This window comes from Mustela erminea, chromosome 7 (assembly GCF_009829155.1).
Source record: "Mustela erminea isolate mMusErm1 chromosome 7, mMusErm1.Pri, whole genome shotgun sequence".
In the NCBI taxonomy this organism is placed as follows: Eukaryota; Metazoa; Chordata; class Mammalia; order Carnivora; family Mustelidae; genus Mustela; species Mustela erminea.
Window position 1 is genome coordinate 59,902,224 of NC_045620.1, and position 462,931 is coordinate 60,365,154.

At 43.8% G+C, this 462,931-nt stretch overlaps 5 protein-coding genes, 3 long non-coding RNA genes and 1 other non-coding gene across 30 annotated transcripts; 4 read left to right on the top strand and 5 right to left on the bottom strand.

Annotated features, from left to right (window-relative positions):
• Positions 1–15,160: 15,160 nt before the first annotated feature.
• Positions 15,161–42,967, top strand: RNF149 (ring finger protein 149). Of its 3 annotated transcripts, none has more exons than XR_004287677.1 (7): positions 15,161–15,758; positions 26,701–26,951; positions 27,846–27,914; positions 32,357–32,439; positions 34,730–34,826; positions 37,182–37,345; positions 38,494–38,581. XR_004287677.1 is itself a non-coding variant. In XM_032351770.1 (7 exons), exons 1-7 carry the CDS (start codon positions 15,302–15,304, stop codon positions 41,789–41,791), a joined length of 1,212 nt encoding a protein of 403 aa, XP_032207661.1. In that variant the 5' UTR covers positions 15,163–15,301; the 3' UTR covers positions 41,792–42,967. The 3 variants fall into 3 exon arrangements, 2 of the variants coding, with proteins under 2 accessions (XP_032207661.1, XP_032207662.1); XM_032351770.1 differs by lacking the exon at positions 37,182–37,345 and adding an exon at positions 41,733–42,967 and having other exon boundaries at positions 15,163–15,758; positions 38,494–38,689; XM_032351771.1 differs by lacking the exons at positions 32,357–32,439; positions 34,730–34,826; positions 37,182–37,345 and adding an exon at positions 41,733–42,967 and having other exon boundaries at positions 15,163–15,758; positions 38,494–38,689.
• LOC116595439 lies at positions 18,570–32,818 on the bottom strand. Its single transcript, XR_004287679.1, has 3 exons — positions 32,479–32,818; positions 22,375–22,378; positions 18,570–18,597 (listed from the first exon to the last, which is right to left on the bottom strand). It is a non-coding gene; the product is annotated as an uncharacterized LOC116595439 (long non-coding RNA).
• A 455-nt stretch (positions 42,968–43,422) lies between the features above and the next one.
• LOC116595438 lies at positions 43,423–51,363 on the top strand. The gene is made up of 4 exons (XR_004287678.1): positions 43,423–44,065; positions 45,883–46,026; positions 48,283–48,501; positions 51,189–51,363. It is a non-coding gene; the product is annotated as an uncharacterized LOC116595438 (long non-coding RNA).
• LOC116596688 lies at positions 44,143–44,257 on the top strand. The gene has a single exon (XR_004288270.1). It is a non-coding gene; the product is annotated as a small nucleolar RNA SNORD89 (small nucleolar RNA).
• CNOT11 (CCR4-NOT transcription complex subunit 11) lies at positions 47,371–66,168 on the bottom strand. The gene is made up of 7 exons (XM_032351769.1): positions 65,558–66,168; positions 62,388–62,552; positions 53,102–53,254; positions 51,345–51,547; positions 49,993–50,195; positions 48,538–48,634; positions 47,371–48,457 (listed from the first exon to the last, which is right to left on the bottom strand). Exons 1-7 carry the CDS (start codon positions 66,075–66,077, stop codon positions 48,260–48,262), a joined length of 1,539 nt encoding a protein of 512 aa, XP_032207660.1. The 5' UTR covers positions 66,078–66,168; the 3' UTR covers positions 47,371–48,259.
• Positions 66,169–121,330: 55,162 nt separating this feature from the next.
• Positions 121,331–224,458, top strand: TBC1D8 (TBC1 domain family member 8). 11 transcript variants are annotated; one of them, XM_032351773.1, is made up of 21 exons: positions 121,333–121,631; positions 163,947–164,102; positions 181,922–182,040; positions 185,247–185,475; positions 187,846–188,086; positions 197,530–197,737; positions 199,096–199,290; positions 200,476–200,655; positions 202,107–202,272; positions 205,344–205,558; positions 206,568–206,685; positions 208,949–209,234; positions 209,989–210,118; positions 210,259–210,357; positions 211,099–211,167; positions 212,791–212,814; positions 216,627–216,867; positions 217,415–217,480; positions 221,045–221,134; positions 221,537–221,634; positions 223,371–224,458. In XM_032351773.1, the coding sequence occupies exons 1-21, from the start codon at positions 121,505–121,507 to the stop codon at positions 223,830–223,832; spliced, it is 3,519 nt and encodes a 1,172-aa protein (XP_032207664.1). In that variant the 5' UTR covers positions 121,333–121,504; the 3' UTR covers positions 223,833–224,458. The 11 variants fall into 11 exon arrangements, with proteins under 11 accessions (XP_032207674.1, XP_032207664.1, XP_032207665.1 ...); XM_032351774.1 differs by having other exon boundaries at positions 200,479–200,655; XM_032351775.1 differs by having other exon boundaries at positions 121,334–121,631; positions 202,122–202,272.
• A 964-nt stretch (positions 224,459–225,422) lies between these two features.
• RPL31 (ribosomal protein L31) lies at positions 225,423–234,091 on the bottom strand. The gene is made up of 5 exons (XM_032351784.1): positions 233,986–234,091; positions 233,474–233,580; positions 227,274–227,399; positions 225,808–225,920; positions 225,423–225,486 (listed from the first exon to the last, which is right to left on the bottom strand). Exons 2-5 carry the CDS (start codon positions 233,578–233,580, stop codon positions 225,455–225,457), a joined length of 378 nt encoding a protein of 125 aa, XP_032207675.1. The 5' UTR covers positions 233,986–234,091; the 3' UTR covers positions 225,423–225,454.
• Positions 234,092–238,847: 4,756 nt separating this feature from the next.
• NPAS2 (neuronal PAS domain protein 2) lies at positions 238,848–392,900 on the bottom strand. 8 transcript variants are annotated; one of them, XM_032351793.1, is made up of 22 exons: positions 392,241–392,900; positions 392,064–392,139; positions 318,968–319,021; positions 298,893–299,041; positions 294,391–294,482; positions 289,591–289,680; positions 278,970–279,090; positions 277,840–277,953; positions 267,499–267,617; positions 266,705–266,787; positions 265,869–265,975; positions 264,115–264,262; positions 262,161–262,245; positions 259,233–259,374; positions 258,623–258,732; positions 256,426–256,515; positions 252,631–252,777; positions 247,330–247,527; positions 245,405–245,595; positions 245,009–245,101; positions 242,223–242,397; positions 238,848–240,245 (listed from the first exon to the last, which is right to left on the bottom strand). In XM_032351793.1, exons 1-22 carry the CDS (start codon positions 392,875–392,877, stop codon positions 240,075–240,077), a joined length of 3,192 nt encoding a protein of 1,063 aa, XP_032207684.1. In that variant the 5' UTR covers positions 392,878–392,900; the 3' UTR covers positions 238,848–240,074. The 8 variants fall into 8 exon arrangements, with proteins under 8 accessions (XP_032207684.1, XP_032207683.1, XP_032207678.1 ...); XM_032351792.1 differs by lacking the exon at positions 392,241–392,900 and adding an exon at positions 247,620–247,673 and having other exon boundaries at positions 392,064–392,236; XM_032351787.1 differs by lacking the exons at positions 392,064–392,139; positions 392,241–392,900 and adding exons at positions 247,620–247,673; positions 364,670–365,941 and having other exon boundaries at positions 245,018–245,101.
• Positions 392,901–408,999: 16,099 nt separating this feature from the next.
• LOC116595444 lies at positions 409,000–419,773 on the bottom strand. 3 transcript variants are annotated; one of them, XR_004287681.1, is made up of 7 exons: positions 419,588–419,773; positions 419,339–419,465; positions 418,721–418,846; positions 417,769–417,862; positions 416,783–416,949; positions 416,304–416,626; positions 409,000–410,092 (listed from the first exon to the last, which is right to left on the bottom strand). It is a non-coding gene; the product is annotated as an uncharacterized LOC116595444 (long non-coding RNA). The 3 variants fall into 3 exon arrangements; XR_004287680.1 differs by lacking the exon at positions 409,000–410,092 and adding an exon at positions 411,051–414,626; XR_004287682.1 differs by lacking the exons at positions 409,000–410,092; positions 417,769–417,862 and adding an exon at positions 411,051–414,626.
• Positions 419,774–462,931: the final 43,158 nt, after the last annotated feature.

The following is a 462,931-nucleotide window of genomic DNA, read 5'->3' on the forward strand; positions in this document are numbered from 1 at the left end:
TCATCTGGAGAATTAGTTATTTCACACTTGATCTTAGCCAAAAGGCCAAGAAGCGATTGAATTAGTTATTTCAGATACTGGAGTTAAATTTGCAAATGGCAGTAAGACAAAGTTTCCATTGATCTATTTAGAAATATTTGTTAGAGAATCATATTTTTGAAAACAGGAGATACTAGGTGCATAAAAATCCTAGAAACTAAAAGATCTTTGGTACTTGAGAAAGAAGCCAGATTGAGTGAATTGTTTGGCAGATATTTTAAGAACCTGTAGGTGACATCAAAACACAGTTGTATTTTGAGTCCATTAATAAGTAATATGTTCTTGCTAGACACACAGCAATGTTTCAGGGAATCTACCTGTATTCACCTGGTCCTGCACTGTCCAGTAAAATAGTGCTAGCCACATTTGGCTACTGAGCACTTGAAATGTGGCTAGTCCTAATTAAGATGTATTGGAAGTGTAAAACACCCTATACTCCAAAGACAGTACAAAAAAAAATAAACAACCTCAATTATTTTATACTGAGTATATATTGAAATATTTTGAGTATATTCAACTGAGTCAAACATTATTAAAATTAATTTCACCTGTTTCTTTTTACTTTTTTTCTATTTACCTTTTTAATGTGGTTACTAAATAATTTAAGTTTACATATATGTAGCTCCTATTGTACTTCTCTTGGACAGTGATAATCTGGTGTATTATGGATAACTTGACCTGTCCAAAGGGAGAATGCTGGATTTGGCATCACAAATAAGCAGGAATGCCAGAAAGGACTGCAGAAATTTTCTTCCTGAAAATTCATTATAGAGAATTTTAGGAAAACGGAGTCAGGTTTTTCCATCATTTCTTAAAGCTGCCAATGTTCAGAAGACCAAAGAGGTAACTAAATGGTTAAAAAACAAAAACCAAACAAACAAATAGGCTATTGTGTAAAGGAGCGCCCAAGTCTGGGTGTGATTATAGTCTGATTCAACTCCTGGAAAGTATGTTTGATAGTGTTCCAGTTTACGGCCTAATGACCAACATTACTAAATTACCCCTTCTGTGCCTTGGTGCTATATTTACGAGTTCTTTTAGTGACTGAAAAGTTAAGAGAGGACTTTAGCACCCCTGACCCATCTTAGACCCATATTCTGGAGCCATCATTGCCTAGAATTAGACTAAGATGAGCCTAGGGAGATTTCTTCTCAGGAGCTTCCCTGAGTTTTCTGGTTTGAGTGGAGTCCAGTAGAAGTTCACCCTGGGGCAGGTACTCCAGGGACTCTGTGATCCACCTGGAAGATGAAATGGGCACTACCTTTGACACAGTCACCAGGGAAACTAGCAAAGTTTTGTTCTTTGTACCTCTAGGTGCCCTCTGCCCTATACTCACCCAACATGCACTTACACACCCCAGGCAGAATTAGGAAGATTGTGTAGACTTGGTAACCCTGATTTTATTCAAGCTTATAATATTTATTGTTTTACAAATAAAACTATTCAAGTGCATTGAAGAAAATATCTAAAATAGAGAAAAGAGGAGCACCTGGTGGCTCAGTTGGTTAAGTGTCCGACTCTTGATTTGGGCTCAGGTCATGGTCTTAGGGTTGTGAGATCAAGTCTGCGTTGGACTCTCTGCTGAGCATGGAGTCTGCTTGTGAGTCTTGCCCTTGTCCTCTGCCCCCGCCCCCTCCTCTCACATGCACTCTCTCTCACTCTCTTAAAAAAAATAAATAAATAAATACAAATAAAAAATAAAATAGAGAAAATATTTTTTTAATTCATAGAGAAATAAAACTAAATTAAGAACATACTTATTCACCCAGAGTAGTACCAACACCAAAAACAACCCTATTAACAATTACATAATATCCATTCTGGTCCTTCTTTGGATAAACTTGCATAAAGGTGAATATGTGTGTTTTATATTTTTATCAAGTGATTATTCATTCATTCATTCAGCACTGTGCTTATCTGGATATACACAGCCACAGTCCCTGCCATCATAAAGGTCCTTTTTCTAGGAAAAAGGGATTTTAAGCTTCTTTTGAAACTTTTTTTTTTCAATCTCAAAGGAGTCTCAGTATGCATGTAGTCACATATAAATCAAAGAAGTGATGTTTTAGTAGCAGAACCTAATTTCATGGTTTCTAGTTGGTAATATTTATTTCAAAATACGAATTTGTTTATTCTCCTCTCTATGCCCACATCCCCCAACACCTCTCCCCAGTCCAAGCAAGCGCAGAGCTGGATGTCTCTTTGCCCAGGGAGGTTTTGCCAAGCAGACAGGAGAAGTTGTTCTCAAGCACTTTCACCTTTTGAAATCAGAAAGTGAGTTCATGGGCCCCACCCCGCCTCTGGAAACAGAATTTCTAAGGGTAAAGCCCAGACACTCTTTCAACAAGTTCTTGGGTAATGAGTGTACACACTAACTGAGAGAAGCTGGGTTAGGGATTAGGGGAAGGATTCCAGAGGCAGACTAGTGTGCCTCACGCTCTTAAGAGTAAGGAGGAAGACAGGGAGCCAGTCCCTAGGAAACACAAGCCTTCAAAGCTCTACCAGGAAGGTGCTGAGATCTCAGGTGAGGTTCCCTGTGGGTCTAGCCCTGCAAAGCCTTCTCCTGCCCTGGATGATAGGTGGGGAAACAGTATGGAAACAGAATTCATGGCACCACCAGAGACCTTGACAGTGAGGGGTTCACATGTCCACAGGGGCTGGATCCTGTCAGAGCCAGTATACTGCACTCCGAAAGGCCTTATGCTGACTGAGATACTCATCGTGATACAGGGCCGAATGAAGTCGCATCTTATTTATTTATTTCATTTTATTATTTTTTTTAATCTTCATTTTTTTAAGGTCAGGCCCTCCTATGACTCACTTTGGAAAACTAGACTTGGACCCCTGCAGCCATTACAGCTGCCTAGAATCCAACACAGAGATGCAGAATTGGAGTTTGGAGTGGGTGTGGCTACAATGAAGAGGAAGGAGTAGGGGTCGACCTCTGGGATCTTGCTCAAAATCTCCCTCTCTACCAACCTCCTCCCACACACCTGGCACAGGGCTTCCTATAAGCAAGGCAGAATGCCTAGAAAAGGGGAGGCAGACTCAGATACTTTCTTTTTTTTTTTTTTAATTAATTTATTTTTTATTTTCAGCATAACAGTATTCATTATTTTTGCACCACACCCAGTGCTCCATGCAATCCGTGCCCTCTATAATACCCACCACCTGGTACCCTGACCTCCCACTACCCCCCTTCAAAACCCTCAGATTGTTTTTCAGAGTCCATAGTCTCTCATGGTTCACCTCCCCTTCCAATTTCCCCCAACTCCCTTCTCCTCTCTAACTCCCCATGTCCTCCATGCTATTTGTTATGCTCCACAAATAAGTGAAACCATATGATAATTGACAATCATATCAAAAAATGGGCAGAAGATATGGATAGACACTTCTCCAATAAAGACATACAAATGGCTATCAGACACATGAAAAAATGTTCACCATCACTAGCCGTCAGGAAGATTCAAATTAAAACTACATTGAGATATCACCTTACACCAGTTAGAATGGCCAAAATTAGCAAGACAGGAAACAACATGTGCTGGAGGGGATGTGGAGAAAGGGGAACCCTCTTCCACTGTTGGTGGGAATGCAAGTTGGTGCAGCCTCTTTGGAGAACAGTGTGGAGATTCCTCAAGAAATTAAAAATAGAACTTCCCTATGACCCTGCAATTGCACTACTGGGTATTTACCCCAAAGATACAGATGTAGTGAAAAGAAGGGCCATCTGTACCCCAATGTTTATAGCAGCAATGGCCACAGTCGCCAAACCGTGGAAAGAACCAAGATGCCCTTCAACGGATGAATGGATAAGGAAGATGTGGTCCATATACACTATGGAGTATTATTATGCCTCCATCAGAAAGGATGAATACCCAACTTTTGTAGCAACATGGACGGGACTGGAAGAGATTATGCTGAGTGAAATAAGTCAAGCAGAGAGAGTCAATTATCGTATGATTTCACTTATTTGTGGAGCATAACAAATAGCATGGAGGACTCAGATACTTTCAATGACAGCCAAGTTAATGATGTGCCCCAAGTAACACTTAAAAGTGTTAAGTCATATCATAACTTGGGTGTGCAGAGAAAACGTATGCCTTAGGTTGCTTACCTGCAAGCAAACCTTGAGATGTGTTTTTTGGTTTTGGGTTTTTGTTTTTGTTTTTTTTTTTTTTTTTGCCACTCACCCATATGGAATTTTATCTATGGGATAACTACCTAGAAGTAGAAATGCTGAGTAGTTAACCTTATGTATTTTCTTAATTTTTAAATTTTTTAGAACTTTTAATCCCTTCACCCATTTCTCCCATCACCTAACCTAAGTTCATTTAGTATAATGGCTTTGAGGTCCATCCATGTTGTCATGAATGATAAATTTTCATTTTTTATGGTTGAATAATATTCGTGTGTGTGTGTGTGTGTGTGTGCGCGTGCGCTATAATTTCTTTATCCATTCATCCATTGATGGACACTTAGGTTGTTTCCATATCCTGCCTATTGTAAATAATGCTGCAGTGAACATGGGGGATACACGCATCTTTTCAAATGTGTGTTTTGTTTTCTTCACATAAATACCCAGAAATGGAACTGCTGGATCGTGTGGTAGTTCTATTTTTAATTTTTTGAGGAACCTTCATACTGTTTTCCGGAGTGGCTGTACCAGTTTACATTCCCACCAACAGTGCATGAGGGTTCCCTTTCTCTGCATCCTCCCAATACTTGCTATTTTTTGCTTTTTTGATAGTAGACATTCTAACAGGGGTGAGCTGGTATCTCATTGTGGTTTGATTAGCATTTCCCTGATCACTAGTGATGTTGAGCATCCATTTATGTACCTATTGGCCATCTGTCTTCTTTGGAAAAATGACTATTCAGATATTCTGCCCATTTTAAAATCATATTTTTTATTTTTGCTGTTGAGTTGTATAATTATATATTTTGGATATTAACCCTTTATCAGATATATGACTTGCAAATATTTTCTCTCATTCAGTAGGTTGCCTTTTTATTTTGTTGATGATTTCCTTTGCTGTGCAGGAGCTTTTTAGTTTGATGTAGTCTCACTTGTTTATTCTTGTTTTTGTTGCTTTTACTTCTGATCTCAGATTTAAAAAATCATCACCATGCTGTGAAGTATGTAAGCCTGACGATTCACAGACCTGTACCCCTCTGGCAAATAATACATTTTATGTTAATGAAAATAATTAATAAAAAAAATCAACACCAAGACCTATGTCAGGGAACTTACAAGTTTTATGGTTTCAGGTCTTACATTCAAGTTTTTAATACATTTTGAGTTAATTTTTGTATATGGTATAAGGTTATCATCTAGTTGAATTTTTTTGCATATGGCTGTCCAGTTTTCCCACCACCATTTACTGAAGAAACTACCCCTTTCCCACTGTATATTCTTGCCTTCTTTAATCATAAATTAATTGGCCATATATGGTTGGGTTTATTTCTAGACTATCTACTCCAAACCATTGATCCCTGTGTCTGTTTTTATGCCAACACCATACTGCTTTAATAACTATAGTTTTGTAATACAGTTACAGTTACAGTCAAAATCAGGGAATATGAGACATCCAGCTTTTTTGTTGCTTCTCAAGATTGTTTTGGCTGTTCAGGTTCTTTTCCGGCTCCAAACTTTAGGATTGTTTGTTCTATTTCTGTGAAAAATGCCATTAGAATTTTGATAGGGATGTCACTATATCTGTAGATTGCTTTGGGTAGTAAATTCTTCCAATCCATGAGCACAGAATATCTTTCCATTAATTTTTGTTATCTTTGGTTTCTTTCCTTAATGTCTTATAGTTTTCAGTATAGAGGGTTTTTTTTTTTTAATCTCCTTGGTTATATTTATTCCTAGGTCTTTTATTATTTTTTGCTGCAATTGTAAATGGGGTTGTTTCCTTACTTTCTCTTCCTGGTAGTTCATTATTAGTGCATAAAAATGCAAAGGTTTTGTGTATTGGTTTGTATCCTGCAACATTACCAAATTTGTATATAAGTCAAACAGTTTTTTGATGGAGTCTTTAGGGTTTTCTATGTAAGAGGAGCTATTACAGCTGACATCACAGAAATACAAAGGATCATAAGCAATAATTGTGAACAATTATACTCCAACAATTTGACAATCTAGAAGAAATGGATAAATTCCTAGAAACATACAGCCTACCAAGACTAAATTATGAATAAATGGAAAACCTGAATACTAGTAAGGAAATTGAATCAGTAATCTAAAACCTTCCCAAAACAAAAGGCCCACATGTAGCCATCAAAAAAAATGAAATCTTGCCATTTGCAATGACATGGCTGGGACTAGATGGTATTATGCTGAGCGAAATAAGTCAATCAGAGAAAAACAATTATCGTATAATCTCACTGATACGAGGAATTTGAGAAACAAGACAGAGGGTCATTGGGGAAGGGAAGGAAAAATGAAACAAAATGAAACCAGAGAGAGAGACAAACCATAAGAGACTCTTAATCTCAGGAAACAAACTGAGGGTTGCTGGAGTGGAGAGGGGTGGGAAGGATGGGGTGGCTGGGGATGGACACTGGGGAGGGTACGTGCTATAGTGAGCACTGTGACTTGTGTAAGACTGATGAATCACAGACCTGTATCGCTGAAACAAATAATACATTATATGTTAATTAAAAAAAAAAAAGGCCCCAGACCAGATGTCTCCATTGGTAAATTCTACCAAACATTCAAAGAAAAATGAATACCAATCTTTCTCAAACTCTTCCTAAAAAAAGAAGAGGAGGGAACTCTTCCAAACCCATTTTATGAAGCCTGCATTACCCTGATAGCAAAACCAGACAAGGGTGCCACAGAAAAAGAAAATTACAAGCCAATATCCCTGATGAACATAGATTTAAAAATCCTTAACGAAATATTAGCAAATTGAATTCAACAATACAGTAAAAGGATCATACACTGGGGTGCCTCAGTGGCTCAGTTGGTTGAGCATCTGGCTCTTGATTTTGGATTAGGTTGTGATCTCATGGGTCATGGGATTGAGCTCTGCATAGGGCTCTGCACTCAGCAGGGGTCTCTCCCTCTGCCCCTCCCCCACCAAACAAATAAATGAGTAAATAAATCTTTTAAAAAATCATACACCATGACTGAATGGGATTTATTCCAGGAATGTCAGGCTGGCTCAACATCTGCAAGTTAGTATGATACACCACAATAACAAAATGAGGTATTAAAAATCATATGATCCTCTTGATGGATATAGAAAAAGCATTTAATAAAATTCAATGTCCATTTATGATGAAAACTCTCAACAAAGTGGGTGTAGAGGGAACATTCCTCAACATATTAAAGTCATATATGACAAGCCCACAGCTAACATCATACTTGATGAAAAACTGAAAACTTTTCCTCTAGACAAGATATCCACTATTGCCACTTTTATTCAACATAATTTTGGAAGTCCCAGCCAGCTCAGTTAGGTAAGAGAAGAAAAAAAGGCATCTGAACTGGAAAGGAAGAAATAAAACTGTCACTATTTGCAGATGACATGTTGTACTTAAAAAAAAAAAAAAGCCACTATCCAAAAGAACAAAGAACTGGAGAATTCTCACATACATAAGATTGTAAAATTGTAAATGAGACTCTTTGTCAATGCCTGTATTATAAAGTCAATAAATGAGGCAAAGAGCCACTCAAAATTCTTGCACTGGGGATTAAGAATGACCCTGTCGGTCAGAGCAGACGCATTCTCGAAGCTATTTCTTTATTGGGGATTCTTTTGCACACTGAAGATCTTCAAGCACACGGATAGGTAGTACTGTGTTTGTTTATACAGTGTTATTTGAGTACAACTTTCCTAGTAAATACCATTTTGAAAAAATATCTGTAGATGTGAAAAAAAAACTTTATCCAGTTACAGGCAAAAGAGAAAGGAAGGGAAGGAAAGAAGAAAGTCGGTCTTGGTAGCACAATTAAAGTCTCTGGTGTGAATAAAATAAAGTTGGTATATTACACATTCAAATGACTTTGGTTTTTAATTACAACTTTGAACTCCATTAAGAATTTATTATAGCTAACATGGGGGCTCTGGCAAAAATATGACGTCTATAAGCATAATGCTACAGTTTATCATTTCTCACGGGGCAAGGCCCAAATCCAACTACTCAAGGTCAAAATCCAGGTACCAGGAAGAATCATTTTATGAGATTAGAGTAGGGCTTCTCAAATGTGCCTGTGCATCAGAATCACCTGGAAGGCTTGTCAAAACAGGGACAGCTGGGCCCTCTTGTGTCCTCCCCTTTTCAATTTAGGATCAGTAGGTCTGGGATGGAGCTCAAGAATTTGCATTTCTAACAAATTCCAGGTAATGTCAATAATGCTGGTTCAAGGACCACCCTTTGAGAACTACTAGAACCAACTGTGGCTACCTTTCATTGCTTGCCTTGACCAGATGTATTTGTAAAGGTCTTCTGTGTTCAGATCAGAGTTGAACTCATTTTCCATCTGCTTTTATTATTATTTTTAAATTAAATTTAATTTTTTTTCGGTAATTCATAATTCATTGTTTATGCACCACACCCAGTGCTCCATGCAATATGTGCCCTCCTTAATACCCACCATCATCCATCTGCTTTTAAACTAGAACTGGCTGTGCATTACAACCATCTAGGGAATTTTTTTGTAAACTGAGAAGTTTACTGGGGCTTCAGTTACCATTTAAGGTAGTGGCTCAACCATGGGTACAGAGTTGCAACACCTAAAATCCTTTTAAAGAACATCTAAGCCTGGCTCCATTCCAGACCAATTACCAGAACCTCCAAGGGCAGTAGGCCTTGGGTTGTTTTGTTGTTCTGTTTTTAATTAATACACTTTTTATTTCTTAGAGCAGTTTTATGTTTACAGAAAAATTGAGCAGAAAGTACAAAGAGTTCCCATATACCCCCTCCTCTGTCCCCAAGGTTCCCCTACTATTCATATCTTGCATTGGTGTGGTGCATTAACTACAGCTGAAGAACGCTGATGAATTGATGACTATTGGTATGTTATTAGTAACTAAAGTCCACAGTTTACATCAGGGTTCACCCTTTATGTTGTACCGTTCTCAGGTTTTACCAAATGTATAATGTCAGTTATCTGCCATTGGGGTATTTCACACCACAGTTTCAGCCTTGGCATTTTTAAAGATTTTATTTATTTATTTATTTACTTGTCAGAGAGAGAGAGAGAAAGAGAGAGGCAGAGTGGCAGGTAGAGGCAGAGAGAGAAGCAGGCTCCCGGCCGAGCAAGGAGCCCAACTCGGGACTCGATCCCAAGACCCTGGGATCATGACCAGAGCTGAAGGCAGTGGCCCAACCCACTGAGCCACCCAGGCATCCCAGCCTTGGCATTTTTTTTTTTATAAGATTTTATTTATTTATTTGACAGACAGAGATCACAGGTTGGCAGAGAGGCAGGCAGAGAGAGAGGAAGAGAAGCAGGCTCCCCGCTGAGCAGAGAGCCCCATGCGGCTCCATCCCAGGACCCTGAGATCATGACCTGAGCCGAAGGCAGAGGCTTTAACCCACTGAGCCACCCAGGCGCCCCATCAGCCTTGGCATTTTTAAAAGATACCCCAAGAGATTCATTGGTCCAGCCAAGCTGAGAACCACTGATTTAAAAATTATCAAGGTCAAGGAACAAAATAACTGGATACTTTGCCATGTCTATTATTTTTAAAATTTCCTCATTCAGTTCCAAATAACGATCGACAGCAAGATAAGTAGGGACCAGGGGGTCAGTTTGGAGTAAAAAACAGCAAAGAAACATACCCAAATAAAACCACTCTCATATTATGTACCAGTCAGATAGGCAAAGGTCAAAAAGTTTGACACACATTACTTTGGAAAGTATTCTCAGATACTGCGGGTGGAAGGGAATTTGGTAAAACCTCTGGAGTTTTGGGGAGCACTGTGGGAATATCAACCCAAATTACAAATGCACTCACTTTTGCATCCACCAATTCCACTTCTAGAAATCTACCCTATGGATAATGTGTAAACGGTTCTTTATGGCAAAATTATTTGTAATGGCGTAAGATTGGTAATAACTTGACTCTCTGTTAGTTAAGGGCTGGTTAAATAGATGATGGAAAAACTGAACTGGGGCTCCTGGGTGGGTCAGTGAGCTAAGCCTCTGCCTTCAGTTCAGGCCATGATCTCAGGGTCCTGGAATCGAGTCCCAGATTGGGCTCTGCTCAGCAAGGAGCCTGCTTCCCTCTCTCTCTCTCTCTCTCTCTGCCTGCCTCTCTGCTTATTTGTGATCTCTCTCTCTCTGTCAAATAAATAATTAAAATCTTTAAAAAAACACAAAACTGAACATACATTGAGACCCTATATAGCCTAAGAAAGAGAAGGCTCTTTAGGAACTATTATGTGAAGACCTTCAACAAATAAGCGTAACATGTAAGGTGCAAAACAGTGTATAATATTTCACCATTTGTGGAAAAAAGGAGGGATGGAAAGTAAATATATATATTAACTTGTGGTGTAAGTATGGAATTATATTGGAGCAATCTACAAGAAACTAGTAATGTTAGTTGCCTTGGTTTGGGGTAGCTGGGTCAAGTGTTGCAATGAGCATCCTCTTATACTTTTTGAATTTTGAATCATGAGAACATATTACATTAAAAAGAGTTTTTTTTTTTAACATACCTACCCCAGGTCCAACAATTTCACTTTTAGGAACTGCGCCGATGGGGAAAACATTAAATGACTGGGTAAATTTTCAATGATAAATATTATATATTTTAAATATTATAATATTTGTAACATCAATTGGGAAAAATTTGTAAGTTTTTAAATATTATGTTTTCATTTATAATATGGAAAAATAGAAAAGAATTTATATGCTCCAAAACAGGATTGATTATAAAGACAGTGCTACTGGGGCGCCTGGGTGGCTCAGTGGTTAAGTGTCTGCTTCAGCTCAGGTCATGATCCCAGGGTCCTGGGATCAAGCCCTGCATTGGGCTTCCTGCTTGGCGGAAAGCCTGCTTCTCTGTCTCCCACTCCCCCTGTTTATGTTCCCTCTCTGGCTATCTCTCTCTCTGTCAAATAAATAAATAAAATCTTTAAAACAAAACAAAAAAAAAGTGCTGCTTTCAAATGATGAAATACTCTGTAGTCATTTAAACGATCTTGGAGAGGGGCACCTGGGTAGCTTAGTGGACTAAGCGTCTGCCTTTGGTTTAGGCCATGATCCTGGAGTCCTGGGATTGAGTCCTAAAACAAGCCCCGAGACAGGCTCCCTGCTCTGCAGGGAGTCTGATTCTCTTTTTCCCTCTCCTTCTGCCTCTGCCCCTCCCCCTGCTCATATGCTTTCTCTCCCTCTCTTTCTCTCAAATAAATAGATAAAATCTTTAAAAAAAAAAATCCTGGAGAAATGTATTCATGATGTAGAAAAATGTTGATGAAACTTTGCTGAGTTTTTAAAAGGCAAATAATAAGCACTGTATTTTGTCATTTTAAAGAAAATGTATAGGAAAAAAATTATAGGGACATAGAAAAGAAGTCTGGAATGTGGTTTACCAACATTTGGCAGTATTTCTCTGGTATCATTATGGTATTTCTAATCTTCTTTCAATTTATCTATACCTTCTGACTTTTTTAAAACAATGAACATGTATTATTATGATTAATGGAGGCGGGTGGAAAGCCAGGGCACAGATGTGGTCTCTAAAGAGCATTTCCTACTAAAAGGAAACAAGTGTCCTCAGAGAAATGGCTGATGCTCTGCTAACTACAGAAAGCAGGATAGCTCTCAGAGGAGTCAAATGGATTTAGGAGCCGATCTAAAGAGGTTCCCGAGGGCTAGCGATAAGAGAATGAATATGGGCTTCAGTAAGAAGAATAACAGCAAAGGATTGAAACTCATCAAGTATGCATTAATGACGATTTTTTTTTTTATTTGTCAGAGAGAGTGAGCACAGGCAGACAGAGTGGCAGGCAGAGGCAGAGGGAGAAGCAGGCTCCCCGCTGAGCAAGGAGGCCAATGCGGTACTCCATCCCAAGACGGTGGGATCATGACCCGAGCCAAAGGCAGCAGCTCAACCAACTGAGCCACCCAGGCATCCCATTAGTGACGATTTTAAAAGAATTCTCTTGCCTGGCTCTATCATGCAGTGGACAGCCATTGAACTTCTAAAAATAATTGTCTTTGAGGGGAAGTTAGGGATTCATTATTCTGAAAACCGATAAGTAAAAGAAACATTTAATCTGGCTCTTCTAAATAAATAGTGTAACCCCTATTTGGTGAGGGGAGGTGTCTCTTTATAGAAGTATTTCAGTTGATAAAATGAAGAAGGAATGGGGTGCCTTTGTGGCCCAGTCAGTTGAGTGACTGACTCTTGGTTTTGGCTCAAGGTCATGATCTCAGGTTCCTGGCATCTAGAGCTCAGAGTCAGGCTCTGAGCTCAGCAGGTAGTTTGCTTTTCTCTTACTTCTCCCTGTCCCTCTCCCTGTGCCCCTCCCTGTGCCCATCCCTGTGCCCCTCTTCTCTCCGCCCACGCTCAGTGCTGGCGTGTGCTCTCTCTCTCTCTCTCAAACAAATAAATCTTTAAAATGAAGAAGGAATGATAGAGTATCACCATTTTGCAAACAATGAAACAGTAGATTTCGGTAATGATAACATTAACAGCAACCAACATTGCAATAAAAGAAAAATCAAATCATCTAATTCTTTAAAAAGGTAAAAGAAAAAAAAATGATGAAAAAAGGAAACTTGAGAGACATTTCCAGCAAGTGCAATGTGTGAATATTTGAACTTTGGTCCAAACAGACTGAATATAAGATACTATTCGAGAGACAATGAAGAAATTTATGCACTAACTGGATATTTGACATTAAAGTATGGTGATAATACTGCGATTAAGGTTTTACTTCTAAAGGTATATATGAAAATGTTTACAAATAAAATACAATGTCCAGGATTTCCTTTACAATAATCCAATAGGGCCCAGTGGAAGTGGCTTAAGGGTATACTTGAAATTAGTCATGGGTTGATCATTGTTGAATTGAAGTTATCAGTGCATAGAGCTTCATTACATTAGTCCCTCTACTTTTGGAAACATTCAAAATTTTCTGTAATAAAACAAAAGAAAAAATAATGAAAGTTGCACCCTATCCTCCTCCCCTCTAAAAAGTGTGGTGGGGATGAGGCCTGTCAGCTTTTCTTCTTAGGGCAGTAGGGAAGGGGCATTGAAGACACTGAGTAGCACTTGAACTAGTGTAGGGATGAAGGTCCTAAGGGTCTGACCCAGTGGCAGTAGCCTTGGAATCAGCTGCAGCCTGAAGCTGGTGATGAAGAAAGGAAAACCAAGAAGCTGGATTGAGCCTCAGGGGCTTAAAAGCTGCAAGGCCTTAACCTGTTTAACTTTTTTGAGCAACAAGCCTGTAAACAATCATGAGTCCTTAACTCTGCAACAGAAGAGAAAAAAAAGAGCTGTTTTGCTCATTTAATAAACATGGGTTACACACACGACACTGTGCTCGCTGAGGTAGCAAAGACAAAGACAAAGCAAAGACACATCCTTGTGGTCATGAAACTCCCAGTATTGTAAGAAGACTAAAAAACCCCCTCGGTTTGGAAAGCAGTATTGCTGGTGTAATGTTAAGGTAGAAGCATAACATACACAAGCAACATGGAAAACAGGAGGGAAATCTAAGTTTGTCTTCAGGAACCAGAGACTTCAGAAGAAAGAGCTTTTGAGATAAAATTTGAAGACTAAGTTGGTGTTTGCCAGGACGAGAGCCAGGAGCAGGCAGATTTCAGAAAGAGGGAAAGGAATTTGCAAGACATAACATGAAACTACAAAGGCATATTCTGGGAACTACAAGTGCCTCTTTTGCTGGAGCACAATGTAAGTGTCCTAGGACCTGTTCTCCAGCCTGCCATGAAGAGGATAACTTATCTCCCTTATTCTAGACCTGGGACAAGGGGACCGCCTTAAGCATTCCTTTAAGTTTTTAAAAACTGGTTTCCTGTTGGGAAAGGGAAAGGACATCCCACTTAGAGGGGAGCTATGGATTGTGGGCCTGGCTGCATTTTAGAGCAGTTTTAAAATGCAGTCCAAGAGAGGCTGATTTACAAAAAGGAAAAATGAGAAGGTGTTTTATTTTTTTAAGATTTTATTTTTTTGAGAAAGAGAGCAAACGGTGGGGAGGGGCAGAGGGAGAGGGAGAAACATACTTCACGCTACTTGACTGGATCCCAGGAACCTGAGCCTCGGCAGAGCCTCAACTGAGCGCGCCCGAAATTCGAGAAGGTTTAAGGCCCAACAGAAACCCTTTCTGTGAGCTGGCAACATTCTACTTCCTTCAATTATAGACCCTTGTAGAAGGAGGAAGATGCGTCAGTCAGAAATTAATGGTCTCAACTTTTTCTGCAGTGGTAAGGCTTTGTATCCACGGCAGTTTTAAATGGCCTACCTACCACCCAGCATTCATTTCCAAACAAATCCCTTTCTCTTTATTTATTTATTGCTGTACAACGTAAGCGCTCATCTAAATAGGTAGTTTGATGCATGTATTTCAAAACTACTGATTATACATAAAATACCATAATAGAAAAGGTTGCTGTTGAGTACAGTGCTGGAGAGAAGTGACAAGAAATCAATTAGCATTACAAAATCGGTCCCAAAGCGTGTGCAGAAAACAGCAGTAGCTTGGTTCTAAACAAGCAAGGCCTGTGCCATGCGCCTGGAATTGCACTGTACATTCTTCATAAAGATCGGCTGAGCGACTTTACATAACCGTGCTCCCACGCCTCTCGACCCGCTCACGGAGGAGCTTCCCGTTTCTCCCACAGTCACTTCCCCTTACTTGGGGGGTGTGTGTGGGGGGCTCGAGGTCAGGTTACACAAGCTCGACCCCTGGCCACCGCGCCCTGCCTGGCTCGAAACGACGCGTGAGCGACTAGCACCCGGTCTCTGCGTCCGCTGGACCCTCGGGGTCGCGGACCGCCTGCCGGCGTGCGACGAGTAGAACACAGGCACCAGAGCCAGGGGGCAGTCTCCAGCCCGCGCACATAGCGCCGGAGGGGCCAAGGAAGGCCCCGCCCCACTCTCCGCCCCCTTCCTCGCTCCGCCAGGTGCGCGTGCGCCGCAGCCCCGCCCGCCGACCCGCCTGGCTCTTATCCGGCTCGGCGGCAAGCGCCTGGTTCTTAACTCTTTTCGGCGGCCTCGCACGCGCGTGGTTCCAGCCCCGGCCTCCTCCTCTTCGGGCCGGCGGTGGGGCCATGGCGTGTCGGCGGCGACCCGAGGCTGGCGTCGGGGCCCGCGGCGCGCTGGCGCTGCTGGCGCTGGCTCTGAACGTGCCCGGGGCCAGGGGCCGGGCGCTCGAGTGGTACTCGGCCGTGGTGAGCACGGAGTACGTGGACCCGCACACGAACCGCACCGTGTGGAGCGTCTCGGAGAGCGGCCGCTTCGGCGACAGCTCGCCCAAGGAGGGCGCGCAGGGCCTGGTGGGCGTCCCGCGCGCGGCGGACCGCGACCCCGAGGGCTGCGCGCCAGACACTCGCTTCCTCGTGCCGGCGCCCGGCGGCCAGGGGGACGCGCCCTGGGTGGCCCTGGTGGCGCGCGGGGGCTGCACCTTCAAGGACAAGGTGCTGGTGGCGGCGCGGAGGAACGCCTCGGCCGTGGTCCTCTACAACGGGGAGGGCCACGGGAACCTCACCACGCCCATGTCCCACGCGGGTGAGCGGAGGCCGGGGGACGCAGGGAGGCGGCGGCGGGGGGGGGGGGGGACTCTGTAGCTTAGTCAAGGGCGACAGCCCTCTCGACCTCGGCCTTGATTCCCAGGGAGACGCCGCGAAGGGGCTTGGCGCGCGACTCTGATGGCTTCTGGAGGTCAGGAACCCGGAGGGAAGCTCGATGGGCGCGCCGTGACACCCCCGGGGCTTTTTGGGGCCGTAGGCGGGCCTGATTAGATCTTCGCCTTGGGCCCTTCAGGTGCAGGGGGGATGCCCTCTGGAGGCCCTTCAGGTGTAGGGGAGAACGAAAGAAATAAACACCCACCCGAAGAGGATTGTGGTGGAAATTCTCAGGATTGCTCAATCATGGGTCCCTTTCCATTCATCGTTTTCACAAAGTCAAGTGAGGTAGGAATTGAAGCTCGCTCCTAGCTCACTCCCAAGGTCTGGCAGTCCCTTCACCAATGTCAAGTGGTGGTTTGGTCGGGCTCTGGTTTCTCCACTTTCATAAAACGTGTGTATTCTGAACTTCTGAGTCAGAAAAGCTGGATTTAAGTGCGGATATGCTTTCTCACTTTCTACATGTAAGGTTGTAATAACCGGCCCTACTGCTAGCCCTCGAGTCTTGAGTTTAGATGAAATTTTCCAGGTTGTGTTCATTCAGGAAAAGGTCTTGCTCTTTGCCAGGAGACGCTTCCCACACACCTATTCTCCAGGGCAACAGGTTGCTTCTTCAAGCCCTGGTGACAGTTTGAGAATCTAATTTTGCAAGATGTCCTCCTCAGAACTGAAATCTGAGTGCTATAGGACCTGAACCCAGCAGAGTGAACATTTTTTTGTTACGATTTTTAAGATCATGACTCATTCTGAATTTATTGTGATTAAAGTCTTTTTTAAACGTTGCTGCTGCTGCAAGTCAGACATCCTATTTCCTGTACTTTTGTTTTTCATTCTGCTTTGACTTCTCAAAAGCAAGTTCAAACTTAACTCTAGTGACAGAAAAGAGACTTTGGATTTGGTCTGTTTTAGCTGCGATGGGAATAGAAATCAGTTGAGAGGTGAGAAAATGGAGAATGTTAGAACAATTCTTTCAAGAATTGAGAGAATTCAGTTCTTTCAAGCACAGCTCAAGATGTGCTGAGAAGTGTGCAGAAACTATGGGACAAGGGGGGGTTAGGGTGGATGATGGTAGGGCATATTGAAATTGGATGGTAGTGATGTGGTAGAGATCCAGCAGTGAGAAGTAACCCCAAGAGTCCACTCTTAAGAAGGCCATGTCTAGGTTACTTCGGAGGGGTTGGCCTTAGTAGAGGGAAATTCTCAGTTGCAACAGAAGGAAGTGGTTTTGGAAGAGGAAGTAGGAGCAGAGGCCTGTGTGGTGGCATTGGGTGAGGCGCCACCTTTGGTGCAGCTATTCCAGTGATTACAAGTCTACCAAATTGTCATTGTACCCAAGCCGTGTTTCCATAAAACTACCATGAAAAGCCCTGTCAGATTTCAGAGACCATTCCTGATACATCCTATTGATGATGTTTTCCCAATTTTAGTAGTTCTTTTTTTTTTTTTTTAAGATTTTATTTATTTATTTGACCGAAAGAGAGAGAAAGAGCACAAGCAGGCTGAGAGAGAGGGAGAAGCAGAATCTCTGAAGAGCAGGCAGCCCTATGCAGGGTTAATGCCCAGCACCCTGTGACCGTGATCTGAGCTGGAAGCAGATGCTTAACTGATCAAGCCACCCAGGTGCCCCCAATTTTAGTAGTTCTGTCAAAGAAAAGAGGTTAGTGTGTCAGGATTGTCTGAGTCTGGGTCCTTGCAGTCTCTTCTGAGTCTACAACATCTTCATTTGGACCTTTTCTTTTGAATGGCTGGCGCAGGGACTACAATTTCCTAAATCTGTTTACTGCATTTTTTGATAATGATGTTAGCATTTTTCCAGGGTACTAGCACTTGCTCTAATCATGGGTCAGCCACCTTGCTTATGTTATTTGACATAATTTAGCCAGGCCCCAAAAAACACCTCGTTGATGTTTATTTTAAATCCTCGTGAGTTTCTCTTCTGTTATCAACGTCCATTCTAGTCTTTTTACCCTGAGAATCATTCTGTTTGAGAAAAGAGATAAAAGTAACAGCTTTAGCAATTATTTTTTAATGTGTGGAAGTTCCCCAGTGTGTAGGCAGTGTGCTCAGTGCTCTCCGTGCAGTGGTTCCCTTAATCCTCCTGACAGCCTTTTAACACAGGTGCTTTAACCCCATTCTTTGGATGAGGAAACTGGTCCATGGTAAGGGGAGGGGGGGTCTGTGCATTGCCAGATCATTCTTTGTTGTGGGAGGGGCTGGCTGTTCTGTGCATTAATGGGATGTTTAGCATCCCTGGCCTCTGCCTACTAGATTGCAACAGTACTTACCCAATTGTGACAACCAAAAATGTGTCCAGATAATACCAAGGGGGGGGGGCGGTTACTGATGACAGAGTCATCCAATGTTTTGAACCACTGACTTAAAGGGAGATTAATTTGGTAGCATTGTGACCAGTAGTTTAAACAGAGAAAAACCTGCAGAGACGCTAGTCCATTGGGCTGATCCAAGGAGAAATAAAATTGACTCTTGAACAACACAAGGCTTAGAGGTACCAACCCCCTGTGCAGTGGAAAAGATTTTCTTCTTTTTTTTAAAGATTTTATTTATTTATTCGGCAGAGAGAGAGATCACAAGTAGGCAGAGAGAGAGAGGAGGAAGCAGGTTCCCTGCTGAGCAGAGAGCCCGATGTGGGACTCGATCCCAGGACCCTGAGATCATGACCTGAGCCAAAGGCAGCGGCTTAACCCACTGAGCCACCCAGGCGCCTGGAAAAGATTTTCTGTATAACTTTTGACTCCCCCAAAACTTAACCACTGATAGCCTCCAGTTGACTGGGCATTTTACCAATAACATAAACAGTAAACACGTTTTATATGTTATTATGTATTGCACATAATAATATAAGTTAGAGAGAAGGAAATATAAGCTAGATTCTTATAATATAAGCTAGAGAGAAGGAAATGTTATATTAAAATCAAAGAGAGAATACATTTACTATACTGTACTGTATTGGGGGGAAAATCCTTGCATAATTTAACCCACACATTTCAAACCTGTGTTGTTCAAGGGTCAACTGTATAAGGGCCAATACTGTAGCAGTGACTATAGGAATGGAAAGGTATGACCTTCACAGAACTTGGCCCAACTGGGAAAAAAGGTACAGATGTATCATGACTTTTTGAGAATGAAATAGCATTAAGAATTGGAATGAATTAAGTCAGAAGACAAACTGGCTTTGACATACTTGAATTTGAAATGTTACCTTGAATGTAGCTCAAGTTAGGTTTCTTGGATTTTGTCAGAATGTGGCTGGCGGCAGGAAAAACCACAGATTTCAGTGGTTTTGATGTTTCTGTGTAGCACTCGTGTTCTGCAAAACAGATAAGAGATGGCTGCTTGTAAAATTGAATGATGAGTCTTTTCCCAAATCTCAGGGAGAATTTCTGCAGTTTTTCTTAAGCCTGTTGCTTGACTGTACTAAATCCAGTACAAGATACTTTGGGTATAAATCAGTGTTTTATTGTGTTTCTAAAAATAAAATCATGATTTTAAGATAATCTGTGAGAACAACTGTAAGGACTGTTAATTAATCTTAGTTAATTCTCTTTACTTTAGCAGACAGAATAATGAGTAGCCACTTTGGGCTAAGTATTGTGCTTGCTCAGGTATAGAAGTACATGACACATGCCTGCCTTTGAGGAGTTTGTTACCTGGTGGGAGTGATAAACAACTTTCCAGACAATATGGTTTGAATATTGATGGAATTAACACACCTGGTTGCTTAGGAAGCATAAAGGAAGGGCATCTAAAACACATACTGCAGGGATGACTAGAAGTTAGTTTGACCAAGATGAGTAAAAATTGATACAAGTCAAATCATTAAAACAAAAGTTCTTAGGGATCCCTGGGTGGCTCAGTTGGTTAAATGTCTGCCTTCAGCTCAGGTCATGATCCGAGTTCTGGGATAGAGTCCCTGCTCCTGAGCAGGGAGCCTGCTTCTCCCTCTGCCCTGCCACTCTCTCGCTTGTGTGCACTCTCTGTCTCTGACAAATAAATAAAATCTTTTTTAAAAAAGAAAGGAAAAGAAACTTGAAAAAAATAAAAGTTTTTTAGAGCCTTGGCCTTACTTAGTTTGATTATTGTTGGTTAACAAATAGGATGATCCTTTAGCTGAAATCTTGGCATGTCCTTTTAAGCATAGATTCATTCATTCACTCTGTATATGTTAACTTCATTCATTCTGTTAATAGCTGTTTACTGAGTGCCAACTACTGGCAAGGCTTAGAGCTATGTTTGAAGAAGGGGCCAGAGTTGGGTGGAGGAAAATGACAAAAATGTAGAAGTCCCTAGTGTTATAGAAGATGTGCATTTTGCATTTGCAGAGCATGATAAATAGTTTATGAATAATAAATTTTTGACGTTGTATATTAACATGATGATGATGTGCTGTACTCAAAACGATCTAAAAATGTGGATTTTAATTATGTATTTTGGTGCTGTAGGAAAACAAATGGCACCTCACAACCACACGTAGAAGGTGGGTTTAACTAAGATGGTTCCCAGAAAGATCGAGTTTTGAAGGATATGTTGGTGGAGAGGGTGTGTCTGAGTGTGAAAGGGTGGGGGGGTTGGGCTATAGGCATTCTTGGTGGTGGGAATAGCATTGCAAGAGACTGAAGCCCTGAGATAAAGTAATGCATTTAGGAACCCTGCAAAGAGTTGTATATTCAACAAATACAAAATATTTTTGAGCAAGTCAAATTATCCAAAACATAATTTAAATTTCCAAGAAAAGAATTAAACATTTGTTTTTTGTGCCCTCCCAACACTCCCTAGTCAACCATAAAAACATTTCTGTTTTGCATAATAGCTTCAGATCTCAGAGACATTTGCATTCATATTGGGTGTACGATTTCTATTAATATTCTCTGTATTGGGGCATTTCAACTAGAATACAGCCAATTTTTCAGATAGATTGATGCATACAGAAACTCTTCTATGGGTCACCACTGCATGATACTTGGCTACAAAAACTAAGAAATAAGAACAGGTAGTACTTGTCTAGTGAGGGAGAGAAACCTATAAAGAAATTCTAGTAGGTGTTTTATACACCTACTAGAGCTGTATCTAAAAGGAACTGATGCATTGCAGGCACAAAGGGGTGGGTGGTGCTGAGAAGCCCTGTGTTGGGCTTGTGCTGAATCTTGAAGATTTGACCACAATTTTTCCAGGTTTGGGGGCAGAAGGTGGAGAGGTCACGGAATTTATGAGAAAGAAAGAAAACCCGAAATTTAATGGGATTCTTTTGCCGGGACTCTTTACATGTATTTCTTGCTGCCTGAATTAGTTTTCTAGAGCAGAAATCTAATCCACCACTTTAAATATTTCAGTAGTTCCCACTCCCTTCAAAGAATGCTGAAATCTAAATAGTTTCCTTTGGGAGGAGAGAAATGGTACACTAGACTTACATGTAACCTCTAGAATTTTGAACCTATTGACCAAGACAGGATTTCTTACTTCTTAGTTTTTGAGCAAGTGGTAAGAGAAACACTGACATCTGAAAGGAAACAGAAATATATGCAGTTTTATTTCTGGCACGGAAGAGTTTTATATTACAGACAGTTTGGCTTGCTAAAGAGTACTATATTTGGTATTTATTATTTGACAAGTAGGTTTATGACCCTGTACTCTGTACACAGACATTGTGCTAAGTAAGACAAAAATAAACTGCCTTCGAGTTTTCCTGTCTAATGGTGAGAGGTATAGATTCTTTGGGGGAGGGAGAGGGATTGCATAAGATGACCATTTTTACAGAAGCATGACTGGTAACAGTGTTAAGGACTAGGGAAGAAAAATCCTAAGAACTTTTTCTCCTCTCCCAAGTCTTTGCATATCTGTGTGTCCTTTGAAGAAACTCAGCTGTGTAGTTGGGAAATAAGCTGTGATTTGCTCTCATGTGTACCTGAGGCTCTACAGGATTGGCCGGGGGAGGTGGCAGTGCATGATGAAGTAAGGGCAGGGCCAGGTGAGGTGCCTGTGCTTGGTATCCCTTCCAGTCATGTACATGGTGACCCCAAGCTAGTGCATTTTTACTCAGCTGCCGTATCTCCAGTTCATCCTAAAAGATGTTCTAGAATATCAGTGAGCCTTCATCCTGCATTTTATTAATTTAAAGAAGTTAACGAAGCAATCTTGCTGCTATAATTAGTATAGCAAATGGTTTAGCTGTCATCCTAGACACAGTATTTTTTTTTTTATGATTTCTTTTAAATCAGTGAACTGTTTTAGTTTCCTAGGTGAAAAATTTCAAGTTAATATTGCAAGTGTTTTCAGTTCAGTCGATCCCTCTGAGAAGTACTGTGTGTCAGTTGCCCCTTCCTTTGAAAATTTTGGTGTTCAAGAACCTCTCTAGTCTCAATTCTCTTCCACCTCTCATTTATTCATTCATTTATTCAACAAATATTTATGGAACACTTCAGGTTCTATGTAAGGCACTGGGGATAAAGAGATAAACAAGATACCTTTACATATTCAGTAGTCACCCCCCTTATGGTTTTAGTTACCCAAGGTCAGCCTTGGTCAGGAAGTAGACCTTTCTTCCGACTTAGAGTCAGAAGGTTAGTAGTAACCTAACATTAGGTCATAATGTCTACGTCATTCACCTCAATTCATCTGATCACATGGGCATTTTATCATCTCACATTGTCACAAGAAGGGTGAGTATAGTACAAAGTATTTTGAGAGACTACATTCATGACTCTTTTTGCAGCATGTTGTACAATTGCCCTACTTTATTATTAGTTGTTAATCTCTTATTGTATCTAATTTATGTTAAATTTTATCATAGGTATGTATAGGAAAAAACAGCATATATATAGCATCCGTTGCTATTTGCAATTTCAGGCAGTCACTGGAGGTCTTGGGATGTATCCCTTGTGATAAGGGGGACAACTGTATTTTAGTCACTAACCAGATTGGACCTCACTATCCCAAATATGTCTTTATGATTATTTCACAGCCTAAAAAGCCTCCCTTTGTTTGCTTGGTAAACTTTTCCTGTCCTTCAACATGTAGCTCAAGTGTGCTTCCTAGGGAAAGCATTCTCTCCACCTAACACAAAATTATCACTTCATTTCTGCAGCACTTTGTATTCCACTTTCTTAGTAAATAAGAAATAGTCCAAAATAGAAAAATTCTCATTCTCATTTTATAGCTGAAGAAATACTCTCAGAGGGTAGTTTCTCCAGACTCAGACAGTGGATGACAGATATGGACCGAGTCTGTGTGGTTTTGAAGATTGGGTCCCACATGAGGAGGCAGGACAGAGATAATGCATGGGTACTGGGTTTTCAGCCCCTCGAACTGGGTATATGACATTCAGCAGCTTTCCCAATTTCTGAGCCCTCATTTGTAAAATGGTAATTTGGCTTCTCTGCTTCAAGTGAGATGTAAATGTGAAAGTGCTCCGAAGTTGGTTTTCCCCCGTTTAACACAAAGAACATTATGTCAGTACCGAAGTTTTATGTAGCTGTGACTGTGGCATGGAAACATTTATTTTCTGCATATAACTTTTTAACTGAGACCAACACATGGGGTTCATTAAACCGTTCTTTCTACTTGAGTATGTGCTTGAAGTTTTCCACAAAAAGAGATTTATGAGAAAAGGCTTTCAGCTTATAAAGTGGCATGTAATTGTAAGTGGTATAATTATCCTAATAATTGTTTCTGTGCTTGTGTTTCTCAGCTTCTAGATGTTTGTTTTCCTGAAGGCAGGAAATGCCTTCCTCCTTATAGTGTCTCCCCAGTTGATGACATGGCAGAATGCGTGAGTAGGGAGACAAGTACAATTTTTGCTAAGTGACATTTTTGGCCCTGGTCAAAGGACTGGCTTCCAGGCAGGAGCCACCTTAGAAGGGTGCCCTTCTGGTGTTTCAGTAACTAAATCCTGATGGCAGGGGGCCACAGCGGATTTGCTGCAGGTTAAAGTTTCTCTCTGCAATAAAATTGTTAAAACACAGTTTTGAAGTGATGCCAGGGAACATTCTTTATGTGTATTTTTATTTTTATTTATTTTTTTTAAAGATTTTATTTATTTGAGAGAGAACACAGCAAGGGGAGCAGCAGGGAGAGGGAGAGGGAGAAGCGGGGGCTCCCTGCTCAGTGAGGAGCCTGACGTGGGCCTTGATCCCGGGACCCCAGGATCATAACCTGAGTTGAAGACAGGCGCTTAACCGACTGAGCCACCCAGGCACCCCTTTATGTGTATTTTTAAAATTAGTTTTTGAGTAGATAATATGTGCACATCGTACAGAATTTTTATTGTGTCCAGCTCCTCTCCCCAGATGCAGTCAGGGTCCCTAGGCTCTGGGTCGCCTTTCAGAGGCAGTCCAAATTGATGTGACATGCAGATCTTTCATCCACATAGTTTGACATGTTGCGCTTTCCCCTCAGTAGTCTTGCCTACTGTTCATACTAATGGAGTCGCTGCCTCAATCTGTGTACACATACTATAGTGTATGTAACCCTTTTCCTATTGATGGACGTTTAGATTGTGATGGCAAAAACTTAGAGAAGATAAATTTAACAACAGATATCTTTACAGATAGCTCCTGTATACACATGCAAGTGTATTTGTGCATAAGTTCTTGGACATGGAATTGCTGTGCATTAAATTTCTTGGGAAAAATAAATAAAATTTTTTTGATAGCCATTGCCCTCCATGCAAGACTGTAATACTAAACTCCCCCTGCAGTGGGCAAGAATGCAGATTTGTGCTCATTCTTGCCATTATGGAGGATCAAAACTATTTGACCTTTGCCAGTCATATAGGTACAGATGGTCCCTGACTTATTGTGGTTTGACTTGGAATTTTTTGACTTTATGGTGGTACAAAAGCAGTACACATTTAGTGGAAACCATACTTCAAATTTTGAATTTGGATCCTTTCCGGAGCTAGTGATATGTCCTACAGGACTCTCTCATGATGCTGGGTTGTAGCGGCAGCCCCAGTTCCCAATCTGCGACATGATCACAAAGGTCAACAACCATTCTCTACCCAGATCACCATTTAATTTTTTTACTTTTGGTATTATATTCAGAAAATTACTTGAGCTAGCACTTTCCTGTAGGCATGGTGTTAGAGGATTTTGCCCAACAGTAGACTTAAAAGTGTTCCGAGCATTTTAAGGTAGGCTAGGTTAAGCTGTGATGTTCAATATTAAGTGCATTTTCTACTTAGGATATTTTCAACTTAGGATAGGTTTTCAGGATGCAATGCACATAAGTTGAAGATCTTTTTAATGTTTTCATTTGTACCATGACTTTTCATGAGTTTAAAATCTATTTGTTGGGGAATGACCACAGAGGTGTACAGGTTTTCTTTTTGGGGCAATGAAAATGTTAATTGAATTAGATTGTGGTGATGGTCGCAGAACCTTTATGAGTATACTAAAAAATGGTGAATTGTATACTTTAAAAGGGTGAGTTTTATGCCATGTGAATTCTTATCTAACTAAAGCTGATACGTAAAAAAAGACTTTTTGTCTTTTCTGGAAACTGATTTCATTTCCTTTGTTTTTCTGTTGCTCTTTCTCTTACAGGAAATTGTTTTCTGTATTTGTTATATTAATGTGTTCGCCACCCCCACTTTGGCCATTTGCTTTTTTGCTCTTGATTCCTTGATTTTGCTCTTTTTCAGTTATGTGGAAATTTTTCATTTTTTAATTTCCTCTCTTTTATATATTTAAATCTTTGATTTACTTGGAACTTATTTTGCCATTAATTGTGAGAAAGGGATACAGCTTTTTTATTTTCCCTCAGATAAGACCCAATTATCCCCATACTATTTTTAAAAAATTATTCTGTATCCCATTGATTTAAGATTACAGTTTTATCATATACTAAGGTTTTTTTTGTATTTGGGTCTAATTTCTGGACTTCGATTCTACCCCTTTTTTCTGGTTGTCTTCCTTAGCTACTACCACACTGTTTTAATTTCTTTAATTGTAAAGGTTAGTTCAGGTTTTACTTTTAAAAAGTTTTCCTGATCATTTGTGATTATTTTTCCCCTAGTGAACTTCAGAAACAGCATTTTTAAAGTTTAAAGAATTCAATTGATAATTTATGGTTATTATATTAATTTATAGATAGATTTGTATAAACTGTTTTACCCCTTTCCTAATTTTTTTATATTATGTCTGCTCATTCCTTCAGACTAGTGTTAAATAATAGTGATCATAGAAGAAATTCTCAGATTGCCTCCCTCTGATTAATAAGCATACTTTAGGTATTATGAGGTTTTTTTAAAGATTTTATTTATTTGAGAGAGAGAGAACATGGGAGGGCGAAGCAGACTTCCCGGTGAGTGGGGAGCCTCATGCTGGGCTTGATCCCGGGACCCCAGGATCATGACCTGAGCCAAAGGCAGATGCCACCCAGGCGTCCCTAGGTATTATGTATTAATATTCATAAGTGAAATTAGTCTGGTTCTTTTGGTTTATTCCCATGTTTAGCTTTATTTTCTAGAAATAATTTTTTAAACTTCTTTTTTAACTTTAATATACTGTGGAATAATTTTAGTACCATCAGTGTTCAAGTTTTGGTTGTAGAATTCACCGTGGAATTGAGTGGGGCTCTTACCCTTGCTGGGGGAATAGTTATTAGAGAACTGTTATTCTTCTAATACAGTCAGTCTGTTTTCTGTTTTGGGGCCAGTTTTGGTAACTTATGTTTTTCTTGAAAATTAAATATTTTTTGTAAGTTTTGGATATTACATATAGACAAGCTGTACTATTCTCGTATTTTTCTCTTACTTTCTCTGTATCTCATTTTTGTTCTTCATATTGACTTTTTTTTGTTCTTCCCCACAGGAACTGGAAATATAGTGGTCATTATGGTGAGCTACCCAAAAGGAAGAGAAATTTTGGATCTGGTGCAGAAAGGCATTGCAGTGAAAATGACCATAGGGGTTGGCACCCGTCATGTACAGGAGTTCATCAGTGGTCAGTCTGTGGTATTTGTGGCCATCGCCTTCATCACCATGATGATTATCTCATTAGCCTGGCTGATATTTTACTATATACAGCGTTTCCTATATACTGGCTCACAGTTTGGAAGTCAGGTAATTATGGGTAATTCTTTTTAACTTTGCGTTTTAAAAGATAGTTCATAAGTATTTCTTATATATTCCCTGCAACTATATTAGAGTTTTGTGGGGTTTTGGGGTTTTGGGTTTCATTTTCACTCGTACTATTTAATTAATATAACTTTTTAAAAATAATTTTTAATTAGACTGTATTAAATTTTCTGTTCTGTGGGAAATATCTTTAAATGGGGTCATTTTTGCATGTTTTGTTCCTCTGAATACCCTCTTTCTCTTTTTCAGATATAAAGGAATAATAAATAGGCCTGAGGTAGAGTAGATGTGGTTCTGTGTTTAAAACAAGGAGAACCCTGGGCCTGAAGATGGGAGGGGCTTCCTGGCTTCTGCTGTGGGGCAACTTTCGAAGCCATTTATCTGCAGAGAGATAGTGTCTCTGTCACAGCAAAGAAGAGGGCACTTGAAGAGACAGAGGTTTCCACAGATAGGCCTTTGAATTTTATACTTACCTATTGTCTTGAAAAGCCACTCTTTTTGGCTTTGTAGGTAGTCCTTTCTGGTCATCTTGTACATGCTGACTTGGTGAAAACGTCTTTCTTTTTTAGGGACAGATATTAGTAGATGAATCAGTGGGACCCCCTCTTCCCATCCTCAGCTTCCTACTCTATTGCCAATGTTTACACATAGGCATTGGTTTCTTCTTCAGGCATGGAATTGAAAATAAATATTCTTGATCAAACAGCTCTTAAGTTATATGTGGCTGTTTTATACATTAAGATGTAAATGGTAATTTTTGTTTTTTTCATTATAGTCAATTTAACTTTTTTTTTTTAAGATTTTTTCTGTAAGCTTAGGTGAATTTTTTAAAATAATGACTTAAAATTTTTAGTGATAATAATATTTTTTCTATCTAAGAGCCATAGGAAAGAAGCTAAGAAAATCATTGGCCAGCTTCCACTTCATACTGTAAAGCATGGAGAAAAGGTAACATTTTCATGGGTTTTTTTGTTTCTTTTAGACTAAAGTATGTATCTGTTTATATGTCTAACTAAAACTTTCCAGTCTATTAAATGCACATTGAACATGTGGAGTTTTGACTAGTTTGAGTTAGTACTAACTTGCATACTTATATTCATTGTAGAGAAGAGTTGACAGAAGTACTCAGTTGCACATGTGAAGAGCCACCTAAACCCCTTGGCACCAGAGAAGGTAGCCACTAGTTGTATACAATTATTTTACTTTATTTTTTTTTTTTTAAAGATTTTATTTTATTTATTTGACAGAGAGAAATCACAAGTAGATGGAGAGGCAGGCAGAGAGAGAGAGAGAGAGGGAAGCAGGCTCTCCGCTGAGCAGAGAGCCCGATGCGGGACTCGATCCCAGGACCCCGAGATCATGACCTGAGCCGAAGGCAGCGGCTTAACCCACTGAGCCACCTAGGCGCCCAATTATTTTACTTTAAATGGATAAAATTGACCTTAAAATTCATTCCTGAGTCACACTAGCTACATTCCAAATGCTCAAAGGGTCCTATTGGCTGGCTGCTGCCATACTGGATAGGACTGACATGTCCCTCACTTAAGAAGGTTCTACCTGGGGCGCCTGGGTGGCTCAGTGGTTTAGGCCTCTGCCTTCGGCTCAGGTCATGATCTCGGGGTCCTGGGATCGAGCCCCGCATCGGGCTCTCTGCTCAGCGGGGAGCCTGCTTCCCCCTCTATCTCTGCCTGCCTCTCTGCCTACTTGTGATTTCTGTCTATCAAATAAATAAATAAAAATCTTAAAAAAAAAAAAAAAAAAAAAGAAGGTTCTACCTGTTGGTCAGACCAAGGTGACTCTAAGGAAGGTAAAGAACTTCCAAGTTCCCTTGGACCATAGACCTTTGATACTTTAAATTCATTTCTGTTAAATTTGAGGCTATAGGCTATAAGTCCATTCTCTCTGGTTTCCTTAAATACAGGGGGAGGGGAAAAAACTGGGATTTATAGAGAAGGGAGGGAAGATGTACTTAAAACTACTTTTGGGAAAAACGAAACATTTTGACATGGCTCACCTGGGACATAAAAGGTCAGAATCATACCAGAGTTTTAAAGCATTTTGGGAATGAGACATATCCTAAATGCAGAACCTCAGAATCTTAGAGGATCGATTCTTTAAGAGGAAAACAGTTGCTAATGCAGTAATAGTACTTTTTAAAAATGGTCTGTCTTCTTTGTCTTGAGATGTTGGTAAGTGTGTTGACTTGTTAGGTATAGGTTCGTTGTGTTATTTTGATTTTTACTTCTTTTCACCAAATTGTTGAGACTTCATCTATTCCACCCTCTACTCCCCATTCAAAAAAGAGAATAACTGCACTTATTTTATGTATCCCTTCTTTGGACCAACTTTAAAGCAGAAATAATACTCATTAAATTATAGATCTTTGATTTTTTTAAAAACTTTGGATTTTGATATTAATCATTTTAATATTTTAAGATACTCTTAAAGTATATTCTTCAAGTGTACTTTAAGATGCTCTTTTAAGTATCTTAGATACTTAAAAGTTTAAGATACTCTTTTTAAGATACTCTTAGAATTATATTGTTGGTTTCCATTCTTTCCCTAATGCCTTATATAGAAATAACAGTTGAATTTTTTTTTTTTAAGATGTTATTTATTTGACAGACAGGGATCACAAGTAGGTGAGAGAGAGAGAGAGAGGCAGGCAGAGAGAGAGAGAGAGAAGGAAGCATGCTCCCCACTGAGCAGAGAGCCTGATGTGAGGCTCTATCCCAGGAGCCTGGGATCATGACCTGAGCTGAAGGCAGAGGCTTAACCCACTGAGCCACCCAGGTGCCCCATCAGTTGAATTTTAACAGTTTGTGCAGGATACTGGTTTCTTCCCATATAGATATAGTGAACAAAAAAGTGAAACAAAACAAAGTTTCTCATGTTACGGCTTGAGATTAGCACTTGAGGTACAGACCACTGAGGGTCATTGGAGAGAGAGTCTCCACTGAATGCCTGTGACATACTCTGCATGTATGGCACATAGCCAGTCACTTGATGTAAGCATGTAATTTTATGTTCCCCTTAGAATATGTCTTCTGTTCCATAGCAGGAAATCTCAGTCTATAAATATGAATAGAGATTTAAATGTATAATATACTGAATTAAGTCTTTGAGAACATAAGTAAATTGATAGTATCCTCTTCATGTTCAGAGCGTTTGCTTTTTTTAGGATTTTTTAAAGATTTATTCATTTGAGGGGCGCCTGAATGGCTCAGTCGTTAAGTGTCTGCCTTAGGCTCAAGTCATGATCCCAGGGTCCCAGGATTGAGCTTCGCACTGGGCTCCCGGCTTGGCCGGGAGCCTGCTTCTTCCTTTCCCACTCCCGCTGCTTGTGTTCCCTCTCTCACTATATCTCTGTCTGTCAAATAAATAAATAAAATCTTTAAAAAAAAATTATTCATCTGAGGGAGAGTGAGAGCACAAGCAGGGGGAGAGTTAGAGGCAGAGGAGAAGCAGACTCCTCACTGAGCAGGGAGCCAGACATGGGGCTCGATCCTAGGACCCCAGGATCATGACCTGAGCTGAAAGCAGGCGCTTCACCAGCTGAGCCTCCCAGGAGCCCCCAGAGTATTTCTTTTTACAGAACATTTTTGAAACTGTGATTCTACTGTTTTTGAAAATTGTCAAAATAATGGTTAAAAAAAGATCCCTAAATGGTCTGTGAGATACATATGTGGATTTTTCTTTTCTTTTCTTTTCTTTTTTAAGTTTTATTTAAGTATTCTCTGCACCCCATATGGGGCTCAGACTTATAAACTCTGAGAGCAAGAGTCCCATGCTCCTTTGACCAACGCTAGCCAGGTTCCAACACATGGATTTTCTGATTATTTTGATTAAGTCTGTACAGAAAAATGTTGTTTTCTTAAATCTACATCTTGTGCAGTTCTAGAGAGGTGTTTGGTTTCTAGTTTTTCTTTTCTTATGGACTCATTCACTATAATGTATACACGTACAGACCATTAGGGACTTTAAAAATTATTTCATCAATTTTGTGTGGCATATGATAAGAGATAATATTTACTTTAGTGGAAACATACAATTTTAAGTGTTACAGAACTCTAATATAGTCTCTGATAATAATAATCAGTTTTTACTGCTTGCTTGCAAACAAGTAATGTACATGGCTCAGTGTATTTTTAAAAATAATTACATAAGGACAGGGTAGCTAACATTGGAGCTACATGCAGACATTGATTGGTAGTTCTTGAATCCGTCCCAGAATCAAAGAGAGTTTCATTGACCTGTCTTGGGTTAGATGACCCTCTGGCTGTGCCTGCTTTGATGGGATGAGGCCAGGTGGATCAATGTGGGAGTTACCCAGGGAAATGGGGCAGGGCTGACACTACCAAAAGGGTCGATGACCCTGGGTGCTGGGTCACTTAGTCGGTTAAGTGGCTGCCTTTGGCTTGGGTCATGATCCTGGGGTCCTGGGATGAAGGCCCGCATCAGGTTCCCTGCTGATTGCTTCTCCCTCTTCTTCTGCTACTCCCCCTGCTTGTCCTCTCTTTCTGTCAAATAAATAAATACAATCTTAAAAAAATAAATAAAATTAAGAAAAAAAGGTTGATGACCCATAGCTTCTTAGAAGTGGAGATTTTGTCACAACTTCCCCAGCAAGTTTTATTTCCTTTTACCTTTGTTAATTTGAAGGATGAAAAACAGTAATTTATTTTAATCTGTAATTCTTTTATTGCTAGTGAGGGGAATATTTTCAGATATTTAGCCATTTGTGTTTTCTCATTTGCAAGTTGTAACTATGTTCTTTAGCAAATTCTAGTGAAAGTGCTCCTGTTTTGTTTTTAATGATTCTAGAAACAAGTAGCTTATTGGATATTCTCTTTACAAGTTTTATATTTGAGGGCACCTGGGTGGCTCAGTGGGTTAAGTCTCTGCCTTTGGCTTAGGTCATGATCTCAGGGTCCTGGTATCGATCCCCGCATCAGGCTCTCTGCTCAGCAGGGAGCCTGCTTCCCCCCCTCTCTCTGCCTGCCCCTCTGCCTACCTGTGATCTCTGTCTGTCAAATAAATAAACAAATCTTTAAAAAAAAATGATGCATTACAAGTTTTATATTTGAAAAATAATTTTTATTACAGTAAAGTAAGTATTTGCATTTCTACAACCCTTAAAACATGAACACTACCCTAGTATCAAAACTGTTCATGTCTGATTAGGTACACAATGACATTTTTTCCTTTTCAGCCAGATTCCTTAAATCTCTGGATAGTGGTAAAAAGTAAATACTGAGTAGAGATTGTGTTTAGCTTCTGGTTGTACCCTGGTATTATTAAATTTGTCATTGTTTTACCCAGGATGTTGTGAGTTTTATCAAGACCATGTAGCAATGATACAGTGAACTCTTTTCTTTTCCTTTTTATAGGGAATTGATGTTGATGCTGAAAACTGTGCAGTGTGTATTGAAAATTTTAAAGTAAAGGATGTTATCAGAATTCTGCCATGCAAGTATGTTTTTTTTTTCTTTCCTGAGATGCTACGAATTACTGGATAGATTTCTGACAAAAGTGTTAATGTTTCTTTTATGATGTGATGCTGTCACATGATCTTGTGATCAGCTCCTCCTTTAGGAAGCAAGCTTCAAGCCTTCTAGGCTTCTGGATTATATTACTTTAGAATTGCTTAGCAGACCTCAGGCCCTCAGGCAGACCCATTATATATCTTTGCACAGATTGGCTTTTAGTCTTAAGCAAGATTTCATTAGAATCCTGAGCATTCTGTCATACATCTAGCCGTTCAAAACGTACATTATGTGGGAGCAGGGAAACTGAAGCATGACAGGTGAAGGCCCCAGGGGGGAGGGCCAGAAATGGTTAGCAGAAAGTCAAGGAGGATAGTAGTTTGTTGTTATTTGCACCCTCGCTTTTAGTTCTTCTGGGGTAACTGCAAAATAAATATTTCTCACTTTAGGTACACTAGGGGCTTTGCTTTAGCAATGGGAAGTTGTGATTTCCTTTTTTTTTTTTTTTAAATAATCGGATACTTTAACTGATAACTGTTTAGAAGAAATGGCTGTAACCAGAAGTGTATCTAAAAATATGTTTTCAGTCAGACTAATTTGAATTATGCTTCCCACCTATTAGAAGGTCAGAAATTAATAATATATAATTACGGTTTCCTTTATGTTTACAAAGTAGTATATATATAAGTATAGTAGATTAAATTCTCAGTAATTCTGTAGTGAAAACAAATGAATATCAGAGTAACAAAAGTGTCCAGAATAAAGAAAGCTAACTTTTGTCTACAGGCATTTATATGAGGTGGTGTGGTGGGTAGTTAATGAATTACTGTCAATATATCCTTTGGAAAGTTTTTTTTTTTTTTTTTTTTAAGATTTTATTCATTTATTTGGCACAGAGAGAGAGAGACAGTGAGAGCAGGAACACAAGCAATGGGAGTAGAAGAGGGAAAGCAGGTTTCCTGCCAAGCAGGGAGCCCAACGTGGGGCTTGATCCCAGGACCCTGGGATGGTGACCTGAGCCAAAGACCCACTTAATGACTGAGCCACCCAGGCGCCCCTCCTGTGGAAAGTTATTAAAATAGGAAAGAATTTTCATCTAAGATGGTTTAGGGCAAGTCTTTCTGACTTAAAAATGATGCGTGGAATGCAGCATAAATGAGTGGCCTGTGGCTCACTTCTTTGTTACACCAGATACGTCCTCATGGCTGAGCTGGGTTTTGTCCTACACCCTCACAAGCAGACATGTTGCTTGTGCACATTTCCTGGTCTTCTGATCTAGGGTTTTTACTTAATTTTCTTCTGTGCATTAACAGATTTCCCAGTAAAGCCAACATGTGCATTTTTGTTAAGATTATTCCATTGGGTTAGTCAGTTTCAGTTTCAGTTTGAGGATAGAAAGGTCAGAAGACTAGCTAGGCTAGACTATGTTACGTAATTAAATAGTGTTATTTTTAACTGCATTAGCAGATTTCAGTATGAAGAAGAGGTCTTCACACAACAGCATGAATAGCGAACAGTTGCTGGGTGTTTACTGTGTCCTGCACCGTTGTAAGCATGTTACGTATTTGCTGCTGAGAACTGGAGTGGAGATGCAGAGGTTAAGCAACTAGTTCAGAATTCCAGTGTCACGTCACACAGCTGGTGTGGGAGCCATGGGTCCTATACCCACTCTGCCTGACTCCTTATCTTCATCCTGTGGGAAACAGATTCACTATACAGGAGGCAAAGTTAGCTGACTAAGACAAGTCAGTAAAAAGAAAATACAAAGGCAGTTTTTACTTCTTCTTCAGTTCTGAAAAGCTATCATTATGTAAGAATGTGGAATATACAAAAATATGTTGAGACAGAAAATAAGTGTTTTTTTTTAAGCCTGAGACCCAGAGATAATCTGTTTTGCTGTATTTCCATTTGATTCATTTTGTGAACTTACATAAGATACTCTCAGTTTATTATTATTAGTTAGCTGTCGGTTTATTTATGCCACATTTATTCCTAAACAGCTTTTAAGTAAGTTACAAAGGCACAGAAAAATACAACCTAGCATGAAGCGAAAATAACCATGCTATTTTCATGGCAAGAAGGGAAAATTTCCCTGTTAAGTTCCAGACTCTGTTTAACTTGGAAAGTAGAATAGGTAATTACATAGAGTAAGTGAATAGAATGTTGATATGAAGTCGTTTAACTTGTACTGAGAAGATGAGTTAGCAGAATGTGTTATTTCCTTTATAAGATACAAACATTTATTTTAAAAAATTAACACATACTTAATCTTTTTAGGCATATTTTTCATAGAATATGCATTGACCCATGGCTTTTGGATCACCGCACGTGTCCAATGTGTAAACTTGATGTCATCAAAGCCCTGGGATATTGGGTTTGTTACATTTTTGTTTATATTCAATCTCTGCCCCAATTCTTCTAAGTGATTCAATTTCATTACTGACCAGAGGCAAGAGGCGTGGACTAAGTGCTCCTTCAAACATCTTTGTGGTACCCTGAAGAAATTTTCCTCTTGATTAAAAATGAATATTTAAGAAATCCCAAAAAGTTAATGAACTCTACTGCTTTTGTGATTATAGACTGATACGTCATATGTTTCCCCCGAGTATTTGTAATTGCTTAGTGCAGTATATTGTTATGCTGCCCTGTAGAAGGTATATATACTCCTCAGTTTCATATAAACAAGAATTACAAATCTTTGAAATGAAAGGAGCCTCATACATTTTCTGGCTCAAGATGCATATTTTACATATGAGGAAACTGAAGCCAACACTTCTCGACACCAGGTCTCAAATTTCTGGGTTTGGAAATCATATCTTACTGGGGAAATTGGTCCTGTATGGAATTTGTTCCATTGGTTTGTGGTACTTAGGTGGTCATAGGACCTTCCTCCAAAAATGAAGACATGAGGGCAGAGCGAAAGAGAGTTCTTCATAGTAGCCAGCCAGGTGCTGAGGGCCTTACACACATTATTGCATCATACCCTCATAGCCAGTCTGGGAGATAAGGACTGCTTCTCTCCCTATTTTACTAAGTAGGAACTTGAGCTTAGAAAAGCCGAGTAGCTCACTGAAGGTCACACAGCTAGTACTTGGGAATCTATTTTCAGATACAGGTTTGCTTAATTCAAGGGTACAAGCTTTTAACCAGTAGTCCCACCCAAAAGGGGAACACATAGAGGTGAAAAAAGCCGGATTTTTCTAGATTGTTATTTTTTATTGTTTTTAGAATTTTCATATAATCTTTTAACGTCTTAAAAGATTCCTGATTAAATAGCAAATAGTTTTGAACTAATGATCTTATTACTTTAGAAAAAGTAATTTAAATGTCACATACTTTTCTTATTGCTAAACATATTTTTTTAGGGTTTTTTAAAATAATTACAATAGAGTTAGAAACCTCAAGGAGTTTTTTCTGTGGTAAGTGTTTCATGCACCTTATAGCCCCAGTAGCCCTCAAGGAGTCCTCTCATATTCTAGCTTGGCGGGTGTTGGAAAGATAGTTGAGCAACTGCCTTGATTACCACTGTCATTTTCCATGAATCATATTTTTTTGTTCTTTTTTTTTTTTTTTTTTTTTTTTGGTAAGATGTATTTATTTTAGAGTGCGCACATGCATGCACGAGTGGGGGAGAGGGACAGAGAGAGAGAGAGAGAACGTTCAAGCAGACTCCCCACTGAGCACAGAGCCCAACACAGGGCTCAATCTCATGACCCATGAGATCATGACCTAAGCTGAAACCCAAGAGTCTAAAGGGTGCTCAACTGACTGAGCCACCTAGGCTAGGCGTCCCTGTGAATTAGATTTCTCAAGTATGAGTTCCAGAATGCCTCCACCATAGGTACAGGAAAGGAGGAAGGTCAGCATTCAAGAACTCTTACTGAAAAAAAACTGTCTTGCTTTGATGTCTAGAAAGTTTGTCTTTCCTCTAGAATTTCAAACATTTATTTGTAGTTTTTAATAATGATGGCTCTGTTTAGCAGGGGCATAACAGTGAATTTGAGACTTAGTGAACTGAGCCTTTGTCTTGGACCCCCTTCCTGGAATTTGAAGCATTTTAAACAGTACAATACAGGGAGCTCGACAGATGTTTTTTTTGGCAAATTTTTCCTTTTTCCTCTTCTCCTTTCTCTTTTCTTTCATTAGGTAGATCATTTTAAGATATTTTATGATCATTTTAAGTTATTTTCTTTATGGTCAGTAGTTTTAAACCTGCTTTTCATGTCTAGAAATTTTTGTAAGGGTATTTCACTAAACCTTAGCACTGAGACTAATCCTCATGAGTTTTGTTTTTGGAGCTACATATACATACATATATTTCACACATTAAAAATGAAGATTTATTTTGCATCAGATTGGATTGATTTTTTATTAGAATAGTAATTTCAGAAAGCTTGACTATGTCCTAGAAGTGTGATTTCTTTTTTGAAGAACAGAACCTGTAGTAACTTTAAATCAAACTCTAAGAAATTAACTTGTCTTGCCCTTAATTGTTTTTACAATTTTTGATGAGTGTGCCATTTTCTTTACTCCCTTTGCCCCTCCTGCATTGGATTTTGTAGACAGTGATGACACACTGTCGTATGACAACTAGTTCTTGCTCCCAAGGAAACAGCTGTGGTGAGAGGGCTGCCATCAGTCCTTCACGTGAACTTAAGAGGTGGTCCTTGTGTTAGCAGCTACAACCTTCTTGATGTGCCATTTGTCGTTGTTGTTTTCATTCATTCAGCGCATTCATTCAGCATGTATCAAAGGAGTGCTCTCTCAGGTGCTAGATTGGACCTTGACTTGGGGAGACAAAGATGAGTAAGACGCAGCCCTTCTGGTTGTGGACTTTCACTTTCTGGACTGTGAGGGCCAGGGCATACACCCACGCACAACGCTGCAAAGGAGGTATGTTTGAAGTGCCGAGGAGCACGGAGAAAGGAAATTACCCTGCCAGGTAGAGTGGGAAGATAAGAGGGTGGTTTTTTTAAGAGGGGAGTCTGAGCTGGGTGTTAAAGGATTTGCCTGCCAGATCAGTATATTGCAGATGAGGGTGTGACCATGTTTGGCTTTGAGACTGGCAGGTGGTTAAGTTTGGCGGGTATTTTGGTAACTATCTGGGAAAACAGATGAGGGTAGGCTGGGTGGGATTTTGGACATTAAGGCTACTCAGTAGGATTTGTGGTTTGATGTGTCTGGAGTCTGTTCTGAGGGTGTTCAGTTACTTAGCAGTGAGAAGGAGGCAGCGTACCATGTGGTTCAGGAGGAGGGCTGTTCTAGAACTGGGTGGGGCGGCAGCGGGAGGAGCCATATGGTGTGCCCTCACCCGGAAGCCTGGGGAGGGAGGTGGAACCAGCACCATGTTCTTGGCGTGAGCCTCAGGCTCAATGTGAACGGACAGCCACCCCTCCTTTACCAGGTTACCTCACAAGTGGTTTCCTCTCACAGCATGACTCTGGCTCTGGCATTACTCAGAAAGGTATCTGGATAAACCTCTGAGACTGGGCTGTCACTTTCCTTACCCTGTTTTTTTCTTTAACACAGCAAATGGGGGAGTTGCAGGTACACTGACAGCGGATAGACACTGTCTTGAGCTGATAGAATCCACAACGGATTCTTCTAAAGTGAATCAAACGCAGTCTGAAGCCCTCTGTTGTCAGACACTGTGTTCTTCTGAAACCCTGGTGCCCACAGTAAGACAGTAGGGCAGTTTGAGGCAATCATCCAAGATCACAGCCACAGCCAGGCTAATTCACACCCCCTGTTCAGGAAGCAAGGAAAGTGTGTCTGACAACGGTTTAGAGTTTAAAAGGTGGCATTCCTTTCATCAAGGGGAAAAGCAGTTTTTCAAATGAACAGTGTTTAGGTCTTGGAAAGCTGCCTATTGAGAAGTAATTCATTTTCTGATGTTGCTAAATAAAGAAGACATTAGTGTTTTTGCCCTATATTGTGTATAAAAGTAAATACTTTATAGGAATTATGAGTAATGATTATGAAATGATAGACAAGCTTTGACTGTGTTATTCAGACAAGGTATTTTCTTTTGTTCTCTCAAGGGAGAGCTTGAAGATGTGCCCGAGACGTCTGCTCCAGAACCTACCCCTGGGAGTGTTTTGGTGGCAAATTTGAGTATCAGTTTACAAGATGACAGAAGTGAGGGGAGCAGTTTGCCCTCGTCTTCCACTAGTGATTCTGCACCACCGTGTGACACTAGTTTCAAAGAAGATGCAGGTGAAAACACAGCCTTACTAGGTAAGTGCCTTGCAGATTCTAAAACAAAATGATGTTAGCAGGTGGGGAAAATAATGCAGAAAAGCATAAAGGACAAAAAAACCCATAATCCCACACCTGTGAATACCATTTTAACATTTTGGTAAATACCTTTTCAGATGTTTTCTGTGTTTAAGGATGGGGAGAGTATCATATATGTGCTGTTAGGTAACCTGTTTTCCCCTTAACATGTGAAGCTCTTTATGTGGTAGGTGCGTGATTCTGTGTGGTACGTAGTGTCACAGCTCCAGTTCACTAGAATTTCTTTAAACTGCACCCTTTTGGTGGACTTCAGCACTTTGAAATCATGTGTATACCTACCACTTATCCGATTGCTTCTTATCATTCTGAGAGCTAAAATAGAGTGAATTGCCTTTTTTATCATTACCGAGAGAGTACCTTTTCATAATTGTTTGTTATTTTTATTCCCTTAGTAGCCTGTTTCATGTTTACCTTGTTTTGCTCTGGAGAAACTAATTTTTTCATGTCTTTGTCGAATGTATTGTATATTTCTCACCCAATTTTGGTATCCTTTGGTTGATATATTTTGTAGACAGAAATGTTTCATTTTTCTCTAGTCCAACATATTGTCTCATGATTCTGCCTTTGATAGCATGCTAACTTTGGAAGGCCTTCCTCATCTCAGGATCTAAGTATATTAACCCATATCTTACTAATATTTGTGGTTCTGTATTTTATTACCTTTAAATCTTTAATCCACATGGTTGAAGAGAAGATTTAACCTACTTTTCCCCAAATGTTTAATCAGTTCTCCCAATATTTAGTGAATTGTAATTATTTTAGTGACTAATAAGCTAGTGAATAATACATATCAATGTTTTGATATTGCCAAGGCAAATCCCTTCATCTTGAGTTAAAAAAAAACTCTGTACTAGTCTGCATTTTTAAAAAAAGTTTTATTTCTTTATTTGACAGAGACAGCGAGAGAGGGAATACAAGTGGGAGGCATTGGGAAAGGGAGAAGCAGGCTTTCTGCTGAGCCTGATGCGGGGCTCAGTCCCAGGACCCTGGGATTGTGATCTGAGCCAAAGGAAGATGCTTAACGACTGAGCTACCCAGGCGCCCGTATTCTACATTTTCTAAAAAAAAAAAAAAAAAAAGTAATCAAATTATTTGCTAAGTGAAAGAAAATCCCATTAGAATTTTTATATTACTTTAGCTGGGAAGAACTAATGCTTCTAATTTTGAATTTTGTCATTACGGGAAGAGGACACATAATTTCCAAATCAGTGACACTCAAACTGAATCACTTTTGTATTTGACATGTTTAAGCTGTCAGGCAAAGATAGCTAGAAGTATTAGAACTGGGGTTTTAAACTGGTATCAGAGGGAAAAGACCACATTGTGAAAGAGAAGGGGAGCATTCATTTCATAACCCTGGAAGGTGGCAAGGGCATTCTCCTAATTAGCTCCCTGGCCTCTTGCTGGGCTTGAACCACCTTAGGGATTCCATCAAATTGAGCTCAAGTACATGCCAGTGTGGTTTTTGCCATTGCCTTCAGTCTCCAGAAAAGAAACTAAATTTCCTTTCTCTTGTACTTGACCACCCTTGAGATAATTAAATGCTGCTGAGGACTCTTATCCTGACAAAATGTCTTTCAAAAGCAGTCTCCCATGTTTCCTGTGTTCTTGTTACCTGTCGTGCATTAGTTTATCAGCATCTCTCCTCTCAGCTAAGATGTTATCATGTGAAGTAGTGCATAGAAATAAAGGTGGAAAAAGAAGCTAGGCTATAGAACAACAGAATGTTAGATGCCTTCTGAAGAAGCTGGGCCCCCTCATACTTTCATGTGCTCGCGCACGCGTGTGTGTATGTGAGTACGTATGTGTGTCACGCATGTGTATGTGCATGTGCACTTGGTTTCTATTTTTTTTTGTCCCCCCCCCCCACCTTTTTAAAAATATTTCCAAGTGGGGCGCCTGGGTGGCTCAGTGGGTTAAGCCGCTGCCTACGGCTCAGGTCATGATCTCAGGGTCCTGGGATCGAGTCCCGCATTGGGCTCTCTGCTCAGCAGGGAGCCTGCTTCCTCCTCTCTGCTGCCTCTCTGCCTACTTGTGATCTCTGTCTGTCAAATAAACAAATAAAATCTTTAAAAAAAAAATAAATAAATAAAAATATTTCCAAGTATTTGTTAACCAGTAAGTTGACAGGTAATTTTAAATGATAATGTTCTTTCTACTTTATCACCATACCAATATAATTTGAGAAATGTTAAATAGGAGAAATCAGTTCTTTTAAGCAGACATTAGTACTTCCAGAATAAAATATGGCTTCACTTAAAGTTGAGAAAACATTTGCTGGGGTCTTAGGAGCAACCAGAAATAAAACATGGAAATTATTAATAGTAGACTACTTGCCGGAGGGTGTTTCCCTGGCGAGTGCTCCTTCTGTTGTCCAGTTGACCTTCTTGGCTCTGACTGTAGGTGAGTTCAAGTATTCTGAGTTTAAGGAGTATTCTGTTCCTGTAAGAAACCTTTGTGCTTAAATTATTTTGTCTTACTCTTCCTAGTAATAACAGTCTGTCCAGAGTTAAATACCTGTTCCTCTTCCAAGATAGATTAACCTCACTGTGCCTGTGCTTAATCATCTGTAAAATGAGTATAATAATATCCTAGTCCTCATTGGGTCACATACATAATCCAGTAAATGCTCGCTGTTTTCATGGGCAGTGGTGACACCATCGTCATTGTCGTTGTCACAGCTCTCTGGCTTACTTTTGAAAACATACACTAATACCACCAACCAAGACTTGTCATTTCTTTATAGCCCCATGCTGATCAGAGTAATGTTGGTTAGACTAATACTAGAAAACCTCTCATAATATATATGTGAAGAAGATCTTGTATATTTTTCATGACTTTCTGAAATGAGTTGCCATTTTTACATGTAAGTTTTGTTTAAATTTTTCTGTTGTTTCTTGAGTTATAGCCTCTAAAGGATCTGTTTATGTAATTACAGTTTAGAATATGCGAAGTGACATTGGGTTTTGTTGCTTTGTTGTAGAAGCGGGCAGGAGTGACCTGCAACGTGGAGGACCCATCTCCTCACGCACATCCTCATGACCACATCATGGATAGAGCTTTGGCTCGAATCAAAGGACTTTTTTTTTTTTTTTTTAAACTTCAGCACATAGTTTGTATATTTGAAAATAATGTACATTCTTTTACCTTTCAGATTCTGATTTGATATCCAAAGGGCTATTTTATTCTTAAAGAGACGTTTTGATTAGTTTTAATATATTTATCTACTAAAATGTATCATTTATGATAAACAGTATGTTGCTTTGGACTATTACAGAGACCACTAGGAAGGCACTCTAAAGGTCAGGGTATGTTTCTGAATAGTAGACTAGCTGCTACGGTACTGTAAGAACAGGATTAATTTTGTTTCTCAAGGATGATTTTAGACTGAGCAACTGAATTTAGACCAATGGAAATGCAATTGTATAATTCAGTGATTGATCATGAGTTTTCCCTGGAGGAAAGATTTTTCTAGAACATTAAACCTGTGAATGAGATGAGAGAAATCTATAGCTTTCTTGAACCTCCATGTCATCATCCAGAGACTTCGAAATCTAAGAAGACTTCTTCATGATTTTCACTTGGAATTATAGGAAAAGCACTAGATGGACTTTAGGCTTTGCAGTTTTCCTTTTTAATTTCTAATTTCTTATGACACCTTAAAGGAGAGGGAAATTTGTCCATTTTTTCCACAAATAAAAAAAGCTAAGATTCTGTCTGCATCACACTTGAGCAATAAATTTTTCATTGCCTTAAAATTAAAAAAAAAAATTTTTTTTCATTGCCTTAAGGGAAATCGAGTAGGCAGAATTATTTTTAGTAAATGACGACTGTATTGGTCCCAAGTACTATTTAATCTTTACAACTAAAAAGGTAATAGATGGAGAATTTTGGTTGTCACTACAAAATAAACAAGCAACCAGTTTTCTTGATTGGTTTAAAGCAGACTTAATGATGACCTTGTGTCATCTATCCTTTTTAAAATCTTGGCTGTTCTTGTAGGTGAAAGGGTCAGGTTAATGTAAAGCTTTTGGAGATTGTGCTCTTTAAGTTTTCTAAAATGATTAAGCACACACATAGTCTTCTCCCTCTTGGAGGTGGGAGTGGAGGAGGGTGAGGGAGAGTTACCTCTTAACTGTTGTCCTTTGTTCCTTCTAAGCTAGTTGCTGTGTATATCTTTATTTTGTGAGTAAAAAATAAATGTTGAGAAAAATATAACTTTTAAAAATCTAAAGAATTTATTCTTAAAGCTGCATCTAATTGTATATAGTTTATTTTTTTAAACTGTTTGTTGCACCTGGATTCTAGCCATAGTGAAACACTTGGTGAGTTTTACTTTTTCTTTTTTTCCATTTTACTGAAGTAAACTCTGGCCAGGTTCAATTTGAGGAGCTGATGAAATAGAAAATTTGTCTTTGAGCTCTCATTTTAACAGCCTCAAAGTAGGTTTCCATAATAGCCATTATCTTTGAAATCTGCCTTCTGTGGTTTTTTGAGAATAGGAAGGTATGTCCTTGATTCTGTACCAAGTAGACTTTTTGCTCTTTGTATTTTAAGATACATACTTGGGAAAAAGGCTTTAATTAATGATTCTCTATAGTATCCAATAAAGCAGACTTCTAAAAAGAATACTATGACGGATCAAGGTAAATTGTTTTTGATAATTACACAAGTGAGATTTCTTTGTTAGCAGCTATCAGACATAGCTTTCCTTAATTAAAGAGTCTGAACACTAAACTACAAATAGAAGAGATTGGAGGAATTGTGGTCTGGTCTCATCTCTAGAAATATGTCTTCAATAGCAGAGAAAGGAATTATCAAGAGAAAATAGAAAACTGCAATACTTTGAAAGTTCCATTAGGCTTTTTTTTTTTTTTAGATTGAAATAAATGATAGAGAAGGGTCTCCCATCCAAGTACTAACCAGGCCTGACCCAGTTTAGCTTCTGAGATAAAATATTAGCAGAATTTTTGCTGAGACATAAAATTGATGAAATGCTACTCAGAATAATGGGGAATGTAAGGAAGGAAGAATAAACCAGAGAGGTTTGGTTAAGGTTAGTCATACTATTTATGGCAGTAATTTTCCTTTTAACAGTTGTCATAAAAGCTTTTTTTTTTTTTTTTAACAAATAGTGTAGAAACAACATATTTTTTTTTAACTTTCAAAGTCACAGGCAGTGTGTGAAGGAAGCAGCTTGGCTGTGAACTTGAAGCACTCCGTCATCTGCTGCCTGCTGGTGCTGCTTCTGGGTTTTCCCTCCAGAAAAACCACAAAGGCGAGGAGTGGTGCAAAAAAACAGAGCATCTTCAGCAGGTAAACCTCCTTGCTTGGTGACTTTTTGGGGATCTTCAATATATAAAACCTTCCCTGAGAGATTGTTTCCTGCAGTCACTGAGGAGTGATGACAGTAAAAGGCCGAATTGCAGTGTGCCCATCAGCAGTTTGCTCTCTGTGGGGTGCACGATGACAAAATCTCCGGAAGCGAACCACTGGTCTGACCTCAGTAACATCAGGATTGAAGTTTTGCACTTGGGCAGGCTTTCCAAGAGGGGTCTTCCCCACCGCCCCCCCCCCCAAAATCTCAGGTATTTTTAAGAAAAAATAATCAGTGAATCTAAGCCATCAGCCCTTAAATGAGTAGTAGATACCTTTCTACATACTATAGAGTATACTTGCTAAATCAAGGACTGCTGGAACCATAAAGAACAGGTGTGTTCCCACTTGGATGAAATACCTAGTATAACCAAACTCCCTAAGAGGATAGCTTAATTGGCAAGTCTCTTCCTTTGAGAACATTAACGTTTATTTGCTCAGTGAAGGCTGAGATTAAATCAGTATGTGTATGTTACTGACTAGAACTTGAGATAATTACATGTTTGGTCAAAAGGAGTTTCTTTGAGCTCAGCACAAACCATATTTTGTGATTTACAAAGCACAGGATGCTGGCCTGAACCAAAGTGAGTCTTGTATATGACATACGTTATGCTTCTGTGATGCAACAACCAATTAGAAAAGCCACCTACGCCTTTCCCAGTTAATTTCATTTTTGAAGTTTTAAAAAGACAAGCATTTCACTTTAAAAAATGCTAACATGTAATTGTTATGAAAGAGAAGTTTCTACAATATCATTATCAGCCATGCAGCTAGAGATTTGCTCTTATTCTAAGAGCAAAGTATAAAATAAGTTATAAATTGAAAAAGATATGTGCATCCCATTAAGAATAAAAGTCAATCCCTTCTTCTTGATGAGGTGTAAGCTTGTATATTATGGGCTAATGAGAAACCTGGGAACACCACCAGTACTTCCTGCAGGCTTGACTGCACAGGTATTGGATCCCAGGATTTAAGTGCTTTTGGAAGCATCTTAGGGATTTTCTGCTAAGAACAGTAGTGATTGCATTTAAAAAAAAAAAAAAAAAAAAGATTAAAGTGAAACCAGCAAAATGTCTTAGTAGGTAGAGGGTGCAAGAATTTTAAAGAATATGTAAAAAGTTCTTCCCATGCATTAATTTTCTAGGTATCTTTAAAATGTTAAAGTGCTATTACTCAAAGTATTTAAAATAGGTACATGAGGGGCGCCTGGGTGGCTCAGTTGGTTAAGTGTCCAACTCTTGATCTCAGCTCAGGTCTCAGTCTCACAGCTGTGAGTTCAAGCTCCACACCTGGTGTGGAGCCTACTTTTAAAAAATTGTTTAAATTTTTAAAATTTAAATACAGGATCCATTGTTTTTCATGGGAATGAATCATTACAGAATGTATTAAAGTGGTACATGCTGCTTAAAAGTTTGTGGAAATGGGGGTGCCTGTATGGCTCAGTCGGTTGAGTATCTTGCTCTTGATTTCAGGATTGTGAAATCTAGCTCCATGTCTGGCTCCCTATCAGTGGGGAGTCTGCTTAAGACTTTCTGCCCCTCCCCTGATCTCTCTCAAAATAAATCTTTAAGGGGAAAAAAAAGATTGTGGGAGTGTATACTCTGTAAGAAAGGTGATAACCATTTCTTTAAAGTTGTTTAAATTATAAACACTATTAAGAGAATTATTTGAAATAGTTACAGTTTAGGATCCCTAAATTATTTTTTGAAGTATCTTTTATCTCTACTCTAAGATGTAACTTAGTGCTGTCTTAACAGGTGATCTGAAGATTTTACAGCTAGAAACTGGAGCTAGAAAATCCAGAGAATTCAAGCTGTGTTGTTTTAAACATGGTGGTATCTTGAGCTACACTTAAAAGCTGATTACTGTTAACTGAATTCCAGGATTGTAATTTATTTCAGGTAAACTTTCTTCTACCTTTAAACATGTTTAAGAACCTTTTGCTGGTGTTGTAAATGTAAACCAGACATTTTCTTTTTAAATTGTTCCCCTGGGGTGCCTGGGTGGCTCAGTGGGTTAAGTGTCTGCCTTCCGCTCAGGTCATGATCTCAGGGTCCTGGGATCAAGCCCCACATCCAGCTCTCTGCTTAGCAGGGAGTCTGCTTCCCCTCTGTCTCTGCCTGCCTCTGCCTACTTGTGGTCTCTCTCTCTCTCTCTCTGTCAAAGAAATAAATAAATAAAATCTTTTAAAAAAAATGTTCCCCTAAATATTACTAGCTATTCTTTATAGGCCGGAGTTAAAAATCTTCCCTCTTTCAACACCGATAGTCTGATCTTGAAATGATTAGCAGTAGTCCATCTCTTTATTTGCAGAGTCCATGTTTGTAAATTTGCCTACTGAAATTTATCTGTAACCCCCAAATCAGGATGTGTATGGCATACGCTATGCTTCTGCGATGTGTGGTGCTTTGGCAGTTGTGGTGGACACATACCCATGCAGTGTGGTGAAAATTTTGAGGCACCAAACACACTTTTCCAGTGGAGGTTGAAGAAGAGGACGCTTTGCCTTCTTGTTTCAGCTCTCAGACTGTCAATACTGTGTCTCTTCCACAGTCTGTTTAGTACATGTTTTCTAAAATTTTGTACCTTGGTGATTTCAGTTTAAAATGGCACCCAAGTATAGTGTTATCTACTGTTCTGGGCACATGGAGGCTGTGAAGTGCCTTATAGAGAAAATACATCTTAGATAATCTTTGTTCAGGCATGAGTTACAGTGCTGTTAGCCACCCATTCAGTGTTACCAGAAAATCAGTAGGTTCTGGAGCTTGAGTTTGGGTTGCTTCTGCAGTGGTCCAAACCTTGCCATTCCAAAAAGTTATCTGCATAATGAACGGTTTCTTTTCCCAAACCAAGTATGTAAAACAGTGATGTCCACTTTTAGGTATGGACAGAAATCAAGGTTGCTAAAATTTTGCATGTTTAAAGGCATTCCTCTTGTTACACTGGTTTGGGTTCTTTTTTCCTTTAAGTGTATTACAAATACCTTACTTTCATAAGAATAGCTAACATAAAATTTCTTATAAATCTAGTGGGAGTAAGCACTTTTGCCAATAATAAAAGACTGAAACTTATTTTTTTACTCATTTTAAAGGACACCATACCTAGTGGTTTTAACTTTTGCTGAGGGTTAAACTGGAAGGTAATTCTTGTTGAATAGATGATTTCCCTATAAAGAATATAGAGAGGCACCTCAGTAAATTAGGAATTTTTCACGGTTTCTTCAAGTAAAAAAACACATCAGATGATACAGTTCATAAAAAACTTTAATGTAAGGCACTGTTGTCCAAAGTTAAGTGAGGAGTAACAGCCCACACGATGCCACCTTGTTCTACGTTGCAAACAGGCCATCTGCCCTACCATAGGCAGCAGGTACAGTTCCCACTCAGGGAGGTTTTACCTGAGTAAAACCTCAGTAGTGATATCTCCCAAAGCATGGACTAATACTTTTCCTTAAGACAAAAAAATAACTATCTTAGACTTATAACTGAAGAACTAACAAACATCTCAAGAGGAAAAAAACAAAACTTAGACCAGCTATCGTAGTCTCAAAAAAAGGTTTCTAAGAGTTCCCATGTTTATAAGAGGCCCAAGAAATGCATGTATTTTTGTAGTCTGTTAAGTCCCCGTGATAAGAAAGGATCAAGTTAGAAGCATGTCCTTAGTTCAAACTGTCCTTCATGAGAAATTAAGGGCTATACGCACAAATGGGTTTCAGGACCAAACTTCTATTTGCCACTTGATTCAAAAACATTCAACTGATTTCATCTCAAGGGCAGTATGACAAATTCTTAAGAAAACTAGATTCTCAATTTATCAGTAGCCTGTAACTTGTATTTGAAACAAAAACAGGCACTTTGCTCTACAGTGCTTAAACCTCATCTCCTTGTTTGCAGTAACTTCTTGTAGATAACCGTTACTCCTGATTATCAGCAAGACATCTAAGAGACACATTTTTCCAAGTTCTTACCAAAAATCCATCTCAAGGAAAAAGTCATCTAGGAAAGGAAACTTTTGCTTTAAGTAGATAAAGGGGTGTTTATATGCATTAGGCCAAATGATCCACTCAAGGTTCTAACAGTTTTAAAAATTAAGTCACAATACAGCTGAACAAAGAATGTGGTTCTGATGAGGTTATTATTTCGACATTTTGGTCTCAGAAGGTGTTTCTCCAGTATCCAGTGTCTTCAACAAACGAAAAAGGCCAGCAGCTTCTCGTATCCTACTGAATTCAATACAGAATGCCTGCACTTCTATAAACAAGTCCTGCACATTAATAATTTTGTTACGGATCAAGGACTGGAGAAAGACACACACAAGACGCACCAAACGATTCTGGGGGGAAAAAAAATAAATTAGTGTACCCGTTTTCTTGGCAGGTATGTATAAAATTTACCAAAATTTCTGTTACTTACCTGCATATATTTATCCTTAATTTGTTCACAAGTAGAGATGCAATTTGATATATAAAGGTGAATAAATTCAGGAGGTAGATCAACAGCTGTAGTTAGTCTGTTTCATAAAGTTAAAAAGTTAGGGCTATTAAATACTGTTAACCAAAGAGAAATTTTAGATTTTATGGTTATTTAGTGAAAATTTCTGATTTATGATCAGTTACCTAGTTTTAAACATATTTATGCAAATAAGCCTGAGCCTGTCACCCTGGTTGTTAATAAAGGACACTAACATTTTTTAAGTCTATACTTAGCATTATACATGGTAATTACTCATTTTTTTTTTTTGCACACCACATTTCTATGTGATTTTGGTTGAATCAGAGTTCACACTCTCATAAGTAACATTTACTAAACCCCAATTACACCTAAGTGCTATGGAAGGCGGCATATCTGAGAAGAAGGTATAGTTTAGTAAGTTGATAGTATACTATCTAACTTAAATGCTTAAAAAAAGGGGGGGGGTTGTAAGAAGCAGTGTAAATGAAAAGATGGGAAAAGCCTTGAGAGGTCAAGTGGCTTAAACTGAAACCTTTAAGTGTTCCTAATAACCTAGTGAATGATCAGATGAAAAACTTGGAATCTGGGATTAATGTGGTGTATTTAGGAACACAGTGGTAGAGAGCGGGAGAGAATGTGACAGAAGGTATAGTAGCATATTGGAGTCTTAAAAAGGAAAGTTGGTATTTTCCAAAGGATTCTGTGGAATGTTTAAGGAAAACAAAAAGATGGGATGGGAATTCCATTTTCAGATAAAGAGATGCAATGCTAATTATACACTGTGCATTTCCAAAAGAAATGTGAAATATAACTGTAAAACCTTCCATAAGGCACTGAGGAACCATGGCTCTGAGGAATAGTGCTGTGGTCTCTTGAGAGGAGGAAAGATGGGGGTGGGGGGCACATGGAACAGACTTTGTCCTTGAAATTATTCTCTAGAAAGAATAATAAACTGATAAAAAGATGTGGTTATTCTTGGACTAAATACCAAGTATCTGGTGAAGACAATAATGCTGTTAAGAATGTAGTGAAGGGGGAGCAGTGGTAGGTCAGAGGTAGGTCAATCCAAGGACTGGAGTCGAAGGAAGCCTCTGAAGGAAGTAGGAGTCTACAGAGGGGAAAGATTTGTGCAGGAGAATGCAGAAATGAGGTAGTATATTTTCAACAAGCAGCTAACGAGTTTTGCCAGTGACAAAAAAAAGTTGAAAACCTCATGCTTCCTCTCCCACTCTAGAAAGAACACTCTTAGACATGTTACTTGTGATCACCTGGCTTTAAGCCAGGCTTTTTCTCACTGGCTGATTAGCTTAAAAGCACAGTCTTTAGTACAATTTCAAGAAGGTTAAAAAAAAAAACACAACCCTTAAAATTTGTTACAAGCCCCCCTCCCCCACCCAACTGAGTATAAAAACTTACCGATTTACAACTTCCATTGAATGCAAAGACATGTCCATGTTGACCAGGACGGAAAAATACTCCGTGATCTGGCTTGACTGCATTAACTTTAGCAGCATTTCTATAGCAACCAGAGGGTTGTTTTCCACCAGGTCAGGAAGTTTGGCTGGAGTGAGGCCAATATGGTAAACGAGTTTGGGGTCTTTTTCCAGCTCACCCAAGAGCTAAATACAACAAAATTTTTAAAAAGAGGTTATTGAGTCAAATACCCTCTTTCCTGCCGATAAAAACAAGCTATAAAATTGTCTGCATTGAACCAACTTCATAAATTTCTTCCCTCAAGCCATTAAAATCATGTCTTGATTTTCAAATTTATAACTAAACTGTAAAGACTGTTTATAAACATGCTAGTGAGCCCTCCTGGGCGTTAAACCGGACTCAGTACTGCCTGGTTGGATAGAATACTGTCTGGATTATAACAATATCACCCTTAATATCTCTGTAGACTTTTTCTGTCATCTGTTAGAACCTAAAATAGTTTAATTGCCAACCGGCTCTCCAGAAAAGCACACACCACAGACAGCTGAGGGACATGAGAAACAAGAGCACAAATCCTTGAGGAGAGAAGCAGGACAGGAAGACGGAGAGCTGCTCTCTCTACAGTTATAGTGCACAGTTCAGGTCCTGCTCACACTCTGCAACCTAAATAGGTATCTTCAAAAACATTTCTGCCAAATAAGTGCTTTTGCTTACAAATTGTCTCCACTGTTTCCCCTGCCTACCTGCAAATACCACAGTGGACTGTGTTTCAGAATGGCCTAGCAAACAAGAACTGTGAACACAGCTATTACTTGACTTTGAGAAATACCATTTTTTTGGTGTAAACTGGATTAGAAGTGTCAGTATATCCTCACAAGTTCTAATGTGAAAGTATGCAAGACAGATAATAAAATTCACCAAAGCACACACCAGGTGTCCTTGCCTTCCCGCACAAGGGGAGTCTTACATGTGGGCAGCAGGAGCTACTCTCAATCTCAGATCCAACACTACTAACCAGATGTGTGATGGAGGCTAGTTTACATTCCCTGGATCTCAATTTTCTTTCTCCTTAATGGAATGTTAATAATCTCAGGTACCCTCAGTAGAGTTACTGTTCAGCTTAAATGTAACAATGTATACAGTGTGCCAAAAATGTGAAATCTGTCTTTCCCCTCCAGAGTAAAATGACCAAAGCTGGAAAAGCAGAACAAAGATCCAGAGAGCCAAGACTCCTTGGATCTAAAACACTTCCTACTGCTGGCTCCTGTTGACAGGATCATTTATTGTTTATCATGTGGAATATTAAAGACAAAATGCTTACAATAAATATATACCTGTGTTTGTTGAGGAGAAGATAAAGGGCTTTTGAAGGCTTTGGCCATTATTCGCTTGATCTCCACACCAGTGCTGTTCTTGACACACATTGATTTGTCCCACTGAATTGCATGGTCAGGCTCTGTTGGATTCAGCCACGCCAGCTCATCTTCGCAAATGTGGAGTGGAGGTGGTGGACGAATAAATTCTGGGCGGAAATGGCCTGTAATAAGAATAGGAATTTTTTTTTTTTTTTTTTTAATCAGTAAGCTAACACCTACACACATCTACATTTAACTCTCAGACTTCAAAATCCAAAGCAGAGATGATACAGAAAGTCAGGGTTTTTATTCAGAATACCAACAGAATAAAACACTGACCTAACGTTACCATGCTAGAGACCAAATCTATTTTTCAAGAGAGAAAGACAATACACCATGATCTGATCATCTTTAATTCAAGCATGATCACCACTCAGAAGCAAAGGATACAACTTCACATACTGGTAAAAGTTCTGATGGGAAAAATTAAATACTATTTGATCTTATTCATCCTACTCTTACTTACCACAATTTTACTCAGAGACCACTATTATTTGTACTGATTATTTTCTTTGCATCTTACAACCTTGAGGTGGCAAAATGGAGATGAAATATCAGGAAACAGAAAAGCATAGCTGCCTTTTAACATTTTCAAATGAATCTGGAGACTTTCATAAATCCCTAAATCCACAAATCCCATATTCATTTTCATAAGAGACAATAAAAGTACAATCAGAAAATGCAGTGACTCAATACCTCAACTATTTTTGATATAAGATTGATCTCTAAGCTATAAACCCACTAAAATAAATGCTGGCTGAGATTTTCACTGAATAAATTTCACAGGGCCTAAAATGGCCTATTCTGATCATGGATCCTAGCCCCTGCCAAATGTGAGATTAGTTTATTGATAAGATTTTCTGGCTAAGAATCATCAGTCATTCTTCAATCTCATCACTAGGACTAGCATCTCAATCTTTTCAGACCATTTACAGGAAAAAACAAAATTATTAACACTTCCTCATAAGTACTACTTATATGATAAGGAAAACATTCCCACAAGGTAGCCTGATGTTTAGCTAGACTCGGTATCTAACTGATTTGCTTTTCACATATATTTCTGGTGGCTCATGCAACACAAAGTTGTGCCTAAGCAAGTATTAAGAAAAAATCAGTATGTGCCATTGGCTGAGACTTCAGATATTAAGCCCATTTATGACAAAGATCTGATAATGACAGTAAAGTCATGTAAGTTTTAAACTCCTGGTAACACTGTAATTTGGTGAACATTTTCTTATTTTTAAGCATAAAGCATGCCTTCATCATTAAAACATAAAAGCCTGTGAAACCAAAAGATATAGCTGTATTATTTCAAGTTCAAGTGTTTTCTTTGAATTAAAGTAAAATAAGAACTATAAGATCAGAAAAATTTTATAAGGGAGAAGGTAATGAGAGTGATAAAATTAATAAAGCACTATAAAAATATACAGAAGACTCATTTTAGTAAAATCAGAACTTATATCTTCAGGAATGCTACTGATAATAGAAAACTTGGTGGTAATTGTATTAAAGAAGAAACTAACTTAACTGACCACCTCTACTATGTTCTAGTAGACACTAGGAGCTTTCTTACTGAATTCAAGTTTAAGGAGCAACAATAACACCATGTTTTAAAAAAACAAGCCTCAGGATGCTGGTAAAATAAAACCCAAGTATATAAAATTATATATACCTACTTTCAATAGGTGGCTTTGGTCCACTGACTAAAGCTTCTGTGATTTGAGAGGCAACCGAGCTGTCAAATCCAGAATTAGAAGAGTCTGGGTCTGGGTCACTGAGAATACTAGGGAAGCTAGCTTTACTTTGGGTTGGCAATTCAGACTGGCGTTCTGTAAAAAGATTAAAGTAAGAGACATTTTTAAATTGAGGGTATCACAAGGAGAGAGAAAAGACAAGCTACTTATTGGAAAAAGCTGCCTGCAACACATACAAACAAAGGGCAATTCAGTATAAATATGTTTTTTTGTTTTTTGTTTTTCTTTTTTTTCAAAAACTACAAATCCACCAAGAGCTAACATCACCCACCAGCAAGCCAGCAGCAGCTATATGCAGTCAGGCCTTTCAGCTAGTTGTGCTGGGGTCCAGTCCCATCCATCAGAGCACCCTTCACCATTACAGACCAGTCACAACAGGAAGGTACATACAGCCCACACAGGAGATACCCCTGCAGTGCCTGGTACTGGAGACCAGGGAGGGCTGAGGTACTGGGCTCCTCAGGGCCTTTTCTAAATAAGGCCACTACTTTCAAGTCCAGGAGATGCAACTGACATACCTAATGTATAGAAACAAACACAGAGAGTCAGACAAAATGAGGAGACAGAGGAAGTTCTGAATAACCACCACCACAACAAAAACACAAAACCTCAGAAAAAGAACTAAAGGAAACGAGGTAAGAAATCCACCTGATGATGAGTTCAGGTGACAGTCATAAAGGTCCTCACTAGACTTGAGAAAAAAGTAAATGAACTAAGAATGAAGTTGAAGAATACAGTAATGGAAATGAAAACTACACTAGAGGATCAAAAGCAGATTAGCAGATGATGAAAGGATCAATGATCTAGAAGACAGGGTAATGGAAAGCACTCAAGCTGAATGACAAAAAGAAAAAAAAAATTTTTAATGAGGATAAGTTAAACTTCTGTGACAAAATCAAGCATAATGTTTGCATTATAGGGAGTCCCAAAAGAAGAAAGGGGCAGAAAACTTATTTGAAGAGAGTCACTGAAAACTTCCCTAACCAAGGGAAGGAAACAGTCAGCCATGTCCAGGAGGCAGAGAGCCTTAAACAAGATGAACCCAAAAAGCTCCACACCAAGATACATAACGAAAACATCAAAAATTAAAGGGGATCTTACAAACAAGCGAAAAGCACAGTTAATGGGAAACCTCATAAGGCTATCATATAGCCTTACTGAAAGAACATTAAAAATGTTCTTTGAGCAGGAACTGCAGGCCAGAAGGGCTAGTGGCATGATATATTCAAAGGGCTGAGAAAAAAACAATAGTACTTGCCCCAGCAAGGTTATCACTCAGAACTGAAGAACAGATAGAGTTTGCCAGACAGACAAAAGTTTAAGGAGTTTGCCACCAATAAACTAGCCTTACAAGAAATGTTAAAAGGACTTCTATAAGCAGAAAGAAAAAGCCATAATTAGAAGAAAAACTATGAAAAGAAAAAAATTTGCTGGTAAAAACAAACACATACTAAAGGTAGTAGATCACTTATAAAGCTAGTATGAAGGTTAAAAGACAAAAGAAGTAAAATCAATTTTATCTGTAATAAAGGGCACAAAATAAAAAGGTAGAAAATAGGACAATATGTACATAAAATGTGGGGTGGGAGACTAAAAATACGGTGCTTTCAGAATGTGTTCAAACTTACCCAACCATCAACTTAATTTAGACTAGTGTATACAAAGAATATTATATATGAACCTCAGTAACCACCAACCAAAAACCTATAACAGATTCACAAAAAATAGAAGTGAACCGAAGCATAACACTAAATAAAGTCATCAAATCATAAGGGAAGAGATCAAGAGAACAGAAAACTACAAAAACAAACAGGAAACTAACAAAATGACAAAAAGTACCTATCAATGAATACTTTAAATGAACTAAGTGCACATTTAAATCAAATGACACAGGGTGACTGAATGGATAAAAAGACAAAGAGTTATTTATATGCTTCCTACAAGAGACAAAAACATCAGCCCCAAAGACAGACTGAAAGTAAAGGTAGGGAAAAGATATTCCCTGCAAATGGATGGGGGAAAAAAAAAAGTTGGGTGGCAATATTTATAGTGGACAAACTAAACTTTAAAACAAAAACTCTAGATGTATCTGGTTGGCCCAGTTGGTAAAGCATGGGACTCTTGATCTCAGGGTCGTGATTTAAAACCCCATGTTGGGCATGGAGCCTACTTACAAGCATACATAAAAAAGGGCACCTAGGTGGCTCAGTTGGTTAAGCATCTGACTTTGGCTCAGGTAACGATCTCAGGGCTCATAATCTCATAATCTCAGGGTCCTGGGATTCAGACTGCACTCAGTAGGAGTCTGCTTCTCCATCTCTCCCTTTGACCCTCCCTCTACTAGTGCACATGCTCTCTCTCAAAACAAAACAAAAACCTTAAGTAAGTGTATAGACTAACAAAAGGTAAAGAAGGACACTATAAACTCATAAGAGGGACAATCCAACAAGATCTAACGCTTGTGAATATTTACACACCCAACAGAGAAGCACCCAAATATATAAAACAAGTTCAAAAAGACATGAAGTCATATCATGCATCTTTTCTGACAATACCTGACATTAGAAGAAGAAAAAACAAACAAAAAAAAAAGACAAACGTATGGAGATTAAGTAACAAACGACTAAACAATGAATGGGTCAACCAGGAAATAAAAAGAAATTAAAAAGTACATGGAAACAAATGAAAATGAAAACACAACAGTTCAAAACCTTTGGGATGCAGCAAAAGTGATTCCAAGAGGGAAGTTTAGCAATACAGACCTACCTCAAGCAAAAAAAATCTCAAACAACATACCCCTACACCCAAATGAACTAGAGAAAGACCAAAACCTAAAACCAATAGAAGAAAGCAAATAATAAAGATTAGAACAGAAATATCAGGTGGAATTTATTCCTGGATTGAAAGTTTCCAGGAATCATCAAATCCACAAATCATCCAACATGGTAATACCACATTAACAAAATAAAGGATACAATGGACATAGTCATCTCAATAGATGCAGAAAAAGCATATGACAAAATTCAACATCTGTTAATGATAAAAACTCTTAACAATGTGGGTATATTGGGAACATACCCCAGCCTAATAAAGGCCATATATGACAAATCCATAACTAACATCCCAATGGTGAAAAGCTGAAAGCTTTCCGACTAAGGTCACCCATTTTTATTCAGCACAATCCTGTCTTAGCCAGAGCAGTCAGACAAAAAAATAAATAGACTGGTAAGGAAGAAGTAAAACTTTTACTATTTGCTAATGACATGATACTATATAGAGAAAACCTGAAGGACCACCAAGAAACTGCTAGAACTGATAAAGTAATTCACTAAAGTTCCAGAATACAAAATCAATGTGCAGAAGTCTGCTGCATTTCAATACACTAATAACAAAGCAGTGGAAAGAGAAATCAAGAAAGCCATTCCATTTACAACTGCACTAAAAATAGTAACATACCCAGGAATAATTTTAACCGAAAAGCTGAAAGATCTGTAAACTCTAAAACTGAGGAAAGAAAGTGAAGACGACACAAAGAAATGGAAATACCTTCCCTGCTTAAGGATTGGAAGGACAAATATTGTTAAAATGTCCATACTACCCAAAGCAATCTACAGATTCAGTGTAATCCCTATCAAAATGCTGATAGCATTTTTCACAGAACTAGTACAGATAATCCTAAAATTAGTATGGAACCACAAAAGGCCCCTGAATAGCCAAAGCAATCTTCTGAAAGAACAAAGCTGGAAGTATCACAATCTTGGATTTCAGACTACTACAAAGCTATCATAATCAAAATGTGTAATATCAGGACAAAACAGAATGCCCAGAAATATGCCCATGCTTAAATGACCAATTAATCTACCATAAAGGAGTTAAGAACGTACAATTGGAGGAAAGGATAGTTTCTTCAATAACTGGTGCTGGGAAAACTAAGTAGCTACATGCAAAAGAATGAAACTAGACCACTTTCTTATACCATACACAAAAATAAACTCAAAATGGATAAAAACCTACATATTAGGACTTGATACCATAAACCTTTTCTTTTAAGATTTTTTTATTAGAGAGAGGAAGTGAGCATGTGCACAGAGGGAGAGGGAGAAGCAGACTCCCTGATGAGCAGGGGGCCTGAGGTGGGTCTTGATCCCAGGACCTGGAGATCATGACCTGAGTCAAATGCAGATGCTTAACAGACTGAGTCACTCAGGCACCCCAAAACCGTACAACTTCTAAAATAAAACACAGGCAGTAAACTCTTGGATTGGCCTTAGCAACTTATTTATGGATAAGTCTCCCCAGGCAAGGGAAACAAAAGCAAAAATAAACAACTGGTGCTACATCAAAATAAAAGCTTTTGTATGGCAAAGAAAATCATTAAATGAAAACCTACTGAATGAGAGAAGCTAGTTGCAAGTGATTTATATAAGGGGTTATTATCCAAAATAAATAAAGAACTCCTACAACACATACACACAAATTAGACTTAAAAATGGGCAGAGGACCAGAGCAGACATTTCTCCAAAGAAGATACATAGATGACCAACAGACACATGACAAGATTTTCAACATCACTAATCACCAGGGAAATGCAAATCAAAACCACAGTGAGATACCACCTCAAGCCAGTCAGAAAAAAATACCAAGTCTTGGTGAGGATGTGAAGAGAAGGAAGCCCTTAAGCATTGTTGGCAGAGAATGCAAACTGGAAAATAGTATGGAGATTCCTCTAAACTAAAAACAGAAGTACCACAGGATCCAGTAATTCTACTTCTGGATATTTACCCAAAGAAAACAAAAATACTATTTCAAAAAGACAACAGCCAAGATATGGAAGCAACCTAAGTATAGATGGATAGATGAATAAAGATGTGGTGTGTGTAGGTGTATGCATATATGTATGATATATACATATATATGTTATGTATTATATATACATATATATGTATGTATCTCATATATATGCGCGCGCACACACACACACACACACACACACACACACAAAATGGAATATTGTGAAAAAGAATATAAAACAAAAGAATGAAATCTTGCCATCTGTGACAATATGGATGGACCTAGAAGGTATTGTGCTAAATGAAGTTCAACACAGAAAGACAAATACCATATGATTTCACATCTATGTGGAATCTAATAAGCACAACAAAAAACAAAAACAGACTCCTCAATAGAGAACACACTGGTGGTTGCCAGAGGGGACGGAAGGAGGAAGATGGTTAAAATAGGTGAAGTGGAGGGGTGCCTGGGTGGCTCAGTGGGTTAAAGCCTCTGCCTTCGGCTCAGGGCATGATCCCAGGGTCCTGGGATCGAGCCCTGCATTGGGCTCTCTGCTCTGCTGGGAGCCTGCTTCCTCCTCTCTCTCTGCCTGCCTCTCTGCCTACTTGTGATCTCTGTCTGTCAAATAAATAAATAAAATATTTTAAAAAAAAATAGGTGAAGGGGATTAAGAGGTACAAACCTGTAGTTATAACTAAATCATGAGAATTAAAAGTACAGCATAGGTAATATAGTTAATAATACAATAACTGTGTATAGTGACAGAAGGTAACTACACTTAATGTGATTGAGCACTAAATAAAGGCATAGAGCTGTCAAATCACTGTGTTGTAAACCTGAAACTAATGTTGTCGACTGTACTTCAGTTTTTAAAAAAACAAAAACAAAAACAAAAACTCCTACAAATCAATTTTTTTTTTTTAATTTATTTGACAGAGATCACAAGTAGGCAGAGAGGCAGGCAGAGAGAGAGAGGAGGAAGCAGGCTCCCGGCTGAGCAGAGAACCTGATGTGGGGCTCGATCCCAGGACCCTGGGATCGTGACCTGAGTGGAAGGCAGAGACTTTAACCCACTGAGCAACTCAGGTGCCCCCAAATCAATTTTTTAATAAAGAAGAAATGGGCTGACTTTTATTTTTTTAAAAAAGTATTTTATTTAAAAAAAAAAAAAAAAAAAAGGGCACCTGGGTGGCTCAGTCGGTAAAGCATCTGCCTTTGCCTCAGGTCATGATCCCAGGGTCCTGGGATTGAGTACTGTATCAGGTTTCTTGCTCGGTGGGGAGTCTGCTTCTCCCTCTGCCTGTTCTGCCTAATGCTTCCCCTGCTTGTGTTCTCTCTCTGACAAATAAAATCTTTACTTAAAAAAAACAAGCTTGAATGGCCAATAAACATCTGAAAAGATGTTCAACCTCACTGAGAAAGGGAAGCAGGGGAGAATCAGTCAAAACATAAGATACTATTACACACCCTACATGACAAAAATTAACAAGCCTGAAATTATCAGATGCAGAGAATGTCATATAACTTGCACACTGCTAATGGGAATGAAACATGGCACAGCAACTCTGAAAAGTAGTGTGCTATTAGCTAGTCAAGTTTTACATAGGCTTATCTCTCTAGAAGAAACACATATGTACACCAGGAGAATGTACCAAAATGTTCACAGCAACACTATGTCCATCAATAGTAAAATGGATGAAGAACTTGGTATTACATTGTATGAATGTCACAACAACGAAAGGCAAGCCCTACAATTCATCAACATGGGTTCACCTTAAAACTAACACCCAAAAGAACACATTATGATTCCACATATACATCAAGTTTAAGAACATCCTAAGTTAAACTACAGGCACGTACCGAGGGCGGACTATAAAGTAAATTATGAATGATTATTACCACAAAAGTGAGCTTAGTGATGGAGGAGGTGGGAAGTAGCTAGTAAGAGAAACACACAGGGAGCCTCCGGTTCCTTAAACTTTTCCACTTCTTAACCTAGAGAATGGCTGCTCCAGGGTCACTTTGTAATTCCTTAATACATGCAGGTTTTAGAACTGCATGTTTCAGATTTTATAATTCTGAAAACACAGCTGGACTCCTGATTCCTTAAAGAACTACCCATGTTCATAAAAAAACCATCAATCCAATGGAAAAATGGCCAGACATGAAAGATGCCTTAGAAATATAACATGTTCAGATGCATTCATTTAATACGAAAAATGCTAATTAAAATTATCCTGAGATGCTGTTTTCTGATCGCTAAAATACAAAAAATTAACATACTCTCTACCAAAATGTGGAAGAATGTTTAAATTGGCAAAATGAGTGGTAAACTAGTAAGTGCAGGTTGTTTGTCAGGATTTTTCTTTTTTAAAGATTTTATTTATTTATTTATTTGACAGAGAAAAATCACAAGTGGGCAGAGAGAGAGGGGGAACCTGGCTCCCCACTGCACAGACAGCCCGATGCGGGGTTCAATCCTAGCACCCTGAGATCATGACCTGAGCCGCAGGCAGAGGTTTAACCCACTGAGCCACCCAGGCACCCCAAGGAACTTTTAATAAAACCTCTGAAATGAATACTGACATTATTAACAGGGTAAAAGTGCCGTTTGTGATTACTTTTGTTTGACCTGTCTGCTTGTTTATTTAAAATTTTAAAAAATGCAACTGCATTCTCCATAAATAACCTCTGGTCCATGGATCCTACTACAAGATATGATCTGCAGGTCCCTGCAAAGGCGATCTGTGGTAGCCAGCTCCAGAGAAGAACGGTCTATCACTTTTTTCCCCTGGTACTTGTGAAAATGAATGGATTAGGGCATCTTCGGTCTGGGGGAATAGCAAACAGCAAGCTTAGCCACTTTGCCAAGCTCTTCCTAGACAAACTCTAGCACATACTGCTTTCCGGGCTTGATATACTTTAAAACTTTCTCACAGACTAACTCAAGTCATTGTAAGTTGCAAGGGAGGTCAGACCTGATTCTCACAAAGCTAGAACCCTCAGAATATATATCCCTTCCAAGGGTAAGGTGACTGAAACTGCTTGTCACCTCTGTACCCAGCTTCATACAATCTGTAAAGAATTGTATTTATTTATTCTTTATTTCATACAGTCTGTAAAGAAACTGTTTTATTTCCATGAATAGATTGTATCTAGCACTAGAGACTAATGATTATTTCTACAAACCTTCAATCTTAAAAGTCTTAAAAAGATTTCTCTTGGGACACCTGGGTGGAGTTGGTTAAGTGTCTGTCTACCTTTGATTCAGGAGATGATCCCAGGGTCCTAGGACTGAGTCCCACATCCCCCTCCTTGCTCAACTAGGAGCCGGCTTCCTCTGCCTGTTGCTCTCATTCTCCCTGACAATTAATAAAGTCTTAAAAATTTTTTTTTTCTTGGTCTCAGATAATAACCATTGTTAGTTATATTGTTGATACCCAGGAGTTAAAAAGTGAGGTTCAAAGGTTCAGAATGCTCCAAGGAAAGAGTAGTTTATTGAACAATGTCACCTTATGTAAGAAACCAAATACCACAGATGCATTAAGTCTAAGAAGGATGGGGAACTGTCAAAGTTAGTACTGCAGCTCAATCACAAGGTCGAGGGTTCACAAATTTGCCTATATATTAGAATTTCCCTAATGAATCACTCTCAAGTGGTAAGACCCATTCATCCATATTTATACTCAAAGAATAGTCAAGTGAAAGGTGCCTCTTTACCTTCCCTACCCAGAGAGGCTCTGTCTGGCCATCCAAGTCAAGAAAGTCCCTCTATTTTCTATCACAACACACTTCTGCTTCAAGAGAACCCATTCATTCATTTATACGTGCCAAAGCAATCTTGAAATGTAGGACACAGGGGAGTTTTAACACATCCTGACTTCAAAAGGTACTACAAAGTTACTGTAATAAAACATGGGGAAGTGGAATACAGACAGACAAAGCAATGATCATAGAATAGAGAGCCCAGAAATAAACCCTTCCATTTATGGTCAAATAATTTTCAACAAGGGTACCAAGAGAAATCATTTTGACTATTCAGGGTCCCTTGGGATTCTGTATGAATTTTATGATGGGTTTTTCTATGTCTGCAAAACACATTGTTGGGATTTTAATAGAAATTGCATTGAATTTGTAGATCACTTTGACATCAGGAAATTTTTTTTAAGCCTACTAAATTTTATCCAGCATTCTTCTTAAACTGGAAAAGCAATCAATTCAAATGAAAACTCAAAATGAATTTATATGCCATATTAGCAAGGATCCAGTACTGAAGTTAGCTTTTCATGGAAGTTACCAAGCTTTTAGCACATTTACAAAGATCTTCATTTTAACTAGAGAACCTCCCTTAAAAAGGGGGGGGGGGGCAGGGCCTAATGTTACTACACAAGAATACCCAAGCCCACCAATTCCTTACCAGCCAAGGCTAGCTGAAGCCCACTAATATCCACAGACTGGCCCATGTTTCCAACATCCATCAGTGCAATCTGTCGAGGTGTCTTTTTGAAGAGTTCTCTTGGGGGTGCCAGCATCAGCTGGGAAAGGAAAAACTTTTCTGGTGGAGTTATAGGAGGCAAAAATCCTGTAAACAAAAACGTGTAACAATTTCTCCAATGGTTATTTTTAAAAATTGATTTGACTCTGATAAAATTAACATATGCTACTTGCCATCTCCACTCACATATTTTAAAGACAAAATTATAATGAAATTTCAGGTAATCAAATATATACATTTATGAAAATGTAAACATGCCATTTGAAATTCTCTGATTTGTGGCAATATTAGTGAGACTTAAGTTTTGTTTTTTTTGTTTTTTTTTTAATTTGACAGATAGAGATCACAAGTAGGCATAGCGGCAGGCAGAGAGAGAGAGAGAGAGAGAGAGAGGAGAAAGCAGGCTCCCTGCCAAGCAGAGAGCCCGATGCGGGGCTTGATCGCAGAACGCTGAGATCATGACCCAAGCCGAAGGCAGAGGCTCAACCTGTGAAAAACTTTGTTGCAAGGGCGCCTAGGTGGCTCAGTTGGTTGAGTGGCTGCCCTTGGCTCGGGTCATGATCCTGGAGTCCTAGGATCGAGCCCCTGGTCCAGCTCCCTGCTCAGTGAGGAGCCTGCTTCTCCTGCCTGCTGCTCCCCTTGCTTGGACGCTCTCTCCCACACTCTCTCTCTCAAATAAATAGATAAATAAAACCTTAAAAAACAAAACAAACCAAAAAACTTTGTTTCCAACATGCAAAGGCTGAAGCTTACATATGCAAGCAAAAACAAATAAAAAACCTAGTGCTCAGAAATGCTTCTCTTTCTCCTCCAACACTGTGAGCAAATGTACCAGCAGAAGAGACAAGGAAGCCTCAGCAGCACAAATACGCATCTCATACCTGCTTCAATGCACAGTGCAGCTACAAAATTCCCACAGTGCCGAATGCTGTTCTCTTCTGTCCCACGTTCAGTTGCTCACCAAGCCTCATCCATCCCACAGCAGCATTGTCACTAGATTCTGTTCCCTCACCTCCATCCCCTCCCCTCCTCTCTGGCCAGGACTCTAGGCCAGCCTTCCTAATTTCCCCAGCTCCCAGTTTTGATTCCTACCCACCAATCCATCACCCACAGTCCACATTCCACTACTACTTAGTTATACTATTTCTAGGTACAAATCTGCACGTTACTTAACTTGTTTACACAGAATTAAACCCCAAATTCTGCACCATTATAAAACCCTTTATAATCTAGTCCTGATCCACTTTCCTAATCTTATCTCTTGAACTCCATTCCAACCCACATATCCTACACTCCGGTTGCAGAGAATCTCCCAGCTTCTCGATATTCCTGATTTCAAAACATCCAATATACCCAGTTTTTTAAGAATACCTGACAGGGCCACACACTTCGCTCACACATCCCCTACCTCATCTCTAATCAATATCCAGCAAAAACATTACTCCCTCTGAGAATGTCTGCAGCCACAAAGGTGGCTGTTCATCTGTGCCACTGAGCATTTCGTATGTGACATCTAGTACAAAGCTTACTACATCAGCTTATGGCTACATTTATGTCTCCCCAACCAGACCGCAAGCTTGAGTGCAGGGAAGCCATATTATTTACATCTAGATACAGTCTCAATCCTACCTCTGCATCAGAATCACCTGAGAAACTTAATAATGGTTAGCAATTATTATAAATACTTTCATTCCTCATAATAACCCTGTAAGCTAGGAATTATTATCTGCATTTTATAAACAAAGAAACTGAGGCAAAGAGAGGTAAAATAACCTATCCATGGAGTCTTTCCCTGGCAAATTTCTGCTTACAATGCAGTCTATGGTCTGAATCGAGGTTTAGACTCATGGCATTGGAGAATTACCATAAGTCATCCTCCCTTTGCCTATAGGCTCTCTGAGTAAATCCCACACTGTCCCCATTCTCTGCTAAGGGTCCCCTACGATGGTGGATTGGGTTCTGACTTCCCATGACATGTTCCATTACTTTCTGGGCATTCTTAAACTTCCTGAAGGCCTAGTTCAGTACTAGTACCCTAAGGGCATCTTATCCAACATGAAGTTTGCCCCTCTTACATAAGAGCAGTGCAGGAAACCAACCAGAAGATACTTTAGATCCAAAAGGGGTGCCAAGCATGAACACCAACTAGCTTACAAAGAAGCCTCCTGTGCTATGAAAAACTTGGTATTATCTCAAAATCCACTGCCTTCACCTTTTAACTCTGTATAGTGGCCCCTACCTATACAGTGCTCTTTTTCCCACTGGTTTAGTACTATGAGGTCAAACTGTTCCCTGCCTCTACCTACTTCCCCCAGTAAACTGGTCTTTGTCTTAGTTTTCCATGTACTCTATCACTAATCACCATCCCTTCTGTGCCTTTCTCCTTTCCTGGCTCAGTTGTTCTCCCAAAGTCAAGTCTCAAAGAATCTCTTTGAGTTTAAAAAAAAAAAAAAAAAAAAAAGGCAGCCTCGAATGAAATCCACTGATCTGACCTCACCAATACTGCACAAATATACATTTTATGTAACGTCCAGTAGTCATGCCTTTCCTGAGTTAGGCCATGAACTTGAGACTACCTTATAACCTCTCCCTATCACATCATTCAGAAACACGCATCAGACCAAGGAAGGTGGCTGCAAAGTCCTTAAACACCGTATAATGTCTATTTCCGTACAACAACTTCTTCGGGTTCTGAACTTTTATTTACTCTATTTACTTCTAGTTACTCGACTGAGACTTAAAACCCGGGCAGTGTCATTAGTTACAACGTCACACACCTGAGATGGGCTCTACATTAACTAAAACTGAGTTGCTAAAGCTGTCAAGCTCCACTCAGCTGCGTGACTTTACGGCCCGTACAGTGGAGAGGAATAATTTGCGGTGCCCTTTCTCCATACTTTGTAATTAAGCTACCCCTTCTCCATACTTTGCGGGGGTGGGGGGGGATTAGATAATTTCAAAAAGAGACAATTTCACTTGGGGATGAACTCTCGCACAAGCTCAGGCGTCAAGTGCCCAGTCTATCCACAGCGCACACCTGTCTTCGGGAGGGAGGGGCTGCAAGGACCAGGGGCGGCGCGCCTCGGGCGTACCTGAGAGCGGCGGCCTGTCTGGCTCCTGGCCGCCGCGGGCCGGTGGCGCGGGGTTGAGCAGGTGCGCGAAGCTGGCGGCAAAGGGGTTGGCGGCGAGCGGCTCCGTGCGGTACATCTCCCAGAGCAGGTAGAGCGCGGTGAGGCGTTGCGCCGCGCTGGGCAGCAGGTCCGGCTGCTGCAGCAGCATGACGAGCACCGAGCCCAGGCGGAAGTGGTCGGCCTTGCTGAAGTAGTGGTGAAAGGCGGTGGACAGGCCCTCGAAGGTGCTGCCGCCGCCCGCCTCCTCCGAAATGATGCTCAGCAGGCTCGAGAGCTCCTTCGGGGTCAGGCTCATCCTGCCCGTGGGCCCCCCCGGGCCTCCACTGCCCAGCCCGGGGCCGCCTGCTCCGCTTCTGCCGCCGACCCCGACGGAGCCCCCCGCACCGCTCCTGAACGCCGACCCCGCCGCTTCCTGGGCACCCCTTTGCTCCGCGGCGGTGAGTAGCCGGCCAGACGCCGAGCTCACCCCGCCACCGGGCATCAACCTCACCCGCCTGCCCTGCTTCCCGGCCGCAGTAGCCCTGGCGCCTGCTCGTCCCGTCCCCACGGCCGTAAAGCGCGCTGTTACACGACAGCGTCGCAAACAAAACACGTCGGGGAAGCCAGACCGCCGCAGAGCAAAGAGGCAGCTCAGAGCGTACGCGAGGCGGCCGGAGCGAGACCAGGGAAATCTCTAGTGGCTGGGTGGGCAGGGTGAAGCGGCCGGAAGTGGGGTGGGGGCCTGCGAGGTTCTGGCCTCACGGGGCGGAGGTCCCGCCGCGAAACCTGCCGGCACGGGGGGTGGGGTCTGCACCTCGGCGACCCTAGGCGGACCTCCTAGGTGTTCCCCAGGCACCGCCTGGCACCGGACGACGGTCCGAGTCAATGTGGGCCACGGTATTGTCTGGAAGAATGTCTTAAATTCTAAATAGTTTTTTCAATATCTATACGTGACTGTTGGTGATTTTTAAACTGTTTAAATGCGAGTCACCGAACAAGAACATTTCTCATAACCTAATTTCCAGTTTTACAGTCCTTTTGCACAATGGGATCATATTGCACTTGAGGGTTTTGTATATGGTTATTTTAACAGGATTTTGAGAAAAGGTTTCCAATAAACACTCATTTACAAAATTGTTGTGCAGCTTTTTACTTTCTCTGCCCTAAGACACTGATTCTGGGCCTTTACTGTGGTTGGAAGCCCCCCAAGAACCTTTAGCAATAGTAAAGCCAGCCCTCAAAGATGGCGGCTTCGGTATTAAAAAATACCTAACACCTCTCCAGGTGACTCTAATGGGAACGCTGGGCTGAATCCCGAGTGGGTCTCCCCAGACTTGTCCAGTTCTTCCCTAAGCTTCTAAAGGAACTTGGGGAATTTCTCCAGCGATTTCCACAAAGCAAGTTGGGGAAATCCATCTGCGCTGAACATAGCTGGCAGCTCAAGAACCATTTAGTTAAGAGCCACCTTCATTCTAAAGTAAAACTGAAGGGAGAGAACTGGCTGGATCACCAGTATGCAAATTATGAAGTCTTCAACTTACTGCTAGATTACCCATTAGTAAGGTCTTGCCAAAACAACTTTTTTTTTTTTTTTTTTAAGTGGAGCCCAACAATGAATGGCCTTGAATTCGGGAACCTGAATCAAAACTAGCTGACATCAACAGTTGGAGGCCCAACTGACTGAGCCGCTCAGGTAGCCCCAAAACAACATTTCTTTTCTTTTTTTCTTTTTTTTTTTTTTAAAGATTTATTTATTTATTTGACAGACAGAAATCACAAGGAGGCAGAGAGGCAGGCAGAGAGAGAGGAGGAAGCAGGCTCCCCGCTGAGCAGAGAGCCCGTTCCAGGGCTCGATCCCAGGACCCTGGGATCATGACCTGAGCGGAAGGCAGAGGCTTTAACCCACTGAGCCACCCAGGCGCCCCCAAAACAACATTTCTAACAGCCAGTACAATTTGGTAATGCCTGGACTGTTGGGCCCAGTCCAGCCTTTTAACTCTATATAGTGGCCCCTACAATTAGCTTGAAAATATTCTCATTTTGGGGCGCCTGGGTGGCTCAGTTGTTAAGAGTCTGCCTTTGGCTTGGGTAGTGATACCAGGGTCTTGGAATAGAACCCCGTATTGGGCTCCCTGCTGCGGAAAGCCTGCTTCTCCCTCTCCCACTCCCACTGCTTGTGTTCCTTCTCCTATTGTCTCTGTCAAATAAATAAATAAAATCCCTTAAAAAAATTCTCATTTTTTTCCTATGGTAAATAAACACTGTGTTTGAGTCATTTTACATTGTGGGTTCTATTTGTAATAGCAAATATATATATATATATATATATATATATATATATATAATGTATTAAGTGTGTTTTACTGTTTTTTGAAGATATTTCAAAATATTTGAACATATGACCCACCGCCACCAAAAGAACTAAATACTTTTCTTTCTGTAGGACCATTTTCAAAATTGAGATGATATCCAGAGTTTCCTACATGTTCCCTGAAAACAACTTTCAGGTCCTGCATTAGTTTCCTGATAGCAGCCACGAACTTGGTAGTTTAACACAACAGAAATTTGTTTTCTCACAGTCCTGGAGGCCTAAAGTCCAAAATGAAGGTGTTGGTGGGCAGGGCTATCTACGTTCCCTCTGAAGGCTCTAGGGAAGAATTCTCCCTTGTCCCCTAGGTTCTGGTGGTTGCCAGAGTCTCTGGCATCCTTTGGCACCACTTCTGTCTCTGCCTCTGTAGTCACATGGCCTTCTTTCCTGTGTGTCTGGGTGTCACATGGCCTTCTTATGTGGACACCAGGGAGAAAGGGACAGGCGGGGCTAGATAGGGAGAGATAGGTAAGGGGGCTACTGGATCAGGCTCACAGAAATCCCCAAAATGTGGAGGTGTAAGGAAATCAGAGATAAGGGAACATTCTAGAGCACCCTTGCTCTTGCTGTCCGAGGGAGGAGTTTTATTTATCACGGTCTCGTGTGGTCAACTGAAAATAATCAGACCCTAAAAGGAAGTAAGCCATTAAAGATGTTATCACTAGGGCGCCTGGATGGCTCAGTTGGTTGGGCGACTGCCTTCGGCTCAGGTCATGATCCCGGAGTCCTGGGATCGAGTCCTGCATCGGGCTCCCAGCTCCATGCAGAGTCTGCTTGTCCCTCTGACTTTCTCCCCTCTCATGCTCTCTCTCTCTCTCACTCGCTCTCTCAAATAAATAAATAAAAATCTTAAAAAAAAATAAAGATGTTATCACTAGTCCTTAATCAATGGTGCTGCCAGTAGAGAAGTCAGAAAGATTTAACTTCTCTGGTTAGCTTTCTAAATAAAAGACCAACCGTAAAAGCCCTCAGTGGCGGCTCTGTCGGGACCCCTCTCCTGAAAGCTTATTTTTTTTCCCTGGACTCTTGCTTAATAAAAACTCCTATCGCTTTACTCACTCTCCTTTGTCCTTGACATTCATTCTTCAACTCTGGGAGACAAGAACCTAGCTCTACCACCTCAGCAGTCAGTGGACGGAGGGTCCCCCCTAATCCCATAGGATCTCACCTTCATTGTTATCAGAAACCCACCTTCGTACTTTGGGGCCAACAATAACTCGAAGGCAGAGTCTGCGCTAAAGACTATTGCGCTTTTTTTTTTTTTTTTTAAAGATTTTGTTTATTTATTTGACAGAAATCGCAAGTAGGCAGAGAGAGGCAGGTAGGGAGAGAGAAGGGGAAGCAGGCTCTCCCTGTTGAGCAGAGAGCCGATGTGGGGCTTGACCCAGGACCCTGAGATCATGACCTGAGCTGAAAGCAGAGGCTTAACCCACTGAGCCACCCAGGCGCCCCTATTGGTTTTGCAGGGCAATAAGTCTGTAGCAGGCTATGGCCTTCTCAAAACTTCGAGCCCCTTCACCCCCTTTCCTTCCCCTTCTTTGAAATTACAGGATCAGCCAGTTTCAGCAGGAGCCCTGTCTGTGCTGCCAGCCTCCCCAGTGTTAGTCATTTTCAGGGTGCCACCAGGTTCCTGAAACAAAAGGCTAAGAAGGGAGAAGGGGAGGTTTGTGAAAGAGATGCAAAAGATTACTTTAAATCAACCTTCCCCGGGACGCCTGGGTGGCTCAGTTGGTTGGACGACTGCCTTCGGCTCAGGTCATGATCCGGGAGTCCTGGGATCGAGTCCCGCATCGGGCTCCCAGCTCCACGGGGAGTCTGCTTCTCTCTCTGACCTTCTCCTCGCTCATGTTCTCTCTCACTGTCTCTCTCTCAAATAAATAAATAAAATCTTAAAAAATAAATAAATAAATAAATAAATCAACCTTCCCCGAAGAAACACCAGTGTAGCCACTTTTATTTTTGTGCAACTTGATGCTATTAAGCAGTTTCTTTCTTTTTTAAAGATTTTATTTATTTATTTGACAGAGGGAGATTACAAGTAGGCAGAGAGGCAGGCAGAGAGAGAGGTGAAAGTAGGCTCCTTGCTGAGCAGAGATCCCGATGTGGGGCTCCATCCCAGGACCATGAGATCATGACCTGAGCCGAAGGCAGAGGCTTAACCCACTGAGCCACCCAGGCACCCCATGCAGTTTCAATGACATCTACAAAGACTCCATTTCCAAATAAGAACACGATCTACGGTTCCAAGTGGACATGAATTTTGGGGAGACACTATTCAACCCAGCAGAGGCCAAGGAGAGAAAACCATTTTCCTTGGTAAAAGGTTCTTCCAACTAGATTAATAATTAGATTTATAGGAGACAGATTAAAAGGAGGAAAAAAACCCAGATTTTTATTACATGGGCAGAGAGGTCCAATAATAAAATTGAAACCTCAAGAAATGGCCAAGGCAGGAAGTTTTCATACTTTATAGACAAAGAGAAATAAATCTGTGAGGAACTGACAGGACAAAGAAAACAACTTTGGAAGCTTCCATGAGTAAGGAATTCTATGCAGAATTTGGGCTGGGGTAGGAAATTAGTAAGAGGTAACAGGGGTGTTTGTACAGGTTTTTCTGCTCTAAATTTCCCATCTCTGATGATGAGGGTTTTTTTTTTTACCTCTGAGTACAGGGAGGTTACTGCTTGCAAGGAAGATTTCAGCGGGGCAGAGGAGGGTCTGAGTGTCCTTCTTACCCAGGCTGCCTCTTAAGAAGTTTTATTTTATGGGGCACGTGGGTGGCTCAGTTGGTTAAGCATCTGCCTTTGGCTCAGGTCAGGATCTGAGTCCTGGGATCAAGCCCTGTGTCAGTTTCCCTGCCCAACTGGAAGCCTGCTTTTCCCTCAGCCTGCCACTCCCCCTGCTTGTGTTCTCTGGCTTGCTCTCTCTCTCAAATCAAAAAATAAAATCTTTTAAAAAAAGAAATTTTATTTTAAATAATCAATATGCCAAAATGGCACACATTGAGTAGCTTATCCTCAGCCTCCTGAGGGCCCTAAGCTCTCCTGAGCTTATGCCTTGGTATCCATCCTTCACATTCATCTCACCTCTGTATCCTTAGACTTGAAATTAGCATTTGGGGATTTAACGAATACTGTTTTGAGCTCCCAGTATGTGTCAGTGTTGTAGGCACTGTCGAAAGGCAGTGAACAACAGATCAAGCCCTGCTCTCATAATGTCAGGAGAGCTTGGTGACCTCTTGGTCAGCCCCACAGCAACTTTTCTAATAGTTAATGAACTATTAATTAATTAACTAATTCTCCCCTCCCCCAGATTGGATAATCACTTTATCCTTTATGATAACTGACATTACCATATAGTCAAAACAGCCTGCTGAAATGGATTTAAATTCTTTCTAGATCTTGTTTCCCTTTCTTCAGATAGTGTGCAGACACAGTTTAATGATCCTCTGAGACAGTAATGACAAGGGCCAATTAGGCATAAAGAACTATTTGCTCTGTACAAAGTGTCCTCTAGTTGTTATACTTTTTTTGAATTCTTGGGGTCTGTCTTTAGTTTCTCTTTCTTTCTTTTTTTTTTTTTTAGGATTTTATTTATTTATTTGACAGACAGAGATCACAAGTAGGCAGAGAGGCAGGCAGAGAGAGGGGGAAGCAGGCTCCCTGCTGAGCAGAGAGCCCGATGTGGGGCTCCATCCCAGGACCCTGAGATCACGACCCGAGCGGAAAGCAGACACTTTAGCCCACTGAGCCACCCAGGCCCCCCTGTCTTTTGTGGTTTTTCTACTTCTCTCATCCACGTTCAGTTGTCGTTATTCTTCCCCGAGAATGAGACTTGCAGCTGGGGTTCACAGGAGTGGTGCGGAGAGAGGGTATGTAGTTGCTAGAAATTGGATCCTGTGACCCTGGTTCAGAAACTTCTCAGAACACTTGCTGCTCCCTTGCTGAGTTTTGGGTAGCCAAGGTCGAAGGACATTTGGCTTTCATATCTGAGCTAAACTCTTGTCCGATGTTTGCTTTTGTCTTCATCCTTTTGTAGACATTCTTGTGCTTTGGGGGCACTTGTGTAGTTCACTGGGTTAAGCGTCTGCCTTCAGCTCAGGTCGTGATCTCAGGGTCCTGGGATGGAGCCTCAAGGCAGGCTCCCCGCTCAGCAGGGAGTCTGCTTCTCCCTTTCCCTCTGCTTCTGCCTCTGCTCTGCTTTTCTCTCTCTCTCAAAAAATAAAATTAAAAAAAAATTTTTTTTAAGAAATCCTCATGCTTTTTTCTCATTGTTCTCTTTTCTGGGCATTTATTTCCCTTTCAAAGGTAGCTGGAAATGTCCATGAATTGGCTCAGGCTTCTGTAACAAAGTACCCCCAACGAGGCTTAAACAATAGAAATTTAAACAGAAATTTATTTCTCGCAGTTCAGGAGGCTAGAAGTCTGAGATCAAGGTAATCAATAGGGTTGATTTCCTCTCAGACCTCTCTCCTTGGCTCATAGATGGCCATCTTCTCTTGGCATCTTCCAATGGTTTTCTATCTAATGTCCTCTTCTTACAAGGACATGAGTCATAGTGGATTACGGCCCACATAAACTCATAAACTCACTTCTTTAAAGACCCTCTACAAATACAGTTACATCCTAACTGGGAGGTTAGAATTTAGCGTGTGAATTTGGGAGAGGTGGACCCCAACTCAACCCATAACAGAGAGTGAACTTAATTTTGGCAGGAGGCAAGGAAATGTTTCCTTGTCTCTCAAGTGGCTGCCGGAATCCCAGGAAACTCAGAGCAAAAGGGAGACAATCAAATAGCTCAGACCACGGTTATACGCAGGGAGCAGAGGAACTGGGACCACCTCAGTCCTGAGTGTGGGTCCAAGCAATGCTGAGCGTGTATCCAGTTGCTGCCTTCTGTAGCTACACATCTTAACATCAGGGGAGATGAGGTCAAAGGGTCTGTATATGCTAGTGGACCCATCCCTTCCCAGCTCATAACCTTTGCTCATGCATGCTGCAGTAGCTTCCGTGAGCTGAACCACAAATCGTAATTCCTCAGTTCTTTCCCCTCTCTAGATCCAACTGGATCTCTTGGGCTTCTAGGAAGCCTAACTCTGGATGTCCAACTCTGGTGAGAACCACTGCCTCTTTAAGCAGAGATGACCAGGAGACCTTGGTCCTGTCTATTCCCCTGCTGGGACCAGGACTTGAGTTCACCAGGCTCTCTCAGGTCTGGCTCTAGATTATAGTTGCCTGTAGAGTTGGTCACTTTTCCCCTAGCTGGCTTGAGGTTCTGACGGGTGAGAACCCACTGCATTTCCTTGGACTAGAGCCATCAGTATGTCCTATGTTGAGGCTGGGACTGCTTGTGACACTGAACATATGACGGTAGGACACATAGCATCTTTGGCCAAAATTTTTGAATTATTAATCCTAGAAGGAATGTCAGTGTTTCAGAGATCTTTGCACGATGTGAATGAAGCAACTTTAGGATTTGATTCTTACTCATAGGTTAGCTGATTAATGTCACTAACGATACAGCAAGGGTCGATTTCACTGAAGCTGCTCGTCAGTCATGAAGATAGAGCTCCCAGCTAGTCGCTGCCATTGGTGGGCTCGATGTGCCAGTGGTGTGCACACCCCTGTCAGTCACTTGTCCTCTCAGATCTGAGATTTTGTGATTTTTTTTCACTTTTCCTTCTTTACTTCCAGGGATCAGCCTCTTTGAGGTATCCAGCATAATTCAGAGAAGGCACGGTTCAGAGCATGGACAGGCCCCCTGGCCACTGCCATACCAGTCATGTCAGCCACAGTAGGCGGCAACCACAAGACCAAGATAACTCTAGGATATGCATGCCAAACCAAGTACATCTTGGACATAACAGGCCCATTAACTTCTCCTGTGGAGTTGGCTTTTACAGAAAGCAAGTTACACCTTTGTTATTCAGCCTGTAACTTGGGGAGACCTCTTTTCTTTGTCTCTAAATGGCCAGTGGGGTCGTAAACATAAGTGCACCTTTTGGAAAAGTCATTTGGTAATGTGCAGTAAGAGTCTGAAAGACATTAATAGCCTACGTCTAAATAACTCCAACTCTGAAAGCCCATCTTAAAGAAATCAGAATCAGGAGACCCTTTCTTGGACAAGATATCCAGTAGCACTTATTTTCTCACTAATCCCTAAATGTCTAATGATAAGGGAATAGCTAGGAAATCTGGAGCATCTCTACCAGCTGGATACTATGTGGTCGTTATCCAATTTTGTTTACTGACCAGTTAAAAGTATATGGTAAATCTTGGGGTGCCTGGGTGGCTCAGTGGGTTAAAGCCTCTGCTTTCGGCTCAGGTCATGATCCCAGGGTCCTGGGACCAAGCCCCGCATCAGGCTCTCTGCTCAGCAGGGAGCCTGCTTCCACCTTTCTCTCTCTGCCTGCCTCTCTGCCTACTTGTGATCTCTGCCTGTCAAATAAATAAATAAAATCTTTAAAAATAAATAAATAAATAAAATAAAGTATATGGTAAATCTATACAGCAATTAAAAACGAAGGCATTTATTGATACACATAACAACTTGGATGGATCTCAAGGGAATTACACTAGGTAGAGAAAACCAATCTTAAAAAGTTACATGCTTATGATTCCATTTACATAACTGCCTTGAAATAATAAAATTCTAGGGCTAAAAAATAGATGAATGGTTTCCAGAGATTGGGGTGGTGGGAGGGGCAGAGGGGCAGAGCGTGATGTGACTCTAACAGAACAGATCTGTATGGTGATTGTGAAGGTAGCTACACGACACAGGTGTCCATGTGAGATAAAACTACATAGGAACCACGCGCGTATGTTGCAACTGCTTGCTTCCTAACTGACTGTATTTCATTGTCACGCAAGATGTTACCGCTAAGGAAAACTGGTGAAGAGTACATGGGAACTCTCCCTATGTGGGTTTTGTTTTTTTTTTTTTGCAATTTCCTGTGAATCAGCAATTATTTCTTTTTTTCCTTTTTTTTATTTAAGTAGGTTCCACGCCCAATGTGGGGCTTGAACCTATGACCCTGAGATCAAGGTCACGTGCTCTACCAGCTGAACCAGCCAGGCACCCTTCTTTCTTTTTCTTCTTCTTCCCTTTTTTTTTTTTTTTTTGAAGTAGGATTGCAGTGATTTCAAAATAAAGTTAAAAAATATATAGCGACATTCCTACAGTATAATGGAAAATGCCAAAAGCAAACAAAGGTGATACATATGTATACACACACCCACACACACACACACACTCACGTACACACACACACATTTAAAGCTGTAAACAGTGGTTGTCTTTAGATGGATACCTGTTTTTCTTTTTACATTCATGTGACTTCCAAATCAACATGTGTTATTTTCGGTGGAATAAATCTTACTGAAAGACAAAAACATGGTTTGTAAGTGTATGATTGGAATTTATTCTTTTTACTCACACACCTGCCTATGTGTTCTTCCTGGAGTCTCTCCCGTTTTCCAAACTAAAAGGAAGGCCAGATGTCCCCTTCTCCTTTGTTCTGCCTGCAGGGACTCCAGCAGCTCTGTCCCAGACTGCTGACAGCAGCTTCCATCCACTTGCCATGTGGACGCATGAAGCACAAGGCAAAACAGTGTAAGTCTCCCTGCAGCACGGTCTAATTGCTCTCGTGGTTAATTTTTCTTATCTCTTCCCATGGTTCTTTCAGAAAAAACGGAGAGGCAAAAAGAAAGGCAGAGTCAATGGGAACTTTTGGTTCTCTGCCCATCAGCTGAATAGCCATCTCCTGTGAATACATTAGCATCAGAAAGCTCTTTCCATTTTTTTTTTTTTTTTATTCTCCCTCAAAGCTGTCCCATATTCCCATATTCTGCCTGTGGTCCTAGATCGTTTGGGGTTCCTTCTCAATTCAGGGCACTCAGACCACTTGACCAACAATGTCAGAAGAGTAGGAAGCCAGGTAGGTAGCCTTGAGCTTGAGTCAAGTTCACAGGGCTTGGGGCTGGGGATCAGCTCAGCAGACACCTGCCATGCCCATTTGCCAGCCCCCTTGCCCTGGCTGGGGCTACCGTGTGAGTGAGACCTAGTCCCTGCCCTTGAGGAACCTTTACGCTAGATGAGAAGAAGCTTAGTCTTTCCTCTGTTTTGTACCTTTGGGCAGGTTGTTGACACCTCTGAACCTCAGTTTCCTCTTCTGGATAACAAAGAAAACCCACAGGGAGAGAAGCTGTTCTCTGGGGCTCCCCCTGTGCCCTCTTACCTATCTTGAAAACAAAGGGGAAAAATTGTTTATTTTAAAAAATATATTTTATTTATTTATCGAGAGACAGAGCACAAGCCCACACAAGCAGAAGGAGGGACAGAGGAAGAGGGAGAGAATCTCAGACAGACTCCACACTGAGCACTGAGCCCAATGTGGGGCTTGATCTCACCACCCAGAGACCCTCATGACCCCAGCCGAAATCAAGAGTCAGACGCTTAACCCAATGAGCTACCCAGGCATCCCAAGTTGGGTTTATTTTTAAAGGATTACTCTTTGTGGATTTTTAAGCATGAAATTGGCTTCAGGGGTTCACCTTCTCCAGTAAAACTTTCATTTTAGCCTTTCAATGACCTCAACACAATCCATCTGACATGAAATTGATTTCAAGCATTTCTAAATCCTCCCAATGAAAAAGACCAAACTTATCCCTTTTGTTCCTTTCAGCAATGAATGATCCTGCTAAAGAGAACTGTTGGGTCCATTCATTTGCTGCAACAACAGTACTGAAAACAGCCACGCATTGTAAACTGTGAATTAAGAACTCAGAAGGGGAAACAAATGAAAAACTAAGTGGTTATTGCTCTCATTTCCCTGTGGCAGGGTTTGCCTCTGTTTGCATATAATTGTACTGGAGCTCATTATGCGTGCCCCAAGATAATTTAGTGCGAGCTACAGGGCGGGTCCTTTGGCATTTGGAGGGTGAAAGTGAGATGGGATTTTCATGAACTATTTCATTCTGTTGGAAAAGCAACATAAAGGAAACAGCCTTGTGTCCAGGGTAGCATGGAGTCACGGTTCTCAACACAGGACCCCAAGCCAGCTGGCTGAGCTTGAGTCCCCACCTGTCACCAGCCTTGTGAAGTGAGATCTAAGTCTGTTTCCTCATTTGGAAGTGACAAGTTTAATAGAACCAACTTTCAGAGGATTCTTACAAGTAAGATAATGACCACAGAAGTTTGGCACAGTGCCTAGCACACAAAAACTTGGCTCCCATGATATTTAAAATCATGCCCATCCACAGGCAAACCATAAAAGACTCTTAACTACAGGGAACAGACTGAGGGTAGCAGGAGCAGAGGTGGGCGGGTGGAGAGGTTAACTAGGTGATGGCCATTAAGGAGGCACCTGATGGAACGAGCACTGGATGTTACATACAACTGATGAATCACTAAATTCTACTTCTGAAGCTAATAAATAGTATATGTTAACTACAGTGAATTTAAATAAAAAATTTTTAAAAATTATGCCCATACAGGTCTTGGGGTTCATGGACTGCCCAGTGTCTCCACCTCCCGAATGTCTCCTTACTGCCCAAGGACATCCAGACCTCCCTCTCACAGACAAACAGTTCAGATTTACCAGACTCAGAAATCCTGTATTCTCTTAAAAATGAACAATGATGGGGTGCCTGGGTGGCTCACTGGGTTAAAGCCTCTGCCTTTAGCTCAGGTCATGATCCCAGCATCCTAGGATCAAGCCCACATCGGATTCTCTGCTCAGCAGGGAGTCTGCTTCCCCCTCCCCTCTCTCTCTGCCTGCCTTTCTGCCTACTTGTGATCTCTGTCTGTCAAATAAATCTTAAAAAAAAAAAAAAAAAAAAAGATCGATGAGCCCAAAAAGCTTTTGTTTATATGGGTTATATCTCTCAAAAGTTACTGTATTAAAAAATAAGACAGATAAAATGTTTAAATATTTATTCACTTAAAAATAAGAATGAGGGGCAACTGGGTGGCTCAGTGGGTTAAGCCTCTGCCTTCGGCTCGGGTCATGGTCCCGGGGTCCTGGGATCGAGTCCCACATCGGGCTCTCTGCTCAGCAGGGAGCCTGCTTCCCTTCCTCTCTCTCTGCCTGCCTCTCGGCCTACTTGTGATCTCTCTCTGTCAAATAAATAAATAAAATAAAATAAAAAATAAGAATGAAAATAAAACACATGTGAGAAGAGAGGGTAGTGTTATGTACCCTGAATGTCTAGCTCAATGGAAGGGAGCTCAATTTTCATATCTGCTTCCATATTTAATCTGTTGGGTATGTTTTGTTTGTTCTATAGGAAGACAATCCAGACTCAGGCACTTAGTTGAAAAGGGAATAGTTTACAGCCTTTTTACATAACTCTGGCTATTCTTCAATACATCACCCAAACTCAACAAGTTAATAGTTTCTTAAAGGTTTCAGATCAGTATCTGAAACTGTATCAATGAGTTTTCATGGTCATTTACATTAAAATCTGTCAGTCCAGCTTACATACTGTGGACATCTTTTACCGGATGCTCACACATTAGTCATTTGGAAAATATGCTCCCTGCGATATGCAGATCTTCTGAATGTTGAGACATTTCACTGCACAATATTTAAAAAATCACATTAATATCATCACTGATCTCATCAGAAAAGTATTTTAAGTACTGGGAAGCTGTGAAGCTCACAGTGGCAGAGACAAGTTTTTCAAAATTCTCATTTTCACATGAACCCTCAGATTTTGGCAACAAATACTACCAGTAGTTTTCCTTGACGTGACAGATTTACTTCATTCATTTTCAGGAAAACATTTGCTACGTGCCTGACTCTGAATAGCCATCATTTGCCTGCTAATTGTGCTTGCCAGTAAAAATGGTGTTCTGTGGGGGTTGGAGGGGGATAATTCAGTTCATAATTATCCCAGCAAAGTGCAGAAGCATTTTTCTTTGAAATGACTATGGATGCAGCAGAACGGCCTTCTGTGTACTTCCTATTTGTTAGAATATTAAAAAGGGATGTGCTTAAGGGATGAGATTTAATACAATTACTAACGTTTACTGCTTTATCAAGGCCATTCTTTTTTTCTTTTTAAGATTTTATTTATTTGACAGAGAAAGAGAAGACAGCAGGGGGAGTAGCAGGCAGAGTGAGAGGGAGAAGCAGGGTTGCTGAGCAGGAAGCCCAAGGAAGGGCTTGATCCCAGGACCCCAGGATCAGGCCCTGAGCTGAAAGCAGATGCTTAAGCAGCTGAGCCACCCAGGCATGCGTGTTGATGGGCTTTTGAATCATAAGATGACTGCCTGTTAATGTCACATCAGCCGATCAAGTCAGAACACAGCAAAATTCACACCACCTCTTCTACACACCCTCATAACAAGATATACTCTACTCTGTGCTAGGCTCTGCGCCTGTCCTAACATTGCACTTGTCAGAGTTGCTTTGGTTAAGGTCCCAACAGGAGACAGATGTCATGTTCAAATGACATAACTTTAGGGGAGCTTGGGTGGGCTGTAGGGAGTCACAAGCAATAGTGCAACTCCCCAGGACATCTCCAGCTCCGAAGAAACAAATGGAAGGAAGGATTGTCAGAAGCCAGAAGGAAAGAGTCATATAGGATTGCTGCCCTTCATATGTGCTCGAAAAAGAAATGCCCTAAATATCCTACTCTTCTGCCCACTCAGATTTCGCGCTGGAGCAAACCCGACCAAAGCCAGGGGCTTAAGGAAGCTGTTGACGTGGCCCTCAGTGGGGTGGGCTTCCTACAGTAGAGAGCAGAAACATGGACAGTGTCTGTAGGGGAGGCAGATGAAACAGGTGGTATAACAGTGTTCTAGAACTGCCTGTATCATCAAGTAGCCTGCCCACTGTGAAGTCAGGTGCATGTCCTTCTTCACTCCTGGATACCCAGCTCCCCGCCAGTGCCTGGCCACTGTGGCGTTCAGTTAATGTTTGCTGACAAAGAACGGCTGAGAGTCCCAGTGTTTTGACCAGGAGGCCCTAGAGAGCCATAATCCCTTGCTCCCGTGCTCACCTGCAATTTTTTTTTTTTTTTTTAACAGACAGAGAGAGATCACAAGTAGACAAGGAGGCAGGCAGAGAGAGAAGCAGGAAAATCAGGCTCCCTGCTGAGCAGAGAGCCCGATACAGGGCTCGATCCCAGGACCCTGAGACCATGACCTGAACTGAAGGCAGAGGCTTAACCCATTGAGCCACCCAAGCACCCCTGCTCACCTATAATCTGACCATTTGAACCTGCTAACCTAGGAGCCCACCAGCACCCAAACGTCCAACACCTGAACTGCAACTGCTGCTGCGCTGGTGCTTCAGCAGACCAGATCCCTTTGCCCAAATCTAGCACAAACTGTCCAGATAAAGAGCTCAGTGCCTAGAGATGCAGTGATCTGAGCTATTTCTGAATTAATTTAAGGATAGAATCCTTCCTCAAGCACAGGATCACTGCAGGTCTGGATTCTGGCAGTACTTTCAGAGCTTTACCAGCAGAGGTCGCCCCTCTCATAAGAAATCCCAGAGAGGCCACAACTAGGTAAATCAGACTAAAGGAGAGCCCTTCCTACTGAAGTGGGGGCTCCTAGAGCCCCACTCACTTGGCCTCCTCTGAACTAACCCTCTAGGTTCCCTGGATGTGCCTCCGTCTTCCCACAGGCTCTAGGGGAACAACCTGGAACCCACTGCCTTTTGCAAAAAAGGAAGGGCCTCATGTTGCGAAGGAACCCAGAAAAGCCCTTGCACATTTTTTCAAGTTCATAAACATAACATTTAAAAATCACACTCAAGGGCACCTGGGTGGTTCAGTGGGTTAAGCCTCTGCCTTCGGCTCAGGTCATGGTCTCAGGGTCCTGGGATCGAGCCCCATATCGGGCTCTCGGCTGAGCAGGGAGTCTGCTTCCTCCTCTCTCTCTGCCTGCGTCTCTGCCTACTTGCGATCTCTCTGGGTCAAGTGAGTAAATAAAATCTTTAAAAAAAAAAATTGCACTCAAAACGATGCTGGAACTTCTCCGTCACATAGATACTACCTGTTTCCATTTGTCACTGTTTTCCTTCCTAGAACATTTTCTGGATATATCTTCCAACATTCCTTACATTTTCTAAAACATTAAGCATGGTTTATTGTTATAATCCTTTTATGATTTTTAAAAACGTGACTGACTTTTCACCATCTTTTTAATTTGTTAAAACGTTAGTTAATTTTTATTTTACCAAATTGAGAGTAGCGAGATGGAATAGTTCTAACAGGCTCGTCAGGGAGTAACAGTGTTCTCCTGGCATGCTCCTCCCCAGATGTTCTTCTACAGGGAGACAACCACTTTTAACAGTTTCCGAGGCTTCTTCTGGTCTTTAATAATCTCGTGTCTTATGTAGGTAATACACTGATACCGTCCTTTTTTCAATACTTTTGGTAATAAGAGGTGCCTGGTTCGCAATACAGCATGTCCCGCCCCTGTTCCCAGGAGGAGCAGGTGGCCTGCACACGTGTGATGGGACAGACACGCGGAACCTTGCACATGCTGACCCCTGGACACATGTGCCTCTTTCCTCTGCTGATGTTAATCTGTAATCCCTTCTCTGTAAAAAACCATGACTGGGAGTACAGCCACTTTTTTTGAGTTCTAGGAGTCCTTCTAGCAAATTACTGGGTCCGAGCCTGGTATTGGAGACCTCTGCATTATAACACTGTTTTTAAGTTAAAAGTAATAAAGATAGAATATTCAACTCCTGTCTTCTGCCCATTTCTTGATTGGATTATTTGTTCTTTGGATCTTGAATTTGATAAGTTCTTTATAGATTTTTGGATACTAGCCCTTTTTCTGATAAGACATTTGCAAATACCTTCTCCCATTCTGTCAGTTGTCTTTTGGTTTTGTCAACTGTTTCCTTTGCTGTGCAAAAGCTTTTTACCTTGATGAAGTCCCAATAGTTCATTTTTGCCTTTGTTTCCCTTGCCTTTGGAGGCATGTCTAGGAAGAAGTTGCTGTGGCCAAGGTCACAGAGGTTGCTGCCTATGTTCTCCTCTAGGATTTTGATGGATTCCTGTCTCACATTGTGGTCTTTGATCTATTTTGAGTCTATTTTTGTATATGGTGTAAGGAAATGGTCCAGTTTCATTCCTTTGCATGTGGTTGTCCAATTTTCCCAACAGCATTTGTTGAGGAGACTGTCTTTTTCCCACTGGATATCCTTTCCTGACTTGTCGAAGATTAGTTGACCTATTTTTATTTTTTAAAAGATTTTTAAAATTTATTTGAGTGCACATGAGCAGGGGTAGGGGAAGGAGAGGAAGCAGAAGGAGAGGCAGACTCCCACTGAGCAGGGAGACCAACGTGGGGCTGGATCCCAGGATGCTGGGGTCATGACCTGAGCCACCCAGGTGCTCCCTGCTACCTTTTATTTTAAAATTAAGGGAAACCACAAGATCAACTGTATTTAAAAATTATATAATTACTTCCAATATAAACACCAACCCAAATCTAATGAAAGAAATATAAATCTACAGTATGTGAAATTATTTTTCTGAATTTTGGTTATCTCGAATCATTTTCCATTAAAGAATAAAACACATTAGGCACATAGCACATTACCATACTAAGCACTATCTGCCTGTCACCCCGACTAAGAAATAAAAAAATACAAATATAACTGTAATCCCCTGGGTTCCCAGGAATGTTTCTCCTCTCCCTATCCCACCCTTCCTTTTCTGAAAAGCCTAAATCTATGAAAATGCTTGTACATCCTTAGAATCTCTCTAGAGACACCATAGATACACCAAAGAAACATAAGCCTATGTCTGGGTTTTTTTAAAAAATTTTTTTAAAGATTTTATTTATTTATTTGACAGACAGAGACAGCAAGAGAGGGAACATAAGCAAGGGGAGTGGAAGAGGGAGAAGCAGGCTTCCCAAAAGCAGGGAGCCCGATGTGGGGCTCGTGGGATAATGACCTGAGCCGAAGGCAGATGCTTTAGGACTGAGCCATCCAGGCACTCCTACCATCTTAATTTTTAAAAAATGTTTTTTTTCTTTTAAGTCTTATTTCTTCCCAGCATTTGTCTAGTTCTAACCCTTCTAAATGGAAAACACCAGAAGGAACCACAGGAAGACGAACATCTCCCTACTTTCCAGGGCACAAGCTCTGTGTTTCCTGCTTTCCTTCTTTCCAACGTACTGAGGATAAATGACCTCCTTACACTGACTCATTCACAAACAATGACAGGGGATATGGCCTTCAGGTAGAGAACATTTTAACTCACAGAATCCCTTTTAACAGAAAAATGTACCAGATGTAATAAAGACCATTCCACCAGCCTTTGAAGTATAGTAAACTAAGAAGAACAAGTGTTAATTTCCACTGAAATTTCCAGCTAGCAACTCCGAGTGCACACACTGAGCTGAGGTCTTGGCTCAGCTCATCATTGACCTCGTGTTCAGTGGAGACGGTGCTCCCAGGCTTAGAAGAAGGGAGACCATGAACCCACCATTTCCAAGCTGGAGAGCCTGGTGAATGGTCAACTGTGCTTACTGGAGTTTCCCTGGGAGTACATCACTGAGGGTAGAGAAGGAGAGTCCTGGATCAGAGATGAAGGATGGTTTATTGTTCACACATTAGACCACAACCCTCTTGGAGCTTCCTAGGTATCATCTGAAATCAGTCCCCATATAGAGAGGACAGGGAGAGACTGAAGAAAGAAGCAGGCTACTCCGGGTTGGTAGGTGACAGTTGTTTTGTTGTTTTGTTTTTTTTTTTTTTTTGTTTAAGATTCTATTTATTATTTGAGAGAGAGAAAGTGAGAGAGCAGGAGCAGAGGGGGAGGTGCAGAGGGAGAGGGAGAAGCAGACTCCCCAGGGAGTCTGATGCAGGACTGGATCCCAGGACCTTGAGACCATGACCTGAGCCAAAGGCAGATGCTTAACCAACTGAGTCACCCAGGCACCCCAGTAGGTGACAGCTTTATAAAAAAAAGGAACCTACACATGAGGCTCATCTTGGGTGATATAGCAAGATGGATGGATCCCAACACCCGCCCGCCAAATCTTGAAAGTTTATAGAGACCTTAACTGGGTTCCATCATGCATACCGTGTAGGTGTTCTCAACAGTGTGTCACTATCCCAAGCCTATGTCCCAGGAGCAGAAAAGGCAAGTGGGACCTACATTCCAAGGACAGGGGAAGGGGTAAGGAGCCTTCAAATGCTGGGATCCAGGTCACAGGTCAACTGGTATCATATCGTGTCTTTTTGATGACCTTCCCCAACACTCACAGCAACAGCAAGAGCCAGCCCAGCTGAATTTGTGCCAGTTCCCAGAGCCCCCACTCCCAGGCAACACAGAGACGGCTGGGTGATATGGGCACCACAGTGGGTTATACTGCAGAAGGAGCCAGAGAGTGTGGAAACTACATCTTTTATAACAGACAGCAGACATGTCTGACCTTCGTTACAGAGAAGGCCACCTTTAGTCATGTCCACCCTTTAACCGGGCTATTTGTTATACTCAGATTCTTGGAAAGATGATCCAAACCAGGGGAGCCTGGGTGGCTCAGTGGGTTAAGCATCTTTCTTTGGCTCAGGTCATGATCCTGGGGTCCTGGGATTGAGCCCTGCGTTGGGCTCCCTGCTCAGTGGGGAGCCTGCTTCTCCCTCTCCCTGCTGCTCCCCCTGCTTGTACTCTCTCTCTCTGTCAAATAAATGGATGGAATCTTAAAAGAGAAAAAAATTAAAAAAAAAAAGACAATCCAAGATAAAGGCAGTCTGTGCCTTGCTGTACAAGATCCAGGGAGAACTGTGTCGCAACATACTTTAGTTGCTAAACAAAAATACTCACCATTACTAGTTTTGAATTACATGCATTTTAAAATAAACGGGGTCTTTAAGAAAAATCTTACATAAAATTCAGTTCTGTATTTCCTTACTAGGCTACTGAGCCTCAAAGCAAAGTAAAAACTAAATTTCATGTTAGATGTTCCAAGAGTGTCTTCTCCAGGCTGAGAACTTATGAGAGAGAAGTGGTCAGTAACTTACATTTCCCTAACCAGACAAGAGATGTTTCATTTCTTGCTACTTTGCTACTAGAACAGAGAAAAATAATCTTAGGAAATGTGTATAGTATAAAAACTATTAAAGATGAATTTATATTTACCTTGTGACTAGGAAAATACTACCTCTTGATTAATTCCTTCTTTTCTGCCTTCCTATAAGTGTAGCCTGAGGTGGGAGCTTTGTTTTTTGGAACAGGGCTGGAGATAGTGAGGCAAAGCATAGAAAGGGGAGGTGGGGTGGGGGTGGGGTGTGTGTAAGAGTAGTCGGAAGGGGAGAGGAAGGCTGAAGAGAAGGGGGTAGAGGGAGAGGCACCAGAGGCAGGGATGGACAAGAAGAGATACGTGAGCATCTTAGGAAGGTAAGAGAAAGGCTATGGCAGATTTAAAAAAGTGTTTTCTGGTGTGATATCAGTGGAACGTTTCCTTCTCCGCTCCCTGAAACTTTATCCACATTATTTGGGGGATGCTTTTCAGTGGATTTGGGGTTTTTTAAAAGATATGGCTGCATAACTTTGGCCTTGGGGTATGGGGTGCCAGAACAGCCTGGGGAGCCCAGTACAATTTCAGTTACAATATCACTTTTCACCCCCAAACCCATGCTACTCGTTTATCTGTGCAGTGACAGGGAAGGGCCAGGGCACTGAGCAGACATGGTAAAAAAAAAAAAGAAAAAGAAAAAGAAAAAGAAAAAAAAGATGGCTTAGCTTCAGGCAAGGCGCATAACCATCTGCAATGAACTACCTGGGAAATATGTGTAAGAGAAGACAGAAGCATCTGGAAGGCCCGTTTTCTCAACCAGCCGCTGCCCTCGGCCGCAGAGGAAGGACCCCACCCTCACTGACTGCCTGGTACACGATTGTCCTCAAGGCTCCTTTTTCTCTTCTTTGTCACAACACGGAACACATTCGGTACCCATCACCACCCCTTTGAAATTCCCTCTTCTGTTAGCTTCGGAACCACTGGTTACATACCTGATAAAGTACCGACCACCCGTATTTCCTGAGCATCTGCTCGTGAGCCGCAGTGTGTTCCGACTTGCTATGTGTCACCGTCACCCTGTTTAATCCTCAAAACCGCTCAAGCAGATGCAAAACGCAATCTTTCTCCCTTTCCGCTGAGGAGGCTGAGCTGTGGAAGGCTCTCGAGGAGACTGAGGAACTGGAGCTCAGAGTGGGGGCCTGGAGAGAAACAGCACGGCCTCTGACTTCAGGCTGGAGCGCAGGGCGCCAGGAATGGCAGAGAGGGACCGGGGTGCTAAAAGAGAAAAAGAAATGTGGGCAGATGCGCAGCAACAGGGTGGCGGCCATCTTGGAGGGCGCATCATGCATCAGGCCCCGACAGTGCTTCCTTCAGGCCTAGCCATGATGCTGGTCACTGAGGAGAAAACAGGTCCTACTGTGGGGGAAGTGACCTGGACAGGGTCACACAGAGGCAGAGCCAGGGCCTGGCTCCTGTTATCACCTTGCCCTTCCAATCTGGGTGCTGACAGGCAGCCCTGCCATGGGCCCTGCACCCCCCTCCACAGCCGCCTTTGTCGGGTGGGCCCTACGCAGGTTTTGGCAGTGGCTCAGGGCAGAGGGCAGACTGAGCCACCTCGGAGAGGGTGAGCCAGACCCGCTCTCCAGCTAGGAGACCCTCCCAAGAATCTCACATCCCAGGGACACACAGCGCCTTTTTCTAACCCTTTTTATTAATCTAGTCCTTTCTTTCTTTCTCACAGCAACATGCTCTGTAGCTCTTACTCTCTTCCGCAACACCACCTGATGTTGAAAAGGCTTTAAATACACTTTAATGAAGCATAACATCATATGCGTTCAGTGAGGAGATATTGATTTTTGTGTGTAAAATATTAATGCGTCTTTCAAGCTATTTATGTCCTTAGACTACAGAGCTCACAATGTCTCCTCTGATGCACTGACCACACTAAGACCTGGTTTTATTTCTGGGAAAACATCAAGTATTTACCACTAGCATTACCTTTTTTCCCCTCTCCTCTATTTTTGTTATATGACCAGACACTCAATAATAATGGCCGTGTTAATGCACTGGCTGTTTTCTCAGGATTCTGCCCAGTCTGTTAATATACAGAACCATATTATCCCATTAATAACCCACTGACCCGACTTTCAGTTGATCAATTTAAATTCATACTCAATTGCTCCTGTCAAATTTTCTCTCTGATAAAATAAAGATGTAAAAAGTTTTTGGCATGTGATCTTCCAAATGCTCCCCTGGTTTTTAAAATTTTTATTGATTGATTGATTGATTGATTTTGTAGAAATACACATGATTGATGGCACTTGATGGCAATGTTAGTGCAGGGCCAGAATACCTGCTCTGGCTCCACACTGAGGACTGGGCTCTGAGGCCAGATGGAGCCTCACAATGGGAAGGTGGTCCAGGAGCAGAGGCCATAGTGCTTGCTCTCAGGGGTTTCTTCATATGCTGTCAGTTAGTCAATCAGCATGGATGCCTATTCTGAAGCCATATGTGCTAGCTAAGCCGTGTTTCCCAAAGTGCGTGGTATGTGCAGTACCATACTATATGCATTTGAACAAAGGTTCAAAGCACACAGAGAGAGCACATTGTATCTTGAGAAATGAGACTATCATGGCCAAGACAGTGTGGGGAACATCTAGATCCAGCCCACAGAAAACTACCAACAAGCTCCTCCATTCTCTCCCTTCCCTGGCTATTTTGTAGGCCATGTGTTCCAGATGGTGTGGCTATTGGAGGGAGAAGGGCTCTGGGGCTCACATTTCACCCTGACATGAATGTTACCACTTTTCAATGCATTAGGTGGCTATTTCCCTGAGATAGTCTATCCTTTCATGACTGTCCAAATGTGTACTAGCTCATAAATTTATTTTACTTAAGTTCACTTAAGTTCCTTGTTTGTAATCATTTATTGCTCAATTTGAAAATCTTTGAGTTAGACATGTTTATTGCAGAACTTCTCAGTGACTTTATTATTCTAACATGGGTTGTGAATCTTCTACAGAGCTTTGACACACCCTTATTTGACCATGGGGTCTTTTTTCTGCAGGAGTCTCAGGGGAAGGACATTCTAAAAATTCCACTTGGGGGAGGGGCCTATGGGTGGTGCAGCCAGTTGAGCATCTGGCTCTGCGTTTCAGCTCAGGTCATGATCTCAGCGTCTTGAGATAGAGGCCCACGTCAGGCTCTGTGCTGAGCAGAGCTAAAGTTTCTCTCTCCCTCTCCCTCTTTCCCTTATGGCACTCTCTCTTTTTTTCTCTCTCTCTCTCTAAAATAAGTAAATAAATCTTTTGAAAAAAATCCACTTGGGGTAGTGCCTGGATGGCTCAGTGGGTTAAGCCTCTGCCTTTGGCTCAGGTCAGGATCTCAGGGTCCTGGTATTGAGCCCTGCACTGGGCTCTCTGCTCAGCAGGGAGCCTGCTTCTCTCTCTTTCTTTTCCTGCCTCTCTGCCTACCTCTTTGCCTATTTATGATCTCTCTCTTTCTCTGCCAAATAGATAAATAAAATCTTTTTAAAAATCCACTTTTTTTTGCAGGGAAATACTGCATTACAGGATTGAAAATGGTAACAGTCTTTTAAGACTTCAAACAGGAAGAGGTGGCACCACTTTGCCCCATGATGTGTCTTTGGAGGTTTCTGAGACAGTGCTTAGGGGTTTGGACACTGCCGTGATTACCATCTTTGAAGAGAAAGACTGTAATTACAGCAATACACATTTTATAAAATATTTTCCAAAGTTTTCAAGACTCTAGCCTGAAGCAGATCAAGAGAATGCCAATCAGCCCCCGGCCAGGAATGTCTATGTGGCACTAAACCATCATTAGAAACACAAAAAAAATTGAAAGAAAAAGTAGACAAACTGAACTTCATCAAAATGAAAAACTTTTGTGCTTCAAAGAATACTATCAAGAAAGTGAAAAGAGAACATACTTGCAAATTATATATGTTAAAGGACTAGTATCCATTATACATAAAGAACAGTTACAGCTCAGCAATAAAAAGACAAATGACCTAATTAAGAAATGAGAACTGTCTTTCTACAAAGAAGATACACAAAGATCAACAAGCACAGGAAAAGATGTTCATATCTTTAGTCATTAGGGAGATTGAAACCAGAACGAGATTCTACTTCACACCCACTAGGATGGCTATACTAAAAAAGATGGACAATAACAAGTGTCAGCAAGGATGTGGAGAAATTGGAACCCTCCAACAGTACTACTGGGAATGTAAAACAGTGGTGCAGCTGCTTTGGAAAACAGTTTGGCAGTTACTCAAAAAGCTAAACATAGAATTACCATATGACTCAGCAATTCTACCTAGGAATTCTACTTAGGAAGGTACGTATCCCAGAGAAATGAAAACATGTCTATGCAAAAACTTGTATGAAAATGTTCATAAGAGTATTATTCATAATAGCTAAAAAGTGGAAATAACCCAAATGTCCATCAACTGATGAATGGGTAAAGAAAATACGATGCATTCATACAATGGAATACTCTTTGGCAATAAAAAGAAATGAAGTACTGATACATGTTACAACAGGGATGAAACTTGAAACATATGCTAAGCAAAAGGAGCCAAATACATACAAAAGAAGCCATATATTATATGAGCCAGATACATACAAAAGAAGCCATATATTATATGATTCCATTTTAATGAAATGTCCAGAGTAGGCAAATCTATAGAGACAGAAAATAGGTTAATGGTTGCTATGAGCCAGCAAGAGAGGGAAATGGGGTGCTACAAAGAAGTCCAAAATTGAGTCATTTGCCCCCTATCACAGAAAACCAAGATTTAATAACAGTTTCAACCTCTCCCCCAGTTAAGACTGGTGGTCTTAACCAGTCAGTCAGGAATTTTCTGGTCAGTATCAATGAAATAATCTGTCACGTGGGCCCTCCCCATTTCCCTCCACAAAGGAAGATGAGGTAATCTGCGTAATAAGACCCCCATGTTCCTCTCCCTAGGGAAAGTGACCTCACCTGAAATAATCTTTTTTTTTTCCCCCTAATAAGTTCTTGGCCCACCCTCCTTCCTATAAAAACAGTCCATTTTGTGCAGCTCCTCCGAGCTCCTTTCTATTTGCTAGATGGGATGCCTCCCAATTCCTGAGTCATTTAATAAAGCCAGTTAGATCCTCAGATTTACTGGGCTCAATTTTTGTCTTTAACAGGGAATGGAGGGGCGCCTGGGTGGCTCAGTTGGTTGGACGACTGCTTTCAGCTCGGGTCATGATCCTGGAGTCCCGGGATCGAGTCCCGCATCAGGCTCCCAGCTCCATGGGGAGTCAGCTTCTCCCTCTGACCTTCACCTTGCTCATGCTCTCTCTCACTGTCTCTCTCTCAAATAAATAAATAAAATCTTAAAAAAAAAAACAGGGGAATGGAGAATGGCTGCTAATGGGTACGGGTGTCTTTTAAAACTGATAAAAATTATGGAATTAGATGATAGTGGTGGTTGCACAACCCTGTGAAGGTACTAAAAACCACTGAATTATACACGTTAAAAGGGTGAATTTTATGGTTCATTAATTATAGCTCAAAAATACTTTAAAAATCATTAGAATAAGTGGGAAGTAGGGTGCCCATTAATTCCACATGGGATTCTTCCCATAACTAGCAAAATGTAAAATGCCCTGAAGCGGGGGGGAATCCCCAAATCAATCAGCGCACCATTCCTCAATAGCGCCAACACATCACTGTGGAAAACTTGTGCACTGTGCGTTGGGATAACTGTCCTATGCACAGGAGACCCAGCCCTTAACTTGAGATTAACCATGTGACAAGATAATGCCAGACAAAATAATGCCTGGATTAGTGCTGATAACTGGAGATGAGTCATTTATCTTATAACCTAAGTTATAAACTCTTCAATATTTTTACCATGAAATTGCCAGATTCAGAAAATATTAACAACAACAAAAACAACTGGAGAACAAGAGCTATGGAAAAGTAGGCAAGTGTTTGCTGCACATAAGCCAGAAGACGGAGCACGTAAATATAATATGAGAAGAACTGTGTGAGTGTGAATGATTTACACTCTGCCGTAATGAGTAACAGAAAAATGGTGACATGAAAGACAATTCTTTACAAATTCCAGTGCTGCCAGTGCAGAACTTGACCTGAGCCCTCTTCTCCAGGAAAACAGTTCTGGCTAAGACAGTCCCCACCTTTTTGTGTTCTGGAAAACAGCTAATGTTTGCTGGAGAATAATTCCTGGCCCCTTCAAGGTCCTTTCAGCAGAACTAAGAATCAAAATGATATAAGACAAATAAACAGAAGATTTAATTCAATTTCGTACATGCAGGAAATCCACACAGACGTGGAAATTCCAAAGACAAGTCAGGCAAAATGAGGTCTAGATGTCATCTTGAAATAAAAAGAAGTGGGTAGGGGTCTGTGACTTCAAAGGGAAGGAGTGTATTTCACAGTAAGATGAAACAGAGTAAATGTTTGATAAACACATCTCTGTTGGGCCACTCAGAAAAATCAGGACACAGAAAACTTTTTTTTTTTTTTTTTTTTTAATTTAAGCAGCCTCCACACTCAGTGTGGAGCCCAATGTGGAGCTTGAACTCAAGAGCCTGAGATCAAGAGTCAGACACTTAACTGACCACGCCACCCAGGGACCCAGAAGACTTTGGTCAAAGTGACCTTGCTAGGTTCCACCTCCCTGTCTACTACACCTAGTTCATAGTACGAGGGAGTTATCTATGGTAATAGCTCCCTTACTGGAGCAGGTCCTCTATCTTAATTCTCTTTAGGCAATTAAAGGAGAGGTAAAGAACTTTTTCTGAATTTGCTGGGTATCGATCATTTTTTAACTCAAATAGTTTTCATGCCAAATTGGCCTATCTTGGGGCGGCCTGCCTTTGGACCCTACACCCTTATTGCAAAGAACTACCTTTCTACATTTCACTTAGGTAAGACCTGCTGTCCATGCTTTCTTTTGATGGATAGGTCTGACGGGTGATTCCCTGAGCGCCCCCGCCTCCATAAAACCCAAGCCTCTTTCCTATACATGGAGGCATTCCTCACTAACGAATGTTTTTTCGGTTACCGTAGCCTAAATAAAATAATCTTAGTTTTCTGGTGCATTTTTGTCTTTTACAAGCATATAATAAATACTTTATGATGAACATAAAGAAAGAGGTATACAGTTTTTATTAGTAGACAATCTGTTCTTTCTGCCTCCACTAAGAACATTTGTTGGAAAAGTATTTAAAGAATGTCAGTTTGAAGGGATGCCAAATTATTCGCCAGCCGGGGGTACCCACAGCTAGAACTTGTCTTGACCAGCCAGCTCAGATAACAAAGACCATGGAGCAGACTTCTTTGGAGGAAAAAAAAAAATCACCCCCTTGTGGTGACAAATCAAGGGAGTTTTTGTTTTATAAAGCCCATTTTATATTTCTAGAGTAACCATCTACATTCTAGGGCTTAGGGCTAGTTTTTCTCCAATCCCAGACCTCTCTGACTGCCAAGTATCTAGATTTTCCCAGTTTTTTTTTTATAATAAGGGGGAAAAATGCATGTGTAGAATGAATTTTATGCCAGATTATCAGAGTTTTCATCTTATTACTACATCTCACTTATAACTTCTTCTCATACCTTGACCACTATAGATATGTTGTCCTGCTTAGAGTCATTCTAAATTATGGATGACAAATAAAACAGAAATACTCTGAACTAATCACAATTCAGTAGCACCTGGAACTTTCTCACAGGGGCGTTGGGGAATAGGTTCACTCTGGTCTGTTAGTGAGACATGTAGCTGAACTGCCCTGACATTTTCACCAAGCTCCTCCATTCCTGATTCTTCCCAAGGATCTGCCGGCAGATAAAACAGGATCTGGTTCTGTCTAGTGCAAGATCTTGCTCCTGGGGCAAAACCTTTTGGGAGCTTGATTAATCAAAAAAACTATTCGATCTGGAAAATCAGGGATCAGAAAAAGAAATGTGCTTCATCCTGGAAACTGCCTAGGCTACCCCCCTCTTCTTGGGTACAGGATCAGGCTAGTTCAGTAACTCCTGTTCCAATGATCAGTGTGGAAAGAAAACTGATTGCCACAGTCCCTGGGTCTGGGGCTTCTGTGTTGTTGGTGTGTGGGGACAAGAAATCCAAAGCCTCATCATCCAGTTTCTGTGTGCCCGCTGTGCTGTTTGTGTTGATGGGCAGCACAGGGAAAAGCAGTCCTTGCCTAGTGCCTCATCTGCAGGTACTAAGAACAAGAGGTTGTGTGCTGTAACAGAACGATCCTGAGTAGGGAGACTCATGCTCTGGTCTTGTGCTATCACACTTGGGCAGTGAGACTTTGGGCAAGTCGTTGTCTCTGTTGTTTGTGCCTTTTCCCCTTCATCTGTAAGACTAAGGGATCTGATCCGAATGATCAAATGGTCCTCTTCTAAATCTAGCTTTTGCTCATGAATTACTCTGGAAGTAATGAAAAAAGTTTAATTGACTTAAAAGGGTTCTTTCTTTCTTTCTTTCTTTCTTTTAAGATTTTTCTTTTAAAAGTAATCTCTACCCCCAACATGGGGGCTCAAACTCACCACCCCAAGATCAAGAGTCACTGTTCCACTGACTGAGCCAGCTTGGCACCCCAGTGCAGGTATTTCTAATAGTAGGAGTACAATTGGGCTTGGGTATTTCTAGCAGGACTGTGATTGTCATTCTTCTAAGACTTATTTATGGAGCACCCACTGGGTGCTTAATAAAGGATAATGAAAACAAAGACACCCATCTTGCATGAAACTTATAGCAGAAAGAGACAGACCCTAAACAACAACAAACATAATAAACACAAAGTTATTATTGTACAACAACAACAAATTACTTATGCAGATAATTCCAGCAAAAGGACTATTCAGTAGATATCCCAAACCAGCTTTTATGGAGGCTAGTTTGAAAGCTTTAATATTCATTGCTTTTTTTAACCAACTAAGTATAGATGGTCACTAAACTTACAATGGTTCAATTTAGGATTTTTTGGGCTTCATGATGGAATGAAAAAGCTAGGCATTCCGTAGAAACCATACTTGACATTTGTAATTTTGCTCTTTTCCAGACCAGCCAGATGCAGCTCCCTGGCCGCCGCATGATCACCAGGGTAAACAGGCAATATCCTGTGATGTTCAGTAGATCAGGTGCATTAAATGCATTTCAACATAGTGTATTTTCAACTTAGGATAGGCTTATCTGGACGTAACCCCATTGTCAGTTGAGGAAGATCTGTAGATTGGCCTGTTGTGGAAAGGGTGAGAGGGGCAGTCAAGTGGCCCCAGGTTCTTGCCCTAAGACTTTTATTTACAAGTAGCAAGACCAATTCAACCTAGATGAAGCAAAAAAGAATTTATGCTAAGGATCCAGGGGTGTGTCATGAAACCCAAAGCTGGACCTAGGACAGAGACCAGGGTTGCCTGTGATGCATGCCTGCAGGAGGTACTCAAGGGTACCCTGCAAGGGCAAAGTCACACAGCAGAGAAGGGCCTCAGTCTAGTGTGCACATCCTGGGTTCTTTGCCTGCAAGTGGCCTCAGACACCTCCTGGGGCCTGGGTGTCCTCCCACTGCCTGGGCCCCGTTCCTCCCATCACACCCCATCAGACACATTCAGGGAGCTGATATTCCATAATAAATGCACGCAGCTATTAAAAAAATTAAAGATTTTACAGTTCAGTGTTAGAAATAAATATTAATTTGCTTTTGCTGTTTTCTCTTCGCATTTTGGAGCCCATAACATTTCTTTCTAGGACTGAAACATTTTGGAGGGGGCCTTGAAACCTGTGCAAGCTCCGGGCCCAGTGTGGCTGTCCCTTTCAGCTCACCTTAAACCCTCAGCCAACTTGTTCTGATTGCTTCCTCCGCCTAAGGGCCCCAAGTGAAATCAATCTGATGGTATCTGATGGCCAGATTTGATAAAGGGGCCAGGTAAGAACTGGAGCCGCCTTGGGGACAGTCAGGAATCTCAAAGCAGACACACATACTCCATTAGCTGCATCCGAGGAGACCAATTTCAGCAGAATCATTAAATGTTGATGATTCTGCAAATGTCTTTTTGTCTGTGTGTTGTGTGCAGTGGGGGCAGTAGGAAAGGCTAGTTTTCCTCCGAAACAGAATTAAGCACCAGCCAAAGGAAGGCAGGAAGATAATCCTGCATATAACCTTAGAATGACCGTGAAATTCAACGTTTAAGATTTCAAGAGAAATTCAGGAGGAAAGGAGAGCCCAGGGAACCACTGAAACACTTGAAGGTCAGGAGGCAGAGAAAGGAGGTCAAGGAATGCTTTCACAATGTATCAGAGAGAGTGCAAAGAGCAAGGTTTAGCATTATTTTTCCCCCTAAAACTTAACTGTCTCACTGTGTGGGCTTGGCCAGTTATGTTAAGATGCTGGATAACGTCACTGAGTGACAGCCCTGAGTCAGGGCATCCTGCTATATGTAGTCCCCAACTGAACCTAGTCCTGCCTCTCCTTAAGGGTAAAACACAGCCTGCAGAACGCACGGGGTCCTGGATAAACAGAGAATCAAAGGACCTGACAGAGAGGCTATAAACCCTTTGTAATCAGAACAAGTGCCAGAGCTGAGCTGAGCTGGAGCCTGTATTTCCTGATTCTCATCCCTGAGCTTTGCCCTTACCACCCACTACGCAGAAATAAGTTGACTCATTTGGGAAAGCTATAGGTCATTTCCACATTCTGAATAATCCCTAGAAATGATCTGCTAACACTAATGCTTTAGAAAGTGAGTACTTAAATTTTGTTATTTCTTTTCTATAAATGTAGAGCTTATATTAGGTGAGTTTCGTTTGTTGAGCTACTTCTTTCTGGTTATTTGTCACAGACCGCAAGTGATCAGAATAACTCCAGATCTGGGTAAAATGAATTATGTACAGTTTTGTATCCTAACAACTTCTTGCTATTATTGAATAGAAAAAAAATGCCCATGAGCTCAAAGGATGGGCCTCCTGATGAATCGGATGGGGTGTGTTCTCAGGTGTGGGTCAGTCATAGAAAATGTTTGCCCTCTTGGTTCTCATCCTTGCTTTCCTGAGCAATTCAAACCACAGACACCTCTTCTCTCAGAAGAGACATCGCTAATCATCCTTGCCTGAGGGGAGAGCCTTCAGAGGTCAGGAGTTTTCCAGCTCAACATGGTGGCCATTATCAGAATAAGGTCATCTTTGTCCTTCCTCAAGCCCAGAGTAGCCTGTCATCATGGCCTCCTCCCTCGGGGAGTAAAAGTGCTGTGTGCACCATGGCGAGGACTCTGCGAGGGACAGGAGGCTTCAGTTCCACTGTGCTCACCACAGAACTCCCCCTTAGCTACTTTCTGAAGTAGCTGGAGGCAGAGATGAGAAACTACCTATTCCACAAGCCCCTGGACCGCTGGGTACAGGGTGCAGCAGAGGGCTGGGATGTAGGAGGGAATCCTGAAGGCTGAAAGCTTCCTGCACTGAGATAAGCATGCCTGACAGGAAGCCATCCCTGATTGGAAAACTCCATGTTTCAGACCTTCCGTGAAGTCATATTGCCTTTTATTCCATCCTGTTTCTCTGAGTGAATGAGGAGCCAAGGAACTGAGACCAGAGGGGGAGTGAGGATGGAGAATGTCAACAGCTTAACAGTTGTGCACAGAAAGCTCTCCAAATCTGTTTATTGCTTGTATCTTGAATGTTTGTGCTTCTTGAAGTGGCAGAAGAAACTTCTGCGTTAGAGTGACAACCAGAACAGGGGCCAAAGCCCAAAGGATAGCCTTTGATGAGACAGCCCTGACTTTTCAGATGGTAGCATCAAATGGGGGAGAGAGGGATGCCAGAGTACCCAGAAACTGTCACTCACCCACTGATTTCATTTATTAAACACCTGCATGGGTAGCCACCAGTCTAGGCACTGGGGAGAGAAGTGACAAGAATGCAGACCTGCCACTAGGAGCTGACAGAATGGCAACAGTCACAAGACAGAGTCACAGCCTCTCAGGGAAGGCAGCCCATGAAGCTGGGGGTGAGGGTGAGTTTGCCAGATGTAGAGCGGAGGAAGGGATGGGGAGAGGGTGGGCATTTCTGGCTGGGGGAACAGCAGTGCAAAGGTGGTAAACTGGAGGGGGCCCATGTTCAGGGTGCATCTCAGTTGTGACCTGCACAGAGCCCTCGTCTTCCAGGAAGGGGCTGTTGCGACAGTCCAGACAAGAGATGATGAGGGCCTCAGATTGGTGTGGCAATGGAGGTAGAGAGGGAAAGAGATTAAGAGATACTAAGTAGGGTAAGCAATGAAAGTCATGAGTAGCATGTTGTTGACTTGGCCAAAATTCTTAACTGCTATGACCAAGAGGCCCTAACTTGCAATGGCTCAAAGCAGATACCTATCTCTTTCTCACTCACAGGCCACACAGGGATCAGCAGGAGGTCTGTTCCATGTAGTCACTCAGGGGCATAGGGTGATGGTCACCTTGCCATTTCCCACCGCTGGCTTCCAAGAAGGCCTGGGTCAGGACCATTTAGCTAGAAGGAAGGGGCAAAGGGAATGGCTTTACAGGCCAGTTCTAGAATTGTCTTCCAAGTAAGACTTCTGCTTCCTCCTTGGAGGGTACTTGGTCTCATGGCCACTCCAGGCTGCAAGGGAGCCTGAGAAATATGTACAGCCTTGAGTCCAGGGAGAAGGGAGGACTGGGTTTTGGTGGACAGCCAGTAGTCTCTGCCCTGGGAGATAATGATGGCTTTGGTCAGAATGGGGACATCTGAAAAGAAAACTAGGTCCTTAAGTTCAGCTCAACTCTTGCATGTCCAGGACCCTTCAGAATTCCTCAAGCCTTCCTAGAGAGCCAGCTTTTACTCTGCAGACTGCCTCTTCCTCGTCTCCCAGAGATGAGAGAGCAGTGAATCAGAAGTTCTAGGGCCAAGTTTGAAGTTCCTTTCTTTGGATCAAGTGTGACCCTCCTGTGGCTCTGTTTTTAAAATCAGGCTCTTCTTCTCTGAGGGTATTGGGATCAATTGAGCTAGGTGTCCAGTTAAAAAAAAGCACACTCAAGAAATAGCTTGCTCAGGGCGCCTGGGTGGCTCAGTGGGTTAAGCCTCTGCCTTCGGCTCAGGTCATGATCCCAGGGGCCTGGGATCGAGTCCCGCATTGGGCTCTCTGCTCAGCAGGGAGCCTGCTTCTCCTCATCTCTCTCTCTGTCTGTCTCTCTGCCTATTTGTGATCTTTCTCTCTGTCAAATAAATAAATAAAATCTTTAAAAAAAAAAAAGAAATAGCTTGCTCAGGAGAAAGGATAACTTTCTTACACTGTTGGTGGGAATGCAAGCTGGTGCAGCCACTCTGGAAAACAGTAAGGAGGCTCCTCAAAAAGTTGAAAATAGAGCTATCCTATGACCCGGCAATCGCACTACTGGGTATTTACCCCAAGGATACAAATGTAGTGATCCGAAGGGGTACCTGTACCCCAATGTTTATAGCAGCAATGTCCACAATAGCCAAACTATGGAAAGAGCCTAGATGTCCATCAACAGATGAATGGATAAAGATGTGGGGTTTTTAATATATATAATGGAATACTGTATTCAAAATGAAAATGAAAGCATTGAAAATGAAATCTTGCCATTTGCAATGAGATGGATGGAACTAGAGGGTGTTATGCTAAGTGACAAAAGCCAATCAGAGAAAGACAATTATCATATATCTCTCTGATTTGAGGAATTTGAGAAACAAAACAGAAGATCACAAGGGAAGGGAGGGAAAAGTGAAACCAGACAAAGCAGAAAGGGAGACAAACCTTAAAAGATTCTTGGTCTCAGGAAACAAAGTAAGGGTTACTGGAGTGGAGGGTGTGGAGGGATGGGATGGCTGGTGATGGACAAGGGGGAGGGTATGTGCAGTCGTGAGTGCTGTGAATTGTGTAAGACTGATGAATCATAGACCTGTACCCCTGAAACAAATAATACAGTATATGTTAATTAAAAAAAAAAGAAATAGCTTGCCCATTGGCAATACGAAACCACTATATTTGTGATTTTCAAAGAAGATAAAGCCCAGCCTTCTGGTAATAAAAACACAAATATGACCACTAAAAGGGAGCTTCTCGGGAACATCCTGGATAGGACATTGCCTTAGACCACTCTGGTGGACAAAAGCCCACATAAATCTCATTTGAGGTAACAGTGGTGGAAAAAAATCTTGACAATTCGAGCCTATAGGATATTTTTAAAGGCGTGTTCTATTTTTCCCTTACCCACAAGCTTGCCTGGCCTTTTCCTGAAGTTGTATTAGTGGTTACAGATAAATTCTGAGTGTTGGAATTTTGGTGAACATAGAAGAATGACACTTTGGACTGTTCATGGTCAGATACCTCCTGCCCTTTTTTCTTCAGATAATGCTCTAGAGATCTGATTTGAGAGGTTAACACACCCAGCCATAAAATACTTCTAAAGGTTTACTAAGTAACCCAGCCCAGAGAGAACTGATTTTTAATCTTAATGTCTCAAGCCAAAGGAATCAACCTCTAATTCCAGAAGTTGGGGTCTGTCCATAGCTAGCTCTATCACAGAAAGGGTATAAATTACAGAGTAAGGAGTTCCATATGTCCATGAAAATGGGCTCCATGGATAGCAGCTTCATCTCCAATCCCTGAAGTTATTAGCCTCAGCCATAATTCATAGTCACCAGGACAATCCATCATTAAGGCAAATCCCAGAAGGTCCTTGGCTTCTGTAAGCATGTTTCTCCATGCAGGCAATTTTGTCCCATAATTTTTTTTTTCAAGGAAGGAGCTTAGGATATAACGTCATAGATAGTACAGTTTGTGTGCACAATGTTAGGGAAAAAAAGCCTCCCTTGGCAGCTGTTGAGCAAACAGAAACAGTCGGTCTCCTTGCTTCTTTATTCCACTTCCCTTTTCTTTTGTTCACCTTAGGGAGGCTGGTTAGAGCTTGTTCACACATGTTTCAAGTGAGTGCGTTCAGGTAAAAGAGTGGGCAGAAAGGAAAAGAAAATGAGAGCATGGTGACGCAGAGCTAATGGGGAGACTTTGTAGGGACATTTTAAAGATTTCTGCTATAAGGAAACCATTTTTTTCCCTTTAAAACTGTAACTCTATTTCCTTGAATATAAACATTCAGCAATTCAACTGCATTTCAAAATGTTCCTGCAAATTCCATTTAGAATGGCATCTAAAGCAATAAAATACTTAGGAATAAGTTTAACAAAAGAAGTACACGATTTGTTTAATGAAAACTACAAATATTGTTGAAAGAAATTAAAGAGGACTGAGGTAAGTGGAATGACATCTCACTTTCATGCACTGGAAAACTTAATACTGTTATGATGGTAATAATACTCAAAATGATCTATTGAATCAATGCAATTCCTATCAGAAGCTCAGATGGCTTTTTTTTTCTTCAGAAATTGATAAGCTGATCTCAAATTCCTATGGAAATGCAAGATACTCAAAGTAGAAAAAAAAACAATATTGAAGAAGAGAAAAGCAAAACTGGAGAACTCACACTTTATGATTTCAAGACTTGCTACATAGCTATAAAAACCAGCACTGTGTAACACTGGTATAGGCATAAACATATAAATCAATGAAATAGAATTCAAAGTCCAGAAATAAATTCTTACCTTTATGGTCAATTGATTTTCAACTAGTGTGCCAAGACAGCTCAATAGGGAGAGAATAGTCTTATCAACCAACGGTTCTGGGACAACTGGATACTTAACATGCCCAAGAATGAAGTCGGACCCTTGCCTCACACCATATACAAAAATGAACTCAAAATGGATCAAAAACATAAATCTAAAAGTTAAAATTATAAAGCTCTCAGAAGCACAGATAGTTATAAATCTTTGTGACCTTCAATTAGGCAGTGGTTTCTTATATATGACACCAACAGTATAAGTAACAAAAAAGAAAAAAACAGATAAACTGAACACCATAAAAATGAAAAACTTTTGTGCTTCCAAAGATATCATCAAAAAAGTGAAAAAACACAATAGGAGACAACTTTTATAAATCATACATAAGATAAGGGACTTGGTTGTGGACTGCACTGTGTTCTCCCCATATTCAAATTTGAAATTCTAACCCCATGTGACTGTACATGAAAAGGGGCCTTTAAAGAGGTCATTAAGGTTAAATAAGATCATAAGGGTGGGCCCTAATCCAATATGATCAATGTCCTTATAAGAACAGGAACAGACGCCCGGGATGTGGCCACACAGAGGAAGAAATCCATAAGAGGACACTGTCTGCAAGGCAAGGAGAAAGGTCTCACCAGAAACCAAGCCTGCTGGCCCTTTAATCTTGGACTTTCAACGGCTAAAACCATGAGAAAATAAATTTCTATTGTTTAAGTCCCCCATTTTGTCATATTTTGTTTTGACAGTCGAAGCAGACCAATATGAACTTTTAGCTTGAATATACAAGAGTCAAAAATCAGAAGACAGCCCAATTTAAAAAATGGGCAGTGGATCTGTCCAGTGTTCTAAAAAAAAAAAAAAAAAAAAAAATATATATATATATATATATATATATATATATATATATATATACATACACACACACACACACACACACACACACACACAAATGACCAGTAACCACTTGAAAAGATGCTCAACATCCTAAGCCATTAGAAAAATGTAAACCAAAACCATAATGAGAGGCCACTTCTCAATGACTATCACACTGGAATATCACTACCATCCACACTGGCTATAATCAAAAAAGACAGAGACAAGTGTTAGTAAGGTATGGAAAAGTTGGAACCCTCATGCATTGCTTGAAGAGATATAAAGCAAACCAGCCACTGTGGAAGACTGTTTGGCAGTTCCCTCAAAAAGGTAAACAGAGTTGCCGTATGATGCAGCAATTGTACTCTTTCATAGGTACCCAAGAGGACTAAAAACCCGTGTACATGAGAAAACTTGTATATGAATGTCTAGGACAGCACAAGCCATAAGGGCTAAAAGAAGGGAAGAACCCAAATGTCCATCAACTGGTGAAGAGACTAACAAACTGTGGTGTGTACGCATAACAGATAATAGTCATCCTAAAAAGGAAGTGCTGAATGTTGCAATGTGTGTGAGTCTTAAAAACACTATGCTAATCAAGAGAAGCCAGACACAAAAGGCATCATATTGTATCATTCCTTGTATATAAAAAGCCCAGAATAGACAACTCTATAGAAGGTTGATGTGGGTGGGGCACCTTGGTGGCTCAGTTGGTTGAGCATCCCATTCTTGATCTCAGCTCAGGTCATGATTTCAGGGTCATGAGATCCAGCCCCCCATTGGGCTCCATTCTGGGTGTGGGGCCTGCTTAAGATTCTTTCTCTCCCTCTATCTCTGCCCCTTCTGACACCCCCCAAATTGGTGTTTGCCAGGGGTTGGGAGAAATGGGGAATAGGGATGACGGTAAAGGGTATAGGCTTTCTTTTAGAATATTTGATGAAAATGTTCTGGCATGAGATAGTAGGGATGGTTGTACAACCTTGTGAATACACTAAAAACCACTGGATTTTGTCCTTTAAACAGGTAAGTCTTATAATGTGTGAATTATATCTTATAAGGCTGTTACTTAACTAAAAAAAGTTTATGCATCTATACAAATTAAAGGGATTTTCAAAATGTAAAAATAGCAGCCATCATATTATTTGGTCCACTAGGTTAGAATACTTGGAGAAATCTCCAGGCCACAGAATTTGATTTTTGTTTGTCTTTTTGCTGCCCTGGACTTTCTCTCCCTTCCCTGTATGAAAAATTCGCCCAGATGATGGTTCCTTCCCATTTTACTTCTCTGTCTAGAGACACATACAGAAGATGTGTTCTCAGCAAACAGCAGGAGCTGCTCTTACCCTCCCCCAGGCATTCTGAGAAGGGCAGAGGTCAGGGCTGTGCTGGCCTGTAAGGTCTGAGGCTCACCTCCCTTTGCAGGCCTGAGCAAGTGGCCCACCTCTCCTTTTTGTAAAGATTACACCACATGGTCTCAACATTCAAAGAACTTGCATCAGAGCCATATAAAAAGTGGATCACAATGTGTGTTTGAGGACATGGGACTGAAGGCAGGTGGATGGGAGATGGTTTTCAATGTGTATTATTTTGTACTCTTAGAAATTTTACCATGTGTTAAGGATAGAATTGTGTCTTCCACCCCAAATTCATATATTGAAGTTGTAACTTCCAGTATACCTCAGAATGTGATTGTAATGGAGATATAACCTTTAAAGAGGTAGTTAAGGATAAATGATGTCATATGGCTGGGTCCAAACAGAATATGATTACTATCCTTATCAGAAGAGGAAGATGGTGATGCAACATGGGGGCTTAAGTTGGTAGGAGAAGAATAAATGAAACAAGATGGGATTGGGAGGGAGACAAACCATAAGTGACTCTTAATCTCACAAAACAAACTGAGGGTTGCTGGGGGGAGGGGGTGGGTTTATGGACATTGGGGAGGGTATGTGCTTTGGTGAGTGCTGTGAAGTGTGTAAACCTGGTGATTCACAGACCTGTACCCCTGGGGATAAAAATATATGTTTATAAAAAATAAAAAATTAAAAAAAAAAAAAAAAGAAGAGGAAGAGACACCAGGGATGTGGGTGCACAGAGGAAAGGCCATGTGAGGACATGGTGGGAAGGTGGCTACATGCAAATCAAAGAGAGAAACCTTATCAGAAAAAAACCCTCCCAGCACCTTGATCTTGGACTTCTAGCCTCTTGAACTGTGAGGAAAAAAATGTTTGCTGTTTAAGCCACAAGTCTGTGGTATCTTGTTTTGGCAGTCCTAGCAAAGTATCAACATTTTGGAATACATTTTTTTGTTTTTGTTTTCCCATAAGTGTAATTATGGCAATAAAAAGAACTTACCATCTAATTTAAAAACACAATACTGTAGGGGCGCCTGGGTGGCTCAGTGGGTTAAGCCACTGCCTTCGGCTCGGGTCATGATCCCAGGGTCCTGGGATCGAGTCCCACATCGGGCTCTCTGCTCGGCAGGGAGCCTGCTTCTTCCTCTCTCTCTTTCAGCCTGCCTCTCTGCCTACTTGTGATCTCTGTCTGTCAAATAAATAAATAAAATCTTTAAAAAAAAAAAAAACACAATACTGTAGACCAAATGTTTCTGTCCATCCTCCCCCCAAATTCACATGTTAAAACCTATTCCCCAGGGTGATATATTAAGTGGTGGGTTCTTTGGGAGGTGATTAGGTCATGACCTTTGTGAATAGGATGTGAATATTAAAGGCTGGTATAAATGAGATCCTAGAAAACTTCTTGCCCTATTTGCCATGGGATGACCCCGTGAAAGACTGCTGTCTGTCCAGCTGTCTGTCCAGCACCTTGAGCATGGACTTCCCAGCCTTCAGGACTATGGGAAAAAAATCCCTGCTGTTTAAAAGTCACCCAGCCTATGGTATTTTTGTGATAGCAACCCAAATGGGCTAAAATACATGAAGAGATAATGAATAAATTGTAGAGAGGTAATATATTGTTAATTGTCAAAGGAATGGGGTGGAGAGAGCAGTAGTAATACTAGTAGGAGGAGAAGAGTAGTCTCCTTACTGCTGCTCTCAAGATTTCCATCTTCCCACAGGTCTTCCTCAGGTAGGCCTCCAGGTCTGTGCTCACTGTGTGCTCTCTTTTTTCCCTTGCCCCACCTCTGAAGTCCCAGCTCTAGCTGACACCTGCTTGGGAAGGAAGCCTTTCCCGTTAGCGTAGAGTATGATCTTGTCTTACTCTAGACTCTAAGGGAAATCACTGCCTCCATGGATTTGGTTTTATTTCCATTTATTTTGTAATGTCTATGAAGACTGGGCCTATCCAATGAGACTGGAAAGCTCTCCCTGAAAGCATTTTGCTTAGTTGCCTGAATCTAACAGGCACCTCCAACCAGAACAGAAAAGGATAAAACCCAATCAATTTCTTCCACTTGGTTGCTTGGGTTAAAAAGAAATACCTTAATTTCTGTAAATATGTGTTTGAAAGGCTAGATCTAAGAATAGGAGTTTTTTAATGCTTATATAGAATTCTTCTTAGTCTTTGCTAAAATATAATCTTCACAACAGTAACATCATACTCTCATGCAAATATAAAATGAAAATGTCAAAGATTTTTTCAAGTCACTAATTAATGAGGGAACAATTAAGGTGTTGTGACTAATAAAATACTAAGCATTTGCAAAACTTCGGTATACATCAGCAATTTAATACAGTGCTGGTTTATATACAGAACTGGATAATGTCCAACAAAGACATAAGCTATAACCTTTGGGGTTATTTTTTCCATGGGACAGAAATTAATTTGCATTACATGAGACAAAAATCTACAAGTTAACCTTTGTCCCTCTGGACTTGTAAAACAGTCCTGACAACGAAATGCCAAGCCTCATATGCTGAAGCAAAGGAACACCCAGTAATCTCTTTTCCTCATTTCCAACCATCTGAAATAATGCCCAGTCCCCTAGGATGGGGGTTGATGGGTGTGCTGAACTGAGAAATGGGAGTTAGTGCCACCAGAGGCCCAAACCTTCCTTGTAGGTATCAGGTGATAGGAAGAATCTGTGGATTTTGGTTACTTATCTTTCCACATCCCCAGCAACCAAAATAGATAATTTAAGTTTGGCTATTTGTTTTCTTATGGGTAAAGTGAGGAAACTACAGGTCTCAGCCATCTGAAATTAAATTAATCATTTCCATCTTTAAATGTGATTTTTCTTATTTTTATTTATTTATTTATTTATTTGAGAGGGAGAGAGAGAGATCATGTGAGTGTGGGGAGGGCCAGAGGGAGATGGAGAGGAAAAAGTCTTAAGTTGACTCTGTGCTAAGTGTGGAGCCCAATGCAGGGCTTGATCCCATGAGCCTATCACGATGTGGGCTGAAGCCAAGAGTCAGATACTTAACTGAATGCACCACCCAGGTGCCCCTAAGTGTGATCTTTCTAGGGGTGTCTGGGTGGTTCATTTAGTTGAGCACCCAACTTTTGGTTTTGGCCTAGGTCATGATCTCAGGGTCCTCAGATCAAGTTCCACATTGGGCTCTGTGCTTGGTACGGAGTCTGCTTGGGATTCTCTCTCTCCCTCCCCCTTTGCCCCACCCCTATATTCTCTCTCTCTAAAAATAAATAAATCTTTAAGAAAATGTGATTTTTTTTATTTTTATGAAAATGTGATTTTTCTAAATTCTTCTACTCATTTTCTACTCTAATTCATGCTCACTCTTTTTTTTTTTTGAAAGATTTTATTTATTTATTTATTTGACAGACAGAGATCATAAGTAGGCAGAGAGGCAGGCAGAGAGAGAGAAGGAAGCAGGCTCCCTACTGAGCAGAGAGCCCGATGCAGGGCTCCATCCCAGGACCCTGAGACCATGACCTGAGCCGAGGGCAGAGGCTTTAACCCACTGAGCCACCCAGGCACCCTTCCTGCTCACTCTTTAAAATGAAAAACAAAACTTTACTTATCAGAGTACATACTTTTACAAGACATGTCTTTCTTACATCTAAATATGAGACCTGAAACCATAAAAAATCCTAGAAGAGGGGACAAGCAGTAATTTCTCTGACATCAGCTATAGCAACATTTTTCTAGATCTGACTCCTGGGGCAAAGGAAATAAAAGCAAAAATAAACTATGGGGACTACATCAAAACAAAAAGCTTCTGCACAGTGAAGAAAATGATCAGCAGAACTAAAAGACAACCTACTGAATGGGAGAAGATACTTGCAAATGACATATCCAATAAAGGGTTGGTATCTAAAATATATAAAGAACTTAACACAACTCAACACCCAAACCCACAAATAATCCAGTTAAAAAATGGGCAGAATGGGGCACCTGGGTGGTTCAGTGGGTTAAAGCCTCTGCCTTAGGCTCAGGTCATGATCTCAGGGTTCTGGGATTGAGCCCTGCATCGGGCTCTCTGCTCAGCAAGGAGCCTGCTTCCCCCTCTCTCTCTGCCTGCCTCTCTGCCTACTTGTGATTTCTCTCTCTGTCAAATAAATAAATAAGATCTTTCAAAAAAAAATGGGCAGAGGACATGAACAGACATTTCTCCAAAGAAGACATCCAGATGGGCAACAGACACTTGAAAAGGTGCTGAACATCATTCAACATAGGGAAATGCAAATCAAAATTACAATGAGATGTCAATTCCCACCTGCCAGAATGGCTAAAATAAACAATCTAAGAAACAACAGGTGTTGGCGAGGTTGTTAGAAAACAAGGAATCCTCGTGCACTGTTGGTGGGAATGCAAACTATTGTAGCAGTTGTGGGAAAAGCATGGAGATTCCTCAAAACATTAAAAATAGAACTACTGTACGATCCAGTAATTGCATTACTAGGTATTTACCCAAAGAATAAAAAAAACACTAATTCAAAAAGATACACGCATGATTATGTTTGTCACAGTGTTATTTACAACAATGAAATTATGGAAAAAGTTGAAGTATTCATTGATAGATGAATGAATAAAGAAGTTGTGGTGTATATATATATATGCAATGGAATATTACTTAGTGATAAAAAATGAGATCTTGTAACAACGTGGATGGAGCAAAACAGGTCAGAGAAAGACAAATATCACGTAATTTCACTCGTATGTGGAATTTAAGAAACAAAACAAAGGAACTAACAAAAAAAGAAGCAAACCAAGAAGCAGAACCTTAACGATAGAGAACAAACCAATGGTTGCCAGAGGGGAGGGGATGGGGGTGAAACAGGCGATAGGGATTAAAGAATACACTTACTGGGGCATCTGGGAGGCTCCGTCAGTTAAGCGTCTGCCTTAGGCACAGGTCATGATCCCAGAGTCTTGGGATCGAGTCAAGCACGGGACTCCCTGTTCAAAGTGGAGTCTGCTTCTCCTTCTGCCCCTCCCCCAGCTTGTGCTCATTTTCTCTCTCTCTCAAATAAATAAATAAACAAACAAAATCTTAAAAAAGAGAAGAAGCCTACTTGTGATAAAAAAAAAAGAGAAGAGTACACTTATCATGATGAGCTCTGAGTAATGTATAGAATGGTTGAATTACTATATGGCACACCTGAAACTAATACACCACCATATGTTAACTCTACTGAATTAAGATAAAAAAACTTAATCAAATTTTTAAAAAGACATACCTTTCTTCAAAATTAAAATAACAGATTCTTCTGAAAAACAATCTGAGGGATTTGAAGTGGCGGGGGGTGGGAGGTTGGGGGAACCAGATAGTAGGTATTAGAGAGGGCATGGATTGCATGGAGCACTGCAAAAATAATGAATACTGTTATGCTGAAAATAAATAAAAAATAAATTAAAAACCAAAACAAAACAGATTCCTGCTCATACCCCTCCTCACTTCTCAGGCCCACTCCCTCCAACCTCTTTCAACTCTTTCTGCTCTTTCTTTTGCTATTTGCTTCCCTGCTCCTAAATCAGAGGTTTTACTAATTCTTGACTTTCAACGTAAGCTATTATCAGTTAACTTCCTATTACAAATGATGAGAATTTAGTTTTTTTGCCCTTCCCTTCCCCCAATATACTCCCCATTTTCCCACCATAATGAAGACCAACATTCACTGGTTGTTATTTTGATTAAATTAATACCGTTCACAGCCAAGTCCTATTTATATGATTACATTTCTCACTTGTAAATCTTTATCCCCTTTGCATTAAAAATTTCCTCATTTGAAAATTTTGCTTATTTTTCTTATTTTCTTTGTTTTCAACACAGATTCACTTTCAAACCATCCGCCAGAGAGCTCAAGCTCCTTGCAACCAACCTAGTTCTTATTCTGATGATCCCTCAGGCACCAAACTCTCCTGCTGCCCCTGGGCTGCCTGCATTATATGGGGCTGTTGTTCAGGGACTCACTTTGACCTTGTTGGGTGAGCTCCCTTTGACTCTCCTGTGCTGAGTCTTATACTTCTTGGCTCCCATTTCTTCCCCTTTTCCCTGATTTCCTCCTTCTTTTCACATTCTTCACTATTTCCTGAGAAAGTCTATTTGGCAAGAAAAGTTTTTGAAGTATCTGAAAATGCCTTCACTTGATTAACAAATTGTCCTTGATTACATTTGGCTGGGTATGGAATTCCTAGTTTAAAACCATTCTCCCTTAGATTTTTGAAGGTTTTTGTCCACTGTCCTCTACTTTCCAGTGTTATTGCGGGATAGTATGAGATTGCTCTGATTCCTAATCTTTTGTTTGTGATCTGTGTATTTTCTTCTCTTGGGAAGGTTTTAGGATCTTCTTTCCTGAGTCCTCAGAAATACCATGATGGTGAGCCTTGGCAGAGGCCCTTTTTTGTTAGGCTATCTCCTTTGAACTGGGCCCCTAAAATTTATCTTTCTTTCTTTTATTTTTTTTTTTCAAGATTTTATTTATTTGACAGAGAGAGATCACAAGTAGGCAGAGAGGCAGGCAGAAGAGAGAGGGGGAAGCAGGCTCCTTGCTGAGCAGAGAGCTCGATGCGGGGCTCGATCCCAGGACCCTGGGATCATGATCTGAGCTGAAGGCAGAGACTTTAACCCTCTGAGCCACCCCAGGCGCCCCAAATTTTACCTTTCATTAAGAGTGAGCCCCTGCTAACATCAATGGATGTGAAGAAGTGAAAAAGGGAGGTTTACAATATATCCTCCTGAGTGACGATCAGAAATCACTTATTTGTTTGTGCTGAATACGCCAACAGTAAAAACAACAAACCATGTTTAGGTTAGATCCTGGCTCCTCAGAAAGAACACTGTAACTTTGACCTTGGGAATATTCTGACTTAGAAAGATCCTTTTAATTTATCAAAATCTTCTTCCCACTTAAGAAGCTTGTTATTGAAACAGAATTCACATTCTATATCAGCTATAGCTCAGCAATCTTTTGTTACTAATTAGAATGTTTCAAAGCTTTGTCCTTTGATTTAATGTTATCATGATATAAATAATAAAGGACCATCTATGTTGTGGGGGTTATTCACATAGGTTCTCTATCTCATAAAGAAATGAAACAAACTGGTTGTAAAGGAGAGAACGAATTTGGAACAGGACATGGCTCATTTGTACATTTCCTAATTGTGTAATTTTCCTTGGCACTTGTACAGACTCATAAGCATTGCTATTTGATATGATTTCTCAGATTATAACCTTTTTTGAGTTGTAAGAAGAACTAAGAGAAAAAAAAACAACACAAGATTTATTTTTCCCTCCTAGTTCTCCTTTCTCTCTTGGCCTCCTTCTTGTGCATTGTTTCTCCAGGGAGAAGTGCCTGATCTGTTTGAGCCTGCACAGTCCCTGGGAAGGGATTTCTAAAGAGCTGAACACTAACTGTATTTTGTTGGACTCTTTCCAAACATGTTAATGTTCTTTATAGAAGTATAGACATGGGAAAAAATGCAAGCAGAGGTTAGATGAGCTGTCCTTGACTACAGAAGGATCTGTGTACCGTCCTTACAAAAGGGAACAGCACAGACCCTCCTGCTGTACAAATCCCTGAAGAGGGGGCTTATATTGATCGTTTTCTAACTAAGCCACAGAGCCATGCATTCCCAGGACTCTAGGAAGACAGATGGCAGCATGGTACTGGCAGGAATTCACTTTAAGATACTTCAGCATGGGTTATAAAGTGATATATATGTTTGTACTAGTTGGTTTTAATTCACATTTTGGAGACAGCCTCAGACACTCTGATTCTAAATGTGAATACACACTCTTAGGGATAGTTAGGGAGCATATAATCCAATGGTCACACTCCAGTTGTCTTTGTCTCCAATCGGCAAACAGAAAGTCTGTTCATCAGCCCAGTGGTTGTTAGACCAATGATTTTATTGGTGAAATTTGTTTTGTTTGAGAAGGTGAGTTGGCTAAAATGCAGTGAGCCCTTTGCTTCTCACCCCCTAAAATGCTATGTGAGTCTTGAATTAAACATTCCTATGTCCAATTTCTGACTCAGAGGGTTCTGGTTGTCTGATATCTACCAGGAAATTGCTTCTGGGATATGACTATGATTTTGTCTTGAGTTAACACTTAAAGCCAGGTGCGGTTAGAGGTCTGTGACTTTAGGAGCTTATAGAACAGGGTGTAGGACTATACTGGGCTCTCTCTCTTTTTTTCTTTTTTCTTTTTTTTTTTTTTTTAAAGATTTTATTTATTTATTTGACAGAGAGAAATCTCAAGTAGATGGAGAGGCAGGCAGAGAGAGAGAGAGGGAAGCAGGCTCCCTGCTGAGCAGAGAGCCCGATGCGGGCCTCGATCCCAGGACCCTGAGATCATGACCTGAGCCGAAGGCAGCGGCTTAACCCACTGAACCACCCAGGCGCCCACTCTCTCTTTTTTTCTTAAGAGAGAGAGAACATGGTGGGGGGCACAGAGGGAGAGGGAGAGAGAGAATCTTAAGCAGGTTCTATGCCCAGTATGGAAACTGATGGGGGGAGCTCTGCCTCAGGACCCTGAGATCGTGACCTGAGCTGAAATCAAGAGTTGGATGCTTAACCGACTGAGCCCCCAGAAGCCCCTGGGCTCTCTTTCTAATAATTTTTTAAGAGTTTATCTATTTGTCAGAGAGAGAGAAAGAGAGAGCACACAAGCAGCAGGAGTGGCAGGCAGAGGGAGAAGCAGGCTCCCGACTCTGCAAGGAGCCTAATGCGGGACTTGATCCCAGGACCCTGGGATCATGACCTGAGCTGAAGACAGATGCTTAATTGATTGATCCACCCAAGTGTCTCTAAATGTTTAATACACGTTCGAATGTGCCCTGAAATTTGGTCTGTGACTTGCTTCCATTTTAACAAATTATGTTTTTTAGGATGGGGCTCAGGGGAGACCTAACATTCTATCTCAAACCAGTGACATTTACCAAAAAGAACCTACCAGTTATGTATAACGAATTGACTAAAGTCTATTTTCAGTAGTGGTTCAATATAGATAAGTCATCATTAGTGACTTACTATCCCCCTTTCCTGGGTTAGAAGTGAAAAGTTGGTCCAGTGGCTTCTGCTCTTATATGCACACCTGTGCTTAAGAGAATGCTGGGGTAGGTCCTTCTGTCTTCATGACCTGAAAGCAACTTTGGAACTGCAGGCAGAGAGGAGAGATGTCACAGTTATGCCCAGGGACAGGGCTAGAGGCAATTTAACAGTTATTATTTAGAAGACATACGTGGGAAAAGCCCTGTACTAGGTGTGTGGTGTAGCCTATCTCATTTGAACGTTATAACATCTCAGTGAGACACACACATCCTGATGGAGAAACTGAAATTCTAAGAGGTTAGGATATGTGCCCATGGCCTCATGACGTGAAGTAGGGAAAGCAGAATTTCTCTCTTCCAGGTCTGCCTCCTTGAAGCCCAGTAATTGGGGTGATGGCTCTAATAGTCACTGAAAGTAATGTTAAGGAGAAAAAAAGTGCTTCGGTGAACAACACTGATCAAATCAGGTGTGCATTAACGGAAAAAGTGTTGGCTTGGGATTCAGAAAAGTGTTGAGACAAATCTGGGTTCTGCCATCGATCAGATGTGTGATATTGGAAAGTTACAAAAGTTTTTTTGTGGGCCTGAATTTTCTCATCTGTAAAATGGGACTAATTTTATTTTCCTTTTAAAGTTTATTGTGAGAAATAAGTGAGATGCCTTTTGGAAATACAGCAAGCACAGTGCTTAGTGCTTAAGAGTCCTTTTGCTGTGTTCCTCCTTCGTTGGGTAAACGTATCCTTGGTAAGATCTGAAGTCAGATCTAGGATTTATTCCTGCTGCATCCCAGGAATTTCACATAGTGCTAGCCAGTTGCACTGACTCCATGGATGTTCTTTGACTTACTGAATCTCTTACAACTCTTTTTTGGACTGGTTTTGAGGCAGGTTTTGAGCCCTGGAAAGAAGGCACTGTGAGAGGATGTGTGAATACAAAGAGGACACTTCCCTGCACATTACTTTAAAATGGGCTGTCATCAACAGACCAAGAATCTATGCCCTAGGTCACAGGTTAGCCCTCACAGTGGTCATGTTATAAAAGGAAGCACAAAGGCATGACTGGGAGAAGTTACAGGGCTGGAAATGCGAGCCAAAAGTCAAGCCAACTAGCAGAACTTGTAAATAGGGCTCAAAAAGAAATCAATAATTTCAAAAACACTTATTGCTTCAAGGATTAAAGAAATTAAGTTGATGCAAAATGGAAAATTATTACATTTAGAAACTAACTGGCAACCAATGGACACTTACGGAAAACACAAATAACAATTCTATTAGGAATTAAAGAGGATTAATTGTGAATGGAAACCAAATGGGTTCTGTTAGAACTTCTTTCTGATTTCAGGTATAAGTCTGAGAATACTCCGTTTTTCTTTCCCATTTTGCTCTCCTTTTCATTATTCCTCTTTTGTATGTTTGGAAAAAAAAAAAAAGCTCAAGAGGCAAGAAATAATGTCAGGAAGGGACTGATACTGACAGAGGTGCTGGTGTAGAACAGACATGAAATTGGGTGAGTCGAGGCCCAGGGTCGTGGATCACTGCCACCCAAAGGTAGAGCACTGTAGACAAGGACAGACTCATATGAGCCATTTCCCACTTCTAAAGAAAAGACTTCTGGTGTTTCTTATTAAACCCATGGCCACAATGGCCAATCACCTGATAGCTAAGTCCTTAAATCTCACCATAAACCTAACCTATACCCTAACCTAACCTTAATCCTCACCCTAACCTAACACTTACCTAACCTTGACCATAACCCCAACCTAACCTGAGCCCTAACTGTCATTCTAACCTAATCCCAACTCCCAGGCAGATAGTGTCACTCAAGTTTTAAGTAGGTGAATGAAGGCGTACTTTCATCACTGAGTGGTTACCATCCCAAGGCAGGGGACGCATCTGTGTCTGTGTCCCTATGTTCTTTCTCAAACCACTAGTCAGAGTGAGGAGGAGGTGGGCCACTGAGATTTGGGTGCTCTCAGAAAGACAAGTCCTACAGACCGGCCTATTTCTCCAGACGTGCTTTGCCAAGGGTTTTGGAAAAGTAGCATCTTTTTGTGAGGGGCTAGGGGCTATATTTAGTGGGGGTGTTTGTATTCTCTGTAGGGGAGCAAAGGTTAACTTCTCTTTCCATTCCCCATCTTTCTACCACAGTCAAGTAATTTCAGCATCCTGCCGGTCAAGTTTCTCTTTTTCTTACTGCCAAAGTATAATCTTCGAAACACTAAAAGCATGACTCTCGTTGTAGGCATCAAATGAACATGGAGTAACAGTTTCATTCAACTCTGTAATTAATGAGGGAAACATTAAGATGTTAAGACTAGCTCAAAGGAGAATGTGAAGAACAGATAAATAGGTACAGATATAGGTATTAGCCGGAATGTTGAAGTTAATTTGCTAATAGATACAAAATGGATTAAAATCTTGGGACACCTGGGTGGCTCAGTGAGTTAAAGCCTCTGACTTCGGTTCAGGTCACGATCTCAGGGTCCTGGGATCGAGCCCCACATCGAGCTCTCTGCTCAGCAGGGATCCTGCTTCCTCCTCTCTCTCTCTACCTGCCTCTCTACCTACTTGTGATCTCTCTCTCTGTCAAATAAATAAATAAAATCTTAAAAAAAAATCTTATGGAGGGGCATCCCTATGGACCAAAGTTTACTTGCATTGCTTTGGACAAGAATCATTTCCATTACTATCCATTTTCTACAAGTTGCTTTTCAAAGTGTACAATTCTGTGGTTTTCATTATACTCACAATGTTGTGCAAGCATCATCGTATTTTCCAAAACATTTTTTATCTCTCCAAAGGAAACCCCATATCCATTAAGCAGTTACTCTTCATTTTTCCCCCTCCCCACTCCCCCCAGCCCATGACAACCACTAGCCCATTATCCATGTCTGTAGATTTGTTTATTCTGGACATTGCATATAAACGGAATCATAGAATACATGGCTCTTTGTGTCTAGTTTCTTTCATTTAGCATAGTGGCTTTCAAGATTCAACCATGTTATACCGTGGCTTGAACCAGTACTTAATTCCTTTTTATGGCTTTAATCTTCCATTGTATGGCTATAACACATTTTATTTACCCATTCATCAGATGATGGACATTTGTGTTGTTCCCACTTTTTAACTATTATGAATAATGCTGTTCTGAACATTCATGTAAAATTTTTTATGTGAATGTGGATTTTCCTTTTTCTTGGGTGCATACCTAGGAAGAGAATTGCTGGGTCATATAGTAACTTTCACTTTTTGAGAACTGTTTTCAAAAGAAACTACACCATTTAAATTTTCACCAGAAGGGACGCCTGGGTGGCTCAGTAGGTTAAGTGTTTGCCTTTGGCTCAGGTCATGATCCCAGGGTCCTGGGATCAAGTCCCGCATTGGGCTCCTTGCTCGGAGGAGAGCCTGCTTCTCCCTCTGCCTCCCGGTCCCCCTGCTTGTGTTCTCTCTCTCCTCCTGACAAATAAATAAATAAAATCTTAAACACACACACACACAAATTCTCACCAGTGATGTCTGACAGTTCTGATTTCACCAACGCTTGTTATTGTCTGTTTTTTGTCTTCTAACTGCAGCCATCCAAGTGAGTGCAATGTGGTATCTCATTATAGTTTTTTTTTTTTAAAGATTTTATCTATTTATTTTGAGAGAGAAAGATTGAGAGCACGAGCAGGGGAGGGTGACAGAGGGAGAGGGAGAAGCAGGCTCTCCAGGTAGGGAACTCAATGCAGGGCTTGATCCCAGGACCCTGGGATCATGATCTGAGCCAAAGGCAGAAGTTCAACTGGCTGAGCCACCCAGGTGCTTCTCATTATAGTTTTGATTTGCATTTCCCTGATGGCTAATGATGTTGAGTATTTTTTCATGTGCTTATTGGTCTTTGCATATCTTCTTGGGAGAAATATCAGCTGTCTTTTTTGATTAATCCTCTGGATCACTAATGTTCTAACTTTGTGTAGTCTCCTTTTATACTCATCTATGGAAGTCTTAATTTCAAGTGTTGTGTTTTTTCGATTCTAAGATTTCCTTTTGATCTTTCAAAAATGTATACATTTTTTTCTAGTTCTTTGCTGAAATACTATTTTTTTAAGATTGTATTTATTTATTTGAGAGAGAATGAGAGAGAGCATGAGAGGGGAGAAGGTCAGAGGGAGAAGCAGACTCCCTGTGGAGCTGGGAGCCCCAGGCAGAACTGATCCTGGGACTCTGGAATCATGACCCGAGCCAAAGCAGTGAAATTCTACTTTTATCTCAGTTCTTGAACTTAATATTTATATACATATAAAATCCTATTCTGTGTCTGGAAACTCCAATATATGGCTATTCTGTGAACTTGTTACTAATAGATCTTATTCTTTTTTCTCTTGATTCTTAATCATGTGGTCTTGTTTCCTATTATACTAATGTACTGATGCTGAATATGGTGTATGAAAGATCACAGAAAAAAAATTGAGGTTCTTGGATGGTGTTATCAACTGTTGGAGTATACACTTTTGCTCCTGGGAGGTAATTATGGTTGGGGGAGATTTTATTTTAATTAGGCACTGAGAAGCTTATGGGCTTCCTCTTTGTGAAGTCTTGTCTTCTCCCGGTTTCCCCCTACTCTGGGGATGTCACACTTAGGGGATCCTAACTCCAAGTTTTGTCTCTCTGGGCCTGTAAACTTCCAGAAGATGAGCTTGGCTTCTTAGTCTCCTAGCTGCAACTTAGGAATCATCACAGACTTTGAAGGGAAGAACCTGATTGTACGTCAGTTTCACCTCCCCAGAGACATGTCTGTGCTGCCACAGTAGTTCTTTCATGACTTGAAAGAGATTTGCTTTTATACTTTGTCCAGCTTCTGTGATTGTTTGCAGTAGAAGGGTGGTCTTCAACTGACTTTACTAGAAAAAGAAATTCCCTACATCTTTAATGTCTTAATGAAGACGCATGGTGTGGTCAGGGGGGTGGTAGCTGAGTTGGTTGAAAAAATATACCCACTCAAACATTCTTACCCCCTGAATCTTCAGACTCTTTTCTTAGTCTAGTATATGCCAGGGAAATTTTGGCTTCTCAGCCTCATTGACTATAGGCCATTGTTAAATCCAGGGTTCAATAAACGAAGGAATTAAACGTTAGAGCCACCCACAGGTGCTGAATATAACACATTACATCAGGAGTCCTGAGTGAGTACATACTTATTCATACATTTTGCTGAATCCAACCTTATGTTTCATCCTCCTTGGTTTAACACTTTAGATTCCATGCCTATATATGACTGTCAGCTTTCTCTTCATGTATATTGGCAGGATATTCTAACTCCCTTGCTGTATGAATCTATTTCTACCCCCACCCCAAAAGACCCTGAAATGATCTTTCTGGGCTATGCTGGGAGTTTATTCTTGTTGTGGGCCTGGAGCCAGTGAGGTGCCATGTGGGCAGGTTTTGAGGAGAACAGGCATTTACATGGGAGGCAAACACCTCAGGTGAAGTCTTCAAACCTCTTCACATTAGTGAATGCTAGTTTCCTCATAGAGGGAAATGCTGCTTCTATTGGCAAGGGAGGTTTGGGATTTGGGAACTCAGCTTTTTAAATTATTATTAATAATATATTAGCATTATTTGTTCAGTAACTCTAGAATATGCAATGGAGTCTAATTTTTTGCGTTTATGAAGCTCTATTTTGAATCTTTTTTCTTTCTATTGATCAATTTTTGTAAAGACTATATTAATTTTTCAATATCTTTTGGATTTATCTGCTTTTATACATTTGTCTTAATAACTTTTTTGATAGTTTTTTGGAATAATTTTATCAATTTCTATTCTAATTGTGCTAATCTCTGTCTCCTGTTTTTTCAAGTTTCTGCATCCAACTTTTTTTTTTATAACTGAGATATAATTGACATATAACATTGTGTAAATTTAAGGGGTACAACACATGGTAGTCCCCATTTATCTGCAGGGGATATGTTCCAAGCCCCCCAGTGTGTGCCTAAAACCATGGACAGTACCAAATACTATATACATACTGTTTTTCCTATATGAATATGTACCTATTATAAAGGTTAATTTATAGATTAGGCACAGGGATTAACTACTATAATAATGAAATAGAACAATTACAACAATATACTGCTATAAAAGTTATGTAAATAATGTGGTCTCTCTCAAAATATCTTTTTGTCTGTACTCACCCTTCTTTCTCTTGTGATGATGTAAGATGATAAAATGCTCATGTGATGAGGTGCACCTGGGCAGATCAGTCAGTTAAGCATCTGACTTTGGCTCGGGTCATGGTCTCAGGGTCCTAGGAGTATGCCCTGTGACAGGCTCCCTGCTCAGTGGGAGCCTGCTTCTCCCTCTCCTTCTGCCCCTCCTCCTGATCAAGCTCCCTCACTCTCATATACATAAAACAATAAATAAAATCTTTTAAAAAATGCTCATGTGATGAGATGGAGTGAGGTGAATGACATTGGCATTGTATTTAGCGTCAGGCTACCGTTGACCTTCTGTCGATAGATAAGAGGAAGATCAGCTTTTCCCAGACAGTGGCCGACAGCACGTAACTGAAACCGAGGGTAAGAGAAGACTACCGAATTGATTTGATACATTTATACTGCAGTATGATTGCCACTGTAGCTTTAGCTAACACCTCCACTGTACCACGTAATTATCACTGTCTGCATCCAACCAAATATTCCCATCGCAAGTTCTACTTCCCTATCGGCATCCTAATTGTAGCAAGAGAACTTGCTGAGATGGAGCATTTATCCTTCCCAATAATTCTGTAACCTGAACTACAGTATTTGAGATCCGAAGATGACCCGTCTGTCCTATGGCTCTACCCGATAAAGGATTCTTTGGATTTCACCACATCTATACCTTGAGATGGGAACATAATACTTCCGCTTATCTTTAAACAAATAAACAAACAAGTAAGCAAACTCTCTAGAGCAATTAGAAACAGCCATCTTGCTCTCCAACCTTTGTAGTTATCATTATTGCAATCAAGTGCAACAGCAAGAACCCCCAAAGCCTTATCCCCCGTCTGCCCCTCACACTACCACAGTGCTAATTGGAGTATCTTGCTGCATCTGTGGGCCACAGATGACTACATCTCTTTTGCTCCCTCTGCACGCACAGATAGGTGAGTAACCCAGCCAGAATTCCATATTGAGGAACTTACCCTGGGGCCACTCCAGGCAGCAATCAGGGTCCTGGCAGGAAACGGAATCCAACTCAGAATGGTTTAAGAGACTTGCTACTCAACAGGTGTGGACAGGCTTAGGGAGCCAGCTGTATTTGTTTGTTGGAATTGCCATAACAAAGCACCACCAACCCTGTGGTTTCAAACAACAGAAATTGTCTCACTGTTCCAGAGGCTAGAAGTCTGAGATCTGGGTGTTGGTAGGGTTGGTTCCTTCTGAGAGCACTAGGAAAAGATCTGTTCCAGGACTTTCTCCTGGCTTCCAGTAGTACTTTGGCTTGTGGCAACACAACTCCCAAATTCTCAAGGTGTTCTGTGTGCAACTCTGCGTCTCAATTTCCCTTTTGTAAGGATACCAGTCATTTTGCACTGAGGCCCACCCTAACGACCTTACTGTAACTTAACTAATCACATCTGCAGTGACTATTTCCAAATAAAGTCACATTCTGAGGTACTAGAAATTAGAACTTCAACCTAAGAAATCTGGGAGACATAATTCAAACCATGACACCAAGAAGAGGTGGTGAACACCCAGACGTGAGCAAGAGGAGGATGTTGTTACCGCCGTGCCGGATATTCTCCATTGGCCCCTCCCCAACCTTCTTCACCTTGCTCTGCGCCCAGGAGGCTGACTTCTGTAGGATGCATTCCCTGTGCCCTAAACCACAAGGTCATATATACTGATCCATTTACCAGACATGTCCTTTCTGCTGGACCTGGTGGCAAATATATATTCATTTCCCAAGACCCAGTCAGGCAAAAGCTGTTCTGTGGGGGCTTTCTCAGTCCCCTCCCTGAGGAACAGACTCTTCACTCTCTGCATCCCTATACTGTTCCCACCATGACTTCCACTATGCTTTGTGCTCATTAGCTTACCTGTGAGTCCATCAGGGCAGGGCCCATTTCCTAGTCTCTGAAATTCCAAGACCTGGCAGCATGTCTGAGAGATGGAGTTTCCTGTGAATGTTTCTGGAAGCAATATTTTCTTGCCATCCCTGGCCATATGCTCCAGTGTGCCCAAGTCCCCCTGATCACAGCTGACTTCTTTCCTCAGTTTTACTCAGAGGGTATTTGTCAGTGGTCTTCAGTGCTGAACCACAGATGTCCCTGCCCCCTGGGTGGGCATTTCTGTTTGCCCCTTGCACAGGGTTCTTCATGGGACTTCCAGCCACCTGGTCAGGTCTAGGCTTTGCGATGACCCCTTCTGATCCTCTGCAGACAGACTCCCTGGTTGCCAGAGAGAAGTGTCACTCAGTTCTCACGTGTTGGGTGGGGGATTTATTTCAACTTTTCGGTTCTGTCCTAATTAAGTCACATTTTGTCAGGGATCTCTTTGTCAAAACCTGAGGGCCGTTTTGGTGGGTGTTTTTCTTTACTTCTCTTTTGCTAGCGGCGTTGGGATTCTCTGCTTTTCCAAGGACACAGCTAGGAGGAGGACAACCAGGCCGTTCAAGGTCAGCTCCATTTGTCTATTTCTACAAGAGCTTTGAGGAAATACTCATTAAAAAAATCCTACCTCCACCTTCCCTGTAGCTTTTCTTTAATATCACCTACTCCGTATTTCCCAGCCTTTCAGTTCTCTTAGAACAAATGCGACTGGTTTCATTGCGGGGTAGGGGACTCGCAGGGGGGCCCTAATATACACACGAGGGCATCCAGTTTGAGTTTGGTCTGACGCCTTGCTTCAGGGTCCTACAACATCGCTACCTCTTCAGCTGCTCTGTCGGATCCCTCACGAGAGCATGGAAAACGTGGGCCAAGCGTTTTTAAAAATTAGAAAACAATTATTTTAAAATTTTAATACTATTTTTTGATGTAAAAATGTTCCTGTTATGTTAAATGCTAGGTATGCCAAACACACCTGGGTTTTCCGTAGTGCATCCTGCTGCCCCTCAAAACAAATGCCCTCAGCTGGGCAACCTGCCTCTGTGAGAACAAGATGTCCTTTTCCCTCGCCCCTCCTCCTCTCAGAGTGAGGGGCGGGGAGACCAGTCCTGCGGTCCCGAGCTGTCTCCCAGTACCGGCGGAGGAAAGACAAGAGTCGAGGCGCTCCCCGCAAGCGCAGCGGAGAGAGGAGGGGGTACCTGGCAGCCGTGATGGGACTTCCTCCCTCCACTCCGGAACTGTGCGCTGGAGTGGCCGGGACTCGGAAACCCAGGCGGCGCCACTGGAGCTGGAGGAGTGGGGGTGGTCGGTGGGCGGACTCGGGGCGGGTCTATGGGCGGAGCCGGGGTGGGGGCGGGGCCTGCGCGACTGCGCGGGCTGCGAGCTGCGAGCTGCGCCGGCTGCGCTCCCGGGACTCTCGGAGCGCAGGACGCCGGCCGGCTGCGGTCTCTGCGGCCGCCGCTTCCTCCCGAGCGGTCTCGGCCCGGCGCAGCAGGCAGCCGGGGCGATGTGAGCCGGGGCCCGCGGGCGCGGTCGGACCGCTGCGATGTGGCTCAAGCCCGAGGAGGTGCTGCTGAAGAACGCCCTGAAGCTCTGGGTGACTCAGAAGAGCAGCTGCTACTTCATCCTGCAGCGGCGCCGCGGGCACGGCGAGGGGGGCGGCCGCCTCACGGGTAAGGGGCGCGCCGGGGCTGGCCGGCGCAGCGGCCCGGGCCCCGGACCTCGCTCCCCGCCGGGCCCGCGGCCCCCAGCCCGAGGTGCTGCGCAGGGGGCGATTTCGTGGGAGACGCCCGGCCGGGACGGCCCGGCCTCGGGCTTGTTTTCCTTTCTTCTGCATTTCTCTTGCAAGCCCCCGTCGAGGTTGTAGCAAAAAGGACTTGTGGGCTCGTGCGTTTTTGCGGGCGAGGCAGGTGCCTTCGCTGCCTGGCCCAGTGACCGCATGGAGGCCAGACTTGGCTCAGGAATCGAAGGAGAAACGCCGACTGGAGCGCGAGCCTAGGGGGCAAGGGCCGGCCCGGGAGGAGCGCAGGCCGCGGTGCAGGGCCAGGTGACAGCGGGGCGCGCCTCAGCCGGCCCCGACTCGGCCATCTGGAAGCGCCCGAGTCTCCAGGTGGTGTCTCGGCTGGGGACGAACGGCCGGCCCACGGCCGGGCGCTGCTCCGGAGACCCTGGCAAGCTGGGATTGTCGGGTCTGTGGGCAGGGCGGGCCGGAGACCATCTGCTCACCGCGAGGAGAAACTGAGGCAGGGCGAATCCCAAGCTTTTGATCTTAGTAGCAAAATTGAGCAGGTCATTTCCACCCCCCGCCCCCATTTGTTTCTAACAAGCAATGATAGGAGGAAAAAACTCAGGCTTGTAAAATTTGTAGAAAACAGATCATTTTTTTTCCTAAAAGTTACTCTCCAGAGCTCTGTGAAGATCAAGCCTTTGGAAAAATTGAGGCCAGTTGGCATAGCTGGGCCACCTGTTTAAATGGGTTAGTGGGGGAACAGTTTATTAGCCTTTTTCACTTGTGTCTAGGGAATCTATATGGAATTTTTAAATTTTGGAATCTGAAATAAAAGAGACCTTAGATCTTTCCCCCTATTACATCCCTGCTTAAACTGAGAATGAGTATGAGACCAAGGCTGGAAAGAGAGGTCAAGAGACTGAGTTTGGGTCTCTAGGCTCACTGCTGGTGATTCCAGTGTTTGCTTATTCTGGGGGAAGGTTCTTCTGGAGTAAAGTCGAATGGGGAGATGTGATCAATAGTCCCTGAAATAGAACTAACTGCAGTGGGAATTACCCTTCCTGTACTTTAGACTCGGAAGGTGAGAAAGCTGGCAGTTGGATGCCATGAGAGGGTGGATTTCACTGAGTGTCAAGGAGTGGGCATGATTAGGTGGCATTCTGAATGGAAGGGTGGTTGGGTAGTTGAGGAATCTGGATGAAGGGCGTAGTAGTGGAGTGACTTGTAGTGGTGAATAGTGGGGACAGATTGGGCAGCAGGTGGGCCTGCTCTGGGAGCTGCTTTAGGCTCTGAGGGAGGGAGTTAGTGGAGGAGGCCGGAGGCCATAGAGGCCTTGGTGAGTCCCTGAGCAGCACAGTGGCACTTCATGCCAGAGCTCTTGGGAAATGGAGGTTGGTGGTGCCCTGTGAGGCCCATCAGAGACAAAGAGGCCAGAGATGTGGTTTGTCCCCCCAGTCCTTCCAGGGCAGTGTGTCTTAATTTTTGATGTGTTAAATACAGTACCTGGCCTGTAAATGGTCTCTTTTAGTGGAGGGTGAGGACAGGGTTTGACCGTGTGGAACATCTGCCCAGCAAGTGTTTTTTATCATTAATCCATTGCTTGCTGATATTGTGGGGTGTTCTTGTGACTGCCTTGAGAAAGACTTCAGGGTATTCAGCTTCTAGCAAGGGAGACAGGTCCAGGCAAGCGGGCCAAAGCCTCAGATACGATGCCTGATAGAGACTGAGGTCAACCTCCCTTCCGGAGAACCTGGCTTTATTGTCTAGAGCCTACTGCGATGAATGCAAAATGATGCAGCCCCCCTCTTTGTTGCATTCCAAAATCAAACAGGTCTCATGTCATCTGTGGCTTTGACCTTACTTGGCATATACTTTGGATTTGGGTTTACGTTGAGTATGCACCATTTTCTTGTTAAAGACAATACAATTGAGAAAACAAAAAACCCCATAAAAAGGCAGATGACACTTTGCTTTATTTCTTGGGGACTCAGAACCTCTTCTTGATGTTAGAAGTGTGACATCTCTTTGGCTGCTAGATACTTTACCTTCAGGCTTTTAGCTGGGAAGCAACTAACCAGAGCCATGCTGATTGAGCAACCCAGAGTTACCACATCCACCGATGAGCTGGTCCTAACCCAACTACTTATATATGTTGTAAAGTCAAGATTATGTGACACAGAAGGCAGCTTCATGTTGGTGGTGGTTTTCAGAATATGTAGAATTCTAATTTAGCAATTTATTTTAAAGGTTTAAGACTTCAGACTGACTTAATGAAAATAATGAGGGCTAACATGCATATTCTGCATATTTTTTTTGGAGAGAAGCAAGTAGAAATGGTTTGAGAGGAGTTGGAAATAAAATGTAAGGGAGTGGTAATGAAGTGTCTTTTTTTTTTTATTGTGATGCTGAATTTGTTATCAGTAAGAGCTTAAACATATGAGATCTCCCTTGGCATTTAATCTGACATGTTTTAAAAATTGCCCACCCACAGAAATAAAAGGTTTTGTTTCATTGAAGATTATAATTAATCTTCCTATTAATATACATACACTCACACCTATATACATTCCCTGTATCCATTTCCAGTTTTATTTTCTCTATAGCTGTCTCTCACTTTCTAACATACAATATACTCCTTCATTTTGTTCATTGTTTCCCCATGCTGAATTGTCTGTTTTAGGAAGGCAGGTATTTTACATATGACAGTGCCTAGCACATAGTACATGCTCATTAAACGTTTGTAGGATGAATATGTGAATGAATATATGCATGAATGATGGAATCTATTTTTTTCTTAAAGGCTGGGTGGAGGGAGAGGTCCGGCTTTTCTGACTGAGGCTGAGCTGATCACATGAGATAGGAACATCCCCTCTCTCTTCTGGGTTTCCTGTTTACCTGGCAGTATGATCACTGTGGAAAGCTGGAGGTAGTGGGTGGGAAACAAAGACCTCTTCCTTTTGTCTTTTTTTGTAGCACCCGGCTTTTAGGGGGAAGGATTAGGGCCTCAGCTTTTCAGGTGGCCTGTTACCACCCCCTAGGATCTATCTGGGGAAGGGCATCCTGGGCTTGAGATAGTAGTGGGAGTCAGAGACCTTTTCCTCCAGTTAGAACATGGTGTGGCTGAATATAGCATCATAAAATGTTTCCAGAGCTCCTGGGACAGAAGTGATTTTGCTGCTCTGGAAGGGAGGAAGTTAAGGTATGCAAGTATTCACTTGGATATAGTCTCTAGCCCTTGGGAATATTTTTAAATTATTTTTAATGTTTTAATTTAAACGTAGTTGACACACAATGTTACATTAGTTTCAGGTGTATGGGAATATTTCTTAAGATAAGTTTAGTCAGCTCTGGGAGAACTGAGTGGGAGAAGTTAGCATTTGGGAGGGGCTGACAGAACACACCCTTACTGTCCTCTCCCCCAGCGTTCCCTGAAGCACTTAAAATGAGCAGCACAAACGTAACTTTATTTACTTATTTATTTTAAATATTTATTTATTTGGCAGAGAGATTATAAGTAGAGAAGCAGGCAGAGAGAGAGGGGGAAGCAGACTCCCTGCTGAGCAGAAAGCTCAATGGGGGGCTCAATCCCAGGACCCTGAGATCACCACCTGAGCCAAAGGCTGATGCTTAACAGATTGAGCCTCCCAGGCGCCCCAAACATAGCTTTAAAGACTGAATGTCAGTGCCCCAGATGGCTGCTCTGAACGTTTTTATTTTTCAGTGTTTATTATGTGTGTTCCTGTATAATCTTGTACTTCTTTCCCCAAAGAAGCTGGCAGTTAAAAAATTGTAATTTGAAGAAAATTTTGATGTTTTCTACTTTCCAGAATGTTTACTTTCAGCCCCTGTTCCTGTCACTGCATTTATAATAGGGGCTTACAGTTTCCTCAATAGCTATGGTCACAGGAGGAAGCAGGGTGTAGTGGAAAATAGGGGCTTTGAGTCAAGATAAGCCTCTTGGTTACAAATCCAGGGCAGAGAGGCCTTGTGCTAGTTTATTTCGTTTCTTTGAGCCTTAGTTTAACAGCTTCAAGACAGGAACAATAATGAAACTTACTTTAGAGGGTTACAAACTATTTTCCACTGTAGCTACAGCATTTTACATTCTTACCAGCAATTAAATTCTAATTAAAACAAGGCTTAGAATTAAAACTATATGAGGGGCTCAGCTAGCTGCACTTGCCACCTTCAGGTTTGGAAAAAAAAAAAGTCATACTTGTAGAATTGACTAACGAAAGGGCTTCTTAGAATAAAAGTGTTATAAAGAAGTTTGCATTCTAGTGGATATAGAAAACACTTATTACCAAAGTATGTATGTATGTATGTGTTATGTATTTAAAGATTTTTATTAGAGAATGAGCAAGTGAGAGCGGTGAGTGGGAGGAGGGGCAGAGGAAGAGGAAGAAGCAGATGCCCTGCCGAGCAGGGAGCCCACGCAGGGACTCAGTCCCAGGACCCTGGGATCCTGACTTGAGCTAAAGTCTGACATTTAACTGATTGAGCCACTAAGGCACCCCTATTATTGCAGTATTTAATAAGTATAATTGGAAAGTTAAATATTTAAATAGCAGTTTGTGCTAACAGGATTTGCTTACAGAGCTTCTTTGAAATCTTTTGTTAAATCTTAGTAAATAAAGGGAACTTTACCTTGGTGTTCCAGGCATTGAGTGTGAGTGACCGTGCCCAGAGTGAATTGTCTGCTGTCACTGGAAGAGTGTCCCAAAGTCTGGGGGATATGAAACTGACACCAGAGATTCATGTGGGGTCATTAGTCTTGCTTAGAATGACTCTGTTGAAAGGTTGGAAACTGGTGAAGCCCAGGTGTTGCCTTTCTTGGCGAGTCCATTCGACATTGATTGTAGTCTTGCTCAGGTAGCTGAACTTCTTGGTGTTTTTTTGCCTGCATTCATTCATTCATTCATTTAAAGTAGGCTCCACACCCAATGTGGGGCTTGAACTCACCACCCTGAAATGAAGAGTCACATGCTCGACTGACTGAGCCAGCCAGGTGCCCCTGAATTTGCTGGTGGTTTTAATCTTCACCACTGACAAAACTCTTTCGGTTTAATGGGGCAGTCTTTGCATTGTGTAGATTTCCCAGATAATGGCTGTAGAGTTTTTTGTGCTTTGGTCTTGTTTTCCAAAAGCACAATAAGGAAGAAACACAAATAAAAGAAGTATTTTGATTTTAGGAGCATAAAATGGAAGATACCTTCTAATACAGATATACAGGTAAAATGACTGATTTACTTTTAAGGGCTGATAAGCTATTAGTAAAAGCTTGGGGGTTTCCAACAGTTGCATTTAATGAAAGCATAAGAAGGGCACTGTAATTAGGTAATCAAACAAGGCAGGGACTGTGTCCCTCGAGGAATAATGTGAGGTACAAATGTGTGGGTGGCGCAGTAGCAGAGGCTAGAGCCAGCCATCTCAGCCTAATTGGAACTCTTTAGGAAGAGCTGAAAATGATTGAGAGGCTTGTAGCTTTTAAAGAATTCATTTATTAGCCGTGAAGGGATAGGATTTTATGATCCTGACTGTATTCTGGCAGCATTGGTTAGAGGAGGAATTTATTTTAAATGAAAGTAGTAAATCTGATCATATTTCCAGGACAGATTTCCCCCCTAATTTTAATAACTTTAATCATTTGTACTGAAACCAGCCCCGAACAAATTTTAACAGCTGCTTGGGTGTTGCATGAGCTATCCTGTACCACGTCTTTCTCCTTCCCTTTCTCCTCATAAGCACAGACACTCCAGCTTGTTAGGTACTTCCCAGGACCTCGCCTTGCCGTCCCTTCTGTGGGAGGTGCCCTCACCTCCCCCTCTGCCTGGCTAATTCTTTTCTCCCTCTCCCACCCTTCAGATCTCAGTCTGGGTCCATTGCCTGGTGATGGTGCCCTGGGCCCCTCGCTCCTCTGATCCTCTTCTCCTGCCTCTGCTTTTTCCTTTATAGTGCTTACCCTGTGCTGTGCTGTGGCCTTTTGTGGCTTTATCACTTTCTGGGGAACCCGATCCTGAGCTTCAGGACAGAGCTCCCAGATCTGTGTCCCTCACCATTATGCCTCCAGCACTGAACAGTTTCTGGCACTAGAGCACTCAATAAATACCTAGCAAATCCATGGCTGTTGAGGTAGAAATGATAGGTGTGAGCCTTTGAGGCTGAGAAATGTTTCATATCATCCTAAAAATGGGAATTATGCAAAAAACAGGAATATATAATAGCGTTGTCATTGCAGTTTCTCAGGCCTGCCCTGCATGCCTGTAAGGACTAGTGGTGGTTTGTCAGCTGTGCCAGCCCAGCTGTTAGAACTGCCCGTTGGTAACCTTTATGTAAATGACCCTATACAGACCCAGAATGATTTCCCTAGTACATCACCAGCCAACTGACACAGCTCTGCGGAGTTGAGTCATTAATATTCCTGAACATTTGGTGGGTCTGTTGTTCCACCAGATTTTATTTTTCTGCTTCCTGCTTTTCACTTTAAAAAAGGAAGGAAAAATCAACAACAAAATAAACAGCCCCAAAGAAACTCTCCTGAGGAAAGGGTACTGTATGCTGTGGTTGATTTTCTTCTGAACAAGTAGTTACTGATAGAGAATGGATATTCAAAATATTCAAAAATAATAAATAAGATTGTAGTTTGCCTGAAGCTTTAAGATGGGAGATCTATGTGCATAAGAGGATATAATGTAAATATAAAGTATAAGTAATATAATACCTATCACCTGTCACTAAAAAATAGAATATTTGCAATGTTTAAGAGCTCTCCTAAGTTTTTCTGATTACATTCCCCTCCTTAATACATTGTTGAGTTTTCTGTGCTTTTATAACTTTTATACAAAAGGAATAATATTTATTTTTCCTGAAGCTTATTTTTCCACATTCTAGTTATATTTATAGTTTTATATATACATATGCATATATACATATAGTTGTGCTTCTCTACTGTTGAACGATGTTGATGTGTGTAGCCATGTTCATTCATTTTTGCTGATAGGTAGTAATCCATTATTCATTCTCTTGTCAGTTGATATTTGGGTTTCTAGTTGTTTTTTTAAATTACAAATAATGCTGCTGTGGACATTCTTTTTTTTTTTTTTTTCTTTTTTAAGATTTTAAAGAGAGAGAGAGCACGCACAAACAGGGGGAGTGGCAGGCAGAAAGAGAAGCGGGCTCCCCTCTGAGCAAGGAGCCCGCTAAAGGGCTCAATCCCAGGCCTATGGGATCATGACCTGAGCAGAAGGCAGGCGCTTACCTGACTGAGCCACCAAGGTGCCCCTGCTATGAACATTCTTGTGTAGTGTTCATATGAATGGAAGTTTCTCCAGAGACTATACCTGTTAGTGACCATGTCAGATGTATCAACCAAAATGGGCTACATTATGCTATGATAACAAACACCCCAAACATCTCTGTGCACCCACATTAGTTTATTTCTCCCTCATGGTATATATCCAGTGTGGGTCCCCAGGGTTCTTTTCTCATGTAGGCCCCTCCAAGATGGCCTGACTGGAGGCTCCATTCCTAATGTTTCCATGGTTGCATAGTTATGGAGGGGTGGGGTGTAGGGGGTGACAGTTTGGTGAATCTCATGCTAGTTTTTAGAGCTTGCACCTGGCATTGACACCCATCCCTTCTATTAATTTTATTTATTTATTTATTTTCCTTTTTTTGGTAAGCTCTATGCCCAGTGTTGGGCTTGAACTCATCACCCTGAGCTCAAGCGTCGCATGTGCTACCAACTGAGCCAGCCAGGCACCCCTATTCATTTTATATTGGCCAAAGCAAGTCACATGGCTCTGTAACCTCAAGGGCATGGGGAAGTGCCTTTTTCTTAATTTAGAAGCTATGTGTGTGTTTGTGTGTGTACATGCTCTGTTCTGTATTCTTTTTGAAATATTAAAAATGTTTCTCACTCTATGAGTGGACTTTTTTTTTTTTTTAAGATTTTATGTATTTATTTGACAGAAACAGACCGAGAGAGGGACCACAAGCAGGGGAAATGGGAGAGGGAGAAGCAGACTCCCCACTGAGCAGGGAGCCTGATGTGGGGCTCCATCCCAGGACCCTTGGGCTCATGACCTGAGTGGAAGGCAGATGCTTTATGACTGAGCCACCCGGGTGACCCTATGACGACTTTTTGTTTTTGTTTGGGTCTTTTGAAGAACCAATATTCTTAATTTCCATGCAGCCAAGTGTACAATCTTTTTGTGCAAGAGTTTATACTTTCTGTTACTTGTTTAAAAAGAAATCCTTAAAAGTGAATCTTTAGGATGATGATGAAGGGCAATCCTGAGATGATGTCTGAGAGACCTCCTAGGTCCAGCTCTAGGTCCAGCTTAGAGTGGGTCAGAAGTCTATAGGACAGCTCCGAGGAGAAGGGAAATCAATAAGCACCTAATGTTCTTGCATGTGCTGAAGGGAGGTCTGTGCGCTAGAGAGGAATTATGGGTAAATTGTTATTTATTTCTCTTAGAGTGTGTTTGCATGAGGTGGGGCGAGGGGCCGAGGGGGAGGCCAAGCCGGTTCCACACTCAGTGTGGAGCCAGATTCCGGGCTCAGGCTCACAACTCTGAGATCATGACCTTAGCTGAAATCAAGAGTGGGACGCTTAACTGACTGAGCCACCCAGGCATCCCATGGGTAAATTATTGATACATAAAGAGCTAAGTCAACCAAAAATTCTGGGGCAGTTGTGAACTCCAGGGAAAATAAAAAGTTGTATAGTTAGGACTGGCTTCATAGTTTTACCACAAAGCTTAACTCTCAATAATGTTCACATAGTTATAATAATGTAAATATTGACTAGTGATCCAACCAAGCCTACGAGAGGCGTGAGTGCTAGGTAGTGGTGCTCAGTGAAAAGGAACTAAACCCTCTACTTCTGAAAGCTTTTAGTGAATGGCTCAACTAAAAATTCAAGAAACGTGTTCTTCAGAGTTGCAAGGGTAAATGCAAAAAGAATTAGTTAAGAATTGGAAGTGGTTGCTTTTGGGGAGGTGGGAAGTGGGAGTAGGGAGGGGTGAGGGGGCTGTTGTGTTTCTCACCAAACCTTGTAGAATTATAGGTTCCTTTATAGGCACATGTAAATTGGGTAAAATGTGGACTGAATCTAAAATTTGGGAGAGCTTGGCATTTTTTCTGGTTACCAGCTCTGTATGAGTAATGGGGATAAAGAGAGGCCTTGAAGCATTGTTGCATTCTTGCCCTATGGACCATGATTACTCTTGGATTGCCCAGGCCTCAGATATTTGTCCTCTCAGTAAACTATATTTAGCCTTCAAAATGTCTAGCATGTGTGGGGTGTGTCAGTTTCACAGAGGCTTAGGATCTAATTTCAGAAACGCATCTAATCTAGTCAGGTACCTTTATTTGAAATTAAAAGATAGCTATTCTGGATTTTTTTTTCTCTCTAGAGAGGAAATCAGTTTAGAGTTATGTTTTCATCTCTGACCTAGCCTCAGAGATGTGGTTCTGTGACTAACCCATTTCTTCTGAGGTCTCAGTTTCTTTGCCTGCAAAACAATTACTAGTATCATTATTATTGTTATGAGGGTTTTATAATAATAGCAATGGGAGATTTCATACTTCAAACTGTCGTAGTTTCTAGATATGTTTGCAAAATCCATTTAATTATTTGTATTTAGAGAAGAAGGAAAAAGCCAACAGAACATTTCATTCAATAATGCCAGGCCTTGTGTTCTCATGAAGCTTATCACCTAGGGGAATGGGGAAAGCTAGTGGTGGTGGTAAAGTGATTATTAAACCATGAAATACAGAATTATAAATGATGGTAATTGCTGGGGGTGCAGTGGCAATGGGAGGGAATAACAGGGGAGCTAATATAGAGTGGAGTGTCAGGGAGCATTTCTCTGAGGACCTGTGATCTTAGCTAAGACCCGCAGGGTATGTAGGATGGTGTTAGGTGGGTAAAACCTGGAGGAAAGAGGCAGAGGAAACAGTCTGCGTAAGAGCTCTGTGGCCTCTGAGAAGCTCTCTGGGCAAGTTCAGTTTGATGTGCTTATGAGCCACCTAGAAAGGCTTGTAGGGGAGGAAAACAGAGGGGACGGGGAATGGTCAGGAGAATGGAAGGAAATGAGCAGAGTGTATTTACCAACGGTCAAGAGAAAAGTTTATTCAAGAAGGAGGGAGGGAAGCCAGATGTCTCTGCAGTATGGTATGGAAAAGGCTCATGGGACATTGGCACCCTCAGTGGGAGCACTTTGGGTGCAGCTAGGTGGGATGTGGGCGTAGAAGGCTGGGGAGGAAGTGGGCTTGCATGTGGAGGCAGCTTTATCAAGGTGGGATTTGGTGGGTTTTTGGTTATTATTTCAAACTTATTTTTTGTCAGCAAATGATAGAGCGTCTATTGAAAGCTGCATCTGTAGGTGTGAAGTTGGGGAGGGGCTGCTGGGCCTTGAAGTGGGCAATGGCTAAGATTCGAATAGGTCAGCAAAGTAGGTAAGGCATCCAGGTGAGCAGGATCTCAAGAGACAATTCCCAAGGAAGTTTGGTTTGGAAATAAAGTTAAGTACTCAGTACTGGGGGAAAAAATTACCTCAAAGAATCTGTAACTGACCACCAAAAGGATGAACTAATTTAAATGGATCCCAGGGATGTTGGCTCAGACTGGACAGTGGTTGTATCAATAGCCAAAAGAAATTCTTTGAGGAAACCATAGCAACTTAAAAATTGGTTGTTACTTGCTTGGCATTTGGTGCCATGTTGAGGTGCCTGTGTGTGAGATGCCCCTTGAACCATCTTGTCTGGGGTTTTGACTATGTAAATAGTCTTTTGTTGTCAATAATGTTATTAGCATTCATATGATAGAATTTATTTCTAGAAGGAAAATACAGATTAAATATCATTTCAGTAAATTATAAAGATTGACCAGGAAGTTTGACTATCCTGAATTATTGAGTCCATTCAACAGTGTTTTAAGTAAATACATGGCCCAATGTTTGGGATATAGGGATGTTTTAATAAGAAAATGTGTTAGCATTCTTTTTTTTTTTTTTTTAATGTGTTAGCATAATTAAAATGGGATTGTTCTAGGGGCACCTGGGTGATTCAGTGGTTAAACATTTGCCTTTTGGCTCAGGTCATGATGTCAGGGTCCTGGGATTGAGCTGTGGGTCAACTTCTCTCTCTGTGTCCCTCCGCACCCCCACCCCCCCCACCCCTGGGCTTGTGCTCTCTCTCTTTTTAAAAAAATGGGATTGGCCTAGTGATGAAGGTTTGGAAGGAACCTTGCGAAGCAGTATTTGCATGACAGACACAATTTTAAAAGAAACTAAGTTCAACCTCAGGTAGAGAGATTTGGTTATTAACACCTACGCTGGGAGCATAGTGAGCTAAAGTTAGATTTTGAGTTTCTGTTATATTGCTATTGCAATGACATGTAAAATGTAAGCCAGGCATTAACATTTCTTTAGGAATGTATAGGTCACAATCTTCCATCTATCAAGGATTCAATCACGGCAAGAATTTGGCTGGAGAGATTAGGTTTTAGTAAAACCAGTCTCAAAACTCTGTGTGCATGCATGCGCATTTGCGTGTGTTTTTGTTTTAGCCTATAGTTTCCTGTATGTTTTTGAGAAAAAGGAGAATGTGGACCCTCATTCAGGTTTCAAAGTGGATAGTGTTTAATCTCAGTATAATGGACCTGCCTCTTAAGGTGGGGATTAGGTTCCAAAATCAAGATGAAGGACAAAAATTGCTTGAAAAATAACCCTTAAAATCAGCAGGGCCCCCTTCTTGTGTTCATGTGACTAGGAGTTCCTGGAAAGTGGGGGCCTCTGTGGAGCCGGGGCCTCTAGCCCCCAGGGAGCTCACACCAGGGCCCCTGCTCCTGGATTGAGAGGCGGTCCATATAGCAGTTGTTTGGCCTTTGGCTGGTGCATGGTGTTGAAGTAGATGAGTTAACATGAAATGTGTGTCTGCTTGTGGCTACTTGCTGGTTGAAGTGAAGTCCCTGAGCCAGCTTCATGGCCAGCTGAGGCTAAGAGTGATGACACTACACTTGGGCGCAATAACTTGGGAATTGCTATTAGGTGAGGTTGATGGTGGCATTTACTGGATCTACAGGTCTGATGTCTGTTGCTCTGATACTCACAGTGAAAAGGTCTGTGTAAAGTGGATGTTGTTTCGTCTTGCAGTCCTTTGCTTGTCCTCATTTATCCAAATAAAACATTCAGGTTTGAGGAGAGGGGTTTGGAGAGCCTCTTTAGGAATTGGAAAGTTCTCTTCAATAGGATTTGTCTCCCACTGCAAAAGCTGCTTTTCTTGTGTGATTTTTAACTTCCTATATGACTTGGAAAGCCGGATTTGAGTATTCTATATTTCATAGCGAAAAGTTAATTTAGAAGCATATCATAGTACACTTACTTTCTTTGAATTAAGGTTTGCAGAAACCCTAACTATAGGCAAAACCAGAAATGTGTTGATGGTACTTGAAATCTTGGTAAGGTTCAAGACCAGAATCTCCACAGGTGAGCATACATTTATACCAGAAGGATCATTAGAAGGTCTCTGTGTGTGTGTGGGAGGGAGGGGGTGTGGGGAAACGAGGGAAAAAAAAAGAGAGAAGGGGGAGAGGCAGGGAGACTCTAAGAGAGAGACTTGAATGGCAGATATACTCACACCAAAAGAGATCATAATCGCAGAAGCTTTGAAAACACATGCTTTAATCTGCTGTATGAATAATATTGACATACACATTCCTGAAAAGTTGTATTTAGAATCAGAATTTTATACACTGGACTGTTTTCCCATCATAGTTTCAGAGAGATGTACATTTTAAGTACAGAGCAAATGATTAAAAATGTGTGGAGAAATCTATAAATTGAAAAATCTATAAATATGAATATTTCAGATGTAAGCTTTTTAAAAATTAAACTAAGAATAACTTGGTTGATCAAAACTGTCAAAAACAAAGGGGGATGGGGACCTTTGTCTTCAGAATATCAGTGGTAAAAGGCAGTAAAGGCTGAGGATTAAAGGAAATTAGAGACATGGCTGAGTGTAACGCCCAACCCTAAAATGGGTCCTGAACGGGGAAGGAGAAAGATGCTATCAACATGCTGTTGTTGGATCAATGACGAAACTGGAATACAAATGGTAGATAAAAGTACCATGTGTGTTATACTTTGTGAGGTTGATAATGATGCTATTGTTGTATAAGAGGATACCTCTCCTTATTCATAGGAATAGGTCACCCTTCAAACAATTCAGAAAAAATGTCTGTGCTTAATTATATCATATTATATCATGTATCAAAAGAGAACAAATACAGCAAATGGAATATGCTGTTAACAGTAGACAGATCTGTTTCATAGCAAAAGGTATTTGAGTGTTCTTTGTCCTGTTTTAATTCCCAAAGCTATTCTACAAACTTGAAATTATTTCCAAATAAAAAGATAAATAACTTTAAATGTGAACTTGAAACAGTTGTCCACTTTGATAGAGGTATTTTTAGCCTATAATACCAAAATATAAAATATAACTGTAACTTACAAAAAATAACCCTTCGGGAAATTTCTGCTGGAAAAATTAGATTTATTGTGAATCTGAACTACGCACCCTCTGCTTTTCTTATTGGGACAAACATTGTTGTAACCTGCCCCCCCCATACAGAGAGTACAGAGTGGGGGTGTGGCAGGGTCAGGGTGGAGGGACAGAAAGAAGGAGGGAGCGAACTTTAAGCAGGCTCCAAGTTTAGTGAGGAGCTGAAGGTAGGGTTTGATCCCAAGATGCCAAGATCATGACCTGAGCCAAAATCAAGAGTCAAGACGCCTAACCAACTGAGCTACACAGATGCCCCATGTAACCTGCTTTTTAAAGAGTTGAGGTTTCTTGTGGGCCCAGGTGCCATGTGCAACAGGGCAGGTGGTGTGTATAGATATTCACCACCTGCCCCAAATTGTAAGTGACTTTCATATATCATGTGTTATATATTACAGTGTTCGGTTAGACCTTTATTGTGGTCAACAAGCAGTTGAATTTTAAAAGAAGGAAAAGCTAGGAAAACAAATGGATTCAGCAAGTATTTACTGTGTGCTTGCGTGTGCCCACCTCTTTTCCAGGCAGTGAACAAAACAAAGTCCGGCCCTCAGGGAACTTAACTCCACTACAATAATTAATCTAGAGTGACTCTAGTCTCTCTATTCTAGTAATTACTTCTCTAGTAATTAACCTCAGACTCAAATTCTCAAGTGTGCCCTGAAGTCCCCTTAAATATGTCAGCCTCATTTTAAACTTCCTTCATTAAAATATTCTGTGTTGCCTTTACCACACTAGAAGAGGTTGGTTTTTGTAGTCCTTGTCCTTAAAAACTGAACTGTTGAATCAAGTGAGATAGGGCTCCTGACCCCTGTATTTTGGGTTCTTGCTGGCCTTAGGGACATTGTCTTTGAGCCCTGTGGCAGCGCCAGATGAATTGAAGTAGCTTCTGGCCCCCTGAAGTCTTTCTGACCCCTTTTCCTCATCAGGGGCTAAGGCAGTGCAGCCTGGCTCAGGGCCTTTCCGGGCTCTGTCTTGGGGTATGGACATTGTCCATAGGCTCAGCCTGCCTGTGCTCTGGAAGTGTTGGCATCTTCGGCTCCTCTGGTGCTTCTGGGCGCCCCTGCTCCCTTTCCATTTTTGTGAAGCCACTCAGCAGCCCTCCGTAGGTGACTGGAATGAAGTGGGCTCATTTTTCTATTTAAAAATAACCTCAGCAGCTGTGGGTTCAAGTCTCCCAGTCATGGGGATGACCTCTGTGCCACTGCCGGGACTTCCAGTTGTCATGCCCTGAGGGTGACAGCAGGGTGAATGTTGGAGCTGGGGTTCTGGAGGCCACCAGCCATATTCTGTTTTTTACAGATGGGCCTGACTGATCTGAGGCAGTGATGCTCTTGCTCTGTTCTCACTTGATTGAGTTTAGCCCTTTACAGAAAGGTGAAGGGACTCCTGAAACAGGCATTCCTATGGCTTCATCCTGCAGCCGAGTTTAGTTCCCCTAGACCTGCTACCCCTCACCTTGTGCTGGGCTGGTGTCTGTTGAGACCCCTGTTTTGTTTTGTTTTTAAAAGACATTAAGTAACAAATTTCTAAAAATGCAGAGCAGAAAATTTACTATTTTAAGTATTTAAAAAAGAGATTTACCCATTATTTTTTAGAGAGAGAGTGCGCGTGAGTACACCCGTACACACATGCACACATGTGTGGGGGAGTTGGGAGAGGGGTAGAGGGAGAGAGACTCTCAAGCAAACTCCCTGCTGAGGGCAGAGGCTAACCTTGGGTTTGATCTCATGACCTCAGCAGAAATCCAGAGTTGGAAGCCCAACCAACTGAGCCACCCAGATGCCTCCCATTTTAACTCTTTTTAAAAGAAGATTTTATTCATTTATTTATTTGAGAGAGATCAAGCGAGCTCATGCACGTAAGTGCAGTGGGAGGGGCAGAGGGAGAGGATAAGTCGCCCCTCTGTTGAGCGTGGAGTCCAACGCAGGGCTCTGTCTTAGGATCCTGAGATCATGACCTGAACTGAAGGAAATCAAGAGTTGGTTGCTTAACGGACTCAGCCACCCAGGTGCCCCCATTTAAACCATTTTTAAGTGTGCAGTTAAGTGGCACTAAGTACATCTACATCATTATATAACCATCACCACCATCCATCTCCAGAACTTTCTCATCTTCCCAAACGGGAACTCTGTCTCACAACCTCCCCACTCTCCCCTCCTCCTGACAACACCCATTCTACTTTCTGTCTCCATGAGTCTCACTACTCTAGGTCCTGCATAGAAGTGGAATCATACAGTATTTGTCTTTTTTTTTTTTTAAGATTATTTATTTATTTATTTGACAAAGATCACAAGTAGGCAGAGAGGCAGGCAGAGAGAGAGGAGGAAGCAGGCTCCCTGCTGAGCAGAGAGCCCCGATGCGGGACTTGATCCTGGGATCATGATCTGAGCCGAAGGCAGAGGCCTTAACCCACTGAGCCACCCAGGCACCCCCAGTATTTGTCTTTTCGTGCCTGGCTTATCTAAGCATTGGGGTTCATCTGTGTTGTATTCTGTGTCAGAACTTCCTACTCTTTGAAGGCTGAATAAAATCCCATTGTATGTATATATTGCATTTGGCTTGACCAGTCATTGATTCATAGACGCTGAATTGCTTCTGCCTTTTTGCTATTGTGAATAATGCGGCTACGAACACAGATGTGCAAATATCTATTCAAGTCTCTGCCTTCAGTTCTTTTGGATCTATACCTGGAAGTGGCATTGTGGGATCCTGCAGGAATTCTATATTTAATTTTCGAGGAGACTCTTGATTCTCAGTTTCTTCTGGCCTCTGTGGACTTGACTGATGGCTAGGACTGTACTCAGTTTGCTGGGGCCACATGGGGCTGTGGCCCTGGTCCTGGGTCCCCAGCTTTCTGAATACTCTCAGCCTAACTCTTTCCATTAGGGTTGCGACCTTTTTCTCTTCCCATTAGGGTTGCGTGGAGAATTGAAGAGAACTGAAGTTTGTTTAGAGGTACATTGCAATTCATTAAAAAAAAACAAAAACAAAAACAAAAACCAAGAACTAGAATTTGAGTTGGGCATTTTCAGGTTTACTGTTGTAAACCTGAATTTTGGATTTCATATGTTTGTTTTTCAGAGTTAAAATATGGAGTGGAATGCTTAAGGTGAATTTAGTTTTGGTAGATTTTTCTACCATGTTATCAATTACATTTTTTTTAAAGATTTTATTTATTTATTTGACAGAGAGAGAGAGAGATCACAAGTAGGCAGAGGCAGGCAGAGAGAGAGGGGGAAGCAGGCTCCCTGCCAAGCAGAGAGCATGATGTGGGGCTCGATCCCAGGACCTTGAGGTCATGACCTGAGTGGAAGGCAGAGGCTTAACCCACTGAGCCACCCAGGCGCTCCTTATCAATTACATTTTTATCAAATTTTCTTTAAGTGTTGTTGGGGAAGGATAGGACTATTAGGACGTAGAAAAGGAGAGAGATCTTTTTCTTACTTGTATGACTGTGGACCTTAGTTTGCTCTTCTGTAAAATGGAGCTAATACTACTAATATAATTTTTGTAATTATGATAGTAATTAGCAAAAACAAACAACAAAAAAAGACCTGCAGTACTAGGATGGTGCTTGGTAGTCACAGTGCTTAGCTGATATTAGTTTATCCTCCCTTGTTATCCTGGAATAATTGGGAGTTGTAGGTGAGGATGTGTGGTTGTCCTCACTTTTGAAGGATGAAACAGCATCAGGGGGAAGAGCCTGGAGTAGGATTCAGGAGCCAGACTATGTAGTCTCTCATATGCAGTTAATTCCCAATGGTGTGTGACCCCTGAGACATCTACCCAACCTCCTTGAGGCTCAGATTCCTCACTTGTCCATTGAGCAGGTTGGTCCCTCTTATCTCTGTAGTTCCTTGTGGCTCTAAAAGGTAAGTGACTTCAAAGCATTCTGTTTGTGTTTAGTCGTCGTCATCATCTTTTTAAAATTGAGATAGAATTGACATATAACATACTAGTTTCAAGTATACAACCTAATGTCTTAATTTATGTATATATCGTGAAATGATCACCACAATAAGTCTAGTTAACGTCCATCACTGTACATAGTTACAAATTCATTTTTCCTGTGACAGAACTTTTACAATTTACTCTTTTCAACTTTCAGACGTATAGTATAGTACAGTATTATTATTTGTACTATTTTTTTCTTTTCTTTTTTCTTTCTTTCTTTTTTTTTTTTTTGATAGACTGTGTGAGCAGGAAAGGACAGAGGGAGAGAGAGAATCTTAAGCAGACTCCACCCTCAGTGCGTACCCTGACACAGGGCTTGATCTCACGATCCTGAGGTCATGACCTGAGCTGAAATAAAAAGTCAGACACTTAACTGATTGAGCCACCCAAATGCCCCTACAATATAGTATTATACACTATAGGTATCATGCTGTACAGTACCTCCCTAGGACTTACTTATTTTATAACTGGAGGTTGTGCGTTTTGGCCCCCTTTACCCATTTGCCACCCCTACTCCCCATCTCCTGCTGAGTCTTCTTCTGACTGCAGAGTTCTTTCTTTTCTTCATAGTTAAGCCTTATCCATAGCTGGTGGACATATCCCTTCTGTGGTGTGTGAAGTGAGCTGAGAATTTCTGGCATTTCAAGATCTGCTTATTTAGGGGCAGGTTGGGTCTAAGACTTACTATTCTCAGCTTGGGTGCCAAGTCTCTGGCTCTTGCCCAGAATTCCAAGTACCTCTGAGGAATAAACCCTCAAGTTCCTGTGTATCTGGGGTTAGTCACATCTAATAAGTGAATAGGGAGAGTCCTTCTAATCTTAGAGGGGAGAGGAAGCAAAGGGGAGGAGGAGAAATAGTGAAGCTGCTCAAGAAATAGTGAAGCTGTCTCCAGAGAATTAAATAGGAAATCTCCCTTGCCCTGCCTGCCTCAAGACTTGGTCATTGTCTACAACTGACTTTGTCTTTATTACTTACAGTTGTCAGTCTTCATTTTCTCCAGGAAAGAACAGGCAAGTTGTAATGCCTTTTTCTTCCAGACTTCCTATTTTTTTAAAAAAATTACTGCTTATTACGCTAATGCAACATTTTTGCATATTGTATTGTACTTTTTATAGTGTTTTCATCTACTTTATCTCATTTAATCTGTATGTGAAGATTTGTCTAGGCCACTTGTCTCATTTGGCAAACTGAGGTTAGTATATCCATCTGATTTGTCAGACTATTGATAACAGAGCCCTGGCGCTTTTTCTTTCTATAAAGCTGATAAGTCAGTAACACTCAACAAGTAGTCATGGAAAGTTTGTATGTGTACAGCAGAGATGCTTGTGGTAGACAATTCTTACCTTCAAGACATTATAACCTAATAGAGTCTAAAGGGGAAGAGGACGGGGTTCAAATTTCTAGTTCTAATTAATTTCTAGTTCTAATTAATGAACTACTGTAATTAATTAATGCCAACAATTAAAATGTCTGATGGATGAAGGAAGAGTTGCAAACTCAAATGAGGTTTTGGGATATCTCTGAATTTAACATATGTATTTTGGTTACTCTGCCTAACTTTGGTATTAGGGAAAGGTGACAGTTTTTATTTTATTAAAAGGAAAATTTTAAAAATGTTATATATTTATTTGACAGAGAGAGCGAGTGAGCAGGAACACAAGTAGGAGAGTGGTAGGGAGAGGAAAAAGCATTCTCCCTGCTGAGAAGGGAGCCAGATGCAGGACTCGATCCTGGGACTCTGGGATCATGGCCTGAGTCAAAGGCAGATGCTGAACTGCTTGAGCCACCCAGTTGCCCTAAGGAAAAAAAAAAATTAGGTGACAGTTTCTAAACAATGCCTTTAGATATCCCTAAGCCTCTGAGCTCCATATCAGTGTTATACCATAAAAGTTGCTGTACCGATTCTGCAAGCTAGTTCACACAATTATTAGGTGTAAAAAGACAGGAAACATTGCCCGACATGATTTATTTCTGATCTTGGGGGCTTGTGGTTTTGGTTGCTTTTTTTCAGAGGATTACTGGAAGTAAAGGCAGGACGTTTTTGAAACAGAAATAAGGATTTTAAAAATAAATGAAATTCTAATAGATTAGAATCTGCCTTGCTATGTGAAAATAAAACTTATGCGAAGAAGCTTTTTTTTTTTTAATCTTTATTTTCTCAGGTTTCCGACTTAGCAGGAGATTCATAAATACGTAAAAATGCTGTTACTCAGATCTGGATACGTAAGACATGGAAAATGGGATATTTCCTACAATTTTTTTTAACTGCTCATTTTGTCTCCTCTTGAGAGGGAGTGGCTGTGAATAGCAGGTTCAGGAATGTGGGAGTCTGTTTTCAGAATCTGAACCCTGGCCCCGGGCGCCCCGTGGGCTCCGGAGGTGCTGGGTTGCCGACTACGCTTGTTGGCTGTTGGACAGAGAAGTGACCGGAAGGCCACTCGATTGTTTGGATGGTGAATGCATCTGTCATGGGAGACCACTTGTTTTTTAAACAAGCATAAAAATATCATTTGCTCAGAGGAAATTAATTCACGCACAAATGTCATGAATGCATTCCTTGGTGATCTGTATTGTATATCTGTGAGATGGTTTGTGTACTAAAGAGCTTGGCTCAGTTGACGACGTGTGGGCTCTGAATCTCTGCTCCCAAGCCCATTTAGGGGAGTACTTGTCCTGTTCTGCTGTGGGGGAAGTCCTGCCATGTCTCTAAGCGCTTTGAAGAAGAATTTTGCCTGCTTGGCCTTTTGCCTTTCGTGACTTTCTGATTGTAGGATTTTCTTTTCCTTTTTTTTTTTTCCCCCAGCTTCCTAAGTAATAATCTGCAACTACTGCTGGCAGCTGGTAGACCTGGGCTGTGTACCAAAAAAAAAAAAAAAAGACCACATCCTCAAATTCAGTCTTGCTTTTAGTGAATTCTCTTGGGGACTAACCCTTGCTCACCTTCTGTCAGCTGAGAGTTTACTTAAAACCCTTGCCAAATCTGTTCTTTCCCCTTGAGCCAACTGAATGTATATTAAATTATCATGACGTTTTTCCCTTAAATTAGAAGAGTTGTGTGTTAGCATGAGACTTCTGGATTTGGGGGATGGGAATTTGGTAGTTTTTAAATCTTGGTTAGCCTGCAGACAACCCTTTTGGGCCCCTATAGCTATTATTTTTTAGGGAATTTGAAAGCATTTCTCATAGAGCCTTGGAATATCAAATAAACTTTTCTTGGACCCACCTGCACTTAATATTATATAATGATGAAAGTGCTTTCTTAAATGTATGTAAAGAAAGGAAAAAGGATTTGAGTTATTCTATTGTTGGAGATTACTTTAGAGGGAATCCTCTGCCTCTTCTCTCTTGCTGTTTCTGGCAGCCTCTGACTGTATGTTTGTAAGGTGCTCTGTGGAGATGTGGCCAGTGGCTGTGGGAGAAATGTGTTCTCTGGCCTGCGGAGGAGTCCATGAACACTTCACCACTAATTGTCTATTAAAGTAATGAGTCCTCCTCTCATTTATAAGGTAGACTTGTAGCAGTGACACTGTAACTCCAGACAGGAAGGGGAGAATGGTCTCTTTTAGGAGAAATGGTTAGAACGACAGCGTGGGGGAAAAAACAAAACACAAAGCTTTCACAGCTTGTGAAGGGACAAGTTTGAGAACAAGGTATGCACCTTCCCCCTGGTCTTGTGCACTGGTTTTGGAGCATGCTTGAGATGCTTCCTGCATCTAGAGCAGTGGGTCCCAGTGTGGCTCAGAATTGCGCCTACTTTGAATCCTGCTGGATTGTAGCTCAGCTTCTTAGCAACAGTTCCAGCCGATCAGCGCTGTGGTGTCACACCATCTCTTGGCTGTCACGCCTTTGGCTGGTGTGCCCTTTGTGCATCTGTCAATCTCTGGGTCTCCTGCTCTTTTTCATGTGTTTGCAAGGCCTTGACCTTGAGTGTTCCGGTGAACATAGGTGCTGCCTTGACATTCTGCTGCGCCTCTCACTTTTCATTTGCTGTAGCTCACATACCCACATTACACTGCTGCTGGGCCTGATATTTTGTCCAACACACACCACAGTGCAAGTCTATATTCCTGGCTGTGGCAAAACACATTTTACACTCCGACCAACATTTGGCACCACTGTGAAGGGCTTGCAGTGTGGTGATGTGAGCTGTGCGCTGGTGAGAACCCTGCTGGGCCGAGCTTCCAAATTTGGGCATACTGTTTTGTTTTAAAAAGTTATTTTATTTTTTAAAGATTTATTTATTTATTAAAGAGAGAGAGCAGGGACAGGGAGATGCAGACTCTCTGCTGAGCAGGGAGCCCGATGCAGGGCTCCATCCTAGGACCGTGGGATCATGACCTGAACTGAAGGCAGAGGGTTGACTGACTTAGCTGTCCAGGCGCCCCTAAGAAAGTTATTTTAAGATCTTTAACAGGGATTCCTGGGTGGCTCAGTCAGTTCAGTTTCAGCCTTCAGCTCAGGCCATGATCCCAAGGTCCTGGGATGGAGCCCTGAATTGGGCTCCCCACTCAGTGTGGAGTCTGCTTCTCTTTCTACTTCTGCCTGCTGCTTCCCCTGCTTGTGCTCTTTCACTCTCTCTGGCAAATGAATGAAATCTTTAAACAAATAAATAAAGCCTTTAACAGTTGGGCTCCTGACTAGTCTGGAAGTGCATCTTGGCTCCATGTACAGTTTTATGTAATGTGCAATCACAAGAGCTGGCTATCCTCTAATCTCTCTGAGCCTCGGGGTAAGACCATGCCCACCTCTAGCACAGGGAGTCATTTTTCTTAATGTTTTATTATATTTTTAGAGAGCGTGTGCGCATAGACTTAACAAAACTTAGTCAATATAGTATAAGAAAGATTTCTGGTCTTAATTTCATTCTTTAAATTAAAAAAGAAAACATTAAAAATATTTTGTAGTGATGCTTTCTCCCACGATCTCATAAATAAATGCTAATTGTAGAAAATTGGAAAATAAATAGGGAAAAAAAAGAAAAACCCAAAATCCCAGTTAACTTTTTTGAATTGATTTTCTAGCTTTATCCATGAATTTTGTTCATATAATTACACTCATAGGGATATGCAGTCTTGTATCTTTTTTTTTTTTTTTTTAAAGACTTTATTTATTTTGGGAGAGATAGAGAGAACACAAGCGGTGTGGTTGGGGAAGGGAGACTCAGGCTCCTGGCTGAGCAGGAAGCCTTATGCGGGGTCTCGATCCCAGGACCCTGGGACCATGTCCTGAGCCGAAGGCAGATGCTCAACTGACTGAGCCACCCAGGCGCTCTGTATCTCGTTTTTTACTTCACAGAATAATAGCACTAGAAAATGTGTCACAACATATTTTCTGTATTTGTATGATTTAGTCAGCCTCCTTCCAGAGTTGGGCACTGACACCTACTTCCTGCGCTTGCCCCGACACGCCATCCCCTCCAGGCTGTCTGCAGGACGTAACTGCCGTGGGTTCGCAGCAGCTTCGTCATTTTGAGGCATGTGCTCATTCTTGGTTCCTTAGTTCAGGGCTGTCTGTGAATGGGACCCTCGTGTTTGGGATGAGGAACTGAAGACTGGAGAGGTGGCCTGTGTCACTGCTCATGTCTTAACTTTTACTGACACTCAATGCTATACTGTGCCAAGCTATGAAAACAGTGCCTTGCTCACGGTCGCTTTATTAGTGAATAAATAACACTTTGTTCTTCCACCTCATGGCCCTCTCACAGGGGATGGTTAGGAGGTCCGTGTGGATTCTTCCCAAGGGTGGGTGCTTAAAAAACACGTAGGTATTGATGAATTGGGCCCCTGTTCTAGTTGGGTGGTCCTCAGCACACATCCTACCTGTCACTAGGATTGTTTTTCCCATCCTTTAGGATGTGATTGTCTTGTAATCATTGTCTTGTAATCATTCCTGTTTATCATGTCCTTGGTGGTGACAGTCCTGAATGCCATGGAGAGCTCACATTGCTACCAGTGACTGGATTCTGTGAGTAGTCCTGCCAGAGACATTATGCCATGCCAGGACAGTATTCATACTTACTTACTCCATATTTTCTCCCTAGCTTTTCTTGTGGGATATGGATTTCACTCCTGAACAGATAGCCTATATTTTGCTTGGTTGAATGAAAGAGTCCAGTAATTGCAGAAATTTAGCCTGGCTTCTGTTGGCCCCACAATGTAGGGGACATGTTGGCAGTAGGTGCCAGGTAGGGACTCCTTTCAGACCCTTTCCTCCCTAAGGACCCGGGAGTGTAGGTGTTGGCTCCCTAGGGGCTCTTCCTAAGTTCAGGGGTCTCTGTGATGGCATGGGGTATAGGTATGTAGATGTTTCCCGGGGAAACCACCTTTTCCCACCAGTGAAGTAACTGCCCCAGGGCTATATGACTGCCCGACTTCCAAGGATTCCTCATTTAGCAAGTAGCCTGCTAGTGCCACAGGCCTGTGTTGCCATTCTGTTCTCCCTGCTGAGTTAGTCTGCTCAGAAGCACAGGCCGTTAGTGATGCCTGGGTGGCTCAGTCGGTTAAGCATCTGACTTCGGCTCTGGTCATATCTTGGGGTCCGGGAATTGAGCCCTGTCATTGGGCTCCCCACTCAGCAGGTTGCCCCTCCCCCACTTAAGAGTGCATGGTCTCCCTTACAAATGAATAAATAAAATCTTAAAAAAAAAAAAAGCACAGGCTGTTAGTCTAAGTTTTGGAGGTAAGAGATGCTAAGTTTGGGGACAACTTCCCTGTATGTGAGCCCTGACTCCTCCCCCAGTTACTTTGCTGTGTGACCTTGTACCAGCTACATAATCCCTCTGAGCCTCAAGGGGTAAGACCATGCTCACCTTTAGCATAGTCGTTTTTTTCTTAATGTTTTATTTATTTATATTTTTATATTTTTAATTTTTTAAAAGATTTATTTATTTATTTGACACACAGAGAGAGATCACAAGTGGGCTGGCAGAGAGAGAGGAGGAAGCCGACTCCCTGCTGAGCAGAGAGCCCAATGCAGGGCTGGAATCCAGGACTCTTGAGATTATGACCTGAGCCAAAGGCAGAGGTTTACCCCACTGAGCCACCCAGGTGCCCCTGTTTATATTTTTAGAGAGAGAGCGTGTGCACACATGTATTGGGAAGGGGAAGGGCAGAGAGACAGGGAGAGTCTTAAACTGGCTCCATGTGGGGCTTGATCTCACCACCCTGAGATCGTGACCTGAGCCAAAATCAAGAGCCCGTGCTTCACCGAGCCACCCAGGCGCCCCAGCATAGAGTCTTAAACAGACGTGAGGCGTGGGAAGAGCTTGTTGCAGTCCCTGGCATGTGCTGTCTGTGTGATAGGTGTTAGCTGATGACGGTAGGAACAATATCCACAGTGTGGGGGTGGGGAAGGAGGGTGGGGGGACTGAAATGGCTTGTGTACACATAGGCATGGCTGATAACAATGTTATGAAGGATAGACCGTGGTATTGCTTTGTACTTTTTCAGCAACACTTTTTGGAAGTGTTTTTCTCTGACTTTATTTGTTTTTCCTCTCCAAAGAGCCCCTTGGTGATTTGAGATGCTTTGCTGTTTTCCGTCAGGGGAGATGGAGGTTTGCTCTGTCATAGACTCTGTTAGCTGAGGCTGGTCAGTATTGTCGTGTGACTTCTAAGTTCAGTATTTCTGGGCTGCTAAATTTCAGAAAGTCTAAGAAGTTAAAAAACCGAAAAGCCCTTTAATGGATTGCTAGCATTTCTCTGTAATAATAGGGATCGGGGGCCGCCTAGGTGGCAAAGTCAATTGAGCTTCTGACTCTTGATTTCGGCTCAGGGTCATGAAGGTTGAGCCCTGTGTGGGGCTCCGCGCTGTGTGGAGTCTGCTTGAGATTTTCTCTCCCTCTCCTCTGTCCCTCCCGCCTGCTCAAGCACATACATTTGCACCCTCTCTCTCTAAAATAAATAAATAAAATATTTAAAATATAATAGGTATCAGCTTCTGAGCTGTAAGACATAACTACCTTGTTTCGAAGTTCTTCCGTATATATGATTGTGGGCGTATGTGCACATCCCCTCTGAATGCCTTATTTCCAAAGGCCTTATGCCCTTAGCCTATACCCTGGTAGAGGGCAGGCTTGTGTTGGGGTCACACATACACCAGCTGTCCACTGTGTCCTTGAGTCTGTCTAGAGCTTTCCTGGGACTTTGTTTCTTATTCAGTGTTTCTGCTGAGATTGGCATTTCTTGCATGGGCCTTCTGTGCTTTGGAATTTAGTTATTTTACTAAGGAGAGTGACAGGTGGTTTCATCCTACAGGTGGATTGGTTTATGTTTTTTTAAAAATTGAGGTATAATTGATATATAACACTGTAGAAGGTGTTCAGTGTGCTGATTTGATACGGTTGTAGATTGCAATATGATTACCACTGAGTGTTAGCTAACTCCTCTATCCTGTCACATAATTATTATTTCTTTTTTGTGGTGGGAACTCTTAAGATCTAGTCTCTTAGCAACTTTGGAGTTTATAATACAGTATTGTCGACTCTAATCACTATGCTGTGCATTAGCTCTCCAGAAATTATTTGTTAGTTGCACGTGTGTATCCTTAAACAGCTCCACAGTTTCCCCACCTTCCAGCCTGTGATAACCACCAATTTACTCTGTTTTTACGGGTTCATTCCTTAAGATTCTATATGTAAGTGATATCATACAGTGTTTTTCTTTCTGTGCCTTCTCTCTGTTAGCAAAATGCCCTCAGGTTTCATCCATGTTGCAAATGGTAGGATTTCCTTCTTTCTCTTGGCTGAATAATATTCCTCTGTGTGTGTGTGTGTTTGTGTTTGTGTGTGTGTGTGTGTGTGTGTGTGTGTGTGTTATTCCGTGTCTTTTATCCATTCATCTGTTGATGGTCACTTGGGTTTTTTCCATGTCTTGGCTATTGTGGATTGGTTTATTCTTACCTTCACTTTCTAGTCTCTTTAGCAGCTTCATCAGATAATGAAGGGACCTGCTTATTGTGCAAATAATAGACCAGAACCAGTGATTCAGGATCCTGGAGAGTTTTTAGTTACCCCCACCTCAGGCCACACCACATACCTCTTACATTTCTGGGTTAGGATTTGAACTCTCTCCAGGTGGTTCCATTGCTCAATCAGGATTGAGAACCCATGGAGTTACCCACAGCTGATGTTGAGATGTGCAGGACAAGTGGACAGATGCAGATCAGAGCCCAGGAAGGCCTATTCCTGAGGGTGTATGAGAGATGGTTTGCATTAGGAACAGTGGCTGAGAAGGGTCAGGGTGGCCCTCAGCATGTGTGGGTTTTCATGTCAGCCCTGTCTGGTCTGAGGAGCTGGCTTTTTGATGCCTCTTGCCCTTCCCTCCCCTTAGTGCTGGCTATAGCAGGCATGAGGGACTCTCCCTGAACGGTGGGGACAAGCTCCCGAACAAAGGCACAAGGGAGGCCAGGAGCAGCCAGGAGGACAGGAGACCAGGATTCCACACCAGTCCTTTGCTTACTTGGGTTATTTTGCCTGCTTTGTGGAGAGAGACATTTTCAAATACATTGTCTTGTTTTATCTGGTCCTTACACCATGACCAGTGAGGGGGATTATTACCTCATTTTATAGATAAGAAAACAAGGCTTGAATGGAATGAGTGGTGTGTCAAAACATGGTCGTTGTCCTTTCAGGGACCCTGCAGAAGAATTGTCTGTGTGGAGGCTAAATGGAATAGAAAAAAGAATAAAGCGGTTGGCAAGTGTGTTTCACTTTTCTGCAACTTTCAAGGGGAGAATAGTGAACAGAACCACCAGCTCAAGGGCAAAATAGCAGGGTCATGAGCCCTATGGAATTTGGAGAAAGATCCTGGGGTGATGGTTCTCAGTCAGCCTGCATAGCTGAATCACAGAGGAGCCTATGAAGAGTGCTAGTGCCTAGGCAGTACCCCAGACCAATTGCATCAGACTCCGGGGCCTAGCCCAGGCTTCGGTATTTTGGAAGCTCCCCAGGCTACTGTGCACAGAAGCCAAAGATTGGAGGGAACACATGACTGATTGATTGATTTTTATATATTATTTAAGAGAGCAAGTGAGGGAGGGGCAGAAGGAGAGAGAGTATCTCAAGCTGACTCCATGATGAGTGTGGAGCCTGACACGGAGCCTGAGCTCATGATGCTGAGATCATGACCTGAGTTGAAACCAAGAGTTGGTTGCTTAACTGACTGAGCCACCCAGGTGCCCTGGGAATGCCTGTTTCAGAGATTCAAAGGGGTCATTAATGCAACTGGGTCCAGTAGGGAAAGAGTCAGGAATATGAATGGAGGGGCTTGTGTCTCTTCTGAGGTCAGCTGGAAGGGAGCAACATGGAAGATGGAGATGGGACCCATGGGTGGAAAGGACATGTGGGCTTCGCAGTCTGTAGGGAGGTAGGGACTAGGGACTGGTGTGAAGGAATGTATGAGTAGCGTGGTTTGTACTCACCTTCCTTGCCTCCCTGTTCCTTCAGGCCAATTGGCTGGAGGAGTCTTCATGTGAGAGGGTCCCGCAGTTTTCTGTGGAGTAGAAAAGGTTTGGACCACCTGCTGGAAGATGAATGGCCAGCAGCCCTCCACCCCTCTGCATATGAGACCTCCTAAGGGCACTTAGAAATGCCAAGGCCAGGCCCCAACCCGGCTCATAGGACTGGAGTCTCTGGGCGGGGCCAGGGGGCCTGGCCATCTGCCAGGAGCTTTGAAACCCCTCTGCCCCGCCACACCGAAGTGGGCCCAGTCCTCATCTAAGCATGACTCTGTGACCAATAGGAACCAAATTAACTGTAACTTTGGCTATTTCAGGAACTTCTTTAAATAAGCATTTTGTTCATGTTGATCACGAGGAAGTTATCAGGAGCACATTCTCCAGCTTCTCTGCAGGGGGCTCTCTCCCCTACCTCCCCATACAGGCAAACTCCAAGGTGTTCACTCTTCTAAAGGCTTAAGAAATGTTTTTTCCTCTAAGCAACTGCCGTTGACTTCGAATGAATGGGTGCCTCTTCCCTGAATTTGTCTTTTCCTATACTTAGATTATTGACAAGCCAGGGCAATAGGTAAAATAATGTTAACAATTAATAAATAGGGCTTGGTTATGCAATCCACTTTGGGTCCAGAAAGACGGTTGTATCTTGTACGTTGGAAGCTCTCTCCCTCTTTGTGTGCATGTACGTGGACCATTAGCTCTCCCTGAGTGGGGCCATGCATTAGATTTCTAGGGCTGTCGTAACAAAGAACCACAAACTTATTGCATAAAACAAGGAAACAATAGTTCTGGGGTCTGTAAGTTCCAAATCAGGAAGTTAGCAAGCCATGCTCCCTGACGCCTGTAGTAGAATCCTTTCTTGCCTCTTCCTTGCTTCTGGTGATAGCTGGAAGTCTTTGAGAGTCCTTGCAGCTGTACAGCTTCAATTTCTGCCTTCAATGGCACATGGAATTCTCCCTGAGTGTCTGTCTTCACATGGCTGTCTTCTCATGTGGACACTAGTTAGATTATCCCAGTATGACCTCATTTTAACTAATGACATCTGCAGATACCTGATTTCCAAGTCAGGTCACATCGTGAGGACCTGGGGGTTAGGATTTCGGCATTTTTTGGGGGGGGAGGGCACAACTCAGTCTGTACCAGGTGTGTGGCCCAGGGACTCTGAACATGTTTCAAGATCCTTGCAGACCTCACCAGACATAGGAGGAAAGAGAGAGTAGTGGAGGTGAGGACATTTATCTAAGCCACACAGCTAATGAGGTACAGAGGCGAGATTTGAACCCAGGACTTTGTGACTCCTAGATATATGACTTCCCTAGTTTAGATCAACTGAGGGTTCTTTGGCGCTTCCTTTGGAATGGAGTCCATAGTCTTCTGGGTCTTCTCAGGGTGTTGGAGACATTACTCAGCTCTGGGAGACCAGCTGAGTACTAAGATATTACTTTGTGACCCACTTCACCTTTCTCAGTGAAATAAATACCACCCATTTGCCAGGACAGAAACATGAAGTTAGTTTGATTTGTTGATCTGGTGGGATTGAATGGGGATTTTTCTTGTATTTATTTTTACTCCTACTCTCACCGCTCTAACAACTTAAAATCCTCTTAAATGATATAAAGAGAAGCCTTTTAGGTCTTGGCTAACCAACATCCTGCTGAAAGTTAGCTGGTCTCTTGGGATCCTCCTATTCCCTCAGCCTTATATGATAAGGACTTCACCTGGTTTCTGCTGGCGGCCAGCCTCTCAAGCGCAAAAGTGCTCTGAACAGAAGCACTGGGGCCAGAGATATCCCGGTTCCACCATTACCGTGGGGTGGATGTCTGCAGAATAAATGTCAGAGCATTTGGCCAACCCTGCACTGGCATGTTGCAGGGATTCAGAGTCTTGAAGGCTGCAGCAGCTTTTCCTAAGTGAGGAAGGCGTTGAACAGTCAGGTTTCAAGATCAGAATTCCCCATAGAAAACGCCTGTAATAAAGAGCCATCCATGATTCTGAGAAAGTAAATTACAGCTGCTAGAGCTTCTTCTTTTGATCTTATTAAATTTTAATTTTATTTGATTTTTTTCCCTACTTACTGGCTCCATGTTTGCTTTTCCCCACCAGCTTTCGGCCCATGGGCATTGGTAGATGGGCATCTTGGATTCAGAAAGAAGTGTTTTCTAAAGAGCTAGGTGGCCACTGTTCCCATGGTGTGTGATGGCTGTATAGACAGAGGCAAGCTGTCATTTTATCTTCTGTCCCTTTCTTCCCCAATTCTGCCTTGGACCTTATCATGACCTGCACATGCCTAAGCCCTGTACCAAGGCTTTCTTAGGACCTGAAGATGGCAACAGATTCTGTGAGATGTGTGGACTGGTGGCCTGTTACAGACCGGTTCTACAGTAGTGTCACCGGATGGGGAAAACAGACCATCGGCCATAGGAGTAAGTCCACTTCCTTATTTCCATGGGATTAGAACAGCTGTTCTTGGGGAAGATAGAATGTTCTCCTTCTTCTCTAGCTTGCCTTGTTGTCCTTTTTCTGCCTTTCCTGAATTAATGGTTAAATTACCATGTGTCTGATCCTCTAGAAATGGGGAGGGGACTCAGCATTTCAGAGTAGTATTTAGGACAGGCTGAGACTCCCATGCTGTGTGCTTTCTTCTAACAGCAAAACAAAACAAAAAAATAAGAAAATCTGCTTCATCTCTGAGATAAATTTAGTTACTGAAACATTTACCTCCTGCCTGGTGTAAGACAAGATTAGTGGAGTTCTGTAACAGAACCGTGCAATTGTCGATTTGTTGCAAGTCTCTGAAAGGGTGACAGATGGCAGACTCTGAGTAATCGAATTTCAGGATCAAAATCCACAGCGAACAAAAACTCCAGTTACTTGCAGCATATGAAAAAATAATTTCTTCAAGTGAACTTAAAGAGCCGTGTTCTTTGATTTTATTTTACTCAGAGGATTTATTAAGCAAATACTTATTAAAGTCACACCAGGAGCCAGGGATGGCCGGTGTCGGGACTGATAAAAGATCCCTTGCCTTTCCCCTCTGGTATGTGCATTTAAAGTAAGAAACTTGTGGGGTGCCTGGGTGGCTCAGTGGGTTAAGCCTCTGCCTTCTGCTCAGGTCATGATCTCAGGGTCCTGGGATAGAGTCCCACATTGGGCTCTCTGCTCAGCGGGGAGCCTGCTTCCCTCTCTTTGCCTGCCTCTCTGCTTACTTGTGATCTCTCTCTCTGTCAAATAAATAAAGTCTTTAAAAAAAAAATAAGAAACTTGTATAGGGGGACACCTGGGTGGCTCAGTGGGTGAGCCTCTGCCTTTAGCTCATGTCATGATCCCAGAGTCCTGGGATCAAGCCCCGCATCAGGCTGTCTGCTTGGTGGGGACAAGCCTCCCCCTTTCTCTCTGCCTGCCTCTCTGCCTACTTGTGATCTCTTACAAATAAATAAATAAAATCCTTAAAAAAAAAAAAAAGAAACTTGTGTAGGTTATAAACATCTAAGATTGAGTAATAGCAATTTAGGTATAGCTTGATGCCTAAAAACACTTGTTATCAAGGACAGAAACGTTGAAACCGAAGTCAGAAGTATGGGCTTTATGGCAAGGTAGTAAAGGGTATTGTAAACAATTGTGTCAAATTGTGGTGTGCTACACTTGACCTCTTTTGGTACACCTGCATACTCTCAAGATGAATGGCCTCACTGGCTACAGTTTAGAAACAACGACAAGACTTTACTTTTGGGGAAGGGTTAATCAAACTACAGTGTGCCTGGCACCTAGTAGGTGCTCACTAAAAGTGTCTTAATTGCCTCTGAGTTGCTGTAGTGAAATGCATGTAGCCTGGTAAGCCTGATGAAACAGGCAGACTCATCCCTTTTAAGACTTGTTTGCAGTTTTAAGGCTCCCCAGAGAGCTCTTTCCATTCCAGGATCTGGAATCCAGCAAAGTACTATCTTTCATTTTGAACTTGAGTCTATGGAAATGTCTTGCTTCAGTGACCCTTTTGACTCTCATATTGATTTCCATTTTGCAAAGGAGGTACTGTTGCCCTCCCTTATTTATTTTTCTGCAATCCTTGAACGCCTCTAAGGTCCATTTCCTGCCTTTAAGTATGTACAGGGCCATTAAACATCAGTGTGGTTGGGGAGGTGGGGGCGGAATTGTGACTGTAACAGCAGAAGGTGCTATCGGGCAGCAGGCTGCATTTAATGAAATTTGCCTGGGAAACTGGTCTGTGCACCACTTACGAGTCTTGTCGAACAAGTTTGACAACCTTCCTCTAACTGTTTCTGAGCACGAAGGGGACAAATTTTTGGACTTCATGCTCAGCCTTGTTTTCAATATCTTCAATATGCCCAGTGTGGGAACTGAATAGTCTTTATCTGTGACTAATTAGAAATGAGGCCAAAAGGGCGTATGTCAAGGGTTATTGTCAGGTGGCAAGATGGGAGACAAATATTCTTTTTTGTGGTTTTATATAGTTCAAAATGGTTTTATAGTGGTTTTATATAGTTTAAAATGTGTGTTTTTTTGGTAATAAAGGAAAATAAACCCATATTGCTTTAGAAGGGGACGTTGAGACTAAACTTCATTATTTTAGGGAAGATTTTTGGAAAAGATACTTTTTTTAAGATTTTATTTATTTATTAGAGAGAGGGAGAGAGAGAATGAGCGAGGGGAGAAGCAGAAGAAACCACTGTTCCATTCTCTGCTTCCACAGGTCTCACTATTTGAGATTCGTCACGACATAAGGGTATTATGTAGCATTTATCCTTCTGTGACTGGCTTATTTTGCTTAACGTTAAGTCCTCGAGGTTTACCCACATTGTTGAAAATGCCAGGATTTCCTTCCCTTTTAAGGTACTGACACTCATTTTAATCCTGTACCTTCCTCACTTAGATTTCAGGAACTTCCAACATGAAGACTAGAACCATCCCCTAATCCATGAAGCCTAGAAAAACAAGCCAAAAATCATGTTATACTGACCCTGAGCCAATCAAACGTAACAACAGCAGCTACACTCCCTTGCCAGTTTCTGCTACTTCAAAACAATCAAAATCCTTTGGCAAAACATCTCTGAACTCTCAATTTTGTTGAGAAACTGTCTGTTTAGGTCAAGTCTTTAAACAGCCTGATGTACTCTGGTAACATGACCTGAGCTGAAGGCAGATGCTTAACTGAGTCACCCAGGTTCCCCTGGAAAAGATATTCTTTACAACTGGTTCTCTTAATGTGATTTTGGGAGTATAGGTAATAATGCCTGCTGGGCTTATTAAACCCTCATTGTCAAAGGTGGTAAATTATTACTTCTCAAACAGAAGTCTGCTGTAGAAGTCCATAGGTACCAGAGTACACCAGCCCATTTAAAGACTTGACCTAAACAGACAGTTTCTCAACAAAATTGAGAGTTCAGAGATGTTTTGCCAAAGGATTTTGATTGTTTTGAAGTAGCAGAAACTGGCAAGGGAGTGTAGCTGCTGTTGTTACGTTTGATTGGCTCAGGGTCAGTATAACATGATTTTTGGCTTGTTTTTCTAGGCTTCATGGATTAGGGGATGGTTCTAGTCTTCATATTGGAAGTTCCTGAAATCTAAGTGAGGAAGGTACAGGATTAAAATGAGTGTCAGTACCTTAAAAGGGAAGGAAATCCTGGCATTTTCAACAATGTGGGTAAACCTCGAGGACTTAACGTTAAGCAAAATAAGCCAGTCACAGAAGGATAAATGCTACATAATACCCTTATGTCGTGACGAATCTCAAATAGTGAGACCTGTGGAAGCAGAGAATGGAATGGCGGTTGCCAGGGGCTGGGGGAAGCAGAGAATGGGGAGGAATGAGTCAGGTGGTACTAAGTTTCAGTTATACAAGATAAGCCTGTCCTAGGGATCCACTTTACAGCATAATGCCTGTAGTTAACAATCTTTTGTACTTAAATGTTTGCTAAGAGGGTAGATCTTATGTTAAATGTTCTTATCACAATGTTATATATTAATAAGACGGTGGGAGGAAGCTTTTGGAGATGATGGACATGTTTATGGCATAGACTGTGGTGATGGTTTCATGGGTGTGTACTTGTCTTCAAACTCATATATTAATTATGTTTACCTTTTTGTATATCAAAAAGAAAGGGTGACAGTTATCTGAAAAGAGCTGAACAGAATGGGAAGGGCAGGTTAGCATTGGGCTAGAACCTTCAGGATGGTTCTACAGCCTTTGGGAAGGGCTGAAAATGACATGTCAATGTCGAGGGAAGAGATCTGGGCGACCCTGAATTGTGGTGGGCTTGGAAGTATAGAGGTAGAGCAGGCATTCATTCTTCCCAGATGCCTCTGGTGGCCAACATTTCCTTTGGAGATGGTATCAGGTCTTAAAGTCAACCTCTTTGTTGATTCTTGTTTGTTTTTTGTTTTGTTTTGTTTTGTTTTTTGTTTTTTGCTTCTGACCTTTCATTTTCTTCCCAGATGCTCCTGGCGGCCAGCATTTCATTTTGAGATGGTATCAGGTCTTAATGTCCACCTCTTTGTTGATTATTATTTTTTTGCCTCTTACCTTTCATTTTATAGCCTTGAATCATTCCTGCACCATAAGAATTTGATCCTAATTGCTTTACATAACCATCATGCCAGAAGACCAGATAAATGTGGGTCAAGTGGATGGAAATGCTGGGGAATTTTCAAGATAGTGTTCATTATATCCATAGCAACATGTGTCTGTTAAGGCAGGGCAGTCCCTGTGTTTGGAACTGGCTGTCATGATGGTGTTTTGTGCAGGATTCCTGTTGTCATGCACTTTGAGCATTACGTCACCCCTCTCGGAGGTTCACTATGACAGGATCCTTATGTTTGGTCTGAGCCAAAGCAGGCAGCTTGGTCCCCATCCAAGGATTATTTATGGAGCCACTAGAAGAACTTGTCAGGGTTCAGGAGTGTCGACCCATAGCACATTTATGTTCAAACGCATTTATGATTCATCACTTGGGGAATGGAGTTAGGATAAGTTGTTTCTGTATTTATTTTAGGAGCCCAGCTGTGGACATTTGACCATTGGAATTATCATGCTTTTTTAAAAAAAAACTGTGGTAAAATACACATAACACTAGTCATCTCAACTGTCTTTTTTTTTTTTTTTTAAGATTTTTATTTATTTGAGAGAGTGAGAGAGAGAAAATGGGGGGAGGGGCAGAGGGAAACAGAATCTTAAGTAGACTCTGTGTAGAGCTCGATCTCACAACCCTGAGATCATGACCTGAGCTGGAATCCAGAGTCAGATGCTTAACTGACTGAGCCACCCAGGTGTCCCTCAACTGTGTTTTAAGTGACAGTCCATTGGTATTAAGTGTACAGCTCACATTGTTATGTAACTGTGGCCACTGTCTATCTCCAGAGCTCTTTTCATCTTGAAAAACTGAAACTCTGTTCCCAGTGAAGAAGTTTCACAGTCCTTGCATGAAGGCAAAAGGAATTCTCTCTCCCTTGAGTCCAGCATGAACAGGATAGTCAGTCTGCATTGTAATTCCTTCTGGCTGATGAGAGATTGCCACCATACCGCCATCCTCTCTTGTTTTCCTGAGAAGGCAAAGGGTCATTGTGTATCTGGGATGCAATATACAGGTGGGGCTTGGTGGCTGCCCATTCTGTTCTCGAGAGCCAGGGCCAGAATCCCTCCCTCGTGGTGCCCTTGACGCTCTCCTCTCTGGACCTGACCTTTCCCAGACTCATGTGGATTTGGCCGGCTCACCCGGTCACTGGGATGGGCACATGGCTGCTGCGTTAGCCACTTAGTTACAAAGACAAGCTCATCCGGGGTCCGACGCTAGAGCTTCCCGCATGACTCACCCTGTGGATTGGCCCACCGGGCAACCAAATTCTGAAAATAGCGGGCATCATACAGAACACACAGTAAGAGGTATATTGAATTATATAAAACGCTTTGTAAAAAGAAAAACAAACACTTGGAGTCTAGTAATTTGGATTATGAATTTTACTTAGGTAGAGCTCTCTTGTTGAGAATGCAAATATCCCCAACATTTATCTTCTTTTTTTGAAGATAGTAGAGAGAATTTCATGGGATCTTTTAGGTTATTTATTACTTTTCACAAATAAAAGTTTTTCCCTTTATTCTGAGTCTTTCTTTGCTTTTTTCCCTAAGTCTCCAAAGCAGCAATAGCAGCCAAACTGAACATGAAGCCAGATTAGTTTCCCACCTGGATTATGGTGCTGAGCCACAGGCGGTGGTGGTGCTGTCACATCGATGGCTTCTGTGTCATGAGGAGAAGCTCTTTCCTGGAGTAAAAGAATTCTTTTGTCGTGGGGCTGAGGTCTGTTCTAAGCCCAGCACCATTAGGAGGACCTGCTCTTTTTCAGTGCAGGGGGCAAAAATAGACCGTTTTCTGTTTTTTGACTTTCCTTAAGATGCTTTCCATGGAGGCTTGGGTGTTGCTGTGTTTTAAATGAGTTTTACTATGCAAGGGTGCTCTTGCTGGTAGGAGCAGGGCACTTTGTCCCTGCCACCTGTGGTTAAGGCCCAGGCCCAGCACAGAGATTGTACAGATCAGCAGGCAGTGGGCAGGCTTCTCCAAGTGTTGCTGTGTGTCCCATGTCAGTAGCTGCCCTTTCGTCTTAAACTTGGTACCATCTAAGTTTGGTGGTGCACGAGGTGCAGCCAGAATGAACGACCACAGCATTATCACTTAGAAGCAAATTATTCATAGGCCCCTTTTGGGCCCTAATTATGAAACTTGTCACTCGACATCTATCTCAGCCAGAGTTGTTATTCTAATAGCCTAAAAATAGGAGAGTTGCACTTGCAAGCCGCCAGGAGGGTTTTCCTGCAGAGCCAGACAAACCATATGGAGCTGCCGCAGAAGACAGACCAGAGTGCTCCATGGGGGCTGCCCTGCATTTGGGGGGGATTCATCCGCAGAGACAGAGTGAAGACTTCACCAGTCGGGGCTTGGGAGAGCCAAGTTAGTCTGAATGGAGTTCGAAGTGTGGGTTCGTAGAGGATGGAGCATTTCTGAAAATCACTGTTACTCTGTCTTACACAGCCCTAGATGGGGAGAGGAGGTCTGCTTTGGGGCTGGAGCTGGCCAGGGCCAGGGGTTCCTATGGCTCAGAGCCTTAGCGGCTCCATCCCTCACTCCAAAGGTGGCTAAAGGATTAAGAGAAAGTGGACATTATGTACAACTTCAGTAGTTGTTCTTTTTAATGAGCCTGAGGTTGGCGAATCTATATTGCCTCAAAGGCATCCATGTGAGTTAGCTTCAGCTCCCTTATAAAAAGACAAGTAGTAGGGCTGTGTACACTAGGAGCTATGTGTAGGAGCTATGTGTAAACATTTTGCCATATATTTGCTTTATGGATGTGTGTATATATATATATATATTTTTTTTTTTTTTCTTTCTGCCCCATTTGAAATTTATGGACATCTTACCCTATTTTTTCCTGACTTTGAATGATTTCTTTGCCATACTAACCTTTCTCCTTCACCATTCAGCAGAAATTTAAAGGTACTTTTTTCTTCCTGCTTTTTCATTTCTCATTTTGGTTTTCCTGCTGAGAGCTCTCACTGACCTGCCTCCTGCTTGTGCGTCTTCTCTGCCATCTTGGCCCCTGTTTGCTACTTCTCTTGTGCTTGGGCTGTGGTTGGCTCCTCCCTCCCTGGGTGCTCAAGGTGACCTCAGATTCAGAGCCCGTCTGTTCCTGCAGTTCCTGAAGGGGCAGTTTGCACAGATGTGGAGAGCCTTTGTCTGCAGGGGGTTGCTGACTGGCCTGACTCTCCTTGTTGCTTTTTTTTTTTTTTTTAAACTAAACTATTTTAAAAATGGTTGGTTTATTTATTTGAGAGAGAGAGAGAGAGCACGCATGCACAGAGGGAGAAGGAGGAGACTATCCTCTGAGCAGGGAGTCTAAAGTGGGGCTCGATCCTAGGACCCTGAGATCATGACCTGAGCCGAAGGCAGATGCTTAACTGACTGGGCCATCCAGGCGCCCCCACTAAACTCTGTTTTTTAGAACAGTTTTAAGATTTACAGAAACATTGTTAAGGTAGTCTAGGGAGTTCTCTTATACCCCACACCCAGTTTCTCCTGTTATTGACGTATTAGTGAGGTATATTTGATATAATGAATGAACTGATATTGATGGGTTATCGTGGTAGGCAGAATGGATTCAAGCCTGTGTTAGGCTCCATGGCAAAGGGGAATTAAGGGTGTAGGTGGAATTAGTTGGGTTACTAATCAGCAGATCTTAATATAGGGAGATGAGCTTGAATTATCCAGGTGGTCGGCTCAATATGATCATAAGTGTTTTTAAAACTGGAAGAGGAACTCATCCTGGTGTTGGCGGCTTTGAAGATGGAGGAAGGGGCCGCTTGGAGCTGGAAAAGGGAAGCAAAGCGATTCTTACCTCGAGCCTCCAGAAAGGAATGTACCTGTTGACACCATGTTTCTAGCTCAGTGAGATCTATCACATCTCCGACCTACAGAACAGTGAGATAACAAATTTGTTTTGTTTCAAGCTCTTGTGTTATTGTCGGAGCAGCAGTAGAAAACCAGCACAGTGATGGCTCACCGAAGTCCGTGTTCTATTCAGGTTTCTCCAGCCTTCTTCTGCTCCAGGGTCCCTCTCAAGATACCGTTTCCCTTGTAGCTGTCATCTTGGCTGTGACCGTTTCTCAGGCGTGTTTTTAATGACTTGGCTGGTTCTGGGAGTACCAGCCAGGCATCTCTTCTGCATCGTGCTTGAGGCTTGTTCACTCGTGTTGGCTTCGTCTCTTCAGACTGTGTTTTCTGGTGTCTCGGCATGCTTTGTAGTTGTTTCTGGACAGGATGTGTGGATTGCTAAGAACTGAAGAAATGGTGCTTTAGTGTGAGTTTTTTTGGCTTCTGATCAGGACTTGGGCTGTGTTTGGGCGGGGGCCGGGGGTGGTGGTGGCAGCAACAGGTGCCTGAGGTTCTCTGATTCCTCAGGTGTCCTTGCTTTAGTCTCTCTGTCTTTGGGCTTCTTTAAGAATAAACTGCAGGGTGCCTGGCTAGCTCTCTCAGTAGAGCATGTGACTTTTTAAAAAAGATTTAATTAATTTATTGGCGGGGGGCAGGAGAGAGTGCATGTATGTGTTCCAGTGGGGAGAGAGAGAACCTCTTCAGTGGACTCCACACTGAGCGTGGAGCTTAAGGGGGCGCTCCATCTCATGACCCCAAGATCATGACCTGAATGGAAACTAGGAGTCTACGCTTAACTGGCTGAACCACCGGGAGTCCTTAGAACGTAGGACTCTTGATCTCAGAGTCATGAGTTCAAGCCTCACATTGGGCATAGAGCTTACTTAAAAAAAAAAAAACCAGAAAAACCCAAACTCCTCACATGGACTCAGTCTTTCAGCTCTTCCCAGCTGTCAGGCCGGAGTCTATTGATAAGGTGGTAAAGTACAGGGAAGAGAAGTGCCCTGTAAATCTTAGAGAATCTCGGTCTTTCAGTGGGTCTGTGTTCCTGGGATGTGTCCTTACTAGTGTTTCTTGGATGCCTCCCTCCCCCACCCTCCACTTAGATGAGACTGGAAGACTGGAGCAGGTTGGAGTCAGAGAAACACCCTTTGCCCAGCTGGGGTGAGGTTCTGGAAAAGTCTTTCCCGTGGAGAACAGGCCTGTGTTATGGAGAATGCTCTGAGATCACTGCACTGTGAGGACTCTTGGTTCCCTGGGCGCGCATTTGGGGGTTTTTCCTGGCTCTTCATAATGAGGACCTAGTGGTAAAACTCTGTGGGTTTGGGGCCCCCTACGACTGTGGCCATCAGGAGTTTCTGACTGTCCTGCTAGTCCATACTCAGCCTCCAGCAATTTGTCAGAACCACCCCTGAAGTGTTCCTACCACTTATGGCCCCAGCGGCTTCTGCTTCAGGTGAGCAGATCTTGGCTGTGACTTTGGACTGTCCCTTCTCTCCAGATTTCTGGGCTATGATTTTGACCTGTGACCTTAGTTCTCTGATGGGTCCCAGAAAGGCCTCTGATTGCTAGTTCGCTCACTTCTTGTTGTTGTGACGGGAGTGAGGACTTCAAATTCTTGATGGGGTAGAGCTGAAACTAGATGTCCCTTTTATGCTTCATTGCTGTCCTCCCCACCTTCCCATCCCTGAAGTTCGGTACGGTACCAAGTTGGTTGTGTTGGTATAAGACATCCTGATCACTGCAAAAACTCCTGGGTAAAATCAGTCTTTCAGATCAAGAAGATTGCTTTGGTGCTGTGTTGATGCTGTTATTTCCCACCCTTCTCACTTCCTTCTTTTGTTGCTCAGGTTTGTCTTATTAGCAAACTAGATGCGGATTTTACAACTGATCTCTGAAACTGGGAAGTGCTCAGTCTGCATGTGGGATGGGTGGGGTTTTTAGCACCTTTCTAGTGTCCCCCCACTTCCCTATCACTCACGCCCCCCTCCAGGCTTTGACAGACAAACATGTTCTATCAGTGTGTACGAATGCATCTTTAACTGTATACCCCCGCCCGCCACCCCCTGCTTTTAATCACAGAGCTTCCCTAAGCAGCTGTTCTGGTTCTGAGTTAAAGTAACAGCCCCTTAATCCACCTGACAGCTTTCAGCCCCTCTCAATTATCTGTAAGTCAAGTGCAAACCAGTAAGGGGGCAAAAATTCTGAGCAGCGTAAGGAATAATTGCTATAAAAAACTCATGTACCTTTCCTTCTTTCCCTCAAGCCATTAATTAGGACAGGTCAGGGGGATTGTATGGATGGGGTGGGTGGCCAGTCGGAGCCTGAACAGGGTGAAGAGGGCATCTGTCAAAAAGGGGAGGTTGGAGCAACAGGAGGATGGTTCAGATAAGTAAATACATTAAGAATAATGGAAGCCGGGTTCCCCAGTGTTGGAGAAGAGAGTTGCAAATGTGGAAAGAAACTGGAATAACGTGGTATGCAATCGCCATTGGAGGTACTGGTGTGAACTCTGTTTTTAAGTATAAAATCAGCATAAAGATAAAACTGTTAACGTGTACTTGTGTATACATATGTAAACACACATATCCCCATACATATATGCATATCCATGCATCTCTGTCCACTGAGGGTTCTGGGAGCATACACATCCAGAGCAGTAAATGTACGTGGCTCCCAGATCTTGGCTTTTAAATACTATTCTTCACTGAATGAAGCAGGGCTTCTTGGAGAAATGACTGCTTCCAGGGCTAGAGCAGGAAAAAAATACAGGAGGAACTGGGATTATTTGACCATGCCAGAGAGTAGAAGGAGTAATGGGGACATGTCCAAAGGACACAGAAACCAGCTTGAAGGGGCTTCCCCTGGCCAAGTCAGAGACCGTGCGAATGTCACAATAATCCTAATACTAGACAGGATAAAGTAGAAAAACACGAAACCATACTGATAGAAACAAATGAGTTGAAAATGTAATGAGGAACATGGTTTCAAAGTACTTCACAGAATACTTGTTAATTACAAAGGGAAAAAGGAGTAACTTTACAGTGCAGAAGCTTGGCAAACACTCCTAACAGCAGTGGGACAATATAAAATTGTCTGCCACCTGGTGTGTGGGGGTGTGTGTTTCTGTGTTTGCTGTGGATTCTTGATGATATTCATTACAGCAGAATGATAAACCTTTACTTTGTATGCTTTATGGTCTGTGAAGGACTCAGTTTATTATTTGCTTCTCACAGCCCCCTTCTGGAGTAGGCAAGGATTATTCATCTACCTTTGAGATGATGATATAATAATAACGGTACTTCTTACACCCCGGCAATAAATAGTCTAAGACCTTTTAAATGTTGCATGTATTAATTCTCACAATTACCCTAGAGGTAGGTATACTGTGATTATTCCCTTTTACAAAGGAGACCAAGGCACGGAGAGGTTAAGGAACTTGCCCAAGGTCACACAACTTGAAAACTGGAGAGCTGGGACTTGAGTCAGGCATTCTGACTACAGATCCCAGCTCTTCCATACGGAGACATGTTGCCTCTGTAATGGAGATGCTGAGGAAAGCAGGCAGGTTAGATGACTTGTCTAGGGCCCCTTGTTCCCTCTGGTCATTGGATTATGCAAATCTGTACTGAGGGCCTGTTAATGTCAGGCCCTGTTTCAGATATTGGGTGACTGGTACTAGGCAGCCCGAGCCTTGGGCCTCATGGAGCTCGGGTTCCTCAAGAGCTGAATTGAAGAACTTGACCCACGCCTGCTGCCTTCCGGTGTCGAGTCTATCTGCCAACTGAACTGTTTGCAGGAAGTAGGCAGCTAGTTGGTCCCCGTGCTCAGAGGTGCCCTTTCTTTTTTCTTTTGAAGGTCGCCTGGTAGGCGCTCTGGATGCAGTGCTGGACTCCAATGCACGGGTCGCTCCATTTCGAATTCTGCTTCAGGTGCCTGGGTCCCAGGTTTATTCTCCCATAGCATGTGGTGAGTTACTGAGTGGATCAGACGTTTACTGGGCCATAGCCACTGGTGAGTTTTGTTCCGGTTGGAATATTGCAAACCTTATGGTCTAAGCATGCTGAGTATCTGCATGTTGGTGAAGCTTGAAGGTAACTCCTTTTAGTAACTCATCTGCTTTTATGAGCTCTTTTTTTTTTCTTTTTCTTTTTTTTTTTTTTCCAGCCATCAAAAGCACATAAAGACTACATGCTTGGGCACCTTAACTTGGGCATGCCAGGCTTCTGCGTGGTGTGTTATTCCCGGGTGCTTGATCTCATTGAGTATGAAGGAGCCCTTTTCTCCTTAATTTTGTTTCTGACCTAACGAATGTCTTCCTGGGTGTGTGCACCTATGGTAATGGGACAGGGGAAGCATCTGAGGGCTGTGTCTGACTCAGGGCAGTCTTCACCCTTCTTCTCCCACATTTATGCTGCATCACTGGACTGCTGTGCCCGGAATTTCAAAATCCCCTCACCCTCTTCATCTGGGGTTTCAGTCCTCCTACACGATCTAATGGTCTACCTGCTACACCAGCGTCTCGGGGGCTGGGAATCGTTGCATCTGAGGAGCCCCTTCTATTCAAAAACAAAAATAAGATGCGTCTTTTTAACTACTCAAGTCATAAATGTTCACCTTCCAGAAGCTAAGCTGGTAAGAGAGGAGGACAAGGAAATCTTCCAGACCCCTCCACCAGTGCTGATCATTCTTCTGTGTACATGGACTAATATACATAGGGACTTCTAATTTTGTTTTTTCTCTTAACACTTTACTAGGTACCAAATATTTCCATTATTGCACATTCTTTAACATCAATTTTTTTTCCTGGAAAAATATAAAGACAGAGAAGAAAATTTTTAGCATATCCACTATCCAATTCTAAGCACTGCTAACATCTTGGTATTTTCCCCCCAGTCTGTTGTGTTTTGTTCTAGTTAAGATAAATCCTTCTGTATTTGTATAAAATCATAAAAACGGCACACATTCGATATGATCCATCAACACTTGACAAGTACAAAGAAGAGAATGTGTCTCACCCCACATCCTAGTCACCCACAGTTAACCTCTGGTCACCCTGGGTTCACCTCATCGCACACTTTATACTGCTTTTAGGGCAGGGATGATGATTGTTTTGAAGACAGAAGTAGCTTTGTAAAAATGCAGCCTGCTATTTTGTAATAAAATAATTACAGTGCTAATAATTGGCAGTGCTATTTTGTAACAAAAGTATTACATTTTTACTTGATCTCAGTATACCAGAAGCTGAAGTAAAACCAGAGAAATGTTAAAGTTCAAAAATAAATGTTTCCTTAACACAAGAGCTTATTTTCTAACAGGTTCATGGAAGGTTAAGGGAAGAGATTTGTGAAAGCATCACAGGGTTAAGATTGTGGCTTGTTAAAGCAGTGTTGCAGTTCTGACCATTTGCTTTCACTCCCCAGTTGAGAGGACAAGGATGCCAGCATTCTTATTCTTCCCCTTCCTCTCCAGTTTCTCATTTAAAAATGTGTTATTAACTTAATGTTGTACTTTTCATTCTGTCTGTCACCATGCTGTCTGTCCATCATTCTTTGGCTCTGTCCTCTATTTAAATGGATCTAATGCTTTTACTCAGGTATGGTTTTCCTAATATGGAATCTTTAATTTTGGCCTCTCTCTCTCCCTCTCTTTAAGTAGACTCCTTGCCCAATGTGGAGCCCAACATGGGGCTTGAACTTAAAACCCTGAGATCAAGACCTGAGCTGAGATCGAGAGTCGTATGGGTCGATGCCCAACCAACTGAGCCACACAGGCACCCAATTTTGGCTAATGTCTTGATTGCCTAGATTCCTGTTTTCTTCTCCCAGTAATGTCTCACGTTTACAAGGATGTGTCCCTTGCTTTTGGACTTGAGTAACACCTTGGCTGGATGTGATAGTCTCTGGCCTTCTAGAGCATAGTAGCCATTACTCTAGGGTCTTCCTGTATTTAACAAGGCAATGGGAGAAATCTCAGGCTGGTCATTTTTTTTTTCTCTCTCTCTCTTCCTTTTTAACCTCTTATGGGTGATGTGCTCTTCGTGCCTATAACTATTTGTATCTTTGAGGTTAAGTAGTTTAGTAACTTGGTTGTGATCTGTTACTGCTTTGAGCACATTGTGTTAAATTTTTCTGGAATTCAGTGTGCTCTTTCAGTATACAGATTGATTTCTTTAATCACTTCAGGAAATTTTCTTGTTCTCTATGTGTATTTTTTTTTAAATGTGTTTAATGTTCCGTTTATTGGAATCCCTACCTCAGATTCTTTCTGTTGGATAACTTGTCTTTTGATTCTTGTTTTTTTTTTTTTTTTAAGATCTTATTTATTTATTTGACAGATCACAAGTAGGCAGAGAGGCAGGCAGAGAGAGGAGGAAGCAGGGTCCCTGGCGAGCAGAAAGCCTGATGCGGGGCTCGATCCTAGGACCCTGAGATCATGACCTGAGCTGAAGGCCGAGGCTTAACCCACTGAGCCACTCAGGTGCCCCTTCATTCTTGTTTTTATTTGTCTCTTCAACTAGCATCCTGCATGCTCTTCGTAGTCCTTTTCTGAGTGAATAGTTCTGTTTTCAGCCATGTATCCCATACTTAATTGCTTTAACTTACTCATTCAGCTATGTTTTAACTTAATTAATTTATTTAGAGAGGGAGAGAGCATGTGAGCAGGGGCAGAAGGAGAGAGAGCATCTCAAGCAGATTCCATGCTAAGCGTGGAGCCTAATGTGGGGCTCGATCTCAGGACCCCGAGGTCATGACCTGAGCTGAAATCAAGAGTCGGATCCTCAACTGACTGAGCCACCCATGCGTCCCTCATTTGGCTGTGTTTCCATCATTTTCTTGGGTGTCTCCTCTCCCTTTTCTCTGTTTTTTTGTTTTCTCATCTTGGCATTCTTACTTTCCTGAGTTCACATTCTTGCTGTCTTACCGCATGAAGCATTTATGAGAATTTCCCTTTCCTCCTTGAGACTTCCATTTTCCTTCTAGGACACAGTTCCTGTCTTCGGAACACCTTGTGCTCCTTTGTTTCTCATTTTTTGCTGCCAGGTGTTGGTTTGGTTGCTGTGCTCTTCCTCTGCACCCCATGCTTGGACATGGTCCTCTAAGACTGACCCTGTGGCATTTGCACCAACATAGGACTGTTGGACTAGTATTTTGGGGACAGAGTGGAGAGGACAGGTGTGCTGCTGGGTTGGATATGGGGTGTGAGACAGCAAGCCCCTGTTCCTTTCTCCAGTTTCTCTCTGATTTCTCTCCTGTCACTTTGCCCCAGGCCAGACAGTGGGTCTTGCTCTGGCTTTGGGCCTTTTGATGTGAACATCAAGAGTTTTGTCTTCTCCTTGGTTTCGGGGGAGTCTGCAGAGTGGGGGACCCTGCTCATTTCCTGAATCTGTGTGGCTGGGGCAAGGGGAGCATCTAGAGTAGCCACCATGGTTCATGGAGCATCTCAGACCACAGTGAATTTATGGCTGCACGGCCCTCAACCTTATGGCTGTAGCCTAATTTACTCTTCCAGTCCCTTATTAGATACTTAATTAGTTCTGATTTTTCAGTATTTTTAAAAACCTAAATGAACAATCATACACTTAAATATATCAGGATATTTCTCAATTCCCAAAGTCCGTTCATGTGAAATGTTAGGTGCCTGCCATGCTGGGTGTCGGGGGTTCGTGAGTGAGCGTGTGAAGGATGGTCTCCCTCCACTTGGCTTCACAGGGCCCTGGGGAATCCAGAGAGCAACCTGCAAGTGGCAGGTAGAGCTGGAATGAGGATTAGGAAAGTAGGGGTGGCAAGACCCTTGACCAGCATGTAGTAAGGAAGTTATGCAGCAGCTGGGGATGTACTTTCTAAGGCCATCTGTCCATGTATCGCCAAGCTGCGTGCATAAAGGTTGCAGCAGCTTACACTCTCCCTACCCCCTTTGCCTCCTGCCCCGCCCCACCCTGGCAGTCCTGAGCAGGTTGAATTCCTCGAATGTTCTTTCTCTTGAGCCAGGATCTGCTTCCTTTAGTTTCTGCTTGGCTGAGGGTTTGCCTTGGACCCGATCCGTGGCAGGTCTAGGATGCTTCATGTTCTGCTGTATTAGCCACGGAAGTCCCCTGTGTGAGCGGTGGTTCTTTCCAGTGCTGCTTCTCTTGGGTTGGGGAAGAGAGGACAGGAAGGGTATTTGTATCCTGGGCTTGTGGTACTGATGGAGATACTTAGGCCTCTCCTGGGAGTTACTTGGGCGTCCCGCACTGTGATATTGACTCACCATATTTAATATTTTATTGTGTCTTGAGCATTGAGAAAGGATCCCTGCCCAGGGTTTTAAGTCTCTGATAAAGCAAAAACAAGAACTGTAGGAAGGGCCTGGGCGGCACCAGGACGTGGGCAGGAACAGGAAGAGTGGCATGCAAGAATGATTTATATCTTCATTTGATTTTTGCACGGCACTGCACGGGGACTATAGGAGAGCTTTTGAGAAGAATTTTTTTTTTCTTCTTCCCTTTTTTTTTTTTTTTTTTCCTCTGCTTGTTTTTAAGCAGAGGTAGAAGAGCTAGGAGGATAATCCCCTGGGTGAGTACTATTACTTGGTAGCAGATCTGTGGATGATTGTGGTCAGAAGGGGATAAGGATAAGTTGCTATTATTTTTTGACTTACATGGATGAAGGAATCTAAAAGCTTTATAAACCTCACTGTTCTCAGTGTATAAAAGATGCATGGTGAGTGTGGTGAGGACTTGTGTAAGAGAAGGGTGTGGAGGGCTGTGCCCTACTTTTCAGTTGGCGCTCAGATGCCCCCTCCAAGAGACCCCACCCCTGCCTACACACCCCTCCAACTGCTTCTCCCACTCTGCTGGTGGAGCCTTTCCAGCATTTACACTGCTGTCACTTCACATTTTTTTTTTCTTTTGAGTCTGCCCTCTAATGAAGATAAAAAGTTCTCTCAGGGTCCTGCCCACCGCTAACCCTCCAGGATCCAGGATAGAGTATGGTATTCGCAAATGGTAGGCCTGCAAATAAGCCAGAGCAGTCAAGTATGGACTCCTGCTTTGGGGGTGAGTAAGTGGTCTGCTAGTCAAAGAAGGTAACGGGCTTAGCACTTAAGTCTCCTGTCCATGAGGCGTGGGAGGTGAGGCATGCAATTGCCAATAAGACCTCTGGGCACTTTCTGAGAAGCCAGGGCAGGGATATTCCATGCTGGGCGAGGCCCTGGGTCAGGAGCTCTGTAACGAGGGGCCAGGACCATTGAGCAGTAGAAAAATGTGCAAAACAGGGGTCTTGCTTTCTTTAAAAAACAAATAAAAAAAAAACCTAAACCATTTTTCATTGAGGTAAAATATATATAACCTAAAATTCGCCATCTTCCCCATTTTTAAGTGTATAGTTCAGTGGCATTGAGTACATTCACACTGTTGTGCAACCATCACCACAACCCACTCCAGGGGTTTTTCACTTGCACAAACTGAAGTTCTGCACCCAATGTCCCCATTCCTTCCTCCCTGGCCCCTGGCAGCCCCCATTCTGCTTCCTGTCTCTTTGGATCTGACTTTTTAAGGCTGCGTTAACCTATTGCATGGGGACTTTCCCTTTGAAATTGGATATAATGATCAGCACAGAGAAGAAATCAAGGCCATGGTGTTTGGGATCCGGAGAGTCACATCCCAGGAGCCAGTTCCTGGTCTGGGTCGGGAGAGGAGGGAAGAGCAGAGTGAGGAGAGGAGTAGTCCCGGGCTCCAGCCTGGGGTAGGTCAGCTTCTGATGGCATGGACACCTAGTCATGAGGGGCATTTGGGGGCCCAGGAGGAGCAAGGAGACTTTGCTGGGGTTTCTCTTCTGATGTCTCAGCCTGTGCTTTGTTCCGCAGTTGAAAAGCCCAGGCTATGAGTTATTGATCTGTTGTTGCATGTTCCTCTTGGTAGGTGACTCTCTGTGTTGTTGCTGTGTTGCTGACATATGGTATTCTTTACCATGACCCTGAACACTGAATTAGTTATTGTCTTTGCCTTGTTTCTGGGAAGTAGAGGAAACCCAGGAAACCCTGGATTATTTGCGTCACTTGTTCCAGGAGTTAAACTGATGATGTAAGAATTAGACTCCTTCTAACATTGATTAATTGAGCTATGGGGTGCATTGTCTTTTCTGGTTACTGAAAAAGGACTTGATTGCCTTGCTCAGTGATAGGATGGAACATGGCCAGGAGAGTAGGAACTTTCCGAGAAACTCGTCCAACCTTTGTACAGACCACCTTTTAATAATGCTCATGTCTTCACAGATCTGAATTTGAACTCCAGAGTGCCCTACTACTTTTGTGACAAGATAAGTACAAAGTATTCACCTTCTTAGCGAGGTTTTGTCCCATGGTTTTGAGTGAAATGAGGGAGAGCAGGAAAACCAGGAGAAAGTAAGTAGGTGAGCAGGACGATGCCATGATACCACTTTAGACCAGCAGAGTGCAGAGAATTTCAAACAGATCTGAGGGAGATACCTGCCTGGATGTGCAGAGGCATACCTGCATCTCAGGAGGAGGTAAATATGTAGTTTGAAAAAAAAAAACTTAGTATTTTCAATTTGGAAAATGAAAAAAATACATGGTTTTGAAATTTCCAAGGTCATTATAGGAAACTGTAGTTGTTCTGCTAATGAAAATGTGCAGTGTATATTTTTTAAAAATTGAGACTCACAGGAGTTAGGCTTTCCAGCTTAAAAATTACTTTCCTTTTGCCCAAACTTTCCTCATTTGTTCCCTTCAACAACGTATAGGTAGGCACAGTTAACTGACTTCGGAGAGGGAGGAAGCAAGGCATAAGTTGCTTTGTAACTTGCCAGGGCCACATCTTGCGTCAGGAGTGCCTCACCAGTGGCTCAGGCACAGGTCCTTCTAGAATGTTCTCAGAGTGTTCTTTGATTTCTTTCTTATCTTTGCCCTTGACCACGGCTGGCATTTTTAGTTTCTCCTGTTCTGCACCACTGTTCGCTTTGTCTTTGGAGACAGAATTTTATTATGGGAGGAAATGTTCCAGGGTGGATCAGATTAGTGTCTTGGTGAACTTTGTGCCAGTGCCAGCCAGATCTTTTTTCCAGAACAGAACTCACTGTGCACTTCAAGGAAAGACTGGGAGGCAGCCCTGCGGGAGGAAAGTTAGAATTGTTTCTGGGTGCACACTCTGAGACCACTCCATGTGAGTTGGCGGGTTTGTCTTTAGTTGCTTGGGATTTCCTTGAACAGCACTAGCTGGCATTTTCTGTGTGGGATTTTTCACTTGGAAATGGCTGAGGCATGCCATGGCTAATGCTTCTTTTCAGTCAGCGAGTATGTGTCAGCAGGCTCCTACTGTTTTAGACAATTTTGCTTATGCTCAAAGAATTAAACTCCCCGAAGATGTTCATCCATTAGGGATGTTGCTTCTAATTATTTTAAAAAGCAGGCAACGCCTGCATGTAACTTTTAAATTTGAAGGTCAAAGTGCTGTTTAAAAGACACTTTTGAACCGGGTTAGATACTTGCAGGCCCCAGGGTCTGTGTTCTCCAGGTAGCCAAAGTCCCCTCCCTCTGTTGCAACAGGCCGCCTGTCTCCCTCTTGAGACAGTTCTTCCACATGAAGTCTTTCCTTACCTAAATCCTGATTTGTTATTTGACCTACTTTGGAGTAGGTGTGACCTGGATAAAATCTAAAGGCTTGAAGCTGGGAATCTGACGTTTCTCTGGCTTCCTTCATGTTGCCTAACATCTGCACAGAGCACGACCTGTTGGAAAGAAGAAACCAGCCGGAGGGGATCTTGTCAGGTGTCTGGTTTTATCTTTTCTGTTTTAGTTGATGTGGGGAGACTGACTGAGGCATGGGTTTCCAACTAAGATGACTTTGGCAAATGACTTTTAATTCATGGTTCCTTACTGATCAAAAGCAAAGGCAGACTGTGAGAGCAGCAGGCTCTGGACTCACTCTGGTGCTGGGAGCCCTTCTCCTGCAGGCCTTGCCAGCCTGTGTCTGTTGTCCTGCTCCCTTCATGCGGCTTTCAGGCCACTGAAGCTGTCTGCGGCCCAGGGGGCTCACTTCAGGGCTTGCTGCTGCCCTGGCTTCTGGGACCTCTGCTAGAACCTGATGCGTCTGAGTTGCCTGGGACTGGGAGTCCTCCTGATCAAAAAAATAATAAGGAAAATTCAGGAACGTGAAATCCTTCACCCTCGTTTCTTACTCTGCTTTCGTAAAATTTTCCAAAGTCTTTTACAGAGTATTCTTCCTATGCGTGGAGGTCAGTTTATCCAAGTTGATGACTTTTTTGTTAACAAGGGCTCTTAAAGTGTGTTTTTTGTTAGGAAGATTTTCAGACCTACCCCAAAGTAGTGAGGACAGTGTAATTGCGTCTTCCAGGCCCACGTGTTGGGATCAGGAAGCAGATGCCTTTGGATCATGGTTTTGCCTACTTTGCGTTATCTCTTAACTCTCTGTGCCTTCTTCTCACCCACTGATTTATTTATTTTTTTAAGGATTTTATGTATTTCTCTGTCAGAGCCAGAGAGGAGAAGCAAAGAGAGTGCAGGCAGAGGGAGAAGCAGGCTACATGCTGAGTAAGGAGCTTGAAGTGGGATGCCATCCTAGGACCCTGAGATCATGACCCGAGCCTAAAGCAGACGCTAAAGGACTGAGCCACCCAGGGGCCCGATCTGGGTGGTTCTAATCCACATTCAACAAGGGCCACATACCTCATTTGGTGACTATGTCTCTTTTGTCTCCTTTAGTCAGGAAATCCTCCATTCCCCCTCTCCCACCTAACTTTGTTCCCCCCCCACCTCCAAGTGATTGACTTGGTGAAGAAATTCGGCCAGTTTTTTTTTTTTTTTTTTTTACATATAATGTCCTGTGCATTATGTTTCTGTTTCTTTCCTCAAAGTATGGCTCAGCTCCTTTCTTAGTTCTTCGTTTGTCCCCCAAACTGGAAGATACTTACAAATGGTCAGTTAAATTCAGGTTTAATATTTTCTTAAAAAAATACTTGATGGGGATGGTCCATGTCTTTTATGCCATGTCTTCTCAGTAGGCCCGGTTCCCCTGGGTGTCCTAGTCTTAGTGATGCTTGGGTTAGTTAATGAGTTCAGGTGGCTGTTTTTAATTGCCTTCTTCCCCATCAACCTTTCCTCTAGTGGTTTGGCCCATTTTAAACCCTGCCCTATTGTTGCCCTATTAACTTTTTCCTCTACATATCACAAGGTTGTGATTTCCCACCACTCTCCCACCCCAATTTGATGTGTTGTTTTATAGCTGTGAGCTTGGGCTTGACTGTATAGGAGAACTTGAACTTAACTGGGACTACTTGGTGACCTTGAGACATGGAATGTTTAGAAAAGGGAGGAGGGGAATGCTGATGTTGGTCCTTTCATTGCCTCTTGTTACTGTGAGGAGTTGGTGCCCTGGTGATCGGCAGTGGTGACAAGTGAATTGTTTTTTTTCTTTTTTCTTTCTTCCCTCCCTGTCCCTTTTTAGCATTATCTTAAAATTTCAAGTACTGCTCCCAATATTTTATCATGAAGTTTTTCCAAGTACGGGAAGTTGGAAGTATTGTACGGTGAGCCAGTTGTTATAGATCTATTGTGTGTCTGTTAATTGTGGTCCTTTTTGTTACTGGGCTTGTGCCGTCCTCTGCCCCTCAGCACTTTCCTCTGGGTTCTGGCACTTGGTCCTGCTGCCAGTCACCTTTGAGTGCTTCCCTGCTCTCTGGCCAGTGAGATGTGGAACGTTCACTTTGTGCCTTTCCTACCTCCTGTCTGCATCCACGATTTCTCCAGTAGCACTGGTTCCTTTTAGTGGAGAATGGCATGTAAGGGCACAGTCATTGTTACTGGGTTTTCACTGCTTGTAAGGCTTCTCAGGAAGTATGAGCTAAGGAGTATGTGTCACAAAAAAGAAAAGTAAGTCACGAGTTCATATTAACTTTCTTGTTATGCTTCAAGATTTTAGTGTAAATGCTAGCTAGTAAACATAGTGTAATATTCACTTCAGGGGTAGAATTTAGTGAGTCACACATGAACTTTCTAATTCAACTGTAAAACTATATAGTTATAACTTAGCTTTGATTTTATGTTTTTCTCTTGAACACTGAAAATCTTGGTTTCTAACAATATTCACATAATTAACTATCTCACACATCCACATACATATTATATCTAAATGTTGTCAATATTAATAATAAGAGTACTGAGTGAAATTTAAGTTTTGGCAGCTTTGTTTAGCCTTAGAATATATTTAACTATGGATGTATAGTCAACATTGTTTAAAATAGCTGTTTTCTATGTGTAATCATTTTGTAACCTGAAAAGTCTATCCATGTACTCAAGTATTGCTTTTTTCCCCTTATTGATTTAACTTTTTTAAAAAAAGGAAAACTCTTTTGTAATGCCTGAATCAGACCTATACAATCTATAGACAAGGTCTGTGGAGAGAAGTCTTTGATTGCTATCCCCTCCCTGTCCCTTCCCTCTGCCACAGGGAAACCTCTCTTTTTTGTTAGCTGAGCTTTCTACTGTTTTGTTTTTACAAATATCCTCTACACTCTCACACCCTCCTTTTATAAAGGTCACATATATTCTGTTCTAAGCCTTGCCTTAGTTCACGTAGACCACAGCCTAGAAATCATTCCGTATCAGAGTTGAGATTATCTTCTTTGTTTTGTTTTGTCTTTCATTACATCGAACTGAGTACCATAGTTGATTCATCCTGTTCTCTACTGATGGACGTTTGTGGCGTCTTCATCCCTGGCCATGGCTCAGTGAATAACCTGGTGGTTAAATAACTTTGTGCATATGCTGCAGAATCATATGTGCATATGCTGCAATCCCATCTCTAGTAAATGAATATGAACCTTTGTTAGATACCCCTAAATGTCCCTTCCTCTACTGGGTTTGTACCGTTGGACAAAATTGACATCAGCAGTGGATAAAGTACCTGCTTTCCCAGATTCGTCACTGGATCTGTTGTCAAACTTGGGCATTTCCACCAATGTCATAGGTGTTTCTGCAATGGTTCTTGTTTGCTGTCCTTGTATTATGAGGAAGTCAAGCATCTTTCATGTTTAGGGCTGTTTTCAGAAACTCCTCGTTCTTACCCTTTGCTTCTTTTTTTTAATTGGGCGATTCTTTTCTTCCCCTCCGTTTTTAGACACTATCTAAGCATTAAGAATATTAGGCCTTTGTCTGAGAAATGAAATTAAAAAAATCTTTTTCCAGTTTGTCATGCCCTTTAGTGGCTTTGCTTTCAGTGTGCTTACCTTGCAAAGGCTTTTTAATGTAGTGGGATTCAGAATGCCTTTCTTTTATACTTGATGATTTTGAGGCATGCTTAGGAAGGTTTTATTATTCCCAAGTTATACAGGAATTCACTCCTTTTCTTCAAGTACTTGTAAATTAGCCTTTTTCTATTAATACTTTTAAAACTGTTCTTTGTCTTCTGCCTTCCATTGCTTCTGACAAATCTCTCATTCTTTGTTGCTCTATAATTATCGTCTTTTCCCTTCATCACTGGCTTTCAGCAGTTTGATTAGATGTGATTTCTCTTGATGCTTTTTCTGCTTGGAGTTTGTTGAGATTCTTGGACCTGTGCGTTTATAGTGTTCATCAATCATGAAAAAAATTTAGCTATTTCTTCAAATATATGCAAATTTTTTCTGTTCTCTGTTTTTTGCCCGGCACCCCTCCCCTTTATCCCAGGACTCCAATTAGTAGTCTGCTTGCTGCTGTTCCAGGGCTCACTGATGTTCTGTTATTTATCTTGTTGTTAATCCTTTGTCTTCTGCTTTTCATTTTAGTTTTTAATCACTGTGTCCAGATTCCCTAGTTTTAATCCCATCCAGTCTATTTCTGAGTTCAGACACTATTTCTCCATCCCTACAAGTTTGGTTTGGATCTTTTTCTGTATCTTCAGTTTGGTTCTCCCACCATCCTCATGCTTTCCTCTACTTTTTGAACACTTTGGAGTATGTTTATGATAGCTGTTTTATGTCCTTGTCTGCTGATTATTTTATCTGTGTCCTTTCTGGTTCTGTTTCTATTGATTTTTTTTTTCCTTTTGGTTAACAGTCAGATTTTCCTACACCTTTGTTTCTAATTCTGAGCAGTGTTTCTAATAGCACTAAGACAAGGACATTTTAATGACTGTTATAATTATAAATTGAAAATCCATTTTACTTTCAGTGTCAGGAAGGTTGATTTTTTTCACTTACGGCAAGTACTTTTAGGGACTCAGTATCTTAATTTGAATTCAGAAAAGGCCAAGGACATTAGGGAAAAAAGGTATAACATTTAATTTCTTAAACAATATAGTGAGATGTCCGTGGGTTAAAAATACGGTCAGTTGTGATGATGTGATATTGGTTCGTGTGGGGATACTGCTCTAGGCATGGGTCTGATAGCGTATCCACGTGAAGAGTGTATGGTGTCTGAAAATGAAAGGCTCTGGTTCAACCCTCTCGCCTGCTCATCTGTTACTTTTTGCTCAAATTCTTTGCTTCTGAGTTATTCTGTCTAGGATGAGTGTTGTGTGAAATTTAGAAATGACACTGCCTTGGCAGTGTTGCTTTTAATGAGTCCCTTTGTGGTCTGTATGGCTTTCAGGCCAGGCATTTGGTGGTTGACATGGAGTGTTTGGACGAAGGAGAAATGTGCTTTGTCAAAGAAACAGATCCTAACTACACACATGGAATGTCCATTCATTGTAAATTAGGATTTAGGTTAGCTAGAGAAGGCCCTTAATTCAGTTGAATAGTTATTAAGCGGAGAGAAAAGTTGCTTTTGAAAACTGAAGCTTGGATCAAGTTATTTATGGCGGTGTTCGTGCAGAAGCTGTAGGTATAGACAACGAGCTGCCTGTTTTATTTCCTAAAAATACCTCTGGGGGAAACCTTGGTGAGTACATGCTGTGTGTGTGAGCTTGAAAGTGACTTAGCTCTTGGGAGCTGCCTGCCCAGCTCCCCAGGTTCCCATCTCCACTGTGAGTTAGGCCTTAGCAGCCAGGAGAACTGGCCTGGGGCTTGGCTCTTCTCTGCCCTAAGTTTTCATACCCAGAAAACAATACCACCTACCTTGTGCTATTTTTATTAAGATAAACAATATCAAGTGTATGACCTATCTAACAAAATGCCTGGACACATGCCAAGAATTCAAAAAACGGCCTGTGTCTACTACCTCTGCCTGTTCTGCCTTAGAGTTAGTAATTTAGAAATTACCACTCCTGGTAGTTGTGTGGTTAATTGGGGTTTCTAGGACTGTGTTTTAGTTTTGCATAGGCATTTGCAAGTCTGATTTGACTTTTTGTATGGGTAATGTTTAAGATCCTCTGAACTTTGATTTTCTTAGGAAATAGAAGCCTTTTCCTGAAGCAAGAGAAATCTTGTTTTGCCTTAATAAAACAGGGTATAATTTTGCCAGTTGGATTTCTGTTAAAATCCACAGTGTTCCTATAAATTTTGGTTTTACGGCTCTATTGGCCTTCTAGAGCTGCCATAACAAAAATACCACAGATGGAGTGGCTTAAATCAACACTGATATGCTCCCTGTTCTGGAGGCTGGAAGTGTGCGATCCGGGTGCCGGCAAGGGTGGTTTCTCCTGAAGCCCCTCTCCTTGTCTCGCAGATGGTTGTCTTCTCCCTGTATCCTCACATGGGGCCTTCCTGGTGTCTCTTCCTCTTCCTCCTCTTCTCTTTTTTCAGTTTATTTTTTAGAGCATGCACTGGGGGTAGGAGCAGAGGGAGAGGGAGAGGGAAAGAAACTCTAAGCAGACTCCATGCTGAGCACAGTCCCCAGGTCGGTACTTGATCTCACCACCCGGAGACCATGACCTGAGCTGAAGCCAAGGAAACCAAGAGTCAGATGCTTAACCAACTATGCCACCCAGGTGCCCATTTCCTCTTAAGAGGGCACTAGTCCTCTCAGATCCAGATGCCACCTTTATGACCTCGCTTAACCTTAATTACTTGTTCAAGGCCCTGTCTCCAAATATGGTCATATCGGGGGTTAGAGCTTCAGCATATGCAGTAGCTGCCCTCTGTCTTCATTCTGGAAGGCCACAGCAGAAACACTGAGAATATTGCTATGCTGGGTATTTGTAGCCTTTTTATCATTCCACTGCTTCAGTGGGTGACATGTTCTCATGTTCTTATTTTCTCTTTACATTTCTCACCACTTGTACGTCTGTAATATGGTGGCTTTCCGATATTTTTTGAGCATGACCCACAGACAGAAAATATTTATGTGTGTATGCTTCATTCTAACAAATTTATAAGTCAGTGATTGGCCTTATAAAGTGCCATGTATTCTCTTTTCTACTTTGTTTGTTAAAAAGCTGTCTCCTGATGGGATACTTCATGTAATTTGGGAAACTTGGTTACAGCTTAGGTTTAGAACGTTGGTGTGTGAGACCTGTTGAGTGGCTTTCCTTTTTAGTCCTTTGGGGCCGAGGACATGCAGTTGGTTTGTACTGATTTACGGTATTTTGGAAGCCTATCATAAGACTTCCCTGCAGAGGAAATTATAGTTTGGAAAATTTCCCTGCCATTTGGCAACTTTTGTAGGAAATGGAAGATAGTAGGCTGGAAAAGTTTCATCATCTTGATTGTCTTGGCTGGGAGAGACATACAGCTATGTCTTGTATTCAGGAACAGCATAGATTGTGATGAAATCTAACTGTGGCCCAGTGACAGATTTTTATTTGTGTGCCTGTTTTCTCTCTCAAGGTGTAGGCGTGGTTTTGTTTTAGAATTTACCTTTCCCTGACATAAACTCCTCCCCATAAGTAGAAGAATCTTTTAAAGGATAGAAGCCTAAAATTTTGATGGCTTTGTTTCAAGTCTTCGTTCCATGCGATAGACTGTGTTGGAGCTTGTATATAGTGTTTATCACGGTGTCTGTGGTTATCAGCTGAGGATGACCTGCTTGGTTAGCTGTTAACAATGAACTGTGCTGTCCCTTTGAGCTTAATAGGATAGATGAAAACCTGTTTCATGTCATCCAGAAAGATGCACTCAGGAAATTGGAATTGCTCTAAGTACAAACACAAAATAACTTTTTTTTTTTTTTAGTGTCAAACCATAGGAGTAATGGATGTAAGGATTATGTAAATGTTATTTTGAAATTGAAATGCCGCTTATTAATGGGAGGACACCAGGGTACTTCAGGGTTGTAGAGAATGAGTTCATACCCTGCTTTTGCCTTTCCTTCAATACATATGACCTTGGAGAAGTGTTTGAGTCTCCATTTCCTCATTCAGAAGTCTTCCTTACACAGTAGTGAGCTAGCCCTTGGAATAGAAAAGTCACAAAGGTGAGTCTTCTCCCTTCTCTTGTTCTTCCTCATTATGCCAAGGTTGTTTTTTGTTTTGTTTTGTTTTGTTTTGTTTTTTAAATGAATTAGGAGGTCATGAAAACATACTCAAGGAACGCTTGGGTGGCTCAGTCACTTGAGCATTCAACTCTTGATTCTGGCTCAGGTCATGGTCTTGGTTGTGGGGTCTTGGGATTGAGCCCTCTGGAGGCTCTATGCTCAGCGGGAAGTTTGCTTCTGGTTCTCCCTCTCCCTCTCTCTGCTGCTCCCCATCCCCTGCTCACATGCTTTCTCTCTCTCAAATAAATAAATTAAATAAAAAAAATACTCAAAGATTGATGACCCCGTACTCAAAAAAATACTCAAATTTTTTTCCCATTTATTCTTTGCCTTAAATAGTCTGGCCAGTTGGTTTTATTACGATAGATAAGAAATTACAAACATCTAGAAAGAGTAAACCTTAAAGAGAAGGGCAGAGGTCCAGGCATCCCTAAGTCTCCTTGCAAGTTTATTGGCTTTAGTGAAGACCCAAGGACTCTCTTGCAATGGTGTGATCTGCTGTCACCCCACTAGGAAGACCCCATTGCTGACTCCCCCCACCCCCACAATTATAGGAAGTGTTTTTGTGACTGACACCTACAAGGTTGCCATTGGAAGACACTGAACAGCAGAGTCTTAAGCCAGAGGTGGGCAGACCTGAGCACTGAGTGTAAGGCACCAAGCAGACTATGAGGGGCTCGAGTTCAGGTAGGTGACACTTAGAAACTTCATGAGAATCCTGCTGTGAAGCCTGACAGAACTTGGTTTGACTTGTGTTTTGAGAGGATCTTTCCCCCTTGTAAGAGGAATGGGGGTCTGAAGGGCCAGGCGTTTCCAGCAACCACAAGGGCCTCCTGGGTGGGAGGGGGAGGAGAGTGAGATGATCCTGACCATGCCCCGCCCCCCAGCTTGCTCTCCTAAACTGCACGTGGCTGCATGTCCAGTCTGTTGGTCCTTAAAGAGCAAGAGTTGGCGGGAGGGGTGGCTTGATGGACAGCTGCGTAGATTGGTGTGGACTGAATGGTATCTTCCTCCCCCATGTTCATATCTTGAAGCCTTAGCCCCTAGTGTGGTAGTATTTAGAGGTAGGGCCTGGGGATGTAATTAGGTTTACAGAAAGTCATGAGGGTGGGGCCCCATGATGGGTTTCCTCATAAGAAGAGGAAGAGAGACCAGATCTCTCTCTTGCTTTTCCTTATGAAGAATTCTCTTGGATTGCTCTGATGACTCCTTCCTAAACTGTCCGTTCAGAAAAATCGGTCCCCACACAGATGTTCTTTATACTCACTGATCCTAAAAGCACAAGTCTGCAGTAAGTTCTAAGAACTCTGGCATTTTTATCCCTAGGCTTTTTAGAATATCCCTCCATGCATCTATGCTCTGCAGGGAGGAAATCTGCAAATAGCATACAAAAAGTTTGCTGTTGAAAAAAATGCATGTCTGACTTTTGTGTGTATGGTATGTGGTTCTGTTGACCACTGTGACTCTCACATTGGCGAGCTTATTCTGCATTGGTGTTGGGTAGCCCTTGACCTCTTAGAGGTTAGATTATCTCCTGCTTCCCATTTTGGAAATCTTGTCCTCCTAGCTGGGCGTTTATCTGTTCCTGTACTATGCACACCTGATGCACACATCCCTTTTCCTGTCCATCCCGGGCTTGCTTCAAGGCAGGGGACTTTATTGAGCACTTGCTATATGCTGGGTCCTTCACTAGGAGCTGGCACAGTCCCTGTGCCAAGGTGCCCATTGTCTAATGGAGAGTAGCAGGAGTCTCCTCGAGGGGAAATACTAAAATAACTAAGCTTTTTGGTAACAGTGTTGCTTAATGCTTCAGTAATGGGGTGATTTCTTTTTAATTGCCTTGGAAGGAAATTAACTTACTAGATATGATTTAATGTACATTTCAAACGTTTAGTATATAATCTCTCATGTATGTTTTTAAGGGATATTATTGTAAATGATATGAAGTACAGCTTGGTATACCTGGAAGTTCCCTAGGTTGTTGCTGTTGTATTTAATGATGCCTGTTGCGAGTGGCCACACCCTTGGGCAAGCAGTAGCAGCTTTCTCAGAAGGCTCTCTCCTCTGTGACCCTGGGCTGAGGTCCCTCTTGAGGGATCCTTGTCCTTACAGGGTAAACTATGTGAGACTGTTTGGAATTGGCCCACTTTGGGGGGCTTGTTTCCCTTGGAACAGCTGCGTAATTATGAATGTTTCTGTCACTTGAGTGGATGTGGTGGGAAGTCCAGGCATCAGCAAGGGCGACAGGATGTCCACATGTAGTTCTTGGCCTACCCATGTAGCAGTGGATGGGTGTTTGCAAATCCCAGTGCTGTGGCGAAGGACTCCGTGGCTTCAAAGGAGGGTGTCTTCCTTGTCTGCTATGGCCCAGGATGTGAGAAGCCAGGATGTTTTAATCACAAACAGAGGTTTCAGAATATTTGGAAAAGGAGTTCATGATCTAGGAGTTACTTTTAATTTCGGTATCTTTTTATGTTCTAACCCAGGTGCGACATTAGAGGAAATAAACCAGCATTGGGACTGGCTGGAGCAGAATCTCCTGCACACTTTGTCTGTCTTTGATAATAAGGATGACATTGCCAGCTTTGTCAAGGGGAAGGTAAAGGTAGGTCGTTTGACTGAAATGCTTCTTCCCAATTCCCCATCTTAGAACTTTTGTATGACATTTTGAACACTGTAGCATTTTTTATCAGATTCGAACAGTTTTCTCCACCATGACTGAACATCTTGGCTTTATACACAGTCAGAGGAGCTGGACTGGTCACTTGTCAAACTTCATGGTCAATCTGGCAAAATACACATGAAACCGGAAAATCCACGCTCTCAGGCCCAAGTTTTTGTTTTCCTTTATAGAAGGGAAGGTTCTCTCTTGTTTCAGGGAGAAAAAAATGCCAACATTTATGTTTTTGCAGAGCAGAAATGTTGCTTGACTCCTTAAACTCGTTATTCCCACCTTTTTGCAGTTGTGACATCTTTTCATTCTATTTTGTTGGACCTGGCACTTTCCTCTTCCCCAAAGTGGCTGTTTATTCTTCAGCTATGTTAATTAAATGGAATTAAAATCAATTAGGTTTTGAGAGGGCAAGACAGGACTATTTTGGAGGGTATCTGTGAATATCTTGTGAGTTCCATCTTCTCTGTCATTTCAACAACATAATTGGTACCTGGTGCTTTATATGCCCCGTCAGGCAGAGAGAGACTATTTCTCATTCCGATTTTTACCTTCATTAAACACTTTTAACACATTAGCCTAGTTTTCCTCCCTGTCAGTAAAATCCCCCAGACCATTGATTTTGTTTATTTTTTTCATCAAACGTTTGCCTTAAAAGTGCCTCAGCTTTTAGTAAAGGGTGTCAAAATGAATTCTTGGTTTTAAAAGGACAAAGCGGAAATATTCTTTTCCTTTGGGTATCCGGGACTCCGATGTCCCCAGGTAGGAACCAAAGGTCTCCTGAGTCAGGCAGTGTGGCTTTGTTGGCTGGTGGCCTCTTGGTGTCCCCTCTAGCCTCAGGGGTTGGCAGGTAGACCCAGGCTGTGGTGGGGACTCGTCCAGCCTGTCGGTTACCATCTCTGCCTGGTCCGACTGACTAGCTTGGTTCCCTAGGTCAGATCCCACTGGGGCTTAGCTACAGAAATGCCTCTTCCATGGCTATTTTTCTCATGTGCCTCCTTCTCCTTTGTCTAATGTATGCTGTGGTGGTTTTTTGATTTAGAGTTTCTCCTTTTAATATGGAGGAAGGAAATTCATTTCTGCTGTAGTGTCTTTAGGAAAGCTTCTGCAGAGGAGGAAGCGGCTTTTCCTCTAGCCTCCTAGGTTCTCCTCCTACGGCCTGGAGATTGAACTGGCAAAAGTCAAACTGATGAGAAAAACAGTTGATCACCGTGTGCGATGTGTGTACACATGAGGAAAACTCAGTGATGAGTAACTCAGAGGGGTGGTTAGAATGTGGGGCTTATGCAGCACCTCAACAAAGAACAGTATGTTTATAGGGAAGGGACAAGACAAAGAGAGAGGTGTTCAGGCTTTCAGGGGTAGCCAGCTGTGGGAAGGTAAAGGTGGGGAGAAATGAAGGGAAGAGAAGAAGGGCTGTTTTTGTGAGGTTGGCTGTGCACATTCCTCTCAGTGCTGGTCAGAGTCTAGAGTTACCCTCCCCTTCCTGGCACAGAAGAGAGAGGCACCTTCACAAATGGGTCTTGGTGTCCTTGTTTTAGGCAAGTAGTGGGGGAAGGCAGAGAGCCTTTTTGGTGTCTGCCGTTTCTCAGTTGCCTTCAGCTCAGAATAATCCTTATGCCATAGTGGCACAGTTTGGGATGTCATATTCCAATCTCCTGCACATCAAAACTGAAATGCCTTTAAAAAAAAAAAAAGAAAGAAAGAAAAAAAGAAAGGAAGAAAGAAAGAAAGAGAAAGGAAGAAAGAAAGAAAAAAAGAAAAAGAAAGACAACAGTTGTGGGGAGGCTGCTCGCCTGGAGCAGGGGCTGAGGGTGGAGGGGTTCTTGTGGTCTGAGATGGGGTTATATCTGTGGGCCACTGTGTGGTGTTGGTTCTTCCTTTCCTCTGGGAAGATCCAAAGGAATCAAAAATTGGGGCTTTCCTACTCGTATCTTGAGCAGCTGGCCGCTCTGTCAAGCTTTAAAGAAACCCCTGTGCTTAGAGTCGTGCTTGTCACTAGGCCCTGCAGTCCACGGAAGTCAAAGGTCTGTATGGTCACCATTGTTGTGGCTGTATCTGGAGCCCGTGCCTCCCATTCTGCTTCCTAAAATCCCTTTCATGCCTCGTGGTCTGGAACTTTATATGTTAGACATGCTTTTAAAGTTATTTGTTTTCTTATAATTTTTCTATTTAATGATGTCTGGTTAAATAAAACTTGGAAAAGAAGAAAACATAATGAAAGAAATTAGAAGCACTTGAAATTTTACCATACTTCAGATTCATTTCGTAAATCTTATTTTGGGGTGCCTGGGTGGCTCACTTGGTTAAGCATCTGCCTCTGGCTCAGGTCACAATCCTGGGGTCCTGGGATCGAGCCCCACATTGTCAGGCTTCCTGCTTAGCAGGGAATCTTCTTCTCTCTCTGCCACGCTCCTTAGGCCTCGCTCCCATCTTGTGCTCTTGTTCTCTCTCTCTCTCTTTTCCTCCCTCTCTCTCTTTTTTTTTTTTTTTAAAGATTATATGTATTTATGTGACAGAGGGACATCACAAGTAGGCAGAGAGAGAAAGAGGAGGAAGCAGGCTCCCTGCCAAGCAGAGAGCCCAATGTGGGACTTGATCTCAGGACCCTGAGATCATGACCTGAGCCACCCACATGCCCAATAAATAGGATCTTAAAAAAAAAACCAGACTAACTTGTAACTCAAATTTGGATAGTTCTTCAGGGCTGATGCATCAGATTCACTTTTGAGCCAGTAACTGAATTATCCTGTCCCTGTAGGGAGTGCCGGGAGGTATCACACAATAGTAACTTGTTAGGAAACTCAGGCCTAGAAGTTGGTGATTTGCCCAAAGCCTCATGCCTGGTTAGTGGCCAAGTGAGAGACTTATCTTGGGTTCTCTGCCCCCCCACCCCCAGCTCATCAGTCCGCCAACCGTGGCCCTGATTCTGGGTGGTAGACAGAGTGGCGCGCCACTTTCCTCTACCCCTGGGAGGGAGGGGTTGTGTGTGTGTGTGTGTGTGTGTGTGTGTGTGTGTGTTGGTGGCAGTGTAGACTCCTCAGGGGCCTATGCTTGGCTGTCCCTTCCCGCCTCTGCCTGCTTCTCCCTTTGTTCCTTTCCCTGACGAGGGGTCGGTCCCTTACCTTTCTGTGTGTCAGGCTCTGATTGCGGAGGAGACGAGCAGCAGGCTTGCCGAGCAGGAAGAGGAGCCTGAGAAGTTCCGAGAGGCCTTGGTGAAGTTCGAGGCCAGGTTCAACTTCCCAGAGGCAGAGAAGCTGGTCACCTATTACTCCTGCTGCTGCTGGAAGGGCAGGGTCCCCCGCCAAGGCTGGCTCTACCTCAGCATCAATCACCTCTGCTTCTACTCCTTCTTCCTGGGCAAGGAACGTAAGTGAGGCTCGTGCTGCCGTTCGCAGGGGAAGCGGACTCTCGGGAAGCTCAGTGCTGGTCTGAGATGAGAGGAAGAGCTAGAGCATGAAGGATTTTTAAATGAGTAGTTGAGATGATAATGAGCAATACTTGATTAACTTCAAATGGTGTGTGCAGACAATTTTATTTCCATATGCAACCACCACTAACGGGCTTTGGTTTTGTGAGAGTTCATTTTTTCCATTGCCTTAAACATTTCAGTGAAGCTCTCTTTGTAGAGCTACTGAAGGTTTTTTACTTGACGTTGCTCTGAAAACGCATTGTCAAAACTGACAGCCCAGTGCTTCTAAAGGAATGGAACATATTGTTGCTTCTTAAATGTGCTTGATTGGGGGAGGAGGGCATTTAAAAAGTTCCCAGCCCTGAAGGTCACGACTGCTCCTGGAAAAGAAGCAGGATGTACAGCTGTTCCTTGGATTGGGAGGGAATTCTTCACCTGGGTCCACTTGAGATTCAGGCAGTGATGAACTTTTCACACTTTGATGCACTGACCATTACCATGCGAGGTGATAGAATTCCAAGATAAGAAAGAAAAGTCATGAGTGTTGGTTGTATATTGAAGTTTTAAAAAGTCATTCCCATGGAAACTTCTTTTGGAACTACATACTGTTTCAAGCACCCAGGCAGGATGGCAGCTGTGTGTGTATATAAAACAAGTATATGTGTATGTATGTGTTTATATATGTCATTTTTTCTTCTTCCTGCATTTAAGTTTATATTTCAAGTTGAACCAGTGGGAGGGGCTTCTCTGAAATTGTGCTGACACAGCTTCCTGCCCAGGGTCATCGCTCTCTTTCTCACGCTGCCAGCTTCAGGTCTGATCCTTCAGTACATAACGCCACGTGTGTGTGACCTTTCCCCACCCTTGGTCTGTGCTCTGACCTGATCTTGACCATCTTTATTCTTGTACTTTGTGCAGTGCTTCTCAAAATTCATGCTGGTCTTTCCCTTCCCTAGTCTTGTGCCTCTTTCACCCTTCAAGTTCAGTTCAGAATTTTATCACCTCCAGGAACTTTCCCTGGTCCCCTTACAATTTGCACCACGTTTGTGTTTCTGCTTTAGATTCTGTCAAGTTAGTGGTTGCTTATTTTATTGTCTGTTTTCCCTGTTTGAACGAACTCCTTAAGTGCAGGGCTTTTCACAAAGTAGATGCTTCATGAAATGAAAGTTGATGTTATCGATTGTATGTATTTGTATGAAAGACTTAGGTGAAAGCACTTAGAAGTAGCTGAAGAAGCTTCATCTCAAGCCTGAAGTCGATGTGTGGCTTTCTAAGTCATGGAAGCCCCGAAAACGTTATTGCGAGAAGTGGAAAGAAACAGTAGAAAGAGAAACACTTGAAGTTCTCCTTGATTTGAAAAAGAAAATGAATTAGTTTCTGACACCTATCGTTCATGGTGACTAAGCCAAATTTTGTTAGGATGCTAAGTTTTGAAAAAAAAAAAAAAAGATTTCTAGTATTTGATAACATTTAAAATCACTTTAAGTTGTTACAGTGTCTCTTTTTTCTATTTGCATTAGTAAGCTCTAGCTAGCCTCGCCATCACTGTATTGGAAACATTTCCCAGAATAAAACACTTGTTTATAAAATGTACTGTTTGTACTGTATTACTTTAAAGAATTCCATAGAAATTGTACTGTGTCTTCTAAGACTGTCATTTGACACAGTCTAAATGTGAAGTCTGTTTCTCTAAAGGAGATCATGAATAATCCTCTTTTGCACTTTTTTTACACCATGAATGCTGCTTTTGAAACGAGAAATTATGTAAATGGAGAAGTTTTTGGATATTTTGAAAATATTTAGGTTTAAATATTCTTTTTTTTTTTTTTTTTTTTAAAGATTTTATTTATTAATTTGACAGAGAGAAATCACAAGTAGACGGAGAGGCAGCCAGAGAGAGAGAGAGAGGGAAGCAGGCTCTCCGCTGAGCAGAGAGCCCGATGTGGGACTCGATCTCAGGACTCTGAGATCATGACCTGAGCCGAAGGCAGCGGCTTAACCCACTGAGCCACCCAGGCGCCCCATGGGTTTAAATATTCTTGAAGTTTTCTTTTCCTGTTGTTAACTTGGTATTTCAGAACGCTGTCCCCTGTTTGTGTGCAGTAGCCAACAACTTGGAAAATTTTACTTAAATCTTTTAAGAAAAATCATGAAACATGAGTTGGGTTCTAACACACAGCTGTCAAGCAGTTTTGTGCTTCCCCTTTCCTGCTCTGGCTTTGCTTTTCAGCTTAAGGAAATCCTTTGGACTCTTGTTTGCTGGTACACTCAAGTTTGGCTCACATGTTAGGGTAACCTACGTATTTGCCTTTTTTTCCCTCTTCTAGTTAAACTTGTAGTCCCATGGGTCGATATCCAGAAGTTGGAAAGAACGTCCAACGTCTTTCTGACGGACACCATCCGAATCACGACGCAGAATAAGGAGCGTGACTTCTCCATGTTCCTGAACCTCGATGAGGTGTTCAAGATCATGGAGCAGCTGGCCGACGTGACACTCCGGAGGCTGCTGGATAACGAGGTCTTTGACCTGGACCCAGACCTGCAGGAGCCGAGCCAGATCACCAAGCGGTAAGGCGCTTCCGTTTTCGGTTCCTCACCCACGGGACTGTGGCAGTGGGCCACCACATTCATTTACATGTGCTTTGTTAGTCTTAGTTGTACCGGTTTAAATGTCCCTTGTGGCTCGATGCAGATTTTCCTGTGGTGTTGATCATGATTGTGACATAGTAATTGGCAGCAATAGTTGATTATTTTTTTAATAAGGAAGGTTTTTTTTTTCTTTTAAGATTTCATTTATTTTAGAGAGAGTGAGCAAGCTGGGGGAGTAGGGGGAGGCAGAGAGGAAGAGAATCTCTAGCAGACTCTGCACTGAGCGTGAGTGCAGCGTGGGGCTAGATCCCATGACCCTGACATGACCCGAGCTGAAACCAAGAGTCATGTGCTCAGCTAACGGAGCCATCCAGGCACCCTGTTTGTTTCTTCTTTTTTTCTTTCTTTCTTCTTTTTTTTTTTTTTTTTTTTTTTTTTTTGGCAGTTGACTTTGATTTCTGGATCCAATTCTGCTTTTTTTCCAGATATTTGGAAACTGATTTTTATAAAAAATACTTCTAAGTAAATATAATATGGATAGCTTCATGATAGAATTCCATTCAGCACTGTGCTTTATTAGCGAACATTAAGAGATTCCCTGGGATCATGACCTGAGCCAAAGGCAGGCACTTAACTGACTGAGCCACTCAGGTATCCCTGAAAGTGCTTTGTAGAAAAGGTTTTCAGGACAATGAATTTATTTTTGCTACCAGTTAGCCATTAGAAATGTGCCTCAGTAATACTCTAAGTTCACATTCTTTATGGTTGGTTTGCCCCTACTGATGCTATGTGTGGAGCTATCTGGAGCCGTTGCTTGAATTATTAGTCATTTTAAAGAAGTTCGGCTTCATTATCTAAAATTTAAATGGTGGCGTTCAGCTAAGCTTGACTGTGATTCCTGACTTGGTGGTTTAGACCAGGTAACTGTAGAGTTTATACAAAGATACCCTTAGAGAAACAAGTCATCTAACAAGTGCTATTGTGGCTAGATAGATTTGATATCATTAGAGAATCCCACTACTATTTAGTACTACTAGACATGAAAAAAAGTTTTAATGTGGGAAAATACACACAATATAATATTTGCTACCTTAATACCGCTGAACTGAACCATGCAGTTGAAAATGGATAAATTCATATTGTGCAACCCTCCCTTCCATCCAGTCCTGGGACAGTTCATCTTGCAAAACTGAAACTCTGTCCGCATTAAGCAATAACTCTTATTCCCCTCCTCCCCCAGCCTCCGGCAACTGCCACTCTACTTTCTGTCTGAGTTTGACTACTCAAGGTCCCTCATGTAGGTGGAATCATACAGTATTTGTCTTTTGTGGCTGGCATATTTCACTTAGTGTCATGTCCTTATGGTTCATCCGTGTCGCAGCAGGTGCCAGAACTTCCTTCCTCTTTAAGGCTAGGTAGTAGTCCATTGTGTGGATATGCCACATTTTCTTTCTCTGTTCATGCATCAATGGACACAAAGCCATTTCTACCCTTGCTGTTGTACGTTGATGCTGCCGTGAGCATATGCCTGTTTTTACATATTTTGGGCGTATACCCAGAAGTGGAATTGTGGGATCACATGGTAGTTCTGTGTCATTCTGTGTCCCATCATTAAAAAGAATTTTTAAATCTCTTATAACATTTCCTGTAATTCCTTACACACATTTGGTATTTTCTTGGAACATCTGGGAGAACATGTGTTTAATCAGTGGTCTCTAAATGGCAGTGTGTTTGTAGTTGGCCTGTATTCAGGACGTATTTAGAGACCCTGCTGTGTGCATGCGTTATAAATTGGTCATGTATTGTCACAAGTAAGGCAGGAATCAAAAAGTGAACTTTTTTGGTGAAACTCCAATGGATTTCACTTGGTTTCGTGTCCTCAGCATCTGACATTTCCTTTGTGAAAAGAGTGCTGCTGCTTGTCTCTCCCTTATGAAAGGAGATCCTTGGGGTGCTGCCCTTGGGTCTTCTGACTCCCCTTCCTGAGCTGCTCCCTGGGCTTCCTGACCTCGGGTTTCCCATTACCGTCTCCGGCTCTGTCTTAGGTCCAAAGAAGACAGCCCAGCTCTCTCTCATGTATCTCCAAATATCTCTATAGTCATTTGGTGTCTGAGTCCTTTTAGTCCAGCTTACAAAGATTGGTTAAAAATGAAGAAACGAGTCTCGGTTGGAGGAGTTGTTAAAGGGCTTCTATAATCACCCAGTGAAGTGTCTATCTGTTCTATAGGTTTTGCATTGATGTGTACGTGTGTGAACTGCCTCCCTGCCGCCCCCCCCTCCACTGGGTTTGAGCACTAGGAGGCCGGCTGATGGCCTGCATACTCTGGTCAGCTCTGTGGGCACTAGGGTTTCAGGTGATTTCCTCATAGATCTCCTGATAGTCCCTCACGGCTCCACTTCTAGATGTAGCATTGTGGTTTTGGGTGGAAACTGGGTAAGAAGAGGCAGATGGCTGGTTTGTCACATTTAAGACCCTGTGGTAAAATCATTCATTTTTTTAAAGATTTTATTTTATTTATTTGAGAGAGAGAAGTGAGAGAGAGCATGAGAGGGGAGAAGGTCAGAGGGAGAAGCAGACTCCCCATGGAGCTGGGAGCCAGATGTGAGACTCGATCTCAGGACTCCGGGATCATGACCTGAGCCAAAGGCAGTCACTTAACCAACTGAGCCACTCAGGCACCCAAAATCATTCATTTTGGAAGAAAATTCATCAGTATAAGCATTCTTTGTGTACATTCCAGAATTCAGGTGAATTATATGAGGCTCCCTCTCCTCTACTTTCTATACCAATAATGATCGGGGAGCGGAAGAGAGAGAAAAGGACAAAACAAGGCCCTGCAGGTGCCTCGGATTGGCCTGAGATGGGTGGCAAGATTCTCGTTCCTAGTATGTTTTGCTGGTCACTGCACTTTGAGAGACTTCTTCCAAAAGTGAAAGGCATGTCCTTGCCTACCAGTTCCTCGTGGGTCTCACGTGTAGCTTTCTGTCATGGAGACATAGGCCTGTGGACATAAACAGGTAATGACTCAGTCTACTTGACATCCTGCCAAGAGAGCCCAGGTTTTCAAGTTGAGGAAAACAGTCTCTTGATGCAAAGGGTACAATCAGAAGTGCTGGAATGCTCCTCAGGCTCCCTTTTGTTGATGTATTTTCACTTCCCTTCCCAGATAACAGCTTTAGAAAGGTGCCTTTGAGGTCACTAGTGTGGTGAGCCATCTGATTGCGGATTAGTCACGATTGCTGCTCACTCTCACTCCCATGGGACTTTGGGAAAGTGCCCAGAGGAGCTGGGACTCCAGCAGGAGCTGGGAGGATGGGCTGGTGCATCGCACAACAGGACCCGGTCAGACAAGTTCGAGCCAGCTGGACCCAGGAGTCCTCTGGCCCAGCCCTCACACTTTGCAGAGGACGGCCTGGAGCAGGGATTCTGGAGCATAGCAGCAGAATCCAGAAGGGCGGGAAAACAGAGACTGGGGAAGGGACTTTGGGGCCTGGCGTGGGGAGCAAAGAAATGGATCGGTCCTGAAATTTACCAACACAGTAACATTTGTGAAGCTGTGAGTGATGGGTTGAAAGTGGTGTAGCCAGCTTTTGGGGAGTGGGAGATTGGGAAGGTGATGTGTTTCACTAAATCAAATTTAATATCACCATTAAAATCTATATTGACTGATTGGAAAGTGCTGGAGGAAAACGTAGTTATTGCAGTGCAGTGAATGGAGGCTGTTTACCCCAGTGGAAGATCTTTCTGGTATCTAAAGGTTAGCGGGGGATGCCTGGGGTGAGGGGGTGGGTGTAGGGGTCGGGAGGGGGCTGACATCTTCAGTAATAAGCCCTCATCCCCTGTTGTCGGGCTGATTGTCTGGCTCCCTGGTCTGACTTTTCAGAACTTCTTTGGCCTTGTCTGCCCACATTTACTCCCTTTCCTGCTGTTCTTGTACCCTACTAAGAATGCCCATCCTAGCTGTATAATTTATTGGGCTTTCTGTCCTTGTCATTCTGGTTTGGCGTCGACATCTCTTAGGGGCTCCTTGTGCAGCCCTGAACAGCTCCTGCCTCACTGGGGAAGGCCTGCGAGTCCCCACCCTGCAGAGCCCTAGTTGCTTTTTACTTCTCCAGGCTGTTCTGGGGCACGATGGAGGGCAGAGGGCAAAGGCAGGAGCCTTGAGTGTGAAAAAGCCTTCTAGATGCCAGTGTTGTTGAGGTCTTGGTCTGCTGGAGCTCCGAGGATGTACTTTCAAAGACATGGGGGCACTGCAAGCCCCAGCTGAGTCGATGTGCACCCTCTTCCCTGTTTTCCGAGGCCTGGGTTTCCCTCATGCCCCCTCCGAGCCCAGGAGACCCAGGCGGCTGTGTGCGCTATATGTAAGGTACATCACGGCAAGGTTGTCCTTCTCTTTCCTTGGTGCTCTTGGGGGAGAGTAGGGGAAAGGTGTGTCAAGTCAACACACTTTCGAGGGATGCCATGTTTTCTGTGCAGACTTCGGCTTTGAGAAGTATGCGTATGTGGTGGTGCTGCCATGCTTCCTTATTGCTGGCTCTTGCCCAGAGTTTCAAATGAGCTGGGCATGGGTCTGTGGGTGGGTGTGTCACGAAGAGCCTCTAGAAATCTTTGTACATGTTTTATGGGGCAAACAGCTGACAGAAGACCACGTTATTCCAGAAGGCCAGGGATAGTACTTGAGGTCTCCTGTCAAGGGCACAGCGGGGACATCCTCACACTGGGAGCTAACGCGGGAGCCCCTGCCCCAGCTGCCACAGAGCCTGAGTTTGGGGAAGCATTCTGTCTGGAGCTCCCTTGAGCTGCTAGACACATAGTGGGTTTGTGTCTGTGGGATGAATGACACGAGGGAGGGAGAGTTACCATGGCACATGAGGCCTGACACAGGTCTTCCCAAAAGTGTTCTAACAGGTTGATGGGGAGAAGAGACAGGGGAACCTGTTTTTGGTACATTTGTACCAAAACTAAGGGGAGAAAAATCGAATTCTAGGTTCACAGAGAAACAAAAGAAGGACCCACCCTTTCATTTCTTGGGTCTAAGTTCTAGTGAATGAAGTGTGGAGTTTTGAGTGTGGGCATGTAGTGTGGGCCTGTGTTGTTGTTGTGCAGGAATGGTCATATTCATTGTAGCTCCATGAGCAAACTTGGTGTTCTTGCTCTGTATTCTGATAAACCCACATTTATTTCCCACATGGCTATAGGCTCATGCAAGGGCATATGTTCAGACAGGAGGGTCTGTGGCACCGTCCCTTCTAGTCTCAGCTGCCGCTTTCTCTTGGAGGGATTGCTTTGGCCAGTGCATACCAGCAAGGTGGACACTGGGGGTAAATACTGTGGGGTCTGCTGGGCTAGTTTCCATCTTTTTAGGGGTGCTTCTGCCCTGGCTTATAGGCCTGAATGGTCAGTTATGACTCTTTTGTGTTGGGCATCTCTACAGAGGAAGAGGGGGAACATTTAGTAGGTATTGGAAGGTCTCAAAGGCAAATTTTGACCAGTGGACTTTGTTTCTGGTATTCTTCGGAAAGAGGAGCGGATATTTTTAAGCATCAAAAATACCACCTGCTTCGAAACAGACCAAAAGGATGGAGTGGTCTTACTCTGACCTTCATAAAGGGCTTGAGCTACTCGTCTTCAGCTACTGGATCTTCATCTCCATCTATCAGAAAGTTCAATGCCACATGTATACGTAGAATGTGTATTTAGAGGTGGAATTGGAAGAGGACTTTCTAAGGAAGGAAGAGGATTTAGGAAAGTCCTTCCTGCTGCTTTCTTTTTTCTTTTTTCTTTCTTTCTTTCTTTCTTTTTTTTTTTTTTTTAGAGATACTTATTTGAGAAGGTGCAGGCATGCAGAGGGAGGGGCAGAGGGAAGACAGAATCCTGAAGCAGTCTCCCTGCTCAGGGTGGACCCCGACAAGGAGCTCAACCCAGGACCCTGAGATCATGGCCTGAGCTGAAACTGAGAGTCAACAGCTAAAATGACTGAGCCACCCAGGTGCCCCCCTCCTTTCTCTCTTACAATGCGAGGTCACTGGTCTGTGGCTGCTGAATGTGTGAGAGACAGACTCCTTTGGTGACAGAGAACAGCCCAGAAAGCAGAGTGGAGGTGACGTGTCGTATACCCAGGCTGCTCAGAAGCCATGGGGAAGGGGATTGAACTGAGCAGTTGGCTGGTGCAGCAGGTGCACTGAATAGAAAAATCAGAAAACTGAACACCTTAGTCTTAAATTGAAGAGCTGTCTGCAAGGTAAAATACCAAAAGTATCCCCCCCACCAAAGCCCCCACCACCATGCTTCTAGGAAGGAGCAGACAACAGGTGAATTTAGTGGTGGCTGGACCTGTACCTGTGAGGTACGTACAGGAAGTTTGCACTGGCTTCACTTTCACCAAACCAGCACGGCTAGCATACTTTGAGGACAAAGATATAAATCTTCCAAAGTAAATGTGCTGAATGTAGGTCGGCTTTCAGAGAACTGGGGTGATATTGAGGGGTCTTGCCTTCCACCCCATAGTACGTGAATTTCTAAAGCATTTACGGTGCTTTACCATGTTTTCCCAGTTCCTCTGGGGCAAAGTGCAGGCTCCTTTGGAATTGCCATCCATGGAGTATCAGGTGCTGCGTGTTAAGGGATGGCAGCTATCCCCCAGGAACTGGACCATCTTGATCTGTAGAATTTGTATAATTTCTTGCTGTGCCCAGAAAACCTTCTGGGCATGCATGAATCTCTCTTTGTGAGGGTTTGATAGTAAATAGTAAACAGTAAATTCCAAGCACTCTCCCATCTCCATGTTGGGTCTCCTGGGAAGATGGTTGTGTGATGGTGTGAAAATGAGGACTGGGTTGGGAATGAGACCTGGCACAGGAGGGGCCTCTCGGTATGAGTTCTGGCCCTGGCCCTGGCCCTGGTGGGCTGGGGGGGAATGTGTCTGAAAGATCACTCAGGCATTTAATACCTTGCACTAGGGAACATTTTAAAAGTTAATCTTTTCCTAAAAGAAAATAGCTTCATTTTTTTTTTGAGGACATGGGGCGTTAGAGAGGAGAAGGGAGTTGAGGGAAATTGGAAGGGGAGGTGAATCATGAGAGACTATGGACTCTGAAAAACAATCTGAGGGGTTTGAAGGGGCGGGGGGTGGGAGGTTGGGGGAACCAGGGGGTGGGTATTAGAGAGGGCACGGATTGCATGGAGCACTGGGTGTGGTGCAAAAATAATGAATACTGTTACGCTGAAGATAAATTTAATTTTAAAAAAAGTATTATATACCAAAGAGTTTTTGAAATATTTATTTTCTAATGAGCATACAAGGTGAAATTTCAATAAAAATATGTCAATATTTTACTCAAAAAAAAAAGTTAACAATACATGATCAGGTAGGAAATTTAAGCAGAATTAAAATGAAAAGTGGAAATGCTACTACACAGAGTCAATAACAATTAACATTTATACAAAGTCTTTACACATCATTTTTTGCAAATTTTATAGTATTTATATAAATGGAATCATACTGTAGATGCTATTTCTAATATGATTTTTCAATATTGTGGCCATCCTCTTAGGTTTTTAGGGGATCCCTTGAAGCAGAAAGGTTACGTATTTTGTTTCCATTTTATAGATGTCAAGATGTGATACAGAGAATTGTTACCTAAGGTCACCCAACTGATAAGAAAGCTAAGTTTAAATTCTCTCGGATGAATTTAAAGAACTCTTATTTGATGTGGCAAAGAAAAATTTTTATCTCTGTACAGTGGAATTTCCCCTCTACTAGAATTTTGGGGTGGGACATAAATTCATCAGTATTTGCAGATATTGTGAGTTGGCTGCCTTCTTGCTTTACTGGATATTAGAGCCAAGACTCAGGGTGGGGGGGGGTCCCCTGGGGTAGGATTTTTTTCCCCATTGTCCACTGTCCATACTTACGGAGTTCTCCCCAGTGATACTTTGACTTGGATCTATTTTATTAATTAATTTATTTTTTTGTTTATTTTTGAGAGAGAGAGAACTGGGGGAGGGGCAGAGGGAGAGGGGGAGAGAGAATCTTAAGTAGACTCCACGCCCTGTGCAGAGCCTGACTTGGGGCTTGATCTCATTACCCTGAGATCATGTCCTGAGCTAAAATCAAGAGTCAGATGCTTAACGGGCTGAGCCAGCCAGGCACTGCTTGGATTTGTTTTTTAAAGATAATAATAGCTAATGTTTATTTGGCACTTACTATATGTCAAGCACAGATCTCAGCTGAACTGCTTTTTGGAGCAGATACTGTACAATTCACCGTGTTAAGGCTTCCCAGTCAGTGGTTTCTCAGTCCACTCAGAGTTGTGGAGCCATCCCCACACTTGCTGTAGAACATTTTCTTCACCCCAAGAAGGAACCCCATACTCATGAGCAGCCACTCCCCACTTCTCCCTTTATCCCTTCCTCTTTGGAATCACTAAGCTCTTTTCTCTCTCTCTCTTCTTTTTTTAAGATTTTAGTTATTTATTGACAGACAGAGATCACAAGTAGGCAGAGAGGCAGAGAGAGAGAGAGGGGTGGGAAAGCAGGCTCCCCGCTGAGCAGAGAGCCCTATGTGAGGCTCGATCCCAGGACCCTGAGATCATGACCTGAGCTGAAGGCAGAGGCCTAATCCACTGAACCACCCAGGCGCCCTGCTCTTTTCTCTCTTGATGAGTTTTGCCTGTTCTGGAAATTTCATCTAAAGGGACTCAGGCAGTATGAAGTCTTTTGTGTGTGTAATGTTTTCGAGGTCCGTCCACGTTGTAGTGTGTGTCAGTATTTCGTTGCTCTGTGTGGCCGAGTGACCTTCTGTTAGATGGCTCTGTCACATTTTGTTGATTGTTTGTCAGCTGATGGACGTTAGGCTTGTTGCCAGCTCTGCCTCTCTGAGCAGATGTGTCCAGGGTTTGGAGCAGATGTACATTTTCGATTTGCTTGGGTCTATGCCTAGGAGGGGAATTTCAGGGTCGTATGGTAAGTCCATGTTGAATCTTTTGGAGAAACAGCCAGAAAGTTTTCCGGACCGGCTGCACCATTTTGCCTTCCCGCCCAAGGGGTGCGAAGGGTTCTGTTTCTCCACGTCCTTGCCAGCACTTGGTGTTACTGACTTTTTGATACTGGATTTTTAAACACTTGTTTAAGTATCACTGTGGTGACTCACAGTGTTGCTCAAATCAGGAAGGGAGTATCTGTTTTGAACTGTGAGTTTGGTGTTTTACTTTTGTGCAGAGGCAACCCCTCCTGCCTTGAGGACCCGTTTCCAAGGTTGGCTGTAAAGTGGGGCACGAGCTGTGACCCATGCGGGGCCTGGTGGGGTCTCATCCATTTCCATGTCCGGAGCCCCAGTTGGCTTCGCAGCGTTTCCCTTTGTAAACCCGTGTGTTCGTTCACTGTCCCTGCCTCTTTTTCTTCTCTCTCCCTCCTCTGCCAGGGACCTGGAAGCCAGAGCACAGAATGAGTTCTTCCGGGCGTTCTTCAGGCTGCCGAGGCAGGAGAGGCTGCACGCTGTTGTGGACTGCTCTCTGTGGACACCGTTCAGCCGCTGTCACACCGTGGGGCGGATGTTTGCCTCCGACCGTTACGTCTGCTTCGCCAGCAAGGAGGATGGCTGCTGCAATGTCATCCTCCCACTCAGAGAGGTAGGGGCAGCCCTGGCTGGCGCTTCCCGAGCCCGCCTTCTCTCCTTGAGCCCGTGGTGGCCGTGAGACTGGCTGGGCAGGGCTGCCCACCCAGCAGGGTTTTGCCCACTGCAGATGGGCCTCTGGAGGGAAGCACGGCTTGCATTTGACCAGTCCCCGTGTGGTTGTTGCTTTTTCTGTCATTCCTCCAACACCCTGAAATTTGCCTGGCAGTGATTGGCGAGAAGCACGTGCCCTCACCTCTGCATTAGTGTTGACGCTGTTCAGAGAAAGGCTCTGCCTCACAGTTAAAGCTTTTCTGTCAGCTCTTAGGTAGGATTCCACCCCTTGTACTCACAGAAAGGGGAAAGAGAAGAGGCAACTGACAAAAAACATCACCTTGAAAACGTCCGATTGCTTGGCTCTTGTGCCCTCCTGGGACTTGAGTGAAACACTTAAAAATGTTTCGTTTAATATGGATCCGGTCCCTTTGTACTTTAACAGTCTGCCGTCTGTTCCTGGAAATTCAGGGCAGCCTGAGGGTACTTCCAGATCTGAAGAGCTCAGTCCTTTGGTTTCAGGGCACGTCTGTGGTGAATGTACCCACCACTCTGTTTCCATCAGGACCTCCAAATTCTGAGCACAGTTGTTTGGGGAAACTCAGAATTTTTTATCCATGTGATCTCCTTCCATGTCATTTTGTAAATGTTTTCATTTTGCAAATGTTCTTACTTAGGAGTGAAGCAAGAAGACCAAGAGTTGTCTTAAACATTTGTTTGTCTTCTTGTTGTAGCTTATACATAGCATCACATTTACCACTTGACCCACTTTTAGGTGTTAGGGTTCAGTGGCATTAGGTACATTCACGGTATCATCCCACCATCACCAGAACTTCATCTTTGCCATCAGAAACTCTGTCCTCATTCGGCACTCACTCCCCATCCTTCCTCTCCAGCCCTGGGCAACCACTGCTCTACTTTCTGTCTCTGACTGGTACTACTCAAGGTCCCTCATCTAAGTGGGATCCTATAACATTAGCCCACGTGTGGCTGGCTTATTTCACTGAGCATCATGTCCTCCGGATTCGCCCATGCTGTAGCATGTGTCAGAATTTCTCTCCTTTTTAAGGCTGTATAATATTCAGTGTGTTGATAGATCACATTTTTGTTTCTCCGTTCGCCTGTTAACGGGTACTGGAGTTACTCTCCCCTTTCAGCTGTCATGACTGTGCTGCCTTAGATAATTTTTACTTTCTGCATCTATTCCTTAGGGCAGTTGTTTGGTTTGGCCTTCTGTCTGGTGATACCTAAATAGGTAGTCGAAATGCCTGCCCTCCTTTGTCTGTTGCCATACCTTTCATGGGTAACCTTTTGCAATAGGTGGTGAGCATTGAGAAGATGGAGGATACCAGTCTGCTCCCTAATCCCATTATCATCAGCATCCGGAGCAAGATGGCTTTCCAGTTCATCGAGCTGAAGGACAGAGAGAGCTTGGTGGAGGGCCTGCTGGGGAGGCTGAAGCAGGTGCACGCCAACCGCCCCGTGCATTACGACACCTCCCAAGATGAAGACATGGTATGAGGCTTAGAAACAGCAGGATCCTATCCAGGGAAGGTCTTTCTGACCATTTCTAGGGCAGTGGTTTCGGAAAGGAGTACACATAGCCACGATCTACTTGAGAACGGGAACGTTGTGTTAGGGCTGATTGGGCCTATGTATCAGACAGGGTATCACTTTTGGTACGTGCAGGGTCCTGAGTGGGTGCTGCACAGGTTAGAAGGTGCCCCATGCAGCAAGTGGTTCGAAGGGCCAACAGGGTACCCTGGTCACAGGTTAGAGGGGTCTGCAGGGCACCCCTTTTGAGGTTAGGGGAGTTGATGGGCACCCCTCCCTATATTAGAGCAGTTCGTGGGGTATCCACACAAGTTAGAGGGATTTACAGGGCACCCCTCCCAGGTTAGAGTGTTTGATGGGGTATCGACCTGCAGGTTAGTGGGCACCCTCCTCACAGGTTGGAGGGGTCAGTGCTCCCCACCCCTGAGGCTGAGGGGGATGTTATTTGGGGGCAGGTGGAACTTGTTAAAAGAGAAGTTACATTGTCCTTAAGGCCAGACAGCTGGAAAACAGATGTGGATCCACTGGGACCTCCTCTCCTGCTGTTTCACACCCGTCCCTCTCTTTCTTCACCTCTTTTTACCCACACAGTGACAGGGAGGAAAGGAGATATTCCCTCAGTACCCAAGAGCTGTTTTCTGAAGGTGGTCATTCTCCATTCTGGAAGCATACAAGAAATGGTGCTTGTCTGCCCCCTCTTGGCCCCATGCTGTGTATGCTGTGAGCAGCCTTCCCAGGAAAGCTTAGTGTGGACCATATTCTATCCTGAGGATCAACTCTGTTGGGCTAATGTTAGTCTCTTTCCCTTGAGACCTACATAGGCATGTTTAAGTATGTTACCTTTGGGGCGCCTGGGTGGCTCAGTCAGTTAAGTGCTGGACTCTTGATCTCAGCTCAGGTCACAATCTCAGGGTCCGGGGATCGAGCCCCTTGTCTGGCTCCACACTCAGTGGGGAGTCTGCTCGAGATTCTCTCTCTCCCTCTTCCCCTCCCCTGCTGGCTCACATGCACTGTCTCTCTCTCAAATAATTAATTAATTAAAAAAAAATGTTACCTTCATGCCTCCAAAGGCAAAACAAAGACTCTTCCATAAGTACAGTAATGACTTTCTTCTAGCTCCCTCCTTTTTTTTTTTCTCCTTTCCAGCAGACTTCACCTGTATTTCATTCAACAAGCATGTGCAGTGACCACAAGTTTGGGGATCTTGAAATGGTGTCCTCTCAAAATAGCGAGGAAAGTGACAAAGAGAAGAGCCCACGGCTCCACCCCGAGGCCCTGATCTCTGTCTTCCAGCAGGCGGGCAGCCAGAGCCCAGACTCAAGAATGGTGGGTGACCTGGCTCTGCCTTTGCAGGGCCCGGGGGAGCTGGCACGAGTGGGGGTTCCCAGGTGTCCGACCTGATGAGGGCTGTGCACCTGCCAACCCCAGCCCTGCAGGCCTTGAGGGAGCAGGTGTGGTGCCGGTTGCTGGATGCCCCAGTAGCTGGCACCCCTCCCTCCCTCCCAGACAGGTGGAAGGGCTCAGCCTGTGCCAGTTGCCTGGGCACATCCGGTTGCATGGAGGATGTGGTCGGAGGATGTGGTCAGAGGACCAAGGGCGATGGCTTTCCCTACCTGCCCCTTAAGTGGCTCTTTGACACAGCTCTTGGCCATTTGACCTGGAGAGCCACCAGTGCTGTCCTTTGTGGGATCTTGCAGGTGCAGAACAGGCATTTTTCCTCTTACCCAGGGGTGTCTGTATGGGCTTCTTTTACAGTATTGCTTGGTTCTCTCCTGGAACAAAAGGTCTCCTATGCTGTAGTTATGCTGTAGTTCTACTGGACAAAAGATATTTCTGTTACATCTCCTTATCCTTGTCCTCTTTGTAGGGAGAACCCGAGGGAAATGTCATGCCCAGTGGGGTAAAGAGGCTAGAAATTGTACAGTGAAAAGACATCGTGTCCGGAGGGAGGCTGCATTGGGACCACATGTGCTGGGGGTGTCTGTGGACATTACTACCCCAAACTGTGTCTTGTTGCCCAGTGGGCTACTATATAATTGTTAGCTTTATTCATTCAAACCAGAACCTTCTGATATGCTTTACACAGAGCAGCTCAATGAACTCCTGACTAAAGCTGTAAGAATATTGAATATATATGGAAGCTTCTCCCCTTACTAGAGAATGCAGACAATGAAAAGCATATTAAACAAGTTGCTTAAAAGGTACTAATGACTCCTGTCATCTAGGGATAATAATTTTAAAGGATTTTTAGTTGCCTCGAGAAATGGTATCTATCTTGTGTCTGATAATGAGAACAGTGGGATTTTTTTCAGATTTCAGTTTTTCCTCTGGCTGCCCTGGAGATCAGGGCAAGTTATGATCCCCCCACCCCGCACTGCCCCCTTGCTTTAGTTCACCCTCTGAGCTGACCCATGTTTCAACAGCTGGCTTGGTGTCAACATCCTGAGAAGCTTCCCCTAATGTCCCCGACTCCCACCCTGCCCTCCCAGCTGCTCTAGACTTGAGTACTTGGACAAACCTACTCTTACTATCCACTTTGCCAAGGAAATGGCATTTTATTTGTGTAAGCGCTCCTGCTGGGCTCTGAGCTCCAGAAGGCCTGGTTCTCTGCATTAGTCATCTTTACATCCTCTGTGCCTGCAAGTGTTTCAAAACATTTGCTAAACCAGTTGCCTGTCACTCTTGGTCCCTCTGGTAACAGTGGCAGCCTCCCTCTGTGGTGGGTTGTGGATGGTCTGTCCTGGAAGGCTCGGAGGGACTTCTTTGTACATTAACAGCATTTCCATCTCCAGTCCAGGGAGCAGATAAAAATAAGCCTGTGGAACGACCACTTCGTGGAATACGGTAGAACTGTGTGTATGTTCCGCACAGAGAAGATCCGGAAGCTTGTAGCTATGGGGATCCCTGAGTCGTTACGTGGCAAACTCTGGCTGCTTTTCTCAGGTAAGTGTTTCTGGTATGTTGAGGCTAACTGATATTTCTGGAGCAGAGGCCCAGATCTGAACAGCATAGCATGTATGTGCAGACAGGAGCTCTCTCTCTGGATTTTTCCTACCACGTTCCCAGCCAAGAACTTCAGCACCCTTACTGTGTTAGCCTGAGACCTCTGGGCTGCAGTGTCTTCCTTGGCCAATGTGAGGTCTAGCTGAAGGGATTGCCTCTCCTTTAAAAATAACTTTTGAGTCTGTAGATTGTCTTGAGAACTGTAAAGGACCTCCTAGAAGCGAAGTGTCTTTCTAGGACATATGTTCTGAACTAGACTAAACAAACAGGGTGCCTGGGTGGCTCAGTGGGTTAAAGCTTCTGCCTTCAGCTCAGGTCATAATCTCAGAGTCCTGGGATCAAGCCTCATATTGGCTTCTCTACTCAGTAGTGAGCCTGCTTCCCCCTCTATCTGTGCCAGCCTCTCTGCTTACTTGTGATTTCTTTGTCAAAGAAATAAATAATTATTAGACTAAACAAACCAACCCTCTGTACATTGTTCACTTGCAGTGACATTGAAATACATCCCCAGCATACTTTGTCAGTCCCTCCTCCATGGAAGACATATGGCATCCCCAGGAGACACCATTGCGGAGATTTTGGCCCTACTTTCTCCTCCTAGGAATTGCCTAGGCCATGCCACGATGACCTTGTCTGGCCTCAGGCCCTCAGACTCTCCCTCTGCTGCTGTTGGGTGATGTCTGGGAATCCCTCCTCAGGACCCTCACCAGCAAGTGGGCAGAGATGGGGACCGACTTCTCTCGAGACGTGCTGAGCAATGTCTCTGCATTGCGGGTGGCCGTTTTGTCTGGCTCAGTAGGAGAGGTGGGGCCTTGTAGGCAGGAAGGGAAGGCCCCTGTTGTCCAGTGGTGTGGCAGGAAGGTAATGCCCCTATTGTCAGGGTGCAGCCGGAGGCCCCGGGAGGAGGTCTGCTCTTCCTCAGTGACACTGCTGTCCTCAGATCAGCATGAGCCTCCTGGAGGCCAGGCCTGGGTACCTGTCTTCTCCCTGCACCTTCTTCTTCTTCTTCTTCTTTTTTTTTTTTTTGATTTTTCAAATTTTTTAAAAAAGTTTTTATTTATCTATTTGAGGGAGAAAGAGAGAACAAGCAAGGGGAAGGAGAGGGACAAGCAGACTCCACATTGAATGCAGAGCCCAATGTGGGGCTTGATCCCAAGACCTTGAGATCATGACCTGAGCTGAAATGAAGAGTCAGATGCTTAACCGACTGAGCCACCCAAGTGCCCCCTCCCTGCACCTTCTTAAGTTCCTCCCTCCTGTGGCTTCATCCCGGATCTTCACACCACTCATCTCCCTTCCCTCTTCTCAGTCTCTCCCCTGAAGAGCCAAGCCCATCCCCTCTCTGGCCCAGGGTGCTTTTTTTTTGCTTTCCAGCACAATTGCTGGCATGTGCTTACTTGGGATTCATTGATAGGTCTATCACTGCTCACCTTGTTTCACCTGCGGAGTCCCTTTTGGCTGGTTTCTTCATCAAGACAGGCCTTTTTGAAATTAAAAATGTCTTCTTTATTTTTATATTGAATGAAAACAATTTCAGAGTTGAAAGGAAAATAGGAATGAAAGAAAATCACACGATTCAGCTTAACCACCTACAGGGGATACCTGTTGATGCCACGGGCATAGAGCCTGCCTCTTTAATGAACATACACACACATTGCAATAAAAAAAACAAACCTAGCTCCTCAAGAGCTGTCTTTCCTTCCAAGTGGTAGTGTTGACAGAAAGACTGCTGTGGCGTTTAGGCTGTCATGGGTTGAGTGGCAGCTGTTAGTGTTAAGTGTTGAGTACAGGGAAATGTTGTAGTGAGTGTTTGTGGGGTGTGATGGGGAATCACGGTCGCAGAAGGTTGAGTCGGGGAGGGCAGTATACTAAACCCCATCAGAATTTAAAAACCTAAACTGGCGATTAATGGTGGAACTGGGCCCCTTCGGCTTGTCCTGTTCTCCTGGGACCTCCCTGCATGGGGCCAGCCTCTGTCCTGGAACCCCGCCTGCTACCCGCGCCCCTGTGGGACCACAGGTCCAGGACCACAGGTGCTTGGGTGCTGGCTGATGAGGGAATGGGAGCCTCATGCACTGTGGACGCCTCACCCCTGAAGTCCTCTCCCTGTCAGAGGCCTGGGAGGATCTTGGTGGTAGGTGGACTGGGCGGGGTCGCCCTGCCTGTCATGAGCTCAGCCTCTGAATTTTTTTTTTAAATTAACATATAATGTGTTATTTGTTTCAGGGGTACAGGTCTGTGAATCATCAGGTTTACACAATTCCCAACACTCACCATAGCACATACTCTCCCTAATGTCTGTCACCTAGCCACCCTATCCTTCCCACCCCACCCCCCAGCAACCCTCAGTTTGTTTCCTGAGATTAAGAGTCTTTTATGGTTGTCTCCCTCCCCAGTCCCATCTTGTTTCATTTTTTCCCTTCCTACCCCCTCCACGACCCCACACCCTGCCTCTCAAATTCCTCATATCAGAGAGATCATATGGTAATTGTTTCTGATTGACTTATTTTGCTTAGCATAATACCCTCTAGTTACATCCACGTTGTTGCAAAGCCCCTGAATTTCTTGTTGCAGCTTGTTGGCTCCTTGAAAATTGATTACTAAACAGAAGTGCACCTTCTTGTGTGTTTCACACATACGTGCTCAGTAATTTCATGTTGAGTTAATGTATGAAAATTGTGTGTACGTCTGTATGTATAGATACACACATCTATCCAATCTTCCTATTACTAGAGAATACAACTTGGGAAAAGCGTATTAATACAGCTGTTTCTGGTATGAGCTGTTTCCCTCCCTATATTCTTAGAAAAGCCATATTGTTTCATTTTTTTTCTTTTTTTTCTCGTTTTTGGCAGAATGAAAGTCCTTTTGGTTTGTGTGTGGTCTCAAGATATTTTCTGTCCTTCAAGTAATGAGACCCTATTGAGGTCTTCCAGCAGGAAAAGCCCCCTCCCCAGCTTGACTCTGTCCTGGTAACCTACCCCCTTGAAAAAATCCTTTTAAATCATCAGATGCTGTAACCGATCTCGCCTCGCATCCGGGTTACTATGGTAATCTGGTGGAGGAGTCCATGGGAAAATGTTGCCTGGTGACTGAGGAGATAGAGCGGGACCTGCACCGTTCCTTACCAGAGCATCCCGCCTTCCAGAATGAAACCGGAATTGCTGCTTTGAGGAGAGTCTTGACAGCCTATGCCCACCGGAACCCCAAAATTGGGTACTGCCAGGTAGGGTGTGCAGTGGAGGAGCAGAAATCTTTGAGTCCGTGTCTTGTGTTGATTACCCAGGCTTCGGGTTCTGTTGTTCTTGGCTGTCTGGTACCCAGGACGGTCCTGTGTAGGCTCTGTGCTTTTGCTTTCCTTAAAGAATGTATTAAGTAAGGCCTCAGGAATCATCTCCTTATAGTCAAACAGGTTGATGACTTAAGATTAGAAACTTTACCTGGTGCCTGAAAAGAGCAGTGCACATGATGAGTTGCTGTCCAGAACAGGACAGTTTGTCTTCACTGCCTCTCCAGGCCTCCACTGTAGGATGGCAGTGATAACGCTTCTGTGGAGCTTTATCTTTCTAGACCTCTGCAGAAGTTACAGGGATTATTTTTAAAATCTCCATGCTATTGGGGGAGCAAAAAATGTTTGTGGCCGATCCCTTTCCTTCAGGAAGCACAAGTGGAAATAAGCCGCCCTCTAAGTAGTTGTTGAGTTTACTTGGAAAGTGTATTCAGGGATGTGGTAAACAAGCACAAAATAGAACCCGGTAAAATAAAATACCCCTGCCCCCACCCCAGCACTAGATGGGGTTAGAGAAGTTTCTGATAGCTGAAAATAGAAGAGTTTAAACTTTGTTTTCCCATGAAAAGCAAAATCAACCCATGAATGTTGTGTGTGTTTGTGTGTGTGTGTGTGTGTGTGTGTGTGTGTGTGTGTGTGAGAACATACACACAGAATAGCTGGATTTGACTTGAACCTGAAGCCCGCACCACAGCTGGCCCCAGCATTCCTAGATGGGGACAGTGACAGAAGGGTGGCTGGTCATTCAGCCTAGGGTGTCTTGTGGGGACCGTGTTGATAAACTCAGTCATTCCACTTTACAAGTGTCAGTGTGGTTGGGCTAGATGGGGTGTCTCATCGGCAGCCTTGACTTCTGTGGACCCTTTGGGCTTGTGTGGTTTTTCATGTCTTCTGTGGCACAACGTGGTGTGATGCTAACCACCCTCTCCTCTGTGAACCTGTGCAGTCCATGAACATCCTGACCTCCGTTTTGCTGCTCTATGCCAAGGAGGAGGAGGCCTTCTGGTTGCTCGTTGCCGTGTGTGAGCGGATGCTGCCCGACTACTTCAACCATCGGGTCATTGGTAACCTGTCTCCTTCCTCCTCCTCTTCCTCTTCTGTGCTTGGGGAGCAGGGCCAGAACCAGGGCAAAGAGGTGTTGACACATCAGTCCTTGTCCAGAAATCCCCAGTACAAACGCTGTTTGGCTCTTGAGTGTGCAGAACCGACAGGTGTAATCTCTGTACCATTCTGCCGAAAGGGTGGAGTAAGTTACCTGAAAAGAAAAATGTTGAGGTTCAAGAAACAACCTGAAAGGGAGGGTGGTTTGGCCCACCCTACCCAAGGAGCACACACAGACAGATGTCCCCTTTCCCTTGTGGAGACTCCTGAGGCTGGACCTGAAGGGCAGCCTGGGACCCCCCTCTCCCTCGACTTGTATACAGTAAGTGAGAAGGCTCCTTGTTGGCCCCCCTGCTCTGGGCTGACCTGTGACCCCACCTGGTGTCTTCCTTTTCTGTGGCCCATTGGAATCTGCATTTCCCCTGTGGTCTAGCACCTCCTAGTGGACAAAGTGATAGAAACGTTGCTTCAGCTTGCTGATAACTCTCAGATACCCTTTCTGGAGATGCCCTGAAATTTGGGTAGCAGCAGTGGAAACAGAAACGAAAGAACCAGTTTGAGACAGAATTTGGTAAAAGACTGGAGGTGGGGGCAGGTCAGGAGGAAGATGCTCCCGAAGACTGGAGTCAAGAACTGAGGGAATGTGAGGACCCCCTGGGAGTAAGCGGGGGCTGTCTAGGAAGGACGTGCCACTTGGTGCCTTTGGTGGCCTTTTGGGATGCCTTAGACTGTTTTCCCTGGCTCCCTCCAGGTGCCTGAGTGATGGGCTTCCTTCCCTTTCCACTTGATGCTGGGGGAGGCAGCTTAACCTTGTACACAATAGCACAGAATCATCGGAGCCACGGGTAGGCAGGGTCACGGGTAGGCAGGCTGCCAAAGCCGCCATTGGTTGATGGTGCTGCTGGGGGGCAGTGCCTACTCCTCAGTGACCAGCAGAGCCTCCATGGTAATGGGTATCCCTATGTGAGCACCGCCGCAGTACAGCCTGGAGCATTTCCATAACCCACCAAGTCCCCTTCTGCCCCTTCCCTGCCACAGGCAACTCTTGCTCCTGATGTCTGTCACCACAGGCTAGTTGGACCCGTTCTTGAACTCGATCTAAATGTAATCATGGAGAACGCACTCTTCTGGGTCTGTTTTCCTGCTCACAACACGAGGTTGCTGGAGCATTGGTACTCTGCTCCTTCTTCTGGCTGAGTCATACTTCACCGTACTCTCAGACCGTGATTCATTTATCCAGTCACCTGTTAGAGGTCTGAATTGTTGCCAGTGCTTTATTGTAAGTGAAGTTGAAATACACATTCAAGTGTAAGTCTCTCTGTGAATCAAGATTGCCCATTTTCTTGGTATTTACCTAGGAGTAGAATTGCTAGGTCATAGGTTAGAGGGATTTTTAGCTTTATAAGAAACTGTCAGTTTTTCAAAGTGATATATACTGTGACCATAGAAACCCTATCAGCAGTGTGTGAGTTCTGGTTGCTCACATCCCTGTTAGCTTTCAGAATTGGCCTTTTAAGTTTGCTCTTCTAGCAGGGAAGAAGGAATCTATTATGCAGGTTTTAACTTTGCATTTCTTTGATGAATGATACTGAACACAATTTTCTGTGCTTAGTGGCCATTTGTTTATTGTTTCTTTTGAAGTATCTGGTCCCATATTTTGCCTTTTTAAAGGAAAAATAGGTTTTTGACCACTAAGTTGCAAGAGTTGTTACTTTGAACACAAAACCCTTGTCAGGTATATGTATTACAAATATTTTCTCAGTGTGAAGTTTGCATTATGATTTTTATTAATGTTTTTTGAAGAATACCAGTCTTTGATTCTCGTGAAGTCCAATTTCTAGTTTTTTTCTGTGGCTAGTGCTTTTTGTGTTCTAAGAAATATTGCCTTTTCCCTGTATTTTTCTTAAGCTTTATATTATTAGCTTTTATATTGAGGTCTATGACACATTTCAAATATATTTTCTTGTATGAAGTGAAGTAGGATTTGAGGTCCCCCAGCCTCTGCCCCCACACAGGTATGCACTTGATTGAGCATTATTTTTTGAAAATACTATCCTCTCCCCACTGAATTGCTCTAGTTAGTGTCAAAAATCAGTTCGGTACGAGTCCTTTTCTGGGCTCAAATTCTGTTTCATTCTGCTTATCTCAGAGTAGTTTCAGTTTCAGGCTGACTTTAGGAAGTGTGCCTCCTTCCCCAACCAAGCCTCCATGACCTGCCTTTTCCAGGGGCCCAGGTGGACCAGTCGGTCTTTGAGGAGCTCATCAAGGAGCACCTCCCTGAGCTGGCGGAGCACATGAACGACCTCTCGGCCCTTGCCTCTATCTCTCTCTCCTGGTTCCTGACTCTGTTCCTCAGCATTATGCCTCTGGAGAGCGCGGTGAGCGTTGTGGACTGCTTCTTCTACGATGGGATCAAAGCCATTTTCCAGCTGGGGCTGGCAGTGCTGGAAGCCAATGCCCAGGGCCTGTGCAGCAGCAAGGACGATGGCCAGGCCCTCATGGTCCTCAGCAGGTGCGCTCACTGGGTGGGGGAGGGGGTGAAATAAGGAGGGCCATTGCGGGCTCTGCAAAATAGACCAGGTGGAGGCAGCAGGGGGTGCCCAGCAGGGCTGTCCCTGTGGAATATTTGCTTCCACTCTGCCACTTGTCACGCAGTAGTCCCCACCGCCCCCACCAGAGTCAGCCAGTCAGGTGGCACTGTTGCCTGCATGTGGTGAAGAGCGCCATCTTCCTGGCTCCTGTCTAGCAAGTAAGAGAGGGTACAGGAGGAGAGCAGGGACTCTCACTTGTCTCTGAGGAGATAGGCACTCACAGTGGCCTTGACTGGGGCAGGCAGGCGTTGGGAGATGATGGTCTTAGGCAGCCAGCTGGAGATTCCAGACCCTGGATGTGTAGGGGCTGGTGTGTTACAGTCCCTGAGACCAAGGACCGGAACTTGGGTGTCTTGGAGCTGAGGGCAGGTTCCCGTTCAGAACATGGAAGCTTACAATGGCACATATGCACGGAACTTTGTATGGACTTCAGCGAGTCCCAGGTCCCTGCAAACCTACCCATGGGCCCAGATCAACAAGCCTGGCCATAGGCATGTCTCCTTTTCTCTAAGGGAGCACAGCAGTTGCTATCTCGCCCTCCTCCCAGAGTCTGGAGATGAATGAGCTGCGTCTGAAAGTGCCCTGACATTGATGTCCCCCGGGTCCCCAGGAAGGTGCGTGGTGTGGTGCACAGGGGAGGGGAAACTGTACTTCAGTAGTGGGTTGTGTGCTCAGGTTTCTAGATCATGTTAAGAACGAGGACAGTCCTGGACCCCCCATCGGCAGCCACCATGCCTTTTTCGCCGACGACCAGGAGCCCTACCCTGGGACTGACATTGCTGACCTGATCCGGGACTCCTACGAGGTGACAGGGCCTGGCCCCACCCACATCCTCTGGGAAACCTGGTTAGGGGTGGATTTTGAGGGAGGTTCCCTGGCGGATACTGCTGTCCTCTTTGTACAAAAAGGGGTTCTGTAAGTGTGTAACTCCAGGTTTCTCTGCAGAAATTCGGAGACCAGTCTGTGGAGCAGATTGAGCACCTGCGATGTAAGCACAGGATCAGGGTTCTCCAGGGCCACGAAGACACCACAAAGCAGAATGTGGTGAGTCACGGGTTGTCAGAAGGGCAGTTGGCCCTAACCCAGACTCTGTTGTGGTTGGTCCTAAGAATGCCCAAGCTTTTGGGGCACTTGGTTGGTATATGACTCGATCCTTGGGGTCCCAAATTTGAGCCCCATGTAGGGTGTAAAGATTTTTACACCTAACTTTACACCCCATGTTGGGTGTAAAGATTACCAAAAATAAATAAACTTAAAAAAAAAAAAAAAAGAATACCACTCCCCCAATCCTGCATTGAATTAGGGTGACCTGGTGTAGAAACAGGGGTATTAGAGTCAGACTGTGAGTAATTTAATCCCCATGAGCCTCAGTTTCCCTAGTTGTCAAACGATACTAAGAGGACACTAGAGGATATTAATACTCAGCATCCGGGACTAAATGAGGTACGAAATAGAAAAATGCCTCGCACAGAGGCCTGCAATGCTTGTTCTTCAGGAGGAACATCCTGGCCAAGCTGCGTCTTTGTTAAGAGTTCGACTTCCCTTAGAACTCAGTGTAGAACTTACCCATTTGTCCCGAGGCCCTGATGTGTGAATTGGAAAGGCTGAGGGTAAACACCCTGAGAAAGTTACCATGACGTGATCTTGGCATCAGAAAGGAACAGCCTGCTCTGGTAGACAGGACACACCTGGTGTCCCCCACGAGCAGAAGAGACCCCTGTTCCCTCTGATCGTTCTGGGTGCAGGCAGAGAACTCACCCCACTGTTGTTGGTTGTTTCCTCAAGCTCCGAGTTGTTATCCCAGAAGTCTCCATTCTTCCTGAAGACCTGGAAGAACTCTATGACTTATTCAAGGTAGGAAACTCTGGGAAGATGAAGGAGTGACAGGTTGTCAGCTGGTCAGGGGCCGGCAGGGGGAGGGCTGCGGGAGTGGGTGAGTACGCGGCTGCTGGAGGGGTCTGCCGCGTCTGTGCAGTGGCAGTACAGGCTGGAGCTTACCCCGCCTGCCAGCTCCATCTTGGTCTCGCCTGCCTATGGCCCACACGGGAGCTGTGCTCTGCAGAGGGCCTCCTTCGATGCTGGTAACCTGTTCCATGCTGTTCTACGCAGAGTTCCCAGGCCTTGGTGGATGAACAGTGACCATTACTGACATTCCCACCTCCTATACTTTGTAGTGACTCATACCCCCCCATAATACATGTAAATAAATTTTTATATTTGGCTGCTACGGGTGCCACTTTATCTTCTATTTTCCCTTAATACTATTATTAACACTTATCCATGTTGCCATGTAGTCTTACTCATTTTAAAATTACCTTATAATCTATCATATTGGTAATACTAAATAAGCCATATTTCTAATATTTGGATATATAGGTGAACACTCAGGTCTTGCCCAATGAAGAAAATTTTCAGGTGCCCTGCTGAAAGTTTCCTTCCTTGAAATACTGGATAAAAATAGGGAAGGCAGGCAGGCACACTGCTACACTCATGATAGCCTGGCAGTGAATGGGGAGACAGAAGAGTTGGAGAAAGCAAGTTCTGGGTCTGGCTTCCAGGGCTCTTCCAGGTGGGGACTCTGAGCTACTGTCACTTCTGAACCCAGAGTGTAAACTGATGGACAGAGTAAGAAGCAGCACTTCAGGGACTTCTAAGTGGAGCACTGGAGGTTGTCTGAACTGTGCGTGCATCTGTCATGGCCCATTTCCCCGCAGTCACTGAAATGGCCTTGGCTTAGTAGAGTCCAGGCACCCCTTGTTCCTGATAAGCAGGATGTGTGCTGACGACTGCTCAGGACTGTGTCTTCTGTAAACAGCCCCTGTCTTTCAGTTTCATAGTTTCCTCTGTTTCATGAAGAAAATATGAGAAGTCAAAGTGTCCCAAGTCCCCACCCCTCTTTCCTTGTCTTTCAAGGAGGAAAAACAGGGCATGCTAGGAACATAAAGACAGACAAATGTGTTGTTCAGCATGAAAAGTATTTCATCTACTTAAGGCTAACTGCTCTCAGTTTGAGAGAATAAGAGCTTTCACAGATCCGAATTTATATAATTTAGACAATTGCTTTAAATTAATAAAAGTAAAATTCATTAAGTACTAACCATATTCATCTTTAATAAGAGTAAGGAAGATAGAGCCTACTGCTTTCCTATTTCTGTCTTTCCTATGAATGATATGTTAAGTGTTTATTGAAATTTTATTTGTTGTTAGCTTTACAACTCTTTCACTTATATAGGACTAACTACAAAGAAAAACTTAGAAACTATCTAGATACAATATAATTTTTAAGATACACTTCCAAAGGAAATTCCAGTAAAACAGTTTCATAATCATGGTGTCTGATTCCATTATACATGCAAAGGTATATAATATATGTGTTATATACAATATATTGTATTATGTTATATATAGTATATTTGTGTTACATACAATATATTGTAAAACAGATTTGTGTAACTCACTCCAGTACTTTCTTTCCAGGCCCAGAGTCTGCATGTGTCCCATGTAAGAGCCCCATCAGACTATCCTCTCTCTCCATACTCCTGGTCAGCTCTGAATTTTCTTTGCTTTCATAGTCTGACTTCATGTATTTTTTTTTAAAGATTTTATTTATTTCCTTGACAGAGATCACAAGTAGGCAGAGAGGCAAGCAGACAGAGAGAGAGCGGGGAGCAGGCTCCCCGCTGAGCAGAGAACGTGATGTGGGGCTTGATCCCATGACTCTGGAATCATGACCTGAGCTGAAGGCAGAAGCTTTAATCCACTGAGCCACCCAGGTGCCCCTCTAGTTGGGTTTTAAATATACTTCTGGTCTTGTCTTTTTTTTTTTTTTTAGATTTTATTTTTATTTATTTGAGAGACAGAGATAGAGAAAGACAAGTGGGGGGAGCAGCAAAAGGGGAGGAGAGAGGTGGAAAGAATCTCAAGCAGATTCCATGCTGAGCATGGAGCCCAACCAGGGGCTCTATCTCATGACCGTGAGATCATGACCTGAGCCAAAACCAAGATTTGGATGTTTGACTGACTGAGCTACGCAGGTGCCACTACTTCTGGTCTTTTCAACTAGAATTTCATTTTTTCAGGGAAAGGGGTCACATAGCAATATCCTTCCATTGTTTTATAAATACATGATAGGTTATTAATAAGGATTCTGTTCCTTAACCTCATTGTATCCTTCCCTAAGCCTGGAATGAACAGGCGTGATCACTTTGTGTTAAGATCAAGTAACTCTGACCAAGTTCATTACGCATTCTTTCATTTTCAAGATCAACAATATGCTTGGTACTTAATGAAATCTATTTTTATTGATAATTTAAAGCAATTTTTTAATGCTCAAATGTAACTTTTTCCTTCCAGTTTCACGTGTATAACTGACATACAGCACTGTGTGAGTTTAAAGCATATAGTATGACTTAAATATATTGTTGAATGATGAGTACAATTAGTTTAATTAGAATCCATCTCTTCTAGACATTAAAAAAAAAAAGAATTTTTTCCCCTTGTGATAACTTTAGGATCCATTCTCTTAGCAACTCAAATACACCATATAGCCATTAACTGTACTCGTCCTGTTGTGTACATCACATCCCTAGTGTTTACTCTAACCAGACGTTTGTACCTTCTGTCCACCTCCTCCAGTGCCCCCATACCTCACCCCGGCCTTGGGGAACCACAATTCTGATCTCTTTTTCTGAGTCTGGGGTTTTGTTTTGTCTTTAGATTCTACATATAAGTGAGATCATAGAGTATGTGTCTGACTTCTTTCACTTAGCAGGAGTGCCCTTATGGTCCATCCGTGTTGAACAGTCTCAAATTACGTAAATTCGGATTTGTGATGTCTGTCTTCTATTCTCTTAAATTGAAAACAACATCATTAATCTTGACTAAGTAAGATGTTTACAGTGTAATACATACTCAGTGTCCTAGAATACTTCAGGAAACACCAAAGACCTGAAACAGTTACTTATGTCTTCCATAAACCTGCTGTTATTAAATGATCAGTTAAATTCTTTCACTCTTTGTGAATTACCAGGCCTTAGAGAGCATTGGGTCTCTTTAATAATATTTTACTTGCTTACATGTTCTGGTTAAGACTTTTATTTTCAGGGGCACTTGGGTGGCTCAGTGGGTTAGGCCTCTGCCTTCAGCTCGGGTCATGATCCCAGGACCTGGGATCGAGCCCCCACATTGGGCTCTGTGCTCAGCAGGGCCTGCTTCCCCCATTTCCGCCTGCCTCTCTACTTATTTGTGATCTCTCTCTCTTTCAAATAAATAAATAAAATCTTTGGGAAAAAGAAGACTTTTATTTTCAAATTTTAATTAAAAATCACAAAATAAAGAATAAAAGTATACTGACTCTTACCATTTAAAAAAAAGAAGAACTTTTAAGCAAAAAATGAAAGGGTCTCATCCTGTCTGTACCTACAGTCTTACCCTTGTACTGGTAATTATTGTTAACAAATTGGTGAATATGTTCCCTGATTTTTTTTTTTTCCTTTTATACTTTCTCTCTCAGACACACCTTCCCTCCCACCTATGACATGGAAAAAATAGCTGTATAGTTTCATTGTAGGGCTGAACCATCATTTACTTAACCATTCATCTGTTGAGACACATTTATGTTTCCAGGTTTTTGCTGCTTTGTTAAACTGTGCTGGACTGAGCATCTTTGTGCCTTTCCCTGGACACCAGTGCTGCAGTTTCTGTGGGATGGGGTCCTAGGGATGCATAGACTATATTTAGCCTGTATTGCTCAATTGTGTTTGATTTTTCAAATTTCACTTCCATGGGAATACACTGATGATGTCCAAGAGGGCTCCTGTCCTACATTCCACACACACCCAATTTTTATTAAGAATCTTTTGCAATTTTGCTAGTCTTATAGAAAATTGCATTTTATTATAATTTTAATTTGTTTATCCATTCGTAGGGTTGACTACAGCTAATTGTGTACTTCTTGGTATCACCTGCTTACATCCATGGTCTTTTTTTTTTTTAATTGGTTTGTTTTTCTGTAGGGTTCTGTGTAAACTGGTTGCACAAGTCCTAGGCTTATTTATTATAACTTTTCTTGGCAGGATTCTGTGGGGCTTTAGTATCACAGGATACACATATATACAATGGACTTTTGCAGTATGTCTTGAATTTTTAGGAATGGAAATTCACTGGACTGTCGTTTCACACTGAAAAGTTCTTGTGGTATTTTTCACAATTCTGCGAAGGCTACCCGAAGGACTAGGCTGCCAACAAATACAACAGTAAAACTATAAATGGCATTTTGGTTTTCATCCAAGGATCTGCGTTTCACATATTACAGCTTCTATACTTGTTCCCGTGCCACCGTGATGGGTGGAGGACGCTAAAATTGTGCAGAAGCCTGCAGTCATTGGGAATTATCTCAGTGAGTCAAGATGTCCCAAGAGGTGATTTAGCGTGGGTGTAAGAGATGCATCCTAAAGAGGGGACCCTCAGGGAAGGGCCAGTTTTGAGTGCTCTGGTTGTCAGTATATTCCCAAGACTTGGAACCACTTTTTTTTTTTTTACTTCCAGTTTTTTGAATTGTTAATATATTCACCTTGCTCAAAATTAAAAACTTGTAAGAAAGTATGCAGTGAAAAAACTTGGTTCTGGGGCACCTGGGTGGCTCAGTTGGTTAAGTGTCTACCGTCAGCCCTGGTCAGGATCCCAGGGTCCTGGGATCGAGTCCTACATCTGGGACTGCGGGGACTCTGCTGCTCCCTCTCCTTCTGCCACTACCCACTGCTTGTGGGTGCTCTCTCTCAAATAGTAAAATCTTAAAAGAGACTTGGTTCTACATGTGAGTTCCCACCCCTAATTCCCCTCTCCACAGGCAACGAGGGTGACTTGTTTCTTTTATGTTCTATAGATCTGTCTAGCACTTTTTTGTTTTCAGATGTGATTTGATGAGAAAACAGAATAAAAATTAGGTCTCCTAGAATTAAAACTATGGCAGCTGAACATTGAAAAATGGTTAAAATGGTTTAGTTTTGTTAGATATTATGTGCTCCAATAATAAAAAAAAAAGACGTTAGAGAAAGAGGTCAAAATTACATATCTTATGGGCATGAAGTGTAAGGTAACAAGGTAACAAGGGACATCTTTTACTTGTCTGGTTAGAGTAATGAGATTGTAAGCACTTTTTTCATTTGTTCGTGTTATAGTGTTCTTATTCAATACATAATTTACGAGGCCAAGTGAGTCCTGAGTGAAGGCCAAGTTAACCCTGGCTTTTAAGCGTGCATCCCCCCACAGGTGCTCCCATCTCTCACAGATCCCTCTCTCCCTCTTGTCTGAAGAGAGAGCACATGATGAGCTGTTACTGGGAGCAGCCCAGGCCCATGGCCCCACGCCACGACCCCAGCAGGCCCTACGCAGAGCAGTACCGCATAGATGCCCGGCAGTTCGCACACTTGTTTCAGCTTGTCTCGCCCTGGACCTGTGGGGCCCACACGGAAATCCTCGCAGAGAGGACTTTCAGGCTCCTGGATGACAACATGGACCACCTGATCGAATTCAAAGCATTTGTGAGCTGTCTCGGTAGGACCCTGTGGGTCTTCACTGCAGTGAGTTAATCTGGGACGGGAGTCTGTGAACACAAGACAGGGTGGACTGTGGAGCGGGCAGACCCACGCAGTGAAATGTATTTGGGACTGGCCTGATGTGATTTGGAGATTTTAGAAACCACTCTGCAGGCTCCTCTTATGATGACACTTACACCTCCTTAAGGAGGGTGAGAAGGGCCCAAGCTCTCAACACACAGGATCATTGCTCCTGTTCTCCTCGGGTGCCCAGGGTGTGGTGTGGCTTGTTAGGGGCTGTGTTCTTGACTCCTGCCCATGAAATTAAAATCTTTCAGAAGGTATGAGGCCAGACAAAATTCAGGAGGTTATCCTGCACCTCAAGAGTGACCTTTTCTTGTTTTCATTTCAAACACCCTATGTCTGGTAGTAGGGACAGCGAAGTATTGAGTGAACAAGTACTGATCGTACTAAGTTCTCTCCCCACAGTGAGGTTGTGTCACAACAAATGTACTTTATCCATTTGCATCTCCTCATTTTCTCTCAATCTTTTTTTTTTTTTGAAGATGTTATGTATAATGGAGAAATGAATGAGAAAATCAAACTGTTATATAGACTTCATATCCCTCCAGGTAAGAAATTCTATGGAGAAAATCTAAGTTCTGTTCTGCTTTGACACAAGTAAGCCTTGTATGTGACTCTGAAGTTCTCTTTTAAAGTTCCATTTAGACTTGAGTCAACAGATGTTTTTAATCTGGGGTTGCTGATAACAAATTTTCATTACTGAGCTGTATGGCCTATGACAGCAGTTGCCAAACTTGAGCATGCATCAGAATCATCTGGGGGGCTTGTTAAAACCCATATTCCTGGGCGCCACTCCACTGTTTCCGGCTCCCTGGTTCTGAGGACCACACTTTGGTAACCGCTGGCTTGTGGAGTATGTAGGGAAGCAGACCCTGGTTGCCTTAATAGATGGGTTATTTAAGCCTCCTCTTTTGAAGGACCATTTCATTCTTCTGGCATGTAAGTCCATACTTCCCTCAAGTTTCAGCAGGTAACCGGGAACAAAGAAAACAGTATTGAAACCTAAGATGTCATACTTGGCCTTAACCTTATTCCTTGGATCTTTTGAAGTCACAGAGGTGGGTTAGTAATGCCAGCATGGTCTCTGGACCCCAGGGCCATGGTTCTGGTGTTGGATGGGGCCCCTGACAGAACTTCCAATGAAGGAGGCTAGGAAAGTTTTTGGGGTCATGAGATCCTGGTGGTTTTTACAACCAACACTTCTGGAAAAGTTGGAAATGCATATAACCATCATTTGTGGCTTTCTGGGTCCACTTCCTGAAACTGAGCCATTACCAACTGGACAACTGCAGTGTGCCCCGGGAGCATTCTGTAGCAGCTTTCTTCCTCTGCCTTCCCACAGACTTGTTATTCCTCAATTACAAATGGTTTGGCATCAGTGAAGTTCTTTGCCTTTTATGCCAGTGTTAGTGAGTCTAGTTTTTCATTTTTATTTTTTTAAAGATTTTATTTACTTATTTGACAGATCACAAGGAGGCAGAGAGGCAGGCAGAGAGAGAGAGGAGGAATCAGCCTCCCCGCTGAGCAGAGAGCCCGATGTGTGGGGCTCGATCCCAGGACCCTGGGATCATGACCTGAGCTGAAGGCAGAGGCTTTAACCCACTGAGCCACCCAGGTGCCCCCGAGTTTAGTTTTTTAATTTGCCTTTATTTTTCACAAGTGTTTTCCTACTAACATAGGAGACATGCATAATTATTCCTCTACTATCATCACGGCCATTCTTCACGATCACTGTCTGTATCTAATATTGCTAAACAGGATTATTTTATTTCAATTATTTCATCTCAGTTTTTAAATAAGCGTTTTATTTTGGGATAACTTTTAGATTTATAGAAAAATCACAAAGATGGTGAAGATGGAATTCTAACTTTTTATTTATCTTTCTAAAGTGTTTTATTAGTTTCAGGTGTACAACAGAGTGATTCAACAATTCTGTACATTACTCAGTGCTCACCATGAGGACAGGGGGTACTCCTAATCCCCATCACCTACTTCACCCATTCCCCTACCTCCCCTCTGGTAACCACCAGTTTGTTTTCTATAGTTAAGAGTCTCTTTCTTGGTTTGTCTTTTTCAACCCCTTTGTTCATTTGTTTTGTGTCTTAAATTTCACATCTGAGTGAAATCATATGCTATTTGTCTTTCTCTGCCTGACTTTGCTTAGCATTATATATACTCTCTAGCTCCATCTATGCTGTTGCACAATTAGATGGCAAGATCTCATTCTTATGGCTGATATTCCATGTATGTGTGTACCACATCATCTTTGTCCATTCATCAGATGATGGACATTTGGGCTGCTTCCATAGTTTGGCTACTGTAATAGCCAAAAATGCTGCAATAAACATAGGGGTGCATATACCCTTTGATTTAATGTTTTTGCATTTTAGGGGTAAATGCCTGTAGTGCAGTTACTGGAACCATAGGGTAGATTTTTTATTCTTTCATACTGTTTTCCACAGTGGCTGGATATTTGCTTTCCCACCAACTGTGCACAAGGGTTCCTTGAAGTGTGCTGCTCTGTGTTTGGCCTTTCTCAACACTTGCTCTCCACTTGAAATAACCATTCCTCGCTATGCTCCCAAGAAAATTGGTTGTATTGGTTCTTCTGTTAGAGCATTTTGTTAGTGACTTGAGTATACATTTCATATTTCTGAGGCAGAGGGACCCAGTATCCTCTTGACATCTAGCAGTTATTACCTAAAAAACTGTTTTCATCATGACTGCCTCAACGACCACACAAGGCTTACAATTTGAGTGGATGCTCACATGTGCCAATGTGTATAAGTTTTATACAAGGTTGGTAAAATGACTTAATATCAGTTACAGAAAAACCCCAAAACTCCATAAACAGCTCCTACCCACTGAACGCAGGAAACCTATCTCCCAAATATGAAGATCAGCTTCTCAAGGCTTTGGTGCCATCTTGGGGATATTTGTTGGATTACAGCTGATTTATTAGTAAATATGAAGATCCTGAGTCCGTAATACTTTGTAATTGTTATTGTAATTTATAAGAGCTTTTTGATCTATAATTCACATATCATACAGTACATTCATTTAAAATATACACAACTCAATGATTTTATCTTTAGTTATATGACTGTCATAGTTTTAGACATTTTCATCACCCTAAAAAGGTCTATACCCTTTGGCTTTTGCTCCCAATCCACCCATTTTGCCCTGCTTTCCTTTTTTATAGAATTGCCTATTTTTGGATATTCCTTATAAATGGAATAATGCAGTGTGCCATTTTGTGTCATGCTCCCGAGTTTCCAGGGCTCATCCATGTTGTAGCATGTCCCAGTGCTTATTCCTTTTATAACTGCATTTGATAGTCCATTTGATAGGTATGCCCTAATCTATCAGTCAGACACTTGGGTTTGTTGCCACTTCATGGCCCTTGTGAATAATGCTCCTATAAATATTTGTGTACCAGTTTCTGAGTTGGGTATGTTTTCATTTCCCTTTGGTAGTATGTTAGAGTGGAATTCTGGGTCAAATGATAACTATGCTTAACTTTTTAACAAAATGCCATACTTTTTTTTCAAAATGGCTATGCCATTTTATATTATCAGTAATATAATGCTCTGTTTTTGTATATTTCAAGAAAACTTGTAATGATACAATGCTTTGGATTCAGTAATTCTTTTTCAATTTTTGTTGGAAAACTATTAAATATAGCAGTATGTGCTCACTGTAGAAAAAAATGCCATGAAATTGAAAATTACCCCATCATCCAGGAATCTAGTTGTACATTTATTTCTAGAATTTGTATGTATATACATACATATATCTTAAGATTTAGGAAAGGATTTTACTACCTTTTTCCAGGTCATTATTGGCAGTGTCCTATGATTCTGTATTTCATTAATTAAAACAGTACCTACATAAAGCCGGAAAAAAGGCATTATCTGGTCTATAAGATGTTTTCTTTACTCTTTGTATAGACAGTGCTTGGTGTATGCCTGGGTTCACAGTCTCTGCAACCCACAGGCTGCTGGCTTAGCCCTTCTTTGGTCCTTTCTTACATAAGAAACTAAATTACTGAGTTTGGGTTAAGTAAGATGGAATAATCTGTTCCATGTAACTTTTTTTTTTTTTTTTTAAAGCACTCACTGAAAATGATCGAGACAGCCAGTCACCATTAAAGAATCCTCTATTGTCAACGTCAAGACCCCTAGTTTTTGGGAAGTCAAATGGTATGTACCTCTCTTCATTATCTTGCAGCAGGCACACATTGCAATCATTGACAATTTCACAGCTCTTAGAAGCAGACTTAACCTAGTCAACAGCCCACTGCTTTCAGAGGCTAGAAACCTTTCAAGTTGCAGTATACTGGGTGACTGCCCCTTGACCCTACCACCATGTTTGTTCCTCTTGCTTAGGGTTTCAAGGATTCTCTTGTAGTGAGAAGTCATCCAGCCACCACACTCCATTCATGGTCAGTTGTAAAACAAATTGTTACCAATGTAATCTCTATTTTCAGCTTGTGTATGAAATTTGGTGGGATTCCTCCCATACCACCCAGTTCTAAAGGTGTTCTTTTTTTGCTTTAACTGAATTTTAGCCTAAAGTATATATTGTGTTTCCTGTGTCTCCAGGTGATGCAACTGATTACCAGAAACAGTTGAAGCAAATGATTAAGGATTTAGCCAAAGAAAAAGATAAAACTGAGAAAGAGTTGCCCAAAATGAGCCAGGTATGGACTTAGGTGCAGAGATAACTGTTGTGCCAAGTGATTTGTTCAGAGGCGAGCTTGATAAAGTTAAGCTGGGCCCCTCAACCTCTAAAGCAATAATCAAACGATCTTGTACAACTTCCAGGAGCTGAATGTTGTGATTACAAAGGAAATACTTGAATTGTGATTCGTTCAGATACACGAGATATTCTAAACTCTTCACAAAGGGCAGCTGTGCCATATCCTATCTTTCAAGTATTTATATCCTACTCATCCTATATTCACCTAGGTTGCAATGAAGATTTACTGCTTAGAGGTGATAGCTTTTGGGGGTGAAGGGTACTGAGGACACAGCATTCTTCTCTTAGAAGGGATTACTATTCTCTCTTCAGTTTCTTAAAAATCATCGGTACCATAATATACAGTACTGGCAAAGCTCTTTGAAACCTTTGAACAGTATCTAGACTATATTTAAGTGCCCTGATGGTGCTAGGTTTTTTGTTTTGTTTTGTTTTTTAAAAGATTTTACTTATTTATTTGGTAGAGATCACAAGTAGGCAGAGAGGCAGGTAGAGACAGAGGCAGGCAGAGAGAGAGGAGGAAGATTCCCTGCTGAACAGCGAGCCTGACAATGTGGTGTTGTATCCCAGGACTGTGAGATCATGACTTGAGCCAAAGGCAGAGGCTTTAACCCACTGAGCCACCCAGGTGCCCCTGATGCTAGGTTTTTATTTGAAAAAGATTACCCCCAAAGTTTGTGGAATGTAGGATCCAAGTTGGAAATGGTCCTTTATTCAAGGATTTCATTGTTTGCTGCTAATGTGTACTGTGAGCCTTCACGAGTGGAATTTAGCAATGCAGTGTTTCTTGGGTCTTTTTTGACCACAGTACATGTGGCCTTAACACCCTCCTGGAATTTTCAGAAGTGTTGGGAAGTTTCAAATTTTCATGCTATCTCTTGGATATAGTCACATTTCAAAGCTGCTGGTCAGTTATGCCCCAATTAAAAGAAAAAAAAAAAAAGTCAAATCTAATTTCATCCCCCAGAGCCACCAGTACAAATATTTTGATATATGTGATACCAGTTTTTGCTATAAACAAAAAATAGGCTGTCTTAACACCTTGCTTTCATTTACTTCAAAATCATGGAGAGATCTCCTATAACTCCGTTCTCAACCATGACCCTATTCCCAGCATAAATATATAGCTAAATCCCACTGGAAGTGTCTTCCATCGCATTACATATGGATTCTCCAATTGAGCAGCAGTGTGGATACAACTTGGAAATGCATCAAGCATCACTGTTTTCATTATTTCACTTTACAGTTTTTAGTTACCCCATCGTATTCCTATCAGATGAAAAAGCTCTAATTTAGTCAGTCACAGTATTAAGCTATTTCCAACTTTTTTCTATTGTAAATCCAAGATTAAAGATCATTATAAACAAATATCCACAGCTTCTGGATCCCTCTCTACAGACTGATTTGTAGGATTAAAGGGTGCCCATGTCCTCTAGGATGCACACCTTTCTGAATAGTTGCTGTATAGACAAAGAGCCCACTTCTGAGTGTGTGGTGAAAGTCCCTGGAGTCACTGTTAGTAGTCTGTTCTCTGAGTAGAAGGGCTAAACTACCTTTCCTTATAATCTGCTTCTAATGGTATGATGTGGTTTTCTCTAAGAACTTAGTATGAGGTCTAAAAAAAAATGCATTCTACTTCCATCCTGGTTATGCTGCCATATATACTTTTAATTCCAGAGAGAATTTATCCAGTTCTGTAAGACTCTGTACAGTATGTTCCATGAAGATCCAGAAGAAAATGACTTATATCAAGCCATTGCCACGGTAACCACTCTGCTGCTGCAGATCGGGGAAGTGGGGCAGCGAAGTAGCAGCTCTGGAAGCTGCTCCCAGGAATGTGGGGAGGAGCTGCAGGCTTCAGCTCTTTTTCCAGAGCAGGACTCGGTTTTTGCAGATGCCAGCCCGGGGAGAACTACCCAGGACTCCCAGACATTTCCTGAAGAGGCAGAAGGGGACTGGACTGTGTCCCTTGAACATATTTTAGCTTCACTTCTGACTGAGCAGTCCCTAGTCAACTTTTTTGAAAAGCCACTGGATATTAAGTCCAAACTTGAAAATGCCAAGATCAATCAGTACAGTCTCAAAACTCTGGAAATGAGCCGCCAGTCACAACCTGAACTCAAGCTGGGTAACCTGTAGCAAGAGAGCAGTTTGTGGAGGGGAGTCTGCCATACCAAAGCACCGAACAGTTTTGTGGGTTGTCAGCCCTAAAATCCAGAGTTTAGTCGAAATCATTCTGAGTGTATTTTACACAAGTTGGGTATCTGGATAAACAACCTGACAGTCACAGCTGTGGCCAGGGGAATTGATGCAACAGTCAAGCATCTCTATTTATTTTTTGAGAATTACTAGTTGGATATTACCAGAGCTATAGGGTATCCATACATTATTCCCCTGATGCTGTGACTTGCAAATTTCACTTTTATCAGATTTGCTGAGATTTCAGGGCACTTCTGCTGTGATGCTAGTATGATTTCATTCTCAGATGGAATAGAAGAGTCAGATGTATACTAAACCAGACAAAAGCTCTCATTTTTCACTTGGATAATGGGAGAGGTCACATATCAAGTTCACTTTGAAGATCCAAGAGCCACTCTCTGTGCAATTGTATTTGGCTTTTTTGCACTAATTTTGTTTCAATGCTGGTAATTGAAACCATTTTAATATATTTGGTTGTATTCACTTTGTCCTTCCAAAAATGTGTACAAACACCATGCTTTCAATGTTGGCCTCCAAGTTTTTTAATAAAGAAATTTTTATATTGACTTGGTTCTTGCTTATAATTTATACTTGTGTCTAGAAGGGTCTCTTGCCACTCCCTTGTCTGTGTTCTCCCTGAGCTGTGCTATACACTGTAGGTGGTCCTCAACCCCCACTATGCTTATGTACCACCCTCACCCCCGGGGCTTCAAAGAGGGACGGACCTCTCCAGCAGCATTCAGTATGTTGAGGTATAAGCACTAAAGAAATCTAATCCTTGTGACACTTTGCTTTCAGGCTGAATTTAGCTGATTTTCCCCCCTCTGTGATTCAGATCCATATAAACTGGGATTAAAAACACTTCAGGGGCCATTACAAAAAGGTAAGCTGTACATATAGTATGAATTGTACACCTAAGCCATAATCTGGTTACCCATCAAAAAATCAGACTATTCTATACCTTTAGACAAGCATACTTAATACAAACAGCTTAGGGATATACTACCAAATATTATTTCATTAAATCTATCAATTCCATCACTTCAGTGTTTCGAATGTGAACAGTGGCCAATGCTAATTGAGTTCTAGATGCCAGTCTCTAGAAAAACGTTCCTTAGCATTAACAGTATACCTCCAAGGTCCGAGATACCTAAAATGTTTTCTCAGGCCAGGCGGCACTTCCATAACACCTTCAAAAACCTACTTAGGCTCTACCCAAATGCTCAGAAACCCCAGGGGCTGGGGAGAAGGGGCACAGGCATGCCATTTAGGAAAAGCTCTCCAAATGATCCTATGTAATTGGGAACTGCAGAGATCTTACAGTTGACTCTTGTACTACATGAGGGTCTACTTATATGTGGATTTTGGGGGGGGGGGGGATAGAGTAAATATATTTTCTCATGATTTAATATTTTTTTCTCTAACTTTACCGGTAAATTTTGGGTAGTTGACTATGTGGGAATCTGCGCCTCTAATCTCTAAGCTCTTAAAGAGTCAACTTAGACTATAAAAGGAAAATCAGAACAGAAAGCAGTTTTATACCTTTATTTGACAATCAGCGATTAGTTTTCATCCACATTAACTGTCTGTAGATCTGCAAAAGAAGAGACGGCCAGTCAACTTCCATACCACACTTCACGCCTGAACATTGCAAAAAAAACTTTTCTTAAGGGTTTCGGCTAGTATTCTGGGAACTTTTTACAATCCAAATATCAACCTGTTTTGTATCCTCCTCCACTTCTCCTCGCTGTGACACAAAGGTTTATTGATTATGCCTGTTAGCCATTTCCTTATTAAAAGGATGCTGGGCATACAGAAGCACAATTAAGTATTTAGGATATATAATTCGGGTTTTCAAAGGGGTAAGGATGGCTTTTTTAATCCAAACAGCTTTGCAGGATGGAATAAAACTTACTTTTGAAAGTGGTGACAGGTACATAGGTGACCAGTGTGTAGAGCTTGTTTGGAGAATCTTCATCCTCGTTACGTTTTCTGGACAACCGCACACGGATGCGGTACGGAACGTTCCTAATAAAAATATGAATGTGCCACTAAAGTCAATGTCTCCTATCAAGAAAACAGCTGCCAACAGTATTGACAGCTCCTAGCCCCCCGTCTGTAACATGCTTCTGATGCTCTGTCCTGAATCTGAATCTGCTCAAGCACTACAGGTCCAGTCCCCTGAAAAATATACAGAGCCACAGATGGACGTTAAATGCTACCATCTCAGGATGTACACCTGTCTCAGCAGACAGCAACCGCTGATAATCTATGAAGAAACATGGGCCCAAACATGCTAGGTCTTTCTCCTCTTTCCACCAGTACCCCCATCTTTGTTAGGGGATTTGTCTATGATCAGTGCTGATCTGCAGAAACACCACTCTGCAGGCTACATTCAATACAGAAGACTAAAGACTGCTCAGTTACGCTACCTTATACACACAAGCCTCTCCTCTCACTCAACCACAGTGGCATTATTGTGGCCTATCTCCTTTTATTGGTCTGAGGACACAAAGCGTTCCAAAACTTAAGAGGACTCCTTTTGGCCACTCCCCACCTCCCCCATCATCTTAAGGGACCTCGTTGGCTACTCCTTTATCAAACACTCCTCTGTGTGAATGCTCAATGCCAGCACGGTAAAGCTGAATCTCAGACTCCTCTCACCCTACTGATGAAATACTACACAGATGCAGACAGTTCCACCAGCCTCCTAAATCACCCAGGTCTACTCTAGCACTTTACATCATCCTCCACAGCAAAAACCACACCCCTGCTTGTAAGCAGGACTTCTCAACCTTGACACTATTGACAACTGGGCTGGGATATATAGCAAAGCCCCTGACCTGTGGCAATCCCCAGAAATGACACCAAAAACACCCCCTGGGGGAGGGTGGGCAAAACTGCCTACTGTTAAAAAACAAAACAAAACAAAACACTGTGCCAATGATTTCCCATTTTGTCTAGAGATCAATCCAATCTCTTTTCCATGACCTACAAGATGCCACATGGTCTATCTCCTAACTCTATCCTCACTGACTGTTCAAATCTTATTCTACTTTCACCAACCTGTTACTCTACTCTACCTTCTCTACTTTCACCAACATGTTCCCAGCTCACACCAAGTCTGTTCTCTGTGCAATGCTCTTACGCAACACTCACACTGCTGGCTCCGCCATCATCTGGGTCTCCATTCCAATACCAAGTCAAAGGGCTTCCCTGCAGATGCTACCCCACCCTTTGAAGCCATCATCACATTTTAAAGAAATACTTCCATAGGCATTAGGTAATTACTGAACTTACACAGACTGTAGAATTGGTTAAAAGCTAGTGTAATTATAAAAGTTTTATAAAAAAAAATTATATAACATATAGCTTTAGCACCTTATTCCTTTGGCCCAGACAGCTTTGTTGAGCCTTGTGTCAATGCGCACATCTGGAGTTCCCATCTCCTTCATGGCAAATTTCCGGATCTCTTTGAGTGCCCGAGGGGCACGCTTCTTGAAACCCCTGAGAGTCAAAGTAAAAAAATGAATTAAATAAAATATGTAACATGCTCTGTCCTATTTTCATAAAACAAAATCTAAGCCAAACCTTAAATAGGAATAATCCCTTTTACACCACAGTATAATACCCAACAGCCAGTATTAATACTAGGGACATAGAAAATGCACAATCCACTTTTAGTGATGTGGGAAAGAAGCTCTGTAGTTGATCCTAAGAAATGCTAATGATAGGATATGCTTGAACATAAAACATACATACTATGAAGTGTCTTCACTTCAAAATACTGTTACATCTTAAGAGATGGCATGTTTTTGAGCATCATTCAATACTAATTCAAAGGTTCATCATTAACTTGGTCTTGGCTTAAAGAATAGGGGTGAGCCTAAAATTGTACACATTTCCTCTCAACAAGAGTTAATGCAATGAAGCTCTTGGCATGTGTCAGCACGTCATTAATTCATGTCTGTTCCAACTCTTAAGTACTTGTTGTTTTACATGAGGGTACATAAAGTCATTTGAATTTCATGTTTTCAAACAATGTGAAAAAGCAACAACTTCACTATAGGCTTCAACCATTTGGACAAGTGAAGGCTATTTCTTGGGATGTGGGGAAAGACCCCGGTCTAAAAAGGTGTCCTACCACCTAAGACTGTGAAGGTCAAAGAAGGGGCCAAGTCAACCTTTCATCTCTGTAACCCAATGCAGGGCCTGGCACATACTAGGCACTCTACTTTTGTTAGGTGGAGGGAATTTTATGAAATCCAATGTAAGTAACACACAGAGCATGTCAGAGTTAAATCTGCTCTAAAACTTTCAGTGACTTCACGTTTATGAAAGATGACTGCCTTCCCACCCCACTCCGCCTCTTCTTAGCCTCCCATTCCCTTTGCTCTACCCTCAACCTCCTTGCTATTTCTAGAACCTGTCAAGCAAACTCAGTTCATTCACTTAAACACTTGACCATCTAGAAATAAAAGGTGCCTGAAATAACAGCAGTAGGTCCAACAGACAAAATCCAATTATTCAGGTAGCTCATGTAGGTGATACATGGAATGTATGAGACAGTAGCAAGTACTACAGAGAAAAATAAACCAGGGGAAGAGAGAGAGGGAGCATCAGGGAAAGGGAATGCAGGTTTAAATAAATGGCCAAGATAATACTGGAGTCAAGATGTGCAGATCATGAGAGCAGCCATTTAGGCATCTGTGAGAAAAGCATTCAGGCAGAAGGAAAGAGTAAAAATAAAACCAGCTACCCTGAATCAGGTACATGCCTGGTATGATTTTAAAGTAAGTAGCCAGCTTGTGGAATCAGAGCAAGAAGTTGGGCTTCTAGAATCTAATAAGATGGGAAGCAGGGAGGGTTTGAGAATGGACCAGGTGTTTGAGGGTGAAGGAGGGAACCAGGAGCAGGGAGCTGCTAACTCTTAACAATTCAAGTGAGACAGAACGGTAGTGGGACCAGTGCGATTGGTAAAACTGGAAGGGAGAGCCAACAGGACACGCTCACTTGACAATGACTAACACAGGGAAAGCCTCAAGAGATGGGAAAGTCAGGGATAAAGATGAACGCTAGGAGTTTGGTGTGTGATGCCTAAATACCCAAATGAACAGTAGTTTTATGTTTGAGGCCTTAAGACTACTTGCTATTACCAAGCATAGATGGAAAAGAGTCCTAGGATTCATCAACATTAACAGAATGTTGGAAAGAGGATCAAGAGGATGTGGGGGTGGGCACCTGGGTGGCACAGTCAGTTAAGCATCCGATTCTTACTTTTGGCTCAGGTCATGAGATGGAGCCCTGCACTGGGCTCCATGCTCAGGATGGAGTCTGCTTATCATTCTTTCTCCCTTTGCACTCCCCCTACCCCCACCCCGCTTGCTCTCTTTCAAGTAAATAAATCTTTAAAAAGAGGACATGAGGAAGAACCACAAAGTCAGCAGCTAGAGGAGCAATAAGAAAAGCATAATACTGTGGACTCTTTGGAAGTAAAATGAATAGAACATTTCCACAGAAAAATAAAGAATAAACTATCAATTGTTACCTATCACGGAGGACTAAGAAATGGCCAAAGGATTCAGGTCTTCACCTGGGGGTTTTATAATAAAGCACAAAGTGCCTGAAAAACTTGTTTCACACCTACACTTTTCAAACGTCCCATCATCTGTGTGGACTTTAAAACAGCACGCCACTTCACCCAGTGACTGACGTTCTGCCTGGCACTTTTTACCATTTCGTTTCTAAATTTCCTACTAAGTAAACTAGAAAGATAGGGTCTTCAATTTCCTGATCAATCTGCAAAGAGTCCAGGACTGTGCCTAATACTCAATTAAGTGCTTGACATGCTCCCTATACTAAGGAAGGAAACGTGGTTACTCCCTAGCAGCATTAATGCACAAAGGCACGGGATTTTTGGCCCAGAAGCCATCCTCAGGGACCCCAGGTGAGACACCGCACACAATGTTCCTTGGCTCACACATGGAAATGCAGTCAAGTACCAGGCCCAATGCGGGTACTACCACATATTTAAATCCCTCATAAAATTAGCTTTCCTAGGGCACCTGGGTAGCTCAGTGGATTAAGTCTCTGCCTTCAGCTCAGGTCATGATCTCAGGGTCCTGGGATCAAGTCCTGCATCGGGTTCTCTCTGCTTGGCGGAAGCCTGCTTCCTCCTCTCTCTCTCTGCCTGTCTCTTTGCCTACCTGTGATCTCTGTCTGTCAAATAAATAAATAAATCTTCAAAAAAAAAAAAAAAAAAAAATTTTTCCTGAGATAAGAGAATGCCCAGTATAGGGCAAGAAATTTTGTTCCACCCTTGGGTGCCTCAACAGACTGTTTTGCTGTGTAACATTTGCTATTAAAAACACCAATAACCACATCAAAACACTACCCTTCCATGAGACTGAAGAAGTTGCTGCAATGGCACTGTTCACAAAAGAAATCCAGGGCTGCCAATAATCCCCCTTATGCACAATCTTTCTACAGTGGCTCCCACTATTAATTCTCAAACAGTGACTATCCCAGGAGTCCAGAGTTAGAGTGAATGAAAAAACTAAGATATTCTGTATTCCATCTGTTAAATAAACATTCTCCCTCATGCATTCATAATATTAATGTAAGTGACCCCATCAATCACTAGTGAAGAGTCTACTTCAGGAAAACAACAAAGAAAAATTTAAAGGTATTGGTTTGCCTCGACTAAACTAAAATCATCTCCCTTAGCTAAAAGCCTTGGAAGGCATGGCTTGGAATTCCAGGCTAGTAAGGAAAGAGAACAAAAATCTCTCAGACTCTTCAAATTCCTTCCCCGGGGCCTCTACTGATTTGCACGCCCCCAGGAATTACATTACAGCAGGTATCAGGATCTCCCTGCTCAGAGGATTCAGACGCTGACTGGCCCCGAATGGAACACCAGAAAGGGAAGTCACTTTGATTCTGGAACTGGATGCCGTTACAAAAACTTGCAACAGGAGTGCTGGCATCCTACAAAGAGAGATTCGTGGCTTTGGTCATTTACTTCTGAACTACCTGCATTTTCTGAGAAAGACCTCACAGAAGAAAACATGACAGACTTCCAAGTGTTTCAAAGAAAGACAGAACAAATGTCCCTCCCCATCACCTCATCATCTTTCAAGTCCACTGCTATTTAAGATCTATTCAGTGAAAGAAAAGGGATATGATATCCCTTATCTGAATATGTATTTACTATTGGCAAACTGTACGTTCAGCGTTACAGCACTCACCATAGCATGTATCTTCCCCAATGTCCATAACCCAACCACCCTCTCTCCCCCCCTCCCCCGGCAACCCTCAGTTTGTTTTGTGAGATTAAGAGTCTTCTATGGTTTGTCTCCCTCCTGATTCCATCTTATTTCATTATTTCCTTCCCTACCCCTGAAACCCTCCACTTTGCCTCTCAACTTCCTCATATCAGGGAGATATGATAATTGTCTAAGAAACTTATTTCTAATGACTTAGTGGGACTCTGGTGGTCCTCTCTATTGTTGATTCTGGTGCTGATGTTCCAGTGTGCAAGAATGTGACTGGAAGAGGAATGGTGAAGGCGAATTCTGTAGGTATACCGTGGAGTACTGTACTTCTCACTGAACAGAGATATATGCATACAAAATTAGGAGATGGGAAGCAGGGTTACCAATTGGCCAGGTCTCATTACTTTCCTCCGGGCCAATTACTACCAAATTCTCCAGCTGAAGAGGTTTTGGGGACAAAAATGTCCAGTTAGGGACTTTGCCTCCAGCCACGGACAGTTTGAAGACAATATTAGCCAGAACACAGGGATGTTCCTGTCTTGTTTCTGCACACACTTAGGCCTTCCCCAAAGCTCATTACCAACTCGCAAATCTACTTAGAACCACCCCTCAGCCCTGGTACATGACTTTCAGAGGGCCAAGTTAAACCAATCTCAACCTCACTCCAGGTTTCTGGTTTCTAGATTGTCAGTCATATGTTACCATTTTACAGAATGGTTGTTAAGGAGACCAGAATTTGTGTGGGTCTTACTTTAACCAGTTAAAAAGATTCCCCGCCCCCCCCAAAGGCGTGGACTGTAATTTAGCCCACGAATTTCACTAACATTTTCCTCTATTACTGTGAGGAGCTTAATATCGAAATTCTAACTTTAGACACTCGGTCCTTAAGAGCAGGACTTTTGGCAAGCGACAAAAATAAGGGGCTCCAATGTGAAAGTCTATAGGCAGTTCAATTAAAAAATTTGGTCTTGATTCTGAAGTTCTATTTTTAACCTGACCAGCTGTTTGGCTGGACTGCTATAGCTAACATGCTAACCAAAATTTGTGTTCAGGCACTAACAGGCTCCACATTAGTATGTTGTCTTATTTTAACTTTGAGAAAGATTGCCAATGAACTACAGCACAGAAAGCAGATGAGACTTAAAAGCCAAACAACTTCCCAGCTTATTTCAATGTTGTTTTTATGTAAAGATCAGTGTAAAAATACTACCTCAATGCCTGAGAATCTAGATGAGTCACCTTCTCATTTCAATTCTGTATTGCTTTTGGGGTCTTTTATCTATGGAAACACTTTGTGAACTTTAGAATTAAGGAAAAATTACTTAAAGTCCAAGTTGAGACTGGAGAATCCTATCCAGTTAGAACCTTGGCAGAACTACTTGAGAAAGTTTTTGCAAACTGGGGCTATAGATTCTGAACCAAAGTAATTCTTTTTTCAGCTTAAGATTACTCTTTCTTTACAAGAATGTAGTGAAGTCAAATAGGAAATATACATATGTGCTATGGGGGGAAACGGGCTTGCTTGTGGATATAGGTTTTAAAATTAGTATTCTACCTTTAAAAAATAAACAGTATTCAAGAAAAGATTTGGTCTTCATTCAGTAAGCATATATGCAGAAGGGAGACAACTCACTAAGCTTAAGGACTGAAAACCAAACCCTAGACAAAAACACCAAAACGACAACACTCAAAATCATTCTCAATATTCTCGTACATCACAAATCCAAAATAGCCATGTGTCCTTTGCACAAACATTGCCCTATAACTCCACTGACACATTCTCTAACAACACTCTGTTTTTCTAGTATTACCACTCAACCAGTATTAGTACGTATTTGTGTGGGGGTCAGGATCTAAGGTATAAAATAATCTTTAATTGTTCACATTCTGGGCTGGACACAGCTTTTTAGTTAATATGTTAGCTTTACTGGGTCTAGAGACATTTTCACAAGCTTGCTTTCCTTCCTTTACACGTCTTTTACCCTTTAGCCCGGCCAGGTTTACTCAGTTTACAAATCACCAAGTGAAATGTTTTTACCATCACCTAGTTCCCCTCAACTGGCTCTCCCAGAAACCATTATTCAATCTCGTGTTTCCAGCCTTTACCCTCCGAGGATTACACACTAAAACCTTATAAACCTTAAACAGGGGCCATGGAATACAGATTTGGGTTTCCAAAGGAAAAATAACCGATTTCAACACCATCTGGCTTTTCGACAACTAGACAGACCTCCGAGTGACAACCAGACGCATGAGCTCGGGTCCCCCGACCGGCAAGGCACCGGGCCCGACTGCAGGGATACTCACACTCCATGGATGCGCTTGTGAATGTTGATGGTGTATTCTCTGGTCACTACCTCGTTGATGGCAGAACGGCCCTTCTTCTTCTCGCCACCCTTCTTCGCGGGAGCCATCTAAACCCAGCGACAAGGAAGTTCAGAGCAGAGCGGGACCAGCACAAGCCAAGTTCTCCCTCCCGAGCCCGGCCTCACGCTGCCACCCTCGGGGCGCGTCCGGGTGCAGAGGGTTCGACCAGGCATCTGAAGCCCCAGGTATGGGCAAAAGCCAAGCCGGTCACCCACCGGCCAAAGCACCCGCGCCCCTCAGCTGCTCCCGCCCCGGAAACTCCTGCAGGCTCGGCTCCCCTAAGCCTGGCCAGTCTCTCAGGCTACCGGAGCCCCTCAACAGCGCAGATTCCCTTCCCCCCGGAACGCGGAGTTCCGGGCCGGCCTACGAGAAATCTCGCTGTCCCGGTCAGCACAATCCCGAGCGAGGATGGAACCAGATTCCTAAAGCCAGGACACATCACCCATACTTACCCTGCCGGGCCCGGGTTGGAAAGGAAGAGCGCGAGGTATTGTGGGAGAGGGAAAGAAGCGTCACAAGTGCAGCTTCCGGGTCGCGTATTGGCGCTTGGAAGCGGAGAAGACGCTGAGACGTAAGCGGCATGCGCCGGGGGAAAAGAGAGCGCACCTCGGGGGCGGGGCCAGGGCCATGCGGCTGCGCACTCCGGCCGCATTCTCGGCACCCGGCTTCTAGCCCCTTAGTTCTCTCCGGGCCCCAAAGGCGCTGCTGGTTCTTTCGCCTCTTTCCCTAAACCTTCGGAAAATATGAGAGGCCCACAGCTGGGTGGGAACAGGGCCAGGAAAGGAAGGCACTCTTTTGTTTTCCCCTTTCTGTCATTGATTTGGCCACCGTTTGCTGAACCTGAGTGCGGTGCCGTGCCTGGCTAGCGGTCTCAGAGAAGTCGGTCTCGAGACTGCTGCCGCCTTGGCAGGTCTCGCTTTGAGGAGGGGTGCTGCTGAACGCGCGTGCTTACTGTCCCGGACCGTGGAGCCACCCGAGGGTCATGTCCCGCCTGATGCAGGGGTGGGTGGGGGGCAGAAAGCAGGGAGGTTTGTGCTGTGCTGGAAGGATGGGCATGAGGTAGCCAGGCAGAGAAGTGGTGGAGCAAGGCAGGTGAATGTTCTGAAGCACTACGGCTTCCTAGACTCTAGGCCGGGAGGTGAGATAGTGTGGGGCCTTACTCGGGAGTTTGAGTATTACAGGTAAAATGAATCACTGAAATTGTCAGGAGGGCACTGCCACCATCAAATTTGTTTTAAAGTCAATTCAGTAACACTGAAGAATAGATTAGGAGCAGAGGGGCAGGATAGTAGCAAGGAAACTTGTAGAAAGAAACCACATACTAGAGACAAATAAGGAGGATCTGAATTAAGGCAGTTGCAGCAGGATTAGAAAGAAGCAACCTGATTTTATAGTTAATAGAGGATTTGGAGAGAGAAGACCAGTGTTGAGAAGACTCTACATGTAAGCGGTGTGGGAGCAGAGGATGAAGATATTAGTAACCTGTCATTAGAGCAGTAGGAAAAGCTTTATTTGGAAATATTCTAAGGCAGAAGGAAGCCAGAGTGATTAACAGGTTCTACATGCTACAGAGTTCAAGTAAGGCAAATATTGAGATGGACCCACTAGATTCTCCAGACAGGAGAGAATCAGTGATATCAGTAAGTTTCACTCCTGGAACAATTGGGAGTGGGAAGGAGTCAAATGAGGACAGAGTGAAGAGTATGGGGTTGGGATGCTTGCCACCTATACTGTCTCCTGGGGCATAAAGCCATGCTGAGGGAGGGGAACAAAAGGCAGGGGACCCAGGGAAGCATGAAGCAGTCATGTTGTACAAGTAGCTTAGGTATCTGAGAGATGACAGGGAGATCTGAGGAGGTGCTGAGAGGGATTGTTCTGGAGCTTCTGAGAGACCTAATAACGATGTCACCAATGTGGGGATTCTAAGACAGTCACTTGGACCCATGCCTTCTTTATTCTTGATGAACTCCTTTACTTCAGAGGAGTGCACCATTTAGTGGCTTAACACAGGGAAGGATGAGAGCTAAAGTTTTTGAGCCCTCACATAGCTGAAAGTTTTCATTCAACCCTTAAATTCATTAATACTTTCACTTGTATGGAATTTCAGGTTGAAAATAATTTCTTCCCTGTGTTTTGAAGGCATTCTCCATTGTCTTCTTTCAGTGTGGTTGTTGAGACGTCATGTGTCATCCTTTGTGATATGTTTTATTTTCTCGGAAACACTTAAGGATCTTCTTGTATCTTGAAAGTTGTTAAATTTCAAGCAAATAGACCCCTCTACTGGAAATTGACAAAATCTCCCTTTCAGCTGTCAACTTCTGCTTTAAGTAAATAAAATAATAATAATAATAATAATAATAATAAATATTAAATGAATAAATTAAATAATAAAAGCCATTTGGTTTGAAGGGCTGATAACCACCAGACTTGTTTCAGTCTAGCCTCACGGTTCAGGCCAGTCCAACTGCTGGCCTCCCACAGACCAAAACCTATAATATGAACTTTGTGTCTTTTGCAAGTCTCCAGTATTTGTTAGCTGGGCTTCTTGCCTGGTTACCGGGGAATTGTTAAAATGAGACAGGATCTGAACGCTACCCCATGGGGGCAGCAAGGAAGAAGACCCCGGTCTCAAGGGAGCAACAAGCCTTAAATGCTGGAAGGTCTTTGGAAAGATTTGGGGCTCAGCTTAATGGTCCAGTTGGACTTCCTCAGCAGAGCCACTGGAAGATTTTTAAGATGGAAGGGGTGTGGTGATGCAGAAGGGAGGCACTAAAAGAAGATGTGTCCAGTAGCAGTATTCCAAAACTTGTGTATTCCAGAGTTCGCGTTTCAACCCCTCCTCATGAGCCAAGACTTTGCATTTTTCCAAAGAGAAGGTCATGGTTTTTCTGGAAACAAGACAGGGTTGCAAAACAACTTTTTAATGAGCAAAATTAAATGAATCAAATGCTTGGGGATTAAATTTCGCCTGATGTTATGCGAGTTTAAACAATAAAGAGTTTTCTGAGTTTATCCAGATGCTGAATATGTGTAAGATTTAAGCAAAGCTGAATTAAATTAGTAGCATGCTATACTCCACCCTCTTTCAATGACTTCCAGCTAGAAAATCCTAGAACAATAAATATGCTGCTCCCATTAAAAATCTTACTTTGGGGGCGCCTAGGTGGCTTAGTGGGTCAAAGCCACTGCCTTCTGCTTGGGTGGTGATCTCAGGGTCTTGGGATGGAGCTTCCCACCCCTGCATAGGGCTCTCAACAGGGAGCCTGCTTCCCCCTCTCTCTCTCTGCCTGCCTCTCTGCCTGCTTGTGATGTCTGTCAAATAAATAAATAAAATCTTTTTTAAAAATCTTACTTTGCGGGCGCCTGGGTGGCTCAGTGGGTTAAGCCGCTGCCTTCGGCTCAGGTCATATCTCGGGGTCCTGGGATCGAGTCCCACATCGGGCTCTCTGCTCAGCAGGGAGCCTGCTTCCTCCTCTCTCTCTCTCTCTCTCTCTGCCTGCCTCTCTGCCTACTTGTGATCTCTGTCTGTCAAATAAATAAATAAAATCTTAAAAAAAAAATCTTACTTTGCTTAGAAGAATTCTGACAGCCAATTAAAATTCAAATACAGAAAGATCAGATTTATAAACCTTTGAATTTACAGAACAGTTCAATTCCAAAATAGTACTAGTTTCACGCACACTTTTTTTTTTTTTTTTTGTGGTGTCTAAATATGGTGAATCTCCTGAACGGATGGGAGCCCCCAGATGTGGGGCCATGATTGTGTGGAAGCCCATGGTGTGGGCCCTGAAAGGCTTCACCCAAGACAGAACAAAGAAGACAGAAGTTTACTGAATACAGGGCAAGAGAGCAGTGGGCAGAACAGCAAAGGAGAGGCTATCTGCAATGAGGTAGTGGGAGGGGGCTGTTTTTAAAGAGGGATGGTGAGGAGGTATGGTGATATTTGGAATTTTCCCTTTTTGGTAAGTAGCCCACCGGTTAGTTAGGGCCTTTGGATATTTTGAGGTGGGTCACCTGATGTGCCTGTCTGTATTCAGTGAGGGGGTTGCTGTGGGCCCTTTCTACATTCCATTGCTCAAGACTGCCTAAAAGCAGCCTTTACATTTTTATGTATTTATTTTTAATTTCATTTTAAATAGGTTCCACACCCAATGTGGGGTGCGTACTTATGACCCAAAGATCAATAGTCACATGCTCCACTGACGAAGCCAGCCAGGCATCCCCAGACTTTTTTAAAAAGAGGGTTCATGGGGATGCCTGCGTGGCTCAGTCGGTTAAGCGCCCAACTCTTGATTTCAGCTCAGGTCATGATCTCAGGGTTGTGTGGGAGCAAGTCCCATGTCGGGCTCTGTGCTGGGTGTGGAACCTGCTTGGGATTCTCTTTCTCCCTTTCCCTCGGCACCCCCTCCCTCTCTATCCCTCTCTTAAATAAAGAAGTAAATAAATAAATAAAAAGAGGGTTCATTTCTGGTTCCTTTAAAGAATAAATGATCCGAATGCATGCAAAACATTTACACTTACCTTTTTTTCAGGAATACAATTCTATGAACAATAAAACTCCTTTTCTATGTATAGCCTCTCGTGCCATCCCAAACTGCTCCTTGTCATAGGACAGAGCACTCCCACTATCTCATGGGGAAGCAGGTAGATGCACAGAGCTCTAGCGATGGAGCAAGGAAAGGAACCTTCTTCTCTTGGACCAGCATTTGCGGCAACGCTTGTGCTGAGCATCACCGTCTCAGGGATGAAGCCCCATGGAGAAGGGCAGGGAATGTCTGCAGTTGGCAGAAGCCTCCCAGAGGCTGCTGTTGTCTCTCCCTGCATCAACGCGACGTGTGTACACACCTCTCATACACAGACCCGCGAACTGGATGTGCATCCCTGATATCTAAGTGCTGGTGGGGGAAGTCCTTGAACTCCAGCCTGGGTGAAGCTCATTAGGGGCTGGGACTGCCTTGATGCAGAATGTCTCTGGCATCACCATGGACTCCCTATGTCTGGAAGCCTGAGATGTTTCCAGGAGCCTTTGCTGTTTCTGTTTGTTGTGCTGTCATCTTCACAGTGAACAACTGATATTTTTTTCCTGGCACGACCTTCAATTGTGAAGGTCAAGACCTGAAGGGCTTGTGCACATGTTGCTCTCAAAAAACCTAATGCCATTACCTGGTTCATTCATTGCTCGCTTTCACCTTTTCTCTACCTTGGATTATCCTTGGGAACATCCTGAAATAAAAAAAAATTTTTCTTAAATGAAGAAAAGATGTATGCATGCATAGATAACAAGGGACAGAAACTGCCTCCAGAGGAAATTGTACAAATTTGTTAATTTATTACAAAATGGCCACTCACAGAAAAACACAAGAAAACCTTTATACTTTTAGATCCGGGAAAGGAACTGGTGTCTCAGATACAAAATAATTTACACATAATTCATACAATTTTATTTTATATAGAAATAGGTCATTATTACAACAGCTGTACAATTCACTACACTTTGTCTTTTAATTACATAAAATCTTTTCTTTAGAAACATCTCAACATAACAAAACATACAAAAAAAGCAAAGTGCATTTTGAAAAGGAGAATCCAATCCTCGATCTTCTCATGAAAGATCTGTAGAAAGGTGCAGCATTCTGACTCAAGGGGCCGGCGCGTGCTGGGGTTTCCTCGGGGACCCGGAGCTCCACGGGCCTGCCTGGCCCGGGAAACCTCTTCCTCCAATTCTGTCTCGGAGGTCCCAATAGGATTCTGGAATATCAGCTGCGTGATTGTGCTTTGCTTTGAGTCCGCCTTTGTAGTTGCAATCAAGGAAGTAAACAGGAACAGTCCAGTGTTATATTCAGGGGAGACAATAATCACCAGAAAGAGCCTCCTTCCGTTGGGTTCCAGGCCAGAGGGCATGGGTCTGTGGTCCGGTTAAGAACCACTGGCTCTGCCATCTGATTGGTGGGCTGTTTTTGATCCTGTGGTGTCCAAGTGAAGTCGCGAGACCTACTTATTTTTAATACCTGAAAGTGCCTAAGTTATCTCCTCTGTGCAGCTGTGCAAATTAAAACAAAAGCCACCATTTAAAAATAATGAAAAATAATCTCTTTATTCTCTCTCTTCAACAGATCTCTGACCCAGTGCTTCTGGAATGCAAAGGAAAGAGGATGAAGAGAGTAAAGGCCAGCTAGCAAGTGTGGACGCACCACAGCCAGCTAGAGGGACCAGCGTGCTCTCAGGGAGGATGCGCCCAGCCGTGCCATCTGCTAGGTGAACTGAGTAACAACACTTACGTGGGGGCACTCGTTTCCAATCCAAGTATGGCTGTAGAGCGTGCCCGAGAAACACAGAGGCCAGGGAAACATGGCCAGTATTCTGATCATTTTCCACGTGCCAGCCCCCGTGCTCTGGAGATGGTTACCATCCAGGAGTTCTGAAATGTATGCAGTGTGCACAAAAGCCAAGGGTTTCAACTCCTCTCCCCAATTCTTGTGGCCACCCCCATGGTCCGTCCATTGGTTAAAGCTGATTGTGACCCGATGGACATGCCAGGGCTCTACCGGGGTGGCTGCTGGAGGCCCGAGGACTCAGAGAGGCTGCTGACCCTTCGGGGAGGGCGTGAGGACTGGGGCGGTGGGGGGTAGCCCAGGGTCCCTGGCTGTTGCGAGTAGGTGGAGAGAAGTAGCGAGTCCTGTTGCTCACTGTGCAGAGAGGTTGGTGCCTGCACCTGGAAAGAAAGGACAAAGAGCTAGAGGACTCATCTCTGTGGGTGGCCAGGGCAGGGGGTGGGGGGTTGGTGTCTAATCGTGGCAGTACCTTGGGGGTTGGGTGGGTGGGGAAGAAAGGAGCCTGAGGCTCTGACAGGTGGGTGTGAATTCTAAGCTAAGTTCTCTGCCAGCACTTTGGGTCCCAGTGGGCCAGGAAGCAGGCTTTGGGGTGTGGTTTCCTGAACAAGTGCACATGATCTACACGTGGCCTGTGTATTTTGGGATGTTGGGACCTGAGACCACATGCAGATCATTGACAGGGCAGAAACCAAACACGCATGCAGTCTGTATACTTTTCACCATGGTCCCTGATTCAGTGACTGCTCCCCAATACTGCCATTCTCCAGCATCAATGGGGGAACATCCTAATTTGAAGCCCAGAAACTTCAACTGGTCAAACCCTAACTTTGGAACCATCAGTCCCATCCCATACTCTTCCCATCCATGAAATCTCCCCCGTCCAAACCACCCAATGCAGCCCAGGCACACCTGCCCCTCCACTTCGGCTCAGGCTGTCTCTCTTATTGCAACACTGTCCCTTCCTCTCCAATCACTTCACCCACACTTTGGCTCTGCAGCAGATGCCCTGGGGGCTTCCTCCATGAAGGCCTCCAGCCACAGTGCTCTTACTGGCACAAACAAACCCTGGCTTCTTTCTAGGACATTCCTTCTCCCCACATTGTAGCACAAGGTCCTGGAGACCAGCGAGAAGGCCCAAATGCTCTGTGTCTTCTTACCCCATGTCTTGGAGGAACAGATTCCCATCAACATGTTTGCTGCCAGGACTGCAGAAAGACATGGGAGGCCTCTAACTCGGCCCAGACCATCCCTGCCTTCTTCACCTGTGCCCATCTAAAATCACTTGGGTCCCACAAAATGACAAGATACATAAAGCTAAAGTCTTGAGTTAACTTCCCCTATGCTTGAAGCCAGGGAACTTGGAAAATACATCACAGGTGGGTTAGCATCTTTGGAATTAAATTGCATTTGAGACCTTCCAGAAGGACTCTCTTCATCTTTATCTCACTTGTCCTTGAAATGTCTCAGTCACAACACTCTCCTGTGGCTTTGAAGGTATCTAAACAGGGAAGCAGAGCAAAGGGAAAGCCTTGCTCTGCCCTGTGGTGGGGGCTGGAGGCCCAGGAGTATGTGCAAAGGACAGAGGCAGGGCTGGGCAGGAAGGAGCATTCTGGGCATATGTTGGAGGGAAGGCCAGAGCCCCAGCAGACATTTCTGGTCCCCTCTGAACATCAACCACTGGCTCTCATGCTCCCACCTTTCAGTGTGTTTGGCACTTGCTTAAAGTAAGCAGCGACCATATGTGAAAGTGCCCCACATTTTCCTGGAAAGCCCCAATTTCATGCCACATTATTGTATTTGTCAAGCAAGTTGGATGAATCTTTAACTAAACATGATATAATTTGTATTTATATAAGACCGTGTGTGTAAACACACTAATGAGTCTCACAAACATAGTAATTGGTGTTTGACTTTTGCTCTCAAAAATAGGGATACCATAATAACAATTACTTCTTAAAGATGGATTTTTTTTTTTTTTTGCAGGCATTAGTCATCTTACTGATTCAAATTTGCCCCACTCTCTCCCATATTCCAAACTACCCACAAAACATACTAGGTACAAATTTTGTAAATAGTGTTTGTCAGATGGAATAGCATTAAGGATGGATATTTTAAGCACATAATGTATGAGGCATAATAACTGAGTCTAAATTTCTCCTACTAAATATACAAACACTTTATAAACTTTAAGTTTTATAAACTTCATAAACTATAAAGCCTCAAACGCAAATCTACCTGGGGCTTGTTCTGGAACTGAGGACTAGAACCATCCTGAAAGCCAGGGAGGGAAAGGCCTGTCAGGCCGGGGCTGTGGAGCTGTACCCTGTGCCCGGGCGCATGTGTGTGGCGGCCCCCACCTGCAGGAAGTGCTGTGGCTGCTGCTGGGCCTGTGCGGGCTGCAGGGGCGACTGCCTGGAGGCGGGGAAGCTGGGCTGGGGCACCGCCTGTCCCATCAGCAGGACGGGGGGCGAGGCGCTGTTGCTGGTGGTGTGCATGTCTGCATTTGGAAACACGGCCTGGCTCTGTGGATACCTGTTTGGTCACATGTGGGAAGGAGAAAACAGACTTTTAAGAAAGAGGTGTTGATGTGGCACCAACAGCACAGGCAACAAAAGAGCACACAGATAGACTGGGCTTTGTAAAAATCAAAAACTTTGGTGCATCAAATGACACTATTCCTGGATTGAGAAGGCCACCTATGAAAAAGTATTGGTGAGTCATATATCTAACAAGGGATTGCTATCCAGAATATTTTTAAAAAAATTCCTACAACTCAACGACAACAACAACAAAAAAAGAGCCCGACTGCAAAAATGGGCAAAGGGTTTGAACAGACATTTCTCTCAAAAAAAGACACAAATGGCTAATAAGCACAAAAAAAAAGATGCTTAACATCCTTAGACAATAGAGAAATACAAATCAAAATCAAAATTAGATACCGCTTCATAGCCATTACAATGGCTATTATGAAAAAACAAAAAACAAAAAACAAACCAAAATAGCATTGATGACGATGTGGAGAAATTGGAACTTGTGCACTAATAGGAGTGGAAAATGGGGGACACCTGGGTGGCTCAGTCAGTTAAGTGTCTGACTGTTGATTACAGCTCAGGTCATGATCTCAGGGTTGTGAGATCAAGCCCTGAGTCGGGCTCCACGCTGAGTGTGGAGCCTGCTTAAGATTCTCTTGCTCTCTCCCCAAGTCCCTCCCCCCTCACTTCTTTCTCTAAAAAATAAGTAAATAAATAAAAATTTAAAAAAGAAATGTAAAATGCTATTATGGAAAACAGAATGGCAGTTCCTCAGCAAATTAAGTCTAGAATCATCATATGATCTGGCCATTTCCACTTTTGGGTATATACCCCAGTGAAGATGAAAGCAGGGACTCAAGCAAACATTTGTAAATCTTTGTTTGTAGCAACATTATTTTCAATAAGCAAAAAGTAGAAGCAGCCCAAGTATCAACTGACAGGTGAACAGATAAGCAAAATATGGCATGTACATATAATGTAATATTATCCAGTCTTTTAAAAAGGAAGTAAATACTGATTCATGCTAGAGCATGGATGAACCTTAAAGGCATCATACTGAGTGAAGTAAGCCAGTCACAAAAGGAAAGTCTTGTGTGACTCCCCTTAGATGAGATTCCTAGAGGAGTCAGGTTCATAAAAGAGAGCAGATTGTGGGACTGGAGAGTAGAGGGAACGGGGAGTTAGTGTGTAATGTGGATTAGAGTTTCAGTTTGGGAAGATCAAGAAGTTCTGGAGACGGGCGGTGGTGATGGTGGATGTCACTGAAAGGTATGCTTAAAGAGACTTAAAACAGTAACATTTTTGTTGCATATATATTCTACAACAGTTAAAAAAAATTACAAAAGAAAAAAGGTGTTGATGATCATGGGCCATGAACAAGAGGCAGAGGAAGGCTAGTTAGGAAAGCTCCAGAGGAGCAGAGAATAGGAACAGGTGTTTAAAGACTCCACAGAGAAGTCCATTTTGCATTATATTTTTGGAAATGTCATGTCTCTGTCATTTGTAACAAGATGGGGCATTGGGTCATGTCTAGAAGAGACGGTAGAGGAGACAGGGAAGGTAGAAATTGGGTTGACCAAACACTGGAGAGTTCCAGAGGAAAGAAATCCCATTTCCCCCTTGTTCACTGCATTTTAAGCATCCCTGGAGAGTGATATAACAAAAGTCTTTGTTTTGTCTCACTGAAAGCACCATTGGAGAATTTAAAGATGGCTCCCTGAAGTGCGCATTCCCCATGTGACCCCCCCATGGGGTTTTTATTGGGGTAAAATGCTGTAGGTACAGACCCCCGCCCTCAGAACTGTTCAGTAACCATGCACTGCTACTATTCTTGCTGCTGAGGGAGGAGGCAGGAGGAAGGGCTTCCCAGCGGGAAGCGTGCATCCCAGGGAATGGGGTGGGGGAACTAGCTAGAACTGTCCCAGCGAACTGCTGACAGACACTCAACCAGTGTTTAGACAGGAAAGATGCCTGTGACATTGTTGTACTTCTGCCTCATGTCAAAGAGCTAGGAACTACTTCCCAGTCGCTTTTCGTGTATTCAGTCCTCTATCTCCACTACCCTTTGTCCTGAGTAATTAATGCAACAGGGGAGCCAAGCCACTCCTGGACGTTGGGGCTGCCAGTGGTGAGGAGTCTGGGGAAAGGAGAAGGTTGCTTGTCTGGGAGGAAAGGAGGACCCACACTGGCAGGGTTTCATGGTCCCGTGGCTCGGCACGAGGGCTCCGAGTACACCTGTGGAATCTGCCAGCGTCTGTGCGTCAGAGGAAGCCATAGGAGGGCCCTGGGGAGGGGGATCAGGCTACATGTACCTGGGTTATTACCAGGGGGACAGAACTGAAAAGATGCCTAAAGATGATGACAGAGAATATAATTGTTTCCTTTAGGTCCTATTCTAAGCATGGGATGCTGGCACACAGTTTTACCTTTTTTAGTGAGAAATGGAAGAAAAGCTAAGGGGGTGCCCCTGCAAAGGGGGTAGGCACACGTTGACCTTGCCTTTGGTGCGACACGCACGAGGAGCGCTGCTGGTCCAGGCCGATGAGAACCCTGCCAGCCCGAGAGCGCTCAGCGCAGCTCTCTGCCTCCTCCCTCCACCCGGGGCCACCTACTTGACTTGCCGTCCAGTCCTGCTGACCTCTGAGGGCTGCCTCGCATCGCAGGACCCAGGCATCATGGGCTGGATGGGCTGGCTCAGCAATAGCCTTGGAGCAGATGGGGGGAGATAAATGGGAAACTTGAATCAGCACCCCCACTGTGGACCCGCTGGCTGAGGGCAGCACCTGCCCAGCCCGGCTGGGCCCATTCTGGCTGCCCATGATCCCCACGGTGCCCGCTCTGCTCTCAGAGGGCGATGAGTGCAGCCATCCGAGCCCCCGGGCCTCTCTAGCCACTCTGTTAGCCAGAATCACCTGAACTCTGCCTCCATCCACAGCAGCAGGGAGGCTGACAGGGTCACTGGAAAGCCTGCACCTCAGCTGACTTTCAAACAAGGGCAGTCTCTGTACCTGAGCTGCCGGTCATGGCTGAAGTCTGGGCTGGGCTGGCACTGGCTGCCATCCTGGGAGGCAGAAGCGAGTGTGGTCAGGCTCAGAGCGGGTGGGAGCACCGCCGCGGCGCTGCTGAACTGGGACGTCAAGCTGTTCACCGAGTGGCCGCTTCCTTGCATCATCTGCGAGCTTCGCATTGGCCTTGGACCCTGGAGCCATCATGTTAATCAGAAAGGTAAAATTCAGACTCAGCTCTGGAGTTACTGCTCCAGGAACCCTCCTTCCCAGAACCCCTCTCTTCTATCCACCTTGGCCCTTCTTCTAACTTAGGACCCACGAGTTTGTTTTTTTTTGTTTTTTTTAACTATTTTGATCTTGTGACTGTCCCTGTTGGCTTCTAAGCATCTCAAGGATTCCTTGATTCCCTTGGACCTACCACAGTGTCAGGCTCTCTGCAGGCCAGGAAAATGTGCATGAACCAAACTACCTTCTGATTCATCAATTCCACTCTAGCAAGGACCTCCTTGCTGTTTCCCTCCAACTCATCAGGATCACTCCTGCCTCAGGGCCTTTGCACTGGCTGATCGCTCCACGTGGAATGCTCTTCTCCTTAATACCAGTATGGCTCATTCTCTCATCCTTTCAGGTCTTTGCTCAAATACAATCTTCTCTTAGAGAAGGCCACCTAGTTAAAACTCCAGTCCACCATTCCACCTTCACCAGTGGTCCCACATCACAACTTGACAGGTTGGGATCTTTACTTGTTTGTCTCTCCCCTGACTTGGATCAGAGAGGCTTTTTTTCTTTTTCCTTTTGTTTACTGCTTATCCCTCAGGGCTTAGAACTTAGTGCCTATTACATGGTGAGTACTTGACAAATACTTGTTGAGTGAAATCATAAATGAATGAGGGATTGGGCTTGGATTTGCTTGTGCTCTTTAGGTTTTGCCCTGTTTGACTGACTGTCCATTCATATGATGGCACCACAGTGTTTTAACCCTCTGACCTTCCATGAAATCTTTCAATGTTAGTGTAGGTCCTTCCTCATTTTTGTGGGTTTTTTTTTTCTTTTCTAGATTCTTCTCGGCTATCTCATTTTCTCTTGACCTTTAGAATCCAAAGGCTGCATTTTAAAGGAAAGCCCTTAAGTCTGGGTGAAGATGGGCCAAACTCTTAAATGTGTACTTTCCCACTTTTTATTGTACATGATCTGTTTACATTCCCTGAGGAGTCAAGGCCAGTCTTATTCACATCTGTTCCCCTGGGGGATGGTGAATGAGAGGTGCTCAGAGCAGATGTTTGCTGGACCCATGGTGATGGATGCCAATATGAGGCTTGAGGAGAGGCTATATCTTGCCTTCTGATCTTTGATCTTCCAGAAGCAGGGGCTTAGGACTTCTTAATTGTATTCAGTTCAAGTGCGATTGATTGACGGGTGACTGTCAGCTTGCAAGGTCACGGGTGGCTTGTAGTAGGTGGTAATGGCTGTGAGGGAAGGGCCTGGTGGGGAATCTGAGGTACAGAGAAGGGCATGCTGGCCCCGGGGAAAGGGACAACAAATGGAAGTGGATAGCCTGTGTTCTCACACTGAACGTGGCTAAAACCAAGAGCAGATGATGAGGACACAGGACACACAGGCGGGGCTATATGGCTGTCAGTGTGTCTGGGTGCCTAGATCTCCCTCTCACCCTGGTAAGGATCAAAGCTAAAGTTTCAGCTGCAGGATACCTTTGAGGTATTTTAATATATTAATAAAACACAGGAGGAAACTAGTACAACTTGGGGCTTCAGAGTGTCTTAGAATAAGGAAAGGAAATCCCTGCACCACCATCATCTAGCCCTGGTCACAGAAGAGGAACGGCTCAATAGGTTTCCAGGTAAGGGAGACTGCAGAACTCTTGCATGCCCTGGTCTGCTTTGGGGGCCAGAATTGAGCACACTTACTTGGGTCGATATCACACTGGATTCTCTGAGCAGGTGCTGGTTTGCCACCTGGGCAGAAGCGATCTGCCCGGGAAGTTGAGGGCTGGTCACAAGCTGGGCCTGGGAGCTTGGGGCCGACCTCTGCTGGACTTGCTGCTGAGCCTCAGGCCTCGGGGCACTGCTGAAGCTCAGGGATACAGCTGGCTGCTGTAGAAACATCTGCAAGCAGAAAAGGAGGGCCTTTAAGGTTGGGATCACAGGGGTCTTCACCTTCGGAGCTTTGCCTTCACAAACCAACGTACTGTCTGCACCTTCTTTGTGTTTCCCGTCCACGGCAAGAGGTCAGCTTTCTGGATCTCTCTGACCTGCCGGGGAAGAATTCATTCACTCCACATGGGGGCATCGGGAGGCTATAATGCTGCGGGCATAGCACGAGGGCCCTGGAGATGGAGCAGGGGGTTGGAAGGACACTGACCCTTTGAGAAGCTTATGGTCTAGCAATGGGGGTCTAACAGGATGAAAGATGCTTAGATCCAGATGGCTTACAAATGACTTGATGTACTTGTACAGAGTCTGGGCTGGCCTTTTGGTTCCTTAGGAAGAGAGAGAAATACCCCAAGAATGGAACGGTTGGTGGGAGAGGGTGGACTAACCTGTGCCACGGGCTGCACCATCCTGGAAGCAGGACCAGGCCACAGACCAGGGTGTATACCCACCCTGTGGTTGGTACCTTCAGCCCAGTGCTCCCAGCTGAGATGGCGGATCTGCTCCCATTAACAAGGTAACTGCATTTCCAGGAAGGCCAATATGATAAGTTAGCCTGGCCATCTTAATTTGAAAGGGTTAAGGGAATTTGATCAAGTTTGTAGAATGTTTGGGTGTTTGTGAGAACCTCAATCTTCCTCATTTGTAAGTCTGATGTACTTGATTTAAAAGAACTGAGTGCTTTGAAAGATTTCACTTCTAAAGTTTGCATGCTTTAGAAGGCCTTATTAGGCCCAGGAAAGTTTGAAGGCTTTAGATATACTAAACTTGTAGATTAATGGCTTTTGTGGATATGTTGATTATTTACAGTTTGTTCAATCTATAAACTAACTGAACATAAATAAAAACAAGTAAAAGCACTGTTATTTTTAGATCAAATTAGTAGATTTGTAAATCAAACATAATCTGTAAATTGATTCTAAAAGTCTAAGAAGAACAACTTTAATACTTTCAGTCATAATTTAAACCTGACACCTATAGCCAGCTCTTCAGGAGCTGGCTGAAAACTGACATTACCTAACATATTGGATTCTTGACAAGCAATACCCCCCCCCCCCCCCTTTAGGCCTGGGACTTAGAGTTCAGAAGGGAGGCCCTCTTCTTTCCAGCCTCTGGGGTTTTAATCCCAGCTCAGGTATCCCAGACGCCCAGGGTGGGTGGTTGGCTGAATTGGACCAAGTCCCATCTCCCTACTGTCCAGCCACATCCCTCCCCCGCGCGCCCCCCCCCCCGAGCGGTTTTGAATGAGAGCTCTTTGTCACTTTAGACGTTAAGAAGAATTTTCTGGGTATCCATCATCTTAGATACCGTTTGGGGATTAATACTTTTGTGTTCCCAGCTCCCTATTATAATATGGCTTATCTATAGCACATATGGTGACCTACACTTCATCACTTCGGCAAAAACCCAATACTCAAACTACATAACATACATTTTTCTGGTAGGGAACAATTTACCTTCTGATCAGATTTCGAGTCAATGCAAACTTTATGACAGGCAATATAATGTGGCTTCAATCATATATGTTAGTTCAGATTCCAGCCCCCATCGTCTACTATGGTATGACCGGGGCACTATTCATGACTTTTCAAAGCTTTAGTTTCCTCGTTCATAAAACAGTGACATCAAGAGCACACAGCCCATAAAGGATTAAGTAAGATTTATGCTGAGACATAGTCAGGGCTCAATCAATGTTAGATAGCAAGAATAATATTTAAAATGAAAAAAAAGAGAGATGTCTGGGTGCTGCCTCCATTAGGCATCTGCCTTCAGCTCAGGTCATGATCCCAGGGTCCTGGGATCGAGTCCTGCATCGGGTTCCTTGCTCAGTGGGGAGCCTGCTTCTCCCTCTGCCTGCTGTTCCCACTCCTTGTGCTCTCTCTCTGACAAGTAAATAAATAAAAAATCCTTAAAAAATGAAAAAAAGGAGATCTTTGTTCTCTTGCCTCTTTGGGCATATAAAAACTATCTAAGAAATGAATGAATGGAATGCATAAATGAATGAATAAACAAATAAATGAGGCTTTTGCTCAGAGAAGGGCAAACTGTTTCTGCTTATGTCAGAGACTGCTGGGTCTGGGCTCTGTCTCGTTGATGTGTGTCTTCTGAGGGTAGAAGGCACCCTCTACTTGTCCTGTGTATATCTGTATTCCCACAGTGCCTAGCCAAGTGCTGGATACATAATGGGTGTCTGCCGGATGGAGGGATGGTTGAAGGGATGGAAGGAAGAGTGGGTGGCAGGAAGGATGGATGGAAAGATGGAAAGATGAATGGATGGATGCACGGGTGAATAGATGGAAGGAAGGAGTGATGAGTGAATAGATGGACGGATGGATGGAAGAAAGGATGGGAAGATGGATGATTGAAAGAACTAATCAAGGAACAGGTTTGCCTTTGCAGCAAGTGCCTGTCCGGGCATTTCTTCAAGTAGCCAGCAGAGGGCGCGCATACTCTCAAAAAGAGAGCAAGAGGCATCCTTCCGACTGCCGGGACTGACACAGCCTTTCAACAGAACAGCTCTCCCCGAGTGGTGCCCTTCGTGACTCCATCTAGGTACAAACACCAACACCTTGAAGGACCTCTCCCCGATAACCCAATCTTTTTTTTCTTTTTTTTTTTATAATCATACTCAGCAAGCATCACATGCACACATGGACTCTATGAAAGCTCCAGGGCACCAAACTCAGGTGGGAAAGTCCACTGACCTTTGAGTAAAGGATTTTTGGGGAAACAATCCTGGTTTGCTGCTGTGCACAATCCATGCCTCTCTGTTTTATCCAAAATAAAGTAAAATATTATGGCTTAGGAAGATGATGTCTTAAACAGCACCGGGGTCAACTTTATAGAAAGTATGAGAAAAATAGCTCCCTAATTCAAATAGAAAAAGTTATCAGAGAAGAAAAAAAGCTTCTAATTTTTAAGAATAAACCAATCGTATGCTTAAATGTGGTTTCTCATTATTCTAATCTGCTTACTTTTACCAGTACTTAATATCACAGAATATCTTAGAAATACACAAAATAGGGGTATAAGGAAACCTCATGTATCATCATTAGGTTTCAACAATTATCAACATTTTGCCATTCTTTTTTTTTTTGCCATTCTTATTTAATTTCTCCTCCCCCCTCCTACCTTTTGAGGGAAGGGATAGAGTAATTTTTACTTGCTTATTCTTTATGCTTGAACCACTTTTTTTTTAAACGAATATCACATCTTGGTTAAACATTTTGGAATGTATTTCTTTACATCTGTAAGCCTGTAAAACTGTAAGAAGGAAGACCGCTTGAAGAAAAGTTCTCTGGTTGGACTATTTGTGGATTTCCATGTTCTTTGGAAAATTCCACTGCAAAGATAAGGTCACAAGAATGAAAACAGGGAAGGAACACATTGGAGGTCTTGATTTCCACATCAACCCTTACAAAACTCAAGTGCTCTGTGGGCATATACACTTTGAGGGGTAACACAATGCATTGGTTACAAAATAAAATAGAATTCTTTATAACAAGGAGTGAAAAAGATAACCTTGTGTCGTCTGTTATTTTAGAATTCAGCTTGAATGTGGAAAAGGCAGGAAATAGAAAAGCCCGGGCTTTGAGGAGGATGTTCATACGCCTACCTTGCTTTTAGCACTTTCTGGCTCAATTTTCCCCTTCCTGTTAGTGTAAAAATTCCATTCAAGTAATTGGAGTCAGGCAAGTTCTGCCAATCAGGCCCTGGATCGGTGAGAAAACATTACGGCTGGGAAGAAGTAAGTAAAAAGGGACTTTGACACCTTGATGACTTCATTTCTTTTCCAGTAAACACGGTGGTCCTCTTCCCCTGTCCATTCTGGGGTGCGGCCGAGGAGGCGGGGCAGCTGCTGGGCTGAGGGCGTGGCCGGACGCTCCGCCCCTAGCCCAGTAGGCGGGGCTGTGCGTGTGCTGCTGGGCTCGGTCCTTCCAGTGAAGAGCGAGCCCTGGGTGGAGGGTGTGTGCAAGGGCACCTAGTGTCCGGAAAGCCGGCCAGCAGCGCCTCTGGGGGTACCCACCCCCCCGGGAGGCACTATGGCGGGCAGCAGACGCCACCCCATCACGCATTATCTCAGCGTGCACCAGCTGGGCACTGCACCCGCACAGAGCCTGCCCGTCGCCCTGGGGAGGGTCTGAGTGGACTGTGCCCGGGGAAGCTGCAGGTCCCTGGCTCCAGCCATTTTCCCCAGGGACTTTCCTGCTTCCTTCTGCCTCTCCTAAGAGGGGGTTGCAAATGCTTAGAGCTCTCAAGGCAGACTCCCAACGTGAGCTACAATTACATTTACAATTAGAGCCTGGGTCAAAAGAATGCACTTGGGAAGAAAAATAGCCTTGCACTTATCCAGGTAAAACTTGGTAAAAATCATTTATCCTTGAAAGAGATCTAGTATATACAGGTTTCCTTCAAAACACAATCTCTCAAAAGGATTCAAGGAGGGGAACTCTGGGGCACGGTGTCACGGTTAAAAGCTGCTGTTGTCAGAACATGCAGAACATGTCAGAACAATGGGCATGCACAAACAGGGTGGTCTGGTGCTGACCTCCCGCCCTCAGCTCCCTCGGCTGCCCCCGCCTCGGTGCAGGGTGCAGATCTCATCATTTCCCACATCTCCCTCCATTAGCGCTTTGGATGAGAGACAACAGCATGATCACGTCCACCTTCCCCACCAGCAACCCCTGCAGTTACACAGGTGCTGGGGGTTTATAACCCCACGGGGGAGGCCAGCATCAGTGCAGGGTGATCAACTACCACTTATGAATGAAAACGCAGGGGATGTATAGACATTATGTGCCCAACAGAGCAAGGAGTAAATGGGGTGGAGTCATGTGAGATTCGAGTTTGGCCTGGAGTTGGGGATGGAGGAGGTGGGATTCGTTCGTTGTCCTTGGTGTTGGGGGTTTCAATATGCTTAGTAAGCGGGACTCATCAGGGCAGTGCAGACGGACTTTGGCAGGAGTCCTGCCCACCGTCAAAGGATAGGTACGTATGTTGCAGGGCAGCAGGGAGGACAGAGGCCATGGCAGACACTGGCCCAGGAAGGGGCATCACCTGGATGTTGGAGTCCTGCACCAGGCAGAGCTGCTCCTGGATCTTGTGGAGCTCTTCCTGCTGCCACCGGATGTTGGCTTGCAGGATCCGTGTCCGCTGCTCCAGCTGGTCTTTGATGGTCTGGAACATGCTGAACTGCGCTGAGAACTTGAAGGTGGAGTCAAAACACACAACCAGATGAAAGAGTGATTTCAGCACTGCACACAGATGTTGCTGCTGTTCTGAGCAGCCCCGCCCACTTTCATTTCCGGTCCCTTACCAGCCCCTTCTGGTGTCCCTACTGAGCCACTCACTGCGGGGGAGCTCAGCAGCACGCAGGGGCTTTGGAGGAAGGGTGGGCATTTCAAGGGTCCCCATGTGGGCTATTCCAAGGCCCACCGGAATTTGCAGGTCTGACGTATGGCAGGGCAGTCTGGGAGGGCCACAGAATCTGGACGTTGAGTTTGTAAGTAAGCAACACTCACAAAATGATATTCCAAATTTGGTTAGACAGACAAGTGGTTTTGGAGACAAATGTCAAAAAGCTCCCAGGAGAGCAGATGCCAATTCACAGGCAATCCGGGGTCCTATCATTACCCTAAATCTGATCCTGGCAAGCAGGGCTCTTCCGTAACAATTCACAAATGAACTTCACTCCAACACTTGGCGGGGTGGTGTGTGCGCTCCGCAGGCAGGTAGGTCTGCTCTCATAACCAGCTGGGGCCACGGAGGCCTTATCACCCTCCGTCCCACCCTTCTCTTCCCCCAGGCTTAGAACCTCTTAGAAACCTGTGCACAAAAGAACTAAGGAAAAGAGGCAAAGGCGTACAATCACCTGACGTTTGTCCTGAGGGTAACACTGGCAGAGGGCGACCTTATTAAAGGAGGAACACTGATAAATGCTTTGCATAAGAGTGCCAAACTCTCCCTTCTTTCACTTCTTACCCCTTTCCTGGGACAGAGGTTGGCTTTAGGAAGATTCTACAGGTGATCCCTGCCCCATGCTACCTGTCTACCTTGACATAAGTCATCTCCTTGCAGGAAACACGAGGAGAGTGTGGGATCATGGCCAGTGAGGTCGGGACTCCTGCTCTGGGCTTCCCAGGGGACTCAGTAATTTCTGTTTCTTGTGTTTGCTTGCCTGGGGCTTCTCTGCTCACCCCTTCCTTCCTCCCTCCCTCTCTCCCAATCTTCTTCTCCTCCCTGCCTTCTTTTTTTTTTTTTTTTAACGTCCATTCCCTTGATCTCTGTCCCAGCAATCTCCCTGGTCCATTTCTTGCCTTTGTCTTTTGTAAACAACTCCAGAGACACTTCCTCTGCCCTTTAACCTCCCATAGTGGAAAAGTAAGGAGGCCTGGAGAGCTTAGGGTACAGCTGGGATACACTGAGGATGGAATAGCTGACCACAGTTTAGGGAGTGGCAAAATAATCAATAAAAAGAACCAGTACGGATAATAAAGGCAGATGCTGCAGTTTGCAGAGACCCACGCTTGCAGAGGCAGGCACCAATTCTTCACATCATACCCCCATGTCACACATATGACTTGCTTGGGATCACACAGCTAGAAGGTGGTAGGGGCCAGAATGTGAATCGGGAGCCTAGGGAGCTGGGGGAGGCCAAGAGGTTTTGCCAGCAACACCTCCCCCGCCTCCTAGTTCCATCTCAATCAGAGCATCTCTGGCTTCAGACTTCATTTAAAATAAAAAGTTCTGCTGTTCAACATGAGTTTAAAAATACCTGTGCCCTGCCAGACTGTATCAGCAAAAACTTCAACAGAATGTAAGTGATCAAAACACTGAGCTGGGTTTTTTGAAAGAGAATTTGTTTGAGAAAGTAAAGAGTTCTACCAGGTATGAAATTAAAAACAAAACAGAACAGAACACAACACAACACAAAAGCTTCCGTGGCAGGTCCTACAAAGTCAGGAAACACTCGTGCCTAGGCCTTTCACATCCAGTAGAAAGGATACTCCGGTTTGCCCAATTGGCTCCAAAGGGAAGCAGGAGGGGGCTGGGCAGTCAGGGAGGGGCTGGCACTTGGCTTCCTAAGTGTTAAATACTTGTAGTATCATCCTGATTTTCTTAAGGCATTCCAGGACACCCAAGCATTAGTCTCCTTTTCTATTTCTGATCATGGCCTTTTTGAAAAGACCTTGACGCTAACTTACAGACATTTTAGAAAAACAGTATGAAAGCAAAACCACCAGTTACCCAGATAACCATTTCTCAGATTTTGTTTTTTCCCTTTCTGTGAGAGGGTGCAGAGCAGTAACATCCGTGAATGGGAAGAGAGAAAATGGTAGAATCCATTGTCTTACACAGAGCAGGTATGAAAACAGCTGACTTGAAAGGTCAGCATTATGCAAGAATGTCTTAAAGAATGTGGTTATTGTTAAGTTTAATATACCTAACAGACCAAGAACTGTTATTGTTAATTAAAATAATGTTCCATACATGAAAAAATAGAATTTGAAGAAGACCTTAATCACATCATTATGCATTATAAAACAAAGACATTCCTTCACATATGCAAGGCCCGGAAGTTAGAGGGCCTCTCATTTTAGGTGTCTTTGGATGGGAAAGTTACTAATTTCATACCAAATGTGCCTAAAGAGAATTTTTTTTTTCCTAATGAGGATGAATAGAGATGATTTTAATTAGTTGACTCTGGATGAGTTGTTCTCACATCCTCCCAGCTTAACTCTAGAGAGGAGCACGTGCTAGCAGGTGTCTTTCTTATTCTAGGAAAGCATGTGAGACCACTGTTAGGGGGACATATGTCATAAAGAGTTTTCATCAGTGGTGGCAGGTGTGCACCGACACAGAAGTCCACACTTCCACAAGAGTGCGGCCGTTTGGTGAACCGCCGCTACCTGGGACCGCCTTGTGGGGAGAGAGTGGGACCAAGACCCCATAAAGGAACAGAAAGCAGATACTGGCCTAGATGGAGTGTAGGACAATCAGCTCCACCACCCTCCCAGGCCACGGAATAAAAGAACTGCGGCTTGATTCAGCCCCCTGCCGGGCCTCAAGCAGGGTGGATATTGTCCCCAAACTCCCTGCCGAAGCCCAGACCCAGATCCCATGACCCTCATCCCTGTGGACCCTCCAGCTGGCAACCTCCAACCCATTCTTCCAGGCCCAGCTCAGGCATCACCTCCTAGGGTGGGGGGATGGTTTTTTTTCTATTTTCATACTGGTTCTGCAAACACACACCCTCTCCTAGGTCTGTTTATATGCCCAGCCCTCCCCTGAACCCTGACTACTAACAGCAAGGGCTGAGTTACAAGCACCTCTGGGCCCCCCACGCTTGCTCACTTCCCGACCCAAATAGTAACTCACTGACTGTTGCTGAAACGAAAGAATTACTCAGCAAAACCATGATCCTTTACCAAAAAAAAAAAAAACAAAAAAAAAAAAACAAAAAAAACACCACCCTAATGTGATATTTATAGTACTGGACTCACAGCTCTTATAATTTTGCTGTCTCCCTATGACATTTGGCCCAATTTCAACTTTTCCTAAAATAACATAACCAATTTGGAGTCATAAAAAGTAAGAGGAATGGAGAAAAGTGGCAGAGAGATGAACGAAGATTAAGGAAATGATGACAGCCGGAGGGACAGGTATAGGACGGAGTTCACAGCTCGGCATGACCCACAGGCCCATGGGGAGAAACATTCCCCATCTCAGGATCTTAGATTGGACATATACTTCGGCACAAGCACGTACGTTCCCCTTCAAGGGGCTACCACGTGTTACATCTTGGGGGAAGGGCAACCACCAGCTTTCCCTTTTCTGGAGTCCCAGACTCACCTGTGTCATGGGGGCAGAGGGGCTCTGCAGGATGGTCTGGGGCAGGAGCTGCTGTGTGAGGTCACAGGACGACGGGGCTGGCAGGGGAGCCTGGGGAAGAGAGGGCGTTTGTTAACAAACACCATTTCTGGGCTGTTCCAGAGGTCCATGGGTGCTCTCAGTCAGCTGGGTTCTTTGGGTTGAAGAAGATGCTCTGCCCAAGAATGAAGAGCTCACTTCTAGAAGGTAGGTTATGGTGTTGCCCTTGCAGGACACAGAGTCCCAGCTGACACACAGCTGGTGAAGGGTACAGCGTGCTCTTGACAAGGTCCTGGAGTCCCGTGGGGTCTGTGATGCCTCCCCACCACCATGGGCCCTGCGAGGCCATCGCCATGTGCCGGAGCTCTGCAGCTCATCTCCACCCCAACCCCCTTGCTTCTGTTCCTTCTGTTCTAGACTCCATTCTTGGTGGATTTGGTTGCTCTTCTCCCAAACTGAGCCGTGTCACCTGAGCTATACGAATGGGGTTGTGCTAATAGCCAGTGTTGGCTTTGTGTGCGGTCCTGACGCTTTCTGCCCAACACGCATGCAGACGGACGTGCATTAATGCCCTGCATTTCTGTAGCCATTCATTCCTCCAGGCAGTGAATACTGGTGCTGTTTCACCACACTCTGTCCGGAATCTGCTTGAGAGACTCCCAGAAGTTAGCGGACTCACAGCCTTTGTTTCCTGATCACTCAGGACAGGGCAGGGGGATGGTGGCAAGACAATGTGTAGAAACAATAAATGAAACACTTCACCTTCATGGGCTCCTGAGAGTTTTAGAAAGAAAAGTCCAAGGATTCTTCTGAAGTTATTCCCAAACTGTCCTCAGGCACTAGGGACCACAGAAAGCAGCCCAAACAAGAAGTGTCACCCCAGACAACACTGGGAGGCCAGGTTCTGAGGGAGAAATCCCAGGCACAGGGACACCCAGAATCTGGTTTGGAGTCTCCTGATTGCGTCTCCAGCACTGTAAGAAGGGACGAGAACTGTGTCCTCATCAGTGGCAGAAAGTAGTTTTATTGGACAGCCAAGTGCTGGAAGAATGGCGTTCATGGTCTTTGCCATGTTTGATTTGAAAATAAAACTTGTCACCCAAGCTTTCCAAGTAGGATGTGCATGGAGAGGGCAAGTAGGAAGATGGTATGTTCATTCCCATCCCCAAAATGTCAGTGAGGGATGGGTATGAGGTAGTTGGCAATGATCTGGATATGGCTCCTGAAATTCTGGGACATGTCTCCCATCCTGAGGTGGAGGTCTATGTCCATCTCTGTGGGTGAGCTGTGACTGCTCTGACCAAGAGCAATGGCAGAGGTGACACAGTGGGGCTTCTAAGGCTAGGTTGTAGAAAGCCACGGAGCTTCTGCCTGGCTCTCATGGAAAGCCCCCTCCCCAGACATTTCTTCTTGGAACCCAGTTGCCATGCCTGGAGAAGCTTAGCTCTAAGGCAGGGGGAGGCCCATGTAAGTGCAGAGTGGATTGTCTCCCAGCCCAGGGAGCAGATGTGAGCGCAGATACACCTGGAATGTGAATTTCCCAGCCTGGGCTGGTGGCGCCTCTGACACCAGGCAGAGAGGAGTCAGAACACCCCCCACCACCACCACCGCCATGCTAGTTTTGAATCCTGTGAATGTGAGAAAGGACTTTGCTTTACACCCTTAAGTCTGAGGTGATCCCTTATGAGGCAACAGATTACCATAGAATTGTACATCAGTGATTCTGCATACAGCCAGTATGCTGACTAAAAGGCCGCTCATTCCACGACCTTCTGGAGAGGTCTGGCATAGATCAGGGACCCTGCCTGATATATGCAGAGGTACATTTTTGTTGACACAGATATCTCAAACATTTCCACTGGGGTGAAACAGGGCCCACAATGGAAGGGTCTCATGTACCCTCAGAGACTCGGGGGTGTGACCCCTTGTTTGAGGTTTCCAGCTTAATCTTTAAAACTCATTTGGATTTTGCATTCTTTGATTATACAGCTGTGTTGATTTTGGAGGAAAATAATTTCCAATTAGTTGCTAATTAAATGACCTAGCCTCCCACTCCTGCCCACTACCCCACACTCTCAGTGTCCAGGTATAGTTGGTTCTTTGGGAAGAGGTAGCATGCTGTCTTGGGATCTAGCCACTGGGGCACCCCTGGCCGAGAAGTTTCGAGTCACACACATACCGGCATGGAGGCCGCCTGGCTGAGCCCTGGCACGGGGAGCTCTTGGGGCAGCGTGGCCGATCTTGGCAAAGCGGTGGCGCTGGCCTCTGTCATCAGCTTGCTTGGAGTAGCTGTAAGAAAGCAACCAGTCACCTTCCTGACTCACACATACTTACCAGTTTTCTTATCAAAAGAGGGGAAACATGACTATGGTGTACATGAGACAAGGGCCTGGTTGCGCTCTCTGACAAAAGAAAGTCCCGCAAGTTCTGTTAGCCTCCAGCCTCACCTGGGAACAGGCAGATGACAGAAAACCATCCCCACGGCTCATGTCCACCGTCTGGTTCGACCACCTGCCTGATCTCCCAACTCCCAGAGTCACTCAAGCCCAGCTAGGCTATAGGAAGTGAGTGTCCCCTGCTTTCTGTCTGCTGGGGGAGCGGGGAGAAGGGGAGGGCAGGAAGCCCACGGGCAAGGGAGTGAGAACGAGTGTGAATTGGAAGGCAGCTGCCACTCCGAAGCCACGGACTGCCCTCCTTCTGCTCAGGCCCGGGACCCCTTGCCAGGCTCCACCCTCCCCGTGCCCCAGGTGGGGTGCCCACCCCCTCGCCATCCATGGCAGATCACTCACAGGCGGGTTCTGACACGGCCGTGTGCGAGGATTTGTGGGAACTTCTGGAGGACGCTGATGGCGAGTGACTGGTGTTAAGGCCCAAGGTGCCCACGTCAAGTGCATTAAAGTGCTGCTGAGGGTCCAGGCTGGAGCCCTTGTCCTAAACACATATGCATACACACACACACAGAGTCCACACAATTTCAGCATCGAGATGAGGAGAATGAATGATGGGACTTTAGCTCTCCTCTAACTATGTGGAAAAATTTGGAGGGGGTAGGGAGAAAGATGGGAACCGTTTGGAAATTAAGTCCCGATGTACTGGGGTAGAATATTTGTACAAGTGTATCAGCTGGGTGTCTTTGAGAGGCTGGTGGCCTTATATAAGCAGAAACTCTTATGCTTTCTCACCTTGGATTTTGATTTTTTAGATTTTCATAACTGATGTTGCATTTTATTTTTTCCTTCAAACTGTCATCTCACTGCTCAGAATCTTGGCTTTCCCAGAAGGGGAGAAGACGCAAGTTCTAGAAATGAGATTGCTGGTTACGCTGGATTGTTAACACTCCGATGAAACCAATGCCTTTGAACCTTTTGGAGCGCCTCCCGCATGGTCTCCCCACTGCTTCTCCTCAACAGCCTCAGAGCCCCGGCATGGAGAACAGGCAAAGGGTCAATGATCTCCCAACCACTGAGTCCTGGATCCCAGGATACCCTTGCTTCCAGTATTGTGTGATGAGAAAACAACGGTGCCCTTCCAACCCTGAGAAGCCATTTTTCCATCCGGGAAGGCTTAGTGTCCTAAGTGAAAGCCAACAGGCGTTAAGATAATTTTTAAGCTAAAGAAGAAACAGAATGCCTGCTCTCCTGCGCCATGCTCCTATCGGGTCACAGGAGGATGGCAACATTCCTGGCATCCATAGGCTGTTTGGATTAGGCTCTTCTATGTCCCATGGTCTTGGGTCTTAAATCTCTGGGTGTGAGTCTATGTGGCTATTCTGTCTTTCAGGTCACGGCTCCAGGGAGGGTGGGTACTGTGTGTGTGCCCGAGCCGGGGCTGATACGACTTATGTGTGACCTATCGTTCTTCATGCAAAACAGAATTACAGGATGTGCCTGGATTTGCTGTGCTAAATGTCAGCTCAGAGATGCCGCAGCTTAGCCCAGTCTCCCCTGACACACCCTTTGGAGCAGGGGTCCTGGCCCACAGCTGCTTGCCAGCTGTGTGCTCCTAGTCAGCAGAGAAATATGGACAACAGTAAGAGTAAGCCCCGAGAGACTTTTCTAGCCATCAGATGGAGCTGCCCATCACACCCAAGCACGGGAATCTTCATTTTACAAAAGCATCAGTCAGTGACAGATTTGAAATTAAACACATGAAGAGTCCATTACCACTGATAGTTTGAAAAACACTGTCTTGGAGCTTTTCCTTTAAAAAGGGCAGCCCAAGATTGTGTTTGTATGTTTATATATATGTGCATGTTTATGAGAAGTTCCCCTGGGTTCTAGGATGTCCAAAGGATCAGAAAGCTCAGGAATGCATTTCCAACTGGATGATGTACACTGTGCCTGTTCATGAGCCGAGATGTACGGGGTGGCTAACCCCTGCCTACAAACAGCTTAGTTCTGTTCTTGGACGTGATCCATGATGCATCATATGACAGAGCTGGGTAATAAACACATCCTTAAACAATGACAGGTGTGTTACATCAGGGCGCTGGCGATAGATCACCACACATCACATCACCATGTAGCAACTCAGTAGGGGAGGCTCGCCTAAGACACGGGCTGCTCTCTTGGCTTTACGGGCGATTTCTCCTTCCCTCCAACCCACTCTCGTGGACCAGAGAGGTTTCATTGTGTTGCTGCTGCTCGGCAGCTCCTGGCTGAAGTCTCTGCGTTCTAGGTAGCTGGGCAGCCTGGAACTCAAACCACATGTCACCAATGGTAAGAGACACTTTCCATCCCTACATTCTGACATATCTGAAATTGGGATATGCCTTCTGACTGATGAAAAGAAGTCCTTATTTCACAGATGAACTGGTAACAGCATTTTCTCTTCCTCAGTGGGAGATAAATAATGGTGGCTCTTATAACAGATAGCTTCTTGGCTTTGATGGAATACAATGCTCCCTCCCTCCCTTGCTTTCTCTACTTTTCTCCCAATATGTGCAACTGCTTGAAGAATGACCTTTGAGGAACAGGCCTCTGGTCTGCTTGCACGTTTCCCTCCACCTGTCTGACACACCAGGAGGGAAGGTAGGGAGAGCTTGGCTGGAGGGGACCCGAGAGCTGCCCGCGGAGGAAGGACAGAGGTTAGGTTTTGTGGAGGGGAACACCCCTCCCTAGCAGAGCTCCCTGACACGAAGAGGGCTCCGACAGGGCTGTTAACTAAGACTTGTGGACACAGAAGTAGAAAGTGCACCTTGCTATTGATGACATGGAGGGTGGGTGAGGGGCAGTCTCCTCGTGGGAGGCCTGGGTCCTGGAGGGAAGGCATCAGCCCTTAGGCAAGGGAGGACAAGGGCACCCCAATTATTCCACAGCTCAAGGGATGATGGAATAAACCCCTAGCTTATTATCTGTGGGAGAGATACAAGGTGGGTTTATTACTGCTGCTCTCATAAGGATGGCAAGTTGCCAAGATCATGCTTCGAGTCCAGGGGCTGTTTCTTACAGAGCTCTGTGAGTTCTAACTCTCAGCGCCTTCAGGTACGGGAGCTAAATCCTGTGGGTGCTTCTGTCCTTCATCTGAAGGCCGAGGACAGTCATAGCGTCTGCCGCGTAGGAGTATCATGATGGTAAACAAGAGAAAACCCAAGAAACGTGTTGAATAATACTGGGAACATAACAAATAAAAATGTGACTACTTTGGATTGTAACAACTCATGGAAGAACTTACGTAGGCAAACATGGCCTTTAGCCATCTGGCAGGGATCAGCGTACCTTTAGTGCCACAGGGTGGACGGCCTCGGGCGGTGGGTCTTCCAAAGCCAGCTCCTGCCTCCTTTCTACCCGGACGTCCGCATAACTGATCAGGAAATCAAGAGACCACAGCTGGAGGTGGGACGTTCCAGATGGCAACAGCGAAGGGCACACGTGTGATACATCGAGGTACGCCTGTGACGCCCACCCCAGAATTGTCACCATGACAGAGGCTAGTCTTGTCACTTGTTTGAGGAAGGAGTTTCATTCTGTGCCTAACTGCCACTGGGGTGACTTCTAATGAGACATCCAAAATATTTTCTGTTCCAGGATGTTTTGACTCCCTTCTCCTTTACTTATCTTCTCCCCATGCCCTGAAACTTCCAAGCATAACTGTCTTTAGAAACATATCTTCATCTACAGGATAAGGCGTGGCCTTTGACTAAGCAGAAGCTTTTCTTAAAACCTACTCAGTCTGGATTGTACGTACTGAGAAATGACACATGACTTTTTTAGTAATTACAACCTTTGAAATTTTTCTCACAAACAAATCGAGAGCTGGCCCCAGAGCCCTGATTTGTCTGTGGGCCCACTTTTAAGATACCGTGGGGAAATCAATCCATTGTAGTTATGGCCAAAGGGCCCCCGCTCTGGCCTCTGCCTCATGTGTGGAGGAACAGGTTGGCCACAGGGCCCTGGCAAGTGACAGTGTCTCAAGGGGCCTCTGGAATGCTTGTTACCTTATTTACTGACTAGTTTACTCCCAACTTTCTCTCAGAGTTGCTTTCTAAGATTTGAGAGGTAGAGGATGGAGAGGAAGAGCAGGGTCAAAAGCAGAGTCTGAAGACCAAGATGTTGATGATGTCCAGCCTTCACTGGGGGCAAAAGGACCCTGTGGCTAAGGCCCAGGCTGGGTGGGACTCATATGTTGTTGGAAACCACTGGCTGCCAAAGTGGTCAAGGGTGGGCTGAGAAGCTAAGATCAAGTCCCCAAGAGTGGCATGCAATGTGATGGTCAGGGTCACTGGCAAGAAAGACCAGCATTTCTCCCCACTTATTAAAAGAGAGATTTGCTTGTTGATTGCATACATACATGCATGTGTGTGTACATGGTATCATTTATGTGCCCACCTACCTGCCTACTTGTCACCTTTCAATCATCTATCTCTTATCTCTATAAAACACCATATATATGTATAGTACCTATATATGTACCTATATAGCATCTGTATATGTACCTATATCGACCTGTCATTTATCTATCATCTATCTATCATGTATATATACATACATATCTACAATATAGATAACCTTTCTTTCTTTGCTCTGCTCAAATGCTCCTCTCTAGACCAGTTTAAACTGACTGATGTCCTTAAAATTCCTGTGTTAGGGGTAAAAAACCCATGAATGACATTTCTCCTTTACCTTTGGGAATTGTGAGCCTACAGAACCTGCATCTAGGAGAGGTTGGACAGGCAGCCTCCCTGGGACGCTCAGCTCACCCACCCTGGGATGGGGGCTCCCCGAGGCCACCAGGAACCGCCAGGAACCCTCTCCCTCTGGCAGCCAGGCTCTATTCCCAATGCTGCCTCAGTTGCCAGCAGGAGCTTTTAATGAATTAAAAATAGCGGGGACTAGGTCTGTGAGTGACTTAGAGGAAAAATTTTAATTTTCTTCTCCAAACAGTAACAAGGGAAGGCTGGGGGTTGGATGGAGATGAGGGGAAATGTGGAAGTAGGTCAGTGAAGCAGTAACTCTCTAAGTCACATTCTGGCAGCCTGAGGAGGGACACACCGAGCCCTCAGCCCAGGGTTGGGGAACAGAGACGCGTGTGTCCCTGGAAGGAAGCTGAACTCTGGAGACTACTCTGTGAACCGCAGAGGACAGCCCAGGTCCCGCTGAGGAATCCAAGCCCAGGGCTCGCTTGCTCCCCGGCAGGTGGGACTACCCGCGGGCGCTTGCGGCGCCCCCTCACCTGACGACCGAGTGTGTGCACACGATGAACTCAGGCTTGGAGTTCCACTGGTGGTACGTGATGTAGTAGTGTGTCTGCAGCCAAATCCACTGCTGCCCTTTGGTCAGAAACCGGTAGCAACAGGACTTCCCTTTACCAAACTGCATCACTGTGGGCAGAAAATGGACTGCCTGTAGCAAACGTGAATATGACAAGGATCTCTCCCCCAGAAGGTACTGTTGGAGAGAAGTTTTCAGAAACACCGTGCCAAACGGCGTGCTCTTCTCCAGGTGTGCCGTACTTTAAGGGACTATCAAGATCCCGGCAAACGTTATTGAATTCTTAAATAAGGCAAAAACCATCTGCACGTTTCCCTAGATGCTCACAGGTTTAAGAGAGCCTCAGGTAAGGGCAGATTCCCAAACCGCTGTTTCATGACGAAGAGGCCTGGGTTTGCCTGCGGCAAGAGCAGAGCACGGGAGAGACAATCTAGATACTGGGAGAACTGGGCCCCAATTAGACCTGACAGCCTCCAACCTCCACATGGATTTGGCGGCTGTCAGAGAGCAGGTCATGATCCATCTACGCCATCCTAAGCTCGGGACCCACTGCTGTGGGGCTGCGTGGTGCCCCCTAGGGTTAAGTCTGTCGGTGGGCTTTTCTGGAGGGGTGGGGGGCAGGGCTGGAACAGAATGGGTGCTGTTGGAGGACTAGCCTGGGCAGGGCGGAAGGTTGGGACTGCGGGTCTAGGGAAGGACAGGTTGGGTCACTGCCTCAGTGCCTGTGATTTAGTACCTCTTTCTGCAAACGCTTTACAGATACCACAGCTGGGAAACTAAAGTGACAATGAGAGCCGCTGTGTTGGAGACTGTGATCTCTGAAGGGGTGAGAAGCCCGGCTGAGCACGGGCGTGGGCTCCACAGAGGGAGAATGTCTGGCCTGAGCCCTGGGACAAGTCCTTCAGACCGTGAAGGGAATTCTACCCCCATGGTGGCCTTGCTCCATTAGAAGGGTCAGAAGCAGCCAAGGCTTGAGGTAATCCTGCTTCTCAAAGTTTCATGGGCCCACGAATCACTTGTGGGGGATGGGGGTCTTGTTAAAATAGACGTTCTGATTCCACAGGCCTGGCCTCTCTCCCCATCAGGAGTCCTACCTCCTTTTCCTCTGTCCACCTCTTGTCCTCCTCTGTGGCAGACAGCCTTCTCTGATTCCCTCCCCCCAGCTGGAGGGAATATCCTGAGCACATCCCCCCCAGTGCAGTGACAGCATCCTATAATGTCACTTATTTCTGCTTTTCTGTTAGACTTTGTTCCTGCAGAACAGCAAGGAGATTCTGATCATTTTTATGTCCCAGGTCCAGCTCAGTACCTGGCCCATAGCTTGTGACCAGTATATGTCCCTTGACAAAAAACAGTGATGTTGAATTAGTATTTTGTCTTTGAAATGTATTGCATAACTTAGAAAAAATGACCATCATTATATATTCTCTTCTGTCAGATTAAAATAGCTTGCATATCTGAAGGGTATGGGAAGGTGCTGGTTGGGGGGGTGAGGGTGGATGGGAGGAGGCGGGGCAAAGTCAATTCCAGGTAGAAACACAACCCTGGGCAAACCACAGAAGGACCTTTACCACATTCCTACATCATTTCGGAGAAAACAAAGTTTTCCTTCTCAGAAAGAAACCAAGTAATAAATTGACTTCCAGGACCCAAGAGTCCTACTGTCGGGGCTCCGTGGATGCCTTTGGGCCTTGGGGCTGGACGTGGGATACTCACAGTGCTGGTGGCACCTGGCCAGGAGCTCCAGATCGTCAATGTGGTAGTAGTCATAGCCCGAGGTCCCCAAAACTTCAAAAGGCAGGTATCCTATGATCGGAGGGGCTCTGCCATGCAAAGGGTACAGCTGGTCAGAGAGCAAGGACCCTGCCTGACTCACGATGGCAGCACCTCCATCCAGAGAGGGGACACTATGCACATTTAATGATCAACACAGAGGCCTCATTTCTCAACAACAAGGGCAGGAAAATAATTTTGCAATGGTTCAAACCAGAGAGGCTGTTTTTTCCAAAGTGCTCAGACTTTCTGGCATTAAGATACTCGGTTTCGTTGGCATAACCTGGGTTAAATAATAATAAATTTTATCATTATTGAATAATTAAAAACAGCTATAGATTGGGTCAGTCCAATCCCAAAGCGTAAAAAAAGTTAAAGGGTAGGGAGGGGAGATTTCTCACCCTTAGAAAGAAAACTGAATTAAAGGGACAAAAGGGTGCTGAGAGAAATAAGATGTCAAGTTTCTCTCCCATCTGCTCCCGCCTTCCTGGGAACTGGAGAGGGTCCCAAGGGGTGGGTGAGGGATCCCAAGGATGTCCCCGGGCTGTGGCATCTGGCTCTCCCAAGACGCTCTGACCCAAACACAGAACACATCCACGGACGATTTGCAGAGGAAGGGAAGCTGCCTCACTCTTGGCCGGGAACAATTTTTCCTGCTGCCAGAAAGCCCTTCTCCCTGAAGGGACCGGGACCGACTTTTCTCTCCCAAGGAGAGCCTGGCTCTTGCAAACAAACACTTGAAAAGGACCCAACACAAATATGTTTTTCTTTTCACAAACCTGTGATCCAGAAATAAAAATTTCCATTCCAAGCTATGCCTTGAAGTGAATTCCTCTAAGGGTTCGTCAACTATGCACATTTCCTGTATTAGAAGGGGAAAAAAATGTTGCTCAGGGTGCCAGAAGCTCACCCTAGGTTTGTTCAAAAAGGCATGGCGGAAGGGTAACAGAAGTTAAAATCATTGAGAGCAAGTCTCCAAGCTGTGTTGGACTGAAACTCATCATCTGTAGCTAATTTCAGTATTAGCTGATACTAAATTTATTTCACAAGCTGGGGAAAAACACCTAAGAGCCAAAATGTTACACCACTCCCTTCCCATTATCTAGAAGTGTGGTAAACATGTGGAAAATGGCTCTTCATCTGAATTTGAATGACTAATTTAACTCAACGTTCACGCCACGGATGTTAAAGCAATCACAGCCAGAGGATACAGACAAACCTTTCCTTCTGACACTGGGTCCCTACCTTGGCCTGCCCTGAGTGGTATTAACGTTGGCGGAAAAGGTAGGAGGGTCGACAGGGTTGCAAATGAACCTCTCGGCCAGCTGGGCTGAGCTGCAGCTGACTCTGCCTTCCAGTTTCCTACAAAACTTCCGGTTTGTAGGAAACCGGAGTGAAGGCAAGGGGCAGGTGGGCCTGTCACGGGCATAGAAGCCAGACATTGCAACTTTTCAAAGTCCGTGAGAGCGTCATTGCAGTCTTATTCTTTCTCATAAAGGTGGTTCATTAGCTATAACTAAATATGACTCAGTTGTACCAGTTCTACATGAAAAATTCTCTCCCCGGTACTTGCCTTTAAGAATTGGGGCGTTGCCAGGCGAACGGTGGCGATGAAGCAGACCTCCTTTCCCAGCGGCACCCGGCAGGGCCTTGAAAGGGCGCTATCGAAGCCGTTACAAGAGGGGCTAGGCACTGGGGTGGGAGAGAACAGACAGTTTAGGCCTATGTGGCACGGTGGCCGACCCCTACCTGGCATCACTGTCAGCCGCACCGCGCTCAGGGCTTCCCGAACATTCACTCACTTCCTGGGCCTCAGAATCCGGGGTGATCCCCAGAGGCCCACAGTGGTCACCACAAAGTTGCTGGTTCTGTAGTCTGCACAGGGGGCAGATCTGTTCACAAGCGCCTTTTTCTTCTCACTGGGAAGTCTGGGAAGGCATGACTTTCCTCAGTCCACAGAGGAGGCCGCAGAGGCCTGGAAAGCCCACAACCAAGGTTGCTCAGAGCCATAATAATGGAGTGAGGACTCTAAGCCAGGGCTTCCGACTCCAAGCCTGGAGTTCTCCCGGGGCAGAGAGGGGATGGGGCTGAGAACAGGCCCCCGCAGGCCCTTTGAGGAGGTGCCAGCTGGTACCGGCCGCCATCTTCCCCAGGAGCTACAGACCTGGCTTCACCGTGACTGTGGTGAACGGCTTCACCTTCTGGGCCAGAGAACAATTCTGCTATGTTAGGTGGAGTATGCTGGGTGGGGAAAAGAACCCTGTTAAATATGAGGAAAGTTGGTGGGCCATGTATATGGAATTCTCGAACTTGGCTACACACTAGATTCCCTGGGGCCTTCCCTGGCCTCCCAGCTGCCCAGACCCCACTCCCAGCTCCACTAATCCAGGAACTCTGGGTGGGAAGCACAGGCACTGGCACTTTTGAAAGCCCCTCCCGCAACATTTCGTACCACGAGGCCAGGATTGAGGATCATTACGCTAGATAATCTATACTACCTCTTTCTTTTTCAAATGTAGTTGATTATATCCTGAACCAGATCCTGAATTCTGAGTACATTTCTGAACTGGTAGATTTAAACATAGCTGTGTTTTCCAATTTGAGAACATATAAAGCAACAGAAAATGAAATGCATTCTAAAATGAAATCTGCAAGACTTTCTTTGGATTTTAGCTTTCCAATAATTTTTGTTTTATATGTTCGTAGGTTTCTAAGTGATTCTATAATGTGGTCTTCTAGCCACTAACATGAATAAATTCATTTTACCAAACATATTCTCTGAATGCATTCACATACATATTAATATGAATGTTTCCAAACATGAATATAAAGGGGGCAAAGTTGGAAACGGTGGTCCCTAGAGAGTTTACATCTGTCATTAGTCGGCTTAGACTTAATGTGTGGGGTGAGCCAAGGCACTCACCCAGGGAAGAGAAAGCAATCCCACAGGGAAAGGGTCTGCAGATGTGAACATCTGCACAATAAAAAAAGACATTACCACATTTCCCAGATGTGAAATATCCTCTCTGTTTGAAGTGGAGAGACATCACCTGCCAGATAAAGACCTAATAAAATTCTCCCTACTCTTTCAGAAATTCTAGGCCTTCTAAGCAAACTTCCGAGGACTTCTGGGGAATTTTAAAAGACAGTCTCTCATTTGTCTCTAAACCATGCGTCTTGCTGGAATGATCCATGGGCTCAGTCAGTAAGTGCCAACCTTGGTGATTCACCATGAGGAAGGCAGGGGGATGGACAGAGCGTGGGGTAGGGAAACCCCAGCCCCTAACAATTTCTTCAAGCGTCAGAAACCATGGAAATTAAGTGAATGTTCTGTAGAGCTTACTGCTGGCCTGGCTGTCTCTCAGTGCCGTTTTATCAGTCCTTTTAGAACTGCTAAGGTTTTAAAGATGAAAATACTCCCCGCAGGGGAAATTTCATTATTGCTTACAGCCCGTGCCAAAGAAGCTAGCTACTTTACAGAGGGCCCCAGAACCAAGCAAACTCTTCTAAATGAGCTTTCTCCCCCAAAACCTGAAGCAGCTGAGGGCTTGATCAAAGGTGATGGTAAGTCAAGGATGAAAGTTTTAACAGAGGCCAAGGGGGAAACCTTGGGGGAAGTCAAGGGGAAGAGGGTACTTGAAACAGCTTGCTGACTGCGTTTCAAATGACTTCTCTTCACAGCAGGAGCCTTCTAGCTGATTCTGGAGTCAACACAGAAGCAAACTGCTCCCTGGGACTTCATGGGAATATTTAACACTTAGAATAACTTCTCTGGCACTTCTTATCCCAAGGTAGTTAAAAAACATTAATTAAGGATTTAATTAGTTGTTTCAATTTAAGTAATAGAAAAAACATATCTAATTACAGTTGGCTTCCCGAGCCTTTAGGAAGGATTACGTGGTCGGTGCCGGCGCAGCCTGATCTACTAGCCTTCTCCTTTCTTCCGCCACTCCAAGACACTCACACACACACAGCACTCATGCCACAGATAAAAGCAATGATGGCTTGCTACATTTTTTGTCCTGAGGGTCATCTTATTTGAAATTGACCTTCCTCTTGCCCAGAGGTAAAGAGATAGGTTTCCACTATGGCAGGAACTGGGTCTAGTTCTCTGCCTTCCGCTCTAAGCTTGCATCCTGCAGGCAGCAGGTGCTCCACATGTGTTTGTTGAACGTGTCTCTGATGAGATGACCTTCCATTGCACATCCAAACCACGGCTTAAGTCCCAGCTATGGGAAGGCACCTTCCAATCCCAGCCAGCGACTGACGCACAGACCTTGAGACCCCCACCTTCCCACCCATGGTGCCCTTTGCGCAGCCCAGTTTGGGGCTGCTGGTGGCTGGCTCACAGTGAGAGGGTGCCATAGAGCATGGTCCTGGGTCCCACTGGCCCTGGGGCTAGCTTACCGCCCTAGTAGTGCATTTATACTGGTCAGAAGACCCTGGGCAAGGTCTGCTGCAAATCAGCGACAGTGGACACCACTCTGAAAAGAAAACCAGTGGACCTCACGCTTGGAAAGACACAAGAGGGTGTTCTGTTTCTGTTCTTCCTACTACTAAAGGGAACCATGGTGGGGATCAAGCCCCTCTTTGCTCCTGAAACTTTCATCACAGCCTCTAATTTTAGAGACCCTGAAAGAATTTTCCCTTGGGCTGGTATGCCAGGGATTCTGAACACAAGAGAGCCCCGAGGTTCTTGGAGAGAATAGGAGTAATTAAAGTCCATCTCGCTTGGCACCTGGGGTTGGCTTCCAAGTCTGTCTGAGGACAAAGGTGACCTCCCAAATCAGTCATAAGAACATAAGGATGACGGTGGGGGCAGGAAGGTCTCGGGTGGTATGAGACATGTTTGCAAAGGGTAGGAAAGAACGGGGAAGAAGTGAGGTAGAGATAGCAAACCCAGCTCACAGCAAAGGAGCAGAAACAAATGGAAAAAGCGGGACCAACTGTTCCTCAGTACTGGTCCAGTCATCAGGCCTCAACAATTAAGTATTCTGATCAGAGATGGCCTGCTCATGATAAATTAGTCACAACAGCTGTAGGAAAACACACTAATCGTCCACACGGAGAGTGACAAATCACTTTCTCAGCACTTCTCAGAACAAATGAAAATTCAAAGCCGAAAGGTGTCCAGGAAGACATGAAACCATCAGGAGGCCCGCTAAAGGAAGAAAAATGTTCTTAAATCTCATTTATGATAAATGTCCAAAATGTCTGGGCGAGAGTGTTGGAGTGTTAAGGAAATAATAATTTCCTGCACATTCACGAGAAATCCTCTCCCAGTCATTTAGCACTATTTTCAGGCTTTTCTCTTTTCTCTGCACAGCACAGAGTGCTTCGCCTGATGGGTTCTCAACAGCCAGGTCACAGGGTTCTCGGGACAGCCACAGCAAAATAAACCTGCCCGGGTTTGGGTGCCGGGGCACCGCCTAACTTGCACCAACCAGTGCGTGCGTGGTTCATGCTTTCTTTCTGCCAGTGCAGTTTGGCATCAGAGAGAAAGAACGAGCTTGGAGACAAGCTGAGAGCCACACGAGAGAGCTAGGGATTTGCAATTTGCTGGATTGAAAAAATGACGCCAATGGGAAAATATATGTCTCACTTAACTATCTCTCCTTTCCCTTGGCGTTCATTAATTACAACGAGTATTTTTCGGGGCCTGGAGGTTGTCATGGCGTTGACAAGATATCCACCAGATGGCTGGTGTGGATGGAGCCAGATGAGTCGTAGGCTCAGGGAAGTGAACTTCTATAGGCTGTCGTCCCCTGTCCTCCAAGTGGACGTCTGGTGCACATTTTTATCCCAATGATAGCACAACGTCTATAGGACTGTCCCTGTTCCCAAACTGAAGCAAGTGGGAGCACGTGTCTGATAAATGACACTTCCTCACTGCCCCATTTCAATGTGGGCTCTAGATGCTCAGGCAGGACAATGTCCTTGGGTAATAATTTGTTCTTTATTGCGATCTTAATTCCTCTGCTATCTTATCTGGCAGCAATGGCCACTGCTAGAGGATGTGGCACTTCTTCGCTGGGGTGGAGGGGACACTCTGCTTCATGCTCTTGGGAGCCTGTGACTGAAGAGACATTCCTTCCTGTGCTCAGCTCACGTCTCCATTCTCAGTGAGTCTGGTGGGTGTGGCTTTGTTCCCCTAACTGAGAAATCTCAATTCAGCTCAGGGAAACAAGAAACAAAATCCCCAAAGCCCTAAAATGAGGCAACCTACAGAAATCCCACGGAACATACGGAATCGAGTGTTGTAAGCTAAAAAGCCTCCCTTTCTGCCAGTATTTCAAATCTGGTTGTGTGGTTAGAGGCGAATAGGTAAAACGAGGGCAGGGAAACTTTTATACTCTGGTGTGTGGTTTCTGGAAAGCCCAGAGTGGAATGTTTGCTGAGGGTGACCTATTTGGAACCACACCAGCAACTTTTGAAATACTGCTTTCTGGATTTCAGTTGATGCACATTTAAATCCAAGTCTGGGGGAGGAGCAAGGGCTTAAATAGAGGATTGCCTTCTTCCTGGCACGAACTTCTCTTTCAGGAACTGGAACCTGTTTATTAGGACCTCTTAAAGCAAAGACTGTTCATTATGCCTTGGAAAATCATCTGGCCGGTTCCTTTCCCATAGAAGTGGGGGGTGGGACTGTGGGACCCAAGTGGGGGTTGGGAGAGGACCCAGGTGCTCTTCTGTAGAACTGGAGAAGGAAAAAGATGATGAACAGTGTATTTGTTCGTGATATTTAAAAAAAAAAAAAAATCTGTTCTGGGACAAACATAGCTCCGAATAATCTAATTTCATTTCAGCCCCATTCTGGAAATGATGTGAAGAGCAGAGGTAGGCCAGAGGCTGATCCCACCAGTGGCCCTCCCTGAATCTCCAGGCCACATGGCCGAGAGCACACAGCAGGCTTTTTTTTTTTTTTTTTTAAATGGGAAGAGGAAGAGACCTGTGCTTCTGTATTGCAGCTCGGATTCCTTCCAGAAGCTTTTCACAGACTTGGTTAGAAACTGTCCTAAAGTGAAACAGTTCTAGGAAAGCTCTTTTCTTGTCCCATTTCCCAACACATACTTCTTCACATTTATTAAACAATCTAGGTTAAAGATGTACAATCCTGTCTTATGTCCCCTCCCTTGTCTTCAACATCTGTAGCAGATGATGAAGTCCCAAGGAGTGACCAATATGTGCAAACGTGAAGCAGGGGAAAATTCCATTTTGTTGATGCATTTGGGCAATGGTGGCTGTGTCTGCCCAGCCATGGGGAACGGAGAGGGTTCAGAGGTACAGGGGTAAGCTGGCATAATCGGCTGGTGAATCTAGAAATGTCCAACCAGAGATTAATTGCCTTAACAAGGGCAAAGGTGCTTCTATGTCTCTCCACGCCCCAAATTCCTAACCCGGTCTACTCCCACCAGTGGCAGGGCAGACAAATGCTGAGCAGTTATGTGGGGTGGCTGGCAAGCAGGTGGCATCTTCATCTACATGATTTAAGGGTCGCCAAAAGCTCCCTCTGGATCCATGTCCCCTGTCTTCCCTGTACTGGAGCTGACACAGTTCCCCTTCTGTCCTTTGGTGTAAGGCCCAAGGGTTCGTACGGATGGTTTTCGAGTTGCAGTTTGTGCCTAGGTCAGCCTTAAGGCAAACTGGGTGATCAAGTGAACAAGAGGCAGGGAAGAGTCCTGGTGGGGCACTTGAGTCAGGGGTCCAGTTACGGACCTCGGGGAGCGCCTAGGGAGCCCAAGTGGTTAAGGAACTTGATGTGGGTGGCAGACCCAGAATGGGGAGCAAATGGAGGCCAAAGATGACCACACACTGGCCAGGTCCTGTTGCCTAGGCCTCCCAGGGCAGACAATTCACAAGTCACTGGAACTCACACAAGGACCAGTTTTCCCAGCACCTACCGAAATGGATTTAATCTTCACTTTGGAGTCAAGGTCAAAGTGTAGTGGGAGCTCTGTCTCTGGGTGGGCTCTGGGGTCTGTCAAGGAGAGCTGTATTTTCAGTTCTCAGAGAAAAGTCTGATTTCTCTATGAGTCAAAAGTCGGGTCTGAATCTTGCTGCTGTCTGCAGTCACCTGTGTGTGTGGGGCCAAGATCGCTGAGCCTCAGTTTAGGTCAATGTACTTGTCAAGCTTCATTAATGTACCAGGTATGGACTGCGTAGGCTCACGGAGGAGTAAAGGTGACTGTCCTTCCCATAAATAAATCTTTATTTATAAAGATGAGAGCCTTGCATCTTCCTGACAGGCATCAAAGAAGAATGGACCAGGCCATGTTCCATAAACTAAAGAGCCCTACAGAAATGAGAGGACTTTTCCCAATAATGGGCCAGAGCAGAGTTTTCTACACAGTCGTTTGCAGTGTGAGCAGGTATTAAAACTAACTTTTATTTATTTAAAATAAAACCAACGCTCATAGTCTGTTCTCTTCTTTATTTTACACCTTGTTTTTAAATGTATGCCATGCCTGGGAACTCAGGACAATGGCGGGGGTGGCTTGTGTACAAACCGCATTCTCCAGTTTCTGAATTTGATACTTTGACATTTGGGGCCTTCCCAACCTTGAAGGAACTCTCCCTTCTGGGTTGGCCAAGTCCCAGAAATAGTGAATGATTCACCTTTCCGGGCACCTTTCGTGGGCAAACCAATGCCCAACCCTCACCTCTGTGGGTCTCTCCCACTCTGGGCTACTATCCACTGGCTCTTATCATCCAGGCTTCTGACAACTAGGGACAGCCCCTTATTCAAGATTCCAGGTAGCCAAACTGACACCTGTTTACACCTCCTTGCTTCTTCATTTCCACAGAAACCATACAACTACCTAGCTCTTGCCCACATCCTCTCTTCTTCGCCCTGCCCCTTGACCTCCCCTGGTCCTGTGTGGCTCCATGGTGAGCTGTGCCAGTTTGGAGGGGTCTGTGAGTATAAACCTCTTCTCCCCGACAGTCATTTCCATGTCTGTGTGTCTCACCATATTTGATTTAAAACAAATCTTGGGTCCCCTGAAAGCAGCTTGGTACATGGGTGCAGGACTCGTGGTAAGCACAGGTATAGACATCCTGAACCAACTGTATGCCAGGTAACAGGGACAGGCCTGTGTAATGCAGCACAACACAGATTTGTGGGAGGCAGCAAAGTACTGGGGTGAAGGGTAGGATTTCAGGGTTAGAACGGGTATGAGCGTAGGTCCTCCACTTCCCATGGGTGTACCTCAGATTCTCTCATATGTATCACTTTCCTCCCTTGATTAGCAGGGATGGTGCCAACAGGACCACTTATAAGGTTGGTGGGAGGATTCAATAAGATTATCAACGCAAAGACCCAGGACCTAGGACTTAGGAAGCACTCCTACTTTTATTACCCCATTGTTCAAGGCTCATTGAGAAGTAAACCTACAAAATCAAATTTGAAGTATTCCTTAGAGTATGTTAAACCATATTTCATAGGTCAAAAAGGATTGGATGTCGGTGATTTCATGGGGTTCCATCCTAGCTATTCATTTGTCTCTGACATGGTTGCTATCTATTTTCATCTAAGTGAGAATTATATTTCAGTTTTTCCACAATTACGTTTGGAGACTCTGGTCTCAAGAAAGCCCCCTAACTTTGGTTGGTTCCACAGGCTCTGGAAAGACATTCTGGCACTCTTGGTTTTAAATTTTCCACTTAAAGTGCTGTGTGTTTATAGAAGTCACAGTTTAAAAAAAAAAAATCACACATAATTTCCACACATTCTTTCAGGGAAACAAACATTGTCTCAACTTGAAGTGAAAATAAAGCTTTGCTAGTTAAAAAAAACAAAAAACAAAAACAAAAAACAAACAGCAACCCAGGTATTCACAATGAAGCCTCCCTCTTTCCTGAAACCCTCTAAACGGTGATAAGTGACAGGACGCTTCAAAGTGATACTCAGCAGCAGCTTAAAGGAGAGTTGCAGAAATGGAAATTAACAAAGGATGTGACTGTGGCTCACCAGCCAATCACGTGTCAGTTCCTTAATTAAGTGGTGCACTGTTGTCATGGGGACACGTGGGCACCTTGTCCCATAATTCCTACAGTCTTGGCACTCCGGGGGCCAGGGTGCCTTTCCCTTCCTTGCTCACAGCCTCATTGGATGCTCTGCTATTCCGGCAACTGGCATAATGGCCACAACACACATTTTAAGCGAATTCCAAAGCACTGTTTATATTAATTCAAAAATAAAGCTGTCTGGAAGGAGCACTATCAGCGTGAGGAGTACCCTTAAAATTCCTACAGAATGGCATTTAATATTATGATAGGGTGGTGTCTCTCAAAGTCCATGACCCCTTTCACCAAAACCCCAAGGTTCTTCTCCAATTTCACAACCTCAGCCCCGCCTTCTGATCTCCTGACCTAGAATCTGCATTTTAACAAGCTGCCTCACCCAGTGAACCCTGCACCAGGATTGGCATAACATTGGGTGCTTGATAAGGCACCTCTTGGGTCAGTTTCTTTAGCTAGCTACCATTTACTTAAATGTGTGATTGATTTAAACATTCATCTCAAGAGATTTAGGAAAGCCTTTCAGATGAGTCAGATTAGGCATGGTCAGGCTTTGGCTCTACCCCATTTAGCCCAGACTTAGGTCCCCACTTGGGAAAGCTGACCTGCCTTCACTTCCAGCCACTCAGGAACAACTGATCCCTGTTTGGGTAGGTTCCCAGAGGGCCCCCAGTTGGCCATGGAGTCCATCATCCAGGCATAAGCCCTGAACATTAGGCTTGAAAATCATGTTGGCAAGACCAACACGTTTAGCATGTAGTTGGAGACTTTGAGACAAAGCATGTATATTTATGCAAGCAACATACAGCAGAGGATCATCTAAGGGTGAAGGGAAGATCTGGGTAGCCTCAGCATTAAGACTCAGGACCATCATGTTGGCTGGTTCTATTGGAAACTATGGGACTAATGTGGTGTGGGAATGGACCCCACTGTGGGTCTGGAGTTATAGAACAGTGACAGGGACATACTGGGCTGCCATCAACTCCCTGGGCCTCTTCTTTCCCTGTTTGTTCTCCTTTGGTATATTTCTCCTTTCCTCTTCTCTCTTTCCGCCATCCCTGTCAACACGTCCTCCCGTTTTTTCCCATCTCTGCAGTTTTATGAAACATTAGATCATTCAAAGCGATTTATTTCATGTTGAGGTTGGAGGCCTGGAGCAAACCAAACTCTGACCTTTCTATGCTGGGCTTCACTGTGGGGCGGGACGGGGGCTGGCACTGCTGAATTTTCTGGCATTGGGCCCACAACCCCATTTTCCCCAGGTCAAAAGTGAAACAGAGGGTGTAAGTCGAGTTTAGAGGTGCAGCCAGAGTTCGGACCATTAGTTATCTGGGTAATTTCAGAGAGTAAGATTTTACTGTTAGGCTAATCGGTTTGATAACTCATCTGGGGTGGATTGCTGGCCCATCATAAAATGGCCACTTCCTGGGTATTAGGGTCAGAGGGAGCCGAAACCCTAGGTACCAGACCCACGAAAACATGCCCACAGAGGTAGTGAGAAAAGGAGAATAAGGATGCAGAAACCAAGGTTATGGATCTTCTCATCACAGTGCAGCCTTGCTTGGCTGTGTGTAGGCTGAGTCTGTTCTTTATTAACTGTAAGTGGTTTCTCATAGCACAGAACTATTCCATCAGCCCAAAAATAAGTAAATGAATAAAGTATATTTCAGTGGGACGTTGTGGCCCGGCATCAACACAAGTGTGGGAGTGCGTTCTTTCTCGAATGGGAGATAACATTTACGAGCACAAAATGCATCTTGGGAACATGGAAATCCAAATGCAAATAGGAAAAGCACAGATTCTCACTCCTCCTCCCTCAGTGAGTCTTATGTCCCCTTGTGCACGTTTGCATGATAAAAGACACTGTCGCAATTATATGACAATTAAAGCTTACCATTGTTGTAAGAGCGAAAATTTCCTACGAATTTTATGTATTCATAAGTTGGAAATTCCTTTGGGTTCAAGCTGCCTCTAAGAAGATGGCAATAAAACTCTAAATCGTTGTCAGCTGGGCCGTTAAAGGAAAAAGAGAAAAGGAACGTGAATAAGACATAGATTCTAGACTAAACAAGTTATGTCTTTGTGTAACTCCTGGGCATTATTCTATACATGGCCAGGACGTCTCTCTCCTGACGAGTGACTCTTGGACATGATTTTAGAACCTTTGCAGAACAGGGGGATCCCCCCATAGTTTGTATAGATATTTTGCATTCCCTACTCAGGCCCAATTAGTCTTAATTTGCTCACAGATGTCTGTGGTTGGTTATGTCGGCATTGATTAGTTCCGGTTGTTTTCATATGGTGTATTAAAATAAAGCTGCTCATATAGAGCTGCTCTCTTTAATTTAATCTTTTCACGTTGCTTTGAAGTAAAATCAGATGTACAACAGGACACATTATTTACGGAAAAAGAACCAAGGCCTGAACAAGTAAGCATGAGGCGTTTGTACTACTTCTATCAATGTCTATGCTTCGCTCAAGGGCACATGGTTCAGGAGGCACTCAGGCTGGTCTTCCATCCAGGTCGCCAATTTTGAGAAAAACTTTAAAATTCCATAAAAACCACAAATGTATATAAAAGACTAGATGACAGCCTCAAGAGAAGAGAATTTGGAGTTTTGACCTAATTATTCAGTTTTCAGTTGGTGACTCGGTTATCATACAAATCTAGCATCACGGAGTCTCTAAAATGAGCAGATTGTGCACTGATTTTTGCATTGTTTGTTACTCAAAGACTCTCATGTTCAAAAAAAAAAAAAAGAACTTCTTGTATTACATGCAAAAAATTCTTATTCTTAAGCGCAGTGCTTTCAAATTTTCCACAGAGAAGTTAAATGTCATACATATTCCAAACGCCAGTTTTAGCTTTAAATTTAAAATATACCTCCAAGGATCTTGGAAATATTCTGAGTCGCCAGGAAAATTGTTCTTAAAATTAGTCCTCCCTTCTTAATTCATTCTAACCTCTTTTCAAAAGTAAAATTCTTATCTTATATCTTGTAAAACCAGTAAAGTTAAACTTACATTTTAAGTATTCTGGGGAGGGGGAATCTGTCACAAGCATATGGGAAGAAAGCATTTTATACACTTCTGAGTGTTCTTGTTCTGGAAGGAAATTTAACAAATTCTGATCCATGACATCTGACTGAAAAAGAAAATAAAGAACAAAGGTACACACTCAACGAAGATGAAAAACAAAAGCCAAAGCCAAAACTGAACATTGAAGACAATTCAGAACTGGTTTATGAAATGAAAAGTTCAAGATCTGATTTTCTGTGAAGACCTCGAATCTATCAACCTGTCATCCCAAATTATAATCCAGAAGGTTTTACTTGCTCCAGTGCAAAAGTATTGTCCATGGGCCCACCAAAGACGAGTTAAGTCTAAGAAGTGTGCAGGGGGTCCTGCTCTTCCCGGAGGACCCCACCTGCCGACACGCCTATGTTCTGGCTGGGGTGGTGGGGACAGCGAGGGACCCCAGGGCAGCCCCACTCGCTCATGTGAAGGGCCCTGAAGAACGCATAGGGTTCCCTTCCTGACCACTAGGCCCACAAATAAACACCTGTTTACTTCTTAAAGGTCTCCTCAATCAAAGGAACCATGCTTTTTTTCTGAGTGACTGGGCACTGCCGTACAAAAATACAACATAGAATCTGGATACAGCATTGTCCAATAGAACTGTCTGTGGTGATGGAAATGGTTTATCATGTGCACTGTCCCTTATGAAAGCCACCACCCACATGACTATGAGCATTGAAATGTAGCCGGTATGATCAAAGGCTGTTCTTTTTTAAATTAAATTTATTTTTAATTTTTTAGAGAGAAAGTGTGTGTGCGCGCATGTTGGTGGGGGAGGGGCAGAGAGAAAGAGAGAGAATCCCAAGCAGGCTCCACAGCCAGCATGGAGCCCAATGCAGGATTTAATCTCACAACCCTGAGATCATGACCTGGGCCGAAACCAAGAGTCGGACGCTCCACCCACTGAGCTCCCATATTCACTAGTGCATGTGCAAGCTGACAGAGGAGAGATAGGGAGAAGACAGACATGTCTCTTGGTGCCTCAATCTCCCTCAAAACCCCTCCTTTCCTATATATTTTTTTAAAGATTTTATTTATTTGTCAGGAAGAGAGAGAGAGAAAGCACGCAAGCAGGCAGAGAGGCAGGCAGAGGTGGAGAGAGAGGCAGGCTCCCTGCTGAGCAAGGAGCCCGATGTAGGACTCGATCCCAGGACCCTGGGATCACGACCTGAGCTGAAGGCAGCGGCCCAACCCACTGAGCGACCCAGGCGCCCCGCCCTTTCCTGTATTTTTAAACACAATATTATACACCCTTGAATTTGTACATCCAGGTAACTCTCTGTTTTGTGCCCCCTGAAGACCAGAGGTTGACATGCATCCCCGGTGGCAGTCTTTTGCACCCATACCTCCACCTCCTATGTGCTTGATGTCCCCATGGTATTGCCAATGGGTCATTTGCCCATACCAGACACCCTGGTGGCATCCTCAGCTTCTCCCCCTTCTGCCCTCATCTTCGCATCCAAACAATATCCAAGGGCTATGACACACTCCTCCCTCAAATTCTCTCAGATCTTCTCCCTTCCCTTTATTCCCATGGCTTCGACCTCCAGTCTAGAGCACCGTCATTTCTTATCTGGGGAATGAAATGACCAAACTGGTCTTCCCACAACGACTTTTGTCCCTGTCCAACGTGTTCTCCACCAGCAGCCAGAAGGATCCCTGTATCAGATGAGGTCACCACCTTGCTTAAAACAATCTATTGGCAGGGGTGCCTGGCTGGCTTGGTCCATAGTGCATGTAACTCTTGATCTCAGGGTCATGAGTTTGAGCCCCATGTTGGGTATAGCCCTGACTTCAAAATAAAACAAAACAAAAAACAGTCTGTTGGCTGCCAAATGCTCTCAGGATGATGCCTGAACCTCCCAATTCACTTCTGAGGTTTGTACTACCCACCCCCAAATTTCTTTTTCTCCAGTTGGCCAGCTACTTCTTCCTTCTGGGTCTTCCCCAGGCTGCATCCTGAGGCGAGGACATCGTGCACCTCTCCTTGTGTTTGGCTAACTCCTGTGCCGCCTCTGGGTCCCTGCTTTGAAGGTGCTGGCCCTGAGGAAGAACCCACGGAAGCCACCCTCACTGCTGGCCTCTGGCCTCTGAAGCCCCCTGCTGTACTTGTTCTGTGGCCCTGCAACTGCTGGGGAGGGGCAGGTCCGCCAGACCAGAAGGCCCATTGAGGGACCAGGCCCACGTCACGGCAAGACAGAGAGAGCCCCAGAGATTGGGATTGAAAGGTGGCTCTGCCCCCATATCAACCAAAAGGTGAGGAAGCTGTGAGGGTGGCATGAGCTGCTGGTCAATCACTCAATGAATGCTCAGCGTGATGAGGTGTTTCATAACCATTCAGGAAAGCTCTCCAAGTTTTCTTGTTCTTTCACATGCTGATATGTGTCCTCTGTCTGCCTCATCCAACGGGAGCTCCAGGACAGCAGGGGCCCCAACTGCCTTCTTCATGCCTGGGTGCCTGACACCAAATGGTGATTGGCCTTCAACAAAAATACACTGAATAGGGGCGCCTGGGTGGCTCAGCGGGTTAAGCCTCTGCCTTTGGCTCGGGTCATGATCTCAGGGTCCTGGGATCGAGTCCCGCATCGGGCTCTCTGCTCAGCAGGGAGCCTGCTTCCTCCTCTCTCTCTGCCTGCCTCTATGCCTACTTGTGATCTCTGTCAAATAAATAAAATCTTTTAAAAAAATGCACTGACTAGCTGAAAGAAGTGGAAGTGGGCAAGCATGACAACAGGAGTAAAAATAAGGCACCCCAAGAATACGGAGCGTGGCGTAGAGGGTCCATGCATAAGGACAGAGAGGCTCCCAGGAAATGACTTCCACAGGAAGGAATCCCTGAGCAGGAGCCGAGGGACAAGATGGTGTCTGTCCGGGGTGCACCTGAGCCTGGGTGGCTCAGTTGTTAAGCGTCTGCCTTTGACTTGGGTCATGATCCCAGGGTCCTAGGATTGAGCCCTGCATTGGGCTCCCTGCTCAGCGGGAGGCCTGCTTCTCCCTCTTCCACTCCCCCTGCTTATGCTCCCTCTCTTGCTGTATCTCTTTCTGTCAAATAAATACATAAAATCTTTAAAAAAAAAAAAAAAGAAAAAAGAAAAAGAAAACGATGGTGTCTGTGGGGCAGCCAGGGCATTCCAGGCAGAGGGCACAGTGCATACAGAAGTATCAGAGGGGAGGGAGGAGAGCAGTGGAGGCAGATACTGCAAAGAGAAGTGAGGCCAGAACCAAGAAGGCTGCAGAGGAGTGAGTACCTTGTCCTGAGCGCCTGGGGTGGGGGTGATGGGACCCACTGAGGGGGCAAGAGAAGGGGAGGGCAGGACCATACCTGTGCTCTCTGGCCTGAAGAAGGACAGAGCGCAGGACATCAGGCTAAAGAAGGTCAGTCTGAACAGGCACAGGGAAGGGGAGACGTGATGCATAGGAGGGAGCATGCAAACAGGTCACCCGACAACAGAATCCACCCAACGCTGACTCAGGGCCCCCCATGTGCCCGCCACGGCCTTGGGCACTGGAGGAAACCCAAGGGAGCAAGCGAGCCCCTCTACTCTTGCAGCCAGCTGTCCAGGGGCTGTAAGGAAGGAGCACACCATTTGGTGGCCGATAAAGGACAGGAGGAAGAAAAGGAGGGACGCCCAGCTTGACAGTGCCCGGGCTTGATCTCCGTAGGCAAAGTCTCTGCAAACCCCTCACGAGCCTGTGCTATCATTTTCTCCCTCCAGCTCTCTCCGAGTTCCTTCTGATGTTCTTGATTTTATTTTAAGCTCATTCCCTTTAGTTTTTTAGATGATGACTAATGCTCACAGACGACAGCAGTCTTTCTTCTTAAAGACACTGCAGATACAAGAAAATGATGACTAAGTTACTCCATGGCCTTTTCTGGGAGAGCCAGGTGGAAGCCCCCTTCCCTTGTCCTGAGTATGACAGAGAGCAGGGCTCTGGGGCTGCCTGACTGAGCTGCTTCTGTGGAAGGCGGCTGGCGGGTCACAGGGCTGTGGGGGCAGCTGGGGCTGCAGGTTCCCCACAGAATAAAGATGAACCCCGGATGGAGGCTGGTGGGAAGGATGGTGAGGATTATGAGCTAACACCCAGAAAGGGCTCAGAGCCATGCCTGGCACACAGCCAGCTCTTGCTATGTATTCACTATTATATTACTATTATGCCATTTCCCCGTGCCAACAAGCAGCACAAACACTGATAGTTAGAAAATTTAAACCCTCATGCTTACCACAGAATAAATTCTATCCGCAATTGAACTGTCCCTTGAATGAGCTGAGCTCTGTTTATTAAAATGACAGCAATTACGGAGACAAAGGAGGGCGCGTGCCATCCGCAGCCATCTTGCCCGCTGAATCACAGTGTCGGGACTATCATTTACCTGTTGGAGACAGAAGGTTTTCTACCCCAACTTACTGAAGGTCCTTGGTTGCTTTCTCAAGAATTTTTACCAAGACTACTTTCACCACGAACGCCTGTCCTTATTCCAAATCGCACCCTCTCCCAAGTTTCTTCTTGTGCCCCTTGGGAGCCTGGGGGTGATCTAGACGTGCTTCAGAACACAGCAAGGCATTGTCCTCTCACCCCAGGAACCAGCAGCACCAGTTTGGTGGCACCCAGCAGAGCTCAGTGAGCCCATCCACGGAGCTCACAGAAGCCGGCCAGCTGAGTTGGAAGGGAGCCGGGGGACGCTCTGTCCAGCAAGGACCCAAACAGACCCTGGCAGTTCTGGCTGGAGATGTGTTGGCCACAGTGAGAAGTCTTGGAGAAGGGGCAATCGTGAGACATCATGGAGAAGCCTCACCCTAAGAAGAGGCAGGAATGGGCTCCCCGAAGCAGTCAGGGCCTCAGTCTCCCTAAAGGGCCAGGAAGTTGGAGACACATCGAATAGGTTTTGGTGCACTTTAGATTCAGAACCAAACTGATGGCCCAACAGTAATGCATTTAGAAGCTTGTACACGGAGTGGCTTTGACCCTAGAGTAGTGAAGAATTAATTAGGATATAAAAGGTACCAACTATAAAAAATCTCTGTTCATGAAAAGAATCTAGAGAGGGCAAGGGGAGCCACAAGAGGAGAGAATATATTTGTAACACATAAGCCATGGTGTAAGTCCTAAAATGAAGGCTCAGTGTTAAACGCTGCCTTGTCACCTAGCAAAACTGGGAGGCCCTCGATGGGCCCAACTGAAAGTTTTCCTTCACACTCTGCCCCTATGGGAAAGCCCCCTAGCTAAACAATGCTCTTTGTCGATGGGGCCCTGCCAGCCTGCCGAATTATTCAAATAAACTGGTCTCACCCCTGTAGGGACCAGGGGGCACCCCAACCTCTTGTTACTATGAAGCCTGCTTCTCACGGTCCCTGTGGGGGCGCTGCTCCAGGGTGTGGTCCCATGTGGCCCTGCATCCTGGTCTCCAGGTTCTGAGCTCGGGAAACTAATAAACTGTGGTCGAGCACCTGTGTCCAGCCAGACCTCCTAAGGGAGAGCAAGCAGGCGGAGATCGAAACAGTACCTGGCAGAGGACTAGTGTCGAGAACATGGAAAGAATGCCTCCAAATTACAAGGAACAAACCAGACGGTCTGGTAGAAGAATGGCAAAATCCCCGAACAAGCACTGTGTTCACAAAGGAGGAAATCCAAATAGCTAACAAGCATGTGCAAAGATGCCCAATCTCCTTAGTAACTGGGAGGAAAACAAGTTAAAACTCCATGCGAAAGACTGACAAATGCTAAGAAGCCAGCCAATCCACATGCTGTGATATGGGGCACCTAGAACTCTCGACTCTGCCGGTGGAGATGGTGCAACCATCATTAACAACGTGGTGTCACCGGGTACCCGTGAAGCTGCACCCACTATCCAATCCAGCCATCCTACGTTAAGTTCTCCACGACATGCTTGCAAATGTTCATTGGGAAACACAAGCAGCCTGTTCACAAAGGCACCTTCCAGGAGTTCCAACCTGGAACCGATGCAGAAACGCTAGCACATTCCTCCAGGGGAGAACCAGGCAGCAATGACATAAACCCATGACCACCACCAGGAAGAGTCTGAGATGGATGGGTCTCACAGACAATGTTGAGCAACAGGAGTCCATTTCCCAGGACTCTATTTTCCTAAAGTTAGCCAGAAGACAATACTAAATCATCGTGTTGCGTGACAAATCAAAAGTGAGTAGAACTACAAAGAAAATCAAGGAAGCAATGATCATAAAAGCCAGGTAAATGGTCATCTCTGGCTGGGAGGTGGGATGGGAGAAGAACAGATGGGAGGTTCTGTGCTTCCAGACATACCCACCTGTATGTTTGCACTCACTCTATCATGGGTTTAAACACTGAAGGAATGTTTCATGCATACTTTTGTAAGCATGCTTTATAAAAATCAAAAGCATATTAAAATAGAGAAAACTGGGGCCCCTAGGTGGCTCAGTCAGTTAAGCACCTGCCTTCAGCTCAGGTCATGATCCCAGGATCCTAGGATGGAGCCCACGCTGGGCTCTCTGCTCCGCAGGGATCTGCTTCTCCCTCTGCCTGCTGCTCCCCATGCTTGTGCTCTCTCTCTCTCAAATAAGTAAATAAAATAAAATAAAATAAAATAAAATGTGACCTGAATTCCTTTAACCTGTGACCAGCTCCGAGCTGCATGCAGCCACACCTGCTACAGCCCTCCTAGACAGAGCTACCCACCGCTTGGGTCCTGCCCAGAGCCATCTCTGACCAGATGCCCGGGACTAGGCGTGTTCTCCTGCAGGGGAGGACAGGGTGGGGAAGGAAGGGCAGAGCGACATCTCCTGGGAGGTGTTTCATGGACTTGCTGCTGTGTTGTGTGGTAAAGTCAGCCATGGGTTCTGTCTTTCCTTTCTGCGACCTCCTCTCCTTGCCGTGACCCTGACCATGGGAACCTGGCCCTGCTTTCATCCTGTACTGCTTGCTGGAGCTTTCACTGGGAGAACCAGCATTCCATGGAAGTAGTTTTGGTTTGTAGATTTATAATCACTTGTGCCTTAGATTATTTTCCTTCGGGGACGTGGTGCTGTCCATGCACACATTTCCTACTTTGGAGGCAATTCCCTCTCCTGCTGAGCTGTTTGCAATTGCTCCCAAAGTAGCAGCCCCATTTAAGGGCTCAGCCCCTCACTCAACAGACACTTAGGCACCTCGGGTCTATGTTCAGGCCTGGAGACAGGACCTCTGCCTTATGTACAGACAGCATCATCCAGTTCGTTAAGCAAACATGGCAATCATTAACAAATAAAAACAGGGAAATTAGGTTCTTCAGAAACAAACAAAAGTCCCAATAGGAAATAGAGTTTATGCCTACTTTGGGTCTCATTGGGGTCTGCCTCAGCCATATTCTTTCCTAATTCCATCAGAGGCATGTTATATCTTTCCTGGAAAGTTTTCATCCCAGAAGCTCCCTTTAGCCCTTGGTCCCCCATCCACATGCTCATCAACGATGCCCACATTGCTTCTTTGACTGCTTGTGTTAATTCTAGACACCAAAATGTGCTGATGTCACCACCCCAGGAAAGTTTTGACTTTGTCTTAAAACCATTTCCTGCTTTGAGCCGCTTTCTTTTTTCTATCAAATTGGGAAAGAAAGCTCTAGAATATTGCATCAGAAAATTGCTATACAAAAATCTATCATGTGAGCTTTTGCCATGTCTGAGTTTCTAGTAGTAGGAAGGAGACAGAGAGACAGTAGCCTAACGGTCTCAAAAGAAGAAAGGAATTCTTGCTGCTTTTTATCCCTCAACCTTCCTAGTCACCGACGGGCCTCCAACCCCAGGCCCTACAAGGGGCAGTGGGACCCAACCCCTGGGGCATGCCAGCCTCTGATACCAACAAGGGGCACGGCTGCTGGGGCCCATGGCCTCCTGCCCTGCCCACACTGTACCTCTGTTGGACATGCCTTCCTTCCCCATCCTCTCTTCCTAAGCATTGTAATTCTCCACAGCAAATGTGATGTAGCTCTAGGTCTATGCCAGGTACGATTCCAAGTGCTTTACACCCATGAATTCATGTAAGGGACTCTTAATGGTGCTTGTTACATTGTGAGTGACTCACATGGGACTTTTCAATGGCTGTGTCATCCATGGACAAGTCCTGTGCTCCTGCTGAGTAATAAGTAAGTCCAAATTGAAGTGAATTAAAACAAAAGCAGAATTCTCCCATAGAAACCCAAATTCTTGGCTTTAGGAAGACACCAGAGTAGAGTGGTAAGGAGCTTGGGCTCTGAGGGCAGTTGCTCCTGGTTTCAACCTTGCTCTGCCCTCACTCGCTTGGCCCCCTGGGATCTCCTCCTTTGTAAAGTAGGGGTGATAGAGGCATTCCTCCCAGAGGTCTCCTCTGCTCAGACAGCCAGTTACTGATAGGCACCAGGTAAGTTTCCATCCTTAATCGCTCTTGTCCTTGCTTGAGAGCAAAGATGCAACTGAATGCTAAACAAAAAAGGAAAAGCAGGCAGTGCTCTTGGTAAAAACCAGAAAATTAGAGTTAGAAGTAAATAGAAGTTAAATTGTCCATCCTAGGCTCACCTCCACTGGAGAGTTTAAGGGCTAACTCTATGTGTGTCTGCATGTGGGTCTATATACAGACACTCATGATTCATTATGGGTCTAACACTCATAAGCTAGACATGGGATCATTTCTGCTCCTTCCAGCATTAGAAAATAATTCATAAAGGTGGTCCTAAATTGCTCTGTAATTTCAAATTAGAATTCCAACTCACTTTCTAAGTCCCCTCTGCCACATATAGCAACTGGGTCATCAGATAATTACAAGAGCATAAAGCAGAACAGTGCAAATCCTGTTTCCTCAAACAGCTCTGGGCTCTTGAATCTCATTCCTGGGTCATTAAGGAGGCTCCGTGTCATTGCTTTCAATCAGCGTCTATCATGGCCCAATCCTGTCCATTCAAGACAAAACACAAACCCCTCCCAAGAAGCACCTCATTGCTGCTGCTTTCCTCAGCCACCTCAGGTCAGCCTGAGGAAGCCAGGCTGATTGGATGAGCTTATCACTCTTCTGGCCTTAGATAAAGCCAAGACGAACCTGAACTCTTGCCTCCTTGGGGTCAAGCGAGAATCAGTCTCTCTGATGGCCATCAGGAGGAGAGAGAAAGCCCCAACCCTAATCTACCTTGGAGATGGTGCAGGGAGTGGGCTGAAACACAAAAGTTAGAGAGACAGTGGGGGTAATGCGAAGGCATCTGCCTAACAAGGTAAAAACTGCTTTTATGGGCTACACCACACAGTGACCAGCAAAGGAAGAACGTGGACGGCAGCTTTGATCGGCATTATTTGCAGAAACGATGTGATGGGGAGTAGCTTCCGAGGAAAAAGTGTAACCCAGCACAAGATGGCATGTTGGGCCAGTAGCAAAGCTGGGCTCCTCACCCCGAGGAAGGCGAGCTGCCCCCCAGCAGGTACAGCTAAGGGCCGTGGTCCTCCAGTGATTTCCGAGATTGCCTTTGTACAGGAACCAGCAGAAGCGGTAAACCCCCTTATCACATCTTACCCCACCGCCGATGCGCTGGGAGTGGGGAGCAGTGGGGTTAAGAGGTTTGGCAGGACTTGTGGGAAGGAGAGAGAAGAGAGATTTTATCCCCACCACGATGCTCCTGGGAGAGCTGTCATTCAAAGCCATAGTCTGTAGGAATAAATAACGGGGTGGCAGGAAATGGAAGGCAGGCCAAACGCCCTTGAGGGGTTCCCAGAGGGGGAACCTCCAGCAGCCAGGTGCTGTTTGGTGAGTCAGGTCCTTCCGACTGGGGATTATGAGGGTGCCAGGCAGGCTTACGCAAAGAGGAGGAGAGGAGGGAGGACAAGAGGCACAGAGGGAAGCATGTAGGGATAGAGGGAGGAAGACGGGGAGGGAGAGCATCTAAGAAGGCCTTTGTCAAGCAGCACCCAGCCTGCCTCTGAGCCTCCATCTGGAGTCCCTGGGATGGCAGAGCTTGTCCTGCTGTCCACACCTTCCTCATTCCCCAAGACTTCCCTGGTCCAACCGCATCTTCCCGGAATATTTCAACTCTCTTCCCACTACCCCTATCACCCCTGCCATGGATCCTTTATTACCATTAAGAGCCACCACCTACTTTCTATCTCAGACATGTCCCAGGGGTCCCCAAACCATGTCCCATCTCCAGCCATCTGCTATGCATTCCTCCACCAGCTCTCGGTTGACCTGGGAGGTCAGCTTTTCCCTTTGTAGGACATACATCAGCCTCTGGCCAGGCTCTAAGATCTGCTAACTGTGCCCGGACTCTCTCAGCAGCTCAGCTCCTGCGTGGTTTCTGGGGCACAGACGGTGAGGACCTGCACCCACATCCCCCTGCTGGGTCTTGCCACCTCGAGATCCTGGTGCCTTGTTTGTTCTAGAACAGCATATTCCTGTACCTGCCCTTCCTCTAGAAGGCTCCCTTGGGGACTCTGGCCTCGGCCCTGTTGAGGACACTCCTTAACCCTTGTTACATACACGCCCCCTCTGACTCCATCACCTCCTATTTGAGATCTGAATGGTTCTCAAGGGAAGATAATAATGTGGACTGGCAAAGGCCGGCAGAGCAGAAACTTACCGGTAAATGCCCAAGGAGAGGCGTGATACTGTCAGAAACATAGAGGATGCTACCATCCGTTGTCACTGCGATGATGAAGCCATCCAGTGCCTGCAGAGAATCCAACAGGGGAAGATTCCTTAGTGATGCCTTTGTGGAGCAGAATGTCACTGAAGCAAAGGATCCCCTGTTATGACATTGACTTTGTTTTGGAGTTCTTAGAATATTTCCATGAATAACCTCACTACCCTTCTCAGCCATGCACACAGGATGGTTTCATATGCAGAGTTCATCTAGCCCAGGCAAAGGGCTTGCAAAAGCACTAAAGGGCTCCCTGGAAAATTGGACCTCTTGGAATCCTTAAACTCGATTTAGCCATGGAAATTACGTAGGTAATTTAATGATAAGCATCCTATTGGGCTGAATCAGAAACCTCACATTTACCATTAAAAAGATGTCAGTGATATTCAACGGTTCTTAGCCCCTGACCCCCAATAGTGCTTTGAGTTCAATTTACCAGAAGATATTGGACCTAGCAGGTACATTAACAGCCGTCGGTTAGGGTTGACGTCTGCCTACATTCACTGCCACGGGAGGAATGCCTCCCAATGGAACTGTTTGTAAAGAACATTCACATTCCTTCCTGAGTATCTGCTGTATGTGAGCTCGCTGCTCTAGGTGCTTCTGATAGAAAAGGAGGTAGGCTGTGAACATTTCCTCACGGACACTTTCGCTGTTTTGTTTTTAGATTCCTTATTGGACGCTCATGATGCCTTCATAAGACACATCTGAGAGTAGATTTCAAAAATTCAGACTGTGTAATCAGAGAAAGACAATTATCATATGATTTCTCTGATATGAGGAATTTGAGAGGCAGGATAGGGGTTCTAGGGGGAAGGGAGGGAAAAATAAAACACGATGGGACTGGGGAGGAAGACAAATCACAAGAGACTCTTAATATCAGGAAACAAACTGAGGGTTCCTGGGGGCTGGAAAGGGTGGGACATGGTGGCTGTGTTATGGACACTGGGGAGGGTATATGCTACGGTGAGTGCTGTGAAGTGTGTAAGACTGATGTACCCCTGGGGCAAATAATACATTATATGTTAATAAAAATAATTTTAAAAATCCTTAAAAATTAAAATTAAAATAAAAAAATTCAGACTGTGTCATTTAGCACTGAATGGGGTCTTCCTGGCAACGGGCTATACAGGGGCACAGAATAGATGGAAAAGATTAAAACAAGCCCATCTCACTGGAAAATGAGTCTCTGAGGGAGTAATATGCTCAGGCGGACAGTTACTATAAACCTATCACTTTGTACCGACTATATCTTTGAAATAGGATCATCCTCAAATAAGAGAATTTTTCCGCTTTAAGAGAAAAAAAAGTCACACCGAAATATGTGCTCAGAAAGTTCTGGAAACATTTTGTATGCACTCAGCTAGTTCCTCCCAGGGTGTTACTGGAAGTCTGCCAGGCCAAAAGGGCACTGATTCGTTCAGTTTGGAGGGTGCAACTAGGTGCACTGCAACAGGAAGCGGAAATGGTCCACTAACCGCACATGAAGGGCACCGTGCCAGAACGGGAGAAAGCTCTCTTCACCAGGAAAACGAACACTAGGGTCATTTATTATTTTACATTTACATATTGCAGGATTTAAGACTGAAAAATATATTAAACCGTGTTTCTTAAGTGGACCTCATCCTTTTGGGTTCTGTCAGTAGTTTTCAACTGGGACAGTTTTGCCCCCTCTCCTACCCACCTCTGTTGGGAGACAGCTAGGGATGACAACAGACGTTTTTGGTGGTTACTACTGGGGTGGGTGCTGTTGGCATCCAGTGAGTAGAAGCCAAGGATGCTTTGGAAAGTCCCACAATGCACAGGACACCCCAATAACAAAGAAGGATGAGGTCTGAGGCGTCGATAGGGCCAAGGTTAAGAAATCCCCAATAAGATTTATGGGTCACGGTGAACCCAGAGGTACATCTTGGTTCCTTTTGTTTCTTTTCCTAATGGTTTTTTAGTTCTATTTGTGGCACTCCTGGAGGTGAACTTTAAGAGATGGGGGCGCTCTCGAGGATGTTGGCTGGACCTTTTTTTGAAAATGCAGGGCAGTGTATTGGGAAAAGAGAAGCAGTTCAAATGATCTTCTTGTGCAGTGGGCCCAAGCCCCTCTTGGGCTTATAAAGCATGTGGGTGTTAAAAAACTGAAGGTATTTATAGATGGGAGGTAACTTTCATCAGATAATTGGGGTCTTCCATGAAATGCACAAGAGGGGTGCTAAGTCACTGCTTGGAGCACACTTGCCAGGGTTCTAGAGGATCCCATCAGCCCCATCTGAGGGACTCAGCAGACTCATTGCAAAGTCTCAAAGTGAAAGTGACAGCGACAGCAGCTTCAGGGACGCCAAAAATGCCACCATGGCCCCAGTTTTATACCTGCCACACACCAGAAGGAAACAAAAACACACCCTTCTGCCAATTCTGCCAATTCCTGATTCAACCACTTCCTCAGGTCAGGAATAAACCTCAGCTCAACCCATCATTCTTGATTGGTTGTCCAGGGACAACCTCTGGGCTAAGAGAAAAAATGGCTGTAGCTTTTCTTCTGAATACAATTCAGAAGAAATGCTACAAACTCGGTAGTGGCCAGCCAGCAAGAGCTGCCCCTTTGTCTGAGTCAACGTGTTCGGGAGCTTGTAGCCATCCTCTCTATCCGCGAACACGGTACCTGCCTGGCTGGTCTGCAGCCAAGGCACTTTTTTCTTTCAAACCCCATGACCATGTGTGCATCCTCCCAGAGTCTGGGCTGGGGGGCTTTCCGAGAGAAGAGGGAAGGAGGAGGAAGTCATATTAAGAGGGCACCGGTGGCTCAGCACCTTGGAGGCTGATGGGTTCTGTCCTGCTTTAAAACGGGAGCCTCATGGTTACCAAGGCATGGCATCTGAATTCCTCATAGTCCCTGAAATGGCTCTGGAAAAGGAGAGGTTGTGTGGCTGGAAAGGGACACACACACACACACACACACACACACACACACACACACGAGTAAGCATTTGCCTAGTGGCAAATAGTGACAATCTCATCCTGTGGGGGCCCCGTGGGGCCCAGGCCATCCAGAAGATACTAGAAGTACTGTTACTCAGGACCAGGTCTGTGTCTCCTGAAGAGCAACAGGTCAGAACAGAAGCTTGAAACAGAGATTAATCTGAAGTAGTACTGGATGGGTTTCCCAGGCTCCTCAAAGCAGCAATTTGCCCAGAAGGCTAATCCCAGAAGGATTAACTTCAGACTTAATTCACTCATCGGGCATGATTCCTTCAGATTCGCTTCAAGGAGTCTATACTGGGAGCCAGGGAACGTGCAGAAGGAATATACATACCAATCTAAAACCCTACTTTTCTAGAAATTCTAGTCTCCTGAATCTCAGTCCTGCCTTTCAGCCCAAATATGTATCCATTTTTAACTTTTTAAAAGCCTTGTTTCCTCAGACACTTTTGATATCTTGAAACTCGGTGGGGGGAAGAAAAAGGAAGAATGTGCTACAGGCTCTTAAAAAGAGGCTGGGTTCTATAGGGTTATGCGTTTTAACTACTGTCCCTAAGAATTAAAAGATAAAACGGTTTATGTAAAGTAGCATAATGATGCATTAATTCAACATTATATTTCACAAGCTGCTCTAAATTTAACATACTTAAAATGCATTGCTTCTGGAGAAAGTTCTGTATTTTCTTTAAATATAGTTCCCATGTAGATTTAAGTATCTTTCATTTTATGCAAATGTTCATTAATGCGCTTATATTTCATAATATTTGGACATCTTCATTCTGGCATTTTCTTACTCCAGTACTTTCTGTTTTCTGCATAGTTAATCTATGTAAATTAAAGTTTACATCAGTCTTATACACGCACCTAAGATGAGATAAAGAAAGAAGCCACTTTCCAAAAACTCTGCCAGGAACCGCTGACATGTAGCCAGCATCTAACTTCCTTTCGCTGAGCTCATTTGTCTCGGTTTCCTCTTCAAGGGCCCAGACATGCCACGTCTGGAGCCTTCTCTCCCTCCACTGTCATGTCCATGCACTCCCAGCCTAATCCCCAGCTGAGACCTCAGACCACCCGCCACAGAGAGACTCATCCTCATCTCCGCAGAGGGGTTTCAGCCAAATGTAAACACAGGACACTGAAGAAGTCCACCGGCTCAGCTCGGCCGGATTTCCACAAATACATCCCTGTAGATGGGTGTGGGCACCTAACTTTCTGGAGGAAGAAATGTGAGCATCTTCCTCAGCCCAGAAAGGGCGTGTGCCGGGTGGGAAGGCCCAGGGTCACTTACGGTAGACACCCACATGGTGTGTTGATGTAATGTGAGCTCAAGTTAAAAGCCCAACTTTAAAAGAAGACTTTGGTTTTCAAAATGTGTTCTACTAAGGGAAACATATGATCACTGCATTCTAAAGAGGAGACTCTGAGCCACAAAGACAGTGCAGAGATGGGCTTTTTCCTCCCTCTTTCCCCTCTTACCTACCTGCACCTTTGTCCCTCCCTGGTCCCCCACTGGGTGTCCACTGGTTGGGAGACCATGAGCGGGTTCACCCTGCATACACTCACATCCAGTTTGGGGATTCTTGCTTATACTGCCAAACTCAGTAGCCAAAAAACAAGCGATAGCATGCAGGGCTTTAAGGAGTGTCTGCTTCAAGACCTCTTTCCAGGGTCAAGAACAGTTGTTTGCTTCAGGGACAGGTCTTATCTGGAACAAGAGGCTACATTTTGATTTGTGACCACTAATTAAGCTAATTGGAAAGTGCATTTCACCTCCAACATCAGCTGGGTGAATTCTTCATTACTGAGGAATGAAGGTTTCCAGTCCTGCTGAATATCACAGATTTCCGTTTGCGCTGAGACTTCTAAAAAAAAAAAAAAACCATAAATAAATGGTTATGTCAAAGGTATCTTGGAATTAGAATGGACAAACAAAGCACACTTATTTCTATGTAATTTTGTGTAAACCTATGTGTTGTTTAATTAAAGAAGCCAGGATAAGGAAATAGGTTATCCTGATTTCCAAGGACCAGAACTTTGGATGTAATGCGCGTAAAGGCGTCTCTTGATGTTTTCACATCCTTTTAATGAGGCTTGAGGAGAAGGAGCTACATTCTCCACCTATCAAGGCAATGGGAGCAAAGACTGGGACGGTGGGACATGGTCCTAAGCTACAGCTTCATGGTCAAGGCAAAGCAGAAGACTTTAGAGATCTGACATTTTCAAAATTCCAGACACACCTTAGGCTTGTAGTGAATGACTTCCCCTGTCTCTGCAGAATGTCATGTATTTTTCAGCATTTCCCGATACTGAAGTACAATGTGTCAGACAAATACATGTTACTTAGTTGCTTTTAAAGCCAGAATTTATTCTTCTCAAACCTTTTCTGGATGGATCAATCCCTTGCTTGTTTCTGCAACTACCTTGTACTGAAGATGTTATTCACGTCTGTAAATTCAGTAGTCATTGGAATACAGAGGACCCCTTAAGTAATTGAGTTCTTTCACATTTTTGAAAGTGTATTTTGTTTTATTACTAAAATGTCTCTGATAAGATTATTACAGATAGCTCAAATGCTGTATCGGTCATATTTGTTCTTCCTTCAGTTGATCCTCCATCTTTTAAAAATTTTTTTTTTAAGATTTTGTTTATTTATTTGATAGAAAGAGAGAGAGTAGTATTAAAAACTTGGCATCTGGAGGCAGACTGCCTTGTATAGATTCCTTACCAAGCTGGCAGTCTAACTTGGGTGAGTGGCCTAACATCTCTGTGCCTTAATTGTCTCACTTGTGAAATAATATTAACTTAAGTGAGCTGCTGTGAAGCTCACATGTGTTCCTATACAAGAATCCTTAGAACAATGCCTGCCTGGCTCACAGGGAGCCCTGAACAGATGCTGACCATGGTGTTCTCTGCTCTACTGCGGATTCTTGTGGAGTTCACGTCCACTTGGATTATAACTGAAGTTATTGTTTGTTTTTATTTTTGATTTAATCCAAATTTTGGTCTAACTGCTGTATTCCTCCATAAAATCTTTGATGAATTTTCTGCTTTCTTTGGAACGTAAAATCACAGAGGATGAGTAAGATCCACAGGTGATCAGGGTTGCCTTTGGGGGGGCTGTGCAAAGTAGGCCTTAGTCTTATAAAAAAGGTGAAGTAGAGATGGATGCTCCTGGTGTTAGGAGGCCACATTTCTGCTGACTGATTCTTTCCAGGTCCCAATTTGACAATTCTGTAATTCTGCAGCGGACAGAGCCCAGCATAAATGTCATACTGATGAACTTGATCCCAGCTGTCCTATTTAACAGCTGTCCTGCTTCTCAGTGGCACTGACCTAGTTTGAGTAATTTGTGCAAAATATCTTAGTAATCGAACCAACCTGCTATTTCACTTAGCCAAATCATCATTTAGGAAACATAACCATTCTGATTAAATTACTGGGGCAGTCGAATAGTGCTGCAACACTTTGTTCCAATCCAGCTTGATTATTCTTCCCTGACTTTTAACAAAAGCAATTAACATATTCTTTACACTCCCCTGGGCAGCTTTGGAAGAAAAAAGGAGGTTTATCATTACTGTCATCTTTTTAATAGGTATATAAAATTATTAAAGAATCAATGAAAGAATAGAAAGTATAATGAAACTTTCTAATGTCCTAGCTGTGCCCTCTTCCATGAAATCATCTTGTCTAGGAAAATGTTCTATGAAAGAGAAGCATCACTGTAAGCACAGAAGAATCATAATTATCTCCTCAATAACCTGACATTTCTGACTTTATTATGTTTGGTGTCATGGTTAAGGGAAAAAAAAAGAGAATTCTACTCTTCTTGCGTGTTAATATCTACTGAACCCTCTTAACCCCCGCTCCAATTTATTTATTTATTGTACCATCCACAGGTGAGCAGCAGGGTAGGGTGGTCAGTGCTGAGAGGTAAAAGGGTTTAAAGGAAAAAGGTAAAAGGGAGAGAGGGTGATTTGAGAAAGACTTAAGTTCAAGGATAGAGTCAAGTGGTAACTTCATGTTATGGAATACTATATATCAATGAAAATGAACCAGCCACAACAATGGAAGAACAGATTAACCACATAAACATGGTGTTTATAATCTTATGATTCCATCTGAATAAGGTCCCAATAGCCCAACTCTAGTATTAGAAGTCAAAATAGAGATTACTTCTGGGGAAAGCAGAGGTAATAGGAAGGAAGGGGCATCTACTGGAGAAGCTTGTACTTACCGAGCTGTGTTTACTAATATACCGTGTGATAAGTAATTCGATTGTACAGTTGTTATTTGTATATTTTCTGTAAGTATTAAAAAGCTTTTAAAAAGAAAGAAATGCTGGGATAATTGAATATCAACATGCAAAAGGATGAATTTCAACTCCCTGTCTTATACCTTGTACAAAAAAATAACTCAAAATGGATCAAATACCTAAATGCTCACCCTATAGCTTATATGCTTGATACTTAATCTAGGGCTTAAAACTAAAAAACTCTTAGAAGAGAACACAGGTGATGCAAATATTCATATGCTTAGATTAGACAATGGTTTCTTAGATAAGATACCTGAGACACACATAAACAAGCACAACAAAAAAAGATAATTGGGCTTCAAACTTGGCAACATTTGTGTGTCAAAGGACATCGGTAGGGCGCCTGGGTGGCTCAGCGGGTTAAAGCCTCTGCCTTCAGTCCAGGTCATAATCCCAGGGTCCTGGGATGGAGCCCCGCATTGGGCTCTCTGCTCAGTGCAGAGCCTGCTTCTCTCTCTCTCTCTCTCTCTCTCTCTGCCTCTCTGCCTACTTGTGTTCTCTGTCAAATAAATAAATAAAATCTTTAAAAAAAAAGTGAAAGAAACTGGGGGGAAATATTTGTAAATTATATATCTGATAAGGGTCTAGTATCCAGAATATATGAAGAACACTTACAACTCAGCAACAAAAAGATAGATAATCCAATTAAACCATGGACAAAGGATTTGAATAGACATTTCTCTAAAGAAGATATATGAATGAACAGTAAGTTCATGAAAAGCTCAACACTATTAATCTTTAGGGAAATGCAAATCAAAACCATAATGAGATAATTGCTTCATACTCCTTAGGAAGGCTATAATAAACACCACACACACACACACACACACACACATATCAGACAATAACAAGCGTTGGTGAGGATGTGGAGAAACTGAAACCCTTATACATGGCTTCTGGGAGTATAAAACTGTCCAGCTGCTACAGAAACCAGTTTGCAGTTCCTCAAAAAGTTGAACTTGAGTTACCACTGGACTGAGCAATTCTAATCCTAGATATAAGTCCAAGAGAACTGAAAATATATAACCATGCAAAGAATCGTACATGAAGCATTATTCATACTGGTTAAAGAGTAGAAACAACCCAAAAGCCATAACTGATACGTGGCTAAGCAGAATGTGGTATATCCATACAATAGATATTATTGGCCATAATGTGGAATAAAACACAAGTGCTTGCTAAAATATGAATGCTAAGTGAAAGAAGCCAGAAACCAAGGACCACATACTGGATGGTCCCATTTGTATGAAATGCCTAGACTAGGCAAATCTAGAAGGAGTGAAAGTAGTTGAGTGATTGTCGGGATTTGGAGGGAGGGGAAATGGGCAGTGACCACTTTATAGGATGAGAAAATTAGTATTAACGGTGGCACAGCCTAGCCTTTTGGATACACTTAAAACAGTTGAATTATAAACTTTATAATGGCGAATTTTATGGCACGTGAATTATCTCTCAATCAAAAAAATGGATTTAAAGTAAGTAAATTCCTGATTTTCAGTGTATTTTTCCCATGGCGTACCTCAGAAGGCCAAAGAGTTCAGGGGTCATGGCAGGGGGGGGTTGGAGAAACCAGTCCACTCTGGTGGAAGAATTCATTTGGAAAATGAATTCTTGGGCATTGCTTCTCTTCCGAGCTGAATGAAAAATGCTTGCTGCAGACATTTTTAATCAAGACACTCCCATGGTTAACGTCACTCCACTTAGGCTAGGTGCTACCTGTGAGGCTGCTTTGGATTCTCTCCTCTGGCTAATAAAGCAATTTGGGAGGAGAGTGTCCTTTCCCAAACCTGCTGGAGGTGGGGTATTAAAGAGGGTGGAGTGCCTTTGCCGGAGAAAGCCCGTGGCTGATGAGATTGGGCTTTGCTGGAAAGAAGAGAGCCAAGCAGAAGACCAGCTTGATGCAGTCATCACCAAAAAAGGGCAGGAATGGAATAAAAATGGAGACAAACGGAACCTTTACCATTGTGTTTCTGCAAAAATCCAATGACCTTTTCCAGCACGGTGGTTTTGTCCATTTTCCGCGTATTGCCAGGGAGCATGGAGCTAAGTTCTTTGATGAGAACATTGAACTGGTCCCGACGCTTCTTCTCAGACTTGTTTCGAGAAGCTCTGTAAACACAGAACACACAGGTTACTGGAACATTCCACTCCATAAAGGCTTTATTATGAAATGGAGGTACTTTCCAACGGAGTGCGTTCTGTTGTGATCATCTTATCAGAACCCTTTCAGGGAAAGTAACGTTCGCCACATTTCAGAGTTGGGTAATGGGGACAAAAAAATGTTTTTCCAGACTCTTGGCCACAAAGACAGACAGTGTTAATAAGCAAGTTCTGACTCAGATGCAAAACCTTACACAGATTAGCTCTGTTGCCAGATGCTGCTTGCTCTGACTTCATGGAGCTTTAAACTTCAGAGAGCAAATGACATGCTGTGTACACGGCTGCAGCCCAGAGGGTTTTGCTCTGAAAGCCCTTTCCTAGGCTCTAACCATGTCCCCTCCACCCCAGAGCATGCAGCCCTCAGCATCAAGTTACAAGGGTAAGCCAGGTGCCCTGAGTGTCTGGCAGAGAACTGTGCCACACAGGGCATATGTCCTGGCCTCTGCCCCAGAGCTCATCATCCTGTGGGAAGACAAGGCACATCCCACACGAAAATGACTGCAAAACCGTGCTCAACCTGGGGCCAACGTATGACAGAGAGTGCGTACGGCTGTCAAGCTGCTAAGCAGATGAACCTTTGACAAGATGACACAGAGGAGCCTTATATGCATAATACTTAAGAAGCCAATCTGAAAAGACTACATACTGCACAGGTTCCAACTATTTGACATTCTGGAAAAGGCAAAACTATGGAGACAGTGAGAAGATCAGTGGGCTAGGGATGGATAAATAGGTGGGGTACAGAGGGTTTTTAGGGCAGTGAAATGCCTTGTATGATATGATCATGGTGGACCCACATCATCTTACATTTGGCCAAACTCACACAATATCCAACACCAAGAGTGGGTGCTGATGGCAAGTGTGGACTCTGGGGGATAGTGATGTGTCAGTGTGGGTTCATCCACTGTATCCACTGGGGGCTGTTGGTAATGGAGAGGCTGTCCGTACACAGGGGCAGGGGATATATGGGGGCTCTCTTTACCTTCTGCTTGGTTTTTCTGTGAACTTACACCTACTCTAAAAAAAATAAAGTCTATTTTAAAAACGACACACTACACCGCACATCTACAGAGAGATCAAAGTAGAGCCACTTGGCTTGAGGGGAGGGGACCTCTGAGCAAGCCTGGGGTCCTCAGGAACTGGAACAGGAAAACACACTATATGGGCCATTTTATAGATAGTCAAACAAGGAGCATGTGTCGCAGGAAGCCTGCCCTTGCCCTGGGAAGCAGCACCACTCTAGAGGCCTTGATCTTTAACGACACACCACAGACCAAGTGGCTGGCTCTCCACCCCATGGGACTAGCCCCTTATCAGCAATCACTTTAACTGAAGGTGATCGAAAGTGGACCCACCTTCCTCATTTCATCCAGGATGGACTTGTTCCACAGTCAGCTCACTGGGAGGACAGGGGCCTCAGCTGCGGGGCCCATCGAACTGGTCTACCCGCTGCTCTCAGCACCCTGGGGCCTGGCATCAAGAGGCCCAGGGCAGCTGATCACTTATCAGGAGGCTACTGGCCAACGTACAGTCAGGACAGGGTGCTGGTGGCTTGTGACAGTTCAGCAAATCCCCATCAGAGGGCTGCACCTCCCCTGGGGTCGGTATCCATACCGACAAGTATCAGTGTCAATAAAGATTCTGCTTCCCCAAACAGCCCCTGCAGATATAGGGACACAGAGCAAATATCCTCTTCTCAGATGTCATAGGGCCATAACCACCCTGCCTGTCTCTACTAAGGACACACGACCTGCCTTTAATTCAACACACCTGTTGGCAAGCTGTCCTTTGTGATTATATCTTGGTTTGGGTTCTTTCCTGATAATACCTGAGGCAATTCTTCAAAGCTTACCTCAAGTGTGTGATCACCACCCATGCATAACCATCTCCTTTTCCTGACTTTTCCCTCATTCCTAACCTTCTTGGATTTGGGGGAGGACCTGACACCCTTATAGGGTTCCTACAAAGGTCTCATTCCTAGCCAAGTAACCACCCTCATATATGTCTTCTCAGAGTCACAGACTGAATGCAGGTGTCCAAGGAACACACTAAGGCAGCTTTTGCGAGTCTAGGGTAAAAAGTATTATGTTCAAACACATAGGAGAGAAGAAAGAAACCTTTTAACTTTCCGAGTGACTGTCTATGCATTATAAATAATTTTTTGGCCTAGATTTGAAAGAATGACATGAGCCTTCTTAGCCAAAAAAAGCTCTGCTCCTGTCCTAGTTTGCCCATTATAAATTATTTGTGAGCCGATAACACCCAGCTCATTATTACTCTGTTCTCTTCTTCAATGGGTGTAATGACAACCAACATGGCCTGGCAGAGAATACGATGAAGGCTTATATCATTAGTGACAGAAACACAAGCTTGTTTCCGTCAGCCTCCGCCTGAGACACACTATGGTGCCCACTGGAAATCGGTCACTGTCAGCTGGATCTGTGGCTCTGAGGCAAGAGAAAGAAAATGAGCCTCAAATGACCTTATTTCCGATAAGGAGGTCGTCTTGGCAGGCCCCGAGACACCACGCAGAAAGTACTGGGACAACCAGCTGAAAGACGCCTCATCAGCCTCTGGCTTTGATTTTCCCTTCATGTCATTATTTACATTCAGTAAAATCCAGCTATTTGAAGTGTACGGTTCAATGAATTTTGGTAATTGTGTAACCACCACCCAAACTCAGAGACCAAACTGTTCCCTCGTCCTGAAAGGTATTCTCCTGTGTCTCTCTGGTTGATCTCCCCTTGATGACAGCCACAGGAAACCAGTGATCTGCTGTCACATTAGTTTTGCCATTTTTAGAATTTCATGTAAATAGAATCAGACAGCATATAGTCTTGAATGTGCAGTTAGCGTTAGGTTTTTGAGATTCATCTGTGTTGTCATACACATGAATATTCCTTTTGACGGCTGAGTAGTATTCCATGGGGTTGTTTCCAGTTCAGGGGGATGGAGAATAATGCTAATTGGAGAATTGACATCCATGTCTCTACATAGACATGGGCACACATTTCTCTTGGGTAAATACATAGGTGTGAAATTGCTGAGTCATAGTCTTACTAGATGTTCCCTATGATTAGATCCCACCATGCGGTTATGCCAAGTGGCTGGACTGTGTCTACATGTCCACCAGCAACCTAGAAGGGCTTGTGCTCCTCCAGACTTGTCAACATGTGGTATTGTCAGTCTCTTCTCACCTGAGGCATTGTGATGTTTCCTCATTGTAGTTTTAATTTGCAGTTTTCTGATTTAGTTTGCATTTCCTGATGACTAATGACACTGGACACCCCTTCACATGCTTCATGTTGTTTCGTATATGTTCTTTTGTGAAATGTCTGCTCAAATCTTCAATGGGGTTGTTTGTCTTACTGAATTGAAGAGAGAGAGGACAGAGGGAGAGAAAGAAAGGAGGGATGGAAGGGAAGAGGTGTGTGGGTGTGGGTGTTTGTGTGTGCGTGTGCATGTGTGTGGGTGTGTTAAATACACGTCTATACAAGCCTGACCCTTTGGTTTTGAATGCAGGGCTCAAAAAGCCCCAGGTGATCTTTTCTGGGGTCCCCAAGGGACAATGGTTCCATTGATAACATTTGTCGGGCACTTACTAATGTAATGGGCACCATTTTAAATGCTTTACTTCTATTAATTACTTTCATCCTTGCAATGACCCTTGAAGATAGATGCTCTAATTCCCAGTTCACAGATGAAACAGCAGAGGCACTGAGATGTTGTGTGACTCACTGAAGTCACATGACCAGGAAGTGGTGGAGCTGGCTGGCCTGTGTGCCTGTGCTGTGAAGCAGTGCCCTCCCCTGTCTCCTCCAGCTCCCTCCAGAACCATCACCAAGCTATCTGTTACGGAGCCATGCACCAGTGCTCTGGGAGCACAGAACTAAGAGTGACAAATTCTGGCTGCTTGAGGTTATAGCTTAGAAACTAAACATCTTCTGCAGAAAAATGGCATTGCATGCTAATGGGATGATGGTGTTTGTGTTCAGGGAAGAATACTGCAGAAAAATACTGGAGAAAATACTAAAAACAGCCAACTGAAAGAAGCTTAGAGTCTAGAGGAAGAGAGGCAAGTCACACATCAGGGGCAACGTTTTAAGGGTTAGGTGAGAAGTTTAGACAAACTGCCAAAGGAGTTCACATGGGAAGGAGAGCAGCCATGCCAGGGGGTCAGGGAAGCATCCAGGGAAGGAGCTGATGCAAGGTGGCCTGGGGGGGGGGGGCGGGCAGGTTGTGGGGACAAAACCAATGAAGAGGTGCATTGTCAGCTTTGACAGAACAGTTGGAGATGTGGGAAAGTAAAGTGAGAGAGGGGACAAAAAGAGAGAGGCCAGCCACAGTGTCTAGAATCCAGTATAGGCAATCTGGTCTCGGCTTGTGGAAGAGTTCGGGACAGGGCACTGATGGGCCATCTGAGGGAGAGAGAAAAGGTCAGGACATCAGGAGAAAGGGGAGAGGGACCCCGCTCAGGGGTAAGTGAGCAGAGACTGACAGGGAGGTGAGGGTGGCCGGGCACAGTACCACAGTGCCCTGCGTGGCTGTGGGCTGCGCTCCCCGGCTCTGTACTAACCAAACCTCCTGTGACAAGCACCAGGGAGAAAGCAGGCCTCAGAGGCAAAAAGAGCCTCACCTGAATTTCATTTGTCTAAGGAAAAGTAATGCTGTTGATATATACCTTTAAAAGTCCTACTCGCAAAATGAACATACAGTAAACTTAACCTTTTCTTTTGTGCACAGTTCTATAAATTTTCACACATGTGTAAATTCGTGTAACCAGCATCACAGCCAAGAGACAGAAGAGTTCCCTCTAAAGCTCCTTCATTCTCTCCACATCTGTAACCCCAGGCAACCCCTGTCCTGTTCTCCATCACCATGCTCTCTCTTGTGGAATGTCATAGAAATACAACCATATAGCACATAATCCCTGAGCCTGGCTTCTTATATCCACAGAAATGTCTTTGGGATTCATTCAGATTACTATGCCTATCAGCACCTTGCCCCTTCTTAGTGCTGAACACCAGTTTTCTATCATATGGATGTCCCACAGCTGGTCTATCCATTTATCTGTGAAGGAAATTCAGGTTGTTTCCCATTTTTTTGGTGGTTATGACTAGAGCTGCTGTATACATTTGTGTACAGGTTTTTTTGGGGGGGGGTGTGGACACAAGTTTTCAGCTCTCTGAAGAGTAATCTGGGTCCTATGGAAAATGTACATCTAATTTCATAAGAAGCTTCCAAGTTGTTTCCCGCAGTGGGTTTACTACCTCCTCACCAGCCACGTAGGAGGGATCCAGATGTTCTACGTCCTCAAGGGGAGTTAGTATTGTCAGTACTTGTAATTTAGCTAATCTAAAAGATATGCAGTATTATCTCACTGGGGCTTAAATTTGCATTTATCTAATGGCTAATGATGTTCTCTTTTTTTTGGCCATCTGTATATCTTCTTTGGTGAAGCATCTGCTCAGGTCTTTTGCCCATTTCTAAATTGGGCTTTTTATCTCCTTACTGTTGAGGGCTGGGCGTCCTTTACATATTCTGACGCCAGTCTTTTGTCCGACATACGATTTGTCACTAGTTTCTCACAGCTCGCCTTTTTATTCCCTTAATGGTGTCTTTCACAGAGTCAAAGTTTCTCATTTTGATGAAGTTCAATTTCACAATTTATTTCTTTTGTGGATTGTGTTTTGATGTCAGGTCTGGGCACCCTCTGCCCAGCCGCAGGCTCCTGTAGAGACTATAGAGATCTCCATAGAGATGCTCCTCCTGGAGCTCTACACAGTTCACGTGTCACGATCCACTTGGAGCTCATTATTTTTATAATATGTAAGGTTTTTATTTTTTTTTAAGATTTTTATTTATTTATTTGACAGACAGAGATCACAAGTAGGCAGAGAGAGAGGAGGAAGCAGGCTCCCCACTGAGCAGAGAGCCTGATGCAGGGCTCGATCCCAGGACTCTGGGATCATGACCTGAGCTGAAGGCAGAGGTTTTAACCCACTGAGCCACCCAGGTGCCCCTATAATATGTAAGGTTTTGGTTGAAGTTTTGTATGTTGTTGTCCAGTTGTCAACTCCATGAAAGAAAATACATTTCTACATGGGGTTACCTTTGAACCTTTGTAAAAAATCACTTTATCATATTTCTGTGGGTCAGTTTCTGGGTTCTCGATTCTCTATTCTATCTCATTGACCTATGTTTGGATCGATTCCTCCAACACCATGCTGTCTCCATTACTGCAGCTTTATAATAAGTCTTAAAATCAGATAATGTGATTCCTCCAATCAGATAAAGTTGTTCCTCTTTTTCAAAATTATTTTTCAAAACTATTTTAGTTTCTCTGTCTTTCCATTACATTTTACAATTAGTTGTGTATATCTACAAAGAGTTTTGTTGGGATTTTGAATGGAATTGCTTTAAATCTATGGACCAATTTGGGAAAATTTGGTATCTTTATTCTGTAGAGTCTTCCAGCCATAAACACAAAGACAACTTTCCATTTATTCAGGTCTCTCTGATTTCTACTATGGGCATTTTGAAATTTTCACATAGGTAACTCACATATGTCTTATTCAATTCATACCTAAGTATTTCATTCTTTTGGATTGGTTATAAGCCGCATTGTGTTCTTAATATCAGTTTCTAATAGTTCACTGTGGGCCTACAGAAAGGTGATTCATTTGTGTGTTGACCTTGTATCCTGTGATCTTGCTAAATTCACTTATTAGTTACAGGAGTTTATTTGTTTTGCTAAGTCTCTTGGGATGTTCTATATACAAACATGTCATCTGTCAATAAGGGAAGCATTATTTCCTTTTTTCCAATCAATGTGTCTTTGATTTCTTTTATGGTCTTATTGCTTTAGCTAAGACATGCAGTATGACATTGAACAGGAGTGATGACAGCAGACACCTTTGTCTTATTCCCCATCCTAGGGGAACACATTCAATCTTTTGCCAGTAAGTATATCAGCTGTAGGTTTTATGTAAATGTCCTTTATCAGGTTAAGGAAATTCTCTCCTATTCCTAGTGTTCTGGGAGTTTATAACAAAAATACAAGTTGAATTCTGTCAAAACCTTTTTCTACTTCATTGAAAACGATCCTGCGGTTTTGGTTTTTCTTCTTTACCCTGATAACTTGGTGGATGACAATGACTGAACAGCCTGTCATTCCCTGGATAAAACTCTAATTGGTCATGTTGTATTTTAAATATATGTGTATAATATATGTATATATTACACACATATACTTGTTAATGTTTTGTTGAGGATTTTTACATTTGTGTTCATGAGGATATTTGTCTGTAGTTTTCTTTTCTTGTACTCCCCACCGCCCCACTCCAGGTAATGAGAATCTCAGAAAATAAGTTAGGAAGTATTTCCTCCTCTTAACTTACTGGAAAGGACTGTGTAAAATTGGTGATATTTTTCTTTTAATGTTTGGGTCCAAGATTTCTTTTTCAGAAGATTTTTAACTACAAATTCAATTTCTTTATTTGGGACAGTTTAGGCTTTCCATTTCACCTTGTAGGAGTTTTACCTCTAATCTAAGTTGCCAACTTTACATGTATACAGTTTTTTATAGTATTCCCTTATGGCCCCTTTAATGTCTGAAGAGTGTGGAATAACATCTCCTTTTTTATTTCTGTTATTGGTAATTTGTGTTTTCTTTTCGGTCATTCTTGCAAAAGACTTACCATCCTTATTGGTTTTCTTTTAAATCATATTTTGGTTTTTCTCTATTATTTTTCTGTTTTTTCAATCTTATTGATTTCTGCTCTTATAATTTTCATTCTTCTTTTTGTTTTGAATTTATTTTGCTCTGCTGTTTATAGTTTCTTAAAGTAGAAGCATAGTTACTGATTTGAGACATTTACTCTTTTCCACTATAACCATTTAATGCTATAGATTTTCCTCTAAGCACTGCTTTAGCTGCAACCTACAAGTATTAATATGTGGTATTTTTATTTTTGTTCGGTTCAAAATATTTTCTAAAATTCCTTGAGATTTCCTCTCTAACCTTTGAATTACTTAGAAGCCATACTGTTAATTTCCAAGTTTTAGAGATATTGTTCTTGCCATCTTTCTGTTTGTACTTAATCTCATTCATCTAGACTTCTTTACATTTATTTTGTGAAACAGGATTTAGTGAGTGTTCAATGTGTACTTGAAAAGAGTGTGTATTCTGCTATTGTTTAGTGGAGTGTTCTATAAATGTCAAGCAGTTCCTATTAGTTGATGGTGTTTTTCAGTTCTTCTAAACCCTTGCTGAATTTCTATCTACTAATTCTACTACTGATAAGCATATTAAAGACACATTTCAGTTCCTTATGCTGTGCTTCAAGCATTTTGGAGCTCTGTTGTTAGGTGTATACACATTCAGAATTGTTATGTGTTCTTGGTAAACTAACTATCATTATGTATGCCACTCTTTATTCCTGGTAAATTTTTGCTCTGAAATCTACTTTATTTTATATTTTATATTAATACAATCACTCTGGCTTTCTTTTCATTAATGTTTGTGTGGTATATCATTTCCCACAGTTTTACTTTGAGCCTATTATATCATCATATTTTAAGCAAATACTTTGTGAACAGCATATGGTTAAGTCATTAAAGAAATTCACTCTGACACTCTCTTTTAGTTGGCATGTTTAGATCACATAGAGTTCATGGGATTAGATGTTTGGATTTAGGTGTACCATTTTACCATTTTCTGTTTTGCTTTACTTTCATTGTTTTTTTGTTATTGTTTTCTATTTTTATTATCTTGCCATCTTTTGGATTCTTTATTTCATTTTATTTAATTTAAAAAAGTATTTCATTTTAGTCTACCATGTTTTTATTTACTACAGTTCCTTGTATAGTGTCTAGTAATCACTCTATGGATTACAATATAAAAACATCATTTCAGGGCCAACTTAAACTATTTTACCATTTCAAGTAGGATGTAGAAACTTTATTCCATTTAGTTCCCTATATCCTCCCTCCCTTTATGTTGTAGTTATCTTATGCACGATATCTACGTATGCTGAATCATGTCAGATTATGTTACTTTTCCCAAATGTCAGACTATCTATTCTATGTAGCCAGATATCTACCATTTCTGTTACTCTTCATCTATATCTCTTATCCCAAGCTTCCATCTGGTATCATTTCCTTTCTGTTAGAAAAACTTCCTTAGAAATTCTTTCAGAGCAGGTCTACTGATTAAAAAAAAAACTTTTAGTTATTTTTTTTATTTTTTTTTTAAAGATTTTATTTATTTATTTGACAGCGAGAGATCACAAGTAGGCAGAGAGGCAGGCAGAGAGAGAGGAAGGGAAGGAAGCAGGCTCTCTGCCGAGCAGAGAGCCCGATGCGGGACTCGATCCCAGGACCCTGAGATCATGACCTGAGCCGAAGGCAGCGGCTTAACCCACTGAGCCACCCAGGCGCCCTAGTTATTTTTTTTAATTAAAATTTTTTTCTTTATTTATTCGACAGACAAGAGATCACAGGTAAGCAGAGAGGCAGGCAGAGAGTGGGGGGAAGCAGGCTTCCCGCTGTGCAGAGTGCCCAATGCAGGACTCCATCCCAGGACCCCAAGACCATGACCTGAGCCAAAGGCAGAGGCTTAACCCACTGAGCCACCCAGGTGCCCTGTTTTTTGTTTTTGTTTTGTTTTGTTTTCATTTGAAAATGTCTTCACTGACCTTCATTTCTGATGGATATTTTTACTGGATCTAGAAATCTGGGCTAATGTTTCTTTTCCTTCTTTTCCTTCAACTTTTAAAAAATACTGTGTCACTACCAGATGGCTTCCATGGTTTCTGATAAGAAATCCATGGTGTTATTTAGATTTGTCCTATGTAGCTGGTCTTAGATCTTGAGTGGTGGTCTGTCCTGCAGTTCAGATCTGAAAGGCTATGGTACATTAAGGTCAGACCCATGCATATTCAGTTTGGTGGTGAGCTTAGATCTCATAATCCTCTTTATATGGTCACTTCCCTGAGCTACTTCTTCTCAGATCTCTGCCCAGTATTTTTTTGGTTCCCATGGCTCCCTTTTTGTTCCTCTAGTCAGAAAGCTGGTTCTTAAATAATCCATTTCAATCATGAAATGGGCAGAGGACATGAACAGACATTTCTGCAAAGAAGACATCTAGATGGCCAACAGACACATGAAAAAATGCTCCACATCACTCAGCATCAGGGAAATACAAATCAAAACCACAATGAGATACCACCTCATACCAGTCAGAATGGCTAAAATTAACAAGTCCGGAAATGACAGATGCTGGTGAGGATGCAGAGAAAGAGGAACCCTCCTACACTGTTGGTGGGAATGCAAGCTGGTGCAACCACTCTGGAAAACAGCATGGAGGTTCCTCAAAAAGTTGAAAATAGAGCTACCCTATGACCCAGCAATTGCACTACTGGGTATTTACCCTAAAGATACAAATGTAGTGGTCCGAAGGGGCATGTGCACCCGAATGTTTATAGCAGCAATGTCCACGATAGCCAAACTATGGAAAGAACCTAGCTGTCCATCAACAGATGGATGCACAACAGATGGATGTGGTACATATATACTATGGAATACCATGCAGCCATCAAAAAAAATGAAATCTTGCCATTTGCGACGATGTGGATGGAACTAGAGGGTATCATGCTTAGCGAAATAAGTCAATCAGAGAAAGACAACTATCATATGATCTCTCTGATATGAGGAAGTGGAGAAGCAACTTGGGGAGTTCGGGGGGTAGGAAAAGAAGAAATGAAACAAGATGGGGTCAGGAGGGAGACAAACCATAAGAGACTCTTAATCTCACAAAACAAACTGAGAGTTGCTGGGGGGAGGAGGGTAGGGAGAGGGTGGTTGGGTTATGGACATTGGCATGAGTGTGTCACTTTGATGTGATCTAACATTAAAAAAGTATCAAAAGGAAACTATACTGCATATCAACATGGAGTTTACTAAATCAATCAAACTGCTCTTCCTACTCATTGAGGGTAACTTGGGCATCCACACTGGCCCAGCTAGGGCACATGGGGTGAGGGACAGAGGTATAGGCTCCCAGAGCTCTGGAATTCCATAGGGTTATTGTACCTGCTGTTCAGGAGCTACGTGAGATTTAGCACAGCAGCCTGCATTCTTACAAGGTGACCTTGCTTAAGGTATATCAAGGGGACTTAAGGAAGGAGAGGCACTGTGGAAAGGAAGGTGGGAGAGGACCATGGTTCCAAGGTCAGGTATTGTGGAAGGGGAACACACATATATACACACATGTACACACACAAACACACCCCTCTTTCATTTCTCCGATAGTTGGAACCTTGAAGGTCCTTCTGTTGCAGGGGATTTCATGAGGCATACTATATAAACCATGCTCAAGTTTTCTCTCCCCTCCTTGGTGAGGGGATGATCACAGATGTGGATATTTAGTGTGCAAGACTGGGCTTTACACTCAACCACTCAAGAAGGATAGCTGTAGCTGGGTGGGGAGCAGGTCCTTTTGAGACGCTTATGGCACAGGCCAGGAAGGAAGATGCTCATGTCCTATCCTCCTAGGAGAGGCCCCATGGCAAGAATAGGGAGTTTGGGCAGACAGCTGAATGTAAACATGCTCTTATAGGTTTGTGTCCTCGGCTCTCTCTAAATTCACAAAGGCACATGACAGTGGTGCAGTTACATTTTATATGTGACCCCAAATCCTGGGTTTCCCTAAAGGGAAGAAATGAAAAATCATTGTATCAGAACTTCTGATCTGTGAACTAGATCAAGAATAAAGATAAAGTCTGTGAAAAGAGGAAAAAATTACTATCATCACGAGGGGACTCTTCCTTTTTTTTTTTTTTTTTTTTTTAAGATTTTATTTATTTGACAGAGAGAGAGATCACAAGTGCAGAGAGGCAGGCAGAGAGAGGAGGAAGCAGGCTCCCCGCAGAGCAGAGAGCCTGATGCGGGGCTCGATCCCAGGGTCCTGGGATCATGACCTGAGCCGAAGGCAGAGGCTTCAACCCACTGAGCCACCCAGGCGCCCCGGACTCTTCCTTTTAACTTACTTCATGTGCAGACAGGTTGGGCTGGTGGGCATCTTCTGCTCAAGCCTCTCCAGCATCTAGAGAGACAGTATCTGTAACACGAGACACACTTCCATACTAGGAGCCCTTCCTGATGTTTAATTTAATCCCAAGGATGCCATCTTTTTAAACTGGCCCCCACAAGTCTAGTTCTGTTAACTGAGTAGATAGAACATACTGATGAGGGAAAAACAAGGTGCTTCTCTGAATCACACGTGGTTGGCCAAATGGAGTAAAAGCTGAAAAAATCAAATGCTACCCAATAAAGGTTGGAAGGCAGTGGCCAGAACTGGTGACAGAAGCACTGGTGGGTTGCCCGTGCTGCCAAGAGCAGCTGGGTTTTTGAGTAAAAGGTATAACAATAGGTCTATAAGTACGCAGTTCTATGTAGAGTGACTTTTTCCTACAGAGAGTCTCCATGGGGACAATGCGAAAGGCAATTTATGAGGTATATTAGTTTCACACTTACAGGTACCATTGGAAGTTAAAGAGTGGTTGGGGTAGCAGAGAATCTGGATGGTATAGCTTAGCTGACGGAGCATTAGACAAATTTCCAGAAAATGTGAGTTCTTGTCCTGGTTCTGCCACTTAAGCCTAGAGAGAGTGGGCAACGCATTCCCACCTCCACAGGTCTTAGGTTCCTTTTATAAAATAGTGAGGACAGTGATATGGTGATTTTAAACCAGAGAATTATAAAAATTTTTCTGAAATTCCTTCTCCATCAGAACATGAGTTCTAAACCCCCCTTCCTTGAGTTGGGCTGGCTGACCTCAGTGACTTGCATCTAGAGAACAGAACGCAGCACAAGGGAAATGCTTGACTTCCAAGGCCAGGTAGTAAGAGGACACACAGCTCCCTTCTGGCTTTCTCGCCCATGCATGATGCCCTGGAACCCAGTCACCTGTTGTGAGGAAGCCACTTCCACGTGGAAAGCCACAGTCCCAGCTGACAGCCTACATCAACCACTAGCTATGGAAGAAAGCATGTCTTTGGGTGGTTGCAGCTTACCATCTTTTTTTTTTTTTTAAGATTTATTTATTTATCTTAGAGAGATAGAGAGATGTGTGCATATGTGCATGCATGGGGGGCAGAGATGAGGAAAAGAATCTTAAGCAGACTCCCCGCAGAGCACACAGGGTGAGGCAGGCTCAATCCCATGACCCATGCCATTACAACCCCAACAGAAACCAAGAATGAATGCTCAACCGACCAAGCCACCTGGGCACCCTTCCAGCCCAGCATCTTTGAGCTGTTCTAGCCGAGACCACAGGGAAGAGCATTCCCTGCCAGGCCCCACTCCAGCTGAAGGTCCATGGGCAAATGAATGCTGTCACTCTAATCTTTCCATTTTGGAGAGGCTTGTTATACAACAACAGATATGCAGGAAGAGTTAATGCCTAAGGCAACGACTGGGTGATGCCCAAGAATCCTTTTAGACCTGGAATTCTGGAGTATCAAAACTGGGCTAATTTCACATTATAGGATGAGACAGAAACCGATCAGCATGCAGACTTGGTCTTTCAAACCCGAGAATTATAAACCGAGCAAAATGAACCTGTCTGTGAAGGCTTATCAGGATTGGGTCTTACACTTCTTTTGAAGTCTCCACAAAAGGTTTTGGGGAACTTGAAACACAGGGAGTGGTTGAGGAAGGATCCAATGTTCTCCACAGTAAGACAGTTGTATCTACAAAAGGTTAACTTCTATGAAGAATCAGGGTCTGATCAGCCACATGAACAAAGACTTTAGAAGAGGATTCCTCTTAAAATTTGAAGGGCACTGTAGATAAACTAGATGGGAAATATGTCAGAATATTAACAGTGGCTCTCTCTAAGTAGCGATGGTTATGAATGAGCTTTGTTGACTTTTTTAAAACATTTCACTGTTTTTCAAATGTTGTTTTGGTGTTTGTTCATATGTAAGAAAATGTGCAACAATAATGGGAATAAAGTTGATAAAAGACAGTATTGGGCAAAGGGTGTTCCATGGAAAATCATGAAGAATTATTTAGAGAAAAAAGAAGGACTATGGCCAGAGAAGTTTATTTTGTTGTTACTAATCTAGGTTTGTTTTTTTTTCTAGATAATTTTTTAAATTCACAGTTACCTAAAATAGAACAGACTTTGGGTTATTTGCTAATTGCCATCTTAGTATTTTGAATGGGCAAAGGAGCCCTGACACTCTCCAAAAGGGAGGAAAAAGTAGACAGTATGGCCCAAACTTGGCCATACTTGGGGGTATTTCTTCAGATTAGTGTTTACCATTCTTGGAAACTCTGTCATAAAGCAAGGTCCATTTAAGGTCAATGCAGACCTCCCCTGGGCCCAGGCCTGGGTCCTTGGAACAGGTACACACCTACTCATGTCCATGAGCCAGGAAGCCTCCTTCACCCCCAAACAGTGGGGGCTGGGGACACCACTGAGCTCAGGAGCTCTGTTCAAGGAGCGAATGTCACCTGGACGTGTGAAGATAGAAGTCACCCCACATGGTGCTAGATGGGTTAGGCTGGTATTGCCCTCATCTCATGGAGAATTCTGGAGTATATTTTGATTGGTGAAGAGTTTGTGGGGCTCAGCTGGTGCTATTCTTTTCTCCTGAGATGTAACAGGGACATCTTTACTCTTAACCAGAGTTATCAGAAAATGTCGAGGCCCAAATGGGAAACTGGCCTAATTTTCTGGTGATTCTTACTTAACGGTCACACAGGGAGAATTTCACGGGAGCAAGCCTTAGGAACTTGTCACTGAAATTCTCAAAGGAATATTTAGCTTTTCCTGCAGAAAAGGAGCATGTTCAAAATGGTGGGCTTCAGACCATCCTTTTTCAACTTAAAATTTATTGAAATGATCGAAAGGGCTTTTAGTGAATTCCTTTTTGCCTCAGATGCTCCCAGAGGGTTCTGGGTGTCCCTAGGCTAGGGCTTTCCCAAGTTTCGAAGCCTACCAGGCACACAATTCTCCTTCTGATAATTCTTCTTAGCCGAACAAAGTACCCCACCAGGGTAGGAACCAAGAGCCCCAAACAGAGGGAGGCCCCTTTTCCATTCTGCTGTTTACTGGGCCACAGTCAGAATTAGCATTCTGCTTGCGAGTATGGTTCTACTTTTTCCCTTTGTTTGGAATACAGAATCACTCATCTGGAAATTACAGGGTAATATGAATGAATCGTGTGTCCTGATATATCTACGTTCTTGCAAGGCCTGCTACTGCCTTAATCACCAAATAAACAGAAAGGAAGTCTCAAACATTCCTTCCTGCCATTTTCCCCCCCTGTGTCGGGACTTACGATGATGTGCATAACTCCCCAGTCAAGAGCCTAGGAAGGAAAATTCCAGCAAAATTAGCAGGATCAGCTCCAGCTGGAAACATCAAGCCATCGTGAAGAGGGCCAGGCTTTTCATTCTGCACCGAGCCTGCACCCAGGGGCATCAGGAGAACTCCCACTTGGAGTTCTCCAAGTGGGCTACAACCTTCATGGACCAGACCAGCTTTTCCTTTCAGACCTACAGAATTTACATCCAGAGCAATGAAACAATAAAATGAGGCCAGTCTCCTCCTCTTAACCATATTCTTCTCCACGCAAGAACGCTTGGCTGAGAAACAGAGCTTATGAATTCTGATAATCACCTCAGCTCTGCTCAACATAGACCCTGCAGGATACATCTCTTCCTTTATGCTTGTTTTCCAGAATGCCTCTCTGACTTACCCGAAGCCCTCTGAGGGCAGGATAACGTTGCATAGCCTCCTCATTTTCTTCCACTTGTTTAGTGTATTACTTAGGTAACAAATACGGACCGGAGGGTGACTGAATGGTCTCAGTCATTGGTCCACATGGATAAATCACCTCTGGGGAAACCAGGAGAAATGAGCAGCCTCCCAGCAACTGAGGCTTTTCCTTCTGCAATGCTGGCTTCTGCGAACATGCATGTATGGGCTTCTCGGTTGCCGCCCTGGATCTCCCTCTTGCCTGACTTCAGCTTGTGTGTGCAAACCAGCATTCGCTGTAATGAGAACACCAAGAATTGGCTCCTTCTGCCTGACACTCTTCATTCTTATTAATAAAAGGGAGCAACGGCTCTAATCTCACCACACGTCTTCCCTCCTGCGACAAAAACATACGCAGTAATGGAAACAAAACTTTGTAGTTTTGTAGGAGATGATGTCACTTTAATGAATGCTGATGAACTAATCACTTAATATGGGACAGAAGGAAGAGTCCAACACGAACGAGTTTCCGGTTAGTGTTCCGTTCTCTCAAGAAATGAGGGAAGCCGTACTTTATAATACTGCCAAGTCACAGACACTGGCTTTCTTTGGAAAGCCAGGATTCCTATGGGACTCTCTGCCCCCTACCCCTTGCGCATGTGGTCACCCCAAAGGCTTCCATTTACTGACTGTCATGGGAAGTTGTTAGGAGCCCAGACTTGGAATAATGTCTGAATTTGAATCCCTGCCTGCCGCTGACTGGCTGTGTGATCCCACGCCTTGGCTTTCTCGGCTGTAAAATGGGGCCAGTAATAACCGAGGGTGTGGGGTTGCTGTGAAGATCACAGAGGTCATTCATGCCTGCAAAATGCTGCAGGCACACAGTGAGGGCTCTGGACACCTTAGTGTTCCTTATTAGCACCGTGTCCTCTCCAGCGTTCCTTTAATTCCTGCCGGAACCCTACCAAGAGGTTGCTACTATCATCAGCCCCATTTCACAAAGGAAGAAACTGCAGTGAAGAGAAGTGTAGTAGCTCATCTGAGGACAGAAAGTAAAAGTGTCAGGAGTCAAAGGCAGGCCTGTCTCATTTTAAGCTGTGCACTTCCTGCCCACTGCTTCCTGGATGACCACACTCACACACACAGACACACACACACACACACCACAAAACTACGTCACACCAGAATTAGAAAAGCAGGTGTACGACTGGACCACAAAATGGTCCACTGGGAGCCTCGTTATCCAGGGGTTCCAAATGTCTCTCCATCAGATTGTTCCCTTTTTTGAGTTCAAGGCCCGTGTTTTTGCATTTTTCCTCTCAAAAAAAAACAGCAATCAGTTCTGACATACAATGGGCACTCAAAACTCCCCGGATTTGCGTGGGAATTCACAGAAGAAAGCGGAACTGTGTCCTGGTTTAGAATACTTGATCAAACAATCCAAACAAACCAGGAATCCCCTAAAGCTTTGGAAAACTTGCCCAACAGAGCGCGTGTTTTCTGGAGACAATGAGGGTTTTGAGCTGAAGCTGAGCATTTCTAATCTCATGAAAAAAAAAAAAAATCATGTGAGTGCAAACTGTTCCTATCAGAACTCCAGGTGGGGTAAGGGGAAGGGCCTCTCATGCTGGTACAGAGCCTGCTAGAAGTAGAGGTTTTGAAATGCAGATAATCTTAGGATTGTGGTCCTTTTGTCCCAGTTTTTTCCAAGTGTTATGAGGGATACTATGTTATTTCTGGTGTTCTGGCAAATGGATCTGAGTATTACCAAACATCCTAGACCTGTTCCCCCTCTGAGGTCAAGAGGAGGTGAGGGCTGGCCAGCAGCCTCACTGTCCTGGATGTGTGCAGGTACTGAGCCTCAGTTCCCTCATCCATAGAATGGGCATAACAGGAAAACACGCCTCAAAGGAATGTTGAGATGCTGTGAGAGAATGCACAGAAAAGGACTTAACATCAAAGGGTTAGGGCATCCAGGAAGCAGTCCGTGACCACCGGCCATCGCTGCTGAGCTTTTCATGATGCTAACAAGAATACCCTGACAATGTATGAAAGTGTCCTGCATTTTCACATACATGGGATGATTAACATACGTGCACACGTGTGTGCATACACACTCGAGAGCTTCTCTGTGTATTTTGTGGCTGATTCCCAAAATCAGCCTGGAGGAGGGCAGGGCAGAAATGACTGCCTGATGTTGTGGGTGAGAAGGCGGTAGCTGAGAAAGGGGAGGGTGTGCCGTAATTCACGAGCTGGGACAGGGCTGGTGTCCACCTCTGAGCCTACTTCATGGCTACCTGCGAGGGGACCGAGAGGCCAAACATGCGGAGGAAAGAACTGGGAGCTAGCCTGCCCATGACGATGGGCAGGGGGATTCCATGCTCATCTGCTCTGGGATGGTCTGTTCATCCACTTGTTAGTTGGGACCCCACAGATTCTGTGACCTTTGGAGGTTGTGGCTTAAGGTCTGAGAAGCACCGCTGTGGGGAACCCTGTTCCCCATGCCAAGGGAGGGCGTGTTACTTCAGAATAAACTGAGGTGTTGCTTGAATTGTTGTCTATGTAGATTTTTGTTAGAGAACATTTTCTTTTCCTTTTTTTAAAAAGAGATTTTATTTATTTTAGAGAGAGAAAGAGCATGAGCGGGAGGGGCAGAGGGAGAGGGAGACAGACTCTCAAGCAGACTCCGCCCTGAGCGCAGAGTCTAACATGGGGTCCAACTCAGGACCCTAAGATCATGACCTGAGCCGAAACCAAGAGTCAGACACTCTACCAAGTGCACCAGCCAGGCGCCCTGAGAAAAGTTTCGAACAAACCGGCAGAGATAAATGTATGGTGAACAGCCAGTGCTGACCTTCCAGTTCCAACCATCTCGGCTCTGGGCCCACCCCGTTTCACCTATACCTCTGGCCATTTCTGCGGCTCCCTGATTGTTCTGTAAGGAAATACATGGGGAATTGACAAGCAACGCAGACTCCCCCTGTGCCCTGTGATTCACGGCGGGCAGGTCTGGAGTGGCCGGGGATTTGCTGTTCCCATGCCTGCCACCCTTTCCCCCCAACAGGTGCCATAGAAGGTGGATGCCAAACTAGGGGACCTCTGAGGGCCCACCATTGCAGCTGGAGGATTCAAGTGACAATAAGACCGTCGGTTCTGTGAAGGGAAGCAGGCAAATATTTCAGCTCTGCAGCTTTCTGAGAGCCTGCCACAGAGGACTGAGGACCCACCACACACACACACACACACACACGCACACACACACGCACACACAATGGTGGGAGTAGCAAGATGAGACCGGAGGAAGAAGGCTTGTCCTCAGGCCTGAGTGAAGGCTTTCCCCGGAGAGTACACTCTACTGCCAGGCTTGTCACCTGCAGCCTGATGGTCTATTTCCTTACAGAACAATCAGGGATGGTCTTCAAACTATCAACTCCATGACTCCACACGCAATAGGAGTTCAATAAATACCCAGTGTAGGAATAAGCAAGGATATGGTTATAACAGCTCTGACACCCCAGCTACCAAGCTAGGATTTCTGACCAACCCCATTAGTGCGTAAGATATGGGATGGATCTCCAAGTGCCGATGAAGAAACTGGGGCCGGGTATATGGAAGACGTAGTGCGCGAGGGTGATTACTACGTGCTCAGTGTGTGGGAAGGACGATCCCTGTTATTGTCCAAAGCCAGGCAGCTCCCACAGTGGGGCCAGGATTTGAACCCAGACATGCCTGGCTCTGGCCAGGCTGCCTTACCGAGCAGTGTCTGTGCTGGGAAAGCGGTAACCAGTGGCTTCTGAAAGGCTTCATACACAAACGTGTGAAAAATATAAACCACTTGGCAAGCCCCAGACAATGAGGAACTTCAGGATAAGGAACAAAATCGAGGGAGCTGGTCTACATGTCTTTTTCTTTTCCTTTTTTTTTTTTTTTTTTTTTTTTTTTAAAGTAGAGCACTGCAATATTTCAAGGACAGTGGATACCAAGAGCCTGTCCCCCAGCGGCCTGTCTTGCCGGTGTTCTCATCCATGCTGAGCGAGGACAAACACCTGAAGCCTGGCAGACCACAGGGAACAGGCCGAGGCATGATACCCACTCCTTCTTACCTCTTTGCCCTGTCTTTCTCATCTTCATCCATTAGATTTTCTATGCAGTTTTTCCTGCAAAAAAAAGAACAGATGATTATTGTTCTGCTTCTAGACCTTTCTTACAGGTCTATCTGGGTGTCATCATTTTGTTCTTATCTAACCTACATGTCTGAGCCCAGAGCTTCTCAAAATTTGGGTGCCAGCAAAACCCTCTACACTCTGAACAATGACTGAGGACACCTCAGAGCTCTTGTGTATGCAGGTTCAAACTGAAAAATTTTAAATATGCAAGCACTCAGTCCGTTAAATGTCAGAGCCATGCAGTTATCAGAAGTCAAAGAGCTTCTAGAAATGTTCACTGTATATACACGAGAGTAAAAAAGGCAAACCATGTGTTACTGTTAGGAAAGTTGTTTTGACCTCCCCAGGGGTCCCCAATCACACTTTGACAGCCGTTGTCTAGACTCAGCTCAAGAAGTATCTATTTATCCCGGATCTTAAACCTGCAAGGTGCCCATGACAGAGGAAAGAAAGCACAGATGCCATTTATAGATCTGTTCATTCAAATACACAAACCCCTCTTACATGCAGCCAGGAAAAAAACAGGGCCCTAATCCTTCCTTTAAGGCATTTATACTTCCCTAGACAGTCGAGGCGCACAGATGCAAAAAATTAAGTAACAATCCAGGAATGTTCTTGCAGCCCGAAGTCATCAGAGGCTACTTCACCGCCCAGAGCCTGCACTCTCCCAGACAGCTGGCTGGATGTCTTAAGCCCTACAGATCCAGGTTCCTCTGCCACACGCAGGCCTGTGAGTCTTTACGCCTCAGAGCCATGGCTCAGACTCCTTATTTTATTCACACTCTTCCCAGGGTCCTGTCTGGGGTGGGCCTCCTCCAGCCAGCCCTCTGAGCAGAAACACTCTCTGGGTGTCCATGAGGCCAGAGCCTGCAGGGGAATGGAGGTGAAGCCTGTGGTGGCCGAGCAGGCAGAGTGACTGGGATAAGGGTGGGGACCCCGGAAGAGCTGAGTCACCATTGCCCACACGCCTCTGTTCTCAGTCTGAACTCAGAACTCAAAACCCGTCACTTTGCAAATACACTAACACCCTCGAAACTTCAAGAGGTAGACACGTTTTAATGGGGCAAATGAATCTTTGTCTAAGATAATCTGGTTTTGTGATTTCGGTTTGGCAGTGCACCGGGTGCACTGGGACGGGTGGGAACTGGAGGAGGAGGGAGAATTTTGCAGTTCCAAAGCTTGTGCTCTGTTTACACACGTGCTCCATTCACTCAACGGCCACCATGTTTTAAGGATAGCTTTGTGAGACACACCATTCAACAGTGGAGGCTTGTGTCATAATTAAAATGGGGTTACCACATCTGCAAACGGGCATGTGCTTAATGTTTTCCAGATGGAATCTGGTCAAAGTTTTAAGACACGAAAAACGTGGTGCCAGGTCTATGCTCCCAGGAAAGTGTCGGCTACACATGTCTCCAGGTCATGAGCGAGGACCCAGCCAAGCCAAGCCCTTCACCAGGGTCCCCCCTACCCCCCGGGACAGAGCATGTTCATGGGAGGGATGTGGGCTTCACCCTGATTTCCTGAGGTTCTGGAATCATGGGGTTACCACGATTCCTGGGATTGCTTAGTCATTAGTGAAAATTTACAAGTGACTAATAGCTGTTCTTTATCAACCCCATCTTCTCTGTTTTATATTTGTTGGTCCTTAAACATTTCCTGAATTCAGGAAGCCTTGATGACCTGCACCTATTTCACTTCTTCCTTGTCCCTCCCGTTTCCTTGCCTGATTCTTCTCATGTGACCCCTGTCTACACTATTCTGCTCAACTGCACCTGTGTGAAGAGAGGTGATGTAAGCCAAGTTCTCCGGGGGCACCGGCCATGGGAGCTCCACGCCTACTGAGCCTGTTGTCTCCCATAACCTCCCTTTATTAGAGAGAGAGAGAGAGATTGAGAGAGAGAGAGGGGGAGAAAGCAAGCATGAGAGGTGGGCGAGGGGCAGAGGGAGAGAGAGAGGCAGACACTCTGCTGACCAGGGAGCCTCATTCCAAGAGTCTGAGATCATGACCTGAGCCCAAAGGCAAGGCTGACGTTTAACCTACTGAGCCACCCAGAGGCCCCTCCATGGTTGTTTTCTGTTGTTATTTTTTTATACTAAAGGAACTTCAGTGAAATACACATTACATAAAATGTGTCACTTTTAAGAGGACGGTTCAGGGGTTAAGTGCATTCACAATGTTGTGAAACCATCACCACTGGCTCTAGAAACCCTTTCATCTTGCAAAACTGCAACTCTGTGTCCTTCAATCACTAACTCCCCATTCCCCCTCCCCCAGGCCGGGCGGCCACCACTCTACTTTCTGCATCTGACCACTCCACGCCCCTCCTATAACTGGAGTTATTCAGTATTTTTCCTTCTGTGGCAAGCTTATTTCAATGTTAGCATAATGTCCTTAAGATTTATCATGTCATAGCGTCTATGGGGATTTTCTTCCTTTTTAAGGCTGAATAATAGTCCACTGTGCTTCTATCACATTTATTTACCCAGTCATCCATCCACACACACCGAGCGGCCTCCACCTTCTGATTATCACAAGTGGTGCCTCTGTGAACACGGCTGTACTCCCCACCTCTGTATTTTTGAGCCAGCCTCTTATTTCAGGATGTAGAGGAGCTAGACAGGGCCCAAAGGGACACAGGAGAGAGGGGGCGCCAAAAGACAAATTTTTTTCTGCGAACTCTGGTTAAAAGAACAGCTGAGAAGTTTAAGAGGTAGCAACCACTCTTCTCAATTGCATAGTTTGCAATGAGGATTTTGAGCAGTGATTTTTTTTTTTTTTTTTTACAGCCACACAGCCAAGGAAGAGAAAAAGGAGCTTAAATGAGGGCAGAGAAGATTCTGTCTGGGTCTGGGAAAATAACTGTTGATGTGATCAACCCCCAGAGTGGACAATGGAGGGAAGCTACAGAATCTTTACTCAGGACAACCACATGTTCTAAGTGCCTTAGACATTTATGAGATCTATTGGTCAAAATCCCAACAGGAAATGAGACTTTGTTACAAAGGTGTGGGTAGGGTCTAGGGGAACCAAGAGGGATGGCATGGTTATCTAGGACTGGTATCAGACAAGCTGTTAACACCTCGCAGGGTGAAGGGACCAGAGGGAAATAGGTTCCCAGACCTGGAAGGAGTGTGTTGTATAGGGGAGGGGGCTTTTGGTGGAAGGATGCAGCCAGCCTGAAGAAACCTTTTCATTAAGAGAGAAGTCAAGGGAATGAATACCTCACCTCCCTCTCCACCTGTTCCATCTCCCGCTGGTGTCTCCTATTGGGTACACCACCCAGAAGGATAAGGCAGGGGGCCCATGACGTCATCAGTGTGGAAGAACCCTGGGTGCAGAGAGAAGGGTGGAGAGGCTTGGAGGGGGACAGGAAGGATACCCAGCATGCCAGTAATGTTCGTTCCTAAGAGGCTCTTTCAGTTCTGGGTTTCTTGGATTTTCTAGAACACAAACTATTTGGAGTCTTTCAAAAACATTTACATTTCTCCACATTTGAAGGATAGGCACCTGCCTCTAGGAACTAAACACTCAAGAAATAATAACATGATAATGATGAGAGGCTGAGGAAAAAGAGCTTAGCAGAGAAGATCTTTGGAACTATTTAAGCCACAAAATCAGTAATGATAGATTGTAACCCAAAGAAGAAACTATTCATGAGTCCATACCGATACAAATACTTAAACAAATAAATAAAGGGGCACTGGGGGGGGGGCAGATCTCCTTTACAGAAGAACTCCAATTCATAAATATTGAAGGAATATAGGAAACAGAAAATCACTTCCAGTACTGCGTAGTAATAACTGTTGCAGGCAAGCTCCATTGATGGATGCTGAAATTAATACGCAAAAGTTTATGAAGACAGGATATCTGCATAGTTTAAAGTATCTCCCTCGATATATCTATTAATTACAAAGGAGAAGGGCAACTTTGTAAGTGGAGAAGGTTGGCAGACACCACCTGCCCTAGGGTCAAAATTAACATCACCAGTATAAGTTACACTTCAGTCTCAAGTGCTTGTTCTCTTGGGTGTTTATATTTCAGAGTGTAACTATTGTATCATAGCATAGCTGCATGCTTAGTTTATTAAAAAGTGCCAACTGTTTTCCAAAGTGAACCTACAATTTTATGTTTGCACCAGGCGCATGTAAAAGTTCCAGTGGCTCATTCTTGCCAACACTTGGTAATGGTTTCTTGCTTTTGGTCATTCTAGTGGGTGTGTTGTGGGAGCTCACTGGGATTTGAATTTTCATTTCCCTTGAGATTGATGGTAATGAGTATCTTTTCATGTGCTTATTGACCACTGAGAAAGCTTCTTTTGCAAGGTATCTTTTCTTTTTTTTCTTTTTTTCTTTTTTTTAAGATTTTATTTATTTATTTGAGAGGCAGAGATCACAAGTAGGCAGAGAGGCAGGCAGAGAGAAAGGAAGGGAAGCAGGGTCCCTGCTGAGCAGAGAGCCCGATGTGGGGCTCAATCCCAGGACCCTGGGATCTTGACCTGAGCTGAAGGCAGAGGCTTTAACCCACTAAGCCACCCAGGCACCCTGCGAGGTGTCTTTTCAAGTTTTCTTGCCTGTTTCTTCTTTCTTCTTAAAAATTGGGCTGTTTGTCTTCCTTGTACCGATCTGTAGAAGTTTCTCTCTTCCACATACAGGACGCTACCAGATCTAGATATCAATTTGTGAACATTTTCTCCCAGTCTGTGGCGGGCCTCTTCATGTTCTTGATGGTGACTTTTTAAATTTGATAAAGTCCAGTTCATAAATTTTTATTTTCATAGTCAGTGATTTTTGTGTTCTCAGAAATCTTTGCCACTTCAGTGTCATGAAGAATTATCCTGTTTTCTTCTAGAAGCTTTATCATTTTAGCTTTTGCATTAAGATTTATAATCCATTACAAATTAAAATTTTTTCCTCTCCAATCTGGACATTCAGGTACTCTAGGATCATTTATCGAAAAGACATTTCTTTCCCTATTGAACTGCAGTGGCATTTTGGTCAAATGTCTCATATGATCCTATATGTATATTTACAGAATCTATTCAGGTTTATCTATCTACAGGGTTTCAGTTGCACACAGACACACAGGATAAACATTTTTAAAACTTAACTTTGTTTTTTAGAACTCTTTCACCTTCTCAGAAAATGCAAAGGCATTACAGACAGTTCCTACATACCTGCATCCAGTATCCCTTATTATCAACACCTTACATTAGTATGGCACACTTGTCACAATTAAAGAACCGTCATTGAAAGACTATTGTTAAATAAAGTCCATATTTTATTAATATTTTCTTAGTTTTTACCTAATGTCCTTTTCCTGTCCTAAGATCTCATCTAGGACACCACATTACACTTAGTTATTGTGTCTTCTTAGGCATCACGTAGACGTGATATATTCTCACATTTTCCCTGTTTTGGATGACCTTGACAATTTGGGGGACTATCTGTAGAACATCCCTCAGTTTGGGTTTGTTGATGTTTTTCTCATGGTCAGACTAGGCATATAGGCTTTTAGGAGGAAGCCCACAGTGGTAAAGAGCCATTCTTATCACATCATACCAAGAGTATTAACAAAACTATCTCTGTGATATTGTCACCGCCTGCCTGAGGTTGTGCTAAACTTATCTTTAAACTGCACGTTAGTGACATTTACACATAGTATGTGCAACATTTTTCTTCAACTTTCAAATACCCCTTTTCCAGATACAGAATTGCTTAATTTGAAGTGGTAGATCCAATTTTCAGTCTCAAAAAAATACAATGAATATAACATCTTCTCTGTTTTTAGATTTTATACATAATCATTGAACTTGGATCAGATGGACAATTGAGCCCACAGCTTTTAACTGAGAGGCACTTCACCTGGAAACATTCTGAGCACATGATTTGAAGACAGCTAACCTGCTATTTAGGGAAGCTTGCTCTGTTTCCCAACTCTGTGGCATCTTGTATTTGTCTATCTTTAAGACAGTTCTACGCGATCTTAACTCCTCTGGCTTTATAGGGATTCTTGGTAGCAATGTAGTGTGAGCTTTCCAATTTTGTGCTTCTTATTTAAGATTCTTAGCTATTCTAGGTCTTTGCATTTCCTTGCAAATTTTTAGAATTTACATTGTCAATTTCTATAAAAATGGCTGCTGCAACCTTGATTGGGATTGTGTTGAATCTAGATTGTGTAGAATCTAATTTGGGAAAAACTGAAGCTGAACCATGTTGAGCCCTCTGGTTCCTGCACACGGCTTCTCTCTGTGAAGAGGTAATGGGGTGTATTCAATGAGGCACTAACGTGATGTTTGGTGATTCAACAGGTAGTCCCTGAGTGCCAGCAACCTGCAAAGCCCCTGCTGTCATGGCTCTTAGAGGGTGGGGGCAGGTAGAGGGCGATGGGGGCAAGCCACAAGCAAATAAATAAGTAAATAAGTCAACTGCTTGTAACTTCTGTGGAGAAAAATAAAGGAGACACGATGCAGGGTTGGGGGTTGGGGTTACCGTAGTAAGCTCGAGTCCTGCTCTGGTGTTTTAGGGACTCACATAAGTCCCACTAAGACCATGTTTGAGGGGTGCCTGGGTGGCTCAGTGGGTTAAAGCCTCTGCCTTCAGCTCAGGTCATGATCTCAGGGTCCTGGGATTGAGCCCCACATCGGGCTCTCTGCTCAGCAGGGACCCTGCTTCCATTCCTTTCTCTCTGCCTGCCTCTCTGCCTACTTGTGATCTCTGCCTCTCAAATAAATAAATAAAATCCTTTAAAAAAAAAAAAAAAGAGAGACCACGTTTGAGCTATGACCTGAGGGAAGTGAGCCATGGGCCTCCATACTGGACAAAGGTTGGTTTTCATTCTGCGTGAACGGGAAGGCCCTTGAGGTTTTGATCAGAGAGGCGAGGGGTAGCTCCCTCAGAGGACAGCTGCAATTCTAGAACAAATTAAGTTTGTACATATGAAAGTACCCAGCACAAGCCTGGCCCACAGCCAACACTCAAAATCAGGTCATCTTCTTTGATGTCAAGAACGAGGCATAACCCGTCTTCACACATACCATCATGTCCAGCCCTGCTCCTTACCCATACTGAGTGCTCAGTGTAAGTATCTGAGGCATGAAGGAGAGAAGCAAGGGAGGGACAGGCAGGCAGGGGGAAGAAAGGAAGGCCAGACAGAGCCAGAGCCACACCCCATCTGAATTCTGGTGTGACTGCCCAGCCCCGACTTCCACAAACCTCTCAATGACCATGGTGAGTCCAGAATAACAGTACTCACAAAGTACATTTAAAGGCACAACCATGTCCTGAAGACTACAAATTAAAACAAAAACTGCTGTGTGTGCAGGAGCGATTAACTAAAGGCAAAAGCCCCTTCACATTCTGCAGGAGGGGCCCAAGGCTTCCTCATTGACCCTCTGCCAGGGCAAAGTTCTGAAAAACTCTAATCTCATTTTATCTCCATCTGGTTCTATGGGTAGAGCCGGCTGGCTCTGATGACCTCCCCTTACAAATCAGGAAGCACCACCCTTCTGAGGGACCCGCTCATGGACACAGGGCCTGTGAGCAGAAGCCATCCTGGGCTGTGCCTTCTCCAAGGGGACTCGGGCACATTACCCACCACCCACTGTGCGTGCTCCGGCTTCTGACTTCCCAGGCAGGCTGATTTAAACTTCAGTTCCAACCCACTTATGACCTTGAGCAAGTCCCTTAAACTTCTGAGTTTCTGTTTCCCTCATCCTAAAGTGAAGCTGACACCCACCAGGCAGTGATGGTGTGAGTCGTGCATGAGAAGTAGGTCTGCATGCATGGGTGCAGAAAAGGGCCAGTGGGATGCTTGCAGCCAGGCCTCAAGGTGAGGCCTGTCCACCCCATGCCCAAACATCCCATGCCCACCCATCCCACGCCCTCCGCCCATCATGGTCCCACTGGGGGCCTGAGGCCCTGCTAAGGCAGGAGACTCCAGGATCGTCTTTCTTCTGACTGGCCTTAAATTTCAATGAACATGCTCTGTGCACAGCAGCAAGGTCCCTGCAGAGTGAACCAAGAGGTACTCCTGCCCAGAGAAAGAAAGGAATGTATGGGTGGGAAGAGCATGTTACCAGCCGTGAGGCACCCACAGATGGGCGCTCCTGCCACACCTCCAGAGACCACGTATGGCTGCCAGCAAGCAGAGTGGTGGAGAGTACCAAGCAGGATGGGGTGGGAAAAGCCCCTTGGGCTTGGCCCAGGAAGTAGCCTAGTGGCAGAATCTAAGCCAGCAAGACCAGTAAGCACCAACTGGGCTCTTTCCCCTAAGTGCTGAGACAGGAGGCAGAGCTAGCAGGACGCACTGGGTCTCTGAGCTCCTGAGGCTGGCATGAACCTCTGGGAAGAGGAAAAGGCCGTGGTGGGCTGGAGTCGCCAGGCCCAAGCTGAGACCCTGCTTCTGCCCTTCAGTAGATCGGTAGGACCTTGGGCAAGGAGGTGTGCTGCCAGCCCTTGTGCCTCTCCGGTGATGTGGGGATACAGCAGGGCCTCCTTTGTTGCCCGGTGCCAAGAAAAAGATAAGAGAATTGGTGAGAAACCCCCAGCACAGGACTCAGGCACATATAAATCCTCAAAAATTTCTAGCTACTATTGATCACAATATCAGTAACTATAACAAGCTAAATAGCAAGCAGTAGAAACTGGTCCTTAAGCCTGTAAAACACCTTTGAACAGGGCAGGATTATTGTTCCTGTCTACCAGTCGGAGTTGAAAAGTGTGTGTGTAGGAAGGGGAGGGAGCATGGCAGAAAGACAGACAGACATGCTCACACACTGCCTGGAGTGGTGGGCCTGCCCACGGTGTCCATTGGTAACTCAGCAGAAATTGGTCATTGTCAGGCTGGGAGGGAGGGAGAGAAGGGAATGGAATAAACACAGAATGACTGAGGATGTGCTCAAGAAAGAGCTATGGACCTTAATTGAATGGAAGAACAAAAGTGAGGTCGGCATATGACATTTTCATTACCTAGGTGAAGTTTCTACCTTACGGGTTCTGGAACATTCTTTCTCCTAGCCTCCTACTGCTATACAATGGATTGGAAGTTTGGCCCTGGGTGAACAGGGGCCAGCAAATGGCAGCATGACTGCTTTCTCATAGCGTATCTGCCCTCGGTCCCACAGTATGTCAGCAGGGAGGTGGGAGGTTAATGATTCATTCAGGCGACAGAGACCCCCATGGGGATGAAAAGCTCATTCCTGGGTCTCCAGAGAAGGTGATGTGCAATATACATGTAGAGTATGTTATTCTAAAGCAAAGGTTGGCAATGCTTTTCTGCAAAGGGCTACCTAGGACATAGTTTAGATGCAGACCATAGAGTCTCTGCTGCAACTACTCAACTCTGCTGTTGTAGTGCAAAAGCAGCTGTAGACAGTATGTAAATGAGTGGGCGTCATTGTGTTCCCATAAAACTTTATTTACAAATACAGGCTGGGGGCCAGATAGAATCACAAGAATCAATACTCAGCCTTGCACTTCAGGGTCTTTTACTTTCTTTTTGTACAGCCAAGGTAGGTCAGTGGGTCCTTCCATAACATCTTGAATTTTCTTCCAAATGACTATGATAAGCCTACTGTGTTGCAGGCCATTGTTTTTACAAAATGAAACCATGACATTTTCAAATTGGCTGAGAAATGGTTTGAATTATAGGATCCAACTTATCTGGAGAATCCTAGTATTCCTCCCCACTGTACTGACCAAATCCGGTGAATTTAGTTCATTAAAAAGAAAAAAAGTAGGAAAAGCAAGAATGTGTCAAAATCAAAAGGGGCAATACCAAACACAAGCATCCCTCCCCACCAGACCACTGGGGCTTATTTACTGTCAATAGTGAGTGTGCCTTCTGTCCTCCCAGTCAGCCTCTGGTTTGGGGACCTCATGTCCTTTCCGATCAACATCTTTATTTTCTATGTGCAAACTTGATAACAATTGTTCCTCATTATACTTAAGAAATAGAAATGCTTTGAAAAACAGTCACTGATGAACTGCCATGCTTACTTGTCTCCCTTTGTCCTTTGGGGGAGGCTAGGAAATAACTTCCACATTTTAATTCTTCCTCTCCAGGGAATGTTGTTTTGGTTGCAATGATTCATTTGCTGGGGGAAAAAATAGCTTTTCTAAAGGAAACGGGCAGTGAAAATCTGAGCGCCACCCGCTCCTGCAGTCCCAGATCCCCTCCAGTGGAGAGATGTTCACCATACTCTGGCACATCCAGCAGCCTGGAAAATGCAAGGTGGACAGGCCCATCCATTGTCCCCCTGGCCACCCCTGCAAGTTCCCCATGCATCCGTGCCTCCCAAGCCTTGTGGGGGACTCACTGGGCCTGGTTCCCAGAAGTCACTGAGATAAGACCCCCTGCCCCCAACCTCAACGAGCTTCCACGAACACACGAGAATTATACCAAAGGTTCCCCACGGTCAACACTGAGGCTTTATCTGCTGGTTATGATCATGAGTCCCCCTTCCAAGGGTCTGGTGATTCATTATTCAGGGAAACAGTGACAGAGCGATGAAGGAGTGGATAGAGAATGTTAGAAACTTTGTTATAAGATAAACTTAAAATGACACCATCTGGTCAGCAAAGAACTTCCAAAATAAAATCATCTGCACATCTGGATGTGAAGGTCATCCTCGAAGGACATATTCTTCTTTTTTTTTTTTTTAAGATTTTATTTATTTCTTTGACAGAGACAGATCATAAGTAGGCAGAGAGGCAGGCAGAGAGAGAGGGGGAAGCAGGCTCCCCGCTGAGCAGAGAGCCTGATGCAGGGCTTGATCCCAGGACCCTGAGACCATGACCTGAGCCAAAGGCAGAGGCTTTAACCCACTGAGCCACCCCGGCACCCCAGGACATATTATTCTTGCCACCTTTGAATCTTACATCCCAAACACTTCAGATTCCTGTCAGAGGGCCCCTTTATGAGGAGTTTAGGCGCCACGGTGAAAACCTGAGTCAACCGGAGAATCCGATGGGGGACAGTGTGTGGTCAGGGTGTGGACAATAGATGCCTATAAAATTCAGCAAGAGGGGAAGAGGAGATTAATGAGTCATGCTCAGAGCTGAGTCAGTGAGAGCCTTTGTTGAGAACTGCTCGTCAGCGGCCACTGACAAACAGAAATGAATCCATAAAACCCTGCTCCGGCCAGTGTCTCCCCTCCATGCACCGTTGGTACAAAGGCTCCTTCCGGCCTGGGAACACTCATCCTTATTGTGCTCAAGTGTGCAAGGAGAGCCAAGGGAAAAGATGTCCTTGAAATAAGAGGCCAAGCCTGTTTTGGACACCCAGGCTGTGGAATCTGGGGTTTCAAATCAGAGCTTCAAATAACGTTTAATAAAACTGTGGGATGTCTCATGCAAAATGCTAACTGTGGGAGGAAACAAAATTAATTTGGGAGTTGACAGGATCTAAGATTGAATGTCCTCTGCCTTCTTGCCTTCACTGAGCATGGTGGCCTTTCCCCTAGTCCTTGGGTAGGCCTACCTCACTGCAAATGTGGGACAATGCCCACTTTCCCCCCATCTATGCGAGACCCAGGAGGGCAGCTCACCCCTACAAAGCACTAAGCAGAAGATAGTGGGCAAGAAAGGCGAATCACTGCCTTTTTCACAGCACAGTGGTCAGAGACCATGACTGTGCAATGAGAGTGACCAGGACCTTCCGAGTCGCACACCTAATGCCACACACCTTGTTGGTACAAATGGCCTTACTTTGTGTCATCTTCCTTCCCCACTCATTGAAAAATTTTTCTTTTCTTTATAGTTTCAATGGGGAATGCAGTCTGCCCTCTGTGAAAGCCAGGCAGCTCCTGGCAAGCCCATGGGCTTAGAAGAGGCCACGGGAGCCCTCTTCATGCTGCATGACCCTATGGTGACTTGTATTGAACGTGTTCACTTTTCACAGGTATCCATGAAGTTAGAGGCCCTGGTGTTCCCACTGTTGGCTCTCTGTGGTACAATTCCACTGAGAATGATTCCCCAGGGGAGGCGGGTGCTGGCCTGCAAGGCCTTCCTCTGAGGTAGGGAGGGCTGACAGGTGCACCAAGCTGCCTAGACAGGCCTCCCCACCCGACACGAGTCTGGTTGTATCTGGTGCCCATAGTCGGAAAATGGCCTTGAGGACAGACATCCAGACCTGTTGAAGCAGATAGTGGCCTCACGCCCTGGGCAACATCTCTCTGCCTGCTCAAAGTCACCACCCCTCTCGTGGGCGCCACACCCCACATGTGCCTATGCAGGGATGCAGTGCACAGACTGAGCCACAGGGAATCCGGCAAGGGGGTGCCCCGAGGAGAGGTCCAGCAGGAAAAGCAGCCCCTGACAGGGGTTGGGGGAAGGAAAAGGGGTGCCTGTGCCAGTGAACAAGCTGCCTTCATGAGATGTAAGGCAGGAATGTTTCGTAGAAACCATCCCATCTCTAGACACACACACCCCCGCCCCGCCCAGCTTTGGATGGAGGATGATTTCCAGCATAGACTCATGTCCTTCCCTGCCTCGCTGGACACCTGCCTTCCATTTTCCCTTCCAGAAACACACAACCCCTTGCACACACAGAGTCTGAGGAAAGGCCTGCCCTACTGACGCAAACACAGACCAAGAAGCGTCCAGCCCACCCAGGAGAAGAGGCTTCAAGCACCTCTACCAGGAAGCCCTCGGTTGCAAGTGGGGGAATCACTGCCTGAGACGGGCTCATTCATCAAGCGAGCGGAGAGCCGTCAGAGGGTCCAAAAAGGCCCGACTTTCACACCGTGTAGAGGCCAAGTGGGTGTTGCCCTGGCAGGACTGGAAACCTCCAGTTTCCCCATTTTGTACAGTCAGATATTCATGTTGTAAATGAAAGGATCTTAGAAGAGCTCTCTCCTCCCATCTGGCCAGATAAAACTGAAGAAACTGCAAGAGAAAGTAGGAGGTCTTTTTTTTCTTTTTGAAAACAAGGACTGCGTTCTCTCCTCTCCTACATGTCCAATGAAACAACCCAGGGAAACACGCGATTTGCCCTCCGGCCCGACTCTCCCCAGGCTGGGGTGGGGGATGGTGGCTTCAGGGGGCCCAGGAGAGTTTCAGACACAAGCCCCAGACTGAGGACGGTTCTGCCAGGGCTTCGCCATCAGAAAAAGCAGGCCCAGGACACCTTTCACAAGGCATTCTGCTATGCACAAACACAGGAGGAGTTAGTGAAAAAGATAAAGCACTAGCTTCTGGCTTTCTCATATGTCAGCTTATTTAATCATGCCTATCTGATCCCACGGGTTTTTTCCCTGAACAACTCTAACAGACACTATGCTACGCCCACAAGCAGCAACGCAGCAAGATTTCAGCAAAGAATAAAAGCAGTAAATGTGTGTTATGTATTTGGGGGGGATATGCACACCTACTAGTGCACACCCACCTCGGCTCGGGGGACACACTCCACGTTCTGGAGCATGGCATCCATGTTCAGGCCTGGACGACCAGCTGCCACTGTCCCATCACACTGACCCCTCCTCCATCCCTGTTCCCTGACATCTACACTAGCAACACCATCCTCTTCCTCCCCCAGCTCTGGTCCCATCCAAGGACAGGGAAACACCCCTACTCTGCCCCCATGTCTGCCATCCCTAACTCATTACGACTTCTAGTTGTTTCCGCAGGGCTGTGGCCTTAGCTGGTCTCCCCGCGCCGCTCCCCACCCCCCCCCCCGCCGCCCCACCGGGCCACCCAGCCCCCGCCACATACACCCAAGAAGGTAGCCCCCTCGAGGGAGGGCAAGGACAGTTCCCATCCTGAGTCTCAGCAAGCAGAGGGTCCTGGGGCTCAGTGCAGTTTCCAGTAAGGAGATACATGGCTGAAGAGCTTTCATTTAGAAATGTTTTTAAAGTTCGGAGAGAAGCCTTGATTCCCAGCAATCATTCAACACACCACAGGATCTCCAGGAGACAGGCTGAATTGGGACACAGGATGCCTGAGCTTGGACCCTGTCCCCATGTCACCTTGGCTACTGGGCCCTAACCCTTTAGACTAATGGAAAACAGGGCAAACAGATTAAACCACGTTCAACCAGAAGACTGCCATCTGTACGACTCGGAAAGCTCCTTGCTCTGCCCAGCCCCTCTGGACAACGCTAAACAGGCTTAGCCTGCTGTGGGCAAACAGGAAAAGTAGGTCAGCTCAGCAGCACCGAGCGCCGTGATGAACTACTGATGCGCAGCGGCTGGGAAGAGAGGGGTGTGCCGGCTCGCAGCCCAGGCTGGGCGGCTCGGGCCAGCCTCCAGGGGGCAGCCAGGGGACCCAGGTAATGAGGAACATTCAAAGAAAGCTGGAGAGTTGATTCTTTGGGGAAAAAAAAAAAAAGAGAGAGAGACGTGGCATAAAAAAGACGGTGTGGACTGACACCCACTGCCATTTTCCTGTCTTCAAAAGACAAATCAATTCGTATCTCTGCTGCAGTAAAAGAAGCCACTTCATCTGCACAGGTGCACCGCCCTGACAATTTTCAAGAACACTGTGGCCAACGGTGGCGCTGCCGCCTGGCTGGGGTGGTGGGGGGAGCTTCTTCTACTTGCTGCCTCACAGCTCCTGGGGATCATCAGATGCTTGCTGGGGGGCAAGGACAGATTTGGGCGGGTGGTGCCAGGACCTCATGCTGGAGAGGGAGCACTGTACTGCTGCCATGTTCCCTGCATTTGGTCCAGCCTACAACTGTCCAGACAGAAAAATCATCCCTCTGGGCCTCTTGGGCTCAGAAGCTGGACAAAGCCCCAGACACAAGGGAAATTCCCCTGAGGCCCAGGTGATCTAACCTATTTCCAGAAGCTGATGGCTGGAAACTGGTTTTCTCAGAAGGGCCCAGCACAAACCAGAGGCTGATGCTGGGGTCCTCGGGGTGGGAGCAGGGGAGAGGGCCAGTTCCTGCTCCCCACAACTCCCAGGAGGGACAGGACCCCTAGCTCAACCCTCATATAGTTCATTGGTGCCCTCAGAGCAGGAACAAAAGTTAGTCGGGGGTGAGGTGGTGATGGGTCCCAAAGAAGTTTCTCCACAGAGCAGTGGCTTTGGGTCCCAGGCCAGGTCGCAGTGACCGAATCTGTAAATCCAGATATGTATAATTTTTAAAAGGCTTTCTTCTAACATGTGGGACATTGTTTCCTCTTTCACTTTTCTGACAAAGGTATCACAAGGCCTTGTCAATAAACCTTTTAGAAACATTCAGACCTAAAACCCTACAACTTGGAGAATGTTCATCTACCGTCTTTCAGAAATGACCTGATCTGAAACATTTTCTCTATAGCATTTTTAAGAACAAAAAGGCAGAAGGGTCATCCCTCAGCCTTCGCGGGTCAGTCCTTCCTTCCTTCTTCCTCCTGGCCCTTGAGTCTTTGTTCACACAGAATCCATGGGCAAAGAGGCAACAAGGCAGACCCTGAGTTCAAAATGCAGCTCTGGGGGCGCCTGGGTGGCTCAGTGGGTTAAAGCCTCTGCCTTCGGCTCAGGTCATGATCTCAGGGTCCTGGGATCGAGCCCCACATCAGGCTCTCTGCTCAGCAGGGAGCCTGCTTTCCTTCCTCTCTCTGCCTGCCTCTCTGCCTACTTGTGATCTCTGTCTCTGTCAAATAAATAAATAAAATTTTAAAAAAACATTAAAAAAATAATAAAAAATAAAAAATAAATGCAGCTCTGACATTTCACTCGCTGGTTGACCTCGGGCAAATTAACCACACCTCTTTCTGCCTCGCTTTCTCCCTTTCACAGAGAAGTTGAGACTTAAGAACACGATACCTGTAAAGCACCTCAAATGTGAGCTCGATGAATGTTAGCTCAGGGGGTTGTTATTACAGCAATTCTAGGAACCAGTTAAAAGGTGCTATTCCACATTTAGATAACAGACAGCAATCATGGACATCCATTAGCTTTAATTTTAAATTACAAAGATATTTGCCAGCTACCAGGAAATCTACAAAGCAAATCCTTCTAAATGTCCCCTTGGCAATCCGAAAGGTTCCTGTACTAAGGGACTTGAGCTTGCATAACAGTATTTTCCTGAAGAGCTGGCGATAAACAACATTTCTGTGAACTGAATCATACTTTAGATGTGTGAGTGGCTCAAGGCCCACGCACTGAAGGAGTGCAGAATCCCACCCTCACTAATGATCCTTCTGCAATGCAAAGCTCATCACCTCCAATTAGTCTGCTTAACAGAGTATCATACACCTGCTTTCCATTAGGGCCACTAACTGCGATTTTTTTTTTTTTAACTTTGTAATTTGGGGTAAAAGTTGAGAAGGTTAGATTCCTTCTATAGTTTTAAATAATTAATTTTATACTTTTAGCCATATTTAACGAGGTTGGAAGTGAAGAGCTGTTCAAATTGAGTGCACATTAGTCAAATCTACCCTTCAATGCATTATTATTAATTCAATGCAGCCACAGTATCTCAAAGCATGTCTGATTTACTTGCTTGGTTAACTAAGTAAGTCTGTATATTTAGTGGTGTTACATTCTTATCTCTACCTAAATTAAATCATGCAGTTTTCAATCCCCAGAGTACACCAAATTCTTAAGTCTAAGAAAAACGATCAGATTCTTTAGAACAAGACCAAACAATCACTACAAGGTCACACTAACATTTTTGGATGTTGTCAGCATAAACACATAAATGTCATCTTTGCAAACTTGTTTGAAGGAAAAGGCAGCCAACAGACAAATAAATAAAACAAAAGGAGATGTGTGGTTTGAAGGAAAACATTTACAGACTTTCTCATTGTTTTCTGATGGAGAAGAAACATGTATTCGACGTAATTCATTCTTCTTTCATTAATAAAAAGGTAAAGGATCTTAGACCCCTTCTCATTAAGTCAAGTCAAGTTCTCTATTATGTGGGTATTATATATGTGTATACACATAAAATTAAATATATATATAATTTTTTAAAATGGCAGTAAGAATTATTAAGTCCTTCCTCTTTCTCCTAGAAATATTTTCTCTCTTCTTTACTGGAACTCTCACTAAATTAATCATTGGAGATTTTTTCCCTCATTCATGTGGTTTAAAGTGTTTATTCTACCTTCCTCCAGAGTAGAAGCCAAGTTCATGACTATGTAAGACCACCACCAGGACAGCACACCCTAGGGAGTGGTCCGTCTGTGGCCCTACACTTGCAAATATTTGGAAGTAATGAAAAATTATATTAGAACATCATAGTCCTTCGTGGCCATGATCACAAGTGAGGTTTGAACAATGTATGGGTGTGTGTGTGTGTGTGTGTGTGTGTGTGTGCACGCACGTGTACAGGAATGTGGCATTTCCATATGTTGTTGCATGGCAACATGGTAAGATGACAACACAGTAAGATTTACACCACTGGGAGGCCAAGAATCCCAGGGGCAGGAAGAACACCCCCACATCACAGAGGGGATTGTGGCAAGTTGTACAAAGCAAATGCTTTCCTCTTTCTGTTGTTCTCTTATCTTGGTTTGCTTTCTGGTAAGTTCCTAAGTACCCTTGTACAGCCACGAGGAGAAGACTGAGAGTGTGATTTGGGTTTAGACAAAGAGGAAGGAATTGCATTCAGGAGGAAGAGCCTCATAGAAGCTTTAAAATGCTGAAAATAGAGTGGTTTCATGCACGAGCAAGCAGTTTCAACAATGACCATGGAGCTGTAGTCCCAGATCCGGGTTTGGAAACCAGAATTCAGAAAACCAGGGTCAAGCCCTCTCAGGCACCTGTCCTGCCCTTGGAAGACTTTTAAGGGGTAGGATGAGGAGATAGGAGGGCAGAGCTGGGCTCCCCATGCTGGGAGCTGCTTTTCTTTGTGCAAATTCAGGGAAGGCCTCAGGGCCAGACACCACCCTCCAGAGGAGCGACAGGAAGGCTGCTCTGTGTGATGGGGCTTCATCTGCAGGAAGGTGTAATCCGAAGATGTGGACTGCGGGGTTCACTCCCTCACTGACCAGCCAGGTGACTTTGAAAATCACCTACTGTTTTTGGACTGTGGATTCTTCCTGGGGCTAAAATAAGAATTAACATGGCTCACTATGAAATGTCCTATCAAAATGAGATATTATAACTGTTTGAATATGGTCAGTTAGCCTGTATTCTATTCTAGGTAAGAATGACCTGCACAGGTCTCTGTACAGGTGATAAGGAGGCAGGGTGAGGAAGGCTGATAAGGACCCACTGGAGCAGAAACCCCAGCTATGTCACAGCATTGTCCATCCATGACTGCGCCCTGGTGACAAATCAGGGCCATTTGTGCCCTTAACGATGGGTACCCAAGTCCTTAATATCCTAGAGCATGTGGCTACCTGAAGTTCAGGGCTGTGTTGCTACTGCGTGTGTGGCTCCTACATGCCTGTTTGCAAATGAGTCAGACATAGGTCAAGGTGCTGATGCTCTCAGTTGGGGATGACTAGAATATGAACCCATTCTGACCCCGTAGGACCTTGCTTGCACCACCTGTGACCAAGTTTGCTGATGACCTGGCATAAACACAGTCCATGATGACAACATCCAGCCTTGGTGGATCCCAGCAAGTCCTTTGTTTTTTGGACTGGGGTCAATTAAAAAAAAGAAAAAGAACCCTTCTAATGGAAAGTTAGTATTAAAGAAGTAAAATGACAATCCTTGTGGGTTGTCTGTGCTGTGGTTTCTGTATGCAAATTCCTCCCCTAGTTGTTTTGATTCCTGCCCATTGCAGACTCTGCTGTCCTGTAGGATGCATAGCTATGCTTGCCTGTGTAGGGTGTCCATGACTCCAAGTGATTTCCCATCAGTTAGGTTGGTTTCCTTTTCTTACAGATGAAAGCAAACTCTACTTCCAAGACTGTCTGATTTCACGCTGATTTCTCCTTTAAAAAGGAATACAGAACAGGCTCTTCCCCTTGTCCAGCCCAGGAGCTGTCTGCTCCATACTTCCAAGCTTCCAGAGAGAAAGTAGGAGAGTGTGTATGTGCGTGTGACTTCATACAGGCAAGACAGAAGGCACTGGGTCACATAGCTCTCGAATACAATGGGAACCATGCTTCCCCCATTTGGGATGCACGGTCCTTCCTGCCATCAGGAAAGCATCACGGAATCAGTCCGTGCAGAGCTAAGGATCCCACACCTATTTTTTAAAAATTCAAGGGAACAGGGGACAGTGGTTGCAAAAAGTTACACATGTGGTAACACGATGGCACTAGACACACATTGTACCAGTGTCACCTTCCTGGTGCTTAGGCGTAGGCACTGGGGGAACTGGGCAATGGGGGCATAGGACACAGTGCTTCGCAACTTTTGAATCTATAATTATTGCAAAATAAAAGTATTTCAAGAACAAGGTGGCCAGCAAATGACAGTAAGAGCGCTGAGCAGCGAGGACACCCCAGCATAAAGCCCCAAGGCTGGGGATGAGTCCTCCACTCTCTCCAGGGCCCTCCTCCAGAGGTGCATCCAGCCTGGGGAAGTACCCTGCACCAACACCTCCTGGGTGTGGAGAAATGAGACCCCATTCTTTCCCTCTGCTTCTTAATGCTGGGTGCCACTGACACTGGGAAGAGAAAGCCAGGGCTCAGAGAAAGTCAGGGCTCAGAGATTTCAGATCCTTCCTGTCCTTTTTTTCAAAGATTTTATTTATTTATTTGACAGAGAGAGACAGTGAGAGAGGGAACACAGGCAAGGGGAGTGGAAGAGGAAGAAGCAGGCTTTCCGCAGAGCAGGGACCCTGATGTGGGTGGGGTTCTGATCCCAGGACCCTGGGATCATGACCTGAACCAAAGGCAGATGCTTAACGACTGAGCCACACAGGTGCCCCTGGACCCTGGCTGTTCTTTCTTGCTTATTCTATTGATTAATCTTCCAACTCTCAGTTTTGCCAAGCATTGCAACACCCAGAGCCTGTCAACTTTCAAAAGGTAACTTGGCAAATAAGCCTGCTGCCAATTCCCATGTTTGGGGCAAAGCACTTGAAGTGTCAGGAGTGCACTTGAGAAGGATGGTACCCCTCAGTGACTAGCATGGTTTTCTCCAGAACCTTCCCTCTTCCAGCCCTACTTTTCTTTCTCATTATACTACAGTGTGGCCCTGAAGGGTCACCAAGATTCTTTAGCAGGCTCCTTTGGGAAAGAGACCTGGGGCCCTCGGCTAGCCCATTACCCAGGCCATGGAAGACTTCTTCTCTTCCATCCTGGGCTCCACAGTGCTGCTCCCCACTTTACAAATGAGGAATCCAGAGCAGAGAGAGGTTAAGAAGGTCACACGGCCTGAGAATGTTTCATTGGTGTTGGCTGGTCATGCTAGTAACAATACTTCCCAAACCAGGAGTATCAGTACTTAGAAGGGGGCTTGCAAGACCTGCCCCTTGGCTCCCTACTCCAGCACAACAGAAACCACAGGCTCCTCCAGCAACCCCTCCAAAGGCTCCTTCCCTTGGGCATCCCTGTGTGGCCCCCACCCTTCCCCACCTTTGGGGGAGCTGCCATGTTATCTTCACCCTCGTTCTGGCTCTCACCAGCACCATCTTCAGCGTGGCCCCCACTTCACACCCTAGCACACCTCTCCAAGTCTGAACTGAGATCCGGAAATGGAAGCACACTCGGGGAATCTCAGATGAGTTTGGCCCCTGAGAGTCTGATACAGCAGAGGGGACCCGGCATTTCCGCCATCCTTATCTCTTCTTCCTCAGCGCATCAAATACTGACTCAGCCTGGGCTGGGGGCCAGGCATCGTGGACGGCAGGAGGGAGGTGGGTAGGCAGGCAGACACAAAGGGAGCAGGCTCCTGGGGCCGGGGGAGGGGGCCCAGGATTAGGCACCGTGAGACTGGCACTGCCAGCAGCACCTGGAGTGCGGGAAGCCTCCTGGGCCTCAACTTCCTCTTCCGGCAAACAGTGACAAGATGACAGTGTGTCACCGGCATAGAGACTACTTGCAATGTTCAGGAGATGAGAAGAAAAAGGCCATTGTGAGTGTTTTGAAGGTCTATAGCAGCATTCTGCTCAAATGTAGCATCCTCCTGGGATCTTGCTAAAGGGCAGATGCTGATCTGTTGTGGTCTGAAGGAGCTAGGATCCTGCATTTCTAACCAGTGCCTGGAAGCCCTTGGAGGGGCAGATGCACGGCTCATCCCGGGCCGTGGGGATCGCAGGGTGCGCAAGGCACCACTGTCATGAAGACAAAAGTGTCTGCTGGGGTGGAGGTGTGGTGGGAGGGATACCAGAGGTCACCCCTTCCACCTAAGGCAGATGGACCCCCGGGAGCCTTTTTCTGGATGTACGCAGGGTGGAGGAGCACTGCCATGGGTTTGCTCGCTGTCCACCACACCCCATCGAGTGTGCGCTGAGTCTCCTCCATGGCGGGGGCGAGGAGACGTGCTGCTGCCTCCAGCAGCCTCTTCCATTTCCTGTTGGTTGAACTCATTAGAAAATTCTCCGTACTGAGCCAGAATACCACCATCCCTCCCTGTCTGGCCTTCTATTCATTTCTTCTTGCTGTGTGTCCAGGGGCTATCCGGAATGACAGCACTCAGATTAGATTATGGCTATTTTTAGAGGCACCAGAGTGGTTCAGTCAGTTAAGTGTCTGTCTTCTGCTCAGGTCAAGATCTCAGGGTCTTGGGATCCAATCCCGCATCAGGCTCCCTGCTCAGCGGGAAGACTGCTTCTCCCTCTCCCTCTGCCCCTGCTCCCTCCCCGCTTGTGCTCTCCCACTCTTTCAAATAAATTAAATCTTAAAAAAAAAAACAACTATTAGGTTACTGCAATTTTTAAACATTAAAGTGCAATTCATTTAACATGTAATTAGCCATTTTAAAGTATGCAATTCAGTGACGCTTACTGCATTCACAAGGTTGTGCAACCACCACCTGTCTCTAGATTCACAATTTTTTCATCACCTCAGAGAAACCTCCTGTACCCATTAAGTCCTTGCTCTCCACTCCCCTTCAAACCCCTTTTTGTATCAGTGCATTAGCCCGTTCTGGATATAGGCTATAAAAGGATTCATGCAACAGGTGACCCTTTGTCTCGGGTTTCTCTCATAAATGAAATGTTTCCAAGGTTCATTCATGCGGGTACCTGTTTCAGAATTCCCTTCCCTTTTAAGGACTCATACTGTTCCATTATATGTGTGTACCACATTTTGTTTATTCGTTCATCCATTCATGGACACCTGGGCTGCGTCCGCCTTTTGGCTGTTGTGAACAACACTGCTACAGATGTGGGTGTAAGTTTCTGTGTGGACACATGTTTTCATTTCTCCTGCGTGTATACCCAGGAGTGGAGCTGCGGGGTCATATGCTAACTCCATGTCTAACCGAGGAAACCAAACTTCTCCACAGTAGCAGTATCAGTTTACAGCAATACACAACAGTTCCAATCTCCCCATAGCCTTGTTATTTTCTGCTAACATTTTTTTCTGTTTATTAAAGCCATCCTAGGGATGAAATCAGCTCTCAAGAATCAGAGAAAGGTGATCTTGTCCCCCCAGAGACCTGTCTGTTTCAGGCCAAATATCCCCAGTTGCCTCCACCACTCGATCATCAAGGAGCCTCCTGAAATGCTGTCTTTGGAAGGAAGCAGAGTGCACCCTGCTGTGTACGGAGTTCTAATCTGGAGCACAGGTAGCCAGAGGCCCCCCCCCCAAAGCTGGCTCACTCGGGCATACAGTCTGTGGTCTCTCTCCCTAAGCTGCTGGAGCACACACCTTGCTCCTTGTTTATGATTCTTCCTAACCTAAAATATATGAAAGCCTTTTGCAAAGAGTTCAGCAGGATATTCTTGTCCTGATTAGTTTGGCTTCCATATTTCTAGAGAGAAGTGCTTGCAGTGGCCAAGCTGTACCGAATTTGGGAGTGAGGAATCAGGGAAAGCTAATTCCAAGGACATAATTATAGCCTAGGATTTGAAGTCAAGTGCCTCCCAATGGGTCGCCTCTAAATCTCAGAGATTTGGAAGAAAAGAGAAAAAGTGATCCAACAAGTCTTGAATATTTAAATACTCTGTGAAGCAAATTATTCATAACTACCAATATGTACCCCAGAGATAGTTTCTACTGCACTTTCATGAAAAGATTTAGAAGGCATTTTGTCCTAAATAATTTACAGATACCTTAAAAAAAAATCAGTGGTAACATTTCAAGTCCAGGTTATATTATTTGAACTTGAATACATTTCAAACAAATAAACATCACTCTTTTACAGCTGGGTATCAATGACCATCTACAAAATCAACACCAAAAAAATTAGCCAACTTTTCTCGCAAACAAAACAGGAAAGTGACCTCGACTTTGTTGGCAGATAACCAAGAACGCATGTTCTTACTGAACTTAATGACCACACAAAGCCATGTAGATGAGGCTAAAGCCATCTTTCGTTTTAAAGCAGGCAAAGCACTCTGCCTTTCTTCTTCTTCCTTCAGTTTTACAGGTAGCTGTTCTTCTCTAGCTTATTGCTGAGGAAGTTTCTCGTGCTTTTAGCCAACACTGGAAAGGTGAGCTGCTAGCTTTCCAGGTTCTCAGCTGTTCCAAAGCACTACCATTGTGTTGGGGAGATCCTGTCTCCTCTTGGCCTGTAACCTTGATTAGATACGGAAATCAGGGAATACCGTCTCCTTTGCCCTTATCTATCCTGAGCTCCTGGGACACTCTTCTAGATTCCTTTTCCTCCTGCCCAGCCTTCCCTAGAGACCGGAGCCTGATGGCCACTGACCCTTGCCTGGCCCCACGCACTGACCCGGTTCCTGGAGGCTGTCCTCTGCCCCAGCAGCTCAGCTCAGCTGCTGCCAAAGAACCTTTCATGGACATTGGGTAACTCTGACTTCTCATCACTTCTTGCAATTCATGGAGGAGTCCAGAGGGCCTACAAGCTCACAGCATTCTCGATTTGGCTATAGTACAAGGAATTTATAAATACTGAAGCCGTTGGCCTATTAAGACTTTTTAACACGTTCCACCTAGTGTCTGCCATGTGTGTGAGAATTCTATTTTTCTTCGTCCCCAGTATTGTATGGTTCTTAAGAGGCAGTTCATGGAATGAAATCAAAAGAGTTCATCAGCGGGAATTAAAGCTGCATTTTAGCAAAATGATGGGGCTCCCTGAGAAGGTATGTCAGGAAGAGCTGCTTGAACCAAGATTTGTGTCATATTTAATTTGCCACTGAAGGTTGGAATGATAACTGCAGAATGCAAAAGTAACAGAAAATGTGTGTGTGTGTTGGGGGGGGGGGGGCTGCATAAAATGAGTGTGTCAATACTCCCAGATAGTCTCAGATGAAAGCATCCCCTTTGAAGCTTTGAGGGGAGCTGCAGAGCCCACCTAAGGGAAGGGGAGGCTGGGAAATAGAAGACAGGTTATTGGGCTAGTCCTTGAGTAGCTCAGCCCTGTAGGAAAGCAAATTGTTCTCAGAAACAAACTGTTCCAGAAAGCTTTCTTATTTTATGCATTTTGGAGGGAACAGTTCCTATATGGATCTCACAGCCCCCTGCTGGCCTCAACAGAGCAAGGTGAGCGGAACTATGCCCTCTTCCCTGATGGCTCAGCCTCCCCCTGATGAGCATGATCAATGAGTTTTGGTGGGGGGATTCCTGTTGCGCAGACCGTGGCAAAGTCAAATGCCCCTGGAACACCAGACCTCTTTGGTTCTTCTATCAGCTCTCTTTCCCTTGTATGTCCTCTCTCTGGTCACCGGGGGCACCTGCCTCGTTGTGGCTGCTGCAGTTCCACTCTTCACAGAACTTCTCCCCTCAGCACCCAAGAGCAGGGGACCACCTCCACCTGCACATCTGGGGTAAGAGTCAGGGCAGAGGGGCCCACCTGGCTGGCTACCTTCTTTAGGAGCTCAGCATGCAACCCTGAAAACTGTTTTGTGGTGTCTTCCAGACAGGTGAGATGGCCCAAGAGATGGCCCTCACTTTTAGCGAGGTGAAGCTCTCCAAAAAAGCCCAGTGCTGCCAGCGCCAGCATGCACACCACGACTGCTAACAAGGGACAGCAGTCTGGCTTCCAGCTACTTCCCTCTCCACTCACCACGCACCAGGCTCCCATCTGAGCTCTCTTCTGACGACCACTGATGGAAAATAACTGGTGAAGGCCATGCTTCTCATGTCTTGCTGGAGAGCAGAGTTACTTGAGAGCCCCTATAATACTGACCCCTGGGCCCCTCAGAGATTCTGACACATGGTGCCCTTGGGAAGGCCAAGTCCAGAAGCAAGAGGCTTGACTTCATGCTCTCTCCATGGGGCCCTGCAGAAATGAGGGCAGCACTGGCACTGTCCTGAAAGGGTCTGGAGAGCAGCAGCAGGTGCCCCTCACTGCAGGCCAGGTGGGGGGCAGGCGGGAGGGTACGGGTGGGGGGGTTGGGGGAGGGGTGAGCCGTGGCGGCGCTGCTCCACGCAATGCATTCTGGTCTCTCAACATGGTACCAGACTCGTGCTTTGGTTTGAAATGTTTGATTGTCCTGTCTCCCCCGGAAAAATGCCGAGAAGTGTACATGTCACTCCAATATGTGGCTCCGAATGCCAGATACTCAGAAGGATAACAGAACCAGGGGGGGGTCCCCATGTAACCCCAAAGTAGGGCTCTCCACGGATGTCCACCCCCTCGCAGGCAGGCCTGCTTTGATTTAATCAGACACAACAATTAGCAGTGGTAAATGTGGAGAAAGGCAAATAATTTGATTCACTGGAGTGTAATGGAATAACAGGACTCACAGCATTTTTGATACTAAAAATAGCATAAGAGCCCTCACTTCAGAGCCCTCTGTGCTTCATGCGGTTTTCACCTGACTCCATTTCCCTATGCGTTCACACCATGCAGTTTGAAATTTGCTCTCTGTGGTATCTGATTCCATGGGGGAGCTTTTTCCCCATCCATCTTCCTTTTTGTTACTTCAGGGGACAAACAGCCCTGAGAAAGCTTTTATGCTGTCTGCTATTGTTCTGCATTTAAGTAAAAAAGAACATGATGCTTAATCTGGGCCTTAAGACCAGCCTGACTGGCAAATTCCATAAGCTTTAAATCTTTGTTAAAAATGCCAAACTAGGGGGGTTGCGTGGGTGGCGCAGTAGATTAAACATCTGACTCCTGATTTCAGCTCAGGTCATGATCTCAGCGTGGTGAGATGGAGCCCACATTGGGCTCCAGACTCAGTGGGGAGTCTGCTTGAGATTCTCTCTCTCTGCCCCTCCCCCACCTCCACTCAAGTGCTTTCTCTCTCTCTCAAAAAATAAAGATTAAAAAAAAATTTCAAAAATGCCAAAGTAAATGACCTCCAGTCTGCAAAACCAAAAGAACAGAGCCCTGCCCACTTTTAGTCTCAACCAGCTGTATGCTTCCAGGACACATCAGGGTCTGAGCCTGTTTGACTGAGACTGTTTGACTTTCCCTTGCCCCTGAGACGTAATGAGGCTTCCCAATCACATCTGCATGATCCTTCATGTTGTGTGTGTGCTTAAGCATCTTAAATATTTAATTTATACATATTTTCAAGATTTTTAAAATTTATTTATGAGAGAGAAAGCAAAAGACAGAGCGCAAGTGGGGAGGGGGAAGAGGGAGAGGGAGAGGGAGCCCTGCTGAGCAGGAGGGCAATCCCAATCCTGGGATTGAGCCCAATGCGGGGCTCAATCCCAGGATGCTGGGATTATGACCTAAGCTGAAGGCAGACGCTTAACTGACTGAGCCACCCAGTTGTCCCATTTAAGCTTTTTAAAAAATTGTGGTAGGGGTGCCTGGGTGGCTCAGTGGGTTATGCCTCTGCCTTCAGCTCAGGTCAGATCTCGGGGTACTATGATCAAGCCCCGCATTGGGCTATCTGCTCAGTGGGGAGCCTGCTTTCCCCTCTCTCTCTCTGCTGGCCTCTCTTCCTACTTGTGATCGCTCCGTGTTAAATAAATTTTAAAAATCTTTTTTAAAAAATTGCAGTAAAATACATATTATCACCAAAAAATTTTACTGTCTTAATCACTTTTGATGGGTAGCTCAGTGGCATTAAGCATTTTTGTAATGTTACACAACCATTACTACTATCTGTCTCCAGAACTTTTCCATCTTCCCAAATTGAAACTCTACGCCCATTAACAGTAACTCCTTATCCCCCCTCCACCTGGCCCCTGGCAACCACTGTTCTATTTTCTGTCTCTATGAATATGACCACGTTAGGAACCTCATATTAGTGGAAATCATGCAATATTTGTCCTTTTATGTCTGGTTTCCTTTACGTAGCATACGATCTTCAAGTTTCATCCATGTTGTAGCATGTGTCAGAAATTCCTTCCTTTTGATGGCCGAGGAATATTCCAGTGTATGTCCTTAAGCTTTTGATCCTAAAACTGATGAAAAAGTTCTCTTCAACCAGCTAAAAGGGCCAGGATTCCACACACATTTTCAATAAATGCAAATGTGATGGACAAATGATCCACTTTCCCTTCTCTGGGTTGTGGCCTAAAACCCAGTGTCACAGCACCCCAACCTGCAGGACAGGAGAAACTCTGAGGCAAAGAGCACCGGGGTTCCAGGTATGTCCTGTCCGACCACAGCACAGGGCTCCATGAGAGCTTGCAGAAAACCCATGTCTTTCTTCTTATTTTTTTGATTTAAAAATCATTAATTACTGTGTAAGAATTCCCAGTTTCTCCTCTGAAGCAGATACTATACCTCTGGCCTGGCAATGTAGGTTGCCCAGCATAAGGCAAATTCAAATATAGTTAATCTTGGTTAATTCCACTGTGTGGGTCTCAGTTCACGACTCATCTCAATGCTTGACCACTGATATTCTAGTTTATATTTAAAACTGCCCTCTGAAATAAAATCTGCTAGAAACCCCTTCCATTTTTCAGGTTCATTGAAATGTGAAGCCATTATATGCCTTTAAGGCCTTCTTCAGCCCCATCATGCCACAGAAAGTTCCAGCAAGGAGTAACAGAGCAGGTACAACATCTAGAAGGGATGGTGGGGGGAGGGGGTTTCTGAGCTCACTTGCAATCCACTGCATAGGCCTGGCAGCCTTGTTTATTGTAGAGACCAAATCCACTCATCAAATAAATCCCCACTGAATTATTACAAAACTAAACATCTTAGTATAATTCTAAAATATTTTTAGAGATAGCATTCAAAGGCAAAATGGTGTATGAACAAAGTGTGAAGAATAGGAGAATACAGAGTTCTTAAAGGACAACATAGCTGAGCCGGCAAATATCGCGGGTGTTATTTTGTGCACGTGTTTCCATTAAGTCTGCAATTTGTGGACATGTTTAAAAAAAGGGGGATATATTTATATGGTACTCTTATGAGATTTAATATTGTGTGGAGAAAATGAACCATACTGCAAAATTCTTAAGATAGATGTCTTCATTGTGTATTCTCAAAGGGATTTTAATTGGCATCTGTTTATTAATTTTTTTATGCACTGAACCAGTAGGTCTTGGGTACCTAATGCAATATAGTCTGTCAGTTATAATAGATATGCAGATGAATAGCTCCTTCCCTGTCTCAGCAGACAGATAGTTATTATAGGAAGCCACAGAAGTGCCAAGGGGGTTGGGATTAGGGATCAGGGAATGCTTCCTGGAAGTGGTGGCTGAGTATTGGGGTAAGTAGAGTTGGTAGACAAAAGAATACTCACAAATCTCTCTGGGCTTCACATCAAGTGTTTAGCAACAGAACAAGCCTAAAGCAGTCACCGAAAAGCCCACCATCCAGAGGATGGCCACTAGGTTCTAGATGTTTCCCAAAACCATTTCTTTTAAAAAAGGAATTTATTGAGAACCTCATCAGGGAAAGGGAAACATGGAACAAATATCATGAAACCCCAGAAAATGGCATCTATCTAGTACTTATTTGGCTTCTATAGTGTGTCCTGTTTTGGTACTCTAAATCCATTGTGGTCACTCCTCAGACAAAATAAAAGTTTGTTATTTTGATTTCCATTTTACAGATGAGAAAATGGGGTTAGAAAAATGAAATAACATGAAGGCTTCTTGGGCTCCAGGCACTGTGCAAATACTTCAAAATATTTTATCTCATTGCATCATGTTAGAAACCCAATGGCACTTTTATCCAGATGGGGAAACTGAGGCAAGAGAAACCAACTGACTTGCCCAGCATCACCAGTTAGTGGAAGAGCAGGGATTGCCACCTAAGCAGTCCAGCCTCATAGTCCACACTCCTGACCATGAGGCCATGCTCTTTCAGCTAGAGAAAGCATATTGTGTCTCTTCTGCAAGACAGACTTGTTTAGTGGGGACGACTTTGAGTATAAGTTAATTCTTCACTGTTCAAGATACAGCTTTAAAAGGAGAGCTTCTCGGATGCCATTAAGTGCTACTTAACTTTACTAAAATGTTGGTTTATGTGTTTGTTGTTATTGTTTTATTTCCAAGACTATGTCTGCTTCTTGAAATGTGTATTTGCAGGGAGCATGTAAATGATGGAGGCAAGGTACCTGTCTTCCCCCAAAGAGTCTGGCACTAAAGACCGACTCCAGAGTAGAGGAAGGTTCCTAATAGAGCAGGGACACTGTAAGTGTCTAACTCAATTAAATGAGGGTTTCCTAGGACAAGTTATTAATTCTCTTTTTACATGCACAGACACATTTCTAGGTTTCAAAGGGCAAATGCTGACCAGGCTAAAGAAAGGAGGGAGCTGTCAGTGGAGCAAGGCCAGACCTGACAAGGATATGAGTGTAGGTAATGAGAAGGGAACATGCAGCTACAGGATACTGTTGGGAAGAGCCAAAGGAGGGGTGAGCAGCCCAGTGTAGGGCCACTGAGCAGAGTTGGAAAACTCTGCAAAGGGACAGATAGTAAATATTTTCAGTTTTGTGGGTAGGTTATAATGATATGAAAGAAGCCAAAGAAATACAAATGGGCATGGCTGTGTTCTAATAAAACTTTATTTATAAAAATAAGCTATGGGTGAGATGCAACCCATAGTCTGTAGTTTGCTGGTCCCTGGCTTTGAGCACGGGGTTGAAAAAGCCACAGGATGCCTGGGGCAGTGTGGTAGAATACCCAGACTCACCAGGGAGAAGGCTCCTGGAAGAGCAGCGACAAAAAGGTCAAGATTCATTGATCTCAAGCCTGAATGATATAGGACTTGACTCTTCCAAAGTCCAAGGTATCGCCAAAGGCCACACAGCTCAATTCAGAGGCAAATAGGGAGAAGGCCAACTCCTCACAAGAATTGTCACCTGGAGGTGTCTGAAGCATCAGCATTTGCCACAAACATACCTGTATCTGTGTAGCCCCTCACACAAGAATGCTAGTTGGGGGTGTTTGCTGACCACAAAGGACAAGGATGAAGATGAAGCCTATCCATACCATCCTTGGTTAAGGAGCTTAACAGAGATGGTGGCATCTGCTAGAAATAAAATGGAGTCCCTTGGCCTTCAAATGTTCTGGCCTACAGACCATTTATTACCTGCATGTGGTTCTACTTCCAGATACCCTAGAAAACGCCCTAGCGAAGTCAACTAAAAGTAAAAGATAGAATAGAAAACACTTGAATTGCTCCTGAGCTGGTAAGTTTGTACCAGCCAAACACAGAGTGGAAGTAGTGATCTTAAGAGTAAGCAAGCTAAAGGCGTCTGGGTGACTCAGTGGGTTAAAGCCACTGCCTTTGGCTCAGGTCAAGATCCCAGGGTCCTGGGATCGAGCCCTCCCTGCTCAGTGGGGAGCCTGCTTCCTCCTTTCTCTCTGCCTGCCTCTCAGCCTACTTGTGATCTCTGTCTGTCAAAAGCATAAATAAAACCTTAAAAAAAAAAAAAAGAATAAGCAAGCTAAAGTTAGATTTTGCCAGGAGGCGGACCCTGGTGACTATCAACTTTGATAGGATGCTGCATGGAAAGAGGCAGAAAGAACAGATAAACCTTGCCTAGGCTGGGGAGTCCCATATGAGACCCTTACATAAAGCTCAGATCCCAAAGAAGGGCTATGTTCAGTGTATGTGGGAGGAAGAAGCAAATGTGCTCACACGGAAGGGACAGGAAAGAAGGTGACTTCTTCAACCCCAAGGAGAAAAACAGTCTCCCTCAAATAGTCAAAACCAAAGATGGTCTTCACACAGGTTTTAGGCCCAAATTCTACCTCTGTGGTTTGAAAATCTGTAAGAGAGAAATTTAAAATGTTTTCAGGTTGAGAGTACTCAGGTACGCATTGGAACAAATACCAAGCATCCCAGGCTTCAAAATTCTTTTACAGATTATGTTCCAAGGAATAGAAGTCCAGTCAGAATTCACAAAATGTTAAAAAAAAAAAAAAAAAAGGACACTATGGATAAGATTCTGCAAAAACAACAGAAAGAGAAATCAGATTCACAGTGATTTCAGACATTGGAAAGATCATACATAAACCATAAAATAAGTATGTTTAATAAGTTTAAAGATATAAACAGGAGGTTTCAAAATTAGAAATTTTGACAAAGGAAAAAAGAATATAATAATTTAAAATTTAAAACTCAATAGACTTGTTAAAATTAAGGTTAGACACAAGTAAAGCAAGACTCAGAAGGTTTAGGACAGAGCTGAAGAAATTACCCAGATTGCAAAATAGAAAGACAAAAAGATGGAAAATATTAAAGGGAGTTTAAGAGACACAGAGGACAGAGTGCAATTGAACAGAGATTTAATACATGTCTAACCAGAGTGCCAGTAAGAGATATTGGAGATGATAGGGAACAGGAAATATTCAAAAGGAAAATTTCCAAAGTTTATGAGAAACATGAATTTTTAAATTCAGGATGCCCAACAACCCCACGCAGTATAAATAGAAATGTATCTACTCCTACAGACAATTGCTATAAAACTGGAGATCGCCAAAGAAAAAGAGATGATTTTTCTTAAAAAGTAATCTCTACACCCAACATGGAGCTCAAATTTACAACCCCAAGATCAAGATTCTCATGCTCTACTAACTCAGCCAGCCCAGCGCCCCGACAAAGAGATGATCTTAAATGCAGCCAGAGAAAATATTGATCACCTAACAACGGAACAGTACCTGGATTATCTCCAGATTTTGCAAACAACAACAATGGAAGCCAGATGACAGGAAAATAATAACTTCAATGACCTGAGGGAACTTAACCACCATCATAGAACCATATACCCCATAAAAATACCTTTTAAGAATTAAGATAAAAGAGAGATATTTCCAATGAAGAAAGAAAAGGAGTTTCCATTAGCAAACTCCCACTAAACTAAATTTTATATATCACTCAGACAAAGGGAAATTATTCCAGATGGGAGTTCTGAGAGGCAAGAAGAGATGGTAGAAAAGATATTGTACTTTATAAAACAACAATAATACTGACTAATTGAGGGTGCAAAAAGGATGGAACTAAAATACTTGTAAACAGTAGCATGTAAGTAATAAATCATTCTAAGTTCCCTGTGTTTTGGGAAAAGAGGACAAATATTAAATAATATTATAGAACTCTGTTAAGCATTCATGTTAAAATACTACGGTAATCAAGAGGCATAATGATTATAAATTCAGGGGTGCCTGGCTGCTCAGTCTGTAGAGAATGCAACCCTTGATCTTGGGTTGTGAGTTCCAGTCTCACACTGGGTGTAGAGACTACTGAAAAATAAAATCCTAGAAAAAAAAGTTTACCAATTCAGATTGGGGGAAGATATAATAAAGAGAAAAAGAAAAATTTTTAAAAAAAGGCAGAAGAAAAAGAAACCAAAAAGTAGGACAAATACCAAGTATAATATAAAATGGTTAAAAATAAATTAGACTATTTCAGTAATTACAATAAATGTTAGGACTAATCTCCCTTGTTTAAAAAAATCATCAGACACAATTTTAAAAAGTCAAACAAATTATGTTTATAAGAAACATATCAAAAATGTAAGAACAGAAACCTTAAAAGTAAAAGGAGGAAAAACAAACACCAGGTAAATACTAATAAAAGAAATCTGGCATACCTCTGTGAATATCGGACAGATTTTTAAGGCAATGAACATAATAAGAAATAAGAGAGGGTCACAAAATGTGGATAAAAGTTTCAGTTCAGCCGGAAGAGAAAATAATCCTAAACTTATATGTACCTAACAATACAGCCTCAAAACATAGAGAGCAAGAAGTGTATTGAACCATGAGGAGAAACTGACAACTACTCTTTCACAGTCAGAAGTTTCTGACAAATCTTATTCCATAAATAAAATATTAGGTAACACAACAATTAGTTATGAAATATTAAATTGAACAGCACAGATATAATGGACATATATAGAATATTGCACCCAATAATGGAAGAATAAACAGTCTTCTCAAGTACACAGTAAACAAACACTTACTTTCTTATAAATTGCTTTTTTAGATCAGAGTACACAATTTTTCAGTGATCTTAACAAAAGATTAGAACAAACACTTCAAATTCAGCTGTTGTTGAGAGACTAGATATTACACTGGTTACAAAGTAAATTCATCTGTAAATGATTTTCATGTAGCCTTGTGTGCCTTATGTCACCAAAGAGAGCAAGCACGGTCTTCCTCATTCACTTCAACTTTCTGGACATCTCCCCAACAGCAAATAAGAAACTACATCAACGACCACTACATCATGACCACTGAGAATCTAGAGAAAAGATTTATTTCATCCAAAATTCTGGACATATGATGACTAGTTACTAGGTGGACTGTAGGTATAATGAGTAAGAATCTTCAGTTTTGCTTTTGTTTATCGACGTGCCAATCATTGTCTTGCACATAACAGCATTCAATAAGTATTTGTAAATGATTGGATGGATCAATAAAGATGATATACGGCTACAAGGTGTTCTCTTGCCTTTTATTTGTGGCACTGTAGTAACGGTGAATATTTTGTAGCGTATATTCTGTTCGGGAGAGTAAACTAATCATCCCGCATTCAGGCTGGGACACAGTATTTCAGAAAGAAAGCACACAGCATCTGTGTTAGCCTTGACCTGCCAGGTTAACTCTATCTGAAACTGCTGACAAAGAGATGCCTTGATGGAAATATCCGGGCCTGCTGATAGGGATGAAGCCTGCTGGGAAAAGCAGAAGGGGGCCAGATAAAAGGCAAGTTAACGAGGCTCTATTTCCCTGGTCGTTTTCTTACTGGGAGGGGAAGGAAATCCCACAGTAAACAAATGACTCACGAGTGGCCTGCTCTTAACCAACTGTGTCAGGAGTGTCCAAGGAGAAAAGCGGGAGATGGACAGGAATCCTTTGTACTGATCGACCGTTCCTTCTCCTCTCCTCTCTCTGCTCTCAACCTCTTTGTCACACTGCTCCCTCCAGTTCCAATATTTCAGTCCTAACTAATGGCACAGCTAGGTTCCAGGTGAATGTGTGGCTACACAGCGGGGATCGATGCCAGGCAACGAGGAGGGAAACTGTCCATTCATAAGGGGAAGAGCTGACTATGAACACTGATGCATGGGTGGAGGGCTTCACCGGGGAGTCAGACTGGGGATTGTGTCACAGCATGGAGTCAGCCCGTGAAGAGGCAGGAATAAGCAGATATCAGGCCAACATCTAGACAAGCATTTGGGACGTTAGCAGTTTTAACTGGAGACAACTCAAGGTCTTCCTCTGTAGCACTGCTCCAGGTCGGTCTTCTAGAGCTTACATAGTCTTGGTCTAACAGGAGCCTCCTCGTCTCCAAAGTCAGCAATTATCCTTTCCAGTCAGAAGACGTTCAGTTTCCAAGTCTAGTGGAAGCATGACCTCTTGCTTGTGGGTTGAAGATTCACTCAACAGCACAAAGGCCATGGCACCTTTCCTTTTCTAAATTCTTCTTTGACACGGAGGCATAGGATTGGGTTTTACTAGGCTTCCGTTTGTTCAAGAGCTCGCTGCCTTCTTATTTTATTGTCATGGTGGGGGATTGTTATGTCAGGTTACCTCAACTGAGCAAAAGTGTCAAAGGAAGCAGAAACATGTCAGTAGTCAGTGGTCAGGGAACCAGGGGAATCGTGTGAGCTTCCCAAAGCACAGTAGTGGGAGGAAAGTATAGAAGAAAGTATGTTAAGAACACAAGAGCGGGTGGCTAGAGCCTTCGTAAGCCACCTTAAGCAGGCAGGAGGCTGGTTTTAGTCCCTAACATAGTGGGAAGGTTGAAAGTCTGTCCAAAGGATCCCGTCAGCATGGGCAGGCAGAACGACACACTTCCTCACCAGGGCCTGCCAACATCTTGGCACAGAGAATAGATTCTTCATTGGGTTCAGGGTTCCTATGTCCAAGAATATCCTCATTCAACTAATTACTCTATTAGCAGTTTTCAAAGCATGGTCTGATGACCCCGGGGGTGCTCACACCCTTTCAGCAGGTCCACAGAGTCAAAACTATTTTCACAGTAATACTAAGATATGATCTTTTTTTTTTTAAATCTCATTTTCTTAAGAGTGTACAGTGGAGTTTCCTAGGTGATACTAATGTGTTTTATCTGCCTTCTATTCAGCCGGACATTAAAGAGTTTGCAAAAGTTCAAACAATGCCACTCTTCTCACTCAGTTGTATTGTTTAGTGAAACACAGTTTTTATTTTTTAGTAAAATGCAATGCATTTATATATTTTTTTTTTTTTTGAACTATATAGGTTTATTTATACATTGATTTTTTTCAATAAATACAATGAAGTACTGTAAATGTATTTTCTACTCCTTAATTTTTAAGTAATTTGCTTTCCTCTAGCTTACTTTATTGTAAGAATACAGTATATAATATACATAACTTACAAAATATGTTTATTGACTTTATGTTATCAGTAAGGCTCCTGGGAAACAGTAGACTTCAGTATTTAAGTTTTGGGGTTGCAAAGAGTACAGGTGCACATTTTCTACAGTGCAGAGAGTTAGCATCTCTAACCTCTGCATTGTTCAAAGTTCAACTTGAACATACTCTTTATCCGTTCATAGACTGATGGACATTTGAGTTGCTTCCATATCTATTGTCACTTTCAAGTGAACTAATACTTATTTCAAGATTTCCTCTATTTTAATTTCTACAATGGTAAATATCCATAAATAAAAGCCATGTCAACAAAAATTCTGCGATTCTCACTGGTTTTTAAGAATGCCAAGGGATCAGGAGATCAGTATATTTGAAAAACTACTGCTTGGTAGTTTTACCGTAAGTCCTTGACGACAAGCCCTGAAACACTTAGTGGTCACTTTAAAAGACAGGGAGGGCTAAGGGAGTGCTATGCTACAGTTTCTGGCTGAATAGATGTGCAAACAATATAAATGACTTTGCAACCGTTTTTCAGAGTCATTTGCCTTGTGCCTCAGAAATAGCTCTGTAATTTTAAAGCCAGACACTTCCTATATGTGTTCTAAAGCTGGGTTCTCCTGGAGTTATTTGTTCCACGGAGCTGTTGGCTGATCAGAGGGGAGCTTAACTTCTAACTCATCACCATTATGTGTTGCAGAGGCTTTATTTATATCTTCTTAGGAAGCAGAGGATCTTATTATACCACAGTATTTTAGAAAATAGCAAGGAAAGTTATGAGCAGTTTAGAGATGCTCCTAATATTTTACCTCAATGGCCTACTGGGTCTAGGATTTACGGTAACTTATCAGTTACTAAGACAATAACCACAAAATGTTGAGCTGACATTCAGATGAGCCCTCTGTCCTCTTTTTCATATTGTATTAAGCACAATAACTCCATGGAAATCAACAAGCCAGAAAAGATAAAAGGTATCTCCTATGTGTTCTGAATTATTCATAACTTCTAAAGAAATATAACACTACATCATAATAGTCTAAGTCAACCAAATTCCCACTAAGCCTCTAGCTTCTGATATTTCAAGTGCAATACACATCCCATCTCGACAACATCTCACCATAGCATTTTCACAACAGACCAGAGCTGATGCAGTAGAAATGTTCTCGTTCATTCATTTCAGGCAATTCCTCAGTGCTGAATTGTGGTCAGCTCGGGATAGACTGTGTGACAAATTAAGATGAGCTTTGGGTTCAAAGATTGCCTTCAGGGAGGGTATAGTGTTTGAGAGAGAGAATGTACAGCGATAATCACCCCTCAAAGTGGAATCCAGGGAGCTCTATATGAATTATATACATAATAGGAGCTATTAGAGCTCACAGATGGAAGAGATAAAATAAGATAAAATAAGAATGGTCAAAATGGCAAAGATATAAAACATTTGCACAAAAAAACAGTACTTCACCGTTGTGCAAAAACAGTCCAGCTGTATTTAAATATGCAACTCTTTGGTGTCCACAATTTCCCATTCCTGTGTTTAGACTAGGAGGAGGAAAGAAAGGCTATTTAAAGTCCTTCATGTGCAATTCTGACCCATCAGATGTACTTCCCCCATGCAAGCTTGTGCTAGGCTGCACAACCCTTGAGGACATTGAAAAAGGCCAACAACCCACTGAGCATGAAGTATGGATGGCTGGGCCCTTGGGCAGCATAGACTTGGTAACAGCTTCTGCTTGCCCGCCAGAGTCTCTCCCACTGAGACACAGTCAATGGCCCAGGAAGGGATTGGTGGGTAACCACATGGGGTTCTCATCCAACCACCCAGCCAACTAAGTGGCCAACCAAATGTGGAAAAGGGAGCACAGTCTGGCAGTTGTGGTCCCTCCCATTTGCATAAAACCAGTGTGACTGACCAGCAAAGTTGCATTACTTATGTGTGCGCTCAAACTCACGGGATCAATGTTCACTGTGGTGAGCTACAAACTGGCCCTTCTGCTCTCGCTCTTGTTTGAGGGGACCCTTTTTCAAGGTAGACTTTCAGAGGCATCGCAATAACCAGACAAACCACTGGCTGCTATTTTTACACAGCTCTGCATGAGCTACGGTCCCCGACAAATAGGAGAACACACATTCTTCCTTATTGGAGAGGATGCCATTTCAGGACAAGGCTGGGCTTACTCCTTTGTGATCACACAACTTTGCTTTACAAACAATTTCACAAGCAGCTGTTGCTAATGCTGCTGAAAGGTAGTGTAAGGAGAGAGTCACGTGAGTCACAGACAGCTGCCATTTCTAGTAGGAGGACACAAAATGGGATCCCATGCGTGTGTATGCCCGAAGGGGGATACCTCATTAAGAAGAGTATCAAAAAGACAAGAAAGGAACAACCGTCAATAAGGATGTAGAGAAAAAGGAACCCTCATGCACGGTTGGTGGGAATGTAAATTGGTGCAGCCACTGTGGAAAACAGTATGGGGTTTCCTCAAAAAATTAAAAAAAGAAATACTATATGATCCAGTAATTCTACTACTGGGTGTTTACACAAAGAAAACAAAAACACTAATATAAAAAGATATATGCACCCCTATATTTATTACCACATTATTTACAATAGCCAAGATATGGAAGCAACCCCGTGTTCACTGGCTGATGAATGGATAAAGAAAATGTGGTAGATATATATATGGTGGGATATTAATTTGCCATAAAAAGAATGAGATCTGGCCATTTGTGACAAATTGGATGGAGATAGAAGGTATTACGCTAAGTGAAATAAGTCTGACAAAAACGAGTGCCAGATTTCACTTATATGGGGAATCTAAAAAACAAAACAAACAAACAAAAAGCAAACAGAATCATAAATACAGAGAACAAACTAGTGGTTACCAGAGGGGAGGGTTCAGGGGAATGGGTGAAATAGCTGAAGGGGTTGAAGAGGTACAAACTTCTAGTTCTAAAATAAGTAAGTCATGGAGATGAAAAGTAACATCAATGATATTGTAATAATGCTGTATCGTGACAGATAGTAACGACACTTACCCTGGTGAATAACAAGTATTGTATAGAATTGTCCAATCACTATGCTGTATACCCCAATCTCATATAACATTGTATGTCTGCTCTACTTCAATTAAGAAAAAAAGGAGCCAAGCACTGCCTGTACCTTTCTCTGTAGATCTTCCAGCCAAACTGACTATAGAAACCAGACCCTACACACCTTTAAAAAATAAAATAAAATAAAGGAGTGGAGGGTATGCTGACCTGATAGAAAAAAATATGCCTATGGGAAATGTAAAAAAAATAGAGCATAAAGGGACCCAGAAACCTCCTCTTCTCATGTACCAAGGATCTAAGAAGTTTATAATAAGGGAAGCCTTGGGACAGTAGCTGGTGGGGTGAGATCTACGTGACCACACCCCTCCACTGCCAGGTGCACCATGTGACCACCGCCCCGCCAACAGCAGCACCACCTAGTGTGGCTCTAGCTTTCCGGCAGGCCTCCCCCAATGCCAGGTCATGGTTACTGCTGGTCCTGGATTTAAAATCCAAATTAGAGTAAGAGGTACTGATAGCTCCCAACTTGGCTTTTCAGACAAAAGCAAAAGTTAAGAGCAGCCCCATTAATATCAGTAAAACCAGATGTTTCTGATTTAGAGGCAAATATAACTCCAAAAACATTAGCAAAAATGCCAAAACAAATGACATCCATATCTACTAAGATGACTGAACTTAATGCATGAAAGCCAGATCTCTGGTTTATGGTCTGAGGAGCAAGCCTTGGGTGACAAAAGCACTGTGTGTTTGCGTGTAAGCATCTGCTGGGCAGCAGTCCTGACTGGGGCCGTTCTTGGTTGGTATGTGTTCTTCTGATCTGTTCCTTTTATCCTCTGATGGGCTGTGGTAGTGCCAGGATTATGGACTCCTTATTATGGATTCTTTATCTACATTCTGTTTTCAAAAATCCCTTGTCAGTCTTAACGTTGTGATAATGTATTTTTTGACAGCAAAGATTTTAAGTACTATATATATATACATATACATATACATATATACATATACATATACATATATCTACACGTACATGCATGTGTGCATATAAAGACATACACATATTCTTTCTTCTTAACATATGCATCATGCAGGACAAATCCCTCAACACAAAAAATGTGTGGCAATGACAATGGACACCTTCCCCAGTCTGCTGGGGCTGGGTGGTCATGGGGTACCACAGGGAAGACATCTGTTGCCCTCTTCCTTCTTGAGAATGGATCAAGGGCCAGTTCAGAAAAGTTGCCCTGAAGCTTTGAAATATGTGTGAAAATGCCAAGCACGTGCCTGCCGAGAGCTGCAAAATGAAAACAAGGCAGAATGCAAGTAAGCAGGGTAAGCTATTCTAGCCAGTAGGGCCGGATTCAAAACCTCTAGAAGAGGCCCTCAAACGTATGATACCTCACAATTCTCAGACAGGTGTCTCCAGTCAAGCCTGTCTCCTGAGTTCCAGACTCCTGCGTCTCCCTGTGCTCTCTCCCTCCCTGCTACGCTGACATGGCACAGGTCCAAGCTGGAACTGGTTATCTTCCTGCCAAAAGAGCTCATCCCCTTCCCTGCCTTTCTTACTTCATTCTCACCCCCTGCCTCATCCCCCCTTACACCCCACCATTACACGCTCGTCAGTTCTAGCTTCCAAATCTACCTTGAATCCACTCTCACCTCCCATCCGCATAGGACAGGAAGTGGCCTCCCTGTTCCCGGGGGCATCCTTCATTCGGCTCTCGCCTGTCCCTTCAATACTCTCAAGGGGCAGCTGCAGTACTTTTTTTTAAATGCCAACAAAAGCAAGCCGCTCTTCAGCTCAGAGCCCTTCCATGTACTGCTCTTATTCCAGGGGAGCAGGCAAAGGACAGGCTCTGCCCGGGTCATCTTATTGTGATAGAGGGTAATATGTGCTCAAAGAATAATGGGGACATGTCAAAGACCAGCTTAAAGGGGCTCTTGCTGACCAAGCCTGGGACAGTCTTAGTGCCAAAAATGAAATTCTAACCCATGGAATAAATCAGGAATCCATGATCTCAAACTGATCCAAAGGAATGAATGAATGACTAGAGGAGAAGGAAAGCTCTTCCTTCAAGTAGGTTGCCCACTAATACATGTATAAGGGATGAAGGAATTCCAAGCTGGGCATTTGGCTACTATCATAGTAATGACTGTTTCAAGCAAAAAAACAAGATACTGAGTGAGCATGTCCTAGTGAGTGAATGCTTGATGGGAAACAATGTATTTATCTAGCCTCAAAATATCTTTTAATACTTATTAAGAGGAAAAAAGAATTCGGCAGAGAAAGCTGGCAATGCTGCCCTAATCGAGTGATCAAAGCTAACCTCATTAGTAATGGGACTCGTTGACAGCATGGTCTTGATACATTACATCACGGAGTGTTCCTGCCAAAACTACACAATCTGAATCTAATCATAAGCACACATCAGACAAATCCACATGGAGGGCCATTCTATAAAGTAAAAGGCATGTGACCTTCCACAATGTCTAGGTCATGAAGAAGGAGTAACTGTCCCAGATGGGAGAGACCAGTGGATTCTAGATCCACCAGAGACATTAGAAGGACAATCCGCAACATTTTAATGGCCCCTGAGGATGAGAAGGAAAGCCTGCTTCAAGGTTAATGGCCTTATTTTGATGACTGTAGGCAGGATAAACAGGAAAGTGTCCTTCAGCCCACATCAGCAGCTTATCTTCAAATGCTTTAGCAAACAAATAGTAATATGGATAGAAATACAGAGTGTGATGAGGGAAGTGTGATAAAATATGAACAGGAATTCTTAGAGAAGGATATATGAAAGCTAGCTGTTCTATTCTTGCAACTCTTCTCTAAGTTTGAAATGATCCAGAATAAAAAGGTTAAATAAACACACCTTTGTTTTCTTCCCATTACACTGAGGACAAATGCTAAAGAAGGCGGTATCAGGCCCCTGGTGACCCAGTCCCGGCAAAACTGCCATAAAATTATTTTACTCCAATATCTTCTTTCCTTGAGACCTTGATTTTGCCAACCTGCCAACAAGGGGATTTCGTTGAATGACCTTGTTTGTCCAAACATGTTACCATGTGGGGAAACTACCCACAGAGGTGAAGGGGCTGTTCTATTCAAATCCATGCACAGAGTGACACGGAAAATAATGATCTGTAATGACTTAAAACAAGTGATGTCAGTAATTAGGACAATTTTCATAGTACCAAGAAGGTGATTAAAAAAAAAGTTGAGTAAGTACTAATTAATTTCACATAATAGTCACCCTGGGACCTTCTGTGAGATCTGCTCTTAATGATGTCTTTTTCTGTGATTAATTTCTATATGCAGTCCTGGAGGCTCCCCACCACCTTCTCCTAAATGGCTCCTTGACCAGCACACCTGAGTCTTCCAGTCCTGCTCCAGCCCCAGTCCAGCCTTCTCTGTAAAGAAAGGGGAAACGCAGAGAACCGGAAATAGATATTCACACAGCAAAATTTTGGTTTGACGGTGCTTTCTTTGCACAGAGAGGAAATTAATACAAGCAAGTGGTGTATTTTTTCCTCTGCCATTTTTAAAGGTATAAGCAGAGGACAAAAGGGAGAAAGACCATCTTCAATAAAGAGAAGATCCAAATTCAAGTCTAACCATGACTACCACTGGATAGCCTGGCAAAGCACGTTCTTTCTCTAGGTGTCACTTTCCCTCGGTCATAGTTTTTAAATGTGGGCAGCACCCTGAGCTCAGGAAGGCAGAGGCTGAGTCAGAGGACCTGTGGCTTTTATGGTGACAAGTCCTGTCAGTTGCAGCAAAAGCCTCCATAGGAAGCAATGGAGGTGACTTAACCCCCGCCCCCTTTCTAGACCCATCACGCCAACGTATTAGTTGACACTGAATAAGTCTCATGTTCTTAAAATGGCATCGGTTCCTCCTTTGAGGAACAGCTTTTTCTTCCAGGTTCCTAAAGAAAGTTTTAGAACTGGCTTTCCAGCTCCCCTGTAACAGATAACAGCTGAGTATAGTGCCTGAAGGCAGCATGCTTGTGCTTCAACGCAGGGAGGAAGGGAGCTTAAGTTCTAAAAAAAAAAAAAAAAAAAAGATGTAAAGAGGATCACATATTATAGGTGAGAAAACATGCATGAGTAGTTGTATCAGAGGCACAAAGTAACCTGGAAATACCAAAGGAAAACCAAATTGCAGAGCGAAGAGCAGCCCACCTGTAGCAGACAGCAGGTGGCCTCCAACACGGCACTCAAGGGCACATGATCATACCTACTTGGCCAGCTTCCACTGGCGAGGCAGTGGGCTCTCAATGTTAGACCACTCCCTGACCCTAAAGCCCAAGGGCCTGTGTCTGCAGTTTACCTTCTTACTGCCGTGGCCTGCTCTGGCCTGTCCCACCTTGACAAGCAGGGAGCCAGGAAGCCAGTGGCCACATCCAAGGGCAGCTGTCACACTGAGTGACGGCCCACCGGCTGCCTCTCTCATTATCATGTTCTCCGAAGCGTGGAAGCACAAGGAGATTTCAGGGAATGACCTTGTGCTTCCTACCCCAGGTTACCCTGATTCCAGCAACAACAATGCACCCTGCCACTCTCCAGCACTGGTTTTCCTCAGTGCCCAGGCATCTTCTTACTACCTTCTTTGAAATTTTTAATGACTTCTAAGGAGACCAACAAGGGGAGGGTGCGATCATCCAACTGCCGGCCAGAAAGTCTTCCTCTCCTTCTGGCTCAGTCGTCCCCTAGCCACAGGGACAGTTCCTTTAGATTCATTTTAATTATGATTCTGAACCTCCCTCCCCCCACGCATATATACAGATTTTCTCTTTGTAGCTTCTGATTTTCTAATTGTTGAGCAACTAAGAACCACAATGAGTTGTACTCAGAGTGGGCTAAGTGGTTTTAATTCTGCCGAGCGTTATTATTTTCCATCTTTCCCCCTTAAAAACATGGAGTTTTAAAATGTCAGTTTCAGATGGTCTTGAAGGAGGAGAAAGGGGAAATATCTTCTTTCTTTTTTTTTTTTCTCCTACACCTCAAGTCTTCACTAATTTCGTTCCGTTAAGGGCAGACAGCATTGGGAGCTTTTGCTCACGAAAGTGGGCAACCGCTTAATGAAACCGTTCTCGTCACTCAACCAAATGAACTAATTTACAGTCTTGCCTGGTTTTTACTGGTTATTTACATGTCCAGAGGAGACTTACCTGAAGTCTAATGCCTGTCCTAGAGAGAATGTTCCTGAGGAGCCAGACAGAGCTGGATTTATTTTTTTGTTTGTTTGTTTTCTTGTGGTTTGGTTTTGGATGTATTTCTCTCAACATGTCAATTGCAGGAAAAGCTCCTTAATTTTGCTTGACTAAGTAGGGATCTTAGCGCTAATCCAGCTAACCAAAATGTATTACTGGAAGACATAATAACTCAAACATGTTTGGAGAACATGATTGGGTGATTTAAACAGGGTTTTTCAGAGGAGGCCTTTAAGAGGGGAGTTGCACGGGCCTCTGCCGGTGTCCTCAACCCCTCCATTCTGGCTGCCTATCCCGAGACTCTCCATACGAGGCATCGTGCTCTTCCTGCAAGAGTTTTGGGGAACACTGGTTTAGAGCCACTGATACACCAGACATGCAGGCGAGCAGAAGCTGGTAGAAGACCCACCAGTTTGGGGAACAGCCCCTGGCCATCTCACTGTTGCATTCCCAGGACCCAGCCCAGTCAGTAGCTCATACCAGAGGCTGTAACCACTAGTTGAATGAAGGGATGGAAGAACAGATGAATGGGAGGGGGCAGGAGTGAGACCTGTAAGCAGGCAGAGAGCTCCCATTTTGATTAAGCTCTGAAATGTTTTCTCATATCTGGGTTGCAGACTAAATGCTTGGTGAGTCAACACCGGGGTATAAAAATAATTTGTAAGAGCTGAAACAAAGTAATTCAGAATGCTGGTGGGTTTTGTTTTTTTTTTTTTGTTGTTGTTGTTTTTTTAATATTTATTTGTTTATTTGAAAGAGAGAAAGAGAGAGTGCGCGACAGAGATGGCAAGAGAGAACAAGAGCAGGGCGGAGAGGGAGAAGCAGGACCCTGGGATCATGACCTGAGCCAAAGGCAGACGCTTAATTGACTGAGCCACCCAGGCGTCCCAGAATGCTGGTGGTTTAAGGGAGACTTGAGAACCTTCACTGATGGGATCCAAGAATGAGATTCTGAACATAAACTATGACATCTGTCAGTCACTGTTATTGCCCTGAACCTGATGTGGTTCTATCTGGGTGAGTCTGGGCCACAGTCTAGGTCTTGCTTGGTAAGACAGACTGGGCCTTTCTTTCTTTCTTTTTAAAAAGATTTGATTTGTTTATTTGACAGACATCACAAGAAGGCAGAGAGGCAGGCAGAGAGAAAAGGGGAAGCAGGCTCCTCGCTGAGCAGGGAGCCTGATGCAGGGCTCGATCCCAGGACTCTGGGATCATGACCTGAGCTGAAGGTAAAGGCTTTAACCCACTGAGCCACCCAGGTGCCCCCAGACTGGGCTTTTCTAGACAGACTAAACTTCTTTCTCAAAATTACGAAGGGCAAATAATGACCTAGTCACTGAAGTCCCTCCACATTCAAACAGGGAACACACACTAAAGTTTCAGGAGACCGTTTCAAGGAAAATGAATGTCCATGACCCACTGGCTAATACACTTGAGGATTAACTGGTATCCTGCTACTCAAATACCCCAAGATAGAAATATCACAGCCTACAATAGTGCCATCAAGAGAAATAAAATGCAAGCCACATATGTTATGTTACATGTCTAGAAGCTACATTAAGAGAAGTAAAACGATAAAAGTAATTCTGACAATAGAGGTCGTTGAACCTGACATGTACAAAATATCATTTCAATATGTAATAAATTTTTAAAAAATTATTCATAGCATAATTTACATTTTTTCCCCCAGTAAGTCTTGAAACCTAGTCATAGCACACATGAGTTTGGACTCACCCCATTTTGGGGGCTCAAAAGCCCCAGGCGGCCAAGGGCCACACCTCTTCGGCAGGGGTCTGGAAGGACTGATGAGTGAACATCCTCACAATGATGATCACCAAGGACGCAGCCGGTCTGCAGTGCCCCTCTTTGTGGGTTTCCATTCTTCCAGCCGGCTCTTACTTCCTTTGGGTTCCTGTCACAGTGTTTTAGTACAGCTGTCCCTCACAGTACCTGTCACTGACTCCCAGCGAGAGCACAAGACCCTGGCTTTCCAAATATAATTTAAGCCACTGCAGTAGCCTAGGAGGACAGCATGTGACCAACCAAGGCCAATCTGAATCTTGCCCCAGGACTGGACTACAGAAGCCAGAGAGAAAGGCTTTCTCTGTCTCCTCGGGGTGCTAGGGTGTGATGTGGGGGCTCTTCCCATCACAGGGAGACACTATCTCAGGATGGGACCATGAAGCTGCCAAGGTCGACCCTAGTCCCAAGCCCTGAGGCCCCAGCGTGGGTCTCTCCTCCCTGTATTCTGCACCTACTCTAGCCTCCTAGCACGTTCTCTCATTTGCTCAGGCTAATTCGAGTTGTGTTTTAGCCACTCTCGTTAGGCAAGTCATGATTTGGGCCAAGCAACACACCTGGCCCTTTGCCACAATCTCCTACAACATGCCACCGGGCTGTCTCTGAGACAGCAGCCCGGGCCACAGAGGGCCCACTGACCAGCCTCAAAAGGCAGGACTTACAGCTTTTACATTTCCTCAGTGCTGCGTTATCTCCTGTTCCCTCCGCAGGTCACCGCTTGCCTTTCCGACCTTTGCCCTCACACCTCCATCCAGTGGAAAGATGCGTGCCAGAAAGGTGAGCTTGTTCCCTTTTGTTCTTCCCACATGACTACTGTCTTATTTCATTTTCCCTCTCACACATGCTGCCTTGAGAAGCAGAACGGTACCACGAATTTGTCTTGGCACTATGGGGTCTCCCTGGCCTCCTTCTGAAATGTATGAAAGGCCTATTCGGAAGCACTGACCTTTTAGAAGCAACTGAGCACAAAAGGACACTGTTCCAGGCCTGAGGTTATAAACACAAAGATGACAATCATGTCCTCTGCCTCTGCGTGGGATCTGCACGGATATTCCCGGCATGACAGCACACATGGTCACCCAGGACATAGCCACTTAGAGCCCTGGTGAGCTACCCTGTGGAGGACTGTGTAAATAAAGCCCAACGTGTCTAGACCCTATCACAGAGGATGACCGACTGAGAGAATTCTGATAAATGTAAATTTAAATTTACATCTGAGAGAGGGAACACAAGCAGGGGGAGTGGGAGAGGGAGAAGCAGACCTCCTGCAGAGTAGGGAGCCTAATGTGGGACTCGATCCCAGGAGCCTGGGATCATGACCTGAGCCAAAGGCAGAGGCTTAACAACTAGTGAACAACAGTTCACTTGCTGTAGTTCTGATGGATAGTCTTATGAAATCAAGGAGTCCCCTTGAAAGTCGATGTTCTGGGAAGGAGACAGGGCTTCTTTACCTCAAAGGAGTTTACAAGATAGGTAATTAAAATTCACAGCTCAAATGATTTTTGCTCCTCTCAGGAAGTTCAGCACGTTAATTAATGCTTCAGTGTGCTTAATGTTTTAAGTGATATGGAAAAATAATGAGTGAAATTCATATAGAGACATTAGTGGGCTTTTTGTTGTTTTTTTTGTTTTGTTTTGTTTTGTTTTGTTTTGTTTTACCCACTGAATGAACTCCCTTGCCAGAGAACTAGCACGAGCCCATCAGGTCTGACACTTCTAGAGAGAGCCAACCATAGAGGTCTGCTCTTCTACTTGGATATTATCGTCCTTTAGCCGCAAAGAGTGGGGAGCTGTCAGGGAGGGGGCAGCCCCTCCCATCTCTCCACAGCCACACCAGGTTGGGTGCCTTCCTCAAACTGCCCCATCACACTGTCCCTTCTTCCCTACTTCAACAGGACAGGCTTATGGGTCTGAATGGGTCACCCTAAGTCCCTGGAAGTTGCAAATATCTGTCAAATTAAGCCATATTCTAAGACTGGTGGGTAGAGTCCCATGGGGAAAATTCTTGCCTCAAAATGGCGTGGTCATCATTCCCTGGGGTTCCCAAAAAATGTTACTTGCTGAGGAACCTAAGGCAAGTCAGCCACCCTGCCCAAGTCTCAGGGCCTTATCTTTGAAATGGGAGCACAACTGTACCTACCCAGCCAGCACACCTGAGATAATGTGGGACTCCCTGCGCCTCCTTCCCCAGAGCCCACCTGCAGCAGGACTGAAGACTGAAGACCATCTTTGAGTATGCTCCCACCTCCCCCCATATAAGTTAGAATACTTAGTCATTCAAAAACCTGGAGGACCCAGAAAAGTTAAAAAAAATTTTTTTTTAAAATAAAAACCTTTCAAATCCTCCATGGACTTATGACCCAAAGGCAACCACCCCTGACATTTTGCATTTCCTTTCCTAAGTACAGGTGCCTTTTACACAGTTGAGATCATGCTGCAGATTTAACTTCGTATGGTCCTTCTTTCACTGAATGTTACATGCATTTTCCTGTGTTACTCTGTAGTCTCCAGAAATAGTACTTTTAATAGCTGTAATTATTCCAGCCAGTGGCCGCTCAGGGTTGATTCGACCACACCAAGCTTTTCAGACATTGCCGTTTCCAACTTTTTGCTGCTGTAAACAACACTGTGGTGAGCAGTTGGGGTTACTCCCTTAGGGGAGGTCCCGGAAGTAGAATTATGGCGCTCATATGCTCACATCTGAGCACGAAGATGTAAAGGGCTCTTGACATGTCCTGCAGATGGCTTTCCTCATACACAACACCATAAATGCCATGGAAAGCACGTCTCACACCCCTAAGAGTGACCATTTATGATTTTTTTTAAGATAACTTGATTAATGAAAAATGATCTCATCATTTCTATTTGCACTTCCTCGACTTCTCAAGAGACCAACCATTTTCCTGTTAACCATATGTCATTCCTCTTCTGTGCCTTCACAGGAAGGAATGGACTCTGCCAGAGTGAGGGCAATGGATTATTTCAATCTCAGCGTGCTGAAGAATGGGCGGAAACATCCAGTTGGGGGGAGGGGGGATCTATCGTTTTAGCTAATTCTGATGCAAGTGATTCTTGGGCCAGAATCAGAGAAATTCTGGATTATAGTCTTAGGTATAAAGTCTGTTTCTAGAATTTCCCTTACACTGAAGATTTCATTCTTTTCAGCAAGTGTCCTCTCCAGGTGAACTGTCTTTACATTTTGGTTGCCGTTTTATGAAGCACAGAAGTTTAAATCAAATCTGTCAATATTTTATTTTGCAACTTCTTTTTGTTCTTCTATAGAAAATTCTTTACTTAAGTTTCACAAATGTTTCTTTTTCTATTTTCTCCTACTTAAAAAAAAAATCACTGTTAAATCTATCTGGAATTCAAGTTGGCTATCTAGGGTAAAGTGAAGATGTGAAATTTTAGATTTTTGTTTTTTAAAATGACTAACTACCTTCCCTAACATTACAGTGTAATTTCCCCCTCTGTCACCAACTCGTGGGGCCTCTTTTAGCTTACATCAAATTCTTACAGATAGTGGGGCCTCTTACATAGTGGGGCCATATTCCCTCTCTTTCCCTCCTACCTGTCTCCAGTCTTTCAAAACCTCTTTTCCACAAAATTTAGCCTTGAAAAAACTCCTGGTACCTGAAAACTTCCACAACATGGCTTTAGAGCAAAGTTAAAAGTTCAACAATTTTAGGGGCACCTGGGTGGCTCAGCTGGTTAGCATCTGCCTTTGGCCCAAGTCATGATCTCAGCATCCTGGGACTGAGCTCTGCATTGGACTCCCTGCTCCACAATGAGTCTGCTTCTCTCTTTGCCTCTCCCCCACTGACCCCTGCTCATGCTCTCTCACTCTCTCTCTCTCTCAAATAAATAAATAAAATATTAAAGAAAGAGAATTCAACAATTTTAATTTCTTTCTACTGATGATTAGGAAACATAGCTTTTTGTAAATACGATAAAGTCACATTCATAATAACTTTATAATAATGTTGCGATCTGAATATAGTTGAAGCAGAAATTTTAGAGCTGAAGGGACCGTAGGGAACATCTATATTTCAGTCTCTGTGAGAAAACAAACTGAAGCCAAGGGTCATGACACCTACTGCCCAAATTCCTGTAGCTAATGGGCAATGGAGCTGGAATTCACAGCTGGCCTCTGCTGGCAACTATGCCCACCCTTGGGCCTGCTGCCACCATCCTCTCCTTTCCAGGATTTATTAGTGGTCATAATTAAGCAGGGAGGTGACAGTTTATTTGAAGACACGGTTTAGGGTCCCTTAACTACTTTTAGTCCTATACTCAACTACCAACCAAACCTGAGAAAGGGGAACTGACTTTAGGCTGAGGTGCCACATTAGCTAAAATGAATGCTTCTAGAAGAATCATTTGGAAAAAGTGCATCTTGCTCATGGAGCAGTACTTGGGGAAGGAAACTGACTATCTTCTTCACCCCAGTGAGTCTCTAAACTCAGGTTAACCTAGATTCAAACATATGGGAATCCCATGGTCCTGAGATTGATGTATGGACAATGTTGTCAGGTGACATGCCACAGTGGGCCCTGTGTACTGATGTGTCCCAGCCATACACTGGCTCTACCCTAAAGCAGGGCACTTGGGGCTCATGGTGAGGCAGCTCAAGGCAGAGAACAGGTGTCAGGGCAATTTGGGACAAACAATAACAACAAGCTTTTCCCTCAAATAGAATTATTTTTACCAGTCTGAAATTAAATAGAAAGTCTTGTTGGACATATGGGAAAGTTTCTTGACAACGTAAATGTCAAATCTAAAATAATTTCCAGCTCTAGATCTATCTAGTCTCTGACTAGAGAGAAATGTCCTCTTTAGGTATCTCTGGCCCCCTATTTTCTGATTATGCAGGTAACCTCTTAAACACCTACACATTTAAGCAAAAGATCACTTTCCCACCTGAGATGGCATGTGTATATTCCTGTCATTCAATAGGATGCTTCAGAGAAACAGTGTATGCTCTAGGCCAAGAGGTGACTGTTTTACCATGACCTAGCTTAGCTCTATGCCACACTATGTAGGGCATCTGAGGCTCTGTGAATTCTCTTTTGACTGTCCATCTCTTCCTTCTTGAGATCCTTTGTGACTTCCCTTGGAGCCCAAAGTGGCAAAAACTCAAGTTCTGATCCAGACCTTGACCTGTTCCTGTTCCTATAAGAACTTCTCAGGACATTACCCTTCCAAGTATGATGCAGACATTTCTTCTAGAACATTATAAAATCCTCAAAAATTACATCCTAAAAAAAACAAGGCTTAAGAAACAAAAAAATAGGGATAAAGCAGACCATCAAGAACCCACAGGACTTTGTAATCAGGGCTCTCGCAAAATCCATAACAATCCTCCTAAAAACGTGAACGTGGCTGAGGCTGAATCCTCCTGGGCCCAGTCAGGCATCTGAGCCCTCAGTCCTGTGCATTCTTCTCTCTGGGCTTGTGCTTCCCCCTTGCCAGAGAAAGTCCTCGAAGACATTCGCTTCTGTAAGAGACTAGATCCATCAAATTTAAAAATATGTGCCAGGGACTCCCCTTCTTCATCAATCCTTTGTTTTCTCCTCTCCAGCACAGGAGGGCCCATCTTCACAGTGTTTTTATCTGTGGGTATCACTCCCCAAACACAGCAGGAACCAAAGTGGTCCTTGAAGTCACTACATCAGCCACTTCTTGCCCGAAAAGGAGGCACTTCTACACTATTCTTGGCTTCTTTCTGAAGGTCTTCATATCCTGCTGAGGCCTTCTGATTCCTTGTGAGATGAATGCAGAATGTGAACGCGTTCGGGAAAGTCTCACTATGTTTCAGCCAAAGCAACCCATGCCTCCTGAGGGCATCATACCTTGCTGAGGAGTTACTCATCAGCTCCTTGGATTTGAACATTTTTTTCTTCCTATTGATTGATCAGTAAAATATATACAACATGAACCTGGCCATTGTAGCCATCTTTCAGTGGACAGTTCAGTGGACAGTGGACAGTGGGGTGTTAAATATTTCATTGCAGTAAACAAAAAATGTCTGCTAAAACCGATTTAATCAAAAGATCATCAACAACAAATGAGATCAGAAGATAATCATAAAATACTTCTACCACCAACCTCCTCATTTTTCTTTTCTTTTCTTCTCTTTTTTCTTTCTTTCTTTCTTTCTTTCTTTCTTTCTTTCTTTCTTTCTTTCTTTCTTTCTTTCTTTCATTTCACATCATTCTTCCTGTCTTTCCTTGAACTCGCCTATGGGTAGCACATTAGCAGCAGCTCGGGCCAAGTTCAAGGGAAGAGACTAATGACCATTATTATGTCTTACACTCCAAAAGTACAAAGGGTTCTGAGATATAAACATAGAGTAAATGTGTTTTCTTCTGTCTAAGCTTATGTTTTAGGAGGAAACCAGGGAGATGCTTCAACAGCATGCAAGTGGTCCCTCCCAGGATCAATGGTCTGATGGTCCACGTCCAAATTGTGGCTATGTGACCTTGAGCAAGGGACTGAACCTCTCTGGGTCTCAGTTTGCAAGCTATAAAGTGAGGATAAAGAGCAGAGCAGATGGGTTAAGATAGTCACTGCATTTCCAACAGCAGAAGGCACATCAAAGTCCTCCCTAAGTGTTAGCAATTATTATTGAAAGGCCAAGACCCACCGACCCAAATATTTCAGGTGGAGGGCCTGTGAACAAGGAATTTTTATTTTGTGTGGTTGAACTTCAAAATGACGTATTCGTAGAATTCATAAAAATACCTTAAATAACTTAAGGACATGAATAATTGTCCTTTCGGTGATGAAAATAAATACTCTTTTTTAGCTTAAAAAAAAGGCTCATTGTTATTCTTGGTAGTCAATGGCACAAGGGTTGTTATTAGGATGGAAAAAAAAAATCTTGACAGCTTTGACTTAACTCCTACACTCAGAGGATGTCATTTAATTTAAAAGTACAAACACACACAAAGGCAAGAGAAGAAATGCCTGTTTAAAACCATCCCGTCTTCAAAACTTGCAGATGTCTTTCAAAACCCTACATAATATTTTTAGAGTTTATTTATAAACTTAGATACTTTAGACACATTTTGTGTAAAACTTAATGTTTTAAACTCTGAAAACTTTATTCTTGAATTCTAGAAAAGAAGGATTCTAATGTCCCCTTTGACTACCAATGATGTTAAACACACAATAAACACACAAACAATAAACAGGGAGGCAGAGGGACCCCCTTCAGAAGAACACCTGGGGGCACTGTCGGGACCACAGTGACGGGCACTAGGGCTGGTACAAACACTGCTAAGCCATTTGGCCATGGCCTCCACTGGCCTCAGGCCGGACACAGTGCCCAGGACAGGGAGGCCATGACATTGAACTTCCGATTGGTGTCAAGAAAATGACTAAAGAAGGACATTATCAGAGCGATTGGGAAGACTTCATTCCTGGCCAGAAAACCTCTGTCATGTCGAGGCCGAGAGCAGGGGTGAAGCAAGACAGACGAGAATCTTCCACTGTAGGGAGTCTTCGGATGATGAAGACAGCCAGTCACTATTAAAAACCAGGATGGGGCTTTCCTACCCAATAAAACAGTATGGCCCTCAGACCAGTGGTTCACTAACGTGAAGTCCGAGTTTAAGGATGGCAGTCGGGAGCTCTCTGCACGCAAACACGCAAACACTTTGGTGTCCATGTGCCTCATGACCAAGTGTGCAGCTGATAATGGACGGTTGCAAGGAGGGCCCTGCTGGTGAACACTGGACCACTCTCAGTGCCCACTATCTGCCCGGGAGCTACACAGCCTAAGGAGCTCCCAGGCTAACCGGTGCTGGTCAGTTGTTTATTCCCAGCCAGCACCATGTTGGTCCTGAGATCCTAAGTATACAAACAAACAATGGCCAGACCATATAGAAACAGAACTCTGACCCCCGACCCTGCAGCAACCTGGCCAGGAAACCCAGTGCTATCTCCAGTCCCCAGCCCAGGAAGCCAGCCTGCAACCTCCACGTCACTCCTGCAGGAAGTCAGGCCACCTCCACTAGCCATAATCCAAAATGCCAACCAACAGCCTCTGTAATGATCAGCCCCAAATGGCCAGGACTTGAGTAAAAATGAATAACTTCCCTGACTCCCAACATCCCCCACTCCCACCTACGGAACTACCAGACCCTTAATGGATCACCTTCTGGAGCCCACCTCCAGCTTCCCCATGCCTACAGCCTCCCATCAGGGCACACAGGGGGCCTTCCCTGCCCCCACTCTAGACTTTCCCCTGTCCTCTGCCTGCCCCTGAGTCTCTGCCAAAATGCAAAAGAGGGTGGCCGACGCCCTTGTTCTAGTCAGCTCTGCAGAAACAGCGTTTGCTGGATCTCGTCTGGCTGGCTCTCATGTATTTCCACGGTCCTGTGTTGCTCATGCCTTCCTCATCCTCACCTGTCTATCTCCTTCCTGAGCCAGAGTAGCCAGAGGAAAATTCATTTTGATGAAAGGGTCAACGACTGCTCTGGGGAAAATGTTAGACCTACACGAAACCAATATGCACAACCACAAGACATTCTTCTTACTTTCAGTTCGTATACATGACTTCCCTGGACAGCATCAGTAGTGACTACTCCCTGATCCAGAATGAAAACAACCAGAAACGGCCCCCTACACTCATCAACCTAACAGTTCATTGGAAAGGCAATGCATTATGAAGGATTAGTTTCAAAATGCACCCTTGGACCTACGCATGTCAGCCTTCTACCCTACATTTTCGACACCTGTAAAGTCAAGGGGAATGATACGAAATCATTTCATAATCACAGGTTCCTCTGTGTTGCCAGGAGAAAGAAAGGTGAACCTTTCAGTAGAGTTTATGTATCCTTATTTCTTCTAATTCTCTGAAAACTGATGCTCTGAGTATGAAATACATGGTTAAGGAGAGTCATCAAACTGCTGGCTGATTTGAGCCCCTGAACCTCTAAACATCCTGAGCCAAAGGCCCCGGAGCCCCTCCAAGCACCAGCTCAGAATCTGGCCCTCAGTGGCATCCCAGGACACAGTGGGGCTCGAATTGCTTCGGTCTAGTATGGGATGTCACAAAGCAATTCCCATCTTTCAACCCATCCGAACAATTTACTGATGGGTAAGGTAAAGGAAGTCCTGAGCGGGCTTCCTCATACGTAAGTCCTTCCCAAGCCTCAGCCACTTTCCTTTATAAAGGGATTCTTCAGCCGGCCTCACAAATATATTATCTGCTTCCTTAAAGAAAGGGAAGCTTTTTTTTTTTTTTTTTAATCACAGAAAGTTCATACTGGAGTTTGGAAAGCATCTGAATTTAAAGCATTTTTCTTCTTTTGCGTCACTGAGTGTTAAAAATAAATGAGAGAAAACACGGGTTGGGGCCATTTCAACCATTCACACATAGCCTTCAGCCTATAGAAAATTCAGCGTGTAGAATAAAATATTCCCCACATGCTGAAAACGTTGTTAACTGGTAGCTGAAATATGGGAGTCCCTTCCCATAATGAAGGTATGATTGTCTATTTATCTAATGTGTTTTTCCTACCCAATGCCCCAGGCCTCAGAACCAAATCACTGTTTGGCTGTAACCCGATTTTAATGTGTGTGTGTGCAATAGCAAGGAGTCTTTACAGCCAACGATTAAAGCTCGAACAAAACAGAGACTTTGGACTTTGATCAGAAAATGGATTAAATTCCCAGATGAGGCTGATCAGAAGCGGAAACGCCAGGAGATGCCAGCATTCTCCACTTCTTCCAGGAATAGCTTGGGACAGAGTCCTTTCATTAGGACTGTACTCTTCTGTAAAAGGATCCAGCTACAATTTGTAAAAAATGGCAGCTTATTCATGTACCAGTGGGGGGGTGTCTTTGCTTAAAGAAGGGACACTGCAAGAGGCCGCCCGCAGCTTCCTGGTCCTGCTCATGTCCCCTGTGGGCTGTGCTGTCCTTAAACATGTCTCAGAGACAGGACATAGGTTTCTCTGGGCACAGTGATGTGCCCAGTTATGTGGCTTGTTTGTGAAACCATCCAGGGTCTGAGATGCTGCCCGCTGGCACAGTTATGTACTTCATGTATGTGGATATTGCAGAAACATGAGATGGCTCTGTAGGGACACTCACAACCAGACCAACAGCCAGGGACGCTGCAGCATCGGTGCCCACCCCTAGACCCCAGGCAAGGTGACGAGAGCCTATGGAGGCACTCTACGCGCGTGCTGGCTGAACCCCAGAGATGAGGGCTGGAAGACAGAGGATGTTCTCTGCTTATGCACAGGGGAGAAGCAGCTGCCTCTCTCTCTGCGTGTCCAGAAAGGAGAAAGAGACACCTTTGCTCCTTGGAGATGAGATAGAAAGGACCTTGGGTTCCTACCTTGACATTCTGAATGTAAAATCACCCCAGGAGTCAGAGAGTCCCTCGTGTCTGGGCTTTTATGACCTAGAGAGTTCTCTAAGGTCTGGGCTTTGTCCCTTTGGAAGGTAAAATACCTAGGGAGATAGCACTCCAGTCTCCCTGGCACCTGGGGCTTAATTATGTGTGTGTATGTGTGTTTCTGCAGGATCGGTCTGGCTATGGAATGTTCCAACCCTTAGTCAATGGACAGATCAGCCAGCCACTGGTCCTGGTCATTCTCCTATACAGCCCTATAGCAAGATCCCAGCCGCCCAGGGATATGTTTGCTTCTTTCTCTTTTAACACTTTCTCCACAATTTTCTTAGGTATAATTGGCATGAACATAAATGTTCACTGAAGAAAACAACAGTGACAAGCAGTAGGCACCACTTGTTTACTGAGTATCAGGCACAATCTTAGGGGCTTCACACAGACTATGCCAGTGAATCCTCAGACCAACAGCATGAAGCAGCCACTACCAGACCCCTAGCTCATGGGAGGATGAGGAGGTTCTAGGTTTCAGCAGCTTTCCTGAGCGGTACAGTTGGGAAGGAATACAGCAGGAGCCTAACTCTGAGCCCCTGTGTAAGCATTGTGTTCTTATGTTTTGACAGATAGATCGGTCCTTTCATTTACCTATTTTTTTAAATTAAAATGGAATGAGACTGTCATTTGTCACTTGTCCTCTTACACTTCTCAGGCACTAATAATTTTCAGAATATGTTCACCCTCAATGATCTCACTTGATCATCACACAAATGCCTTTGGAAGGTGGGCTTGTATTCTCAATTTCTCAGAGGACACAGAGAAATGAAGTACTTCCCCGTGGCTGAAAGGGGCTCAACCAAGGGTCTCCTGGTCCTGGTGCCACTGGTCTCTCCATCTCAATCCAGTGACTATGGAAATTCATCTTTAAGGAAAAGAAGTGAAATCATTGCCTACAACCATGAAAAGCAAATTTTAAATGTTTATTGTTATACCTTACGGAAATCCTAAAAATAAGCTAAGCCAAGGGTGGCGATCTGGGGACTTCAATACTCAGTATTTGTCTTTTAATTCACAACTACAATCCTGCTCCTGTTTGTGAAATGACCAGCACCTCATTGAAATATAAGGGGAGGCACAGGGGAGGGTGCGTGATGACCTCGTGCCCAGAGGCTTAAGACCTGTTTCTGGGCCCAGCTCTGCCACTGCCAGACCCCAGCCTCAGTCTCCTCTTCTGAAAAATGATGGCCCTGGTGGCCCGACTGAGTCTCTTCCAGCTCCACAGCCATGACTCTCTCCTAGAGGACACATCCTGGAGAGACTTGGTCTTAAGAATCAAAGCCCAGGATGACAGTGTCTGTCTTCAATCAGATTGGAAGCTAACCCCAAATAGTTCCCAGAAGTTTCTTGATAGTTAACCAAAAGAGGAAACTGCAAAAGCAAAACGTAAACTGTTTATCTGAAGAAAGGTAATCTGTAGTTAGGTATAATAAAGAGAATAGGACATTGGGGTAAATATGGCATTTTATAGCCTAGCTTTGAGAGAGAATATAAAAGAGATCCACCTTGGGCCCAAGTTATCAGAATCAATTATTTCCTCTCTCTGAATTCAAGGGAATTCAGGCTTCTACATTGGTTGGAAAAAATTATGGGATATGAGGTTTGCCCAAGAACACTACTAAGCCCTGGAAGTGGGGGGTGGGGAGGAGAGCTGAATGACTCCGGTGTCTGCGAGCATCAGAATTTACTAGAATCAGCCATACAAGGGCCGCCACCAGTGCTCAAAAGGCGCTGTTGTTTTTAATTCTGGATCCTGAAAAGTCTGCCTGAGAACTAAGAGGAGGACCACATTTCACAATTTACAGACCTCGCCTCTACATCTTTCCAAACTTCGTCCCCATTTCCAAACACACTTTTCCCTATCTGAGAAAGCTGGGGGACACCATACCTCCCATGCTCTGCAGACCCCTCTCCTAGGCCCTGCTCCTGTGGCCCAAGGATGTGCCTTCATGCTAGGAATGAAGTACAACACTGAAGAACCAGGGAGACGTTGAAACTGAGATGCTGATTCTGCCTGTGGGGAATGGATGACGAAGGGAATTCACGTGGGCTAGCCTACCCACACAATCAGAATTCAAGTGGCCCTTAAATCATAGTTAATTCCTGCTCATATTAATACACAGTCGGCCATGAAAACAAGGGATCGCAACCTCTCTATCCCTCCTTATCATGGCCCAGGGCACAACTGTAAGCTATAGCTGGAAAATCGTCCCAAAGCAGTTTCTTCAGTGAAGCAAGATACAGCCCAGAATAATTAAGATAGATGTTATTCAAGGATTCTGGAGAGAAAAAAGAAAAAAGATTCACTGGGTCAGCGTAACACACACATTCTGAGAAGGTGCTGGATGGCTAATCCTCCTGCCTCTTCGGTGTGGGTGTGGTACAAACCCGAGCCAAGGGGTTCTGTGTCCACGCACCTGTGTATGCCAGTCACGGGACAGACCGAATTCCCTTACTGATGGTCATTTGGGGCTCTGCTTCCATTTTCATCAGTGGTGGGTGCAGGGAGACAGACAAAGATAAGTGATCTAACAGGGCTCCTCAGGGCCTCACCCCCAAGACGAGCCCAGCACTTTGGCCCACAGCAGTCCAAAGCTAGTAGGGGGAAGGGGGTGGGCAGATATCTCCCCGGGAGTCAGACCCCCTTATTCAAAACTCTCAATATCTTGCCTGCATGGATTTTTCCTTAATGAATACCGAGTGCAGAGGTTTGCACTTGCGTGGGCAGGGGATGAAGGTGGGAAAACGCACTTCAGGTGATAACTTCTGAGAGGCTCCTCATAAACCAGTCAGCTGCTGGTTTTCTAAGCCCTGGGGCTGATGACACTCAGCTGAAATGGTGTCTCACAAATGGGGTCTATGGTGGCCCCCACCTTTTCATGCTGACTTCTCTGTCGCTCTCTGCCGAAGAAAGATATACCTGCCTCCAGAGAACATAAGAGAGATGTAAGGAGTATCCTGATTCAACAGTCCTTATTACAGCCAAAGAAATAATTCTGAAAATCAGGTTAGCTACTAAGAGATGGCAAGGGGGGGCACCTGGGTGGCTCAGTGGGTTAAGCCTCTGCCTTCAGCTCAGGTCATGGTGCCAGGGTCCTGGGATTGAGCCCCACTTCAGGCTCTCTGCTCAGCAGGGAGCCTGCTTCCCTTCCTCTCCCTCTGCCTGTCTCTCTGCCTACTTGTGATCTCTGTCTTTCAAATAAATAAATAAAATCTTAAAAAAAAAAAAAAAAAGAGATGGCAAGGAACAGCACAATGATTTTGCCTGACAAGGATTTTCCTGCCAGCTTTCCTCCCTTACGGCCTTTGACACCCAGCCTCCACTTCCCGAGGGCCGGGCTGAACACGGACACCAAATCGGGGTTGCTTTCTACCGCAGCCCGAACCCAGCCACCACACAGTAATCTCCTGCTCGAGACAGTTGCGTAAGCTACAGAAGTCCTGTTCAAGACGCTCGCTTTGCATCGTACACGTCCTATCCTCTTAGAAGGAGAGTTTCAGAAAAAGTAAACAAAAACGGACTGTTCTATTTTTGGTCTTTCTTTAAAGGGCTATATTCAAGTTCTTGCTCTGAATGTTCCCGGGCACGTCACTTAATATATCTGAGCCCTGGTATCTTGTACATAAAATGGGAATCGACTAGTGCTCCCTCGAGAGATTGTGGTGGAAGCAAAGGAGCTCATGGGCGTGACCATGACCAGGTGAGTGCAGCCGCGCCTGGACGGCTAAACCTAATGATAGTTCACGCTGCCTAATTTATTAGGGAAAAATGACAACGAGATGCCCCCAGAGTGGTAGTGACAAAACTACGGGATTGCAGGGAGAACGTGCCACTGTGGACCCCGCCCCCACCCCATGCATGAGAAGCACTGTTCAAAGTTGTTCAAATACACAAATACGCATTTCCTTCTGCATCACAGACACAAGGGAGTGCTGTGCTTTTACTCTGTTTATCTGGAAGGAAGTCGGATGTCAGTGCCTACAAGAATGAGTAAGTTCCAGAAGTGAAAGTGGACAATCTGTGTCCAGCCTTGTGCTTGTTTCTCCCTGTTCCCGGCCGCCCCAGCACACTGGTTTCCTTATCTTATTGTACTCCTGTCAGAGAGCAGCCTTGCCGAACATGGAGCGAGATAAGACAATGGTGGGGTGGGGGGAGCTGGCTGTTTGGACTGCGGTGTTCCCTCCCAGGATTTCTGGGCACTGAAATCCTGGCTAAGGCCAGGGGGAGCCTCATTCTTGCCGTGGGGCTGGATTCCAGTCTCAGAGGCAACATGCTCTGGTCTCAGCAGAGAAAAGGGAAGCCCTGAACCTTCTGGAATGGGTCAGCGGGCCTGCCTGGCTGCAGGAGCTTCGAGTTCTGGGAGCAGGGAAAGGCCACTTGGCTTTCAGAGCCTCTCATGTTCATCTGGAAAACACGAGCCAAGCTGTTCTGGATGAACACTGAGGTCCTCTGTTCTGCTACTGTAATAAGTTACCATAGACCGAGTGGCTTGAACAACAGACATTTATTTTTCACGGTTCCGGAGGCGGGAAGTCAGAGAACAGGGTGCTGGCACCATCGGTCGCAGTGAGGGTCTTCTTCCTCATTGCAGATGTGGGCCTTTTCTTATGTCCTCACATGACAGAAACAGGGCTTGCTAGCTCTTTGTCCTCTTCTCCTAAGGACACTACTCCTACCCATGAGGACTCCACCCTCATGACCTAATCACCTCCCAAAGGTCCGACTTCTTAATACCATCACGTTGGGATCAGGGAATTTTAGGGGGACACAAACACAGTCCATTGTAGATCCTTTCCTTCTATTGCAAAAGCAACCTATTAGCCAGAATCAGGGTGTGTGAGTGTGAGTGTGTGTGTGTGTCCAATCCAAAGAGTAAACTCCTGTTTCCACTGAAAGACAGCTGTTTCTTGTTCCTTAGGGGACCGTGACATAGGAAGAAAGTAACAGGATCCTTCCAGGGTGGCGAGAGCTGAGTCCTAATTCTGCAGGCCAACCCTCGTTAGAAAAAACCAGAGGTCATAAGAAATAGCACATGTCACACTTATCATGGTGGGAGGCCCCGCACATCAGAATCCACAGGAATACGCGAGGTCTATTTGATTTAGACTGAATTTTCAGATACAAAAGGTTATCAGGCTACTTTGTTCTCAAAAATGGCAAAAGCTTTTGAAAGCAAAGTGTGCAACCCCCAGCATCTGCCAAGACATTGTAAGTGTTTGGCTTCTATAGTCTGAGTATTTCACTTTTTCCCATGACGTTAGCTTTCAAGAGAACACTGGGATATATTGTGTCTTTAATTGCTAGCGTGTACCTTGTCGGAAAAAAAGCAAGCACTTCATTCAAAAAGAAATCACCTTGAGGCTGGCATTTATTGGTGGAAATGGTGGTGTGTGGGGAGTCTGAGGGAAGAGCTAGTCCCAGCAGCGAGTGATAAAAATAGCATCACTACTTTTCTCTGTAATGGACATTTTCTCCCCTTGTTTTTCACTGTTTAGTATTAACACCTCCCTTTGGCAGATGAAGAGACTCAGTTTTGGGGTGTCTGTGACTTGCCAAGGTCACTTGGCCATGGTGACCATGACAGGGAGCCAACGCTTCCTGCTCCAGGCCACAAACTGTCTTCATCAAGCCATTTAAGATGCTGCCCGCCCCTATGGGGACGGCCACTCACACACTGTGCTTTAAGGTCAGGTCATGGGTCAACGCTGCCGCTGCCGCGGAGAGGCTGAGTGTTTTTATAGGTAGCTCGTACAAACAATATATACAAGGGCTGTCAAACACAAGCTGCTGGAAAACACAAACAGACCCTCAAGTAAGTTCATCCTAATGCACAAACAGCAGCACAGACAGGAATGAGACTCTGCAGCTTCACAGAGCTATGTACTTGGAAACACGGCAAGACAGAAACAGGAGACTTCACACAGACGGGTTAAACCACGGGCCACATGAACAGCTAGCTCCTGCAAACATGGCACAACCTCACAGATACCGGAACACAAAAGGAACTGTTTTTCTTTTAAAATTTTAAATTAAGGGGCACCTGTGTGGCTCAGTGGGTTAAGCCTCTGCCCTCAGCTCAGGTCATGATCCCAGGGTCCTGGGATCGAGCCCCGCATTGGGCTCTCTGCTCAGCGGGGAGCCTGCTTCCTCCTCTCTCTCTGCCTGCCTCTCTGCCTACCTGTGACCTTGTCTGTCAAATAAATAAATAAAATCTTAAAAAAAAAACAGTAAAAAAATTGTTTTTAATTAAAATAATTTTTTTAATTAAAATTTAAAATTTTTAAAATTGGGGCGCCTGTGTGGCTCAGTGGGTTAAAGCCTCTGCCTTTGGCTCAGGTCATGATCCCAGGGTCATGGGATCAAGCCCCACATCAGGCTCTCTGCTCAGCAGGAAGTTGGCTTCCTCCCCCCCGCCCCACCCCGCCTGCCTCTCTGCCTACTTGTGATCTCTGTTAAATAAATAAATAAAATCTTTAAAAAATTTTTTTTAATTTAAAATTCAAATTTAAAATTTTTTTTATCTTAAAATTAAAAATTAAGCATGATCTCAGGGTACCCTGCTCAGCAGACAGTCTGCTTCTTCCTCTCCCTCTCCTCTCTGCTTGTGCTCTTTCTCACACACACACTATCTCAAATAAATAAGCAAAATCTTTTAACAAAATTAAAATAAATAAAAATTGAAGCACCGCCACTCTCTCCTGGGTCTTTGCCCGCAAGGGGCCAGTGCAGGTCTCCAGTGCAGGTCTCTGCAACAGGTTAGCTACAACAGTCCTGTTGTAGGCTTAGAGACTGCCACTAGCCCACTCACTGGGAGATAAAAGAGAGAAGAAGCCCACTGGACAGTTGGAAGGGTCACAGATTCCTCCTGCCGCATCACTCCACATGCCCCAGAGAGCAAGAGTCCATATGCGTGTGGCACAAATGGGAGCCAGCCCCACCCCATCCCCGGCCGCTCAGCACGGCTGTTTTGGAGGCACACTGGGACACTGGGGAATGAATAGCGCCCCCAGAGCTGTGTGGCCCCTGCAGCGGGGCCCTGGTTGAGGAGGAGCAAACAACTGTCAGAAACAGCCAGGAAACCTCCCAGGTGAGAGTCTGGAGCAGGTTTCTAGAGAACTCACGGGCCAGGGTCCCGGAGGAGCTGTCCCCAAGTGGGGAGGCAGACCCAAGATGTTCTGAGGCCCTGTGGAGGGAGCGGGGCACCATCCCGTTTCCTTAGACACTATTGAGTGGGTCCCATCTGTCGTGGGGCAGCCCGGAACAGGTATGGTGTGTACCTGTACACACACCTGGGTGCCAGCCCCACAGGAGGTGCCAGGGGTACTGGGCAGGGGGCAGGGGGGCGGAGCTCACAGCCCCGGCCCAAGCCCAGCCTGGCTCTGAGAATAACACACACACATATGGACAGGAGCAGTGATTCTGGTGGCTGTGTCCAACCAAGAGTGGACCGACAGAGAGTGGCAGCTGGGGCCCCTGCCAGGCCAGCCCCTGTGGCTCCCTCGAGAGCAGGAGAGGGACGCAGGGTGCCAGGAGCTAAGAGCCAGGTTGCTTGGCGGGGGTGGTGGTGAATGACAGCAAAGAAAGGGGAAGAACAGGATGTATAATACAGAGGAGGGGGCTGCTTTCATCAAGGCCGAGTAATAACTCTAAATCGAGGGGTTCTGTGCTTCCCCAGATATAACCTCCAAAACTGGTGGCTTTCCTGATCAGACAAAAGTAAAGAAGCCCAAGGGTTTCCTATGAGCTGTATCTCCCCTGCACCCCACCTGCAAACACCCAGTTCCAGCTCCTTTGGTTGGTAAACCTGGTGGGTGGCCATGAGCCATCAATTCCAGAAATGTTTCTGTGACAAGTGTGGCAAGTGTGACAAGTGTTCCCATGATCTCAGGACCAGGTGGAACAAGGCCACCTAACCACTCAGGATAGAGACGGAGGCCAGGAGCGGAAGAGTTGTGGGAAAGTCCCGGAAACAGCTCTGAAACAAGGAGCTTCCTTACCTCTAACGAAATCAGTTTGTCCTGAGGCATAAATCCAAGAGATGATTATCAGCCAAGGGCTACATGTGATTAGAAACAAAATCAAGTTCCCTAACCTGAGAGATCATAAAGCCTCTTCAAAACCACCATGCAACTCTGTTGTGCCTGCATCTCTCCAACAATCGCTGTGAAGGGAAAGGGAGGAGAAGCCATAAAAGTAAAATTCTCCTTGACCATGAAAGCCTTGGTGAGCTCAACAGCCATCTCTGTTTTGGCTCCTGAGATGAACTGAGAGGCCAGAACTACACAGCGAACGTTCTGGGTAACATTCCTCGTGAAACGCCTGCCCCTACTCCAAAAAAACACACACACACACACACACACACCACCCCCCCCCACCACCACCCCCCCAAACACACACACACACACACACACACACACACACACACACCACCACCACCACCACCACCACCACCACCACCCCAAACCTGGGGTTTTAAAGTTTTCCTCAGTTTCATTAGATCGTGGTCTTCAGAAGAGCAGGCATCTTATGCAGTGACTGCAGGCCATGTCTTTCATAGACAGCACAGAGGAAAGTGTTGATGGGGCAACCTCCTGTCCCCACCCACCTCCTCGGAACCACTTCGCCAGCTCCCCCTGCCCCCACTGTGTCAGCAGGCAGCCCTAGCACACACCCTGCGATGTGTACTCCTATCATGCTGCCTGATGGTAAAGCTAACTTGACCTGCTATCAGTGGCCAGGAAGGATTCAGGATCTTCCAAACACCCTTTAACCTTACAAAACAGAATAGTAGAAAATCGGTTATCTAGTTCTAGACCGGAAAAAAAATAATGGGCTTTTCTAAGCACTAACAACAAATCTGAATTTCACTGCAATGGGCTTCTGGTGAAACTACCCCAAGAGGACTGTAGGCCCACAGAGAGGACCGAAGATCAGGCCCCAGACTGGAAATGGAATTATCCCATTCCCAGGAACTTCCTGGAAACATTAGATTTCCTTCTCTGAATTGCAAAGACTACAACAAACTCACATGTCAGCTATGTGTCAGGCAATGCACAAGGTATTTTTTTTTTTTAAAGATCATATTATTTATTTTTTAAAAGATTTTGTTGGGGCGCCTGGGTGGCTCAGTGGTTTAAAGCCTCTGCTTTCAGCTCAGGTCATGATCCCAGGGACCTGGGATCCAGTCCCACATCGGGTTCTCTGCCCATCAGGGAGCCTGCTTCCTCCTCTCTCTCTCTCTGCCTGCCTCTCTGCCTACTTGTGATCTCTGTTAAATAAGTAAATAAAAAAAATTTCTTTAAAAGATTTTGTTTATTTATTCGAGACAGAGGGAGAAAGAGAGAGAGAGAGCTCGCACAAGCCAGAAGGGGAGGGAGAAGCAGGCTCCCCACTGAGCAGGGAGCCTGATACAGGACTCGATCCTAAGACTCTGGGTTCATGACCTGAGCTGAAGGCAGTGGCTTAACTGACTGAGCCACCCAGGTGCCCCTAAAGATTTATTTATTTATTTTAGAGAGAGAAAGAGAGAGAGCATGAGCTGGAGGGGCAGAGGGAAAGAGAATCTTAAGAGGACTCCCTGCTGAGCCCAGAGCCTGATGCAGGGCTCAATCTCACCACCCTGAGATCACAGCCTGAGCTGAAACCAAGAGTTGGATGCTTAACCAGCTTTGCCACCCAAGCACCCCTCACAAAGTATTTAAGTGACTCCTGTATATTCAGAGAATATATATAGAATACTATAAACCCTACAAGTCCCAGAAAGAGTAAAGCTTCTTAGAAACGGTTGGGGCAGCCTATTGTGTGACTGGATGAGAAGAGTGTGGAAGGCCATGTCCTCAGAGTTTTCTTACAAACAGATCACTGAAGGCGTATGTCTCCTAATACCATTTTCAGGACTCTTTTGAGATAATTGCAAGGTTGATGATGTCTGCTTAGTTTTCCAATATTCTCAACTTCAAATATTCTCTCTTGTGTCTTCACAAACCACTGGAACACTCCAAAAATGATTATCATGAACTACCATGTAGCCATTAAAACTATGTTTACCTGGAATATTTAATGACATGGGGAAATACCTATGTTCAGATTAAGGAGAAAACCAGAACAGAAAACTATAAATGGTGTGACATCATGTGAAAATGCATAAAAGAGATTCAGGAGACTTGGGTGGGTGGGAAGGGGCACGGACACAGTGGTCAGAGTCATCCATTTCGCAGCATCTAGCCATCCAACAGATATGCCCCTTTACTCAGGAATCCCCTCCTAGTAATCCCTGACTTAGAAGAACCTGGACTGTACCCGACGATATACAGATAAAGAAGCTAAGACAACATAGATTATAATAGTAAGAACTGGAAACAGCACAATAGATGTTTAAAGTGGGTTAAATAAATTATACTTCCGAGTATGACTACATAGTCTTTAAAAAGAATGAAGTAGCTATAAGAAATAACCCTGAAAAAAGTCTCTATGTAAAAATGCATGGTATAAGTTCTGTTAGTTTAAAAAGAAAACGTACATATATGGATATATATGTAAATGCGCAGGGAAAAGACTAGCGGACTACACCTCCATGGTTCATCTCCTGAGAAGCGTGGAGAGCTATAGGGTGTGTCGGTTAGGATGCTTTTGGCTACAGTGAACACAAAGCTAACCTAACCTGCTATCAGTGGCCGGGAAGGATTCAGGATCTCCCAAACATCCCAAAGCAGAGACTCTTTGCGGGCTAATTCGGAAGATCAAGGGCACTATGGAGGCCAATTCTTCACCTTCACATTCTCTGGCAGGCCAGCTGGGACCTGGGCTAGCCTGCTCTGGTGGTTGAGGGCTGTCCCACTTACAGTCACTGTGTGGCCAGAAGAAAAGGGCTGCTTCCCCCTCTCATCTCATTGGAAGGACCAGGGAAGCTTCCCAGTGACCCACCCTCGTGCTTTATTGGCCAAGATGAAGTGCACATGCTCACACTGAGCCAATCACTGGCAAGGACAGCACCCCTCCCCCCCCAGTAGCCTTGGCCAATCAGGATTTACCCCTGAGACATGTGGGGGAGCATGGTAGATACTGCAGCCAAACGAATGAGGTTTCTGCCAGGCACAAAAAGGGGAACAACTCTTGTAGGGACAGACTGTGAAGGGGAGCTTTTTACTAGAGGTGGTCCTAAATTATTTGAAACTTTTACGAGATTACCTATATTTAAATATTTTTTTTTATTTATTTATTTTCTTTGAGAAGGGGAGCATGGGGGGGGCGGTGCGGAGGGCCAGAGGAAAGGGAGAAACAGAATCCCTGCTGAGCTGAGCCAACTTGGGGCTCAGTGGGATCCCAGGACCCCGAGATCATGACCTGAGCAGAAGTGAGTTGCTTTACTGACTGAGCCAGCCGGGTACCCTGAGATTATATTATATTTTTTAAAAATCTAACATTTAAAAAAAAAGTGAATGCATTGATCTAAGACCAAAAGGAAATTCACCTTGAGACTGCAGGTGATCTTCACTTTTTTCTGTTTTCCAAAAAATTACATATACTTTTATAACAGAAATATAATAATTTAAAAGATGTTTTCCTGTTCCCCGTAGGGGCCCAAATATCCTTTGTGAAATTGTGCAGTGCTGTTTTTTGGTTTGGGAGAGGGAAGAATGAGGCTGCTCAGCTCTGTCATTTGCCTTTCTTTAGATGGGCTTGGGTCTACTAGATTTCTGGATGACTCTCAAAGACCCAGGAACAAAATTCTCCCCCGGCCTTCCGCAAGGCAGCCGTCCACAAAGTTGGGTCCCTGGCTTCCCCACTTCTCGCCCTCTGGCCCTGCCACTGCTCTGACCTCCACTCTGGGTGCTCTCATGCTTTTTGCCCTCTTTCCCTCCCTTGTTGCCCCTCTACTTCCCAAGGACTGCCTGCCTTGGCTCCAATCTTTCCTCTACTTTTCCTTCCCCCACATATCAAACAGCCCTTGGCATAACTTTGGTTTTCAAGGTTTATTTTAGGCAGGGAGGCATGGAGTGGGAATGATAGCAGTAAAATCTCCTTTGCAAATAATAAATGGAACTCTAATATGTGTGTGTGTGTATATTTCATATCTCTACATATCTAATATCTATATCTAGCATATACACATACATATGTATATATGTGTATGTGTTTGTGTGCATATATGCACACACACGGAAGTAGAGCAAAGCTGAAATATTTTGAGGGTCATCCAGATTCCCAGATTATCCCTCCTAAGATCAGGATGACAGAGACCACTGCCTTAGAACATCCATCTTTCCCAGACATCAAGAGGAAACAATCAGCTCAGAGCATAAAGTATAAAAAGTCTGCCTGATGAATTCTGACACACCCTGCACTAATTTCAGGTAACTCATCAAACTGAAAAGGATTGGCTGATCACTTAATCCTTTCTTAAAAGTGCCTTGCCAGGAAAGGCACTAATGCCCCTCAAAGAGGAAAGGTGATTGCCCTTCCCTCTGAACCATATTTTGAAGGAGGAACATCAGTTGGTCTTTTTTTTCTTTTTAATTTATTTGAGATAGAGAGAAAATGAACACAAGCAGGGATAGGGGTGGGGGGCAGGGCCCAGAGGGAGAGGAAGAGCTGAACAGGGAGCCTGGCTGAGCAGGGAGCCAGATGTGGGGATCGATCCCAGGACCCTGGGATCATGACCCAAGTGGAAGGACGACACTTAACCAACTGAGCCATCTAGTGCCACCGCCCCCCACCAGTTGGTCTTGATCAACACAGCCTCCGGTAAATTTACTGCTAGAAGGGTATCACCACAGCTAACCAGAAGCCAGGGCTCTGCAGAAGAGTGGAGATGTGCATGCTCTGGAAAATTCCGTTTTGTACCTGATGAACTTCCATAGCTGCCCACCCTCCAGCCCTAGCCTGGTTCTCTGCTGCTCATGCTGGGTTTGTTGGTTAAAAAAATTGAATCTCTTAATTGGTGAGCTACGTGGAGAATATTTTAGGAATCTCTTCTTCCTCTTGCCTACCAGCCCCCTCTTCCTCATGGACAAGAATACAATCACTTTTGTTATGCCTAGCATGTGTCCTTTACTGGTAATCCTTCCAACGTGACAGGGAAGCAATATTACCAGCTAGCTACCTCAAGTCTAACTGATTTCAAGATCTGCATTTTATTTTCTGCCAGATCACAAAGCTTTCCATTCAAAGATGACTCATTAGAGGTCAAGGTCAGCAATGTGGAAGCCTGACCAGAAAATCTCCTTTCCTGGGCCCTTCTCTGGTCCAGGACCTCATTTTCAGTCTAGAAAGAATCTTTCTCTCTTTATTATCTCACCAGCTCTTTGGAGGCAGAGAGGACCCATGTTCTTTATTTTTCTATCACCTGGGCGCTCAGTAAACATAGGCTGAATTAGATTAAAGTGTGTTCCAGAACTTTGCTGGTGTTTTACAACATCAGGAGCACATGGTAGCTTGTGAGAAATGCAGAATCTTGGGTCCTAACCCGGACGTGCTGAGCCAGCATGTACGTTTAACAAGATCTCCAGGAAATCACATGCACTGTGAAGTTTGAGGCATGACGTTTGGCACCTTCCACCTGCTTTAACACACTGTTTTTCTCCCACCAGTGTATAAGTGAAGCTCTTTCCTTTTTATTCTGCATCATCAGATGGAAAACACATTGTTTTATGACCCACAGAAGTTCAGGTAATCTTTGAGGGAACTTTACCTAAGAGAGGACACTTCACTTACAAAGCCAAGTTGTCCCCAATGTCAAAGAATTCAGCAGGCCAGTAGTGCCTTAGCGAATGACTACATTTAGAAATTCTTTTTAACAAAGGTCCACATTTAATAAGTGCTTATTTAATGTTCCATGGTACTATTAATCATCAGATTTAAACTTAAGTTACTCATAGTTAAGTACTCCATTAGCATTCACAAATTTCTAACCTTTAGATAACTCTCATCAACAATTCAGCTCATTTCCTACACCTCTTTATTGAGCATCTATTATGAACAAGGCCTTGAAGGGATGAGACGTGGTGGGGAATATGAATGGGGCAGTTCCTGACCTCCAATCTTTGCTACAAATAGAATGAACATCAGGAACATGCTAATTAAACATTTGTGTAAGCAAATAATGCATCAAGTATCATTTCCACTATTTAAATGTGAAACTCAATTAGATGCTTCTATGATGCAGCCAATTAAACCGTTGGCGTAAAGCAGCCAAGAATACTGAGTCACTGGGCTATTTTCAACACCTTGTAATTTGACCTCTCATGGGAAAGAAATGTCACCGCTTACATGGGATCAGCATGGGACAATCAGTGTCCTGATCACAATGGAAAAACTGACTTTTTCATGTAAAGAACAAGATACCTACGTGTTTGAAAAATTAGGAAAAAGAACTTAGCCTTTTGGGTTCTTAAGGGTCAAAAGCAAGACTTCAAAAAATTTAACATATTCAGATGATTATATAAAAAGTATATGCATGCAGTATTATTTTAATCTGAACAAATCACTACTTTTGAATTTGTAACCAGCAATCAAGGGGCAGGATGAAGAGCCAGCTATAAAAATCACCAAGACTTAAGAGAGATGGTTCAAAAAATAAGATAAATTCAACTTAATAATGACGTACATCATATGATGTGCATCTTTTTTTTTTAAAACCATTTTCATTATTTTTACCATTTTCATTATTTTTATCATTTTCATTATTAAACACCCAGAAACAGTAAAAAGGACCCAAACTCTTAAAAGATCAAACGTGCTTAAAAACAATCGTTATTTTCTACATAAAGATTAATTCTTTAGTCATCATCTGAACATTCTCATCATATCAGGGAATTTTTTTTTCATCATACTAATTAGTAAAGCCTCGCTTGGTTCTTTTCTTGGCACATTTAACTCTTTAGGGGGTAACGTTTTATTAATAACATATTTCCTCCAGAATGAAGTCCCTTCTCTCACCTCCCCAGGAGTCATTTGGGGGAATAGTAAGAATAAAACCAATTCTATGGTCACGCACAGTGGGACAGATCAGCAAATAAATAGAGACATCGATTTCCCAGAAGAAAATGGCTAAAAGCAGCACATTTACAATTCTTCTACGCCACAATCCCCATCTCTCTGGGAGATGGAAGACAAGTATTGAATGTCTTTATGTTGCACACTTTATTTCTAACTAAATGTTCAAGAAGACTGCTGAGAAATGCCAATACTTCTACAGGTCCTGGTTTAGCTGCACAATGAAACAGAGATTTTAAAAATGTATTATTTTTTGCTTTTGCCCAAAAAATAGTGGTCCCAGTCAGAATAATACCTTTAAACATGATATTTATTGGGGGGGTATTTATTTTGGGAATTTTTAAAAAGATTTTATTTTGAGAGAGAAAGAAGAAACAGGAGCAGGGGGAGGGAGAGGAAGAAGCAGACCCCCTGCTGAGCAGGGAGCCCAACACCGGGCTCAATCCCAGGACCCTGAGATCATGACCTGAGCTGAAGGCAAATGTTTAAGTGACTGAGCCATCCGGAGGCCCCCATCTTATGGGTTATTTTTTGCCAGACTTTCCCTTTAAGGAAATCTTTGTGACAGAAAGACCTAGTAGTTGCCTTTGAATTTCAAACTGTCACTTCCCACCTAAGAAGGGCAGCTCTGCTTTAATGCAAGCCATAATAAGTTGGTCAATTCACTAGTCAGGTACTAAGTCAGTGTTAGATAGAGGTGTGGACAGAGCTACACCTTGCCAGGAACAGCTTTCCAGCCAATTATCTGGAAAGTCCAAACAGGGAAAACCCTCCTATTAAGGAAAAGGAGGTTTGGGTTCTAAATGATCACACATGGCCAGTTCGTTTCTGCTAATTGAGTTAATAACTACTCAAATATTTTATCTGTAAAGAAATAGGCCAGCCAATTTAATGAATTTGGGGCAGGATAATAAAGCAGCAGGTACCAACGACAAACAGGTGGGGTTTTTCCCTCTCAGACCCCCTCCTGAACACCTGTTGAATCCCGGGTCTTTTAACTTTCTGAACTAAAGCTTCCCGGATACAACCGTGGTAGTTTTTAGACTTTCTGGAAGTGCGTGTGTATTTTTAAGGTTTCCATCTTGCTTAATCTACAAAACTGGTTACTAATTATTTATGAATCACAGGGCTGAAAACAAACTTTCTTACCTTGAGCAGTTAAGGAGTGGCAGGCAGAGGAGCGGGGTTAGTTTTTAATTTAGCCCCCTGGCACCTGTCCCTACCCTCTGGTAAAGGACCCTGCGCAGCTCTATAGAAAGGTCAAAGGTGCGCCTCCCTCCTCCGCCCGGGGAGGGGGCACACCTCCTATCAAAACAACACGCAAGCATCCAACCTGGGGAGCGGTGGCAAGGCGAAGCGAAGAGCCAGGCTAGGCGCTCTCTGAACGTTCAGGGGGCAGACTGGGTACCCAGTCGGGCCCGGAACCAAATCCGACCTAGGGACCCGGAGAGATCGCGGGCCCGGGGCGCGCACGCCGCACTCCCTAGGGCTCCCCGGCTCCCCACTCTTCGCGAAGGAGAGCGGTTGGGGCTCAGAGAGGCTACATGGCAACCCTCCAGGCTGCTACCTGGACACGGCCTCTATCCACCCGACGGTATCCTCTGATCTCCCCCAAATCCTGAGGTTCGGGGTGCCTCGCTCTCCGCTTCCTACGGCAAGACGCACACGGAGCACACCAACCCGGCAGCCGCTGCAGTCCCGCAAGACGCAGCGTCCCGGGCGCCGGGACCCGGGGTGGGGGTGAGGCCACACCATCCTGCGCCCCTGACCCCCGCACCGCGCAACCCTGTGCCTGAACGCCCCTTTCGGCCCCGCGCGTCCACAGCGTCGGCTAGCAGGTGACCGAGTCCCGCGCCCCAGCGCGCACGGACTCCCACCCCGGGCCCCCCGCATTCCCGGGCGCGGCCCCTTACCTTGTAACTGGCCGGGACGACCCCGCGGGGCCGGGCGCTGACTGGGCCAGGGAGACGCGCCTCCCGCCGCCGCCGCCGCCGCTGGGAGCCGAGGCGGCGAGCGGGCGCGGCGAGCTCCTCCCGGGCGGCGGCGGGAGGCGCTGCTCTCGCTGCCGCCGCCGCCGCCGCCGCCACCGCGGCTACGGATCTCCGAGCTATGCGGCCGCTGCTTCCCGGCCGCCGCCGCGCTGGTCCCTCCGCTCCTGCGGGAGGCCGGCTGCTCGCGCGGCAAACTCTTCCGCACGCAAAGCCGGCGGGGAGAGCCGCGGTCTCTTCCTCCTCCCCCTCCCTCCTCCCTCCTCCCACCTCCTGCCTCCTCCTCCTCCCTCGCCTCCTCCTCCTTCCCTCCGCTCCGGCTGCCGGGTCTCTTCTGGTCGCGCGCCGGGCCTTGGCCCCAGCCCAGCCGGGGGACTCGCATCCTGAGACCCCCCCGGACCCCTAGTTCCTCTGGGCGGCGCAGACACCCGCGCGCCGGAGGCCGCTGCCGCCTCTGCTGGGCTGCCAGGGACGCGCGGCGGAGTCCGGCCTGGGGCGCGGGGTCGGGACTGGGCGCGGGGTGCGGGTGTGTGTGCTTAGAGGTAAACTGGCTGAGAGGGGAGGTAGGCGGACACGGGGCTGCCAGCTGAAGTCTGGTGAAAGTTGTCGCCGGGGGTGGCAAGGAATCTTCCTCCCCGGCTTTGTGCAGACACCCTCGCCGTGCCCGCCGCCACCCCGCTGTCCCGTGCGTTGGGGGGAGAGGGGGACGAGCGCACGACTCTCGTCCCCTCCACGCCATCCTAGCGGGGCGGGTCTGAGCGCGGAGCCAGAGGCCAGGCTCTGGGCGAGTCTCTACGCTAGGAACACCGTGATTTCTCAATGAGCGGTGGCGGCCGGACAGGGAGGGAGGGGGCAGTTGGGACACTGGGGTTGGGGGAGAAAGCTGGAGAGCGCTGTTCCGGGGAGGACCGTGGCGCCTGCCGGGGAGGAATAATCGGTGTTGCTTCCTAGGCGAACATAGCCCGTCCGGAAAATGGGTCAAGGATTGAAAGGAACGGGCTATTTGACCCCCCGCCACCCCACATACACAACCAGGCAGAAGCATGTGGGTTGGGGGGCTGAAGCCAGGAGCGCGCCCTCTGAGCTCTGGTCTGCCTCTCCCTCCCCTCCCCTCCTGCCCTCCTCTCCTTTTGCACCAGTGCAGGAAATGTTCCACTGACCTACATATTTTTCCAAACATACGTGACCTTTTTTTTTTTTTCCTCTGTGGGAGGAGACAGGCGAGAATCCAAGAAAAGGAGAAGCTGGAGCGGCGCGCGCGCGAGCAAACAGGGAGGCTTTCACCAAGGCTCCCGCAGCAAACACCAAACCAAGACAGATGCACAGAAATAGTCCCCGGGAACCAGGAGCCCTGGTTTGATACTCTGCGGGGCTCAGAGACAGCGGCGAGTGAAAAGGGGAGCTCCTGTGTCCCGCAACAGTGACCAGGTTCCCCTGGGCTCACCAGCCTCCCTCTACCGCGTGGAGGCGCCTGGGGAGAAGCCCAAAGGAGGGGAGAGGTCTCCTACCCCCGGGAAGTCACCTCTTCCCTAACATCACCTAAGTACAGCCCCTGGCATGATAGGCACCCAGGAGCCTTTCTCAGATGTCCCTCCGTCCCTCACATATTCCAGCAAGTAGCCCTGGAAAGGAAGGCGACCCGGCCAGTCTTTTTCTATCATATTCGGCTTTGTGGCCAGAATGAATCTACTAGGGCACTTCCTCTGAACACCAGTAGGGCCACTGAGCTGGGGTTCGCTGCCCACTCAGTTCCACGGCCCTTGAGCAAGTTCAAGACAGGCCCTCTCCCGCGCAGACCAGACCAACAGCGCCTTATTTGGGCATGCAACCCCACACCGTCAATTAGATCAAAACGCTCACACAGAGCTCTTTTTTCCCCCCTTGTAAAGTAGGTCATTCTCTTTATTTCCCACTTGTATTATTTTTGTCTAATTCTCCTCCTGAAAAATAATCAGCTGCAAGGAACTTTGAGCATCCTAAGAAAGCCGTTATTCTTAGGCTTGCTTCTGACTTGGAGGGCTTTTCAAAGAGGAGGAGGCATTTGGCACATTATGGTTTTAAAGTCCCTCCCTTTCCAAAAGGAAAAAAAAAAAATTTTTTTTTTTTTTTGCTTTGTTTTTCTTCAGGCAAGTAGGTTTTGTCCTACCCTTAAAGCATGGTCCTAATACCTACTAAAAGATAAAGTTATGTGCTTTTAACCTGAGTCACCTCCCTTCCTTTCCTGCTTTGAAAGAGATTCCAACTCCTTCCTCCTCCCTTTTAGGAGCTAGTTGAACAATCCTTAAGTGATCTTTTAGGAAACAAATGACCTACAGTAATGATGCATCAAATAATTCTGCAGTGCAACAAATGTTTTTGTTACTGTTTTTACCTACTGCCTAGTAGGATATCTTACCAAATGTGTGATTTCTATCTCTTAATAATGGAGATGATGTATATATAGTTGATGCTCTCACTCCATACTCCATCTCATCTCCTAGTGTTAATCCTACTGGGTAGGACATCTGTCTGACCAGAATGGGAAGTGGAGTCAGCAGCACAGAACCCAATCAGGACTAGAGCACGAGCAGGGTCTTCAGAAGATTGTGCCTTTCCCCCAAAATGTAGAGTCAAAGAGGAAATTTGACCTTCTGTTCATTCTACACATTTGACAGTTCAGTTCCTTTTATTGGCATTTGTTGACACCTTCCATGAGTCAGGCTGGGCTTGGCCTCTGAGGGATCAGCAATTTCTATACAAGAAGGATTTACAGGGTAAAGACAAGATAAAGATGAGGCCAAATAGGGCTAGTGGCAGAAAACAAAATGACATGTGAGTTCAAAGGAAGGAATTGGTGGGCTTCTTGGAGGAGGTGACATTGACGCTAGGATTTTTTTTACCAACTAGATAACAAAGTCAAAATAGATCATAATCTACACATTACTCAAATTGGGCAGCATGGAACAAAAGAACCATTTCAAAATTACATTTCCAGTTTGGGGAAATCCTCAAGTCTCATGTAGTTAGTCTTTTAAAAGAACACGGGTTTATTCATTGAATGCTGCAATAGAGTATCCAGGAACCTCAGATATTTTTCAAAGAATCAAAATTTATGGAGGAGAGGGTCAAATTTTTCATTGCAATTATATCAATCTTTGAAGATCAGTGAAACAATTCAGTTTTTGCAATCTAATTGGAAGGTTCTTTCCCATCATAAAAGTTGAATCTGTGGCCTATCCTAATTTAAAACATTTATCCAATTAAATTCTCAAAATACATACACTATAGGTGTCCATATGTGCTGCTACATACAGGCAAGAATGTGTGGGCTATTCCAATAATTACAGCACTAACTCAAGGCTTGGGACCCACGTTAGGTATGCACAGTCAGTAAATGAAACAGAACTTTAGGGTAGACAACAAGGCCAGGGCTCTTTGCCAGATGACATCATCACAGTTTTTCTGAATAATCATAAGATAGAGGGCCTTTTTAAAATTTTTTTCTTTATTTTTTTAAAGATTTTATGTATTTATTTATTTGTCAGAGAGAGAGAACACAAGTAGGCAGAGAGGGAGGCAGAGGCAGAGAGAGAAGAAGGCTCCCTGCTGAGCAAGGAGCCCGATGCGGGACTCAATCCTAGGACCCAGGGATCAGGACCTGAGCCGAAGGCAACGGCCTAACCAACTGAGCCACCCAGGTGTCCCAGGCCTTTTGTCCTTTTTAAAATGAGTGTCCAGAAACCCCTTTATGGATTCTGAACTCTGAGTAGCAGTTTTCACTTTCCAATGAAGAAGAAAAACAAAACACAATACCAGGCATCATTAGGTAGGGTAATGTCATGTTAGGGAAGAGCAGTGCTGCCACGGAGACAGAAGGTCAAGTGGGGTCACTATGAAGACGAAGAAGAGACCTCAGAGCCCAGTAACCAGAGACCGAATGACTTAGAGGCCAGGGCTTCTGGGCACTTATAGAAGGAAGATTCGAGAATGTCCACCTTGTGATTGAAATAATCAAAGTGAGAATTTGAACACTTTGGTTCTGCAGAAGCTTTGCAGGGTGAAAGTGCAGGGTGGTGACTCGTTCCTGCAGCAGGCTCTCCTGCGGGCCCCAAGGATGCTACCTGCAGACAATCAAGGCCTTGTGCAGCCCGCCTGGTAAGGTCAAGACTTGGCACCTGCCCCTATTAGATCATGTGGTTGGCAAACCCAAGAATGAAGTAAGATTTCCTTACAACGCTGGTGTGGAGGACCCAGGGAGGAAATGTGGGCTGGAACAGTCTGGAGGTGACAAAGCCCCAAAACCTCAGCCAGTTCCCACCAGTTAATTGCACTGCTTTTGGGGACCACAGGAAGAAATGTTATACACATATGTGCATGCAAACACATGACACACACCCATACACCCCCCAAAAAGACGTGGCAAGACTACTGGCAGTATGGACACCTGAGAATAATCTTTCCTTATAGTTAAGCCCTTTGAGGAAGTCCCTTTGTGTACATCTTCTCTAATAATAAATTTGGGTTTTAGGTACTATTTCTTTCTCTTCTAAAGAGAATCTTTTAAAAAAACAATAGCCTTAATTTTTTAGAGTAGGTTTAGGTTTACAACAAAATTGATCAGAACACACCAAGTTTGAATATTTTCCCCAACTCCCTCTCCCAACAGAGTGGGACATTTGTTACAGTCACTGAACCCACAGTGGCACATCATTAGCACCCGAGTTTACATCAAGGTTCACTCTTGGGGTTGCACACTCAGTGGGTTTGGACAAAGGTATAATGACTTGTGTCTACCATTATGGTTTCATACAGAAGAGTATGATTCACTGCCCTAAAAATCCTCTGTTCATCCTTCTCTCCCCACTAACCCCTGACAGTTACTAATCTTTTCACTGTCTCCATAGTTTTGTCTTTTCCAGAAAGTCATATAATCACATAGTAGGTAGTCTCTCAGACTGGTTTCTTTCACTTAGTAAAGAGCAGTTAAGTTTTCTCCATGTCTTTCAATGGCTCAATAGCTCAGATCTTTTCAGCACAGAATAACAATCCATTGTCTGCATAAGGTTTTTTAAAAATATATTTTAGCAAGTCAGGTTTGCAGGACTAGACGGTAACATTCATCTAATACTTACATGCCAGGTACTTGCATTACCTCATTTCATCCTTGTAAGGCCCTATAAAAAAATGATTTATGATTTCCAGGTAACAGAGAGGGAGTCTGACCGAGGGAGGCTCAAGGTGCCCTCAGTCACTTGGCAAATATGTAGCAGAGCAGGGTCTGATCCTGGCTCAAAGACTGCCAAGCCATGCTCTCTCCCACCCTCTGGAGCCCTCAGCCATGTGTGATGCAGGCACAAAGCTTTTGGAGGCATCATTCACTTTCCGGGAGCTCTTGCTGGGTAAGGAACTGATGGTAAAGCCACATGTGCTACTAGAGCCTGCATGCTTCTTGTCTCCGTTCTCTCTGGCCCTCTGTACCCTGGTTATTGATATCTTTATCCCAATCTTGAGGCGGGGCTGGCTTCCAAGTATTCAGAATAGCATTCCAGGATGAAGGATTGGAGTTGGCAAAAGAGCAACTCTCAGTCCTGACAGTTCATAGAAGGAAATAATCAGTGGGTCAGTAAGTGTGTTATTGGCATATTGGCAGACTGCCAAGGGCACTGTTTGGGCTTTGGTGGTAGTGAGGCAGGAGTGTCCTTTTGTAAACATGTGTGATGTTCAAACCAGCTCTAGGCTATGGGTTGGGAAACGCAGCTAGCTTCTGTGGGGAAAAGTAAAGTTTGGGTGCTATTCAAGCCTCCCTGTCTTAGCCCACGAGAGCGGAACAAGTGCAGTTCCCCCCACACCCTCCAACAGAGGAAGCCCGTACCTCTGGTCAACCTTCTGGTTAATGTAGTGGCTGGGGATGTTAGCCTCTCCCATCAGAACCAGTTTGTTTTCTGGGGGCAATACCCAGAGGACTCCCAGGAAGTATTTAAGCCACTCCACCTTAAACTAACAGCTATCTTGGGTGAGCCTGTGGAATGTGGAGGAATACGGGCCTTCATTGAAGCATGGAGAAAATTGGAATGGAAGAGAGAAGTCTTTTGTGTACAGGGTTCTGGGAGCTGGAGGGAGGGCGGGGTGGAGAGGAAGGTTCCAGGGATGCAAATGTGGGTGAGCTGTAAATGTGCCAGAAGGATGGGAGGGGCTTTTCAGCTCCTGCAATTAGCGGAGAGAGGATTTCAAAGCAATTGTAGAATCAGAGCGAAAGCACATACAGCGTAGAAGAAATCACGTCAGCTCTGTAAGGTGTTTGCTTCTAGCAGCATTCATGAAGGCACAGGCAAGCTGTTGAAACATGCACATCTCCAACAAGTGCGAGGAGCATGCTTTCAGCACAGGGCAGAAAGACAGCTGGGGTGACACTCAAGTGGCCATTGTCTTTAGCTGTTCTCAGCTCATGTTCCACGTAACAGTTAAGAAGAGGCGATTTACTGCGTTTACGTGTGTCTGTTAGCAAGAGCACATAGACCCTAAATGGGCATTTTCAGTCCGTTTTCCCAAGTGGTTTCCAGTTCTGTCTCATTTTTTTGAATTCTCTGACTTCTGCTTAAATGCCATTTCAATAGCTGTTTCTATACTAACACATACACAACCTACCATGTACCTTTGCCCAGGAAGAACATTTAGTGATATGAAATTCATTACACATAGTTCACTTGAAGTGAAAAGCTAATTATGGAAAAACGTTTTCCAAGGAGCTATTTATAGCCCCTCCCAAGAAGGCAGCAGACATCGCATTTCCTGCACGGGCAAGCATTCTTTTATTAGTGTGCTTTGTTGTGAGGTCTTGGTGCTAAAGAAGCTTTTCTTGATGGCTCCAGTGTAACACTGGCATTGACAGTGAACGTGATGCTATAATACAGACAACCTGACTCCTTGGGGGTTTTTTGTGCACATGTGCTGCTACATGTCACTTAAGATTTCTTCCTTTCAAAGCCAATGAGGGGTTGCCCTTCAAGTGAAGGGTGCTTTCATAATGCTGCCTGGGCTTCTCTGTCTTCTTACATTCCAGAAACTAGTAATTAAAGTCACGTTTCCTTTTGATGATACTAGTGAGGTTCAAATGGTGCCCAGAGTCTGTGTCTGGGACTGACTGTGGACCACGGCCTTTATTTATAGCCTTTCACTTGAGAATCGTTGACGCCAATGGGTGGCATTTTGTTTTCCTGACCCTTAAGCCTTTAGACCAGCAGTTCTCAATGTGTGTTCCTCAGACCCACAGCATTGGCATCCCCGGGAAATGTCGTAGAAAGGGAACTTCTTAAGCCTACTTGGACCTGCTGAATCAGAAACTCTAGAGATGAGTGCCAGTAAATTATTAACAGGCCTTTCAGGATATTCTAGTGTACATAAAGTTTGAGAGCCACTGGCTAAGGCGGTTGGTGATGATACAATTTGGGGATGCTTCCACTTTCGTTCAGTTTGAGCTGGTGTTACTTCTCCTCCCCTGCTGGGTCCTAGGCTGAGAGCAGGCATGCATGAATTTGTTTAATCTTTGCAGGCTGCCTCTGAGAGCAGTTTCCTTACTACCCTCTTTGACAAATAATTGAGAGAATGGGGTCCTAGAGGGTTTGGGTTAAGTTACTTGCACAGGCGACGCTGCTGGCAGAGAGCAGGGTCTGTCTGCTGCTCACACCTGCACTTTGACCACCGTATGCTGCCTTGTGGGCACACTCAGCCAAGTGCTCGATAAGAACTTTAATAAACTCCCTTCCTCAAATATTTTCCCCATTGCCCTTTCCTTTATTTCCTTCTCCTTTTCTCAGTGCCTTCTAGTCCTTTTCCCTCCCTCTTGCTCTCCCTCTCTCCCTCCCCCCGCCCCACTTGCCCTGCTCCATGGAAATGAACTGCTGGAAAGTATTATCCTCCTGTCTTCTACCTTGTTCTCATTTAGATCTTCATCAGAGTCCAGTCTGGCCAAGGGTAAATCATGACATTGAGCCAAAACCTGGTGACTTCAGCTGGTAAGGTGGGTTTGGGAGGCATTGTTTGGATGCAGGGGAGCTACTTGCCTAAGGGAAATGACACTGACCTGGGTCAAAAAGTAGATATTTGTACTCTAACATAAAAATAAAAATATTGGATGAGCGCATGGATGGCAAACATAAAACACTGAGAAAATAGAATTGAGAGCTTATAAATGAGCCCTCACATCAACAGGCAATTGATTTTGAGGAGGATGCCAAGACAATCCAATCTGGAAAGAACAGTCTTTTCAGTAGATGGTACTGAGACAATGGGATAGCAACACACGAAAGGAAGAAGTTGGACCCTTACCTCACACTGTATAAAATATTCACTCAAAACGATCAAATGCATAAAGGTAAAAGTTAAAACTATAAGACTCTTAGAAGAAAACAGGGAGTAAATCTTCATGATCTTAGATTTGGCAAAAGATTCTTAAATATGACACCAAAAGCACAAGCAACCAAAAGGGGGGAAACAGACTAATTGAGCTTCATCAAAAGTAAAAACTGGTGATGACTCCATCAAGAAAGTGAAAAGACACTCCACAGAATGGGAGAAAATATTTGCAAGGGACTTGTAATATTTGAAAGGAACTCATATCGTATCTAGAATATTAAAGAACTTCTACAATCAATAATAGAAGATAAGTAACCCAATTTTAAAAAATAGGCAAAGGATCTGAATAGATTCTTCTCCAAAGAAGATAGATGCATGGCCAATAAGTACACAAAAAGATACTCAACATAAGGAGTCATTAAGAAAATACAAATTAAAGCCTCAATGAGATACCACATGACATTCACTAGGTTAGCTAGTATTAAAAAAAAAAAAGCAAAACAAAAAAATGAAAACAACAAGTGTTGGTGAGGATATGGAGAAATTGGAATTCTTGATACACTGCTGGTAGGTGGGAATGTAAAATGGTGCAGTCACTTTGGAAAACAGACTAGCAGTTCCTTAAAAAAGTTAAAAATAGAGTTATCATTCGATCCAGCAATTCTACTGCTAAGTATATACCCAAGAGAAATGAAAACAAATGTGCACAAAAAACTTGTATTGGAATGTTGATAGTGGCATAACTCATAAGAGCCAAAATTGAGAAGAACACAAATGTCCACCAACTGATGAACAGACTATACAAAATGTGGCCCGTTCACACAATGGAATATTATTTGGCCATAACAAGGAATGAAGAAGTACTGATACATGCTACAACATGGCTGAACTTTGAAGATGTTATGCTAATGAAAGAAGGCATTCAGAAAAGACCAATAACTGAAGATTCCATTTATATGAAAGCCCCAAAGAGGCAAATCTATAGAAACAGAAAGTAGATTATAGTTGCCTATGGCAGGGAGGATGGTGGTTTGAGTTGTGATGGATAAAGAATATAGGGTTTTTTCGAGTAATGAAAATGCTCTAAAATTGGTTGTGGTGATGATTATACAACTCTGGAAATACACTAGAAACTTTTAAATAGTGTACTACAGATGGGTTAATTATATGTGAGTTATGTCTGAATAAAATTAACAAAAAAAAAACAAAACAAAACCATTAAGGGTATTATATCTGTCCAATTCTTCCCTTTTGGTATCTCGTTCATTCATTCAGTATCATGCTTCCTTCATTCCAGGGCTCTGACCTACCTCCTATCCTCACCATGCCCCTACCCCTTCCTTCTTCCTTCACTTCTTCCTGCTGCCTTATAAGTGAGCAGGTCCCCAAGGTTCTATCTTCAGCCTCTGGCTCAGCTCCTTCTTTCCTGTGCAAATCCCATCCTGCGGTTTTCATTCCAAAGTCTTCCCAATCTTTCTCTCTGGTACTGACAGCATCTCCCACCTCTTTTCCACATTGCCAACTGTCTGCTGGTATTTCCATTTGGATGTCTCCAACTTAACTTGTTTAAAACTAATTTGATTTCTCCGTTTTCCTTCTCCACTTACCCCCAGCTCATTCTCCCACCTCCCTAATCCTATCAATGCTGCTGCTGTTCTTCCACTTACCTGAGCTTGGTAACTGAACTCTGCCTTGAAATTCTCTGTCTCTTGCATATCTTCCCTTGTCATTCAGTGACTGAATCTTATTGGATCCTTGTTTCCCAATGTTGCTTGCCCTCATGTCTTCCTTCCCATTCCATGGTCTCTCTCTTCTGTATTTCAGCCCTAACTAGGGTTGGTCGCTAGCATTCTCACTGGCCAAACCCAACCACAGGGTATGAACTGTGGGAGCAGAAGAAGGCAGAGTTGCAATCTAAGGAAGGACTTCACAACTTCCTCCTACGAACTTCATTAAGGAGATTTACAAGAGAGGTGAACAAAAGTAGATGAAACGGCCTGGAAAGAAAGGCTTCCAGTCATTAATGAAACAGGTCATCTTGGGGGAACTGAAACATATGCCCAAGGGGGTGGGTTTAGAGAGCCCACTGACAGGCCCTCACTGAGCCGGCATGCGTTGGTACAGCCAGAGCAGTGGCTGATGTACTGTGCTGGTGCTAAAAGCCACTGTCGGGCATACCCCCACTGTCCTTCACCTCCCTGCTGCTCCCCCAGGACTCCCTGAAAGTGATTAGAAACCCTGCTGGTAGCTGCGCTGTCACATGGTTCACATTCTATAACCACCCTGGGCTCCGCTTAGGCGCTTTTCCAGGGGCTGCCAAACCAAATCCATACTCCTTGGCATTCTCAGATCCGTATTAATCTGACCCTAACCAAGCTTTCTGGTTGATTTTCCATGACTCCTCCAGTGCATTCCTTGTATGTGACTTACGCTATCCCAACATCAAATTTTTCTTCTGCTTTTCCCTTCCTGCTCTGTGTGCTGAAATCCTTCAGGTTCCCCAAGGCCTTGCTTGTAGGCTACCAGTCCCAAGAAGTTGCCCCGGTACCCTTCTGCCAGAGGCGAGCTTTCCTTCCTCACTGTAATTTGTCACGTCTATGTCTCCCTGCCTCTCTCTTTCTCTCTGTGTACATATATGTATCTATATCTGAATATGCATATGTGTATTTTATGGATATATCCTTTTATACATATAACTGAATGCATTCTTTCTTCAATTTATATGGCCTGGTACCTTAAAGTTAGTGTATCAGTTTAAGGTTATTTCCGATGTAGGAACAGAAACCAACTCTGCCTACTCAGCTTGGTCCTCACGCCTTCCCTCTGATTACCACACAGCCTCATGGCTCTGAGTCCAGTCCACCCCATCAGCCAATGGCTCCCAGGTGGGTAACTCCAACCTCATGTACCCCATTTGCCTACTTGACAAAGGGAACTTACTGAGTCCTAACTTAAGCAGTGGGAGAATGGTATCCAACATGTGCAAAATTTCCAGCCTTTCCCTGTGGCACCTGAGATTTAAATGTCTGGTCTTAAACCTCATGTGCTTTGGGTTGCAAGCTATACTGTGTCTCAGAGTGAAACATTTTATTTAACAGCTTCCTTTAAAATATAATATTGACTGTTCTAGCTTTTCTGAGCCCGTTAGCAAAAAAGACATTTTGGGTATGAGTCAATGCCCTGTTGGAAAAAGAGGGGAATATCAGTGTTCTCTCAGGGACTCCTGAGTGGACCAGAGCTGACATTTTATACCCCAGACATTGAGCTGAGGATTCTAGACTTTGTTCAGCTTCCACACCTTCTTCCAGCATCCTCAGGGGTGGACATATCGCGGGCTGACTCCCTCTGTAGTGCAGTACTCAGTACACAGCCTTGAGTACTACACACGTGATTATTGGTTGTGTGCAGGAAATCTAAAGCCTGTTTTAAGAACCCTGCTGAGCAAAATAAGCCCATCAGAGAAAGACAATTTTCATATGGTTTCACTCATACGTGAAATACAAGAAATAGTGCAGAGGATCATAGGGGAAGGGAAGGAAAACTGAAGGGCAAATCATGAGAGAGGGAGACAAACCATGAGAGACTCAACACTGGAAAACACACTGAGGGTTGCGGGAGGGGTGGTGGGTGGGGGGATGGGGTAACTGGGTGACTAGCATTAAGAAGGGAGTGGGATGTGATGAGCATTGGGTGTTAAATGCAACTGATGAATTGTTGAATACTACCTCTAAAACTGATGATGTGCTATATGTTGGCCAACTGAATTTAAATAAATTAAAAAAAAGAACTACTGAGTTCTTACTATGGGCCAGGGGTTACATACATTCTCACTGAACAATCACTGAACAACCTCCCAAGGCACATACAGCCCCATTTTGCTAATGAGGACACTGGCTCAGGGAGGCCAAGTGATACACCCAGTGTCATCCCCCGTGTCTGCAGTACCCTGGGAGGTGTCATGAGATGTACATGGCTTAGTGTCCAGCCCCGTCCCTGACTTCCAGTCCCTGATTCCCTAGGGAACAGATCCCCACCCTAGACTACTCATTCATTTCTCCTTCTCATGCCCCTTTGGTTGGGGGGTTTGGGAGCATCAGCCCATCTGATCTTTTCAGCCTGTGAACCTCTGCACAGCATCTATCCCCTTATTTGTTTCCGGGCAGGTTCATTTTTCCTTTTAAGATGAGCTGTGGCCCAGCCATGCCCCCTTCATGTCTGGTTCCACAGGGTCACCACTAGGATCATTGGGCATCATGGAGGCTGTCCAGGAGATTTTGGTAGTGCTGATGTTGGGATTTTGGTAGAGGCAGACAGTGAATTTTTGGAAATTGTGTTGAAATCAAATGAACGCACTCAGAAATCCCTGAAGCAGCACTTAAATTCTGCTTTTATTATTGAGCAAACGAAAGGCAAGTGGAGGACATGGGTAGGGCAAAGGGGCACAAGAGGCCTCTTGGGGCATTTCCTGTCAAATCTAAGTGCAGGCGCAGATGCCAGGGAGCATTCGATTACCGTGCAGCACATCCATGTCGACACACACGGTGGCATAGCTTGTTTGGGCATCTCCTCAACGCTTACCTGTGTCTAGGCCATTTAAGGCAGGCCCTGCTTTCTACCAGAGAATTATCTGCAATAAATTAATATGTTGGTGTTAACATGCTGGTGAACTATTATATTACCTTTCTTAAGTAACATAAAATGCTCACAAGGTCTGGCACAGTTGCGCAGGCTGTGCACTGCACAACTAGGGGGGTGTAGTCACACAGACTACTGATACAGTAAAAATGCACTTCAACTCAGGAGGCCCTTTGGGAGATGATAAAAATGGTAGGGAGTGGGTACCTTTTGCAAGAAGACTCAGAAAATGTGATATATTTCTAAGAGGGGACAAATATAGCCTGTGATAGGATCAAAAGCTTTAGAAGCATGCCAGCCTGGCTTCAGGTTCTATTGTCACCCTATCAGTACTTAGTACCTGGCTCACCTGGGTAGATGACTTAACTTCTCTGAATCTGTAAGAGGGAGGGTGGCAAGGTTCTTCCCTTATGCTCTGTGCAAGGGGTGGCCCCTGTAGCTGGTTGTCAGGCCTCTGGCCTCCTGCATTCTTCCATTCCTCCTGTTCAGTGACCCAGCTAAAGATTTCTTATCACCCAAATCTAAATGGAAAGGCCGTTAGGCCGTTGCATAAATATATATACATATATGTTATATATGCATAATCATGGTAAACTATGCATAACGTAAAGCATACCACTGTAACCATTTTTAAGTATACAGCTTTAGTGGCATTAATGTGCAGCCATCACAGCCATCTAGCTCCATAACTCTTTTCATCTTCCCAAACTGAAACTCCGTCCCCATTGAACGACTCCTCTTTCCTCCTTCCCCCTCAGTCCCAGACCTTCCCCTAAGACCCCCCTCCCCCAGTCTACTTTCTGTCTCTGTGAGTCTGACAGTTTTAGCTGTCTCCTACAAATGAAATCACGCAGTATTTTTCCTTTTGTGGCTGGCTTATTTCACTTAGCACAATGTCTTCCCGGTTCATCCAAGTCATAGCACATGTCAGAAATTCTTTCCTTTTTGGAGCTGAACAGTATTCTATTGTATAGGTAGATCATATTTATTGATCCATTCATCCATCAATAGACACTTGGGTTCCCTTCCTCTTTTGGCTGTTGGGAGTAATGCTGTTATGAAAACAGATGTGCAAGTATCTCCTTGGGACCTTGTTTCTCCTTCTTTTGAGTACATGCCCCGAAGTGGAGTTGCTGGATCATGTGGCAATTCTCCAGTGAGTGTTTTGAGGAACTGCCGTCTCATTTTCCACAGCAGCGACCACCAGCCATGCCCAAGGGCTCTAATTTCTCCACATTCTCATCAACACTTGTTGTTGTTGCTTTTTAATAATAGCCATCCTAGTGGGTGTTGCACATGTATTTTTAAAATTAAGGCTGAACACCTTCTTTTGTTTCCTTGCTTCCTTTGTGGCAGTTTCCTTAGATTGCTGTGGGCAGAGAGATGTGAATTCCTCTGCCTGCTCAGAAGTGATGGGACCAGAGGAGTCACTGCTGGTCCACCACTGAGGCGCACAGGTGACTCGACCTGTGATAATGCAGGGGACAGGTGCTGGTGGTGAGGGGGAAGCAGGGAGTAGGGTTGGACCTTTCTCCTGAGTGAGGTGTCAGGAAGAGCTCTGCGAAGGGACTGGCTTCTGGCTCCTATTCCAGAAGACAGTGGTTTCATCCTGGGGATGTGTGTTTAATATCCCCATAATAGCAACAAATGTTTTCAATTATTTTATTTTATTTTTTTGGACCTGAGTACAATTTTGATCCCCTGCTCCCAAGAACAGGATTACACTTTCAACCAAAGCAATCATGAACAATCTAGTTCTGGGCCATTTCCTCCCCCCCCTTCCTCCTTTTCCCATAAAATGGATGCTGAATTCTCACCAGAAAGAAATAAACAGCGAGAGCAGCCTATATTGAGATCAGACAATCCTCGAGCGCTATGGTTAAGGAATCACTGACCTAGAATGTCAGAGGTTCATGTGGGCTACAGGGAAGACAGGGGTTTCCGGCTCTGGGAAGGGGTACTCTTGGCTGAACTGTGGCCCATGCTTTGTTCTTGGCTCCAAGCACAGTCCCTACCAGCTGCTACCTGGGGTTAGGACACTCACTTTTGGGGCAGGAATTCACCAGCAGCTATCAGTTATCTGCTCTCTGTTCTGAGCTACCTGCTGGAGAGCTTTTCCACTTGGAACCCCACTATGGCCCTCTCCTGTCTTTGTGTCCCAGATATGCCCCACAACCCTCTCTCCCAGCTGCACTGGTAGCCCAGTGGGGAAAGATCAGGGGAATTTCGCCCCCTTTCATTTCAATACAACTGAAATGTGGAATCACGCAGGAACCCAGAGGATGAGAGCAGGAGCCGCTGGCGGTCATGGCCACATCCTCACAGAATGTCCACCTGTTTTCTGGGGTTCTGCGTAGATGGTGGGGGTTGGTGCGTGGGCCTTCTTCACGCGGTCTGTCATCACAGTTCATGTGGCTCTCCTGACTGATGTCCCAGTTGGCAATTAGTAAGTAGCACACTCCGACTCTCAACCTATGATGGTTGAAAAGATAGATCAAAGCAATCTGCAGTGTGCTGTTGCCATAGAAAGAGAAGAAAAGGCCAATTTAAAAAAAATAATAAAGTTTGACTTAAATCCTGACACACACCCCACCACGGCCTGCACCTCCCACTCCCTCACAGCTGGATCTAGGAGAAGGTTGCAGTAAGTGCTGGAAAATAATAGTTATCCAGACCCTTCGTGTGTGGGGCCTGAGCTACCCACTAGGGCTTCTGGAATAAAAAAGCAGCACTTCCATCCGAGTGCCTGAACCAAAGGAGCAGGCCGCTGTGTGGGTGTGGGAGCCGTGCCTGGGCTCTTGAGCAGAATTTATGTCCTTCATCTGCAATTAGCCCATTGCCACTTCTGAGAACATGAATACTTCACTCTGCTGTTAATGGGAATGCTGTTCTCACCCCAATGGGAGGAAAAATGCCCAGAAACATGTTGAATGGATTTTTTTTTTGATACTTATAAACATTGCAGTGATTTTCTGCTTCCAAAAAGGACATGTTGATAACTTTTCCATATGGTAATTTTCTGTTATGATGGTTAGTGGCTTGGCAATTTTTAAGACTGCATTCCTAACGGTCAGCAGAATTTCATCCGGTTTTCAATCCGGAAGACCAGTGAAGTTTTCACAGAGGAAGCCATTATTTCGTTCCTCTTTATTCATATTGAAAAGACGTGTCTCTGCACCCGACCCCATAGTTACCTCATCTTTTCAAATGTGGCTTCAGGTTCCCGAGGAGCCTGGAGTGCGGACCCAAGGGCACCCTGATGGGTTCCTTGTGGTTCAGAGACGGCAGCTCTGAGTTTCCCCAAGTTGCCTTTTCCAATCCCAATCACACTCTGTGCGTCAGCGTTGCCAGGGTAAATGCAGCCAGGCCCGGGATAGAAACCCTGTTTTCCAGGCAAAGATGACTCTCAGGCAAACAGGCGCTCTTCCCTGCCCGACAACAGGCTGTCTCACACAACTTAAAAATTCAAAATGTCTTTTCCTAAAAATATCAAAGAAGAATCTTACAAAATTATTTAATATCACTTGTTTTTTTTTTCTTCCTCTACCCCCCCGCGTGGGTGGTATTCACAGTAGAAGAAGTTATATTTATGTACCTAATAGAAATCATGTAGATGATCCTAAGAACGGTATTAGCTCTGGAAACAACCCAAATGTGGATTATGGTTGACACAAGAGACTGAAACGAACTGCAACCTCCCTCCCGTTAGGACTGCGAGGTTTCATTTGTAAAAGGCGGTGAATATACACGGGTGGAGCCTGAATGGATATGTCATGTAAAAGGTGAATGAAAACCGGCCTTTTCAGATGCCACTTTTCTGCAACCCTTTCCTGGGGTGGTCTTCTTCCTTCTAGCTTGTCTCCGTCAATTATACTGTGGAGGGCTTGATGGCTCAGGCAAAAAGATGCTTTTTTCTTTTTTTGGAAGGCTTGGTTATATTTATTTACACTGGCCACTAGACATGTCAGAATGTATCCACCTGCTAATGCCAGGTTATGAGAAACTGACTTCACAGAATCATTCCTAGAATGGTTCTCAAAGCAACAGCTTCCCTGGCACCTGGAAGGGAGTGTTTTATCTCAGGGAATGGCAAAATGGGACCGGTTGTGTCGGTCCAGGCTCTCAGTTGTAGGTGACCGGATGTACTCTAAGCAGAACAATATTTACATAAGGATATAGCTTGCCTTCAGAATTTGGGGATGGATGAAGAAAGGCTATACAATAATCTCACAGGAACAATGTCTGAAATCACCCCACAGAGTCAGGCTGCCAAGAAGGCTGATGCCTTTCTCCTGACCATGAAGATGCAGCCTCAGCCAGAGCCACGGACCAACTTTGCCTAACCTGGAACTTGAAAGTAGGTGCTACCTTCTTTCCGTGTAACTCCATTCAGAATGCCTGAGCCCTCCATCTGATGTGTAGGTACCCTTGCAGCCTAGCCAAGAACTGTGGGATATGTAAACTATAGCTTTCCGGCTCCCTCCCTGTGGGAAGATGCATATTCTAGAATAGGATAGGAATAGAGGAATAGAGGTTGAGAAAGTCAACCACAGTAGCTACCACATGTGAAACAGACGAGAATAGGTGGGGAGATGAAATAACTTTCAGCTCTGTTTGGCAGCACATAGACCCTGGTTTAGAGGACTCAGTACAAACTGGTTGGTGGAGAAGCTGGGATTGGTCAGTGGTCACGGCATCCAGAAGGAGTCTAACTAGCCCGGTGCCTACCTTGCTACACTGTGTCCCTCCGGGCCCACCTCACAAGCAGTCCTGCAGGGAGATCAGAGGACAGTTCAACCATCCAGTCTTCTGTGTGGAGAGGGCTTTTTTTCTCTCCCTCCCAAGAGACATGGAGGCTTCTGGAGTGACCTTCTCCTCATCTTCTCCTCCTCCCCTGTGCCCAGGTCTTCTTCTGAGTGGTCTTGGCTCTGGGGAGGTAGCATCTGCTTCTACTCCAAGCTGGAGCCATGTTTGTGCTGCCTCAGGGTCTGAAGTAGAACATAGAATGTCATCTTGTTTATTTCCATGTGGAGCTTGAGAGAGTCATCTTGTGATGTTGTAGCTATTCCTTTCATGGTTTCTCTGCTTACCTTATCTGGCTTTCATAAAAATTGCCAGGATTTAAGGGAATTATGAATATGTTTGAAAGAGGCAGATGATAGTGGTGATATATTTTTACTATGCCTTTGCATCTGTAATACATTTATAACCATCCTCTGGGTTAGGTCTAATTACTCTCAACATATAGATGGAAATTCAGATTTAAAGATGGAATTTACAAGTGGAAACCGAAGTTCAGAGAGGTAAAGTGACTTGTTTAAAGTAACACAGCCATCAGAAAGGATGAATACCCAACTTTTGTATCAACTTTCACGGGACTGGAGGAGATTATGCTGAGTAAAATACATCAAGCAGAGAGAGTCAATTATCACACGGTTTCACTTACTTGTGGAGCATGAGGAATAACACAGAAGACACTGGGAGAAGGACAGGAGAAGGGAGTTGGGGGAAATCAGAGAGGGAGACAAACCATGTGAGACTGTGGACCTGAAAACCAACTGAGGGTTTTGGAGGGGGACGGGTCGGGGGATGGGTGAGCCTGGTGGTGGGTATTAAGGAGGGCACATATTGCATGGAGCACTGGGTGTGGTGCATAAACAATAAATCTTGGAACACTGAAAAAATAAAATAAAATAAATAAAATAAAATAAAAAAATAAAATAAAAATAAAGTAACACAGCAGCTCAGAGCTGGTCTTGTGATATTTGAGTAGAAGTTTCTGTTGCCACATATAAAATTCTCTTGTCATAAAGATATGAACAAGGGTAGATGGAAGTGGGAGGCTTGATAGTGAGGTGAGGGATATGTGTATGTGTGTGTGTGTGTGCACGCACACGTGTGTGTGCGCTTGAAGTGATCATCTAGATTTTATGAAGTTTTACATAAATGTATATGCGTTCATTCAACTACAGTGCATGACTGGGAGGGTGTTGCATTTTTCAATTGAGATCTTTTAACTTGGCATCGTTATCCCATTGTTCTACCTTAACAAAGCCAGGGTAGCTGGAAGAATCAGGCCAGGGTTGCACACATGCTTTTTATTTGCCACATGGGGCCAGTTGGCAAGATGCCTGTAGAGGGTTGACGCTCCAGGGAACTAGAAAACACTGATTGGCCCATGACGAGGTCAGAAACTCTGAAGCATCTGTCTGGAAGAATGAATATTCCCTGACACTGCCTACACCAACCCTCACCCTGGGCGGGCATTTCTGCCTGTCCCCTCATGGAATGGGCGAATAAAATAAAGAAGAGGACGGTTGAGGCTTGCCCAAGGTCCTTTAGTGAGTGGGTGGCCCCTGGCGAGCCTACGTCCTGTGTTGCTGTCCTCAGAGGGCTGAACTCTGCTGGGGCAAAGCTTGCTGAGAAGAGGGGCCAAGGGCAGAAAGAGAAGGTTCAGCTGGTAGGCAGGTGAGAGGCTGTGTGATGGGAGTTGGGGACATTGATCCTTGAGCAAAATTCAGCATTTGTGCAGCTTTGTCTATCTGTACTGAGTGCCAGGGCCCACACAGCACCCCTAACAAACCATTCCTGCTTTTGAGGAGCTTCTACTGATTAACAGATGGATAACAACCCCGATCATAAATAACAGCAAACCGCGTATAGCATCTGACACCTACAAAGCGTTTTTCACCTGCAGTGTCTGGTTTCGCATGCACGGTTTCTGGATGCAGAAAGAACAGGTCAACGATCATTTTCTAGGGAGAATCTCTAAAGCTCAGAGTAGTTAGATGCAAACTCATTCTTTCTGCTCCGCAGCCCAGCACTTATTTCAATAATGATGGTTTCAGGCCAGGAGTAGATTGTATTAATGTGAGGTAGAGAAAACCACCAAAACAGTGTGAGATGCAGGATTTTTTTCCCCCAACAAATACCAAGAGCTCCCTGTCCCTCAGTTATCACCCTGACACAGCACACAGCACCTTTTCCTGGCCCACTTCACATGAGGCCTGCTGCACTGCTAGGGCGCTTTGCCCAGCAGCAGTCTCCCTGGGCCACATCCCCACTTCCCCCAAAACCCTTCTGCAAGCATTCTCCCCAGACTTGCTGCTCCAACCCTGGTCCTCTTGTCTGTGGACTCATGAGGAAGCCACAACATTGTGCTACTAGAGGGAAGGACAACAGAACCACAGGCTAGGAGGACAGCTTATAGCCCTAGGCCCTCTGCAAAATGCTGCTTCCTGGCCCTGGGGCATGGTCCCCACCCTCTGGGGTGGTCAAGGGGAGGGGATAGCTTTTCTCACTGCCAAGGAAAAGTGGCATCAGCTTGGAATCACCATTCTCATCTATGTTTGAGGGATCAAAGGAATGATTCAAACTGACAAATCCGTGATTGTCCAGAATCCTAGGCAAACTTGGATGACTGTCAGGAAAATGGCAGGTCTCACGCTGAGTGTGGTAAGTCAGGTAGGATTTGGAGAGCTGGGGCAGGGTGTGTCGAAGTATCCAAGAACACTCCGTGGTGTACTTTAGGTTAGTTTATCAGTTAATTCAGTAACCATATTAGTTTCCCAGAGCTCTTATAATAAATGACCACACACGGGGCGGGGGATGGGGGGAGAGTGGTGGTGGCTTAAAACAACAGACATGGATTGTCTCACAGTGCTGGAGGCCTAAGGTCCATGATCAAGACGTCAGCTGTGCCACACTCCCTCTGATGCTTTCATGGAGGATCCTTCCTTGCTTCTCCCAGGTTCTGGTGGCTACCAGCCACCCTTGGAGCTTTTTCTGTTTGCAGATGCCTTGGTCTAGCTTCTGCCTCTGCCATCGTCTGGCGTTCTCCCCGGTGTCTCTGTGTCCAAATCACTCTCTTCTCTTTTCTCTCATAAAGACACCAGTCTCTGGATTAGGCCCACCCTAATCCAGCATGACCTCGTTTTAGCTTGATGACAACTGCAAAGACCCTTCTTCCAAGTAAGTTCACATTCACAGGTACTGGGAGTTAGGGATTCAACGTAGATTTTTAGGGAACACCATTCAGCCCACAACAACAAGCAGAAGACTTTTAGTAGCACTCGAGCACAGTGAAGAGAGTAAAGGGGGCAGTTTCAAATGCTAGAAATCATATTGAAGATTTTAGTGAATAAAAGGATAAAGGTATTAGCCCTGGCAAGAAAAAGCAAAAAATGTGCAGTAGGTTTATTTTAAGTTCAGATAGAGGTGAAGAGAAGATAGCTATAAAATTAGTAAATTATCTTTTATGACTTTTCATGGTTATCTAAAGCATGTCTCATGAATCTTTATATCTGTAGCAATATGATTATTGATTCAGGCAGGTAAACATGCACTCATAAAGAACAACTTGCTAGGAAGACAGTCTTTATCACTTGGCACTGAATGGGGGAAAGCTACAAAGAGGAAAATCTGTCACTCATGACGGTGAATAAAGCATTTAATCTGATTTAAAGTCCTCTGTTTCAAACTGCTTACTTGGCTAAACAAAGCTCTGTAATTCACTGGGTCGTATATCTAGCTTCCTTGAAAGTAAGATAAAGAAACTTTAGGGCACAGCATCCAAATAAATAAGGCACTTTTCTGTTTAAGTGACTTATCTCATGATTTCCTTTTAATTTAAAGGTAATTTCCTTCTTCAGCAAAGACTCATATTTCTAACTTCAAATTTTCTGTTTCAAAAGGGAGAGCTGAAATTATTTTGTTTGCACCTGTGGACAACATTCCTTGTAAAAGAATGGAATGATCCAAGATTAGGAGGTGTATTCTGAAAGGAGGGGCTGGATGCAGCAGGACTTGGTGGCAGACAGGCTGTGAGGAACAGGAGGGGGACCAAGTAGAGCCTCTCCCTGGGCTTATAGAATGTGTGTGCTCAGCAGATGTTTGGTGAATGAATGGATAAGAGCAGAGACAATGCAGGAAACTTACTAGAAATGAAGATGACGAGAGTGGAGAATGAATGGTCTGTAAGCTTCCTTTTGGAGATACTGATCTGTGTCCCTAGAAAATCACTCTAGGAGGCAAAAAGAAAAGAAAAAAAAAGCAGAGCTGGGGCTTGGGAGTGAGGTCAGGGCAGAATGCCGGTTTAGGAGGCACTGGCAAGGAAATGATATTTGAAATAATGGGATCTGGTGAAATTTTTGGTGGAAACTCTTCACAAAGAAAAGAGGTGGGCTTAGCATAGAACAGAACATGGAAACGGTTCACATTTAGGAGACGCTAGAGGAAAGAGGGCTGGAGGAAGAAAACAAGGTACGGCAGTGTGAAGGCTGGTGCTGGTCAGTAGCAGGGCAACCCAGCTGAAATTGTCCAAGACCAGTGAAGGACAGGGCTTGAGGACAGACTCAGCTGCTGAAACGGCAGGGACGACTGGCAGAGCAGAGCAGAAGACTCCCAGTATCTGCAGTTGTATGAGAGCAGAGTTAGAGGAGTGCTTGGTACTGAGGCATGGCTGCTGCTGGGAGGTGTGAATCAGATGCTTTGGGATGACGCTGGGAGGTGTCATGCTGGAAACTGGTGAAAGAAAGACACAATGTCAGTCTTGGAAGATATCTGAGTAGCATAACCTCATGGTTTTAAGAACTTGGGCTCTAGAATCAGATCTATGTTCCAAAACCAGTTCTGTGAAGTTTGTGACCTTGGGCAATTTCCTGAAGCAAACTGATGCTTCAATTCTTCACCTGTGAAGTGGTCATAAAATATGAACTGGCATTGAACATGACAATGTGTGTAAAGAGCCGAGTCCAATACAAGGGGCACAGCAGGGGCTCGGTGAACGTTAGCTATTAAGATAGCACTTGCGTGGGGCACCTGGGTGGCTCGGTGGGTTAAAGCCTCTACCTTCGGCTCGGGTCATGATCCCAGGGTCCTGGGATCGAGCCCCGCATTGGGCTCTCTGCTCAGCAGGAAGCCTGCTTCCCTCTCTCTTTCTGCCTGCCTCTCTGCCTACTTGTGATCTCTGTCTGTTAAATAAATAAATAAAATCTTAAAAAAAAATGGAATAGCACTTGCGTGGCTAGGAAGGTAAGAACTCAGGATGGGAAGTTGTATCAGTCAGGCTAGACAAGGGTAAGCTGCAGTAACAAACAACCCTAAGTCTCAGCCCCTTACAATAATGAAGGTCAATTTTTTACCCAGTGGCATGTTCATCATGCATTGGCAGTGGCTCCACCATGTTATCTTCACTCTGAGACCCCAGCAGAAGAAAAAGAGTGCCTGGTGAAGAGCATGGTGGCTTATACAGCTTCTGCTCCAAAGTAACATATGCCATTTTTGCTCACATTTCACTGGCCACTGTTGCATAGCAGTGCCAGAGTTCAGTCGAGCAGGGCAGTATAATCTCTCAGTTAGGGTCACCCAGTGTTGGTAAAGAGTAATTCAGTTGACTGCAGCAGAGCTAGTCAGTGGCAGAAGCAGGGAGTGTGACCAGCTGTATAAATCAGTAACTCAGTTTCAAAGCCTGGGTCATAGAATCAGAGCAGAGCCCGGAGAGCTGTTCTTGAGCCTGGGATGGGACAAACAGAGCATGGGACAGGCATGGGAAGGCCTGGGCAGTTCTCTTCAGGAAGAAAGAAAACCAAGATGAAGAAGCCAATAATAACAAATGGGAGGGGAGAGTTGATAAAAATTACACAATAACCTGACCTAAGTCCTGCTGGCCCAACAACCCACACGTGTTCACAGACAGGTGAGCACTTGTGTTGTGTGCCCAGGAGGCTGGGTCCCTGGTGGAAGAGAACCATGCAAATAAATGAAGCCCTGGCACCTGTTCCTGTTCTCAGACTCATCTTTGCATCCTCAGAAAAGTTCTGTTCTTTGCTGGGCTGTCTCAAGTCAATAGCCATGAGTGAGAAAAGTGAGAAATGGAACGAGAGAAACAACATCATCATAGAACACATGAACACAAAACACACAACACATGCCTGGTCTTTGGGTGCCCCTGCAAACACAGTACACACATTTAAAAATATATATATTTTTTCTGTTACCTAAGCTTACACTCAACATGGGGCTTGAATTTGCAACCCTGAGATCAAGAGTCACATGCTCCACTGACAGAGCAAGCCAGACACCCAGAGAGTGCACATATTTCAGATAGAATGGTCATGGAAGGTTAGGAGGGAACAAAGGATGGCAATATGGAAAAGTGGTAAAAGAAAATTAATAAGATAAACAAGAGTGGGACCTCACCCAGGCCAGTGGTGACAATGCTCCATGAGCTGAGGAGTATAATTAACTCAATCCATTGCTCCTGAACTCCAAAAATGAATGAATGAATGAGTATTTTTGTCTTCTACTCAGTCTTCTGAAGTATTTTGTGTTTCACCAGAGAGATCTTGTTAGAGCTTCAAAAAGTTGTGGAGCTACTTGTTTGCTTTATTTCATGAAGAGACTGTGTGTAGCTCTCGTCCCATGGGGTACGCTTGGATGTTCTCAGGTACTCCCTGGGTGAACTGCATGGAGTCTGGAATGAGGACCCATCTGACAACCAATGGGCTCACCAGTAAAAATTCCTGTGATGATAGAAACGTTCTCCAGTCTGTGCTGTTCAACTCAGGAGCTGAATTTTAAATTTTATTTAAGTTTAAGTGCAAAGGCATACAGCTATCATTTGGGGCATCCGAAGCTAGATTCTAGGTCCCAGAGTGGATGTGCCAGGCAGTACCTACCTTCTGGATGGGTCTGGAACTCTCCAGATGGTCTAGCCTGGCTGTTACATGTTACATGGGGCATAGCGGGTCCTGGCTCCTTCTTAGAAGTAGAAGATATGTAATCATGTGGGCTGGGGTCACCAAGGGGAGGCAGCGGAGTCTAGGGCATCCTTCTCAACCAGGTTCTACAAGAGAACAAAGTCCTATGGAACATAAGGGGAGTGCCTATTTCTTCAATGTTCTCAAGAGCAGCACCTATCTAGAACCATTCTAGGTGCACGGGGGAGAAGGGAATTATTTATATTCAGGATCTTAGGGCTTTTCTTCTGGAACTGGGATTTTTAAAAACTGGTCTAGGGAAAGGGAGGGCCCTTAAAGTAGAAGTAAAAGTAAGGAAGTAGATCCCAACCTTCTCATTCCTTCCAAAGACATTTTTCTTGAACCTACAAAACCATTACAGGTATCAGAATGCAACAGAAGCCTACAGTATGTCCAACATCTTGCCTGATAATTCTCTGGTATATAAGCAAAAGCATTTCATCATCCAAGGAAGAAGTTCCAGCCAACTTCCAAGCCATGACTAATCTTGTTTTCTTCTCCATCATCATCACCATCAACCCTCTCCACCACTGCCTCCAAAACACTTGATTTCCTGGCCAGTTGTGCAAAGCAACTTATGTGAGGATAAAAACAAATATAACCTTTTAAAAGCTTACAAGTACAGACAGATACAAAGAATGTAGGTCGTGTTTGGCACATAAAACTTATATATAAATCAACTTGTATCTTTAAGACAAGAAATAGCTTACCAAAAAAAAAGAGAAATAGCTGACATTGTTAGTAGAATACAGAAAAGTATAAGAAAGAAAGGAAGTGTGTGTATGTGTGTATATATATAGTATAAACATACTATATGTGTATACAATATGCATATATTTACACATTTATACACATATATACATATACATACACAAACACATATATATATAAATATTTATACATACATGAGATTCAGGCAATATAGACAAGTGGAAAGTGAAAGTGTCTTCCCTTCACATCTCTCTTCAAAATGGTAGCTTTCAAGAACTTTTCTTGATTCTGTCCATAAATTAAAAAAAAAAAAAACCTTTATGTAAAACTATTCATGTCAATGCATACTCAATCATACACATGCATAATTCATAGGGGGATCAGCATATACAGACATAAATACTGGCTTTTTCACATAATGTCTGTGGAGATTTCTACCCTTGGAACATGTAGGCACACCTCCTTCTTTGTCCTGCCTGCATAGTATTCCATTGTGTGGGCTTCAGAGTTGAATTATGTCCCCCAAACAAAAAAAAAAAACCATGTGGAAGTCCTAACTCTTAGTTCTTCTTCAGAATGTGACCTTATTTAGAGATGAGGTCTTTATAGAGACAGTGAAGTGAAAATGAGATCATTAAGTACAAAAATGACTGTTGTCCTGATAAAAGGGAGAAATTTGAGCATAGAGACAGGTGTACACAGAAGAAGTTGTTATGAAGAAGTAGAGGGAGAAGACCACCATTTTCAAAACAAGAACAGAGGCCTAGGAGAGTTTCTTCCCTCACAACTCTCAGGAAGAAACAGCCCTGTCAACACCTTCATCTTGAACTTCTTGCTTCCACAACTGTGAGACAGTAAATTTCTATTATTTAAGAATACATCATCTGTGGCATTTTGTTATGGCAACCCTGGAAACTAACACATGTGGTACATCAACATTTATGTTGCTAGTCCCTTTGATGGACGCTTTGTCTCCAGAAGAATGTTTTTAATGCAGTAGGCAAATTGCAATAGAAAGAATCCCTTTGGGTGAGTTGTTTGTTTTTTATAAAACAAACAATTTTGAGGGGGGTATGATCACTTACTAATTTTTCAGACTTGATTATTTGCTTTTTAATATATCAAGCTTTCTTAAAGCGAGCCCACCTGTAAACAAGAAGCTGACGGAGTGCAGTCACAGGGATTCCACAGCTCACAGTGAGTGAAAGGGAGTCAGGTGACATTCCTAGGACTCTTTCGGTTTCAAGTGACAGAAGCCCCATTTGTACTAGCCTGAGGGGAAAGGAAATTAAAATTTTTAAAGATTATTTATGTGAGAGAGAGGGAGAATGAGTTGAAGGGAGGGGCAAAGGAGGAGAAGCAGACTCCATGCTAAGCAGGGAGCCTGACTCAAGCCTTGATCTCAGGACCCTGAGATCTTAACCTGAGCCAAAGGCAGATGCTTAACCGATTGAGCCACCCAGGCATCCTGGAAATTAATTTTAAGGCTATTCTGATGTCTTGCAGGATTTAAGGAGAGCTGGGTTTCAGGAAAATTGAGACCAGGGACAAGGACACCATCAGAACCCTCTCTCTCTGACTTGAGCCCTCTTTCTCTTTGAAAATTTTATCAGTTCTCCATGTCTTCTTGAGATGAGCTTCCCTATCTATGTGACCCACAAGATAGAGAGCCTGGCTTTGAAAGAACTCTGATGGGTTCAGCTTGGGTCACACTGTCATGCCAGGACCTAGCCTCACCCAAGAGCAGAGTCATGGTGTACTAACCTGACTGCAGCTTTGGAAACCATTTGGATGTTGGGAGTGGCATGGTGGGTGGGAAACTGTTGCTGGTCGAAGGAAGTTTCCAGAAGACAACAGTCTGAGGTCTCCTAATTGTTTTGATGGAAGCTTCCTAGAAGAGATATAATTTCACTGATGCCACCATTTAGAGAAAACCTTTTTAACACCCACCCCAAGGGCCCTGGGCCAGCTCCTTGGGCCACAGAGAAGACCCCCCTATACGAGCAGAGGTACCTTTGACAATTTGAATCTCCCCAAGTGCATCCCTCCCCAGACCTCTGCAACTGTGTGATCCTTCCAGGCAGAAGCAGAAAGCAGCAGAAATGACTGTCAAAACAAGGCCGGGCTCTGCCTGCAGGAAAATCCGGGCTGTGGCAGTGGCTCAACGCCTGCCAAACGAAATACCAGTTAGGAGATGTCGCTGGCATGCAATTTAAAGAATAACTCGACTAGCACTTGAGGTTATTTAGAAAAATACCTTTGGTCACGTGCTTTCCAGAATGCTATGTACTTGAAATGAATCATCTGTACCCAGCCCAGAGCAGATTTAATTACAATCCCCTCCCGTGTTGCTTCTTTTAAAACTTGACCTTCTTTTCTGGTTGCTATTCAAATTCGGCAAAATATCAACTTGATTTTTTTTTTTTTTTTGAAGCTAAGGAAGAATCTTTCTATAACTGAACAGTTCCAGACAGGAAGAAGGGACCAAGCTCACAGGGAGGAGGCTTGCAATGTAATGATGACAACAGATTACCTTTCATTACAGGGAATATGTCATTTACCTACGAGGGCTAGAAAATAATTTGTCCTAATGACTGTACACAGCTTGTAAACAAAAACAAACATCAAGAGGACAAACAGAATAGTTTGTGAATAATTTGACTCGACTATGCCAGCCAAACATATGTGACATCTGTATTTCTAAAGCAGGGGGATGGAGGGTGTCTCTATTCATGTTCGACGCTGGGGTTTTAATGGATATGATTAACCCATGGGTCGTGCCCATGATTTAATAGCGTGGCCTTTATCAGGAGACCAGTAAACAGGCAAGAGCAAGGAAAAAAGGTCCTGGAGAAAGAAGTCAGGCAGGAACATGAACCCCTTGGAGCCTCAGAATTTGCATCTGTGAAGAAGCCTCAATGGTCCACACATTGCAAGGTTTCACACAATTTAGAGAAAACAGATATGAAGTGACTGGCCCAGGATGGAAGGCTTAGCAACACAGGTATATTATTCTTTTTCAGCCTGTTTACCGGTGCCTGGTAGAGGAACTGTTTGCCCCTCTGGATGTTAAGCAAACATAGCCTGCCTCAATAGAAAGTTGGACCAGGTTCCCATCTCATTGTCTTTGTGTTTCAAATTAGTGATTAGATCTGCTTCGTGGCTGACACCAGGGAATCACACTGATCAGTGTCAGTTGGGGGTTGATCAAAATTTATGGTCCCTGGGGTTGAGTAGTTCAGAGGATTAGGCTGGCCTGACCCTCACAGTGAGGGTGTATGGTTTCAAGGCATTACTCCCACGTGAGAGAGAATGACCATGAACAGACATCCCTCCCAGCCAGAAATCCTGTCTTCCTGGAGAGCGCCACGAGCTCCTCGTCATCCAGACCCTTCCATCCTTTCCTGGGCCTATGTCCCACACCCCTTCTCCTCAAGATGTCAGCTTCCCTCCCTCTCTCCCTTCTTTCCTTCCCTCCAAGAACCCAGCCTATGCGGGTATACACGCTCACCAGGGGGCACATTTCTGGCTAGAGGACTTACCGCTATTTCTTTAGGAAGCTGAGGGAGGCTATGTGGAGAAACCAGACCACGAAGCCAGATGAACCAACCATACGGCGGTGTCTGCTCTGTTCTGAGTGATTTTTATCATCACAGCTGAGGCAGGTCAGTGACCACATGTCCCACAGCCTCCCAGCCGCTCCCTCTGACTCTCAGCTCATGCTTCCTTTCCACCAGTCCACCCTGGAACAGGCTGGGGGAGGGAGAGCCCCACGATGTCTTAGCTGTCCTTGACCACCCATCCTCAAACTCCTTTAACACCTATAATTTTTTTTTCACACAACTCAGAAAGAAAAAAAAAACAAAAACAAAACGAAGTGAGAAAGACGGCAGGATGATCAAGGAAAGCCTCTCTGAGGAGACTGTGTCTCTGAAGAGACTGGATGGTGTGAAGAAAGACGGGAGAGGTGTGGGCTCCAGGAAGAGGAGACAGACAGGAGATGGCCCGCAGTGGGAGGGGTGGGTGGGACCGTGCTCGGCTGGTGAGGCAAGCAGGCCACCAACGTAGGCCCTGCAGGCCTTGGTTTTGCTTATGGATTTTATTTAAATTTTGATGCGAGCTTTTGGAAAGCTTTTTTTTTATTGTGATAAAATATACATATCATAAGATGTACCATTTTAGCGCATTTTAAATGGACTGTCCAGTGGCATTAAGTACATTCACACTGTTATGCAACCATCATTGTCCTTCACCTCCAGAACGCTTCCATCTTGCAAAACTGCAACTGTACCCATTGCACACTCACGCCCCACTCCCTGTCTCGCAGCCCTTGGCAACCACCATTCTACTCTCTGCAACATACTCACCAACACTTGTTATTTCCCTTTGGTGTGTGTGTGTGTGTGTGTGTGTGTGTGTTTAATAGTAGCCCCCTAATGGGTGTGTTTTAGACAGTTCTGACCCAGGGGTGGGGGGGCATGACCGGATTGTGTATTTAAAGGATCCTTCTGGCTGGAAGGTAGAAAATGAAGTGTGTATAAATTACCAGGATGATTTTGAGGGTGAAGAGACTTCTGTGAGTAAGTATTCAGGGCCAGTGTGCAAAGTATCATTGTCCCAGTGAAAGCAGATGGGTGTTCACCTACCTCTGGTAGGGGAGAGTGAAGCACTCAGAAGGCTGAGAGCGGGCAAAGGTGAGGGCACCCTGTATCCATCTGCAACAGAGAGGGGGTTAGGTGAGGAGCTGAGGAGGCAAACAGGATGGGGGAGCCACTACCACCCCTGTATGAAGGGGGGAAGGAGAAGCTGGTATCCTTGACTTCGGGGGCCCAGCAGATATGTTCTCAGGGAGCAAGAGCAGGGAGTAAAAGGCTACTGCCACTGACGTCCAGCTGTGTCCGAGTCTTGTCCCTGCTCTCCCCTCCCCACGTCCCACTGGCTGAACCCAGGTGGGAGACATGGCCTGGGAGCCCCCACAGCAGCCTACAGGGCTGAGTAGTGAGGAGAGCAGGAAGGCCTGAGGGGACTGAGTACTCACTGCAGGGTGGTCGTGGGAGGTGGAATCAATAGGCCCAAGGCTGGCTGTGGGGTCTGAAGCAGAGAGCAGAATGAAGAAAGAGGCCAGCGTTTTTAGAAAGAGTTGCCCCTTCCTCAAGGTGGGGAGATGGGAAGGGAGCAGGGGGAGGCTTGGTTCCAGGGGTTCATCCTCTGGTAATCCACTTAGCTGCACCTTTGTTTTGTGAGGATTTTTGGTGTAACCTTTAATTAAGAGTTTACTTATTTATTTTAGAGAGAGAGAGAGCACAAGCGGTGGGGTGGGAGGAGAGAAGCAGAGGGAGAAGGAGAAGCAGGCTCCCTGCTGAAGAGTTGAATAGGAAGCCTGATGGGGGGCTCCATCCCAGGTCCATCCGAGGACCATGAGCTGACCTGAAGGCATATGCTCAACCAACTGAGCCACCCAGGTACCCTGGTGTAACTTTTACTCAACAATAAAATGGTGTAAGGTAAAGAAGGAAGAAAACTCTGGATACTGAGGGAGTCAAACATTACATTTTTCTCTGTGCTCCTTAATGGATAAGGCAGAAATAAAAATCAGTCCCAGGCAAGGGGGGCTCTGCAACTTTGACCATCCCTTGCATGGGAGCTGGAGGTAGGGAAGAGAGAAGACAGGAGCTTCCCCTCCCTGGGCTGTGAGACACAAACACAACAGGGCAAAACAAGGAAAAAGAGAAGCCAGAAGCATTAGATCCAGGTAGGTCTGGGGAAGATGTTAACCCTGGAGCCCTGGTCACAGGGTCAGCAAGGTGAGGTGAGCAGCCTGGGTGAGCCAGGGCTGGGGAGGCTGACACGTGGAGCCTGGCCCCGGGGAAGGGAGGGCAGGCGGTCAGCTGTGGGCAAGGAGCTGGCTGGTCTAGAGGGTCCTCTTGCGGGGAAGTTCTGTTTCTTTCTTTTAGGAAACAGTTCTCTTGGCTCTATATTTGAAGCAGAACTTATCACTGAGTCCTCACATAAAGGATGTTGAGTCATACACAGAACTGTCACTCTAAGTAAAGAGGTAAACTGAGGCAAGGTCAAAATTGTCAAAAAAGATAAGTTTACTTAGAAAGAGCAGAGGAATTGCAGTTACACACATGCTGTAGCAAGCCTCAGGCAAGTCCGATGAAGATTTGGGGTGGGCTGTGTTTATGGGTCAAAAGGTAATGAGGGGAGAGTTCAGTTAGAGTCCGTTAAAATAAAAAACCAGAGGCCAGCTTTGAAAATTCCCTGAGCAAACAAAACCATTCCAGTCACACAAACAAAGCTCGATTCAGCTTATTTTGTGAGACCAGCCTGACCTGGCTTGATTCTTGTTCATGCCTCTGGAAACCTTAAGTAAATCTTCCCAAGGTTGATAAGAGGCAACACTTGACCAACTTCTTATCATTTAAGACAATTCCAAAATTATCAGTGCTCTGTAAACCAGGCATTTATGGGATAGCGGTCTCTTAGTCCTTAAGTTTTGTTTTCCCAAGGGCATATGCATGACCTTCTTCAGCATTTATTTATTTATTTGTTTGTTTATTTATTTATTTATTTATTTATTTATTTATTTATTTGAGAGAGCATGCAAGCGGGAGGGAAGGGCAGAGGGTGATGGAGAAGCAAACTCCCTGCTGAGCAAGGGCCCCCCTTCCGTCACCACGGGGCTTGATCACAGGACCCTGAGACCATGACCTGAGCCAAAATCAAGAGCTGGACCCTTAGCCGACTAAGCCACCCAGGTGCTCCATGAGGTTCCTTATTTTAAATTCTGGTTCCATTTTAGATGGAAATTCTTTTACAAGGTTATACCATCCTCCCTCAGCAGATCTGCAGAAGAATTTAAGAATAATTAGTTTTTCATAGCTTACTATTGTTTTCTTGTCTCCTTAACTAAAAGTCAATCCGTATTTCTGTAGCGTACAACCTGGTGCTCAGAACACTGCTGGCTTGTCAATGGCTTGATTATTCACTTATTTATTTTTACTGAAGGGCGGTTGACATACAATGTTATTTTAGTTTCAGGTGTACAACATACACGTTATACAATTCTCACCACGGTAAGCATCGTCACCATCTGTCCCCGTACAATGTTATTACATTATCGACTCTATTACCTATGCTCCACTTACCATCCCTGTGACTTTATTTTGTAACCATAAGTTTGTACCTCTTAATCCCCTTCACCTACTTTGCCCATTCCCCCTCACCTTTTAAAACTTTTTGCTTAGGACAATGACATTGCACTTGAGAAGACTGAAGCTCCCAAGATATGCTTCGTTTGGGGAGCAGGTACTCCCTATGCGGGAAGCTATTTTCTAATCCCCTGAAAGCAATCTATTTATACCCTGAAATCCGAGTTTTTAAGGAAATGTATCATTATTATAGCTTGCATAACTACAGTTATGTCAAAGAACTATTTCTACTGCCCTAGAATCATTGCAGCTGTGTTCTGAGAGCTCCGTGAGAGGTAGAGTTGGTACACTGTATTCTCTGCGCATTGTTGTGCACTGACTTCCCTGTAATTCTGAGAGTGACCTCTTTGTTCTAGGATCATGCAAAGGGGAGTGATTACTGCTTGCTTTATCACTGAAAGACTGGGAATGCTGCTTTTCAAGCCTTGAACTCATTTCCTCTCCTGGCTTTAACCGAGGGCAAGGCAACTATAACCTGGACAGCGTAGGGTGGAGCCAGCAGATGGGTGTCGGAGGCCGCTCACCCACTGCGGTCCGCCCTGCCAGGCCTGGGGACAGCTCACATGGAGGGCAGTGCAGAGACTGGGCAATCCCAGCCTCGAGGAGAGGAGGGTTCAAAGCAGGGAGAAATACAGGGCAAGTTAAATTGGCCCAAAGGGAGGAGGAGGGCATCCGTCAGAGGAAAGAGGTAGGAGAGGGAGACTGCTGAGAGCTCAGGCAACCTGGGAAGGAGGGGCTGGTGGGAAGGCCTCGGGGAGCAGGAGCAGAGGGCAGGGGAGTGGGGGGGACGAGGCTCCGTCCTTTAGGTTTGTCTAGAGAAGTTGATCTTTGCTTGCTCCTTCCTGGGGCGTCCACCCTGCCCCACTGTAGCTGCTCGGGCGCCTATATTCTGCTCCACGCTTCCCCCTCCTTGGCCTCACTGACTGAACTAGTGTGATTGCCACTCTGGCAGATTTGCACTGGCTGGCGGGGGGCTTCTGACCTGTGAACCTGACTTGAAAGGATGAGATGAGCTGGACCTAGAAGATTCTCTTTGTAGGATTTTGGAATTGGGCCCTGAGAGAGGGCTGGCTAGCAGCGGGGCTCGAGTGATTCTGGGCCAGGGCAGTTGGGGATGAGTCAAAGGGATGAGGGAGCAGAAATGCTAGTGTACAGGGTGAGGATGGGACAGAGATGGAAAGGGCACGAGAGAGCCATCCCTTCACACTGCCGTGGGCTGGGGGGCGGGAGGGGTTTCTTATTCCAGCCCCAGGGCACGGGCATCTGAGGCAATTTAACCAAAGAGTTCAGAGCTTGGGACCTGGATATAGACTCTGCTTCATGCAAGCTGTGTGACCTCAGGCAAACCCCTTCAGTCTCTTCAATCTCCCCAGCTGTGTGATAGGGAAATAATATTGTCAACTTCATAGGATTGTTGTGAGGCCTGAATGATGTCATACAGGGCCTCGCATGGCTTCTGGCACATGGTAAACCCCTAAAAATGTTAGATAGGATTATGATATTTTCATGACTCCTCTATTTCTTGGGGTCATTCTGATGGCTGTTTCTGACCATAACAAAAATACAGTTACAATGAATGATCCTCTTTGGAAGGATTCTTCTAGGGAAATCATAGTTCCTACAGCTTCAGCTTCCCATGTTCTGTGACCTCATCCAGAAAAAAAAAAAAAAGCATACAGTTATTTTGCCATATTTTTTTTTTCCCTGACAGCTGATTGCCTTTTGGGAAGCATTCAGAACTCCATCTCTGTGTTTAACTACAGGTAGAGTGCTTCTGTGAATTCCCACTGGGACCCTTCAGTGAATTTACGATTTCTCTGGAGGTCCGTCTTTCATAAAGGATGATAATGTCTTTTATTTTTTGGCCCCAATTCTATCTTTGTGACCATTGGAAGTCTATTAATTTTCACAATGATACCTAATATATGTGACAAGTGTCCACAATCTATTCAGCATGTGGCAAATGCTAAAGAAATGAAGCATTTCCACAGGAACAACATAACCATAGTCTTCTAGAACCATCAGGCCTGCAGGAGCTCATACCCACCCCCACCCTCCACCCCCCAGTTACAGACACCAAGCCTCCTTCCTCCATCTGAGCATCTCCCTGCCTCTAAGATGAGCCTTTCCATTAAGGCAGTGATGGAAATGACATTTCTTTCCATCACAGAATTTAAACTTCTTTTAATGATAGAACTTTTAAACGTATGCAGTGAAATATGACTCGGGGGATTTGCAGGAGTGCATTTTCTCTCAGTTCGTTATGTTCTTATTACAGCTTCCACTCTCGAATCTTTTTATCAGAGGTATGAGGCACTCTTCGGGTAACAGGATTGAACACCGGCTTTTGACAGTCAGAACTGCCGTCTGTTAGATGATACATGGATGCCTGTATTAAAAGAATGAATTTTTTCTCATGCTGCCTTCTTGCAAGGACAGACAGCCACTCTCTCCTGCAGGCCCACTGTGTCTGGCTTCTAACAAGCCTCCCTTATTCTTGTCTCTCCACCCTCCACCCTTCCACTCTGTCAGCTGCGGGGAAGGCCAGATGTGCTTTCAAACACCAGATCCCACGCTCTTGTTAAGACCCAGTGCTGACTGCTCCAAACCAGGATGCGATGGAGCCTCCTTAGTACATCTCAGGGGGCCTCCAGGGCTCCTTCTCCCTTCAAGCTCTCCTCTCCCTGCTTCTGGCCACCTCCATCCTTCTTCCCTCTCTCGGACACACTTCACTCCTAGCTCTGTCCTCTGCTCCTTTCTTTGCTTGGAATGTCCACCTGCTGGTCTCCAACAGCTCCAGCCTCAACTCCTTCCCTTTTCCTCTGGGTATGTGGCCCATGGCTCCATGGGATGCAGATGACATGATGTAGGTATGGGGACAGAGAGACAGTTGACATAAAATTCCAGATCAGGCTGGCCCGAATAAAAATTGTGAAGAAAGCAAAATATCATCTCTAGCTTCTCCTCACTTTTTCTTTCCTATCACAGAGCCTGCTGGTCTCTCTTTTCCTTCCCTTTTTAGCAGCTTTATTGAAATATAATTTACATACCATAAACTTACCCATTTAAGGTATATAAGTCAATGGATTTTAGTGTAGTCACAAAGCTGTTCAACCATCACCACAATTTAATTTTAGAACATTTTTATTATATCCACACCCCGCCCCAGAAAAAAAAAAACTTGGTACCCATTAGCATTCACTCCCCACCGCTCCCCCCCATCCCCAGTCCTAGACAGCCACTCGTTTGCTTTCTGTCCACATAGGTCTGCTTTTTCTAGACATTTCATATGTATGGAATCATTTAATGTCATCTTTTGTGTCTGGTCTCTTTCACTTAGCATCATGTTTTTAAGGACCATATGTGCTGTAGCAAGGATTAGTACTTCTCTTCTATTGTTGAATCACATTCTATTGTATGGATATGTACATTTTACTTACTCACTTATTAGTTGATGAACATCTGAGTTGTTTCTGCTTTTTAACTATTATAAATAATATAGCTGTGAACATACATATATAATTTTTGTGTAACTTCTGTTTATATTCCTCTTGGGAATATACACAGGGTATGTTGTTTGAGTTCCACATTATTTGTGAATTTCCCAAATTTCCTTTTCTTGCTTATTTATAATTTAATTTCATTGCAGTGCACATTAGTCAGGGTTCTCCAGAGAAGTATGTATCTAAAAGATACATAGATATAGATAGATATATAAGAGAAGATTTCTTATGGTAGTTGGTTCATGCAATTATGGAGGCTGAGATATGCCACGATATGGGATCTGCAGTGAAGAAGCAGGAAGGCTGGTGATATGATTCGATTCAAGTCTGAAAGCCTGAGAACCAAGAGCAGGAGAAGATGGACAAACCAGTTCAAGAGGAGAAAAAGAGAATTTGCTCTTTCTCCACCTTTTTGTTCTATTCAGACCTTCAATGGATTAGACAAAACCCACCCTCATCGATGAGGGTGATCTTCTATACTCAGTCTGATGATGCTAATCTCTTCTGGAAACACCTTCAAAGACACATTCAGAAATAATGTTTTACTAGCTATTGGTGGGCATTTCTTAGCCCCATCAAGCTGATGCATAAAATTAATCATCACATGGTTGGAGAACATACTTTGTATGGCTTTAATCTTTATAAGTTTTTGAGGACTATTTTATGGCCTAGTGTATGGTCTATTTTGGAGAATGTTCCATGTATACTTTAAATGTTCTCTATAGATGTCTCTTGGGTCCAGTGGGTTTATTGTGTTCTTCATGTCTTTAATTTCATTGCCTACTTCTGGCTAATTGTATCCATGACTGAAAGTGGAGTCTTTCTCAATTATCATTTGTTGCATTCTCTTCTTTCTGTCAGTTTTTGCTTCATGCATTTGGGGGCTCTGTTGTTAGGTGCATATATGTTTATAATTACTTATAATCTTCCTGATGAATTGACCCTTTTATCATTTTATAATGTCTCTCTTTGTCCTTAATAACAATTTTTGTCTTGAGGTCTATTTTATCTAGTATTAGTGCTGCCACTCCAGCTTTCTCAGATCTCTTTGGTTACTATTTGCGTGTTTTCCATCCTCTCACTTCAATCTAATTGTGTCTTTGATGTAAAGTGTGTTTCTTCTAAGGAGTGCCTAGTTGTACCCTGTTGTTTTGTCCATTCTGCTGATCTGCCTTTTTAAAAAGGCATTTAAATTTACTCTAATTACTGATAAGTGGGATTTGCAGCTATCATCTATTATGTATTTTCTTTATTTCTAATGTCTTGTTTCATCTATTACTCTATTATGGCTTTCTTTCATGTTAAATAGTTATATATTTTCTAGGGTACCATTTTAGTTCACCAATTGCTTCTCATAATCTTTGTTAGGTCATATTCTTAATGGCTGCCCAGAACATTAGAATTAACATCTCAACTTAAAAAGCAATCTAGTTCATAATAATACTAACTTAATTTTAATAGTATCCAGAAGTTTTGCTCTGGTATAGTTCCATTCTACTCCTCCTCTGCTGTGGTATTATTACCATATATATTACAACTTCATCTATTTTAAGCTCATTAACACAGTTTTGTAATTATTGCTTTATGGAGCTGTTTTTTAAAATCAGAGGAGCAAAGATGTACAAAATAATCTTTCTTTTATATTTACCTTGTAGTTACCCTTACCAGTGTTCCTTATTTCTTTGTATGGATTCAAATAACCAGCTACTATGGTTTATTTCAGCCTGAAGGACTCTCTTTACTATTTCTTATAGGACAGATCTGGTAGGGATGAATTTCTTTGTTTTTATTCATCTTGGAATGTCTTAATTTCTTTTTTATTTTTAAAGGATAGTTTATAAGGATAGAATTCTTGATTTACAGTTCTCCTCCTTCCTCCCCACCCCCAGCATTTTGAATATGTCATCTCACACTTTAAGTTTCCATGGTTTTCAGTGAGAAGCTGGCTATTAATCTTATCGAGGATCTCTTGTCCTCATGGTTAGTCATTTCTCTCTTGCGATTTTCAAGATTCTCTCTTTGTCTTTCAGCAGTATAATTAAGATGTGTCTAGGTGTGGATCTTTTTTAGTTTGTTTTATTGAAGTTCATTGAGTTTCTTAGATGAACTGACTCATGTCTTTCATCATATTAAGGAAGTTTTAGGCCATTATCTCTTCAAATATTCTTTCTGTCTCTTTTTTCCTCTCTCTTCTGGGTGTCTCATTAAATATATGTGAAAATACTTGATAGTGTGCTGTATGGTTTTCAGGCTCTGCTCATTTTTCTTCATTCTTTTTTCTTTCTGATTGGATAATCTCAGTTGACCTTTATTCAAGTTCACTGATTCTTTCTTCTGTCAGTTCCAATGTGTTGTTGAACCCCTCTAGTGAATTTATCATTTTCAGTTATTATACTTTCCAAATTCAGAATTAAGTAGAATAATTTCTATCTCTTTATTGATATTATTTATTTGGCAAAACATCATTATCTTGCCTTCCTTTAATTCTTTAGACATGGTTTCACTTAGATATTTAACATATTTATAATTGCTGGTTTAAAGTTTTTGACTAGTAAATGCATCATCTGGGCCTTCTTGGAGTCCATTTTTTTAAAAAAAAATTCATTTATTTGAGAGAGAGTGAGAATGAGAGAGAGAGCACACAGGGAGTAGGGATAGAAGGAGAAGCAGACTCCCCACTGAGCAGGGGGCCTGATGTGGGGCTCAATCCCAGGACCCTAAGATCATAACCTGATCCAAAGGTAGATGCTAACTGACCCTGGTGCCCTCAGGGTCCTTTTTTTTAAAAAAAATTAAATTTAGGGGCACCTGGGTGGCTCTTTCAGTTGAGTGGCTGCCTTCAGCTCAGGTCATGATCCCGGAGTCCTGGGATCAAGCCCCATATTGGGCTCCCTGCTCAGTGGGGAGTCTGCTTCTCCCTCTGACCCTCTCCCCTCTTGTGCTCTCTCTCTCTCAATAAATATATAAAATCTTTAAAAAATAAATAAAATTTAAATTCAATTAGCCAATATATAAGTACATCATAAGTTTTAGATGTTGAGTTCAATAATTCATCAGTTGCATGTAAAACCCAGTGCCTATTCACATCATGTGCCCTCCTTAATGCCCATCTCACCCAGTTACTCTATCATACCACCTACCTACCTCCAGCAACCTTCAGTTTGTTTCCTGTAATTCAGAGTCTCTCTTGGTTTTTCTCCCTCTCTGATGACTTCTCATTCAGTTTTCCCTTCCTTCTGCTATGATCCTCTGTACTGTTTCTCATATTCCACATATGAGTGAAACCATATGATAATTGTCCTTCTCTGATTGACTTATTTCTCTCAGCATAATACCCTGTAGTTCTATCCACATCAGTGTAAATTGTAAGTATTCATCCTTTCTGATGGCTGAGTAATATTCCATTTTGTGTGTGTGTGTGTGTGTGTGTGTATGTGTGTGTATCTCACATTTTCTTTATTCATTCATTTGTCTATGGACATATTGGGTTTGGCTATTGTGGACACCCCTGCTATAAACATTGGGGTGCAAGTGTCCCTTTGGATCAATACATTTATTCGTATCTTTGGGGTAAATACCTAGTATGCAATTTCTTCCCTCCTTCATTTCTTCCTTCCTTCCTTCTTCCCTTTTGTAAAAATTAATCTCATATAAGAAAATGTCTTTGAATGCACATATGAAGAGAGTAAAATATTCCCTCAAACTAAAAAAAGAGCTAGTATGTTTTAGTTCACCCTAACTCTGGACAAATAAGTCACTGCTCATCTTCATAGCTGGTGATTGTTAGGTGCCAAATTAGAAAACAAATAAATGGAATTTTAACCTCCCTCCTCTTTTAGTCTCTGAAGACCCAAGCAGACTGATAAAGTGTGTTTGGTCTGTGCACTTAATTTCTCTCCCACTTTACAGTGCCAAACACCGTGGTGGGATCTTAGTAGTCAAGAGTTACTTAAGACACAGTCTTAGCTCTCAGTTGTTCTAGATCTGAGTTGACATCCCTAAAAAGAAATATATGCTTCTGTTAAAACAAACTCATAGATGCAGCAGTATGGTCTAAGAGTAGTAAGGTCTAATAGGTGGAACTGTGTCACCCCTGAGAATTCATATGGTGAAGTTCTAACCTCCAGTACTTTAGAATATGACTATTTGGAGATAGGATCTTTAAAGAGATAATTAAATTAAAATAATATAATGAGGGTGGGCCCTAATCCAACATGACTTTATTTTTTTTAATAAGGAAAGGAGATCAGGATACAAACACATCTAGAAGAAAGATCATGTGAAGATGCAGAGAGAAGATAGCCATCTACAACCCAAAGAGAAAGGCCTCAGGAGAAACCAAACCTGCTGACACCCTGATCTTGCACTTATAGCCTCCAGAACTGTGAGGAAATAGATTTTTATTGTTAGTTCATCCAGGTTGTGGTACTTTGTTATGGCAGTCAGAGCTAATCAATATAACCCTCCCCTGGGATTGACTCATTTGGGACATTAGTACTATCACAGTTGGTTAAAAACAGCATGAGCCTGTACAATTTAATTCATATATTGAGATATTAATAAATGTATTATGGTGATGAGAACTCTAAAGATAACATTTTATTAACCTAGTTTTATTATACCAAGCCCACATGTTTCCCCCTATATGCATCTGGAACATGGAGCTGGACTGCCTGTTCATGTCCAAATGAAATATGAGGTCTTGGTGTAGGAATAGAACAGACACCACTAAATCCTGAGTTATGTGACAGGATTTGAAGCAGGGTACTAATATGGAAAAATGCTTATTCTCTAAGGTTAGAGAAAAAGAGAATGATGCTAAATCTCACATTCAATCTAATTTTTGTGTAAAAACAACAAAAGTTATCAATTCTATGTATGGAAAAAATATTGGCAGGAAGTACATCATAACATTTATTGTAATTGTTTTGGAAGCTGGTACTAAAGTTATTTTTTCTTCTTTTCTATTATCTACTTATCTGAGTTTTCCACATTTTGTCTAGTGGGCCTATTTAGTGTTCTAATGAAAATAAAATCAATAAGGTATGTCTTGTAAAAAGATCCCAGATTTGATGCTAATTTCTGGGGGTGTTTGGCTGTCCCCTTCCTGCTTCTAAATATTTTCTAAAATTTAAACCAGGTTAAATAGGAACCTAAAAAATTTCTATTATTTAGACCCAGATGATTTGAACCTTTTGATAATTCCTCATACTTTTTATGAAGGGACATAGTTAGTAAAGTAAATTTATATCCAAACCAGTTCAATGACTATTCTACTTTTAAAAATAAAATTGTTTCTAAATATTAAAAAAATAACCCTAACACTCCAATATAGCAGTGTCATGTCTGCATGTAAAAAAATGACATCTCTCTGATGTATTCATTAAAAGAGACTCTCAGAATACCACTTCTTAGCAAATATTTGATTATTTTAGGTTCTGTTACTGTGTACATAGATACTAGCAAATACATACATGATTTATTGTCCATTTTATAACAGCTTCACATACATTAACTCAAGAAGTCCTCAGAATAATCTTAGGAGAGATACTCTTACTATCCTAATTTTTCCCGGGAGGAAATTGAATTGCAAAGAGGTGAGTAGGTAGTGGAGCTGGGATGTGACCCCTGCCAGCCTAGCTCTGGGGCTCCTGCTCTTAACTATTTTCCTCTGTGCAGGGGACTTGACACAACAGTCTGGTCTTCTGGAACCATTGACAATGTGGTTTGGCATTGATTTAGCCAGGACTTTAACTTCTCCTTGTTTTCTCCTTCCATGTGAATTAGTGAACTTGACTCTGTCTGCCTGGTGGGGTGTAGTAAGGTAGAATCTGTTTACTGATTGCATGTTCCTGGAAGATGGAAAAAATTACTGTGTTGGGAACATCTCCTGCTCCATTCCCATCATTCATGTATTCTTATTTTTAAAATTCTGGTGGACTTCATTAAAAGTTTCAAACAATTTAAATGAACTCTGGTCACAGAGTATGATCACATGCTTCTCTCTTCTATTCATTTTGTAACAACTTTCTCAAGTTAGAGATGCCCAATTTAACAGAGAATAAATTAGTAGCCCTGTAATATATCTTGGGAAAGTGTAGAGAAAATACTCCTTTGCTGCATTTGGCAAATCAAATAAGCAAGCAAGCTCATGTTCTTCGAAGAAACTCAATTCTTAGAAACTCTCCCTCACCACACAGCTGTGAGGACAATTGCAGATTAATTAATTTAAGTGAATTGGAAGGGATAAATACAAGAGAAGCTTTTCTGAAGATGGCTTTGCTGGTGTTTTAAGTTGAAACCCAGCAGATGGAAAAACCTATTTATGGGGCCAGTTCATTGAGCAGGCTTCTTATTTGTATGCGTGGAAAATCCAAGAGACCCATCCACAGTGCTGGCCAAGAGGCTGCCCATGGGAGACGTTCATCACTCCTGCTCTTTCTCTTCTGGCAGAGGCCTGCACCACAAAAACAAGTTTCCTTGTCATTTATCTTTGATGAAGTGATTTTTCACTTTCAGGAAACTTCCCAGGTTAGTGTGAGGGTCACTCAGTTTAAGCCAAGAAGGATGACCAGGTGGCTGGCCCTGACAAGTCCAGCCTTGGTGAATATGACTGCAGTCAGGAAGGCAGGGTTGCTGGGTCCTCCCTGAGCTTTGTGGTGGAGGGTCCTCTGATTGTTCTATGCAGGGAAGTCGGGGTTGGATTCTGGGACAGCCTGTTAAATTGGGGTAAGGTAAAAAGGCCAAAGGATGGACTGCCTTTGGGGAGAGAGGGGATAGGAAGCCAGAAGCAGGGTTGTTGGCCTTCTGTCCTGCCTGTGGCTGGTTTACAGGGGGATCTAGTAAATTGTCCCTAGCATGTGGCCTGAGGTATGAGCTGAAGGGCCTCCTGCCCATTGCTCTCTGGCCAAGATGTGCCAGGGCGCAAACAGCAGCCTCTTCTGAAGCTCTCTCTCCTAAAGGAGCCCTGGGCTGGAGCTATGGTGGCTGCTTTACTGCTCTATTATTTCCATTCCATTCTCCTCTGCCTCCCAGCACCCACTGACCAGCAACAGAGAATGGGTTTTCTATGGGATCATGAGGTCTCCTTTCATTTACTTTTTAATGTATTTCTTCCAAACTTGAAAAGTCAAAGAGAAAGTGCCGACTCCAGAGCAATCCAACAGCAGCTTGGGCCAGAGATGAGGACTGAGTCTCCCTGCTCACTCATAAACCCTGTGGCTCCTTGGAAAATTCAGGTTACAGGGTTTATGGACACAGGGACAGAGGGTGTACTCCTACCCATTAAAACTTCCCAATGGCTAGTTTTGATAGCTAATCAGCGGAGATGAAAATACATGGTCCACGGATTTACTGAATGGAAGAAAGATATGACATGGGCGTCTGGGTGGCTCGGTTGGTTGAGCACCCATTCTTGATTTCAGCTCAGGTCATGATCTCAGGGTAGTGAGATGAAGCTCTGTGTCGGGCTCTGAGCTGGGCCTGGAACTTGCTTAAGATTCTCTCCTTCTCCCCTTATTCCTCCCCACCACAGGGGCAGGCTCTCTCCTTAAAAAAAAAAAAAAAAAAAAAAAAAAAAAAAAAAAAAAAAAAAAGACGTATTTTACAGAGCTTTGAAACTACAACCAATTTTGAAACTACAACCATTCAAATATAAGCAAGAGTTCATTGGAACTAAAGACTGCTGCCACCGAATAACAAAGATGAGGTAGTCCCTGTGTGTGGGAATCTGATTATTAAACGCATTTCTTGAAGTATCATCATTCTCTGACAAGGCTCTGGATTTTATCCAGCCTATAGTCTACAGACTAAGAAATAATGCAGCATATGCCCTATCATGGGCACTTGAAAGGTCACCTCCTTCCTTCTGTAAATGATGGGAAATTGTATCCAGGGAATGTCATTTCTACCTTGACTCATTCCATAAATATTATCAATCCCTTGCTCCATGGCCCCATACATTTGATTTTACAGAGTGAGCAGGCTCACTGAGCTCTTGATCAGACTTTGAGGAGGGAGAGGTGGAGAGGCTCCGTGGTGTCGCTCCTTTGGCATCCCCAGCACCCAGCACGCATGTTTAACAAATAGCAGATGCCCAGGAATCTGAAAGGTGAAAGGACAAATCATGCAGCAAGCAACTATTTCTCTTGGTCTTTGCTAATGCTTACAAAGTCTTCTACATCCTTTTTGCTAAAGAGCCAGCAAACTTCAAAGAACATTTACAGAGGACGCCCAACATTGCCAAGGAGATCTTGGTAGGTTCACTTGGTATGTTTGCAGAATTTAATAGGTCAAACCTTTCTATTCTTTCCAATAATTTGAGAAGTAATAAATCGAGAAGGGTATCCTTCGGCGGGGGTATAAAAAAAAGTGAATTATACAACAAACTTGACTGATATTATTTATTATTATATTAGCCTTCATATTTTCTTCAGTAATATCTAATTCAGTCCTGCAGCTACTTAAACAGAAGTTAGAAGGTAGCACTTAAATGTTGACAGAATGACTGATGGCTCTTTAGGTCAGTGGAGAGAACAGTGTCATGTTTATGGAATTTTGCCTCTTTGTTGTCATGGAGATGGGACACCACATTAAAGTGAGTATGCCAGAACTACAATTTAGAGCCAGATTTGAAAGGAAAAGGGAACTGGATTCAAATGTCTTTTTTGCTTTTGTTTTTTTTCTAATGTCATACTAATTTTTTAAAAAAGATTTCTTTACTTATTTGACAGAGAGTGAGACAGGGAGAGAGGGAACACAAGAATGGAGAATGGAAGAGGAAGAAGCAGGCTCCCCGCTGAGCAGGGAGCCCGATACAGGGCTCAATCCCAGAACCCTGGGATCATGACCTGAGCCGAAGGCAGATGCTTAACGACTAAGCCACTCAGGTAACCCTGTCATACTAATTTTTAAATGTAAAACGAGTCCAGTGCCCATGATTGCTACTACTGAAACTGAACTTGGGAGTCCTTCATAGCTCTATCACCCTCATGTCATACATTGCCTGCAAAGTGTCAGTTTCACCACAGGTAGGTCATAGATGAGGCCGCAAACAGGGCATGTTAGTGCCGAAATGGGTTTGGTGAGGAGAATAGTGTGGGACTTGGATTGCAAATGTTTGTGGGCTCCCATGGAAGGGTCTAACAGGCAACTGAAATATGACTCTAGAGAGCATGAGTAAAGACCGGTGAGCAAAGTGGATTTGGACAAGGTTCAGAGTCAAAAGCTCAGGTTTGCAAGGTTTTCCTGTAAAGGGCCAGAGAGTAAATATTTTAGGCTTGTGGACCATAACGTTACGGTACAGTTCTGCCATTGTGATGAACAAGTAGCCTAGACAACATGTAAATGTGTCAGATGTGGCTATGTTCCAATAAAACTTTATTTTAAAAAACTAGAGTTGGAGTGGTAGTTGAGGGAAATGATGAGAGGGTGAAATTTGGCCAGAGGGATGTAGTCTTTTGACCTCTGCTCTAGACTATGGAAATGCATGAAATTGTGAAATGGCAGTGAACAGTGTCCAGAAGAGAACCTGAAAAGTGCTGGGAAGCCAGGGAAGGAAAAAGAAGCATTTCCAGAGGAAGATGGTAAATCCAGAAAGCCAAGAGCTTCAGAGACTAGGAGCTGGAGTTTTAAGGGGGAGGAGTGTGCAATGATGCCAGAGGTTCAGTGAGAAGAGCATCGTGCAGGGACCATCGGAAACAGTTTGTGGGATATGTCTGATTTTTTAGAATGCAGTCAAGGGAGGGATGGGCACATAAGGTCATTAAGTAGTGGTTGTCAAGGTGACAAGGTGATGGATGTCTTTTGAGGTAGAAGGAAAGGAAGCTGAGAGTCTGTGGCAGAGGCCTCAGTCTTCTCAGGACCAAGGGAATGTTAGGATATTCACTATCACATGGAATGCCTGCTGTTTGCACCAGTTGTTAAAGTAAAAGACCACCTCTACCTTCAAGGAGTTCAAAGCTAGTAGGAAGAATGTGATAAAGACCTATAATTAGAACATTATAAAGAGTGCTATAATAGAGTCTTAAGAATGATGGAACAGTGCCCCATCTCCCAATCCCTACCCTAATTCCCCTTGGAATTGTATTGTACCAATGACTGTGACCACAGGGCCTGAAGTTAAAACTGACACGATTGTCAGCTGGTTGATTTGGCCAGTGTTGACACACAGGCTGGGCTGAAGTCAGGCCCAAATTGCTGAAATTACACTGAGCAACATAATGTTCACTTTACTTTGTAGGGAGCAGACACCGCTCAGCACAAGTGGTTATTTTAACCTGCAGAAGAAAGACATGGATTTTGTAGTGGCTGAGAAGAGGGTAAGAGAGGGGAGACTGGACAAGGGGGTTGCTAAGAGCCACATGACCTCTTGAAGGAAGAGTGGTTTTTAAAAGCTTGTCTTTCAAAGAAATGGCGTTGCAAGTGGCCGACCTCAAAATCTGTCCCAATTCTCTAGGTTATGGCAGTCTAAGTGCTTGGATTTATTTAACATTTATATGGGAATGACCTTGTAAGTTTCCTGAGAGGTGAGGAGACTCATCTCTATATGATGTCTCATTTAAAATATTATGGTTGATGGCATACATAATTTGTCCGACATCTCAGTTTATTTACTCAGTGGCAGGGGTGGGTAGTTATGTCAACCTCTTGCCAAACAAATGAGTGAAAGATGAAAACACTAAACCAGTGAGCTGGGCGGTGGTAGTGGTGTTTGTTAATATGCATGGCTGAAATAATAGGCTGTTTTTTGAGTCAATGACTCATTGTTTTGGAGGAGGACACAATCTAGGAAGGCCAGGGAGGGCAGTTGGAACACAGTTACACAGTCATTTCTCTGGAGGGGTGATGGCGACGTAGGGCCAACAAGCTGGGGAGAAAGTGAAGGGATCTGGAGACAGGTGGAAATACTTGATACTCAGAGTAAATGATGTAGAAAGTTCACTCTTTTTTTTTTTTTGTCAAGATAATCATCTTTTACATGAGTAAATTGAACATAATTTTTAAAAAGATGCAGAAAGGTCTCTTAATGCAGCTAAAGGGTTACTTTTTAACAGTGACTTTCAGTTCCTCTTCCTCCCAAGACCTACAATAAGAAATACATTTTCTAAAATAATCCAGTTGCAACACACACACATAAATGGGGCAAGTTTCATCAAACAATATGGCACTCTATGCCCTGATGCTTCTCATTCTATTTTTTTCCATTTCACCAAAGGAAAGGATGTGATGACTTACTCATGGGTTGGTGCTCATGATTTGAACACCACAGATTTAAAATCTCAAAACTGACGATCTGTGGTATTAGAGAGGATTCCAAGGATCATAGAGAAGTTGTGCTTGCACATTGCTGTTCTCGGTCAGAACCCATGAGACTGAATGAGTGATAGTTTTTCTCCAGGCTTTTATTGGTGTTCATCAGAAGGCATAAGGGTAGAAATGGCCACCCAGGGATCGCCTCACCTATGGGGAGAAACAAACAGATACTATGTTTCTCCGAAGGAAGCTGGGAGATAGATTTGCAATGCTTGGAATTTAATTACTTCTGAAATAAATTTAAGAAAAGAAGTTCAAAGTCCATATATAGCTTAGATAAAATTCTCTCTGAACCTTTTTAAGCATGCTTTTCTTTCTTGAGTATTTCAGGAAAAGTAGCCAACTGCAGACAAAGGGTCAGATGGAGTTCTACGGTGATGCAAACTGGGTTCTAGTAATCAAATGCATATGTTATGTCTTTATTTTCTACGACACAATCTGAGAGACTTATTTTGCAATTAGTCCAGGAGGTCGCAAAGAACAAGGGCTGCCAAGGCAGCATCTTGAAGTGCTGACTTCCAGCCGATAAAGTTTATTTTACTGATGCTGCACAGAGGACAGCTAAAGAGCATGGAGTTTGATGACTGAAGACTTGGGTTTGAAGATTGGGGTTTATATCCCAGCTCTGTAGTTTATGAGCACTGTCGTAAGTTGGCTTCCCTGGAAAGCAGACCCCGAGACAGGGGTTTGAGTACACTACATTCTGTGGGAAATGAGTGAACTAGGGAGGGCAGCCAATACAAAGTACATTTCCCTCCTTAAAAAAAAAATTTTTTTTATTGTAGTAAAATGTACCTAACATGAAATTTGCCATTTTAACCCTTTTTGAGTGTACAGTTCAGTGGTGGTAAGTGCATTCACATTTTTGTGCAGCCAACACTGCTATTCATTTCCACAACTCATTCTATGTCCTAACATGAATACCTATAATATACCTATTAAGCAATAATTACCCCCCCTTCCCACCCCAGCCCTGTTCTTCTACTCTCTGTCTCTGTGGTTTTGACTACTCTAGGTTCCTCATGTAAGTGGAATTATATAGTATTTGTCCTTTTGCATTCGATTTATTTCACTTAATGTAATATCCACAGTGTTCATCCAAGTTGTAGCATGAGTCAGAATTTCCTTCCTTTTTAAGTCTGCATAATACTCCGTTGTACATATATGTCACATTTTGTTCATCCATTTGTCCGGCACACGACATTTGGATTGCTTCCATGTCTTAGCTGGAACAATGCTGCCATGAATATGGGTGTATAGATACTTTAAGTGTCTCCTTTCACTTTGGGGTACATACCCAGAAGTGGGACTGCCACATCACCTGGTAATGATTTGCTTGACCTACTGAGGTGTCACCACACTGCTTTCCACAGTGGCTGCCCCATTTTACATTCCCACTAGCCATGCACAGGCCTTCCACTTTCTCTGTATCCTTGCCAACACTTGCTCTTTTCTTTTTTCTTTTCAGTCTTCAGAATCAATACAGAGTGTTTTGATTAGCAGTTAACAGTGGGAGAACTGGGGTTCAATCTACCTGCAGCCTCTGGGAGGCAGTACAGAGCACACTTTGGAGTTGTGCCAGTTGGGAGCTAGCTGGAGTATTCCTGCACTGACTCTTGTCCTGTTGGCTGAGGGCCGCCTGGGGTAGTCCTCAGGCAGGGACCTGGAAGGGCTTGCAGTAGAAAGCCTGGCAGTGTGTGGGAGAGCCTGGCTCAGATGAGGGGAAGGCGAGAGGGTGCTGACAGTGCCTCCTGAAACCTCTGCCCAAGTGAGCAAGCTTCCTTTGACTCTAGGTTTCCTCATCTGTAGCACAGTGGTGAAAACACCACATTCCTATCAGAGGATGACTGAAAATATTTGTGGGGACTTTGTAAACTGGAAAATTCTAGCCACATGGGAAATAATCTGCTTCTGTGAAGGTCTTCTGTGGGGTTTGATAGATTTCTGAGGCTGCCAGCAAATACAGGAAAACTATAGATAGTCCTCTTGAATCTGAAATGGGAGCAAACCACTGTGGCCCTTCACTGGACCAACAATTCAATGCAGTGGTCCTATGCCAGCTTTGTGGCCTGGATAGCTAAAGCTAGTTTTCCCATTAAGTCAGCATGGGAAATAAAACACACTGTTCATTCATTCATTCATTCATTCAACATATTTCTTGTGTACCTGTCATGTGCTACATACTGTGCTAACCCCTGGCCTTCATATGGTTTATCATCTAGGAGGGAAGAAAGGCATTGTACTCATAATTATCTATAATTTAGGGTGGACATATATCTCCATTTGCTTGGGACACTCCTGGTTTACTGCTGTGGCATGGCATAAAGATATCTTCCTTTCACTCTTGAATTACTGGGTTTGAACAGGGAAGTTTATGGCCCCTCTACCTATATATCATCAGGAGGTCATCTTATTAACGGACTCTAGAAAGGGTTGCCACATGTCTCCGAACATACCAGTGCTCATATAGTAATTCCTTCATTCATTTATTCAGCATGCATAGGGCAAGTTACCTATATGCCAGGTGCTATGGGAGCTACGGGGTCTGGGAGGGCCAACGAGGTGAAAGCTGAGCCATGGGCAATGAGGAAGAGGCAGCCATGCCAAGATCTGGGGGAGCACATTCTGTGTGGGGCAGTGGAGAGTACAAAGGCCCTGAGATCAAAGAGGTCACTGTGCCTAGAGAATAGCGATGGAGGGGCAGAGTGGCCGAAAAGGGGTCAGAGAGTGATCCAGGACCGATGAACCTAAAATGGAAAGTTATTGGAGGGCTTTATACCAAGCCCTTTCTGAGTGCTGATGGAAAATTGACTGCAGGGGTGAGAGTGGACCCAGAGATACCTGTTAGGAGCTGATGTGGTTGTCCAGGTGACAGATGGCAGATGGACCAGGATAGTAGCCATATTGTTGTTTCAGTTCAAACAGTAGATTTTTTTATTAGCCCAAATACTGACTTTTCATCTTCCCAGCCCAATCTCCAATGTGGAGGCCACAAAATTAGTTTACTGGTATTAGTCAGAGTCTCTACTTAACCAAGAAGTTTCAAGGAGGGTCAGGGAAAATCCATCAGAAGGCTCTTTTTCAAAGAATCAAAAGCAGAGTGTCTGAGGCACAAAGAGCGGTGGAATATCATGGGTGACATCAATCTTGGCGTCAGATATCTGACACTGTTTCCCATGGCTCCTTTTGCAATAAAATGGTAAACTGTAGTCTGAGTAACAGTATAGTTAGGTGGATTCATTGCTGCCTGGACCACTCTACTGGGGAGTGTTGATTTATGGTTCTGCAACCTCCCACAGGGGCTCGCTGCAGGTCTGTCCTAGTTAACACTCTCCTCAGGGACTTGAGACGGTGTGAAAGTTTGTTTATTCTTTTTGCAAATGACAGAAGCCAGGAAAGATGAGTCACAATTGGAGGACAGAATTGTTATTCAAAGAGTCCCAGAAATTCACATCCTCCCTTTGTGTCTCCCTGTTCGTGAAATCTCGTAGTAGGTATCCAGCATGATGCGCATAAGAATCAACCAGAATACTGTCTTAAAGGCTGCTGTCTAGATTCCACTCCTAGGACACTGGAGAAAGCAATGCCCATAGGATTCTGAGGGAGGTGGTCTGGAGTCCACACTTTGTGTGACCCTGCTTCATATCACAGCATTGTCACAGTTGTAATTACTTCTCCCTGTGTCCACTTCCCCCCTGGGCTGTAAGCTCCTTAGTTATCTGTCTATCCCTAGTGCCTACTACAATACCTATACACAACAGAGAGTTAATCAATGGTTGAAAGATTAGGCTGAAACATTGTACTGAAACCAACAAAACTACATTTTATGGAGACAGAAGTAAAGATCATTTAAGATAACAACAACAAAAAAAGCCCTCAGTTGCATAAATACAATATGGGGAATTCTTGGCTTAGAAACTATTCCTGTGAAAAAGAGCCAGGGGTTTTGGCTCAACACCAATGGCTGTTAAATAATGGAATGTGTTAGCCTCAGGAGGTTATAAGATGATCAAACAGAGAATACGATAAATCCAGGGATCATATGTCATGCAAGAACAACAGGATTTTCAGTTCAAGCCGTTATTATTTCTAGTTAAAACAGGGCCATAGCCTTCCAGCTGGCCTTCCACTTTATGGAACATGTATAAGCCCCTATTTATTGTCTCTGCAGCACCCATCCCTCCCTTCTTCCATATTTACGGATTCCTAATTTTTTTTTAAGCACATCCAAAATAGGGTTTCTTTATTTTTTCCCCCTTTAAGCAGATATTTTCTTTCTTTTTTTTAAATAAATATATAATGTATTTTTATCCCCAGGGGTACAGGTCTGTGAATCGCCAGGTTTACACACTTCACAGCACTCACCATAGCACATACCCTCCCCAATGTCCATAACCCCACCCCCCTTCTCCCAACCCCCCTCCCCCCAGCAACCCTCAGTTTGTTTTGTGAGATTAAGAGTCACTTATGGTTTGTCTCCCTCCCAATCCCATCTTGTTTCATTTATTCTTCTCCTACCCCCTTAACCACCCCCATGTTGCATCACCACTTCCTCATATCAGGGAGATCATATGATAGTTGTCTTTCTCTAATTGACTTATTTCGCTAAGCATGATACCCTCTAGTTCCATCCACATCGTCGCAAATGGCAAGATTTCATTTCTTTTGATGGCTGCATAGTATTCCATTGTGTATATATACCACATCTTCTTTATCCATTCGTCTGTTGATGGACATCTAGGTTCTTTTCATAGTTTGGCTATTGTAGACATTGCTGCTATGAACATTCGGGTGCACATGTCCCTTTGGATCACTACATTTGTATCTTTAGAGTAAACACCCAGCAATGCAATTGCTGGGTCATAGGGTAGCTCTATTTTCAACATTTTGAGGAACCTCCATGCTTTTTTCCAGAGTGGTTGCACCAGCTTGCATTCCCACCAACAGCGTAGGAGGGTTCCCCTTTCTCCACATCCTCGCCAGCATCTGTCATTTCCTGACTTATTAATTTTAGCCATTCTGACTGGTGTGAGGTGATATCTCATTGTGGTTTTGGATTTGTATTTCCCTGATGCTGAGTGATGTGGAGCACTTTTTCATTTGTCTGTTGGCCATCTGGATGTCTTCTTTGTAGAAATGTCTGTTCATGTCCTCTGCCCATTTCTTGATTGGGTTATTTGTTCTTTGGGTGTTGAGTTTGCTAAGTTCTTTATAGATTTTGGACACTAGTCCTTTATCTGATATGTCATTTGCAAATATCTTCTTTCATTCTGTCAGTTGTCTTTGATTTTGTTAACTGTTTCCTTTGCTGTGCAAAAGCTTTTGATCTTGATGAAATCCCAATAGTTCATTTTTGCCCTTGCTTCCCTTGCCTTTGGCGATGTTCCTAGGAAGACGTTGCTGCGGCTGAGGTCGAAGAGGTTGCTGCCTGTGTTCTCCTCAAGGATTTTGATGGACTCCTTTCTCACATTGAGGTCCTTCATCCATTTTGAGTCTATTTTTGTGTGTGGTGTAAGGAAATGGTCCAATTTCATTTTTCTGCATGTGGCTGTCCAATTTTCCCAGCACCATTTATTGAAGAGGCTGTCTTTTTGCCATTGGACATTCTTTCCTGCTTTGTCGAAGATTAGTTGACCATAGAGTTGAGGGTCTATTTCTGGGCTCTCTACTCTGTTCCATTGATCTATGTGTCTGTTTTTGTGCCAGTACCATACTGTCTTGATGATCACATCTTTGTAATAGAGCTTGAAGTCTGGAATTGTGATCCCACCAACGTTGGCTTTCTTTTTCAATATTCCTTTGGCTGTTCAAGGTCTTTTCTGATTCCATATAAATTTTAGGATTATTTGTTCCATTTCTTTGAAAAAAATGGATGGTATTTTGATAGGAATTGCATTAAATGTGTAGATTGCTTTAGGTAGCATAGACATTTTCACAATATTTGTTCTTCCAATCCAACAGATTCCTAATTTTGTTGGGAATTCACCCTTTCTCATTTCCCAGGGGTAATTTAATAATCAGGTAAAGCCAGTCATGGTGGTCCTTCTTTCCTTATTAGGAGATGTAAGAGAAAGACTCTGGAGAATGGGTCCCTCTTTCCTGAAAGGAATAGCAAGAAGAGATTTTCTCCTCTTCCCCTGGGTGTTATTGTATATAGTTGTGGACCACAGCAGCTCCCAAGGGGAGCGAGGTACACTGGGTACAGTGTTGATGTCCCGAGAATGGGAGAACAGCAGGCTGGAAGGTTGATGAAATAACCAACCCTGGAGCAACCCAACTTTCCAGTCATCTTATAAATGAGATAACTAATTTCCTTGTTGACAGGCCGTATTGAGGTCGGTTTTCTATTGCTTGCACACTAGGCATCCCAACAGATAAAAAAAATCCTACTATATATACTATTGACAGATTAGTCTTTATAAAAGGCAATTTTGATCATGCCACAGCTGATCAAAAACTTTTTTTTTCTCAATTCTATAAACTAAAAACAAACTTTTCAAGATCAAGACTTGTTTTACAAGGTAATTTGTTTCCTATCCTCCAATCAAATTTAACTTCCTATGCTTTGTCCACATAGTGTGTCATTCACTGCTCTAGCACAGGGCTCCCATCCTGTGATCTACTTCCCTTCCACCCACCCTTGCTTGTTGAAATGTTATCTCCAAGGCACTTTGCCAGAGCCCAACCGCCCAACCTTTTCATGACAGCCTTTTATGGTTGACATTTCTTTCTTCTTTCCTTTCTTTTTGTTTTTGTTTTGAACACTCCACTAAATGCTTTTGGGTACCTCTCTCTTGGCACTCACTGTCTTCTCTCATGTGGTATTCTTATCTTTATACCTTTCTCCTTCCTATTAGGCTGTGAGTCCTTGTCGTGGAGGTGACATCTTACTCATCTTGGCAGATCTAGCAGCTCCTAAGGTGGTGGCTTACACATGGTGGATGCACAAAACCATTTGTTTGAACCCTGTAGGTAGGATATGAAAAATGAAGTTCTGTGGGTCTTGTGTTGTGAACTTTCTACTTATTGAGAACCTAACTTTATCTTAATTATCAAAAACAGAAAATCATCGTCACTCCTAAGTTGGAATGTGAAATGATTCCGAATGAGTTTGAATTCACTGGGAGAAAAATTCTTGCATGCCGGGTCCATTATATTCTATGTATACACAATCGGGTAAAGAATTTGAAATTGCTAGGCTTCAGTTTCCCATCTCTAAACTGGGGATGATGATAGCTAGCTCATAGGACTATTGTGGGAACAAAGTCAAATAGGCTGTATAGCAGTCCTTCCTGATGGTTCCTTCACATCTATTCCTCTTCCTCCTGGTTTAGTTGCTAGTCTCTTGCCTTTAGGAGGCCAGGACCATCCCCAAGATAATTGGCTAGTCCCACTCTTCTTGCTGGTGTAGGCTTGGAAGTGAATGGTGGCTAATGTGACATGAGGGGATATCTGCTTGGGATATTGTTGGAGTGGTTTCCTTATTCATAGGAATAGCTTCCAAGGAAGAGTCAATCTCTTCTTCTAGATATCTCTAGATAATTTTAGATAACTTTCTCACCCTCTCTCAGCCTTGATTTCTTCAAGTCTAATACTAAGATCATAACCCCAATTAATGAGGCCATAGTGAGGATTAAATGAGATGAAGTACATAAAAAGGTTCACATAGATTGGTGTATCATAGGCGCTGGAGAAATGAATGAATATTATCCCTTCCATGTTAACCACATTGTCTTTGACTTGATTGTACACGATCTGCAGAGCTGGATGACAAGGCCTTTAAGGACAAGAGCTATAGCTCACTCATCTTTCTATTCCTTGCATCTATCCTTGTACTTGACTCACAACTGTTGCATAAGAAATACTTTTTGAATGACTGAAGGAAACAGGTTCACAAATCTGAGACTTCCAGTCTTTCAAATGTAGACAGTTGCTGGGTTTGTTTTGTTTTTGCTTTTTGCTGTTGTTTTTAATCAGCTTTAGAGACTCCCTTTCAGTTTTTTCAATCAAGCTGTAATTTGAAATGATATACCATCTTCAAACAATATAATAACCATACAGTGAAGTGAAATGTCTGCACTGTGGCCTTGGCCAATCTATATATTTATTGTTTCTATATCAGTCAGGAGAGGCAAAGTTATGTTGTGGTCACACACACTTCAGTGACATATCACATTTACTTCTCACTTGTGCTGCATATCCGGTGAGGGTCAGTGGTGGAGGTGTGGATGACATAAACTCCATCAGGGCACTCACAGGGAAGGGAACATGGTGAATGGTGCAGTGCTTCTTAGAGCTTCTTCTTGAAAGTTTCATATCACTTTCCCTCACATTTGAGTGGGCAACACAAACTGCATGGCCTTGCAATACTTCCTTGAGCCCAGAAGAAAGAAATACAGCAACATTCGTGAATGAAACCAGTAAGTCCACAGTTAGGATATCAGAAATCAGAGATGCAAAACAGAGTTTTAACACAAAATTGAGCTTTTACAATCGCTGGAAGAGCAGATAGAGAAGCCACTCTCAAAGGTTTCCAAACGCAGCTCTACAACCAGAGTTTCTTAGGAGCTCACCTGAAAGCTGCGAAGAGTCTCAAGAAACTCCAGAAAGTTCCTTCCAGCCTTCTTAGCCTGCAGCATCGTAAGAAGCTGCCATCTACTAGGTCCACTGCCTACACTTTTAGGCATATGATATTCACCGGGACACTTCTGTGAACCTCACACTGGCTGGCTGCCTACAAAGTCCTCCTGAAAATAGCTCTTTCACCTCCAGTTTCTCTCTTTGGCAAGACTCCACCCCCAGCGTGCAGGCAGGGCAAGTCTGGGGAATCAGCTGTCCACATCTTCCCGGCAACCTAGAGTCTATGCAAGAAGTGGTAGTGACACCATGTCAACATCATTCAATAAGGTGCAATTTTAGAACATCATCTGGTAAGCTGCTTCAATATGAAGCCTGACCCTTGAAGTGATCTAAGAGATTACAGGGGCAGAGTTGGGGGCTCAAGGAGGGTGTGGATCCAACACAGCAGTATGATATCTGCGAGAAAATTACCGCTAGGCAGGACTACTCCAACATGATCCCAGGGAACTACAGCCATGTCAGTTGTGTGTGACATTCCTCTACTTCAATTCTCATTAAAGGTAAAGGATTACTTCCCATGCTCCAACCCTGCTATATGCCAGGGAAGTGTGCCTCAAGAATACAGACAAAGTGGAAGCACCTGGGTGGCTCAGTCAGTTAAGCGTTGGACTCTTGATCTTGGCTCAGGTCATGATCCCAGGGCAGAGAGATAGAGCCCCGAGTCAGGCTCCATGCCCAGTACTTAAGATTCTCTCTCTTCCTTTCCCTCTGCCCCTTCCTGGCTCCTGGTTGTGCACAGGAGCTGCTCCCCCCCAACCCGCCTCTCTCTCTCTCCAAAAAAAAAAAAAAAGCATACAGACAAGGAGGACAAAAGGGTGAACCTTGCAGGGGCTCTCGGCTGGGTAAGAGAATGGGGCAACAGAGGCCTAGATTCTAATCTTTGCTCCACTGCCAGCTGGCTGTATGGCTCAAAGCAAGTCCCTTCCATGCTCTCAACTTTATTTCCTCCTATACTGAATTTATTATTCTTTTTATTTATTTATTTTTTCCTATACTGAATTTAAAGTGAGTTTCTTATCAGCTGTATATAGTTGGGTCATGACTTTTTATCCACATCATCAATCTGTCTTGATTGGTACATTTGGATTATTTACATTTAAACTAATCATTGACATGTTAGCACTTCAGTTTGCCATTTTATTATTTGTTTTCTATTTTTTTCCCCCTCTGGTACTCATTCCTCTGTTTTTCCTTTCTTTCTTTCCTGTGATTACTTGAACTTTTTACCGATTCCATGTTTGATCACTTGATCTTTTTACAGATTCCATGTTTGATCACTTGAACATTTTTTTTTAAGATTTTTAAAATTTATTTATTTGACAGAGATCACAAGTCAGTGGAGAGGTAGGCAGAGAGAGAGAGAGAGAGAGAGAGAGACTGGAGGAATCAGGCTCCCTGCTGAGCAGAGAGCTTGATGCAGGGCTCGATCCTAGGACCCTGGGATCATGACCTGAGCCAAAGGCAGAGGCATTAACCCACTGAGCCACCCAGGCACCCTGATCACTTGAACTTTTTACAGACTCCATGTTGATTTAGTTTTATTGCATTTTTAAAAAATTAAATTTATTTATTTTCAGCATAACAGTATTCATTATTTTTGCACCACACCCAATGCTCCATGCAATCTGTGCCCTCTATAATACCCACCACCTGGTACCCCAACCTCCCACCCACCCCCCCACCACTTCAAACCCCTAAGATTGTTTTTCAGAGTCCATAGTCTCTCATGGTTCACCTCCCCTTCCAATTTCCCCCAACTCCCTTCTCCTCTCTAACTCCCCATGTCCTCCATGCTATTTGTTATGCTCCACAAATAAGTGAAACCATGTGATAATTGACTCTTTCTGCTTGACTGATTTCACTCAGCATAATCTCTTCCAGTCCCGTCCATGTTGCTACAAAAGTTGGCTATTCATCCTTTCTGATGGAGGCATAATACTCCATAGTGTATATGGACCATATTTTCCTTATCCATTCATCCATTGAAGGGCATCTCCGTTCTTTCCATAGTTTGGTGACCATGGCCATTGCCGCTATAAACATTGGGGTACAGATGGCCCTTCTTTTCACGACATCTGTATCTTTGGGGTAAATACCCAGGAGTGCAATGGCAGGGTCAGAGGGAAGCTCTATTTTTAATTTCTTGAGGAATCTCCACACTGTTCTCCAAAGAGGCTGCACCAACTTGCATTCCCACCAACAGTGGAAGAGGGTTCCCCTTTCTCCACATCCCCTCCAACACATGTTGTTTCCTGTCTTGTTAATTTTGGCCATTCTAACTGGTGTAAGGTGATATCTCAATGTGGTTTTGATTTGAATCTCCCTGATGGCTAGTGATGATGAACATTTTTTCATGTGTCTGATAGCCATTTGTATGTCTTCATTGGAGAAGTGTCTGTTCATATCTTGTGCCCATTTTTTTATATGATTGCCTGTTTTGTGTGTGTTGAGTTTTAGGAGTTCATTATAGATCCTGGATATCAACCTTTCGTCTGTACTGTCATTTGCAAATATCTTCTCCCATTTTGTGGGTTGCCTCTTTGTTTTTTTGACTGCTTCCTTTGCTGTGCAGAAGCTTTTGATTTTGATGAAGTCCCAAAAGTTCATCTTCGCTTTTGTTTCCTTTGCCTTTGGAGACATATCTTGAAAGAAGTTTTTGTGGCTGATATCAAAGAGATTACTGCCTATGTTCTCCTCTAGGATTCTGATGGATTCCTGTCTCACATTGAGGTCTTTTATCCACAGGGGTGCCTGGGTGGCTCAGTGGGCTAGTTTTATTGCATTTTTGAGCTTATTTCTTTGTATTGTTTTCATAGTGGTCACTGTGGTTATTATGACAGACTGCTGTACGAACATTCACCCACTTCAAGTGAAGTGAGGAAATCTTACTCCCTTTTAGACTCCTTTACCTTCTCCACTTTTAAATATCATTGTCTTGAGCATCAAATGTTATTTTTGTTTCAATTATCAAATATGATTTATAACTCATAAGGAGGATAGTCTATTGCATATAGCCATATTTCTGTGGTTTACATTGTTCTTTCCCCTCTGCTGATGCTCCAAGATTCCTTCTTTTATCATTTTGTTTACAGAACTTCCTTCAGTCTTAAAGTGTAGGTGTGCTAGCGACAGATTCTCTTGGTTTTCCATTGTCTGAGAATGTCTTTATTTCCTCTTTCTTAGTAAACTTACTTAAGGTTAGTTTTGCCAGATATGAGATTCATGATTGATAGCTCTTCCCTTTCAGCACTTGGAAAATCTTGTGGCACTCCCTTCTGGCTGCCATGGTTTCCAATGCAAAATTTAAACTGGTGCTCCCCTATAAGTAATATGTCATTTCTTTCTAGCTGCTTTCAAGAATTTTAAATTTGTCTTTACTTTTCAGCTAGTAATTGTGAAGTGTCTTGGCATGGATTTCTTTAGATTTATACTATTTTGAGATGACTCAGCTTCTTGAATCTGTAGGTTAATGTATTTCATCAAATGTGGGAAGTTTTTAGCAATTAATCCTTTGAACATTCTTTCCCCCATTCACTTTTCCTTTTCCTTCTGGAAAAGCACCAGCCAACCTTCTGGGGGGTCCAGTGACAAACGTTGGATATTTTGTTATTGCTCCACACCTCCCTGAGGCTCTTTCATATATTTTTTTCTTCAGTGTTTCTCTCTGTTGTTCAGACTGGATGAATTCTATTGATTGGTCCTCAAGTTCACTGATTCTATCAGCTGTCCTGTCCACTCTACTCTTTTTTCTTTTTTTTTTTTTAAGATTTTATTCATTCATTTGAGAGACAGAGAGACAGAGATGGAGATAGTACAAGTAGGGGGACAGGCAAAGGGAGAGGGAGAAACAGACTTCCTGCTGAGCTGGGAGCCTAACATGGGGCTTGATCCCAGGATCTGGAGATCATGACCTGAGTTGAAGGCAGACACTTAACCATCTGAACCACCCAGGCACCCCTCCACTCTACTCTTGAGGCCATCCAGCAAGCTTTTCATATCTCTTATTGTATTTTTCTGTAGCATAATTTCCATTGGTTATTTTTAATAGCTTTTTTTTCTGAGAACTTTAAGACTTTTTAATTGGTTGCTGAAGTATTTTTATGAAGGCTTCTTTAATATTCTTTCAGATAATTCAATATCTGATTCATCTTGAGGTTGGCATCAGTCCATTGCCTTTTCTCTCTAGTGTGGAGATGTTTCTGGCTCTTGATATGATGAGTAATAATTCTTTTGTATCCTAGATATTTTGTCTATTATGTTAGGTGACTCTGGTTCCTATTTAAATCTTACATTTTAGGAGGGTGCCTGGGTGGCTCAGTGGGTTAAGCCGCTGCCTTTGGCTCAGGTCATGATCTCAGGGTCCTGGGATCGAGTCCCGCATCGGGCTCTCTGCTCAGCAGGGAGCCTGCCTCCTCCTCTCTCTCTCTCTCTCTCTGCCTGCCTCTCTGCCTACTTGTGATCTCTCTCTGTCAAATAAATAAATAAAATCTTTTAAAAAAAATCTTACATTTTACAAGGCAGTCACCTCTTTGAGCACTGGCCTATATTTGCAGAAGATGTGTTTCCAGTGACAGTTATATTTTCTGAGCATTTGGAGTAATACTTTCAAACTTGGTTGGCTGGTGCTTCTAGATCTTTCCCTGGTCCATGCTGGGACTGTCTGGGAGGAAAAGTGTCTCAGGGTGAATTATGGGAGTCTTAGGCCCATGGGAACAAAGAGGCTTCCTGGGCCAGTCTGTTTGTGGTGTTCGATTGCATAGCTAGTAAGTGGCAGGACCAGGAGGGAGCCCAAGCAGTCTGGCTTTAGGACCTGGGTTCTCAGCCACTCTGCCATATAACTCCTCTTCATAAGCATGTTTTATTTAATTACCAACCACTATGGATATTTAGGCTATTTATAATTCTCACGCTGATTAGCAACACTGGTATTAACTACCTGTGATTAAAACTTGTGTAAATGTTTGTATAAATCTCTGATAATTCCTTAGCATAAATTCCTAGAAGTGCAACTGTTGAATTGACTATTTTGAAGAGCTTTGTGATGCATGTTCCAAATTGCTCTTCACTTTTAGATATAAGCAGTATGAGAATGCCCTTATCATTCACCCTCTGAGCTGAAAAGGGCACAACCTGTCGCTTCTACAGTTTCCCTAAATTACCAAGAGAATGATCTCAGTAACCAATTCTAGAAGAAGTCACACCCTCATCTTTCTAGCGCACTTCATTCATTCAAGAAACATCTCAGTGCCAGTCATTAGGGATATAAGAACAAAAGAATAAAGGCTTATAAACAAATGGATATACTAGAGTGTTTACATCAGTTAAGGGTGTACCTGTGTCACTCTCAATACTGATGTATTGTCTTACCTACTAGGTAGATATTTTTATTCCTGTTTTCCAGAAGAGGAACCTGAGGCCTGAAGAATCTAATTTGCCCAACAGCCCACTGGAAAGAAGCAATATAGAAAACTCGATGCATCTGACTCCTATGCTCTGTGCTCTTAACAACTGACCCTTAGTGCCTCCCAGGGGCAGTAGATATAGCGAGAGAAGCAGAGGCAGAGAACATCATTTAACAAATATTTGGAGGCTATGGGACTGAAATGTGGGTGTGGAGGGTGGAGTGACAGTAACACTGAGTGGAATTGGGGGCAGGGGCTTGTGGTTTAGGCCACCAAGATATACTGTGTGCTAGACCAATAGTGGGAAAGAGGTCAGTCTACTGCCATCACTGCAAGCCTATTTTATCTGAACTACCACTTATAAAACTGTATTCTATTATGTTTGTGTATGAACATAGGTATTGCAGGAGGAAAGCCATGTTTGTGTGCATTGTATGTTAGGCCAGGTGAGAAGCTGCTTTTATTTTCTACACTTCTTCTTTCCTTCCTTATAAGGTGATGTTTCATTTTGAAGTAGGTGAATAACACAGCCTGGTTTCCTGTTGATTCTGATTTTAGGACCAAAAGTCTTGCATCTTGGGAAACCTCTGAGTTCTGGGCTATTTGGAGGATGACCATTTTTGGGGTCAGAGAACAGAGCAGCCAGTTTCCAAGGCCTGTGGGTCTGGGTCATAACCAAGGAAAAAGGGGTTAGTCTCAATTCAGTCAAATTTGAATTGAATGAGAGTGGGCGTGGGTAGACTTTGACTTCAAAATCCCATTATTAAGCTTCTTGAGGGCAGGACTGGGTCTGTCTGTCCTGTGCAATCTTAGAGGTGCTTGGCATAGTGCTTGGCACAAAATAGCTGCCTAACGAATGTGAGGACAAGAAGAAAAAAGAGATCATTGCGTTCCAGTTGATGCTGATTTTGACAGCTGCTTAACCATCTGCTTGTTGGGTCTAGTGAGTCCCAGCAGAAGCTTTTCAGTTTTCAGTGGCTGTTGTGGTGCCTCAAGTGATCCCTTCCTTCACCCTGAGTTCTACAAAGGTGTAATGTGTCTTGTAGTAGATTAAGGGAGTCGTGTACCAAGTCAAAAGCAAAACACACTTTTGGTCAGAAAGCTGAGCCCCAGTCTGGTCCCCTTATGATAGATGGGAGCACACACATTTTGACCTGAATTAAGCTTTGGGAGAGATTTACAGCATTTATTAAAAATGTGTGAGGCATGACTGGATCCAGTGCAGCTGCTCACAGGCACTAGCGCTGTCCCGGCTGACAACCTAAGGAAGGGAGAAGGATCATTTAGCATGATGGCAGTGTTTGTTCCTGGGCCCCCTCGACCTTCACATCCTCACTGAGCTGGCTTTTTGCTCTCAGGCTGGAGCCACACAGACCTGTGGCAACCCCAAAGCAACTCTTATCCCTACTAGGCTCTAAAAACAGAGAAGAAGAAAGCATATGGGTGTCTCTGAAAGAAACTTGAATAACATTCCAGCCTAGAATGGGGAAGGGGCCAGACCAGCCACGTAGTGCTGTTGCTCTGGGATCAAAAGAAAATGGGGAAGACATAAATCTTATTTAACCTTTTAAAACACAGACATGATTGGTATTTACATTATTTTTAGATCGTCATATTGTATTGAAAATAAAACATTGCATTGTTAGTTCTTGCTTCTCCATTCACCTGTAACTTTAGGGTTTGTGGATGAATGGACGTTCAGACCCCATTCCTGGTGGTCTGTATGCAGAAATACCTGGGGAAAGACTGACAATGTGCTGCTCCATTGGCCAATGTGAACAGTAAGGAGCTGGGGGAGTGGAAAAGCAGTTAGCTTTTCTTTATTTTGCCACACTTGGATTTCCCAGGAAAGCATGGACTGGTAGAAAAATGTGAATGGGTTTATTTTATGTACCATTTTTAAAGCCTGCTTATGTGGGCTGTTCATAAAAAATCTTTCCAACCAAGACATACTGTGTGGAGCTGAGCTGCCAGTAATCCCTTAGTCTTCCTTTCTCCCTCTATTTTAGTAGAACCCCTGATTTGTGTCTGTCTCTACAGCTTCTCAAAAAAGAGATTCATTTCCCAGCCTCCTTTGCAACTGGGGATGGCCATGTGACCAGGTTCTGGCCAATGGGATGTAAGCAGAGGTAGTGTGAGCATTTTTCAGGGAGTGCCCTCTGGCCCTCCCACTTCCTTTTCCCAAGTGCTGAACTAGTGGTGAGTGATCATGGACCCTAGCAGTAGGGACAATGTGCTAGGGATGGCAGAACAAAAAGGTAGGAGGAGGCTGGGTCCTTGATGACTTTGCAGAGCAGAATTATCATACCAATTCAGATTTAGTTAGGTCACTGGTATTTGTGGTCTCTGTCACATACTGCTGGACCTTTATCTCAACTAATAGACTGTGTGAAGCCATAGGTTCTAAGTGAAACTTTATGCACCTCAGTCTGCTCTTCCTGAGTATTTTCTCCCCTTGGTGGTGCTACTTCCCTTAGATAACCAAGGCTCTCACGTTTTATCTCACGTTTTATCTATCCCCCACTCTTTAAAAGCTAGTTTCAGGAAAGAATCTTATAAATGGATTATTACTGACATTTATATAATTTATGACAGTCCAAAGTACTATATAGGTTAGTGTCTAGATACAGGTTTTACAGAATGATTGGTTTATGCAAATTGGTCCTAAAAGAAATTGCTCCATTTGGCACAAAATACTTTTTTTGAGATGTAGAAAAGGATGTGTTAAAACAGAAAGCCAAGTAGGGATGAGCAAAAGCAGAGCAGCAGCTGCTCTAGGGAGAAGGCCCCTCATGTTCAGTATTGCTCAGTCAATCAACAAGTGCTCAACAATGAGGTATGTGCATTATGTGAGGTTCTGGGACACAGTGGTGAATTGAGTAAACAAAGTGACTTGTCAAACATCTGTTCAGTTGGTGTGAGGGGTAGACAATAAATAAATAAATAAATAAATAAATAAATAAATAAATAAATAAATAAATTAGAAGACATCCTGTAGGGCTGTTTTATACATTAAGGAAGCCTGAATGACAAGGAGGAGCCGGTCATGTGAAGATCTGAGGGAAGAGTGTTCCAAGCTATGGGATCCCTAGTGCAAAGGCCCTGAGGTGGGACCTGATTCGAAGCATTATCCATGAAAGAGAGAAAAAGAGAGAGTAAGTAAGCAAGGGAGTCAATGTGGCTGGAGAGGATATTGGAGAAAGGCAGGAAGCTGATCATGTAGAGCTTTGTGGTTCTGGTAAAGGAGGATTGTGCCCTAAGCATAACAGGATGACATTGACAGCAAAAGTTAGATGTCAGCCTGTCATAATGTATGTCTCTCTCTTCTGCCATCTACTTTTTTCCTCACTGACTCACACTTCAGGTTGCAGGGAACCTTCCAGACTTGAGTGGAAGTCTCTGTAATTGCATTTATTTTTAAAAACATATGATTCTTAGGTCAAAGAGAAAACGTCTAAGAGTGGAACTAAAGCATCATTCCTGGCTGAGTGATGTCCTTTTAGAAACCCAAAATAACAACTGACTACATCAACTACAGAAGTTTGTTGTCATCTAAGATGAAAAAAGTGTGGACACGGCATGTCCAAGCCTGGCATGAGAGTTTCAGTAAGTCCTTAGAAATCAGGCTCCCTGCAGATCACCTGCTTACTATTTCCAAAGTTTGACTTCCATTCTCAGGGTCTAGAAAGGCTGCTAAAATTCCAATGATCACATCTTTATTCCAGGTAGCAGCTAAGAGTGAAGAAGAATGCCCATTCATTTTTTTTAATTTTTAATTTTTTTATAAACATATATTTTTATCCCCAGGGGTACAGGTCTGTGAATCGCCAGGTTTACACACTTCACAGCACTCACCAAAGCACATACCCTCCCCAATGTCCATAACCCCACCCCCCTTCTCCCAACCCCCCTCCCCCCAGCAACCCTCAGTTTGTTTTGTGAGATTAAGAGTCACTTATGGTTTGTCTCCCTCCCAATCCCATCTTGTTTCATTTATTTTTCTCCTACCCACTTAAGCCCTCATGTTGCATCACCACTTCCTCATATCAGGGAGATCATATGATAATTGTCTTTCTCCACTTGACTTATTTCGCTAAGCATGATACGCTCTAGTTCCACCCACGTTGTCGCAAATGGCAAGATTTCATTTCCTTTGATGGCTGCATAGTATTCCATTGTGTATATATACTACATCTTCTTTATCCATTCATCTGTTGATGGACATCTAGGTTCTTTCCATAGTTTGGCTATTGTGGACATTGCTGCTATAAACATTCAGGTGCACATGCCCCTTTGGATCACTACGTTTGTATCTTTAGGGTAAATACCCAGTAGTGCAATTGCTGGGTCATAGGGCAGTTCTATTTTCAACATTTTGAGGACCTCCATGCTGTTTTCCAGAGTGGCTGCACCAGCTTGCATTCCCACCAACAGTGTAGGAGGGTTCCCCTTTCTCCGCATCCTCGCCAGCATCTGTCATTTCCTGACTTGTTGATTTTAGCCATTCTGACTGGTGTGAGGTGATATCTCATTGTGGTTTTGATTTGTATTTCCCTGATGCCGAGGGATATGGAGCACTTTTTCATGTGTCTGTTGGCCATCTGGATGTCTTCTTTGTAGAAATGTCTGTTCATGTCCTCTGCCCATTTCTTGATTGGATTATTTGTTCTTTGGGTGTTGAGTTTGCTAAGTTCTTTATAGATTTTGGACACTAGTCCTTTATCTGATATGTTGTTTGCAAATATCTTCTCCCATTCTGTCAGTTGTCTTTTGATTTTGTTAACTATTTCCTTTGCTGTGCAAAAATTTTTGATCTTGATGAAATCCCAATAGTTCATTTTTGCCCTTGCTTCCCTTGCCTTTGGCGATGTTCCTAGGAAGATGTTGCTGTGGCTGAGGTCGAAGAGGTTGCTGCCTGTGTTTTCCTCAAGGATTTTGATGGACTCCTTTCTCACATTGAGGTCCTTCATCCATTTTGAGTCTATTTTTGTGTGTGGTGTAAGGAAATGGTCCAATTTCATTTTTCTGCATGTGGCTGTCCAATTTTCCCAACACCATTTACTGAAGAGGCTGTCTTTTTTCCATTGGACATTCTTTCCTGCTTTGTCGAAGATTAGTTGACCATAGAGTTGAGGGTCTATTTCTGGGCTCTCTACTCTGTTCCATTGATCTATGTGCCTGTTTTTGTGCCAATACTTTGCTGTCTTGATGATGACAGCTTTGTAATAGAGCTTGAAGTCTGGAATTGTGATCCCACCAACTTTGGCTTTCCTTTTCAATATCCGTTTGGCTATTCGAGGTCTTTTCTGGTTCCATATAAATTTTAGGATTATTTGTTCCATTTCTTTGAAAAAGATGGATGGTACTTTGATAGGAATTGCATTAAATGTGTAGATTGATTTAGGTAGCATAGACATTTTCACAATATTTATTCTTCCAATCCAGGAGCATGGAACTTTTTTCCATTTCTTTGTGTCTTCCTCAATTTCTTTCATGAGTACTTTATAGTTTTCTGAGTATAGATTCTTAGCCTCTTTGGTTAGGTTTGTTCCTAGGTATCTTACGGTTTGGGGTGCAATTGTAAATGGGATTGACTCCTTAATTTCTCTTTCTTCTGTCTGGTTGTTGGTGTAGAGAAATGCAACTGATTTCTGTGCATTGATTTTATATCCTGACACTTTACTGAATTCCTGTACAAGTTCTAGCAGTTTTGGAGTGGAGTCTTTTGGGTTTTCCACATATAGTATCATATCATCTGCGAAGAGTGATAATTTGACTTCTTCTTTGCCGATTTGGATGCCTTTAATTTCCTTTTGTTGTCTGATTGCTGAGGCTAGGACTTCTAGTACTATGTTGAATAGCAGTGGTGATAATGGACATCCCTGCTGTGTTCCTGACCTTAGTGGAAAAGCTTTCAGTTTTTCTCCATTGAGAATGATATTTGCAGTGGGTTTTTCATAGATGGCTTTGATGATATTGAGGTATGTGCCCTCTATCCCTATACTTTGAAGAGTTTTGATCAGGAAGGGATGCTGTACTTTGTCAAATGCTTTTTTAGCATCTATTGAGAGCATCACATGGTTCTTGATCTTTCTTTTATTGATGTGTTGTATCACATTGACTGATTTGTGGATGTTGAACCAACCTTGCAGCCCTGGAATAAATCCCACTTGGTCGAATAATCCTTTTAATGTACTGTTGAATCCTATTGGCTAGTATTTTGGTGAGAATTTTCGCATCTGTGTTCATCAAGGATATTGGTCTACAGCTCTCTTTTTTGATGGGATCCTTGTCTGGTTTTGGGATCAAGATGATGCTGGCCTCATAAAATGAGTTTGGAAGTTTTCCTTCCATTTCTATTTTTTGGAACAGTTTCAGGAGAATAGGAATTAGTTCTTCTTTAAATGTTTGGTAGAATTCCCCCGGGAAGCCGTCTGGCCCTGGGCTTTTGTTTGTTTGGAGATTTTTAATGACTGTTTCAATCTCCTCACTGGTTATGAGTCTGTTCAGGCTTTCTATTTCTTCCTGGTTCAGTTGTGGTAGTTTATATGTTTCTAGGAATGCATCCATTTCTTCCAGATTGTCAAATTTGTTGGCGTAGAGTTGCTCATAGTATGTTCTTATAATAGTTTGTATTTCTTTGGTGTTAGTTGTGATCTCTCCTCTTTCACCCATGATTTTATTTATTTTTTTTGATAAGTCAGGCCAGGGGTTTATCAATTTTATTAATTCTTTCAAAGAACCAGCTCCTAGTTTCGTTGATTTGTTCTATTGTTTTTTTGGTTTCTATTTCATTGATTTCTGCTCTGATCTTTATGATTTCTCTTCTCCCGCTGGGCTTAGGGTTTCTTTCTTGTTCTTTCTCCAGCTCCTTTAGGTGTAGGGTTAGGTTGTGTACCTGAGACCTTTCTTGTTTCTTGAGAAAGGCTTGTACTGCTATATATTTTCCTCTCAGGACTGCCTTTGTTGTGTCCCACAGATTTTGAACCGTTGTATTTTCATTATCATTTGTTTCCATGATTTTTTTCAATTCTTCTTTAATTTCCCGGTTGACCCATTCATTCTTTAGAAGGATGCTGTTTAGTCTCCATGTATTTTGGTTCTTTCCAAACTTCCTCTTGTGGTTGAGTTCTAGCTTCAAAGCATTGTGGTCTGAAAATATGCAGGGAATGATCCCAATCTTTTGATACTGGCTGAGTCCTGATTTAGGCCTAACCCAGGATGTGATCTATTCTGGACAATATTCCATGTGCACTAGAGAAGAATGTGTGTTCTGTTGCTTTGGGATGAAATGCTCTGAATATATCTGTCATGTCCTTTTGGTCCAGTGTGTCGTTTAAGGCCTTTATTTCCTTGTTGATCTTTTGCTTGGATGATCTGTCCCCAATTCAGTGAGGGGAGTGTTAAAGTACCCTACTATTATTGTATTATTGTTGATGTGTTTCTTTGATTTTGTTATTAATTGGTTTATATAGTTAGCTGCTCCCACGTTGGGGGCATAGATATTTAAGATTGTTAGATCTTCTTGTTGGACAGACCCTTTGAGTATGATATAGTGTCCTTCCTCATCTCTTATTATAGTCTTTGGCTTAAAATCTAATTGATCTGATATAAGGATTGCCACTCTTGCTTTCTTCTGATGTCCATTAGCATGGTAAATTCTTTTCCACCTCCTCACTTTAAATCCGGAGGTGTCTTTGGGCTTAAAATGTGTTTCTTGGAGGCAACATATAGATGGGTTTTGTTTTTTTATCCATTCTGATACCCTGTGTCTTTTGACTGGGGCATTTAGCCCATTAATATTCAGGGTAACTATTGAGAGATAATGAATTTAGTGCCATTGTATTGCCTGTTAGGTGACTGTTACTGTATATTGTCTCTGTTCTTTTGTGATCTACCACTTGTAGGCTCTCTCTTTGCTTAGAGGACCCCTTTCAATATTTCCTGTAGAACTGGTTTGGTGTTTGCAAATTCTTTCAGTTTTTGTTTGTCCTGGAAGCTTTTAATCTCTCCTTCTATTTTCAATGATAGCCTAGCTGGATATAGTATTCTTGGCTGCATGTTTTTCTCGTTTAGTGCTCTGAAAATATCATGCCAGCTCTTTCTGGCCTGCCAGGTCTCTGTGGATAAGTCAGCTGCCAATCTAATATTTTTACCATTGTATGTTACAGACTTCTTTTCCCGGGCTGCTTTCAGGATTTTCTCTTTGTCACTAAGACTTGTAAATTTTACTATTAGGTGACGGGGTGTGGGCCTATTCTTATTGATTTTGAGGGGCGTTCTCTGAACCTCCTGAATTTTGATGCTCGTTCCCTTTGCCATATTGGGGAAATTCTCCCCAATATTTCTCTCCAGTATACCTTCTGCTCCCCTCTCTCTTTCTTCTTCTTCTGGAATCCCAATTATTCTAATGTTGTTACGTCTTATGGTGTTACTTATCTCTCGAATTCTCCCCTCGTGGTCCAGTAGCTGTTTGTCCCTCTTTTGCTTAGCTTCTTTATTCTCTGTTATTTGGTCTTCTATATCACTAATTCTTTCTTCTGCCTCATTTATCCTAGCAGTGAGAGCCTCCATTTTTGATTGCACCTCATTAATAGCTTTTTTATTTCAATTTGGTTAGATTTTAGTTCTTTTATTTCTCCAGAAAGGGCTTTTATATCTCCCAAGAGGGTTTCTCTAATATCTTCCATGCCTTTTTTGAGCCCGGCTAGAACCTTGAGAATTGTCATTCTGAACTCTAGATCTGACATATTACCAATGTCTGTATTGATTAGGTCCCTAGCCTTCAGTACTGCCTCTTGTTCTTTTTTTTGTGGTGAATTTTTCTGCCTTGTCATTTTGTCCAGATAAGAGTATATGAAGGAGCAAGTAAAATACTAAAAGGGTGGCAACAACCCCAGGAAAATATGCTTTAACCAAATCAGAAGAGATCCCAAATCGTGAGGCGGGAGAAAGGGGATAAAAAGAGGTTCAAAAAGAAAAAAGAGAAAAGAATAAAAAAAGAAAATGAATAAAGAAAAGTATAAAAAATAAAAATATATATAATAGATAAACTAGTTTAAAAACATTAAAAAAAAGGGTAAAAGTTAAAAAAAATTTTAGCAGAAGAAGAGAGAAAAAAATGAAAAAGAAAAAATTAAATTAACTGCAAGACTAAAAAATCACAGGGAGAAAGCCATGAGTTCCGTGCTTTGCTTTCTCCTCCTCTGGAATTCTGCTGCTCTCCTTGGTATTGAAACAGCACTCCTTGGTATGTGAACTTGGTCTTGGCTGGATTTCTTGTTG

Coding starts and splice junctions, on each gene's coding strand:
- TBC1D8 (XM_032351773.1), top strand. CDS start 121,505: ATGTGGCTCAAGCCCGAGGAGGTGCTGCTGAAGAACGCCCTGAAGCTC. Junction 211,168..212,790: donor AACTCTATGACTTATTCAAG/GTAGGAAACTCT, acceptor CTTTCTTTCCAG/GCCCAGAGTCTGCATGTGTC. Junction 216,868..217,414: donor AGCATTTGTGAGCTGTCTCG/GTAGGACCCTGT, acceptor TTTTTTTTGAAG/ATGTTATGTATAATGGAGAA.
- RPL31 (XM_032351784.1), bottom strand. CDS start 233,580: ATGGCTCCCGCGAAGAAGGGTGGCGAGAAGAAGAAGGGCCGTTCTGCC. Junction 227,400..233,473: donor CACAAGCGCATCCATGGAGT/GTGAGTATCCCT, acceptor TTTGACTCTCAG/GGGTTTCAAGAAGCGTGCCC. Junction 225,921..227,273: donor GTCTGGGCCAAAGGAATAAG/GTGCTAAAGCTA, acceptor TATTTTTATTAG/GAACGTTCCGTACCGCATCC.
- NPAS2 (XM_032351793.1), bottom strand. CDS start 392,877: ATGGCGTGGAGGGGACGAGAGTCGTGCGCTCGTCCCCCTCTCCCCCCA. Junction 279,091..289,590: donor CTCTCCTTGGGCATTTACCG/GTAAGTTTCTGC, acceptor TTTCTTTTTCAG/TCAGATGTCATGGATCAGAA. Junction 262,246..264,114: donor TGCACACACTCGGTCGTCAG/GTGAGGGGGCGC, acceptor TTTCCTGATCAG/TTATGCGGACGTCCGGGTAG.
- CNOT11 (XM_032351769.1), bottom strand. CDS start 66,077: ATGCCCGGTGGCGGGGTGAGCTCGGCGTCTGGCCGGCTACTCACCGCC. Junction 51,548..53,101: donor ACCAAAGCCACCTATTGAAA/GTAGGTATATAT, acceptor TTCTTATTACAG/GCCATTTCCGCCCAGAATTT. Junction 48,458..48,537: donor TTAAGGATAAATATATGCAG/GTAAGTAACAGA, acceptor TTTTCCCCCCAG/AATCGTTTGGTGCGTCTTGT.
- RNF149 (XM_032351770.1), top strand. CDS start 15,302: ATGGCGTGTCGGCGGCGACCCGAGGCTGGCGTCGGGGCCCGCGGCGCG. Junction 26,952..27,845: donor GCTCACAGTTTGGAAGTCAG/GTAATTATGGGT, acceptor TTTCTATCTAAG/AGCCATAGGAAAGAAGCTAA. Junction 38,690..41,732: donor TGAAAACACAGCCTTACTAG/GTAAGTGCCTTG, acceptor GCTTTGTTGTAG/AAGCGGGCAGGAGTGACCTG.